The sequence below is a fragment of the Leptinotarsa decemlineata genome, unplaced genomic scaffold, assembly GCF_025532065.1.
Source record: "Leptinotarsa decemlineata unplaced genomic scaffold, Ldec_3_MD MMD2_tig00026340_RagTag_RagTag, whole genome shotgun sequence".
Taxonomy (NCBI): Eukaryota; Metazoa; Arthropoda; class Insecta; order Coleoptera; family Chrysomelidae; genus Leptinotarsa; species Leptinotarsa decemlineata.
This window is the reverse complement of record NW_027412694.1, coordinates 9109715-9678275: the sequence shown is the minus strand read 5'-3', so window position 1 is coordinate 9678275 and position 568561 is coordinate 9109715. Positions and strand designations below refer to the sequence as shown.

Sequence of the window (568561 nt, the reverse complement as noted above, 5' to 3'; positions counted from 1 at the left end):
ATTTTCTATAATTCTAACCTGAAAGAAGTAGAAAGACTAATTAGAAAAAACTTTTTTGAAAAATGAAATATTGCTTTGAATATCCATTTACTTTTTTATTATATTCCTAAAATAGCACTTGTTTACTTCTTATTGTATGCTTGACTTTTTTTACCTGAATAACCCACAGGAAATATTAAATATCATCTCGACGGCTAATAACAAAGAACACTTAAATTTTGTGAAATGCTAATTCGCATCACTCTTAAACACAACTCTCTGTTTATTGATTTCAGGTTATTTATTCAATTTTGGAACTGTTGTTGAATGCAGTTTTATTGAAGATGATTTCTTCAGCTTCCAACTAGTCAAAAAACAATATGATTATGAAGATGTTGGAAAAAATTAAATATATGAGACTCCATTTGTCAATACAAAAAAATTATCGTTTTCCTACATTACAATACGATTTATTGTTTTTTCTTTGAAAGTTTCTTATTTTTGTTATATTCATGATGAAGATGGAAAATAGTTTTGTCAAAGTAATGTGAAAATTTCAATACAGTTTTTTAGTAGCTCTCCAATTTTTCAATTTGTTCCACAGATGATTAGTTTTTACACACAGGATATACCAAATTCTCTCGCGCAATTTGAAGTACATATTTTCTTATCATTGTATCAATAATCGATATATTTTTTATCACTGTATTCTGAATCGTGTCAGTAATATAGTGATTTTTGGTGAGAAAATAATATTGTTATTCTTTAATACTCTTCTTTGAGCCTCCTGCTTGATTAGTATGTACAAAAAGGTAACATTTTGGTTCATACATTCATGATTATATCAGTTCAAGTGGTTTCTGTGGATCGTGTAGGTAGAGAGATTCTCAGAGATATTTCGTGTAGAATAATTAATTTTTTTCTGGCATCTCTATATAGGTACAATAGTTGTCGATGTAACAATCAACAATTTTGAGCAGTGCCCATTTCAATAAATTCTACTTCATTACTTACGTTTTCAGCTGTTTGAAACATTTCAATGGATTGACATATCACTGTTCTTTTTGTTGTTAACCTGGATTTCTGAGAAAACTAGACAAAATTGAAACCCTCCGAATTCTGTTTTGAGGACAATGTTTGACTATGTCCAGAGTGGGCCAAATTGGACTCTTTGACATAATTATTTATTTTTACAATAATTGAGGATGTTATTAAAACGACGATAAAAATAAAATAAAAACAACAAAAAAAATTAATTGGCGCTCCGGGGCGACTTCATTGATTCCAGTGGCGCATTTGCTTTTTCAGCTGCAGGAAAACCCGGAAAAACCTGCAGCACCACATCATCTAAAGATCTTGATCTAACAATGTCCTCTCTCGTATAAAACAAAATGTAGGGTGTCTCCAGAGGCTCAAATAAATTCACTGCATCACCAAAACACTTCGTGACACGACTATCATCAAATTCAAACCAGTTCGTTTCTTCTTTGACCAAGGAGTAATAATGACCAAATTCAACGCCAGAACCACAGTGAACAATGACTGCATGAATATTATAATAGTGGTCTGCTAGGTTGAAATGTTCATCTATTTCGAATCTTCCAAAGAGTTTCTTGCTTCCGTTAGAGGTTGAGACTTGTTTGAAAATCATCAGTGTTATTATTAGATTGACTGGAGCCTCAGCTATACTTGTTTCCTTATAACAGTCAGTTAGTTTGGCGCATGTTTGACAATACAGTCGATCATCACCTGTTGAAAATTCCATTTTCAGATGATTTAACAATAAGCTTTGAACGGACTGGTTATTAGTCGTATTAGGAAAAGCTAGATGAAGTTCCAGAAATTCACATAAGTTTTCAGTACTTCTTGAACATTTACCACAAAGTAAACCAGTGAGGATTTTTCCAGCAAAAGATTTACAAACACAAGACGAGATGGGTTGTACGGAATCATTCAATCCAGAGCGGTCAGGAGTATTGATTTTGCTATTGTTTTGCTCACGAAGAGTATTCAACAAGAACACCAAGAATTCGGAACAATCCTCTTGTTGTCCTAACGAGTATCTAGTGGACTTCAAAGACTCCAGGAAATCGGTTGGAGGGAAAGATGATACCTTCTTACGAAACTGCAGCTGCAAGAACAGTTGTTTGAGTTTGATGAATAAGTAGGAAACATTCCCGTTCTCGTTCATCATTAAAACTTCGTTCTTGAAATTCTTCGTCATGAACAACACTTGTAAAATGCTATTCATGTAGCAAGTGTTTCCTAAATTATCCAATCCAATTTTCTTCTCTAGATTTTCAGGACAACTATCTACTGATTCGTAAGGAAGAACATGTTTCATAGAATCTCCATAAGAACCATTTCTCAAGCTGCAATCGATCCTTTCAAGTGAAGAAGGGTTTCGTAGAGGGATCGATTCGGCTCTTGCTTCAAGAAGCTCTTCCACTGAAAGGGTACCAGTTCTACGAGGACTGCAACTCATTTTTTGGGGGCAAGAATGACCTGAGTCCACTGACCGGACTGAAAAAGAAGAAGGTGGATCAATCACTTGTGAATTAACCTTGATAGGAGACTGATGAATATCCACATATCTCGGCTTGTTTCGAAGAGGTTTCAGTTCCGTACTGAAATTAGGGCAATGCATGATCTCATAAAAATTATGTGAAGGAGGAATAGTTCCAAGTACTGAAGCAGCATTGCCAAGTTGAATAGCAAAACTAATTCTTTTTATCAAAAAAGAGGTAGAACGGGATCTTTCGTTGCTTGGCCTATTATCCTTTCAAGTTCATGAACGAATAACAGAGACTCCGGGCCATAAACACCAAAAGTTTCAACCGCTACTGGATGAAACAGATAGTTGTTTCCAAGATTTTGGTATTTTTTCCTTTTCAATTTCTCGCCAGACAATGCTGCAGTTCCAGCAGACTTGGAACTTTCGGCTAGATGGGAAGCCGCGACCGTGTCAACGCAAGTAAAGTTCCATGCCACAGGTTTACCGTATTTCCATGGTATGAGAGACATACCATCTGGTCGTTTACCATCATCTCGACTGGTACCTAAGGGTTCCAGAATTGCAGGAACATCCGCTGACAACATAGCTCGTTTCAATATGTCGTTCACTTGGTGATGTCGAGATGTACGCCCTGCACTTCTCCTGCAACTCAAACCATGTGTACCATTCTCATCAACTATACTACAACAAACACAAGTATGAGAAACACAAATAGATGAACCCATCTAAGTCCTACTGCTATTCTGAAAGATTCATCTTCTAATAGTGTTCCAAGAGATGCAACAGGTAAAGCATTCAGCCAAGCAGTCGATTCCTTAATCATTGCTGCTTTCAGACGAGCCTTTTCGTATACTCTTTTAAAGAAAATCTTTTATGACAAACTTAATGATGAAAACCGCATCTCGATATCTATCATCGTTTCTGAGTTACAGTATTTTCAAAAAGTGCTGTAACTTTTTTTCTGTCAAAAACTTCTTGTTTCTATGAAAACATTTCCAAAGCACTTTTTTACGTGGAGTTCAATAGTGTAAAAACTTATTTTGTCGAATGAGACATCAATAGTTATTGATGGAAAACTATTTTTTAATGAGACACCCTGTATATTCCTGCATATTTCAATAGAACTTAAAATTACCTTTCCAAAAATGTAGTACATGATATTTTGCTAGTCATCTTTGAAATACAGAGCTATTAGGTTTTTTCATGTAGACTTTGAAACGCATTCTGATCAAGTATGCCTTGGAGGACGCGGCGTTAAAATAGAAAGAAATTATTTCACAGCAGTAATTAAAACACATAGTTTCAATAAAACTGATAACAATTTATACTATTTTTCTACTAATAAATGAAAATTCAACATTAGTGATAATAATAATAAATTTCTACCAGCTTCTTCTACATACAGGCGACACTTTTTCTGAACGTTTTTTGCCGAATTAATTAGTTCAATAGGAGTGAGAGAAGCAAAACTTTGCATCACTACCGCTTCCAATTCGTATCTAGAATTGGTCGGCAATGTAAAAATAAGATCTTTCAACCTTCGCAAGAGGTAAAAGCCCATAGGCGTTAGGTCCGGTGACCTGGTCGGCTAACGGTAGGGTCCTTGTTTGGCTATCCAATTTGCAGATGAGAAATTGGTGACAATTGCAGTGTTATGAGGCGAAGCCCCGCCTTGTTGAAGATATATTTTTTTGAGATCTATTAGTGGCAATTCATTAACAAGGGGTTCAGTATTTTGCCTTGAAATTTATAAATACCTCTGAGATGTAAGAGTGCCATTATAAATAGCACCTGCCCACACGATAAATCCAAATTTTCCTTGACTTCTCTGCTCCACAATAGAATGGGGATTTTGTTGTACACAAGCAGTTGAAACTGCCGGCACTGCTCACACAAACTTCATCTGTCCAAATACAATTTGATGAAAAAACACGCACTTGGTTACAACTTTCCAGGAATCACTGGCAAAAAGCCATGCGATGTTCAAAATATCCTGAGTTGATGAACTCTTGTGGTCCTGTATGGCTTGAATTTGTGTTTTTTGAAAATTCTCCCAACGTTAATTCTTGATAGGCCTGTTGATATTTTCAAATTTTACGTTGACGTTTCAAGATTATTTTCAACAGCTCCTAAAAAGACAATTTCTTCCAACTCCTTATCCTTATTCGATTCGTATAATTTTGGCCTTTTCAAATTGACCATCGTCAATTAGGTTTTGTCTTAATCTTGCAAAAAGTATCTAAAAGGTTTTCTTCTCTCTGGATACCTCCCGTAACACGAATTGTTTGCTGCTTTTGCATTTTTCCCGGTTTGTATAAAGCAGACTATCATATCCCATTTGCCGTTATCGCGGAACCATGTCTAAGGCTGAATAGAGAAATGAGGATAGTTCTTCTATCAAAAATGACTGAAAACAAGTTATTCAATTTTAATTTTTTTGCTTTTTTGCAGCAATGAAATGAAAGAAAAGCGATATATTTAAATGTATTGGAATGTTTCGATAATAAATGAAGTTTTTCTATCCTATGCATTATGAGATATGAAATATTTTTTTTCTATAATTACTTCGAATCAGATTTTTTCATTCTCTACACTTCCACAACATAGGCAGAGGAATACAAACAATCAAATAATAATTGAACTTTCACGCCGCTTCTACAGCAATATCTGAAACTAATGGCGATTCCGAGCAGACTCCGTATTTCATATATCTGGTGACGTCATGCACTGTTTTGTCTGAACCGCTTCTTTGAAACCGTGTATCTGTCGGATTGTGAGGCTGGCCCTTAATTACTTTTGTCAAACGATAATATCAATTTTAGATATCTTCTAAGATATCAATTGAAATTGTATGGTGTGAAGGCTGCTCATGATGTAGATGAAATCCTCAAAGTTCATCTTGAGTCTCCACATTGGTGAAAACCATATGAAATTCTGTTCGATGAAATTTGAGTCTATCGCATTCAGACAGTCAGATAGACAGAAATGCACGGAGAACTTTGATTCATAGTATGTATTTATAATGAGTCACACCAGCCGCTGACCACCATACAGTACCTAACCATGGTCTTTTTTGGTGGGTTTTCGCGTTTGGGAAGTACCTAGGTGACTTATCGGTCCTGAATGTCTCCTGTTGATCGTTTTGGTTGTGCAAAAGCTAAGAAGAATAGACCTCGAAACATTACAATTAATGTCTATCTTTCAAATCGTGGGGCAGACACTTTTCGAGCTTGTGCTCTCTTTCTTTTCTCTATCTTCTGTACAGTAAGATTCAGATTCAATCGCTGATATTCTGATACTTTCCAACCCAGATTTGTCAACCTGTTTCTCCAATGCACTCTGCCTACTTCAGTGATGAACTTCTTTCTCTTGGTCCCAGTATTCGGGTCCTTACTGAAATATCAAGCCTGCTCGAATATTTCTCTCAAAACATCTCGTAACCTCTGTTTCTTGCGCAGAAATGGCAGTTAGAACTTCATTTTTGCAGAATATTGGAAATACTGTGGCTTCGAATTCCTTTTTGGATTTCATCCAAACAATTTGGTTATGTCACGGTGAGCGATTGTTTACAGAAATTGAAATACTTCTTTGCATATTGAGTTGCCAGGAACTCTAAATCGCTCTAAATCGTTGCTCTGAAGCAACAAACAACAAAGGGTTATAACAGATGAGTACTGTTTCGGGGCAGCAAAATAAACCCTATACTATTCTCCATATTTCTTGAATAAATCGTGAGAAATATGGCTTTCCAAACTTGAAATAGGACAATACGACAGTATCAAACATTTCTTCATACAAAGTTGCGTCAAACTACCCCGATTTTTCAAGGACAAAACACAAACACTACAGGAAAATCCTTCTAAGAACGGTGCCTGTCCAAAAGTAGCGATTCACATTGGATTGGAATCGCTGAAGATTAACTCAATTTGGAAGACAATTCTCAGGAAGTTTATTCCACATTAACGCAGTTCTCCAAATGAAAGAGTTCTTAAACAGTGAACTTTATGGTATACTCTCAAAACGATGAGCAGCCACAGTTAGTCGCGTATTTCTGATATGTACCGCTCTTGGTGGAATCAAATGTGCCAAGTCACTAGAACACCTCCCGTGAAAGTATCTATAGAAGAGAGACAAATCTCCAACCTTCCTTCGATGTTCCAGACTATCGAAGTTGCAAGTGATGTTCGCGTCTCCAATCAGGCGGATGGCTCTTTTCTGGATGGAATCCAGCAGCTTCAGGTTTGCTTAGGGGCGAAGCTCCAAACATGAGAACAATACTTTGAAGAAGGTCTAATCTGAGCTTTATAAAGCATCAGAAGTTGCTGAGGTGTGTACAGTTTTCTGGTTCGCAACAGTGTTCCAAGCTTTTGAGAAGCAGACTTTGCAATTCCAGCGACATGATTGTGCCAAGACATATTGGTGTCCATTTCAACCCCCAACAAACTCATTGAAGCAGAAAGCGGAATTGTCTGTATCACGGTAGCTCCACTCAGTCAATCCGACCGCTGTGCAAACCGGTGATTCAAACCGCAAGGCCGGACGATCGATTTTCACTTTCTATCGTCCAACCCGTGTTAGGAATCACATGTAAAAAGGTTAGACTTCCTTAGGTTTTAGCTCGCACAAGTTTAGACTATTTAGAGTTGTCGTTCGTAGGGGGGCGATGGCTGGTTAACGGAAAAAACATATTTTGAGTGATTTTTTAACAGACATTTTCATATTCCGTTCGGAGGCATTCATCTTCTTGGAGAAAACCGATGCCTGGATTTTTGTGGCGTCCTGAAATCTAAATAGAATGACGAGGCAAGTGTGCTGTCGTCAGCAAAGCAATATATTGTGAATTCTTGTTTTTTTCCAATAAGTCGTTAATATACAATCAAAATAGGGTTGGAGACTGTATAGATCCCTGGGGAACACCAGTGTTGGATAAAAATATTCGAGAGATATCCATCGACGGCCACTTGCAGGGAACGTTCTTTCAGAAAGCTGGAGAGCAATACACAAAAATGATCCAATAAGCCATAGCATCGAAGTTTTGCCAGCAAACTCTCATGCTCTGTTTATATCGACCGTTTTGTTGCCATTTTCTGTTCAGGTTTTCCAGAGGATAATGCTTATTTGGATGTATCCTTCAATTTTTTCTCTTTTGAAGCGGATATGTCTCATCGAAATTGATTTCGTATGGAACCTCCGATAATGAGATCTTCAGTTGGCCAGTATGAATTTTAGAATATCTGGGTTGATTTCAGTATGATTTTTTTTGATAGTTGAGGAACATTGATTACAGCGACTTTGCATGAAAAATTTGACAATGATTGAGAATTTCCTATGAAGATAACCAAGTATCTGCAACTTACACTTTTACGATAACTTTTTGACCTCGAGGTCGTTGCCTGCACTTCAGAAAAGTATCTTTCAAATATAAAATTACGGCTGCTGCTGTTATGGAATTTAAAAAATCCACTCACTTCAAATCCAATTTGGGAATTAATATCGTTGGAAACACAGTCTCCAACAGAGAGACAATACAAGCTATTCGCCGTCGTTTACCATGAAGGCAAAAATGCCAACATTGGACACTACGTGACCGATGCCTTCCACGTCGGCTACAATTGCTGGATTAGGTACGACGATTCTTCGGTCAAGACCGTGCAAAATGAAGACGTATTGAAACCCCAGGGAACGCGAGTTCCTTATTTGCTGTTCTACAGGAAAAGCGATATTTTCCTATCTAAATAAGGTTGCGTTGAGTTACGTAGAGTTCAGCGTCTGGAATCTTACGGAATTTCTCGTTTAAATTTTTATTGAAATTGATATTTTTTTGGTTTCAATGAATTATTTTATTCTTTCATTAGTGATAGGTATTGTTCAATTTTTAATGTTATATGTAGTTTTGATGATATTCAGAATAATTTTGTCTTTATTCAGCTGTACATTTCTGAAAAAAAAAATAAAAAATTTGGGATTGAAAACCACCCATTTATATATTCAACAGTCACATTGAGCTTCCTCTATAAATGATTCAGATTCAATATGTCTCATGAATAATTGGTATATAAATTGAGATATAAAATACTTGTGTATTTCAATATGCAGCCTAAAAATTAAACATTTTTTAGCGACTATAGTCCCACTCCCTTAATATTGCATTCCATTTACTGTTAATTTTAGAAATTTCATAAAACAATCATTTTTATCATATTCTTCTCGATTTTTCCAGATGGTAATGGAGTGTTTCTAGAAATGCCTCCTCGATTGCCGGTGCGACTTTTCCTCCTTCTTGTTATCTTCTTCTTTATTGTCTTAGTTTTCTTCACTTTTTGGAATCCCAATCGTGTGGAAACTGAGCAACAGCAAAAGAAAATTCCAGATGAGATCGTATCGTCTTTGGCTAATCTCAATGAAGCTAAAACGATTAAAAAAGCTCATGGAAAGCCTTGGTTCATGAAAGACGGAACCGAGTTACCGGAAAAGCACAAGGGTCCTCTGAGGCTGTTCCCAGATCAAGCTTCCGGTGATAGGATAGTAGATCAGTTGATGTATGTACCTGAAGATTATCAAGGTAAAAAATTGCCTATTTAGAAAGTATATCACTTTTCACAAAAATTCATGTGTATAATAATATAATTGATTGACCCAATATTCACTCTTTATGATAAAGTAGACTTACCTTAGAGAAATTGAGAGAATATATTCATAAATCTCACAATTAAAATGGATTCTGAACAGTGTTCTTAACCTTGGCGCAGGCAAATCGTAACTACGCGTTATTTAATTTTTATTTAACTGTTATAGTCGCTAAATCTTAAGCTGTTCTTAACTCTTATTTACAAATAATTACATGGGCTCAACATGCAGTCTTATTTTATTATCACTTTTTCAGTTAGTACATGACACACTACACATAAGTTTGTGAGTTATTGTGCTAAGAGTGGCCATACTTTTGTTATTTTCAAAACGATAGATCAAAAACAATTTCGTTTTTTCAATTTTACACTACTTCTTGATGGGAAAAAATACCGTTTAAGCGAAGCAATGGCTTGAAAAGTGTTATAAGAACTTCGCTCCATCAGAAATAAAATTGTACATTGGTTTGCTGACTTCAAACGTGGTAGTAGAGACACTGATGATGCAGAACGCAGTGGATGTCCAAATGAGGCAGTAACACCAGAAAACGTTAATATATAATTTAAAAACTAAAAAAAACACGCTTTTAAAGAACATCGAACTAAAAAGTTAAAAATATATTTTTTCAAATAAGCTTAAAACAATAACGAACGTAAAATACTAGTAAAAGCGACCGGCGCTTGATATACAAAAAATATAACACAAAGAGCCCACGCTTTTTTCATAATACTAGAATTTTTCGATCGTTATTGTTTTGAGCTCATTTAAAAGAAATATTTTTAACTTTTTAGTTCGATGTTCTTCAAAAGTGTGTTTTTAAACTATATTTATCTTTCATTTTTTAGTTTCCTATGCTAGAAAAGCATCTTTTTTAGTCTTTTTAAACTATATTTATTTTATCTAAGCTTTGGCATCCATCAGCCGTATATTGTTCAGAAAAATGACCATTGATATTTTCCGATTCCGGAGAGAAAGCCCAAAACTCATCTATCAAGCCCAAGGCAGCTGGCGCGCAAAAGAGAGTTACAAATAAGGCAGCAGGCGCGCATGATAATAAAAAAATATTTTTTTCCAATAAAGAAATACATGTAAAATGAGTTCGAAATATATCAAGGATATTACGTACAGCGCCATCTGCCCGCGACTAGATCAAGCAATAATGTCAATAATTCTGTCAAATACAGATCCCGATATGAAATGAAAAGGAGAGTTACAAACGAACAAACATACATACATACATACAGGTGAAACTAATATATAGCGTATAATAAAAAATCCACCAAATCGTTTTGAATGATCGAAAAGTGAAGTTGCGTGTTGACTTCATATTTACTGCATAAATAACACACCTCTTCAAATAAGTACTCATCAAAGGGATTTTGGTGTCACATTTGACCCTAAACTGAGTTTCTCCATTCACTATGACACAATAACATGCTCAGCCAAACGGATGCTAGTGTTCATCTATCGTAACTGTAAGAACTCTCGTAGCAGAGACAGTTTTTTGACTCTTTTCAATGCATACGTCAAATCTCGGCTGGAATATGCCTCCCATATATGGTCACCCATATAAAATGTCCACATAAACAAAATCGAGTCTATACAATGAAATATATTACTTATAAGCTAGAAGGAGTTTACCCTGAACAAGGCATCGACAACAGAATACTACTGAATAAATTTAATATATTATCCTTTCAAAACCGAAGAACCTACTACTCTATAGTGAATAATCTGATTGACTGTCCCGAACTACTCTCCTACTTCAAAGTTCATGTTCCACGAATCAATTCTAGAAATCTACCAAATTCTAGAACAAACATATAACTCAAGTCACCAGTTGTTGCAATGAGCAAACTTTACAATCAACTCTGTAAAAATCTCGACATTTATTAAGAACCTACTGATCAAGTTAAGAACCATGTTAGGAAACTTTTACACTCTAGTCAAAATACATGAGCCCAAATTGAAAGTTACTCTACCATGTGAGCTTATTACTACTACTGTATTACTGCTGAATTATGTTTTTTTGTAACACACCTGCACACGCCCTAATGGGCGACGCCCCATTAGGGCGTCGCCCATTAGGGCGTCGCGATAGCGACGCCAATTTTTTTAAATGGTAACCTAGATTTTCCGATTCATTTTTGAATTCTGCATCAAATTCTGAATTCAGTCATATAGTTGTAGTTTTTCTTGAATACTGTTAAAAAAGAACAATTTTATTGCATATTATAAAGAGGGCCATGAATAAGTCAAAATGAATGCAATAATACGAGTTTAATAAAATGAATCCAGAAGTTATGATTTCATTGTCTGTTCAATTTTATCAAGTTGCGTATATCTGTAAAAATTAAAATAAATGTTTCAAATTACCAAAAAATATGTAACTTTGACCACAAGTCGACTAACATGATGATAACGAAATCAATTAGTGATAACAAGAATCATGTTAGTAAGTGTTCGAACTGCCTTCCTTCACCTGGAATATACATATTGCATCTTTTTAGTAACGCCCGATTCGTGACATCTAAAAGCATCTCTCGCGTTATAGAATCACAAACATTTGTGATACTATTTTTGAAATCCTCTACATTTTGTGGACATCCCATTTGAACTAAGTCTTTGATATATTCCCAAAAAAAATGAATCTAGTGGAGTAATACCTAGACTTTGAGCTGACCATGGTATTGGACCCTCATTTCCAATCCATTTCTCATTAAAAGTATCATCCAAATATTGGATAACTATTCTATTATTATGTGGAGGTGCCCCATCTTGTTGAAACCACATATTCAATCGAGTTTGTATTGGTAGATTCTCTAAAAGATTCGGCAACACATGTTGTTGAAAAATGAAGTACCCCTCCCCATTGAGAATTCCTTCGAAAAAATGAGGTCCTATCAAATAACCATCAATGATTCCGCACCAAACATTAACTCCCCACACAGACTGAAATCTTGTTTCTTGCATTCAATGAGGGTTCACGTCAAACCAATAGTGACTTCAAGTTTGTTTATTATACCGTTGTTATGGAAACGACTTTCATCACGCCATAATATTTTTTTCAAGAACTGATCATCATCATGAATACGGGTGGTCAACCATGCAATGAAGTCCAATCTTCTATCAACATCTCCTGAATATAGGAATATATTTCAGTTATTAAATATGAAACATGAAGATTATTACCTGGATGTAGTCTTTGAACCAAATGTATTTTGTGTGGATGGAATTTGTTTTTTGACAAAATACGTTGTTTTGATGATTTCGAAATGTTACAATGCATTGCTACTTGTCTGGTTGAACTATATGGTTCCAACACCATTTGACATAGTACTGCAACACTGTGATTCTCATCAGTAGCCGTTTTTGGTTTTTTTGGCTTTCGTGCATTAAAACATCCATTTCGTGCCAATGATTTGGCTAAGCCAGCGAATGTTTTGTCTGACGGTAATTTTCTGTCAGGATACTGATTAGCATATATTATCACTGCTTCTTTTGAATTCCTTCTTGCTTCTCCATAAATACATATCATATCCAACTTTTCTGCATTTTAAATTCGAACCATTTTTCAATTTCAAAAACCAACACAAAACTGAATACACTTTCGTCAAATCTGACAGGTTTATTTTATTTTATTCCAACTTATTCATGGCTCTTTTTATAATACGTACTAAAATTGCCTTTTTTCATCAGTATTCAAGGAAAACTACAAGAATTCAAAAACCAATTGAAAATACTGGGTTACCTTTCAAAAAAATTGGCGTCGGTGTCGCGACCTCCCAACGGATGACGCCTAGTGCTGGATATCTACGTAAATAAGAGGACCCTTTGACACCAAAATTATTTTCTTTCACGAAATATGGATATTCTTTTTCATTTTTTAGATATTTGCCGTGGAGTTTTATATGGGACACCCTGTATATATGTATGTATATATGTATATGTGTATATGTATATGTGTATATATACCATTGCCACCTATAGACCCAAGAATTCTGGTTTATTATGTTCAAACATAACCAAACACTGCTTAGAATCATCAAGACGTTGTTGTTTTTGGTCAACAGTGCGAGCTCGCGCGGTACCCACTTTGAACGGAGCTTTCTCATAGTCAAATGCTTATGCAATATAAAGCCAACATGTTCTTTTGATATCATCACAATGTCAGCTAACTCACGCAACTTCATTTTTCGATCATTCAAAACGATTTTGTCGATTTTTTTATGTTTTCTTTTGTTACTGCCTCATTTGGACATCCACTGCGTTCTGCATCATCGGTGTTTCTTCGATCATGTTTGAAGTCAGCAAACCAACGTTTAATTGTTGTTTCTGATAGAGCAGAGACCTAATAACACTTTTCAAGCCATTGCTTCGCTCGAACGGTATTTTCCCATCAAGAAGCAATATAGTATCAAAACACTAAATTATTTTTGATCCACTGTTTTGAAAATAACAAAAGTAGTGATACTCTCAGCCCAATAACTCATGAATTTCATGAGTTATTGTGTCTTGAGACAGCTGTACACATTAATAACAACAATAAAATTCCACAAAAATAACATGAATTGGAAAAATAAGTCATTCCTATGAAAGACGCTATATGTGTAACTCTAATTACATTATAAATCGATTTAAGAAAAGCTTGCTGCAAAGAACCTGCCCATATCTTGTGCCCAAACTGTACAATATTATTCCTTCCAAGTTCAAAACTATTAACTGAATTTCATTATTTGTCAGCTGTATTGAAAAGTGGATTCTTACTATTCTAAGATAGAAATTACACAAACTAATAAATTGATTATAAGCTGTCTTTGTTCATCTTTCACTGCCTGAACCACTGTGCATGCTGTTTTTGGCGGGTGCATTGACTTGGGATGTGGGGGTTGAGCAAACCAGCCATCGGATGCCTATTTCCACGTAGCCCCGCTAGATACGGGAATGACAGAATCACTTGTGGTTTTGTTATTCCCTAACTGAATGGCATCCCAACGATGGCTTGATCCTGAAGTGTGTGTATCCGTGCCGAGAGGATGAATGACACTGAGCTGTCTCTACGGCTCTACTCTCTGCGGAACCTTAGAGATACCGGGTGCCCTCTCTCTGTAAATTTAGATCAGGAGGGAGAGCTTCTCAACTCTCCAACTCCTGATCCAATAATTGAACCTGAAACAAAAAGGTTTGGTGGTGCAGCCAGGAAACGACTGAGTCGTCTCCTCAAGAGCGGGGTACCTTATGAAACCGCTTGCACCAAAATCTTGAGCGGCGTACGCAGAATCTATCTCAAGTGGAGGAACGAACCCTCCATGAGTAGGTTAGCAAACGTTGAGCTCAAGTAATAATTCACCAAAACCAGAGGCGAAAAAGCCCTACACGGTTGAATCTAAGACATCGTCAGCTGTAGCTGACGTGCAAAAACCCTCAAATAGAAAGGTTGTCGCTGGTATCAAAGTGGAAATTTTGTACCTTGACTATCCAACTACCTCATTAATGATGAAACAGCAGAGCATATACTTTGTGCCTGTCCCGCTGGGGCAGAGTTCGGCAGAGCTACTCAACATACAAACTAATCGGCTTCGTTCAGAAGTTAGGTTTATTTGGTCGAGTGTGAATAGGTGTGAACCACAATAAACCCTTGCGGGTTACGGTGGATGGTCGAATAGACCCACTCACTTTGGATCTAACCTAACCTAACCCAAGCATTGTTTGACAAACACTACTCAATGGGATAATCTTTCAAGAAGTGAAGAATTATTCGTATATTCTGCTATGATTCTCAAATTTTATAAATATATATGTATGTACATTTATAATTAACATTAATATAGCAATATTAATTACCATATCACCAACCTTATATGGGTTTCAGTAACAGTAACAATACCTGTTTTATCTTGTTCAATTGTAAACTCATTATTTACCTACGCACAAACTCGTTCTTCTGCAGGTTAACTGAGTATATTCATTTATTACATATTCAAAGTTCCCACTTTAATGTGAAAATTTTACTTGAAAGTTTAAAAAACCTCGACACGTGTCGACACAATAGTATCTTCAGGTTTTACAATATTGTATTATGATGAATACGTTGATAGTAATAGATAGTAGATAGTATCCAGAATTGGAGATCATAATGTATTGGTTCTATTTGTGGGTTGAGTTCCTTTGAAATCAACTTCTTATTCAGTCGTAGCATTCGAATATTTAAATGATTTCAATTTACTTTGAAAGATGAAAAAGGGAAAATTGAAGGTGTACTATCAATTTGAACAATATTGAAGAGACTCAAAGTAATCAGAAAAATCAAATTATTTAAAACTGTACTCACTTTTATAGTTTTCAGTCGGAGACGTAAAAAATTGCTGAAATTATTTTTTTTTGTAAAACATTCAGTATCGACAACTAAGTCTTCTATTATTTTTGAGACAGAAAATGATTTACAGACGCAGTTCATTTGTTAAACTAATTATTGAACAGCGAATTATTAAATTTTATTGAAGTGTTAATGAATACGTATAGCTTGTTTATTCTGTTTTTTTTTTTCTGTAACAATTTTCCACTCTAACATCTACACTTCCATGTAATGAATATTTCTTTATATCTTTACAGGAAACAACAGTCCTGAAAAAGTGATACTCACCTATACTCGTCTGAGCTCTTGGGGTCAGAAATCTGGATCATCTTCTTTTAATGGGTGCCCAGTCAGCAGATGTTCTTTAACTGATGACTTACGTAAAGCAACAGATGCAGATGCTATTTTGTTCAAAGATCGTGTCGTGCAACCAGGTGTCCCAAGACCCTCTAACCAGGTGATTAGGTTGTTTCAAAAGTTTTATCCGTTTCTGCGAGTCTACTTTATCAATAGAAATCATCACCATTTGAATTAGTGTACTTTTGCCAACGTAACACAAGTCAATTAATTTCGTCAGAATGGAAATTGTGTGTTCGGGATTCGATGAAGTCGACAAAGACCGTTTTTGCCTGGTCCTGATTGCCTGGTCCACCGGTGAGAAAATTATCGAAGTCTTGGAGAAATGGTAGTCGATTGGTGGGAGGTTTGGGGAGTATGGTGGGTAAGGCAGAACTTCGACGCTCAACTAGTTTAGTTTTCGGACAGTGATTTATGAAATATGCGGATGGTTGTTGTCGTGAAGCAGGATCGGACCTCTTTTATTGACCGGTGCCGTCTGCTGCTGACGCAATTTTTGGTACATTCCGTCGATTTTCTCGCAAGATGATTTTTCTGTGATGGTTTGGCATGGTTGCACACCTACCTTACAGTAACCATGGCCTTTTTTGGTGGGTTTTCGCGTTTGGGAAGTGCCTGGGTGGCTAATCGGTCTCCAACCACTGTCCTGAACATCTGTTGTCGTAGAGGATCCACTTTTCATCACACGTGACGATCCGATCCAAAAAAGGATCGTTTTGGTTGTGCAAAAGCAAAGAAGAACAGACTTCGAAACGTAACAATTTCTGTCACTCGTTCAAATTGTGTGACACCCACTTTTCGAGCTTTTCGACCTCAACAATACGTTTGAAACCATAAAAAACCGCATGGGAGCTGACGCCCAGTTCTTCCACCATCCCATCTATAGTCGAAGTGAACTGTATTGTGCATGTGTTGCCAACTGAATGAACCATAAAGTCGCTACACATGAACCAAAATTCCACTACACTGCTTCATTTTCCGCTACGCTTGTATATCTGACGAAATCAGTTTGCGCATGTACTCTATCCAAAATTAAATACTACACAACTTACGTGTATCCTTCAGATACCACAAAACCGAACTCTCACTAATGTCAAGAATCAGGATTATGCTAATTTTCAACCGCGCAACTAGTAGATGGTTTCTAATTTTCTAAATCTACAGCACTTAGTTTTTGAAAGCTGTCGTCTCGAACTAATATTTTTTAGCTTGAAATGATTTTGGAAGTAAAAATAAATATCAATTTGTTCGTACGTATAGTCATACTGAGCTCTTGAACGATCATTCACGACAGGTTCAATCCATCCTTTCAAGTTGGAATCAGTTTGTTTTCAAGTTTGTTTTCGAGACTTTTTGTATTTTTTGAACATGATCGTTCCCGTCAATTTCAACTGCGGTAGCTTTTTCGCTCAAGCTATAATCAGATGAACTATCTTCCATTTTTTTCATCATATAATAACCAAATGGCATCATCACTATGACTATAACGTATTGACTGTGCATTCAATTATTCAAGTGTCAGCTTCGAGTGATGTATGTGTGAGTATTTTTTCATTATTAATTATTTGTAGAAAATTCCGCTACTTTATGTTCAAATCCGCTACGCCGCTACCGCCGAGTAAATTCCGTCCCGCTGCCATCTAGTTCACGTGGACTGAAGAATTGGTGTTTAGTATTGGATAATTTTTACTAGCCGAGTTTTATGATTGCCTGAAGAGTCATAAAATTAAATTTCAAGTCATGTGACGAATAGAATGCGAGGATGGTTATAGCCATCATGTTGTCAATGTTCAGTTCAGGAACTGATCGAGATTTGAGTGTTGAAATTCGAAATTCGTACAGTTATAATTGCTTAAAATTTTTGTTATCTGTTTAAAATATGGCGTCCTTGGACAAGTACTAATAGTAATAACGAGTGTGATAACGCAGACTTTTTTCTGTATAGTGATTCCAATAGCGATGGTGAACAATGCGAAAAAGAGATACCAGTGAATAAGATTCAGATGCATCTAAAAAATGAAACACAGAGTATGTTTCGATGTATATAAGAATGTACATCTCAAGTTTGGTTTCGAGGGAAACACACATCAGATTTGACTGAAATTTCTTTCTAAACTGTACGTAAGATAGTCAAAAACAAAACTTATAAACACAAGACGCGATGTAATATGGGATTACCAAAACCTTTAGATGTTTATCTAATGAAATCATTGAAAAAAACAATAGGTATACGACTGTTACGAAAGCAATGAGATTCCTATAACTGAAATCAGACTGAAGAAATTGAATACTTCCGGCCATAACGTGAGCTGCTGTGACAAAACTTTTCAGAATTGGATAAATAAACTAGGATTTAGATTTAAAATAATAAACAAACGTCAAGCAGTTATGGAAAGCAGGAGAATAGTGGAATTGCGTAACAAATACTTAGAACAAATAACTAAATATAGACAAGAACAACGGCAAATTTTCTATTTGGACGAAACTTGGTATGACACTCACGACACAGTTACGAAAGGGTGGACTGATGGTTCGAGAATGTGTACGCCTAACAAGCCTGCAAACAAAGGATCGCGAGTAATCATTTTGCATTGCGGAGGAAGTAAAAGATGGTTTCCGAATAGTTATTTCGATTTTTATATAATCAGAAATGATTATTGAATAATAAAAATAAGTAAGCTCCCTAACTATATTATTGGTAGGTAGGTTGCACTAAACCGTTTACTTGAACTCTTAAACTATACAGTTTGTGATATAAAGTCTCCACCAGGGTTCTCAAATCCTCGTACTGAAGGTGCTCATCTTAGAGGTCAAAATATCCGGACGACATTTTGCAAACCAACGTCATGCCTGGTTAATTTTTCGACAGCGCTTTAATTCACTTTGAATTCGTAAAGAAAAATTGACGAAAATCGCTTAACTAACTAACTAATATTATGTAAAAGAATCCATTCACTAATTTATAACAGCCAGGTGCATATTTCCTTAGGAAAAATGGATATCTAATCAGACCAGATAAAATATTCATTGAGAATAGTGTGATCTAATGTATACACAAAAAGTTCCGACGATAATATGGATATCATCGAATATCACGAATATTACAAAAATTTACAAACCAAATGACTAAGTAAACAACATTGCAATAGTTAAAATTGCGATAAATATAAGAAGAGTAATATCCCCCAACTTTATTATCCCACATAGCAATAGATATTCCAGGTATATTTCATGAATATACATTTAAGGATATTGTATTATGCTATGAATATGCCATGGATATATATATATATATATATATATATATATATATATATATATATATATATATATATATATATATATATATATATATATATATATATATATATATATATATCTTCTGGAGAATATTCCCTGGAAGTGCTCCTGGCGAACCTTTGATATGTTTTAAGAATATTCCTTGGGAATATTCTTGGAATATCTTATAATATTCTTAGAATATCTAAGGTATATTCTATTAAGAATATTCCAGGAATAGAACCCGAGGAATATTCATAAAATATTCAGGATATTCTTAGTTTATTGTAGGAATATACAATAGAGAAACACCATAGAATATTCTTTAAATATATTTTATGAATATTCTAGGAATATTTGGAATATTCCAAGAATGTGACGAGTAACCGCTATTAGGCATGTATATATTGCATTTTGATACAAGATTCACACAAGTAATAAAACACATAATATTCATAAACAAATATATTTTAAAAACAATATACACTGAAATATTTGACGTTTCAACCAATATTAAAAATAAAAATCTAATTCAAAATATTTATTCACTGAATAAAATATTCCTGAATACTGTCATATTACAAATATTAGAAATGTATTCAAATTAGGATGTTCCTACTCTCTAACAAATGTATACTAGAAAATATACTAAAATAACAACTCTGTGAATTCATCAGGACTAATTAAAAAATAATAAATATATCATTTCATTGAAAAAGAAAAAGTGTACTACATCAAGAAATAGATTAGGTTAGGTTTCTCACTTAGAAAAATAAACCCACAAATGAAGTATTTAAAATGAGTGGTATGATGGGTTCTTCAATGAATTTCACTTACTTAAAGTTATTCAAACTTTGCTCACCAGAATAGTTTTCCTTATATTTGTCCAACAATGCATCAGCCAGTGTTTCAATAGTAATACCTGGAACAAAATGTACATTAACGTTCATTATCACTATTTGAAAGTGGCACAATAAAATTGGAATAAAAATCAAATAGATATTTTTCGCATAGGTTACTCATGAACATTTACAACATTTTATGACTTGGAGAGCAACTTGCATTGTCTTGTTGAAAAGTAATCATTACGTTTTCAGTTCCTTGGCGCACCTGCTTGTACCAGGTACCACTCTGTTTCCTTTTGGGCAAATTGATACTATCTTGAAAATGAGTGATAAAAATTAAAAATTATGAAAAAAAATGATACAAAAGAATGTGTCATTCACTTACTTTTCTCTATTGAAGATACACAACTGAAATCACTTTAGTTCAAACATGTACTTCAAACCAACAAATCCCACACACCAACTCTCCTCGAACCTAAAATGAGGTATAGTAGGTTAATCACCATGACTTTACTATCGATACTATTGCATTTTACTTACTTTTCTTGAAGACTGAATAGATGCAACTCTCCTGTTTGAAGATCCAAAATCAAACTATTCGCTGTACTGCAAATTGGACAACCCCAAATTATAAATGGTACACTGAACGTGACAGAATTATATTTTGATAATAACACCAACACATCATGCATTACACACGCGAACCTGCCACGTCAACCGCCATGTTGAATCAAATGTCGAATTTAACGCAAACGCAAATGTACCATGCATTAAGGGACAGCCGCTTTCACAGAGCTTATTCGACTGTCGCGCGCTACACTTCAATTGACCAATGAGAAACGTTTACTCCAATTATTCACTTCCCCATTTCTCTGTTTCCAGGATTTTTTGCTTTGTAATTAAATAATTTCAAATACAAAAAGACAAATAGGATGAGAATTAACCAATTTATTGATGCAATTGGTTCATTTATTGGCCCATTCAAATTTTTTTGTCGTTTCCAACAGTTGCTGTTGGAGTAATTCATCCAGAATCTTTGCGTTGAGTTCAAAAACTGGTTAACACTATCAGGGTTATATACATTAGGTTATGCATTCGATTAAGATCTTCAAATATTTTTGTTTTTAATAATATTGAATTATTTGAATACGTGATTATAAGATAATTCAAAATTCCATTGTATAGAATATTCCAAAATATACCGTGGGGATATATTCTAAGAATATACCATATGGTATATTCGATTGACAATATTCTGAGAATATTCAAGGGAGAATAATCCATTTATAGACATTCTATGCACATTCTTTCGGGAATAATCCTGCCATATTCATTCAAGCATATTCTATGAATATTCTAAAGGCATGTATATATTCCAAGAATATTCTATGAATATTTGGAATATATACGTTCGTTTTATGATATACAGGGAATATTCCATGAATATCTAGTGCTGTGTGGATAATCTCTTATGAAAGTATTTCTTGAAACAGATATTCACAATACTGGTGACGTGTTGATATCTTTCTATATTCATCATCTGTGATTTTGATGGGAGTTCCGTGGTGGCCGTGGTAGTGGACGTCCACAATAAAGGTATGCGGATGCCATGTGCTATCTTGGGGCTCCTTTTTGTGTTGTGTTGTGCTAAAATTGAAATGTGGAGTGTCTAAAAAAGTGATGAATAGGTGGCCCCCTTTATTCACGCCGGTATCCAGGCCAGGGTGGTTCGGATAACCACTCAAAGGGGGTTATATATGTGGAAAAATACCAAAAGGTCTCCCAAGCAGGAAGCGACTGCAAAAATTCGAATTGTTTTATGTTAAAAAAACCTATTGTTTTTTATTATAACAAGAAAAAAAATGGGTAGCAGCATTGCTTCGTGCAAGACCGCTGCGCCCCCCGACGAAGCTCCTGTTAACCAACAGGAGGAGCATTGGTCATATTCGCCTGAAGTTAGGAAGCAACGACCATCCAAAACAGAGAGAGAGATCTGTGATTTTGATGAATTGTACCTTAGGTTGTGAACAGGACTCAATAACTTGAGTAGGTGAGCTGTCAAAAATTAGTATTCAATAGATATGGTCAATACTTGATGGAAAATATACGTGGACTGTTCAAGAAATATGGTGAGTGTTCAAATTTCGAGGGCAACGTACATTCGATTAGCGATTTTTTCAATTTTTTTAAATTGGAACACTTGTCTCGAACATATGTTCACAGTTTCAATATGTTTAGTTTGTTGGTGAGAAGCATGTTTTGCGTGTTCGGCGATTTGCTGCCATCGGAAATGGATAATGGATAAACAATTTGCACCAAATTTTGTGTGAAAAATGGAATTGACTTTAAAAATATGTACAACCTTCAGAAGTCGAAATTTGTGCGAGCTAAGGACTAACGAGGTCTTACCTTTTTACATGTGATTCCTAACACGGAATCGAACACACAATCAAAAACACTTGAAATGTTGACAGTGACATACGGTGATTGTACTCTGAGTCATAAAAAAAGTTTACAAGCCGTATAAGCTTTTCGGAGAAGGTCGAGAAGATGTGAATGACGACGCTCGCCCAGCACATCAACAACTATTGAAAATATTGAGAAAGTTAGTTGAATTGTTATGGACAATCGTCGAATTACTATCAAAGAAAGGAGTTGCTGAGAATATCAGCATATCTGTTTCCTCATACTATGCAATTTTCTCGAATATTTTGGGCATGAGTATCGCTCAGAAATTGTTTAATATCGTCAACGGCAATTACGACAAAGCTCACTCGTCATTGCTTGTTCGTAATTTTTTGGCCAAAAACAACACCGTAATCACCAGATTTGAACCCCTGCCACTTTTTTCTGTTCCCAATATCGAAGAAACCCATGAAAGGACGGCATTTTGCGACGATTGAGGAGATAAAAACTGGGTCGCTGAGAAAGATCAAGGACATACCAAAAAGTGCATATCAGAACTTCTTCGAGGGTTGAAAAGAAAACGCTGTCACAAGTATATTATATCTGAGGAGAACTACTTTGGATGGGATAAAATAGAAACTGATGAATTAATAAATATTTTTTGAGAAAAATTGAAATTCACGTCATTTTTTGAAAAGACAGCGTATATTAAAAATTATTGATGCAGTTTACTGTAAGATTTCCACTATAAAAGGTTCTATAAAAACAAGTTGCAACCATTTCATATTCCAATTACATTAGTGATTTTACCTGAAACAAACAAAGGAATATATTCATCTATTATTTGGTTTTTAATAAAAACATGTAAATAAATTAATGATTATTACACAGTAATTATTCTAGCAGGGAAAATAAATGATGAGAACAGATCAGCGGAGTAAATGAAATCAATTTGATTTATGAGATACTGACAGAATGAATTGGTTTACCTCACTGACTCCAACTTTTCAGAACATGTAACTCGTCTATTAGAAAAAAATGTTATAAGAAAAATCAAACCCAACATAAATTAAATAGATTCAAAAATTTTGTAAATTCTTGCTGCATAAAATTTTAGATCTGTAAGAAAAAGTAGGTTCAATACTTGTTGAAATTATTGAAAATAAATGGGTAGCGGTGACTGGGAATGAACAGAAATGGAATGAGGTTGGACATAGCAGATCACCTTCAACAGCAAGGCACTTCCTGCGGCGGGCGCCAAGAGCTCCGCCTTGAATGAAGGCAAGAAACCGGCTGCCCCTGCAGGAAAGCTTCGTCACTTGTGCACCTTCACGGAGAGAACCCCAAGAAAGTTGAAGAAGCCGCGCAACGACAGTAATATCGCTGCACCTTCCAAAACCTTCGCGGAGGCCACCGTGAGACACTTTAAGGTTGCCAAGGCCTTGGCCTACACCTGTCAATAAAAAAGATATGTCTTCTTGTAACCTGTTCACCTTCCTGGAAAGGACAGGATGGACGATGACCTAGGAGGAGAAATCCTCGGTCATCGATGCAATGGGTCACATGTGGCTTAAGTGCTGTGAGTCTACACTCACCCTCCCTATTCTACAGATACCAGATACCTCAAAACTGATATTGATGATTTCTCGTTCATATTGAATTTTGATTGCTTGTCTTACAGCCAATGTTCCTAATGACCTGAGCTTGAGATTAATTTCATTTCGGCAGTTCGACACATTCTTTTGCACTTATTAGGTATATACAAGCTAATCTTTTGATTGCACTTCCTTTCCCTAGTCAACTTGAGTATAAATTACGACTAAAAACAGGTGATTGAATCCCTAAAATCACACTATTTTGAAATAAATGTAAAAACACATCAGTTATTTTTTGGTCAAGAATCATTTAAATTGAAAAGCATATTGAAGTTATTTCAAAAACTACACCTCAACGATTTGATCAAATCAATTGAAAAAGCTAATGTCTTAGCGAAACATGTTGTGCTATATTTTTCAAATAAAGTTTGTGGAGATCAAATCGTTGAGGTGTAGTTTTTGAAATTGCTATGGATCTTCATCAAGTAACGGCCGATTCAATCAAAAAAATATTGAAGTTATGATCATTAATGAAAAGATTAGTTTCGCGATAGTAACTAAACTAACTGAGCATTGGAATGAATGTGGAGTTGAAGGGTTCCATAATACCGAATACTGTGACTTCATTATCTTAAAATTGTTATAAAATATATAAATGGTGAAGGAACAACTCATTGCAATTATGTTAGAATAGTTCCGTGTATTTATATATTGCTCTACATCATCTTCACTTAGCAGTGCTACCTATACATAAATAAAAATCTATGTTTTTTGTATTATGTGTGGAATTATTTTGAAATTTTCATTCAGGTTTGGATCATTTACCATTTGGAGAGTCCATATCATACTGCAAATATCAAGTTTATAGACCAGATTAACTGGACTGCAACCTACCGCAGGGATAGCGATATTGTTGCTCCTTACGAGAGATGGGCCTATTATAAACCTACAGTACGTATTTTATATCATATATTTCAAACTCTTTTGAAAAAATATCAATTTGAATCAGATTCGAGATTGCTGGTTGAATTATGATATGGATATTGTTGTAGATTATCCCCTGAAAAAAAAACTTCGGCAGCCGCTGGTCTTCGTCAATTGATCGTAACTTTGCCAAGGTCACGCTCAACTCGACTTCCGTTTCTGGATCGTTATAGGTGTCCCGTCGCTTCAAGAGACTTCCCTATCGGCTTCCAGAGACCTTCATTACGATATATAAACACTACCAACAGGCAGATCTGGGAAGTCTAGTTGAAAGTGAGCTACGAAGTGATCTAATAAGGCGATAGACATTTGAGTATTAGTCTGAAGTTTCAGTAAAACTGTTTATGTTGAATTGTCAGTGTAGCAGAAAAATGAAGTTGAGTTTATTCGTACAGAGAAGTCAATTATTGTCAAACCCACGCGAAAAACGTAACAATATTTTTGAAGTGGATATCGATAAATAGTTATTAATTGGATAACGAATAGAGTAAATGTATCTAAGAATGTACCTACGTTGTGTTAGCTTGAAAGATGGATCTTTCTATATTACTGCGAGCGAATTTCAACATTTTATTGCCAGATCACTATCTCACTGAATGCAAAATAAATCACAAAACTTGTTGAATAATAGGTATCACATTATCCAAATGTGCAGGACTGCAATTTCCATCAGAAAAAACAAAATGTATGGTCTTTTCGAAAGCAATTGACCCAAAAGTACCTCTCACGAACTCTTTTCCGAAGTTACTCCTTCAAATTTCCATCCGACTCCTTCAAACTCTTCTTCAAATTTCCTTTCAACCCCTTCTAATCGACATTTTTTCCAATCCCTCCTCCGTTTCCTGGAATACTTCCCCAAATTTTTTCTGAATAAATTCCTGGACCTACCCTTTACTCACTTGGGAAGATTTCAAATCTTCAAATAAATGAAGGTACATCTTATTGTCTTTTTCTTGTTTCTTCTGAATATTTACCAATAATTTACAGATAGGAATCTATCTGTTTTTTCTTGTTTTTCCAAAATACCTAGTAGTACCTAGTAGTAATTTACGATCTTCCTTTAGCCGTAGTCGTTCTTCCTCCCTCCTTCATTCATCTTCCTCTCTTCTGCATTTTTTATTCTCCGCCAGGCCCGCTTGCAAAGCCTCGAACATTTCGTTAAGCTCTTCCATCTCGTCGTAAATAGCACTCCTTGTTTTCACCATAAAACAGTAAATTTTCAGTTAATTATTCCTCTTCCGACACCAAATGTTACGTTTTTTCCAGTAGGGGATGAACAATAATCAAAATTAATTTTATTTCACTTTAAATACAATAAACACTTCAACTGAAACTGTAACTATTATTAGAATGTCTATCACCTTACTAGATCGCTTAGTGTACCGCACTGAAACCTTCATTTGACTGTCTCGATGGGCGAGTTGAAGGAGCTTATATTTGGAAATCGAAGGTGCTGGAAAATTCCTAGCAATTCCATCGAAGTCGGTAGAATATCTGCGAAATTTCAATCGAACTAAGCGCGCTCTTCGCCACGTCACAATTGGTTTATGGCTACCAGTGGCGGCCGGCGTTATTTTCTTTAGGGCATGATTTACAACAACATTGTGCCTTTTATAAAAAAACAATAGTTTCAAAACTATCTCATACAGTTACGAATTTATTATTGTTCTAAGTACATATTATATTCTAATTTCATTGTTTACCTCAGAAATATCAAAATGTAATGTAAATTGTCAACCACCTTCAAACATAAATTGAATCCATTCACCCATTGCAATTCATACTAGGTACCTAACGCATTCAATGTTTATTATAGAATGAGAAGTGCATTCTCATAATTGCTGCTCATAAGAGAACAACATCCTGGCTACTGCGGTAGACATCATCAGTGGTATGTGCGTTGATTGCGATGACTAAGGTTATGTCTCAAAGTGACAGGCACAACCACAGAAGCAGACAAAACATTTGGTTCTTCAGGTTCCATTCGACCACCGCCTATCAGCCCTAATTTTGTTTTTTTTGATCATAATTCCAGCCTTGAAAGTCTATGTTCCTATATTCTGCTAATATTTTATTATTTTACAGGTACACAAAAAACTTCAAAATCGAGATTACGCTGCAAACAAAACGAAAAAAGTGGCTTGGTTTGTGTCGAACTGTGCTGCAAAAAACGATAGATTAACTTATGCCAAAGAGCTTGGTAAATACATTACTGTGGATATTTATGGTGCTTGTGGTTCTTTGGAAGTAAGTTATGTACTTTCATGATTTTCTTGATTTATCGACATGAGTTTTGACTTTCCTAGTGTTCAGCACGTTAATTTTTTCAACTTGGAGAAATAGTGAGGTTTGAAAAATTATGAATATCTCAATGATATTACAGTACTGACAGAGTTGACTGAACTGAAAATATAATGAAACCGGTTCTTTAAGAAATATTATTGGCCAATCAACTACATAGGCGCGCTGAAGTGAAGTATAAAAGGTTTGTTCTGGTTCTACGAAATTCAGGTAGGAAGTCAGGGTCATGCGCAGTTGATATAGAGCTTCTGGTTTATTGAGAATAAGTTTGGATTGATGAACCCTCTGTTCTGGTTTCGATTGCGAAATGAGCCTTAACTGTCTTGAACCGTCCCGAATCGTTCTTGCTCTCGGGACTGAACTATTGAGAACTATTCCAGTTGCTCATGCGCATTCATGTGGAAATTTTATTTTGGGTTATTTTCTAGGATGTTTTTTATTTATTTAATTTCAATGATTGATGATTGACGTTAGATATCGTTTAAACTGACTACAAGGATGTGCTACATAACAAAATGAACATGATCAACAGTATTTTCTCGTCTTTATCGCTTCATATATACGATAGGTGGCACAGTAGTCTCCTTAGAAAGCTTTCTGGTTTAACCAAGTGTCCGAGACTATTTCGGACTATTTTTTGATTGATCCAATTATACCTATCAAACTTTTGTCAAGTTCTGGTTGACTATTTCGAGCACTATAAAACTCAAGTATGGACCTGGTGCTGCTTTTCGGTGATAGTTGTTCATTTTGATTTTCATAATGAAAGATATACAAAAACACGACACGTGTTTCACTATACAAGCAGCCTCAAGCTGGATTTGACTACTTTAAGATTGAAACATTTCACATTCTTAAACCATTATTATGATCTACGATCCGGTCTGATAATTGACTTAAGTCTAGATTCAACTACCTGATATGTGCGTAAAAAATTATTTTTCAACTAGTAGAAACAAAAGTATTTGAATATAGCTGGAATTACTAATTCACTGGTGAAATAATGTGAAAACTAGTCAATAAAATAATAAATATTACGTATTGATAATTCTAGAGTGACAAAGCCTAATGATCAGGTAATCAAATCAAATCAAAATTTGCTTTATTACCCAAGATATAAACATCTTATTGGCAAAGTCTAGTAAAGTAAAACATATATAAGGGACAATTAACAAATATAAACTATAAAATAATGCTTAAACACCGGAGCAGAGTATATGGACAGAACAATATCAAGTCCAGCTGAACAGCTACAAATATAAGTACATGAATGTATGAATATTAAGTAAACGTAAATATATAATTCTACATAATGAACATTGATAGCCATTTTGTGTTGGTTTCAATAACTTGTTTACACAAAGCTACATGTCAATTATTCGATAGAGCCTTGGTAGAATTCGTCCACACTATAATAGGGCCTTCCAACAAGGTATTCTTTAACTTTCTTTCTGAATTTCTTTTCATTATATATTCGCCTTAAATTAATGGGAAGGTGGTTAAATAACTTCTTGCTATTGAAAATAATGGAATTTTGTGTAAGGGCTAGAGAAGGTGTGGGAAGGGAAACGGAGTAAGACTGACGTATAATATAAGTTGCGGTGTTCCCAAATTGATTTTTATATTTTTTTGTGAATAAGACACACTGTTTCCAAAATAAAAAGACATACTAAGGTCAGAATTTTTTGCTTCACAAATAATGGGCGGCATGAATCCCTGTAGCTAGCCTTGCATAAATATCTGATGGCTCTTTTTTGTAGAGAGAATACCATATTGAAACGAAATTTTGCACAATTTCCCCAGAAACAAATTCCATAACGTAAATAGGATTCAATTTGTGCAAAATAAACTGATCTTGTGATAGTAGTGTCCAACTATCTTGCAACAACTCTCACTGCATGACATCCTGCTGCTAGTCTTTTACATAAGTGTACTTCCCCTATGTTACATCTAAACGTGATCACCTTTGTTTTATCGATGTTCAATGATGAGAGATTGGAATCACACCACTCTTTAACCGTTCTTATGTCGACGATGATTTGATCAAGTAAATTGGAGGATGTATTGCTATGCCAGAGGATGGTGGTGTCGTCAGCGAAACATGTGAATTTACCACTTATGTTAACATGGACCAAGTCATTGACATAAATGAGAAACAACACCGGTCCCAAAACGGAACCTTGTAGAACCCCACTGTCAATGAAGCGTTCCTCTGATGAAATTCCATCTAATAGAACATTCTGCCGCCGATGAGAAAGGTACGTCTCAAACCAAAGTAATGCCGTTCCTCTAAATCCGTAAACTTCCAGCTTGCGAAGAAGCAGCATGTGGTCTACACAATCGAAGGCTTTGGTTAGGTCACAAAACATGGCCGCCGCAGATTCTCTGTCATTCAGATTGGTGTACAGGTTTTCCATGAGTGAAAATATGGCGTCTTGTGTACCTTTTGAAGACTGAAAGCCAAATTGGAATAAAATTATCACCTTGTTTTTCTCGAGGAAGGATATTACTCGTTTTTTACCAGTTTTTCTATAATTTTAGACAAGACGGGTAGCCAAGCAATTGGCCTAAAATTAGCTGGGTTGTCAAGATCGCCTCCTTTATGTAGAGGAATGATTGTGGCAATTTTCAGACACGATGGGAACATACCTTTAGAGAATGAGAAATTTATTGCCTCCGCCAACACACTCAAAGCCCTTTCAGGAAGAGTTATCAGAATTTTTAAGGAAATGACATCCCACCATACCGAATTTTTATTTTTGATTTCACCAAACATTTCTTTTATTTCATAGATATCCGTAGGTGCGAAGAAGAAAGTAGAAGTTACAGTAATATTTTTCAAGTACGACATTGGGTCGTTTTTCACAATGATTTTTTCAGCTAGCTTAGTTGCCACAGAACAATAAAATGAGTTCAATTCATCTGAGTTAAGAGTTGGTTTTATTGACTCGGTCATATGCTTTCCTCTCAATTCATTGATAATATTCCATGTTTCTTTTTGTTTATTCTTGGAGTGTTCAATTCTGTTGAAGTAATACATATTTTTGGCATTTTTAATTACTTTTCTATATATATTCCTATACTTACTAAAATAGTTCATGAAATCAGTATTATCGATATTTCCATGTTTTCGAATGTGATGCAGTGCTCGCATATTTTTTGCAGATACTTTTATTCCTTTTGTAATCCAAGGTTTTTTGGTTTTGTTTTTTAAATTTCGAATGGGAAATGCACAATTGAAATTCACAGATAGTAATTTATGGAATTCACTCAGGGGGTCCTCAAAATGTAGGACGTTATTCCAGTCAGACTCTTCACAAAGTTGGGCAAACTTATTATAGTTGTGTTTACTGAAAAGTCTTCCTCGTCGTAAATACTTTTTGCTGACGTTTCTCTCGAATGATAAATTACACAAAATGGCTTCATGGTCTGATAAACCAGAATTTACAACCATACATTCAACGACATTAATATTTGTACATAAATAATCAATAATCGTGGAAGAGAAATTAGAGATTCTTGTAGGGGTGTCTACGTTCATATGAAGGTTAAACGATGTTAATAAGTTAAGCAATAACTTAGTATTTGTAGATGTTGTATCAGAAAAATTTATATTAAAATCACCTGTAAGAAGTAAGGATGCATATAAGGAAAGCTGATCTAGAAGAACCTCCAATCCCTTCAAAAAATTTGTTATATTAGATATAGGGGGTCTGTATACACATATTACAAAAAGATTTAATTCAGCAAATCTTATGATTGAGAATTCAAACTCTCTTTCTATAATTAAATGATCCAATTCGTCAACCTTGAAGAAATTAGAACTTAAATAATCTTTAACTAAAGCAAGGGTGCCTCCACCAATTGAGTTGAAGCGACAATATTTGGAAATCAAGCTATACTGAGGTAGAAATATTGGATCTTTCGGTTTCAACCAATGTTCAGTTAAAAGAATTATATCCGGATATTCATATTCAGCTAACAATAATAATAGTTCATCAGTCTTGTGTCTTAATGTAAGAATATCATAAAGTTACGGGTTACTATTCAACTCGATTTGATCGTTCATTACATATTGGGAATTTGTGTATTATTGATTTCGATACTTTCCAGAAGGTTTCACACTTTTCTTCTGGAAATGAAGAGTTTTGAATTCATGATTGGACTTATGTCCCTCTGTGAGGGAATCAATAGCATACGTTGAGTTTATTTTTCCATTCTGGTACTGTTTTAAGTTTTTTCAAACATGCCTCAAAGTAAATTCAGTTTTAACTATGTAAGACACAGAACATGAATCACACGATAAATCAGGAGTTTATAAAATGCCGTTTGGTTCATGTGCGATGTTTTGCATGAGTCAAACTGAAAGATTATTCAAAGCACGCATAAAAAGAATAGAAATAGTTACCAGAATGGAAAAATAAATTCATTCTATGCTGATCACCTCCCTACAGGTCATGAGTTCAATTATGAATTCTAAACTGTTTATTTCCGGGAACATCGAAATAAATAAGTTCAATAATTCCCATTATTTAATGGATGATCTTAGTCGGATATAGCGATGAAGTAAAAGGATATAGAATATATTTTCCGTACATAAACAAAGTGGAAATACACAGGGATATTGTAATACTGGCAGAAGAACAAGAAGTACAAAAGAAATATGAAAAACTAATAACCCTTGACTGTGAAAATCAATTGGAAAATAATGAAGACCTACATGGTACTGAAGAAGTAGGAAAAGAATTGGAAGAAAATGAACAGGAAAATACTCAGATAGTAAATATGCAAGAAATTAGTTATAATGAAATTTGTGAGAACCAAGAAAATGATGAAAATGAAAGCACAGAAACAATGGAACACAATGAAACAAGAAGTACGATCCCAGAAAATGAATTCACACTACAAGATAGAAGAGGAAGGTCAATTAAAAGACCTACATGGCTAGATGATTATGAAACATGCTTTTACAATGTACAAGAAGAAAAAATAAACATAGAGGATATAGTAACAGAAGAAAATTCCATTTTTTGGAAAGAAGCAATGGAAAAAGAGTTGAATGTGTTGAAAAAGAACAACACATGGACTGAAGTACCATGGCCAGATGACAAAAAGGTGATAGACAGTAAGTGGGTGTTGAAGATTAAAAATGATGGACAATATAAAGCAAGACTTGTAGCCAGAGGCTTTCAGCAAGAAGTCAGTGATGATCTATATGATATTTATGCCCCAGTGGCAAAATTATGCACCTTTAGAATTTTATTGGTACTAGCAAATCATTTAAAACTACCCGTATACCAAATGGATGTAAAGAGTGCATTTTTATATGGAGAAATAACTGACGAGGTATATATGTCTCTTCCTGGAAAAAATAAAATTTATTCAGATACTGTTTGTAAGTTGAACAAATCTATATATGGCCTTAAAAAATCACCAAAATGTTGGAATATAAAATTTGATAATCTAATGAAAAAGGAAGGATTTGTTAGATCAGAAAACGATTTTTGCTTATATTCCAAGATTTTGAGTGAGAGTAAAACATATATTTTACTTTATGTAGATGATGTATTATTGTTAGGAACATATTTGGTAGAAGTTGATAATGCAAAAAATATTTTATCCAAAACTTTTTCTATGAGCGATTTAGGTCAAATTTCACAATATTTAGGAATCAATGTAAAACAGAATTCAAAGCTGGGTTGTACAGAATTAGATCAAACTGTTTATTTAAAACAAGTATTAGAAAAATATGGCATGTTAAACTGTAAACCTATGTCAACACCGCTAGATTCAAATTTCGATTTTGAAACTTTGAAAGACGGCACACTCAATGAAAATTTGGTTAAAAAATGCCGACAAATAATAGGTAGTCTTATGTATGCTGTTATGGGTACACGACCCGATTTATGTGAAAGTGTAACAATGTTGAGTAGATTTCAAGATAAAGCTAATGAAAATGTGTATAAAGCTTTGAAAAGAGTACTTCGTTATGTTAAGAAGACTCTTGATTTGAAATGAGTTTTCAATATTGATTGTACATCTGATATTTTGTGTGGATATGTTGATTCAGATTGGGGAGGGGATGTATTTGATAGAAAGTCTACTACAGGCTATATTTTCAAACTTAATGGTTGTACAATAATGTGGGCTAGTAAAAAACAACAAACTGTAGCCATATCTTCCACAGAATCTGAATTGTGTGCTCTTACGTTAGCTATAAGTGAAGCTTGTTGGTTACGTAGAGTAGTGTCAGATTTTTCTTTATTTTCATTGAACATACCAACAACAATTTTTGAAAATAATCAGTCTGCAATCAAAATTGCACAAAATCCTGAAAACAATAGAAGATTAAAACACATAGATATAAAATACTGCTTTATTAAAGAAAAAATAGATGAAGGTTTAATTAAAATAGTTTATATAAAAAGTCAAGACCAGCTGGCTGATGGTTTAACGAAACCTTTATCAACAATAAAATTTTTGAACTTTAAAAAGGGTTTAGGTTTAAGTACTTAGTTATATTTGTATGAGAATAGGATGAAATAATTTCATTGAGGGAGGGTGTTGAAATGTCAATGAAACTATTTCATTAAGTAGTCAGTTGTCAAACGTCAAGGTTGTTGAAAATAATAGAAAGTTAGTTGTTGATTTAGTCTCATGTTAAAAAGTATTGTAATTTCTTTGGTTCTTATAAAATAAAATAGTGCTCCGCAAAGTGTTGCTTAATAATTCTTTTACCCAAAAGAAAGAAATCGACAATACCAAACAACCTTACAGGAACTAGAAAAAATACAGAATGAATTCCTAAGGTACCTATATTATGAGAAGTATCGTAGTAAACTCGATTACAACAGCATTAAAACATCAACAATTGAGAACTCAATTTGATATACCCTCCTTAGACTCTAGGCAAAAAATCTTTGCATTAATTTCTATGTATAAAATCATTAAGAACAATATGAATTCCGCAGAAATAGTGTCACTATTACCAATTAATGTACCTCCCAGACCTACGCGTAATATCCTTAAGTTCAAGACTCACGTAGTGATTATTACTTCCACATGCCCCCTCATAATAATGCTCCTTCTGGCAAACGACATCAACTGCTTGCAAAATATTGATTGGAATATGTCTCTCACAAAATTCAGATGTCTAGTCCGTAGACATGTTGAGAACTTATCAGTTTAGCAATTAGTTTTTCTGTTATTTTTTATTTTATTTTTGTTGTTGCGAGTTGTAATCAGTACTGCTGTTAGATAATAATACATTTCCATATTACATTATTTTATGTAACATATCATTTCATGTATATTTCTCATAAGTCATCCGTGTAATGAGGCCACTAGGCCTGTTAGGGTGAAATAAATAAATAAAATAAATAAAAAAATAGTTTCAGGTAGTTAAATCTACACTATGATTTATTTTCTTATCGAAAATAATGTAACATAATGAAAATTAAAATTAATTTTATCAGTTAGTTAGTCGTTAGGTAGGTGTTCCTACCGAGCATGTTCATTCTCCAATCTTTGCGGTTTAAAATTTCTAGCGCCAAGTTTGAACATATATTTCGGTGTCATGTGGTCTGCTGAGAACATGTTTATTGTTCGTTCCTCCACATTTTTGAATATTTCTGTTTGGCTCGATCCCATATCACTCGCTCACCCTACTATATCAATCATGATACGTTGTTCAATGTCAATATTCTAGGCCAAACTACTGCAAAGTAACGACAAGGTCATGTGACGTCATGATCTTTCAAGGTCAAACCCACGATCATGGACGTCGAAAGATAAAAATGCGACACATGTTCAAGTTCACAGCATGCTCATTCAAGACCAACTATCATGTTCAAACTCCTCAAGGTCATGCTCAAGGTCATGCGACGACTCTACCAGTGGCACGTGGGAAAACGCACAGCAAGGTCATGTCATGAGATATGATAGTTCAAGGTCAACAATCAAGGTTGTACGTTGCAGTCGTTCGTCAAGGCCAAACTCGAGATCATGTGACGTAATGAGTGGTGGAGGGTGTGGAGAGAACTTTCCCAAGCATATCAATTATGTTTCGCACCGCTTCACTATTTCCACCCTAATACTTTTTTTAGCTTCAAATATCCCACTTTTCAACTTACAATTCTTTCGCTTTCACCATCTTGAATTCAAGATCTTTCGGTTTTAGACAACTAGATTCCACAATTATTGCATCATAATGGTATTGAAATGATTAAAAGTGAGAAGTGAAACTTTTTATATTTTTACCACTTTTATAAATAGTGAAAATGTTGCCATTCACCGCTAGGTGAATGGCAAAATTTCTCGATCTTGAAATGACCTTCAGGAAATCATCGTGTATCCGCTGGCTCCTATTTCAGACTAAAAGCGTTGATGGATGAAACATTATTAACAATTTTTAAAAAAAACCATTTCCCCACTCCGACTCAATGTCGAGGGCAAAGTCCAATCTCAAAGTCAAACTTCATGTTCAAAGTCATATGACGTGCTCATACCTCAAGGTCGTGTGACGTCATTGAATGCCACGGTCGAGTGGTGGGGGAGGTTCCGGAATCGGCTTAAACCAACCATTTACTCGCTAATGAAAATTAAACTGAAGTAATGAATTTGCTCATCTGTGACTGGCCTCGAAGGTGTTGAGTAATGTATCTGGTCAACTGCGGTTAGTTCGAAGGTGTTGAATAATGGATCATTGCCTAGTCAAAGGACGAAACTAGAGCCCATTACCAACAAGAAAATGCACTTTATTAGGTACCTCAGTAATATAACAATCTTTAAGAAACACATAAAAATAGTCATAATGCTTTTAAATATGTTTGACTATGTTTATGTTGTTCCTTAAACTACTGTAAAGATTACAAAAAAAAAGAATGTGTGGCTTGGAAGATGCGCTTCCCAGATTCTTTTTTGGATATCAAATCAAATAAAATTTTTTCACAAGCAGGTATTTTACACAAAATAATTTTTGTTTTCAGTGTCCTAAGTCCAGTAAAAAATGCTTCGACATACTAGAACGAGACTACAAATTTTACTTATCTTTTGAGAATTCGAACTGCCGAGATTACATGACTGAGAAATTTTTTGTAAACGGTCTGGGGAAGAGCGTGCTTCCTATAGTGATGGGTGGGAGGCCTGAAGACTACCAAAGAAGTGCGCCAGAAGGTATTTTACACTCTTTAGTAATTCAAATGAAAGAACTCTGTGATACTTCAAGTTAAGCTTTCCTTTTTATGTAAGTGTTTTCAGTTTATTCATTTCAATTTGTGTTTGAGTAGAATGAAAATACAGGAGCTCTGAGAACGTACAATTAAAAATAAATATAGTTTAAAAACCAAAAACACCCTTTTAAAAAAATCGAACTAAAAAGTTGAAAATAATTTTGTTAAATAAGCTTAAAACAATAACGAACGAAAAATACTATAGTCTATTTCAAAAGAGTGTAGAGTAATAAAATCTCATTAAGTATTCAAAAGCGCTACAGGGTGATCCGTCAATAAATTCTGTCACTTCCCTAATCCGCATTGCAAAATTATGTCGTTTCATAAAGAGCAGGTAGGTATCACCCTGTTTTAAGGGATTTGTCCATTGTTATCGACGGATAAATACTGAGCCAGAGGCGCGCTAGTGGGATAATTGCCAAAAGAATATGCATTCATAAAAATTATATTAAAGGAAATAAAAATTTAATACAGCAGAACAGTGTTATTAAAAAAATATAAAATGTAACAATAAAATATATACGAACCGAAATCGGGAAATACTCACAAACACACACGAACGAACTTTACGTATTGAAACACTTGTGGGGACTTTAAATCAATTTATTCACAAAAACGACAAGAACTTTACTGGATACGTTATTACAATTTGACACTTGAACAATACTAAAACTGTGAACTTCCCTTAACGTTTAACAACACTCTATTTATACCCTAATTGAATGTTCTAGAGATTACTAGGTACAATTTTCGAGAACCTTCCGAGAAAATAATTATTCAGACTACCCTTAATTCTAAACCCTAACCTAAGCAAAAGTGTCACTGTCACTGATACACTGGTCTCTGTCCAGATTGCTTATCCCGCTACAGTATATTTACAATTCAATTAAATTATTCTACATCAGTATAGTCTTCATCCGAAGAACTGTCATCATCCCCTGGTGTTATAATTATAGGGTCAACCACCTGATCGACCAAGTTGTCCAGTTCCCACATTTTATCTTCCTCTTTTAAAACATGCTGGATTGCTTTTTGCCAGTTTTCTGATGTGATTTCCATAATGGCTTGATCAAACAATACCTTGACATCTTTCATTTGAAATGTGGTATTGTGCCTTGCAACATATCCTTTAACTTGTGCCCATATAAGTTCTATAGGATTTAATTCGCAATGATATGGCGGTAGGCGCAGCACAGTTACTTTATACTTTTCTGCTACATCTTCTACGGCATATTTCATGAAGCGAGATTTATGTTGTTTTACTATGGCTAGTAGTTCCTTCTTTACTGAATTCGTCTCAAACTGAATACCTTTATTTGACAGCCAGTTAATAATTTCTTGCTTTCTCCAAGCTGAAGTTGGTACCTTCTCTAAGCGCCTTGAATGGTAGCTTGCATTATCCATAACCACGACCGAATCAGCTGAAAGAAATTTTAACATTTCCCCGAAGTAGTCTTCGAAGACATCCGAATTCATGTCCTCATGATAATCTCCCGTCCGGCACGACTCAAAGCTTAACAAACCTTCTTTTAAAAATCCGTCTTCGCTTCCAATGTGAGCAATTATAAGCCTCTTCCCTTTTCCCGAAGGCACTTTAATACCCGTCGTAAGGCCTTCTATGAAAGCTTGGCGAGAACTTGTTATATTTTTATCTTGCCACATTTTTTTGACTATATAACCTTCGTTTATCCACGTCTCATCAAGATAAAAAATTTTCTTTTGCTCTCTGTGGTACTGCTTTATAGTTGTCAAATATTTTCGTCTCCAGCAAACAATTTCATCACTTTCCAGTAATAGTGCCTTTCGATTGTGCTTTTCCCAGGCAAAATTCATACTTTTTAAAGTTTTCCATAAAAGTTTTCTGGATATCAAAAGAATATCGTTATCTTGGCTTATCTCGATAAATATTTTTTCAAGAGTGGGTATTTCCTTTTTAAAATAAAACGAATGAACTTTTCTTCGAATGTCACATTTGGTGTCTTCATCTAAGATTTTTATTGGTCTTCCTGATTTTCTCTTGCATGGACTTACCTGGCCTGATATCTTTCTTTCTCGCAATAATTTAAAAATCGTGGACTGTCCAATTCCAGTCATTCGGGCACATCGCTCAACACTTTCTTGCACAGACAAACTAGAGTGATCGTGTTTTATGCAATCATATACATTTAAAATCATAACTTTTTCGCAAACAGATAGCGGAGAATTTTTTACACTTCTTTTCTTTGGAGTAAATGTCCCCATTTTATAACTTTTTCACTATTTCTATATCACAATATCACTGTACGTTTAATTGGTGTAGTAACAATTACTATTATAACTCGAATGTTTAAGACACCATTACAATATATTTAAACCCTTTTTCTTAATTACCTGGGTTTAATAGGTATTGCATGATTGGTGGGCAGGGTCAAAAAGGGATTATTATAATGACATGGCACCTCGGAACTAAGTGTTAACCCTTTTTTGAGAAATCATGCTCAAGTATATGAACCCAAATTGCATATTAAATAAGTTTACAAGAACCACTAAAATTAATCTTAATCTTTTTTTAAGAAATTTTACTTACCTAAATACATGTAGGTACTTAGTTTTAGACCAAATTACTTCCCAAAAATGGCCTTTTATTATTATCTATGTCTGTAATTTTTAATTTACTTTAATTATTAAGTTTAATAATCCTAAGATTTGCCTACGCCCATGGACGACAACGAAATTCAGGCAAATTTTATGACACTTCATGATTTATTACTCTACACTCTTTTGAAATAGACTATAGTATTAATGTGAAAAAAGCGACGGAGGCTTGATATACAGAACATAATGGCACAAAGCCCCCACGCTTCTTTCACAATAATACTAAAATTTTTCGTTCGTTATTGTTTAAGGTTTATTTAAAAAAACTATTTTTAACTTTTTAGTTCATCACGGTCATAAAATCACGGTCGCCACTAATGTAAGAAATGGGAAAAAGTTGGGTGTGATACGAATGCAAAATATACTATTAATTAACTTTTCTGATAATAACTTGACAATTCAAAAATCAATTCCAACGATTCTAAATAGTCTCTGACATAACAACTTATTCACATGACAACCGTTCCGATGAAAGTCTGTGTAGAGGACGAACAATTTTCATTTCCAACATTTAGAAAAATGAACATTGATATTTTCCTATTCCGGGGAGAGAGAGCCTGAAAATCAGCTACCTAGCCCAAGGCAGCAGGGGCGCAAAGTATGCTTACAAATAAGGCAGCAAGTGCACGTGTTAATAAAAAAAAATACTTTTTTCAAATGAAGAAATACATGTGAAGTGAGTTCGAATTATATCAACGAGGTTATGTACAGCGCCATCTGCCCAAGAATAGATCAAGCAATAATGTTGATATATCAAAGAGGTTACGTACAGCGCCATCTGCCCGCGAATAGATCAAGCAATACTATCTATAATTCGGTCAAATACAGATCCCGCCCTTGAAAGTTACAAACATAAAAACATACATACATACAGGTGAAGATAATATAAAGCGTGTAAAAATATGTAATACAATGATATTGCAATTTCAAGTAGCTTGATAATTATTTTATTGAATTATGACTACTGGGTGATGGTCAACTCAATAACTATAACAATTTCGATATAACTGACTGTTATAAGGAATCAAGTATAGCTGAGGCACCAGTCAATCTAATAATAACACTGATGATCTTCAAACAAGACTCAACCTCTGACGGAAGCAAGAAACTCTTTGGAAGGTTCGAAATAGATGAACATTTCAACCTAGCAGACTTCTGTTATAATATTCATGCAGTCATTGTTCACTGTGGTTCTGGCGTTGAATTTGGTCATTATTACGCCTTGGTCAAAGAAGAAACGGACTGGTTTAAGTTTGACGATAGTCGTGTCACGAAGTGTTCTGCGTCAATTAATTTTTATTGTTGTTTTTATTTTATTGAGATGAAATAATTTTTTTTATTCCGATATAGAAAATACCATTGATTTCATAAATTCATAAATGAAAAATTTTTTTCTCAATTATCATAGGGGAAAGTTAAAGATATTAATATATCTTATGGAATAAGCATTATTGAAAAATTGAATAATATAAAGAGAAATGTTTCCTAAGCAAAAATTATTGAGATAACTGAATAACTGTCAAGATCATTAGATGGAGCTGAACGAATTCTTGTAACATCAACAGAAGCTATTATCTCTTTCATTACTTATTGTTCAATCGGCTATGCATGTTATAATTCACCTGAAAAAAATTATATTAATTGTGTATTCTTCGAATTGTTCCGTTGATATCTTTGCGTAATTGATATCCGTAATTGCTTATTTCATTATGGTTTTGATCAACTATTATTGAAATTTGGTCTTCATCCGGAGTGACAATAACGTTATTGCTCACTTTTAATTCCACATCTTTTTGAGCGACTATAAAACATTGAAATTCCAAGACAGGAAGTTCTGGTTGATTTCGGTATAATACGTTTTTGAAGGGTCTAGGTCATCTTAACTTCTGAACAGGATGAGGTCAAATGTTTGGTCAACGATTCTGGGTCATATATTAGAGGAAAATTCAGGGACGTCGCCATGGGGTGAAGCGGGCAGCTTCCCTCCCTGTTTTTTCGACTTGGGAAAGAGTTGGGAAATTTTGAGCCGTGAACCAGGAGAAGGTTGGGATTTCTCAACATGCATAACTTGGAGATCCCATACTTCAAAATTTTGAGTTGTTTGAAAACTTAAAAAAAGTTTAATTTTGAAGTGACAATTTTACGAAATTCACAACTTTTCGCTGTTTTTTCGACTTGGAAAAGTTCGGGCCGTGAAGATAGAAAAAATAATAGTAGAAAACGATAAGCACAATATTATTTAAGTGTTGTTTCCTTTCATTTGTATTGAATAATCCTATACATGGAGAATAAGGTGGGAGACCAAGGACCTTGGTCCAAAGTAGAATAATTCTCATTATTATTTTTATAATTACCAAAATTTATTTTTGTTTGTGCATACCCTAACGGGCATAAGCATTTAGCCAATCTTTAAAGAGCTAAGTAAGAAAATTAATATTTTATAGTAGTAACAAATCCCTCGGCTTTCATTTTTTCGAAAGTTGGGAAATTTTGCTGGTGGGGTTGGGAAAATTTGGATTCCCTTTCTTTTCGCTACGGCATTGGGAACATTATAATATTTTTAGTTTTGGTTGAAACAATGTTCATTCCAAGGCTCCTACATTCGCAATCTTCGAAAATGTCGTCGATGATTCAGTTCGTTATTCTGCCTAGAGAATATTGTAATGGTTTTGTTTCCTTTGCCAAGTAGTTGAAAAATTGAATATTCGATTTTTGAATAGTCAATCTGAGCTTCTGTTTCATACAAATTCACAAATGTAGAAAATTATTCAGTTATATTTGTGTTCAAGAAAGTATTTTGGTTAATTTTCGAAGTTTTCTAGGTTTTCAAGGTTTCCCAAAGTTTCTTCTTTCATTTAGAGTTCTTCATTTATTGGAATCTTCATTCATGATGGTGTCTGATGGGGTGAATTTTATGTTAAACATGTAACAGGCTTCGTGGAATCGATTTTGTCGTTGTAAATGATTTCGTATTCTTTTTTTCTCGAGTTTCAAACACCAACTAGCAATTCTGCTACCTTTTATGGAGGAAATCAAGTAAGTGATCTTGGTATGGAAATAATTTCAATTGATTTCCGAAAAGGTACTGCCTGAAGTCTTCGACAGCCCAGACGATGGCGCCTGGTATCCTCCTAGAACTGCATAAGTACCGGATGTGGATTCAGTAGGATCTTGAGTGGGTCACTTTAGAGATGAATGGTTGTCATCAATGGAAAAAATTTGTCGCAAAGTGACACCTCAGAAATTAGTTAGAAATTCTGTTCACAAAATAACTATTCTGTTAGAATATGTTTCTGTAGAAATATGTTTCTTCCGTTACCCAACTTCATACATATTCTAGTTACCAATTGAAAATCTCATAAAATTTTAGTTTGAATCAATAAGTGGCCCACCAAACATCATAATTTGATAATGAAATAAGGAAAATAACAATACTACTCTACTACTCTAACAATACTACCCAATCAATTCGTAGAATTGACAACTCATGATTATTAATTGATATACGAGGGTGGTCCCAGAAGTACTCTGCCCAACAAAAAAAAACCAGAAATTTTGGGAAAAAATATATTTATTTCTCAACATAATCTCCTTACAGCTCCATACACATTTTCCAGCGACGTTCAATGAATTCGTTACCGTTTTTATAATGAGAGCTGTCTTGTTTGAAGGTGGTTGACAATGTTTCGTGGTGTATTTCATCAGTTCCGACTTCCATTGTCTAATATAATATAAATTGATTTAAAATCCCTGAAGAAAATTAAAAAGTATAACCGAAAATAAAAATTTTATTGAACAAAAACTAGAATTACAATGGAATAAGATACAAGGAACAACCAACAAAAAAGTTAAAAATTGAAATATTACTAAAAGTTGAAAATTAAAATAATGAAAAAAAAAAATTATTAACAAAAAATAAAAATTAAAAGATTCCAAACCAAGTTACGTCACGATATTTCGATTGTTAGTATCCACAATCGTCTTCGGGTGATAACTCGGGTGATAACTCCTTCGAGATCTGACTATTTATAGGTTATTCGAGTGCTTTCACCTATCCCCTCTTCCCTCTCTCCGCTTCACTGGTTTTAGCGGGAGATGACCGTTTGGCGGGAGTTGGCCGTTTTTCGCTTGATTAGATATGTTACGTATCTCTACGCTAGCTTGACTAAATGCGTTGTTGCTTGTATGTTATTTTTTTGTACTTTCAGTTTTTGTTTAATAAAATTGTTATTTTCGGTTAATCTTTTCAATTTTTCCAGGGATTTCAAATCAATTTATATTATATTAGACAATGGAAGTCCGAACTGATGAAAGAACTGTCTTGCTCCTCAAAATAGCCATTAATTGCCGACATCACGTTTTTGTCGTTGGAAGATATTTGACCACTGAGCCATTTTTTCAAGTTTGAGATGGCTTAATATGGCGAATATCTTGCATGAGGTAGTAAGACTGTCTATAAACGGGCCAGTCTCAACTTCCGACACTGTAGGTTAATGGACTGACACCTATCAGAAAACATCTACTCACCTGGCTGATACCACGAAGGGCTTTGCATTATATTCGACAGAAGTCAGTGCAGGATTCTTCACTGAAGTTATTCCTTCATATGCTGTTGGCGATACTACTGCTGCAATAGATTTAATTTTCAATTATTGGAACACACTTGCAGACCGGTTTCGGAATATTTGGCTTGGCCACTCGTCAGTGCAAGGTAGTGCAACAGAGCAACATTGCAACAAACAACAAGTTTGTCATCGCTCCATCTGCAGATAGGGCGATGATAAACCTGTTGATTGTTATCCGCTTCAGCCTAGTCCGAGCAATGATCGGAAATTATCGACTCTATGTTGATGATAGACACAACCGTGCACTGACGAGTGGCCAAACAGCCCGAAACCGATCTGCAAGTGTGTACGAATAATTGAAAATCTATTTCGGCAGTAGTATCGTCAACAGCATATGCAGAAATAACGTCAGTGAAGAATCCTGCACTGACACTTGTCGGATATAATCCAACGCCCTTCGTGGTATCAGCCAGGGGAGTAGTTCTTTCCTGATAGGTGTCAGTCCATTAACCTACAGTGTAGAGAGTTGAGACTGGCTTGAACGAATTGTTCATTTGGATGATTTGACTTATTTCTTAGCCAAATACGGCCGTTTCTGCTTGATTTCTTCACTCAAATGTTGCAATTAGGTCACATAATACTCGCCGTTGATAGTTTTTACCTTTTATAAAATAATCAATGAAAATTATCCCCAGCGCATCCCAAAAACCGATGAAACGCTTTCTTTGGAGTTGGTTTTCTGTGTTGAGTCCACTGTTTTGATTGTTCTTTTGTCTCAGGTGTAAAGTGATGGAACCATGTTTGATCCATGGTTATGAAATGATGCAAGAATTCTGCTTTGTTGCTGTGACACTTCGCTAAGCATTCAATTGAAACATATTCATGACACTGTTTTTGCTCGAGTCTGAGCAAACGCGGCATCCACCTTGCACACAGGTTTCTTATGTCAAACTTTTCAGATAAATCACCTTGTACCGCACTTTTTGAAATGCATACTATGTCTGCTAATTCGCGCACTTTCAGTACCGCTTTGTGGATTTTATTCTTACCGTTTCTGGAGTTGTCACTTTTGGTCGACAACTGCGGTGCTCGTATTGGCAGCTCGTACGGCCTCGTTGAAACTCTGCTACCCAATATTTCGCTGTTGTAAACGAAGAAGCAGACTCACCCAGAGTAGAATCCAGTCCAGCTTTCATATTGGTTGGGCTGAGGCCTTCCAAATGGAAGTATTGTACCACATAACGATGGCCAATTTTCTCCATTTTCACAAATTCACCGAAAACGTTCGCTATTGAAAGCTGCCAAACAAATACTGAACAAGTTAGCGTCTTCAAACTTGAAAGATATCCTTTATAGAATGTGTACTTTCTAATACATTGATATTTTCCAAACAACTACCGCCATCTCTGGGTCAGGCCGGGTACTTTTAGGACCACCCTCGTATACAAACTGAAAGCATGAGAAAGATATTTATATATTAATATAGTCTAGATACAAAGTAAGTATGTTGTTAATACCTGACATTAGGAGATTACCTTGAAATCATAAAATTGCGATTATAGGTGATCAACAATTTGAACTGTCGATTGTCAAATAAAATGCAATATGGCGCTTCATAATAATAAAAATATTGGATTTTAATCATTTCAAACAACAAATTGCACAGATGATACAAAAAATAAAAAAAGTTAGATCTATAGAAAGCAGTTTCAATAAAGTTATATTTTAAAATGGTTGAAATTATTATGATATCAAACTCAATAAGTAAAAAACAAGACTATTATTCTCAGATTCCCAATTGTTGAAATCAAATTAATAAAAATAATAAAATTTTCATAAAATATATCTCACTCAATAATAATAGTCAAATGCATCCTAAAAATCATCACATTTTCATTAAAACATAAATGTTATGGAATGGGGAGTGTTTCTCAATTTGGGTTATTACAGCAAATGCAAGTTTGAACAAAATAAAGTTGAGTTTAATTCATGAGTTTTTCAAATTCACTTCAAAAAGTATTCAAATTGATGTTTCAAATGATGGGTTTTGATTTTTGGAGGTATTTGTTTCTAATTCACATATTGGCAACCGCGCCTATATCAAGTTGAAACAATTTATACGTACCTAGATATTCTACTTTAAAAAAGGAAAATTATTTTTATAAATCAACAATTAAGGCAAAATATAAATTATAGTTCAATACAACCTCCACAAGTCACATGAACAACAGTTGTTTTGTTATTTATTTATATAGAAGAAGATAGGTTAGGTGCACTAAATGTCATATGTCACAGATATCTCGGAACTCGGAACATAAGTAAACAGAACAGCACGCCTCTGAAATATGTCATCTTTGTTTGTCTCATACAGGTAACAGATTCATTAGCTATAACCGATGTTGCCAAATGGTGAAATAGAAACGAATCCCTTTAAATGAATGCATTATTTCATTCCTCTTTTTTAAGTATTTAAATAATTTTTTAAAGAAAAAGGTTGAAATAATGAGTTTACAATGCGTTGTTTAGAGCTCTTTTATGAAAACTACTTGATTTTCGTCAGGAGGAACATTCCCCATTGGCGGATACTTGATAAATATTCATGATAACGTCTTTGAGTAACATTTCAAGTATTGTAAGATTTTCAATGCACAAAACCTCAACAGCAATCTACAATTGCTTATTGAGGCGTGTTCGATACTACTACCTGCTAACTAACTATTTTTTCCAATAAAATATATTACATAAGTTAAATCGTATTTGAATATTATGAATTTTGTATTTATTTATATCTGAAAACGTTCATTACAATATAAGAACATAGGCTTTTACAGCCGGAGTCATGATTGAGTGACCTAGAGTATCAAACGTTTCGTCTGCTACTGCGACAGACATCATCAGTGGTATGTGCGTTTACTGTGAGGACGAAAATTATATCACAAAGTCTCAGCAATGAACGATAATCTTTCTTTTCAATCGTTCATCACAATATTGAGAACTATAGTAGAACTGCCTGAAAAGGTAATTTTTCATATAGGGTCTCAAAGTCAATATTTGCTTTAAGTTTTCAATATTATAAACATTTCTTTGAAGGTGGTTGACAATGTTTCGTGGTGCATTTCATTTGTTCGGACTTCCATTGTCTCATATGATATAAATTGATTTGAAATCCCTGAAAGAATCTGTAAAAAATTACAAAAGATTAGCTGAAAAATAACAATTATAGTAAGCAAAAAACTGAAATTACAATGAAATAAAATACAAGCAACAATCAAAAAACTTTTGTGTATCCACAATCGTCTTCGGGTGATAACATCTGCCAATGGGATCGCCACTTTCACCGGTTATAGTCAATATTTATATGGAGTAGTTTGAAATTTGGCCATTGAAGATGCCCACAAGAAGCCCCGAGTCTGGTTGAGATACGTCGACGACACCTTCATAATATGGAACCATGGGAATGCAGAACTAGACACCATTCTGAAGCAAGGACGTAAGTCCTTCCATCTCTTTCACAATGGAGAAGGAAGCCCACTACGAATTGCCATTCTTAGACAAATTGGTTAATAGGACCGACACTAAATGGGAAACATCTGTATGTTGAAAACCCACTCACACTGGACAGTATCTGAACCAGGAATCCAACCACCATAAATGGACTAAGAGAGGAATCATCAAGACTCTACTAAACCGTGCTTTCGGGCTCTGTAATACAAAGGAAGGTCTCGAAAAGGAACTAGGCATCATCAAAATGACCTTAAACGAAATGGAGCAAGAGCTCCACAAGGAAGAGAATCCGCCACAACCAGTACTTGTACTTTCCTACATCAGAGGATAAGAAGGATTGGGTCCAAGTATAACATCAGAACCTGCTTCTGATCTGAGAATACTATCCGTAGCAGCGTCACGAAAACCAGGCCAACAAACGCTGACTGCGATTCCAAGAATTGCATTTACTGGATACCCTGCGAATGCGGAGAATCATACATCGGTGAAACTAAGAGGCTATTGAAAGTTCGCATTGCTGAGCACAAGAAACATACACATCGTAAGAAACCAGCAAATCAGGAATAGCAGAGCACGTTTGGACTCATCAACATAACATCAAGTGGGCTCAAGCTGAAATCATCAGGCAGCTGATGCTGCCACATCAGAACCTGCTGCTTCAGATCCGGAAACACTATCCGTCTCAGCCCCACAAAAACCAGGCCACCAAACGCGGACTGCAATTCCAAGAATTGCATTTACCTGATACACTGTGAGTGCGGTGAACCTAGGAGGTCATTGAAAATTCGCATTGCCGAGCACAAGAAACACACACAACGAGGAAAAATCAGTAAATCAGGAATAGCAGAGCATATTTGGACCCATCAACATCGAGTGGTCCCAAGCTGAGATCATATACAGGGAGGAATACTGGTTTAGATACGCAACATATGGAAACCTCTAATCAAGCGAAATACGACGACCAACTCCCGCCAAACGGTCAGCTTTCGCTAAAACCGATGAAGCGGGGAGGGAAGAGGGGATAGGTGAAAGTATCGAATGACCTATAAATAGTTAAATCTCGGAGGAGTAAGAAGTCCAGTTATGACCCGAGGACGATTGTGGATACTAACAATGGAAACGTCGTCAAGTAACTTGGTTTGGAATCTTTCAATTTTCATAATTTTTTCAATTTTTATCTCGTATTAATAGTTTTATATTTTCGTTATTTGATTGTTGCTTGTATTTTATTTCATTGTAATTTCAGTTTTTTTGCTTATTATAATTGTTATTTTTCAGCTAATCTTTTGTAATTTTTTACAGATTCCTTCAGGGATTTCAAATCAATTCATATCATATTAGATAATGGAAGTCCGAACTAATGAAATGCATTATAAACATTAATTTATGGTATAAGAACTTAAGGTTTCACGGCAGGAGTCACGATTGAAGAGAACAAAATCCGGGCTAGTAGGCAATGCTCGAATGGAACCTAAAGTACCAAACGTTTCGCCTGCTATTGCGGCAGACAGCATCAGTGGTATGTCCCTATGACTGTGAGAGGGAAAGTTAGATCTCGAAGTCTCAGCAATGACTGATTCAACTGATAGTTTGAACAGAAGAAATACACATTTTTTCATTTACAACTTTTCTATTATAATACCGACATAATTTTTCAAATCCAAGAGATTTTGTCGTCAACTCTTTTGTCGACACACGTTAAATCGCCAATGCAGTGTTTGCTCTGGATCGTCTACTGATATGACAATTTGGTTGGCGAAAAGTTCTTCAAGAACATTACTCTTTTGAATTGAATATGGTATCTGAAAAAGTTGTTTCGTTAAGCAGGGTCCACACTATGCCGCGGTAGGCCGGGCGGGTTGACCCGGGTGGGCTGAGCCGGGCGGGTACGTTCAGGCTGGCACGACGTCCACACCGAAAACGAAGCCGACCGGGTTATTTCTACCTACATTATTTAGTTTCAACACCAAGACTGGTGACTTCGTTGAAGAGTACTTTTTAGAAGTAGGGGAGCGCCACTCCCTGTTCTTTTCGTTTCAGCTTCTTTCTTTTTTTCCCTCCAAAAATGGCTGGTTAAATTTTTCCATTTGCGCTCAATTTCATTTTCATTCACTCCACAAAAGACACATCAATATCTGTGAGACTGTCGTGTCTTTGGTTTTTAATTTATGTTGGGAATCTGAACTATCCCATAGAAAACGACGTTCTCTATATAAGTCTATTAACACTAAAACTTGTTCGTCATTCCACTCCATCACTTAATAAAAAACCCTACTGAAACAAACTGAGTCGAAAATAAAATAATTCGTCTAGTTCGGTCGGATGTTTAATTGTAACTGAAGCCGCTCGGTGCCGCTCGGCACGTCCCCACTCTATATTTTTGTTCGGCTCGGCTCGACTTCATTTGATCTGTACCTACTTTATGCGGGTTGGGATCGGCACGGCCCGGACCGGCATTTTCTAACCCGGCAAAGCCGCCCGAGGCGTCTACATCAACGCGGCTTAGGCCGCCCGGATCAGCCCGCCCGGCCTACCGCGGCATAGTGTGGACCCTACTTTAGATTGCAAAGACCGATTTCAATGAACATTGTTGTCTGTTTTAGGTTCCTATATTCACGTAGATGATTTTGCCGGTCCGCAAGAACTAGCAGCATACTTGCATAAACTGGACGAAGACAACGCCTTGTACAACTCCTATTTTAAATGGAAGGGCACGGGAGAGTTCATCAACACTTTCTTTTGGTGCCGATTATGCGCCATGATGCATGCTCCTTTAGAACACCGACATTACGAAGATATCAACGATTGGTGGAGAGGACCTGGAGTTTGTACAAACAAACCTTGGCGCGAAAGTTGGATAGTTTAGATGCATGAATAATGTATAAGTTTTCTGCTATGAAAATGAAAGTTCGACTGGCATGAATATTTCATGCCAGTCGAAGATTGAAAATTGACAATTAATTTTTGTTTGACCACAGGAAATAAAAGGGTGAAAGTGTATCGATTCCCGTAGTATAAACGATTTCGAAAGGAATTGTTGTGTTGATAGTATAAATTTTTATTTTCGTAAATAGAATTGTTGTCAATAAATTATTTCAAAGTAAAGACAATGGATATCCAATATCCCATTCCTTCAATTTCCTTTGCATTAATTTTTGAGTTTCGACAATTTTGACAATTCTGTATGTAACAGAGAAACTTTTTCGAAGGTGAACTTTTTCGAAGAGAATATGGTGAAAATCATTAAATGAATCTACAATCCTAGATACCAGAACCGTAAGAACTACGTTGTTGTTGCAAAGCTAATAATTTGAGCCGTATTTCCCTAATGTTTCCTCCAAAGAGCTGTTTGCAGTAAAAATCCTGTCAATCGCGTTCTGTCTATTTTCTATATGTTCTCCGCAATGCACAATGATTAGTCGCGATCCTTTGTTTGCAGGCATGTTAGCCATACACATATTCGAACCATCAGTCCACCCTTCCGTAACAGTGTCGTGTGTCATAATAAGTTTCGTCCAAATAGAAAATTTGCCGTTGTTCTTATCCTTATTTAGTTATTTGTTCTAAGTATTTGTTACGCAATACCACTATTCTTCTGTTGCCATAACTGCTTGACGTTTGTTTATTATTTTAAATCTAAATCCCAGTTTCTTTATTTAATTCTGAAGAGTTTTGTCACAGCAGCTCACGTTATGGCTGGAAGTATTCAATTTCTTCCTTATGATTTCAGTTGTAGGAATCTCATTGCTTTTGTAACAATCGTATATTGTTTTTTCAATGATTTTATTAGATGAGCATCTAAAGGTTTTGGTAATCCTGTATCACATCGTGTCTTGCGTTCGTAAGGTTTGTTTTTGACTATTTTAGGTACAGTTGAGAAAGGAATTTCGGTCAAATCTGATGTTGCTTGTAATAGTTTGTTTCCCTCGAAACCAAACTTGAGATGTAGGTTATCATATACATTGAAACATATTCTCTGTATTTCAATATTCAAATGCATTCGAATCTTATTCACTGGTATCTTTTTTTCGCATTGTTCACCATCGCTATTGTAATCACTACACTGGAAAAAGTCTGCGTTGTTATCACACTCATTATTACTATTAGTACTTGTCGAAGGACGACACATTTTAAATGGATAACAAAAATTTTAAGTAATTATAACTGCACCAATATCGAAATTCAACACTCAAATCGCGATCAGTTCCTGAACTGAACATTGACGACACAACGGCGATAACTATCCCATTCTATTCGCCCCCGTAACATGACTTCAAATTTAATTTTATGACTCTTCAGCCAATCATAGAACTCGGTTAGTAAAAATCATCCAATACGAACCGCCAAGTCTACAGTCCACGTGGACTAGTTCGCTGCTGGTTCATTTCTATGTATTGGTTTTTTTGGCCTTTGAGAGTGCCGCCAACTTTGAGCGTGCACAATATTGTTTACTTCGACTACACAAAATTGGATTAATCTCATTTCTCGCGTCGAGAGATTTTGACAAAACAAAAGCGAATCGGTTTTGAACACCTGGGTTTCTCAGCATCTATCCTCTAACTTTAGCGATGCCTAATTTGTCACTTTTGATAGGAGGTTAAGTAACACGCACCACTTTGTAGTACAGTTCGGGTTAAATCCAATAAATATAATAACTTAACATAATATGTATTTTAAATAATAATTATTTCATTAGGACTCAACTGCTGAACAAATAATCATCTTGAAACAATGGTTGCTTTCTTTCGTCTTGCAACGGCCACGACTGTCAGTCGTCAGTCCCAACTTAATAATCATGATGATCCGCCTCTGGAAAGGAGATGCAGCAATTTTTATAAATGCTATCCATCTGTTAACATTCTTCATAAGATAACGCGCATTAATTGAAATTTAAACCCATAAATTATATATACTTAGCATTATTAATGCTTCTTCTCTGAGATATATACATAATGTCAAAATAATTCACGAAAGCATATTGGTACCTATCAAGTGTTTCAATAAAATAAGAGATTTGATAGATGTGAATCTGAATTACATTCTATTCAAAAATAAATTGAAACATTTTTTTCTTGAAAAAGTATTTTATAATGTTGAAGAATTTTATAATTCGTGATATCTCATAATTGTGAGACTGACTATTGTATGTACAATTTTTCTGGTTTGTTTCGCGACTATAGGTACTTATACTATCTTAACCATTTATTTGTAGATTACCTTATTTTCTTTCTTGACTAGCCTGATAAGTGTTATGCATGTCTGTATTATGTATAATGCCTTGTATAACCTTTGATTGATGAATAAATTCTATTATTATTATTATAATCCGTCCTGCCATCTACTTTTGTCGAAGAGAACTACTAATATTGTAAATGATGTTTCAAAATTGTAATATGTGTTGCCTAAGCAACAAAACAAAAACACATGTCAATAAAATAGTAGATTGCCAGGAGCATAAAAGCAAAACAGGTTGTTGAAAATTAACCTTTCTTGGAGATCAGGTTCCGTATTACACTATTTGTTCAGCGGTGGTGAAAAATGGGAGTGTTTTACTTCTTCAAACAATAGAACATGAGTGTCAATAATCTCGAAAGTCATCTCCAGTTCAAGATGCCCTAATGTGAATATATATTCACTGAAAAATGTGCAGTTATGTGGAAAACCAGATCTGTGAACACCTTTCTCAATATCTGTATAATTATTGGTCTGATAACATTATTCTATTATGCATTTTCAACAGAAGACAGCAATAATCACCAAAGACACATGAGAAAAATTCCAAGAAGACAAATAGGAAATCTAAAATTCACCTCTTCCTCACCAAAAAACACTAAGGAGTACAACGTCTGGTTGATTTTCACTAAAGTGACAAATGCTTCCACACTCATTTATAAATTCCGAGATCTTGTACACAACCTGTTGAATGTCAGCTCTGTACCACTTAAATTCAATATTATAGTCGACAGGGTTTCTCAAGGAATTGCAGAAAATCAAATTGCCGATGTGGTGTACGGAAATAAGACTATTGTATATTCCTTCTATGACATCGAAGAAAGTGCTAAAAAAATACAAGATATTGTTGAAGTTATGACACCCCATTTCAGTTCAAAACCAGGTGTGTAGGATATTTTCAAAAGAATAAAATGATTTTTATACTTTGATTTTTTTCAGGTACTTACTACAGCGATGCCTTATTTTACATTTCTTTGGGATTGTATAGAATTGCACCATTGAATCAAAACATAGCAATATTACTTGATTGTGATCTGTATTTTAAAAAAGATATAGGTCTGTTGTTCAACGAATTTGATGAGTAAGTACATATTTTTTCAGAGATTAAAAAGCCAAATGGTCAGTACGCTTTTTAACAACTCATGCCTGTTTTTTTGAAAACTTTTTGAATAAACTGAAAGGGGTATATTTTCAGAAGAGATTATTTTTGGGAACGAAAGGTTTGGCTTTCCATTTCTCTATCTTGATTCCTACATTTTTTTCTATCAAGATGGAGAAGTAGAAAGCCGAAACCTTTCTTTTTGACTAACTTTCCCATTATTCCATTCCGTATCTCTTATTTGTTGGCAGCAATTTTATAAAAAAGTCATAGTCAAGAAAGTTTTACTTAGCTTCACCTTCGAAGAATGTACATGTTGGTTCATTCCCTTAAATATTACAACTTGGGGAAGGTATATTATAAATGACAAACAAAATAGTCGATACTCATATTTGTCTGCTTATCTGGCTTCACCCATTTAGGTGCGGTTTCCACTAATTTGTTACCATCGTCTTCATTCAACAGTTACTGTCTCATTTATTCAAATTAGTTCATAATTGAAAACAAATTGTCAATTTAAAGAATCACCTCAAATAATTTTTCGAAAACATACTGCAAAAATACTGTTCAGTCAATCAGATTAACTATTTTTATAATGTGAGAAACAATATTCTTATAAATCAAATACATGAGAACTTTTTGCTGTTTGAAAATCTGGGAAAACTTATAAACTGAAGTACCTATATGCAGTGGAAGTTATGGCAATAGCTATACAAAATATATTAAAATGTTTGGTTAATAATTCATGAGTAGTTTATTTTCTTATTTCAACTGTAGGAGTTTTATAGTTGATTCTTATTTTTGTAGAAGATTATATAATTATATTTGAAATACTTTGCTCAGTTGGATATTATAGAAAATGCTCAAAGGAGTTTACACATTCAGAACAGAAAATGAAAAACTCAATTCAGATAATGATGATAATATAGGTTGGATTTTCAAGATGAAATATTCTCTCAAAGTTTTCACCTTCTTAACTTTAGGATTGTAAAAAAATATTTTGATACACGTCTCAGTAACTGTTATGGCATCAACGGGAGATGATAACATCTATACTACTAAAACCAGTAATGATTGAGAGTAGAAGTAAGCCCAGTTGACAGCAAATCGGGGGCGTGCTTATTAATTTTTGAGAGGGTTAAGAATGAAAGAAAAATTCTTAGTACAATTAGTTAAAATATTCATATACATTTTTTATTTATTTCATTAAAACTTTGCAATATCATAATTTACCTAATCGTTGTAGTCATTAGGTGGGCCTTATGAAAACGGAGTAATAATCGTGGTAATTATAGTAGGTAGTAAATAAATTAACAATATTAATAAAAAACACAATATATATATCGGTGGCACTGTATATATATTTATATACAGTGCCACCGATAAAGTCCGCATCAAATGGGAAACTTTTTTATTTATCGTTTCATGTGAAATTTGATTTTGGCAGTAGATTTTGCTTAAGAAATGATGTCAAATGGCGTCTACAAAATAGGTCACGTGATTTCCTTAACCTGTCAAAATTGACATTTAAAAAAAGAAACATCGAAAAATGACATTATTCTTCAAAATATCCAAAAATATCAAAGGATAAAAACATTTTCTTTTGTAATTTTATACCCACACACCAAGTTTCAAACCCATAATAAGTATTTTATATTTTCACTATTTTTCCGCATTCCTGCTTTTTCTACTCATCAAAATTTAAGCACACCTGTACTAAATCATTCATTTTAACTAAACTCGTCACCGAATTTCTTTTTTTGTAATATAATAATATTTTAAGAGCCTCTTTGATGTTATAAACAAATTTTGAAAAATAAAAGTTGTCAAACTTGATGCAAAGTTCATCTAGTTTCAACGGGGCTTTCCAAACTATACAGTACTTGAGTTTTTTAATGAGCAAATGGCCTCACAATATGAATTAGAACAAAACGGAACATTAGGAAACAATATCTTAGAGTGTTTATTGTTTTTTTAACAAAAAATACAGTGGAATTTAATCTTAATCAAAAGGAACTGAAAATAAACATGTACCTATACCTAATAGCAAAAAAACACGAAAAAAAGACTCACGACATTAAATACACCACATTTCTGTATGTTTTCCATCGCGTTCTATGCAGATAATTGTCCTTCTTGACACATCTTTTATTGAGTTGCTGATACTCACAGGGTTTATGTTTAAAATAGAGTTTCTAATAACAGTTTCTAAGTGATTCACGTCACGAAAAGGTCTTTGTTTATAAACGATTTGTTTTAAGTAACCCCACAAGAAAAAATCTAGTGGGGTTAAATCTGGCAACCTAGGCGGCCATATTTGCTCCATATTTCGCTCAATAACTTTGCCCCTAAACATTTCTAATAGTTTCTCTTTGACTTGTCTTGAACTATGAATAGGAGCCCCGTCACATTGATACCACAGACTGTGTCTTATTTCAACCGGCATATTGTCCACAATATCACTGATCTCAGTATTTAGAAATTGCAAATAATCCTGAGAAGTTAAATTGTGTCTAAAAAAGAATGGTCCCATTACCTGATTATTTAAAACACCGCACCACACATTTGTTTTAAATGAATATTGGTCCCGACATTCTATCACAAAATGAGGATTTTCCTGAGCCCACCACCTACAATTCTGGAAACTGACTACTCCGTTCGATGTGAAGGTAGCTTCGTCGGTCCATAGGATTTTGTAAGGAAATTTTCTGTTTAATTCTACTTCTCCTTGGTAACAGAAAGAGAAATCTAGTCGAACATCGAATTCTCTTTCCTTTAAGGTATTTATAAATTTGGGTTTGTAGGGTTTGAATTTATTTTTATGTAAAATTGCTCTTACGCTTTCTCTTTTAACACCAGTTCTATCTACAATATTGGTAATACTTGATTTTCTCTGTTCGATAAGATCCAGGCAGACAGCCAACTGAACCTCATCATTATTGCGTGATGGATTATGACGTTTTTTAAGAGTATTTTCAACTGAACCAGTCAGTTTAAATTTTTTTAAAATCCTACTTACAGTGGATTGCTGTACATGTCTACCAGGATGTCTTGCGTTAAAAATATCAGCCACTTGTCGATGCAATGTGTTTTCACCACAAATTAGCACAATTTCAATTTTTTCTTGTAAAGATAACATATTATTTTAATTTTCATATATTACATTGAACTAACGGGCATTAATTTATTCAGTGACAGTGACGTTTTCTAAAACACATTATGTAGTTTCATATTTTTTCACAGCCTACCCAGTTTTTTTAAATTAGTGTAGTTAGCGGAGTAGGTAAATGTAAATACTATGAGTTTTTTTCTTTTATTGAATGGGCTTCAAGAATCAAGTAATGATGTTTTCTAATGTTCCGTTTTGTTCTAATTCAGCTCATTTCTGAAAAAGAAACTGTGAATAGTTCTGCGTATACTGGTTTTGGCTTCTTCATCAACTGTGATTTTTTTTCGTCCGCTACTAGTTTTTGGCATTTGTACGTCCCCATGAATACTTCTCTTAGTATTTTGTAAATCGATGATTTTGGTACACCGGTATAATCAGAGCACATATCAACTAATTTTTCTTTTGTAATTGTGGAACTTAATGATGTAGAAATGCCCGGTTGGTTATTCGGAGGTACACACATACAATTACAGCACATATGCACAAAGTCATCTTTTGGTGGCTGATGATCTCTTTCAAGACAGTGAAATACTCGCAGTACAATTTGTTTTTCTCTTACTGACCGAGACTCCGACCGTTTTACCTTTTTCGACGTGGAAGGCCCGACCATGTCTCCCATTTTTTGAGTAGTTTGAGAACGGTGTAGAAATATAATTATGTAACGCTTAAACACTTATCAGCACTATTATTTTCACCAATTGTTATCACAACACGTCGATTGCTGACTAACTTAACTGTAAAACGTACAATTCACGCTGTATAATTCACAAACCAATGATACGCTCATGGCTGCAAGTACATTAGTGAGGACTGCAACGATGAGATGGAAGTTACGGTAAAGTGACAAAGACAGAAATATCGTTGCGTACAGCGTTGCCACTAGTTGTAATAAATATCTAACACTATACAGGAAATAATGAATTTTAACTTTTCAGTAATCAGGAAATGTATAAGTATTACTCATTACAAGCTCATTACTGATTTTTGTCATAAATAATACCTTTTAATCGTACTAGTATTGTGTATTATCTATAATTTGCCACAACCTACAATTCTACTGCTTACTATATTTTGATTCTGCTATAAACTGGTAACGTAAAATTTAGATATGACAACGCGTTTTACTGTCAATAATTATTGGTTTTACTATAATGATTATTTTCACGGTGATTAGCTTTCTAGTCTGATGTTTGACGGTAGAAACCATATCAAAGTTTTGGTGTAGAAAAAAGTATTTTTCAGTATATTTGATCTGAGGTTCTGCTGCTTCTAAAAAGCTGCTCAAATCAGTGAAGTATTTTCTTGGTTGAATTCAAAAATCAAATCCAAATAAGTGAAAAAAATTAAGAAATATTACTTCATTTTATTTGCTTAAACTCAAAATGAATACATATACAGTACACGCCACAACTGATGGCAAGCAATTGCACAGATATAGACTCTCTCAACTAACTTACTTTTGGATTACGCTTAGCCCCTTGCCTGCCAGTGTCGTACCTATAATCAGTTTTAATCAGGGTAGCAAATGGAACATAACTTTGTAATTTCTTTTCATATTTTATTTTGTATTATAGGTAGTAGAAAAGTTCATTAAATTGTTACATAATGATTCACTTATCAAAAAATAAACTTCAATCAGTCACTATCAGAATACAAATTACCATACTCATTGCTGCTTGTAATTGTGCTGCTATCGTCATTTAAATTTATAATCACTGGATTTACCTCTGTTTAAACGTTTGTGAATGTTTCATTTTACCAATATTTCCGCTCTATATCTACTACATGTCGGCAACACTTTTGCCATTTTTCGGAAGTGATTTGATGAAACTTGTGCTCCGCCAGTTTCGTCACATCTTCCAACTTGCGACACGTTGATTTTTCAGTAGCCCAAATAACATCAATGGGATTCAAAGCCGGATGGTAGGGTGGAAGTCGCGAAACGTTATGTCAAATTTGTACCTGATATGATGCTTTTTATTTACCTTGATTAACTGGTATAATTCGAGTTTGAGCATATTAGGGGCGAACATAATGCTTTTTTTGTGCGCTATTTCACCATGTCAGCCTTCCTAGAATTCGTGTTGAGGGCTGGATTAATTTGAATATCATTATGATATGGATGGTATCGGTCAGGACTACCGAATTCACAGGTAAATTTGGGATTAAATTTTCTTGTAACCATTCACCATAATTTTCAAAATTCATTTCTGAATGATAATCCCCTGATGTTGTGCTTAATTTAAATATAAGCAGAAAATTAGGTATAAAGCCCATGTCACCTCCTGTATGGACAATAATGAGTCTTGGCCCCTTCACAATACTTTTAAATAACCCATTGGTTGATTCATTCGTCCAGTTCTTGGAAGATGTTCTTTTTGCAAATATTTGATTCTCAATGCTCTAATGTCCATTTATTTTATTGAAAATTTTCTATTATTTTCAGTCCTTCTTTATTCGATGTTTTATTTTTCACATTTGATAACATATCCGACTTTAAAAATTATTTGTCGCTCCAGATTCTTGATGACTGGATTTTTGTTAGGCGATGACATAACACAAATTATTCAGAAAATGCCAAACGCCAACAGCATTGGAACACAAGCAATGATACGCCTCTGTAAAGAGAATTTGTTTGTTTTGTTTTTTATAAATCACAGCTATACAAATATACGAGAACTTATTGCTGTTAGAAAATCTGGAAGACAGAAAATCTGAAGTCAGGGTTAACAGAAATTTAAGAAATGGAATAGTATTCTGGGGTACATGCACGACTCAGATGTTTAATGTCATTTTTAGAATACAACATAGGGCAGTTAGATATATTTACAAAGCAAATTGAACAGATTTCTGTAGATCTTTATTCAAGAAATATAAAGTATCAACTCTGGTGCCGATATTTATTCTGGAAACAGCAAGTTTATTTCACAAAAAAGGTTCAAATACATCGATGGTAGTAGAGTATAGGTATATTACAATATAGGTTGATCAGCTTAGAATCCCAAAACCAAACTTGGCACTGATAAAAAGTTATGTGATTCACAATGGTTTGAAAATATTTATTTAAGTGCCTATTATTGTCAGAGCGGCTGAAAGTTATGACATGTTGAAGGAAAACTCAAATATCACCTTGTTGACAAGTTTTACTGTACTCTAAGAGAATTCTGCCATGGATGACCATGTTCATTTTAACAGAAGGCCTCAATTTTAATTATCCTACTCCATTTCTAATAATAAAGCCAAGAGTTACTGTGAAATTTCATTTATAGTCTTCCTGTAGGTTTTGTAATTTATATTATTTACAGGTTAAACAATTTGGTTTCCTCTACAAATTGGGAATAGTATACTTTTCATGATATTTTTTTAATGTGTTAACTAAATCAGCCGAATATTCGGGTCCTAGTATTTTTTTAATATTCCATTTATTTATCTCCTGCTGGATTAGAAATATCGTGGAAAACTTTTTTATACAATGGAACTCCGTACTTATAAAATTAACCAAGAAATATTGTCAACTACTTTCAAAACAATTATTTTTCAAGTTAATCACAGTTAAACAAATATTTTTGTTTGACATTACTAACGAAAACAAAAACAGATAATGAAAATCAAAGAAGCATCAACAAAACAAACAATTCAATTCATAATCGTTCAGTCAATAGTTTCAGAATTATTTTCAACTGTCTTTGATTCATAAACTATTCATTTTGGGCGTTAAGTGTCTCTGTCATCGTAAATTATATGTATATTGTCTTATAAATTATCAATTATGGTATAGTCTATTCTATAAGTCAATTCAAATGGCATAAAAACTAAATAGTTGCCGAATGTCGGAAGTTTGTATGATATGGGCAGCGTGGTATATATTTTTTTCAAGATCATTATTTTTATTAACACGCTTTTATAAGCTTCATCTGTATGTATGTATGTATGTATTTTTGTTTGTTTGTTTGTAACTCTCAAGCTCGGGATCTGTATTTGACAAAATTATCGACATTATTGCTTGATCTATTCCCGGCAGACCTAAGCTAACTTAACCTCCTTTATATGATTCGAACTCACTTCACATGAAATTCTTCATTTGAAAAAAGGACTTTTTTTTTAATACGCGCGCCTGCTGACTTATTTGTAACCCTCCTTTGCGCGCCTGCTGCTTTCCTTGGGCTTGGTAGTTGATTTTCAGACTAAACAATATACGGCTGATTGATCCCAAAGTTTAGATAAAATAAATACAGTTTAAAAATACTAAAAAAGATACTTTTATAGCATACGAAACTAAAAAAATGAAAAATAAATATAGTTTAAAAAACTTAAAAACAAGCTTTAAAGAACATCAAACTAAAAAATTGAATTTTTTTTTTTAAATAAGCTTAAAACTATAAAGAACGAAAATTACTACTAGTATTGTTTTTAGCTTATTTAAAAAAATATATTTTTAACTTTTTAGTTCGATGTTCATTAAAAGCGTGTTTTGTAGATTTTTAAACTATATTTATTACGTGGGAGGTTTTATATGGTAATAACTAGTAAATTTATCAGACCCGGTACTTTAGTTTTTTATTTAGCTGTTCGGATTTACTTCGTATATGTGTAACTGAAAATAAGAATTCTTTTATCTAAACAGTTCCTCAAATATCTTCAAATTAGAAATTGTATTGAACCTTTGAAAATCTTTCATCACTTTTCAGTTTCAAACCTTCTGCCCTGTTTGGATTAGCTCCAGAATTGACTCCTGTGTACCGTCACATACTTCACATGTACAAATCGAAGCATAACACCACATTTGGCGAGTATTACCATGATAAGAATATCTCCAAGAATGTTCATCCGAGAGGTTTCCAAGGATATAATTCAGGAGTGGTGCTTATCAACCTCAAAGCTCAAAGGAACTCATCGGAGTTTCAGGATATAATAAAAAGTAATGAGGTTGAACGGATGGCTTCTAAATATAGGTAAGAACACTTTTTCTTGAATTGAAAGAAATATATTTTAAGGAAAGATAAAGAAAGGTTTTGGCTTTTCGCTTCTCCATCCAATATGGAAAATCAAAGCTTCATGGCAATCTACATTAAATACTCGAATTGACGACCTCTTCGTTGAATGCACATAAGTTGTCGGTTCAAACAATTTTCTAGCATAATAGGTGTAATACTAATAATACATGCATCTCTTATTTTTTGTTGGAGATAGTCGATATCTGTACTTGGTGTTGGAAAAACTTTATCCTTTATGTATCCCCAGAGAAAAAAAATCTAAAGAAGTAAGATCTGGGGATCAAGCTAGCCAGTTAATTGGTACAATGTTTCCAATCCATTTTCTTGGGAATATTGCATCTAAATGTTCCCTTACTATTGCTGCATTATGGCAAGAAGCGCCGTCCTGTTGAACATATTGTATTTAATGGCGGATATTCAGTGGCAATTCATCTAAGTAGCCATCGATTTCATTGAATAGAAAATCAAGATACATTTCACCATTTAAATGATCATCATAAAAGAAAGGCCAAAGGATGTTTGTTCCCACAATTCCCAACCAAACATTTATTCGGAACCTTTTTCGAAAATTGGTTTTCCTATATGTAAATGTTCATTTGTATTATTCCACCTCTAATGGATATTTCTGTTAAACCAACCATTGTTGGTGAATTTTGATTTGTTCGTCCATAATATTATTTTTTTAAAAATATTTCCAACTTCCCTATTTCTATATCTTAACCACTTCGCAAATCGTACTCTCCTTCCGTAATCCCTTTCATTGAGGTGATGAACTTTGCGTATCCTGTAAAATTTATATTTGTTCTTTTTCAAAATAGTTCTGATGTATTTTAGAAAAATCCCCATTTCGTGGGCAATTTCTCTTGATTAGCATCATTTTTGTAACTGGCCAATACTAAATTGAAAAAAAAATGTTTTCACTGTGTAATTTTTTATGTGGTGATATTTGCTTACCCGAAACGTTTATTTGATTCCTCACACTGTCAATAACCACACAATGTCTTGTTTTCATTCTGTCAAGTGCACCATAGTCCCTCAAATTTATTTCTAATTGTCTAAACATTTGGATGTTCGGAATACTACGATTCCGGTATAGTTCAACATACATATTCCTTGCCAAAAGAGGATTTCTATTTGTTATTGTATAACTAAATAGCATATCAGTCCTTTCATCATTTGAATACATCTTTGATATGTTCATAAACGTCGGACAGTTCTCAACAGATATCAACAACGCATTCATTTTTCCTGTCATAGAAACCAAGCAAAGCCTACGCGTTGACCAAAAAATGATATTTTCGTTACTTCCAGGATTGAGAATTTTAAAAATATTACGAATTATAATTGATTAGGGAGAAATAAGCCTTGAAAGAAGGATTACGGCAATACAAAAATTTCCATAACGAAAAAGTACGAATTTTCATTGTGTTAGGGTACCTACCGAATTTATTAGGTTTTCTAAATTATATTTTGAATAAATCGAAACAATTTACAAAAAAAGTAACGTACTTTAAAATTGTTGTCACTGATGATGGTAGTTATTTCAAATGAAACGTTATAAAAATATCAAATGTGATATAACCTTGGATTGTGGATTTATTGCTTTATCAGTATCTGTAATGAAAAAGGCAGGTCTGTATTAAAAAAAAAGTTGGTGGTGGCCATGTTGATACGAAACGTTTTATCGAATATTTATCATTACATCGTCATAGTACACTTCGAATATAATAACATTTTCCTTTTCCATTTTTTTATATTCTCCGAAATAACAATTCCATTCGAAAAAAACGAAAAAACAGCATTTTTTGTTTTCCCCGTATAACTCGAGAAGGGCGAGAGTCCTCGACCATTGTATTGTTCCCGATGACAGTTACCTTTTTTTCCATTTAATCGTCTTCGTATCTGTTACGGTTTAGAATATAGCAATGTTTCCACATGATAAAATAACGGCCTGTATAACCTTTCATAATATAAAAAGTATACAAAATTAAATCAATAGAGAATTTGCTGAAGTGTAATAAAGGGCACACTGAAAAGTTCACCCCGAAAAGTTACTGCATAATATAAACCACTGAAGAGACCAATTAGTCAGTAACTTGATGTATTCACAAATTTTGTCTACAGGGAACGTGAGTTCCTTATTTGCTGTTCTACAGGAAAAGTGATATGATCCAATCTAAATAACTATAAGTAACTTATCGAATTTGATTTTTTATTGGTTTCAATGAATTTTTTATTCTTACATTTTGTTGTAATGTGAAAAATGTACTGTGTAATTCAATTCAGTCATTGTACATAAGTAACTTTGTAAAATAAAAAATTAAAACAATTGAATAAAAATTATATTTAGCCTCCTTTAGTGTCAAATGTCATATGTCAAAAGAATTAGAACTATGCACAATTTGAGGCGAACATTTTATAGTGGATTTCAGGTTTTGAAAACGGAAAAGGATTTTTTTTTTCGAAACATCGACTACTGAAGAAGCAAAATATATTTTTTTTTCAATTTGTAGGTGAAATTTATTAATACGACAAGTTACTGACTAATTGGACTTTTCAGTTGTTTATATTATGAAGTAAGTGTTTTGTTTATTTTTCATATTGTGGAAGGTTATATACCAAAAAAAAACTAGAGAAGTATTGACATTTCTAATGAGTTTATATTTGATAAAATTCTGATTTTAGTTTCTTCAATGAATTTTTATATATAATTTTGGATTTGCAGGTTCAGGGGCCATCTTGGAGACCAGGACTTCTACACTTTGGTGGGTTATGAGTATCCTCATCTGATTCAGACCCTGAACTGTAGATTCAACAGACAACTGTGCACATGGTGGAGAGACCATGGTTATAGCAATATTTTCAATAACTATTTTAAATGTGACAATGACATCGTTGTATTGCATGGCAATTGCAATACGAGAATCCCAAAAAGATAAATCATATCTTGATCACAGGTGACTAATGATGGTTCGATAAGTTGCATTGAAAGTTTGTTGAAGTTTTCTCTTCTCCAAATGAATTATTATTGTGATAAGTATTATTCTGATCATTCCCATATTAATTTCAATTCAAGAGCCACTGGTAGACAGCTGTTTCAGCCTGTTGGGCCTCATTAGTACTGGGTAGGTGGTCCTTGATTTAAGACGAATTGTGAATAACCAAGAAAAGTACTTGATGAAAATAACTGCGTAAAAGCAAGCGAGACATAAGTGGAACCACCTATTGGTGTGACACCCAAGTCAACTTGCCAAGTTTTTATTTCATTGTTGGTGGTTTGACCAATCAACTGACAACTGCCGTAGCAGAAAATAGCTATCCTGAACTGTCATTGGAAAACAAATCCAGATGTTTCTAGAAACATGTGGATTTGTTTTCCGATGGCATTCCAGGATAGCTTCCCAAATTTCTGCTACCGCTGTTGTCAAACTACCGGTGGCTCTTAAATTGAAATCAATATGGGAATGATCAGAATAGTACTTTCTCATTTATTTTTTGATTTTCATGGAATCATTTAACAGCGTAGTCCTTCACGGGTGGTATGACATGCTGTGTCATCCCGGGTATACATCCTTATTTTGAAAAACGGTTTTTTCACCATTTGAGATTTCTGAAGTCGAACTCAATTATTTCAAAGAATAAAAAATTACATGGGCCTTCCCTATTGTTGGTAGAGATAAAACCATCTTAAGGAACTCGAAACTTAATTCAAACTGAATTTTTAATGATTTTTTATTCCTTACTTTCATTTCTCTTTTCGATTTCGTTCTTGATGGATTTTAGTTTTCAAATTGCTTTAGTTTAGTTTTCAGCCCTTACCTACGAGTTCTAACAGAAAAATTTCAACGAATTTTCTATCAATTTTGTTCCAAAGACTTATACGCAATATTTTCCAACTATTAAATTAATAAAAATTGGATATTCCACGAATACTAAAGAAATATAATGATTATTCTTTATCAACACATTCCACAAATCCGATAATTCTATACCACATCTCAATATTTTAACGGGACTCTTTATTGTTGTTAATTTTAAGGTGTTAAAAAAACCTGTAAATCACTCTTTCATAATCATATTGTACTAGAGAAAGGCCGTTTTTTATCTTTTTCTTTTGATTGTCAGTTTCTTGAAACAATGCTTTTGTCATTTCATGCTAAGGGGTTGATATATATGGAGTTGTATTTATTTTAAGTATTCTTGCCATTTTTTTCAATAAGGTCAAGTCAAAATTGTGTCATATATAATTTTTGTGTGTACCTTTATTTGTATTATAAGATTATGAGGTATTTAAACATATATTTCTCATTTAGTATTTGTGATATTTAGAAAAATATTCCAAACTAGAAAAATTTCCAGAAGTGCAATGTAGGATTTGAAACAGAAGATATTTTTATATTGTTTATATGTATATTTTTTGACAAATAAAATTGTTACTTATACAAATTCGTTTCATTGAATTAATTATGAATAGGTTTGTCAAAAATCTTTGAAAGGTTTTGATTAGTGTTTAAAAATAGCTGCAGTTATTTATTTTGTTTATTTTTTTTCATCTTAATGACTTGAAGAATTTGGGTTGAGGGCTATGTCAGTGTGCAATGTTGGAGGTCGAAAAATTAAATTCCTTATGGTTGTTGAATGAATAATGATTGTTACCCAAACAGTTAAAGCGGTTATAATGGTGCTGATGCTGCCAGTTCTTGCCTCCCTAACTGATTTCTCAAATCCCTCTCGTTCCTTAATCTTTCTCTATAAGATCCAGAATCCCGACCATTGATTTGGGGAAGTTCGTTTCTGTGAGTGCTACTACTTATAACATTTATTCATATTGCTCTGTAAAATCACAAATCAATCGGAAAAAGAATTCAAGACAGAAACTTCTTTTAGAGATATCTACCTGCCTAGGAACTTATGCGACTGTATTTCATGTGGAAATTTACGTTATTGAATTGTGTCCGGAGAGATTGGATAAATCCAACCTTACACACAAGTCAATAAAAATATTTTCGGACAGTCAAGCGGTGTTGGTTGTTCTTGGCTCCTACCGAGCAACGTCTAAATTGGTAGCAAATTGCCAAAAACGACTCTCCTCGATAGGAAGACTTGACAGATTGTCTCTGGTCTGAATTCCTGGCCATACTGGCCTGGAAGGCAAAGAAGCTGCTGACTCCGTTGCAAAGGAGGGTGCTGCAAGCAGCCTCGTTGGACCAGAACCTGTCGTTGGCATCGCTTCGCCAAACAAACTTTGAACACCTGGAGTACAAGAAGATTTGTGGGCTTCTGGCAGAATTTTCCAAGGATTGGCTCACTCCAAGGCGTTTATTCACCCTTCGAAGCTTGATACCAAACAGATGTTGGACTACAGTAGGCTTGAACTATGATGTCTAACAGGTCTTCTTACAGGTCACTGTCATTTGAATCATCATATGCAGAGACTTGGACTGTCGGAAGACAGTGGAAGACTGTTTGGAAAATGATGAAACAGCAGAGCATATACTCTGCCTGCCCCGCTAGGGACCGAATCAGGTTCTTAGAGTTCGGGATAGCCGTACTCTTACCATCTGACCTGAAAGACCATTCACCATACAAACTAATCAGCTTCGTTAAGAAGCTGGGTTTATTTGGCAGAGTGTGAATAGTTGTGAGCCACAATAAACCCTTGCGGGTTGCGGTGGAGGATCGAATAGACCCACTCACTTTGGACCTAACCTGACATAACCTAACCCTCAACCTATAAAATGAGATATCGATCATTTTCTCATGAAATCAATACTTAAAATCTACATGTTCATATATAATCAGTCATTATTAACTAATGGACTTCTGTAATCACTGTTATATAAAATGTAATATAGAATAGTTTGAAATATCAGTTCAACTAAGAATCTACTATGTAGTGAAACGTTTTTAGTAAAGTTCATAAAATTATTCAATTATTATCATTGATAATATAAATTAGCGTTGAAACTATTATCCGGTCTACATACTCAATTTCCAATGACAGATTTGACTTTAGACCTAACCTAACCTATGTCAGTAATTTCAAAACTCTGAAATCTGTAAGGGATGCTGCAAATTTATAGAAAACGGTAAGAAAACTACAGAACTCATACCAAATCCAGTCCAGTATCAATTCGTCGAATAAGATAAACTAAAGAAAACTCGAAAATACAATAAAAATTACAGTGAAAGATGAAGAATTAAAAAAAGATGATTGCAGTTGCAAAGGAATATTATAAAACCAAAGGTTTAACAAAAATTGGGATGGATGGAGCAGCCACAGTAATTTATTTTAATGAAGAATTGACCAACCAAAAGAAATACTTGGTGGGCAAAACCAACGATGTCAAGAATGAACAATATACAGTTGTATAGTGTACATATTATGTAAGACTGCAGGTAAAAAATGAAAGTGGCCTACCAATATCCATATTTATTAAGAGAATATGCAAAAATGGATACATATATTAAAGATTTAGATGAATTCACTATTGATGCACATACATTTAATTTAAATGTTAGTTTTTTTAAAAGACAAAATACAAGTACTACAGGAAAATCCTTAAGACGTTCTTATAACGATGCCTGCGCGAAAGTAGTGATTCACATTGGATTTGAATCGCTGGAGATTAAATCCATGTGGAAAAACGTTCTCGGTAAGTTTATTCTTAAGCTTTTGAGAGCAGCCTTTATAATTCCAGCGACATGATTGTGCTAAGACATATTAATGTCCATTTTAACCCCCAACAAACTTATCGAACCAGAAAGCGGAATTGTCTGACGTGATATTATTATATCCAGTTCGGAAACATTTATCTTTTTGAAGAAAACCAATGCCTGGGTTTTCGTGGCATTGAATTGAACCTGGTTAGTTTCACCCCAATTCGAAATTACTTCTAGAGCCTCATTCAGATATTCAACCTCCTGCTGCCGGTGAAGATGTGCATCCGCAGCCTATGTCCTGGAATCCAAATGTAATGACGAGACAAGTGTGCTGTCAGCAAAGCAATATATTGGTGAAAGTATGAGTATTCGACAGATATCCATCGAGGGCCACTTGCAGGGAACGTTCTTCCAGAAAAAGCTGAAGAGCCATAAAAGATAATCCGACAAGCTATAGCATCAAAGTTTGGCCAGCAAACCCTCATGCTACACACGGTCAAAGACCTTAGAAATATCTAGCGCAACAGCTCTTGACTCTCCATGTTTCTTGATTGCGTTATTCCAAATATGGGTGACATACGATAGAAGGTCGCTTGTTGATCTTTATTTCCGAAAGCCATATTGATGATCGCTCAAGATGTTGAAGCCTTCCAAATATTTGAGGATACGGTGGTTTACGGCTTTATCCATCATTTTTTATATCACCGGTAGCAAAGCGACTGGTCCAGTTATTTGAAAGAGTTTTCTTGCCCTTTTTGGGAATAGGCTGTACGCAAGCAATCTTCCAACAAGAAGGAAAAACCCCTTTCTTGTAAGACAGATTGAAAAGTCTACAAAATATTGGTGCGAGTTCATTTGCGCACTTTTCAAGTATGATGACGGTCACTTCATCAGGACCAGACGCCTTGTTGATATTTGTTGGGGTTTATCCCCTTGAATTCGAACTCCAATTATTCTAACCAAGAAAAACTCCAGTGTTTGCTGTCTGTATTTATTGTTCACTTTCTTAGATGATTACAACACAATCTTCGTGGACTGTAGGTTATTTTACTCTGTTTGAACCACACAAAAAGTTATTATTAACACCACTTCAAATATCTAAAACCCAACATGTGGCAAGGGTCAGAAATCTACCTACCTACCTAAGGGTGATGCAGTTGTTCGATAACGAGAAAACATTCGCCTACAAATACAAGACAGTAAATGTTGCCAGATCTTGAACGTCTACACAAAATATAAAAAGTTATGATATTCGAAACAATATTGAGCCGTTTCAAAATTCGCCTGACTAGACGCTGTCGAAAAGTAATTTCCGGCATTGTGGATTCTAATGTGGGAATAGTGGGTGGTGCCTTTCCCAGTGGAGTGGGACGCAAATTGTTCAGCTAGTAGATTTGCTTTTTTATGGCTGTAGGAATTGAACCATCCGCATGTGTTAGTGGTATAATTGAAGATATCGTGAAGTTCTGAATAACAGCTTTTACTGACTAGAAGGATCTAGATCCGTTGGTATTGGCAAGCAGTTTATCCCTGATTCTCTGATTGTGAAGTTCTTTGCTTTCATTTATCCTAAGTTTGCAGCTCTTGCGAGCATTAACAAACCTAGTTCGGTTTTCGGCACTGGGATATTTGCGCCACTGCCGGTAGGCGAGAATTTTGAAGGCGACAGCTTGCTCGCAATTTTTGTTGAACCTTGAACCAAGGTTTGCCGTTAGAAGGTCGTTTCATCGAAAACGGAATATATGTTAAACATTTTACTCTGTATTTTAATCTTCATATACTTACATAGTTTTGTGAGAAGAAATGATGAATGCAATTTTATCAAAAGCCGATGAAAACTGTTCTCACAGAAATACCTGTACATTGTAATACTAACTCTATACATTGACAATTTAATTTTTTTGGGCTGTGATATAACCATAGATATGATATAACCTAGCAATATATTATATATATATATATATATATATATATATATATATATATATATATATATATATATATATATATATATATATATATGTATGTATATATATATATATATATATATATGTATATATATATATATATATATATATATATATATATATTAAAAAGCAGGCGGAAGGAAACAATAAAAACACTCCGACTTGTTCAACTATCAGCAAGAAACTGCTTTATTAGAAAAAGAACGGGAATACAAAGTAACTGCTACATATGCTACTAGAGGGCGCGACAACTAACATCTTTTATTTTTAAGCTAATATCAACACCCCCACTAGGTTAAACAATAAAAATCATTCTATTCCAAGAGTCTTCAGAAACTTATAATGCTTAACAGAAGGTAAAGCCTTAGTCAAGATGTCAGCCACCATTTCATTTGTTTGAATGTACACAACATTTATAAATTTGTTAGTAACAACATCTCTGATGTAATGGTGTCGTACATCTATATGCTTTGTTCTTTTGTGATATACAGGATTATTACACAATTTAATTGCGCTTTGATTGTCACAGTATAACTGAACACAATTAAATGAGCCTTTAATTTCACCTAACAAGTTCCTCAGATAAACGGCTTCTTTCGATGCCTCAGACAAGGCCATATATTCGGCTTCCGTCGTTGAGAGTGCTACAGTTTTTGTTTGGTGCTTTCCCAGGAAATAACACACTCGGAATATTTAAAACAGAAACCAGTATAAGACCTCCTGTCAACTGTGCTGCTACCCCAGTCAGAGTCTACAAAACCCAGTAATTGACCAGAACCCTTTTTATACTTAAGACAAAAATTTCTGGTTTTCTGCAAATATTTTAAAACTCTTTTTGCGGATTTCCAATGACTAACATCAAAGCAACTATTGTACTGACTAAGATAGCTGACTGAGTAAGAAATATCAGGTCTCGTCATTACGGCTAGATACATTAATCCACCAATGAGCTGCCTATATGGTAACATTGAATTACAGTTTTTGTCACCCTTATTTAAGCTTAAACCATTTTCCATAGGAGTATCAATAGGTTTACAGTCAATCATGTTGAATCGAGTCAATAGTGAATCAATGTATTTACTTTGATCTAGGGTTATAACTTTGTTTTTCTTATCAATGCACACACTTACTCCCAAAATATGTTTGGCCTGACCTAAGTCTTTTAGTTTAAAATGGTCTGCCAATTTCTCTTTCAAATCTGTACTTTCGGCTATGTTGTTTGAGAAAATTAAAAAATCGTCAACGTATAGTGCAATCACAGTAAGAAAACTATTGACATGCTTTATAAAAACGCAAGGTTCAAGAGCTGATTCACTATAGCCTAGACACAACAATATATCCTCGACTTTTTTATACCAGACACGTGACGCTTGTTTTAAGCCATAAAGGGCACGTTTTAACCTTAAAACTTTGCCTTCATATCCTGATTTGATAAAACCCTCAGGTTGTCTCATATATACAACTTCGTCTAAGTGTCCGTGTAAAAAGGCCGTAGTTACATCTAAGTGACTTACGTCTAGACCTAAATCTACAGACAATGCCATTAGTAACCTAAGTGTAGAATACCTAACTACCGGTGAGAAGGTTTCACCATAGTCCACTCCTTCTCTTTGAGTAAAACCTTTCGCCACTAATCTAGCACGATAGCTTTTATTATTTTCAGTATCACATTTTATTTTATATACCCACTTGCACTCAACCAATGTACCGTTCGATGGTAGGTCGACAACTTCCCACGATTCATTTTCCACCAGGTTGTTCATCTCTTCCTGCATGGCCTTTTGCCACTCGTCTTTGTCGTTTCTACCCATAGCCTGTGAGTATGTGGTTGGGAACTCCTCAAAACAGATGTTGCTATCTGCAGCGCTCAGATAAGTAACATAATCCTCAAATTTCTTTTCTTTTCTTTCTCTTCCAGATCTTCTTACTTCTGTTCGAGTTTCAACATCATCAGCATTGTTTGGAATATAGTCTGGATCTAAATCGTCCAAGTCAGTGAACGAACTGCCTTCACTAATATTCTCAACAGCTGGATTGGAATCTAAATCCCCCACAGCTTCTGACATTCCAACAACTTCTTCATAGTTTACTACTTCTGATGTATTTTCAAATCTTTTACTTGTATAGTCTTCATAAACTATGACATCTCTACTGGTTGTTATGTCATCAATGTCTGGGTTATAGACTCTATAACCTTTGATATTCTCTGAATAGCCAACAAGTATGTGTCTTTTTGCCTTTTTTTCAAATTTTGTACGCTTGTCCTTAGGTATATGCACCATACAGGAACTTCCAAAAATTTTGAGCTTTGACAGGTCCGGTTTTTGTCCTACCCAAATTTCATATGGTGTTTTTCCATCAATACCACTTGCTACACAACGATTTCTTAGATAACTAGCAGTGTTGACTGCTTCTGCCCAGAAACGTTTTTCTAAGCCAGCATCAAACAGTAGGCATCTTGCTTTTTCTATAAGGGTTCGATTATGGCGCTCAGCAACCCCATTTTGTTCTGGCGTGTAGGCATTGGTCATTTGGTGTATTATTCCTTCGGTTTTTAAAAATGTCTTAAACTCATTTGAACAAAATTCACCACCTTGATCTGTGCGGAATACTTTTATTTTTTTGCTTTTCTGTTTTTCTGCCATAGCTTTAAATTCTTTAAACTTAGAAAAAGCTTGACTTTTAGACTTTAAGAAATACACAAATGACATGCGACTACAGTCATCAACTAAAAGTAGAAAATACCTAGAGCCGCCAATGGACACATTTTCCATGGGACCACAGATGTCACCATGTATTATGTCTAATAAGTTCAGACTAAGCTTACTTGTATTTGAAAAAGGTAATCTTGTTTGTTTGCCCTCACAGCAAACTATGCAGTTAGATTTATCTATGTTTACCTTCTCTTTTAGTGATAATCCATTCACACAATCCTTCATTTTGTACATATCTTGGCTGTTGATGTGAGCTAATCGTCTGTGCCACGTTTCAGGGGATATGGCCAATAAGCATTGTTCTATCTTCAAGTTTAGTTTATAAACGCCGTCTACTAAGCTTGCTGTAGCTATCTGTACACCAGAGCTATTAACAATCGAACATCCTTCGTGGGTGAATATAACTCTGTTACCTTTAGCAATAATCTCACTTACTGATATGAGGTTTGTGGTTAGTTTTGGTATGCACAAAACTTCTTCAACTTCTATTTCATGAGATTTTCCATTACAATCTGTGACAATATTCAAACTCCCAGAGAATTTTACTGGTAAAATTTCTTCGTTTGCCACTAAAATTTCTTTTACAGTTGCTTCTGAACAGTCATGCAGCCAACTTTCATTAGGAGTCATATGTTTACTGGCTCCGGAGTCTAGGTAAAAATCATTTTTATTATATTTGCCACTAAGAAATACTGCACTAAAGGCATTTCTTTGTGATGAATTTGATTTTTCCGGACAATGAGACATGTAATGCCCAGTTTTCTTGCACTTAAAACAAATAATTTCGGTTAAATCCTTTTGTTTTTGTTTTTGATATTTGTCGTTTTGACTTTGACAACTGTCTGACGATTTTCTGTTAAATGTCTTTGCCTTGCCATCTCTTGGTTGTGTCGTAAAGTTTCGCTTAGCTACGAAAGCGTTTCCACTTTTGCCTCTGGTGGTGCCATCTGTGCACATGTCTAATAACTTTGTTTTAATTGAATCGGTAGTAATCTTCATACCTGAATGCTCCACTGCCATGATCATGGGTGCAAACCTTTCTGGGAGACCGGCCAAAAGCAGAGAACCGATCCATTCCTCGTCGATGTTAAAACCTGTCCTTTTCAATTTCTGAGACGTTTCAACGACTTGGTTGACGTAGCTTTCCATGTTTTCACAGCTTTCCAAACGAAGGGATATTAACGTACGCAGGAGCCCGATTTTTCTGACAAAACCAGTGTCTTCATAGAGGTTTTTAATTTTTAACCAGACGTCCTTTGCGGTAGCGGCATCTTTAACGTGCATATATAAAGAGGGATCAATGGTAAGGATGAGTTTTGCCTTCGCTTTCGCGATTAAAACTGTGTCCGTCTCGGTCCCATCAATACATTTGGTCAAGCCCTCCAAGACAAAGATGTTTTCCAGTGCAAAACTCCACTCGTCGAAGTTCTCGCGACCGAGTAGTTTTGGACAACTGTTTAAATAGTTGATCGACATTTCACTTTACTGAATGAACAAACTGCGGTAACACTTGTTTCAATGTTTTTATTTACACGTGGTGTTCTGGGCACATAACCTATTAAAAAGCAGGCGGAAGGAAACAATAAAAACACTCCGACTTGTTCAACTATCAGCAAGAAACTGCTTTATTAGAAAAAGAACGGGAATACAAAGTAACTGCTACATATGCTACTAGAGGGCGCGACAACTAACATCTTTTATTTTTAAGCTAATATCAACAATATATATATATATATATATATATATATATATATATATGAAATAAGAAGGAAGGATATTGATACCATCAGTAATCACACAAAATATTTTATTTGATATTATCGTGAATACAAAAATAGACAACCAGTGAAACTTGTTCTTAACTTAAGCAAAATAGTATCGGTTATAAAATATTTTAGCAAAAAAAATACGCAGGTGTTAGGGAGAATGGAAAGATAATACCAACTTTCGCTTTCACAATTACAAATAAGTTATTCCGTGACTTCTATACTCATGAAAAGTTAACTGGAAAACTTGTGTCAAATTACTATGCTTTAACAAATTACAGTTTATACGCTTGTCTCATCATTAAATCGAAATAGCAGTCGTTATCTATCGATGCACTAATTCCACAGTAGTAATTATAGAATTCTTCTTTCGTTACCTGAAAAAATATAAAGAATATTTCAACTTGGTAATCTCTTCGAAACCCAAATCATAATTTTCTTTGACTTTATTGCTAAAATAGTATTACAGACTAAGAAAACATCTAATTCAAATAACTTTTTTCCCACTATTATCAAAAAAATACAATGTAATGCTTTTTATGTATTTCTGTTGAAACTATTTTTTTGTTTTCAAAGGATTCAACTTTGGACAATTCCCTAATAGTAAATGTGTAAATGTTGAAATGTGAATATTTTATATTCGTTCAGTTTCTTTGCTTTTATTTAGGTGAGTCCTTCTGAGTTTTCGATTCTTGGCTAGTTTTTTTTATAACGTCGTTGAAACATAGATTTTTGAATTGATTCTCTATCAAAAGTAGTGTCTCCTTTTCACTTCCCCTCTCTACTAGTGCTCATATCAGATGAAAAAATACAACGATCGTAAAAACAATATTCATTATCAAGACCTTCCAATTCATTTTTTTCATTTTTTGTCAATAAAATGTTACTAGTTTCTGGATCCTCCGATACAGACATTAAATTTCAGTTACTAGAAAGTCCACTAAGTATTTCTTTCCAAACCAGTTGACAAAAACAGAACGTTTCTCTATTTGTGATTATGACTCTTACTTTAGGTAATAACACAGGGTGTTAATTTGAAAACTTCCCACCCTTAATACCTTCCTTCCAGTAAATAATATGAGGAATCGAAAAAACTGTTCAATTTCATAGACAAGGGGAACACTTTCAAGGAATATTTGTAGCCCTCGTGGTTCAACCCCTAAGGAGGGGTAGATGTTACCCTTAGAATCCTGAATGGGAAGAGGTATCAAGTGGCACATCTTTTTGATTGGCGTTCAATTTTGCTTTCAATGATACTTTGACGTTGTATTTTTTGATGAGCAGTTTCCGAAAAATAGCGTTCTAAACTTACACATGTAATTAGAATTTGCCTGTTCTGAGATGCATTATTGTATTGACTCCTTTTAATAGAAGTGATTAGAAGAGTAGGTGGCACCGTTCCAACCCTTGAATAAAAGGAATAAATGTATTACGCGTGTAATTTTTCATTTGTTGGTTATTGTCTTCTTACAAAATAAAATTTAATTTGCGAGAAAGACATTTCAAACATAAAATCTACTTACGCTTATCTTATAAACTGTTCGAAAATGTCTTCCATTTTGCTCTGAATAGTAATAAAGTCTGTTTTTCGAACTCCCCTCTAACATTACGGAAAACTTCACTAGGAATGACTGGCATGCTGCTGTAATTCGTCTTTTGAATTCTTCAATATCAGAAGGTTGTATTTTATAAACAACGGATTTAAGATGCCCCCAAAAAAATCAATCTAAGGATGTTAAATCCGGTGATCTAGGAGACCATTCAACTGCTCCCCTTCTGCCAATCCATCTATCAGGAAATCTCTCGTTTAACCACTGTTGGACGGGAAGAAAATACTGAGGTGGAGCACCGTCCTGCTGTAAATGTAATAGATCCTCCTGCCAAAGTTCATTACTTTCTGCATCTATTTGAGTTTCTAGCTCGTGAGTTATAAGAGGATCGATAGTCTCTTCAAACATTTCAAGGTACAGATTGCCAGTCAAGTTTTCGTCCAGAAATAATGGACAAAAAATGGCATTTTCAAGAATACCAGCCCAAACATTAGCTTTTTGTAGCTGTTGTTCGTCACTCCATATCTAAAATTTTGTCTAATAACATTGTCATTCAAAAAAATGAACACTCATCTCTGAAATAGATGTTCAACAAAAGATTAGGGATGGTATTTACTCGATGAGACATGTTTTCACAAAACTCTATTTTTCTATCATGATCACCCTTGAAAGAATCTGTTTTTTTTAAGATGAACTGTATGCATTTTCAATGCTTTTCTTTGAGTCTCGCGTGACATCAGTTCTGATACCGATCGTAAGGAGCTCGTGGACTCTACAGCAAATGTTTTCAAAATTTCAATTTGAACTGCTTCATTTAGTACCCTGGGGTTATTTTTTTTCAATTTGTCACTGAACCAGTTTCGCAAAACTCATTCACCAAATCAAGCACATACCGGTGACTTACAATTACAATTTGGATGTCTTTCGTTAAAAAGACATGCCGCCCTTCATGGGCACTTTTCAATTTCTCCATAAAGTGTAATCATTTCAATTCTGTTCTGAAGAATGTAAATTATTTTCACACTTTTATAATCTTATTAAAGCAATCACTTAACAACCCAATCACTTAACAACTGTATGCACAATACTATCACATCGTACAAATTTGCAAACCAATTTTTTGCCAGGAAACAGAAACTTTTTACAGCAGAAGTAGCAAAAAAGGATGGCTATCTATACACTTTCAGCATTGAAAATTCAGCATTTACTAAACACAACTTTACTACCATCTACGTTTTACTATTAGACTACTTTTTGATGTAAATTAATTGGAGCTAATGGCTAATGGTACCACCTAATATTCTTACCAGTACTGGTCAAACCATGCATCTCAGTATAGGCGTACTAATAATCACATGTGTAAGTTTAGAAAGCTATTTTTCGGAAAATGCTCATCAAAAAATAATAAGTCAGGGTACCATTGGAAGCAGAATTGAACGCTAATCAAAATGATGTGCCACTTGACTCCCCTTCCCATTTAAAATTCTAAGTTAGGAAAGGTTAGGTCCAAAGTGGGTGAGTTTATTTGATCCTTCACCGCAACCCGCAAGGGTTTATTGTGGCTCACACCTATTCACACTCGGCCAAATAAACCCAGCTTCTTAAGCCGATTAGTTTATATGGTGAGTGGTCCCCAGAGGGGCAGGCACAAAGTGTATGCTCCGTTAATGAGGTAGTCGGATAGTCAAGTTGCAAGACTCCCACCTTAATACCCACGACAACCTTCCCATATGAGGGTTTTTGAACGTCAGCTACACCTGATGATGCCTCAGATTCAGCCGTGTCGGACTTTTTCGCCTCTGATTTTGGTGAATCATCACTTAAGCGCAAACGTTTGCTAACTTGCTCATGGGGGGTTTGTTCCCCCACCTGAGACAGATTCTGTGTAAGCCGTTCAAGAATTTGGTGCAAGGCGGTTTCATAATGGACCCCGCTCTTGAGGAGACGACTCAGTCGTTTTCTGGCTGCACCGCCTAACCTTTTTTTAAGGTTCAGTTGTTGGATCAGGAGTTGGGGAGTTGAGAAGCTCTCGCTCCTGAACTAAATTTACAGGGAGGACCGTTAGAGTCGTAAACTCGATATACATCTCCTCTGTAGATTCGCTCCTGATCTAAGTTTACAGGGAGGTCAGTTTGAGTTATAAGCTCGACATCCATCTCATCTATAGACTCAGCATCAGAAAGAATATTTAAGTTTACTCTGTTCATAAAAGTCCCTTGAGTAGCTAGGGAAAGAAGGTCAATCACGGCAGGGCCCCGCATTACCGTGACAAGGCGATGCTACAAAGAGAGGGCGCCCGGTATCTCGAAGGTTCCGTAGAGACAGCTGATAAGCTCAGTGTTATTCATCCTCTCGGCACGGATACACACACCTTACGATTAAGCCATCGTTGGGATGCCATTCAGTTAGGGAACAACAGAACTACAAGTGATTCTGTCATTCCCGTATCCAGCGGGGCTACGTGGAAGCAGGCATCCGATGGCCGGTTCCCACATAGCAATAGATATTCCAGGTATATTTCATGAATATACATTTAAGGATATTGTATTATGCTATGAATATGCCATGGATATATATATATATATATATATATATATATATATATATATATATATATATATATATATATATATATATATATATATATATATATCTTCTGGAGAAGATATATATATATATATATATATATATATATATATATATATATCTTCTGGAGAATATTCCCTGGAAGTGCTCCTGGCGAACCGTTGATATATTTTAAGAATATTCCTTGGGAATATTCTTGGAATATCTTATAATATTCTTAGAATATCTAAGGTATATTCTATTAAGAATATTCCAGGAATAGAACCCGAGGAATATTCATAAAATATTCAGGATATTCTTAGTTTATTGCAGGAATATACAATAGAGAAACACCATAGAATATTCTTTAAATATATTTCATGAATATTCTAGGAGTATTTGGAATATTCCAAGAATGTGACGAGTAACCGCTATTAGGCATGTATATATTGCATTTTGATACAAGATTCACACAAGTAATAAAACACATAATATTCATAAACAAATATATTTTAAAAACAATATACACTGAAATGTTTGACGTTTCAACCAATATTTAAAATAAAAAATCTAATTCAAAATATTTATTCACTGAATAAAATATTCCTGAATACTGTCATATTACAAATATTAGAAATGTATTCAAATTAGGATGTTCCTACTCTCAAACAAATGTATACTAAAAAATATACTAAAATAACAACTCTGTGAATTCATCAGCACTAATTAAAAAATAATAAATATATCATTTCATTGAAAAAGAAAAAGTGTATTACATCAAGAAATAGGTTAGGTTAGGTTTCTCACTTAGAAAAATAAAACCACAAATGAAGTATTTAAAATGAGTGGTATGATGGGTTCTTCAATGAGTTTCACTTACTTAAAGTTATTCAAACTTTGCTCACCAGAATAGTTTTCCTTATATTTGTCCAACAATGCATCAGCCAGTGTTTCAATAGTAATACCTGAAACAAAATGTACATTAACGTTCAGTATCACTATTTGAAAGTGGCACAATAAAACTGGAATAAAAATCAAATAGATATTTTTCGCATAGGTTACTCGTCATGAACATTTACAACATTTTATGACTTGGAGAGAAACTTGCATTGTCTTGTTGAAAAGTAATCGTTACGTTTTCAGTTCCTTGGCGCACCTGCCTGTACCAGGTACCACTCTGTTTCCTTTTGGGCAAATTGATACTATCTTGAAAACGAGTGATAAAAATTATGAAAACAAATGATACAAAAGAATGTGTCATTCACTTACTTTTCTCTATTGAAGATACACAACTGAAATCACTCTATTTCAAACATGTACTTAGTCAAACCAACAAATCCCACACACGAACTCTCCTCGAACCTAAAATGAGGTATAGTAGGTTAATCACCATGACTTTACTATCGATACTATTGCATTTTACTTACTTTTCTTGAAGACTGAATAGATGCAACTCTCCTGTTTGAAGATCCAAAATCAAACTATTCGCTGTACTGCAAATTGGACAACCCCAAATTATAAATGGTACACTGAACGTGACAGAATTATACTTTGATAATAACACCAACACATCATGCATTACACACGCGAACCTGCCACGTCAACCGCCATGTTGAATCAAATGTCGAATTTAACGCAAACGCAAATGTACCATGCATTAAGGGACAGCCGCTTTCACAGAGCTTATTCGACTGTCGCGCGCTACACTTCAATTGACCAATGAGAAACGTTTACTCCAATTATTCACTTCCCCATTTCTCTGTTTCCAGGATTTTTCGCTTTGTAATTAAATAATTTCAAATACAAAAAGACAAATAGGATGAGAATTAACCAATTTATTGATGCAATTGGTTCATTTATTGGCCCATTCAAATTTTTTTGTCGTTTCCAACAGTTGCTGTTGGAGCAATTCATCCAGAATCTTTGCGTTGAGTTCAAAAACTGGTTAACACTATCAGGGTTATATACATTAGGTTATGCATTCGATTAAGATCTTCAAATATTTTTGTTTTTAATAATATTGAATTATTTGAATACGTTATTATAAGATAATTCAAAATTCCATTGTATAGAATATTCCAAAATATACCGAGGGGATATATTCTAAGAATATACCATATGGTATATTCGATCGACAATATTCTTAGAATATTCAAGGGAGAATAATCCATTTACAGACATTCTACGCACATTCTTTCGGGAATAATCCTGCCATATTCATTCAAGCATATTCTATGAATATTCTAAAGGCATGTATATATTCCAAGACTATTCTATGAATATTTGGAATATATACGTTCGTTTTATGATATACAGGGAATATTCCATGAATATCTAGTGCTGTGTGGGTTTGCTCAACCCCCACATTCCAAGCCAATGCACTCACCGAAAACAGCAGTGAAAGATGAACAAGGACAGCCAACCCGCCTAATGGTAACATTAACCCCTCCTAGAGGGTTGAACCACGAGGGCTACAAATAGTCTTCGAAAGTGTTTCCCTTGGCAATGAAATCGACCTGTTCTTTCGATTCCTCATATTGTTTACTGGAAGTAAGATTTTAAGGGTGGGAAGTTTTCAAATTGACATCTTGTATATAATACCTAAGATACCTACATAACGTATAAACATTCTCAAAGTTAGTGAATTTTATTGATGGTGTCGTGTCCCAGAAGGCCAAAACTTTGGAAATCTCAACCTTTACGGGGACTGTTCAAAGTATAAGTGGATGTTCAAATTTCACTGGCTACATACATTCGATTAGCGATTTTTTATTTTTTATGTCTCGAATATATGTTCACAGTTTCGCCTATTAAGCATGTTAAGTTTGTTGGTGAGAGGTATAAAAGTAAGAATTGTTTTGCGTGTTCAGCGACTTTCTGTTATCGAAAAAAATGGATCGAAGAAATTGCATTCAAGTGCTCTAAAACACTTGAAATGTCGACAGTGGAATACGGTGATAGTACCCTGAGTCAGAAAAATGTTCATAAGAGGTATCTACAAACTTTTCACAGTCAAGAAGATGTAAATGACGACGCTCGCCTTGGACACCCCAGCACATCAACAACATTTGAAATAGTTGAGAAAGCGAACAAAATTGTTATGAAAAGTCGTTGAATTACTATCAGAGAAGTTACTGAGGATGTTGGCATATCGGTTGGCTCATGCCATGCAATATTTTCGGAGATTTTGGGCCCCAAGCGTGTGGCAGTGAAGTTCGTTCCAAAATTCTTGAATTTGACCAAAAACACAGTTTAAAAAAACTAAAAAACACGTTTTTATATCATATGAAACAAAGAAGTAAAAAGTAAATATAGTTTTAAAAAACCAAAAAACGCGCTTTTAAAGAACATCGAACTAAAAAGCTAAAAAGGTTTTTTTTAAATACGCTTAAAACAATGACGAACGAAAAAATGCTAGTATCTATTATTGTGGAAAAAAGCGACTGGCGCTTGATATACAAAAAATATGAAACAAAGCCATCTGCCCGCGAATAGATCAAGAAATATCAAGGAGGTTGCGTACAGCGCCATCTGCCCGCGATTAGATCAAGCAATAATGCCCATAATTCTGTCAATACAGATCCCGGGCTTGAGAGTTACAATCAAACAAACATACATACATACTTATAGGTGAAGATAATATAAAGTGTGAAAAACCGTCGCATGAGCATCGCTTAGGATTTGTTGAATGAAGCCAACGGCGATCCAGATTTGCTTAAAAGGGTCATAACTAATGACGAATCATGGTTATATGGTTATGACATCGAAACCAAAGTCCAATGGTCCCAATGGAAGAGACCCGTAGAATCAAGACCAAAAAAGCACGCCAAGTTCTATCAAATGCCAAGGTTTTGTTCACTGTTTTCTTCGATTGCCATGGCATAGGGCATCAGGAGTTCTTGTCACTTGGTCTTACGGTCAATAAGGAGAATTATGTTGAAGTTATGCGCCGCTCGCAAGAAGCAAAACGAAGAAAACATCCGATGTTGTGAAAAAAAATTCATGGTTTTGCATCACGATAATGTACCTGCTCACTCGTCATTGCTGGTTCGCAATTTTTTTACAAAATCTATGTAATCATGCCCCGGACACCGTATTCACCAGATTTGGCCCCCAAACCGAATCGCTGAGAGAGCTCAAGGACATAGCGAAAAAGTGTACTATATCTGAGGGGAAATATTTTGGAGGGGTCAAAAAATAAATTGATTAATAAATACATATTTTTTGAGAAAAATTAAAATCCATCTTATTTTTTGGACAGCGTATATAATTTATCGATTCTCACAATCTCTGCAGATTCTAAAATTAAGGATGAAATATTCACTTCTTTTCCGACTTGGTGTGAATATTTTCATTCTGTATGAACGCACAAACGAAAAAAAGTTTATCTACCTTTCCGTCTCTGGTTGCGTCTTGTTCAAAATTTCCTAATAATTTCGTCAAAATTGACTCTTCACTTTCCTCCCCAGAAATGTAACGTGGATGGGATTTGACATTGTAAACATTTTTTAAATCTTCGATGGTTATTTCACCGTCACCTGTCTTATCCATTTTTTTGAAAGCCTCTTCAATAACCTTTTTGCGGGAATCACTCAGTGGTGGCTGTAAAAAAATGGTATATACTAATCAAAAGCATGTCAGCCGATGGAATGAAATATTTGTTCACTATGCACAGAGATGAAAATTCTTTCTAATGAACGTCAGGTGCTCAGTACATATTAAGTCTGAAGAACTCTTTCTTGGCCGAGCTCTGAACTGTTTGTTCTGACGAGAAAAACTTGTAGAGAAATGTATTCATGCGAGTTACCCGTGTGTGTAAAATATTTTATATGGTTTGGATATTTCTTTATATACAAATTTTACACTGCTTTACCCCTTCTGTGAAGTCAAAACTCACCCTTATATGAACTAAAAACTCATCCAAGTTGACACTTCCACTACCATCTGTATCGAACTTCTCAAAAATCTCTTTTGCCTCATCATCACTTATCTCCATTCCCATTTCTTTCAGGCCCAACGTGAATTCTTCCAAGTTCAAATTTTTATTGCCATCATCATCCATTCTTCTGAATATCCTTTAAAACAGACGAAATTTGTCTTAAAAACGAAATAACGAATGGAGTGTTTAATAAAATTAAATATAATAATAAATTACCAAATAGTCAATGCATTTCTTATGATGACATCTATATAATGGGGCAACAAAAAAACTAAGAAACTAAGATTCTGCACTGATCAGAAACTAAGTTTCTGCAGCACTGACCACAAAACTAGAACGTACTACTTGGTCTGAAAAATCTCGGGCCTAACACCTAGATGTCGATAGTGTCGATGTGGAAGCGCAATTTATTTTCAAATCCTTCGAAAAATAAAGCCAGAAAAAGTAAAGACTATTTTCCGAAATTTCTGTTTTTTCCGGATATCTCCGGATAAACTCGGAATTTCAAAACTTTCTCAACGACATATTGTTACTATCTCTCATAGTTTTCAAGATCCCAATGGTGAGGATCGAATTTGAAACGCCCTGCATAATAACCTATCAAGAGAGATAAAATTATGAACTTTGAAGGCAAACTACCCCTCCTTTAATGGTAGTTTTCATTTTTAGGTACCTATGGTGGAAAATTATACACACTCATACTGTAGAGGGGGAACTTGTTTACTCATAGATGGTAATTTCTCAAAGGAGGCCCCTCTACTTGTTATTGTTACTAAAGATGCCATTGTATAGCGAAACGTGTCGCAGTTTTGTAAACTGTCAAGTGGAAATTCACGTTAGAGTTTTTTTTAATACACAATTGAAGCGGCCACTATTCCATTTTATAAAATAAATACGTACCTCCCAAGTCCCAAAATGCCGTTAGCGCCTCTTGAGAGACACAATAATCGAAGTCTTTGTATGGGGTCGGCAGAATTGCCCATAGCTTGGAGTTCTCTTAGACTTTTGGAGGCCATTTCGGATTCTTGACGAGAAGTGGCACTTTGAGGTCTCAACATACTGAAAGTAATGAAATGAATTCAAGTTATTGATATCCTATGATACGACTTCTGAGAATATTTTTATTTGTCTCATAGCTTATTTTGTAGAATTTCATTAGGTAGGACTTCCATTGTCTAATAATACAGGCTGATTCACGGTGGATGGCACATTAGACGTTTCTGGTGAACCAGACAACGGATCACTTTGAAAATTTAATGGAGGGCATATTCGGACATTCTCTAGCCAACTAAAATATTTTCGACAATGCGGTGTTGCCGCTTCTATTAGAAAGCAGTAGCAACTTTGATTTTTCAAATGGAACACTCTGTATATAATATTATTTTTGGAATCTCCAACAATTGCCCGACAACTTTTCTTGATATTTCCCTATACATCTGTTACCATTTTCGAAATAAAAATTAATTTCAATGTTTTTCTTCGAAAATCATGACTTCTAAAAATGCCGATATCTTTTAGTTAAGAAGTACTATGATATCGAAATTTGATTTGGAGTTAACTGATACTTGGACACTTCCCACAAGTCAGCCTAATCTCCGTTACTTCAATACAGGGTGGTAAAAAAATACAGTTTTTTCGTTTGCTTGAAAAAGTTGCTGAAATTTGATTATTTTAAATGGAACACCCTGTATATTATTGAAAATTCGGAAAGCTGCTGAAATTTGCTTTCTTTCTATGTATATCATACCTATACCTAACTAGTCAAGTTTCGGACTTATGAACATTTATTTGTGAAAATGTCCCTTCAGAATGGTATTTCCATTCGGTATTTGATAAGCAGGCCATGATTACTATTTGACAGTAGCGTTGTGACATTCTCCTAATAATATCGACATTTTCGTCACTTCAGAAGTTGCAAATACCTTCAAAACGATGGAACAAAACTATTCAAACGAAGTTCTTATGAATTTGTTTATTATTTTTGACAGTGTGTCAAAATTATCAGCAGAACATGTAGAAAGTTCAATGAAATGTATCCGAATCTACCGCCAATGAACCTCAAGAAATTTATACGAATTCAGAACAATTTCAATGCATTTGGATCAACTTTAAAAGCACCAAGAAACTTGCCTCGACCCGTAACTTTCGAAGACAACCAGATTAATGTCTTAGAATATTTTTACGCATTTCTCGAGTCATCGATAAGAAGTGCTGAAGAAGATTTGGGTATAAAATATTCATCGGTTCAAAGAATCTTGCGAAGACATAAAATGCATGATTATAAATTCACCAAAATTCAAGCAATGAAGCCTCAAGATCCTCAACAGAGAGTAGAATTTTGTGAAATGTTGTTGACACGCATTCAAGAAGATCCACTTTTTTTAAATAAAATTATTTGGACTGATGAATCGAAATTTTCGAGAGAAGGGATTTTCAATAGAAAAAATCGTCATTATTGGTCCAGTGAAAATCCTCACGTCACAAAAGAAGCCGGATTTCAAGAAAAATTTAGTTTTAATGTCTTCTGCATGTTGATGGACAACAAATTGAGGTACGTGATATACGAGGAGTCATTAACATCCAGAAACTACCTGAATATTTTGGAGAATACTGTAGACAGTTTCGTGGATAATCTGCCACTCGAAGATTATCGAAACTGTTGGTACCAACTAGACGGAGCTCCTGCACATTGCACAAGAGAAGTGAGCGCAGAACTGGATAGACTATTTGACGATCGGTGGATGAGGCGCTTGGGACCATGGAATTGGCCAGCGAGATCACCCGATCTTAATCCATTAGATTTTTATTTGTGGGGAATGTTTAAAGAAAAAGTTTACAAAATACCCGTGCGTTCGAGAGATGAATTGTTAGAAAGGATTGCCCAAACATTTGAAGATTTGGATCCCAATGAAATCAGATCTGCCACCACGAAAGCAGTCAACACCCGCATTTCAAAGTGTTTGGAAGTGAACGGCCAGCGATTCGAACATATTTTGAAACATTCCACATGATTGTTTTACTTTTTTATAATTATTCATATCAATATTTCCAATTTCAAGTTTCTTGGTGCTTTTTTAAAGTTTATCCAAACATATTGAAATTGTTCTGAATTCGTATAAATTTCTTGAGGTTCATTGGCGGTAGATTCGGATACATTTCATTGAACTTTCTACATGTTCTGCTGATAATTTTGTCACACTGTCCAAAAATAATAAACAAATTCATAAGAACTTCGTTTGAATAGTTTTGTTCCATCGTTTTGAAGGTATTTGCAACTTCTGAAGTGACGAAAATGTCGATATTATTAGGAGAATGTCACAACGCTACTGTCAAATAGTAATCATGGCCTGCTTACCTAATACCGAATGGAAATACCATTCTGAAGGGACATTTTCACAAATAAATGTTCATAAGTCCGAAACTTGACTAGTTAGGTATAGGTATGATATACATAGAAAGAAAGCAAATTTCAGCAGCTTTCCGAATTTTCAATAATATACAGGGTGTTCCATTTGAAATAATCCAATTTCAGCAACTTTTTCAAGCAAACGAAAAAACTGTATTTTTCACCACCCTGTATTGAAGTAACGGAGATTAGGCTGACTTGTGGGAAGTGTCCAAGTATCAGTTAACTCCAAACCAAATTTCGATATCATAGTACTTCTTAACTAAAAGATATCGGCATTTTTAGAAGTCATGATTTTCGAAGAAAAAAATTGAAATTAATTTTTATTTCGAAAACGGTAACAGATAGGTATAGGAAAATATAAAGAAAAGTTGTCGGGCAATTGTTGGAGATTCCAAAAATAATATTATATACAGAGTGTTCCATTTGAAAAATCAAAGTTGCTACTGCTTTCTTATAGAAGCGGCAACACCGCATTGTCGAAAATATTTTAGTTGGCTAGAGAATGTCCGAATATGCCCTCCATTAAATTTTCAAAGTGGTCCGTTGTCTGGTTCACCAGAAACGTCTAATGTGCCATCCACCGTGAATCAGCCTGTATATGAAATGATTTTAAATCCCTAAAAGAACCAAAAAAATAGCTGAAGGTAACAATTATATTAAGCGAAAAAACCCTGAAATGAAATTACAGTGAAATAAAATACAAGTAAAAATAGAACAATTAAATAGAAACAAAAGATTAACAGATTCCAAGCCAAGTTACTTCACGACGTTTCGATTGTTGATATCCACAATCGTCTTCGGGTGATGACTAAAGCGTTGAAGCGGAAAGAGGAGATCAGTGAAAGTACTGGAATGACCCATAAATAGTCATCTCTCGGAGGAATCAGTTCAGTCATCACCCGAAGACAATTGTGGATACTCACAATCGAAACGTCGTAAAGTAACTTGGCTTGAAGTCTCTTAATTTTTTATTTAGATTTTTTGTTTAATTGTTCTATTTTTTACTTGTATATTATTTCACTGTGTTTTCACTTCAGGGTTTTTTTGCTTAATATAATTGTTACTTTCAGCTATTAATTTTCATTTTTAATTTGTATAATGTCCCCCCGCTTTTATTTTTTGGACGGATGGCGACAATGCGCAATCTGGGAAAAAAATGAATGGAAAGGGGGGTCTTGTGACACATCATTTTGAAGCCCCTGACGAATACTTCACAACCCTAGAATATGAAGTCAATATCTTCACCTACTACAATAACATTAAACATTACACATACAAACACATTAATATCGATATTTGTAGAAATATTCCTTTTTATCTGCCATATAGCATTTCCAACAACGCGATAAGGTTTGTTAAGTTAATTTTTGTTTATAAAAACAACAAAAAATGTCAGTACGATCATGAACATCATTGTTCAGTTAGAATATTCTCATTTAGTTTTCGGTTTCACTAGTAGAAAGGTACCACGTCAACAATCTCTGAAATGGTCAATTCTGGTCCATTGGAAGAAAAAATTGAAGCGATTTTATTTACGGTGAGACGCGTAACTTTCACCATGCCGAAAGGATTTTCAATGAACGTTTTCCGAATCGTCCTATCTGTAGAAAATATTTGAGGAAAGATGTATCCAAATTCACAACTACCGGTAGTGTACATAACAAAAAGCCCCCAGGTCATCCGTTTATACCGGAAGAATAGCAAGTGCAAATAATTGGTGAGATGGTAGTAAATCCTGTACATTCTACTTATTCCGTCGCGAATATTTGTGAGGGTCTCCTTCTACTGTGTGGAGACTTTTCAAGAGGAATAGGTATCGTTGAAAATAACAATTATATTAAGCAACAATAAACCTGTTGTTTCAGGAATAGGTATCATCCATACAAAATTTTGTTTTAGTGATAAATGTAAATTTTTTTAAACGGCAATGTTCACTGACAAAATTGCCGTTATTGGAGCGATACCAACCCTCACGTTTTTCGGGAAACACATACCCAATATCCAGAAAAAATTAATGTTTGGGCAGGAATATTGGGAAACCATATTGTAGAATCTCTATTTATTGATCAAAATTCAACAGGGGAATTGTATTTGAATATGCTGGAAACTACTGTTGACCCTCTCATCACTGAAAACGTCGAAGCGAATCCTAATGAATTCGATATGGATATTGTATTCCAACAAGATGAAGCACCACCACATTACTCCAGACATGTGAGAAACTATTTGGATACTACTACGAGAGATCACTGCAAGCCTTTATTCATCAGCCACAAAATATTAACTGTTACCTGTTTATACATAATGGAAACAGTATGCTTAATTCATAAAAATAAAACTAGCATGTACACTCCCGGAACGAAGTGTCTTACTTATCTATTCCAAAATTCACCTTGACTCAGCATTCTCTGATTTATGAAAGTATTAAAGTATATAATCATTTTTCTACCATTCTAAAAAATAGCACAGATATCAAAAAGTTCCGAAGTACAGTTAAAGATCTTTTAATCAAAAAAGCTTATTATTTGATCCATTAATTCTACCATGATAACCTATAATGTTCACCTAAACTCATCTGTCTTCTTAATGTTTTATTTGTGAAATAGCAATGTTTGTATTTTTCATATTTTATGTCACGTGTGATTTATTTATGAAATTGCTATGCTTGTATTTTTTATATTTTATGTCATGTATTGTATTTTGTTTTTTTATATTTTATGACATTCATTTGATTTTTTCACAAGACTTTGTCAATAAGATACTAATCTTTCGACAATAAAGCATATTGATTGATTGATTGATTACTTTTCCCGGTCGTTGGATTGGCCGACGAGGTCCTACAGAATTGCAGCCCGCTCGCCAGATTTGACACCTTTGTCAAGAAGTTCAAGGCAACCATTTATCGAGCATCTTCTGAACTGACCTCAAGCTCATTACCTCACATTATGTAGTTGAATGTCAATGTATTCGCAGGCAATTATTGAAAGTTCCGCCATTTTGTAGTAGTTGAAGATATTGATATTATATTCTAGGGTTGTGAAGCATTCGTCAGGAGCTTCAAAAAGATGAAGACCCCCCCTTTCATTTAATGTTTCTTCCCGCCCAGTCGCCATCTTGAAAGAGTCATCTGTCAATTTCTGTCAAAATAAAGTATTCATGCATCAATTTTATTATCCCAAAGTTCAATTTTTTGAATTGATCCGTTCAAAAAAATAAAGGGGGGGACATTAAAGAAAAGCACTGTATATTATTAGACAATGGAAGTCCAAACTGATGAAGTTCATCATGAAACATTGTCAATCACCTTCAAGCTTATCTTGTAGTTGTTTAGAATTTTATATCAATGAAAAAGTATGAAAAGGATTACATATATTTCCTCCTATGAATTATATAATATGTTTCAGATGGTGAAATAGTAGTTAGATTGAAGAAGGTATATTTTTATATTATTTTTTCTGTCTGGTGAAACTTAATAATATCATACTTTTGAAATGACTTCATGTAACAAATATTCATCATAATGATTCATACATATTTACATATTTGAATAATCTATTTTGTAATGAGGAAGGTGAATTTCGGAAGCAGTGGAAGTTTTCAATTTCAAATTTGTAATTCAAACATTGTTTGGGCTTCTTTTTTAGGGATTTTATGGTAATAATAGAGTCAGGTTGCTTTGCAACACTTTTAGAATATATTAAAACAAAATTATTTCTTGATAATGTCAAAGAGTTTGCAATTAACATACAGCATTATAGAACTTTCATAGGATTCAAAATTGAATGACAAAAAGTACGCAACTCAAATTGTTTCACAGGTCAACGTTACGCCATAGTTGGGACTACTTTGTATTCTTTGTTTTCTTTTTGAAGTTTTCAACGTTCATTGAGAATAATGTCCTGACAAAAAGATATTGTTTCAAACAGCAAAACTTTATGTTCTACATAGAAATATATTCTGATTGTAAGAATAACTGTTCAAAGTGAAAATTTCAACTCCTTCGTTTCATCCTAATATGAGGAAGACAAATTATCATCATTTTTGCAATTTTTCTAATTGCAGTTGATTGCAGTTCTCAAAAGCCCTAATATTTATTTATAATAGTTATGAATAATGTTGTGACAATCCATGTAGACTATAAAAAAATTGATACAGACCAATTCACAAAGGATTGTAGAAAAAACCAATCACTTCATAACATGTATCGAACACCACACTAACAAATCAAAAATTGTTTTAGAAATTTTAAATTGATATTACTTCTCTCGACTCGCAGAGAAAACTGGAGAATGTAGAGCGCATTAGTGTGTAACTTGTTTAAAATGATTCATAAGATGAGAATATTTGTGTTTGTTAACCAAGCAATGAAATTCAATCACGTATAGTCAGTGGGCATACTTGAAGACTGGCTATAAATCAAATCATCTAAAAGAACAATTCGTTCAGGCCAGTCTCAACACCCTACACAGTAGGTTAATGGACTGACACCTATCAGAAAACAACTACTCCCCTGGCTAATACCACGAAGGGCGTTGGATTATATCCGACAGGTGTCAGTGCAGGATTCTTCACTGAAGTTATTCCTGCATATGCTGTTGGCGATACAACTGCCGCAATAGATTTTCAATTATTGGAACACACTTGCAGACCGGTTTCGGGCTGTTTGGCCACTCGTCAGTGCAAGGTAGTGTATATCATCAACATAAAGTCGATGATTTCCGATAATTGAAAATCGAATTCCGTCAGAGTATCATTCCTCGGACTAAGCTGAAGACTACAACAAACAACAGGTTTGTCGTCGCCCCCTCTGCCTGTGAACGAGGTAACCAACTGCATATCCAAATTTGCCCAATTCCTCGTAAAAGGAAAGAAATCTTTCACGTATAGTCAGTGGGCATCTTTCACGTATAGTCAGTGGTCAGTCGGATATAATCCAACGCCCTTCGTGGTATTAGCCAGGGGAGTAGTTGTTTTCTGATAGGTGTCAGTCCATTAACCTACTGTGTAGGGTGTTGAGACTGGCCTGAACGAATTGTTCTTTTAGATGATTTGATTTATAGCCAGTCTTCAAGTATGCCCACTGACTATACGTGAAAGATTTCTTTCCTTTTACGAGGAATTGGGCAAATTTGGATATGCAGTTGGTTACCTCGTTCACAGGCAGAGGGGGCGACGACAAACCTGTTGTTTGTTGTAGTCTTCAGCTTAGTCCGAGGAATGATACTCTGACGGAATTCGATTTTCAATTATCGGAAATCATCGACTTTATGTTGATGATATACACTACCTTGCACCTTCACTACCTTCAATGAATTGAAAAAAATTTAAAAAATTATTGTTTTTGTCAGATTAAGCGAATACCTCTAGATAATCGTCAGATTATGAGACAGCACGTCTAAAACCTAAAGATGAACCATATATATCTCAATCTGACGCGCTTTATTATTTCAAAATGACGAATTTTTTTGCACATTATAATAATGGCCGCGAGTTTGCGTCAGATCGAAATGGTCAGATTATTGAATAAGACCTTTTCTTTTGTTGCACTCAACACCCCTTTAGAAAATCTGACGGGCCCAATTAATTTTTTTTTCTTCACACTTTCAACCCTTACGTGCAACCACCCACATCATGCAAACGATCAGATTAACATACCGACATTATTAAAAATACGTAGGTCATTGTTGCTATCAATATCTGACACGCTCGGGTATGTCCATGCAGCAGTATTTTTTTACATATTTGAAAATCTACAGCAGAAAGATGGATGGCCTTGGAATCAAATAAATTACGTGAGATAAATCACGACATGCGCTTCCAGAAATACCAATCAGCCCAACAAAGACATCAAGTCATTCTTACTCGCCTCAGAATCGGACACATAAGACTAACACACCAACACCTTATGAAGAAAGAATATGCTGTGGAGTGTGATATTTGTGGTATGATCAACAGTGTGAAACACATTATCCTGGAGTGCCCAGTTTTTGAATATGAAAGACAAGAAGCAAGACTTCCCAGTGATCTCAATTCTGCCCTAGACGTGATGAACTTGAACTTTTCAGTAACCTTTGTGAAATCTATTCATATATTACATAAAATATAATTTTATACCCAATTGTTCCTCCGCTAATAAACCTTCGCAGTTGATGCGGTTATTTTTTAAATGAAAAAAAAATCTATAGCCGCTTCCCCCACCGATGAAAAGGTATATATTATATAATTTTTTTTCTTCTCGTCATCTGAGCTTTGCAACCTCGTCTCTATGACGCTCGAGTAAATCCCCATTTTGCATCGTGGGCTCCCATGATATAAAGCATTTGACCGTGTGTGGCTAGCCAAACTTCGATGCTATGGCTTGTTGAATCATTTTTGTGTATGGCTCTCCAGCTTCCTGAAAACATTTTTCCTACAAGTGGCCGTTGATGGATACCCCTCGAATAATTTTACCCAGGGATCCATATTATCTTCAATACCTTTTTTATTGAATATCAACGACTTATTGGAAAAAAACAAGAATTCAAAATATTGCTTTGCTGACGACAGTACACTTGTTTCGTCATTTCATTTGGATTCCAGAACATGCACATCTTCACCAGAGCAGCAGGAGGTTGCATGTCTTAATGAGGATCTAGAGATGATTTCGAATTGGGGCTTTACTCAAACTGCAGTTTGAGTAACTTTATCTACTATAGAGGTACATGACTTTTTTTAAGGATTTGATTTTCCAAATGAATGAAGATAATGTGAAGTGAGAGTATGTAACAAAAAATTTATAATAAAACAACATTTCTTGAAACCATTGTTGGTCCCAAAAGTATTGCTAGCTTAACTTTTTGAATGAGTTCGAAAGCATTCAAATTAAATAGGAACATTTCACCTTTCTTCTCTGCTGAACAATTTTTACGCCATAAATTTTATTGAAAACGAGTTTCACCTCACGGTCGTTTCATCAGTCGAAGTGATTCATCAGTCGAACTGATTCAACTGATGATTATATGACCATTATCATGGATAGTCTTTTTAATTCTCATCGAATAAACGTTTATAATTCATTTGATTGTTGAAAATTTATAAGAACCAAAAAAGCGTCTTGGATTCCATATTTTCAATATCTCACATTCTCTGGAATATACAATTTCAATAAATACTATTTGAATACGTTAGAAATACCTCATTCATATATTTCGTCAAGAAATAATATATAACGTTTATCATGTCACAAAATATCATGTGCCTCAGTTTAATATCTTATCCCATGGTAAACTATATCATTATTTTGTAGTAACTCCCTGAAATATTCTATTTTTTCTTCATCCTCTAACCTGCTTTCCATGACTTGTTTCTCGTGATGTTCTAGCATTTTGATATATTTCACTTCCAAATTGTTGACAACTTCATCTAACTGTTTCTGTTTTTCAACGCTATTGCGAGCGATTAGCTGTGCCTTCTGTGTTTTGAGTTGAATCTGGGTTACTTTATCTTTTAATTCTAACTCTTGTTTGAGTTTTTCTATTTGTTTCAGATATTCCTTTTCAGATTTGTGAAAAAGTTTATCCATTTTTGAAACACACTTCTGCAAAACATACACTTTATCTTCTGGTGCAGTGTTGGAAAATGTGGCCTCTATTTGCTGTCTTAGTGCAACGATCTCATTCGACATTCGGTTGCATTGCTGTTGAATTATTTCAGAAAGTCGATAAATTTCTTTATCTTTCTCTTTTTTGTCGTATTCTCCTTGCAATTTCAACTCCCTCATTCTCATTTCATATTCAGCTTTCACTTCTTTCAGTTTCAGTTCATAATTTTCTGTAATATTCTCAATTTTATACTCATATGCTTCCTCTAACTGTCTGATGTTAGCTTCATGAGTTATTTTCAATGTTTCAATCTCTTTTTTGTGCGATTCTAATGATCTCTTCTGTTCCAGTTCAATTTGCTGTTTGTGGGTTGTTTCGTATTTCATGTTCCCTTTTAGATTGTCAATAATTGCCTTCAGTTCGATATTCTGGCTCAGGGTCTCAGTTAGTCTCATCTGGAGGCCCTCGATAGTCTTCTTCCAATCTGCTGACATATAGTTCGTGTCTTTCAAAGGAAACCTCAGTTCCGTTGGTTCTGCTGGTTTGTAATTTCCCATTTCATTTATTTCATTCGTAGGAACAAACTTTTTGTAATTATTTTCAAATTTTGGATCTACTTTTACGCCATTTTGATTGCATTCTTGAACTGGGATAACTTTTTCTGCATCACCTGAACCCATTGGATTGCCGCTCAAAGAAGTAGCACTAACATCTGTAAGGTCACACCATGAACTATCATCATGGGGTTTATGTAAAATGTCTTTCTCTGTGGTGGTTTTAACATCTTCGATTTTTGAAAAATTATTGATGCTAATGAGTTTTTGTTCATTTATATTGGTATCTAACACTGGCTTGGTTTGATCCTTGGATGTTTGGCAAATTTTTTGCCTAGTATGATATAGCTGATAGAAGATGTTATTATTCATTAGATTCGCTGAATCTGGAAAAGTGTTTGATACACCCTGTTCAAAATCGTAATAAGACTGATAGTCGTTTTTCGTTCCATTATTAACTAGACAAGAATTCTCTTGCGTTTGGGAAGCAATGGGTTGTGGGATCTCTTCCATTTGCTGAGTCACTTGCCAATTCTGATTACAGCTCTTCATGTCCTTTTTTGTCGATTCAAAAACGGTTGAGGAAAGATTATCCGAAAAACTGAGTAATGGACCTGTGGGTGGTCTCTGATGGAAAGGAGGAGATATATTATTACTTTTGATTTGCCTTGCCAGTTCTAGGAGATATTTATTCCGTTCTGACTTATTGGAATGTGATGAACTTAACTTCTCTAACCATGAGCGATACAAGGAGAGGTTGGCATTGGAATCTACGTACGGTATATAATGTTTGATGATACACAAAATTTGACGGAATTCTAAATCCAGACTGGTATTTTCGGAATCATGGAAATCAGCTACCCTGAACTGATCATCCATTTCAGAATAACTTCGGGGATCCATAAATACATTGGTATTTGTTAATCACTTGGTTTTGCTTCATTAATAACTGATATTTCCCCAAATTGAATTATTTTGCAAAGGTTTCTTTTGTGAAAATGTCATATACATCACAACTGATTTTGATTTTTCGGTTACATCTATCATATGTCAAAAAAATCTTTCATAGAGGATTATGGAAATTATTGACATATATTTGAGCATCAGAATATTGGTATGCTCAAATTAGTATAAAGCGAGCTGTAGAAATGTATATTCAATATGAATTTCATTAGTTCGGACTTCAATTGTCTAATATTATATAAAATGATTTGAAATCTCTAAGAGAATCAATATAAGTTGAAAAGAATAGCTAAAAATTACGCTCATATTGAGCAGAAAAAACTCTGAAATGAAATTACAGTGAAATATAATAGAAGTAAAAAATTGAACAATCAAACAAAAAATGAAAGAATGAAAAAAAAGCGATTCCAAGCCAAATTACTTCACGACGTTACTATTGTTAGTATTCACAAACGTCTTCGGGTGATGACTGAACTAATTCCTCCCAGAGATGACTATTTATGGGTCATTCGAGTACTTTCATTTATCTTCTTTTTCCCCTTTCTAGTCTAGTTCACATGTACTTTTTTTTGTAACATTTTTCAGCCCTGTCCAAAAATTACGACCAAGGTGTCATTCGATTCCTATTTTTGCCTAGAAAGTTTAAGGAAAGGTCCGAAAACGCGGCGATAAAAATTACAAAAGATATAAACAATTAAGTGAAAAAAGAAGGGGCTTTAGTTTTTTCTTAATATCTCGGAAAATTTTCAAAATTTTGGAAATTTGAAAAAAGATTTGAAAAGATCAATGAATTTGCTTAAAAAAAGTCTCAACTACCGAAACTGTATCTCGATTATTTATAATTTTTACAGAGGCCTGAAAATAGAGCCAAAAGCGGGTAGTCTGGCTTCCGCGCGCCTTTCGCCACTCTGACATAAAAACAAAAAAAAATTATTTAAACATATCAAATGTAAATATTAAGGAATGAAAAAATTCATGTAATGTTGGGATACATCAATAAACAATAATCCGCAGTCAAAAAATGTTTATCCCAATTTTAACGTTAATATATTTTTTTAATATATTTTTTTTCTAAAAATCATGATTTTTTTTCAATTACCATAATGCAAAAAGAAATTTTCGAATTGCTTATAAACAATGTATTTGTTTATAATAAATTTATTAACAATAGCTGTAAAAAATTAAAAAAAAAATATTATTAATTAGTTTTAGCCATGAGACATTGAAACAATAAAAAATTAGAAAAAAAAATTGTAATGTATTTTTGATAAAATTATAATTTTCAATTGTCAATAAAAAAATAGAAAATAACAATTTTTTTATTTTGGCAACGGTAATCTATTTTTTTGCCTATTAAAGATAACTTCACCAAAGTAAAAAAATGCCAGGGTTTTAGTTTAATAATTATATGGATTTTTATATTAACTTTCAATCCAGAAAAAGTTATTAATTAACTAATTTATAATTAACGTTAAAATTGGGATAAAAATTTTTTTGACTGCGGATTATTGTTCATTGATGTATCCCAACTTCACATGAATTTTTTCATTCCTTAATATTTACATTCAATATGTTTAAATGATTTTTTTTGTTTTTATGTCAGAGTGACGAAAGGCGCGCGGAAGCCAGACTACCCGCTTTTGGCTCTATTTTCAGGGCTCTATAAAAATTATAAACGAATAAAGATACAGTTTCGGAAGTCGGGACGCAAATTCATTGATTTTCTCAAATCTTTTTCCAAATTTCCAAAATTTTGAAAATTTTCCGAGCCCCATTTTTTTTTCACTTGATTGTTTATAACTTTTGTAATTTTCATCGGTGCTTTTTCGGACCTTTCCTTAAACTTTCTAGGCAAAAATACGAATCGAGTGACACCTTGGTCGTAATTTTTTGACAGGGCTGAAAAATGTTACCAAAAAACTAAATTGAGTACTTGTGAACCAGACTATTCCGCTTCACCGGTTTCGCGGGAGATGACCGTTTAGCGATAATTGGCCATTTTTCACTTGATTATAGGTTTCCATATGTTGTGTATCTCGCATTATTGGACAACATGTATGCGGCTTCTTTGAATTTCCTCTTAAAACAGTGTTCCTCCCTGTATATGATCTCAGCTTGGGACCACTCGATGTTATGTTGATGGGTCCAAATATGCTCTGCTATTCCTGATTTACTGATTTTTCCTCGCTGTGTGTGTTTCTTGTGCTCGGCAATGCGAATTTTCAATGACTTCCTGGGTTCACCGCACTCACAGTGTATCAGATAAATGCAATTCTTGGAATTGCAGTCCGCGTTTGGTGGCCTGGTTTTTGTGAGGCTGATACGGATAGTGTTTCCGGATCTGAAGCAGCAGGTTCTGATGTTATACTTGGACCCAAATCTTCTAATCCTTTCCGATAATCTTCTGATGTGGGGAAGTGCAAGTACTGGTTGTGACGGGTTCTCTTCCTTTCGAGGCTCTTGCTGTCACCAAAAGTGACATATGTTTTTTTTTGGTATTATGAAAAAATATATCGTAAAAATTAATTTGTTTTAAACAATTCATTAATTATATAAATAAAAAATAAGTTTTTTCATAATATCAAAGAAAATTAAAAATTATGATTTAAAAAAAAGTTCCTTACTATTAATTTTTTCAACAATAAAAAAATTTTATTTGTGAAATTATAAAACAACAATAAAAATAAAAACAACAATAAAAATTAATTGGGGCTCCGGGGCGACATCATTGATTCCAGTGGCACATATGCTTTTTCAAGTGCAGGAAAATCCGGAAAAACCTGCAGCACCATATCATCTGAAGATCTTGATCTGTCAATGTCCTCTCTCTCATAAAACAAAATGTAGGGTGTCTCCAGAGGCTCCAATAGATTCAATACATCGCCAGAACACTTCGTGACACGACTATCGTCAAACTTAAACCAGTCCGTTTCGTCTTTGACCAAGGCGTAATAATGACCAAATTCAACGCCAGAACCACAGTGAACAATAACTACATGAATATTATAATAGTGGTCTGCTAGATTGAAATGTTCATCTATTTCGAATCATCGAAAGAGTTTCTTGCTTCCATCAGAGGTTGAGTCTTGTTTGAAGATCATCAGTGTTATTATTAGATTGACTGGTGCCATCTCCTGTTAAAAATTCCATTTTCAGATGATTCAACAATAACTTCTGCACGGACTGGCTATTAGTCATATTAGGAAACGTTAGATGAAGTTCCAGAAATTCACATAAGTTTTCGCTACCTCTTGAACATTTACCACAAAGTAAACAAGTGAGGATTGTTCCAGCAAAAGATTTACAAACATATTTAGTAGCAAAAAAAAAGTGTTAATCAACAAATGCGTTTTTAAGCAAAAAAAAATTTTGAGATACGATTTTGTTTTTAAAAATCATAATATTGTCATTGATAAAAATCCCCCCCAAAAAATTTCAAATATCTTATAAACAATATATTTGTTTATAACACATTTTTTAAACAAATACAGCTAAAAATTATGAAAAATAATCTTTATGTTACTTCAAATAACAAGAATACGAATGAATTTTAATATTTAAAATCTAATTTTTTTCAGTTTTCCAACTGGAATAGTTTTTGAATGTTTTAAAGAAGAGCTTCAAAAAGTGGACAAAATATGGAGTTTTTATATAAATTTAAAACTTGTGAAAATTAATTAATCAACTGAAGTATATTTAATAAAATAATCACGGAAAAAAATTTTTTTCATGAATTTTCGTTTATTCAAGTGTCTAGAAGGTATGCAATTTTTTCCCTAATAACGATATTTAATGTGTTAAAATAGTTTTTATTGTTCAAAGGTTCGTATCGGTCAGCGCGTGCGCTGATAGAGTTCTGTGGTGATAGAGTTCCGGAAGATGGGTAAATTTCCCTCTCTTTGAGGATCTTTTTTCAATTTTCGGATATGTTTTAATATTTTCCGAGATATTTGCAAAAAACAAAACCCCCTCTTTTTTATTTAAATTGTTCATAACTTTTGCAATTTTTTCGAACCCCTGTTGAAACTTTACAAAAAGTTGCTAGAGGTCATTCCAAATCGAATGAGCCTTGTATCATAATTTTCGGAGCCCTTGGACAAAAGTTCCAAAAAAAGATCTTGTGACCGAGACTAATGGTTTCAATATGATTTCAGATTAGGTAAAAATAATTCGATGTTTTCAAACCATACTTTGGAATGCGATCACAAGTTTCCGAATCTTAACGACACCGAAATTTTTAACTATCCTAGTAGCAGGGGAGCCCACGATGCAAAATGGGGATTTACTCGAGCGTCGGTGGGAGAAGCGGCTATAGATTTTTAAATATGTAAAAAATACTGTTGCATGGATATACTCGTGCGCGTCAGATATTGTGGGCATCAATGTCCTACGTATTTTTAATAATGTTGGTATGATAATCTGATCGTTTGCATGATGTGGGTGGTTGTAAAAAAAAGAAAAAAAATTAATCGAGCGCGTCAGATTTTCTAAGGGGTGTTAAGTGCAACAAAAAAACTCTCATTCAATAAACTGACGATTTCGATCTGATGCAAACTCGCGGCCATTATTATAATGTTCCAAAAAAACTCGAAATTCGTTATTTTGAAATAATAAAGCGCGTCAAATTAAAATATATATGGTTCATCTTCATGTTTTAGACGTGCTGTCTCATAGTCTGACGATTATCTAGAGGGATTCACCTAATCTGACCAAAACAAAATTTTTTTAATTTTTTTTTAATTCATTGAACTTAATTGATTGGAAATCTCAGGAAATAGCATGCAAATAAATAAGTGTATGGTTTTAAGTAGAATACTTGTATTTATGAGAAAATATTTTTTTTAATGCTCAAAAAAATTTTATCTTTTATAATCAATTGAATAATGAAGAAAAGAGAAATGAAACTTTCTATGTCTTTTACCATTTTTATTTGTAACTAACGTTACAGCAGTTTCGTCCTATAAGGACATTTTCAAACTTATATATTGGATAAGTTTGAAAATATCCTTATATATTGTATAAGTTTGAAAATGTCCTTATAGGACGAAACTGCAGTAACGTTAGTAACTAATGAAAGTGGTAAAAAATATAGAAAGTTTAATTTCTCTCTTCTTCATTATGATTTCCTACCACGTAGTAACGGCTACATCCATCAATTGATTGATTAATTATAATCATCATCTTCATCACGAACGAGTCTCTGTGATCAGCTGTGATGGCTTCATGGCAAAGGAATTCAGAGTGGGGACGGAGAAAGAGAGTAATGGATAGGGAAAAAGTGAATAGAGGATAGAGGAATAGAAACTCGTAGAGGGAAATATAGGTATCACACAGCTGCACGCATTAAACTTTATCGACGAATTTTTGTTATTTCAGCTTGTGGAAATCGTCAGATTATATATTTTTCGTTATCCTTGAATTATTTCCTTCAAAATAAAAAAAATAGCACGCTCGAGAATGTCGAAATGACGTTATTTTTTCACAACTTTGCTGCCTTCCCCTTTCTTTACGTCACTCTCAAATTGTCAGATTACTGGAATATATACTTTTTAGCAGATAATTAACTCACCCTACCTTAATCTGACGCGCTCGAGAATTTCTGATGATCATTTTTTTTTTACTTATCTGATCCTTTATCCTTCACGGGCGGCCTTATATATGGGGCTCATATTTGGTGGAGGTACTTAACCCGGGTATACCCCTATATATTAATCTGCCGCGCTTTAGTAAATCCCGAAATCCCCGCTTGGGCTCCCCTATTATAGCAAAATTTGGAAACTCAATTATTCGGAATCCTTGGAAATTCATAAGCATAAACATTGCGAATGTAACCTATTGAATGACCAAATCGACTTGGTCTACTCGCCGGTTTTTAGATTAGCGTACCCACATTGTCACAGGTAAACAAAATTCAGGTAATGAAGTCATTGAAGACCGTCTCTTATTACCTTCAGTGGTGTATAGATATATATGGATTAGGTTAGGTTAGGTTAGTTCGTTGTAATAGTTTGAAAATATCTTGATAGGACGAAACTGCAATAATGATAGTACAAATAAAAGTTGTAAAAAACATAGAAAGTTTTATTTCTCATCCTTCATGATGATCTTCTGCCACGTAGTAATGGCTACATCCATCAATTAGTAACATTTTTTGCAATAGATGAATATCGATTTCAAACACATAAAACGATAGCATTTTATTTTAACCTCAATATTATTTACCTTATACATGAATAAAATTATCAGAGCAAATGTTCAAAATGCTCTTCTTGAACATTTCTAACATTTTCGAATGATTCTGGTAATGATAACACAAGGTTCGATAACTCTGTCTCTAAGTTCTCGTACTATTCCAGGTTGCGTGTCATAAACTTTCGATTTGATAATCCCCAAAGGAAAATATCAAGAGGAGTTGAATCCAGTGAACGAGCAGGCCATTCCATAAGCCTGGCCATGTCTTATCCACTCAATCCCTCACAAGTGAAAAAACCGTTTAACATAAAAAATAACATTTTTAATCATTTTATGTACTATGTAGTGATATCCAGTGGATATGAATCCATACGGAAGCCAGAAGCCTTATTTTCTCATTTGAATTAAAATTATAAATAATGAAGGCAGAGTTTCAAGAGATTTTCATTTAGAAGTTCCTCACCTTTCATAATCTTTTATTTCTATTTGATAGTTTATGAAGAAAAACTGAATGAATTTTTTTCATCTTAGTTTGTTATGAACAATTGCAGTTTTGTGTGTGTTGAAAAATTATTTGGATGCATTTTCATTCATTTCATGAATTTTATGTCTAATCCACAAGACTATCAACTTGTGAACATGAAGCGGAAGTGATATTATATTTTCTTTCGAGAACAAATTATGAATACACATGAAATACCTGAACAAATATCAATAATTGTCAGTCGTGATCACAATTAGAATATGAAAGTGTAGTACGTTTACCTGAATCTGGAACTCATCACGATTTTTTTAACTCACTGAGGGATTAAATTCACGATCTTTGCTGACAGTCAGTATACAAGTGGTCGTGGAAGGGTGTGTGAACCGCCATATGGGAGTAACATAAAGTATTATCGAACAAACACGCAGTACGAAGATAAAAAATTAATTAGGAAAGTATGTGCGATAACACATAGACCGGAAAGTATGCCACCAGTGAATTATTGAAGGAGTCAAGTGGATAAGAGTTTTATTCCCGAAATTTTAATTATACGTAATGATACTGTTTCAATATACCTATGCGAATAACGAAAAATAGGCATTATTGAAATACTTTTGATAGATTATTCTGTGAGCAGAAGTAACAAGGCTTTTGTTATTCTGCAGGAAGTACCGCTTAAATAAATGATCAAATCATTTCTATGCAAGTAAAAACGATGTCTTTGAAAATTATGTCAAAACTGACCAATATTCAGACTTCTCAAAATCTTTTTTTAAGACAAAACACAAGCACTACAGAGAAATCCTTCAGGCGTTCCAAGAGCGGTGCTGTGCGAAAGTAGCGATTCATTTGGAAAAACGTTCCCAAGAAGTTTATTCCAAATAAACGCAGTTCTCGAAATGAGTTGAACCTTGAAACGATGAGCAGCCACAGTCCGTCATGTATATTTCCGATATGTACCACTATTGGTGGAATCAAATGTGCCAAATCATTTGAACACCTCTTGTGAAAGTGTCTATAAAAGAGACACAAATCTCCAATCTTTCTTCGATGTTCCAGACGATCAAGGTTGCAAGTGATGTTCGCGCCTTCAATCAGGCGGATGGCTTTTTTCTGGATGGAATCCAGCAGCTTCAGGGTATGATTGGGGGCGGAGCTCCATACATGAGAACAATACTCCAAAGAAAGTCTGATCTAAGCTTTATAAAGCATCAAAAGTTGCTGAGGTGTGTACAGTTTTCTGGTTCGGAACAGTGTTCCAAGCTTTTGAGAAGCAGTTTTTGCTATTCCAGCGACATTATGGCGCCAATACATACATTCCCCACCAATTGAAGCAGAAAGCGGAATTGTCTGTCCTGATATAATTATATCCGGATCTAAGACATTTATCTTTATGGAGAAAACCGATGCCTGGGTTTTCGTGGCATATAATTGAACCTGGTTACTTTCACCCCAATTCGAAATCACTTCTAGATCCTTATTAATATATGCGATCTTCTGTTGGGATCCAAATGGAAAGTTGAAACAAGGGAAAGCAATATATTGGATTCTTGGGTTTTCCAATAAGTAGTTGATATACAATAAAAAGAGGGTTGGAGACAATATGGATCCCTGAAGAACACCAGCGTTGATGGAAAAAGTATTCAAGGAAGCTGGAGAGCCATTCACAAAAATGATCCGACAAGCCATAGCATCGCAGTTTGGCCAGCAAACCCTCATGCCACACACGATCAAAGGCCTCAGAAATATTGAACGCAACAGCTATTGATTCTCCATGTTTCTCTATTGCGTTATTCCAAATATGGATGACATACGATAGAAGGTCGCCTGTTGATCTTCATTCCTGAAAGCCATATTAATGATCGCTCAAGATGTTAAAGACTTTCAAATATTCAAGGATATGGTAGTTTACGACTTTCTTCATGATATTTGATATCACTGATAGAAAAACGACTAGTCTGTAGTCTGTAATGATTTTTTTTACAGTTTTTCTGCATCATTCATAGTTTCGAGACTAATGTTACACGATAAAAACAATCAAAAATTTTTCAAACTGTTGGAGTCAAATGAACAGTTCAACAAAGAACTTTTATCTATCTACAAAAATGTATATGTTACATAGTATAAGGAAGTGGGCGCAGGCAAGGCAAGCACCATATTGAGATATGTAATTTTCAAATATTCATGTAACAATAAGTGTAATTGTTTTTTCTGCGATCTGGGGTTGGACAAGCCCCACCCTCTTTTACCTTGGCTGCATCCTTGAATGACAATATAATCGTTCATTCAGTATTTGCTTTGCAATCCAAAACATGTGCTATGAAAATATGATCACCAACTACTTATGTTTGTTTATATTATTCCGAAATATTATTTCGTTGACTGGTATGTTGGAGTGCATGTTTTTTATGTCGAACGAGTACAGTTTAGTGTTCGGACTGACATTTGTCGTAGAGATTCTGTCTGTGAGTTCCATTGAATTTTTGATGCTGTGACCGTTGTTCCTGACGACACAGTTATTATTGAGAAACAGGAATTAAGTATGAAAGTGAACAAATATATAACGGAAAACGATTTTAGCACGATGAATCACGATCCAACCACAAAATATGAAAGACAAATTAATAGCCTAATAAAATCCAACAAACAGATCTTTAACACCAAAGCATTGAACAGATACACAGTCAACAACCCAAAAGCACCAAAACTCAACGCACAGATAAAGATATATAAGGAAAATAAACCTATAAGACCGGTTATCAATTTCACCAGATCACCTTCATACAAATTTCTAAAATCATAACCGACGAACTGAAAAACAAAATCAACAGGAACAACGACCACAGCATCAAAAATTCAATGGAACTCACAGACAGAATCTCTACGACAAATGTCAGTCCGAACACTAAACTGTACTCGTTCGACATAAAAAACATGTACTCCAACATAGTCAACTAAAGTATAAACATCATATCTGAGAACCTAAAACACCAAAACATAGACAAAACCTACATTAAACAAATGGAACACAGTCTAAATACAATACTTAATCAAAATTATTTCGAATCTGAAGGGAAAATTTATAAACAAACAGATGGACTAGCGATGGGATCCCCACTATCTAGCATTATATCCGAAATATACCTGCAAACCATAGATGAGAAAATGTTAACAATAATAAAAACACATGATGAAAAAGGAGAATGGTTCAGATACGTTGACGATGGACTGTACATATCACAAAACAATGGAATAAGAATAGAACAAATAACAAAAGAAATTAACGAAATAAATCAAAAACTATGTTTCAGCATTGAGGAAGAACACAACTCAAAACTTAACTACCTGGACATAACCATAGGATGAAACCACAACAAAACACAATTTCAAATGGCAATATACAGGAAACCTACACAAACAAGCTCTACCATACCCGCAAGTTCAAACCATCCACCATCACACAAAATGACTGCCTATAACGCATTCATATATAGAATGTTAAGGATACCACTCAGCAATGAAGCCCGAAACAAAGAACGGAAAATCATATACCAAATAGCGAACGAATACGGATACACCCAAAAGACAATAGATAAACTAGAAAACAGAATCAAACAAAAAATACAGAACAAGGATCAAGCTACCCCAACAGACAAAACAACACAACGATGGACAGCATTTATGTACGTAGGACACCAAACCAAAAAACTAACAAACATCTCCAAACCACTGAACAACAACATCACATACAAGCCGAACACGAAAATAACACAAAAAATAAACAACTATGAAAAAGAAGAAGACAAAGACCAAAACGGGATATACAGTATACAATGCTCGGACTGCAACAAATTCTATATCGGCCAAACCAAGAAAAAACTGATCCAAAGGTACAATGAGCACAAAAAGGCATACATAAATCCAACAGTATATAAATCAAACCTTGCAACACACGCCATACAAAACAAACATAATTTCCCCCCACCAGAGAACATAAAACTGATAAAACAAATCTACAAGGGAAACCGCATGGACATTTGGGAAAACTTGAACATCCATAAATTCAACAGTCATAAATCACTTATCGAGGAACAAGTACAAATCAAAACACAACAAGATCTCACATTCAATATATTAAACAAAACCATACACATTCCTAGAGAAGATCTAACACGAGTACCTGATGCAGAACAAATACAGGCAAATGTACCTAAAGTACCTGAAATACCTGAGTTAAGACGCTCTGACCGTATAAAGAGACAGACAACAGGATGACCAGTTCAGTTTGAGGAGTGCCAGATGATGACAGTACAACCAACTGTCGAAAGCGCTCGCAGATAATTAATAGAAGATATAAAGCTTCAAATCCTTTTTGTAGAATTTAATATTGAAATACTCAAAATAAAGGAAAATTAGTTGCATCAATATATATATATATATATATATATATATATATATATATATATATATATATATATATATATATATATATATATATATATATATATATATATATATATATATATATATAGGAACGATAAAAATAAAAACAGCAATAAAAAATTCATTGGCGCTCCGGGGCGACTTCATTGATTCCAGTGGCGCATTTGCTTTTTCAGCTGCAGAAAAACCCGGAAAAACCTGCATATATAATGGTTTTGATGATATTTCTGTACATAATTCACATAGTATTATATTATGAAATGAAATATAAATGAATAAATATGAGTGATAATCCACGAAAACATATACTTGTCGTGGAACAATGAAAGAAAATAATGATAATAAAGGATATACACATACATATATACATATACACATATATAAATGAAGCTATTCGAGATTTATAGTATCGATACTTTTTCATTGAAGAAAACTTGGTCTACAATGAAAACGAAGACCTCTGTAGAACAGTCTTTTGGTCCTATTGTATTATTTCAGTAATTATCCTTTATATCGATCAGTTGATAGGTGAATGATTTAGGAAGGTTTAAAATCCAATTTTTGAATAGGCCTGACGAGATGATTGTTTTCAGTTCACTGGGAACTGCATCATAAACTCTGGGTTTGAGGAAATATGATGAACGTTGGGATTTTATTTTAGAGATGAAAGGCACTGCGAGGTGGTTATCTCCTTTCCAAGTATTATATATGTGCACATAGTAATTTTAGATCCTTCTTTTTTCTGCTTCAGTATCAAGAGGTTCAAAAATAATTGTTAAGTATCTAAACTTTTGCTAGTTGATAAATTCCATAACTGGAATATAATCGATCTTTCGAGTATATTATCTTTAGTATCCATTTCTGGAGTATATAGAGTCCGTTCATTTGATTATTGTAAGCAACTCCCCAAGCTATTATTCCGTACCTCAATTGTGATTCCACCAGTGCAAAGTATAAAATTCTCAAGTATCTTATTTCAAGAAATTTCTTGATATGTTTAAACTTTGCTATGAGGCTTCTAAATTTGAAAGTGAGCTTTTTTATGTGAGTGTCCCATTTCATGTGACTCCCAAGTATTTTTTGTTTTTTTTATGTTTTTGACCATGGATATAGTGAAGGTGCTATTATCGTCGGTGATTGGTAGTTGTGAAATATCCGAAAAATTGGTTTTGATAATTGAAAACGGAAGACATTTTGTCTTATCGAAATTAATCGTGAGTAATTTGGAGTCGATTCATCGTTTTATTTTGGGAAAATCTTTCTCGGTTCTGTCAAACAACTGTTGCCAATTTTCACCAGAATATAAGATTGCGGTGTCATCCGCAAAGCTGATTATGTGGCCTTCTGTATCAACATTTTATAAATCATTTAGGTATATGTTGAATGAAATGGGGCTCAATACTGTACCTTGTGGGACTCCAAATTCCACACTTTCAAAGTGACTGAGTCTGCCGTCAATTTTAACGCATTACTTTCTTCTTTTTAGATAACATTTCACCAGTTTATATATATTGCCTCTCAACACCTGCAATGGATTTCAGGAGTTTCTGGTGACACACTGTATCAAAAGCTTTTGCTAGATCTACGAATATGCACAAAGAGGGGTGACTTTTTCGAGCGTTTGATATATTTTTGTAGTCAATAATTCAATTGCATCATCAGTGGATCAAGACTCCTGGAACCTATATTGGTACGGGAAAAGTATCTTTTATTCCTGGAAAAATTTTGATATTTTTACTTTGATTATAGTTTCAAGTATTTTTCCAAGATTAGATATCAGTGATATAGGTCTATAATTGTTACAATCTAGTTTGTTGCCATTTTTATACACCGAAGTAATCACTGAAATTTTAAGCTGAGATGGCCAGTATCCTTGGCTTGATACTATGCTAAATAGGTGTGATAGAGCTTTTGAAATAATATTTACCATGCATTTAAGAGTTTTGCACTTATATTATCAAATCCGGGTGCCTTATTATTCTTCAAGTTCAAAATCAAATTTTTCACTTCGTTCTCAGAGGTTTCTTCAAGGAACAATGAATTTGGTAGTCGTTTCTCACTTTTCAATTCTATATTTGAGATATTTTTCGCTAACTTTTCACCGATACCAGCGAAATGTTCAACGAAAGTATTCGATATTTCTCCAGCTTTTTTCAAAATAGTACCTGTTTCATTGCTTTGTGCCATTCTTTGTACATTTCATTACGCATGTTTATGGAAGTGATTCACAACACAACAAAGTTTTTGTTTCGGGGTTGAAATTAGATGATTTTAATGTATTTCCACGTATTAAAACCGAAAGTGACCATAAAAATTATATATTAGCTCTTGTTTTCAAGATATAGTATCATTATATTATATATATGTATATTGAGTTTTCAACAAATGGAATATTTCATCACCAACAGTTGGTTGGCTCCTCATATTTGTTGTAATTCTTGTTCCGTCATATTGCGAGAGTGGCTGAAAAATAAAAACCGGGCAATGGCTTTTGCAGTACCTATGGTTTGGCGTGAGCCTACCAATCATACAGACGACTGTTATTTCTGCTTAACTCCTCCCATTAAGCAAGGTTTATCTATGAAGAAAAGAGGAACGGTTAAATACCCTAATCTCCCATCTGCTCTTCGGCCTGTACCACACTCAGACAATTTGCCAGTCTCTTCTCCACCCCAAAACTATTAAATTTTAGAGGAAGGTGATGAAGACTGTTTAGAAGGAGCAACCCATCCTTCTACTTCCTATGACCCTGATTTTGAGGTAAGCGATAGGTCTAGTGATCCGCACAGAATTAGTCAAGCAGAGTTGAGTGACCTTATAAGAGATCTTCGCTTGTCTAAGGAAAAGGCTGAGCTGTTAGGGTCAAGACTACAACAGTGGAATCTTCTAAAACATGATGTGAAAATATCTCAGTACAGACAGCGTCAAAAAGATTTGCTTCCTTTTTTTGAGAAAAAAGAAAACCTCGTAGTTTGTTCTGATGTTAATGGTTTGATGGACTGCTTGAATTTGGATCACACTCCATCTGAATGGAGACTGTTTATAGACTCTTCAAAACTAAGCTTAAAAGCTGTACTTCTGCATAATGGAAATCAGCTACCCTCTATTCCTATAGGTCATGCAGTTCACATGAAGGAAACGTATATAAATATGAAAACACTTCTCCAATCAATCAAATATGAACAACACAAGTGGCACATCTGTGGTGATCTGAAAGTCATTGCTATACTCCTAGGAATGCAATTAGGGTTCACCAAGTACTGTTGTTTTTTGTGTCTGTGGGACAGTCGGGATAGAAAATCTCACTATAAAAAAATGAACTGGCCTACACGAGACCTAAACCCTAATGAGAAAAATGTAGTTTACGAGCCTCTTGTAGATCCTAAGGATGTTCTCCTTCCCCCATTACATATTAAGTTGGGACTAATGAAAAACTTTGTGAAGGCCATGGACCAGGAAGGACAAGCTTTTAAGTACTTGAGAGCAAAGTTTCCCAGGTTGAGTGATGCTAAAGTCAAGGAAGGCATCTTTATTGGGCCTCAAATCCGTGAAATCGTAAATGATCCTGCTTTTGACATGATTTTAACGGGAAATGAAAAAAGAGCCTGGGAAGCCTTTAAGGGGGTTGTACATGGGTTTTTAGGTAACAAAAGAGATGATAACTTCACAGCATTGGTTAAAGAGCTTCTTCAAGCTTACCACCAACTTGGATGCAACATGTCCTTAAAAATTCATTTTCTTCACTCTCATCTTAATTTCTTCCCACAAAACTGTGGAGCTGTGAGTGACGAACATGGAGAAAGATTCCATCAAGACATTGCCTTAATGGAACAGAGATATCAGGGCCGTTGGAATGAAGCAATGCTTGCAGACTACTGCTGGTCTGTGTGTAGGGATGCTCCAGAAGTGTTTTATAAAAGACAAGCTAAACGACAGCGATCTTACAATGAATCGGATGGACTTAATTGAAATTTGGTGGTACAAACTTCTTTTATTTGTCAAAACACTAAGAATAATGTTTTTTTTATTAATTTTGTACTTAAAATATTCTAAAAGAAACATAACAATATTGTTTTATGTACTTTCACTTTTCACGTATAGTATAACTACTCTTTAAGATTAAGTACTGTGTATCTCAAAAACCAGAGCCAATAAAAATTTTTCATTGTTATTTTCGTTTTTATCACCCCAAAATTAGTAGAAATTGACTAATTTAGTGTAGGAAACATTCAAAAAATATTTTTTTGTTGTGTTGTGTATTGATGTTGTCATCAATGCATTTCTATGAGTGGATGCCCTAATTTTAATAACTTTCATATTTTTTTGTGTTAGTCTTTTCATTTTGTCTATCATGAGCTCAGTTTTCGTCTCGATATCATTTGTGTTATAATAGTGTGTGTTTAATTTTTAGAACATCTCTTTTCAGGTTGTTTTCGATTTCGAATTGAAAAATAATTGAGAAGTGATCTGTGAAATATGTTTTCAGTACGATAGGAATGACATCTTTTCGAACTATACAGATAAGTGATGGTTCTGCATTCCTACCAAAAATTGTAATATTAGAAATAGATATAGCTTCAGGTATCAACGAAATGAAGATTTGAATTTACGTTACGTGTTAATATTCTTCAACATACCTTAAAATTCCTAGAATGTCTGAAACACAAACGAAACAACAAACAACAGGAGCTATGATGTACGCGCCTATAAACTGACCTAGAACTGGTGAAAAATATTTCTAATATGTATTGATGTTCAATTATCGAATTGTTGCCAGGAGATGTCACTTGTACACAATTGCAACAAAACGGAAATGAAAATAGACATCATTGATTCTACCTCATACCCAAACCATTTGTCGCTGCTACTGTACCCTCATACTTGGTAGAAAATTGAACGATAAATTATCAGTATTTGTAGGAACTGTGTAAAGAATTTCTCCTATCACCCTGGTACTAGATAAATTATTCAGCGATTTACCGGACGGCGGAAGAAAATAAATATTCTTAAATACACATATTAGGTTGTTTTAAAAGTTTTGTTCATTTTTATCAGCCAACATTATGAAACGCCGTTTTACTTTTTATTGTCACAAATATTCATTTCTCAATTTATTCAACTAACAATTTATTTGTTTGGATTTAATTGATTCATGCATTTGTTCGACACATTCAAAACGATTGTTCACAACATTTGTTCTATTTTAAATAACACTTGATTTAAAATGTTACATGAATTAATTGGCTTGATGAAAAGTTGCGAACAGTTATAATATAGATTAAATTTTTGGAAGTAAATGTTTGTCATATATACTTTTTTTGTAACTATCGAATGATTTACTACAATTTCTGTGGAACATGAATAAAATTGTTCCTTGATAATTATAGTTGCATGAATTGAAAGGATTGTCGATAATTTCAATTCGGCGCTAGCTTCGAGCGGATTCTTGCAGAAGCTGAATTTTTAAATCTGGCAACATGATAGTCTAGTGATAGTAACAACAACATACCCTTGTTAGGTATCTTAGATTAGGTAAAGGTATATCTTTCCTTGTCTAAGTTAGGTATGCTGTGTAGTAACACAATATTCCGTCCGACCGCAGCGCCGAATGAAAATTATCAACAATCAATTTAATTCAAGTATCACCTAAATACAACAATCAAAACAATTCATTTTCACAAAATACTAATAGTATTTTGTAAAACGGCGTGCCACGCCGTTTTACTTTTTATTAATATTCCTTTGAAAAGAATTGAATTATTTTGTTTGTTGAATTTCAGTGATACATGAATTAAATTGTTTTTAGATAATTTTTATTCGGCGCTGCGGTCGAACGGATTATTACCATACTATGACCAATGACATACATATTATATGCAGTTATGTAGTTCCGCAAAAATACGTCCCATATCATTCATTTGAAATGGGCTGAATTATTTTGTTTGTTGAATTTCAGTGATATATGACTTAAATTGATTGTTGATAATTTTTATTCGGCGCTGACGTCGGGCGTATGGAACTACTCAACTGCATATTTATGGCGTTGGTCATATAGTACGGTAATAATCCGTTCGACCGCAGCGAAGAATAAAAATCATCAACAATCAATTTAATTCATGTATCACCTAAATGCAACAGAGAAAACAATTCATTTTCACAAAATACCAATAGAAAGTAAAACGGCGTGGCATGCCGTTTTACTTTTTATTAATATTCCTTTGAAATGAGCAGAATTTATTTTGTTTGTTGAATTTCAGTGATATATGAATTAAATTGATTGTTGATAATTTTTATTCGGCGCCACGGTTGAACGGTGTTTTGTCGTACTATAAATGAATTAGCATGTTGCCATATGTAACTCTTGAAATTCTTGATAAATCCGATCGATACCAGCGCCGAATTAAAATTATCAACAATCGTTTTAAATGTATCTTTCAAATATAACAAACTTTTTAAATCATCAAAAATTTTAATTCTTTGTCAAAAATTAGCTTTTCAAAAAGATTGATGAAATGAAATGATACTTGCTTGACAATGTTTTGCACAAAAGTTGTAACCAAATTTTAAAGTGAATGTTGGAAATATTCAATATTTCTAATAAAATTGAAATATAACAATCTTTATTGTTCATAGAAAAATATTTAGTATGGAAAGTTAATTTGCTATTTTTATTACCAACAATGTTTCATAGGAAAACTTTGATAGTCATTCAAATATATTCATTGAAATGTTATTCCCAAACTTACTTTTAGAAAATGAATTTGAAGTTTCATTATAATTCAACAGTCATATCAATATATTTTTAACATTTTATTCAAAAGTCAAAATTATATGCGGAATTGGAACGTTTGTTGAATTTACTCGAATAATACAATTCCATTGACTGTTGAATAAAAATGTTTGTTCACTGCTGAGTTGAACTATATGTATATAGATTATTTTCCAGCATAATATATAGTAAATTGGCATTCCATTTTCCAATACTCTGAAACAATATTTTTCTTCGGAATCAATAAAAGCTTCAAGTTATTTCATTAGTCTTTTTTATTTAAATAACAATTTTATTCATGTAACATTTTGAATCAAGTGACATTTTAAATAGAACAAATTTTGCGAACAATCGTTTTTAATGTGTCCAACAAATGCATGAATCAATTAAATTCAAACAAGTAAATTGAGGAATGAATATTTGTGACAATAAAAAGTAAAACGGCGTTCCATACAACATCAAACTGTAATATCTCAGTGAATTCTCATTCATTTCAATCAAAATGAGCACCATTCGAATCAAAGCACTTTTGCCAACGTTACAAAAGTCGATTAATGTCAACGCGTCCTCGGATCAAAGAATTTTCTAAATCTGTCAGGCGTCGAAGACGGTTCAGCGGAATTTCGGTGGATGACATTTTGGAATGGTCGTTTGGAATCACTGAGTTTATTGTTGTAGTGAAATATTGTAATGTAAATTGCGTACTCAGGATTCGATGAAGAACACGAAGGCTGTTTTTGACTGGTCCTGATTGGTGCAGGTTCTTCCGATGGGAAAGTTTTTGAAGTGCTTGAAAAGATGGTAGTCGGTTGGCGAGAGGTCTGCCGAATGTGGTGGGTGAGTCAAATATTCGATGCTCAATTCGTTTAATTTTCGAACGGTGATTTGAGAAACGTGAGGACGGGTATTTTCGTAGAGCAGGATCGCACCTCTTATGATGAGGTGCTCTTTTTGATTGGGAGCCACCTGACGAGGAAAATTAGACCTTCGTTGACGACCTGGCTCACTCCAGATCCTTTTTCTATGGTCATCATTCTGCAGTCTAACTCTAACTTCATCTGTAAATAGGATCTGTGACATTTTGTTCTAGCCCAGTCGATAAATTAAATCGCAAATCCGGAGACGCTCAATAACTGAATATAGAACAAATAAATAAATATAGACAAGAACAACAACGGTAAATTTTCTATTTGGACGAATCTTGGTATGACACTCACGACACAGTTACGAAAGGATGGACTGATGGTTCGAGAATGTGTACGCCTAACATGCCTGCAAACAAAGGATCGCGACTAATCATTGTGCATTGCGAAGGAAGTGAAGGATGGGTTTCGAATTATTTGAAATTATGTGGAAAAAAACTTGAGGAGTGCAATGTCGAATATCATAAGAACATATGGAAGCTAATATTTTCGAGGAATGGTTTGAAAACACATTGATCCCAAATTGGCATGCGATTTGACAACGCTTCCTATCATTTGTAACAGCTCATCAAAGTACCGAATGAAAATTCGAGGAAAGATGAAATACAAAGTTTTTAATGGATAACAATTTGTATTTTAAGATTACTATACCAAAAACCAACTACTTGAAGTTTCACCGACAAAAACATTTGAAAAAGTGTATGCCCTGAGAGTATTGCTGAAAAGTATGGACACATCATAATGAGATTTTCCCCCCATCGAGTTGATTTGGGGAAAAGTGAAACAAAGCATCAGGCGTGAAAATAATTTTCCAAAAATTGATGAGAAGGTGACAGAGCTAATTATTGATTTAAATGACGACAGTGATAGTAAACAAAGAATATGGAAGAGGAATTTTCAGAAGCTTTCGAAGAAAGTCAGTGGAGTGTTTATATATATATATATATATATATATATATATATATATATATATATATATATATATATATATATATATATATATATATTGTGAATATTGGAGAGTTTTGAGTGAGTGAAGAGAGTATTTAGTGAAGTGTTTGTTATTTATCATTCCACACCGTGGGTCAGCACAACTGCTGACATAGGTAGAAATGAATTCCATTTTCAAAAGTAAAGGCAGAGAGTGGTATGGAAATATTTTGTAATCAGAATGGCGAGAAAGTTATTTCCATAGGGGTATAGCGGTTGTTTATTTTACGAATACTAACATACCTACATTTTCTAAATGAAATTATTTTATGCATATTGGAAATAAGATATACATTCAACAAGATCAATCATGAATAGCGAATTTTTTCAAGTCGTATTTTTGTCATTTCCTGAATTCAGCACAGCAATAGAATCGACGTAAAAACGTTTGCTACATATTATTAAAAAATCAAATCATGTCATGCGGAGGAATATCAACATATTGTTTTACATTTAATGGAATATTGACTATACAAGTTGGAAATTGTTACATTCAAAGGTATCACGATCACGAATCAAATTCAAGTTGGATAATGTTACATTTGATTGTAACTCGTCCACGTAATAAAAAGCATCAGAGTGTTACATTTTACTGTAACTTGTTCACTTTGAAGAACGTATCAGTTAGGTAAGGTTAGGTCCAAAGTGAGTGAGTTTATTTCATCCTTCACCGCAACCCGGAAGGGTTGATTGTGGCTCACACCTATTCACACTCGACTAAATAAACCCAGCTTCTTAACGAAGCCGATTAGTTTATATGGTGAGTGGTCTTCTTTCAGGTCAGATGGTAAGAGTACGGCTCTGCCGAACTCTAAAGACCTGAGTCGGTCCCCAGCGGGACAGGCCCAAAATTTATGCTTTGCTGTTTCATCGTTAATGTGGTAGTCGAATGGTCAAGGTGCAAGATTCCCACCTTGATACCCCCACAACCTTCCCATATGAGGGTTTTTGCACGTCAGCTTCACCCGACGATGCCTTAGATTAAACCGTGCAGGGCGTTTTTTCCTCTGGTTTTGGTGAATCATCACTTGAGCGCAAACGTTTGTTAACCTCCTCATGGGGGGTTTGTTCCTCCACCTGAGACAGATTTTGCGTACGCCGCTCAAGAATTTGGTGCAAGGCGGTTTCATAAGGTACCCCACTCTTGAGGAGACGACTCAGTCGTTTCCTGGCTGAACCACCAAACCTTTTTTAAGGTTCAGTTATTGGATCAGGAGTTGGAGAGTTGAGAAGCTTTCACTCCTGATCTAAATTCACAAGCAGGTCAGTTGGAGTCGTAAGCTCGACATCCATCTTCTCTGTAGACTCAGCGTCAGAAATAATTTTTAAGTTTACTCTGCTGATAAAAGTCCCACGAGTAGCTAGGGAAAACAGGTCAATCACGGCAGAGCCCCGCATCACCGCGACAAGGCGAGAGGGCGCCTGATGTCTCGAAGGTTCCGTAGAGAAAGCTGATAGGCTCAATGTCATTCATTCTCTCGGCACGAATACACACAGCCATCGTTGGGATGCCATTCAGTGAGGGATTAACAGAACCACAAATGATTCTGCCATTCCCGTATCCAGCGGGGCTGCGTGAAAGCAGGCATCCGATGGCCGGTTTGCTCAACCCCCACATCCCAAGCCAATGCACTCGCCAAAAACAGCATGCAGAGTGGCTCAGGTAGTGAAAGATGAACGAGTATAGCCAACCCGCCTTGAAGACACTGTTGCCATAGCCACCCCGTACGGGGTAGTTCTACCCCTCTTGAACTCAATTTCACCCTCTCGCTCCCCTCAAGTTAATCTACCCCGCTCAGATATAAAGCAAAATAATGTAAAATAAAAATTGGAAAAATGAACAAATATTTAGGTTTGATTTTGAATCTACCGCGTTACACGAGCCGAGTACCCTTGGCAAAGTTGGCGTAGACTGAGTGTCTGGCGCCACCGACATATTAAGGTTATGTCGATGTCTTACACCAATAGTTCCGATATTCTGTGACTGAGTACTGAGTTACACTACAATGCTCCTCTGCGCTTCCGTGATCATGCTCTGTGCGTGTGAAATGTTATTTGATGTTTGTGACATGACATTCGACATTTTTAGTTAAAGTTGAGAACGTAAATGTGAATATGTTTATATTATATGCAATTTCAGTCTGTGATGTAAATGTAGTTATATGTATAGTCGAAGTAACCGATATTATACACTATTAAAGTTGTCGGCACACTCAAAGGTCATAAAAACCAACACATAGAAATAAATCGGCAGCATTTCTATGTGTGGACTGTACACTTGGCGTTTCGTATTGGATAATTTTTACTAACCAAGTTTTGTGATTGGCTGAAGAGTAATAAAATTAAATTTGAAAGCATGTTACGGTGACGAATAGAAATCATGGAATGCGGCCTTTGCTTATCGCCGTCGTGTTCACTTCAAGAACTTATCACGATTTGAGTGCTGAAATCCGCTATTGGTGCAGTTATATTTACTTAAAATGTGTATGCCAAACAAGCCTGGAAACGAAGGATCGCGACTAATCATTGTGACTATCATAAGAACATGGAAACTAATATTTTCGAGGAATGGTTTGGAAACACATCGATCCCAAATTTGAATGCAATGACATTTGACATGTTTATGATTAAGATCGTCAAATTTATCATAGAACAAAGAACGACAATCATAGGTTTACGTCAATGCGTCACTGTGATTGGTGTCATCATGTGAATGTAGATCCACCCCGGTTCTACCCCGCTCCCTTCCAGAAATCTACCTCGATGAAAAAATGGCTTGTGGCAACACTGCTTGAAGAACGTATACAGGAAGATCGTTTTGGGCCAACGATTATGGACATACAGAATTGCTTACTTTTGCGATTTTGTTAGACACGTCACGTGGTCTCGTGACGTAACAGTGGTGACTCTGGATTGATTCGGTACTGCACTTTTGATTTAAAATAAACAAAATTCAGTTGAATCCCTTATTAAAATATTATGTTTATATAGGATTGAATACTTAATATAAATGGATTAATCCTAAGTAAACATTTTTCTTTTGTGAATGATAGGCGAGTTATTTTGCTCTTTTCAAAAGTAAGAGGTTTCATCAGTTTTTTATTTTCGTGAAAACTGTAATTTCCACAAAAATGTTGTAATGAACTGTGTTTTAGGTAATAATATTATCTAAAAAATTTTTTTATCACTTTTTGTTCCATCTTTTATAATAAACGCTTAATGATCGAAAATATATATAAGTAATAAATTGTTTATAGTTGTAACAACTTTTTTCATTTATCTGACAGAAAATACATGATACGGTTTTTACTTTTTATTAAAAAAATGAGAAATTTGGATAAAATAATTTAACTTAAACTTAGTTCCATAAATGATGATAGTGACAAATCTACAATTTAATATATTATAATACTACATTAGAGCAAGAAGTAATTACTTTATCTACCAAATATATTTGAATAATTTTTTTGCATTGATGTAGAAAAATTGATTCAAAGGACTAATGTATTACTTTATTTAATTTTCGATTTTTTTTATGAAAATTTTTGAAAATTTTTTAAGTGACCTATTTTCGTCAGCCTTTAAGTTATTATATTTCATTCTGACAATTGTTCTCAGCTTGCAAAATTGAAAAATAATATTTAAAGGAAAATCTTCTCTCTTTTTGCAGTTTTTTTAAATTTACGATGTAAAGGCAAACCTATAAAAAAACCATATTTATTTTAAGCAGTAAATGAATAAAATAAGTTTTTACCAACAATTCATTTTCATGGTCTCGTTCATAATCATTTTCTGAAAAAAGTTTAGAACAAATAAATCTATTTTTGAGAGTGAATTTATCCCCTCTTTAGCAAAGACGAATCCATTCTTTTTGCAAAGTTGTAGAAATCATATCCTCAGCAATAGGAAAAAAGTGGAATATAACATTAGTAACACCACTTTTCTTTAAAATCAACTGAATGCTTTTGCAAGTTGACACTGCACAAATACGACCAGACATTTCAACTAAAAATTACAAGGTGTTTTAATGGTTAGACAATAATTGCTATTATTTACAAAAATGTGAATATTTCCAATTTTTACCTTAATTTAAATTAAAAATGTTCATAAAAACAAAAAAAAAGTTCCACAATGGCGAAAAACAAACCTCAAAACGGAAGAAAATAACAGAGTCTTATATGGCGTCTACTCGCTACACCAGTTTAAAAAATGTCCAAAAGCACAAAAAAATACGACTTTTATAATAACAAACTCAATATTTCAGAAACCTAATTGGTATAGTTAAATAAAAATGTAATCAAAATATACAAAAACAATGTAATACGGTCCGAAAATAATCTTCAAAAAATGTTAAAATAACACACAGTCTTATGCCAGCTACTAAAAGTGTCACCAGTGTTATGTCACATCTGCTCGGCGCTTGTTTAACGTGGCGATATATGTAAGTAAGCAATCCTGTATGTCCATAATCGTTGGTTTTGGGTTACAGCTTTTCAATATGTCAGATGAGTCCGAAACCAGACCATTTCTGTGCGATACTGTCAAGAAAGCTTCTAATAAAATTGAATGGCAGAATGGTAAGGGCTTTCCAGTTGTATCTAGATTCTGAAAATATTCAGGATGGCTCCAGGAAAAATTCGTATATTTTTTTTTCAATTTCAATTTATTCAGCTTCGGAAAAAATACATTGGAATCGTACGATATGTACGAAATTGAATTGAATTAAGTTAAATTAAAGCTAAATTCGTATGATTTCTCCTGTCAGAGTCTGAAATACATGTATTCATATACAGTACAATACGATAAAATAGGATAAAATGTATATAGCTTCATACAATAATAATCTTGCTTCTTCACTTCTGTAATAACATTATATACAGGGTGTAACATAAGTACGTTAAAATATTCAAGTGAAGTATTCCTGAGACAATTTTACGAAAAAAAATCTTCATGAACTTGTGTTCGAAAATGCTTCGTTTCGGAGATACGGGGTGTTAAAATTGAATTTTTTTGTTCGCTTTTTGAAAATAACTGTTGCAAAAAATAAGTTATTCACACAAAATTCGGTACACGGAGTTTTTTTGATAAAGGAAATCATAATTTCGTATTAATCTTCATGTAACATTTAGAGGGCGCTGCGTACACTGTTATTATTAATTTAAAATTGCCCTAACTTTTTTAACAGTAAACTTTTGGTACTTTTCATGAAAAAACCTGATTCTCACAACTTTTCCAAGTAAAAAAGGTACACTTCCTCAACAACGCTGGATGTGATCGTTTTCGAGATATTTACAATTTTCTATATCGATGCATATTACTTTATAGCCAAATTTGATTTCAATAATTGTTGTGACTCTCTGCTTGCAAATGAAGTTAATTAAATCGAGTATGTTATGAAAGTTTGTGTATAAAAATAGAAGTTCGCTGTCACATTTTTAACTATTTTAACAAATTCACAGTTCGGAGTTTATCAAGTAATTTTTTGGTACTATGCCCGACTTTACGAATGCTGAAATGTCTGATATGGTTTTTGCATACGCCTTGGCTGACGGAAATTCAAGCGAGGCCAGACGCATCTATCAGGAAATGTATCTCCATAGCGTGACTCCTTGTGCAGCGACATTTGCAAATCTTTTCCGGCGACTTTCCGAATCTGGAAGCTTTGAAACAAATTCTGCAGTAGGACGGCCACGGACTACAAGAACTGTAGAATTGGAGGAGGCGATTTCGAAGAAATTAGTGAACATCCAGAGAGAAATACAAGAAAAATTAGTCAAACTTCAAATGTGAGTCACATGACAGTTTACAGAATTTTAAAGCAACAGCAATTACATCCTTATCATATTCAGCGTGTCCAGCCATGCTACGTGATTTCCAACCATGTATCGAATTTGCTCAATGGCTTCGAAGAAAAGTCGAACAGCATCCGCAAATTTTATCGAAAATCCTCTTCACAGATGAGGCTAATTTTTCAAGAAATGGTATCATGAACTTCCATAACAACCACATCTGGCCGGAAAATAACCCACATGCGATAACGCAAACTCATTTCCAAGACAGATTCTCTTTTAATTTGTGGGTAGGCATAATTGGGAATTATTTATTTGAGCCATATTTTCTTCCCTAAAGTTTGAATGGAGATACTTACCTACAATTTTTGGAACACGAGCTTTCCCAACTCATGGAAGATGTTCTCATTGGTCTCTGAAATCACTCTTGGTTTATGCACGATGAAGCTCCTGTTCATTTTAGTGTGATAGCAAGAAATTTTTCAGACGTAGCATATCCCGAACGAGGGATAGGAAGAGGAGGCACTGAGCATTGGCCCCCGAGGTCACCGTACCTCAATCCCGTTGATTTTTTTCTCTTGGGGACACCTAAAATCACTAGTTTATGCTAGCCCCATTGGAAACAAGGAAATGTTGAGGGACCGCATCATAGCTTGCTGCGAAACGATAAGAAACACTCCGGGCATTTTTCAACAGGTGCGGAATTCTTTGATGAGGAGAGCAGAAGCTTGTATTACTGTTGGGGGTCGTCACTTTGAACAGTTGTTGTAATAGTTGTTTCGTTCAATTTTTATATGTTTATTTTCCTGAATAAATAACATAGTACTTCTCCGAATTGTTTTTTTCAAACTCCGAAATGTAGAATTTTCTAATTGAATAATCAAATCTGACAAATTTTTTCAATTTGGATTGAATAAGCAGTTCGATAATGCTCAGTTTAGAAGAAGTCTATACGGGTATACTGCGTATAAAGTTTGATGAAAATAACTAAAATTGCAAAAAACTTGTGACAAAAACCTACCATGTTTTGAAAAATTTCAAAGGTCTGTATTTCGAAAGCGAATCATTCTTCGTTAAACATTTCATAGGAAAAAGTTTATTTTCACGAGATCCACCACATTCTTAGTTGGTGTTCTCAACAACTTCACTTAGCGCCCTAGCAGGTAAGTAATATGCATCGATATAGAAAATTGTAAATATTTCGAAAACGAACACCTCCAGCGTTGTTGAGGTGTACCTTTTTTACTTGGAAAAGGTGTGGGAATTAGCTTTTTCCATGAAAAGTACCAAAAGTTCACTGTCAAAAAAGTTAGGGCAATTTGAAATAATTAGTGACAGCGTACGCAGCGCCCTCTAGATGTTACATGAAAATTAATACGAAATTATGATTTCCCACATCAAAAAAACCCCGAGTACCGAATTTCGTGCAAATAACTTATTTTTTGCAAGAGTTATTTTCAAAAAGCGAACAAAGAAATTCAATTTCAACACCCCTTATCTCTGAAACGAAGAATTTTCGGACACAAGTTCATATAGACTTTTTTTTTTCAAAATTGTCTCAGGAATATGTCACTTGAATATTTTAATGTACTTATGTTACACCCTGTATGCATATGCAACAACAGTGGTAGAGAATGAAAAATGTAAATGAAAAGAAAGAGTAATACATAAGAGAACAAAATTATAATAAAGTATGAAAATAATAATGATAGTAATAAAACGATTACCAGCTTTATGATAATGATGATGATAATGCAGAGGAAGGAATAGCGATAGGCGATGCAGGGTTTTCAGGTGAGTAATAAATATTCGAACTATAATCCTGTAATACTTACAGAAAATCCTAATTTTCATTCATTTTGATATATAATAATTCAAGTAATTGCTAATATTCCGGTGATTCACATTGATCGTTTTCATCCGATAATTTTTTAATGGTATTGGCAATTTTAATTTTTTCTTTGTAGGTGAATTGTCTATATATCTTTCGGCGACATTGGTAGACTTTCAGTCACTATGTCTCTTCAAATTCGAGATGTTTCAACCATTATCATTCAAATAACATCTCTGCAGTTCGACGAATGCTATGACCTATATAATTTTTAGGATTGGTTTATTTAAAAATTCCGTTATTCCTTATTCAAAGTTCCCAAAACTGTGGATGACAACAGGCTGAATCTAACATGTTCCTTTTTTGTAATTCACGAATAATACGTTATGTGTAGTATGGGATGGTCATAAAAATAAATATTGCCTGTGCAACAGCAGTCTTTCTTGCCCAACAACTACAAAAGTTCTCTTAATATTTGTTTTGGAATCTGGTATTTTAACAAGCAACATGTTTTCGTTGTCGTTTATCAAATCAATTGACATTTCTGTTAGTTCTTCCCGTCTACACGCACCGGCTAACCCAATAATTAATTGTTGCTACCTAAATTTTGTGCTATATACATTGATGTTGTTCTTTTCTTCCAAATTTTAATTTTTTACATCCTTTCAGCTTATTACTATATGATGTCGTCAAGCGATTTTCAGTTATATTTCTGTACGAATTCAAATTGAACCAAAGCGCTGCCAGAAATCAACCAGACATTTGGCAACGATAGTGTTTATGAACTCACTATTCAAATTTCACTAGTTCGGACTTCCATTGTCTAATATGTAGACAATATAAGACAATGGAAGTCCGAACTAGTGAAATTCATCATGAAACATTGTCAATCACCTTCAAACAAACTCACTATTCGTTGATTTGCGAAATTTCGTTCAGGAGATTTTAACCTCGAAAATGAGCCCCGACGTGGTCGACCAAAAGTTTATGTTGGTTTAAACGTTTCGGAAAGGTCAAAAATCTCGCGAATTGGGTGCCCTACGATTTGAACGATTGACAGAAATTGTCTTGTTTCAGGATCTGTTTTTCTTAGCTTTTACGCAACCAAAACGATTCTTTTTGGATCGGATCGTCACGTGTGTTCAAAAGTGGATTCTCAACGACAACAGGAGACGTTCAGGATAGACGTTGGGTACAGATGATTCATTCAGGCACTTCCCGAAGGCGGAAACCGATCAAAAAAAAACATGGCAGTGTAATATCACCAGTTCTCATGGTGATATTACACTTCAAATCAGAATTATAAAAATGGAAAAAACTTTCGGAATAAGCTATTAACGTTTTGTTAAAATTACCTTCAGCATTAGATATGTTTCATTATTTACCTCCCTAATGAATTTGTTGATCTGTTCGCTGTTGAAGAAATCTGATTTCAAAAATAGTAGGTAAATTATGTAACAAATCCGGAAAATACTGTTTCTTTGGACGAGTAGACAAAAAAATAAATAAATCCCAGTAGGTATATGGAAACACGGTTATATTTTTTCAGAATGCCTTTTAACTCATAAAAAAATCATATCATAAAATATATTCATTATACAGTGAGGTTCAAAAAGTTTGCACCATTGGGGAAACTTTTTTTTTACCCATTTGTCAGATAATTTTACTCGTGATAAAAATTGGTGCATTGCGGGAAACTTAGATTTGAGTTGTCAAAATTCTAAATTTTCGAACGGTACACAGGGGAGAACAAAAAATAGAAATTTTAATCGGCTCTTCATGTAGCGAGATGTACATCAGATAGTGAAGAAAGTTCAGCCTCAGACTATAGCTCCTCTACTGGTGGTTCTAACGGTTAACTCATGATTGTAGCTCTATACGACGAATATAAACGCTTGATAGATCAAAAACTAGAGGATAAATTCCGTATGGTGGAATTTTACCTCAACTTTGCCGAAGAAACGAAGTTGATGCAGCTAGAATTGAAAAAAACCCTTACCGAATGCCAGAGGTTACAAAACGTGTTGAATGATTGGTACTGGAGAATAGTGAGTTACAAAAATCTCTCTGCAATGCCAGAGGCCTGTTGGACGCAGGAAGAAAAAATGGAAACATGTTGAACAGGAACTTACGAGTTTGGAGCACAAAACTGGTGCTTTCTCCAATGAGTTGACTAGGGATCAGAGAAATAAGATAGCAGACGAAACTAGAGAGCAAATCAGGAATATCCATTTAGGAAGGTTGATTTGAAGTGACCTGGATCGTTTGAGCGCAATCCGAGAGGTCAACACAACAGGATCCATTGTCTGACTTTAGTTTCTTAAGATAAGAAGACGACTTGGATTCTTCGAGATCTCTGAGGCCAGGCCGAGAGTGGAACAAACGTCAACCGACTTCAGACAAAAATGAACTCGCTAAAAAGAAGCGGCGCTCTGGTTCAAATAAGGTTGTTGAGATAGGAGAATCTGAAACTGTGAAAGCTACTACCACTTCAACTGTGTCAAAGAAAGGACCAATTACTGCCACGTCTATCATCGAATCAATTCCAAAAATTGAGGGAGCTAACGTAGCTCCTCTTAATTTGGTGTTCGAATCATAGGCTTGTCAAGAAAATAATTACAACACTCCGAAGCGAGAAAAAAACAATATTTTGCGTCAACACTGTTTCATGCAAAAGACTGTTGTGATGCTTGAAATTTGCTCAGCTTGTGAGAAAAGTGTACGATTCGGAAGATCTGCAATAACATGTAAAGAATGCAAGAATATAAGGATTCGTTATCTTTGCCTTGCGTTCTTGTCATGAATACTCCTAGTTCCAAAAAAGTTACTGGAACAATAGCAGATTATACTCCTATGACTCCTCCAATGGAGCCTTTCTCGATTATACATTGTGTTACAGAAATTGAGCTTGTGGGGATTGAACGAAGTTGGAATCTACAGAATCCCAGGGTCTGAAATGGATGTTAAGGGGCTGAAGGAAAAATTCTTGACTGGCCGTACGACCCCATCTGTGAAAGAAATAGATATACATGGCATATGTGGCTGCATCAAAGACTTCCTGCGTTTGCTCAAGGAACCGTTGATCACCTATGCTGAAATTTGGCGCTTCACTGTGTGCTCTTTGGAAAAAGGATGGAGGAGTAGGACCGATTGCCATCGGTACCTTTTATCGTCGATTGGTAGCTAAACTTGGTTGAATGAGGATTAAAGACGAAATAGGATCGATGTTACGTCCACTACAGTTTGGTTTCGGTACTGCAGGTGGATGTGAAGCTGTTGCTCATGCTGCTCGTAGATATATTAATCTTCATCCAAATCCCGATTCAAAAATTTTCCTGAAAATAGACTTCAAAAATTCCTTCAACATGATTGATAGAAACATCATGCTTCGTTTGGTTGAAAATTCGTTTCCAGGATTATATCCCTTCTTAAGTCAGTGTTATAAATCAGCTTCCTATTTGAGTTTTGGTGAACATCTGATTCTGTCTGAGAGAGGTGTTCAACAAGGTGATCCCTTAGGACCTGCTCATTTTTGTCTGACCATCAACGAACTCACCAGAAGCTTATCATCCGAATTAAATTGTTGTTATTTGGACGATGGCTCAATCGCTGGCGATGAAAACAGTGTTTCAAAGGATTTAGAAAAAATCATTGATTATTCAAAAAATCTTGGACTTGAACTAAATTTTGGAAAATGCGAGTTGATTACTATTTCAACTCCGAATAATATTTTCGAATTCATTTTGAAATTGGCTCCTGGCATAAGAATTTTGGAGAAGTCTATATAGAGTCTTCTGGGTGCTCCTCTCTCTAAAGATTCACTTTCAGAACATCTTCGAGAAAAACGGGAATCACTGAAATTGCTGACCACCAGATTGAATGAACTTCCAAAACACGTTTCATTTTTTCTTTTGAAAAATTGTTTGGCGATTCCAAAACTCATGTACGCCCTCAAATATTCCCCCACTTGGTCAAGTCAGTTAGAGCTTGACGAATTTGATAATTTACCCTGCACACGACGGAATATGTTACAAACAATCATTTCAATAATGATTCATGGCTCCAAGCAACTCTTCCTGTAAACCTTGGCGGATTATGGCTACCTTCGGCTTCTTCCTTAGTTTTACCAGCTTTTCTGTCATCAGTCAGAAGTGTTTCCGATCTTATCGATTCCATCCTTCCTTCCATATATATTTATCAATATCAAAGACATTTTTTATTCTGAAGGTGAATCACTTTGGCATGCCGCAACTAATATTGCTCCTCCTACAGATAAAAAGAAAATACAAAGTGTATGGGACCGACCTCTTCTGAACATTATAACTGATAAACTTCTGAAATCTACAAGTGTATACAATAAGGCTCGTCTGAAAGCAGCAATCATCAAGGAATCGGATGCTTGGCTGAATGCTTTATCTGTTGCATCTCTTGGAATACAATTAGACGATGAATCTTTCAGAATAGCAGTAGGACTTAGGATGGGTTCATCTATTTGTGTTTCTCATACTTGTGTTTGCGGTAGTATAGTTGATGAGAAAGGTACACATGGTTTGAGTTGCAGGAGAAGTGCAGGGCGTACATCTCGACATCACCAAGTGAACGACATATTGAAACGAGCTATGTTGTCAGCGGATATTCCTGCAATTCTGGAACCCTAAGGTACCAGTCGGGATGATGGTAAACGACCAGATGGTATGTCTCTCAAACCATGGAAAAACGGTAAACCTGTGGTATGGGACTTCACTTGCGTTGACACGGTCGCGTCTTCCCATCTAGCCGAAAGTTCCAAGTCTGCTGGAACTGCAGTATTGTCTGGCGAGAAATCGAAAAGAAAAAAATACCAAAATCTTGGAAACATCTATCTGTTTCATCCAGTAGCGGTTGAAACTTTTGGTTTTTATGGCCCGGAGTCTCTGTTATTCGTTCATGAAATTGGAAGGATAATAGGCCAAGCAACGAAAGATCACCGTTCTACCTCTTTTTTGATAAAAAAGAATTAGTTTTGCTATTCAACGTGGCAATGCTGCATCAGTACTTGGAAGTATTCCTCCTTCACATAATTTTCATGAGATCATGCATTGCCCTAATTTCAGTATGGAACTGAAACCTCTTCGAAAAAAGCCGAAATATGTGGATATTCATCAGTCTCCTATCAAGGTTGATTCACAAGTGATTGATCCACCTTCTTCTTTTTTGTGTGGTTAGTGGACTCAGGTCATTCTTGCCCCCCAAATATGAGTTGCAATCCTCGCAGAACTGGTTCCCTTTCAGTGGAAGAGCTTCATGAAGCAAGAGCCGAATCGATCCCTCTACGAAACCCTTCTTCACTTGGAAGGATCGATCGCAGCTTGAGAAATGGTTCTTATGGAGATTCTGTGAGACATGTTCTTGCTTACGAATCAGTAGATAGTTGTCCTGAAAATCTAAAGAAGAAAATTGGATTGGATGATTTAGGAAACACTTGCTATATGAATAGCATTTTACAAGTGTTGTTCATGACGAAGAATTTCAAGAACGAATGATGAACGAGAACGGGAATGTTTCCTACTACATCAAACTCAAACATCTGTTCATGCAGCTGCAGTTTCGTAAGAAGGTATCATCTTTTCCTCCAACCGATTTCCTGAAGTCTTTGAAGTCCATTAGATACTCTTGTTGAATACTCTTCGTGAACAAAAAAATAGCAAAATCAATACTCCTGACCGCTCTGGACTGAATGATTCCGTACAGCCCATCTCGTCTGGTGTTTATAAATATTTTGCTGGAAAAATCCTCACTTATTTACTTTGTGGTGAATGTTCAAGAAGTACCGAAAACTTATGTGAATTTCTGGAACTTCATCAAGCTTTTCCTAATATGACTAATAACCAGTCCGTGCAGAGCTTATTATTAAATCATCTGAAAATGGAATTTTTAACAGGTGATGATCGACTGTATTGTCAAACATGCGCCAAACTAACTGTCTGTTATAAGGAAACAAGTATAACTGAGGCACCAGTCAATCTAATAATAACACTGATGATTTTCAAACAAGACTCAACCTCTAACGGAAGCAAGAAACTCTTTGGAAGGTTCGAAATAGATGAACATTTCAACCTAGCAGACCACTATTATAATATTCATGCAGTCATTGTTCACTGTGGTTCTGGCGTTGAATTTGGTCATTATTACGCCTTGGTCAAAGACGAAACGGACTGGTTTAAGTTTGACGATAGTCGTGTCACGAAGTGTTCTGGCGATGCATTGAATTTATTGGAGCCTCTGGAGACACCCTACATTTTGTTTTATAAGAAAGAGGACATTGTTAGATCTAGATCTTCAGATGATGTGGTGCTGCAGGTTTTTCCGGGTTATCCTGCAGCTGAAAAAGCAAATGCGCCACTGGAATCAATGAAGTCGCCCGGAGCGCCAATTAATTTCTATTGTTGTTTTTATTTCATTTTTATTGTTGTTTTAAAAAGAAATAGAAATTATGATTTGAAAAAAGTCGTTTCGTAATATTCATATTTACCAGCAAAAAAATTGTTAATCAATAAATACGTTTTTGAGCGATGAAAAAAATTGTATGAAACGATTTTGTTTTTGAAAGTCATAATATTCATCATCGATAAAAATCCTTCCAAAAAAATTTCAAATATCTCATAAACAATACATTTGTTCATAACAATTTTTTAAACAAATAGAGCTAAAAATTATGAGAATTCATTTTTATGTCACTGTAAATAATAAGAATACGAAAGAATTCTGAATATAAAATTTTTTTTTCATTGCTCTATTTGAATTATTTATTAATAACAAAGTGGATAATCAAAATTTTTTTGAAAGCTTACAAGAAAAGCTCCAAGAAGTGAACAAAATTTGGTATTTTCAGTTTGAGAATAATCAGGGTTTTTATATAAATTTAAACTTGTGAAAATTACTTGATTAACTAAAGTTTATCTAATAAAATAATCACGGGATTTTTTTTTAAATAGATAAAATATCCATGGATCAGAAAATGTTATCAGATAGTGTTGTGCCAGTATATCGAAATCTTCTTCAGAAAATGTCGCGAAAGAATTTTTTGCACCAATTCTCATCAAGAATTAAATTTTGTGACAAATGGATAATGAAAAAGATTCCCATATGGTGCAAACTTTTTGAAACTAACTTTATATGTTATCTTTAAACTGTGGCAAACAATACTAATATTGATACCACCCCAAACTCGCAAAGCTTCTGCTTGAGGATATATTTAATGAAGTGTCCGGTAGTAAAATAATTTTAACCCTCCCAGACCCGTTATTTGGAATGTTATGTTTATGACCACACAATTTTCTGAGGACGGTTCTGAACATTCCGCGTTCTTCGCTTCTTGAATAATATGACATTGAAGTCAGACAGCCCAGAAAACCTTGATCAAACTTGGTATCTGGTACCTGCCGACATCTACGTTAATAAAGAACCACATTTCTTGGAAACAATAAGACACCATGTGTGGTACCAGGAAAGTAGGAGTCCACAAACCATCGTGCAGAAGACAACGCAGTGCTAAGCGTTACAACAATGATAATCCGTTCTCACTGAAAAAATCAAGCAAAAATCTCAAAAATGTAATTATTGCAAATACACACATACTACACTCGGCCACACAAAACTTCTCAACGACCTCTTCGCCAATGTAACTTTCTACCGAGAAGAACGACTGTAAGTGAAGGGGAAATTCACATCAGAATTTATAAATATGGGTATGATTCGATTGCAGAATCCAGTGGTTCGGAACGAGTCAGTGAAAAAGCAACATCCCGTGCACAAAATGAGATTCAACTTGGTGTAAGTTGATTTTTTTTACTTCTTCGCCTAACCTTAATCGGGAGATTATCGCGGTCCAAGCTGCCGGGGGCGATTTTCACTTTCGTTTGGGTTAAGTACGACTGGGCTTCGCCTATACGATACGCAGTGATTTGATTCGCAAATGGCCTAATAGCATAGAAGTCAAGGTCGCTTTCAACTTCAACAACTTTCATAATAACGATTGTTGAGAACAAACCCTTGCCATTGATATTTCAACAAAATACCAATAACATATTACCTACTTCGCGTCATAAATATATTTATTTATAATATTTCCAACGCCAACATTTTTTCTGGTCGTCGCTTTCTGTGAATAAGAAATAATAAAAATTATTTCTTTTAATAGTGAATTGAAAAGTTCAGACGTAGGAATTTTTATGAAAAAGACGAACAGAACTGAAAAATGTATTGGTTACAGCCAATCTTTGAGGCCAACAGACTATGGAGAGAAAAAAGTCCCGTTGACAGATAGCTGAATGATTTTGAAATATAAATTTATAGATGATCTTTTGAAACACAAAGAACAAATACATCTATTCAAGGTTACTCGTATGTCACCCAATTCTCTCAAATGAGCAGGAAATAATCAATCTGAAACAAGTACTTGCTGCTTGGAAGGTTTTCTTGATCGGTATTGATTTACGTGGTAGTAACTTTTCCTGTCTCAGAGTTAATAGCGATCGATAATTCTTTATGAGAAGGGAGTGAGAGAAAGAGAAATATATTAATAGGTAATATATGTCAAGACGATCAGGCAAAGGTTAGTTATTTACATATTCTTTTTATTAACAATCAATTTGTGGAGTACAAAACCAACTTCTTTCTATATCAGCGTTCTGACTTTCATTTGGTCACCACAGAACAACATAAACTCTTTTCATCGAAAACAAATATACTAAATGTTTAGATATAGGTACTCTTAATATACAGAAAAACTGTACATAAAAGAAAAATGCTACTGTTCCACAAGGGTATAATTGAAATTTTGGTATTGGATTAAACTTTTCCCTGTGGTCCAGATACACTAGCGGAAAATTCTGCTATAAAAAATATATGTAAGGAGTTTCTTTTTGAAAAATAAATAAATTGAAAACCGCAAAAGAGAACTACAAAATTCCTTTCGCAATAAAAATACATTTTTTGTCGTCTTTTTGAGTTTTTCTGTCGTTTATTTCACAATTCAGCTGGTAGGTAGTGGTTTGACTATAGGTGACTTGATATGTTCTCGGTTTCTTTTTTATTTGGGAGAACAATGTAATGGCTTCACTGGGGACCAATTACTGGTTGATTATTGTAGCATTTCTTTGATAGAAAAAATATATCTCATTCATTTTACCCATCTATTTCCATACCTAATATAAGAAGAAATACTTCTTTCCTTTTGAAATCAGACATGATTTATTGGGCACTTGGTAATGAGTCTTGTAATACCCTGTCTCGTGGAAGACATCCATTCGAATTTTAATTTGAAAATAGATTTTATTGTATTCCATACTGATGAAATGTCGTTTATCAAAAAATGAAAGTGCTGATATCTTTGATGTTTGCATTCCGATAATTGATTGTAACATACTTTATGCCTCTTTCCCAAGGTCGAATGTGTAAAATTTGAAATATTTCAAGGATTTCTCGTCATCGCCGTTCCAGTCTGAATTGGAACAGAACTAATTTGTATATAAATAACTCATAATTGTGTAATATTTCAATAAATTTCTTGTTGATGTATTCAACAAACTCTTGTTGTCCCCGTTATCGAATTCATAATTATATAATAGCTTTTTATTTCAGATGAGAAGAAGTAAATTTAGATGTCATATGTATACGCCTAGATTATTAGAGGAACAAAGGCAAAGTAAAAAGTTTCTTGATAATGATAAACCTGAGTACCGCAACAAAAATACCCAGTCTTAGAGTAACATATTGTCTACTCAATGATATTTAAAATGTTGAAAATTGAAGAGAATGTTTATTTTCTATCATTAGAATACAATAGTAGATTTAACTATGTTTTCTTCAACGTCACATCTTCTCATTCAGGATGTAAGTGTAAGAGCTTCTCATGTATGAATGCTGAAAGTAAATAATCACTTAGCTTCAGGCATCTTAAATATCAAATTGGTTACATAATAATAATAATGGATGTGAAATCGAGGTTTGCATGTACAGACGATTGTAAAACACTAGTTATTCTGGTGATGCTACTGTTCTACAGTCAACGTGACTATGAATACGATTATTTCTATCAGGAGTTTTTGTCAGATAAATTACTTTACCATAGGTGTTGACGTTGAGTTACCTAAAGATAATTTTTTGTAAATATACAATGCATACAAATTTTTGTATCAAATCAGAGTTTTTCTATACAACTGCAAAATTAAGTAAGGTACTCGTTTTTAGGTATAGTTCAAGTAAACGATATAGTGCAACCTAACTTCCAACAGTTCCCCTTTAATAAGTTAGTTAGAAAGCGAACTAATTTTGTTATTCAATAAACATTTCTGATTATTTAAGAATCACAATAACTATATTATATACAGGGTGTAACTAAATGAGTGTAAAACATTCGAGGAGGTGATTCTTCATAAAGAAATTTCATTGGAGCATCCTTTGTTAAGATACAGCCCCTAAAGGGGGTACATAAAATTTGTATGACAATTTTTTTCACAAGCACTAAAAAAGTTACAATATTGAAATCAACCTGACGTTTTGTACTACCAAAAAGACACTTAGCCAGTTATTTATTTGGTTTAGCCCATGGTTGTGAGGGGTGGAAAACGCAACCCCTGAAATTCATTTCTAACGTAAATTTTTGTCTTATCATTTGATTATAGATAGATAGATAGATAGATATTTATTTAACTATGTAACTCATACATGATATGGTTTATACCAAGTCAATCACAATTAATATATCATATTGAATGAATATATAATAACATTATCTGAAAGCCTTCAGGTATACAATATAAAATATATCACAATCACATAAATTGGGTAATACATGTCAAAATTGAATTTTTGTCTGAATAAACTCGTCTCTAGAATAAAAACAATGTTCGAGAAAATAATTTTTTACATTAATTTTGAACAATTTCTCGTTCATGGATCTAAATTCGCAGGGCAATTTATTATATAGTTTAAAATCTAATGAATTTTTCTCAGATTTGGACAACCTGTAACGTGGCAATACTAAATCATCAGCCGTAGCAGCCCGGGTAGTGTAATGATGCAGGCCAGAAACTTTTTGTATATTCTGCCTTTCTGAATGGATTTCTAGTAAATTTTGGTATATATACACACAAGAGAGTGGTAGAATCCTCATTGTTTTGAACAGTGGTTGACAGTGGTCTCTATACCTAGCCCCAGCTAATAGTCTTATTGCGCGTTTTTGTAACCTGAATATTTTTGAGGAATCAACAGCATTACCCCACAGAATCGCACCATAGCTGATCACAGAATGAAATAATCCAAAATAAACATTTTTTAACATGCTCGAATTGAGGCAGTACCTGAGCTGTCTAAGCAAAAATAAGAGACTGGATAGTCTCTTACTCAATATATCTATATACCAAATACCATTTGAAAATTTATTTCCGATAGCCTGTTTCATTCTAAATAAAAAATGTCTTCTGGGTTTTTTACCCAAAATAAACCATTTCGCAGAAAAAATTATTTTAGGAACAACTACAGAGATATATTGTCATAAATTCGAAAATACAAAACTGATCTATCTAGTAGGTCGCTATTAGCGATAGTGACAATTAAATTGGTATGACGCTGTCAGTTTGTAAATTTTCGAAATTGAATTAATACTAATTGTGTGTTGTTGTTCTTAATTTGGTACTTTAATCATTCACTTGTTATTAAAATGGCATACACAAAAAATGAGGAAATAGCTGATATGCATTAAGTTTACGGTCTGTCGCAGCTAGAAGCTTCTAGAACATATGCTGAAATTTATACCTACTCAACGGCAGCATCCTTCACATAGAATATTTGCTCGACTTCATCAACGATTACGAGAATATGGTTCATTCGACAAAAAACGCAGGATTGTGGTCGCCATCGAGAAGTACGTACGAACACCACAGCTTGAGAAAGCAGTACTTAATTTGATTGAAGAACAACCTACTACCAGTACTAGAAAGATTGCTATCCAGCTAAATGTTGATCATATGACGGTATTTCGAATTTTAAAGGAACAACCCGTACCATCTGCAACGAGTACAGGCACTGTTACCGCGAGACTTTCCGAACCGTCTTGAATTTTGCAATTGGATGCTGAAAATGATTAGAAGAAATTGTGACTTTCTGAAGATGATAGAATTCACAGACGAATGTAGTTTTTCTTGGGACAAGATTATTAATTTTCATATTTACCACATATGGGCTGATGAAAACCCTCACGCTTTTATTGTCGAAACTAACCATCAAGAACAGTTTTCTCTTAACGTATGGCTCGGAGTTATTGGGGATGATTTAATTGGGCCTCATTATCTACCTCCTCGATTGAATGGTGAGGCATACGTTCAATTTTTTAAGAGAAGTACATCCAGTACTGCTGGAGGAAGTTCCTTTGGGCGTCACAGGGAATATGTTTTTTATGCATGATGGGATTCCCGCCCATTTTAGTCAAGTAGCACGTCAGCATTTAACTGAAACATATGCAAATCAGTGGATAGGTCGAGGAGGACCACAGAACTGGCCCGCTCGATCCACGGATCTCAATCCTCCTCCTCAATCCTCGGCCATTTACAGCATTTGTTTTATCGTACTCCTGTTTGCGATGTAGAGGACTTGAGAAACCGCATCATCGATGCGTGCAGGGTAATTAGAGAGACTCCAGGAATATTTGAGCGAATACGTGGCTCAATGCGCCGACGTCTAGACGCATGCGTAATGTCTGAAGGTAGACATATTGAACATTTACTATGATTGTTTCATGTTGTGTTTTGTTATGAATAAATTAGTTTTGTTCATTACCCTTCAATCGTTTAATGCAGGTACTAACTACAAAATAACAATAAATCCAGTTCGCATTTATGACGATGTATCTTTGTAGTTGTTCGTATAATAATGTTTTGCTGCGAACTGGTTCATTTTGGGCAAAACCCCAAGAGACATTTTTTGTTTAGAATGAAACAGGCTATTGGAAATAAGTTTTCAAATGGTAAACAAATGATAAGACAAAATGTTACATTGGAAATACATTTTAGGGGTTGCGTTTTTCACCCCTTACAACCATGGGGTAAACCAAATAAATTACTGGCTAAGTGTCTTTTCGGTATTACGAAACGTCAGGTTAATTTCAATATTGTAACTTTTTCAGTGCTTGTGAAAAAAAATTGTTATAAAAATTTTATGTACCGAATTTTCATTCGGTACATTGATAGGCTGTCGCGAATGATAGGAAGCCTTGTTGAGAACTCTTACACTATTCGCATACAAATTTGGAATCAATGTGTTTCCAAACCATTCCTCGAAAGTATTAGCTTCCATGTTCTTATGATAGTTAACATTGCAGTCCTCAAGTTTTTTCCAAATAATTTCAAAGAATTTGGAACCGATCTTTTACTTCCTCCGCAATGCATAGTGATTAGTCGCGATTCTTTGTTTGCAGGCATGTTAGGTGTACACATTATCGAACCATCAGTCTACCCTTTCATAACTGTGTCGTGAGTGTCATACCAAGTTTCGTCCAAATAGAAATTTTGCCGTTGTTCTTGTCTATATTTAGTTATGTGTTCTAAGTATTTGTTACGCAATTCCACAATTCTTTTGCTTTCCATAACTGTTTGACGTTTGTTTATTATTTTAAATATAAATCCTAGTTTCTTCATTCAATTCTGAAGAGTTTCGTCACAACTGTTCACGTTATGGCCGGAAGTATTCAATTTCTTCCTTATGATTTCAATTGTAGGAATCTCATTGCTTTTGTAACAGTCGTATATTGTTTCATTTTATGATTTTATTAGATGAACATCTAAAGGTTTTGGTAATCCCGCATCACATCGCGTCTTGTGTTTGTTTTTTACTATTTTACGTACAGTTGAGAAAGGAATTTCGGTCAAATCTGATGTTGTTTGTAATAGTTTTTTCCCTCGAAACCAAACTTGATATGAACATTGACGACACAACGGCGGTACTCATCGCTACATTCTATTGTTCACCGTAACTTGACTTCAAATTTAATTTTATAACTCTTCAGCCAATCATAAATCTCTGTTAGTAAAAATTATCCAATATGAACCGCCAGTTCTTCAGTCCATGTGGAGTAATTCGTAGAGGCATTATTTCTTTGTATTGTTTTTTTTAGCCTTTGAGTTCGCCGATGACTTTAAGAATTACTATATCAGTTACTTCGACTATACAAGTGATATCTTAGAACATCCCAGCTCACCCCTTGTGATATTTCGTGATTTTTGACAATCCCCCTCCTTTCAAGCCTCACGTGATTAGTGGACGGTCCCTTGTATGTGCAAACTTCCAGATATAAACTTCGTTGCTTTAATGTTGCTAAACATTTAAAAAAAGCGATATTGGCAGATACGCATTTTACGTGAGCACTCCTACTAGGAAAATTTAGAATACACCAACCATTGTTTCTCCTTGGTTTTCCTAAACTATCCAATTTTTGTTACATTATAAAAGTTGATAGTTGACATCTGAGAATTATGAACAGGAAGTTGAGACGAAAAAATTATTTTGAAAAGAATTGAATCGAAAGGTGAAATAATAGGTAAGTTTTTGATTTTCATAATCTACGGTCTAAAATTCACCCTCATTGTATCCAGAATCTATTTTAATATTTTTTACTGCCGTCTTCCCTCAACTCACCTTTACGAAAAGGCAATACATAATTGCGTTCTATTATATAAGTTTTGTAATAATGGATAGATGTTTACTCGATCCGTTTAATAGTCTGGGGGATTGTCCATTCGTGCATAACGACTCACCTTCGCATTTAAATTACGCGAGTCACATACAAGACTATCCTCACTTTTTTCGAATGAGTGGAATTTCTTTTTATAATCTATTACAGATCTTAATGTAGGCAAAGTCATAGTTTCGTGGGTATGTCCAATAATAAATAATTGGCTTGAGGAATTCGTTGAATAAATAGACAAAAAAGTGTGGAAAAGTGGAAATCATTTTAAGGTTTTCTCCACACGTCAATTTGTGGATTGTTATATCAAAAATAATTTTTCAATAGTAGTAGTCTGTAATCTTTATTCAAAAAAATGTGTTACAACTTATGAATAATACATCGAGATATGCTCAGATGGAAGAAAATGTCATATTTTAATAAAAATGACATAAAGCAACCTCGAATTCTATGAAAATAGTGTTGAAATCCAATTTGGCTTCACCCTTTCACTCTGATATTGATGTTATACTTCTTCCGAATAAAAAGAAACTCAATAAATAAAATAAGTCGGTGTTTCAAGTCATTATCTCAACTCCAGTAATATTCATTATGTGAATAAAATATTGATATCGCCAGTATTTGAAACGGACTACAAAATATAAAATAATTATCTCTAGCTCGATTATTAATCACCAATTGTGATTGTATATTATTAATAGCTATGAAAATAGTTCAAACGGAAAGAATGCAACAAATAACTGATTCACGAATAATTCACCTGAAATATTAACATCTATAATGCACTGTAATAATATCGTTGTAAATTATCCCCTGAAAAAAAAACGCCGACCGCCGCTGGTCTTCGTCAATCGACTGTGACTTGGTCGAAGTCGCGCTCAACTCTACTTGCGTTCTAGATGTCGCGTCGCTTCGAGAAGATATCCGTCGGTTTCCAGAGACTTCTATTAAAATATACAGGGTCCTGCAACAGTGGCGCGGTGTTCCATATCTCTATATAGGAAGCAGATAGGAATCTAATTTTCTATAATATTACCTTATTGCTCAGCTCGACAAAATAATAATATTGGCGGTCACACAGGGTGTTCGATTTTTTCTGGGCGGATCCCAACTGTGTCTTTTTAAATGGCAACCTATATTTTTTATCGCTTTTTCGGTTTCTTCATAGAAAATAAAATAAACTTTATGTATATCTGCACTTCGAAAATATTGATGGTTTTCGAGATATCTAGCATGACAGGTTTTTTTTTCCAATATTCGTCACTCAGAATATTTGAAATTATAAAGTGGTGCCAAGTCCAGTTGAAATTTTTTTTTGGTCGAATATTCTACATTGGTAACTCTCTCAAACGATATATCTGAAATCGACCTGTGATATACAGGGTATGAAAAACCGCTTGCCAAATATTGTAAATGAAAATTTGCAAAATCTTCCTTATATTAAATGGAACACCCTGTATATTATTGATCCATAAGAAGCGCCAACGAAACCTCTACAAATTTCATTAAGTATTCCCTATGGCTAAGTTCAATAGTTTTTCTTAAATGAGCATTTCTTTCGAAAAATGGTCATTTTTTCAAAGCGAAATCCATTTGACGACTGATAAGAATACACAAAAAATACCCTTTCCTTAAAATATCGCCCATTCCTAAAATTACTTGTTGCTAGATAAACAAGTTGCGAATTACACCACAAAATGGACGTTCTTGAATAGTTACAATAATTTCAAAAATCTCGGAATTTGTGCCATATTCTTTCGGTCTAAAACAACCTTTCAGCGAATGAAATATTTATTGGAAATCAAGTAGTCTGGCAAATGACAGAACAAAATATTTGGCTGCAAATGAATATTGAAATTTTTAGTCAATCGTGAAGTTGAACTGTCGGTATAATTTCATCAGAATGTTGTTATCAAAAAGTGATTTGATTGATATGATTTTCATATTAGGTGAATCAGACAGGAATTGTTTATTGGCAAGTAGAATTTATTCTCAACGGTATCCAGATAGAAGGCATCCAGATGAAAGATCTTTCCGAAAGGTCTTGGGACGATTCGTTGAAACTGGATCTATTAATTATTCCAAACATGAGCGCATCAAGCCAGCTACTAATGAAGATAATGAATTGCAAGTTCTTCTTGCTGTTGAAGAAGATCCTAGTAGGAGTCAACGACAAATTGGGGAAATAGTGGATATAAGTGAGAGATCAGTGCAACGAGTATTGAAGAAACATCGCTTGCATCCATACCACGTTCAGTTACATCAAGAACTACTGTATGCTGATTTCGAGAAAAGAGTGAGATTTTGCAATTGGGCCATGAACAAAATTCGTCGAAACGAATATTTTTTCAATAATATTTTATGGTCGGATGAATCGACATTCCATAAAAATGGATTTGTAAATCGACATAATTACCATTATTATGCGACAGAAAATCCTCACTTATTGAGACAGGTGGATTATCAACATAGGTGGTCGATAAATGTCTGGGGAGGCATCATTGGAGAATATGTAATTGGTCCATACTTTTTTGAGGGACATATGAATGGTGCAATGTATCTCAATTTCTTACGAAATGATTTACCAGGTTTGTTAGATGATATTCCTCTTGACCTCCGCAATAGAATGTGGTTACAACATGATGGTGCACCTGCTCACTATTCGGCAGAAGTGAGAGATCATCTAAATGAAGTATTTCCCAATAAATGGATAGGACGGAATGGGCCTGTACGGTGGCCCGCTAGATCACCAGATTTGACGAAACTAGATTTTTTCTTATGGGGATACATAAAAAATATGGTTTACGTTGAGCCACCAACTTCTCCCGAAAATATGCGACTTAGAATAACGAATGCTTTTCGCAGCATTACACCAGCTGTCTTGCGCAGGGTAGAACAGTCTTTCAAACATAGACTTCAGCTCTGCATTCAAGAAAATGGAAGACATGTTGAACATATTTTATAAAAGTTTCATTATCAACCTTAATTAAACTCTCCCTTTTGTAGTTTTGTAATTTGCCAGTTGACAAATTTGAATATCTAGAACTCAAGCTCTGAATGAATATAATAACACGAAAAAAATAGTTATTTATAATGTTTCTTTCTTTTAACTTGTTTGGTTTGATATTGCACGATTTATGAGTGAAATTCTGCATCCAATGAAAAAATAATTTTCCATTTAGCAAAAAGTGATAGGTACATACATTTATTTCGTTAAAAAATATTTGTTTGGACACCTTCTAATGTACAAAATTGAAACAAGATATCTTTCGTATATTTTTATCAGTCGTCAAATGGATTTCGCTTTGAAAAAATGACCATTTTTCGAAAGAAATGCTCATTTAAGAAAAAGTATTGAACTTAGCCATAGGGAATACTTAATGAAATTTGTAGAGGTTTCGCTGGCGCTTCTTATGGATCAATAATATACAGGGTGTTCCATTTAATATAAGGAAGATTTTGCAAATTTTCATTTACAATATTTGGCAAGCGGTTTTTCATACCCTGTATATCACAGGTCGATTTCAGATATATCGTTTGAGAGAGTTACCAATGTAGAATATTCGACCAAAAAAAAATTTCAACTGGACTTGGCACCACTTTATAATTTCAAATATTCTGAGTGACGAATATTGGAAAAAAAACCTGTCATGCTAGATATCTCGAAAACCGTCAATATTTTCGAAGTGCAGATATACATAAAGTTTATTTTATTTTCTATGAAGAAACCGAAAAAGCGATAAAAAATATAGGTTGCCATTTAAAAAGACACAGTTGGGATCCGCCCAGAAAAAATCGAACACCCTGTGTGACCGCCAATATTTTTATTTTGTCGAGCTCGAGCAATAAGGTAATATTATAGAAAATTAGATTCCTATCTGCTTCCTATATAGAGATATGGAACACCGCGCCACTGTTGCAGGACCCTGTATAAACACTAGCAACTGGCAGATGCAGTAAGTCTAGTTGAAAGTACGGTAGTCTGGAGTTTAGTTAAAGCTGTTGTGTTATATTGGCAGTATAGCAGTGAAATAAAGTGAAGTTTAATTATACAGTGTTGTTAATTATTGTCGAACCCACGAATAAAGTGCAACATTTGGTGTCAAAAGTATCTTCATTTGTTTGAAGAATTGAAACTTTTGGAAGTGAATGAAGAGTGGGTACACGAATTTATTCATGAATAATTTGAAAAAGTATCCCTGAAAACAAAATAGGGGTTGAAAGGAAATTTGCAGAGAAGCTTGAAGGAGTCGGAAGGAAATTTGAAAATAAGTTTGAAGATGTCGACAAAAAAATTTGGAAACCCGGATAGAATCACCGTAGATGAAGAGGATCAGTGTGGAAAAATGCAAATCGGAAAAAAATCCCATTTCTAGCAGTGGTTTTATTGAAACTCCAAACTTCGATGGAGAATCTTCATGGTCAATTTATTGCAGACAATTTGAGGCCGCTGCAGAAAATAATGGGTGAATAAATGAGAAGTGAGCAACAGTTTTTATATTGACACTACGAGGAAAGGCTTCCAAAATTCTTTGGAAGTCAGGTATGGTGGTGAGCACCTCAAATGAGTCTACCAAGCTCCACTGGAAGTGACTCAATGAGTTTTGGGCTGAAGTCGAAAGGTTGGTAGAACTCGCTTATCCAGAAGCACCCGATAACTTCACCCACTGGATTAATGTCCATAGTTTCATCGACGGGGTTCGTGATACAGAGCTGTAGAAGTCGCTAAGGATGGCACGTCAAAAATTGAATGAAACCATTATTCATGCCAAATGCGCTTCGCGACAACAACGAGAAGTTCCAGTGAGGGTCATCAACGAAAAAGAAGAAGGAACAGATCGATTCATGGCAGGTCTAGATGAACTCTCCAAGAAATATTTGATGAATGAAACTGCCTAGAGACCGACTCAAATGCTATTGGTGCATCAGAGAGGGACATTTAAAGCGAGACTGTCACCGGGGCCTCTTCATGGTCGATACTGAAGCAACGAGGTCAGTGATGAAAGCCAATATTTCCATCAGAAGCAGTTTGGAGAAGTTATCATTAGTACCCCTTCTGGAAACAGCTACTGGAGATAGCTGAAGTAAGACTTATGTTTGGAAATTTTGAAATAAAAAGTAAGGTATTAGTGGCCAACATCGTCAACGAAAATTCCATTCAGATATTGGCAGGCATCCATTTTCCACCGGCAATGGATTAAACAAACAAAGTTTATACTGTTCGGATTGTGTAGTGCACCTGCAACATTTGAAAGCTTGATGAAGTTGGTGTTCAAAGGACTAACCTGATTAACATGCTTGATTTATCTTGATGACATTACAGTGACCGGAAAAAGCTTTGACGAATATATGTGAAACTTGAGGAGTGTTTTCACGAGGTTGCGAAATGCTCATTTGCAAATCCATCCCAAGAAGTGTTACTTCTTTTAAGATAAGGTAAATTACTTCGAACACGTCTTGTCCTCAAAACGAGTTGAAACAGATCTAGAAAAAATCAAGGCAGTGCAAGAATGGCCGACATCAAAGGGCAAGCACGACGTAAAGAGTTTCTTTGGATAGTATACCGGTAACCGGCGTTACGTGAAGGACATCGGAAAAATGTATAGACTGCTGCATAGCTTAACACTGAGAGACGAACCCCATTCATTTGATCACGAGACTGCAAGCAATCATTTACTGCCCTATCTGCGTTGGCAGTTTCATACATCTTGAGTTTATTTCCGATGACTGGGTATTTCGGCTGCGTGAAGCATATTTGTGTTGATTCAGGTAGTTTGGTGTGCTAATTACTGTACCTGGATTAAGTAAATTGTCACTTACATTCGTTGACCCTTTTCTACCTGCCATCATATTTGTTATTCTTGAACGCCTTAGAATGGGATTCCATATTCGTTTCGGCTTCTTCTTTTCTGTTGAAATTATACGTGTTTGTGTATCTCTATTACCTCCCGTACTAGTCGGCTATGGTATCCTTGATGGAAGTAATGATTTCCGTGTTTTCTAACATAATCATGTGGTTTCGTCCATTGACTGCGTGTTCTGCCATAGCGGACTTGTCCCTTTAGCCCAGCCTCTAGTTTCTTTCATGCTCCTTCAGCCAACAGTGACACTAAAAACTTTGGCTGCGCAAGCCTTAACAATTTTGGCAAAACTGAAGAGGTGCTGAAGGTGATTGTAGAGCACTTTTGGGGCTGTGTTATGTCATTGGATGTAGGCTGAGACCTCCAAAGCTGCACATACTGCCAGCAAAGGCATAAACTTCTCAGGCGATTTGCACCTGTTATTAGGAACCTCTATAACTAACATGCGACTACGGTGGACCAAGGTGTTGAAGACACCTTTTCGACGGGCCTTGATGAACCTCTTGGTTTTTGAATTCATCCTTCTCGACCTGAGGAAACCAAAGGTCAGGTGCTTTGATGAGTCGAGGTTTTTAGTCTTATTGAAAATGACTCCATGTATATTAATCTCATCATCTGAAGAGGTTGCGTTGATGAAAGTGTGTCCCCGTAGCCCTCATTATTATCATAACTATTATTTCTGGTTAGGTCTTGTCCCCAAAGCTTCGAAATGGTGAACTAATGACCACATCCCACAACGTGAGGTGAGTGACCAGTGGGTGCAAGAATTATGTGCCGTAGGTAGACGCAATGTACCTAAAATGACTGCCTTTTGCAATTGTCTGGCCAATATTACTGCCATCGTGCAACACGCCGGCATTATCTTGAGATTCCAGCATGGACTCCTATAATCAGAACAACAGAGCGGTCGGGATAGGTCGCGAAGTTCGAGGAGAGATATCCTATTCGTTTTTTCTACTCTCCTCGAAAAATAATCGCCTCACCGGAAGCTGAATATTTCACGAGGACTATTATTATTATTATTATCATTATTACTGACTGTCGTATCGTAATTTTCATTAGCAGATGGTATTTAAAGTAATTTTTTATAAAAATGAATCCAATCGAGTCCAAAATGTACGAAATTGTCTCAATTACTATTGGAATATTGAAAACAAAATTTCAACAATCAACCTGCTGAATGCGAAACCGGAACAAAACCGTTTTGTAACCAAAAACTTTTACAAAGTCGCGTACTCAGGATTCGATGGCGCCAAGCCTCATAAGAATTGAGTCACTTCTGTAGAAAGTTATGGGCAAATCTCCATTGCATATTGAATCAGCCCACGTAGATGCATAATATTGATAACTTTTTTAGGTGCAGGTTGCTATTGATGATTCGCTGGTAAACAGTGGCGTTGTCGATAAAATAGTGACGTATCAAAAATATTTAAGTGACCCCATTTACCACATAAAATATATTTTGAGGAAAACAAACTGGAATTTTGTTAGTGCGTTATTCATTTAGTTGAGAGATCAATTTTTAAGTTAGCGGTTTCAATTGGAAAATCTCGTCAAATAATTTATCTATACTTATAAATGCGAAAGTCACGGATTACTTACTCATTCATCTCTGATTCTCCGTACTGGTAAATCCTAGGAAGCTAAAATTTGGTATTTATGTGTTTCTTAAGTCTTTGATGCGCATTAAGAAAGGGTTTTCAAATATTCCTATTGGGAAGCCGACCGTGGGGATAAAAGGGGCGCGTTTACGCTAGTTGCACACACACCGATTTTGGACGGCCAGTATAAAATCGGCCGATATTTTATTGGTAGCGGGTGCTTGCACACTCACCGGATTTTTATCGGTCAAACAATCAGTTGCTTTGTTGTCGTAATTAGCACGCACTACCAGAACGAAGTTAATGCGTAGTAACTACAATTTCACTGAGCATTCGAGACTGGCATGGTCGGTAAAAAACCGGTGAGTATGTTTTTAATCATGTACGCCACTACTTCCCGGTACTGCCGGCGATACAGTGGCAGTGGACGGCTGCTCACCGGTATTTTACCGGCGACAATCACCGGTAGGCATGTGTGCAAGGTCCCGTTCCCACATGTGGTTCACTATTGGAATTTGGACGACCGGTCGTCCAAAATCGGTGTGTGTGCAACTAGCGTTACGCTAGTTACGTTAGTTAACCACATGTGGGAACGGGACCTTGCACACATGCCTATCGGTGATCGACGCCGGTAAAATTCCGGTGAGCAGCCGTCCTCTGCCACTGTATCGCCGGCAGTACCGGGAAGTATTGGCGTACATGACTAAATACACTCTTGCATACTCACCGGTTTTTCACCGACCATTCCAGTCTCGAATGCTTGGTGAAATTGTTGTTACTACGCATTACCTTCGTTTTGGTAGTGCGTGCTAATTACGACAACAAAGCAACTGATTGTGTGTCCGATAAAAATCCGGTGAGTGTGCAAGAACCCGCTACCAATAAAATATCGGACGATTTTATACTGGCCGTCCAAAATCGGTGTGTGTAACTAGAGTTATGTTGCAGATATGCAATAACGATTTTTTAACAAAAAACTAAAATTACAAAGAAATAACATACAAGCAACAACCAAAAAAATAAAAAATAGAAATAATAATCCAGGCTGAAAATTGAAAATTCAATATATTATTAATAAAAAATAAAAAATAAAAATTAAAAGATTCTAAACCAAGTTACGTTACGACATTTCGATTGTTAGTATCCACAATAGTCTTCGGGTGATAACTGGTGGAAACATTGTCAACTACCTTCAAACAAACGTTAAATACCTAATATTAAGACGTCGTTCACATTATAACTTCTCAGAAATGGATTAAATCCAAAGAAAGTGCATTATTCCTCTTTTATGTTCATCTTGAGTAGGTATTAGTCAAAAATATCATTATTTATTATATTACTACATTATTGAAAAGGTTATGTCCAATTCTAGAGTTTTTATAACAGCCGATGGGCTAATATTCACATCTGTCTCTATCTTACGGCACATTTAATCTTTCGTTCTTTTTTCCGCCACACTAACATACACACATCGGAAAAGTTTATAACATACTAAATATCATAAAAATAAATGCGTGAGGTCGTTTAATTTCGATTAAATTTGTACACTCGAACACTCTGTAGATTTCTATGGGTTGAACAAAGCCTGCAAAAACGGTAACTAATCTTTTATCAAGTTTTTTACAAACTGTAGGTTTTCGGCTAAAATGAATAATCTGAAAGTGTCGAGTTTGTACATTCTATGCAGTTCTTACTCAGCAATTAAACTGGAAATATTGTGCTTTAACATGGAACGCCATCACTTACCATTGGCTGAGATGAATAGAGCTGTAGGGCTTCTTCAAGGTGGCTTGCGACAAAATGATGTAGCTCTTCGTTTGGGGGTCTCCCAAAGTGTTATCAGTCCATTGTGTGGCGTTTCCGTGAAACTGGCAGTCCAGCCGAACACCATCCAGGGCGAAGACGCGCTACAACTGCAGTTCAAGACCGATTTTTGGTCTTAACCGCAAGAAGACAACTGACAATCACAGCACCTGAGTTGGTTAACGTGTTGCAGCAGACGCACCAGGTAACCATTGGTCGTGATACTGTTAGAAATCGACTGCATGAAGCAGATCTCCACAACAGAAGGCCACTTAGATGTCCACCTTTGTCGAGAGGCAATCGCGGTAGAAGATTAGAGTGGTGTCAAGAACGTCAAAACACACATACAGAGGTACAGTAATGCTATGGGGCGGAATCATGAACGGCGGTAGAACCAATCTCGTTTTTCCAAATCGCTCCCTCATAGCTCGACAGTACCTCGACACCATTTTCTACCTATCGTCCGTCCGTTTGCTGGTGCTGTTGGTGAAAACTTCCACCTAATGCACGATAATGCTTGTCCACATGTCGCGCGTCTAGTGACTGACTGGCTCACCAACGAAGGAGTTGATGTATTGCCATGGCCAGCACAATCACCGGACCTGAATCCCATCGAGCATGTGTGGGACATGCTTCAACGAAGAATTACTCCGCATATGGGGAACATTCACACAACTTTTCAATTGAGAGAGCTTTTAATCGCTGAATGGTCAAATGTACCTCAACAAGACATTGACAATCTCATTTTGTCGATGCACGATAGATGTAGGGCCGTAATAAACCAGCGTGGAGGCCATACTTTGTACTGATTCCAATTTTTTTTGTATTATGATTTTTTTTTCGGGGTGCCAAAGAAGAGCCATATTTTTTTTAGTTTTGCTTATATGCGCACTCAGTATTTTTGATCATTTAATAAATTTTGTTGAAAGTTACATTCGTTTAATAATCACCCGTCAACTTTTTTTCCCTAAAGCGATCTAAAAAAAAAATTATTGCCATTTTTAAAAATCTCCCTAGACTTTTCCGATGTGTGTATTTTTGTACGCAGCAACCTAATATGAGAAACGTGTGAATTTATTCCACAAATTTTAGTATCGTTTAAATATTACCTGCACGTTGCTGTATCTTGAGTCTTGGTGGAAATTGTGTTCTCGATGTTGAATGAATAAGTAATGACTGACCTCCAATGTACCTTTCTTGGGGCATGTTCAGTGACAAATTCTTCATTTGGGTGGTTCAAAATCAATTCAACAAGCTGCTATTCGTCGAAAAGTTCTACTATTCCAATGGCGTTATTTCTCATACACTGTGTCCGTAAAGTATGGAACAAATTCATTTTTAGCTAAACAGGTCATTTTAAGAAATAATCCTGAAATAATAATCTAATATACAGGGTGAATTACGTTCGAGTAATGACGTCACCGTCATTTTTTTAAATGGCTGACTCCAAAAATGTATCACATGTTGATTCCAATTGGTACAGGGTGGACAAAAAAACAGTAGTTGTGTGTGTGCTAATAAAGTAACGCGTAACATTCTTTATTAGGTAAATTAACAATATTATCAAAAATACTTATTGTCTAGCGGCAGTTGGTTCAAATGTAACACCCCGTAGTTTGCTACATGTTTAGAGTAATGAAAATGAGCTGTTTACATACATGATTGGTACTTGTGGTCTAGCAGACAGAATATGAAAGAAATTATTTCTTATCTACATTTATAAAAAACATAGTCGTCTAGTTTTTTGTGAAATATCATTATTTGTTTAGTAATTTATTGATGTTCAGTGACAGTTTAGTACTACAATATTTTTGGTATTCGTGAATATATTCGAATGATTGCTTAGATTTAATTGGAAGTAGAAATGGAGTTGAGTGTGAAACAAAGAACTGAAATACTTATGATGATTGGGTATGGAGACAGATCGCGAACTCAGATGGAAGTGTGCAATTTGTTTAATGATAAATATCCAGAAAGACCTATAACGCGTTCAACAGTCAGTAAGCTGGAAACGAAATTTCGAGAAACTGGTACGGTTGCAAATGTACGCAAATCAGGTCGTCCCCCTGCAAATGCTGATACAGCATTAGATGTTTTACTGAGTTTTGAAGAAGATGCGCACACTTCTGTTCGTAAAGTTAGTCGCGAAATCGGTGTTGGCAAAACAACGGTACACAAACTATTGAAGCTTGAAAAATGGCATCCTTATAAAATCAAACTTGTGCAAGAATTAAACGAAGATGATCCCGATAGACGACTCCAATTTTGCGAAGAAATGATGGATAAATGTCACCGAGACCCTCTTTTGATACAAAACATTATTTTTTCTAATGAGTCCACTTTCACGTTTGTAGATACTGGGCAAAAGAAAACCCCCACAGGATGCGTGAGCATCATACACAATACCCTCGAAAGGTAAATGTATGGGCTGGAATTGTACGAAATCGAATCATTGGACCCTACTTTATCGAAGGTAATTCAAACGGGGCAAAGTACCTTGAGTTTTTAAGGGGGTATCTCGTACCTACTTTACGTAATTTATTTCCCAGCAGACGTAATCCCGGAGGTTTTGATGAAAATTTATGGTTTCAACAGGATGGTGCACCACCACATTATGCTGTAGATATTAGAAGGTACGTAGATGAAATTTTTCCGAACAGGTGGATTGGTAGACGTGGACCCACTGAATTGCCAGCGAGGTCACCAGATTTAAATCCTTTGGATTATTTTCTGTGGGGTCATCTGAAGAATGTTATTTATAAAACAAAACCAGCAAATATTGAAGATGTACAAGTGAAAATTCGAACAGAAATGAACAATATTACGCAAGAAATCATACACAAGGTTCAACAAGAATTTGTACACCGTTTTGGTTACTGTCAAATACAGCAAGGGCTGCAGTTCGAACATTTAATATAAAGTCATGTATTCCAGCATATTCTGTCCGCTAGACAATGAGTATTTTTGATGATATTGTTAATTTACCTAATAAAGAATGTTACGCGTTACTTTATTAGCACACACACAACTACTGTATTTTTGTCCACCCTGTACCAATTGGAATCAACATGTGATACATTTTTGGAATCAGCTCAGCTAGAGTAATCCGAAAATTGAGACAAAATGGGGGTGTTCCATTTAAAAAAAAATTACGGTGACGTCATTACTCGAACGTAATTCACCTTGTATATTAGATTATTATTTTAAAATACGGTAAATTTACATCAAAAATCGACGTGTTTCAGGATTATTTCTTAAAATGACCTGTTTAGCTGAAAATGAATTTGTTCCATACTTTTCGGACACAGTGTATACTATATACATTATATGTGATTATACACTTCGTTTCTTCGCAGAGTAAATTGCTGGTTTTTTATCCGGAATAAATTCAAAAAAACATATTTACCAGTATCATCGATTATTTTCTTCGTATTTTGACAATGAGTTATCCATATCGGTGAATCGATAAATTACCCAACATACCAAATATGTTAATAAGTAAGGACAGGTTCGCCTTGGTCGCGGCTTTCTTTCAGATTATTTGATAATTTCCTAGGTAGAATTCGTTTCAACGTATCGCATTATAAATAATTATACCTCAGAAAGATAGTTTCCGTTATTCTTATAACCTCGGCTTCACGGCGGAAGCGGAAAGTACACCACCTTCATATCAATGAATTCATCTGTTTGGGTGTCTCTGGGATTTCAAAGTATTCTCAGAAATATACCGAAGTGATATTTTGGCGAGACATTGCAACCACAGTAGGATGCGAAATGTCGATGGCAAGTGTAACCTGTACTTGAAATATTCATTTCAATATTCGGTTCTATCAGTATTTCGAAATATATCTCATCAAATTGTGGGAAAAGTCTTATTTCTACTCATTGGTATTTTTTCGGATGCTATTTGGAGGTAAACACTTCTTTAGCTTCTCAATCCATCCTTTTTACGTTGTGTCATGGGCATCAAAACATATTTTGTCTAAATATATTATATGTTTGTACAGCTGTAATTAGAAGTGAGATTTTTAATGGTTGTCAAGAGTATTAGAAGATGACGTTTACAAAGTAGCGTGTTACATTAGTGTTACAATTATTTTTAACACGATTTTAATAGTAGTAAACAAAACATAATTATTCAATTATCAAGGAAGTTTTATTATGAACAATAGATATAGATACAATTAAATTCTGTCAAAAATGTATTACATATATACATTAATTAGATTATCATTATTATTTATGAACATTAAAATTAGAACAACTGCTGATATTAATACCTTGCGATGTTGAAGAGCCTTGTAATATATTTGAACTATTTAAGTTGACAATTTCATGGGCATTAACATTTAAATCTTGAAGTGAAAAGGACGATGCTGTAAAGCTGGAGCTAGCTGTTGAGATTATTCTTTCAGCAATATCTTTTTTATAATAAATAGATTGATCGATGTAACCCTCAGCTACTGTTGTAGACTTCCAGCCCCCGTGCTTCTTTGCTCCCGATTCTGCTAGCAGAGAAGCAGAAAACCTTCTGAAATAGTGACCTGCATATTTCTTTGGTTTAGGGAGGTTCAGAAACCTAGCATTGGTAGAGTGCATTTTCCCAAACGTGTTTATACCAACTGGGTTGGCACTGCATTTATAATTTGAGTATTTTAGAAAAAAACGTGGATGATTGATAACAGAAGGGCGTAATGCAACGTATTTAATAAAATAGTCAATGTTTTTCCAACAATGCAAAAAGAACGACCCATTTTCGTTTTTGTAATTGGAATTTGAACAATCAACGATTCATCCATTTATTTAATGTCTTCTATTAATATATGGCACAGCTCTTCTCGCCGGCAGGCTCCATATATTCCAAAAATAGTAGTTACTTTTACCATCAAATATTGTTTGGCTTTGTTCACTACTTCTCATGCAGTTGTTTCCGGCCCCTTTGTTAAAATCGACGTTTCGGTTACAGTGCTTGTCTCACGAGAGCTAGAAATCCTCAAACATTCAAATACATTTTCACTGTCTTCAGAAGGTTTGGATCAGTTCGTCGTTCAACTCCATCCTAGTCTAGATTGACTTATAACTTGGCCTTTGACCTCGTTGATTCAGATGAAAATTTGTCGAAATCTAATTGTATCCACTCACCTACACATTCAAACATAACCCCGATACTTTGAATATCTGAACCATTTCAAGTTCACTTCTTTCAGAAAAAATTGTATAGAGAGAGAGAGAGAGAGAGAGAGAATATACTTTATTGTAATAACATTGATCTTGTGGACAAAGTTTCACTTAATCTATAATGCAATTATATGTAAAAACAAAGTGCATTTATTTTCACTCATACATATTTCACTCACACAATTTTCACTCATACATAAAATATATATGAACATATGAGTCGCACAGGATACTGGTAAATATCGAATAAATAAAAAAAAATATTTTTTTTAAAATTATCATTATAAAATTATTGTACATTATAGTATTGTCTGTTCCATAAAAAACTTTTCACAGCTTTCCTGAAGCATTGTAAAGATTTTATTTCTGTTATATTCTTTGGCAAATGGTTAAACATTTTGCAACCATTATAGATATAGATAATGGAATCTCTTATGAGTGATGTCCTAGGTATTGGCAACTTAATGTTGTTGGATTGCCTTGTCACATAATGAGTTGATGAAGATTGAAATGTGTTCGAATATTTTTCAATTAAACAAACTGTTTTCATTACAAAGATAGATGTCACTGTTAGAATTCCATGAGTGTTGAAGAGTAATCTACAAGAGTCTCTACGTTTTGATTTGCACATATATATAATGGCTCGTTTTTGCAAAACTAAAATATTTTGAAGTAGATAACCACTACATACTTCCCAAAATGGAATTCCATATCTCAAGTGAGATTCCACCAAAGAAAAATAAACAGTCTTAGCTGCTGTTAAACCAAGTTCATTTGCGACTACTCTGACGGCATAACATCCAGAGGACATTTTTTTACACAAGGCATAACTATGTTCTTCAAATTTTAGTTTCCTAAATGTACTCCTATGAATTTTAGGCTACTTTTGTTCTCAATAATGTTACTCCCAATGGGTATATTGTCAAGTTCGCATCTGAAAGTTACTATATTAGTTTTCGAAATATATAGAGAAAGACGATTTGAATCACACCAATTTTTCACTGTCATCATATCGTTGGATATGATTTTAGTTAAATCGTTTGCATTGTTGGATTGCCAAAAAATGGTAGTATCGTCTGCAAATAGTGTGAATTTCCCTGAAATATTTATACTTGTCAAATCGTTGACGTAGATGAGGAACAATGTTGGCCCCTAGTATTGAACCCTGAGGTTACACCCTTATGTATTTTTGTAATTTCTGAGCGGTGGTTTGTTTCCACCATCTGGCTACGACCTGACAAATATGAGCTGAACCAGCTCAGTATCACTCCTCCTAAACCGTAATAAGGAAGTTTCCTCAGCAGTATTTCATGATCCACACAGTCGAAAGCCTTCGAGAAATTGCAAAATACTGCAGCAGCAACCTCGACACTATTGATTCCAGTATAAACTTTTTCCATTATGAAAATGTTATTTTATACACGTCAGTCAAAATTCAAAATTATATATACAAAATGCCACATTACATATCGAATACGTTACACAAGATTTGTTTCTAAGTGATTTAACAATAATTCACTTCAATTTCTACTTGATTCTATCATTCTTCTCTGAAAATGCTTTAAATCTCAAACAGTATACATTATGGGTACTTATTAAGTGTGAATTAATTACATAAACTATTTGACATTCCAATGTGTTAATCAATGTGGGCCGGTCCTGATATTATAGAATAGCCAAAACCACATCAGATTTATATAACATTTGGTAGTTTTATTGAAAATGAGAAGTAAAAGTATCGAAGAGAAGAGAGTTGGAATGCATTTCAAGGTGAAACAAGTCATGATTACATTTATTTTCACAAGACTGAAGTCGCTGTATGATTTTTGATCAAGGTTCACAGATCTCATCTGTAAACTCTGGCAATTCAATATTGACGACTAGTCAGTTTTTATGTCAACAAGGTTGTCAAGAATTGTTTCGAAAAATAAGTATAACGTTAATTCTCTAATGAGTTCTTTTATTCTGCTGAAAGTACACAGTAGTGATCAAATATTATCACCAATATACATATTATTTGGCAATACATGCTATTTTTCTTGTCTAATCTACGGAAAGTTGAAGGTAGAAAGTAGAACGGAGTTATAAGTATTTTTGAGGATCGTTCTCTCTTTTGGGGACAACGGTTACAAATTGATCATGTACCTACATATTCAGTTGCGGTCATATTTTTGATTAGCTGTTGCCTGCGACTTCTTTTGCGATGACATCACTTTTTGGGTTTTCCTAGATTTTGTAACAGACAAATGTTCTCAGGTATTTACCTATATTTGATTATTAAGAACATCGTTCAACAAAATATAGTCAATCTAAGTTGTTGAGTCAAGTGAACGGTATTTTCATAGTATATTTTTAACAAATATTTGACGTGACTTTACAAATTGAAATAACTTTTTTGTTAGGAACTGATTGAAATGGATCAACTGAATGCGAAGCTCAACGTAATGCATTAGAGAAAACTAAGTACACTCAAATCGAATAATAAGGATCCCCAACAATAATTTTTTCAAATATCTCCCAAGTACAGATAGCGATTAGTTACACTTTTATCCTACCGATACAACAAATGAAACGAAGTCATGACTCCAAATAGATTTGACTTGTTTGGATTTGATAGCTGGATCCAACTAATCAAACAAATTAAAGCAGTACAGAATTCTCTCCGCGGCAAGTATCAGCACAAACTACGACAGATCTGGTCATCGGAACTGTCGGGAAAGAAGAAAGTTGGTGCCACGAATATGATCGCCTTTCCAGTCTTACTCTCCGTGTTTGGAGTAGTGAAAAGGACTCGGGAGGAGCTGTATCGAGTCGACGTAAAGAACCGAAAAACGATGCACCTGCATAGGAGTTTGCATCATCCGTTCTACGGTTGTACTTCCCCTTGATAATTTATTTGATATTGATATAGCAGATAATTTTATTCTATATGACACAAATCTCTAAGAATTAGAAGAAGTCTTTAGGGAGATACAAAATAAACACACTTCAGGAATTGACGACATCTCCTTGAATATTTTCGAAAATCTATCAGACAATGCTTTATCAGTACTAGTTGACATAATAAATATCTCATATGAAGAAGGAGTTTTTCCAAATTTTCTCAAAACGTCTATTGTTATTCCTCTCCATAAAGGTGGAGAGATTGGCATCTCTTCTAACTTCCGACCTATCTCTTTAATAACAACGATTATACAAAAACTAGTCAAGTGAAGACTAGTTGATTTTCTCGAGAGAAACCAGATATTAAACAAATGTCAGTTTGGATTCCGGAGTAGAAAAAACACTAATGATGCCATTTTTTCATTATTTTACAGTCTACATAACAAATTAAATGATGGCGAGATTGCAACTGCTGTGTTCTGTGACATATCGAAAGTGTTTGACTGTGTTAGTCATGGTGTGACTGTGTTACAACATTATGGTATAAGAGGTGTAAGTCTCAATTGGTTTCAATCTCATTTATCTGAGCGAAGTCAAATTGTGGAGCTCCATAAGGCTCGGTCCTAGGTTTACTGTGATTTCTCTTGTATATAAATGATCTGACATCTATTGATATAAAAGGAGAGTTCACATTATTCGCTGAAGACACTACAATTTTATGGCATGATCAAAATCGTGATGAACTTGAAATAGTAATAAATCATGATATTAGCAATATAAAAAGATGGTGTGACGCAAATCTTCTCAGATCAACTGACCATTATAAGAGAACGAGTATAGCTGAGGCACCAGTCAATCTAATAATAACACTGATGATTTTCAAACATGACTCAACCTCTTACGGAAGCACCAGACTCTTACGAAGGTTCGAAATAGATGAACACTTAAATCTAGCAGACCACTATTATAATCTTCATGCAGTCATTATTCACTATGGTTTTGATATTGAATTTGGTCATTATTACGCCTTGGTCAAAGAAGAAACGGACTGGTTTAAATTTGACGATAGTCGTGTCACTAAATATTCTGGCAATATCTTGAATTTATTGGAGCCTCTGTAGACACCCGAAATTTTGATCTGGAAAAGAGAGGACATCAACAGATCAAAACCTTCAGATGGCGTAGTGCTGCAGGTTTTTCCGGGGTTTCCTGCAGCTGAAAAAGCAAATGCACCACTGGAATCAATCAATTCGCCAATTGATTTTTGTTGTTTCATAATTTCATAATAAGTATTGCCTATTTTTTTATATGTTTTTCTATAAACAACTATTGATATACTATCTTTTCTCTCTCAGTTTCAAATGGAAATTGAAGAGGCCCAATTTGATAAATATCCATTCAGGATTGAAATATTATAGAAAGGGATGGACCAATACTTTATTTCTGAAGTCGAGCTCAGGGAACCTCAAAGAGCTAACATGTCATATTTCTTTGAAAAGATTCTCAGTTCTCGTTAAAAAAATGATTAGACAGTTACATCAATGTCTCCCCACGTCCTCCCGAAAGCGAAAATACCTGAAGAAACGCAGTGACAATAAATTACATACTGAGTCCGAGGAATAATAAGTACGTCTCGATTATAAATCTATCTGGTGAAAGTATCTGATGGGAAATTAACACGCGAAATGTCATAGGTCGTATTTATGATTAATATTGAAAGGTTAACAATTATGCACTTGCAACAAAGGGGGAGTTTCATACTTGTTCAAAATTTCAGAATATATTGGGTATGATTGTTGGGATGATTAAAAATTACAATCCAACCTTGGCATAATCATTTTCAAATTGAATTTTTTTAATTTTCAAGAGAATATTGCAAAAGGATTAGAAAATCTATTGAATCTCCAATAATTTATCGGAAAAGATAAGTATGACGAATACCGAAACTCCCAATATGATTCTTAGCAACCTTCCAATATGTTCATTCTAAATTCCTTCCTAATCTCACAACTGGTAACGATAAAAGTATCTTGAACTGGACATCTTCACAATTTCACAATCCTGATTTCAATTAAACGTTTCTCTATTTTGGTATCGACTATATTTTCGTATGACAATTTTAATTTTCACCGACGATTTTTTCCCTTAATATCATTTTTTTGTGATATTATACTCTACTTTTATTTCAAACCTAGTTTCTCCATATCACTTCGTTGCATATAGATATGGATTTGACACCACTCACAAATAATAATAATAATAAATGTTTTATTGTTTACAACTAATAAGGTTCAACAATTAATGAACAGTATGGACACAAATATGAAAAAGTTGGAAACAAAGTTCAATTTTTATAACGATAAATCGTTACTTGCTTTTCCACTTAATCTCAAAAAGTCGCTGCGATGTTATATAAGAGCATTATTATAAAATAATTCGTTCTACTGTAATCAAGGCATGGTATGATAAGAATAATAATAAAATAGATCACTGAGTTTTAAATAAATATTTCTTAAATCTAAATCGAAATCGCTGAAGCCCTCTCTTTTTGATTATTTCAGGAATAATATTATAGATTGCACAAACTTGATAACTGAAACTGCGTCTGAAAAGTTCAAGTCGAAAACTAGGAGGTATCAATAAACCTTTATTTTTAACATTGGGGTTGTGAACATCTGTCCGATGAGTAATTTTTCTATGCAGATATGTTGGGTTTTTGGTCAGTATGACTTTAGGGAAGAGTACTGTAGAATGAAGAATTCTTCTATTACTCATATTCAACCAGCCAACAGTTTTGAGTTTGTGTAAAAATCTTTGACGTCTCCTCATGCCATGGATCAACCTCAAGCAAGAATTCTGAACTTTTTGGAGTTTTTATTTATATTGACTAGTTAAACATGGACCAAAGAGCACATCTGTATAATTGAAATTTGAAAGGACTGTTGCCTCACATAATATTGTCCTCAACCTCAATGAAACGAAATGTCTTTGTGATAGTATATAATCCTCAAATTGAAATATGCACGTTATAAGAATATATTGACGTGTTTTTCAAATCTGAGATCGGCATCTAGAACTCTCAGACTTTTTGCTTCTTAAATAGATGTAAGAGAAGTTTCATTTATACAGTACTGCGATTGTACAATACTGCGATAAGTACAGTACTGCGATTGAACAATGACATTAGATTTACAATTATCAATATTCAGACGCAGTATCAGTTATTTGTGAAGGAAATCCATAATAAAGTTGAGTGTCATCAGCATATATGTGTATTTTGCAGTACTGAAGACTCTTGACTAAATTCGACGTATATGTGGCAAACAGCAGTGGACCCAAAATAGACCCTTGAGGAACGCCACGGTTTAATGAAATATATTGGGATTCAACTCTGTCTATATTGACCTTTTGCTGACGATTTTCCAAGAATGATTCAAAGAGCGAAACAGCACTATCGGCGAGACCTATATAAGATAAAATTCTCAATAATAATTTATGGCTGATTGTGTCGAAGGTTCGACTAAAATCCAATAATATCAAACAAGTACAATTTCCCTGATCTGTGGCTCTAATTATATCGTCGACAACGTGCAAGAGTGCGGTTGTACAGCTGTATCCCTTGCGAAAACCTGACTGAATCGAAGTGAAGTCAAGAATCCCTACAACCAAAAATAAAATTGTCTTGAAAGGGTATTGTATTGGGAAAGAAAGATTTTGGTTTTCTACTTCTCCATCTTTATATTGAAAAATTGGGGAATTTTCCAAAGAAAAGAAGAAATCAATCGATTTCAAGAAATCAACTATATACAAAGATGTGTAGAACATGCAAAAAAGCAACTTTCAAACACAAACTCGAAGAAAAAACCTCTCGAAATAGATACTTTCATTAAACGAAAAAAAAAAATACTTTCAAAACAAATACTTCAATATGAACACTGAATTATACAAAAAAGACTTTTCTCTATTCAGTTTGTATTCCAAACATTCGTTATGGAATTGAATCAGATATCATTCAAAGGATTGCTACACAATATAGTAGGTTAGGTTAGGTCAAATGTGAGTGGATCTATTCGACACTCGACCAAATAAACCCAGCTTCTTAACGAAGTAGATTAGTTTGTAGGGATAGTGGTCTTTCAGGTCAGATGGTAAGAGTAAAACTCTGAAATTCTGATTCAGTACCCAGCGGTGCAGGCACAAAGTATGTGCCCTGGCGTATGTGTAACAGAAGCGACACACAATGTTTTCCGACAGTCCGAGTCTCTGCATGTGATGATTCAAATGACAGTGACCTGTGAGAAGGCCTGTTAGACATCGTAGTTCATCTCTACTATAGTCCAACATCTGTTTGTGGTGTCAAGCTTCGAAGGGTGAATAAACGCTTTGGAGTGAGCAAACCCTGGAAGATTCTGTCCCAATATAGTATATGATAGAGGTAAAATTTTACTTGCTGTTTCTATCCCTTCGTTGCATAATGTGCAGCTGAGGTCTCCGTTGTACAGCTCCATTTTATTCAGATGTCCTCTAAGCGGACAATGACCGGTTAGTAACCATGTAATTATTCTGATCCGATCCCTACTATATTGAAGTAGTTCTTCGATTCTTTTCTCAGACGGTTCCCTAATGAAGGTTCTACTGTGTTTGTTGCCAGGTACTTTGTCCAGTACTCTGTGTGCTTCTTATTGATCCATGTCCTAATCTGGTTTCGTACCAATGATTTTGATTCCCCCAGAGCTGGTTAGAGACCTATATATGAAGTTGATGATCCGCGTCTAGCGCATTAATCAGTTTTATCATCACCTGACATTCCTGAATGCCCTGGCACCCAGTACCAAGGTAATTTGTTCCTGTTTGCAAGTTCATTCAGTTCTTCATGGCATTCCCAGACCAGTTTTGATGTCACCTTCGGGTTTGTCAGAGCCCCTAGTGCGCTCTTGCTGTCTGTTAGAATATTGATCCGCTCATTTCTTTGGGGTCTCAATTTAATAAGCCTTGCACACTGCAAGATAGCATACACTTCCGCCTGAAAGACGAATGTGTATAGTCCTAGCGGATAGCTGTAGTTTGAATTTCTATCCGCTCGGTATATTCTAGCTCCCTTTCCATGTTTGGTTTTCGGGAGCTGGAACATGGAACGGGTATAGAGTTAATTTTTTGAAGTCGATTGATTCCTTTGTTTCTTTAGAAGATTCCCATAATGTTTTATGTAAAGATGTAGAAGTAGAAAGCCAAAACTTCTCTTTTCCAAAAATTTGTATCTCCTAAAAATATACCCATTTCAATTTAAACAAGGTATCGTATTGTTGCTTACAGGGTTAAAGTTCTGCAAAAACTTTACTCCTTCACAAAAAACTTGACGTATTTTTGCACTTCTGCGGAAGGATTATTTCTGGTAGTTCTCCTTCATTGTACGTTTTCGACGGCTTTACAGTTACAAATAGCTAATTCTATAGCAAATAGCAGTATTCTGGGGCTAGTGCTAATCTTTTGAGTAACAGATAGCAAAATAGTATAAAAACAATTCAATGCTGGATAAAAATAATACACAAACAATATTTACGGCTCAAGTAGAAGGCAATACAAATATATTTACCGAGTAAAAGACAACTAATACAAGTTAGCATAAATAAGTATTTGTAAGTGAAATCATACTTTTTACATGAATTATATTGTGTAGGAATCTTGTGAATGATATCTGATTCGATCCCATTACGAATGTTTTGAATACAAACGGAATGGAGAAAAGTATGTTTCTTATATTCATACAGAAGTACTTGTTTCGAAAGTATTTTTCTTATTTTGAAATTGATTGCTTTCTTCCTGTCTTCGAAAGATTTCCACATTTTTGTATCAATATGGAGAAGTAGAAGGCCAAAAACTTTCTTTCCCAGAAATTAATCTTTTCCAAAATTATACTCTTTTAATTTATTTGAAATCCAAATAATCATTTCAAAACATAATATGTCTGATGATTGGATTGAATATCTTCAATACATATTCGCTCGTAACTTTCGTTTTTTGTGAATGGGATGTTATGAAAAAAAAAATATCGATGTTTGTAACCACTATTCATTTAGAAGAAAATCAGTCCATTTGTTCTTTGCCTGAATTCCCCGTATACGTTATGTCGAAACATGAATTATAAGTCTTAGCAATAACAGAAACTTTCAAGAAAATACCGGGACACACCCGCTGTTATGGTAAATATGCGAGTGCAGCAAGTTTATACGTCACCAGAATCGTGTCGACAAAAAAGAGAGGAATGAAAGGTATTTAAGAAGAGTACCTGTGAAAGAATGGCGCCAGGGTCATGTCTCATGAACAATTGCAAAATTAATCTGTCTAGCAATAAGTATTGCTAGACAGATTAAAACTAAATTCTTAATTTCTATTTGTTCATTGCGTTGATACATACATTTGAATAACGTACACTCCTAATTGAACTGAATAGAACTAACACCATATAACCTTCATAATTTTCAATAAACACTCCACACTCAGAGAAAGGAGAAAATGGAGTCCAAATGACATCATCGACATCATTTGCCTAAATTCTTCGGTGTACACATGCTCAGTAAATGAGCATGTATACTTTGTTGCTGAGAGACATACAAGTTAGGAGTGTTTTACGTGTTCCATGATTTACTGCTATCGAAAAAATTGATCAAAGATTTTGCATCAAATTTTGTGTAAAACACTTGAACTGTTGACAGTGGCATAGAAAAATGTTCACAAGTGGTACAAGCTTTTAACAAAAGGTCAAGATGTAAATGACGACGCTTGCCCTGGACGCTCCAGCACATCAACAACCGATGAAAATGTTGAGAAAGTGAAGAAAAATATTATAGAGAATCATTGAATCACCATCACTATAAAAGAACTTGTCGAGAAAGTTGGCTCATGACGTTCCTTTTTTTTTCGAAAATTTTGGGCATGAAGCGTGTCCCAGCGAAGTTCCTTCTAAAATTGCTGTATTTTGACCACAAAAAAACACGAGCTTCGCTCAGGAAATTTTTGAATGACGTCAACGGCGATCCAATTTTGCTTGAAAGAGTCATAACTGGTGACGAATCATGGGTATGGTTATGACATCAATATCAAAGTCCAATCGTCCCAATGGAAGAGCCCAGGAGAGTCGAAATCAAAAAAGCACACCAATTTCGCTGAAATGTTAAGATTTTGCTTAGTGTTTTCTTCGATCACCATGGGAGAGTGCATCAGGAGTTCTTGTGACATGGTCAATAAAAAGTATTATCTTGAAGTTATGCGCTGTTTGCGAGAAGCAATACGAATAAAACGTCCGTTATTGTGGAAAACCAATTCATGACTTTGGCATCACAACAATGCACCTGCTGACTCGTCTTGCTTGTTCGTCTTTGCACGAGCTGGGAGAAAAAGCCCTCTTGAAACAACTATTTTCATATAAACATTGAATTACACGAAAGAAATTCGAAACCACTACTTCAATATAAACATTAAATTATACGAAAAATTATTTTTCCCATTCGCACACATCTTCAGAAAGTATTTGCTTTCATCTTTTTCTTGGAATTCTCCCATTTTTTGGTACAAACATGTAGTAGAAAGACAAAATATTTCTTTCGCATCATTTTACTCTTTTTGAAGGCAATAGCCAATTATATACTTGTCATGCACTGTTTGGAATCTATTAGGTGTAGTAATGAATATTACTGGAGTTTTTTCCCAACACCAAACCGTTATTTTAACACCTCGACACGTCTTTCAATTACCAAGTGATCATTTCCGAAAGCAAGATCAAATTAAACATACTAACGGCTGATTTCATAAAGAAACATAAAGGTTACTTTAACTTTAATAAACATTTTTGATTTCATAACCAAGTTAAAGTATTCTTTAAACCAAAAACGTCCTTCAAGGTTAAAGTGTCGATTTCTCTACTTTAACTCGATAAAGTGTCATTTAACTACAACATAACCTCAATTTTTATAATCGTGATTTATTGGGCTACTCGCTGCGTTTGCTAGTTTTGTGTTCGTTTAGAATTGATCACAATGATATAAATAATTTTAAAACGTCTAGCTCAAGTTCATCTGATGAAGAATTTACTTATACTAGAAGACCAAAAGTGTATAGGAAAAGAACAGGCTGTTTTGAAAATGATAATGAGCTTGACTTTTACCAACGTTATCGCTTAAAATAACAAACTATTTTGTATCTACTAGATGAAATAAAAGAGAAAATTGAATTACCTACTAATGAGTAAGTTGTAAAATTTTTATTAATAATAAAATTATCAAAAACTTTAATATAATTTTTAGAGGTAGGTGCATTACAGCATTACAACAATTATTTTTGACTTTAAAATTCTACGCATCAGGAAATATGCAAATAATAGTATCAGATTTTATGGCAATGTCTAGAAGTTCAGCTAGCAGGATTATCAAAAATGTGTCTATTGCTATTGCCTCACTAGCCCGATAACACATTCGCATGTATGAAAATAAACAAGAAATGGAAGAAGCAGTTGAAAAATTTTATGAAATAGCTTCATTTTCCAACCATTGGAGCAATTGATTGCACATTAGGTAAAATTGATTCTCCTGATGAACATGATGCAGAAATATTCAGATGTAGAAAATCTTGATTCCTCTTGGCTGGGATTGAATCAAATAGGCGAATGAATGTCATTAAGATGTCATCGATGACATAAGTAGATCAATCTTATTCCGTGACATTAAAAATCGTAATTCATGAATGAATTGTGTGTATTTTCTATAATGTTATCCAATTTTGGTACTGAAGAGCCTTAAGGCAAGTGTCTTACGGCGAAACATCGATGTATACCAGTGAGGATGACAGTGTTCCATGTAAGTGCAATCTGTTACCATTCATTCAAAGTAGAACTCATGTGAATGATATCTGATTTTATTCCATAACGAATGTTTGGAATACAAACTGAGTAGAGAAAAGTATCTTCTGTATAACTCAGTGTTCATATAAGAGTATTTGTTTCGGAATTTTTTTTTCTTTCGTGTAATTCAATGTTTATATGAAAGTAGCTGTTTCAGGAGGACTTTCTTCCCGTTTGTGTCTGAAAGTTACTTCTTTGGATGATCTACACACCCATGTATAGAGTTACTTATTTTCAAATTGATTACTTCCTTCCTTTTTTTGGAAGATTCCCACATCTCTTTTTTTTGTATCAAGATGGAGTAGTAGAAAGTCGAAAAACTTTCTTTCCCAAATATAAAATCTTATTTTGCTTCAAATGTTCAGACAGTAAGCGATGCTAAATTGAAAATAAGAGATATTGTTGTGAGATGGTCAGGATCGATGCATGACCTAACAATTTTTAATAATAGCAGTTTAAACCAAAAATTTGAAAATGTTTTATTTGGTCAGTATATGCTAATTGGTGACAGTGGATATTCTCTAAAGACATATCTTACGACTGAGTTACAACAAACTAGAACACCTGCTGAAAATTTATACAATGAGTCTATAATAAGGACTTGAAATGTAGTAGAGCGTCAATACGGTTTATGGAAAGGACGATTTCCCGTTTTGAGGTTTGGCATTAGACTAAAATTAGAAACCACAATGGCAGTAATAGTCGCAACTTCAGTTTTTCATAACATTGCCATTGGTATGAATAATAACTTTACTGAAGAAGATGAAACAGAGGAAGACAATGAGGATGTATTACCCTCCATGGAAAATAATCCAAATATTGCAGAAAACATAAAGAATTTAATTAATGAACATTTTGCTAGATTGTAAATACAAATAATAATAAAAAATCACAGTTTTATGAAACATTTAATTCATTCAATTGTTTTTCTTTCAATTTTATTTCTAAATCCAATAAAATGATTTTTTAAATGTTCTTCTTCTCTCTCCCTTCTCTATGATCTCTCCTTCTCCTCTACTTCTACCGTTTTTTCTAGAAGTTCCTTTTTCATTTTATAATATTCTTCTTTTGCATTATATAATGTGTTTATTTTGGTTGGTTATTAGTAGTTTTGCATTCTGAAATATACTCGAATTTTTCAATTTATTGTATCATATTCATTTCTTCCTCTCATGAAAAATTTGACGAGCGAAATTTCTTATTATTTTTCAACATTTCCATTTCTGTCCAACTAAATTGTCCTCACAAATAAGAAAAACACCAAACACTACAACAAGCCACAACTCTCAACCATATTTATTTAAACACGGAACTTAAATACTCGCCAAATATGACAATTCTTGTCAAAATCCATGAATTCCAGGTTAACCAACATCTTAAAAATTACTTAAGATATACTTTATAGAAAGGGCACATTAATATTAATTATGAAACCAAATGACGGCAACAGCTACTTTAAAGAGGACTTTAGTGTAAAGTCTCCTTTCGGTAAAGTGGGCTTTAGATATTGATTATGAAATCGACCGTAACAAAGTTATCCTTATTTATATTAGAGATACCTCTTCCAGGTACCTGCGTCTCAAGTGTCTTAAATTAATTTCATAATATCGCCTTATCTATTAGTCTTAAATTAATTTGACAATATGTCATTATGTAATAGTCAGATCTAATAATTGAAATATTATTTTAACAAGCTATATAGTATACTAGTATAGTATACTATTAAGTACTGGTCCACCATCGTTATTCATAATGTTATTATGTTTACTTATTTCTACACTCTCATAGGCATAAGTGTGCTAAGTGTGCCCTATATCTTATTTTAATAGATCTTTTTCTCTTTCGATATTTTGCATCGCAGTCCTTATATTTAATGTCGTAAATTCCAGATTTTTCCGAATTCTCCACTCTGTCTTTTGGATTCCCTAAAAGGCTCTGTAATGTATGACTTGTTTTAAAAACTTCCTTGAAAATTTTTTGCCAAAAAAATTATCCTATCAAATTTGTCTATTTCTAGTCATGTGTGTCGTAATAACCAATGAAACCATCATTACACTGATAACTACCCATGGATAGTTTTCACGGGTAGTTATCACTTATGTCATGACATTGCTAAGCAACCAACACAATAAAGTTGTTTGACATTTCCGTAATTCAATTTATTTCGAAAATGTCACTTCCTCGCTTTGGTGTTCAAAATGATGCGGCAATTGACAAAATCATTGAAGAAAATACACCAAAAAATACTGTTAATAGTAAAAAATACACTTGGAAAATATTTATGGAGTTTTGTGACGACAGAAAATATGAATTGGATGGAAATCGTACTCTCGAAGAGCTTGCATTAATACTCAAGGATTGGGCGATTAATATGAGAAAAAAGGATAGCACAGAGTTTAAGGAGGCTACTGTTGAAACCGTATGGAATATAACAAGCAAATTATTACAAGAAAAGTATTACAAGGAGTATAATATCATGCTAGACCCCTTTAAAAGTGTTGCATTCAAACAAGCGCGGAATGCACGCGACGCAGCACGAAGAAATTTACAAACAGATCCCACTAAACGCAAAACAAGCTCAGTACCATTAACTTCAAATGAAATGAGTAAAATTATAAACTTTTGGGATGAAAATTCCCTATAGGACTCCTACGCAAATTTCATCACATAGCAGCGGTGGAATTGGCTTGGAGAGGTGGTGAAGGTGCTGCTTGCTTAGTTGATTATTTTCATATCGAAAAGGACAACAATGGATCTCCAACTAATAGGATAGAATATAATCCAATTTTCAGTAAAACCTGCAAAGGGGGTTCAAAGAACTGCGCCTCTAGCAAATGGTTAGTTCAAAATAGTGATAACAATGCTTGTCCTGTCAGATTATTCATTAAATTATTATCAAAACGAGGCACAAATATCAAGACAAATAGACTATTTTTAAGGCCAAATCGTCACTGGAAGACAGGAAGCGATAACTGGTATGACAATATGCCTCTGGGTAGAAATATAATTAACGGATGGACGAAATCTTCCGCTGAAGCAATTGGCTTGGATACGAAACAGAGGAAAATAACCAATCACTCTAATAGAGCAACTGCAGTCAGTCAACTAGCTAAGAGTGGAGTTCAAGAACAGCAATTGTTGAAAATTACTGGGCACAATAATGGAAATTCCATAAAACCTTATTTGAATATTGATCAGGAACATCATAACCAAATAATCAATAGTATGCATGGAAACACCTATGCAGTAACCGAGGCAAATACAGCAAGATCAACGGAATATCATTATATGAATTGTTCTTTTAATAACTGTGTGTTCAATAAATAATTTTGTTCGAATTGCAAAAAATTTTCTCACCGAATATCCCTCGAACATTGATAAATAACTCATAATTTTATCACAACTTCCTCAAGCACGTTATTTTAGGTAACATCCCTCCGCCTTCAGCGTCGGGATGTTACCAAATAACGTGCTTTCGAAAACTGTGATAAAATTATTTCGTTAGTTATCAATGTCCTTGGGATATTATAGCTGATAATTTTTTGACTTTTATAATAACGGACTATTTTGACAGATTGTTTTTTATTTGTTCATATAATATTTACTTTTGATACATTTCAATTACAAAGCTAAGATAGAAAGTTTTTGGCTTTCTACTACTCCATCTTGATACAAAAAGTATAACCCCTTCAATTCAAAAAGCTAAGATGTTTTCCTTATTCTTCGGACACCTCCTCTCTTCTTATTGGTGAAAATGCAGGACTTTGAATGTTTTCAATTAAGTGTCTATGTCTAATAATAGTTATTTATTGTATAAGGGGAAAAAGTGTTAGATTTTAGCTCGAGAGCTAAAATCTAATATTTTTCCCGTGTATAATACCCAATTTTTTCTGTGACGGGAAAAAGGACGATTTGATATTAAAAAAACATATTATTACAATATGTTAAAGTCAGAAAATTATGGATGTGAAATTTGAATTTCTAAACAGGCAGGCTGTTGTACCTATAGCGTTGCTAGGAAACCAATCAATAGAAAATCAAATATCTGTCAATTTAATTCTGTGATTTTTTTTTATTTTATTTTTTTTTTGTGATTTGATTTAAAATTTGCGAACTTAGTGGTCAGTAGATATTTTGAAAAATGTCTAAATCCCAGTTTTCTCTGACTCCACCGGAGTTAGTAGGAGCAGCGAAAGTAGCGTCACAAAAATTATTGCCAGCTAAATCGCGGAAAATTTATGAAACCGCGTATTCAAGATTCAAGGAATGGAAGATGAAAAAGACATGAAGTTCTTTCTCGGAGACGGTGTTATTGGCTGGCACAACAACAAGAGCCATCAACAGTTTGGTCGAATTATTCAATGATTAAAAATATGTTATAATCCAATAATAATGTAGACATTTCAAAATATTTCAAACTAATTACTTTTCTGAAACAAAATGGGAAAGGTTACACGCCCAAGAAAGCTGCGATATTTACGAGTACACATATTAGTGACTTTTTAAATAATGCTCCCGATGAAGTTTATTTTATGGCCAAGGTTGTTGTTTTATTTGGGATTGCAGGAGCATCGTCAGTACCGGGCAGGCGGTCCTCGATTGAAGACAAAATGTGAAAAACCAGAAAAGTACTTGATAAAAATAGCTGCGTAAACGCAGTGGAACCACCTATTGGTGTGACACCCGGGGAAAAATATAATTTCATAAAAAATGACATTTTGTTACCTGTCATCAGAGATAAAATGTCAAATTTTTTTCACATCACAGAAAAAATATATGTAATATTTAGACACTAATTTATTCCTTTTTCCCATTCAGTAGATAATTTCAATTTTGCATAGTTTCGATGCAAATATTGGTGGAAAATTCGGAACAATTTTTTTTTCTCCAAGATGGAGAAAGAATTAATCTGTTTTTCTGTTTCTGTTTTTCCGTTAATCAGCTGTTGCCCCCATACGAACAACAACTCTCAGAAGTTGAGATACTTGTGCGAGCTAAGGACTAACGAGGTCTTACCTTTTAACTTGTGATTCCTAACACGATAATGCAAGTAAATAAGGGAGTTATGACTGAATATGAATTCCATACCATTAAAGCGCGCATAACTCCGGAGCGCCAATTAATTTTTATTGTTGTTTTTATTTTATTTTTACCATATCATTGAAAAACCCACATTAATGAAAATGCAAAAAAAAACAATTTTCTACCACTTGTTGTTACTCAAAACTTATGTTAAATTGAAGAATATACTATCTTGAATTGGTTTCCTCATGCAACTACAATGTGCAGAAATTACCAATTTGAAGGCCTAAATAATTATGTTTATGCAGCTTACCGAAAAAATCATAATTTTCTACCACTTGTAGTAAGCTCAAGTAGCTATGAATTGAAAGAATATTACATTTTTTGTCCCTAAATGGCACTTTTGAGCTACTACAATCAGTGGAAATCAATAGTTTATAGGTTAGGTATATAGGCGGTGTGGAATTTTTTACCGAATACCACGCGAGGTCAAATTAATATACGGAAATAATTTGACCTCTAGTGGTATTACTGGTGAAAATCTTTTGGAAGTTCTTCGTATATTGGTGGTATGGAACTGAGATATATTTATCTTGGTTTTTGTCGTTTTTAAAAGTCGAGATTTCGTTCATTCTTTACGTAATTATACCCAATCAAATGTTTAATATTTTTGTCTCATCCACATCAACCATTTGTTACGTAAATTTTTCATGATTATTGAAGGTTGCATAATTCATGAATCGACAAAGGGATGTATCTTTTAGCCTGGAAAATCCGCTGTGATGGAATTATGTTATGTGACATTGTCAGGAAAGTTTTTCAAGTTTTATCGATATGTTGACAGATTCTGTCACTGATTGACAAGTTGGAGAATCATGAAAAGCATTCCAAAATATTCATTACCTATCTAGATTCTCGTCAGCGATGTGTTGAATGAAAAAGATATGTAAAAAACAACCTTCCAAACTTGAAGTTTCACTAATATATAAATGATACAAAATTTTATTTTTGCAAATAATTGCACTTCATTACATATAAATACCCCAGAAAATCTACACGAGGAAATCTCCAATATGATTATCAAAAATACACGAGTGAATTATTTTACAACAAATGAAAAAATTTCCTGATTCACAAATCTGTCAAAATACTTTGTATTCATTTCGATTCCTCTCTAACTTCTGATACCCATATTATTATTGTGGGCACAAATTTACCAAAAAAAGTATATCTTATGGGATAAATGTTCTAAAAACTGTATTTGCATAAACTGCGTACTATTTATTTTGGATTATTCCAACGAACGCTACGAAATGAAAGTATACTTGATAAACTGTTTTATAATCTTATCTAAAGGTATGTATAACGCCACGAAAAATATCTTCTCCAAAATTTCAGAATTATGGCACTTGTTTGTTGTTAAGTATTGGAATGTTTATGGTACGTGAAAAAATAATTAACAGAAGCCGGCACGTTTCATAGGCTTATCAATACTTTCCCCTAGTTCGATTCAATCTCAAAATAAAAAAAGTCTCTCACATGAACATTTTACTTTTGACGACTTTAATGATCCACCAAAAAGGTTTCAGAGTTGAATTGAAACATTGTTATAACTATCTGTAGATAACACATCGATATTCTAGTTATAATATATCAATTGTAAACATTTATTTTCAGGTTGTTGTTTGGTCTAGTCACAATCGTTGCTATCTGTTCGGCTCGTCCAGCGGAGGAAGATTATGCTGATTACGAAGAACCCGCGCCTCCCCCAAAGAAAGCCGTAGCTGCAAGACCTCTTCCAAACAGGAGAAACCCTTTGGCTGGAAGATCTAACGCAAAAGCAGCTGCAACCACTACAACTACTACAGCGGCACCAACGGTTTGTTAACTTGTTAAAGAAACATGTTGATCTTGGCTGAATAGCCACGGGGTCGTTGCCTATTGTTTTACCTATTGCTGTATAGATGGCAGCAATCTGTAACTCCAAAATCATCCATTAAAAATCATAACATTAATTTGCGTAATTTGAAAGGGTTATATTTTCAGGAGTGACTAATTTTTGGGAAAGAAGTTTTTGGCTTTCTTCTATTCTATTTTGATACAGAAAAATGTGGGAATCTTCCAAAGAAAGGAAGGAAGTGATCAATTTTCCAAGAAGTAACTGTATACATAGATGTGTAGATCATGCAAAGACGTAACTTTCAAAGACGTAACTGAAAGACCCTAAGGCAAGACACTTGCCTTAGGGTCTTTCAGCACCAATCTGGATGACATTATAAGAAAAAACACAGTTCATTCATAAATGACAATTTTATGTCACGGAAGGAATTTGATCTATTCATGTCATCGATGACATCGTAATGACTTTCATTCATTTATTTGATTAAATCACAACCAAAGAATCTTGTTTAAATTGAAAGGGTTATATTTTTAGGAGTGATTAATTTTTGGGAAAGATTTCTTTTACCTGGGATTTAATCAAATAGGTGAATGAATGTCATTACGATGTCATCGATGACATAAGTAGATCAAACTTATTCCGTGACATGAAATCGTAATTTATGAATGAAATGTGTGTTTTTTCTTGTAATCTTATCCAGATTGATACTAAAGAGCCCTAAGGCAAGAGTCTTACGGCGAAACATCGATGTCTATCAGTGAGCATGACAGTGTTCCATGTAAGTGAAATTTTTATTTTTATTCAGTATATTGTGTAGAAACTCTGTGAATGATATCTGATTCAATTTCATTACTTCCTTCTTTTCTTTGGAAGGTTTCCACATTATTCTGTATCACGATGGAGTAGTAGAAAGCCAAAAACTTTCTTTCCCTTGACTTGCTATTTTGGGGAACTGAAATAGTATCTTTTTAGATCGAAAATAATATCAGTGGTTGATTTTGAATTATTTGCCAGAAACTAGAATTGCCAAATTTCGCTTTTGGCTCTATCGCTTCTATTTCGAATTATTTAATTCAATGATATAAACCAATTATATTTCATCATCAACTTTATTCTTTTCAAATACGGACCTCTAGCTTTTCATCGATTTTCGTAGCCACTGTATTAACAAATTCAGCTATACATGTCTTTCTCGTCATCATTGCATGGTCATACAATTCCCGGCTACCTCAAAAAAGTAGGGACCAATATTGTTTGGATCTAAATCTCAAAGCTATACACACACCCCACATATGGGAAGAGTATATAATATACCAAGTAACAAACAGAAGAAAAAAATCTATGTTAAAATACTCCTGATCATCTACGTCTTTTATCTCATTAAATGTTCAAATTCCTTAAACACATATTTGCTCTTGCAATAGTTTAATGCAAGCACTCCTTATTCTTTTCTTCAATTCATCAATATTACCAAAAGGTGAACCGAATACCTTGTCTTTAACGACCGAGCCTCACAAGTTTAGGAGAGTCAGGTCAGATGAACGTATTGGCCATTTAATAGGACCTTTGTGTCCTGTCCATTGTCCTGGCATAGTCGTATCGAGAAAATCTCTGAAAATAGTTTTGTGATGTGGCGGAGCTCCATATTCAGAAGCAAATCTTTCATCAACTCAACTAGAGTCTCCGACAAGGATTACAAATATGTTTCCCCCGTAAAGGATGTAGAGACTAGTGATAATGAATATTTCTGTTAAATCATCCGTTTTTTTTTCGTGAATATACTCTCATTACACAAAATGAAAGGACTTTTTCTTGGACTATTCTAAGGATATTTTGTCCTTTGATGATTTTGATAGGGCGCTTTCTTTCGAAGATATAGGGTGAAAAAGAATTTCGAATGAATTGACGTGTTTTATTAACTTCAAATACATTTTCATCTTTTTTAGAAAATTTCAATGAAACCTTGTTTTTAAAGTTTACTAACGGTTTTTTTCAGAATGAGAGGCTAGAAAATAAAGTTGAAATACTGCAATTCAATAATGATTAATTTATTTCCAAATAATCACTGATCTTTTTACAAGAAATATTGATGAAGAAAAAGTTGTTCCTTTTAACAATGTCTTCATTATTGCTGGAATGATTGATGAATTCATGATCATTATGTAACCAATATGATTCTATGAATTCCAATAATAATATGTCAATAACTTATTCAGATTTCATAATGGTTTTATGCACAACTCATACTATTTACTACTTTGTTTTTCAATATTGAAACTAATATTCAAACGAGGATTATCTTTGACTACCGATAGCTTATGTCTAAAAGATTTTTTGATAGATTGAAGATTACGTCAAATTGTCAATATAGAGATATATCTGCCACACCATTTTTCAGGAAACATTTATTCTTCTTCTCTATTATCGCTATAGATAGATAGATAGATCTGTTTTTACGTTAATCAGTTCTATATATCTATCTATAGCGATAATAGAGAAAAATATAGATAGATTTTTTATTTTTATTTAATCACGTTATGAATATACATTTGTGACAAGTCATAGACAATTGGTACAAATTAGTGTGTAAATAGAAACAATATAAAAGCATCATCAAATATAAATTTTGAAAATGATTTATAATTATCAATTAATCAAAACAGAAAAAGATCCGTGGTTATTTTTGGCAAATGGATATTGGGTTTTCCATATATATTACTGGATACATTTTGAAACTGATTTTTCAACATTGATTCGTCTGCTACTTGAAATATATTGGTATTATCATAAATAAAAAATATATTTGGACTATTTGAATATTTTGTTGTTTCACTGATCATACTAAAAATTAAGATCGAACAAAAATCTTCTCAATCTTTGTTAAATTCAACAAAAACACATGCCAGAACTGTAACATTCTTTTTTATGGAGGTGCATAAGCGCTCCAAGAACGTAGTAATTTACGTTAAATTGCATTTGAAAAAACAGAATTGGGACGTATCCGATTAACAAATAAAATATTTTTTGAAAAGTTCGAAGTATATTGAGTTAAACCCCAAAACAATTGTCTGCTAGAGTTTACCACACCACTCTCGACTGAATCAAGTGGGTTGAGTATGTAGGACAGTCTGTCTGTCGAAGAAAACTAAGAAACATTAGTGATTATTCCAGGAGAGAACTAGTATGATTATCTGGTGAGAACAAATCCGGTAGAGACGAGCTGTTACAATCAATATTATTCATTCATGAGATACTGAGAATTTTAGAATATATTGATTTACATATTATTCCCGAAGGTTGAGTTTCATATCCCCTTTCTGGAAATGAAGGGTTTTGAATTTGTTCGATAAGGACTGTAGTTACCATGTGGGCCGGGTGTTAGATATTTAAAAAGAGAAGACAATTCGGAAAATTAATAATGGAAGACACCAACCGTAATTTGGTTCCGGAAGATCTCCTTACCTTGCCTTCTGATTTCATTTCCTAAGATTTGTTCGTGGGGTACTCCGGTGGCGATCCTGAAGGATGCTGTTTTGGTGGTAGATAATGATAATTTTTTCACCATACATTTAGCGGAACACACGTTTCTTGCGGAACACACAAATTTTTCCGAGCACACCTCTTGCTTGTCTCTCCTTTATATTTTACGACGGTCTCTAACGTCCGCGCGTATGTATAAGGCCGGTGTCACCAATTATCAAATGTTAGCAATAGTAATAATAATAATGGTGGAAAAAAAATAATGATAATGCTCTGTGGTGTGAAACACATCCGGAGCATGCCGCCTTTTCCGCCCAAAACTTTATATTCGGCGCCAGGGCTATTTAGCTCCTTCCCAGCCTGCTAACGAAGTGGTAGAAGTGACAGTTCTACCACTCGTTGGCAAGGCTGGAGAGGAGACTCGCATCATACCACCAATGGAGATGACAATCAGAACAGGCAGGGCGCTCCACATAATTGGGCCCCTGAAGCCACAAGAACTGGCTTGTTTGGATGCGGAGGTTCATAGTGTTTTTACAGAAGAGGCTGGCATCTGGCAAATCAACACCGCCGTGTAAAGCGTCGTCCAATCGCTTTCCGAATCGGAAGGACGAAATCTCGGCCTTGCGGTTCGGAAGATTCAACGACATGTACACAAGATGGAGGCTAAAATCACGTCGGCGAGACAACACGCGTCTCATATCCAATGTGTGATGTATTACAGAGCGGCCGACATGCCCTTATCTCCCGCAGTGAGGCGAATAGCTGCCAATCTACGACGTATCCATCACACTTTAAGTCAAGGCGTGCTGCTCACCACCAAACAGCACTGCCTTGATAGTTTACGAATGCTAGTGGCTGCTAAGAAGTCACTAGTGAGGCGAGCGAGAAGTATCGCGGAAAACCTTAAGTTCCGCGAGAAACCTTCTCGCTTATTGCTAGAGCCTCAACGTGTTGTGGATAATCCACCGACCGCTGATCAGGTGGAATCCTTCTGGAAGGATGACTATGAACACCCGCAGCCGCTCAACTTGGACACTCCAGCCCTAGCGCAGTTCGAAGCTTTCAACAGAGAGCTTCGACAGCCTGAGCTTAATGAACTGCGCAACCCGATAACCCCGGATGACGTCGAAGAGCCCTTATGGGTTCCAAGAACTCTGCTGCTCCAGGCCCAGATGGGCTGAACAATTATTGGTGGAAAAAAATACCAAGTACCCACCGCCATCTGGCCAGAATTTCAACTCATGGTTGGACGGAGAGCAGCCGATTCCGGATTGGTTTGTCAAGGAGCGGACCGTTCTTATCCCCAAAACCGGAGATTTGTCGATTCTTAAGAATTACAGACCGATAACATGCTTGAATTCGTATTATAAGTTGTTTACAAGCATCTTATACACACGAATACTCACCGCAGTTGACCGAGTGTTCGAACGGGATATATGAGCAGAGAGGGTCAAGAGAAGAATCGCTGGATGTAAAGAAAACCTGCTCATCGATAAATGTGTAACACAGGACTCGATATAATATAAGCGTAACCTCTCTATGGCCTGGATCGATTACCGTATAGTATTTGATACAATTTTGTATGAGATCATCTTGCATTTGCTCAGATGCCTTGCGGTACCCGACAAAATAGTAGGATGCATTGAACAACTGATATCACTTTGGCGAACTCGCTTCATCATAACATCTGGTCAAGCAAGAGTCCTGACAGGGTGGGTCACTTTCAGAAGGGGTGTATTTCAGGGTGATTCCCTCAGTCCCCTTCTCTTCTGCATCTCACTATTGCCATTATCCGTTGCGCTCAGAAATACTCGAAGGTATAACTGTGACACCTCCGAAAACTGGAGGTACAAGGTCACTCATTTGTTTCATATTGATGATCTTAAACTTTATGCCTCTGGAGAGAAGGAACTCCATCAGCCCTTGAGGGTGGTGGAAGAGACACGCATGCTATCGGTATGAAAATCGGGATAGACAAATGTGCAATGGTCCATCTCAAAAGAGGACGAGGCAGGGACTACGGAGAGGATGTGCAGCTCGTAGATGGAAGCATCCTACACCATCTGGATGTCGGAGAGACTTATACTTACCTCGCCCTCGGGGTGGAAACTTCGACAGATCTGGTCATCGGAACTGTCGAAGAAGAACAAAGTTGCTGCAACAAATATGCTTGCTGTTCCAATATTACTCTACTCTTTTGGACTAGTGAAGTGGACGTAAAGACCCGAAAAATGATGCATCTCTATAGGAGTTTGCATTCCAAATCATCCGTTCCACGGTTATACTTTCCCCGACAACAGAGAGGCCGTGGACTTTTGAGTTTGGAGTATCTACATGACAGATGGTACTGGATACAGCCTGTAGAATCGTCAGGAGTTCGGATCCTCTTCTCTGCATGGTCCGTGATCATGAGAGAGCAGGAATTGGAGCATTTCTCTTTAGGGCAGCTGCTCGAGCAGCTGATGAACTCGGTATAGTTTTCGACGCTGAACGAGGTGACCACAGCTCTGTCACCGAGTTGGAACCCGTTCAGCAAACAGCTCAGATAGAAGCCGCAGAGATCACCTTACTTCTGCGGAGATATAAGGATAAGCCAATGCATGGGGTCTTCTTCAATAATATTAGATACCTTGGCTTATCAAAGCGCCTGACGTTCGCTTTTCTCAGGTCGAGTGGGCTGAAGTCGGAAACTGAGGAGTTCATCAGGGCTTGCCAGGATGGTGTCTTCAACACCTCAGTCGACCGCAGTCTCGTGATGGGTATAGAAGTTCTTGATACAAAGTGCAGAGCCTGCCGCGAGGCGCCCGAGACCCTTATGCACTTGCTATCAGCATGTCCAGCGTATGCGGTCTCAGCCTATATCCATTGACATAACGCCAACCTAAGAGTGCTTAGGTTGGCGTTATGATCTTTGGGTCTCGGACCCAAAGATCACTTACCCCACGGTGTGGGGAGTGGTCATTGGTTGATACTGCAGGCGCGCCCTCCCGAATGTATCGGGGCTTCGGGGGATAGGGCCTGACCAACGCACACTACGGTGAGAAAAAAAAGATAATAATCATACCTGAACCTACATACAGTAACATGTGAATACCGAACAGAATTAATGACTAAACTCATGTCCCTCTATGAGAAGGTGAGTAGCACGTTGAGTTTATTTTGGAAACCGTTCCGAATGTACTTCTGATTTGACCTATGTGAATTATCGGATATGATCCACACGACAATTTGTAAATTCTTGACCTATCTGTGACCAAACTTTTGTTATTTTTTTTTGTCATTCATAATACACCTTTTTAAGTAAGTATTGATTTTTTTTGCTACGTTTACACCTTCATTTTGTGGGAAATTCAAAACATCCATACTAGATTGATCCAAATGAGTTGAAGTTCTGAAATTGTCAGTCTGTAGATCGTCCTATATTGGAATATGAAACAATTAGACGTTCTGATTGTTTGTCGCAGAGTTACTTTCAATTCAACAAATCGATTTGTTTCATCTATGAGGTGGAACATGACCAACATTTTCACATAGGTCAAACTGGAAGAACATTTTGAGCACGCATACAAGAACATAGTAGAGAAATATGAGTTTGAAAAAATCGTTTCTATTGTATTTGTTACTACGAGGTTATCATACAAATCCTCTCATAGAATAAATAATTACTCAGTATAGGTAATGGCCATACATTTATTTGCTTGTTTTCACCAGTACATAATAAATTGTTGTATTCGGTCTCTTCAGATTGTTGGATATTAAAATGATTGCAATCTAAAATTGATTTATCAATCATGCTTGAGAAAGCTATTGTAAAGTATGATTTTTGTGAAACCTTTTATATAGGGTCTTTCATTTAGCGCTTCCTTTCTTTGAATTTGAGTGTGTGTGAGATACCATAATTTTTTTATTAGTTTGAAAGACCTATTGATGCCATTATGTGTGGAATATAACATCGCTGAAGATGATTTTTTGATGAAAATTGGGGTCAGTAGCCAACTGCTCCAGAGCTCATTCAGCGAACACACTTTGTTGTTCTATGGTCGCAGGCCTAAGTTACAACGCAAAACTCGCCAAAATGTAGTCTGCCGAGTTCATGTGAGCCATGAGAAATCAACTGCATCGGATTCTCCTGCGCACTCTCATATACAGCAGCGATGTTTTTGGCAGATCTTGCTTCTAGTCGTCGTACGGGTGTTGATCTATCCAGTGGACCAGTGGACCCAAATTTATCCACCATATTGTTAATAGTCCTCTCGTTGGGACGATTATGGCGACCGTAAAATGGGCGGAGCGCGCGGTACGTTGTCCAAACAGAACACTCATTTTGATTAAACAGTTTTATCATTTTTTCAATCATGAATTGAAAATTGCTTTGGTATCTGTTAGCTTTTTAAAAATGCTCTACAATTTCTCAGTAAGGTTATGGTGATTTATATAATGAACTTTATGAATTTCAAAGAAATGATAATAATAATCATTTTTTTATCTGTGCTCGACACAGAGTGCATCGATATGAAAACAAAATATTTACCAAAGAATAGTTCAATATATTAGTTTTAGAATTTGTAACATCAATACAATAGCATTCATTTGAAAATGTTCCCCTTTCAACGATTATAATTTCGAAAGTCATTTCGTATAATTTTTGAGAAATTCAATGTCATCCTCTCAATCTTACATTTTCATTTATTCATTTCCTACGACAGGAAGATGAAGAGGTAGTTGATGAAGGAGATTATGAAGACGAACTTCCACCAGAAACAAGTTCAACTACACCGGCGCCTAAGAAATTAATCAAAGGAGGAATTGTCAGGCCGTTCAGAAGCAATGATGATCTTCTTGCCACCCTGAAGAGGAGGAGAGAACAAGTTGTCAGCAGTAAGTTTAGTAGTCATAAGAGCTAATGGTTTTTGTGATTACCATACGAAAATGATCTGTACAGTTCAAACGTTTTTCCAAGTTTCTTTTTAGATATTCAAAAATGCAATCTGGAAATTACTAAATAGGTGTGCAACCTCTCATTTCAGAAACAACAATTTTTTCTGTTTTATTCTGTTCAAATTCCTCACTTGAAACAATAGGAAACGTGTGATTCCTAACACGTTAGTGTAAGGTAAGACCTCGTTCATCCTTAGCCTGCACAAGTTCGTAGGGGTGCGATAGCTGATTAACAGAAAAACAGATTTCAAACAGATTTTTTTTAACAGGACAGGTTGAAAACCACTGGAAAAAATAGATTCCGAATTGCAGTGTATTCTCATATTCAAGATCAAGATTCGAATTTCTTTTTGAGAAGATACTTATTCTTAGACTAATAACAAGTTATGTTTTTGTTTTAATTGATTTTGGCTTAAATTAATATGGTATTTTTATATACCAGTCAATACAGAACACTTGAAAATGGAGAAGAAAGTTTTGACTTTCTACTTCTCGTGATACACAAAATGGGAGTCTTTCAAAGAAAGGAAAGAAGCAATCAATTTCAAAAAATCAACTCTATACAATGATGTGTAGATCATGCAAAAAAGCAACTTTCACATACAAACTGGAAGAGAAAACTATTTTTATATAAGTATTGAATTACACAATGAAGAATACTTTCGAAACAAATAATGAACGTTGAATTATACGAAAAACATTTTTTCTATTCCTTTTGTATTCCAAACATTCGTAACGGAATCGAATCAGATATCATTCACAGGATTCCTACACAATATAATTAATGAAAGAAGTAAAATTTTACTTACATGGAATATTGTCATTTTTACTGGTAGACACCCGGATGTTTCGCCGAAAGAAACATCCGAATACATTATAAGAACAATATTTCTGAATCTGAAGTTTCATGTTTCCACTGGACGTAGAAAATGTTTAATTATGAAGCCTAAGCTAGTCCTACACTCTTGCCATTACTAAACCGCAACCCATAACCAGATTCCTGCATGAGTTTCTAACAGCAAATTATTGATAATTCAATAATCTGTTGCACATTCACTTGCGAACGGCAGCTTTTGGCCGGAGAGCACTATAGGTTCATTAAAAAAGTCTTTTCATCAAATTCAAATCAACACTGAATTGGGGGCCACCCAACTTTGTGAAAATCAGTAGTAACGATTCGTAAAGCTGGGAAATTAAACGGGATAAATTGATGGGAATGTATTCTGTGGATTTGTTTGATTGATGGCCTTTTTATTTTGTAGAAATTCATATCGAATATAGAATAAAGAAAAAAACTTTTGTCTCATTTCTACTAAGTTTATTATATGTTACGAGCGGTTTCGGTTTATTAGTCCATTCTCAAGTTGAAATGAAAGAACTATCACTAATTTAAAATAATATTTTTAGTCACTCATTATTACATTTAGTCTACAAACTTTTTCTAATGGTATATTTGTTAAAATCTTGGTAACATTTGTTTGTAAGACATACAAAAATCATTAATTATTGATGTTTTCTATCTCTTTCATGAAATAAACAGAATATATTGCGCCAAGTAAAGTAGTTGGTTTCCTAGATTCGCTCCTGCTAATGGTATATAAATACCATTGATTTTCATAATGACAATTTCCTTGAAGTAAAAGGTAATGGTAAAAGTAAAAGTTTGATGCATAAATCAATGGTGTGCGATTTTGAATCCTAAATATAGTGTGTTTCTCAAACTAGTCATCGAAACATTCTAGATAGATAGATTAGTCATTCATTTCCAACGGACATAGACACCCAATTACTGAAAAGCTGAATTGTGAAACATAAGCACCCCTACGAACGACAACCCTCAGAAGTCGAAACTTGTGCGAGCTGAAGATTAACGAGGTCTTAGCTTTTAACGTGTGATTCCTAACACGGGTTGGACGATAGCAAGTGAAAATTGATCGTTCAGACTAGGGCTTGAACCACTGACCAACACGGCAGTCAATTCGAGTGAGTGAACAAAGCACCCACGTCGAACCGCCTGGCTACCAACCGCACATCATTCATAAAAAATTAATACTGTAATCGTTTCGATTAAGATTATATTCTTGAAATTATGTGGACCAGAATTAGAACGTACACTAGGTTTCTAGTAGGATATACATGTTGTATGTATTCAAGGATAAGACTCACCTGTATATATTTTTTTTAACAGAAAAATTATGTCTCAATCTTGCCAGCGACCTTTGTAGAATATTTATTCTATAGTTATCACAATGAAAGGTTATGTGTGTTCATATATAAATTTTCCCTTGATTAGGTTTCAGATTGTTGAGTAGAAGAGAGTAGTTCCCTCTCAGAATAGATTCTAGTTGCTTTAAATGATAGGAATTTTCAAAATTTTCTCTGAATACGTTCTATATTGGCCACAAGAGTATGATAAAGGAGGTACCATTCACCAGTAGTGAATGGAAATTGTTGTAGCAATGTTTTGGAAATATCTACTTCACCGCACCAAGAAGCCGTACCTACGTCCTATTTGCATTGGAGATAACTTGGTTAATGTGCGGAGGCAGAGTTATTTCCGGAAACAATGGTCAGTGCCCAGATTCTTGCCCTTTTTTCGCCTCTAATGTGTTCTTGTGGATTTTGTGATCAAACTCGATAATGTCATCCTTTTTGCTGAAAGACATCACGGTGTATTTCAAGATATTTAGGTCAAGGTGATTTCTAAAATAGCACGCATTAATCTTTTCAACAGTCTGGAGCATTTTCAATTATTCATGGATTTTAAGATTATCGGCGTAGAGCAAATTTGTTGAACTGATGATTTTTGAAAAATCACCAATAAACAATAAAAATAAGAGTGGCCCAAGGTTTGAATTTTGGGGTACGCCTGAAGTGACTATATATCGACGAATTGATACCTGTCAAATAAATATGATTGAAAAAGCAATAATAAGCTAGGATAAAAACTATAGCGATTGTATTTCATTAGTTCGGAATTCCATTGCACAATATGATATAAAATGGTTTGAAAATCCTGAAAGAATCAATAAAATTAAACAGAATAGCTTAAAATAACAATTATATTAAGCAAAAAACGTAGATGGCAATGAAATAAAATTCAAGCAACAATTGAAAGTTGAAAAATTAACAAGAAATGGAAATTAAAAATTGAGAGATTTCAAGCCAAGTTACTTCACGACATTTCGATTGTTAGTATCCACAATCGTTTTGGGGTGATGACTGTGGGTGATGACCGCCAGCCACGGGGGGAAAAGGCGCGTGTACCATTTCATCATTGTTTCTCCATGCACTTAAGTTTCCTGTGGGTGGATTTATATTTAGTATCAGCATTGCACCCGTGCGGAGCCGCTAGTGTTACATATAACTTTAATGTTTTCATGACATATAGAAACTGAAATATTGATGTATCAATAATGTTTCAGATAAAGGGAACAAACCCGTTCAGGAAGAAGAAGACTCGGCATCTGCTCCAGTAGAAAAAGAAGCACCGAAGAGAAGCTCTTCGTCCGGAAGAAAAAATAGGTTCAGTGCCAAGGAGAAACCAGAGAAAAACGCGGTTCCTGAGGATGAACCGGCACCTGCTGCCCCTGCAAGAACGGGCAGAAGGTTCTCTGGTAGAAGTTAAAAACTATTCTAGGTTATAGAAATTTGTGTTAAAAAAATTATGTAAAGTGCAAACCACTCAGTTCTTGTCTTTGATGAATCGAAAAAAAAATGTTTCAATATTTTCCTTGAAATGATGTAAGCGTAGTTCGTTGTCAAATTATTTTATCAGAAAATTCATTCTTTAAAAAGCGTAATATATTTCCTTTCATATAATGAATTTACAGCTAGAAGTGGAAACTTGATTTTTTTCTATGAAAACATAGTGAAAATGACTCAATGTTAAGTCTTGAATATTGACCATATCAATTCCATATCTGAGATCACGAATGAGTATTGAAAACGAAGTGGTTTCAAATTTTCATATAAATAAATCAATGGTCTCAGATATAATTGAAAATATCTGAAATAAACAATCAAATGAGTAGTCCACTGGTCCCAATAATTATACTTTAACAATACTGTTCGAATTCTTAATAAATAAACCCCTAATTAGTTCTTCATTTGTAATGTGTCAGGAATCACACGTTAAAAGGTAAGACCTCGTTAATCCTTAGCTCGCACAAGTTTTGACTTCTGAGGGTTGTCGTTTGTAGGGGTGCGACAGTTGGTTAACGGAAAAACAAAACAGATTGAACAGAATTCGCCTAATTAAATTCACTTTGCAAAAACTGCTACTATGAAAGCTTTGCAAATGTTGCCATCTTGATTTCCTACATGTAGCATTAACTGGGTATAATTGTATTTTAATTAACTGATTTGGAACAGATTTTGACTGTAGATTTCCATGACTGAAAATCTACAGTTGAAAAAGAAACTCGAAACACCTATTTTTTGACACTCCCAATTTCATGAAGCTACGAAAAGATAGCGACTGAACTAAAAGCAAATAAATATCGAAAGTAATCAATAACGGAAATATAATATGCAAAAGTTAGATATAGAGATATTGGAGTTTCTGTAAAATCAGAAAAGGTAAATGAAGTGTGGAAGCTGGTATACAAACAACTGGTATGTAAACAACCGTTAACGGAAAATTAAATTTTTACAAAACATTAAAAGAAAACAACGTGAAAATGCTTATGAAGAAACTGATAACGAAGTTACCACGAATTATTGAAAAAGTAGATATAAAAATAGTTCAGTTTCAAGACGATACTACTCCAACAGAACTATCTACATTAACTTTTTACAGTTGCAAAACCAGCAATGCTCAAACTGCTCTTTCAAAACTGTCTATGTTCAATTTATAATTCTAATATATTAATCTCATTCACATTCAGAAGTATTACGGTTCAGACAATAAAATGTTGTTTCCTTTCGTATTGTATATGACTAATTGATTCAACACTTCCTGAAATGAGTTTTTTCGACAACATATCGGGAATTGCAAGTGGACTACTCCAATGATTTGTTGATAAGTTCAGATATACAAAACACTGATACATTTAGAATTTTACAAGTCCTAATAGTTACATATTCTATTTGAAAGTATTTTATTCTTCTAGGAAAAACAGTGGTTTTTTATTACCTTTGAACAAAACTGTCTCAACCGACTTTGAAATACTCGTATGAAGAATTTAGGTTTCATCAATGCATATTCAAAATATCTCCGTTTTACTAACAAAATACTGAGCCAAGAAACATAGTGGTTGATACGATATGAATGATCTTTGGAAGACTCATCTTCACACCTAATAACATTTGGAACCATTGTTATAAAAAAGGAAGGATAAAAAAAAGGGGGACATTGAAATCTCCGCTATTTTTTTGTTGATTAGGTACATATTGATTTTTTGTTATAAAATTGTTAGCTATATTGTGAAATATAACTATTTGATATTTCTAACTTGTAAATAAATCGGGTTATTTAATAAAAAATACTATAGTTTCTTTATTCATTCTTATTTATTTAGATTTCAATTTGAATTCAACGTTGGGCCATGCAATTGATAGCCGAGTGTTTGCATGCACCATCACAACTCTTTATCATACTATCATATCATGGTAAGAACAAACAATAAACTTTTTCTTTTCCTGAAATTGTCACAATCGACAAAAACAAAAGTTACTCTCCAACCTGATCATCCAGACCGTGTTTCCATATTGTTTGTAGAATAACTCTTACATATAAATATTTGAAGTAATACATATCACCTATCACCTTTTTCTGGAATCTATATCATAGTGATTTAATTCCCGATCAAAAAAAATGATGTATTCCAATATTGTGTAGACAAACACCCAGGATTTTGTGGGTAACTCGCAAAATATCTTTTTGAATTGTTATCGATCTCTTGTTATCGATCTCTTGTTATCGATCTTTGTTATTGATCTCTTGTTATCGATTTCTTATTGTCGATCTCCTTCAGGCGATGAACATATATTTTTTGAAAATTTGTCTTCTTTATTGGACCATCTCTACCAGTCCAAAGTCAATATCATTGTTGGTGGTAATTTGAATTTTGACAGGTACAAAAACAGCCATTTCCTTACAATGGCCACCTCACTATCGGGGTTCAACTTGAGTCCGATCAAAAGATGGCCATCACGTATCACGAGCACATCATGCACGGTCATCGATAAAATTTTTATAAACTCCGAAAACGAAGGGACATGTGGAGTATGTAATAGTGATATCAGATCACAGATCAATTAAAAAAAAAAGTATACCCAAAATAATTGAAACCGATCCAAACAACATGTTTGAGAAGAAGCTGCTGAAGGAATTACATCATAAAATTTAACAATAAACTTGATACTGAAGACTGATCCAATATTGATTCTGCTCGAACCTTTGAGGAGGCCATCGATTTTTTGATGATACGTTTATGTATAATTTTGATAAGGATTTTCCTTGTGATGCACTGTTTGGAACTTTTGGTGTAGTAATGAATATTACTGGAGTTTTTTTCCAACACCAATCCGTTATTTTAACACCACGACACATGTTTCGATCAACAAGTGATCATCTTCAAGATGAAGATCAAACTAATCATACTTGTTGCTATTGACCGAATTGACTATGTCAACAAAACCCTTGATTTCTTGAATTTAGGAAATTTTGAAATGCTGAAACGTGATCCAACTAATTCTTTCCAAAGACAAGTGAAAGATTTTTTGAAAAATTCAAACATACTGTTTAGTGAAAGGAAAAAGTTCAAATTAACATTGATGAACCCCCAAATGCCAAAACTATATTCACTCATAAAACTCCACAAACAGAGTTATCCAATTAGACCTGTGGTTTCTTTTGTCACTGCACCACCATTGAAATTATCAGAAAGGCTAATCAATATCATCTTGAACCATTGTAACTTCCAACCAAAATTTAGTCTACGGAATTCATATGACTTAATCAATAAAATAGAGAACATACCTCTATCAGACAATGCAAAATTAATATCCTTTGATGTGCATAATCTATTTCCCAGCATACTTTCTGGTGTTACTATTACTTTAATAATAGAATTATTAGATAAAAATAGAGTGAACTCAATCATAAAACGAGAAATAATTGACCTTCTGTCGTTGTGTCTCAAACAAAATTATTTTCAATTTAACAATATTTATTCCTCTTCAAAAGGTTCAATTACGGGAAATCCATTAAGCCCCATACTTGCAGAAATTTTCATGGATAATCTAGAGAAGTCGATTTTTAAACATCCTTTGATTAAGAATTTCTTGTATTGGCATAGATATGTGGATGACGTTTTGGTATGTTTTACAGGTACTGAGAGGGAAATTAACAAAATTCATGAAAACATTAAATCACTATTTGCAGATGACATAATGAGGAAGATGAAGTTTTGATTAAGAATGAACGAAATCTCGAATTTTAGAAAGGACAAAAACCAAGATAAATACATCTCAGTTCCATATTACCAATACACGAAGAACTTTGGAAAGATTTTCAAGGAACTGGGTATGAAGGTGGTTTTTAAAACAAGTCATACACTACAGAGTCTTTTAGGAAGTCCAAAAGAAAAGTCGAGAATTCGGAAAAGTCTGGAATTTACGAAATCAAAAGTAAGGATTGCGATGCAAAATATTATGGACAGACAAAAAAATCTATTATCATAAGATATAAGAAACACATAGCACACTTAAAATATGGAAGACCTGAAAATTCAGCAGTCGCCCATCATATTTTGCAACAAAACCATAGCATAGACTTCATTCAGTTCATTGAGATTAGTTAGACAAGTTAGCAACAACAAGCATCTACTGCCTATGAGAGTATAGAATTAAGTAAACATAATGATATTATGAATAACGATGGTGGACCACCACCTAATAGTATACTATATAGCTTGTTGAAAGGGTATTTCATTTATTATATTTATTAGATAGATAAGGTCACATTATAAAATCAATTTGAGACAAGTAGATAAGGCAAATTGTAAAATTAATTTAAGAAACTCAAGACGCAGGTAAGAAGAACAGGTATCTATGGTATAAATAAGAATAGCTTTGTACGTATAATTAGTTTGATCTTCCTCTTGAAGATGATCACTTGGTGATCGAAACACGTGTCGAGGTGTTAAAATAACGATTTGATGTTGGGAAAAAATTTCAGTAATATCCAAAGCTCTTCCTATAGAAATGTTTACCCAGCGCGTTGTTGGTAAAAATAGGTTAATAGCGAATCTTTATATATTGCAAAAATTTTACCCAAACTTAGGCACTGCTTACAAAGAGTCGAAAAAGAAACGCATCTCTCTGTTTGAACAAAAGCGTAAATCATTATCAAGATAGTATTTCAAATGCTGAAAATAATATGATGGCCTCTTAGAAAGTAGTGGCCGAGTTGAAAAATTAACAAATAAAAAATATTGAGTTGAACTTAAATGGAATGGATTCCTCCAACCGTATACATGAATGAGTCATTTTCAGTTTAGTATCAGAAGTTGAGATATCAATGGTAGAAAGTTTCAATTATTCCATCATCTTGTTATCTGGTCGGTACTTTAAAATTGTATACAGTCTAGAGGCTATTGAAGGCTGAAAATGAAACCTACTTGTTGACTTCATGATTTTCTTGACCAGCACTGATGAATTTTCCAACTACATATTCCAAAATTTGGGAAAATGCATTCCTCCAACCGTCTACATGGATAAATCATTTTCAGTTTAGTATCAGAAGTTGGGATACCAATAAAAAAAACAAATTATTCCATCATCTTTTTACCTGGTCGGTACTTTAGAATTGTATAGAGTCTAGAGGCTATAAGAGACTATTGAAGGCTGAAAATGAAACCTACTTGTTGATTTTATGATTCCATTGAGAAAAAAATTGTTTTATATTGATTAAAAATAAACAAACTAAATTTTGATAATATTATATATTGTGTTTTCCGAGACCGTCTATGTGGATGAACAGTTCGGCAATTCTTTGTTTCTCCTAATGACACCAAATCATCAAACTCATGTCCCTATTTTGAATTCTGTTTTCATCTTATTATTTTCAGAAATTGCATTATCGACGTTTTTGTTAAAGTTATTGACGTTGCAAGGTCGATATGTAGCAAATAACGGATGAGGTTGAATATCGTAACAACCGAATCTGTTATTTGCGTATCGGCTGTGCGTCGTTCGTAATCCCGCTGAAAGATTACATTTTGATTCCGAGGAAAGAACAAACCACGCACCTCGTAATTCTACAGAAAAATCCCAACATCGTTTTGTCATAGAACAGCTCAAAGGAGGCCCTAGACGGTCAATCATTTTGATCAAAAGCATGAGTCAATCGATTGACTCAAGCGTGATTGACCGTTTGGGAACCTGTTTGACGCTTGAAGCGAGGCTTGATGGTGATTGATAGAAAGTTTGAATGACTCAAGCGGTTGAAGGAGGGGGTTGACCGTCTAGGGCAATTTTCGTCAAGCATTGCGTCAGTCACTAGGTGGAAATCATGGCGGAAAGTGAGCTTCCCGAAAACTCTGAGCGGGAATTAATTAATCTGTTGATTGAATTGTCCGTAATTATGAAAAGTGAAGAGCAAGGACTATTACAACAGAAACAAGACCACCGTCGTTTATTTTTCTGTTGTTTTTTCCGCTTGAGGGAAACCAATGTGAGGAAGAGGAAGGCCAAATCCGTGTTCGAAACCATTGCTCACCGAAATGAACCACCAGCGAACGAACAAGTGTGCACTGGTCACATTTCTGGTGAGAAGAAGGTTTTGATCAAAAGATTGAAGAGCTAATTGCAGTTGATTGAAGCGCACGCCAATCGATTGACTCAATCGTTTGATCAAGCAGATTGATCGTTTAGACCACCTTAATCACAACAATATTATTAACAACGTCAGTTTTTTGTGTTCGCGAGTTCGCTTCAACAACGACCATGGATGAAACTGAGGAACAAAATCAAATATCTTTAGAAATATTGGGAAAAATCATGTGCAGCGAGTGTTGATTTACTGCCGAAAATAACTCAAGAGCGATATCAAAAAGAATATGAGAATTTTGAAAAGTGACGTAACAGCAAGAATGTAAAGATGGTTAATGAAGATGTATAATAGCCTATACTAGAAGAAAATTAGAGGTTTATTCTACTAACTCGTTGAGGAACAGCATTTTAATAGTGAAAGTTGCTTTGAAAGTTCATGACAACATTGACATTTCAAGGTTAGTTCTAAACTAACTGAGATTAAGTAACTGAGTTTTTATTGGAGGCAGATTCTCATACATGGTTGCATGAAAAGGTTGTATCAATGTGTGGTATTTTTGGCGCCTGTATACGTAACGAACTTGCTAAGCTGACTGTGGATGAGTTTGAAAGCACTAGGACCAGAGTTTTGGTTATATCGAAGTGAACTTAAAACAAAAAAAAACAGGGTATTCATCATTCTTGAAGAAGGACTTCCTTTTGATGCCTATGGTTTATACCAAAAATAGGTGAATTTGCGGTAACCAAAATTGAAAAATCGGTGATTTTTCATTGGTAATAGGAATGGTAAATGTGTAAACAAGTTGTGGGCAATCATACTATTGGAACTGTTTCAAACAAAATTGCAGCATTCCAAAAATTAGGAAATCCTAAGCTCTACACAGGTCACTCGTTTCGCAGATCCTCGGCTACTATGCGATCTACTATCAATAAAAGAACTTGGAACTCCTCTGCGGTGGCGGAGTCGTATATTGAAAATTCAGTTCCAAAGATAATAAAGATAACGATACAACTATTTCATAGTAATGGGGCCACACCAATAACAAGTTCAAATACTGGTGCTATAGATGGTAAATCTCTCATCGATCGATTAGAAATTTCAACTTGTAGCAATTGTTGAATTACTTTTTGAATTCATAAATAGTTAGTATCATTATAATACTTATTATTTCAAGCAGAACAAAGTTTTGAATAAAATATTTGAACAAGTGATTCCGGCGAAGGCTGTAAACATTAACTTTTCAATGGGGAATGTTCCTCTTGACGAAAATCAAGTCGTTTTCATAAAAGAGCTCTAAGACAATGCATTTCAAACTTATTATTTCAACCTTTTTCTTTAAAAAATTATTTGAATACTTAAAAAAGAGGAATAAAATAATGTATTCAACATTTAAAGAGATTCGTTTCTATTTCACCATTTGGCAACATCGGTTACAGCTAATAAAGGACAATGAATCTGTTACCTGTATGAGACAAACAAAGATGACATATTTCAGAGGCGGTGCTGTTCTGATTACTTATGTTCGGAGTTCCGAGACATTCTGTGACATATGACATTTTGTGCACCTAACCTATCTTCCTCTATATGAATAAATAACAAAACAACGGTTGTTTATGTGGCTTGTGGATGTGGTATTGAACTATAATTTATATTTTGCCTTAATTGTTGATTTATAAAGACAATTTTCCTTTTTTAAAGTAGAATATCTGGGTACGTATAAATTATTTCAACTTGATATAGGCGATGTTGCCAATATGTGAATTGGAAACAAATCCCTTTGAAAATTAAAACCCAACATTTGAATCATCAATTTGAATACTTTTCGGAGTGAATTTGAAAAACTCATGAATTAAACTCAACTTTATTTTGTTCAAACTTACATTTGCTGTAATAACCCAAATTGAGGAACATTTTCCATTGTCAGAATAGGAGTATGGGATTAAGAAGAAAATATAACATACAGGGGTTACTATTCGTAAACATGTCATTTCTCTTTGAAACTAAAAAACACCTTTATCTTCGATAGAAATGCTATTAGGTCGCTAATTGAAATTTTTTATTCATGATTTCAATAAAGAAAAGCTAATTATGTATTACAGCTTCGTATTATTTGTTCAACAAAATCATTTATTGTTATTGTTTTTATAAGATCGATCTCGAACATAAAAACTTTAATCGACATCAGTAGGTATCGAAATACATATTTGTTTAATCATATTCGATTATTGCCAAAAGCATTCTTTTCATGAATGAAAATACTAATGGTATTCCGAAGTTCGAAAGAAAGACAGAAATTTTTCTGTTGTAACTAACAAAATACTTCATCACATTATTGAAACATTTTCAACTCGACGCCTATGTGAATATCCCTAAATCATTTGCCAATAAAGTTCAAATCTTGACTTTCTATCATTTGCATACGGAATCCCCTTCACTTTTGTGAATTCTTATACTCACCCAGACATTACGTGGAGACGCTCGATTTCAATCGTGCAGTTTGTGGTACAACAAAGATGAGTTCTATTAGGATCATGTAAAACTGTAGAAAGGTCATATGCTATCTTTGTTTTAGTTCGAGTTTTTTTTTGAAATCCAGAAGTTACTTCGAAATTTCGAATTTTTTCTTGAAATCTTGAAACTTCGACTACTTCTTTGAATCGTGACTTTTCTTCAAAGTCCAAAATATTGAGCGAAAAGCCAAAATCTCCAGAAAAAAATCGAAATTCTGAGAAAAGACTTGAAATTTCCTTAAAAAGTTTCATAATCTGATAAGAAAAGTAAAACTTTTCAAAAATGTCACTTTATATATCAATATCAGACAAAATATTTTCATTTTAATTATTCTACCTTATAAGTTTTAGCTCTACATATATAATTTGCTAATTGTTGTACGTCTCTTTGAAATCTCCTCTCGTGTTTACGTCATCCTAGATTTAGTTTAACAAAAATATCTTCAGATCAACAACATGGTAGAGCAGTGTGAAACTTCAGAAGCGCAGAAGCGTCACATATTTTTATTATTTGTGTTTTGGAAAATTCGACTTTTGAACTGGAAATTTCGAGTTCAATATTGGAATTTCATTTTTAAACTCGATATTTCGAAATAACGTTGATATTTCGAGTTTGGAGTCGAAGACGCCACTTATGAAATCGACAGAAATTCAATCCACGGAAAATCAAAGACAAACGAAGCTCCTCAAGGCAGTCAGTTGTAAAGGCAGTCTTCGACATTGTCCGCCAACGTCCTCTCCGTCTTTTTCTTGAGAACTCACTGTAAGGCTGATAATTATGAACTAGAAACCAAACACAACGCATTTATGACTCAACAACATTGGTCTCACCAATGGTGCTAGGCTGAACCACAAATGCATTGTTGGATTCAACTGTCTTTGAAGGACAGGCCTTAATGATTAACAGCGATGAAATATCCGATATCTATTGGATCGACAGAGAACCCAGGTCAAAGATTAACGAGACAACCGAAGCAGTCAATTGCAAAGTCAAAGTTTGTCATCGACTGACTAGATTCGTCCTCTATCTTCCAATACAGCTTTCACTACAAGGCAACCAGTTGTAAATTCGAGTCCCAACACAACGCATTCATCATTCAATACAGTACAGCGCTGTTTCGACTCGTCATAAGCCTCATCAGTGGTGCACCAAAAATGCATGGGATTGTACCCATGTCAGCGCCCTCACAGCCGTTGCCTTTATTGTCCTGGCCCGTGGGCCTTATAACCAGGGGTCTTTTCTCTATCTAGCGCCATTACTATCAGGGGTGCCGTTTTTCCATTGTCACTGCCATTCTTCCGTTATGGATTATTGTACCTTTGTCCTCTCCTCATTCTTGCTATCCGTTCTTCTCACATTACAAGTAACACTATTTCTATTTTTTCCTCCAATAGCTTCCCCGTGGGCATTTTTGTTACCCAATCTGTTAGTGTCGCGACCCCTTTGTCATACAATATGAGTACATACTCCTTCCTTCAATAATCCGCTGAATCCTCGTCACACGTTTATCACACTCGGCCTAGTTTCATTCGTTCTACAGCCATGAAACAATGGCTAACTACTCTCACGCTCCCATTAAGACACCAAATGCTAATCGTTCTTTCAATTGCAATCAACTCTGCCCCATTCACGCTGCCCTTTCCAGTAACACTTTCATTTCCTAGAATTCAAATCACCCTCTTTTCGTTCATATGCCCAGCTTACGCCCATTCTTCCGTCCTCCAGGCTTGCTTCGGCATTCATATACACCTCAGCTATTCCCTCGTCCTCCATATTCTTCTTAGTACTTATACCTTGCGTCCAGGTGAGTACCTTGTCTTCTCATTTCACTCTGTCTCCAATCTTTCATTCTCCACTCTTGGTATCTGGCCCGAGCTTCGACATGAGATGGGTCCATACCTGAGGTCACGCTGAGCGCAGCCGACGGCACCTTCCTGTACGCCTTATATGAGGCGATCAGAAAGGGCCTCTGCGCCGTACTAAGCTGTCATGCACTCTACTCCCCCACACTTGCACTCCATACCAAACTCCATTATTCCACTCTGCTACCGATGGAGCTCTCTTCAACGATGACCAGCTGGTCATTCGCGTAGACCTGCACTTGTGCCCCATACTTGTCAATGCCTATAAGGACATTTTTAAACTTATACATTAGTGTAATGTATAACTTTGAAAATGTCCTTATAGGACGAAACTGCAGTAACGTTAGTTCATTATGACCTATTACCACGTAGTAATGGCTACATCCATCAATTTATTTCAAGAAAATGTATTGAATTATATACCTCCATTTCAGTGGTGAATTGAATCGATGGATGAATGGAGTTTCTATAAACTTTCCCAACTTCCTACCCGGGCCAGTAAAACAGACAGGCATATATCATCAACGTACAGATACGTTGGATACAAGATACCTTTAATTAACTGATCATTATGGATTTCATTCTCTAGATTATCCATAAAAATTTCAGCTAGCAAAGGACTCAACAGCTTTCCTACTATTAGAAAATAATGAAAAGTTTTATTCATATGAAACTATTCGAAATATACAAACAATAGGTATATTTCCTGTCTTACTACAGGATTATTATGGTTTCTGTCTAACAGATGCTCAATCAGCACAATTATTTCATTGTCGGAATACTGGGAGGTAACATTTTGGACATCAAACGATATAAATTCATCGCTATCAGGAAGAGTTAGGTATGTTTTCAATTCCATTCAATTGCAACAACATCCATAGAAAAAGCTAATCTACTAGCTGAACAATGTTTGCCCACTCTACAGTCGATTTTCTGGAAAAGGCACCATCTACTATTCCCACACTAAAATCCACAAAGCCGAAAATTACTTTTCGACAACGTCTGGTCAGGCGAATTTTGAAACAGCTTAATATCAACAAGGCGTCTGGTCCTGATGACGTATCCATCACCGTACATGAAAAGTACGCAAATGAACTCGCACCAGTATTTTGCAGAATTTTCAACCTGTCTTACAAGGCAGGAGGTTTTCCTTCTTGTTAAAAGATTGCTCGCGTTTAGCCTATTCCCAAAAATTGCAAAAACAATCTTTCAAATAACTATAGACCAATCGCTTTATTATCAGTGATATTAAAAATCATGGAGTAAGCCATAAACCACCATATCCTTGAATATTTGAGAGGCTTCAACATCTTGAGCGATCATCAACATGGCTTTCGGAAACAAAAATCACCAGGCGACCTTCTATCGTGTGTCACCCACATTTGGAATAAGAAACATGGAGAGTCAAGAGCTGTTTCGCTTGATATTTCCAAGGCCTTCGACCGTGTATGGCATGAGGATTTGCTGGCCAAACTTCGATGCTATGGCTTGTTGAATCGTTTTTGTGTATGGCTCTCCAGCTTCCTCAGCAGAACGTTTCCTGCAACTGGCCGTCGATGCATATCTCTAGAAAATTTTTATCTTTAACGCTGGAGTTCCCTAGATATCCATATTGTCTCCAAAAAATTAACGATTTTTTGGAAAAAACTGAGAATCAAATACATTGCTTTGCTGACGATAGCACCCATGTCTCGACATTCCATTTGGATTCCAGGACTTTGGCTGTGGATACACATATATATTATGATATCACGACAGACAATTCCGATTTCTGCTTCAATAAGTTTGTTGGGGGTTATAATTGACTTGGCTTTACTGTTTAGAACTGAAAACTGTACACACCTCATCAACTTTTGATGCTTCGTAAAGCTCAAATCAGACATTCTTTGGGCTATTATTCTCATATATGAAGCTTCGCCCCTAAGCGTATTGTAAAGCTGCTGGATTCCATCCAGAAAATAGACATCTGCCTGATTGGAGACACGAACATCACTTGCAACCTTAATAATCTGGAACATCGGTTGTAGAATTGTCTCTATTTTATAGAAACTTCCACGGGGGGTGTAAAAGTGACTTGGCACATTTGATTCCACCAAAGAGCGGTACATCAGAAATACGCGAAAGACTGTGGCTGCTCATCGTTTAGAAGTTCGAACTTACTATTTAAGAACTCTTTCATTTGGAGAACTGCGTTTATGTGGAATAAACTTCCTGAGAAGGTTTTTCTGAATGAGTTTAATCTCCAGCGATTCGCACAAGCAACGCTTTTAGAGCGTTGCCTGACCGAATGGATAGATAAGGTTAGGTTAGTTCTAAAGTGAGTGTGTCTATTCGACCCCATAGCTTCTTAACGAAGCCGATTAGTTTGTATGGTGAGTGGTATTTCAGGTCAGATGGTAAGAGTATGGCTCTGCCGAACTCTAAAAACCTGATTCGGTCCCCAGCAGGGCAGGCACAAAGTATATGCTCTGCTGTTTCATCATTTTCCAAACAGAGTCGATACACACTGTCTTCCGACAGTCCAAGTCTCTGCATATGATGATTCAAATGACAGTGACTTCTAAGAAGGACTGTTAGACGAATGGATATGTATTGATATGTACTAATTGATATGTATTATTTATACAGAATCGCGGTTTGAAATTAAATTAAACTTACATTAGTTATATGAGTACCCATTTCTGATATTTTACAGGTCTAATTTGAAAATTGGTTTTATGTGATTTGTTTGAAGGAATAGAGTTTGGGCGGTTTAATGATCTCCGCCTTGTGTTTATGATTTCCATTCATAACTAACTCTATTGATTTTAGGATTTCCCCAACCACATTTTGGTGTCGTGAATATGTCAGTATCATGCGTTTTGTTTAATTTATTTTAATTTGGAATATTCATTAAAATAGATTTCATCAATAGGTTCAGACTTCAATATATTTGCAGCCAAATGTTTATTTGAATTTGAAGTATTCCTCAGACCCGGATCTGTTTCAATAGCCATACATTCTATGCTTGCAAAATAATTATTTAATGTAATAATTCATGCATTTTTCCAATAATCGGGTTTCATCGGGTATGAACTGGGACTCGGTAACAAACATATCGAAAAAACTATGGTTAGGATAGTTTTCTAATTTTCAAGCCAATTTTCGTATCGTGGGAGATCTGAAGTAAATTTATGGTTAATTTTTTCTTGCCTCTGATTTTTTTATGAAAAATACCACTAAGAATTTCTACTTTAACAGTAGACAGCAAGAATCGAAATTAATGAAGGTAATTTCTTGAAAACATTTGACTCTTCTGGTATTACAAACTGAACTCTCCTCTATAACATTAAAGCGCGTCAAAGATAAAACGCTACGTGATGAACATAGAATGTCACGTTGTGGCCTCCAGTGCTGATAGACTTCAATATAGAAGGGAAGTAATCCAGTGGCACACCAAATACGTTTCAAATGATTTATTCATCGAAGAATGATAACATTCCTAGAAATGGAGATGAGTAACTGAATATTTGCGAGGTGTAACGACAAATGTCGCTGTCATTTGTCATTTGTCCATTTTTGGCAAATATAACTGGTCTTCCAACTGGGGCTTGCGAACTTTGAAGAACTAATTGTCATTTATTCAGTCTGTTTTGCCAAATAACAATGGACGGAAATGCAAGATTTGCCTGAAATATTGCCACTGTCTATGAAAGTGTGCAGGAGAATCCAAAGCAGTAGATTTCTCGTCGCTCACAAGAACTTAGCCTTCTGCAGACCACAACTTGACAAAGTTTGCATCGTGATTCAAGTTTGCACCCGTACACAATTTAACTGAACCAGGAACTGAAGTTAAACAACTACAGACAACGACGTTTGTTCGCTGATTGGGCTCTGAAGCAGTTGACTACTAAGCGTAATTTCCATCAAAAAATCATATTCAGCGATGAGGTCTATTTCTGGATGCATCGGTACTTGAACAAACAAAATTGTCGATTTTGGGACGATATCAATCCACATTAAATCCAAAAGGGTCCAATCCATTCCGAAAAAGTAACTGTTTGATGTGGATGTTGGGCTGCCGGCGTTATTGGTACACGTATTTCTTTTAGAACGGCGTTGGCCAGGCCATCACTGTCAACGGCAAGCACCGTAGGTCTATGATTACCAACTTCTTTTGACCTGAATTGGATGATCTGAACACCAATGACACTGGTTTCCACAGGAAGGCGCTACTTGCCACACAGCTCATGCCACATTGGATATTCTGCACGAGCGATGTGGAGGTGGTGTGATTGGCTATCTATATCGTGCGATTTGACCAGAGCGGTCCTCAAATCCAACATAACCTATGCCATCGGTCAAATTCAGCCTGATTTATGCGCCAGAGTCATGAACGTTTCGGATGCACTTCACACACCGAAGCCGTGGCGGACATTTAAACGATGTTATATTCCACACATAATCGCATCAATAAGTTTTTCAAACGAATTAGAAAATTCTATGATAACTCATACACACACTTGGTTTTATTTAAACTTAAAGATAGGAAGTGAAAATTTGGGCTAATTCTATGGTGGATGAAAGGTGGATCTGTATCTCTGTATCTATAGAGTAGGGAGGGTGAGTGTAAGCAAACAGCACTTAGGCCACATGTGACCCATTGTACATCCTTCCGAGGAGTTGTCCTCCTAGGTCTTTATCCATCTTGTCCTTTCCAGGAAGGTGAAGAAGTCTCTCGGATACATCTTCTTTATATCGGCAGGTGTAGGCCACAACTCGCCGAACACACTCTCTTATTGACGATAACACCGGGCACTCGCATAGGACATGCCTGACAGTCTCATCTTCCTGTTCACACATCCTGCATAGAGATATGTTCACTTGTCCCACATTATGGAAGTGTTTCCTTAGTTGACAGTGGCCAGTCAGAAATTCTACTGTTAAGCGTAGATTTTTCCTAGTCATCGCCAGATATTTCTTCGGCGCCAGCTTCCCAGGGTCGCCCAGGGTGATCCTGGCAAGATTGCATTCTTTGATTCCATCCCATCTCTTTAGGGATTGATCATCGGGTCCTATAATTCTTAGTCCAGCCGCTTCCTTGGCTGAAGAGTCGGCAATGCGATTGATTACCTTTACTCCTGTTGTGCCCTTCAACCCACCTCAGGATAATTTTATCATTTACCGATGCTTTGGCTAAATCATGGTGGAACTCTAGTACTAGCCCTGAGGTAACACGTTGCCTGTTCAAGGCTGATAGGGCTTGTCTACTATCAGATTGTTATGTTTTTGCCAGAAATTCCTCTCCTGGTTATTTCTTTTTGAACGATTGACATACCATCCAGTTCTGTTTGAACCACGCTGGTATTTTTTCCCATTCCCCATAATTACTTCTTAGGCTTAGTGATCTGGAGTAAACTCCACATTATGAGCCTTCTTTCATTCTTGAGCCCTTTGCATATATGCGTATTGCATTTGTAAAATGTGGAACTGCGATTTCTGGCACCCCAAACACCAGAACTGCACCATTCTTCTCGATGCGCGTTTTCCTAACCAAATTGGCGTCTTCAGGAAATGAAGTAAACTCTTTGCTCATATTTAACAAGGTACACTTTCACTTTTATTTTTTGATACATCAATGATTCCGGGTCATGTACCGAACTCAACAATTTCAGACAGTTTTCATTTATGCTATGAAATAACCTAGCAACTCGATGCTACCAATTATCTCCTCCATTAGTTTCACTACTTATAAAATTTCTAAATGATCAACCAATCAAGTTCAAACTCTCCCAATCTTAGTTGGATGAAGTGGACATTTTTTTAAATACATTATTTTTTGTGAAAAAGCTTTTTGGCTTCCTATTTTCCCGTTATTATACAGAAAGTTAAAAGATTTTGAAGGAAGGAGGTGATTGAATGAATTATCAAACCCACAGTTCCCGTTTATAACTGATCGTTCACGAGCAGATTTCAATTGGGAGCAAAATACTAGTTAGATCACTTTCCACGAACCCTAAGGGTTCGATTCCGGAGAGGTAGTCTGAGAAACGGCTACCACATCCAAGGAAGGCACAATTCTCGGAAATTGCTGAAACAATGGCCTCACCACGCCTGGTGAGGCCATTGTTTCGCGCCGATTACGTCTTGAGCTTCAACCCATTCGGTCAATGGACCAACTGATAGCGACGAAATGTATTGACACCATGGACAAAAGGAATACTAGGGACGGAGTGTAAAGTATCTTTATCGGTGAGGGAACTGGCATAGTGCGGGGAAAGTGGTCACCATATTGGTATGATAATTTGAATATATTTGCTGACAATCGCCCTCATAAGATGTAGCACATGTTGGCGTAGATTAGAGAATACAACATCTGTTTCGGTTGAATTTCGAAAGCAACAATTTACAAAGTACACTTTGTTGTATTTTTTATTAAGAAAAATTCATCCGTTCTCTTTGAGAGCAAAGCGTATTGCTTTTTCACACTCACTGCAAGGTTTAACGACATCTTCCGATGGAAATTGTAGTCCACCGCGACCTTCATTTTGATCAATGTAGAGTTTTTGTCATCGGTATTGTCTATCAGTGCATGCACACATTCATCGCAATGCAAGCGTTTTAATAAATACTCAATAACAAATCCTGCAATAACCCCATAACCTCGTAATGATGGCTATTTTCACTCGCGACCGATACAGTACAGCACTAGGTCGTGGACATTCCCCGCGCCTTAACACTCAGTCCCTAGTATTCATAGGTCCATGATTAACACTAATAAGCCGAGTGCTCGAGCCCGGTAATAAGTAGACAGTACGCATGCGCAGACAGTATGAAGAAGTTATTCAATCTTGGCGATCCTGCTCAGGATATTGAGATTAACTCCTTAAATTATTTTTCTGTCACCAATTCTTGATATGTGTACAAAGTTTAAAATAAATCTGTCCGCTTGAAGTTAGTCAAAATCGAGTCCAATGGAGTCGGTCACAAACAAACATACAAGTGAAGCTAATGAAAGCGTGTTAATTAAATAAATATAGTTAAAAAAACTGAAAAACACGCTTTTGAAAAACATCGAACTAAAAAGTTGGAAATATTTTTTTTAAATAAGCCTAAAACAATAACGAACGAAAAATACTGGTATTATTGTGGAAAAAGCGACGGGCGCTTGATATACAAAAAATATGCCACAAATTGATGCCACAATTTAATGACTTTCGAATGCTCAAGAGCTGAAAAACTTATATCCATCTTGGAGTCTTTTTGTTTGAAACAAATAGTAGAAACTCCAACAAGAATTTCAAATAATAAAGCAATTCTTCTCGATTTAATAATAATTCAAGAGGCAGAATCTGTTCCAGAAGTGATGTCGATAGACAGAAAAGGTATAAGGACCATTTGCTAGTAGCTTGCAAAGTAAGAGTAGACGGACACAAGGTAGGTCCCAAGATGTGTAAACATAGAAATCTCAAAAACTTCGATGCTGATCTGTTTGAAATTGATTTTTTTATTAATTGTCTGACAAATCTTTTTGTTAGGCATGCACCTTATAAAACATCAAGGGTAACAAAACCTAGAGCACCATGGTTGATTCAAACAATACAAGAAATGATCAGTACAAGAGACAAAGCTTTGAAAGCTTACTTCTGTTATAAGTTTGAAAATTGTAGTAGAGAAGAGCTCTGGAAATCACTGAAATAAAATAAAATCGTAAATATAATATCGACAGATATTCCTGAACATCTGAAGGATCCAGAAAAAAATAATGATTTTTTGGTCAATACTATCCCGTTAACTGAACCTTCAGATGCACTTATAAACTTCTTTAAGAAAAACCGAATAAACAATTAAAATTTTGAGTTTCTATAAATTAATCACGTATTTGTTTACAAAACTATTTGTGAGATTAGTACAAATGCTATGGAATGTGATCAATTAAGCTTGAGATTATTTAATTTTTGCTGCCCTCATAAAATCACTTATATAACCCATATAATAAATATCTGTCTTTCTGAAAAAGATGATCCCTCTGTGTGGAAGAGTGCAGTGGTTAAGGTTTTGTCGAAAAAAAGTAATATTACTGAGTTTAGAAACTTGCGTAGAATCAGTATTTTGCCAACATTATCAAAAGTTTTAGAAAAGGCAATGGACTTACAGTTGAGAGAATATCTTGGGAAAAACTCATTATTGCCAAATATACAGTCTGGATTCAGAAAAGGTTATAGTTGTACAACTGCACTCCTACATATTAGTGATGACATAATGAGAGCAACGGATCATGGTAAGTGCACGATATTGGTTCTCCTCGATTTCAGCAGAGCATTCGATACCTTGATTCATAAACTCCTACGTTTGGTTGGATTCTCAAGTGTCGAATGATCTGGAACTGAAGGCAGGAGTACCACAAGGATCAGTTTTGGGTCCATTGCTCTTTACTATTTACTCGTCAATCTTGCCAACGAAACTTGAAATCTGTAATGTATATCTTGACGCTGACGACACTCAATTTTATCACAGTTTTTATCCAGAAGATGTCAAAGAAGCCTGCGGAATCATAGACTCTGATATTAGACACTTTATTGAACTAGCAACTTCACACTCGCTATTTATTAACACAGAAAAATCTAAAGTTATAATTTTCGGCTCAAAAATCAATAGGAGTGAAATCATCAATTCAGTTGAAATTCACATAAATGCAGATAGATACACTTCATGTTGTTGATGAAGCCAGAAATCTTGGCGTTCCATTTGATTCTCATATAAGGTTTAAAAAACACACAACCTGAGAAGTCACTATGAACAAAAAATTCAGAAAGTCCAGAATTCTTGTTTTAGACTTATATATGAAATAAGATGAAGAAACAGAATATCTCATAAGCTCAAGGGAGTAGCATGGCTACATTACATTCTGTCTGTCTCTATCACAAAATTCTCTTATATAAAATCCCTTCTCACCTGCATAGGAAAGTGACGTTTCTAACCGATGTTCATAATATCAACATCAGATTCAAAGGTTTTTATCACCTCCCATTTTCAAAACTCAGTTATTCAAACGCTCCTGCAGTTACCAGATAGCTAAACTATTCAATGCTATTCCTGAACTTTTAAAAATCTGCCACTTTCTCAGCTTAAAATCGAATTGAAATTTTATTTTTTCCAAAATCAATAATATGATGAACTTTTCACCATTCCGCTTTTCTATCTTCTTCTATTTTTTTCCTGTTTGAGCAATTCCTGACCAATGATAGTTTGCCTAGTTTTGTATCATCGCCAGTCACTGATCTTTATTCATGTATTCATATACTTATGTTAATGATATGCTACTTCAATACCGATGCGAAGACTTTTTAGGTTGAGTGGAAGAACAATTTTGCAGACATTTGCATAGCTGCGAAAATTGAACTTCGTATATGTCGTATATAACTTTATATATGTAGTTAGAACTCAATATTTTTTTTGTGTGGTTGTAGTAATAAAGATGTTTATTATTATTGGTATTATAGATACATGATCCCTAAATCGTTTCATATTCCCAGTTCCAAGTTTGTTTCTTTATATACCTACTAATTCACCAAAAAATAGTGGAAAATGTGACGCTTATTCCAAGACTGAAATAGACATAACTTGAACGATTCTGTTTTTATCAATTATAATACAAAAAATTGCAACGCCACATTTATGACTGACGAGCGACCACGTAGATAACCAATCTTTCGTTACTGATACTTTGATATATAACTTTCGTCCCCGCAGTAGCTGATGAAAAGTTTGGTCCATTCGACAATAGCCTTCTAGCCCGGATTTTGTTCTTTCCAATCGTGAATCCGGTCGTAATATCAATCAATTCAAACTATGAGATTATCAGAATGAAGAAAATTATTCCTAATTCTCAAAACACGAGGTTGCCCCTTCATCAGTATTCTTATATCGTGCTAAATATGTTCGGTATGACTTCCTACGTAATTTCATTTCAAAAAGTATAATTTATTTTGAATATTTGAACCATTTTCAGCAATATCATTAACACTGATAGACCCTGGTTAAAAAATTTCATAAAAGTTTTCAAAAGCTGAAGCCTTAATCAAAGTCAAAATAGATTTAGCAATATCAGTTTAATTTTAGATCCATAGTCCATCATCGGAGTAAGGTAGATTTCATCGACACAATGCGCAATTCTTCGAACAATAAAGAAATGATTGACTTCTTTTGGTATTAGTGATGATGAAATGTTGGTTGGGCAATTATTATTGTAATGAGTATTGGAGTGATGCTCAGATCTAAAGACAAATGTTGCAAATATCATTTATTGGGTAAGATAAAAATACTCCTCATGATTTCATAAGCGGTGTGTGATGTGGTATAATGTATGAAAATCGTGATTGTTGAAAAAGCATATCTTTCTTTTTTGTAAATTTGCTTCAACTGGATTCTCTATTTCAAAAAGTATAATGCTATTCAGATTATTTGAATCCTTATTCATTTTACCGAGAAATATACGAGTATAGACCTTCAATTCATTGGAAATTACAACTCAGAAGAATAATTTCAATATATTATTGTCATCAGAGTTTGATAAACTTTCAATTGTCAATTTTTAGTTTTTGAGTATATTCGTCAATGTACTGTTTGAAACTCTCAATGAGGTTAGATTCATTAAATTTCTCAACTACAGGGTATTTCAAATTCGACCCACACCATTGGTATCTCCTAAACTACAGGAGATACGTCAAAGCTTAAATTGGGGCAGAGTTGCGTTTTTTGTGCTTCAATAATACTGTTTTGGAACTGGAAAATTCCGAGAATTTCCGGAAATATCCGGAAAAAGCTGGAATGGGAATTTTCGTTTTTATTTTTTTCTAGCGTTATTTGACAACATGGCTCAAAACCAAAAACTCATTTTCAGTGATTTTTTTTTCAGCTATACGTTTTCATGTTCAGATTTACTATCCGATGTTTTGTCTTCTGGCAATCATCATTAACTTTTTTCCGTTATGGGTGACATATTGTTTATTTATACAGAAAACCAATACTTCTCATTCTGATTTCATTGATTTATAATTTGTTATGATTTGCTCTCCTGAAACCACAGGTATTGAAAAAACAACTTCATTTGAGGTAGTCATGTCTTCATCGAAAAATTTTGATTGATAAACATTAGTTGTCCCCATTCTCAAATGAAGAAAAACGAGATATGTTGAAAGTTTATAATAAATTTGATAGGAATAGTACGAAAAAAGCACAAATTTATTTTGAATTATATCCGAAAGATAACCGCCGCATAGAACATTATTCGGAATTTTCAACAAACACTGAGTACGGTGCGTTTTAAAAACCAAGAATGAAGTATGGAAGCAAAATGGAACAAAATACTAGAAATAACTTTTCATCCAAGGTGAAGTAATTGTTCTTTCCATATTCGAATAAGTATACTTATTTTTGGTACTTTTTTAGATAAATGCAGATTCTTCCAAATCAACGCATCGAATTTTGGTAGAAATAGATGTGCTACAAACGAGCGTTTGGAGGGAATTCAAAAAAAGTGGTTTGAAATGTTATAAGATACATATTTTACAAAAATTACGGCTAAATTATACTTTATGGGATACTCACGGATTTTCGCATTTTTTCAGGGATGATACTACATGATGGTAGCAATTCAGAATACTGTTTATTTCTTGTCGGACTCAATTAGTTTTCGAGATATAACTTGTCAAAGTTTGTATGACGTCATATTTTACCTTCTTTTAAAAACAATAAACGATTGCAATTCACACATTTTTTTATTTAACACAACTTTTTCCATATCATTGCACCTTTTTCTATCCCTTTTTCAATCACTCATTGCCGAGTTTCGTGAAATTAGAATGAAATTCCATAATTTGTCAGGTGCACACAAATCACTTTTTATAAATTGCTTCAAGTTTCACTATTCGAAAATACGTTCCTTTAAGAATTCGGAGGTCAGATTAGATGTTGAGGAAATATACTTTTTACGAAAGTGAACATTCGAAAATACGTTCCTTTGAGAATTTGGAGGTCAGGTTAGATGTTGAGGATACATAGTTTTTTTAAATTCTGAAGTAAGGTTAGACTGAGTTAGGTTAGGTTGGGTTAAGTTAGGTTGACTTATGGAATTTCACTCTAATTTCAACAAACTTGGCCATAAGTGAAAGAAAAGGGATAGAAAAATGTGCGATGATACAGAAAAAGATGTGTTGAATAAAAAATATGTGAATTGCAATCGTTTAGTGCTTAAAAAATATGGTAAAATATGACATCATACAAACTTTGGCAGGCTATATATCGAAATCCCACGCAGCACTAGATATTCATGGAATATTCCCTGTATATCATAAAACGAACGTATATATTCCAAATATTCATAGAATATTCTTGGAATATATACATGCCTTTAGAATATTCATAGAATATGCTTGAATGAATATGGCAGGATTATTCCCGAAAGAATGTGCATAGAATGTCTATAAATGGATTATTCTCACTTGAATATTCTAAGAATGTTGTCGATCGAATATACCATATGGTATATTCTTAGAATATATCCTCACGGTATATTTTGGAATATTCTATACAATGGAATTTTAAATTATCTTATAATAACGTATTCAAATAATTCAATATTATTAAAAACAAAAATATTTGAAGATCTTAATCGAATGCATAACCTAATGTATATAACCCTGATAGTGTTAACCAGTTTTTGAACTCAATTGCTCCAACAGCAACTGTTGGAAACGACAAAAAAATGTTAATGGGCCAATAAATGAACCAATTGCATCAATAAATTGGTTAATTCTCATCCTATTTGTCTTTTTGTATTTGAAATTATTTAATTACAAAGCGAAAAATCCTGGAAACAGAGAAATGGGGAAGTGAAGATATGGAGTAAACGTTTCTCATTGGTCAATCGAAGTGTAGCGCGCGACAGTCAAATAAGCTCTGTAAAAGCGGCTGTCCCTTAATGCATGGTACATTTGCGTTAAATTCGACATTTGAATCAACATGGCGGTTGACGTGGCAGGTTCGCGTGTGTAATGCATGATGTGTTGGTGTTATTATTAAAGTATAATTCTATCACGTTCAGTGTACCATTTATAATTTGGGGTTGTCCAATTTGCAGTACAGCGAATAGTTTGATTTTGGATCTTCAAACAGGAGAGTTGCATATATTCAGTCTTCAAGAAAAGTAAGTAAAATGCTATAGTATCGATAGTAAAGTCATGGTGATTAACCTACTATACCTCATTTTAGGTTCGAGGAGAGTTGGTGTGTGGGATTTGTTGGTTTGACTAAGTACATGTTTGAACTAGAGTGATTTCAGTTGTGTATCTTCAATAGAGGAAAGTAAGTGAATGACACATTCTTTTGTATCATTTGTTTTCATAATTTTTATCACTCGTTTTCAAGATAGTATCAATTTGCCCAAAAGGAAACAGAGTGGTACCTGGTACAGGCAGGTGCGCCAAGGAACTGAAAACGTAATGAGTACTTTTCAACAAGACAATGCAAGTTGCTCTCCAAGTCATAAAATGTTGTAAATGTTCATGAGTAACCTATGCGAAAAATATCTATTTGATTTTTATTCCAGTTTTATTGTGCCACTTTCAAATAGTGATAATGAACGTTAATGTACATTTTGTTCCAGGTATTACTATTGAAACACTGGCTGATGCATTGTTGGACAAATATAAGGAAAATTATTCTGGTGAGCAAAGTTTGGATAACTTTAAGTAAGTGAAATTCATTGAAGAACCCATCATACCACTCATTTTAAATACTTCATTTGTGGGTTTATTTTTTCAAGTGAGAAACCTAACCTAACCTATTTCTTGATGTAATACACTTTTTCTTTTTCAATGAAATGATATATTTATTATTTTTTAATTAGTGCTGATGAATTCACAGAGTTGTTATTTTAGTATATTTTTAGTATACATTTGTTTCAGGGTAGGAACATCCTAATTTGAATACATTTATAATATTTGTAATATGACAGTATTCAGGAATATTTTATTTAGTGAATAAATATTTTGAATTAGATTTTTTATTTTTAATATTGGTTGAAACGTCCAATATTTCAGTGTATATTGTTTTTAAAATATATTTGTTTATGAATATTATGTGTTTTATTACTTGTGTGAATCTTGTATCAAAATGCAATATATACATGCCTAATAGCGGTTACTCGTCACATTCTTGGAATATTCCAAATATTCCTAGAATATTCATAAAATATATTTAAAGAATATTCTATGGTGTTTCCCTATCGTATATTCCTACAATAAACTAAGAATATCCTGAATATTTTATGAATATTCCTCGGGTTCTATTCCTGGAATATTCTTAATAGAATATACCTTAGATATTCTAAGAATATTATAAGATATTCCAAGAATATTTCCAAGGAATATTATTAAAATATATCAAAGGTTCGCCAGGAGCACTTCCAAGGAATATTCTCCAAAAGATATATATATATCCATGGCATATTCATAGCATAATACAATATCCTTAAATGTATATTCATGAAATATACCTGGAATATCTATTGCTATGTGGGAAACTAATTGAGTCCGACAGAAAATAAAACAAAAAAAAACTATTACGTAGTATCATCACAGAAAAAATCGCGAAAATCCGTGAGTATCCCATAAAGTAAAATTTTCCCAAAATTACATTCAGAGGTGACCCTACAAAATTCTTGAAAAACATTATTTGGACCGACGAAAGTAATTCTTCGAACTATGGTGATTTTAATAGAAATAATGAGCACCTTTGGAGTGAAAATAATCCACGACACTTCAGAGAAGTCAGCCCACAAGTTCGATTTCGTTTGAATGTTTGGTCTGGAATTTATAACAACCGAATACTTGGACCTCATCTCTTCTCTAATACTTTGAACGGGGAAACATATCTTCAGTTCTTAGGAAACGAATTCAAAGAATATAGGGATACTTTTTCCCTTGTTGATTATAACGGCTCCTGGTTTCAGCATGACGGGGCTCCTGTATACAATAAAAGAGCAGTTTGCGAATATTTACTCAAAAGATTTTAATGGGTGGTTAGGAAATTCCGGACCAGTGAGGTGACCGGCAAGGTCACCTGACCTTACAGTTTTGGAAAATTACATCACCCAATTCAGGTTATGTTTGATGAATTCTGACAACTAGTGTTTATTGAACAAAATTTAGTATTTAGATATTTCCTCAAGTTACGCTACGCCCAACGTTGATTGCTGAGGAGAGTGGTGTGATGACTGCTTCCTAGGACCTTCCAAATAATTTTTTTAGTACATTATCCACATCATTATTATCTTTTCTTCAATAAAACCGTTTAACAAAAAAATCACTTTTTTTATTCACTCTGTATAATAACTATATTTAGTTTAAATGAAGAGACGGGCAATCAAGAAGAATTCCTTTTACCGAAGTGATATACTCCTCCAATGGTTCTTGAGTATCGACAAGGTTACGACTATTGCTGTGTGTATGTGACCTTTGAATAATGAAATAGGGAATGACTTTTACTGCTTTACAAACCGCTTCTCATTCTGGTATTTTAGTGAGTAACGATGACCTGAAAAAGTATTATTTTTGACTATTATGCATGATGATTCTGCTTGTTAGATAACCTCGTTTTGCGTCGATAAATATAACGCTACCGGGAATTTATCATTCGATCTCTTCCTTGGAACGAATCGAATATTGACAAGACTGTTGCATTAATTTGTTCTGGTATGATTATTCTCGTAAACGATAAACCAATTTGTTTGATTCAGGGGCGCATCGAGGGAGGGGGCTACGAAATAAGTGGCTTGGCAGAAATCCTTCTTTTAAATGAGCATGATTATTTCCTTAACGAAGACGCCATCTATAGGATGAATATAATACTGAAACTCTCAGAAAATGTACTCAATCGTCTCAACGGAGTTCTTTAGCAAAATCTGGCAGCTAGATGGATTAGAGGCTCTGGTATTGTTTATTATTTATTTCAGTTCAGTGAATTATCATTTTATTATCTGATTATATTAGATGCTTCGGAACGCTATTTCATAAAGTTGGATGCCTATATAATTGAAGGCTCTAATATCAACGCTGTGATACCATATTTATCGACGTAGACGACCTTCGGCTGACTCCTCAACTTGACCTGAATTCGATAAAATAAATAATTACCTCATTCAGAAAACACTTCATTGTGAGATTTACTTTATTGTGCTTTTTACAAAATAAAAGCAACACGTGTTTCGCCATATAATGGCTTCTTCAGGCTTGTCTTCACTAACTATATTCTACAAATTCAATGCTGAATATACCTACCCAATTTTACAATTTGAAATACCTATATTTCAAGTAGGAGAAAGTCGAGTAAGTTGACGAAGTGGGTAAGTTGACATACTAGTAATTTCTTCAAACGAAAAAATGTAGGTTTTCTGCATGGTGCCGCCATCTCGCCAACATTAGGGGAATTAAGTTAGGAACGCAACCCTGCAACGCTGCGGAACAGTGTGTAGCTACAGTGGAAATGAGTGTACCTCGCATATCTGCTCTAACATAACCATTGTGTTAAATAAGCATCCTAACCAATTGTTGAAGGTATGTTGACATTTGATTGTGCTCAATTACTAGTAATGAATGTATTTCATAGCATGTCACTTCAATTATTATCGATATCATGTTTGTCGTGGAAATATGATCTCCGGCTTCAAACATAACTTCAACGGGTAAGATGGTGCGGGTAAGATGACGAACTCCGTCATCTCACCCGCACTCACCCACAAGGTCGTCATCTTACCCATGCACAAAGTTTCGCACAGTAAATTCATTTAATTTTACAGAATGTCATAAAAATATACAAAGAGGTCCGAAAGGCGATCCTGGAGCGAAGTGAGTTTGATTGCAGCGTTGGAGGCAGTAGATGGTGGTGAATCTTGCAATAGTGCTGCGTCACGCTACGATATCCCCGAGGAACTTCAAAACGCTATATAAAGAAACATCGAGAAGGAGCAACACTTCCAGAACATGGTGGAAGATACCGCAATACTTTCAGTTCAGATCAAAGTCAGTTTCTTGCCAACTATATAACAGATATCGACAGAAGAGCTTTCGGCCTTACAAAAGTTCAACTCGGGAGACTAGCATTTGACTATGTAGAGCAGGACAACATTTCACATCGGTTTAATAAATCATCAAAAATGGCAGGCAAAGACTGAATAAAGTCTATTCAGATGAAATTCAAAATAAGTCTCAGAACTCCCGAGCCTACATCGATAGAACGTCTTATGGGTTTCAACAAAATTGCCGTTGAGAAATGTTTTCACATCCTTCGAGAAGTTAGAGATAAATATTATTTTGAGGCGAGTCGTATCTACAACGCAGACGAAAGTGGTTTATCTTCTGTGCCTACCCAACTTCCGAAGATTTTAAGTCCTACCGGGGCTCGACGTGTTGCAAGAATAGTGACTGCAGAGCGTGGCAAGAATACAACTGTAGTATGCGCCGCAAACGCACTTGAACATTATGTCCCTCCTTTTTTTATTTTCTCAAGAATACGAATGAAAGACGAGTTGCTGTTTGGGGCACCACCAAGGCCCAGAGAAAGTGCTCACAAAAACGGTTGGATGTGTACGGATATATTTCTGAAATACCTGAAACACTTCAAAACTCATACAACCCCACACCTGAAAATCCAGTGCATCTATTGGTTGACAATCATTCTTCCCACATTTCATTGCAAGATATCAACTATTGTCGAGAAAACGGAATAATTAATGATAGGATTTTCGCCACACACTACACACCGATTACAGCCTTTAGATGTGTAACCAGTAGACCAGTAACCCTGGTCAAACAATCACTGATAAAAATATTTGTAGAATTTTTAATAACTCATATCTGAAGGCTGCAACGGTTGGAAATGAGGTTAACGGTTTCAGAAAGTGCGGGACTGAACCATTCGATCCCTTCGTTTTTGGCGATGAAGAATATGCCGCAGCTAAAACAACAAAGAAGGAGAATCATCAACAAAAAATAATTTGATATGTTTCAGATGAAAAAGAAAAACGGCAAATCCGACAAGCAGATAGTGAATCACTAGATGAAAATGATTTGGAGAGATCTGTTTCAGATAAAAAAAACTATAAGATTCGACAATTAGATATTAGAATCAATAGATGATTCAGCGGATGAAGAGCTGCCTCTTGCACATTTCGTAAACACAGTTGTTAATTATTCTTCTCTTTCTTCACTACAGCAAGAAGTAGTCTTGAGCACTTACAAAACGCCAAATAAAAATGAACCTTCCTGCACAACCGCAAAATTTTTCAAAAAAATTCTAGTTCAAGTCGAATCCAAACCGAAACCATAACTTTATCCGAAATGTTTGACGCTACTCCCGGTCCAATTGGAATCCAGAACCACGCCTCATCTGAAAACTCAACTGAAAGTTACGTCAGAGAAACCGACAGAAAGAAGGGGAAAAAAGTTGTGTCACTCTTGGACATACGGCCTTTCCCAAAATATGAACGACCAGATAACAGAAAAGGTAGAAAAATGACTGCCAGTATTATCACTAGCACGCCTATGAAAAGACAGTTGGAGCAGAAGTTAGAAAATAAAAGGCAGAAGGAAGAAAAATATGTTAAAAATCAGAAAGAAACAAAAAACAAAAAGAAAAAAACATGCGAAACCAAAAATAAAAACGAAAAAATTATATTATGTCCTGCTTGCGATGAACGCTTCGAAGATCCACCTACAGAAGACTGGATTCAATGCTCGCAATGCTTGAAATGCAAGCAATGAATCTTGTACCGATTATTCCTGTGTACAAGTATTTATATGCGACTTATGCTAATATACTTCAACTTACCCGCCTATGTGCGCCATCTTAGCCCACCTTCGGGTAAGATGACGAATTTCTCAAGTTCATAATTTTTTATTTTTGTAAAAAAAACAGTTTTTTGGATACGATTTCATATGTTGTTGTGTGTTACATGTTTATATAAATAAAGAATTTTGTAAATAATACAAATGTCAAGCTAATTTTTTTTTCTGTTAACGTCGTCAACTTACTCGACCCTCCCCTACATAAGTTTTACCTGAGTTTGCCATACATTAAATTACCTGAGCTTATGTCCCAGTTTCCACAATTGAAAAAATATTTAATACTGGAGAGTTACTCAATTCTAATTGGTCATTCAGAAAATTACCAGAACTCTTGGATCTATTGATTTCTAAACATTCTAGAAGGTTGAGTTTCAAACTTTTCTCTTCTAAATGTAATACGTCGCATCCATGATTGAAGTCAAGTCCTTCTGCTAAAAGGTGATTTGCAAATGTGAAATTGTTCTTTCCATTCACAAAACTACTTCTATTGTCTTTAATTCTTTGGGAAAAAGTTCTCCCTGTTTGGCCAATATACAGTTTTGGGAAAGAGCTACATGTCAGCTCATATACTCCTAATCTATCCGACGCTGAAGTTTTGTCTTTATCGTAAGATACGTTTACGCATTCTTTCTTCATGAAACGGACAATATTATTGATGGGTTCACCCAAATATGACAATGTCCTATCGTTATCGCATCTTGAATTTGGTTAAACCTGGTCCATGACTTGCTTTTGTAGTTTTTCAGAAAGAATGGAGACTATAAGATCCACCTCATAACCGTTGTTGACTGCAATTTGTTTGATCAAACTCGGCTCTCTCTGGAAATTATTCTTGGACAGTGGTATATTCAATAGCCTGTGAAGCATATTTTTGAATGCAGCAACTTGTGCTGGTAAGGGTGTAAGATATGAATTAGAAATTTTCCACAAACCATCTTACACAGACATCGTACATAATTCCTCTACACATCCTTACCACCACAATTACAACAAAAGCCATAGAAAAAGAAAATCTACTAGCTGAGCAGTTTTTCTCCCACTCCACAGTAGATTTTCTGAGAAAGGCACCATCTACTATTCCCATATTAGAATCCACAATGCCGGAAATTACTTTTCGACAGCAGCGTCTAGTCAAGCGAATTTTGAAACAATAGCTCAATATCAACAAGGCGTCTGGTCCTGATGAAGTGCCCGTTATCGTACCTAAAAAGTGGGCGAATAAACCCTCACCACTATTTTGCAGACTATTGAACCTGTCTTACAAGGAAAGGGTTTTTCCTTCTTGTTGTAAGATTGCTCGCGTTCAGCCTATTCCCAAAAAGGTCAAGAAAACTCTTCCAAGTAACTATACCTAGACCAGTTGTTTTGCTTTCAGTGATTTCAACAATTATGGAGAAAGACGTAAAGCAGCATATCCTCAAATATTCGGAAGGCTTCAATATCTTGAGCGATCATCAATATAGTTTTCGGAAACAAATATCAACAGACGACCTTCTATCATTCGTCACCCATATTTGGAATAACCCAATCGATAATAGGGGAGCCCAAGCGGAGATTTCGGGATTTACTAAAGCGCGGCAAATTGATATAGGGGATACCTTGTACCCGGTTAAGTACCTCCACCAAATATGAGCCCCATGTATAAGGCCGCCTGTGAGGGATAAAAAATCAGATTAGTAAAATAAAATTGATCATTAGAAACTCTCGAGCGCGTCAGATTAAGGTAGGGTGAGTTATTCACATGCTAAAAAGTGTATATTGCAGTAATCTGACAATTTGAGAGTGACGTAAAGAAAGGAGAGGGCAGGAATGTTGTAAAAAAATAACGTCATTTCAACATTCTCGAGCGTAGCAAATTTTTTTTTTAAGGAAATAATTCAAGGATAACGAAGAATATATAATCTGACGATTTCCGCAAGCCGAAATAACAAAAATTCGACGATAAAGTTTGATGCGTGCATCTGTGCGAAACCTATATTTCCCTCTCCAAGTTTTTATTCCTCTATTTTCCTCTATTCTCTATTTACTTTATCTCTATCTATTACTCTCTCACTCCGTCCCCACTCTGAATTCTATTGCCATGACGCCATCACAGCTGATTACAGAGACTCGTTCGTGATGAACATGATGATTAATTTATCAAATAATTATTGGATGTAGCCGTTACTACATGGTAGGAAATCATAATGAAGAAAAGAGAAATTAAACTTTCTATGTTTTTTACTACTTTCATTTGTAACTAACGTTACTGCAGTTTCGTCCTATAAGGACATTTTCAAACTTATACAATATATAAGGACATTTTCAAACTTATACAATATATAAGTTTGAAAATGTCCTTATAGGACGAAACTGCTGCAACGTTAGTTACAAATAAAATTTTTATAATAAGGATAAAAAGTTTCATTTCTCATTTCTTCATTATTTAATCAATTGATTATAAAAAATTAAATTTTTTTGAGCATTTTTTTGAAATAATTTTCTTATAAATACAAGTATTCTACTTAAAAAACATACACTTATTTATTTGCATACTATTTCCTGAGATTTTCAATTAATTTAGTTCAATGATTAAAAAAAAATTGAAAAAAATATTGTTTTTGTCAGATTAAGCGAATCCTTAGAGATAATCGTCAGATTACGAGACAGCACGTCTAAAACATAAATATGAACCATATATATCTTAATCTGACGCGCTTGAGTATTTCAAAATGGCGAATTTTTTTCGCACATTATAATAATGGTCGCAAGTTTGTGTCGGATCAAAATCGTCAGATTATTGAATGAGAGATTTTTTTGTTGCACTTAACGCCCCCTTATAATTTTTTTTCTTTCCACTTTTAAGTGTCTTTAGCCTTTAGTTACGAAAACGTATACCGCCAGATGGCAGTGCGATTTCGCCCGATGAAATAAATACAAACTCCTCCCTAATTCTAACTTGACCAGGCCGGGGCATTCCAGGGCCGAACTTTATTCGCCGACGTGTTCGTTCTTCCAAATTACATTTTAGATAAAAACATGTTCGTTTTCGTGTTGATCTCAAAGTTTGCACGAAAATTGCAGATTATTTGAAAATTATGAATCTTTTATCAAAATTGATAAATTCAAAATGCGGACGAGATTTGTGATTAGGGCCCGATTTGACTTGCTATAAGGAAGTTTTCGGGGTCAGAGATTATGAATCTTTTGCCAAACTTAACGAATTCAAGATGACGGTTCCGACATATCGAACGAGATATATGATTATGATCCGAATCGATTTGAAATTAGTATGTGGATTTTTTTGGGCTCGTAGAGTAAAAATGTATTGTCAAAATTAATGAATTCAAGGTGACGAACAAAATGTGTTATCCGATTCATATTTGGTACAATGGGGTTTTCGGGGTCGCACATTATGAATCTTCAGTTAAAATTAATGAATTCAAGATGGCGGCTTCAAGATGTCTGACGAGTATTGTGATTATGGACCGATTCGATTTAAAATTGGTATTTTGTAGTCTCTAGGCGTGATTTTTTTCTATTGAATTTCGGAAATTCAAGAGGGCCGACTAGTTTTGTGATATCTGGTCGGGCTCTATGGAAGACTGGCTTTAAGGTTCGAAGATAGTTATTTTTTGGAATTCAGAAATTCGAGATGGCAAACGAGTTTTGTTATTAATTGTCAAATTATATATAACACTGGTATTTTGAGGTTAAAGATAATGAGTTTTTCATCAAATTTCAAGAATTCAAAATAGCAGCATAAAGATGGCTATGGGTTATTTTGTGATTTATAGTCGTGTTCTGTTCAAAATTTATTTTTTCGAAAACATGAGCAGGGTGTTCAGAAAATAAAAAATTGAGAAATCATGTATCAGATTTTGTCTTTCAAGTAAGGGTCCTTTCACATTATCAATTTTCAGCATTAGTTCGAAAAGACGGAAAGATTTTATGATTCATAGTCGGATCCTCAAAAATAATTCATCTAGGGCTCTCCGGGATAAATTACTCATATTTTTCCTCAAAATTAATTCATACTTCCAGATATATTTTTGAAATTGAATATTTTGCAGGAAAGGTCCACAGTTTAAATAATATGTCTGATTCCATATAAAGGGTTAGACAATATAAGTCAATACCAATCGTAAATATTTCAATTCCGCTGATGTGTATACAACTGTTGAAAATAAATGGAATCCAACAAGGAAGTGATATGGTCTACTTTGGCTTGATCCAATATGTCTAAAATGAAGGGCTCACACTCGTTGTACGGTATGTTGGAGAACATACTCTTCACATCGAATAAAACTAAAATTTAATTATGTGGCGTGGTTTGGTTCCTTATGTTTTCTACTAAAGTCATTGAATTTTTAATGCTGTGAGGTGGGACGAAATTGGTTATATTTAAAAAAATCTTTTAAAAAAATCTGTTTTTCCGTTAACCAGCTATCGCACCCCTACGAACGACAACCCTCAGAAGTCGAAACTTGTGCGAGCTAAGGATTAACGAGGTCTCACCTTTTAACGTGTGATTTCTAAGACGTATTCCTAGTTCTCTCAGTTCTCTTACCGGACTGTTTATATACGAAACTACCGGTCTTATGGGGTTATCCTCTTTATGTGTTTTTATCAGGCCATATAGTTTTGTGACAATAGGTACTTCGAAATATTTCCAGTAACAACAAATATTTACAATTGCCTACAACTGATCCCTGTTCCATATAATTTTTACTTAGAGTCTAAGGTGTCAGAGATGACGGCTCTGAACTACATAATTTTAGCGGAGCTAATGTTTTGAGAATACTAAAGTAATATGTTTTTGAGAATGTAGGCATACTGCCTAGCTTTCGATCTTAAAGTTTAGTGATAGTATTTTAAACCTTCTTCAGATGCTTCCAGACTATCAAACGTTATAAGTCAGATTATGTTTTTCGATAATTCACTGTATTCGATGACGATTAAATAATAGCCGGCATCTATATTTTGATTGGATGATTTAATCACTGAAATGGTTCAAAAATGTCAATTATGTTATTCATTTCGACTAATGAGAGTGATAGTTGTGACGGAAATTAGGATCGTCAACAATGAAATATAAAGCAAGGCCACCAGTTTCACCCACCTTCTACTGAGTGGAATCCAGTTATTATACAGGGTGAATCTCCAAGAATTTCATCAATCGATTGTGGAAAAAATATAATTAGGAAAAATCTGAAAATTTCACAATATACTGAAGTCGATGGCGGCAACTCGGCCAAAATATTTTCAAGATGGCGGCACTTTCAGTTATACGGGAAGTAGGTGTCAACTTCGTTATTTTAAATAGAACACCTTATATATTATTGCATTTTTGGATTCTATATCAGAATCTGAATATTTTTTATGCGTAATATCCCATATCTGAGTCTGACCGTTTTTGACATATTTAAGTTTCTATGCCAGAAATAATGTTAGCAGACCTAAAATAATTATCAATTTCTTCTATAAGGAAATCATTATGTTTCGGTCGGGTTCCTTGTAGAATAAAGCCAAATCCAATAGACATTATATGAAGTTTCGATAATTATTAATATAGGGTGGTCAAAAAAGAGGAATATAAATTAAATTTAATAAATAGTCTAAAATGACTTTTTTCGATTGGAAATCCCTCATTTTTATAATCTAATCGTATTAGGCATTGACAATAAGGGCAACTTTGTGTAACAATACCTGTTCCGAAAATTGGTAGTTTTTGAAATATTTGCAATTTAATATTTTTCTATCGACAGAATACTTCGTTTACGGTTTCTAAATTATGTCATTCACATCATGTAACTTGTCATTTGCAAATTGTAAATAATAAATCATGCCGGGACGATTGAATTACACAAACAAAGATTTTTTAAATTTATTCATTATTCACGGAGACTGTATTAAAGTTTTTTCAAGGACATGTGATACATTTGCGACCCGATTTCCTGAAAGAAAGAAACCATCACCAAATATTGTAAGAAAATTATACAAAACTTCAAGAAGTTTGTAATCCATAAGAAACAATGTACCGAATAATGACCAAAAAAATCAATCAGTTATCCAACAATATATTCAAATAGAATGAAGAGTTACAAAATAAATATCACCTCTCTCATTACTGACTGAGAATTATCTGAGTTGTTCAAATGCAGTTATGATCCGCCACATGCAGTCTTCCTTGACGGTTACTGCGGTACTGAAATAATCGAGTACTGTCAGATCTGGGGAGCGGGCTGGCCAAAGATGTGGTCCGTTGGCTATCCATTGATCATAAAATATATTTTGCAGCTGATCATTCATAAATTGTGTAGGATGTTACAATAACGCTCACCTAGAAATTATTCAACGTGTTTTATAACTATAAGAATTCAAAACTGTTTTCACTTACCATTTGAATTGTCTTTATGAGGTCATGACGCTGTCATTTCTTATGGCGCAATAAACATTAAACTGCCAGGACTCTTGAAAATTTCGTTCTTTAAATGGATGTGCATTTGTGTGGGTCCAATAATGGGAATTTCGTCAGTTAAAAATCCAATTTTTTGTAAACTTCGCCGTCCAGATCATATTATCCAGATAACAAGGACGAAACTTGCGGTTTTGTGAAATTCTCAGTATCAATGCCAAAGATATTCCCGATTCTAATGCTACTTGTCTGGCAGATATTCTAGGGTATGTCGCAAAATAGTCCAAAATTGCAATTTCAATATTTTCAGTAATCTCCGTTTGTGTAATCGTCCCGGTATGATTTCCATTAGAAAAAAGTCACTGTAGACAGTTTATTGAATTAAATTTATATTCTTCTTTTTTGACCACCCTGTATTAATAATTATTGAAATATCATATGAAATTCATTAAATCTGATTCCCCTCTACGAGGATCCCGACCAAAACATAATGATGAAAATTTCCTCATAGGAAATCTGTTTAAAATCTGTTTTTCCGTCAATCAGCTGTCGCCCCCATACGAACGACAACTCTCAGAAGTTGAGAAACTTGTGCGAGCTAAGGACTAACAAGGTCTTACCTTTCAACGAGTGATTCCTAACACGGTTGCAGAATCATTTCAGCTTCAACCAGATACATTCTCTTGAGAAAAATACCTGGTCTCCAAACTTCATTTTTAACATAAAAACTTGAATATATCAAAAACGGTTAGACTTAGATATAGGACATCAAACACAAAACGTATTTAGATTCTGATATAGAACCCAAAAAAGTAATAATATATAGGATGTTCCATTTGAAATAACGAAGTTGACAGCTACTTCCGTTATAACCGGAAGTGCCACGATTTTGAAAATATTTTAGTCGATTTGCTCCCATCGACTTTAGTATTTTGTCAAATTTCCAGATTCTTTCTGATTATAGTTTTCCCACAGTCAACCGATGCATTTCGTGGAGATTCTTCATGTAGAGTTACGTAGCTACAGAATTACTTATGGGCGAAGCCTCATTTATGTAAGTGATAATCCCAAGATAATATACTTTAGGCCTCATATAGATATGAAATTGTCTGGACGTATACGATTTTCTATTTTGAAATACAAAAATACAAATAATTTTCTGAATTTGAAACATTGTACCTGATTTGAATAGTATTATTCTTATTTTATTACTGAAAAACGAGAATATACCCACAATATAACCACACGTATAACCACTTATTGTGGTTTTTCAATTTTTTTATTGAAATGTTCATTTATATGCCTCCAGGTAAGTAACCACTCACAGTGGATTTTCAATATGAATTGACGACATACAATTATTCTGTAATCATACTAATTTTTTCTGAAAGTTATGATGATTTTTTGTTATGTAACTCCACTTGACAGATAACACAAGACGTTACTTCACAGAACAAACAATAATCGATAATTTATATGAAATGATCAGAAAATTTTACCACATTTCGAAACGAGGAAGTGATGGAAAAATGCTCTTTTGCCAATTGCTCAATTGTGAGTGAAATTGATACTGTAAAATTGTTAATACAGTCGAGTTACCTAGTACATTTCTTTCGTTGACAAAGAGACGAGTTTTGTTGATTGTTTCAGAGAAAGTGCATTATGCTAATTGTATCTACCCACAAGATGTTACAAAATACAGTATGCAATATCTGTAGTCATCATCGATGTTCAAATATTCAAAATAATGTTGTGTAAGAGGCATCGAAGTATCTCTTTCATGGTTAACGGGTTAAACGAATTTCTTTGCTCAATGCAGTATATTTTTGATGAAATGACATACCATACCTTATGATAATCACATGTGAATAATTGAAGTAGAAGAGCAAAAAAAATGTCTGAGTATATTACAGAATTAAAAGTAATACTTTCATCTAGTTGGACAAATCAGTGAAAATTCGAAGCAATTAACTGAATTTTCGAAATAAATTTGAAAATAGGAAGTGGTGAATAGGGATGCTGTAATTGAAAATCGATTCCAGCAGTTGTTTCGCCAACAGCATATGCGAGAATAACTTCATCGTGGTATTAGCCAGGGGAGTAGTTGTTTTCTGATATGTGTCAGTCCATTAACCGACAGTGTAGATGAGTTGAGACTGGACTGAACAAATTGTTCTTGTAGATAATTTGGAAGCTGTTATAGTTGGATAAAATAAGGAAATAATCGATGGATCCAGTCCTCTCTACTAGGGAAAAGTACTTTATAGGTCATTTCGTATTTGACAGTTGGAGACATAAAGTCAGTGGTAATTTCCAGAATGCTGTGACTTCCAGTGTCAACCAATTGATTTGTGAGATGTGCACAAGTCTATATGCAGTCCATCTAGCCTCTCTCTCCAGAAAAATGTGGAGAGAAGGTAGGCATAGAAGGATCTCCGTGGCCACAGACGATGTGGTACTGATGACATCACTGATGGCCAGACAAGCCTTTCCCTGTAAGCCAGAGAGCTTCGCCTGAGATGTTTTCTATAAAGCCTTCGGCACCAGACAATTGCTCCATAAGTGACCATTGGTCTGACAATCATCACATTAATCCAAGGGCCTTAATTGGGTCCTAAACCCCAAGTTTTACCACAAATCCTTCGACATGTCCTTAGAGACAGTCTGGCTTTACGTAAAACTTTTTCCAAATAAGCGTTCCAGGTGAGTTTTTTTATAAAGGACAATGCCAAGATATTTCACCTCCGTTCCAAATGAAATGACCCCACCGTTAAGGGATTATTACAGATTTACTAGAATTGACAGACATCTGCTTCCTCAGACATCAACTGTGAACAACGTTCATCGTGCTTTGGAGGATATTTACAAGTTATCCTTCACGACGTGGACCTTGCCAGGATGACAAGTTCAACTGAATAGGCTTGCAGATCTACTTTTCTTCTTTCGAAGGCATCATTTAACCTGACTTTTTTTCCACAGTGAGGTTATCATGTTTGCGGCGGAAGTAAAATACTTAGGTATTGTCCTTGAAACTGGAACGTTGACTTGACTAAGAGTCCAGACAAATCTACTGGATTTATGTGATGAATTTCAGACAAAATTATCACGTACGGAGTGATTGCCTACTGGTTGAAAGGTTTTCAGTGATCGGTTTACAGCGAACATCTCTACAAACAGGCTTGCCTGGATATAAAAGGTTACATCGTCATCACATAAAGGAAGGCTAGATAAACAACATTAAGACTTGTGCATATCACCAGTTCCACAAAACAGTATTCACAGTATGAGATCCGACCTGATTCCTCCAACTGTCAACGACAACTTGCTTTATACAGTACTTACCTGGGGTGGGGTGAGATCTACTTTTAAGACATGGTGCCGGTGTACACAAGGAAATCAATATATCTAGAGACCTATACGACCGTATTTCAAACAGAAATCTGCGGCATCGACTTGTATAGAAATATAATAATAAAAATCTAACACATAAATCAATAAATATATTCTTAGACAAAACGAAGCGGCTTTGAAAGCACTAGGCTTCCACCGAGCAACGTTCAAGTTGGTGGTGAATTGCCAAAAAAATTCTCCTTCATAGAAATGCAACAAATTTTTCCGTTTTAGATTCATGGCCATCTTGACATGGAAGCTAATGTAGCTGGTGACTTTCTTGCAAGTTAGGTTGTTGCAAGTAGTTTCATCGATCCAAAACCTGTCATTGACAATTCTTCAAGCTTTGCCAAACAAATAGTGAATACCTGGACTACGAGAATAGTTTCAGGTAAAGAGCTGGCCCATTCCAAGGCATTTGTGAACCTTTGGAGTGTAGAACCAAGAATTGTTAGATTACACCATGGATGGGCTACGTTGTCTAAACTGATGGGTCATTGTCGTTTGAATCATCATAAGAAGATATTTGGACTGCTGGAAAACAATGAGTGCAGTCTCTGCTTGAAGGATATAACAGAAGCGTATACTCTGTGTCTACACCGAATTAGATTTTCTGAGCTTGGCAGAGTATTGACATCTGGTCGAGTATGAATACGTGTGAAACAAAATCAACCCTTGCATGTTGTATTGCAGAATCACTACTCACATGCCCAATGACCCACATGTTTTCTCCAATTTGGGTTTACAAGAAGTCAAGGTAAATGACAAAAACATAATAAATTCAAAACTGAAGAATGATTTTGTTTTTCCCAAATTCCTTATAACGTTTATAAAGTAAACAGTCTTTTCAAATTCTCTTTTTTTATTATTGTATTTGCTTTTCATTAAACTGGTCATTTTCAGAATAGCCCCAGCACTAAATATTCCAAATATTCATTAGTATTAAAAGTCAATATCACACAACTCTAATACCGAAGAAAATAACTGTTACACCTTGTTTATTACATATATCTATCTATGGGTTTTACAAACACGGTTCTGTATTTTCGATCGGTGTGATGTAGTCTGCCAGCCAAGGACGTCTTGTTCACTTTCTTTCATTTAGATTTTTTATTACAACTTTTAAATTATCGACGTGGCATTATTAACAAACATTGCATGTGCCGCATTCTGCCTTTGCATTGTTCAACTCTAAATGCCGAGACACAAGACTTGAAAAAGATAAATGTCTTGGGATTCAAAGAGACAATAGCAACTATAAATATATTTTCTTTTACTTTCAATTAGGTACGCCGGGCAAAAGTACTAGAATAAATGAAAGTGTTAGTAACTCATATATCGTTATTCAAACTGTATTCGGGGATTTATGAATAACAATGCTAATTAATAAAAACATTCTTTGGCTGATTTTTTATTCAACTCAAAATTTACAATTTCGGCAACTTATTTACCCAATCCTTGAAATGCTTTTTCTACTTTTATGAGTGAAAGGCCAGTGTGGGAGTTGAAAAAACTCAACTCATTATCGATATCTTCTCTATTTCTTTCAATTCTGTCTTGCTTGATGTATTACATCCCTCTTTCTGATGTCCTTTCCTTATTCTCAGCTGTTCAGTGCAGAGAGACTAAAGTGAATCATTCTTCTAATCACCAAATAGTTTTTCCACGATTTTTCAACAAAATTATCATTCGATTCGGAATAGCATTTTCCTGAGAAATTAAAAAAAAACAAAAGTTAGAAACAAATCAGTTGAAAACAGATGTCGTTATTTGCAATTTTTTATGGACAAATCACAAGCACTACAGAAAAATCCTTAAGGCGCTCTAAGAGCTGTGCCTGCGCGAAAGTAGTGATTCATATTGGATTTGAATCGTTGCATATTAAAATCATTTTGAGAAAAGTTCTCAGGAAGTTTATTCCACATAAACGTAGTTCTCCACATGAGAGAGTTCTCAAACAGTGAAGTTCGAGGTGTACTGAGTTGAACGTCAAAACGATGAGCAGCCACAGTCCGTCGCGTATTTCTGATATAATAATAATAATAATAAGTTTATTGCCCATCAAAATACAAGATAATAACAAAAAACAAAATACAAGAGAGAGAAAAATAAAAACACTTTGTATTTGATTACAAATGGCTTTTGGTTCAGACCGCGAATTTGCATTCGCGTCTGCTCTTCCACCAATGCAGAAAATGTATAAAAGTTAATAAATGCGGGCTTGAAGAGAAGAAAAGGAGAAAGAAAAGAAAAGAAAATGAAAGGAAAGAAAAGAGAAGGTAATAATAATAATAATAATAATAATTTTTATTTTCCTTTAGACAATAAGAAATTGTATAGGAATTGTCTTACAAGTAGAAAGTAGATTAACAGAAGTTAGGCATACTAACAGTACAAACCACAGTCTTATTCTAAAGATAATTAGTTTACATAAATTAAAATATCACAAAGATATCCCAATAGAGTTACATTACATTATATTAGCTTACAGAAAAAACGAATCCACGTCATAAAAACACTTTTCGATCAAGTAAGATTTCAAGCGAGATTTGAACAAAGGTGCAGATAAGTACACAATTTCGAATATCATCGGGTAGAGAATTGAAGACTTTAGGCCCTATTACATTTGGTGACTTCGAACATATCATTGTTCTGCAATGACGAACATCAAAATTATTTTTTGTCTGGTATTAAGATGGTGAATATCAGATCTCAGTATAAATTTAGCTTTACTATTAAATACGTATAAACAAGTTTCAAATATGAGTATAGACGACATTGTTAAAATTCCCATATTTTTAAAACTATAGCGGCAGGATTCTCTTCTTTTCAGACCAGTCATACTCCTTATAACTCTTTTTTGAGCAATAAATAATAATATGAAGATATGTGAATAGCTAAAACTTGTTTCAGGATTCTCGCCGCGGACCTAGTTATTCTGAATGCTGAACAGACGTTGTTTAAACTTACTTTTAAAAATAATTCCTGGCATGTTGAAACAATTGTTTTCCCATTTATGGAGATAATTTATTGTGGAGGAGATATTATAGAAAAAAGATCGTTTGAATATTTCCCTTTTCTGTACAGGAATGTTTAGCACTGTCTTTTTACGCAAATTCAGGTTATGGATATCTGTTCTATAAGACAAATGTTCATATAAGTAGGGAGGATTCCTATATTTGAATATTTTGAAGAATATGCAAATATTACCTTATACACGAGTTTTGAACTTTTTGTACGCGACACCTGTCGTTCTTGTCTAAACATGAATGACAAACAGCGTCACAGTGGTTGAAATGAAATAAAACTAAAGGATCACATAGCATTTTCTTGAAATCTACATCCAAATATTGTCTATGGGGATATATAAGTTTCAATGATGAATAAACAATTTTAAGTTTGTAGGTTATATGTTCATGAAATCTTAGTTTATGATCTAAAATCAACCCCAAATTTTTTGAATACGGTCTGAATTGTATCTCAGAGTTATGTAGTTTTTTACTTCTTCCCTGATGCTATCACTTCCAAAAATAATAACTACTGATTTGTTTGGCTTGATTTTCAACATATGGTCAGTGGACACTTTTAGAATCGTATTTAAATCAAAATTTATATCGGTTACTGCTTGACCTATATCTGAAGATTTGAAAGATAAATATAATTGAGAGTCATCTGCATAAAGATGATATTCACAAGACTTCATCTTATTGATTAATGTGGCAGTATAGAAGGTATAAAACAGTGGGCCTAAAATGCTGCCTTGGGGTACTCCTGTTTTTACTTCTCTCCTAGTAGAAGAAATATCATGAATCTGTACTTTTTGTAATCTATTATCTAGATAAGATGATATCAACATCACTGATCTATCACTGAACCCAAAAAAATGTAATATAGCACAAAGTATTTTATGATTGATGGTATCAAATGCTTTTGAATAATCCAACAGAATCAAAATGGTGGCTTCATTTTTATCTATAGCTTTAATTATGTCATCTACAATCTCTAATAATGCTATTGCACAACTATAACCTTTTCTAAAACCTGACTGTTTATGTGGCAAAATGTTGTAACGATTATTGATATGGCGCATTTGGCGCATTTGATTTTCCATTACTTTCTCTATAGTTTTGGAACCGCTCTCGTTGGAATCAAATGTGCCAAGTCACTTGAACACTTCCTGTGGAAGAAGAGCGACAAATCTCCAACCTTTCTTCGATGTTTCAAGCTATCAAGGTTGCCCGTGTGTTCTTGTCTCCAAGCAGGCGGATGGTTCTTTTCTGGATGGTATCCAATAACTTCAGGGTTTAAGAAAATATGGAAAAGTGTCCTTGAAGAAAAACAAATTTTTCACAAAAAAATTGAATCTCCGGTACTCTGGCACCAATATTTATAACTTCAATATAAATATGAAAATGGGGTTAAAATGGGTATTGTCGCTTTGGAAATTTATGGATAAACCATGACATTTTTTAATTTGGTCTCATTTTTTCCTACCTCAAGGAGTTTATTGTTGGAAGGCTCAAGAACAGATCCCGTTGAAGAAATCAGATTATAAATAATTTGGGATTTGAAATTAAATGTTCTAGAACTGATTATTTTTCATATATTTTTTGGAAAAGGCAGCAAGTCATGTGGCGTGTTCAAAAGCGTCACTACTCATACTAGTCCTATTTTCATCTCTATAAACTTATAAATATGAGGGTTGGAACTTTTCTATAGGAAATTTCTTTCTCTTCAGGAATCTTTTTTATATTTCAGATATTTGCAATACTTCTCGAAATATTTGGAAAAAGGAAGATTTCTTTCGCTATTTCTTTTTGATAGGTTCAATGTATGATTGTTGAAAGACTTCAGAACAGAACTGTTTTGGAAAACTCAAAATATTTTTGTAAATAATATATTTCGAAAAAAAGTAAATCCTTATTTTAATATTTCATTTTACCATACCTTGAATTATGTATGAAAATAAAAATGAAGTATTCAGATATTTTCAACGAAAATATGTTCTGAAGCCTTTCAACTCAGTCAGTATTCAGCTTAAAAAATATCATGGTTTTTATGTAAATTCTCAAATCGTTTTTTTACCGATTATTTCATGAATCTGAAAAAATATTTTTTTGGGAAAGAGAGCGAATAGAGCGGCAAACTGGAAAGCGGCAATATTTATTTTCATACTTATTTTCAGCTCTAAATTGACCTTATCATTACCCTGATTATTCACTTCAACAATAATGGATTCCAACAATTTCATACGTAGATGACAAAGTTATTTTGCAGACCGGAAAATTTGTGAACACACTGTGCGATAGAGCGCTGAATGGGCTCAAATTAATAAAAACCTAGTGATGGTGTAAGAAACACTCACTGTCGATCGATCCCAAGAAAACTGAGATAATCGTTTTCACCAGGAAAAGAAGTTTATCGGGCTTAAAACCTCCCGAAATCTTCAAAATCAAACTAAACTTATTTGAAGAGGTGAAATACTTTGGTACTATCCTCGACAGGAAGCTAACATGGAACTCTCACCTACAAAGTAGAGCAAAAAGAGCATATGTGGCTTATGAGCAATGTCGGAGACAGTGGGACGTGCATGGGGTCTTTCACCCCGTGTGGTCACCTGGGTCTACACTGCAATAATATGACCTATGTTAACGTACTGAGCCATTGCATGGGGATCGAAAGTTCTACAAGCAACGGCCATCCAAAAATTATATTCAATACAGCGACTGGTTTGTTCAAACATCACAGGAGCCATGAGAACAACACCAACCGAGGCAATGGAATTAATTACTGTTCTGACCCCTCTGGACCTGTACGTTAAGGAGGTTGAGTTAATGGCCATCTTACAATTGCGCACGGCTGGTGTGTACCTCAAAGTAGGAATGGCTCACTGCGCAACCTCTGCCCAGGTTTGTGTTTAATAAACCCTACAAAATACAAATAGAACAGAACACAGAGTCAGATGCTACAAATGCAATACGCATATATACAGACGGTTCAAAAACCAAAGAAGGCTCAGGAAGTGGAGTGTACTCCAGATCGCTGAGCCTAAGGATTAAGTGGGGAATGGAAAAAATACCAGCGTGGTTCAAACATAACTGGCTGGTATCTCAATCGCCACAAAAGAAATAACCAGGAAAGGAATTTCTGGCAAAAACATAACAATCTGCACTGATAGTAGACAAGCCCTATTAGCTTTGAACAGACAACCTGTTACCTCATGGCTAGTACTAGAGTGCCACCAAGATTTAGCCAAATCCTCGGTATATAATAACATTATCCTGAGGTGGATCAAGGGGCACGACAGGAGTGATGATGATCGCATTGCCGACTCTTTAGCCAAGGAAGTAGCTGGACTGATAATTTTAGGACCCAATGACACCTACGGCCTGATTACTTTGCTCTATATTAAACGTTGCCACATTTGAATCTTCGAATAACACTGTTCAACACTGTTTTTGTCACATGAACTTAGTGGTAATTTTTGTTTAGGTTGGCAACCCTTCATAACAAAATATAGTTTCGTTCCAGTCACGTCCAGTGTTTTAGTGACAACGATAAATACAATTCTAACCTCAAAACGCGTTTAAGTAAGAAACACTTTACTTCCGCAACTGTATAGCTACTGTATTCAACTAACTTACATTTTATTTATGTTAGTTATATCGTAAACATGCCACGAAAGTGTTTAAACAACCCCGGCAGTTTTTGTTACATCTCTGAACAACTTTTACATCTCAGCATCGAAATTTCACGCTATTAATTCAACAGTGCTATTTTGATCACTTTGGATTTCCTGTGTCGTATCAAGATAAATCCTGGGTTCCACATATATGTTGTGTAACGTGTATGCCACTCTTATTAGGTTGGGCTAAACAAAAACCTAGACATTTGCCATTCGCTATATCAATGGTTTGGATAGAACTAAAAGATCATATAAGCGATTGTTATTTTTGTTTAACTCAAACAACAGGCATTACAACCAAGTCTAAACATACTATCCAGTATCCAAACTTATCGTCGGCCGTCAGACCCGTCCCACACAGTGCTGAACTGCCTATTCTAAAGCCTCCTAATCAACCAGAAAGTCAGGATTCTGCGTCTAGTGCGGAATTTGTTCTCAGTCAACCAAGTAATGAATCGTCAACTCCAAAAGAGCCTCATTTATTGACACAAAATGATTCAAATGAGTTAGTACGTAATTTGAATCTATCAAAAAAACAGGCTGAACTTTTGGGATCAAGATTAAATGACTAGAATTTACTTTCTTCTGATACAAAAATCACTTATTTTCGACATCGTGACGATGAAATGAAACTTGCGACAATTGCAAAACTAGCAAAACGTCACACTAATGCTAAATCCCTTAAGAGATGGGATGGAATCAAAGGATGCAATCTTCCCAGGATCACCCTGGGCAACCCTGGGAAGCTGGTGACGAAAAAATATCTCGCAATGACCAGGAAAAATCTACGCTCAACAGTAGAATTTCTGACTAGCCACTGTCAACTAAGGAAACACCTCCATAACATGTGGCTAGTGGACACCACATCTATGCAGGATGTGTGAACAAGAAGATGAAACTGTCAGGCATGTCCTATGCGAGTGCCCGGAGTTATCGTCAATGAGAGAGTGTGTGTTCGGCGAGTCTTGGCCTGCACATGCCGATATAAAGGAGATGTATTCTAGTGATCTGTGCAACTTCCTGGAAAAGGCAGGATAGACAGAACCTAGGAGTGCAACGCCTCGGAAGGATGTACAATAGGTCACATGTGGCCTAAGTGCTGTGGGCCTACACTAACCCTTCCTACTCTACAGATACAGACCTTATTGATATTTGAAGTAGGTAAAGTTTGGAGAAGATATTTCGGATATTTGCAAAACTTCTCGAAATATTTACAAAAAATGAAAACCTTCTGCTTCTGTTTCACCAATGTTATCGAAGTACTCGGTTGGTGAGAGATGTAGAGAGTATGGTGTGTGAGACAGAAGTTCAACGCTCAATATTCGAAAGGTGATTGGTGAAACGTGCGGACGGGCGTTGTCGTGGAGCAGGATCGTACCTCTTCTGTTGACTAATTCCGGCTCCTGCTGACGTAATTTCCGATTTCCTCACGATAGAATTCTGCTGTGATGGTTTGGCCCGGTTGCAGAAAGTTATAGTGAATCACATCAGCCACTGACCACCATACATAATTCATAACCTTTTTTTGGTAGGTTTGTGCCTTCGGAAAGGGCCTGAATGGCTCATCGGTATTCAGTCACTGTCCAGAACGTCTTCTGTTGTTGTAGAGGATTCACTTTTCATCACCCGTGAAGATCCGATCCAAAAGAAGATCGTTTTGTTGGCGCAAAAGCAAAGAAGGACAGACCTCGACATGTGACAATTATGTCGGTCGTTCAAATTGTGGAACACTCACTTTTCGAGCTTTTTGACCTTTCCAATACGTTTTAAAACATCAAAAACCGCAAGGGAGCTGACGCACAGGGCCCTTGGTTAATTTTTTGGGCTGGTTCTGCAGCGCTTTGATTCAATTTGAATTCGTAGAGAAAAACTGGCCGAATATCGCTGAAAAGAGGCAAACAATTAAAATTTGGAAAGAATGAACAGCATCAAATTATAGAATACACAATTCTCTCAAAATAAAGTGTTTTTGATTACGTTTGTTATGGATTTTCATCAAGTATCGGCCAATTCCATCATACATCAGATATTTATTGAGATATGGAGCTGAAAAACACATAACATAAAAACGAACAAAACTTTTGGAACAATCCATAAGGAATTCTAGATATCCTCCTCATTCTAATTATTGATGTGTTCAGAAATTTTGTATTTTTCGTATCCGATTAACGTCACTACTGTCTAGACAGAGTTTTACACGATATCACAATGATTGAAATGGGATAAAACCAATGAATCACCAATGAATCTTCACTCCAATATTCAAAAGGTTTCTATTAGGGTAAATCAATTTCATAGATACATAAGAATTTTTATATTAACATTTGATATGCCCTTTGAACCTAAGATTGATGTATAAAAATCAAACCTAAATTTTTGACAGTTAACCTGAATTCAAGTTGGAGTTTTCTATTCTCAGTGAAAAATGCTCATTTCCAAATATCATGACATTCGACTTCGGAATGATTTTCAGCATATTATCTGATGAATCTTCAATAATTTCATTTGATGTGATTTATTGCTTCTTCGATATCTACTGAGTTGAAGCAAAAATTGACTTTATAATGGTCAGCGTGAAGATGGTAATTACAATAATTCAGTTTCTCAATAACAATACTTGTGTATAGTATATAGAACAATGGACTCAAAATACAGCCTTGCAGCACCCCTGAATTCACGTGTTTCCAACTAGAGGATATGTTATTAAGTTGAACCTTTTTCAATCTAGCTGAACTACTGAAATCGAAGGCTTTTGAATAGTCTGAGACTACTGAAATTGTCGCTTTATTCCAATCTATAGCTTTAATTATATTATCAACTATTTCTAGTAATGATGTGGTGTAGCTCACCCATTTCTGAAACCCAATCGTTTGATTGGTAATATATTATGTAGGCTGGCATAAGTTTTGTTTCGACTCTACATGATCCTTTCTATAATCTTTGAAAAAGTTGGAAAAACGCTTATAGACCTCAAATCATATCTGTAATCATTTCATATTCATAATCAAAATTTTACTTTCACACAGGCTTGCGAAAAATAAAATGGAACACTTACTTAGCCCTTGTTTCTGGATTGTATTATAGTTATTTAATTAGTTTGCATCTTACACACTTCTCAAGGAGTATTTTTATCAAAAAACCACCTAAAAAACATCCTTTACCTGTTTTCACCTGCGTTTCTGATTGTCAGTAAAACAAAATACAACGAAGAATTATTGGTGATACTTGAACACCTTGAGAGTTTAATGGCTCTTGTTATTTGCAACAATAACTGAACTGAAAAAAATCCTGATTTAAGGTGGAGATATTCTCGTTTGATGAGCCAAAACTGTTTTCATGTATGACAGTTCGGTAGTTATTCTTGTTTTTTATGGTGAATATCCTTCAAAAAGTGGTTAATGTGAGGAACAACTTCTTGAAGATACCGCATCATACTTTATATTGGATTTTGATGATACGAGGAAATTCAAACGACCTCGTTTTTCATGCGCTACTTACAGAAGTCGACAGTAAATGGTTTTATATTCTTCCTTTTTAGTAATACTCGTGTTGGAGACAACAACACTAGTTTAATTGGACAAACAGCGGCAGACATCCAAGATTGATAATTGAAATACGATGAAAATGTGAAAATTCACATGGACATTTATTCATTTTCCCTTTCAAACAACAGTTTTTGAAAAATTCGTATATAGAAACACTGAATTCGTTGGATTGAATAGTGAAGATACATCAATAGATCATCAATAACTCATATATCTGTAAATGAAAAGAAAATGAATAACTTTCCTTGTACCTGAAAACACACGTCGAGAAGACTGTTGCAGTTCTGGTGTTTGGGAACAAAGCTCGTTTAGAATTTATTCTACACCAGTGGTTTCAGTACTACGTTTCATTTTATCAATTATAATTCTTTAGACCCATTACTGAAGTGAGCAAAATATCCACAACGATCTCAAATATCACGGAAAAAGTTTTATCTACTTATGTAATCGATGAAATTTTAATGACATTCATTCACCTATTTGATTAAATTCCAGCAAAGAGGAATCTTATTCGAATTGAAGGGATTATACTTTTAGGAGTGACTATTTTTGGGAAAGGAAGTTTTTGGCTTTCTACTACTCCATCTTGATACAAAAAAATGCGGGAACCTTCCAAAGAAAGGAAGGAAGTAATCAATTTTAAAATAAGTATTATGAACATTGTCAGTTTTAGTTCATTTTTGATAGCTTCATAGATAGGAGAAAACACTTATTTGTATCGGAGTGAAATGAAATTGAATTGTTTAATCTTCCTCTTGAAGATGATCACTTGGTGATCGAAACACGTGTCGTGGAGTCAAAATAACCGTTTGGTGTTGTGATAAAACTCCAGTAATATGCCTTACGACGTCAAAGGTTCCAAACAGTGCATCACAATTAATGTCAGTTTGTCATATTAATTGTTTACGCCGGTATCTCGACGCAATATTGATTCAATGAAAACGGCAAATGAAATATATATACCGCTAACAAAATCCTTATTGATATGGACGATATAATGAAAACGACTTTCAAACAGCAAATAAGCTAGCTGACAGAACACTCAAAAAATAAGGGCAAACCGCAGACACGTGTTTCTGGCTATTGGCCTCATCAGCACGGTGCAGCCAATTGCAAAGATGGACAACAACTGGTTACCAAAAATGAAAAACATCACATATGCACGGTGTCACCAACAGGAGCTAACCGCACATTTGTGGTTTCAATTAGAAGACCTAGAATTCCCAGGCATCATCTAACATCACCACGTAGGCAGGCTATAGCTACCTGCGTGACTTCCGAGTCCAGAATATAAATACAGAGATATTAACGAGTGTGTATAATATAAATCAAAAGGAGGAAATTCGTGGGCAGAACACTCAAAAAATAAGGGCAAACCGCGGACACGTGTTTCTGGCTATTGGCCTCATCAGCGCGGTGCAGCCAATTGCAAAGATGGACAACAACTGTTGTTGTCCAGAAACATATATATATATATATATATATATATATATATATATATATATATATATATATATATATATATATATATATATGTATATATATATATATATATATATATATATATATATATATATATATACAGAGATATATATATTATTGAGTGTGTATGATATAAATCAAAAGGAGGAAATCGTGGACATGACACTCAAGAAATATGGAGGCAAACCGCGGACACGTGTTTCTGGCTATTGGCCTCATCAGCGCGGTGCAGCCAATTGCAAAGGTGGACAACAACTGGTTACCAAAAATGGAAAAAAAAAACATCATATATACACATATATATACATATATATATATATATATATATATATATATATATATATATATATATATATATATATATATATACTTTGCCAAGCTTTCGCTTCTAATGTGAAGCTTCTTCAGGGCAGTAAGAATGAGCAAAAAACAATAAATTGAACATTAAATTGATGAGAAAGTTGTACATGTATAGGTTTTTTTTGTGTACAACTTTCTCATCAATTTAATGTTCAATTTATTATTTTTCGCTCATTTTTACTGCCCTGAAGAAACTTCACATTAGAAGCGAAAGCTTGGCAAAGTAAAGCAGAGTTTGATTTTTAATTTTCTGACTGAGAGACCCTTATTGTGATTCTATCCTTTGAAGGATGAAGGCTAATTAGCCGGAAACTAGTGTCTGAAAGGAATTTCGGTCAAATCTGATGTTGCTTGTAATAGTTTTTTCTCTCGAAACCAAACTTGATATGTAGATCCTTATATACATTCAAACATATTTTCTGTGTTTCAATATTCAAATGCATCCGAATCTTATTCACTGGTATTTCTTTTTCACATTGTTCACCAGCACTATTGGAATCACTACACAGGAAAAAGTCTACGTGGTTATCATGCTCGTTATTGCTATTAGTTCTTGTCCAAGGACGCCACATTTTAAACAAATAACAAAAATTTTAAGTACTCATAACTGCACCAATATCGAATTTCAACACTCAAATTGCGATCAGTTCCTAAACTGAACATTGACGACACAACGGCGATACTCATCCCCACATTCTATTCGTCACCGTAACATGACTCCAAATTTAATTTCATGACTCTTCAGCCAATCATAAAACTCAGATAGTAAAAATTATTCAATGCGAACCGCCAGTTCTTCAGTCCACGTGGACTAATTCGTAGCGGCATTATTCCTTTATATTGTTTTTTTGGCCTTTGAGTTCGCCGATAGCTTTAATAATTACTATATCAGTTACTTCTACTATAACAGAATAACTGCATGTGCTTCAAATGACATCTTTATTCGATATCGTTTACTATTGTGATTTTCAATCTGACACCATCGGTAGAATCTTTCGATGAAAGATTTTGGAATTAATTACTTTTCTCAATTAAAGAAAATGAAATGTTCCCATTTATTGACAAAAACTCTTTTTTTATATCAACACAATAGCTACTATACACAACTAGGTGAATAAAAGTATAAATCAACGTAACTAAATGATGTTCTCATATTCATTCCTCAAAAAAAATGTACATTTTGAATAAAAAAACTTTCTATTTCATATAATAATTATGTATGGTTAGGTATGTAATGTACCTATGTATAAATATGTATGCGTGGGTAAAAAAAATATATCACTGTCAATATTTATTCTGTATTGAACTCAGTGTCTGTTCATTGCAGAACATCTGCACGATCGGAAAAATAATCTTTCATAAGCACTACACACACACATAGTCTCTACTACACACATAGTGTGTGTAGTATAGACTGTAGATAAGAAATAGTCTATACTACACACATAGTGTGTAGTATAGACTATTTCTTATCGTCAAATAACAGAGGAGGGTATTTTTTCCAAATATCTGATCTTAGACTATAAGTAAAATCAAATCTAGTCTCATTCTTACTCACTCTCGAAGTTCTTCATCAAAATAATCTGAAGGGAATAAATACAAAATAGACTTTTAAGCCATGCTACGGGTAGAGGCTTCTGAAAACTCGAAATTAACAATACTAATGTGAATTTATTCCAGAGCCAACCATTTTGATGAAAAATATTGAATAATAAACACACAGTAACTAAAGTTTACATTTGTTTTTATCAAAGTAGCATTTTCCCCAATCTTATTCAATACTACCTACAATATGATTTGTTTTCAGTCGCTTGGGAGTTTCTGAAGTTTTTATGTTAAAAAAATGATTCAAGTGCTGTATTTTTTATTGCTTGGTGGACCAAAGATTTAACTGAATATACTCAATAGTTTCTATTTGTATCAGCAGCAAGATTATTTTTCTTCGATCATCCAATTGAGTTATACCATGCTATTAGTATCTTTTTTGGTTACTGTGTTGGGTATGATCAACATAATCTGGAAAAAACAGAAAAAAAGTGCAGAAAAGACATCCTATTGAATCCCATGAATCTTGTTTCGGTAAAATTAGAAAATTTCTAAAATTAAACCAACATCAAACTAGTCAGCAACTTAGTAACATTTCAAATGGGACCAACGTAACACTTTGATGTTGAGTTATCACTAGTCAAAATCATTTTTGATCATAATTTTTCTCAAAGATCATTCCTTATGAGTGACTTTTGATGGTTTCCTCTCTAATATTTTCACATTCAGTGTTAGAGTTCTGTAAGGATCTGAATTATGTTTCCATTGTTCATCAACGAGATATTGAAATAGACCAGAAATCCAATGCTGAAAATAGTATATTCATTTCTTCTTCTCTATTGGATGCTCGAATATTGGTTTGCCAACAAAGATTCGAAGAAAATCTTTTTAGGTGGCAGTAACTACAAAGAGTTTGATGCTGAGAAAACTCAGGTATCAGTTTTCTCGAAGAATGTAGTAGCTTGTGGGAAGTTATTCCAAATATTCGATAAATTTTCATGACTTGAATAAGGCCCAAATTATACCTTCTTCATAATATTGTTTATATTTAGCCAAAATGTATTTCATTTCGTTGATTCCGTACTGCAATCTGTTCATTGGTACCTACTTGAAAACCCGTACACAAACAATACCTACTGTAGTTTGAAATTTGCAATTTATATAACTGGGTGTGATAAGACGACATTCCTGCACCATTTCTCAGGATGGATTGAACCGAATCAAATCAAAATATGTTGGTAGAATAACAATTTCACTCAGGATGTATTCACAATGGGCGTATTAATTTCAAATTGATATTCACTCAATTCCAACAATGTACAACAAAAACTCCAAGTATGCTTACCATATCACAAAAAAAGGTATTATTAAGATGAAAAAAATACTGGTAAAAGTCACCCCAAATGTTGCCCATTAAGTTCCATCACATCGACTAGGAGTGATGTGAAAAACTAATGAAAGTTTTTGGGAAAGAAGGATTTTCGACTCTCTACTTATTTTCATGAAAAAATGAGGAAGAAAGATGAGTTAGGTTCAAAAAAAAATATAAATGTGTAGATCATCTATAGAAATTACTTTCGAAAAAGCACTTTCGAAACAATTACTTCCACATGGACACTGAATTACACGACAAACAACTTCCCAAACAACTACTTTCATATGAACATTGAATTATACGGAAACCGCGTTTTCCTTTCCATTGTGTACTATAAATACGAGAAAAACTTACGATATGAAATTTCAGTTACACTGTAATTCTCAATGGTGGACTTGGAAGTTTCGGAATAACACACTTATCTTATTAACACATCAGCACCGTTCTGACTAACATCACAAAATGAAACACTCGGTTCATTCATACTATTACAACTTTATGTCACGAACTATGCTTATTGGTTGTAGAGAGAGTTTTTGAGAAAGAAAGGTTTTTGGCTTTCTACTTCTTCAGATATAGAATCTAATATTGGAAAGGAAAAACATGTTTGAAATTCAGTGAGACTCAATAATAGTGTTTTCGAAAGAGGAAGTATTTATTTCAGTAGTTCCTCGGGGATCTGTATTCGACCCATTGATATTTCTCAGTCTATGACTCACCTGCGAACATAAAATTGGACTACATAGTATAAATTATTTTATGCTGATGCTGTTTCAGTTGCTAATTATGGTGAAAATCAGGCTGAATTTGATAATAAGATAAGTGCCCACTACAACGAGTTCGACGATTCGTGTTCAAAATAATCGATTATGAACTCCTGATCTATCTGACACGAAACTCTTGTCTCAGACATTTATTGCATAAAATATTGAACAAAATATCAATTCTCAAATTGTATCGATTTTATCACCCGAATAACGAGAAGTTTCGGCACAAACATTTGTTTGAATTTTTTTTATACCTATATAATGTTCGAATATATGGACAGAGTACTTAAATGATTAAAGTTGTTTTTCTCAACAGGATGATTTCATTGTTGAAATATATCGTGCCTTGACATGAGATTTCAGAGCCGGCACCTGAGTCACCCGACGCAGCTATATACAATAAAGATTCGTCGCGTTTCGTTATACCAATAAATTTCAATTAGAATATTGGGACTTTTAAATATTATATATGAATTGTTGGTATTCAAAGAGTGGAGTTTCAATTGAAAGATTGTTGTCTTATTTTCGTGAGATCATGTGATTCAGTGAAATATGGAATGTGAAAATTCTCAAAACAGTTTAACGAAAATTCTGATTTTTTTCACAAAAAATGACTGTTGCTGAATACCCCCACGAATTCTCTGATTGTTTAGGTCTGAAAAAATGTTTTCATTTTATTTGTTCTGATATGCACTTTTTGGTATGCGATTCGGTTTTTATCTCCTCAGTTGTCTCAAAACGCTGTCCTTTTATGGGTCTCTTCAATATTGGGAACAGGAAAAGCTGAAAATCTGGAGAAAACGGTGGATGAGTCATGACTACGGTGTTGTTTTTCACCAAAAAAATTACGAACAAGCAATTACGAGTGAGCAGGTGCATCTTCGTATTGTTTCTCGCAAGCGGTGCATAACTTGAAGAAAAGAATCTATATTGGCACTACGCCACGGTAATTGAAGAAAAGAGTGGGCAAAACCTTGATATTTGATCGAACTTGGCTGCTTCTTCTGGACTATCACATTGGGATGTCTGGACTTTAGTTTTGATGTCATAATCATAAACCCATGATTCGTCACTACTTACTTGATTGGCTGTTGACGTCATTCAATAATTCCTTATCAATGCTCATGCGACGGTTTTTTTGGTAAAAATTCAGCTGTCACACGCTTCGTGCCCAAAATTCCCGAAAAAATTTCATGGCATGAGCCAACTGATGTGCCGACATCCCCAGTAACAATTTCATCCACTTTCTCAACGTTTTCATCGGTTGTTGATGTGCTGGTACGTCTAGGGCGAACGTCGTCGTTCATATCTTCACGACCTTCTGGGAAAAGCTTGCATCACTTGTGAACATTTTTCTGACTCAAAGTACAATCACCGTATGCCACTGTCAACATTTCATGTAATTTTGAGCATTCATTTCAATTTTTAGAAAATCGCTGAACACGCAAAACACTTCTAACTTTCATTCCTCTCACTGAACATGTTCAACAGCTGACACTGTGAACATATGTGTACCTGTTGAAAGAACTTGAGAGAATAGTAGACGGACACATCAGAAAGGATACTTTATATGCATCCCTCCCTGAATAACCACCAGTATGCATATCAAACCGCCCGAACGGACTTTTTGCATCAAACAATCTTGTAGATAAAATTTCCCAATCCCTTGACAGCAAGGAGTTTGCGGTTGCTACCCTGCCCTGCAGATTATCAGAACTGCAACTACGAACTCTTCAAGATAAGGCCATTAGGTTCAGGGTCACCAGGGGCTGCCCTAAAGGTGAAGTATTATATCCCTTTCTGAGGTCACTCCTGATGGATAGTCTGCTTGATGCGCTCGTTAGAAGAAAAGTACATCTGCAAGCTTATGCAGATGCCCTTGGCATCTTGTCATCTTGGGTAGCTTGTAATATCTTCCAAAGCATGTGGATGTTGTTCACAGTTGGTGCCGGGGGGAGAAGACGTCTGTCAATTCCAGCAAAACTGTGATAAGCTCCTTCATCAGGAGGAGAAAATTGGACGATTCAACGCCAGTTTTCTTCAATGGTGAGGACATTCCATTTGGAACGATGATGAAATATCTTGGCATTGTCCTCCATAAAAAACTCACCTGCAACGCACATTTGGAAAAAGTTTTACACAAATCGAGACTGTTCCTATGGACATTTGGGGTTTAGGTCCTAAACATATCCATTGGATATATGTGATGATTGTCAGACCACAATGATCACTTATGGACGAAGGCTTTACAGAAAACGGCTCAGGCGATGCTCTCTGGTTTATAGAGACAGGCTTGTCTGGGTATCTGAGGTGCCATCAGTACCACACCGCCAGCGGCCATGGAGATCCTCCTAGATCTACCTCCTCTTCACATTTTTCTGGAGAGAGAGGCTAGATGGACTGCATATAGATTTGTGCATGTCGCCAATTCCACAAAATCCATCTAATGCAGATAACTGTAGACTACTGGCTGACACTGGAAGTCACAACTTTCTGGGAATGACCTCTGACATTATGCCTCCGACTATCAATTACGAACTGCCTTATACAGTACTTTTCCCGAGTAGAGAGGATTGAATCCTCCGGGAGAAGTAAATTTCAAGAGCAGATAGTTGTTGGTTGGATCAAAAACACCTTCGGGCTCTGGTGAAAATATTTTCAGTTGCAGATCCAGGGTAGAAATATCAACCTGAAATACGATTGTTTTTCAAGCGGAAATCAATACTATCGAATTGTATGCGAATAGTTTGGTAGAATCCAACCTCACACACAAGTCGAGCAACGTCTAAGTTGGTAGCAAATTGCCAAAAAACGACTCTCCTCAATAGGAAGACATAACAAATTGTCTCTGGTCTGGATTCCTGGCCATACTGGCCTGGAAGGCAATGAGGCTGCTGACTCCCTTACAAAAGAGGGTGCTGCAAGTAGCTTCATCGGACCAGAACCTGTCATAGGCATTGCTTTAGGTTTTGTCAAACAAACATTGAACACCTGGATGGCAAAATCTTCCAGGATTGGCTCACTCCAAGGCGTTCATTCACCCTTCGAAGTTCGAAACCAAACAGTTGTTGGACTACAGTAGGGATGAACTACGATGTCTAACAGGGCTCTTCAAAGGTCACTGTCGTCTGAATCATCAGAGACTTGGACTATCGGAAGACAATGTGTGTCGCCTCTGTTTAGAAAATGATGAAACAGCAGAGCATATGCCTGCCCCGCTGCGGACCGAATCAGGTTTTCAGAGTTTGGTAGAACCACACTTCTACCTTCTCACCTGAAAGATCACTTATATGGTTTATTTGGTCGAGTTTGAATAGGTGTGGGCCACGAAAAACCCTTGCGGGTTGCGGTGGAGGGGCGAATAGGCCCACTCATTTTGGACCTAACCTAACATAATATATATCTGTACCAACATAAAATCGCTAATCGAATATACCTAGTCCGTCAAATTCACCCACTCACAGGCACCAAATAAATAAACAAATCTTCGGTTAATCTTTTTAATTTTTTTCAGGGATTTCAAATCAATTTATATTATATTAGACAATGGAAGTCCGAACTGATGAAATACACGGTTTTCGTCAAGTGATTGCAGACGATACCACATTTAAAACTCTCGAAAGACCGTGAACGACTCCATCGTTCCTAAAAGTGAAGATGAAACGAACCAACTGGAAAATTCTGAAATTATTAATGGCATGAGAAGTGATGACTCATCGATTAACCTCTATAAAATAATAACGCTTTTTATTCAGTATTGTGGTCACGTATTTTGTTTGACAATCCGGAATCCAAACGATAATGTCTATTTAATCTCCGGAACAAAGTGTTTGGTATTCATTGGTCGGAGTAGTAACGGACGAAGGTTTTATACGTGCATTTGGAAAGGATTGTGTAAAAACGTATTCACTCTTCTTTGTATTTTTCAAATTGAAGTCCATCGTGACTCAACCACATCGCTTGTCTGAATAGAAAATTTTTCTAGGAATATAACAAAAGTTTCGTAAGTAACGGAAAATATTCAATCTTCACCGTCGTGAAAACTTGAATTTCATTTCACGGTGAATATAATTACACATTTCTATAAGATAACCATGCTGAAAGTATCAGATTTACGAAAAAAGGTCTTTTTTCGCGTTCCATGTATTGATAATTCTATTTTTAATTTTTTTGAATACAATGAAATTTTATTAGATTCAATTTCAAATTGTATTTACTTTCGGTAATTTATTTAATTTTAGTCGACAAAAATTTCTCTACAGGTTGTATTTCCCAAACCATTCATACTTAATGAGAAATCACTAAAGAAATTGAATAAAAAACATTTTATGAACGTTTGCAGATATACTTCCAGAACCAGTTTTCTTAATGTTGTCATTTTCTCCTTATTCCTATTTTATACGAGCTAATGAAACATTGTGGCCCAATCAAGTAAATTGCTAAAATTTTTGTTACAAATATCAAGGGAATATTTTTCATAGATAATATTTGTCTTATCTACAAACATAAACATCTTTTTTTATCTATGTTTCCATGTTTTGATATCATTTTTCAATAGCCCCATCAAGAACTGAAAAAAAAATCAACTCCACATTGTTAATTAATGCATCCGAACATATTCTATTCTCAAGTTTCAAATCTGAAAATTATACTGAATATCTGTTTAAAAAAAAATCTGTTTAAAATCTGTTTTTCCGTTAACCAGCTGTCGCACCCCTACGAACGACAACCCTCAGAAGTCGAAACTTGTGCAAGCTAAGGATTCACGAGGTCTTACCTTTTAACGTGTGATTCCTAACACGGGTTGGACGGTAGCAAGTGAAGATCGATCGTTCAGACTAGGGCTTGAACCACCGACCAACACGGCAGTCAATTCGAGTGAGTGAACAAAGCACCCACGCCGAACCGCTTGGCTACCGAACGACCACTTCTTTGAGTATTCAATTATTAATACCGGATTCATTAAATATGACCGAACGTTTTATCTTCTTGTTTGTTTTCTTATACGGTCAGAACGCCTTAGTGCAGGTATTTGTCCTCTCCTTTCATCTGGATGTCTCTTGGGTTACATCCGGTACTATTCTTATTTGAGTTGATGTTTCTCTAAGTTCATTGTTTCTATGAATGTGTATTGTTTTGTGTAGTATATTGTTGTTTTTATTTGTATTTGTTTCTCGATAAGTGAATTATGACTTTTGAATTTATGGATGTTTAGGTTTTCCCAGATATTCATACGGTTTCCTTTATTGACTTGTTTTCTGGTGGGAAAAAGTTATGTTTGTTTTCTATGGCGTGTGTTGCGATATTTGATTTATATGTTATTGGGTTTATGTATGCTTTTTTGTGCTCGTCGTACCTTTGGATAAGTTTTTTCTTGATTTGAGTAAAGCCATGAAGATGATAGCACAGTCTGCTATTGAAGCACTCGCATATAATAATTAGAAGTTATTAAAGCTTCGAATCTTTTTTATGAACGAATATTAGTATGAAAAACTTTGAATATAAAGAAAAACTAGTTGGATCAATAAAAAAACGGTAAATATATATATATATATATATATATATATATATATATATATATATATATATATATACAGTGAGGACGTAAAAAGTTCCCCCCCCCCTTAACTTTTGAGCAGAACAAGCTATCGAGGTCAGGTAGAATTCAGGTGAAATGGTACTACTTTCACTACTCTTTGACATTAAGTAATTGTGGTCACGTGACCTAATTTCAAGAAGGCATCATCAACTTTTTTCAATGTAAAGGGGAGTCACGTCGTTCCTGGTTTTGAAGGCCTTCCAATTCTCTATCCAACACCGCTGTGTTTGTGTAAATCAGCCAAGCCGTTTCAAACTGACAAACATTTGAAATTTGCTCACATTTTTTGACAAATGAATTATTTTAACTATCAATTGCAGCAGAATTTCAAATCCGTTGTCCTTATTTTGTTTGCGAGTTCGTCGTAGGCTAGACAGTCCGGCTCTTTCCTTGTAGCTCTCATAACATGATTTTGTTTACAGGTTTGAATAGTTAGCCCAACGCCAAACCCCCTTTTCGTCCATTTTTCTCGCTCTCGTCAGCTCCAGAACCAGCTTTCTACCCGGTTTGCATACCAGGTCTACAGTTGGGTTGCTCTGTCAACAGGGGCACCAGCGAGAAGGTGAGAGTCGCATTTGGGTAGAAGAGACTAAGTGAGATAATCTATGACCAATTTCTTTGAAAACGTATACTTTAACATACTCACGATTCATGGAGTGGTACAGAGTGAACCAAACTGGAGACTTTTGAAGAAAAACACCTGTTTTCAAACTAGATAGATGAAAAACTACTGTTTTCAAACTAGATAGATGAAAACTGATATAGCTGTCTGAGAGTCAAATTTTATGAGAAACTCAATGGTGAAAACCGCATATCGATATTTATCATCATTTTTGAGTAACAGCATGTTTTTCGAAAACGTGCATTTTCGAAAGTTGCTGTAGTTTTTTCCTGTCAGAAATATGTTGTTTGAATTCAATGGTGTAATAAACTTACTTTTTTAAATAAGATATCAATAGTCATTGACAGAAAACAATTTTTCGAAGTTGGAATTATTGTGACAGGATTTTTCCTTCTATGAGTTTTGATTTATTTTTGAATTTATATGCTCTCAACTGAATAATTCTATGACAGAACTCGATTTTTCCAACATGAAATTATTGTGACCAAATTTTTCCTTCGATTTATTTTTGAATTTATAATCCCTTTTGACCCCTTCGACGGGCGGTCTCATCTTATGCTCTAGACTGAATTCTCGATTTTCCAACATACATGAAATTATTGTGACAGGATTTTTCCTTCTATGGGGATCGATTTATTTTTGAATTTATAATCCCATTTGACCCCCTTCGATTATTTCACTATTTGAACCCTTCTTTCTGCTCATCTCATCTACTACGTCTGATAACAATACATATTTTCAGTGTTAGATAATTTCTCTATTTATAACTTTTTTAATCTGCTTTTTTAGTAGAGACATTTGGAAGAGTGGCCTATGGTGTTCGTTCAGCGACAATAATAGAGATACTAATCATTTTCAACCTTTTTTATGCTCATTTTTTCTATTAAGTCTACAAGTATTTCGAAGATAACTCTAGCAAAACATCAAGTATGCTACATTTTTGGAAAGTTAATTTTGAGCTCTATTGAACTATAGTTTTACGTCAATAACTATTGATATCTCATTCGAAAAAAATAGGTTTTTTAGACCATTGAATTTTGAGTAAGAAAGTGCTGGAATGTTTTCATAGAAACCAGAAATTTTTGACAGGAATAAAGTTACATAAATTTTTTGAAAATGCACATTTTTTAAAAACATGCTGTAATTCAAAAACGATGATAGATATCGATATGCTTTTTACCATTGAGTTTCTCATAAAATTTGACTTCCAGACACAGCCATCAGTTTTCATCTGTCTAGTTTTAAAACAGGAGTTTCTTTTTGAAAGTGTGCAATTTGACTCACTCTGCACATTTACACAACGTACATCCTATTTAAGAACATGTTATGATGGTATACTTTGGAGAGCGACTTCAATAGTTCAAATCTTCGATAACTCAATGTTGAGGACTACATTGTTAGTAAAAAAGAATGTTGACATTTTAAGCTATTACAAACTGTGTGCATTTCTCAAGAGAAAACTCGAACTGATAAGTTGAATACACTCATCTGAATTTCATTGAAAAATAGTAACATTTCAGGGCAAACCCAGTAATTTGTCTTCCACATTTGATTAATTTTTTTCAAAGGAAGTGAAAACCCATAAATGCCAAGAATGAGTTGTAATTCCTGTTTTCTGCAACTGTCAATTCATTTGGTGGATCTTTGAGGAAACTTTTCATTGCCTAATTCGGAACAATTTCTCTTCAAACATAAAACTGAAGATGAAGTAATGCAAATTATTAAAAACATCAAATCAAAAGCCTTTGGTCTTGATAATATGAATAGTCCATTTATTGTACTCTTTTTGACGAGCATTTGTTTTACCTTTGCCTAAAGTTTCTAATGCCGTTGATTTCAGTCAGTTCAGAAGTATTATATTCTCTTTCCAGTTCTGTCTAAAATTTATAAAAAAAAATCCGCACCTATATTTCAAACAAAAAACTACTTCCTGAACATCACTCTGGCTTTAGAAGCGAATACAGTTGTTCTTCGGCCTTGAGTGCTTTTACTGATGATATAGTAAAGACGCTAGACGACAACAAAATGTGCATTCTTATTATGATAGATTATTCTCGTGCCTTTGATACGATTACCCATGAGATACTGACATCACCTTGGATTAAGCAGGACCTCAGAGGAACTCCTCAAATCGTATTTAACAGATCATCAACAACATGTGAAGATTGATGATGATATTTCAGATAGTCTAATCATTCAACGAGGTGTACCACAAGGTAGCATTCTTGGTCCTCTTTTATATACATTGTATATTTCAAACTTTCATCATCATTTTTCCCATTGTATTCATCATTTATATGCCGATGATACTAAAATGTATTTTTCTTTCAATGTGGACGAAATTGAAAAAGCTAATGTTATAATTGATGCAGACTTCTCGCGACTCGTAACATTATCAGAAAAACATTTCTTCGAGAACTTGCGCCATTTTATTCGGAAATGAAATTCAAAAAAATAGAAGCTACGAAAGGACTACGAATCTGTATCAATGATTATGTTATCAATTTCAGCAATCATGTAAATAATCTTGTAGTCCAGTCATTATAGTAAGTTCACCTCGGAATTCGAGATACCCAGCTGTAAGTCTGTAAATACTTGTATATTGACACCCTTAAAGTTGTCTCAAAACCTACATATGGTAGGGTGTAAGCAACTATTAAATTTCAAGGTCAAAGGTCACAAAAATCGGTTTTTTGCGCTTTTTTTGGAAATATCTCATTTCCTATGGGTTTTTTGCTATTTGTATTTATTATCAATATTGTAGAATACAAAATTCTCTACAAATTTTGTTTAAAATTTTTTTTTATACGATGAACCGTTTTCGAGATAGAGGGCGGAGAGCACGCGGTCACAGCATCACTTCAGGTCAACCGGTGCCTCCGGTCGAAAACGCGCCATATATAGTTGATGAACTATCGATAAATCAACTATATATGGCGCGTTTTCGACCGGAGGCACCAATTGACCTGAAGTGATGCTGTGACCGCGCGCTCTCCGCCCTCTATCTCGAAAACGGTTCACCGTATAAAAATTTTTTTCAAACAAAATTTATAGAGAATTTTGTATTCTACAATATTGATAATAAATAGCAAAAAAACCCATAGGAAATGAGATATTTCCAAAAAAAGCGCAAAAAACCGATTTTTGTGACCTTTGAGCTTGAAATTTAATAGTTGCTTACACCTTACCATGTAGGTTTTGAGATAACTTTTAGGGTGTCAATATACAAGTATTCACAAACTTACAGCAGAGTATCTCGAATTCCGAGATTCTCACCTAATTTAAGCTAAAATGACTTCACTTCTAAACTGAAAACGGCATACGCAGTTCTGAAAATAAAAAAAATGTTATCCGAGTCGATGGTTTTATCACATTTAAACCATTGTGATATAGTTCATGGTCCTTTTCTTCGGAAATCTGATACCTTTCGTATCCAAAAGGTATAAAATTCATGTCTACGTCTAATTCTCAATCTCAAAAGAAGAGATAGGATTTCACATAAGCTTAAGAAAATGGGCTGGTTGTATGTCTAATCGTCGTTTACTACATTCGCGTTGTTTTTTTTTTATAAAATACTCAAAACTAATACTCCTGCATATCTGTGCAGGAGAGTTAGTTACATACAAGACTGATGTTCATATTTCTAATTTGAGGAGAAAGGATCTTATTGATATTCCAATGCATAAAAATGATATATTTAAATCCTTCTTCAGAGGATTCCTTCAGAGAAAAAAAAAATTGTTAATCCACCAATGATATAACCTAGTTAATGAAATTTATCTTCATAGTTTATTTTTGTTAACCAGTGATATATTATAAATATTAATCATTTATATAGGTTACTATAAGTAGGTAAATTTTTCATTATTGATTTTTCATTTACTCCTTTTGTTTTGCTGTCGTCTTCAGGTTAAGTTTTACAGTCCTGTAATTATTTTAACGGCAAGCAATAAACAATTTATTATTATTATTATTATTGATTAGTAGAACACTACAATTTTATGAAAAAATTATTGAATAAATTGTTTTCACAAACTACCCCTAACGATTTGTACTTCACTTTTTTTTTTGTAAATATCACATATTTCGCTATCACACTAACTTTGTCGTAGTGAATAACATTCTGGTGTAGTGTGTAGTCTAGGTGTAGTTTGTGAAATTACGACTTCATCAAGTAACGACCGAGTCAATCAGAACATTAAATACACTCTAGGCACAACCTATATACTTTTATACCACAAACGATTGAATAATTTGAGGTCAATGTAAAGGTTAGACAACTGACGAGATTTGAACTCATTTTTAGGTTTAAACCGGCTCAAGGATGACGACATTCATTTCTATAGCGAAATATTTTCTAGGAAAGTTACTCATAAGACATTTAGCAGTGTGCAATTCTTGATACATACCTAGGTTATTACCAGCCCCTTTTATTTTATTCGCTGGTTGGAAATAATCCCTGGTTATTTATATGTGCTGATTTTTATTGGAAGGTAAAATGATATATATTGGTGTCTCAAATTCCATTATTACACCGTATCGTGATAACTTTACCTTTTTTTCCATATATTCTGCACAGAATGAGTTTGCCACAAACCGGTAGTTTCCAAAACAGAAAAATCATTTTTCATTTTCAAAAAAATTATTTTTTTATAATAATCAAAATGTATTCAAATCACTCTCAAGTAGTGGCTTTATTAAATCGAACAATATTCGTATTAAATATAATTTTCCGATGTTGTTAATTCACACCTTTTTTCTCTAACTGGAAATACAAATTTTTCATTATTGACTCATATATGACTTTCAATATAAAAATAAACAAATATCAAAATTTAAATGAAAATGATGTTCACAGATTGTGTAGGAATGAACTAGTTGAGGCTAGTAGTATGTGGATTTACATGTATCCAGAGTCAACAAAAACAGCAGTGCTGCTGATCTACTAAAGTTATTGTAACCATCCTTTCCTGAAGTGAAAGTTGAAAAAATCGTTGCGAGATATCCCAATGACTATGGCTCATTTAGAGTAAGCATCTATGACAGGAATTTTCGAAGAGCAATGAATCCTAAACTTTGGCCCGATGGGTCCTGCATCAGCAAGTTTTTTCGGAGGCAAACCCCGACGAACTTCACACCAAACTAATATATGCACCTGACATTCTATCCCTTAATGTTAGAAGTCTGAATAGTGATACTGTAAATACTCTAGAGTCTGACATTCTCATTAATAATAAGTTTAAATTTTTATGTTTTAACGAAACTCATACAACTACTGGGTCTATTTTATCGAAAAAAATTTTAGGATATAATTTAGGTAGTTTTTCTTGTAGAGAAAAATTTGAAAAAGGCGATGTTGCTGTATATGTCAGAAATGATTTAAAGTACAATATAATTAACTTAAAAGAATTCTCTGTTGAAAAATCATTGGAAACCTGTGGAATTTCCTGGCGAAACCCTTCAAATAATAAAACTCTATTAGTACTGTCTTGTTATAGATCACCTCTTTCCATTATACTTGATAATCTCTATAAACCAAATGTTGATATAATTCTAGCTGGTGACATAAACCTGGATTCCACCAATAACTCACGTGGCGTACATCAATTTCTCAATTTGGAAAATATGTTCACAAGCTTCGGTCTCAAATCAAAATTGGACTGGCCTATTAGACTAGCACCTAATTCGCATAGTATAATAGACCATGTTTTTCACAAATATACCGAACACTGTAATATGTGTTCTAGATAATACAATCTCCGATCATAGATCAATATTAATTGAAACCAATCTTCCCGAAAAATCCATCCCATCATCATCCAATACATATAGGAGATTCTTCAGTTCACAAAAACAGAAGGATTTTCAGTCATCTCTCATGGACGAAACCTGGCAGAATGTCATTGAAAACTCAAATGTGGAAGAAGGTTTCCAAACTTTTCATAGTATATACCTTTATCATTTTAATCATGCCTTTCCTCTTAAAAAGTGTCATCTCAACCTATCAAAAAATTGGGTCACAGATGAAGTAAAAACATCAAGTAGAAAGTTAAAAGATCTAAACATCCTCAAAAACTCTTATCCAGGGTTGGCAGAAACTTATAAAAAATCAAAAGAACTACATCGTAGATTAATATTAAACACCAAGCGTAAGTTTTATCAGAATAAAATAACGGCATCCGACAACCCCACAAAAACAGCTTGGCAAGTGATAAATGATATTAATGGTTCCTCAAATGTGGGAAGAAATATAACTATTCTTCATAATAGTGAGTATGTCACGAATTCCCAAGAAATTTCAGACCTCTTCAATGAATACTTTCTCTCTATACCTAAGAAAATCACCGATGATCTCAAATGTAATACCCTAAAAAATAAGTATAAAAATCCTCCTAACATTCCAGAAACTATATTTCTTGTCCCTTTTTCAGAAACACAACTCTTATCACTTTTAATGAACAAACTCAAAAATAAGGGATCGTCTGGACCTGATGACGTTCCAATGTTTCTAATTAAGAAAAGTCTGCCATATATTATATATCCACTCACTTACTTAGTTAATCTGTCTTTTACGTTTGGAGTTTTTCCTGAAAAACTGAAAATTGGTAAAGTTGTACCAGTTCATAAGAAATCTGACGCTAATCTTTTAGAAAATTACAGGCCTATCACTGTACCCTCTGGTTTTTCAAAAATCTTTGAGTATGCATACTTAGAGAGATTAATGAATTTTGTTGAGAGTCATAAAATTATTTCTTCTTCTCAACACGGATTCCAATCTAGAAAATCCACCATAACTGCCATCTCAGCATTCTATGAGAAAATCTTGGAAAGTATCGAATTCGGCGAATGCCCTGTTGGGATATTCTGTGATCTCAGTAGGGCATTTGACTGCGTCGACCACATGATCCTGTTAAAAAAAAATGTATTCATACGGTATAAGGGGTAATGCCTTCAATTGGATTGAGTCCTTTACTAAAAACAGAAGCCAGTTTGTCTCATTTACCGATCACCAGCGTATATTCAAATCTGGAACTCAAACTCTGGAAATTGGGGTCCCTCAAGGTTCTGTTTTGACACCTTTATTATTTATATTATATTATAATGATATGAATAATGCAGTCGCTGAGTATACATGCCTTATGTATGCGGATGATACGTCATTATTAGTGTCTGATAAATGCGACATTTCTTTGAAGGTGAGGTGTAACCGGTCACTAAATAATTTAGTTTTATGGTGCAATTCCAATTCTCTGTTTTTTAACTTTGAGAAACCCTTTTCTATTCAATTTCACCATCGACAAAAAACTTATTCTGACATTAAAATAAATGCCAACAACAGGATACTTTCTAATGTCACTGAATGTAAATTTCTAGGGCTTACATTAGACCACTGTCTGAACTGGAAAGGACATTGTAGCCAACTTACCTCCAAATTATCATCTACCACATATTTAATGAGAAACCTCAAAATGATTTTAACCAGTGATCAAATACTGAATTATTACCATGCTCATGTAGAATCGCGAATTAGATATGGCATTTGTCTCTGGGGTGGTTCTTCATCAGCGCAAAGTGTTTTTGTCGCACAAAAAAAATTCTCCGAATCTTGGCAGGAGTTGAACCTCAAACATAATCTAGAGACCTTTTCAAGCAATACAAAATATTAACTCTTGCGGATATATTTATATTTGAAATGTGTGTTTATATTTATATAAATCAATCAGAGTTCGAACGACATAGCTCCTATCATAGTATTGACACAAGAAATCGTAATAATTTCTATGTGAAACCCTATAAATACAACCTAACTGGCCGGTCCCCTTTTTACTTGGGATTGAAAATGTTCAACAAGTTACCTTCTTTTCTCAGAGAAATTGACAGAATCCATGTTTTTAAATTCAATTTGAAAATGTTTTTATTGAATTATAGTTTTTATACCGTGCAAGAATTTTTTAATGTGACTGTATGATCTTCTTGATTGTATTCATTCATATAACTGACTATTCCAATACATGTTCATGTCTTATGGAAAATAAATATTATTATTATTATTATTATTTTTCTATAATTTTTGTCAGTAGAACATGAATAATAAACTTTTCAGGTATTTTGAGAATATAAGGACAAAATTCCGAACGCAAATAAAACACATTCGGAGGAATAAGTCCAGTTATCACCCGGAGACGATTGTGGATACTAACAATCTAAACGTCGTGAAGTAACACGGCTTGAAATCTTTTAATTTTTAATTTTCATTTCCTGTTGATGATTTTTAATTTTCATCTCTTGTTAGTAGTTGTATTTTTTTATTTTTTTTTATTGTTGTTTGTATTTCATGTCATTGTAACTTCAGTTTTTTTGCTTGATATAATTCTTATTTTTCAGCTGATCTTTTTAAATATTTTATAGATTCTTTCAGGGATTTTAAATCAATTTATATCATGCTAGACAATGGAAGTCCTAACCAGTAAAAGAGTGTTTTTCGTGACATTTTCTGGAAAACTCCTTCAACATTTTTCAATTCTGTTTGCTATGTGTGATTGATGACTTGTTTATCTTTTGGAAATTCATGATTACTTTTGTTCAATTTCCACTAGTTAACTAGTGAAAATTATTACTACTGGAGTTTCTTCCCAACACCAAACCATTATTTCAACACCTCGATACGTGTTTCTATCACCAAGTGACCATCGTCAAGAGGAAGATCAAACTAATCCTACTAACGAGGCTATCCTTATTCATACTATAGATACCTGTTCTAGGTACCTGCTTCTTGAGTGTCTGAAATTAATTTTACAATTTGCCTTATCTACTTGTCTTATCTACTTTACAATGTGTCCTCATGTAATAGTAAGGTGAATCTGATGATTGAAATATTATAAGCTATATAAAATTAATTTCACATTGCCTTATCTACTAGTCTTAAATAAATTTTACAACGTGTCCTCATGTAATAGTTAGGTAAATCTAATAATCAAAATATTATAAGCTATATAAAAATTAATTCCATAAATTTATATAAAAATTAACAAAATTAATTTCACAATATTGCCGTATCTACTTGTCTTGAATTAATTTTACAATGTCTTCTTATGTAATAGTCAGGTAAATGTAATAAGTAAAATAGTACTTTAACAAGCTATACTATTAGGTTTTGATCCATCATCAATGGATCACAAAAGTGTTTTCATTTCATTAAAGTAATTCTCTTTGCAGGAATCGTCAATTCAAGGTTGATTATTGGGCCGGAAGTCAACGAGGTGTAAATTTTTTCAGAGTTTAAGTCTATATCATTGATTGATATTTTGAAATCTCATTAAAGTTTTTTCCTGAATATTCATCTGTACTTTTACATGATATTTTGAGTTATTGAAAATATGAGATAGTTTTCAAAGGATTTGTCATAAAAACGTATAGTTCTTACTTACTGAGGAACAACACAACTCAAAACTCATCTTTCATTATGAAAATCACCAGTAAATTTGATATCATCGTATCACCAGTGTTCGCGAACATACGCTGCCTGTTGAAAAAATAAGTTGAATTTTCATTTTTCTAAAGATATCAATTTTTTCAGCAATTTCTATTTTGTCCCCTTCGAAGTAGTCCCCCTCAAATATGATACACTTGTGCCGGCTTTTTCCAATCCTCGAAGCAGTTCTGATATACACTTGTTGGTATGTTCTTGAGCTCTCTGGGCGATTCGGTTAATATCTCTTCAATCGTCGCAAAACGTCGTGCATTCATAGGTCTCTTGGAAACACGAAAAAGTCGCAGGGGGGTAAATCTGGTGACTGAGGCATGATTACGACAAATTTTCTTAATCACTACGGCACAATAATCGAAGAAACAGCAAGCAAAGCTTTGACATTTGATCGAGCTTGGCGTGCTTTATTAGTCTTGGCTCTCCTGGGCTCTTTCATTGATGTCATAACCATATACCCGTGATTAATCACCAGTATGACTATTTTAAGCAAATCTGGATCGCCACTGACGTCATTCAATAATTTGTGGAACGAACTTCGCTGCCACACGATTCATGCCCAAAATTTCCGTTGGCATGAGCCAAACGATATGCCAACATCTTCATAAACTCTTTTAATAGTGATGTGATGATTCTCCATAACAATATATTTCACTTTCTCAACATTTTCATCGGTTTTCTAGGGTAAGCGTCGTCATTTACATACTCTCGACCTTCTGTGAAAATCTTGTATCACTTGTGAACATTTTTCTAATTCAGAGTACAATCATTGGATGACACTGTCAACATTTGAGGTGTTTGAGCAATTATTTTCACTTTTTACACAAAATTTGATGTAAATTCTTTTTTGTACAACTGTCATTAAAAATGACATTTTTAATGGTTGTCAAGAGTATTAAAAGATGAAGTTTAAAAAGTAGCGTGTTGAAAATATCTCTAACACTAGTTGAAAGTATTTTTCACACGATTTCTTCCGACCAAATAGCAATAAACAAAATATGATTATTCAATTTTCAAGGAAGTTTTATTATGAATAATAGATACAGATACAATTAAATTATGTTACAAATGTATTATATACATTAATAACATTATTATTATTATTATTATTTATGAGCAGTCAAATGAAAAGTACAATCAGAACAACTGCTGATAATACCTTGCGATGTTGAAAAGCCTTGTAATACAGTGTGTCCAAGATAAGGATCCTAAGCATGGGAATCTCAGTACCTGTTGGAGATACAGCTTAGGTTAGATTAGGAAAAAGTTGTGTTCTTTAAAGCTTATTTACATGCCGTTTAGAAACTTGAAGAATTTTCATGGCCTGCTGAGATATTTGGGAAAAACGAGACTTTGACAATATCAATTTTATTTTTTTCTGACTTTATTTGAGAAGATATCAAAAAACGAATAACACTTTTTCATTGGCACTTTTAAGGTACTACACGATGGTATTTTTAGATTTTATATCCGACGTTTCGTTTTCAAGAAACCATCATCAACTTTATTTTTTATATGACCCGAAACAAAAGCACACCCTATATCTGATTCAATTTTTTATTACGAATTCAACGATGTATCACATGCCATTGTTCTCTTTTTAGTTTAAAGGAAAATTACATTTTTTCTATTTTTAAAAAAATCTTTAAGTAGGCGTTGCAAACAAATGCTTTGACGTAAATACCTGTCACCGAGCCTGTCAAATATTATTTAATTACACGATAAAATAGTAATTGTCATTGTTGTTAGCCTGTTTGTCGAGTTGTTGTTTTTAGAGTTATTGTTACTGTTGTCGTTAATATTGTTTATTGTTGAATAGACAATATTGTGTTATTATCGTCGAATATGCCGGGTGAGCATTATAGCCATGAAGAAAAGTTTGACATGCTAACGTGCTACATTTTGTGCCACAAAAATACTGTCACTACAGCAGCAATGTATCTTAATACATATCCAGAAAGAAAGCAGCCATGTAAGTCCATTTTCTTAGAGCTGGCTCGAAATTTAAAAGAATATGGTTCATTTAAAAAGCCTGTTTTATCTCGAAAAAAGGAATCTTCAGAAGAAGCCCAAAATAATGTTTTACAAGCAGTTGTTGAGAACCCTGAAATATCAACTAGGCAAATCGAAAATAATGTAGGAGTAGCCAAATCCACAGCTCAATTTATTTTGCGTAAAAATAGATATCACCCCTATAAATTTAGGATTTGCCAAGGACTTAAACCAGGGGATTTCGAACGGCGCCGAAATTTTTGCGAATGGTATACACGCGCGTGTGAAGAAGATTATAATTTCCCTTCAAAAATAATATGGTCCGACGAAAGTTTGGTCACTAATAATGGTATCTTCAACCGCCGCAATACGCATTACTGGGCTCAGCAAAATCCGCGTGCCAAGAAAATATCAAGACATCAAGAACGTTTTGGGTTTAATATGTGGTGTGCAATTTTAGGAACTAAAATACTAGGTCCGTTTTTTTACTATAATTCTTTGACCGCCGAACGATACCATCATTTATTGCAAAACTATGTAGAAGACTGTTTAGATAATTTACCTCTGGCACAGGTCAATAACTGTTGGTTTCAACAAGACGGTGCTCCTGCACATAATTCTAGACAAGTTCGAGAGTATCTTTCGCAGCGATTTCCTGGAAGGTGGATTGGAACCTTTAGTGAAGTGTTTTGGCCAGCGCGATCCCCTGACTTAACTCCTCTGGACTTCTTCATATGGGGTTTTGTTAAAAACCGGGTTTACCAACATTCTTTTGAAACTGAACAGCAGTTACGAGAATGTGTAACTGTCGTATTTAACAGTATTACAACAGAGATGTTACGTGATGTTTTAAGTTCTACAGTTAGAAGATCATACTTATGTTTGGAAAATAACAGAAACCTGTTTAAACACCTCCTTTGAATCAAATAAAAAATGCGTTAATTTATTTGTTGTTTTCATTTCTTTAAAAAAATCATTATTAACCTACTTAAAAATTTTCCCTTAAACTAAAAAGAAAACAATGGCATGTGTTACATCGTTGAATTCGTAATAAAAAATGGAATCAGATACAGGGTGTACTTTTTTTTCATGCTATTTAAAAAAATAAAGTTGATGATGGTTTTTTGAAAACGAAACGTCGGATATAAAAACTAAAAATACCATCGTGTAGTACCTTGAAAGTGCCAATGAAAAAGTGTTATTCGTTTTTTGATATATTTTGAAATAAAGTCAGAAAAAAATAAAATTGATATTGTCAAATTCTCGTTTTTCCCAAATATCTCAGCAGGCCATGAAAATTCTTCAAGTTTCTAAACGGTATGTAAATAAGCTTTAAAGAACACAACTTTTTCCTAATTTAACCTAACCTGTATCTCCAACAGGTACTGAGATTCCCATGCTTAGGATCCTTATCTTGGACACACTGTATATTTGAACTATCTGTGTTGACAATTTCATGGGACATTTAATTCTTGAAGTGAAGAGAAAGATGCTGTAATGCTGGAGCTAGCTGTTGGGATTATTCTTTCAGAAATAGCCTTTTTATGAGAAATAGATTGATCGATGTAACCTTCTGCTACTGTTGTAGACTTCCATCCTCCGTGCTTCTTAATATCCGTTATATTTGCTCCTGAGTCTGCTAGCAAAGAAGCAGAAGACCTTTTGAAACAGTGACCTGTTGGTGTCGAGAGGTTCAGAAACTCAGCAATTGTAGGGGACATTTTCCCAAACGTGTTTATACCAACTGGGTTGGCGCTCCATTTATAATTTGAGTATTTGATTTTCCATCAATGCAAAATTACGACCTATTTTCGTTTTTGTATTTGGAATTTGAACAATCAATGATTAATCCATTATTTTAATGTCTACTCTTAATTAATGGCGCAGCTCTTCACGCCGGCATCAATCATATATAAACTTCTAGACTTGTGCAAACGTAAGAGTTTTTGATTTTTTGGACCTATTACTTTCATTTTAACGCTTCAAGAATGCTATTACCTTGAAATATTTGCTGGTATTAACACCATTTTCAGCGAGCGCACTCGACTTTATCATTGAAAACTTGCTCCACAAAGTTGACGAGTTTCATATTTTTTATTTCTTTTCTATATAGGCTGAAACGACAGTTTCGCTAAAATTTCCTTCGGCGTTTTTAAGTCTACACCAGCTAAGAAAATTCAATATAATTGAAGTTTTTTTGCAGCCTCTTCAATATCGTCAGGAACACACAATTCCTCAGAATTATTCTTCATTATGCAAGACATTAAACACCAGCAAGAACTTAAAACGTGACTTTAAATAAAACGCGTGAGCTGTGAACAATACTGTTTGTTAGTAACCAGCTGATTCGGCGTCACCTGACACGGCCACTTCACAGCAAATGCAATAACAAGAAAATAGTTAACTGACAAGAAATGTCAAAATGTTTTCTATAGAAATATTGAATTTATCTTTTTTATTATGAAAGCAGGACAGTTGTACAAAAAACGTTGTAAGATATTTATGTTGAAGTAAGTTTTATTTTATTCACTCACAAAATAAAACCTCACTTTTAACACTTATATCATCCACTTTTTTCGAATGCAGAAAAAAGTCGAACACGCATCTAACTTTTATGCATCTTACCAAAAAACTAAACATGTGAACATATGTTCGAGAAGACTATACTAATACATAAAAATAAAAAAATCGCTAATCGAATGTACGTAGCCAGCGAAGTTTAAACATTCACCTTAGTTTTTTAACAGACCTCGTATATCGCCACTCGGTCTGATATACAAATACGAATATTTCATGGGGAAAAATCTTTATGGATTTCTAGAAAAAAAGCAATCACATTAAAAAAGCTATTGACAAAGATGTGTAAAACATGCACAGAAGTTTACTTCAGATACAAACTGAAAAAAAAAGCTTTCTTGAAACAAAAACTTCCACTTGAACTATTTTAGGATTTCAAAACCGGAAAAAGCGGATATTTCCAAAGGCGCTGCAATAATAGAAACAAGCCACTCTACCACTCTACCTAAAACTTTTTCAAATCTGTCATTGGAAACTGATTATGTAGACCGGATAGTAGTTTCAACGCTAATTTATATTATCAATAATAACAATTGAACTAAAAACGTTTCACTACATAGTAGCTTCTTAGTTGAACTGATATTTCAAACTGTTCTATATTGCATTTTATATAACAGTGATTACAGATCTCAATCAGTCAATAATGACTGATTATAAATGTAGATTTCAAGTTTTAATTTCATAAGAAAATGATTTTTATCTCATTTCATAGGAATCAGGGACATCTTCAACAGTGATCTTTTTTATGAATATTTTGGAATATTTTTAAATTTTCAAGAGATAGTATGACTTTCTTCCAGTGAATTCTTAAAGTTACAGCAATATTGTAATAAAGTGTTTTGTTATTAAGCGTTCTACAAACAGTTCAATAAGTTTTCGCAATATTTTTCACTAGCGATCAGCCCCGACTCTGCACGGATGCAATGCTGATACTAAATATACATATAAACGCATGCGATCGTTGCTAATCATACAGTGGTGATGACCAGGGGCGATGACCAGCCTTCGACACGCTATTTATAGGCACGCGCCTCAGCCCCCTGGCCGGTACCGACGCAACCGCTATGTCCCTGCATTTTAAATCTGTAATATCTTCGAAAATATTTATTTAAATCACAGGATGTAAAGACCCATACTGATCTGCATTGAATGCACAATGTATTTAAGGTACCTAAAGGATAAAAAAGCTATTGTGGGTTATTCCTGAGAGATAGACATATTATTTCATCGCGACCTTTTTGTAGACCTTTTCAAAGTGTACAATACGGTAGATCTATCTCGTAGGGTTTAGCTAGCGTTAGCAATGTAAGCGCAAAAATGTGTTTATTTGTGACATCACATTAGAAACCTCTAGAATCATCAGTGTTTATCTACTATAATATGCATGTTATATACATATAAACCTTCCTCTTGAATCACTTTATTATAAGAAAAGCAGAAATAATAATAGTATAAATATATTTTACCCAAAGATACATCAATTCACAACTGAACCTGACGAATAAACCATCACCCGTTTTCCAATCTGGATATAAACAATTAAATGAATAACATTGCCTGGCTCGCTAGAGTTGATTGACTAATTCCCATCCAATCTCTCGGGCCCCGCATTTTTTTCGGGTACCGTGTTTTTTTTCCACCCATGTCGATAGTGGTTTCTTACATTAGGCCGTACTACTATTCCGCTCGACCTCGAGGGGAAATCTACCAGTTATTTAAAGGAAATAATAGGAATCAATTGCAAAATCAATTGACTCCGGTTGTGAACTCGCTTTCCGGATATTTCATTCTTCATCGAAGTGAGCACTCTGCTCACTGTCGCATCTGCACAATAAAATAATATATGTTTCAATAATCGTCTCTACTGAACTCAGTATTCATTTCATACACTCTGTATGATACTGTATTGACTTCAATACGCTATATTGTACAACTGCACAATAGAATAAATAGCATATACATCAGAAATCATTGAATACACTTCGATTGTTGTTGGCAATTTTTTTTCAAATATCGTTGAAATATCAAACATCATGTGCTCATAAATAAGCAAGGCAACATGCAAAAGGAAAAGGAATATTTTTAAAGAATAACTAGTACGTTCGTTTCGTGTGAAATTCTCATTTGTAAGCCTGCAGGCATGTGAGATTGCTCATTCCCTTTTTCTTGTACATGTGCAAAATAAATATTTCACTTGTGATCACCAACTTACTTAGAAATAAGTACTTACCCAAATTGTTACGGTACAACATATATGAATGTATAGTCATAGTCATCTTATTGTATATTTATATTGGTCTTCAAAAAAATGTATTCTTCTCAAAAATTATATGCCCAACGGCATTTGATTTCAACTGATCAATTAATAAGGAAATTCCTACCTTTGTTCAGGGGCAGACGTGAATCTATCGCACCGCTGCTTTATAAAAAAAGCAGAAATAAAAATAGTACCGTAGAACGGGGCTATTCTAGACTTTTTTTGCATTATTTTCTATTTATAAAAAAAGTATTTGAAAATTATTTATTTTGATAATCGGTTTGGATGTGTTTATATGCAACCAAATATTATCCTATGACAGAAAGGTCCCCTTTCTTACAAGAGGCCTAAAAAAATTTTTTTTAGGCCTGTCTAAAATAGCCCCATCGGTCGGGGTTATATTAGAATCGGTAAGAATATCGCATAAATTATACTTATATCGTATGTGGGGCTGAATTGGAAGAAAAATATACGTATTTTTTTATTCATAGGTACGCTAACGACAATTTTGGACATCTGTTACAGAATATAAGGGAAAAACAACACAATCAACGAGTTTTATTGTTTTTAATAGGTACAAAAATATAAAAAACTCAATTTCACTCTGGCTTTAAGTAAAATATCACCTCTCATAAAATAAAAGTAAATCACAAACAAAATAAAAATAATTATATCTACCAGTCGAATTTATATCTTTTTTTAATTAGTCTCATCAAAATCAATTATTAGAGATGGATCTGTCGTGGTAAAAGCTTCCCTAGCGTTGTCGAAAAAAACGTCTAATTTTTGTCTATTCATCATTGTCCTCTTAGTGGATATATTTGCTGAAAGGCGATTTGATATTTCGTTCTTGTGCCTTTCAATAAAATTGGAAGCCCAATCTGGACTGGGCAAATTATTCTTCAGTCTGCTCTCATTCAGACCTTTTTTATCAAGATACGATTTAACCAACAATCTTAAGTCGAGTAGATCAAACGGAAAGCCCCAGGAAGCCACATTCTTCAAGTGTTCAATTAGCACCCTTTCTTCTTCGACAGATAAAAGATAGGGCCTTCGTTCTGTCGGGTACATGCTCTTCTTTTTTACCCTCAATGCCAAGGTAGACCTAGGTACTTTGAAATTTTTTGCCGCGTCATCTAGTGTGTGGGTCTTACTTTGTACGGCTCTTATAGCATTTTCCATAGCTTCATTAGTGTAAATTTTATATGGAGTGTAGTTTTTTCCGTTACGCGAATGGCTCATGGTCTTTCTATAATTGCGAACCATATTATCTGGAAACAAAAAAATGTAAATTTACTCACACTAAAAGGTAGGTAGCATTGATATTTCAGAAAACGGGGATATTTTTAGAAGACCGGGGATATTTTGGAATATTAAAAAAAATTCGTCCAGAATAGCCCCGATCTTCATAAAGGTCCGTAAAAAAATTTGGGGCAGCTTATTGTTCATAACTTTATTGCACAATGATACTAACATCCACACCAATTTTTACCCAAAACTTACCTGCTACAAGTCTTACCTGCGACGCACTAGCACTGAAAGTTTGACAGGCTCAAATATTGATTGATTTCCCGCCTCGCTTTCAATGCACAATAGACCACAACCACGCTCTTAAGAATACTAAAATCATCTGCTGTTTGATAAGTGAGGTTCTGCACTCTACAATTACAGTGTAGTTCACGCGGGATTGTGTTGTGTGTAAGTTGCCAGATGAAGCTACAGGTTATGAGTTTTAAAATATCCCCGCATTTCCAATTTAGCCCCGTTCTACGGTATAAATATATGTTACCCAAAGATACATCAATTCACAATTGAACCTATTGAATAAACCATCACCCGTTTTCCAATCTGGATATAAACAATTAATTGAATAACATTGTTCTCGCCTGGCTCGCTTGAATGGTTTCTTACACTATCTACAAAATCCGTTGCATAGTTTTTTAAAAAACTAAGCAAAAATCGGGACAGACAGCAGAAAGCGACTTTGTTTCATGCTATTTAGAGACTTACATCCAAATTGTCTGTTATCCTGAAGTTGAACAATCATTTTGGAAATTTCTTAAGCAATTCCTATTGATTTAGCTTTATTTATTTTTCAGATTGTGGGAGTTTCTATACCCAAAACAACAATAACAAAAATACACATGGGCTGAATATCCCGGACCTAAGAAAAAAACACGTTTTTGTTCAAGATTGACTTTGTTTATCAACATAATCTCCATCACGAGCCACACAATCATTCCAGCACCGCTCTAACATTTCAATACCACTTTTGTAGAACGATTTATCGTTTGCCTCAGAATAAGCCTCAGTTTCAGCAAAAACCCCTTCATTCGAGCGAAATTTCTTACCGTTGAGCATTTTTTTTGAGGAACAGCCAGTAGTCGCTGGGAGACAAATCTGGCGAAAACGGTGTAGTTTTGCCATTGTTTCAATTGACTTGTGACACGGTGCGTTGTCATGATAAAACAACATTTTTTTTCTTAGCATATGCGGTAGTTTCTTTCCAATTTCGGCCTTCAAACGCCGCAATAAGGCTATATAATATTCACTGTTGACGGTGTTTCCTTTCTTAAGAAAGTCGATGAATATTTCATCACGCAAATCCCAAAATACCAAGGCCATAACCTTTCCAGCCGATTGTTGTGCTTTCAGGTGCTTTGGACGAGGTTCACAAGTTGCTCTCCACTCAGATGAAGATCGTTTTGATTCCGGAATGAAAGTGATGGATCCATGTTTCATCCATTGTCACATATCTACGCAAAAATTTCAGTTTGTTATGTTTAAACATGGCCAAACACTACTCAGAATCATCAAGACTCATGCAACTTCACTTTTCGATCATTCAAAAGATTTTGTTGATTTTTTATGTTTTCTGGTGTTACTGCCTCATTTGGACTAGTACGGTGTAATTAGACCTAAACCTCAACATCCAAAGTAAAAGTTTTCCTCCAACACCAAATTGCTCTACATAGTCCCCTTATTCTATGGTAAAAAGTTACACCATTTTGAGCGTCGGGTTTGGGGGTGAGGGGGGGGGAATTTGAAAAATCACTAGTTTTTTTAGTTTTTCGTAAATATTTCAAAAACTAAGCGGTTTATCCTAAACATTGTTATATACAAAAATGCTCTACGTTAAATTTTAAATAAGAATGGTCCTTTTCATAATCACTCTAAATTGTACGGTTCAAGAGTTACAGACGGTGTAAATGTTAACTTTTTCGTAATTTTGATAATTTTAAAAAAAAATAAGCTTCGTAAAATAATGTTGCTATTCCAGTGGCCGGTGGTATGTTAGTGATAAGCCCTTGAAGGAACGACAACCTCACCACCTTATCAAGGGACACTCTTTTTTAAGGGAAAAGAGGCTTCCACAGGCCTAGGCCATATAAACCTGTGGTACGGAGAAACCCACCCTGAACTTTCTACGAACATTGCAACATAAATTCACTTCTTAAGCATAAATATCTTTCAAATTTGGAATGTTCAATGTCTTTATTAACTTCACTCATCCTCCAGCACATTATCCTCCTCCTCTAGCTCGTCGTCTAAGATGTTATTATTGTCCATGTTATCACATGCTTGGCCTGAGCAATTGCTGCATATGCTAGTGCAATTTAGACCACTCCTTCTGCATTCACAATTACGAACGCATTCATCTTTGCAAGTACACATTATAAGGGACAGTAATTCCTGGGGGGCTGCAGGACGTGCTGTTGTAATTGGTGTCAGGTGGTCGCCAATCTTCTTCCAACCCCACTCGAGTGGATCCTTATCTTCATTCAGCCACTGTTGTACCTGGTGGTAGGTCCTAAATGAATGCTGTCTGGACGCTCCTGAAGTGGGGGGTAGTGCATCCAACTTCAGTAATGCATGTATAGGATGCTTTGCAATCGCTTTCAAGTAGGACTGGTAGCGGAGACAATCTAGATCTTCAGTGTTCTTGGCTCCAAACATTGCAAGTAGGAAGTAATTTCCTGCATCAGCCACTGCACTGGGGTCGGCTTTGGGGTTGTTGAAGACCAGAAGTTTTTCACGAAGAACGTTGTTGGCTTAAACTTTCCTATAAGGTACAATTTTTCCCTTCTTATAGACAGCAGACACAGTGTCACATCCTGTGAAGGCGTATGTAACCAGAAGTACATTTTTCATATCCCCAATGCCTTGCTGAATGTCAGAAATAATGTACACTTTTTCCTGGTGATTTCCTTTTTTAGGTACGACCATTTTCAGTTTATTCCCTGAAGGTGCGTGGACAGTCAACAGTACTAATAAGTCCGTGTCATCACCAATAACACACGTTTGAACATCTTTCTTCGCTTCATCAATAGCTGTTAAGACTACTAATAGGTCAGCATCACCCGATGCTTGAAGAACTGTGCAACCACATTGTTGCAAGTGCGATGAAAGGAGGGTTATTAGACCCATCTTGTTTTTAGCACTAGCTAAAAATTCATTTTGATTTATGTTGACATGGATTGAGTCTTCTACTTTGACCACAATGTTGGAACGTGATCTTCGTAGGTGTTCTTGATCCTTTGTGTTACTTCGTTCGTAACCATCAAAAACAACAGTCGCTTTTCCATAATGAGTACATACGTAATCACTATATTGCTCGCAAATCTGTTTAAATGTAGCAGGCTGTTGCCAGACAACACGATGTAGGAGGTGGCCTCCGTCAATTATATAGGACACTTCCACTGGGTCATCGATGTTTGATGATTCTTTTGAATCTGAAACCAAAACCGTCACCATTGATGATTTTTTCCCCTTCCTCATCAAGCCAGATTCGTCAAACAGTGATGGAGGATATGCACAGAGTTCAAACTGAAAAATTTCCTCTAATCTCTCATCACTCCTTACTGTACACACCATCCGATGTAAGAGAGTGTTAGGATTTACACATACCATGCCGTTGTTAATTTTCACCGACTTCGTTATAGAGGCTAGAGACTTGACAGCAAACTTTCTTTTCATGTGTATTTCTTTAAATGTTTTGTTTTCAATAGCTTTGATGGATATGGCTCCTATTTCAAATGCTTTATCGCAGTTTACAGTTTCATCACCTATAACCCCTGTTGACAAGGAAGAGAGTTCAGGTGATTTAGAGAACGGATTATGTTCTTCAATCCAAGAAATGAAGGTTTGCAAGTCCTTACTGTTTCTTTTTTGCCTTGCATCTCGTAGCTCCACGTGCTGCTCTGAAGAGAGGCTGCGAACACCTGCAAACTCTTCCATTGCTTCGCACACCCGAGAACAAGTCGGCATGGAATTGATCCAAGTGGCAATAGTTGTCGCTGTGATTCCTCTACCTCCAGTCAATCCACCAATGCTTTTTAAGGACCTCATCAAAACCTGTTCTATGGTCATATCACTCCATACTCCAGACCAAAACTTTTCAGTTCGTCGGATGGTGAAATAACCACAATTAACAAATAAATCGTTTTCTTGGTGCAATGTGTTGAGAAGTTCCAGCGAGTCTTGTAGGTAAACGTGTGCAGATTTAGCGTAGTTAAAGTGACCAGATGCATGGAAAATGGGAAGCATTTGATGGACACAATGAAGGTGAAGGAGAAAGTCCCCACTCCTCTCTGCTCTTATAAACATTCGAACGATTTCAACCATTTCTATGAACTGAATCCACAGTTTTTGTGTTCGTCCAGATTCATTTGAACGCCTAAGCTGGTTTTCTAAATTGTCTACAAAGCTCTTTACCTTAAAAATTATATCATTTTTATTTTTACACCGTCTGCAACTCATGAACCGTAAATTTTACAGGGAATATGCATAGGACATTTTTTGTTTAAAATTTCATGTAGAATATTTTGTATATAACACTCTTTGTGCTAAACAGCTTAGTTTTCAACCAATTTCCAAAAAACTAAAAAAACTACTAAATTTCCTACTTTTTCTCCCCCTCCCCCCCAAACCCGACGCTCAAAATGGTGTAACTTTTTACCAAACAATAAGAGGGTTATATAGAACAATTTGGAGTTGGAATAAAACTTTTACTTTGGATGTCAAGGTTAGGCCTTTTTTTAGGTTAATAACACCGTACTAGACGTCCACTGCGTTCTGTATCATCTGTGTTTTTACGACCACGTTTCAAGTCAGCGAATCAACGTTAAAATGTTATTTCTGATGGAGCGGAGTCCTTATAACATTTCTCAAGCCATTGCTTCGCTTGAACGGTTTTTTTCTATCAAGAAGCAGTATGAAATTAAAACACAAAATTGTTTCTGGTTCATTGTTTTGAAAATAACAAAAGTAGTATCATTCTTAGCACAAAAATTCACAAACATATGAGTAGAATATCAAGAAATTTCAAAAGCTTTCTTTTGAAAGGTTAGTACTAACTAAAAAAGCAATAAGACCAGCGTCATCTATTTGTTAGGCCCGAGAATTTTCAGCCCATGTTTATTGAAATGAACACAATTATTTCTATGGAAATTTAGGATAGTATCTACCTTTCGAATAGAAAATATGATTTTTCATTTCAGCAGTGTTTGAACTGTAAATCATTCCCCAAATTTTATAGTTATGAAAAAAAAATCGAATGTTTTTATAAATCAAATTAGTTAAAACACATCTCGATATTTTTAGATTCTACTATGGGCTACAGAAAAAGTGTGCAGATATCATTCATAGAACTTAGTAATATCTACAAACAGAAAACAATACCGTGTTAGGAATCACACGTTGAAAGGTAGGACCTCGTTAGTTCTTAGCTCGAACAAGTTTCTCAAGTTCTGAGAGTTGTCGTTCGTATGGGGGCGACAGCAGATTAACGGAAAAACAGATTTTAAACAGATTTTTCAAACAGATTCATCAAAAAATGACAAAAAACATAAAGTTTTCTGATTTTCTTCAACTTCTAATGGTCTACAGTTCATCAGGGGCGCAACATTTGTTGAAAATTGCAAAGGGATATCCCATTTTCTCTGAAGCTTATCCTCTTCCCAAAATTCGTATACATTATAGACGGATAGATAGACATTTTCTAAATAGTTTTATTTTTTAATGCTGATCATTTTCTCCTGAGCTCACTCCCTGTATATATGACAGAGAGAGAGAGAGAAAAAATGAGAAGAAGAGGATACATTCATTATTAGGATGAACCATTTGAAATAATTTGATATGATTGGTGAAACATATCGAACAGAAATTTTATAGACCTAATCACATTTAATGAATATCTCAACCCTCTATTCAGTAAACTGTAGTTGATTGACATGTCATGTGTCATAAATATGAAATAATGAACAGCATGTGGAAACGTGAAAATTATTCGAAATTTCGGTGATGAAATTGACAATGATAAAAATATAAAGATAGATGATGCATCACATAATGATCATTTCCCTTTATTTCACAACATCTTAATGAATGTATTCCCTATACAAAAAATCAAAATTAAACAAAAAAAACATGGATGACAAAAGGTTTGAATGTTTCTTCTAATAATATGCGGTCGATGCATTATATTCGGAAATTCACAAACAATCTATATTATTTTAACTACTTTAATAATTACCGTAGAATTTATAGATTGACAATCAAGCGAGCAAAATAAATATTTTACAATAATAGACTCAGTGAGTCTCACAATATGATGAAAGAGTCCTGGTCAATTATAAATGACTTGAGAAACTCAAAAAAAACGAAAATGTAACATTACTCTTAGTCCTGATACTATTAATGACTTTTAATGCTCTATTGCAGAAAATATGAGTAAATATATTACTAGCCCTTATGATCCATTAGTAAGTACATCTAGAAAATTTGGGCGTGGATGAGAACCAACATCAATGAATTAATTGAAATCATGATGGATATTTAAAACAAAAATACTGCAGGGTACGATAACATTTCGATCAAAATAATATAAAACCTTCCTCCTAGTTCCCTTAATGTACTGGTTTCACTGATAAAACTAGTTGAAAAACGACTGACTACTCATAAATAAGCATAACATCATCAGTTAAAATCAATTCGGCTTCCAGAATAATAAAAATATGCACGATGCTATTTTCTCATTTATGAATAAAGTTTATTCTGAGATAAATGTCGGTGAAAAGACTGCTGCAGTATTTTTTGATCTGTCAAAGGCATTAGACTGTGATGACCACAAAATACTGCTGAGAAAGCTCCAACGTTATGGATGCAGAGAAATAACTCACAAATGGTTCGATTCCTACTTAATGGGACGCACGCAAATGGTCAAAACATCTCAACTTTCAGAAAAAAGGGAAATTAATTCTGGAGTTCCACAAGGTTCTGTGTTAGGTCCCATTCTTTTCTTGTTATATATTAATGATCTCACCAAGCTTAATATTTCTGAGAAGTTCACCTTATTTGCTCTTGACACTACCATACTTTGGGATAATAAAAACACTTGTGAGTTGCACAAAATAATCTCTGCCGACTTGAAAAAAGTTAAAGATTGGTGTGATTCAAACAAATTCATTATCATTCAGATGCTCAATCAACGAACTTTTTTTTGAAGACAGATCACTGGAATCTAAAAATGACACTAAATTTCTAGAAGTCTTCATTGACCAGAATTTAAAATTTGTGGATCATGTTAAACAACTCACTAGAAAACTCTCTTCTGGCTGTTATACGGTTATAGTGATTTATAAAGAATTGAGGTTCAGCACTGCAAAGATGGCGTACTATGCCCTCATAGATCCTCACTTACGCTACGGAATACCGTTTTGGGGAGCATGCAGTCCAACTTTATTCAAAAGTCTATTAATTTTGCAGAAAAGTGCAATACGGTATATAGGAAACCTTAAACCAAGAGACTCCTGTAGAACCTTCTCCAGAATACATAATATTCTAACGGTAACTGCATTATTTATACTGGAATCTGTGTGTTTGATAAATAAGCATGTGTTAAATTTTGCTGCATCCTCTTTCCATTATAATACCCGAAACTGCAGACACACTCTAAAACCCACTGTGCCAACTAAAAACATTACCAGAGACTCCATATTTTACAACGGTGGAAAAATGTACAATAATTTGCCTATGGGCATAAGATCTGCCAATATGAATGACTTCCAATTCAAGAAGTTGGTTAAACAATTTCTATCTGATAGACCCTATTTTACTTTGGATGAATATTTTAACGATAGCATTTAACTGACTTACGCATATTTTTTATCTTCATTCATGAAGGAGCTCTTAAGTTGTTAGTTTTTATGTCTACTCTTTTATAAACTTGACTTTCACTCTTTTATATATACATATCTTTTATATCCTCCATTTTAACATAGTTTGTACCCATGCACTATTTATATTTTTATTTTTATTTCAGTTGGTATGTATTGCATTTTTTTAAGTATGTATACACAAGCTGTGTCTACAAGATTATGTTTTATGATAATAAAGCATATTATTATTATATCACCGGACTATTTCGAGTGTTTTTTCTCCAAAAACGTCTATCTATTCAATATTTTCTGAAACAAATTACTTTTTCGAAATACCCTATAATGAATATTTCTATTTACGGATCAAGTATTCTATATCTATATAATTCAAGCAATGACTCGGTTTGTAGTTTCGTCAGTTTCCGCGTTGAGCTCATCTGTCGTTGTAAGTATATATGGCACCTACCTAAATGTTCATATTTGTATACACAACAAGAACCATGACATCACGTACGGAAAGTTAGTTATATTTTCTTCCTAAAAAGATTACAAATTTGGTTTTTACCGTTTGCGAAATGAATTCCGGTGATGTTGTTGAATTTTAATGATCCCATTTGAATGCTTAATGTGAATTGAATTTATACATTCACTGTTACTGGTTCAGGGTGAGCTTGACAATCTCCCATTTTGTTTCTTGTATCAATTCCCCTTCTACGCTAAATCTGTTTAAGAATAATTTCATGCAAAAAATTTAGGGGAATTCTGCTGACAGTATATCTGTCATCTGAAAATTGTTCAATGCCGCAAAGATGTCCTACTCACCTCGATAACCGATACAATGAAGTAGTAAATGCACTTAAGACAGTCACTGACCAAGGATCCCAAATTTTTTGACAAATCCAGTTTGTATTAAATGCAAACAACACAAAACAACCCATTGAAAATAGTTACTAGTTTATTATGAAAGTATGCGAAAGTTACAAAAATTGGAGAACTTCATTTTAATAAACAGAACAGGAGAATTACTAGGTCGAATACCTCTTACACTATACAGGCTGATTCACGGTGGATGGCACATTAGACGTTTCTGGTGAACCAGACAACGAATCACTTTCAAAAGCATATTCGGACTTTCTCTACCCCAATGAAATATTTTCGATAATATGGTGTAGCCACTTTCATTAGAGAGTAGTAGCAACTTTTATTTTTCCAATAGAACGCCCCATATATAACATTATTTCTGGAATCTACAACAATTAATCGAAAACTTTTCTTGATTTTTCCGTTTTCCTATCTGTTACCGTTTGCGAAATATGAATTAATTTCAATTTTTTTCTTCGGAAATCATGACCTCTAAAAATGCGGATATCTTTGAGCTAAGGAACATTATAATATCCAGATTCGAGAAATCAGGAGTATATAAATTAAAGTGTGAAACGTATCCTAAGCTATACATTGGTCAAACTGGCAGAACATTTAGGAATCGGATCTAGAAACATCATATGAGCTATGCAAATAAGAGAACAAGTTCAAGATGTGCAAATCATCTTTGAGAAGAAAATCATACCTTCAACGAAGAGTTTGAAATTTCATATATAGAGAATGGAGGTTTGAAACTGAATCATTTGGAAGCAATGGAAATTAATAAACTTAAAAATTCAAACATTCTATTGAATGACCAACTGGATTTGAATAGATCACCATTATTGAACTTGTATTCTTAAAAAAAAACGAGGAAGTGTTATTATTGATGTACAAGTGAGGTAATATGCTGCAGGTAATCATAATTGAAGGGGTATCTCAGGTATATAAAAGTTGTAGAGGTTTAGGTAATTTGATGGAGGTAGTCCCAATTGTAGTTACCTGTGGTATACAAATATTAGCATAAGAAAGTATTCAAATCACTGTTGAAGAAGCTACTGTGTTAGCGAAACATGTCGTGATATATTTCTCAAATGAAGTTTTTGGAGATCAAATCGTAAGATGTAGTTTATGAAGTTGTTACAGAAGTTGAATACTTCTTCGAGTAGGGTGAAAAAAAGCACAAAATAGGCGACATGCGCCCAGGTGTATTCTACCCCACTCTGGAAGAAGTATGATTAATATTGCATATACATTGTATCGTACTGTATCGTATTGTATATGAATACATATATTCAGACTGTATCAGGAGAAATCATACGAATTTACCTTCAATTTAACCTAATTCAATTCAGTTTTGAACACATCGTACGAGTCCAATCTATTTTTCTGAATGAATTGAAATGAACATGAAAGTTATGCGCCTCCTGCGAGAAGCAATATGAAGAAAACGTCCGGTATTGTGGAAAAGCAATTCATGGTTTTTGCATCACGATATGGGACCTGCTCCCCCGACATTGTTTCGTGACCTTAGCCACCGTATTCACCAGACTTGGCCCCCTGTGCCTTTTTCCAGTTTCAAACATTGAAAAGACCCGTGAGAGACATCGTTTTGCGAGGTTCAATATTCATATTCAATACCCAAGGAACGTCACATCCAAAGTAATTAAATTTAAAATCGAACAGGTTTTCATTGAAAGTTGAAATTACGAGTATGTCTTGGACCAACAGAAAACATAAAATTATTAACTGCGCTGTGAAAACAATGAGATGAAAGCACTATTTTCTTTCAATAATATAATTTCGTCATTATGTTAAACACTATTTCAAAATGAATGTAATAATCATAAATATTATGTGAAGGTAATGATATAAATGCCGCTCAATGATGATGTTCTGTAATACTAAAAGTTTTTGTCAATTAATAATTTAAACGTCTTTTGGGAGATGTGAAGAAAAAAAACAAATTCTTTCGAGGAAATATTTCTAATATTTCCTCATATTTCTAATGCAATCAAAAATATTTGACTTTTTGCATATCAACATTTGCCGGAAGAGGAATTCATCATTGTGTAAATAATATTATTACTATTTATTTTCAGAGAAAGAAAACTGCATTATATTAAAAAAATAAAAAATCAGTTATTACATCGATAATGAACAGAAACAGACATTAAGTAATAACATATAAAAAAATGTATGCACATCCAAAGTGAATGTTGTTAGGATATACAGGGTAACCTGTATACCCTAACCCTAAGAGTAGTGAAAGGAGGAGTTAGTTACGAGTTATTTGAGTCCAAGTTTCCTTGATCAAGAAGTTTTTTGCTAGGAAGAGCTCTTTGACGTTCAACTATCGTCTCATGTAAGAGATGCTCTTTTACAGATTTTTTTTCGATAATGAAAACCTTTGAGTTGAATTTTATTTCGTGAAACAAAACCCAATGCCCCGTGGCTGAACTATGTTTTCATAATTGACATACAAAACAGTGAAAAATTGTCAATGCTTTCATTTGATGTGTAGGTAGCCGGTTGGTTAACGTGAGAATGGTAATTGGTATGAAATTGAAAATAACGAAGAGTTATAGTCGAAGTAAATGATATTGTGCACATTTAAAGGTGGCGGCACTCTCGAAGACTGTAGACTTGGCAGTATGTATTGGATAATTTTTACTAACCGAGTTTTATGATTGGCTGAAGGGTCATAAAATTAAATTTGAAGTCATGTTACGGTGACGAATAGAAATCGGAAATGCGGGGATGGTTATTGCCGTCGTGTTCAGTTCAGGAACTGACCGCGATTTGGGTGTTGAAATTCGATATTGGTGCAGTTATAATTACTTAAAATTGTTGTTATCTTTTTAAAATGTGGCGTCTTTGGACAAGTACTAATAGTAATAACGAGTGTGCTAAGAACGCAGTGCAGTGATTCCAATAGCGATGGTGAACAATGCGAAAAAGAGATACCAGTGAATAAGATTCGGATGTATTTGAATATTGAAACACAGAGAGTATGTTTCAAAGTACATAAGAATCTACATCTCTAGTTTGGTTTCGAGGGAAACAAACTATTACAAGCAACATCAGATTTGACCAAAATTCCTTTCTCAACTGTACGTAAAATAGTCAAAAACAAACGTTATAAACGCAAGACGCGATGTGATATAGGATTACCAAAACCTTCAGATGTTCATCTAATAAAATCATTCAAAAAGCAATATACGACTGTTACAAAAGTAATGACATTCCTACAACTGAAATCAACTGAAGAAATTGAATACTTTCAGCCATAACGAGAGCTACTGTGACAAAACACTTCGAAATTGGATAAAGAAACTAGGATTTAGATTTGAAATAATAAACAAACGTCAAGTTATGGAAAACAAACACTTATAACAAATAACTGAATATAAACAAGAACAACGGCAAATTTTCTATTTGGACAAAACGTGGTATGACACTCACGACACATTTACGAAAGGGTGGACTGATGGTTCGAGAATGTGTACGCCTAACATCTATATATATATATATATATATATATATATATATATATATATACAAATATGAAAGTTATTGAGTGTCTTGATATAGAAACAGAAGTCAATATCGGACATAGCACTCATGAAAGTGGCAAACCATAGACACGTGTTTCGGGCTTTTGGCCCATCAGTATGGTGCAGCCAAGTGTAAGGATGGGCAACACTTGGTTACCAAAAGATAGAAATACAAATGCACGGAGCCACCAACAGGAGCCAACCACACATTTGTGGTTTCAGTTGATATACTAAGAGAGATTTTATCGAGTGGATATGATATAAAAATCAAAAAATAAAACAATTAGTGGACACAACACTCCAAAAGTGGGGCAAACCGCGGACACGTGTTTCTGGCTATTGGCCTCATCAGCGCGGTGCAGCCAAGTGTAAAGATGGGCAACACTTGTTTTTTCTCATTTTGTCTTCAATCGAGGACCGCCTGCCCGGTACTGACGATGCCCAATAGGCTGAAACAGCTGTCTACCGGTGGCTCTTGAATTGAAATCAATATGGGAATGATCAAAAAGTACTTATCAATTTATTTTTTTATTTGCATGGAATTATTTTCCAGCAGCTTGACTGCATTAACCTTTCTAGATTTCATATAATTTCTAGAAAGATGTGGATTCGTTTCCCGATGGCATTTCAGGTTAGCTTCCCAAATTTCTGCTACCGCAGTTGTCGGTTGATTGGTCAAACCACCAACACTGACATAAAAACTTGTTGACTTGGGTGTCACACCAATAGGTGGTTCCACTTATGTTTCATTTGCGTTTACGCAGTTATTTTTATCATGTACTTTCTTAGTTTTTCTCATTTTGTCCTCCCCTCCCGATATAGAAGGCCCCGACACTCTGTCGAATGAGGCCCCTAGGTCCTCCGTTAACAGATGAATAATATCTTCATCCATCTCACCCCAGCCAGGTAGGGGTACACCGCGAAGGGCGGTATGGATGTCTGAGGACTTTCATGCCACCATCAAACATCAGTCATGAGCCGTTTGTCTTTCTGGCAAACATCACTTCAAAGGGGAAGGGAGCCAGGCTTCAACCTGAATAAAATCAAGATGGATTACGTCATTTTGTCTTCAATCGAGGACCGCCTGCCCGGTACTGACGATGCCCAATAGGCTGAACCAGCTGTCTATCGGTGGCTCTTAAATTGAAATAAATAAGGGAATGATCAAAAAGTACTTATCAATTTATTTTTTTATTTGCATGGAATTATTTTCCAGCAGCTTGACTGCATTAACCTGCATTAGGACAATGACAAAATTTTATTTAATTCAACAAGCATCAACATGCAAGGTGAAGATTCGTCTAGATGCATAAAAAACATTCCCATTGTCTATAAGAAGTCATCTCCTGATGACTTGGTTAGCGAAAACGAGCCTCGAGAGACTGCTTTCTTCTGTTGGGAGAAAAGTGTTTTCAATAGTTTCATTTCACACCAGAGGTTCAGAATTCTACTTACCAAGTCAAAGAACTAGCTAAAATCGTGAATCAGATAAGACCGATTCCCTTCAGAAGATGTGTATTATTCGACAACATGTCGAATCAGTTTTAGAAAAACTCTTTTGTTAATGACCTTTCCAAAAAATAACCTGAATACCTTAATTCTGAGATTTGTCAGATTGCCAGGTACGATATAGCCGTGGTAATATTTCCCATGTCCTCCATAACACTTAATTTCATTGGAGTCCTATTAATTTCGTGACTAAACAAAGAAACAGAAGAATCCTCCATATAAAAGTGAAGTTGGCGGTGGTAGACCTCTTACTCCGATCGTCGTTTGTTGGAGGCGAAAGAGCGAAAGTTGCCTTGGTCGCCTTCGATTGCAGTGACGAAGAACAGAAGAAAAATCATTCAGTGCAAGATATGCGGCGTTGAGAGTGAAGTGAGAATTCGTTTTGCTCAGAGTGACACTGTGTTGTGCTTCGAACGGCTCTGCAGGGCCGGATTTAGACCTTTCTCGTTCTTGGAGATATCAGCGGGCGATATGGCGGGCAAAATTTTCATGTGAGTCAAAACTGTTCATACTCATTTCTAGTCATTTTATTGCATCTCATATATTTTCAGATAACAAGTCGTAGGTATTGAAGTGGGGCATACCTCGAAAAAAATTTAATCGTTTCATTTTTGTATAAAGTAGTCACCAATCCTTTCATCATGACTCATTACCGAAAGTTACTTAAAGGGAATTGCTCAATTTCGGCTTGAAGTGATCAACTGAAAGTGAACAACTTGCTAAGAAAAATATATTTTCAGGAAACAATTCAAATATTTCTGAAATGAATATTTATGCATTTCTCGTTGCAGAAAATATATTTTTGGAAAGTTTTGTCAAAGATATTGCTACATGCTACTCATTTTTGTAAATCTCATTTCATTGCAAAAGTTAGTCATTAATACATGGTTAGCCAGAACACCCTAACAAACTGTGCAATTCCTTTTTCAATGAAATCTAGATAATAATGAAGACAAAATCTTTTATCAAGGCGAATATACTCATAATGATTGCTACAGGGTTAATTTGACCAGTTGGGATTTAATAAATTGATGGATGTAGCCGTTACTACGTGGTAGGAGATCATGAAAATTGAGAAATGGAAATGTCTATATTAGTTACAAATAAAAATTGTAGAAAACATAGAAATTGTCATTCCTCATTTTTCAAGTTGGGATTTATAATTATCAGTTCAAATACAGAAATATTAAATATCACGGCTCAATTCTTGAATATTTGTAGAATATGAAAAATAGCAAAGTTCACTATACATCAAGCATTAATTTTTACAATTTTGAATATCAATAAGAAAGCTATGACATACTCAATTTTTCTTCAGTTCCAACTTCGAAGAACATCTTCTGACTTTGAAATTAAAATGCATTCATTCCTTAACAGGACGGTTCATAGGCCCAGTTGGAACCTCAGGCATAAAATGAATCCAGTGAAAAAAATGTTTTATACAAGAACTATAGCACTGGCTCTTGGCGCGTGTTTCTTTAACCAATTCATCATCAGGAAATGAGATGAGCCCCAAAGAAACGTATAAGCTAGGAAAAGGAAATAATTATTTGTCCACTAGTTTATTTGATATCTGCAAATATACTTTCTCGTTGATACCGATATGGTGAAGTACTAAAACGAACATATATTGAGGCTTTGAAAAGAAGAGAAATATTTCACTCCCTATGCTTTCAGACCATTATCCTAACACTACAAATCCAACAAATTTCTTTATTTAACGAGAAATATGTGAAGAATGCTTCAGAATATCACACAAAATATTGTTTAATTAAGAGAAACATTCCAAAAAAAAATGTATAATGAAAATAAAAATTATCCTAGTAACAGTGATTATAAATACTTCCGCATGTTATAGTTGAATTTTAGCCATACTGTGTAATAGGTGAATAATGTTTCCATTATTTTTATGCAAATTATTTTCTTCCATATCAGAGTTGCAATATCTGAAAAGTTCACAAATAGAAACGATTGTATAATATTCACCACTTACCTTTAATTTAATTGGAGCACAAGCAATTATGAGTTTATAATTTATCCATAATTGTGTAATACTTGACTTGACTCTGTTTCTATAATGCAAAAATCTCTTGTTTCATTTTTTGGAGGATTAAAAGTAGGGTAATATTTTTGAGTCGCCAATTTTCTCTAAAATGTTGACTAAACCAAAGATTTAAACAATTTCAGAGTGTGAAAGCTGAACAAGAATTCACAGATGAAATTATTCGCAATGTAGATTAATTATTTTCATACAAACTTGAAATTCACTAAATTTAATGGTTGTGAGTTAAATTCAACGATAATTCCTAACCAAGGCAATTCAAACGACAAAATTGTGAAGTGAAAGGAAACGACGAATGACCAAGGCTACTATGCCACAAGTTTAAACAAAAATTGTTCTCGCTGTTTATTGAATTCGTAAAACTCCGTTTATGGAATCTTCAGACAGATCTATAAAAATATATCTCCCATTACGGAAACATTTCACACTTTACTTGGCCATCTTTGATGTTACAGATAAGTTTCTTGCGCCACTAATTAGTGGAGGAATAAGTATAAAACCCAGGATTTATGAACAAAACTTTTCTTTGGGGAGATTGTTTTTATGAAAAGTTTTTATGGATTTTCATTTCAACAAGGATGATGAAAAATCCTTCAATGGAATGTAAGAATCGTTCATGAAGGAGTATCATATGCAAAAAGAAATAATTGGTCTATCTATCTGAACCATATAGATAACTCGTACATAAATACGAATTTATTGTGACTTCAAATGTCTGAAATGATGCTGGTCAGGAGTTGAATAGAATTTTTCAACTCGAAACCAGTGTCTAGTTATCATTAGAATATTCGAATGAATAGATTTTGCATATTAACTCTCTCATTATGTTGCGTAAGAATTTCCATATGGATAATATCTGTAAATAGTACATATACGCTGCCTGTTCCAAAATTGAAGTGAGTTTTCATTTTTCTCGAAAAATGCTCATTCAGTAATATCTACTTTGTTCCCTCCGAAGTCGTCCCCCTCAAATATAATACACTTGTGCCGGCTTTTTTTCAATTCTCGAAGCAATTCTGATATGCACTTTCTGGTACGTCCTTGAGGTCACTCAATAATTCGCTGTTTATGTCTTCAATCATCGCAAAAAGCTGTCCTTTCATGAGTCGCTTCAATCTTGGGAACAGGAAAAAGTCCCAGGGGGCCAAATTTAATAAGTATGAAGGTTGAGGTATGATTACGGTGTTGTTTTCGGTCATTATCGTGAACCATGAATTTTTATTGCAATACCAGACGTGTTTCGTGTTGTTTCTCGCCAGCGGTGCATAACTTCGGAATAATACTCCTTATTGACCGAACGACCATGTAGCAAGAACTCCTGATGCACTATACCACATTATTCGAAAAATAACAATGGGCAAAAACTTGACATATCATCGAACTTGGTGTGCTGGGCTCTTCAATTGGGAGGATTGGACTTTGGTTTCGATGTCATAACTGTATACTCATGATTCATCACCAATTATGACCCTTTGAAGTAAATCTGGATCTGGAAAAGTTTATTTCCTTGTTACGAAGTAACTGTTGAGAAAAAAATTGGCTATCTTATACGCGAAATAGTTAATTGGAGTTTTTTGATGATTATTCAAATTCTTGTTCTGTGGAAGTTAGGTAATCGTCAATTGAAGTTCTAAAAAGTTATTTTAGTTGCCTACAGAGAATTACGAGTTTTGTAAAATTATGCTGAGATGGCATATAATTTGGCGCTGTTCTGACCGAAAACTGTCATCAATGCTCGAACATTTGGAAACAGTGTGCAAAAGCCATGCGTCAGATTCGTTTTGGCGGCAGTAGGCTAGTCAGTCAATTTTTGCCTCATAAAAGTTTTTATGAACTGATTAGGAGTTGCCTATTTATTTATTGTTATTTGAAATCAAGGTAAGTCCCAATACGTATTTATATTCTATTACATCCTATATTATGGTGTCGTTAATAGTGTTGCCGCCGAGACAAGAGATTCTCGACTCTTGTCTCGTCTTGTCTTGTCTAATCATGTCTCGACCGAGACAAGAGAAGATTTTCCTTTCGAAAAATTTTGTCTCGTCAAGACAAGATATAAGGTCCTCTTGGACAAGACAAGACAAGACAAGAGAGGCTTCTCTCGACAAGAGAAGTCAAGAGAGGTCGAGAGAAAAATAGTATTATAGAAATCCAATTATAATATTCTTTTGATGCAAAAATATATGGTTCATTACAAATTTTTTTATTTGATAATTTCGAATCCTGACAATTGGAGTGAATGAAGGTAATAATTTGCAAATTAAGTTTTAATTGATGTTTATTTGTTTATTGATACTACCAAAATACATTTATAATGTATTATATATTCTTTGGTTAATCATACCAGCTCAATTTCAGAAGTAGTCAACTGGTAGTAGAGCTGATGTAACATTTCTACATTTTCTAATAGGAAAAACTATAGATTTTCTTCAGCTCAAATGGAAATATACCAGATGCACAGGGTGCATTTCATAATTTACATAAAATTTAAGATTTGTTAAATTTGTATAAAATATTCTTCAGAACACAGAAGGATTTAAATAAATAGTTGGGTATTCTATTGAAAATTCAAATTTGGGATTGAGGTTATAATGGGTAATTGTTTTAGTAATAAAGTCTTCTATGGTAACAAACCAGTGGTTCATTTCTTTTGCAGATTTTATCCATAAACACATTTCTATTTATTTTGATTTCTTTAATTATTGTATTGTCAAATCTAGTAGCTTTGTTACGTAAGCAATAACTGATATACTGATAATATATTATTCCATATTTGTTTTAGAATCACTACCATCACGAGTGTATTGATCTTCTATAAATTTTTCTCTTGCTAGTTTTTTTTAATTATTGACCTGATTCTTTGTTGATTTATAATTTTGCAGAGCATTTTCATCATCAATATGATGTTTTCAGAACAGAAGATATGGTTGTGCATTCCACAATAATTTCAAGATTACTGAAATTTTTGCAATATTAGGATTTTGTTGTTGAAACTATCACTGTTAAACGGACGAATCCAGTGCAGCGTTCAAGTACCTAAATAACCACTAAGTTTCCGTTTACTGCAAATTCTGAATACCAAGGACGTTCTCTCGCCAAGAGAAGTCGAGACAAGACAAGACAAGACAAGAGAGTGCCTGAAAAACAGGTCTCTTGTCAAGACGAGAGACCATTTTCTCTCGACTTAGTCAAGACAAGACGAGAGAAATCATTTTCTTGTCTTGTCTCGACAAGAGGCATCACTAGTCGTTAAAACAAAGCTACTAACATTGTGTCTGAGATGGCATACTATTCGTGGGACGAGATGGAAGGGTATGCCTTCTCATACAAGTATGTATGCGTCTCATATAATCATATTCATTTTGTTAATTTGATGGCTTCTTTCCAAACATAGTTATCTATTATTACAGTGGTGGATCGGTACGAAAGAAAATCATCCAGGCAAAACTGATCCGAGCAAAATATGCAGCAAGCCATCGTAGCTGTTGAACAAAAAAGAATGGGATGGATAATGGCATCAAAAACATACATTGTTCCTTTTTGGAAGTTATATCGTACGCAATAGCGCTGTTTCGCTTCCCGCCTCACTGTACCCGTCGGGTGCAGCTCTGGACGTGAGTTTTTATTCGGCTCTTCGTTCATACTACAATCAAGAGCTTACGGAGTGTAACACATTTCCAAGTTGCAGAGATTCTCAGCCCAGCATATATGAAAGCAGCCGCTGTTAAGAACGCAACAAATGTCTTTCCAGACTGGATGTTTTGCCCTGCCGATGTTACTGATTTACCTATTGATGAAAGTATCCAGCGAGAACGGACGGAAGAAGTTATTTCCATTGCCCCAGGACCATAAGGTGTAATGAGTAATAAGGGTGATTTTGATGAAAATAGAGAAGTCGAAAGTATATCTGTGGCAGAAATATCACCAATACCTAAGGTATCAACGTCACAGAGAAGAAATAATGGAGTTATTAATACCACCCCAGATATTGACTTAAGCCAAGCAGTTAGTTGCTGACAGCGCAAGCACTAAGAAAATCCACCCGAGCTGCAAAAAAGGTCTTAATACCTGAAGAAGATTCTGAAATGGATAGTAGCGATTCGGACATTGAAAGTCACACGAAGGATGATATTGCATGTATATTTTGTAACGAAATATATTTCTGTTTCCGTTCGAGAGACATGTTTGAAATGGGCCGAGACCAAATGCACCGGCGTATCTAAAGCAATAAAAGTATTTGTTTGCGATACATGCCAACTTCAGTAGGCAGTTTCACACTATGTCATCTCACCAACGATTGCGTTGAGATGGCATATGAAGAGTTTTTTTTTAATTTTTATAAGAAAAAGTATGACGTTTTTCGGAGCAATAAAGTTATGTGATTTTGTGATTTTGTCATTAGTTGTCATGATTTTTGATATACCCGATAGCAAAGCAACTGGGCTATAGGTAATTGGAAGATTTTTTAGTCTTATAAGAAGAAAAAACCCCTTCCTTGTAAGACAGGTTTAAAGGTCTGCAAAATACTGGTGCGAGTTCATTTGCGCACTCTTTGAGCACGATGGCGTCCACTTCATCAGGACCAGACGTCTTGTTGATATTGAACTGTTTCGAAATTCGCCTAACTAAACGTTGTCGAAAAGTAATTTCCGGCATTGTGGAATCTAGTGTGGGAATAGTGGGTGGTGCCTTCCCCAAAATATCAACTGTGGAGTGGAACACAAATTGTTCAGCTAGTAGATTCGCTTTTCCTATGGCTGTGCTTATAAATGAACCGTCTGCTTGTGTTAGTGGTGGAATTGTGGGTTTTGTAAAGTTGTGATTGAGAGCTTCAGCTACAAAGGATCTAGGCCCGTTGGGATTGGCCAGCAGTTTATCCCTAATTCTCTGTTTGTGAAGTTCTTTACTTTCAATCATTCTGAGTTTGCAGCTGTTGCGAGCATCCACCAACATTGGGATGTTTGCGCCACTACCGGTAGGCGAGATTTTTAGAGGCGACAGCTTGCTCGCAATTTTTGTTGAACAAGGGTTTGCCGTTAGAAGTTCGTTTCATTGAATAATGAATATATGCATCCAAAGATTATAGCATAATTTCCGTGACTTCACAAGCACAAGTTGATGGATCATCAGAGCTGAAAACAATATCTGGCCAGAGGAAATTTCGGAAATGATCATGAAGATCTTCCCACTCAACAGATCTGTAATGCCAAACTTCACGCGGCTTAGATTGTTCACCAATATTTATCGGTAATTCACTCAACACTGAAATGAGTTTGTGGTCAAAAGATTCCAATGGAGTTGAGTTGAGTCCTCTGATGTTGCAGAAATCGATTTTGAAGTTGCTAGTGGGCTACTTAGCAACTGCAGGTACCATGCTATTTACTTGTGGACTGATGTTAGGAAGACCCTGCTGACTGTCAGAAATAGTGGTTTTCGTATAACTTCTGCAGGATGATGCCTTCGGATCAGCCCCTACCCGGGCTGTCCGGGCGCTATCATGCAATTTCTCCTTGTTTTCCCACCCTTGAAACCGAAAACAGCGCAACGAAACGTTAGCTCGAAAGCAACTTCACGCTGAAAGCAGTTGCAGTGGTATCTCACCGGGCGATGCCGGGTGGGACCATCATTAGCCAATTCCATCGCATATCATGTTATTCGAAAAACAAAACGATTCAGGACATATGTTTATATGAATTTTTTTGATAAAATATGACAAGGAATCACTATCCGAAATTAAAGTCATCACTTAAAATACACCCTGTATATCTGACTATCTCCCTCATTATTCGTCTTTATGAAGAGCAGATGAGAAACAGTCCATGGCCGTTACTAACCAAACTACCCGATGCAGTTGTACAATATCGAGGTCGTTGATGAACAGTAGACAAAATAGTTGTTCTTAAATGTCAGAGGTGTTTCGTCAAAACTGCAAAAATCAGATAACGATTCACACTTTCACAAAATGATTACACGGCAAGTTTTTAAAGTTGTGATTTCCAACTCAACAAAGCTATTATAATTGTGTTTGGAGGTTTCTAGCCGATCTTTCATTGAATCTACACCTTCTAATGTAATGCCGAGGAGCGGCATCATTTAAATAATTAGTGAAATGATTGAAATTCTTTTTCTTGAGTTTCAATGCCACAATCTTGTGTTACGTAACGAAATCCTGGTGTATGTACTCTGTCAAAGTACAGAACATTGCGGCTTTCCAAATGAAGTAGGAAATATTAATGCATTGAGTTTCATCATTTCCTCTGAGTGATCTGTGGAAATTGTTTCACGTCATATAAAACATTAATGCTATTGCAATTTCTAATAAGAAAAAAGGTGTAGGAACGTGTCATCTCGAATATTATTACATTTGAATAAAATTTAGAAACTTTCATTAGCATTCTTATAATAAAACTTCACTTTTTTACATTGGTTGGTGTTTTCATCGATAATTTGGTATGGTGAGAGTCAATATTTTCTGCAGGAAATTGAGAAAATTCAAAATAAATTTTTTAGATAGCTTAACTTCAAGACATTCCATAGGAAAGTTGAGTGCAAAATGAAACTCACCAATTCACTTACTTGAATGGGAAATGAGTTTAAAATTTTATCGCTAGGCAATAGGCTTATTGAGTCTAAGTTATTCTTTTTATTTGAAATATTAGCCATGACGAGGTTCAATGTCCCGTCTCACAGGCCATGTTCAATATCTCAATAATATTAGGTTGTTTCCAAAGTTATGTCCGTTTAAATGGGTCTACTTTAAACTGTAATATTTCAGTGAATACTCATTCAATTTAATCAAAATAAGCAACATTTCAATCAGATCTGGGTGGTGTGGTGGATGAGACAGAACTTCGAAGCTCCATTCGTTTATTTATCCGAAGGTGAATTGTGAAACGTGCGGACGTGGTGAAGCAGGATCAGACCTCTTCTGCTGATCAGTGTCGGCTGCTGGTGATACAATTTTCGGTATATTTCGTCGATTTCCTCACAATAGGACCTTGCTGTGATGGTTTGGTCCGGTTGCAGAAAGTTATAGTGAATTACACCAGCCGCTGACCACCAAACAGTAACCATGACCTTTTTTTGGTGGGTTTTCGCCTGTGCGAAGTACTTGGGTGGCTCAGGCTTTGGCTTAGCTTAGCTTAGCTATGAACGAAGACTGGAATAGGTACAGATTTAGTGGGTCAAATTGAAATATTCATAATATTACGTTTAAATGAGTGTTCTGGTATTGAAAACTTCATTGGAAATAGATAGAATTGAAAAACTGGCTCTATGTGGCTTCATGTGCATTCGAATGGAAAAAATCACACTGATATTTCAAAAATGAAGGAATAAACTGATGTTGGTTTTGGTTGGTTTCCGGGTTTTGCGGTGGTCCTCTTTGGTTACAACCTCCAAACGTTTCAACTGCAACTGCGGCAGTCATTTTCAGTGGCATGGTCGAAGTATTTTTCTTGACGTATTAACTCAAGTTTCAGTTGATACGTCAAGAAGCGTACTTCGACCACTGAAGATGACTGCCGCAGTTGCAGTTGAAACGTTTGGAGGTTGTAACCAAAGAAGACCACGGCAAAACCTGGAAACCAACCAAAACATTGGCTAAAGCTGTGAAAGCCTACGTTCCTTAACTGAGATTGGGTTTTATTTTATAAAATTATGATATTTGGATTTTTGAAAGATCAAAATGACTGCATATTTTGTCAGGTATATATTGCTTTAGTGATGCTCATACTAATTCGACAGAGTTCAAATCGGGATGATGAAAAGCCACCCTCCTAAGAGTGTGTCTATGATTTTTCACTATCTTATCGATTTCATGTACTTCAAATTGTTGTTTGTAGATTTTTATTATAGACTACAGATCGTTTTTGAACACATTGTATTGTATATTGAATTGTATGTCGTCTTAACTTTTTTCTTGATCACATATTGGAGCATTTTTCACTTTGAACATTGTGGTACGGAGCATTATCCATGAGCAGAATACTTCTTCCAGTAATTCATTTCGCTATGATAGCCACTTGAATTAGTATTCGATTTCAATTTCAAGTAACAGTTTTGCACAAATCTACTTTTTTTCTCCTATATTGCCTAATCAGTCTTTTTTTTAAATTGGTGCATGCAATCTTTCGTTTGAATTTTTTTCCAACTTTTTGAATACACAGTACCAAAATAATATCCTTATTGATCGTACGACCATGTGGCAAGAACTCTTGATGCACTACGCCACTGCAATCGAAGAAAACAGTGAGCAAAACCTTGACATTTGATCGATCTTGGCGAGCTTTTTTTTGGTCTTGGCTCTACTGGGCTCTTCCATTGAGACGATTGGACTTTGGTTCCGATGTCATAACTATATACCCATGATTCATCACGAGTTACAACCCTTTTAAGCAAAGCTGGATCGCCGTTGGGGTTATTCAACAATTCCTGAGTGATGCTCATGCGACGGTCAAAATTCTGCAATTTTAAAACGAACTCCTCTGCCACAAAGCTTCATGCCCAAAATTTCCGAAAAAATTGCATGGCATGAACCAACCGATGTGCCATCATCTTCAGCAACTTCTCCAATAGTGATTCAACGATTCTCCATGACAATTTTCTTCACTTTCTCTACATTTTCATCGGCTGTTACAGTGACGGTTCGTGCATTGGAGAACAGGGGAGGCTAAAGACATAAAGACTATATACACACAGAAAAGCTCGCCGGAGGCGCGAAAATTTTTTGGGCTACCGCACCTATTCAAAGCAAAATACGTAATATTTGTATAAATGCAAATAAAAATTGTGTATTGCCGAAAATTATACGTATAAAACTGACTGTATAAAACAAAAACCAGGAAAAAGGGTTGTCTTTGAGTTATTGAATATAAATCATTTTTAATTTTTCAATTTTAAACATAAAATTTAATAAATCTAAAGGAGACTTGCAATTTCGAAACATTTGAGGATCGCTGTACATTACCATTAATTCATTTTTCAGTTGAATAACATCGAAAAATGGATACTGAGCTATTTAGTCGTTATAAAGTTTTTGGGGAAAATCTTTGGTGTGAACGAAAATTTTTCAAACAACAACAAATCAAAGTAGTTTAATTTTAGTGAATCTTCAAATCTAACTTTGATTTGCATTTGAAAGGTGTCCAATATTTCATTATAAATCTGTTTATAATTTTGTCTCAAATCGGGTAACTCTAAATTGGTTTTAATAATAATAATAATAAATGTTTTTATTGCTACACAAAAAGCAGTTACAAAGAACAAGGTTGATTGATGTTATGTAGCAAATGGCATCGTTCGCTCTTCTATCTTCTGAGAAAGATAGAATAGCGCTCTTCCACGCAACTTCCACGCTCTTCTTTTTCAGCGCCTGCGGTTCAAGAGTTAAATCAATTGATTCGAAATAATCATTAAAAAATGTATCGTTATTTCTAAAATTCATCAAAATTTCTGTTAAACTGTTTATTGTTTTGAGTAATTAATATCTGTTGATTTATTTTGAAGAATAGAAAAAACAACATCGGTAGGTATGTTCAAATATTACTTTAAATATTTCTAAGAAGAAACAAAGCTTGTGATCATTTAAAATATATTTGAAACCTCTCGCCTCCCTGAGACTTTGGTCGTCGGTTTTAAAATCGTCTCTGTTTAGCTGTTGATGTGCTTGGGGGTCCAGGGCGAGCGAAAACATTCACAACTTCTCGACCTTTTGGGAAAAGCTTTGTACCACTTCTATACATTTTTCTGACTCAGAGTACAATCACAGTATGCCACTGTCAACATTTCTAATATTTTTGAGCACTCAATTTTATTTGTGAAGTGAAGTCAATTTCATCAACTACCATTAATTTTGATCTAATTATTCGAGTATGCACTTTCACCAAACTTCTTGCGCCACCTGGAATGTCAAGGTTTTCCCGATAGTGAAGGGGTTAAGTTTTCTTAGCGGTAGTGGATCTTTATTGCTCTTTTGATATTACCTTAGAAAATCACGTCAGTTAGTTGAATACAATGAAGTACAGTGTATTTATTCAGCAATCTGACACGATACTATTTCACACATTCAAATAAATTACTGTAATGTAATGAAATTACCAAATTCATTTAATCAACTGCTGTGAATAAAACAAAATAAATGGAATGATATCTTTCATTTTTTTCTTCGATTCAGAGTCTTCTTCTGTAAAGCTTCATGAAATATTAAAAAAATTTGAATATGTAAGTATCTTGTCAATAAAGTATTACAATCTAATGGTGTTTCTGATATGTAAGCAATCCAAAAGTTTTATAATGATATCATTATGTTGTGTGTTGTTCATAATGACATTCAATGTAGGTCATTACATAATGGTTTGTGAATAACAGTTGAATAATATTAGTGATGGAGGGAAAGTCAGTGTTTTTTGTGAATTTGTTTTTTTAAAGTTACTGAAAATTTAGTATTTTTTCGATTAATTTTCTCATTGATATTCTGAAATCAATTGTGCGTTACATTTATATTGTCTTATTTTCAGGTCTATTGATTCTTCGATGTGATTAGCTTATAACGCTAATGCTTTACTAATATAAAAGATTCAGCACTTAAAAGTAGATGTTCTTATTTCAATTTGATCATCACCTAATGAATCATCTTAACAAACCACATTTTAACACTCATTTAATATGCTTTTGCATATTATTTCCTAACTGACTTTTTTTAATTCTATCTACTAACTGTCGGCATGAGCTTTTTACCAGAATGCACAATCATTTTGCTGAGCATTTACTAACGACTGGAGGGAGTATATGTTGTGGTAGCCTTCTATCACCCATCTATCGGAAAAGTTCCCGTTTTCATCTGAGACCAGATATAAGGGATAGAATTTTTGCATCTAGAGATTTCTAGAACAGTTTCGAATACTCGAGAGTATTCGAGAGCCTCACACAACATTCCAAGGCATCACAGAACATTCTGGAAGAGTATGGAACTTTCGAGAACATCCCAGAGGATGCGAATAAATCTGAATATTGAAAAAACACATTTTTCATTACTTAAATTGAATTTTTAACGTCTTTAATTATTAATAACAAAGTGAAAAATCAAATTTTTTTATTTTTCCAACGGAAATCTTTTTTGAAGGCTCTCAAGAAAAGCTCAAAGAAGTGAAAAAAGTTTGAGGTTTCCAGTTCGAAAATTATCAGGGTTTTTATGTAAATATAAAACTTGTCAAAATTAGTTAATTAACTAAAGTATATCTAATAAAATAATCACGGGAAAAAAAATTTTCCATAGATTTGCATTTATTCGAGTGTCTAGAAGGTATGTGATTTTTTTTCCTAATAATGATATTTAATGAGTTAAAATAAAGGAAAATCAAAAAAAAAATCCTTGAAGAGCTAAAAAAAATTGGAATCGAATGACGTTTTCATATACTAGGTGTTTTATTTAAGAAAAATATAACTTTGGTTGGCCACGATCGGCTGAATCACCCAGTATGCGAGAAAATAATTTTGAAACATAGTATTCATCAAAATGGCTGCAAAAAAAAATTCGAGCAGTTCGATAGTAATGGACCGAGAGAATATTGTTGACTCACCCTGTATATTTTACTAGATTTAAATACACTGAAACAAAAGTATGTTCATAACTACTAATTTCAGTTTTGAAATAGTTGAAGACAACATAGGCTAAATATAAGACCGTAACCTTCAAAGTGATTTATAACGTAAAACAACACCAACGCAATTGCAGCTTTTCTTCATCATATGAACTTTCCTTTTGAATCACTTCGTCCAAGGTAAGTGTGTGACTACAGGATGAGTTCAATATGACTTTTTGGTACTAGTTGCTCTCATAGAAACATGGTATTATTTAATTGTTCTAACAATATTCGTACCAGTCATATTATGAAATAGCAGTTATGATCAAGTGTTGTGTATTGAGATTTCAATGGACTGAGCCTGGACTCAGTCAATGTGTTATCATGTTAACTTGGGTTAATTGTCAGTCTCCTCTGATAGTCTTTCATCAAGGAAGTGCCATGTCACTTGATCTAGAGTACAATTTCCTATGAGAAAATTCTTGTAATGAAACCAGAACTAGATTACAAGATGTTTATTTGAGCTCGGAGGTACTCGTGAATACAATGTCATGTTGAAAAAATTACGGGGAATTCATGTTTTATGGATTCAAAAAAATCATACCAGATTTGGGGGTTCTGCTTTTTTTGAGATGCTTCCAAATTTCTGAATAATCTATGAGAGGTATCCAATGAGATGAAACCTGAAATAGATCTGTATATCAATTTAGTACTAAATCAAATAATTGTGTAAATATTCATATAATAGATTATAATTCAACTACTTTCACACGAGTCTAGAGAAAATCATCGCGTAATGTCACATATTCACCTTAATTGTTCGATGAACTAACAGATTCAATATTTTTTACGAAATATTTGATTACAAATTAGCGAGTGATGGATTTCGATTGTTGCATATGCTTGTTGTGCGTGTTCCTAGGAGTGGAATACATTAGCTATTTTGATGACTAGGAACTGAAATTATTTTCTCATAATAATTATCATCTTAGATATCTTCTTGTTGAAAGGAAAAGGAAATAAGTCGTATTTCAACCCAGGGCACTGAAGTGGACATGAGAGACTATTCATTCTGGCTTACCATCATAGTGAATTCGTCAACAAAAAACGATTTTCAATAAAATAGTACATTGTTTCACTAATGACAAAAATATCATTATCTTGGGAAAAGAAAAAATTTTTCAACCCGAGATTAGGGTTGGCAAATCAGATTATTAAGTTTATCTGTGGGTTTGTTGATTTCCAGATAAAATGTAGTTCTATTTTTTGTTAAGGTACTGTCGGTTAAGTGACCAACTCGAAACATTCAATAGGGCCGTAGATCAAAGATATTATTGCCAATGAAATGAATGATTTCTAATCAAAATGGGTACCAAGTGATTTGGCCGGCTTTTATTAAAAAAAATCACTGAAATATACAAGAAATAACTACAAGATTCAAGTATGAACTAGTACCCAGGGTGTTCTCTAATATATGGGTACTAAACAAAAAAAAAAACAATCACGATAAAGAAAAACGTAAAGGTTATGTCACCGATTCTTATGTTCTGATTAACGATGTAATGAGCCGATTCTTGCAAGAACTTTGGTTGGAAGAATTGAATGTGTACAGGCAACACATCAATCATCGGTTTGTCCTTAATTCACTTCACCCCAAAATGCTCTTTCTTATTACTTCCGTAACGATTGTTTTGAAAGAAATGAAAATCATTCACGAGGTACTTATCCTTGGCGGTTCTACTATCCAAGTCCTCTGCATATAATCACCAGCTTAAAAAGTGTAGCAATACAAATTTCTAAGTAGTTGCAATACTTCAAATTTTATGTTACTAAAAGATAAATTTGAAAATACCTCCAAGTGTTCATAATTTCAGACGTTTCATTTCTCACGAACCAAGTTCCATATTTACGAGTTTCCTACACTCGTTGTGTATCTAGAGGAAAGATTCAGCCTGTTTTACTGCCTGAAGTATTGCAACTACTTAGAGATTTGTATTGCTACACCTTTTCACCTGGTATTATATGCAGAGGATTCGGATAGTGGAACCGCCGAGGGTAAGTACCTCGTAGAGAATTTTCTTTTCCTTCCAAACAATCGTTACGGAAACAATAAACATAAGAATTGAAAGAGCATTTTGGGGTGAAGTGAATTAATTAAGAACAAACCGATGCCTATATTTTACATTATACTAGAAACCTTACCTATTCATAGTCAAGAAGAATTAAATGATTGATGTGTTGCCTGTTCACATTCAATTCTTCCAACCGAAGTTCTTGCACATCGTTAATTAGAACATAAGAATCGGTGACATCACCTATTCTTTATCGTGATTTTTTTTTGTTCAGTGCCATATATTAGGTGACATCCTGGGTATTACTTTATGTTTGAATCTTGTAGTTATCTCTTGTATATTACAGTAAGTGTTTGTAATAAAAGCGGGCCAAATCACTTGTCGTCCCTTTCGATTAGAAATCTTTTATTTAATTGGTGATAACATCTTTGATCTACGGCCCTGTTGAATGTTTCTAGTTGGTTACTAAACCGACCGTACTTGAACAAAAAATATATAACTACGTTTATTCTGGAAATTAACAAACCCACAGGTAAACTTAATAATCTGATTTGCCATCTCTAATCTTGGTTTGAAAAATGGTTTCTTTCCCCAAGTGAATATGATATTTTTGTCATTAGTGAAGCAATATACTATTTTATTGAAAATCATTTTTTGTTGACGAATTCACTATCATGGTAAACCAGAATGAATATTCTATCATGTCCAAATGAGTGCCCTGAGTTAAAATACGAGTTATTTCGTTTTCCTCGCAACAAGAAGATATCTAAGATGAGAATTATTATGAGAAAGTAAGTTCAGTTCCTAGTCATTAAAACAGCTAATATATTCCACTCCTATGAACACGTACAACAAGCCTATGCAACAATCGAAACCCATCACTCGCTAATTTGTAATCAAATATTTCGTAAAAAATATTGAATTTGTTGAATCATCGAACAATTAAGGTGAATATGTGACATTACGCGATGATTTTCTCTAGACCCATGTGAAAGTATTTGAATTATAATTTATTATTTGAATATTCACACAATTCTTTGATTTAGTAATAAACTGATATTCAGATCTATTTCAGGTTTCATCTTATTGGATAATCCTCATGGATTATTCAAAAATTTTGAAGCATCAAGCCATTTCAGTAGAATACGAAATGCTGTTTCTGCAAAATAAAAAACAGAAAAAGCTAAAGGAGTTTGAATCCGGAACAAAGCAAATATTTCTCTTTCGACTAGTCATCAAGTTCGATCTGAATTGAATCTGTCACATTCCACGATTGTCATGAACACGTTGAAGATATTTTTTTTATAATTTTGTCTGAAATTCGAAAAAGCAGAACTCCAAACGTAAAATTTTATTGAAGCCCTAAATCATTGATTCCCAGTAATTTCCTCAACATGGCATTGCATTTACAAGTAACTCTCAGCCTAAATCAAACATTTTGTAACGTTGTCTATGTTCAGGAGTGTTATACTTTTTGAAAACAGCACTCAATCATAGCTGCTATTTCATAATATGACTGGTACAGACATTATTAGGACAATTCAATTTAACCATGTTTCTATGAGAGCAACCAGTACCAACAAGTGATAACTCATCGTGTAATCACACACTTATCTTCTCAAATATTACTATACTCACCAAAAAAATGTAATCATCTGTCTGAACGCGATGAATTGAAAAACTAGCGATCGAATTTCCAATACGGTTTTCACCAATGGACGAAGTGATTCAAGAAGAAAGTTCGTGTGTATAATGCGACATGTGTGATGAAGAAAAGCTGCAATTGCGTTGATTTTGTTCCCTCTAGATACACAACGAGTGTAGGAAACTCGTAAATATGGAACGTGGCCCGTGAGAAATGAAACATCTAAAATTATGAACAATTCAAGGATTTTCAAATTTTATGTTTCCAAAAGGAAATGTCGAACGCTTACCTCCTTATGTCGAAATCCATAGCACAAGGGTAGAATTCGCTTCCCAATAACCTAAAAGCACCAGACGTTCAACCCCTAACAGCCTTTGATGCCAAAGATAGTTATAAATATTTACTAGGCAGATATCTTCATGATATCTATATTATCTCACGGGAGATGGTCACCACACACTCATTTTTTAAGGCTTGAAAGGAATAATATACAAGATATTATCAATTTTAATATTGCACTGGGCATGTGTAGGTACCTATATTTCCAATGACTTCGAAAAATATACAATTATTTATTTCAGATACTAGCCCATACAACATTTCAATTTCAATCATAGGTATTTCCTCTGAATTGTTCTAGAATTCATTCATATTGTTTTTACAATTTGTTATTCATTTAAAATTTTAAAAACTATACTGAAAAAATTTCATTATATATTAATCTATTCTGGGTTTTCATTTCAGAAAACTCGCACACACAAATGAGAACAAGGACGCTCTAATCGTATACCCATTAACATATTCTGCATCTCAGCTAGAATCTTGCATTTTTGAGATATTCAGAATCGAAACATATTGAAGGTTTCTATATATAGAAGCCAATCTTCTTGAAAAAAATTCAATAAACGTAATTTTCTATTATTATTTCGAAGTATTTTTCGTTTCTTATTAATATTCATCAAAGAAACTTTCATAAATAACCCATTCTTAAATATTTGACTAAGAGAAAGATACTACATCTGCTGATGAATAGTGCTGAATTGAAAGTGAATAATGTCCAATACCATAGGCCAAACTAGACGATTAATCAACTATATAAGAAGATACGGTAAATGAAAGTGAATAAACATGACACACAAATGCTCTAATTAACTCATGTCAGTATTGTATTTCTTCGATCAAGGATTTTACTTTTACTCGTGTAGTAGTTAGTAATCGGAATTTACGATAGCAAATATTCTACCATCTACGTAATATTACATAGACGGTTTCTTTAACGATAAATCAGATTTGCAACAATATCGTGAAACCTGCCACCCGCAGTTTCACGATAAATCTACCAAAATATGTTAGGTTAGTTGGGTTAGCTTAGGTTAGGTTAGGTTAGTCGACTTCAAATAATAGGTCCGCCAAGAGTATTAATTCAGGTTATCGTATCTCAGGTAGATCGGATATCTGTGGAATAAACATCAAGAATGTCATATCAATCAGATAGACTTCAGCAAAAAAAAATTATGACATTCACGAAGAAAAACTTATATTTCTAATACATCAATTTTGCTGTTGTACTGGTTAACCCTTGATGGAACTACGAGTATATGAAAGCTAAAAATGATCTACTTTTTTTTGTTTTTCATTTACAAATATTGCATCCTTTGGCAATTCTCAAAACTTGTAATTTATTGTTTGAACTAATCTTTATCTATAGAAACATATAAAAAAAGTAATACAAATTATGAAACTATAAAACAACGACAAAAATTAATTGGCACTCCGGGGCGACTTGATTGATTCCAGTGGCGCATTTGCTTTTTCAGCTGCAGGAAAACCCGGAAAAACCCGCAGCACCACATCATCTGAAGATATTGATCTGCCAATGTCATCTCTTTCATAGAATAAAATGTAGGATGTCACCAGAGGCTCCGATAAATTCAAGACATCTCCAGAACACTTAGTGGCACGACTATCGTCAAACTTAAACCAGTCCGTTTTGTCTTTGACATATGCATAATAATGACCGGATTCAACACCAGAATCACAGTGAACAATGACTGCATGAAGATTATAATAGTGGTCTGCTAGATCGAAGTGTTCATCTATTTCGAACCTTCGTAAGAGTTTGGTATTTCCGTCAGAGGTTGAGTCATGTTTGAAGATCATCAGTGTTATCATTAGATTGACTGGTGCCTCAGCTATACTTGTCTTATAATATTATGTTACTTTGGTGCATATATAACAATACAGTTGATCATTACCCGGTAAAAGTTCTATTTTCAGATGATTCAACAATACACTTTGCACGAACTGAGTATCGGTCATATTAGGAAACTTCTAGAAAGTCACATACGTTTTTGCTATCTCTTGATAATGTACTACAAAGTAAACCAGTAAGGATTTTTCCAGCAGAAACACAAAACGAGATAGACTGTGCGGAATCATCCAATCCAGAGCGGTCAGGAGTATTGATTCTGCTATTTTCCTGCTCATGAAAAGTATTCAACAGGAACCCTAAGAATTCGGAAAAATCCTCTTGTTGTCCTAACGAGTATCTAGTGAACTGCAGCTGCATGAACAGGTGTTATAGTTTGGTGAAAGTAGGAAACATTCTCGTTCTCGTTCATCGTCAAAAACCTCGTTCTTGAAATTCTTCGTCATAAACAACACTTGTGAAATGATATTCATGTAGCAAGTGTTTCCTAAATTATCTGATTCAATGTTCTTCGCAAGATTTTTAGAACAACTCTCTACTGATTCTGTTCCACATAATCTGCATCCGAACCATTTCTCAAGCTGCAATCGACCCTTCTAAGTGATGAAGGGTTTCGTACAAGGATCGATTCGGCTCTTGCTCCATGAAGCTTTTCCACTGAAAGGGGTCCAAAACCATTAGGACTGCAGCTCATGTTTGGGAGGCAAAAATGACCTATGTCCATTGACCGCACTTAAAAAAAAGAAGGTGGATCAATCACTTGCGAATTAAGCTAGATAGAAAAACGATGAATAAACACATATTTCGACTTGTTTTGAAAAGATTTCAGTTCCGAACTGAAATCAGGGCAATGCATGATCTCATCAAAATTATGTGAAGGATGAATAGTTTCAAGGACCGAAGCAGCATTACCACGTTGAATAGCAATACTAATTCTTTCTATCAAAAAAGAGAACCGTAATCTTCCGTTGCTTGGCCTTCCGAGTTCATGAACAAATAACAGAGATACCGGGCTATAAACACCAAAAGTTTCAACCGCTACTTGATGGAACAGATAGTTGTTACCAAGATTTTGGTATTTTTCTGTTTTGATTTTTCGCCAGACAATGCTGCAATTCCAGCAGACTTCGAACTTATATTTCTGACTTCATACTTTCAGGTTAGAATCTACCTTGGTCATATTATTTTGATGAAAGTTCAATCAGCGATGAAAAATACTCTCTTTATTCGTTCTGGAAACTACAACAGTGCCTACTTGGTATCTGTCTAAGAAGTTATTTTTATCCAAAGTGTGGAAAACCCCCGTCTATTCAGTGTCTAGTTAGCAACTGTTGTTTCTGTTTCTCGTATAATTATCGAAATCGTTTCTTTCGTTGAAGTACAATTCAGGAATGCCCTCAGAAAAAAACTATTTTTGTATAATCCTAAGACATCAAGATTTCACGTACTTCTCAAATCGATATTGGAAAAAATACTTTCGAATCCATAAATGAATTGATAAAATTCTTCAGTGTTTGCCTACTTGCTCATTTGGTACCGATAAAATGGTCCACTAATGATTCTGATTATTTTCAGTTTTGAAAGAACACTATCTATTTCCAAATGTGCAAATGAAATAGCTCTCTCTGAATTCTTATCAACGGCTCTAGGCGTCTGTTGAGGAAATTTGTGTCAACCATAACGTAATCGTGATTGGGAACAGTTAGATAATTTCCTAAATCAACTGTGTGAATGAATTCCAAATCACTATGTAATAAATGGATATATTGTTTTGATATACAAATTTTCGTAAGCATTTTAGTCGTATGAATCCCGCCTAACTTCTGAATCCTCAAAAATGGATCCAATTTATTGTTATCGTCGATGTGCCCTATTAAATATTCATATTTTTTCAATAATTTAAATTTAATTTATGCAGATTTTTTCCCACGAAATGCATCTGACTATATTGAAACTATACAGAAATATAATTCTTATATATTACAAACATTCGGTCACAAAAGATATATGCGTTATTAATATTATTATTAATGTCCCCTCCCCATTTATTTTTTGAATGGGTCAACTCAAAAAATTGAAATTTGGGATAATGAAATTATTGCATGAATACTTTATTTTGAAGTGAAATTGGCAGATGGAACTTTCAAGATGGCGACTGGGCGCCATCTGGGAAAAAAATTAAATTGAAAGGGGAGTCTTGTGACAAATTTTTCTGAAGCTACTGACAGATGCTTCACAACCCTAGAATATAATGTCAATATCTTTAACTACAACAAAATAAAAGACCTTTTAATAATTGCCTGAATACATTGACATTTAACTACATAATATTTTAAACAGACAGCGTATAATGTATATTGAAAAAAAGTTAAAATCAAAGCAATTCCGGATTCAAAAGGCAAGTGAACTGATTAATTTCGTTTCGGTTTTGCTTTATAAATTTTGCTAGATTATTTGCATTTCGTTACACTGACTTATGGAAATTATCAAGTTTTGTTGGTTCTACTTTTTATATTTCATTGTGTGGTGTTGGATAGGAGTATTGTTTCCTCATTCTACAATTATGATGATTCAATATCGTTAAATAATCTCATTGAGAAATTGTGCTGTTAGTTTTATGCTCTACAAACTATTTGATGAGAGATAGAAAAGCACTTTACAATATAGCTACATCTATTAATTATTTGAGTACCAGCTTTGATAGTGAATTAGTCTCGGATTGATACGTACCGAACAGACTTATAAACAACGTCAACTAAATTGAACTTCACGATCACGATACGTTTTTCCTCAAAAGAATATGTTAGGTTAGGTCCAAAGTGAGTGGGTCTATAGACCTATCCGAGATGCTGTCAAAATTAAATCAAAATGGCCGCCTGTAGGCACTCATGTTGTTTGTTCTTATGGAAAGAAAACTAGAAAAGTCCATAATCAACTTGTTTTTGTGAGTGATTGTGTTGCTGCTTGCTGAAATTCGTTGTTTGAGGCTGATTTTACATATCAATCGTCCTTCATAACATAAAATCATGCCTACAACGTGTTGTGTTGTAAATTGCGGAAGCCGTGGGGATCGTGATCGGGTGAACTTTTACAAAAATACCTAGTGAATTCCTGCTTTTACCAAAGGAAACAAGCAGTTGCATCCAATTGATTTAGAAGCAACTAGAGCCATTGCACATGTCAAGATTCATGTAGAAAAAGTAATAGGTTGCATTCGTCAAAAATATAGGATTCTATCAGATTATGTGCCAATTTCTCTGCTTGTTTGTGGTGAAGATGATACAATCTTGATAAAATAGTGACTGTGTGTTGTGAATTAATTAATATCTGCCCACCAATAGTACCTTTGAGTTAGATTGAATTTATAATAAAAAACCTCATAAAATTGTTTTTTTAATATGTATACTTAGTCTAGATTTGTATTTTTGTTTATTCTCCCCGTCAGACGAGGAAGTCAGTTTCAATACACATTCATTGAACAAATGATTCACGATAATGGTTATTTCAAAAAAGTGATTTCTCACATGGTGGTTCATAACAATATGGAAACTTCAATTATGATTTTTCAGTTCAAAGAAATGTTTACATACATAGCATTCATTGAATGAAACTATGCATTCAGCGAATGTTCTTGAGAAGAGTCAAAAATCAGTTAACAAGAAATAAAAAAAGAATAGGTATGAGATGAAATTCAGCATTGAATATGAACATGAAAGCCTCATGCCTGCACTTTAGAATTGGATGATATATTGAATTGGTTGATATATTCCAGGCCATACAGTACAGCAGCAACGTGACTACAAACTTCAGAATGGCCTGCCATGCAGGTACAATGAGCTGAAATTATTGCACCATCTTTCTCGAATATAATCCAAACTTGCAGTGGGGAATTGTTCATCCTCTGTGAATGATTAACCTAAAATCAAGATACATATTCAGAGAAAATTATGAATAAATCAAGTTTGAAAAATATCTAAATACCTTGACAATCACAACAATGTGCTCTCCGATTGACTTTGCTTCACAATCATGTACAAATCCAGCTTCAAAATATTTGTAGCCAGTCAAACTTTTGTAGGCCTTCATTTGCTGATTTGTATAGAAACGATAAGTTAGCACCAGATAAGAACTCATATCGAAAGCAGTAACTGGTGGAAAACATTCTATAGAACTGTTCATTTCTTCTGAAGTGAAAGTAAAAGGATCCATGCACTGTATCACTCTAATTTTATCTTTGTAACACATAGCAATGTCTTTGTTTTCACGTTCCAATGTTAGTAAATAATCACTTTTATTAAAAACAGCCATTATAATTATTTTCACAGCTTCCAAAGATAACAAAACACGAAAAAACAGCGAAATACCTATGTCATTGTACTCATTGTGTGCCTACAGGCGGCCATATTGTTCGAGAATTGGTCACGTGTTCTGGACATCCTTATTTGACCCTCCACCGCAACCCACAAAAGTTTATTATGGCTCACACCTATTCTTAATGAAGCCGATTAGTTTGTATGGTGAGTGGTCTTTTTTCAGGTCAGATAGTAAGAGTCTGGCTTTATCGAACTTTAAAAACCTGATTCGGTCCCCAGCGGGGCAGGCACAAAGTATGTGCTCTGCTGTTTCATCATTTTCCAAACAAAGGCGACACACACTGTCTTCCGACAATCCGAGTCTCTGCATATTATGATTCAAATGACAGTGACCTGTAAGAAGGCCTGTTAGATATCGTAGTTCATCCCCACTGTAGTCCAACAACTGTTCGGTATCAACCTTCGAAGGATGAATAAACGCTTTGGACTGAGCCAATCCTGGAAGATTCTGCCAGAAGTCCATAAATCTTCTTACCATCCACGTGATCAATATTTATTTGGCAAAGTCCAAAGCGATGCCAATGACAGGTTCTGGTCTGATGAAGCTGCTTGTGGCACCCTCCTTTGCAAGGGAGTCAGCAGCCTCATTGCCTTTCAGGCCAGTATGGCCATCAATCCAGACCAGAGACAATCTGTTAAGTCTTCCTATCCAGGAGAGTCGTTTTTGGCAATTTGCTACCAATTTAGACGTTTCTTGGTAGGAGACAAGAGCTTCCAATGCTTTAAAATTCTACTTACACTTGAATAGCAGATTTGTTTCCTGGATGCCACTCGTTGAAAATATTTGCGGCTTCGCGCATTGTTTTATAACCATCACCACAGATTAAAACTGATTCTGCCTTATCAGTTAACGTTAATAATACTGGGCGAGGCATTTTAATTGAGGACAAATATGAAAACGTTTTACGTTTTATGTGTTTTTTGTTCATGGCTATCCGCGATAGATTTTGGATTGTTTTTTCAATATCTGTTTTAGTTGAGGCATTGTTGTCAGAATAAAATAAATTTCATACTTTTATTGACAGTTTATTCATATGAACATTATACTTAGTAAAGTATCTGCCTCGTCAAAAAGAGCATTTGTTTTATTCTAAAGTTTTGTTAAATATCGTTGCAACAAACATGAAGTTGACGGTCACCTAAAAAAATACAAATCCAAGTAAATTTTACAAATACACTTTAATTTGATAAAAAATACTCCAAACTGATTTTATTGTGGCTACTTCAAATACATATTAAATCAAAATTGTAAAAATATGTATCATACGTGTTAATTCAAAATTTTCCAAAAGAAAAAAAAATCGAATAGCAGGCCATGACTTCATATCTGAACATAACTTTTAATTTCAAGCAACTTTTCTCTTCAACATATTTCTATATTTTTTGAAATAAGGGTAATGTTTGTCATAAAGCCATTTCAGGTACACTTGGTATAGTTTTGGAACAAGCACCAACTTTTGTCAAGAATAAAATTTTTTGAGATATCGATAATAAAAAAGTTTCCCATTTGTTGGTTAGTGGACCACACTGAATAATCTATTGTAATTGGCATTTCGAGTCGTGGTCTATTGTACCAAAAAAAAATACATAATTTGATATCAATTCATTCAATTCTTATAAAGATGGTTTTTGAGGTGAAATCTCTCAACTAGGCGGAGTTCAATCTGATAATCTCAGAGATCACGATTCAGGTACTCCCTTTCAGCCAGTCCATTTATCCTATAAATTAATTAACTCTACGTATTCAAATTGAACCAGAGCTCTTACGAAATAGCCCAAAAAAGCTACCTGACATATGACAATGATAATGTTTGACCTTGGTTTGCTAAATTTCATTCTGGAGATTTTAGCTTCAAAGATGAGTCAGTCCCAAAGTAGTCGACCTACAACAGTGCTGACGGTGCTGGGATGACGGAAGAACTGAGCGTCGGCTCTGATGCGGTTTTTCATGGTTTAAAAGATATTGGAAAGGTGGAAAAGCTCGAAAAGTGGGGGCCTCGAGATTTAAACGATCGACAGAAATTGTTACGTTTCGAGGTCTGTTCTTCTTTACTTTTGTGCAGCCAATACACTCCTTTTTCAGATCCGATTCGTTCAGGACAAGCAAAAACGGCATTCATCAACAGTTTCTAAATATACAGTGTCACTAAAGTGCGCACCATATGGGAAACTTTTTTTTCGAAAAGTTTCAATGAAGTTTAACTTCGGCACTTGTTTGTGCTTTGAATTTAACTTAAAATGATGCGGCAAACTGCGACCCACTGACGTTCAGTGTTTGTCAAATTCAACTTTTTTTTTGAAAAAAATTGAAAAAGTGCATTTCAAATTTAAAAAAAAGTTACTTGAAAAAGTTGTGTCTACGGCAATTTCATATTCATATGCCAAATTTCATGCAACTAAAATAAAGTTAACGTTTTGCTTATTTTTGACAGATATCCCCTTTATTTAAAAAAACAAGTTCGGTTAATTGTCATTAATTCATATACATAACAAACTCATCGTGGAGTTTAACTTTTCTGATAAATTTTTACTCATACGGACATTTTTAGAGAGAAATTAAAAATGTGCTATAAGAATTTTAACATGGCTGGTGCAATCAATCAATCACTTGGCTATTTTCTTAAACAAACGTTAGTACCTTCAATTTTGGAAAAGCAGACACAACTCAAAAACTGCAATAAGTATTAATAAAATCACTAGAGTTGAAATTACATTAAAATTTTAATATTCAGTATTTACAGATTATTCATAAACACTAACTACGGCGGTAAGGATGCTTAATCACGTTGAATAAAATTTTTAAGTAGGACAAACAAAATGCATGCTATGGTAATGTCAAGTTGTCGATTTACTTGTCAAATTTTTAACAGTTATTGTTGCAATAATGTTGTCTCTTCAGGAAAGAATAGAAATAGTTTTAATATGTGGTGAGAATACACCATACCGGCAAGTAGCTAACATTTTTAATGATGTTCAACATACCACTGTGACAAGGATAATGTCGAAATTCAGAGAAACAGGATTCGTAGCAGATTAATTTTAAAAAAAGCACACTCCAAGTAATTATGATGCGGAGGCCCAACTTAATATTTGTTTAAAAGTTATTGAACACGGGCAAACGAGCATAACCGATATATAAAAATTACCCATACAAAAGAGAAAGTGTCAGAAAAATTTTATTTTATTTATTTATTTTATTTTATTTTATTTATTTTATTATTTTATTTTATTAAACACGTTAAAAAAACGAGATTTTGATGTCCGTTTGGGGTTTTCATTCTGGTTTCAAGGAGAGAGATAAAAAAATGTAAAGTTTACGTATAAAATTTTATGGACAGATGAGGCAACGTTCTCTTCAAATGGAACGGTAAGTTCTCAAAATTGCCGATGGTGGGTCCAAGAAAATCCCAATTTCACAGTTGGAAGTGGTGATCAGTATTCCTTTAAAACTAATGTATGGTGTGGGATACTTAACGACCAAATAATTGGGCCATTTTTTTTTAGGGAAAATTTATCATCCGTCGGTTACGTCAACCTTTTGAATAATGAGGTTAGTGAAGTTTTAGATAATATGCCTTTAAATATTAAATACGACCTATGGTATCAGCTTGATGGCGCACCAATACATCACACGGTTGCTGTAAAACAGTCCCTCCAACAAATGTTCAGAGGCAAAGTTATTGGACGTAACTGGGAACATCATGGCCACCTAGATCAGCCGACTTGACGCCTTTCGACTTTTTCTTGTGGGGTTACCTGAAACAAAAAGTGTACCGAAGTAGACCATTTACTGACATACAACATCTGGAAAATACCATTGCTGTACAAATATAAATCCCCGATTTATTAAAAATGCAGTTACAGATGTCAGTAGAAGGACCATAATTTGTATTGAACGTGGAGGACGACATACTGATATGTAGGCTATAAGTGTTTGACAACCTCATTTAGAACAATAAATAATTTTTTGTACCCATTTGTATTTTCTATAATATTATTGTTGTTTAAAATTTATAATAATAATAATAGTTCTATCGAAATTATCTTTTTTAGTTGCCTCTGCTTTTTCGAAATCAAAGGTTTGTTTAAGAAAATAGCCAAGTGATTGAAACTTTGCACCAGTCATGTTAAAATTTTTATAGCATATTTTTAATTTCTCTCTAAAAATGTCCGTATAAGTAAAAATGTATCAGAAAAGTTCAACTCCATGATGAGTTTTTTATGTATACATGAATTGATGACAATTAACCGAACTTGTTTTTTAAAATAAAGGGGATATCTGTCAAAAATAAGCAAAACGTTAACTTTATCCTAATTGCATAAAATTTGGCATATGGATATAAAATTGCCGTAGACACAACTTTTTCAAATAACTTTTTGTTAAATTCGATCTAGAAATGCGCTTTTTCAATTTTTTTCAAAAAAAAAAGTTTGCCGCATCATTTAAAGTTTAATTCGAAGCACAAACAAGTGCCGAAGTTGAACTTCATTGAAACTTTTCGAAAAAAAAGTTTCCCATATGGTGCGCACTTTAATGGTGGCACTGTTTACGTCTCAACCTATCCATTTCTGTGAATGCATCACTTGCATTGCAAGTTTTGAGCTATTTAACTCAGCAATGAGGAACCGGTTGCCATATTAGAATTAGAATGACGTCACTTTGCTTATCGTGTTTCGTTCATCAAACCCTTTCATTTAATACTCGTTAGTTTAATCAACAAGTTCAAAAACATGAAAAATAGAGATAAAGGTCCTAAAAATATGAGCCATAGCTCATTCGATTCGGAATCATCTCTAGAAAAATGTTTTTGAAGGATTTTGGTGCAAGTGAAAAATTGCAATTGTAAGATTTGAAAAAAAATGGTATTCAGTTTTTCGTTAATAACTCAAAAAATATTAATATTTCAGCAATTTTGAAAAAAGCCTGTTAAAGAGGAGGAAATTTCCGATAAAAAAGTTCTGACTCCCGAAACTTTATCTCCATTTTTTATAATTTTAATTTGACTTTGAAAATAGGGTTCCGCGCGGCTGTTACGGCATGCGCGCGCTGCCGAAAAAAAAATAATATTTTTATAACATAAAATGTCATTTTAAAAATTTGAAAAAATTCTAGTATCTTAACATTTGAATGAACCGAGTCCCGTAGAAAAAAAAGTTTCATCACCATTTTTCGAAAACTTATTCAATTGTTAACTAACAAATTTTTTCCCAATCTCCGTTGGCATAAATAATGGGATAAAAGGTATAAATATTTGGGCTATAAATTTTAAACTTCGTGGAGCCCTTTTGATATATATACTTCATACGATCCTGCGATAAAAGTTCATAAAAATTTATCAATTTGTTAATTATGATTTTTTATAACTATTGCAAAATGAAATATCTAAAAATTGTTGATACATTTTTTTTAATTGATATTTAGCTTTGTCTATTTTCACATTTAACAATGGCATTTATTAAAAAGTGTAAATTATGGTTTTAAAAAGCAAAATTATTTCTTAAATAATTATTTAAACAATCGAAATAAAAAAAAATCGATTTTGAAGAATTAAAAATTAAAATAAAAAAAAAATTAATCATTATTATCTCCAGATAACAAAATGGCAGAAAAAATTTTTCAAAAATATTGAATTTCTGTATTTGTTTAAAACAATGTAATAAACAAATCACGTGAAAAATTCATATCCTATGTTAATAACTGCCATTGTTTAATGTGAAAACAGACATTTTTAGACAATTTTTAGATATTTCATTTTGCAATAGGTATAGAAAATCATAATTAACAAATTAAAAAAAATTTATGAACTTTCATCCCAGGATCGTATGAAGTATTTTATATCAAAAGGGTTCCACCAAGTTTAAAATTTATAGGCCAATTATTTATACCTTTCATCCCATTATTTATGCCAACGGAGATTGGGAAAAATTTTGTTAGTTCACAATTGAATAACTTTTTGAAAAATGGTGATAAAACAAATCATCTAAAAGAACAATTCGTTCAGGCCAGTCTCAACACCCTACACAGTAGGTTAATGGACTGACACCTATCAGAAAACAACTACTCCCCTGGCTAATACCACGAAGGGCGTTGGATTATATCCGACAGGTGTCAGTGCAGGATTCTTCACTGAAGTTATTCCTGCATATGCTGTTGGCGATACAACTGCCGCAATAGATTTTCAATTATCGGAACACACTTGCAGACCGGTTTCGGGCTGTTTGGCCACTCGTCAGTGCAAGGTAGTGTATATCATCAACATAAAGTCGATGATTTCCGAAAATTGAAAATCGAATTCCGTCAGAGTATATCATTCCTCGAACTAAGCTGAAGACTACAACAAACAACAGGTTTGTCGTCGCTCCATCTGCCTGTGAACGAGGTAACCAACTGCATATCCAAATTTGCCCAATTCCTCGTAAAAGGAAAGAAATCTTTCACGTATAGTCAGTGGGCATACTTGAAGACTGGCTATAAATCAAATCATCTAAAAGAACAATTCGTTCAGGCCAGTCTCAACACCCTACACAGTAGGTTAATGGACTGACACCTATCAGAAAACAACTACTCCCCTGGCTAATACCACGAAGGGCGTTGGATTATATCCGACAGGTGTCAGTGCAGGATTCTTCACTGAAGTTATTCCTGCATATGCTGTTGGCGATACAACTGCCGCAATAGATTTTCAATTATCGGAACACACTTGCAGACCGGTTTCGGGCTGTTTGGCCACTCGTCAGTGCAAGGTAGTGTATATCATCAACATAAAGTCGATGATTTCCGATAATTGAAAATCGAATTCCGTCAGAGTATATCATTCCTCGAACTAAGCTGAAGACTACAACAAACAACAGGTTTGTCGTCGCTCCATCTGCCTGTGAACGAGGTAACCAACTGCATATCCAAATTTGCCCAATTCCTCGTAAAAGGAAAGAAATCTTTCACGTATAGTCAGTGGGCATACTTGAAGACTGGCTATAAATCAAATCATCTAAAAGAACAATTCGTTCAGGCCAGTCTCAACACCCTACACAGTAGGTTAATGGACTGACACCTATCAGAAAACAACTACTCCCCTGGCTAATACCACGAAGGGCGTTGGATTATATCCGACAGGTGTCAGTGCAGGATTCTTCACTGAAGTTATTCCTGCATATGCTGTTGGCGATACAACTGCCGCAATAGATTTTCAATTATCGGAACACACTTGCAGACCGGTTTCGGGCTGTTTGGCCACTCGTCAGTGCAAGGTAGTGTATATCATCAACATAAAGTCGATGATTTCCGATAATTGAAAATCGAATTCCGTCAGAGTATATCATTCCTCGAACTAAGCTGAAGACTACAACAAACAACAGGTTTGTCGTCGCTCCATCTGCCTGTGAACGAGGTAACCAACTGCATATCCAAATTTGCCCAATTCCTCGTAAAAGGAAAGAAATCTTTCACGTATAGTCAGTGGGCATACTTGAAGACTGGCTATAAATCAAATCATCTAAAAGAACAATTCGTTCAGGCCAGTCTCAACACCCTACACAGTAAGTTAATGGACTGACACCTATCAGAAAACAACTACTCCCCTGGCTAATACCACGAAGGGCGTTGGATTATATCCGACAGGTGTCAGTGCAGGATTCTTCACTGAAGTTATTCCTGCATATGCTGTTGGCGATACAACTGCCGCAATAGATTTTCAATTATCGGAACACACTTGCAGACCGGTTTCGGGCTGTTTGGCCACTCGTCAGTGCAAGGTAGTGTATATCATCAACATAAAGTCGATGATTTCCGATAATTGAAAATCGAATTCCGTCAGAGTATATCATTCCTCGAACTAAGCTGAAGACTACAACAAACAACAGGTTTGTCGTCGCTTCATCTGCCTGTGAACGAGGTAACCAACTGCATATCCAAATTTGCCCAATTCCTCGTAAAAGGAAAGAAATCTTTCACGTATAGTCAGTGGGCATACTTGAAGACTGGCTATAAATCAAATCATCTAAAAGAACAATTCGTTCAGGCCAGTCTCAACACCCTACACAGTAGGTTAATGGACTGACACCTATCAGAAAACAACTACTCCCCTGGCTAATACCACGAAGGGCGTTGGATTATATCCGACAGGTGTCAGTGCAGGATTCTTCACTGAAGTTATTCCTGCATATGCTGTTGGCGATACAACTGCCGCAATAGATTTTCAATTATCGGAACACACTTGCAGACCGGTTTCGGGCTGTTTGGCCACTCGTCAGTGCAAGGTAGTGTATATCATCAACATAAAGTCGATGATTTCCGATAATTGAAAATCGAATTCCGTCAGAGTATATCATTCCTCGAACTAAGCTGAAGACTACAACAAACAACAGGTTTGTCGTCGCTCCATCTGCCTGTGAACGAGGTAACCAACTGCATATCCAAATTTGCCCAATTCCTCGTAAAAGGAATGAAATCTTTCACGTATAGTCAGTGGGCATACTTGAAGACTGGCTATAAATCAAATCATCTAAAAGAACAATTCGTTCAGGCCAGTCTCAACACCCTACACAGTAGGTTAATGGACTGACACCTATCAGAAAACAACTACTCCCCTGGCTAATACCACGAAGGGCGTTGGATTATATCCGACAGGTGTCAGTGCAGGATTCTTCACTGAAGTTATTCCTGCATATGCTGTTGGCGATACAACTGCCGCAATAGATTTTCAATTATCGGAACACACTTGCAGACCGGTTTCGGGCCACTCGTCAGTGCAAGGTAGTGTATATCATCAACATAAAGTCGATGATTTCCGATAATTGAAAATCGAATTCCGTCAGAGTATATCATTCCTCGAACTAAGCTGAAGACTACAACAAACAACAGGTTTGTCGTCGCTTTATGTTGATGATATACACTACCTTGCACTGACGAGTGGCCAAACAGCCCGAAACCGGTCTGCAAGTGTGTTCCGATAATTGAAAATCTATTGCGGCAGTTGTATCGCCAACAGCATATGCAGGAATAACTTCAGTGAAGAATCCTGCACTGACACCTGTCGGATATAATCCAACGCCCTTCGTGGTATTAGCCAGGGGAGTAGTTGTTTTCTGATAGGTGTCAGTCCATTAACCTACTGTGTAGGGTGTTGAGACTGGCCTGAACGAATTGTTCTTTTAGATGATTTGATTTATAGCCAGTCTTCAAGTATGCCCACTGACTATACGTGAATGGTGATAAAACTTTTTTTTCTACGGGACTCGATTCATTCAAGTGTTAAGAAGACACTAGATTTTTATCAAATTTTTAAAATGACATTTTATGTTATAAAAAAATTATTTCTTTTGATAAACTGTCTTTAGCGGCAGCGAGCATGCAACAGCCGCGCAACGTCAAATCAAAATTATAAATAATGGAGATAGAGTTTCGGGAGTCGGGAATTTTTTATCGAAAATTTCCTCCTTTTTAACGAACTGTTTTCAAAATTGCTTAAATATTAATATTTTTTGAGTTATTAACGAAAAACTACATACCATTTTTTTATCTCATTTTGTTAATAACTAATGCAATTTTTTACCTGCACCAAAATCCTTCAAAAACATTTTTCTAGAGGTGATTCCGAATCGAATGAGCTGTCGCTCATATTTTAGGACCTTTATGTCTATTTTTCATGTTTTTGAACATGTTGATTAGACTACGTATCTTAGGGAGTACTATGGAAATAATGAATCTCCACTATGTAACATGCCATCATTTAATTGATCTTGCATTGTTACGAAAACCAAACATGTTTTTTTCCCACATTAACTATCATACTAATAGGCCGAGTTTAATAAAATCTTCTAAAAAAGTTTAAAAAGTTAATCAAATTCATTTAGCCATGGGCGACAAAACGCGAAGATTAATATTAAAGCACTGTCGAATGCGGATCCGCCTATTCGCTTTGCATATCCTGCTCAGCTCCAGCTTACGGATTAAGGCTCAAATTCCTCCAAGTAGGCCATCACTTTCGATATCATTTGTATAAGAAGAGCCATCGTCAGGTGTCAGTGACTTTGATCTGTAGGCGCGCCATCGAATAGTGAAAGAAGAGGAGAAATTGGACTTTCAAGGTCACACCATGACCTTCCAAAGAAAGTAATTCGAACTGTTGATCTGACCGGTTCAAGACGTGTTTCGGACTATTCTTTCTTCGAGTAAACGTGTGTTCCGCATCCGGTTTCGTTGGCGATGATCTTATCTAGAGATAAGCTGAATATTGATGTTGTATACTTGATGGGGAAACAATGAAGAACTTTCCATCAAGTTGTTTTTGTTCCGGTATGGACCTTTCTCCTGTGTTGTAAAATAATTTAGTTCCATCACAAAGAGTACTTCTGTGTGTTGCAAATTTATCACATCGAAATCAATCTAGAAAGTTACTCTACCAAATGCCGCAAAAAACTGTGAAATAGTGAAGGATTAACTATCAATAGTAAATCAGAAGTGATTTATTCTCGTGTTTCACGGAAACAATTGAAAAATAAATATTATTATATCATGGCGGATCAAATTATATAACTTCATATTTTCTATATGGTTGAATATGGTTATGGATAGAAAAAAGTCTTTAGGTTTAGAGAGTCGCTCGCAGTTTAAAATAGATGATTAAAAAATGAATATCAAATATATAAATTAGAGAACTCAACACTACATGTACCAAATTCTTATGGCTTGGATTAACTAACCGTATGAATGTGTACAAACTCGGCTAAAAACTTTGTTGGTGTAAGGAGGCTATTATGATTATCAAGAATTTTTAAATAATACTTTCAAAACACATTGTTACTTAATTTCTGTTCATTTGAAACTGTTTCGTTATACATATACACTTTTTATATCCATCCTATTTTTATTTCTAACTTTTCTATATTTGTATTTATGTACCTGTATCAATCGAATTTAATTAAATTCTTCTTCAGAGCTCAAAATGTAGTTTTTTCATGTTGATAATATTACTATTTTAAAAACCATCAGGCATATTAATTACTAATTGAAAAAGAATAAGAAACATTGTTGCAATGTTTTTAATTTTTTTCAAATATGTATCTAATATTATCTAATTATCTAATATGTACCAAATTTATTATTATTATTATACGTACTATCGTAATGTTATGAGTTTATAACAGAAATGTCTTCTGAGTACACCATTAAGGATAGAATTATTTCATGTGACATTTTATACATATCAATACTTTTTCATGTAGCGTCCCTATGCATAAAATCTGTTTCAACTCCATAACGAATGTTTGTGATACAAATCTGATAAAAAAAAAGTTATTTTCGGTTCTATCAATATTGACTTGAATGAACTTGTTTCGAAAGGGTTTTTTCCGTTCGTGTAATTTGATGTTTTCAAATGTTTTTATTACATTCAGAATTTTAAATGATACTTTGATTATGCACTATCTACATATCTTTATAGAGAGTCGTCATTGTAGTTTTTTCTTCCCTTGGAAGTTTCTTACTTTTTTATTTAATGATGGAGAAGTCAAAAGCTGAAAGCCTGACTTTCCCTCAAAATACACCCCTTTCCATTCAATTCTTGTACTATTTTTGAATTCCTATGCACAGGCGAATTTTGGTGTTCGAATCCTTCAGTACCTACAAGATGAAATATTCATCTGCCCGTTTTTAAAAGTAAAATGGTTACATAAAAAATACTGAAGAATAGTATATTTTTCATCTAGAAAAACATATTGAGTTTACCCGGCAACTCATCAAGGTGAAATAGAATTTATCTCTTTCTATAATTTTTTTCTATTTCAATTGAATAATAACGACTCTCCCCAATAGGAAGACTTAGCAAATCGTATCTGGTCTGGATTTCTGGCCACACTGGCCTGAAAAGCAATGAGACTGCTGACTCCCTTGCAAAGGAGGGTGCTGCAAGTAGTTTCATCGGACCAGAACCTGTCATTGGCATCGATTTAGGCTTTGCCAAACAAAGATTGAACACCTGGATGATGATGAAAGAAGATGTATGGACTTCTGGCAAATTCTTCCGGGATTGGCTCACTCCAAGGCGTTTGTTCACCCTTCGAAGCATGATACCAAACAGTTGTTGGACTACACTAGGGATGAACTACGATGTCTAACAGGCCTTCTTACAGGTCACTGTCATTTGAATCATCATATGTAGAGACTCGGACTGTCGGAAGACAATGTGTCTCGCCTCTGTTGGGAAAATGATGAAACAGCAGAGCACATACTTTGTGCCTGCCCCGCTGGAGACCCAATCAGGTTTCTAGACTATGGCAAAGCCATACTCTCATCATCTGACCTGAAAGACCACTCACCACACAAACTAATCGGCTTCGTTAAAGAGCAGGGTTTATTTGGTCGGGTGTGAATAGGTGTAAGCTACAATAAACCCTTGTGGGTTGCGGTGGGGGGTCGAAAAGACCCACTCACTTTGGACCTAACCTAACTTACTGAAGAAGAGTATATTTTCCTCTGGAGAAACATATTGAGTTCACCAGCAACTTATCAAGGTGAAATAGAAATTAGCTCTTTCTGTAACTTTTTTCTATTTCAAATAAATAATAACAGTTTTTTTCATATTGTGGAAAATTCACAAAAAAAGTCAATGAAAATTTTGATTTTTGTTCATTGTGATTTTGTTCAATTCATGAGGTATAAAATGGGCTCTAGTTATTAACACTTTATTGCGATAAATGAAAATATTGTATTAAACTGTATTCGGAGTGATCTCTCCAGGATATAAAAGAGTAACAAAGCAAGACCGAATTAAAAATGTGTTGCAGTCATCTTGAGGTTGATGAAATTGACATCGCATTTTTTTTATATCAAATTTTTGATTCAAAATAAAGTTCTTTATAATCATCCAATGTATGTATAATTATACAGTTTTCAATTGCTTCATACGCCATAAATGAAGTACCTACTGTACAAAGTGTATTCAATTGTTTCTCTGTCACTAACTTTTTATTCATAGGAGACATATATAATGTTCTTCAGTTGCTTGGGCATCTACTTGGTATTTCCACTCAAGGAATTTCATATACACCTGAACCCATAATTTGATATTCGATTGTTGGAATAATAAACGGTGATTGTACCATATTTCTTGACGATTTGGAATTCTTTCTCTAGTAAATAATGTTGTATTTACATTTTTCTATCAATAAATAATTTATTGTAACTAAGTTTTATTTTGAATAATTTTTTTCAATTATGTCTGTGCAATGCCTAGAGCAATTAAATCATTGCATTCCAATATAAATACGTACCTAGACCAATTAATTGATCATCGATATTTTCTCAGTTGTAAATAATTGAATACTCACGACACATAACGGAAGGTAGAATTTACCGCTAACTCTGCTGGGTCGACATTGAAAATTATCAGCCATTCTTACAATACTTCATTATGGCGATTAATAATGTGGAGTAATTAAGTCTGAATAATATACAATACCACGAAAATTATTTATAAATATTGATATCAGTAGGTACTGTATTAAACTTCGGAAAACAAATAGCACATACTCGAAGAACGGTCTCATTTTAAATCCCTTTTTTTACATTTCATGGCACCTGGTAGAAAACTAAATCATTTTAATGCATATACATCGTATATTTGTAATCTTTTAATTTTGTCGTGCAAATAATTTGAAATATCTGTATAATTCTGAAAATTTTGAAATTGAAAAAAACTAATTTTGTATGGAGGTATATAGGGGATCGATATATATTTGCAACATTACAATGCGTCGTCAAATTCAAATAATCCGGTATTTTTGTTTGGTCTGAAGAAGCAAAAAATACCCCTGTTGAACTTTGGAAACAATCGCAATCACTAGTCAAATCAAATCAAATCAAAATATACTTTATTGTCCGAAGATTTGCATCTTATTGACAAAGTCCAAGAAATACAATGTTAATAGGTATAGAAAAAGTACTGAAAAAGTATAAATGTAGATATAAAAAAGTTTCAAAAATGTATGAATGTGAATATAAAAAAAGTTTTAAAAATGTATAAATAAAATACCACCATCTATAGAGTGGTAGTACAAAGAATAAATTGCTAATATATTGTTAAAAGAATTAGCTAAAATACTCTTCCAAACTATAATAGGGTCTAACAACAAGTAGGTTCTTCACCGCCTTTTTGAAATGAATGTTGCTTAAATTTACAGATCTTATTTCTATGGTGAATGACTGAACAATTTACCACCATTATAGTATATGGAATCCTTGATCAAATTCGAAGTTGGGATGGGAAGTCTAAAGGTATAATTGCTATTGCGAGTGGCATAAGGAGTAGAATCAAAGTTGAACTTCGATTTATGTTTGTAAAAGGGGCAAACCGCCTCTAAGATAAAAAGTGCGATGACTGTTAACATTTTATTGGCATTGAACAAATTCCTGCACGATTCTCTGGGTTTGACTTTACAGAGACATCTTGGTGCCCTCTTCTGTAATATCAATACAGAAGAGAGAAGGGATGAGTTGCTGCTCCCCAAAAAGGTATTCCATAACGTAGTCGAGATTCAATAAGTCAAGATTCAATAAGTGCACTTTCCTGTATATAATACTACGGTTAATTTAAATCATTCTACCGATTGAAGACAAGGGAAATAGATCAACAATTATTCAACTAATTCCTCCAAGAGATGAATATTTATGGGTCATTCGAGTACTTTCGCTTATTTCCTATTTCCGCTTCACCGGTTTAGCGGGAGATGACCGTTTGGCGGGAGATGGACATTTTTCGCTCCATTATGGGTTTCCATATGTCGCGTATCTCTACGCTATCTTGGCTGAATACATTGTTGGACAACATGTATGCGGCTTCTTTCAATTTCCTCCTAAACCATTGTTCCTCCCTGTGTATGATCTCAGTTTGGGATCACTCGATAGGTCCAAACATACTCTGCTATTCCTGATTTGCTGGTTCCGCCCCAGTTTATTAGAAAGATTCATTTTTTGTCAACGTTTGACTTGTTGTTCTTTATATATGTACCGAATATGTTATACCAAGTTTGTATGCTATGGTAATGGCCTGTTTAGTCATTAGTTTTTTAATTCTGATTCTCAAGCCCGTAATCAATAATATGGAGCAGCTATAAAGTCTTTCTTTTTATCATCATGTTACATGTAAAGAAGTATAGATCAACATTCCTATGACTATTCATGAAGTAGGAAAAGAAATGTTTCTATGTATAAAAATATAATTGAATTTGTACTTTTTATGGATGCCCATTTGAAAGTTCATATCAACCGCAAATGGGTATGTATAAAGAATATGTAATGCAATAAGTGATTTTATAAACATGCAGTGAGCTTTGAAATGGGATAATGTGAAATTTACTACCAGGATAAAAACAAGCCTCAGATTTTGTTCAATAATAAAAATATTATAATAACGTCATACTTTCTCTTCAATATTTGCATAATACATAATTGAATAAATATTCAATGAAGCGGTATTTTTCATACACACTGAATTATGAAATCCGCTCATTTCGATTCCACAATGTAATAGTACAAAGTTTCGTAATTTTATTTTTATTCCGTTTCAGAAAAATAATTTATACATACACAGAACTCATCCTAAATGACATCAAAGGTAAATTTTCAAACTGAAGTGCTGAAGAAAAAATCATGATGAAATATGATAAATCATTTGAATTTACGTACGCAGTTTTGTAGAAAATAGCTGTCAGATAGAGATGGAGGTAATGAAAAAGAATAACGGTGTTTGTTTACTGGTTGAAATTAAAATATTTAGATAAGGGGGCACAACAATGAGTAATTGTTGACAATAAAGCACTCGCGTACTTTATGAACAAATGGAAATTTTTGTTTGACTTTCTTATGATAATAACAACATTTCATATGATTTTTTAAATTTCCACAAATAGGAATACGCGACGGACTGTGGCTGCTCATCGTTTCGAGGTTCAACTCAGTACGCCTCGAATTTCACTGTTTAAGAACTCTTTCATCTGGAGAACTGCGTTTATGTGAAATAAACTTCCTCAGAAGGTTTTTCCAAATTGATTTAATCTCCAGCGATTAAAATCCAATGTGAATCGCTACTTTCGCACAGGCACCGCTCTGAGAGCGCCTTAAGGATTTTTCTGTAGTGCCTGTCTTTAAAAAAATGTCAAATCAATCTGTTATACAGAAAATGTATCACCTTTTTCTATAGTTAACCCCAAAGGTAATAATTGAGAAAACTGAGAGTCAGCAATAAAGAGGTTACTGAAATAAAATTATCGTGAAAAACTATTTTTTAAGCAAGCTTCAATTGAAACTAATGTACTAAAACGACAAGTTTCATTCATAATAGAGAATAAAGTCTACTTGATAGGTAATACCTACCTAAAATTACTGAATATCTTTATCATTGATTATAATATGATATTGTTCTGGTATTTTATTCAAAGTTTTTCTGGAAGCACTCTATACGAGTATTCACAGATACTGATTAATTTAATTATTTTCACTTGAGCATATTTTCAAAACAATTTGAGCTAGAATTTTTTGGCAAAACTATAAATTGACTACAAGTGCGATATTAAATTGTAATCAATGATATCAATATCAACTAACTTAGAAGGTATAATTTATTTTCATTGGAATTAGTTCTCTATTCTGAACAAAATTAATTTTATTCGTTTCTGGCGTAGTTTTCAATATAATAAGTAGAGCAGATACAGGGATTCCATGGCGTATTCCCTAGGGGGCGTCGCTACGTTAGTGAGTGGGAAAGAAACGTGTGCGACGTGATCGATGCATCTTTGGGATCGCATGTTAAAACGTTAGGCACCCGTTAAACTGCCATGGTTTTTTTTAAATTACATATTTTGAGGCACCCTGTACACATTGAAGAATCACACGTTAGAACGATAGAACCCCATTAAACTGTCATCTTTTTTAAATGACGTATTTTGAGACACCCTGTACATATTGAATAATCGCACGTTAAAACGATACAGACCCTTCAAACTCTCATGTTATTTCTTAAATGACGTATATCACGGATAGGACTGTACACATTGACTGACACATCTCTTCGATACTCATTCCATCCTTCTATGCATCGATCACGTCCATGGACGTAGAAACATATTTTTCTACGTCCATGATCACGTCGTATACGTCTCTCTCCCACTCACTAACGTCGACGTCCCCTAAATACGCCACAACTCTCTCGTTGTGTACCTACTAAAATATTGTTTTTAAACATTTTTTACTATTGAAATGTTTTCAATATTTCAGTTTGTACGTCTCAACTTATTGATTTTTACCGATGCATCATTATTACAAAGTCTTTTGTCTATATGATTTGAGCTATCTAGCTCCTCAATAAGGAGAAGACTGCCATTTTGATAAAATTCAAGAACGATGTAACTACAATTTCAGCTCAGTCGATCGAGGTTAAGTAGTTCAAACTTCAGTTTCAAGATTTTTCTTGAACATCTCAAGTGAAATAAAAGCTGTCATTGAACATCCTGAGAGAAAAATCTGAAAACATTGCATTGATTTAACTGATAATTACGCACAGGTTTCTAATTAGAAGAGAGTGTGGTATTATTTGAAGAAAATAGACAAGTCCTATCAGTTGTCAGGAATGGTAACCTCTGTCAGAGGAAAATAAATTGGTGGAAAAGAAGAGCAGAAAATAATCTTATTATTCACAGTTTCTAATTAGCAGAAGAATCGACAAGAATTTGACAGATTCGTTCTATAATGAGATATTTTTGAAGGTTAATTGACGGAATCGGCCGAAACTTGTTAAAAAATCATTTCGTATTCAAGAAACACGTCATTGTGAGTTTTTCACTACATAGTTGGACAAAAACGAAACACGTTTTTCGCTATATAATAGCTTCTTCAGGCGAGTAAAGACACACCTGAAGAGGCTATTGTAAAGCAAAACACGTGTTTCGTTTTTGTTAAACTATGTGCCAAAAATTTCACAATGAAGTCTTTCTTGAATAATTCTGAAGAAGGATTCAGGGATTCATGAAATATGTCGTAATTTGCAAGTCTTAGCGAATATCTCGTAAGAAGTTGGGTCATTGTTAATCTGGTTAATCTTAAACTGATTAATCAAAATAATCAAAAAAATATATAAACAAAATTGACCCCTACAAGCTTCACTCCCAGAAAAAAAACAAAAAACACACAAGACAAACACATTTTAATAACATAGCGCCAATTTCAGAACCCTCCATGTAACATAATTACTTTACTTGAGCTATTGTTCTTATCATTCTGTACTATTTTATCTCATTTCATATTAGTTGACACTGTTTTTCTAAACATTGGTCATTTTATCACATACAAAATGTATTTTGCGCTCAACCGTCAATAACTACCGTCGCTGAACCACTGTAAATATTAGCCCGATAGTAGGTAAGCACTATTTTATAATTTAGACTTATTTTAATAATTTTTTACATTGATTTTATATCACTTCTTATGATGAATTTCAACTTACCACATATGTACTAATTTTTTATTTTTCATTGTTTACTGATATGGATGTATTACGTACAAGGAACACCCCTTCGGCGATGCTCCTTCTGTGATGTCGTTGTTTATTTACTCCTTTTTTTATTATAATTGAGAATCATGTATAACTCTTATCTATATTAAGTGAATGAACATTATTTTTATTATTATTATTTTTCACCGTAGTGTGCGTTGGTCAGGCCCTATCCCCCGAATCCCCGATACATTCGGGAGGGCGCGCCAGCATTATCAACCAATGACCACTCCCCACACCGTGGGGTAAGTGATCATTGGGTCCGAGAGTCATGTGCCCCGAGCAAGCGCAGTGAGCCAAGAAAGGCAGCCCTCTGCATCTGTGTGGCTAAGATGTCTGCTTTAGTGCAGCAAGCCGGTATGATTAGAGAGGGCACCATTCCACCAAGGACTCCAATAATCAGAACAACCATCTTCACTGAGTGGTCTGGGTAGAGTCTGCGGAGTTCGAAAAGAAAATATTTCCATGACAAATATCGTCTTGCTCTGGTGGTTATCATTATTATTATTATTATTATTAATTTTCATATTTTGATATGAAGAGATTCATGCTTGTGTTATAACTTTTTGGTTTAGGTAACAAGTATTACCAATATAACAACAGACAAACAATCAAAAAATACTAAAATTCATAATGATTAACATTTTTCAAGGATCTCAACAAACACCTTCGAGGACTTTCCATTGCAATATTAATTTTCATTTGAATTATTTGCAGAAAAGGTAATTAAAGAAGTACGAACCTTCCGAATGGATTTTTGACAACTTGAGGTACTGAAATTAAACACATTTGCCTCATTTGTCCGAGGCCAGCTGCAGGTGCAATCATTTTGATGGAACTGGAGAATGTGACATTAGTGAAGGATGAAGTAGTGAATGGAGTGAACGTTGAATGCAGTGCATTGAACGATGATCTGCTAGAAGTTCGAATGAAGGTGAATGAACTCGCCTTCCTTTCAAATATGATGGATCTCTAATAGTGGAAAATTTCAATACGAAATTCTTGTACATTTTTTTGTAAGAGAGCAATGCTCCGCAAAACATCAGAGGCAAAATATCGAAGAGCTTGAAGATTTTTCTCTACACAAACTTATAACTTTACCTAACGATAACACAATCTGTTAAAACCAGCTATCGCCCTTTCAACGTGCGATTCCTAGCACATTAATATCAATCGTTCAACACGATGGGAAAAATTTTCCGTTATTGGATTCGACCAACACAGGACAGGAATTTCGACATTGAATTCGAGAATGAAGTCGAAATTTAGAGATTCAGAGTGGCAATTTCAAGATTAAAGTCGAATTTCTCCAAATTTTGCAAAGTAGCCACTTTGCAATGAGGCAAAAATAGAATTCACAGGGCTCGTGCATTTAGAAAATAATTTAAAACTGTACAAATATGAATAGTATATACACATGCAAAAATACATAATATATTGATGAAATAAAATACATACACTGTGCACCGGGAAAAATGATTGAAATTTACCTCGGAATTTTCATTTCGAACGAAGAAAATTACTTCAGTTTTATTGAAAATATACATTCTCTATTGAATAATTTTAATCCCCGAGCGTAATTTCAGTAGGCAATGTACTTTTCATTGAGAATTAAATATTCATCTAATATATGTGTGAAATCATAACGTATTATTTCATGTGAAGAGAAGAACTAACTGGACGATGGGTATTCCCCTTTAGTGAAATGTAAATTTTCGCCATCTCTTTATCGAATGTAAAATTACGCTTGTATTTGTGAGTGATTATTGTATTGTTCATTCTTGTCTACAGAAGCGCATCGGTTTGTCTGACGTGTGCATTAGAATATTTTTGTTGTTGGTGAAAATAAGTAAAGAAGGTGAGTACATTTCTTGTAAAATTTCAATTACTAGTCCAATAAACAGATGAATTCATTGAGTTTTCTCGTTATGCATTATAGAGTGTTTTTTTATTACAAGTATATCCTAACCTCACATCGCGAATTATTTCATACTGTATGGAATAGTACAACATATTTTAACTGATTTTCAAATAATTACAGAACATATATTTGAAAATGTTTGTGATAATTACTGAATGGTATTGAGAAAAAGAGAAAAAGAGATATACTCGATAGCAGTGGCGTGAATCATCAGTGACGCCGTATGCACTATCCATTTTAAAAATGAATTTCGATGAGGAATAAAGTTTCGTATTGGTGGTTGCAAATATCGGACAATGTTAAATCGTAATTTCATTCACCTAAAAAATATCTGAACGTTTTATTCGTATCTTTCATAATTTTGGATAAATTTGAGGATTTGTGATTCTTATTATTGAACTTGAAAACATTTTTGCGATGGGAGGCAAGTTGGAACTCAAAATTGAAGGAATCGAGAAACACTTTAGGACCTTTTTGTTTCTGTTGAAGAGGTGAACAAAACACTTCATCACCACTTCATACCATATCATTATAGCTATATTTGCTATATTTCAGAAAATGTTGGAAAACATTTGGAAAAATCAAATTTTTATTATTCCAAATAATTCAAATATTATTATTCAAATTATTTTATTCCAAAATTTTATTTAAACGGTTGAATATGTATCAAAATCTTTTAAGAAATATTAATATTGAATTCAAACTAGTAGTAGTTTTTCTCTTGGAATGTGTTTTCGTCAACTTACTGTGTTTTTAGATTTCTAAACCTATCCATTTGATGATATTTCATTTCTCTTTTAGGATAATACCACCATGAGCAAGAAAGAAAATGTGTTAATTTGAAGAATGGTTTTTTATTTTGTACTGTTATTTGACTTTTTTGAAAATGAAAAAAAAATGTTTTGTAGAATTTCATTTCAAGAATGTATATGAACTTATTTTGTATATACATATTTTTTTTAATATATCAATGTGTAATATGTCTTGTGCATTCAATTATCTAAATGATGAGGAAAAATGGTCACTTAAGAGTCAAGAGTTAACATCCGATTGAGGTATATATAGGTATATATAGTGTATTCAAAACTACTCTGAATACGGACCTTCTTACAACGGAATATTCCAAGGTAATATAACCCGTAAATGAAAAATTACAATGTAAAATTTTATCAGACTATAGAATTCCACTGTGAAATTATATAAGAGTGTAAAATTCTACTGTAAAATTCTGTGAAGAGTGTAATATCTCGATATAAATTTATATCGCAAATTTACCCTATAAAGTTTTATTTCAACACAAAAGTACACTCAAAATGAAAAATTACACTGAAAAATTCCACACTTGTCTTCGGGGTAGAATTACAAAATAATATTCCGCATGGAATGTGAGATCACACACGAAAGTAATTTCTCGCTAATATGGGCGGTAATTAAATTGCCACCGGTACCGGTGGAAAAATTTTTACCAGTGTGACAATGAATTCATCGTAAACTTCGCCATTCAGTTATTTTAGAGATCAGAAATTTTAAATTCGGAAGGAAGGTAGGTCGGTATAGAGGCCGATATTTTTACCGATGAAGCAATTGAAAATATATACCGGTTTGACCAAAAATGAACTCGAAAAAAGTTTCAAATAGAACCCTTATATTAGGTACATCAAGTTCATTTGATAGAATTAAACACTATCTTTTCAATGATAACAAGTGATTCTATTCAATATTAGGGCATAAATGCAATTTTCTCTAAATTCAATATATCGATACTGCTGATTAACGGAAAAAGAGATTTTAAACAGTAACAGAAAACATATTGAGTCTCAGAATATTCAGAAAAGAAGTGGTAGGTGTTTTATTTCCGAATCTATTTAGTTTTGTGTATATGTCTATGTGTGATAAGGATATAAGTATATTTGTAAATATATCTTGTATATGGTCATGAACTAAAAGTGAATTTGATTCATTCTTCAATTTGTTGAAATTTGTGTTTGTATTGACACAAGGAGTTTTTTCAGATAAACTAGTTTTATGTTGTTTGAGCCTTAATAAAATACCTTTTCTTGTGGCATACCATTACGAAGAGCCAGAATTGTTAATATACCACTTATTACAAAAGTTGGCCTGCAGGATTCCTTCCACTTCAAGTCGAAAATCAAACGTATTACTTGTTTTCGTAAAACAAAAATTCGATAAATTTCGATACTACTTTTCCATAAAGTTATATTGTATGATAAGCTCATGGCATAATATATGTCAATTAGGGACTTTCTATCAAGAGTTGCTTCAAGTTGTAGCATGTCATGATAATTTTTTTGAGACACCCTGTGGTGAAATACAGCTTCTGGATAATACTCTAAGCATCCTTCATGCAAGCCATACACCGTTTCTTCATTCATCTTTATATCACAATTCGTTACAAATGTATGATTTATTCAATGAAGCAGCATTTTTTCTGCGTGTTCTTCATTATTTACAATAATTATGGAAAAAACGGTTTTCAGAAACTATACATTTTTGAGGTAGAGGCCATATTGATTATTAATCATTTTTACCATACTGTGAATTATCAAAATTTAAAAAAACTACTGAAGAGAAATCTAGTTATAGCACTAAAAAAATCACTATAGTTTCGAAACATCAAAATGGATTTTCTCGAAAGCAGTAGAGAATGAAAGACAATAGTAACTGAAATACAATGTTTCTCTACCTACCCCAATCCCGAATAAAAACCATAGATAGCGAGAAATCGAGTAAATCAATTCAATTCCAATCTAGTAACCTACAATATTATGGCGTAATATAATAGATTATATTGCAGTATGTGGAACAACGTAATATAGTAAGTAGATGAAATTTTATAACAGCTATTACATTGTATAATTTACGGAGAAACGATATCATTCTGCTGTACAAAACGGATGTTGTGGTTTTAGTTTTTTTATTCAGATAATGTCTTGATGCGATTTGGACGGTCATTGACTTTTTTAGGAATTTGCAATATACATACATTAATTTTACACGTTCACGAAATTCACATACATACATAAATTCCACGTTTTCACTAAAACTGTTGATAATATATGTTTACAAAACTCATTAATGAATGGAGATAAACCACTGGCCTTCTCCATCATCAGATTTGGTATCAACTCTTGTGTATGTTTATCATCTACCTGATAGATTGGAAGACAAAAAACTCAATTCAGAAGTTGTTCACTTTATTTTTGGAAGTTAACATTTTGAAACCCCAGTTTAATCCATTTCCTATCGATATATACTCAAAGAATGAGGATTTGCTTGTATTAATTCAAATCCTTGATGGCCAGTTTTCCAATATTTTTTGGACATTATAAAAAATATCATCCACTAGCTTTTACCCGCGGTTTCGCTCGCATTTATGCCATTAAATAAGTGTCAGTACAATAGAAATGAAACCATATGAGAACTATATTTTAATGCTTGGCTGGATTATCAATTTTTAAAAATTATTACATACGATGAAGTTTCGAAAATTTTAAATATGCTGAGATATTTTTGACAAACAATTTTTTAATCTTACATAAAAAAAAATAAAAAGTATCCTATGTCACTTCTAATACCTACAAGAACATGTGTACAACATTTCATGATGATCGGTTGAGTAGTTTCCCGTGAAACCGTAATAAGCAAACTTACATTCGCATTTATAATATTAGTAGGGATAGGGATTAGTTCAGTTAAAATTATATTGTCCATCCCATTGAAATAGTGATATTAGCATGCATTATCATATTTTCCTTTCATCACACCAAAACCAATAACTTGGCTATTTAAAAATCGCTGATCACTAGCAAGAAATGGGGTCTAAATACAAAGTCTGAATCTAGTTTCGAAAATTTTCTCATTCAAAGTTTCTCAGTAAGTATGAAGTCACGAATTGAACACCTTGTGATTTAATGATATTCTTCACGATCTAGATTTGAAGAAAGATAATGAAAATATCGCCAGTATTCATAAAATATTTATAAATGGCTATATACTCAATTATTTGACTCTATAGTGTTTTTTCATTTCGATATTCAAGGAATTACTCATGTGATGGAAAACATACTGGTTTAAAAGTCAAAAATGTTTGTTTATTTATTTGATATGTCTCCAGTCAAAGCGGAAAGCAGGTTTTACAGTTTTCATCAGATTCTGTGAATGTTAACAAATCGTAAAGCCCCAGGCATTTCAAGCTAATTTTACTTTCAACCACATTATTGGCCAAGGCTAATGGACTTGGACTCATTATGAGGAGAGTTTGAGATAAAAAAAGTAAGAGTATTCAAGTTTCTCAAACAGGTTTTGGATAAGTTATATTAACTTATTGGTTTGAATTCAAAAGGAAATATTCTTAGGAGAGATCAGTTTTTTGAGGAAAAAGCTTTTTGACTTTCTACTTCTCTATCATCAATCACAAAATGTGAGGATCTTTCAAAAAAGGAAGAAAATAATAACTACAATAAAAAGTCTGTATGAAGATATACTTCCATATGAACATTAAATTTGTATGAAAGTAGTTGTTTAGAATTGTTGTTTAGGAAGTGTGTTTTGTTTCAGTTTGTATCTTAAAAGAACTTCTTTGTCTGCACTGGACTGCTTATTTTCAAAAATAACGAATTTCATTTGATTCTAGTACAGCAGTTTTGCAATGTTTTGAAAAATAAGTGTATGCTAATGTATTGTCGTTACTACGTGGTAGGAAATCATTATGAAGAAAGTAGAAATGAAACTCTCGATGTTTTTTTCCACTTTTGTTTGTAACTAACGTTACTGCAGTTTCGTCCTATAAGGACATTTTCAGCTATAATATCCCAAGGACATTGATAACTAACGAAATAATTTTATCACAGTTTTCGAAAGCACGTTATTTGGTAACATTCCGACGCCGAAGGCGGAGGGATGTTACCTAAAATAACGTGCTTGAGGAAGTTGTGATAAAATTATGAGTTATTTATCAATGTTCGAGGGATATTCGGTGAGAAAATTTTTTGAAATTCGAACAAAATTATTTATTGAACACACAGTTATTAAAAGAACAATTCGTATAATGATATTCCGTTGATCTTGGTGTATTTGCCTCGGTTACTGCATAGGTGTTTCCACGCATACTATTGATTATTTGGTTATGATGTTCCTGATCAGTATTCAAATATGAACACCAAAGCGAGGAAGTCACATTTTCGAAATAAATTGAATTACTGAAATGTCAAACAACTTTATTGTGTTGGTTGCTTAGCAATGTCATGACATAAGTGATAACTACCCGTGAAAACTATCCATGGGTAGTTATCAGTGTAATGATGGTTTCATTGGTTATTTCGACACACATGACTAGAAATAGACAAATTTGATAGGATAATTTTTTTGGCAAAAAATTTTCAAACTAATGTATAACTTCGAAAATGTCCTTATAGAACGAAACTGCAGTAACGTTAGTTACAAACAAGAGTGGTAAAACACATAGAAAGTGTCGTTTCTCTTCTCTTCCTAATAAATTGAGTATTTTTTCATGCATACCTGTTCCTCAAGGTTTTCATAATGAATAAGCATAATAAATGAGACAGGTCAGTTACCTATTGAAAGGAATGAGAAATCTCTTAGGCATAACAAACAAAACCATTAATCAAATGAACTTTCCCCTCTTCGTGAATTCTTTTCAACAACTAACAACTGATGTACACGAAAAATACCTGATTAAACTCAGCAATAAACACGCTAATGGGTTCGCCATTATTTATTTACCTACTAGCCTATTGAAATGAGATCTTCTAATTGCTGTTTTCTCTATCCACTATTATTAGAATCACCATTAATATAATTGAAAGACGAGACGTTTCATGAATGTTCATAGAGAGATACCAGTGTTTCGAATTCAATAATAATAAAAATTATGATAATAATAATAATAATACGGTATTGACGAGACACGGTGTTGCCCTACGCTCCGGAGGATATTGAATCAGTTGTAGGGAACGAGAAGTGCCGAATTTGTTGGAACCATTCTTTTTCCACCCTTAGGCTCATACAAGCTAATAAGCCTGATGTTGTCCTTCTCGACCACCAGAGCAAAACGATATTTGTCGTGGAGTTTTCAGCTCCTGGCGAGACAAATATCGTCGGAAAAGAGGAATAAAAACAGATAATATATCGATAAATGATAAAAATATGTGGCCCTGTGACGCTTCTGTACTTGTACTAATTGAGTCTTATCCACATGCTGAGTTCTATCACCGCGTCCAACATTAATTAAAATGCCCGTGCATTGATTATCATTGAAGCAGCCATACATTTTGGCACACAATTCTATTTTCAATCGAAACTGGAACTTCCAAATAACCTGAAAATAAAGAGTGATTTCTAAATGTGAATTCTTTATTCTATGATCAACAATATCAAGAATTTCATTCATTCTTGTACCCTCACAAACATATCTTGGCAACGTCTCTGATTCTAAGTTCATGAAAACACATCAGTTTGCTGATTTGTGTCAACAAGAAATTCCTTCATCGTGAAAAATTACTAGTCCAAACCTTGCTATATGCCAGCTGCCTCATGAGGAATTTTTAGTAGTTGTCTGCGTTTGTTACATGTAGTCGAAAGTTTGAATTGCCGTGAGGTGGTTTGTAAGAATTTATTCCGATCAAGGACAGACCTGATTTTCTCTTTTTTCCATTAAAGATCTGAAACAGTTGATGTAGAAGAATTTCGAGAATATTTGCTCTGAAAATCCAATGCAGACTACGCTCTTCTAGGAATAAAACGCATAATTCAGAAAGAATGGTAAATCACTAATTGATATAATTTACTTCAAGATTTCCCCCGTGAGGGGATTACGAAAACCACAACACGTGTTTCGCTATACAATCCTTATAGAGTACGGAATATGTAGAGTTTTATTGCAAACAAAGAACACCTTTGCATTTACCGCTCTAATTTGAAGGAGTGTCAAATGAGACATCCATAATGGTGAAGTTCTTAGGAACACAATTCGACTGCAACCTATCATGGAACTCGCATGTCGATGTAGTTTGTGGCAAGCTGAACAAATTTTTTTATGTGGTCACTACACTCCGAAACATGCTGAAACAAGAATGTCTGCTTGAAGTTTACTATGCACTGGAGTACTCCGCTATTTCTTATAGTATCGTTGTGTGGGGTCAAGCGTCCGAACTACAAAGAGTGTTGCAAAAACATATTATTAGATGTATTTTCTGCTTATCTTATAGAACATCATGCAGATACACTTTCAAAAGTAATAAAATTCTCACGGTACAATCTATTTATATTTCAAAACTGTTGACTCACATTTTCAAGAACCTAAACAGCTTTAGAATACATTGCGATATTCACATGTATGACACCAGAAACAAAAGAAATATTTGACCGAAGCAAATTTGTCACTCCAGTAGATACTGGAATACGTCTATTCAACATTCTGCCCCTCGAATTGAGAGAGAGAGAGAGAGAGAGCAGACGTCCAGATATCTTCAAACGCAAGTTAAAAAAAGTACTGGCCGAAAGATGCTTTTAATCCCTCCGTGAATTTGAACTTTTTTATGGTTAGTGATTTCCAGTAGTAACCTTCTCATGCTTCTTCATATTTTGCTTCATCTTTGTGATGGTCTTGTGATTTTTCACAGGCGTTGAAGTATGCACCACTGAAATACCTGATTGAAAATCGGTTTTTGACTCGATGTTTCATGACATTCAAGAATGTAATCTTTTTTAACCATTATTTATGTTTGTCATTTTAATTGTACATAATCATCAGACACAATTTAATATGTGAAGTGTTAATAGGATATGGATGCAATTTTTAATTTGAATTTGAACAATAGATTCTTCAAACGAGAATGTAATGCCATATACCTCACATATAGACGTTATCACAAAATATCATTTGAAATTGTTATTGAAACAGAAGTTGGTGAAAATATTTTATGGGGGCGTTTCAAAAGTATTGTCAATTTTTATGAGTCTACTTTGAACTTCGATATCTCAGTAAATATTTACTCAATTCAATCGAAATAAGCGCCATTTGAATCAGTGGACCTTTGCCATTGTAACACACATCTAGTATTTCCATGATACCAATTCCATTGGTTGCTCTAGATTCGATGAAGTCGACGAAGGCCGTTTTTGCCTGGTCCTAATTGACGAAGGTTCCATCGGTGAGAAAGGTATCGAAGTACCTGAAAATCTAGTTTTCAGTTGGCGAGAGGTCTGGGGAGTATAGTGGTTGAGGCAGAACTTCGACGCTCAATTCGTTCAAATTCCGGGCGATGATTTGTGAAATATACGGACGGGCGTTGTGACGGAGCAGAATCGGACCTCTTCTGTTGTCCAAAGTCGGCTGTTGCTGACGGAATTTTTGGTACGTTTCATCGATTTCTTCACAATAGCACTCTGCTTTGGTGGTTTGGCCTGGTTACAGAAAATTATAGTGAATAACTGACCATGGTCTTTTTTGGTGTTTTTGTTCTCTTTAGGAAGTGCCTGGGTGGCTCAACGGTGTCTCCCCACTGTCCTTAATATTGTAATATCTACGTCATTTTTGTATATCGCTGGGTCACTAGTGAAATCATACTTAACTGTCCATCAATCCTTGGTAACCCTCTCGCTATTGCTGTCTTTGTTTTATTTAAAGTTTGCCAGCTGTTGTCACCAGATACAGATTTCTCCAAATCCAAATTTGGATGTTAGGCAATTCCAAAAAGGCTATAGGGTTCCTGCTGATCGCAAGAAGGTCGGTCTTTTTGAAATCTGATCAGTTGTATACCTACTTATACTCTCTCCCTCATTATATGGTTTCAGAACGATGCCGAATATGCTCTAACTGAATTTTATTCTCAATTAAAATACTTTTTACCTAATATTCTCTTTTCGATAGATTGACTAAGAGATCTCTAATCATTTTTCTCAGTCTAAGAGAAAATGAAAGTACAAATTTTCAAATATAAAGTATACTGAGTAAAACAGCGACTCCATGGACAAAATGAAAAAAAAACAACGTGTTAAATTCTATAAAATAAAATAAAATAGAACAAAGGAAATGTCGCCAATTAAACTATGCTATTTACTATTTATGCAGTACAAAAATACTTTTAGTTTCACTTTCACTTTAGTGAGAATGGTGTTTAACCTTGAATTTGCGACTTTTTTTGTAATTGTAATATGAACTCCACCTAAACAACCCACACCAGAAACCACCCACCCCAAATAAACTCTTTGCAAATAGAAAGTAAACTCAGACAAAATAATATGTGAACTCTCTCTCAATATCAACTGGTTAGTAAAAAAAACAAACACTCACATAACGCATCTTTGATGGATCATGGTCAACCATAGGTTCCGTTGACCCGTAGTGGCTTCAACACCAACAATTTTATTTTCAACTTCCCTGTACCCAATACCGGCTTACGATTTCACTACCGATTTCCCTTAAATTTCGCATCAGGCGCTTGGAAACAAAATAACCCCCCATCTAGGCCACCTTCCACAGCCTCGAAGGCTGAGGGATGAGACCCCCGAGCTCGTCTCGACTAGCTCCGGTGACCGACTCATCTGTGTCTGTCGCAAAAACTTCCAAGCCCACGTGTCAGCAACTCATAAAAACCCCATCTCAGCGTTTTAAACTTTCTCCAGCGTATGGTCATCGGCAGGATGTAAAATATACATTTGTTTAGTCTAACCCAACTTGTACATGACCACAATGACACTCAAAGGTCCGACAGTCATAAAGTAGTTCAAACGCTTTTTTATCTGGGAAAATATTGACACCGAAGAACCGAGTGATCAACCTCGATCTCTATAAATAAAATAATAGTTTACGTTACTATCACAATGACAGTTATTACATCTCCAGTTGTCGTAGTGTATCCACTGTTCATCACACGTGACGATCCGATCCGATTTTGATTGTCCAAAAGCAAAGACTAACAGACCCTGAACCGTGACAATTTCTGTTGATCGTTTAAATTGTGGGGAACTAACTTTTTCAGCTTCTTAGCTTTTCCAATGGGTACGTGTTAACTTATCAAAAGCCGCATAGGAGCTGGCGCCCAGTTCTTCCCCCATCCCATGCACCATTTGTGATGGGAATATTTTCACCAGGGTCCTCAAATCCTCGTCTTGTACTGTTTGTCGACCACTTCAGGGTTCATCTTCTATGCTAAAATCTCCTGAACAAAATTTTGCAAAACAACGCCAAACAGTGCGTTCATTAATACTATTATTGGTAAATGTCTGATGAATTTGTAGAGAAAAATTGGTGCAAACTATGTCAACGACATCATATACCAATGAGCTGAAACAAGGCCAAAAATTACAATTTGGAAAAAATTGAACAACATCAATGTATTGAATATAAAATTCTCTATTGAGAGTATTTATCGATTTTTCGATCATCACATCAAGAAAATCAAGTTGATTATGAACTTTCTCTTCTTATATGAATTTTGTCATGCATGGGATTTCTTGAATTTGAATAATTCAAGAAAGCGTTGATGTCATTTGGGTTATGGTTCCAGGCTGCGAAAACATAATCAGAACGTTCCATTGTGAAAGGTTAAACCTCAAAAAAAATAACAGTAAATTATTTACATATACTTGTTCAGGAATAAATCTGAGAAGAAGCCCGATTTTCATCAACAATCAACTATAAGGCAAAATATTTCACAAATTCCACTATGTTATTGATATTTTCAAGATTCAATTTAATGTGTTGGTAGACGTGCGAATTATAATTCTTTTGTTTTTCTTGCAGTCTCCTCCTCTCGTTTCTGGCCACAACGCAATCTCTTCCCACCGGAAACTCAGAAATCATAACAGAACCAAAACCAGGACAAGAATATGTCTTCGTTCAGACTTCCTCAGTCAATGCTCGACCAATCACCAGGAAAGAAAAGGCAACCGAAGAAGAAGAAAGGCATTTCGAAACTGCCCACAAATTTCCCCCCTCTCTCACATACGCCCTAGAGGATGATGATGACGGGAGTGCAGTCAAGCCAACAAAAGGCGGGAAAAAGGTCCACAAGAGAGACGCTCCTGCTCCTCCAGGCGCAACAAAAATTGATGTCAAGGCACTCTTAGCCAAGTAATTCTTTTACAATAGTTTCTCCTTTCTGAATGTAGGAAAATTAATATTTGAACCATCTTAGTTGTATTACCAGCACATCATATCGAAAGTACATAATCTGAATCATGAAGCAAAAGAAAATAAATAAATGGAAAGTCTCGATTTCTCAAAAAGTCTTAATAATTCGCAATATATCTAATCTTTACATTAATGATTTGCTATAAATAACAAAAAATAGTTATGAAATCGATTTTCCAATATTGATTACATAGGTTAGGTTAGGTTAGGTCAAAAGTGAGTGGGTCAATTCGACCCTCCACCGCAACCCGCAACGGTTTATTGTGGCTCACACCTATTCACACTCGACCAAATAAACCCAGCTTCTTAACGAAGCCGATTAGTGTATATGGTGAGTGGTCTTTCAGGTCAGATGCTCTGCCGAACTCTAAAAACCTGATTCAGTCCCCAGCGGGGCAGGCACAAAGTATATGCTCTTCTGTTTCACCATTTTCCAAACAGAGGCGACACACACTGTCTTCCGACAGTCCGAGTCACTGCATATGATGATTCAAATGACAGTGACCTGTAAGAAGGCCTGTTAGTTCGTAGTTCATACATACTATAACCCAACAACTGTTTGGTATCAAGTTTCGAAGGGTGAATAAAGGCCTTGAAGTGAACCAATCCTGGAAGATTCTGTCAGAAGTCCATAAATCTTCTTGCCATCCAGGTGTTCAATCTTTGTTTGGCAAAGCCTAAAGCGATGCCAATGACAGGTTTTTGTTTAATGGAGCTGCTTGCAGCACCCTCCTTTGCAAGGGAGTCAGCAGCCTCATTGCCTTCCAGGCCAATATGGCCAGGAATCCAGACGTTGCTCGGTATAGAGCCAAAAGCTTCCAACTCCGCTTCACTGTCCGAGAATATTTTTATTGACTTGTGTATGAAGTTGGACTCTTCCAAATCTCTCCGCACACAATTCAATAACGTACATTACCGCTTGAAATCATAGATTCCTAGGCAGGTTGATATCTCTATCCTGGGTCTGCGACTTAAAACACCTACACCAGAACCTGAAGGTGTTTTTGATCCATCTGTGAACCAACAACTATCTGCTCTTAATATTTCCTTCTTCTGGAACAGTACTCGGAAACAGTACTGTATATGACAGTTCGTAGTTGACAGTTGGAGGCATAAAGTCAGAGGACATTTCCAGAATGCTCTGACTTTCAGTATCAACCAATAGTCTGTTGCACTCTGCATTGAATTGGTTTGTGATATTGGCAATATGCTATATGCAGTCCATCTAGCCTCTCTTTTCAGAAAAATGTGGAGGGGAGGTTGATCTAGAAGGATATCCATGGCCGATGACGTTGTGGTACTGTTGGCACCAATGATGGCCAGTCAAGCCTGTCTCTGTAAGCCAGAGAGCTTCGCGTGGGCCGTTTTCTGTAAAGCCTTCGTTGATTACATCATTTGATGTTCAATTGTTTGATGTTTTTAAACTATAATTATTATGGAAGAGCGTAAGTAATAAATTGTTTGGAATGGGATCTTTGTCGCTGTTAAAATTTTTCGATTTCTAAACCCTCGAAGGCATCTAAAAATCTGTTGTCATGTACTGGTCTGAACCATTTTAAGCATACCTCACTTCTAATGGTCTATGAAACCTCTGAAACCTATTATAGTCATCTTAGTCTGACCAACATAACTTTTATCGTAATCCTCACAGCTTATTTCGTGAATGTCAGACTTTTTTCTTTTCCATTCAATCGTCTTTAGGGATCTCCAACTTGTCTTTCGGTTGAAGTGTATAAGTAGTTTTTGTCTTCCATATGAGCCAAAATGCACTAACGAATTGGACCGAATTTTCAAAAGAATTAAATATTAAAGTTGCTCTCAAAACTCCTAATGCACTTCAACAAGTGTTGGGCAACCTGAAAGAAAAGGTGTCTCTTTATTTGATGATTTCTCTGCAACTTCATTTCGTTGCCTAACCATTTTTGCTGACAAATCTGAAATGAAGTCTGACTAAGGTTATTCTACAACTATTGAAGTAATTAGTTATTAGTCCATTTTCATTCAGATGGTAAATTACGGTTTCACAAATATCTCTAGGAATTATGTCAGTCCGAAGTAGAAATTGGATTCCCAATTCAATTCTATTCAGTATCGATGATAGTTCTGTTGACTATTCCGTCTGGTATGCATGATGGCAATAAGACGAAGATATGTGCACCCATTACTCACAGGTTGGGATAGTGGTGGCTCAAACACTTTTTGGGTATGTATTCTAGTTGTGAACCCATCTTATAACCCAAATATATCCAGAGACTAATCATCAACATTACAATATTTGAAAGGCTTTAACATCTTGAGCGAGCATCAATATAGCTTTCGGAAACAAAGATCAACAGGTGACCCTCTATCGTATGCCACCTATATTTGGAATAATGCAATCGAGAAACATGGAGAGTCAAGAGTTGTTGCGCTTGATATTTCTAAGACCTTTGACCGTGTGTGGCATAAGGGTTTGCTGGCCAAACTTCGACGCTATGGCTTTGTCGGATCATTTTTTTATATAGCTCCCCAACTTCCTGAAATAACGTTCCCTGTAAGTATATCAACGACTTATTGAAAAAAATGAATCCAATATATTGTTTTGCTTACGACAACACACTCTTCTCGTAATTCCATTTGGATTCCAGAGCATCGCACATCTTAACCGGCAGCTGGAGATGGCATATCTTAATGAGGATCTAGAAGTGATTTCGAATTGAAATGGAAGCAACCAGGTTCAATTCAATGCGACAAAAACCCGATATCGATTTTCTTCACGAAGATAAATGCCTCTGAAGCGGATATAATAACGTCAGGACAGACAATTACACTTTCTGCTGTAATAAGTTTGTTGGAAGGTTAAAATTGACACCAATTTGTCTTGGCACAATCATGTCGTCGCTGAAATTGCAAAGGCTGCTTCTCGAAAGCTTGGAACACTGTTCCGAACGAGAAAATTGTACACACCTCAGAAACTTTTGATGCTTTATAAAGCTCAGATCAGATTTTCTTTAGAGTATTGTTCTCATGTATGAAGTTTTGCCTCTAAGCATACCATGAAGCTGCTGGATTCCATCCAGAAAAGAGCCATCCACCTGATTGGAGACGCGAACATCACTTGCAACCTTGATAGTCTGGAACATCGAAATAAAATTGCAGATTTGTCTCTCTTCTATAGATAGTTTCACGGGAAGTGTTCAAGTGACTTGGCACATTTGATTCCACCAAGGGCGGTATATATCAGAAATACGCGACGGACTGTGGCTGATCATCATTTTGAGGTTCAACTCAGTACACCTCGAACTTCACTGTTCAAGAACTCTTTCATTTAGAGAACTGTGTTCATGTGAAATGAACTTCCTGAGAACATTTTTTTAAATGAAATCGCTACTTTCGTACAGGCACCGCTCTTAGAGCGCCTTAATAATTTTTCTGTAGTGCTTGTGTTTTGTCCTTAAAAAATTATGGGAGGATACTACTGAAACTTCACGATATCCCCTTGGTAGATCTTCTGAAACGTTTTGTAGTCTGTTCAGAAGCAGATTTTGCTTGAGTTTCTGTCAAGAGTACACTTTGTCATTATTTTCACAAAATTTTCCCAAGCTGTTAGCTGTTACTTTTGTCTTCTCTTTGCATAATGAAACTGACACACTGTTTTGGAGTGTGTGGTAGATTTTACTTCTGGTATATACAGGTATTCAAGATATATCTGTACTTTTCTCACGTTTCCCTACAGAAAAGTCCGTAATAGAGTAAAGCATCAAGTATTGCCTTATCCAATTCTATAAGAACACACAGTAATGATACACAGATCTGAGAATGCTCACATCAAGCTCTTGATATGTAGGGCTGCTGAGTACAGTTAATATTATTATAAACTTATTTCATTCGTTTTTTCGATTTCTGAATCTTCTTTCCTCAGAAGGTTTAACTTCCCTATAAAAAACCCTAAAAACCTGAATCGCTATTGTAAATAAGTAGGTTACATTTTACAAAGGCTAACTGATAAGCTACAGGGTACATTTTTTCCAGATATCAAATTTCCACTTCAGCACCAAAAACACAATCCACCTCAACACAAGCCACTACCACAAAGTCAAGCAGAAAACGAGGAGGTAAACGTCGAGTGAAAAAAGAAGCATTATCTGAATCATTTGAAGTGACCAGCCCAAGATCTGTTTTAACGACTGGCAAGTCGGTTCCGAAGGTTATAGAATCAGATGACATTCCTCTGGTTGGAGCTGCCAGTGAGAAGCAAAGATCCCGAATTCAAATTAAGAAAGGCCCAAATGGACAAGAGTACGAATATGAGTATGTGTACTACTATTATGATGATGAGGATGATCCCAAAGACAAAAAGGTTGGTGGAAAAATAATATTTATTCTAAATTTGAGCAGGCCGTGAAGTTAATGAAAATTATTTCCTCCGTCTACATATAATTGCACCCATTTCAAGAAACTTTATAAGTTTACTTAGCAAATCATCTTAATGTACATATGGTTTTCAATAAGGTCACCAATTCTCATGATGGTCCAGCACGGAATCAAATTCCTTCACGTAGTGACCTACCCAGAGAAAAGCCTATTCCTGAGGTCAATGAAGTTCTACCACTACGTGGAAATAAGATAAGAGGGCGCCAGCTGGGTGAAGATGACTCTGTTGTTGATGATCGTTTACCCGCAGCCACTAGATTTCCCCCAAGGTGAGTAATAAACAATTATTGAATAGAACTGGCCGATACTTGATGAAAATCCATATTGAAAGTAATTATTACAGTTTATTATATGATTTTCTCTAAATGTGCATGCCTACGTTGTTGTTAAGAATGACAAAGATAAAAGTTCAGTTTCAGAAAAATTGGGAGTGCATAAATTATCATGTGGGTCATGTCCGATGTTTTATATAGGTCAGACTGGAAGAACGTTCAAAGACCACACAAAGGAACACAAAAATAGTTTCCAGAATGCAAAAATAAATTCCACATATGCCACTCATTCAGTCACAGAGGGACATGAGTTCAACCATGAATACAAGCCCCTCCATTTCCAGAAGAAAGGTTTGAAACTTAACCCGTTGGAGAGTATGGAAATAAACAAATTCAAAAACTCTCAATATCTCATGCATGAAAGATAAAATTGAATTGAATAATTCGCCATTATTGAATCTGTTCATTTCCAGGTAAAAATAGTTAAGTTCATTTACAGTAATTTCGAAAAATTTATTCATATAGTTATGGAATTCTTACCTGACCGTTTCAGGTAGATTAATTCACTAGAAAGTAGGCATACGAGTAGGTAATGTGTTAGAGTATAAAATTGTTGTAATTTAGAAATAACTTTTAGTTTACGCTTGAGGAAGCTATTGTATAGCGAAACACGTGTCGCGGTTTTTGTAAAACCCTTTATAGTGAAAGTCATACAATAAACTGTATTAATTAGTTTTAATAACCAATTGTTACTGGATGATTATTAACACTAATCTAAATAATATACCTTTGTGTGAGTTACTGAGCCTCCCTTGTCATATTCCGTGTTTTCAGAAAGCATCTTAGAGGAATTTTTCTACTTGCATTCTCAATCTCAGCACACTTATTCAGGATAATATAACCTCAAAAAAAAACAATTTGCATCGAAAATGTGTTCATCATCTTATTTTCAAAAAAAACTTATAATTGGTTTTTTTATTTTTTTCGAAAAATCAAGTCAATTGAAATATTTTTTTGATCGCTCTATAAAGGTGTCTACCGTACCAACCATGGCCGTGCTAGGACCGTATCAGACACGGAAAATAACACGGCACGGTCTACCTTGCCCAGTGTAATGAAACAACCGTGTCCTAAGCCCGTAAGCAACACGTATAATGACCGAATCATACGGGTATGATGACCGTTAGATACCCCTTTGACAACTATAGGTAATGTGAAGTATTGTATGTTTTTCCGGCTTACTCATCAGTGTAGGGTGAACGTGTAGAAGAGTTTACCACGAAGAAAGAATATGGCTATGAGATTATCTACATTTCAATGGAATGCATTGCTGATTAAAATTTTAAATGATTAACAACCCGTTTATACACCGTTTCGCTGCCGGAGACCTATGGTTTAGCAACGTCACGTGCCATGCACGTTGCGTATCAGCACCGGCAAAATATTTCGACTCGAATACTGTCATGGCACGTGCACGCTACGCTACGTGCCGGACCAGTGAGGGAACGGTCTAGTGGGCGTTGGTTCATAAATCGTATGAATGAATATTTTTTAGCATGTGCCGGTACGTTTACGGTCATGGTTTGGTAAGGTATGGTGGGCAGAGACCTTAGAGATAAAAAAGTGATTCATATGGGGTCTTCCATCAGGGTCTTTTGAACTTTGACAATTGATAACGGCCATCTTGTTGAAGCTACCTATATCATTTTACGGTCGCCATAATTGTCCTACGAGAGGTGGTGGATAAATTTGAGTCCATTGGTTCAGTAAACTATCGATCAACATCCGTATGTTTATTACTGGAGTTTTTTTAAATATATCTCAGTTCCATACCACCAATATACGAGGAACTTTGGAAAGATTTTCAAGGAACTAGGTATGAAGGTGGGTTTTAAAACAAGTCATACACTACAGAGCCTTTTGGGAAGTCCAAAAGACAAAGTCTGAAAGACCTGAAAAATCAGCAGTCGCCCATCATATTTTGCAACAAAACCATTCCCATAGACTTCAGTTCATTAAGATTAGTTAGACAAGTTAACAACAACAGGCAACAAAATGCCTATGAGAGTGTAAAAATAAGTAAACACAATAATACTATGAATAACGATGACGGACCTATACCAAAGAGCATACTATATAGCTTGTTAAAATAAAATAATGTTGTTGGGTTTACTGACTACTACATAAGGACACATTGCAAAAATGAATTTGGATAGGGAATATTGTAATATAATAGATAAGGCAAAATTGTAAAATTAATTTAGGTTGGTATACCTGTATGGGTGGTACGCCTGGATGGTTTACCTGTATGGGATACCTATATAGCATAAATAGGGCTAGCTCGCATTAGTTTCTAGTTTTAATCTTCCTCTTTGAAGATGATCACTTGGTGATCGAAACACGTGTCGAGGTGTTAAAAATAACGATTTGGTGTTGGGAAAAAACTCCAGTAATATTCATTACTACACCAAAGGTTCCAAATCAGTGTATCATAAATCCGGATGTTGACGAAACGCAAGATTTGCCGAAAACATCGCCGCTGTCTGTGAGAGTGTGCAGGAGAATCCGAGGCAGTCGATTTTGCGTCGCTCAGAAGAACTTCTTTCGCAGACCACAATTTGGTGAATTTCGCGTCGTGACTTGGGCCTGCACCCGGACAAAACTCAAATGACCCTGGAAGTGAAGGTAAACAACTATAGACAACGGCGTGTGTCGCTGTGGGCGCTGTAGAAGTTGGCAACCGGCAATATCGAAAAATAATTTTCAGCAATGAGGCAATGAGAGAGTACGTGGCCAGATCATCACTGTCAACGGCGTGCACTATTGGTCGATGATAACCAACTTCTTCTGGCCTGAATTGGATGATCTGGACACCAACGACAAGTGATTTCAACAGGACAGCGCTACGTGCCACACAGCTCATGCCATATTGGATATTCTGCACGAGTAATTTGAGGGCATGGTCATAAAAAGTGGAGGTGATGTTAATCAGTCACCGAGATCATGTGATAACCCCGTTAGACTTTTCTTGTGCGGTTTTCTCGAGTGGCTCGTGTATGCAAACAAGCCACAACCCACAGCGTTCTTCAAAGCCAACATTACCCATGCCATCGGTCAAATTCAGCCTGATTTATGCGTGGATGTTTCGGATGCGCTCCACCGAGAGACGACGTGGCGGACATTTGAACGATGTTATATTCCACACATAATGGTTTTTCAAACGAATGAAAAATTTTGATATCTCACACACTTCGTTTTATTTAAATGTAAAGATAGAAAGCACTTTATTAAAAACTCTATAGTTGAAAATGGTGTTTTGGGTGAAACTTCTTATCAAAACCTAAATGGTATCCGAAAAGAACTTTATCCGAAGAATGAAGAAAAGAGAATTGAAACTTTCTGTTTTTTACCACTTTTATTTGTAACTAACGTTACTGCAGTTTCGTATTATTATGTACATTTTCAAACTTATACATTAAACTAACAATGGTTTATTACATTAGCCCTTATATACCACCCCTGTATGTAATTATAGAGGTACTTGGCGTGATTGAGTACGTGAATTTACAATTTACAATGCGGATGTGCCAGTTTGAAAACCGGTGAGAAAACTAAATCGATTTGATCATTTAACAGGTTGCACCCGCAATGTTTATGCTTATTAATTTACAAGGATTCTAAATAAATGAGTTTGTAACCCTGCCTTGTATAGTGCAAAATTTCCGTATCGTTTAGTTTCGGGAACTTGTGGTTGCATGCCAAGGAATGGTTGGAAAACGTCGAATCATTTTTTTCCTAGTCTGAAGGACCTTTCATGTTCAGCATACCGTTTTTGGAAATTCCGACCACATTGTCCCACATACAAACTATTACACTCCGGACACTTAAGCCTATAAAACACAATAAAACATATTATTGTGGTTTATAATCTCCGATTTCTCCAACTTGTCCACCAGATAAACTGGCATGAAACCAGATAAACTGGTATGTGGTCTTAATGCCATTTCCACATTGTTTTTTCTGAAGAAACCCGCAATTATCTCTGTTCTTTTTTCAAAATATGTTAGAGTTACCCATTTCTTGATTTCTGGTTGTTTGACCTGAGATATATTAATCTGTTAGTGAATTTACGGTTTCATTTTCTGGCTAACTTTTGGATGGTATCTGCGTTGAAAACATTATTATGACATATCTGTGTAATTATATCAATTTCCCTAGCTAGATTGTTAGCAGACAAAGGCAGTGAGAATGCTCTGTGCAACATTGAATTATAGGCTGCTAATTTATGACTGGATGGAAAGAATCGCTTGGGATGATAATGTCTGTATAGCTAGGTTTTCTGAATACATTGAACTCAAATTTATTACGATTGAGTGTAATGGTCAGGTCTAAGAGATTTATCTGTTTCTCTATCTCTGTTTCGAGGGTGAACTGAATGTTGCTATTGAGATTATTCAGGAATGTCATACATTGGTTCAGCTGTCGTGTAGTACCTCTGAAACAGGCGAGAATATCGTCTACATATCTGTACCAAAAACGAATATGTTGTTTACCCAGGTCGGAATTTGAAAATGTTCTTACAGGACGAAACTGCAGTAACGTTAGTTATAAATAAAAGTGGTAAAAAACATAGAAAGTTTCAATTCTCTTTTTTTCATTATGATTTCCTATCACGAACTAACGGCTATACATCTATTAATTTATTAAATAGGAAAGAAATACAAAATGTATCACGACTATCATGAGCCGAACAATCGAATATTACTTACAGTCGATACGTCATGACTAGGTACATGTTTGAATTTTTTCAACTTCTTTCAGTTTATTCATCGCTATCAATTCTCCAAAGCTGGAAAAAAATCGCCAAATTGTTGGTAAGCAAATAACTTTATGGTGAATGTATACTTTTTATTGTTTACATGGAATATTTTGGTGCGGTATTCGTTCCTCCGCTCACGGATTCAAATCTTTAGGAAGTTCTAACATACATAAGAACAGCTGTAGAAGACAATTATGCGGACAACAAGCCTTCTGCGAATTATTAATTTTTCTTACGATTGGAGGTCATGTTTCGATTTGAGGTCATGTTTTTTTTATGTTATCTCAAAAGGTTTCTGCGAATTTGTTGGCATGGACAAACGTTGTACAACTAAAGTACTTGAGTTTCGAAAAGCTGAATAAACTAATCATAATGAAGGTCATGTTGAGAATTCTAAGATATAATTGAAAAGAATACAAATTCGGAGGATGTCTGGGTACCTATGCACCTATGTGGGGTGTTTAGAGGAATTGTAATGTTGTTTCTCATCCATATTCTAAGATGAACATTTAGAAAATAATCATCCAAAGTCTTAATATCAGTCAAATATATTTTTTTCGACCACCTTTCTAACTGTATCATTTCAAGAAGCCGCAACTTGAATACTTCACCTCAACCAGAGGAAGATTTCCAGTCAACTAGAGGTCGAAGCAGAGGAAGGCAAACTACCGAAGCTGCTTCCTACGTGAGTGAAGCCGACAATGTATCAGATGAAACCCAGGTACGCATTTTTTACTCTTAATAATAAATCGCCATCGATGAAATAGATCAACGGTATGCTTGCCCTTGGCTTGATTCTTTCTTCTTGAAGTTATTTTAAGGTGGAGTTCCTGATTGCAAATATTAAGGGTGGAGCACTATTATGACGCAAGGAAAATGAAATTAATTTCTTCAAGGAGACAGGAAGTGATCCTGGTCATACTTTCGATGATTAGTTTCTGCACTGAACGAAAAAGTTTTTTATTGAAAGTTATTACCGTCTGTTGTATGAGGAGAGATTTTCGAACAATAGGAAGTACCTATATAATAATAATAATAACTCGACATTCATTGAGGATAGATAACAAATGGTGAATAAATAAATAATGAGACTGATGGCGAAGTCTAGCTGTGGCTAGTTTACTTAACCGTCAGAGGGGCTTACGCCCGAAAACAGATTTATTGTAGCGAATCAGTTTGTTAAATTATAGTTGCTGCTTCAATTAGTTGAATTATAGTTGACTGCTGTATCATCAGAAAGATTACACAGATATGAAAGCTTATAATTTAGCGCAGAACATTGTTTCGGTAATTAAGAGTGCATACTTATGAGAATAGTTTGAAAAAGAAGTAAATTTCATAATATTTAATGTGTAGAATGGTTAAAGAGTTGGTCCTGTTGAGTTTCAATGCTTGGAAAGTAAAAATGTTCTCATTTCATATTTGAATTTATCGATATTATACATTTTGAACTCTTCTTGTACATACAGATTGCATTAAAGACATATGACCTTTGAAAAGTTTCTGTTCTACGTTGAGGCATGGTGAAGGTAGACTTGTTTCCGACATTCTTTGAATGGATTTGAGATCGAGGAGTGAAGCAACGTATCAGGCTTGATGGGTCATGATTTTCAAAAAGTTTTTCAACGAAAATACTTAAGTGAAGTCGTCTTCTATTTTCCATGTTGAGCCACTTACATTCAATGCGTTTATAAGAGATGTCTTTATATTTCCTTATCCCAAAAATGAGTCTATAACAACTATTTTGTACATTTTGAACTCGCATTTGGTCAACGATTTTTGAGCATGGACCGTAAATGAAGTAACATTAATTGAAGTGACTCAAAACAAGTGACTCACATAGTGTACGTTTCAATTCAAATGGAGAATATACTGATTACTCCAAATGAGCTTAAGTGATCCAAAAGCTCCGCCTGCCAAACTTTTGATGTACTGGGAGAAACACATATCAGAATCTATAGTGAGTCCCAAATTTCTAGCTGAGTCACTTACTTGTAAGGAATTGTCTATGTGGATAACCATGTTATTTTTCAGAATATTCCCTTTATTTTTATTACCAAAGAAAACTATTTTAGATTTACCCGAATTCAGCTTCAGATAGTTTTCTTCAGCTGACTTTTCAGCTTTCCAAAGCTGAATCTCAGCTCTCCATACTTAAATTCAAATACAACTATGTATCATCTACACAAGCCTACACTTCACAACGTTCCATCTCATTTAAAATATCTGCAGTGTATATGATGAAAAGCGATGGTCCTAGAATAGAACCCTGACGAACCCCTGATAATACATATCGACTTGATGAATATGATCCACTTACCAAAAACCTTTGGGATTGTCTATTCCAGATCAAAAATTTTGATTCCTTATTGAATCCGTTTGCCTCAATTTGGCAGAAAGAAATTCCGGACTGATCGTATCAAATGCTTTGTAGAAGTCGATTATTACCAAAGCAGTTGATGAATTTGCCTCATTTGTAGATAAGATATCATTAGTTACAGCTGCCAGGCTGTTTCAGTACTTCTACCAGGTCTGAAGCCACATTGACACTCGTGAAGCAAATTATTCGATATAAAGTACTCTTATATTTGGTTGTGTGAGAATCTTTCGAATATTTTTCAGATAGTGGGTAGCAAACTTATAGTTCTCGAATCTGAAAATTTTTAGGAATTATTTTTCTTTGGAATTGGTATACAAATGGAGTTTTTCCAAAGTATTGAAAACAACGATCTCTCCATACAACTATTGATAATGTGAGCTATATATTTGTCAATAAACGGGCTTCACAATAGTAGGTTTTTCAAGTTCATATTATCTACTCAAAATGCGGTAGTCTTAATAGAATGTAGAATATCATGAACTTATTCTTATATTGCAATCAAGTGAAAACAAGTTTAGTTGTTCGCTATAAACTGATTTACTGTAATTATCAAAGTAGAATTGAAATCACTTCCACCACTTGATTTTAAGAAAAATCTAAAGAGATATATGTTTCAATCAGGTTCTCTCCTTTGAAATATTGATCATTTGATACCTATAGGGACTTATTTATAATAAATATGTAGAAAATACCAAAATAATCGTTAAATTATTGTATTAAATTTCCTTTATGTTTATGACATGACTTTTCACAGGTAATGAATCAAATTCTCATCTATTCGTTTTGGCTGCAAAATAATTTGTATTAATATGAGTTAATATGAGTTAGCTGTTGCTGGTTGGACGGAAGGGCAATTTCTGCCTTGATTCATCATGTGCAGATGTTGAATTTTGACATTTGTTAGGGGTCGTTAGTTGAGGTCCTGAGTAATCTTTCAATAAAAGCATTTATTATTATTATATACCCCCAAAGACTTTGGGAATATCATGTGAAAATTTCAGATGAAATTTGTGACTTATCTGTAGGTAATAGAATTTTTTTACTATTTTTTTCCGTAATCTGAACACAAAATACTGTGAAAATCACTAGTTAAATATTCTACAATTTTTTAATCGCAGACCTGTGTTATCAGCCTTTAAAATCAATTTCAAAATATAATACATTTTAGTAGTATTTTATTACTGAAAAAAATTCATCTACTGTATGATCCAAGTTAAAATGTATTTTATATTGAGTATTTGAGTAGGTACTTACAACGACGATATGAATTGTATTGTTGGTACATTATTCATGAATCTGAAGCATTTCAAATACCTACCAAGTGACATGATCGTTTCGCAAAAATTGTTTAAAAAGGTTTTCATTCACTTTTGTTCGTGCTTGTTTTTCAGTTTTCTGTTGATTTCACCGTGAAATTTTGATCATTTTTTCTCATAATCCATTTTATTAAAATTTATCGTCAAGTCAATTGGGTATAATTATTATATTTCCAAATCCATTTAGATTTCCATCGCTGATTGCATAGATGGTTTTGAATGGTTTTCGAAAAATTCATAAACTTATCAGCAACTATTTTCTTCAATACTTTTACCTTCACTTCTTTTCTTTCTTTTTTCCGATATAATTATCAGTTTATTTTGTTTAATTTCTTTACCACTAAATGAAGTTTATTAAATGAAAATTGATGATAATTTTCCTGTTTAAATTTTTTTCATGCTATGCCACATTTATATTTATATTGAGTACTTTCAAATTTCATTATTTTGTAATTCAAGTTCCTTCCCTATGCATCACTCCATTGTTGAGATATTTTGGGATATTTCTAGTATTGTTTCGGATTAAGTAAAATCACTTTCAAAAAAACTCTTTATTTTTTTTCAATAGTCTACCTGTAAAATATTTTTTGAATAGTTTTCCCTACTTTATGAGTTTTTTGTCTATTTTATTCTATCCTCAGATTACTCCAGAGCTGTCGAAATAAAGTTTCAATTATCTATCAAGGCTATAAAAATTTAAATACAATATTATATGCAAACATGCCATTTTCTTTTCTCCAATTACTCAAAACCCTATATCAGGACAAAAGTGAGAAAGTATTTCATATTCTCCCTTCCTAAGCAAGTTCTTCTTGCCGCGCAAGAGTCGGGAATCACTCTTATTTAACATTTGTGTGCTTACAACCAAATGATTGAAAATCGAAATGAAATGAATTGTATGATTATTTGAATATTTTTCTGATAGGGATCAAGAGGAAGAACTCGCGCCAATATTCGAAGACCATCCTTAGATTTAGTGGACAGCGATTCTTTCAATAACCATGGAAATAGTCAAGCAAAGCCCTCTTTTCCTCAAGAATTGCCTGAAGGCCCGGTACGTTTCTTAGGAGCCATACCCAACGAGCGCATCGAACTCGTCCCAGTAATGAAATTGTTGAATATGATCACACTAATGAGCTTACATCTTTGAATAGTGCACCGTAACACTAGCAATCACAGTAGAAACTAAGCATCTTACATCATCACAGTTTTATATATTTTCACCACTACTACAATATTATTCATCTTTTGGTGTCTGGGGCATCTAATTGTTATTTGCTCACGCTAAAATTGAAGATATTTTCAAAAATATAACACTTGAAATACAAAAAAATATCTATGCTGGCAGAAAGGAAATTAATTTTTATAAACCAAATGCTTTCAGTACCTAGTTTAAAAGACAAACTTATATCGGTTTCAAAAACAATTCACCAGTAGATATGCTCTAGTTCTTGAATTCTTGATTTAAATACTCATAACTATTCAAACTTTTCAACTATTATACATTGTGGATTATTTTTTTCCACCCAGGACGTGAAAGAGGAACCCATAGAACCAGTTTACAAATCTAGTGAAGAATCACCTATTCCGCCCAGATCGGATATTCCCGAAAATGAAAACGTAGGCACCACTGTTTCTTCGTCAGAAGATGCTACCACAGCCATGTCTCCCATGGACAAAGTAGCTTTAGATTTGTACGCAATTTCCCAAGGAACGCAGAAATTATTCGGAGAAGAAGCTGTTGAAGATAGTGAGATCAGTACTGAAAGTGAAAATAAGGCAACAGATCTGACTGACTCCACGACAGAGGAATCTTCCACAGGTAATCATACGAAATCAAAACCGATTCGTTACTTAAGAAATTATGTTTAGTGCCAGAAACAACACCAACGACTACAACAACTACTACAACTACTACAACCACAACTACAACAACTACAACCACTCCACCTCCACCTCCCTCAACAGAGCCTCCCCAGAGTGGTAGGGGTAAATTCGGATCTGGCAGACGAGGTTTGAATGGAAGAAAAACCACATCCCAAACAACAACAACTGAAGCTGCCCCAGAGCAACCTAAGAAAGGCAAGTTTGGAAGACCAAGTTTCGGTGGTAGGACGAGAGGCAGGACTACTGCTGCCCCAGCCATCGAGGAAGAATCCCACAAAGAAGAAACGAAACCTGTCAGTCAGTCAAAGGTAATTGTAAATAAATACTGACAGTTATGTGCTTGCATCATTGTTATTATTATGACAAAACTTTATACCCTAATATCTTCCACAGCCTTCCCGTTCGCGATTTGGAGGCTCCAGACCTCGCGGTCGTACAACAGCAGCTCCTGAAGAGCCCAGAGAAGATTCTAGTCCAACTTCTGCACCGTCCCATAGAGCATCACTACCTAGATCACGGCCTTCTTTCAATGTGCGACCAAGAGGACGTACAACAGCAGCACCGTCTACCGAACAGGAAGATTCTAGTGAGGAATCAGCATCAACAGCTGAAGCCAGGTAAATTAGAAGGAAAATTGTTCTATTTGATGAGATTATATAATTTGATTTTTTCATATCTTCAGTACTACAGTTAGATCTAGAAGAATCAATGCTGGTTCTGCAGTAAGGCCATTGAGACCAGGTGCAAGAATTAACATAGGTGGTAGGGGAAGAGGGGCCACTACTACCACTACAGAAGCTCCAGCTGAAGATCACGTTACAGGCGATGATGAACCGGAGACTCATGAACAAGAAGCTAGCGAGAAGGTAATTACAAATAGTTCTTCAGTTGCGATCAACCAAAAATCCAAAGTAATGTTCAATGAGTAGGTATCGATAAAATTCTGAAATGGAATCTTCATTTATCTTTCGACAAAAAATTACCATACTTGAAAGTTTTACGAAAAATACATCTACACATCTGAAAAACACTCAAAAACCAACTCTAGATATTGGGTAAGTCACAATCATAATTTCAAAATACCCATTGTTTTTATCTATGTTCATGAAAATATTTTCAGTAGGTACTTATAATATTTCAATAATGATAAAAAGTATACCTACCTATGCTTTTTTCATAACACCTTGCAAGAGATTATATTCCTCGAGTATATTTTTACCAGTATTGTATAATAATAATAATAATATTTATTCACCATTTGTGATACATAGCGTATATATGGTAGGTCAATGATTATTTACAAAAAACAGTATGTCACTTATGAATAAAATTATGGGATCAAAGCTTGAATAAAAATTAATATTTGCATATACAAAGGTATAGGTACATATAGATATATGAAATGCTAATTAAAAAATGAATAAAAAAAAATGTGACAATTTTCCTTGCCGTAGTCAAATAAATATACATATGTATATATTTACATATATACATATATTTACAAACATGTACACACATATTTAAAAAAAAAACGATAAAATCGCCAGTCAGAACACTGAAACTAAAGCAAAACAGCAAGTGAAAATTCAGCACGATTATATATCTTATTATCCTTCTGTGAAAGAATCCTCTAAATATTCCTTATGACTGTAGTAACATTTGTCCAGTAATGAGTTTTTAACTTTCTTACTGAACAAAGTTGAAGAATTCAATCTCTTTATAGAAAGTGGTAGTCTGTTATAAAAATTCATGGCATTATATAATGGAGATTTTTTGAAATGATCACTCCTATGTGAAGGGACCCTCAGAGCAGTAGCATATCGAGTATCACGACCGTGAATGCTCAAGTTCGTTATATACAAGTCAAGGTTCCTGTGCACAAAAATGACACATTTCATTATATAAATTGCGGGTGCAGTCAACAAGCGTTCTCTTTTGAAAACGGGTCTACAACTTTCTTGGTACCCCAGGTTGAATATCAATCTTATCAGTCGTTTTTGAGAGATGAAAACTCTAGAAAATTCCTTTGCACATCCCCAAGCCATTATGTTGAAACTAATGTGGGAGTATGCATTCGCAAAGTAAACATTCAGTAAACCAAACCTATCTAAACAATGTTTCAACTGTTTGATCGAATAATAAGCGGAATTGAGTTTACTGCATACTTTTTGTATTTGACTTCTCCAGGTGAGATTCTCATCTAAAATAGTTCCAAGAAAATCAACTTCTTTTGATATTTTTATGTCATTCAAAGTGACTAAATTACAACAGAAATCCCTCCTAACAAATGTTTTCATCAGCACTGACTTAGATTTATTTAAAATCAGTTTGTTACGTTGACACCAACTACTGAATTCGTCAATAACTAAATTAATTTTCATCGATAATTCATTCTCATTTTTTCCAGAAACAGTGATTGTAGTATCGTCAGCGTACATAGTTATGTGATAATCTGATATGAATTCAGGCAAGTCATTGATAAAAGTCAAGAATAACAATGGACCCAGAACAGACCCTTGTGGAACACCTAGTTTCACATCATAAGGAACTGATGTAATTCCATTACATTTAACCACCAAACTACGGTTTTCCATGTACGATTCTATCCAACACAACACATTATTGGGAAAACCCATTACTAGTAATTTTTTCAATAGAAATTTGGAAGAAACAGTATCGAATGCTTTTGATAGATCTAAAAAAAGTGAAAAAACCAGATTATTATTATCCACTTGTGCATAAATATAGTTCAATAGTTGATAAGATGCAGATTCAATTGATTTACTCTTCCTGAAACCATGTTGATTATTGCAGAATAGGTCATTTTGTTCAATATACATCAAAATTCTATTACCTATTATTTTCTCAAAGAGTTTTGAAAAGGATGAAATCAACGAAATCTGTCTATAATTGTCAATTTCTGTTTTCCGACCTTTTTTGTGCAGTGGAAAGACAAGAGCCCTCTTCAATTCATCTGGGAAAAAACCCCCATAAAAGGACTGGTTAAGCAAAAAAACTAATGGTTCAATAATTATATCAATAATTTGCTTTACAGTAACAATCCACAATATCCACAATATTACAGCATTAGTAATTCCAGAATATTACATGAACTTCCATCAGACATTTTTTTGTACATTTAGGACCTTTCGGGACATCCATTTTACGTGAACATACAGTATGTCCCAAACATTCATCATTGAAAAGAATACCATGAGAATTTTAGACCATAACGGCTTGAAAAATTTTTTTTCAAAAGAAGTTTTTTCGTTAGTTTTTGTCGTTTCACGATACTTATGAACTATTTTTTCATGCATAAAATAATTAACTCTCATTACCTTTCATACTTCACTCTAACTTTGGAGAGCTACTTCTTTTATACGACTACATAAAATAATGATTCATAAAGAAATGATTCTGATAGGTGTCTTGGATGTCTTTATTTGGGTCACCCAATACGAGTTAGGTTAAGTCTAAAGTGAGTGGGTCTATTCGACCCTCCATCGCAACCCGCAAGGGTTTTTGTGGCTCACACCTATTCACACTCGACCAAATAAACCCAGCTTCTTAAGAGTAAGAGTACGGCTCTGCCGAACTCTAAAAACCTGATTCGGTACCCAACGGGGCAGGCACAAAGTATATGCTCTTCTGTTTCATCATTTTCCAAACAGAAGCGACACACACTGTCTTCCGACAGTCCGAGTCACTGCATTTGATGATTCAAATGACAGTGACCTGTAAGAAGGCCTGTTAGACATCGTAGTACATCCCTACTGCAGTCGAACAACTGTTTGGTATCAAGCTTCGAAGGGTGAATAAACGCCTTGGAGTGAGCCAATCCTGGAAGATTCTGCCAGAAGACCATAAATCTTCTTGCCATCTAGGGGTTCAATATTTGTTTGGCAAAGCCTGGAGCGATGCCAATGGCAGGTTCTGGTTTGGTGAAGCTGCTTGCAGCACCCTCCTTTGCAGAGGAGTCAGCAGCCTCATTGCTTTCCAGGCCAGTATGGCCAGGAATCCAGACCAGAGACAATCTGTTAAATCTTCCTATCGAGGAGTGTCGTTTTTGGCAATTTGCTACCAATTTAGACGTTGCTCGGAAGAAGCTAAGAACTCCAAAGCCGCATGACAGTCCGAAAATATTTTTATTGACTTGTGTATGAGGTTGGATTCTTCCAATAGATATCTCTGCCGTGGGCCTGCGACTAAAAACACCTGCACCAGAACCGGAAAGTGTTTTTGATCCATCTGTGAACCAACAACTTAACTGTGAACTTAATATTTCCTTCTCACGGAGGATCCAGTCCTCTCTACTCGGGAAGAGTATTTTACAAATCAGTTCGTAGTTGACAGTTGGAGCCATAAAGTCAGAAGTCATTTCCAGGATGCTGTGACTTCCAGTGTCAACCAACAGTCTGTTGCACTCTGCATTAAATTGATTTGTGCAATTGACAATGTGCACAAGTCTGTATGCAGTCCATCTAGCCTCTCCCTCCAGAAAAATGTGGAGAGGAGATATACCTAGAAGGATCTCCATGGCCGCTGATGGTGTAGTACTGATGGCCAGACAAGCCTGTCTCTGTAAGCCGGAAAGCTTCGTCTGGGCCGTTTTCTGTAAAGCCTTTGGTCACCAGGCAATTGCACCATAATTGATCATTGGTCTGACAATCATCACATAAATCCAATGGATTTGTTTGGGACCTAAACCCCTAGTTTCACCACAAATCCTTCGACATGTCAATAGAGACAGTCTGGCTTTGTGTAAAACTTTTTCCAAGTGAGCGTTCCAGGTGAGTCTTTTATCAAGGACAATGCCAAGATATTTCACCTCCGTTCCAAATGGAATGACCTCACCATTGAGGGAAGGTGGCGTTAGATCGTCAATTTTCTTCTCCTGGTGAAGGTAATTATCACAGTTTTGCTGAGGTTGACAGACATCTGCTCCCTCAGGCACCAACTATGAACAACGTCCAACGTGCTTTGGAAGATATTACAAGCTAACCTTCCCGACGTGGACATTGCCGAGACGACAAGGTCATCTGCATAAGCTTGCAGATCTGCTTTTCTTCTGTCGAGGGCATCAAGCAGACTATCCATCAGGAGCGACCACAGAAGAGGAGACAGTACCCCACCTTGAGGGCAGCCCCTGATGACCTCGAACCTAATTGCCTCGCCTTGAAGAGTCGTAGTTGCAATTCTGTTTACCAGCATAGCATAGATCCAGCCAGTTATGGTCGACTCTATACCTTTCCTAGCCAGAGACGATCCTATAGATTTAGGCAGTGCATTGTCAAATGGTCCTTCAATATCAAAAAATACAGCAACCGCAATCTTCTTGCTGTCAAGGGATTGGGAAATTTTGTCCTGATTTGTACTCAATGAATAAGTATTCAAATGATTTTAATTTTGTATATTTTTGTTTAGGAAGAAACTCCAGCGCCCCTAGACAATAGTCCTTTAGGGCGTCTCCGTAACAAAAATCGTCTAAATATCCAAGCTCGTCCAAAAGCTGCTGCCAGTTCACCAGTTCATGTTCGACGAGTCAACCCTTTGATAGGACGTAAACGCCCTGGACACACCACCGAAGCACCATCTAGTGAAGCTCCGCAAGAATCCTCAACGGAGGAAGCTGAAACCCCTGACGAAGCAGAAACCGAATCTGCCGCCCCGGTTTCATCCACCACCACCGAAGAACCAAGAGGACTGAACAAATTGTTAGCTGGTAGAAGAAGATTGGGAGCAAGAACTCCTGGAACGTTAGGAAACAAGGCGTAAAAATATCACAGACTGGTTTTAAATGAAAGAATGCATTATTTGTGTGAAGTGAATGTGCTTAGGAACATTTAAATTTTGTGATTATTAATTATCAATCTCATCGCACGACTTTGAAATGAATATTGTCCTAAACCATTACAAAATAAACAACTGATGACAGAGACAATTAAAATGAGGCACAAACCCTTCAAGGATTATGCTTTCAATTTTTTTAAGCGTTTTCAAAGTTATTTGTACGAATAGTTAATCAAAAATACTTTTCAACAGCAGGCCCTCAAGAGAAAGAGATCCAAAATAAATAAACTTTGAAGTTAAAATATTATTAGAGCTTTTGAAAAATCTCATTAGATACGTTTTTGTAAATATCCACCTTTATTTCCTGGACATAGTTTTATACTTACCAATTCATATCTCAAAGACAATATTTAAAATCATTGGCAACTGGCCACAGTGGAAAGTGTAAAAATACTCTCAGGAGTAATTATTATTGCTTTTGTTAGATATCAGTTTGGTTAGATATTTTTTTAAATTTTTAATCTTGGAGGAACATGAGTTACATTTTAAGAAATGAAATATGCAGGCCTACCATGTGCCAATACCTATTTTTTTTAAGATACTAGTTTTATAATTTATTCAATGTCTACAACTTTCTTTCCAGTTTTGTACATAATAAATGAAGGTGAAAAATAAAGCATATTGAATTTTAAAACGTGTCAATAGCCATTTTGAATTTTGAGAAACGTCCCAATGATTGAAAATCATAATAAAAGTAATCAATAGTTTTTTGAACAGTATATTTTATAAAATCCATAATAAATAAACAAGTTCACATATTCCAATTACCTATTTACAAATACGATTATTAAAAATGAAAAATAATTGATTTATGGTCATTTGACCAAAGTTAATAAAAAATAATAATAAGTCAAGTGAATCAGTATTAGCTGACGTCCGTTATTTTATTCATCCAAGCAAGATGAGTAATTCTCTAGTAAACTCTCACAGCCTATGATCGAAAAATAGCCAAGCTAAAAATTCAAATGAATGAAAGGTGTATGTTGTTAGCAACATGAATAAGTAAGTACAAGGCCAAAATAAGTTTCTCTGATTCTCAGAGGGAACATACAAGGGAGTCAATCATTAAAAGGTTAAAAAAACTCATATTTTCAATATCCAGTAAGGTGTTTCTGTCTAATGCATTTTTTCAAGTCGAGTTCAATATACTCAAGTTTTGTGAATGCGAAAAAATACCCAGAACTTGAAGAAATGACGCACTGGTAACTAAGTATTTTTTTCACACAAACACACCTAAACCTAGAACCAACTTTTACTATAGGTGAAGGGTACCATTCACTTATAGTATAGTAGGAAAGTGCAAACAATCTAAAGAAAATACTCAACACTAATAATTGGAAATGAAATCTTAACAATAACTGTAAAAGCAATATAAAACACTATTTAAATCAAGGAAAAATATTCAGTGAATCTTGTGGGATAGGATGTGACACAAATCTCTGTTGGAAAACTTTATCTGCAATTAATACCATGATGAACATTGATACAACGTCAAAAGATAAACTTATCAGTCAATTAAAAGTAACATTCTCAGGTGTTCTCGGGATATCACGTTTTTCCTACATTTTCTTGATATGACGTCATCAGTAACTTGTAGTTTTTACAATCGAAGATACCTTTCTGGTAAGAAAAGGGTAAATCATGGCAGAATTCGAAGTCAAAATTTTGTTACAAACAATCAACACAGGTTTCTTGTGAAATAATGATTCTCCACCGAGTTCAAAATTCAACAGAGACTTGTTGAAATCGGTATCATTTAAAATTTGCTATTATATTGATTTAACATTTTGAATTTTGAAAAAATAGATATCTTGTTTAACAGAGCGTGGTTTTCGGCAGATGAGAACGAATAAGTGGATGCTTTTTCAGTTCTCTGAATAAAGCTTTTTTTATTTGAACAATAGTAACAACTCAAAATATTATTATTTTTTATACAAGAACTGGTATTCTGTCCACCGAAGTTTTTCTTTAATATACTTTCACCAAACAATCTTTTTTCTACATCAATCAAGGTAACTTAGCATCACATACCATAATTCGTAAATCTAAAATATGGAATGAAGACTTATGTTATTATACATAAATAATACTATTATACTTCAAATAGATAGTTTTCTATTCCATTTGAAACTGTACATGAGTGAAATAACTTTTATAATTTATTGAGGGAGGATACTCAAAAGATTTATGTACATTTACATATGCGATTTATTGGTTCACCCATTATAATTTCATAAAAAAAGAAACTTTGATTTTGAGAAATGCAATATCAAAGCATACCCTGTTCATCAATATGTTTTCTTTCAAATCACCCCGGTAATTGACTAAAATAAATAAAATTGCAAAAAGCTCCATTGCACAACAACAAAACCGACATACTACATACTTATTATTCAGAAAATCTGGAGATTATGGTATGGTCCTGGCTACTGAGCTAAATACATTCAATAACAAAAATTTATAAGTTGACAAGAAAATATCACATTTTGCTGTATTAATTACATAAAACTTGTTATGGACATCGAGGCCAAAACTGGACAGACAACTACTTAGTAGGAAGACTAATGAATAAATAAAAATATGAGCAATGATTTTATTATACCCCTATCACTGAAAGTTGATTCACTGTATTCTCATTTCAGTGATTCCTTTTGACCCCACTTTTTTGATATTTTATCAGTAAGTACTGATATGTGATGTAACTTCGCAGGAATCTTGTAAAGTTTTTTCCAACCCCAAAGTGAGCATTTAGTATTATTTTCTGAACGTCTCTAGCATTAAAATTTTCACTTAATAACTGCCGGAGCACTTCAGAGAGAACAATTCCAAAAAAATTAAATTTCACCAAGGAATCGTAAAGTCTTTTCAAAACATGGATAAGTAGTAACTGTAAGGCAGGATCATGTTGTAATATCTGTAACTTTTAGTAAATTGTCATGATTTTTCAGGTAATCTCAATAAAAAAAAATTATATCGATGTTGATAATGGTTTACATGAGCTACGGTTGGTATCGAGTCAATTTTTTATCAAATCAGTTACACCTGTGCATACATTCATCTTCAAAAACAACATATAAACCAAAAAAATTGTATAAGAATGCCTAATGAAGAAATGTTTAACAGAACGCAACTACCTCCTTTCTTACCTCATAACAAATAAATAACAGACAAAATAGGTGAGATTGTGAAGTAGCATTGGCAAAAAAATGTTATGAAAAACGGTTTATAGTTATAACAGACATAAAATTTTATTTTGTTTATTATTTTCAATAAAAGTGCTTCTTCAGATTTTAGTGATGACTTCAGACAAAGGTAAATAAAAGTTTGAATCCCAAGGCGCCATCTTATGGAAATCTGATGACTAGAGAAACCAAAAGAGTGACGGGGGCCTGAATTTAGCCTGAAGTTGGCCCAACAACGGAATCCGGTCTTATTGGCAGCAAATCTCAAAAAATGATAAATTGTCAAGGCCTACTGGACTTTATAAAATTTATTAGGCTTCTGCAAAGGGCTATGCTAAGGGATCTGCTAATAATAAATCAGTTAAAGCTTTCGCGGGAGAGAGTTTCAGTGTTACTATCTTCATTCTGGTTTGAAGGCAGTCAGATTCTTTTCCAATATTCAAAACCCTATATCACATGGCTAGAGCTTGAGGAAATCTAAGAGACACTGTTGGCCTGCATTCCATAAAACTGTCATCATGTCGAACATCTTTTGGATTTACCTCTGTAGTTCTGACATTATAGAAATGCTTCGAAACCACTGGACACATCATAGCTCTTGCACTAATCGTAGACTTGGGTTTCGTTTTCTTTTTTGGCCTCGAAAATACTCGAGAAATTCTATCAATATCAGCAGAAGTGTTTATAATGTTTTTCAATTCTTCTATGATCCAAATCTAAAGAAAATGAACTTTAAATGTTCAGGCCAGTCTCCATATACCTACACAGTAGGTTTAATGGACTGACGCCTATCAGAAAACAGCTACTACCCTGGCTAATACCACGAAGGGCGTTGGATTATATCCGACAGGCTTCAGTGCAGGAATCTTCACAGAAAATTTCCTGCATATGCAATTGGCAATACAACTGAAAGAGTCGACTCTCAATTTTGGAACCGACACACTTGCAGACAGGTTTTGGACTCATTAGCCACTCGTCAGTGCAAGATAGTGACCATTATCGACCTAAAGTCAATGATATTCCAGAATTGAAAATCGGAATTCTTTCAGAGTATTTCATTCCTCTTCCGAATGTCACACCATCTAGTGGACGAGGTACTAACCTACTGCATATCCGTAGTTTGCCCGATTCCTCTGAATAAGGAAGAAAAACTTTCTTATTAATCAGTGGACTATGCTTGAAGACTGGCAGTCAACAAATCTAATTTAGATTTGTTGATGATATAGATTTGTTGACTACCAGTCTTCAAGCATAGTCCACTGACTAATAAGAAACTTTTATGATCCTTCTTTTATGATCCTTTCTAGAACTTGTATCTCCAAGTTGGCACACTTTTCGTGTGATGAAACATTTTTTTCGGGTCGTTTAGGCGAGATATTGTTTCAGTATAAAACATTATTGACATAGGTTCCATATGGAAAGTAGTTTATCAATTCGTAATGCTTTGTATACTCATTAAAAAAACCGATGGCATGTTTCGGTGCAATGAAATTACAAATACCAAAATTATCCAAATCAACGTCATTAGCAGATCCCTTTTCCTAACATTATGAAAAGTATTTCTCAAAAAACCAAAGAATGATTTGGTAAAGAACAGACAGGCGATGTAAACCAGTGAAACAATTGTATTTAGAAATTGTTTTTCGTAAAAGAGTAAGTTTTACTTTGTTTAGTATACCACTTAAATAACCCAGAGTTCTAAAATTATTCATCTCTTTTATTCATCAACAAAATTAAATTTAAAAGTTACAAGTAAAAATACCATTTTGCATTCATCATGTTTTCCCAATGACTGACATGAACATGAGTTAGATATCACGGCCTCATATCGTCTCAATTAGTTATCCCTGAAACGATGATATAAGAACAAGTTCACTGAATTAGGATAAAATGCATGCAAAAATTATGAAATTTTAATAGTAAAATACACTTTATATAGAGAAAAAACGAGAAAAAGTCAACAAAAAGTGTCCGAGAGGTTGATTCACTACATAGCATATATGAGAAGACCAATGATGACCAACTACCAACAATTGGAATATTCTAACTATAAGTGTGTCCAGTTTCAGTATATTCACTACGACCCCATCCAACACGAAAAAACTGAGTAATTTGTTGTCAATATGAGATGGTATCTAATGCCTAGTTGAAACCATACACATTATAAAAACCTAAAGACATTTGTTTCGTCCGAGTGTAGCGATTATTTCCAAATTTAAAAAATCTGTTCGAAGAAAAATGAATTCTGTTTAAGTTTTAATTATGAAGAAGGGACTAAATGAGATTGAGATGTGGATGAAACTGTTTCGATTATTATAGCTGTGGGTGGCCATTTGCAGAAAAAGTGCAAGAGAATCTGGAATTTAGAAATTGTTCCAATTTCTAAATGTTTATCAAATTCAATGAAACAACGATGACTCTGGCAAGGATGCATTTCATTAGTTTGGACTTTCACCGTCTAATATGATATAAATTGATTTGAAATCAATTTATATATATTCTGGCAAGGGTACACTTCATTAGTTCGGACTTCCATTATCTAATATGATATAAATTGATTTGAAATCAATTTGCATCTACTGACATGCATCGCGAAACTTTGTCAACCACCTTCAAACAAAAATCTGACGAGGGTGTTATTTTTGAATGAGCTGGTACAGACTCCTAATTTTATTGCATGAATGAAGTTTTATCGTTGTGATTTGATATGGTTGAAAATGTCTATTTTTGAAAAAATAATAAATGTAGTATCAAAAACATTCAAATACCTACAAACATTAACAACAGTTCATTAGTTATATTCAAAAAAAAACTTAAATAATAAAAGATATGAAAATTTTTAGAAAAATTGCACAAATGTATGGGGTTGCAAAATGTAATTGAAAAAATCGAAACAACTATCATGTCGAAAAGAGAAAGAATAAATGATACAAAGTTGAAGTAAGAACCCAAGCCTTAGAATGCATGCTCGCCTGTAGCAAGGATTACCATTACTTACAACCCTATTTCTGGAAGAGGTGGAGATCACAATAAGTCCAAGTAAATGAAGTTAATTAATTTGACTGAACTTTTCATTTTTAGTTTAGAAAAATATTACAAGGCATTCCAATTTTTACTTAATATCGACTTCTGTTTTGTATGTTTAAATTATACAAAATGAGATTGAACTTGAAATAAAGTTTTTCAATCTTTCAGGAAATGTCACTCTTCACAACTACACTCCTAGAAAAAAATTAATAATTACCCTGCCTTTCAGTTACTTCTACTCAAAATTTTAGAAAGAAGATATTAAATATGCTATATTGCCCTAACTTTTCTATGAATCAGATTTGCTGAACTTGACCTATCATTATTATCATATTCTTGTGCTTTTATATACAGCAGTACTCCAACTATCACCGTTATAGTACCCAGACCACTCAGCACGGTTACTGGATTTCCAAACATTAGGATAGAGAGCCAAATCAGGAATGCCCTCTTCGCCGTATTAGCCACACTGAAAAAGAAAAATGCAAAAAACTGTTATCGTTAAAGAAAATACACACAAATATATTTTATTGAAATAAATCAAGTTCACAAATCGTGGAGAAAGGCAGTAAATGTTGTAACTTCAATAAAATTTTCAACATAACTTCGATTTTTTTATTGTTACATATTTTAGAATTTGAATATATCTCATATAAAAGAGATTATTCACCAAACATATAACTGACCTATACAAACATATAGAAAACTTGAAGTACGTTCAGAGAAAAATAAACAATTTCGAAAAAACTGAAATGATTTGAAATGAGATTACTATGTCTAAAAAGCGATTCTTGAAAATACTTGTGAGTAAATGTTGTCCACAAACTCTACCGCAGAGGCGGTAGAGTATTTCAAAGTACGCGTGTCCAAAAAAAAATTACCATAAACTACTGTGTTGGGAGAGACTGATATCTCGAGATTTCATTTAGAAATAATTATTCTCTTATAAATATTCAGTACTTGGTAATAATATTTAATGAAAAATGGTAATAAATAAATGATTTTTTTATTCATTTACCACTGTTTTATTCTTGAAACTAAAAAGGATTACAACATAAAAAATATTTCCTTCAAACTTCAAAAAAGTACCAATTACTGTCACATCATAATAAAAGAAAATACTAGGTTCGATATGAACAAATAACAGAAACACTTACCTATGTGTCACTGGACTAATGTAGTCCATCAGCACGTAAGCTGTGATACTTTGGAAGTGGAAAAAAACACCATTCAAGATGAAGCAAAATATTAGTTTGGGGCCAATTTTGTCGCCCGTTGCCATATCAACCATAAGTAAAGTTGTAGGAATTTGCACGACTATACTGGCAACACTGGTATAGAATTGAAGTTCTGCTGGTCTGAAAATAATAGGAAAAACCTGTTCATTTCGATAGCCCAACGATAAGTTAGGGGAAACTTCATAATAGTAACCTCAGGATATAGTTTATTAAAACCCAATACCACAAAATTTGCATTATATAAATATAAGTTGAAATAAATCCATACTGTATTTATTTAGTTTTAAGTATAGTTTTGCCTATCATATTTCAAAACAAGTGGAAGGTTATTGATTTTTGTAAATGTTGATAAAGTATCAATCAATTCTAAAAAAAGTTTTTCCTGATTATATAAACCTAAGGAATTATTGAATAAATTTCATTTAGAAAAAACTTATTATGGAAAACATTAACATCTCATTATAAAAAACTGCTCCAAATTCTTATAGAACCTACAAAAATCAATTCTTGAATAAAATTTTTAATGCAAGACTCAGAAAAAATATACAAAAAAAACCTGTTCCATTGTCTTAAAATTGGTTGATCTTACACACAAGTACTTTATCTGCAGAAATTTAAATGGAAGTTTTTATACAAAGTATCGCCTTGTCAATATATGAGGTAGGGTTTACATTTTGTAAATAAGGGTGGATTTATGTACCCAGTCTCAAGTCTTAAATCGCAAGTCACAAGAAATAGTAAGCGCTAGATCATTAATTTTCGGTAGCAACTCTCATGCAACAGCATAAATATTATCTTATGTATACTTATTCATAACATCTATGTGCAGGCATAAACCCTAAGGTAGAGATACATTTTTGTTAGGATTTCTGAGTTTTTCTTGAGTTGTTCCACTGGAACAACTCCTTTTCAAACCTAACCTAAATATCAAATATTTTTCATTTCTAAAGCAATATATTAAGACAATTAGTGATAAATTGCCACTTCATTGAAGGAATAGAGAACAATATCAACTGGAAATACGGAAATGACTCAATGGACTCATGTTGAATAAAATTACTCCAGGTTAAACATACATTAAACAGTAATTTTTTTTATTAATATAACCACATCAACTACGAATGTTATTATTAGCAGGGTTGTACTATATGAATCATATTGAAAGTACAATATTAATAGATATTAGAAACTTCAGTAAAAACTCGAAGTTATTCGGATTCAGGACATCACTGAGTTCTTCGGGTAGTCCTGTTGACAACCTCCTCTCTGTAGTCAGGACACACCGTGACAATAGGCGTCACATTTAGTTCTTCGTCGCAAGAAATTTTGGAAGTTTAAGCGAGAATTTATTGTTTTGAGCTAGTTATTCTCCAGAGCTTGGCACCTTTTCCACCACGTATTTATTGTTGAATGTTATGGATCAAATTTTCATGTGATACACAATGAACTAGTAGACTATAAGGAGTTGAGCTACTCTCTCTAGCTATTGTGTCAGCAGTTTCGTTGCCAAGTATTCCCACATGCCAAGGAACGCAAACAATTTTAATACGTTTTATATTTTCAGTTAGTTTTCCCAATTCTGATTTAATACAGAAGGGGGGTATTTCTGGGGTATAGCTGTTGAATGCCCTGCACGGTAGGTAGGTAGGTCTAAAGTGAGTGGGTCTATTCGACCCTCCACCGCAACCCATAAGGGTTTATTGTGGCTCACACCTATTCACACTCGGACAAATAAACCCAGATTCTTAACGAAGCCGATTAGTTTGTATGGTAGTGGTCTTTCAGGTCAGATAGTGAGAGTACGGATCTGCCGAATTCAAAGAACCTGATTCGGTACCCAGCGGGGCAGGCACAAAGTATATGCTCTACAGTTTTATCATTTTCCAGACAGAGGCGACACACACTGTCTTCCGACAGTCCAAGTCTCTGCATGTGATGATTCAAATGACAATGACCTGTAAGGAGGCCTCTTAGACATCGTAGTTCATCCCTACTGTAGTCCAACAACTGTTTGGAATCAAGCTTCGAAGGGTGAATAAACGCCTTGTAGTGAACCAATCCTGGAAGATTCTGCCAGAAGTCCATAACTCTTCTAGCCATCCAGGTGTTAAGTATTTGTTTGGCAAAGCCCAAAGCGATTCCAATGACAGGTTCTGGTCCAATGAAGCCGCTTGCAGCACCCTCCTTTGCAAGAGAGTCAGCAGCTTCATTGCCTTCCAGGCCAGTATGGCCAGGATTCCAGACCAGAGACAATCTGTTTAGTCTTCCTATCGAGGAGAATCTTTTTTGGCAGTTTGCTACCAATTTAGACGTTGCTTGGTAGGAGCCAAGAGCTTCCAACGCCGCTTGACTGTCCGAGAATATTTTTATTGACTTGTGAGTGAGTTCAATAGCGTAAATTTCCGCTTGAAATACAGTCGCATAAGTTCCTAGGCAGACTCTGTCCTCGGTCTGCGACTGAAAACACCTGCACCAGAACCGGAAGGTGTTTTTGATCCATCTGTGAACCAAAAACTATCTGCTCTTAATATTTCCTTCTCCCGCAGGATTCAGTCCTCTCTACTCGGGAATAGTACTTTATAAGGCAGTTCGTAGTTGACAGTTGGAGGCATAAAGTCAGAGGTCATTGACAGAATGCTGTGACTTCCAATGTCAACCAACACTCTGTTGTACTCTGCATTGAATTGATTTGTGCAATTGGCAATGTGCACAAGTCTGTATGTAGTTCATCTACCCTCTCTTTCCAGAAAAATGTGGAGAGGAGGTAGATCTAGAAGGATCTCCATGGCCGCTGACGGTGTGGTACTGATGGCACCACTGATAGCCGGACAAGCCTTTTCTAAGTGAGCGTTCAAGGTGAGTCTTTTATCAAGGAAAATGCCAAGATATGTCACCTCCGTTCCAAATAGAATGACCACACTATTGAGGGAAAGTGGCGTTAGATCAGTTTTGCTGGGGTTGACAGACATCTGCTCCCTCAAGCACCAACTGTGAACAACGTCCAACACGCTTTGAAGGATATTACAAGCTACCCTTCCCGACGTGGACCTTGCCAGGATGACAAGGTCATCTGCATAAGCTTGCAGATCAACTTTTCTTCTGTCAAGGGCATCAAGCAGACTATTCACCAGGAGCGACCACAGAAGGGGAGATAGTACCTCACCTTGAGGGCAGCCCCTGGTGACCCTGAACCTGATAGCCTCGCCTTGAAGAGTCGTAGTTGCAGGTCTGTTTACTAGCGTGGCATAGATCCAGCCAGTTATGGTCGGTTCTATACCCTTCCTACCCAGAGACATTCCTATAGATTTAGGTAGTGCATTGTCAAATGCTCCTTCAATATCAAGAAATACAGCAACCGCAATCTCCTTGTTGTCAAGGGATTGGGAGATTTTCTCAACGAGATTGTTTAATGCTAAATCTTAGAGCGTTTGATACAGTTGATCACCAACTACTCTTGGAAAAATTACACCGAATTGGCATACGAGGAGTTACAAGTGATTGGATTGCTTCATATCTCCATGACAGACAACAAATAGTGGTGATAAACGGTAAAAAATCTAAAGAAAATATTGTGAACATTGGTGTCCCTCAGGGGGTCTATATTGGGGCCAGTTCTCTTCACAATTTTTATAAATGATATGGTTTATTCATGCTCTGAGCCAAAAAAAATCATTATGTATGCTGATGATACTAATATTCTGATTTCTGAGAATAAATTACAGGATACTGTAATCAAGGCAAATATTTGTGCTAATGATTTTCATGAGTGGTGTGTGTTCAACGGATTGCTAGTGAATTTGTTCAAGACATTTTTTATGGTGTTTACAACAAAAAATATAAATTATGATTTCAGTCCTCTAATAAGAGCTAATCATCAAACAATAGAACAGGTGAATTACATCAAATTTCTAGGTATCAAAGTAGATCAAAAAATGACATGGGATCCTCATATTAATGATCTAACAAATAAATTAAGCACAAGTTGCTTCATCATCAGGCAATTGAAAGGTACAATATCTCTGGAAACCCTTAAACTGGCTTATTTTGGAATAGTGCAATCGACAATAAGTTATGGAATTATGTATATCAAGGTATTAAATGTTATAACAAACTCATGGCTATTCATCCTGAGTTGAGTTTAATGAGTAGGAATGAACTAAAATGTTGGTTGAATGAATTTTTAAAAAACAAGGTGTTCTACTCTCTTCAAGAATTTTTAAATTGTTGATGTTCATTGTATATTTTAATATTTTACTTATCAAAAATGTATATGTATAATCTTGTAAATTTTAATTACTTTTAAGCTCTTTTTGTGACTAGTCCAATAAGTTTCATGTATTTACACTTTTTTTATGTTGTACATGTGAACTTTAGTGATGAATAAACTTCTATTCTTTTTATTCTATTCGATTTGCCGGTTTGATAAGCATACTGGTGGTTATTCAGTGGGGATGCATATAATGCTACCCTCCTGATATGTCTGTCCAGTATCCTCTCAAGTCCTTTCAGCAGGAAGGATGTAAGGCTGATTGGTCGTACCGATTTGGGGTGTGGGTCTCTCCGGCCTACTTTAGGTATATATATACCACCCTTGCTGCCAACCAACTGGGTGGTATATAGTTCCACGCCAGACTAGCTCTATACAATTTTGTGAGAATAGGTAAAATTATTTCCAGCCCTGCACGGTACTCTGTGAGTCTGTGAAGATGACAGCATCCTCCCCAAGTTTCCTGCAGTGCGCAAGAGCTTTTTTGCCTGTGGCATATAGTATATATATATATATATATATATATATATACTATATATATATATATATATATATATATATATATATATATATATATTTGCACCGCTATCGTATATGCCTCCATACGTTGAACAGGCACCCAGGCCTCCTCCATGAATAATCACTTTAATGAAGTATATTCTATGCAAAAAGTAATAAATATTGACTATTTACCCTAATCATAGGAGAGGGGTAAATAAAAAACAATTTTGCACAAATGTATGATAAGGTTAATCTTACGAATGAACATGCCCCCGGACATGAATTAGGCTAACGGGCTCATCCGTATATATCTTTAGAGAAATTATGATCCATTTGCCTCCGACATGGTTGCCAAGTTGCAATTCGTATCGTATTATATCCAGTCGTACGTATGTTATCGAGTTAGTGTACGATATTTACTACGCATTCATTTATTGTTTCCAAGAGAGGTAGTAAGTTATAATACATATTATTATATGTTCAGACAATGAGGTGAGTAAATTAATTTTCAATAACTTTTTGACTGAAATGCTTTTTTATATTGGTAGACTTAGAACGAGAACCAAGTTGATGGTGCAATTAGCACAAGACGTGATATCGGCTGAAGATAATGAAAATTATTTGTTAGGTGAGTACCTATGTTTTTTTAATTCGGCACATAAAAACGAGAAATTTAACTGCGGACGGTTGACCAAAACCGTTCATGAAATCGACCAAATAAAATTGAAAACAACTTTTATAGGATGATCCCAAAAGTTCACATTTTTCAAGCCGTGGAAAAGTAATCAGAATAATCAAAAAAGTGAAAAATAATCGCTTTCTGTTAATTGTTCTGTTAATTTGGAAAAGATAAAATGGCACATTTTTATGAAACTAGGAAACTAATGATGGATATGTTTAGTTGTTAGTACTTTGGGTAACATCAAAAATTGAGTAGAGAATCAATAGAATTTTCAAAACTTTTGTAAATTCAACAGTTGACGCAGAGCTCAGATTAACATTGGGATTTTGGGTTTGGAATTTTACCGTCAATCAGTTGTCCTCATACCAGTCGAAACTTCTGGCGAGCTGAAGATTAACAAGGTTCTACTTTTCAACGTGCGATTAGTTATAGAATCGGTTGCCCATCCAAGCGCTTGCTAAACGATGTTTATATATCTTCATTTTATTCTTATCTTGAAAATAGTATACTTGGAGACAACCAAACTGTCACTAATCATGGGTTAACAATTCAAAAACCTTAAATAATTCATTATTTGGAAAATGTTCAATTGGCTCTCTGCATAGAACGAAAGTTAATTCGCGAATGTGGTAGGTATACACTCTTCCTACTAAGCTTGTATTGAGTTGAGTTGATTCCGATTTTTTGTGAATAGTTTGATCTCAAGTCTGAGCCAATATAAAGACGGTAATAATAATCAGTTTAATGTAATTCAATAAGTATTGCTGTTCAGGAAGTGGATCATTAGTTAGGAAGTAAATTAGCTCAATTATTACTACCTTGACTAAATGTCTCCAATTTTTTATTATTATAATAACAATGATGGTCATAATATTCCGAAGTATACTACTATATTTGATATCATGTGATTGCAAGTGCATATTACTATCTACATCGTCGGGGTCTCACTTTTTGGTCGGGCGGTAGCCAGGCGGTTCGACGTGGGTGCTTTATTCAGTAACTAGAATTGACTGCCGTGTTGGTCGGTGGTTCAAGCCCTAGTCTGAATGACCGATTTTCAGTTGCTCCTGCGTCGTCCAACCCGTGTTAGGACTCACACGTTGAAAGGTAAGACCTCGGTAATTCTTAGCTCGCACAAGTTTCGACTTTTGAGGGTTGTCGTTTGTAGTGGTGCGACAGCTGGTTAACGAAAAAACAGATTTTTTTTTAACAATACTCGTTCAGTACTGACGAGACACCGGTGGTATCTTAAGCCTTAGAGAATATAGAGTTCATTGTAAAAAATTTTAGAATGATGATGAGAATAATAATTATTATAATTCTTCAAAATTCAGATAAATCAAATGAGAAGTTTTTAGTTTGTTTTTATCGTTATTTTTTATATGCAGAATTTAATGGTTCCACTGTATTATAAAAAAACCAAAAATGGATTTGATGTTTGTTATAAACAATTCATAGATCAACTGAAAAATGTAATGTATGAAAAATAACTGAAAATATCTTTTGCAACTTAAACATATCTACTACTTCAACTTAGCTGATTTCTATTTGCACAGAAGATAACTAATATTTTGAGTGATATTCTGAACATTGTGGTACAATTTTTATACAAATCATCATACTTTTCTTATACAAGATTTGAACAAAATTATCAATATTAATTTTTTTCCAAATTATTGTTGATTTTCTCATATACAGATCAAGGATATGATAGCAGTCCTGCCCCATCTCTAGATGTATCATTTGATATTGATGATGACTTGGATGGTTCATTTAAAGACCCAACATATGTTCCATCTGTTTCATCTTTGATTACAAAAGATGGGTACAATGACATAGACTGTAGTCCAGAAACGTCACTGAAACAGGACTTTGCCAATAATGAGGAAATCAAGAACTCACCAGAACGAGAAATAAAAAAAGTAGGAATCAGTTCTTACTTCTTTCAGTTTCATAAAAAAATAATTCTTATCGTGTTTCAGATTTTTTACATGAATGATGGATTTAATTCAAATGAAAAAAAATATATAATGATAACATTCAGAAAGGCACAGTTTTATATTGGTGATATATTCTGTTATTTTTTTAGGATCTTCCAGTGGCAAACAAATCTGCAAATAAAATAAATATAATAGATGATATGGTTCTCAAAAAATCTTGCACGGTATGTCCGAAATCACTGCCTTAGTAATATCAGTCTAATAATATTTTTTCAGGGAACAAATCCAGTTATAGACTTTGCTGACAAACTGAATTCTTCACGACCCTCTTGTAATGTTAGGTAAATACAGAAGTATTTTACAATGTCAATGCATGCGAAGAAAAGATGTACATAGCGAATCTATTCAAATCAAATTGAAAAAGCATCCGATAAATCAGCATTTCATATGCATATGACGACCATCAGTAACATAATATATTAAGTAAAAAAATAAGTTGAACGGTTTTATTGACGTTAAAGATAATAATGATGTAGATAATATACAAGAAGGTGAATCAAATGTACCTACGTATTGAATTGTATTGTCATCAGAACTGAAGGTGTGAACCAAATATTTAATCAATCTGTCAATCGGAAGAGGGTCCTATTTCAATTACTGAATTTAACCCAAACAAATAAAAAATGAATGAACAAACGGCAAGCTAAATCAAACCATTTAGTAAAAACTAAAGCACAAGTATTTTGTTAGGCGATTGATGTTTATATAATATTCTTCTCAACATGTTTACTTCTTCGTCAATATATCAAAATTGAAAACTTCTAAAATAACTCTTAACTTTTTCTTTTTCTACAATCGAAGTTTTCCGTTTTTATATACTGATAAAAAATCCTAAAAGTGTATATTCTGAATATTTCAGAATTTCATGACTGACCTTCAAATTGAACTACTGAGTAGATACTTTCAAAAAAAAAATAATGTACCAGTTTACAGCCTTTAATTTAATTTATTCGTTTAAATTTTTCAGCTATGTTAAAAAGAAGAAAACATTTTGTAAATATTGCTTGTCACAAGTGACAAACTTTGAACGTCACTTGGAAAGAAACCATAATGACTGCAAAGAAGTCATAGAAATGCTTTCGTTTCCCAAAAAACATGCAGAAAGGAAAAAAATAATAGGATTGATTAGAAATGCTGGCAATTTCAATGAATATTTGAAAGGCAATTTACGGCCAAAATATAGCAACCCAACTGAAAATAGAAAATATTATCCATGCAGTCGTTGTAAAGCATTATTAACAAGAAACTATCTGACTCGCCACAAGCAAAAATGTGTGCTTAAAGATATTAATAGCTCTCGAACTGGGGAGAATCAATTAGCATTATCTCAAACTCTTATCGCTTGTTCGTTAGATCAAAATAGTACCTTACACAAATTGAGGGTTAAGGAACAGGTATTTTCAAGAATGAAACCAGATGAAATATCAATGGTTGCCAAAACTGATGTTTTGATATATTCTTTTGGTGAAAATTATCTTAAAAAACATAAAAGAGATCAGATAATATCAGTTTGTTCTAATAAAATGCGTGAATTAGCAAGATTCCTAATTGAGTTTAGAAAAATGACGAATAATTTGCAGTATGCACTCAAAGATGTTTTGAAACCAAAACTATTTGATTTAGCAATAGAATGTGCTAAAAGGCTTGGGGGATATGACATGGAAAAAAAAGTTATCGATCACCAAGTCTTTCCGCTCATATTGGGACATCTTTAAAGCAAGTATGTGATCTTCTCATACGTCTTGTTCTAAAAGAAGATCCCTCGTTTTTATGTACCAACAGAGAGGAAATTCTAACAGAAACAAAACGGTTTCAAGAACTAATAGATTCCCAGTGGACGACTGAAATAAGCAGTTTAGCTTTTAAAGATCTCAGGGAAAAACAATGGGAAAAACCCATTTTGCTGCCATTAACTCGTGACATAACAAAATTCAAGGAATATGTCGCACTGATAGCAAATAGATCAATGGCTTCTCTTGAATCAGACTATACCAACAAAAAACATTTCAAGAATTTGGTTCAGGCTTCTCTTGCCCTAACCATTTTATTCAACAGAAAACGAATTGGCGACGTTCACTATACAAAGCTCACTACTTATACCGAATCTGTTAATTCCATTAACCAAGAAGAATGTGAAAAAGCATTAACCGAATCAGAAAAAATATTAACAAAATACTATAAGCGAATTGTAACAGGTGGTAAGGGTAGCAAACCAGTAGCAATTCTTTTCCACCCATATTTACAAACGTTTATAGATTTTTTTCTCAAAATCCGATCCGAAAATCAGAACATTGTTCCTGAAAACGACCCTTATTCATTTGGATCTCCAGGAACTGTGAAATGGACAAGAGGCGATGTTGTCATTCGCAAATTTGCACATGAAGCCGGTTTAGAATATCCCGATCAGATTTCATCTAACAAATTGCGGAAACAAATTGCCACAGTTATGCAGATCCTTAATCTCAATCAGGAAGAAACAGAACAATTTGCACAATTCATGGGACACACAGAAAAGACCCACAATGATTATTACAGGTAAAAATTATTGAGTGATGGTATTTTTTGTGAGTCATTTCTATATCTTCAAATTAATCAATAATATGAGAAAATCTGACTTCAATGTAGAGTATTTTCGTTTGAAAATACAACTGGCAAAATATTTTTTGTTGTACGAGGTGTGCCAAAACTCATAGATATATTTATTTATTTATTCAGACATATCACAAAAAGTATTTTGCAATACGTTCATTATGGTTTTTCATCAAATTCTTTAACAAGAAAATTAAAGTTTATCGTTCAAAAGTAATATTCGTTTTCAAGAATAGTAATTTGTTTATTTTTCTCAAAAAAGTATCGAAGACTTGCTTTTAACATTTTTCATGATGAGTATCATAAAGAAATATAAACTATATGAGTAAAGCATTTTTATTGTTCTCTTGGAATTATTGATTAGGTTACCCCAGGATATATATCAGACAGCGAAAATATCGAAACTTCTTCTACTGATGGAGAGAGGAGTGGATATTATAAAGGTAAATCATTACATGAAATTGATATCAACCCACAAGAAGAGTTGGCTGAAGAAGAATCGGAAAATGATGATGATACTCAAAACATACATTCAGTTGCAGTACCTAATTCATTAGGTAAATATATTCTGAAAATTATTACAGCAAGCGACAAACGTGATGGTGGCGATCACACAGATATAGACTCTCCCAACTAAATTACTATTGGAATCCGATAAGCCTCTTGCCGGCCCATGTGGTTACTATAATTAGTTTTAATTAGAGTAGCAAATGGAACATGTCTTCTTTTTAATTTCTTTTCATATTTCATTTAGTATTATAGGTAGTAGTACAGTTCATTAAAATGTTATATAATTATACACTTATCCAAAAATAAACTTAGTTTAGGTGATGACATTTTCTCAGAAACAACACACATTATTCAGACACTGCCAAACGCTAACAGCATTGGAGGACACGTAATGATACGCCTCTGTACAGAGCAATTGTATGTCTTGCAAGAGCTGTACAGTGAGGGTTACTTTGAAAATGAGTTTATGCACATGGGGGCGGGCTTGCGGTCACGTATGGCGCTTGCTGTACCTTTACTTGAATATATTATTGTTTGTCTATCATAAAGTTTATTTTTTATTATTTTAGTGAAACCTCAACATAAGCAACATATTGAATTGAAATCTGAGATAATTGGTAGAACAGCTTGGACAGCTGAACAGGCAGGATTAGTAAAAACTTACTTTGAAAATAACATTAGCTCAAAAAAAGCCCCTAGAAAAAAAGAATGTTTGGAATTGATAAACAAATATCCAGATGTGTTTTACAACAAAGACTGGACCAGAGTGAAAACATTCATTTACAATATATATAGGAAAAAATAATCAAGGATAACATTCTACTCAATTGCTTGATGTTTTTTGTATTTTCAATGAATATATTTTGGTTACTTTTTCAATTTCAGTCAATCAATTCATTTTTCCTTTAATATTGTTATTTTTGTATTCCCTTTTAGATTATGCCTTTTTTAGTGAAATACAAAATATTTTATTTTTTATTCTTATTTACTGTGTATGAATACCTTCATATTATTGAAATCAATATTTAAATTCTAGAATATATTTTCATTTAATGTAGAAAGATTGGTTGTGATAAGGATTTACTGATTCGAAACTGTTATTCTTTTGCCCGTGTTTCCAAATTCAATTTCATCGTACAAATAACTAGTTTTTTCCGTGTTGAAAGGTATTACATAAAATACAAAACCTACACAATAACTTGATAGATTTACTATATTTGAAAATGTACAGAAAATAAAAAAGGACATGAAATAATTTAGTATTCTATGTTGTGCGTTGTATTGATGCCTTTGGAAATGTTTGCAAGATAATAATAGTATTCTACGATTCAATTGGCCTAAATCAATCACAGATTGTCCTTCAATATTCATGAAAACTAGGTGAAAGCCATTGGAAAGTGGGAATTATTTGAGTTTAAGATAGAACACACTTGGTAACATGTATGTGAAAAAATTGTACCCGGAAGGGGGAAATGAATTGACAGAGATTGTTAGGAAAAACATTTGACGACATTGGTAAAATGGAGCTTCTATTTTTAGAGACTCATCATAAAACAAAACAAATCTTGGATAAACAGATATGGAACGCTGTGCATATTATTTTAATGCATTTTCTCAGAGTAGATCCATTGCTGATTATCAGAAGGAATGGTCTTTGAGATAATAATATCAACATGCATCCTGGATATTTTAACAATCAATTAATGGGCAAGTCTTCCAAAAATAAAATTCCAATAGGTACTGGTTGGCACAGGTACAATGAAAAACTTAAAATATGAACATATTAAAGTCATATACCTATTGTCTCCTACTTCAATATTACATTTTCCACCGACTAGCGAAATAATTAGTATCACATGGTTTGTGTTTATATTTCCTAATGGTGTATAAATCTGATTTGTAATTATGTTCTTCATTTCTCGTAGTAATATTTCGAAAACTTTTTACTGTAAAATTGTAGTAACACAAATACCTTTAGTTTTTACTAGATGGCAATAATCATGACAAACATCAATTGAATTGTTGAAAGTGAATAAAAATTATAGAGGTTATAGCAGAAGATATTTATAATCTTCTCATCTTGATTTTCAACATTTCAGAATATGAAAAATAAATCAAATCAGCTCATCAGATAAATTCCTAAAACTTAGAAGGAACATTTTGTCCTTCATTAAACTAATAACGATGAGATTGGAACCTTTGGTGTGAAAGTTGAATAACTTTTATCGAGATCAATTGCCCTAACACCAAACTGATATTTTTGCACTCGACGCGCGTTTCGCCAACAAAGTTAGCATCCTCAGGAGAAGAAAATTGAATATGCTAACTTTGTTGGCGAAACGCTCGTCGAGTGCAAAAATATCAGTTTGTTGTTAGGGCAATTGATCTCGAAAAAAGTTATTCTTCATTAAACTATAAATTCAAATAAATAAGGAAACATTGACTCTTTTTGAAACAATGCCATTTTAATGATATACATGGTATATGAATTAAATAAAATACATCCATCAATATATCATTGATTTGTGTACGGGGATGAAATAATAATAATAATAGTTCTTTATTTTCAAACATATGAAAAAAATAAAAATAAACACACAGTCAACATTTAAAACAAATGTTAATTTTACTTTTCAGTATGCGACTGTCGTCTTTAATTATTTTGCCTACCTCAGCAATTGCTGATGCTGTATAAAATTCGAATCAGACCTTTTTTGAAATATTGTTTTAATTTTGATGAATGTAGCCATTATTACGTGATAGGAAATCATTATGAAAAAAAGAGATTTGAAACTTTCTATGTTTTTACGAAACTGCAGTAACGTTAGTTACAAATAACAGTGGTAAAAAACATAAAAGTTTCAATTTTTTTCATATGTGAGGAGTTTCACCCCTCATTACGCCCTGAAGCTATCAAATTCCATCCAGAAAAGAGCTATCTGCTTGAGTGGAGACACAGATATCATATGCAACCTTGTCACTCTAAAACGTGAAAAAAATGAAGATTTGTTTCTCTTTATAAATACTTTCATGAACTGATTTTGCCCACTTAATTCCACCAAAAGCGATATTTGCCAGAGGTACACGACAAATTGAAACCGCTCATCGTTTCAAGATTCAACTCGGTATAACTTCCTGAAAGCGTTTTTCGAATGAATATAATCTACAACGATTCAAATACAAAGTGAATCAACATTTTCACACAGACAAAACGCCTCGAGTATTCTTCTGCAGTAATTGTATTTTAGCATAAAAAATATGATAATTACATATAAATAACAATTATGAAATGAAATCCGATGAGCGCTAAATACAAACACTTATATTTTGGAGGTCTATTCACCTACACGAAACTTGAGAAAATCTTTCGATTTCATTAAAATATACAAGGATAAAATGACCGTACGAAGTAGCCTCTTACAGCGTTGCCATGTTTCGGAACCCATTTAGATTACCTATAGTCGGAGGCATATTCTGTTGCAATATGTTTTTTGGTATATAACTGTATTATACCAGGGCGCCACTCAGTGGAATTTTAGCGAACTATATTGTATAACTATATATGTATACCGCTCCGCTCGAAATGGACTCCAAACAAAATTTTGCAAGAGAGTGTTTGATGACGTAAAAATGTGAATGGAAGAATTATACACGAGGAAACGCTTTGGCCTCCGAGTTTTCGAATTGGCCTCCGATTTCAGAGGCGTTTGCGATCAACGGGTTTGTAATTTGGAGGTGTATAAAACATTTTGCATGTATATATATATATACTATATACTACTATATATATATATATATATATATATATATATATATATATATATATATACTAGCTCCTGTTGGTAGTCGATAACTGTAGCTTGCATTGTCTGTGATTACTGCAGCCCCTACACTTCCACTGGTTTTAGACAGTTTTAACACAGATATTATATATACAGAGAATATAAATACAGAGATAAATATGTTATTGAGTGTGTATGATAATACCTAATAATATGAACAAGAGGGATGATGATGTTTTTCATTTTTGGTAACCAGTTGTTGCAACTGGCTGCACCGCGTTGATGAGGCCAATAGCCAGAAACACGTGTGTGTGTGTGTGTGTGTGTGTATATATATATATATATATATATATATATATATATATATATATATATATATATATATATATATATATATATATATATATATATCTTTTCAATTCATTTTTTTTCAATTTTGATGTTTAAATATCTTCAGTTTGACCTGAAAGGCACTTGTTGACAAGACCTGACTATTAGGCGACTGTCCGCTGCAGGTACATTGTAAAAATTATTAAGTTTCAATTTAAGAAGCTTATATAACAACTATTTAGAAATTCATCTACAATCAAAAAATTCCCCTAATATTTTTCCCCATTAAATGTATAATTCATCGCATGATGTAATACTAATTAGAATTATTCAATACCTCTCATTCAAGAAATCGAAAGTTCATTAGGTGCATATAAAAAAGTGAAAGTTGAATCCTAGTAGATACATAAAAGATGTGTTTCTATTTATAGAAACAATATGGGAATAAACATTGTTTATTCCCGTATTGTACAAAGTTGAAAATAATATTGAATTATTCTAGTATTCCCTGAAATTATTTTCGATAAAATTACACTGAATGGAAAAAATTGAATTGCATACTAATGTGATCTCGAAAGGGTGGCCCAGAACTAATGAAACGTAGTATGTCAAATCAAGTGCATAGTGCATAGCCTCAATAAAATATTATCTTTACACCTTTTCCATATTTCGTATAATGAAGACATCACAGTAAAATTAAATTTAACGATTTCATTTTACGAAAATTATTTTATTTTAAAAACTGAAACTTCCGTCTAATTCAACCAGAATAATATATATTTTACCATTACTGACATATCAAAACCACCAGTTAAATTTTCGGTACCCAGTAATCTGTTAATAACAACTTGATTATCGAATTATTTCCCGGAAATCTACTTTTTAGTGTCTTGGTGATCTTTTGGAAATGAACACAGGATTATAAGAAAGCTATATGAACCTTTTTGAACAAGAAAAGACTATCTCATAAAAACATTACAGAAGTAAATATAACAATATATTTATACATATATGTCCAGTACTGACGATGCCCAATAGGCTGCAACAGCTGTCTGCCGGTGACTCTTAAATTGAAGTCAATTTGGGAATGATCAGAATAGTACTTATCTATTTATCTTTTGATTTTCATGGAATTATTTTCCAACAACTTGACTGCATTAACCTATCTCGAAGGTGATCACAAAATTCATTCATCACCTAGAAACTCATTTTACGATTTTCAATTAGAATTTTTGAAAGCAATAAAACTAAAACAAAAAGTCTGTACAAATCCTTACTAGTGGTATTACTATATTATGGCTCTAGATCATTCCAACAATCAATTTTTGAAATATTCTAATGTTTCAAATTTGTCTACGTCTGAATAATATCTTTCTGTGACAAATGACTGTTAGAAAAGATTGTACATTTCTAGTTAGTTTGGCAGAGATACTCAAACCAAACTCTCCTAAAAGTTCAGGATATTTAGGTCAGCTGAAAAAAAATTGCCAAGGATGCAGAGTTTGAAGATGAGTCTTCGTTACTTAAGCGATTGAAGATTTATTTGTGAAAAAATCGAAAATGAGTTTAACTGTAATACAGTTAATACAGTAGATATGAAAAGGTTACAAAGTGAATGAATGAATACTAATCTCACTTTTTCAAATTGAACTCAAACATTTCATTGTTTTTAGAAAGTTTTCCATCAACACATGCTTAGAGTTAGTGATTTTGGAAAGAGCTGTGAAAAATCAAACTTACGTATACTTGAATTTATCACCAGATATCAACATTTTAGAGTAGACATTCTGTATGCACTCAGTGACATTAGTGGCCATTGCAGCAATAAATCCTGTTATTTCAAAGCTGACTTCGTTCACAGAACACAGGGCCAGCCCTGACATCACGGGAAGAAGACTTAGATTTACATAGAGACCCGTCTGTTCTCCTGAAATAATATACAAAATTTGCTATTTTGAAAAAACATGTCTACATTAGTATAGTTCATATGTTGTAATTCGTGTTTAATAGAGATGAAGAGGTCAAACCATACTAGAAAACAAATAATTCGAAATAAAATCTCGAAATGTTTATCTCCGAAGGTTCTGGTAAATGCCTGCCGGAAAACAACTACTTCCCCGGCTAATACCACGCTGGACAATGAATTATATCCGATAGACATTCATGCAAGATACCTTGCAGAGGTTAATCTCGTAAATGTTTTTTGTTCATCCAGCAGCAGGACCATGACGAAATTATTCGAGTGGATTATCTACAGACCGCGGTTTCGAAGTACTACCTCTCATCAGTGTAGGAAATATCCAACCCAAACAGCAAATTGTCTGGGACTCGATGAAAATTCAACGGGCTCAACTGCATGTATGAAACCTTCGTCGAAAAGAAAGATTGTTAACTAGTAATAACTCCATCTCGTGAACAAAGCCCCAAGCGGGAAAAACATCCTGTGCAACAGAGTTTCAACCGTCTCTGGCGACTGTATCCGTGGAGTGGTTGTTTTCCAGCAGGCATTTACCAGAACCTTCGGTGTAGTTAGTTGGGAGAGATGAATATTTCGAGATTTCATTTTGAAATATTTATTTTAATAATGATAATAATATTCATTAATCCAATAAAGTCACATGCAGACATAGGATAAGTCACATTAGTAGTTGAAAAGAGTACATTCTAAAATAAAATTTAAAATAATATTAGAGTTATATAGAGATAAAGTGGTATTGTGTATTGATATAAGTAAATTATATACCATTAAAACTAGACTGAAATTTCATTAAAAAATTCATTCAATCTGTAGAAGGGAGTCCGAATGAATATTTCTTTGAGTGTTAACTTAAAGTTGCAGGTGGTAAGTAATTTCAGAGTAGGGGGTAGATGGTTGTACACTTTAATTCCCATAACTGTGGGACTCTGGCTGGTAATTTGTAGGGTGTGGTTTGGAATTATTTCTTGTATTTTCCTTGTGGAATATGGGTGTGTATTATTTGGACAGTTGGTTCGGTGTTTTCTATCTACATCTAGAGATGTAGATGCTAAAAAATGAGCGATAGCTCTCTGGATTCAAAATGACATGAAAAAAGATTTGATGATTTTACAGTACCCAAAATATTTCCATCGTTAAGAAATTTATATAAAAATAGATAGCATTCAGTTTTCCTCCTCAATGAGAAGGACACATAGAATGAAAAAGTCCGAACTCCTGGAACTGTACCTCCATATTCATAATTTAGAATCAATGGGAATCAATGGGAAAATTTCATTAGTTCGGATTTCCATTGTCTAATATGATATGATTTGAAATCTCTGAAATAACAAATGAATATTAAAATTAAAAAGAATAGCTGAAAATAACAATTGTATTGAGTGTCATCGTTTGAAGATAATTGTGGATACTAATATTCGAAACGTCGTGAAGTAACTTGGTTTGAAATCTTCTTCATTTTAATTGTTCAATTTTCAATTTTTTACTTGATTTGTATTTTATTGTAGTTTCTTTTCAGAGTTTTTTTGCTCAATATAATTGTCATTTTCAGCTATTCTTTTCAACTTTAATTTTCATTTGTTATTTCAAAGATTTCAAATCACACCATATTAGACAATGGAAGTCCAAATTAATGAAATTCACCATGAAACTATGAAACATTGTCAACTACCTTCAAACAAACGCCTAAAATGTGGCTTCGCTTGCCCGTTACGGCATGGACGCATCACTGCTGAAATAGTTTAAGTATTAAATATCAAATTCGTGGTCAACCACAAATGAGCAAACTCATAACTTTACAGTTGTGTTTCAATTATTTTCAACTGCAAGAAAGCCTTGAGAATTTCCTACTTCAAAATATTTTCTCAAATGACAAACTTAATCATTGAATTGACATTTTGTTTTAAAATACAGTTTCTAACGTAAAACAGAAATAAAAACATGGACTCTGGTGAAATAACACATTTTTGTTTTCGAATATGGATTCTAATTTGGATTTTGGATTATATCAAAAAACTTCATCAAACGGTAATGAAATCTTAAACATAAACATTGTTTATGTGTCGTCGGCAATTAAAGCCATTAGTGAACAACAAAAATCCATTAATGGGCAATAAAAAAAACAAATGAGTTGAAAAAAGTCATTGAGGTGATAAAAAACCATTAAAAGTCATTAAGGGATGATAAAAAATAATTAAGGTGTGATAAAAAGTAACCAAGGGGTGATAAAAAAGTCATTACGGGGTGATAAAAAGCCATTGAAGGATGATAAAAAGTCATTGAGGGGTGATAAAAAGTCATTGAGGGGTGATAAAGTCATTGAGGGGTGATAAAAAGTCATTGAGGGGTGATAAAAAGTCATTGAGGGGTGATAAAAAGTCATTGAGGGGTGATAAAAAGTCATTGAGGGGTGATAAAAAGTCATTGAGGGGTGATAAAAAAATCCATTGAGACTATAAGTCCGGCCTCTGATCCATATACAGGGTATAACATAAGTACGTTAACATATTCAAGTGACGTATTCCTAAGACAATTTTAAGAAAAAAAGTCTTAATAAATGTGTTTATGTGACGTCGGCAACTAATAAAGGGCAATAAAAGTCATTCGTGAACAACAACAAACCATTAATGGGCAATAAAAAAGGCCAATAAGTTGAAAAATGTCATTAAGGTGAAAAAAAAATCATTAAAAGCATTGAGGGGTGATAAAAAATCATTAATGGGGTGATAAAAAAGTCATTAAGGGGTGACAAAAAAGCAATTGAGGGATGATAAAAAGTCAATGAGGGTCTGGCCCATATACAGGGTGTAACATAAGTACGTTAAAATATTCAAATGACGTATTCCTTAACAATTTGAAAATAAAAGTTTTTATAAACTCGTGTCCGGAAATGCTTCGTTTCGGAAATACAGGGTGTTTAAATCGAATTGTTTTGTTCGTTTTTTAAAAAAATCTTTTGCAAATTTATTTGAAGAAAATTTGGTAGGTACCCGGGGTTTTTTTTCGACGTGGGAAATAATAATTTCGTGTTAATTTTGATGCATCATCTAGAGGGCGCTGTGTACGCTGTCTTAATTATTTCATGTTGCCCCAACTTTTTTGATAGTATTTTTGGTAGGTATTGGTATTTTTCATGAAAAAACCTAATTCCCACACCCTTTCCAAGTAAAAAATGCACACTTCCCCAACAACGCTGGAGGTGATCGTTTACGAGATATTTACAATTTTCTACATCGATGCATATTACTTAGCTCCCAGGGCGCTAACTAAATTTGCTGAGAACATCTTTTTCTAGAAAATGTTTATCGAAAAATTGTTGAAATTTTTCAAAACATGGTTGATTTTTGTCATAAGTTTTTTGCAATTTTAGTTATTTGTATCTCGAAAACGAATGATTTTTCGTTTCATTCGATTTCAACAAAATATTATTTTGAAAATCATATAAACTACCTCACGTATTTAGTAAACTGACTCTTCATGTTATCCAGAAAATTATATTCATTAAAAAAGTAGCTAGATATAAATAATTATGATTTCACAAATGATTAACCTAAAAAGAAGCGATACATTATAACTTACCTAGTAAACATCTAGAAATCAGTACAGTAAAAAGAGGTGCAGAACTCTTTATCGTCTCTGTGAAACTAACAGCAACATAATTCAAAGCTATCAACCCTAGAACAACCGTAAGAAACCTAAAAAATTATATATTATTTTGAAAATATTTATGAAAAAAAATCATTGTTTTACCTAAAACACCCTACCAAAACCATGTGCTTGTAAAAACCGGGTGGTTTACTCAACCGCTGTGAAGGTTTGTACATTCCACAAGGAAAATAGAGCTGGATGAACCCACACGCGGCAGTCATTAGCATCTGACAAGCACCTGTGGAATTGAATATCGATTTATATTGACAAAGTTGAACTTCAAATTTATTATTCCAGAAATTTGAATATTTAATGATTGATCAACACCCATAAAAATATAATACATCAAAGCTAAACCACAGTTTCAGCAATGAACTTTATTTCCAAAAAAAGTATTATTAAAAAAATCAGGAAACTATAAGAAACGGAGGCAGTGAGTCAAATTCTTCAGGTGTATGAAAACCAGAGCCCAAACACAACACATTTTTTATTCATCACCAGCTACCCCTGTTTTGACCCTCCATAGGACTCATCAGTAGTGCTAAGCTGAACTATAAATGCCAACTTGACATTAAACTCGATAAATATACATTACACGCCACGACTGATGGCGATCGATCGCGCAGGTATACTCTCCCGACTAAATTACTATTGGATTACGATAAGCCCCTTGCTGGCCAGTGTCGCACCTATAACTAGTTGTAATCAGGGTAGCAAATGGAACATGATTTCTTTGTCATTTCTTTTCATATTTTATTTAGTATTACAGGTAGTATTACAGTTGATTATAATGTTATATAATGATACACTATCTGAATACAAATTTTCTTCATCTTCATTGCTGCTTATGCTGCTATCGTCATTTAAATTTATATTCACTGGATTTACCTCTGGATTTCCGTCTATAAGTATCTACTACATGTCGGCAACGCTTTTGTCATTCCTTGAAAGTGATTTGATCAAACTCGTGCTCCGCCAGTTTCCTCGCATCTTCCATATTGAAAGTTACATTTTTTGGGACATGTTGTTTTTGACAGTAGCCCAAATGAGTTCAATGGGATTCAAATCCGGATGGTAGGATGGAAGTCGCAAAACGTTATGTCCGTGTTCAAGCAGAATCTAATCAAATTTGTATCTGATGTGATGCTTTTTATTTACCTTGATCAGCTCGGATAATTAGGAGTGAACATGATGCTTTTTTCGTGCAGCCACTTCAACATGTCAGCCTTCCTAGAATTTGTGTTGGGGGCTGGATCAATTTGAATATTATGGTATGGAGCATTATCGGTCAAGACTACCGAATTCACAGGTAAATTTAGGATTAACTTTTCTTGTGATCATTTACCATAATTTTCAGATATGTTGTTGTTCAAATATAAGCCGAAAATTAGGTATAAAACCCATGTCACTTCCCACATGGACAATAATGAGGTTTGGTCCCTTCGCAATATTTTTGAATTCATCCGTCCCGTTCTTGGAAGATGTATGTCCACTATGAAGGTATGTTGCTGTTGGCTACGAAAATAATTGATTTTTCGTGAATACTTGATCCTCAAAGTTCTAATGTCCATTTTCTCTATTAAAATGTTTCTATTATTTCCAGTCCTCCATTTGAAACCTGTTTTCTTTGAAATTCCACGAAGATATGTTTCGGAAGCCACAATTTCCATAACGTCATTAATTTTGTGTTGGAACTTTTTTACCGTAATACGATACCCTTCCGTCTTATTGAAAGTCGTAAATAATCCGTCTAATACTCGGGAATATCAGTTACTGGTCCTCTTCTAGGCCGCTTCTTTCTTGGGGTGGAAACTTTTACATCTCCGTTATTTGCAGAAATCAATTTCTTCCCTTATTTAACCACTCTTTCAATGGTTCTTATTGAAATACCTAATACAAAATAAAGATTTGTGTTGAAATAATTATTTTTTAAATGTATTTAATGTTACCTGTAGCGAGAGATGTTTTATTTTTCACATTTGATAACGTATCCGACTCATATTTAACACTTTGAAAATAATTGAACACTTTAAAAATTATTTCACGTTCCTGACTCTTAATGACTGGTTTTTTGTTAGGCGATGACATTTTTTCAGAAACAACACAAATTATTCAGACAATGCCAAACGCCAACAGCATTGGAGGACGAGTAATGATACACCTCTGTACAAAGGCATCTGTATGTCTTGCAAAAGCTGTAGTGGAGGTTACTTCGAAAATGAGTTTGTGTGCATAGCGGCGAGCTCGCCATCACGTTTGGCGCTTGCTGTATTGGATGTTCATAGAATCGGAAAGAAACTTGAAAACCAAAATAAACCAAGGCTTATAATAATGAAACTATCTAAATCAGAACTGAGAGTTGACATCATCAAATGTGCCGAAAAATTCAAGGGAACGAATATATTTTTCACGGAGGATTTGACAACGTTAAGGAGATCTCTTCGGATAAAGACAAAAATCAAATATAGCGTCGGAAATGCCTGGTATTTTTGCTGGCATTGAAGGCAAAAATACCAAGATTACGAGCCTGGCCGATATTGCATGAATATACCATATAACATATATTTATAATGTCTTCCGAATTCTTATTTTTTTGTTTTTTCAACAACGATTGCTCATTGTCACTTAGTCTGGCTTTACTGCAAAATATAACTTTTGTTGCCAAGTTTCATTGTCTATTTAGGCTTTCAATGAAATTATCCATACTCTGGGAAAATACTGAATATTCCTAATTGTACCTAATTATCTTTTTTTTTTCCCCATTTTTTTTTTCATTATCAATAATTTTGTAATATAACGATGAGTAATATATTGGATTTTCGGAATAATATTGAGGATTATGAATAAATAGAAACAATAGTCTGTGACAGCTTGAAATTAGCTGCAGAACTTTTTTGTGTCGAGCATTTTTTTTAGCATTTTTCATATGAATATTAGAAGTATTAGGAAAAATATAGACGATTTTTTTGCATAAATGAATTCAATTAATAATAATATCTATAACATTATAATTTTATCAGAAACTTGGTTAATTGAAGATATCCAAATGCACTCCATTCCTGGCTGACATAGTATACAATGAATCCAGTTTTAATCAAAATGAGGGTTAAATTTTATATAAGAGAATATATTAGTTACGTGAGTATAATAAAACAGTGCTGCTTGCAGCACCCTCCTTTGCAGCAGCCTCATTGCCTTCCATGCCAGTATGGCCAGGAATCCAGACCAGATACAATCTGTTGAGTCTTCCTATCGAGGAGAATCGTTTTTGGCAATTTGCTACCAATTCAGACGTTGCTCGGTAGAAGCCAAGAGCATCCAACGCCGCTTGACTGACCGAAACTATTTTTATTGACTTGTATATGAGGTTGGATTCTTCCAGTCTCTCCGCGCACAATTCAACAGCGTAAATTTCCGCTTGAAATACAGATAGTGTCGATAGTGAAGAACTAAAATGTTGGCTTGACTTCGCCTATCAACTTAGGCAGAAAATGTTTTAAAAAGCTCAGCGACTGTTACATGTTAAAACTTGCAAATTCCATATTCAGAACGTGTCGAGACTTACAAAGCGCCGCCGCTGCCGCCGTCCGCAACACTTGTTCGAACGGGCAACGAAATACAACTTGTGTGTGTGCTTGCAATGGAATTCGATTCTTCATCAAGCAATGAATATTATAAAACGAAGTCGCTTTCTCTGCCTGTCCCTACGTATGTTCAGATCTTTAAAACTACGCAACGGATTTTGATACGAGTTTTTTAAAACACTTAAAATATCAAGTATGGGGTATCATTGGATTCAGAAAATTGTGTAGATGTCAAAAATGTAATAATATACAGGGTGTTCTATTTGAAAATTAAACGTTGATAAGATTTCCGGAAAAACCGGAAGTTGAAAAAAATCTCACATTATGTCAAAAAGTGCCTCTTTGTAAGCATAATCAATATTAATAGTTCCGTAAAAATATGTGAAAGAATAAAGAAAAAAAGGGGTGCACCATAAGTCTGTGTCACACGGTATAACATGCATGCTATAGTAGAGAAACAGTGATAATTTCAGAGGTTTCTAATGTAATATCGTAAAAAAACAGTTTTTGTGCTTGCATTGCAAACGCTGGCTGAACCCTACCAGCTAGATTAGGCATAACCCACAATAATCATTTTTTATCCTTTATTTTCATTTACGAAGCGATTTTAATCAATACAGTACTTATTAATCCTTATCTAATTAGGTACCTTACATACATTGTGCATTCAATATAGATCAATACAGCCCTGCACAGCATGTAATTGATTTAAATGAATATTTTCGAAGATATTGCAGATTTAAAACGCAGGGACAGCGGTTGCGACGATACCGGCAGAGGGGGCGGCGGCGCGTGCTTATAAATAGGGCGTCGAAGGCCGCGTTTTGCCCCCATAGCACTTTACAACGCGCGGCTATCGCACGCGTTTATATGTATATTTAGTATCAATTAAGTAACAGCATTGCACCCATGCAGAGCCGGGGCGGTTTTTTATTAATGATAATAGAAACATAGGGTGTCAGTGAATAAGTGCGACAAACTTCAGTGGGTGATTCTGCATGAAAAAATAATGACAATTTGATTTACAACTATTGGCCGCAAATACTTCTTTTTCCGAGATTCCTGTTTCAAAGTTTCAGAACAATACACAAATATTGGTTGTTTCAGAAGTTTTGTCTGTTTGAATGTCATTTGTTTTTGTAGCTCCATATCTCAATAAATATTTATTCTACAGTGTCGTGGTAGCGCCAAAGCGCTGCAAAAACCGTCTGAAAAATTAACCAAGCACAAAGCAATCACAGATGGTTTGTGAAATTTCATTCCGGAGGTTTTAGCCTCGAAGATGGGCCCCGATGTGGTCCACCAAGACGAGGATTTGAGGATACTGGTGGAGAGTGACCCATCACAAACGGTGCGTGGGATGGCGAAAGAACTGGGCGTGACCAGCGGTTTTTGATGATTTAAAACGTATTAGAAAAGTCAAGAAGCTCGAAAAGTGGGTGCCCAACAATTGTCATGTTTCTTCTTTGCTTTTGCGCAAAGAAAACAGTACTTTTTGAATCGGATCGTCACGTGTGATGAAAAGTACATCAACAGAAGACGTTCAGGACATTGGTTAGACACTGATGAGCCACCCAGGCACTTCCCAAAGTCAAAAACCCACCAAAAAATGACCATGGTTACTGTATGGTTGTCAGCGGCTGGTATGATTCATTATAACTTTCTGCAACGGGACCAATCCATCACAACAGAGTCCTATTGTGAGGAAATCGACGATATGTACAGAAAATTGCATCAGCAGCAGCCGGCGCTGGTCAACAGAAGAGGCCTGATCCTGTTCCTCGACAACACCCCTCCGCACGTTTCACAAATCACCGTCCGAAAATCAAACGAATTGAGCGTCGAAATTTTGACTCACCCACTATACTCCCCTGACCTCCCGCCAATCGACTACAATCTTGCCAAGCACTTCGATAACTTTCTCACCGGCAGGACCTTCGCCAATCAGGACCAGGCAGAAACGGTCTTTGTCGACTTCATCGAATCCCGAGCACACAATTTTTATGCTGACGTAATTAATCGTGTGTTACGCTGAATAAGATTTCATTGAGATATTACAGTTTGAGGTGGACTCATAAAAACAAACAAAACAACGTATCTCAGAAATCGAAGCATTTACGGACAAAATTTATATGGCAAACTGTCATTATTTTTTATGCAGAATCACCCTCTGGACTTTTTTACACTCATTCACTAACGCCTTGTATACTATAGTACATTATGTAGACATATCACCTACATTAACAAATTCACGAAAATTAATATTCTCTCAGAACATGAATTTTGTTTTACCTTTATCTGGCCACCAATTTCATTTGAAATAAATTTTTTTCATTGCTATTGGTTAAATCGCGTTATGTATTGTTAATATGAAAATATACGACTTAGATTTTCAATTATTCTTCCATAGAACAACAAATACATTTTCTACTAAGTAAAACATTTTTTAAATTCAGTAAATTTGAAAATTTTATAATTGCAATAACATTCAAAATTTTTAAACTGACGATTTTAGATATCTAATAATATTTTGGAATCGATACCTTTCAAGAATGAATGCTCTTCATCCCTAACTTTAGGGTAGGTCGTTGATCTAACGTTTACTACCCCATACACCAACTGATTTGTACGCCACAACAAAACGAATTACCGTTGTTTTTCGAAAATGAAAATATTTTCTATTCTCCTGTCCCACTTTTGATACAGTGATTTGTTAGGAAAGAGCCCTGTCGCAATTAGTATCTGAATTTATGAAAGCCATACAAGATTTATTGATAAATTAACCCCCCACCTGAGTTGTTGTTAGCACTTTTTCAGGATTTTCACGTGCGACAATATCAACTGACGCCATTAGGCTGAAACTGTAGCACTATAAAATTTATTGAATTACAAAAATTATTAAGGATCGAAGAAATCTCACAAAACAAGTTGTCTTGGGGTACGAATCTAGTTCGGCGGTCAATGAAGAAGCTAGGCTTTCCAACTGACCGTCTTGGAAAACCCCGTTTATCTTTGATATTCATAGATTGCGTCATCCATTGATCTCATAGAGGAGGAAATTTCATCCCCTGTACTTACTCAGGCTTGTTCTTTACGAACAAGTCTATTCAAAAGCTAATCCGAACTTTGGAAATTTCTTTCAATTATAAAATACCCTTCACAAGGCAAGTGAATAAACTCTAGATATATGGTTCCAAAGTCTATTCAAATTATGTCTACTAAAAAAAAAAAAACTTTGCTGAACATTTTAGGTATATAAGTAATACCTTACTTTCCACGACTATCTGAAAATATAAGACGAATTGGAAATAGGTATTATGTTAGAACTTCTTTCAAAACAAAAAATACACTGAAATCTATACTCACACATACAAAACCCAGCGGCGGCTCGTCAGAGGAGGCAAGGGAAGCTTAGCCTCCCCATAAAATTTGAGGCTATTCATCGCAATAAATTAAAAGATATTGACAAATAATTATGATTATTTTTTTCTAAAAATGCTTGGGTATCATTACTTTACTATTAATTTCTAATATAAATACATAACATGCCCGAAAAAACACTATCGCTCACTACGAAGTACGTACCACACTGTATCCTGCATTATTAAAACTCTGGGAAGGCCTCAACAAAATTTGATTTCAATTGAAGCGTCAAATAAACGACAAAGTTGAGGATTTAATATTAGTTGGTACCTACGATAAATGCCATTGGTTAACCGGCTCCATTAAACGAGAAAAACTTTATTGTTGGCCCTGTGTTTTATTTTCCGTACAAACCGAATTCACCTCGTTCTACAGAAAGACATTTAAAATTTAAGGAGCATATATTTTCGTCTTGTAAATTAAAATTGTTTAGCCAACAAAATATAGAAACAGCTTTAGATACAGCTCAAAAAGCGGCCATAATTTCTTTTAATAATCAGGTTAGGGAAAATCGATCGAATTTAAAAAGACTTATCGATATTACGATTTATTTGGGTTCCCCAGAATTAGCTTTTCGCGGACACGATGAAACCGAAGATTCGATTAATCGCGACGATTACAGGGAACTTTTAATGTTATGGGGCAAATACGATTCCCAATTTGGCACTTTTTTAAACGGTAGCGTTTTTTTGGGCACCTCAAAAACCATCCAAAATGAGTTTATAGACAGTATGGCATATATTATTAAGGAAAATAAAAGGAAGGAGATTGAAAGTGTTTCTTTTTTTGCATGGGAAATTGATGAAACTACCGATATTACCTGTACATCACAACTTTCAATAGTTTTTAGATATGTCAAAGATAAGCATAATTAAGTAATTGTGCTAATAAAATATTTGTAGTAATTTTTAACAAAACTGTTATATTAGAAGAGAAAAGTATTATTATTTATTGACTGAGAAGAGTTCATTTATATTAAATAACTCAAAGACAACCATTTTCCCTTGTTTTTGTTTTTTTTAATGGTCAGTTTTACACGTATAATTTTCGGCAATACACAATTTTTGTTTGCATTTATGCAAATATTACGTATTTTGCTTTGAATAGATGCGGTACCCCAAAAAATTTCCGCGCCTCTGGCGGGCTTTTCTATGTGTATATAGTCTTTATGAGTCCAATGCACGAGCCGTCACTGACAAAACCCAACAACACTGAAGAAAAAACATAAAATTGCATTTATCAGATACCTTGTTCTTGTGGTGAAAGTTATATTGGTGAAACTTCGAAACCATTGAAAGTGCGTGAGATTACAAAAAAAAATAGTCAATCGACAGGATCTAAATTGTCTGAAAACATTTTAATATCATGTTTGCCAGAATCAGCGTATATTCTCATATCTGGAGAGAATTGTATTTCGAACAGCTCTTCAGAAATAGATCGTACTTGGCTACCCGTCTTAGAAAAATTTGGATAGTGGTGAAATGACAACCGACTGATATCGGAGAATATCTTGTATTACATCAAATGTTTCAGTAGTCAATCAACAACGTTGACATAATTCACATTTCAAAACTTTGACATATGTCAAAGAAGTTGAGAAATAAATAATCAACAAAGGAATAACTGCATATATATATATATATATATATATATATATATATATATATATATATATATATATATATACATATATATATATATACGCATCTGACGCATGATACCAAGCCCGCTATATGCCGAGGGTCAGTCGAAGCCCGGGTTGAGAGGAAGGTCGGCGGGTGTATATAAGAAATATATTCGCTGAATATATTCTACGTATATTACGAATCCATTGATATTCATTCGCTTATACAAAGCCCCATTGTATATAAGTATATATTTTGAAGATATAACCAAGCCCCTACGGTGTTGCCAAAATATTTGGTCGTAGGTATGACAAAAGTGGATATAATATTTGAAATAGGAGATTTAAAGTTTATTGTTGACGGTCGATGGGAAGAGGTAAATTGTCAAATTAGTCAAGGGTTTCGACGGTACTCCTCAGATAAAGTACATATTATCTCAGATCAAATTATATCTTTGATTCATAGGTATGATTGGGAAGATTCGTATGAAAATGAATACTTTTTGTTTGAATTCAGTTATCCATTCACCAATTTAAAAATACCTGCACTTGACGTGCGTTTCGCCAACAAGGTTGGCATGTCCAGGATAACAAATTAATACTTTGGTTGTAGTATCAAGTATGTTTTCCTTGTTACTGAAATTCAGGTTGAGTAAATGTTTTTCCTGTTTACAGTATAGGAAGTTGAGAGCTTTTGTACCTCTGATAATCCAAAACTTACATTAATTCAATGGTATTCATTTGTACTCAATTGAGGAAACATATAATTCTGTTCTTGTTCATAAAATATATTCAGTAAAATGATGAATATATCATTTCACATATTTTATTATTGAAGACCATTTGATGAAAAATAATAAAATGAACAAATATTTTTTAATGGTTTCCAAAGCCATTTTTGTCAATATATGTCGATAGGGTATAACCATATTATACAAAAGAGTTTTTTTTACAGTTGATATTGATTATGATGACTTCTATTGTTTTATTTTTTGATTCATCTCTTAAAAAAGATTTTTTGAAAGACTTGCACTAGGATATCTTGCAAGCAAGGTGAAAAAGTTCAAATATTGTATTCAACTAAAAACTTTTTTCTGGAATGTCAAGTAATCTATAAAGATATTACTCAGATGGATACTTTTATAGTAACACAATTTTCACGATTGAATTGGAAATTGAATTATACGAAAATCACCTCTCCTTCTTATCAGTTTAAGTTTCTATTGGACACAGAAGACATAGACACAGAAGAAAAAATACATTTGCAATAATTTCTTTAAAAATATTATTTAATTATACGTAATTTACTATTTCTAAATCAGTGTGTTTATTGACAAATGAAATTCATTTCAAGCAATAACTGGTCTTGTATTCCCCATTAGAACCTTCGTTGGATTTATTTGAACCATGGTTTACTCAAACCTTCCTTGAAATTTTACTTTGACACTGTAATGTAATGTAGGTAATGAAACAAATCTGTGAAAATGACAGATTGTTTGAAACATTCTGATAATCAACAATGAAATAAAAATTTCCAAATGAAATTACGAAAATTTCATCTTTCTCAACAGAACTACACAGTGGGTTCTGGTGAATTCCTACCGGAAAACAACTACTTTCTTCCCCGGCGAATACCACGTTGGATATTGAATTATATCCGACAGACATTTATGCAAGATAACTGTTTGATCTCAAATCCATTTATGACATTTTGCAACTCTCTTCTAAAAGGTGTTATGTGAAATAAGAGTTAAATGGAAAATCCTAATGCAATACCCTTAACGTTACGAAGTACGATAGGAAGCCCGCATCACGTGTAGCTAGCGCTGTATTGTAGACAAACACAAAATTAATCTTTTCTGATTGATTCGGTCATTACTTGATGAAGATCCATAGTAATTTCATAAAGTACACTTCACGATCTGATCTTCACAAACTTTATGTTCAAAAAATATATCACAACATTTGAAAGGGTTATTTTTTTAGGAGTGAATAATTTTTGGGAAAGAAAGTTTTTGGCTTTCTACTACTCCATCTGATACAAAAAAAAATGAATGAGAGAATCTTCCAAAAAAAGGAAGGAAGTAATCAATTTGAAAATAAGTAACTCTATACATGGATATGTAGATCATGCAAAGAAGTAACTTTCAGACACAAACTGAAAGAAAGTCCTCCTGAAACAGCTACTTTCATATAAACATTGAATTACACGAAAGAAAAAAAAAATTCTTTCGAAACAAATACTTCTATATGAACACTGAATTATACAGAAGATACTTTTCTCTATTCAGTTTGTATATCGAACATTTGTTGAGGAATAAGAATCAGATATCATTCACATGAGTTCTACTTTGCATGATCTACATATCCATGTATAGAGTTACTTATTTTCAAATTGATTACTTCCTTCCTTTTTTTGGAAGATTCTCTCGTCCATTTTTTTTGTATCAGATGGAGTAGTAGAAAGCCAAAAACTTTCTTTCCCAAAAAATATCACGACGTTTCGCTAACACAGTAGCTGTTTCGTAGTTAATTGAGTACTAATATATATTTTTTGAAAATAAAGTTTGTGAAGATCAGATCGTAAGGTGTAGTTTATGAAAAATCAAAATAACTCGTTTCCTACCACCAAATGTATTGGCTTTGTATAATGCTCGAAAGATTGTGGGACTCCTATGAACCGCGTACACCCTGCACTTTTTATATAATTATGCACATATACTCGCAAAGTCCTAACTGACCAGGCTTATATGCCTAAGTGTGATGGTGAAAATGAAAACAGATTGCATTATATAGGTTGAATGCTTCAATTGAATAAGATTTTCGAAATAAGCAAACACTTCATGATTTGATAAGTAGAGAAATTGCACGAGCTTAATATTCTGCAACCTAGAAAATACGAAACAATGTGATTGTATTTATAATTAGTAACCTAAATGTTAATCTCATTTTATGTCAAATGTGTATTTAAACTTATCTTGACACAAATGATGATCAAAGCTTTCTGATCTCGTCTTCGTCATCGAGAGCAAAAATGAGTGGAGCAATCCAGAACAGGCTGCAAATTAAATGTGTTTTATCTATAATTTTGCATTCAATTGAAGTATTTTTTCAGTTTTCAGTTCGAGGCATTATTGAAGTTCCAAGTATATGTATTTCACCTTCAGTTTTTTGTAATGTCGAAAAGGAGAAGGTACTTTTCAATTCATCAATCAAACGGTTTCATTCAGCTTGTCCTGTTTGTTTGTTCGTTTATTTATTTATACATTTATTTATTTGGGTCAAATTTAGTAATTGGAGTTTGACTCATTTCTTGTTGATAATTTGATCTGATATTTGGTACACATATTCAGTTTTGATGACAATACAATTTAATGAATTCGGTATCATTGTAAATTCAAGTTGGCCGCAGCTACAAAATTATATATTTTTATCCCACAACTACCTCAATATGGATATCAAATGACAAGGCTTGACTGGTAGAATAGTAGTCCACTCTGAAAAAGATGCAAATTCAAGCTATAAAATGGTGAAATACATATTATATCACTACAACCTCAATATGTGTATCAAATGACGGCTTGACTAGAAGGTACTATAGTGGTACCTACTAATCGAAATACAAGCATGGATCTTTCATCCAAGTCAAAATTTTGTATCGTGTTGAGGACTGTATGGCGTTAGGGTGGCTGCAAATGATACGTCGTTAGCGATACATCACCCAAGTTGAGGTAAAAGGTTATAACGTGTCTAGAACTCTGTGGCATTGGGGTGGATAAAAATTAGAAACTGAAAACTTGAAAATGTTACGTTGAAAGATTTCATAAAAAAAAATAATAATAATGATGTAGGTAATCTACTAAAAACTGGAAAATAATTTGGAAGGTCCTAGGTAGCAGTCATCACACCACTCTCCTCAGCAATCTACGGTATTGATGAGATAGCAAAATAGTAAAATCGTGGGGCTTGGTATTTACATATTTACTCAGGTTACGCTTCGCCCAACGATTCCATTATTTTCTATTTGATCAATTCCGTAGATTGCTGAGGAGAGTGGTGTGATGACTGCTACCTAGAACTTTTCAAATTATTTTTCAATTTTTAGTACATTATCCCTTTTTTGTAACCGTTTGACATAAAAAATATTTTTACTCATTTTTCCAAAATATGGGCTATATATAAACAAATTGATATATTTCCTGACTGAGTCATGAAAATGTAATTTTAGTACTCTAAACCGCCTGGTATAAAGCATCATCCCCACAAAAGGTGTTCCTGTAAAGGAAATAGAGAGATGCTCATTCAGCAAGTGAAATGTGAATCAAGGTAGTCCCATCATAAAAATTTTCGTAATAGTGGTTCCAAACGCTTCTAAATATCGAATAGAATTCCACCAAAAGTTTTCTTTACAAATTATTACCTCATCACTATCTCGAATATATTTTCCCAATTTTGAAAACATTTTTTATTCTAGGGTTCTAGTTCAACTCTTGAATCGCAGTATTGTTGATGATGCAATGAATGGTTACTTCCATTGAATATTGCTCAATGTGTCGTCTTACATATAAAAAAACAACTGTTTTTCCTTACACATTACGATATACTCAATCACAAACTAGAAACTGGTATTTACCTGATCTAAGACCAATGTGTTTTATCACTTCAGACCTCACCTGGTCCAATCATATTCTATCAACAAGCGAACGTGTCAGAATTGATTTCACGAAACATTTTTACAAATACACTTCATGACATCGATGAAACTACCATACTTACGTTCACCCTATGTTATTCAAATCTGTTGAAAAACCAACTCTCATATACTGAAAGCTACACTCGGAGGAGATCTCATCTTCTCCTTCCGCACTCTCATATAAAATTGTACTAGTCTAGGCCAAATTTTCATTCAGAATTTTGATAAAAGATCATAAAACTATTGATTCAAACTGAAGAAATGAACTTTGAGACCAAACAATGAAAGCAGTTTCAAGGCATTCAAATTTTCAATATAATGAAAAGTTGTTAGTGCTACATCTGTGAATGCTATTGAAAATGAAATCGATGATATCTTGTTCTGATCCTTATGTTCATAATAATTTTTTACTCTGCTATACTATCATGTTTATATTTTTATTAGCGTCCATATGATCCTTATGTTCATGATAATTTTGTACTCTGCTATGATATCATGTTTATATTTTTATAAGCGTCCATATTGATCTTATTTTATTTATTAGACTTTCATAGGACACTGTCCTCAGCTTTTAACTATGTTTATTATGTTTAATTATATTTATTATTATATTTCAAATAGAGTGAGTCAATTCACTATGTAAAAGTTCATTTGGATGGAAATAGGGTCTCTGGAGCCATTTGAAAGCTATATATAGAGCAATTAAAATTGGCACTATGGGTAAATATATGAGTAGTATATTTCAGTTAACATAATTCTTCTGAGTTTCATAATAAAATATCCAGGAAATTAAATACACTCTCACATACAACGCTCTCAATTTCAGTTCCACCACCTCACTCAATGAACAAAGAGAGAAAGAGAGAGAGAGAGAAAGAGAGAGAGTGAGTAGCTACTTTTTGACTTGAGTCATTTTTTACTTTTGAAAACCGTTTTCTTATCTATACTTCCATAGTTAACATTTTAACGGAAAAAATTATAGTTTCACCGTTAACATCTGTCGTTTCCATACGAACAACAAACCTCGAAATTCGTGCTATCTGAAGATAAACACGGTCTCACCTTTTAACGCATGATTCTTAGCGATCCCAAAAATGATGCCATGATTATGTACTCAAGAAAAATGAAATATCTTTCATATATTAAAAATTGGATTTTTCTTAACAAAAACAAAAGAAAACTTGTTCAAAGTTGAAAAGGGAGTACATTTCTGAAAGCACATTGGCCTGAAAATATCTGAAAACAATCCCAATATCGAAAAAATCGACTCATTTTTCAATTATTTAAGTTGTAATAAACAACACCCCCTATAGTTATACCCGGGAATGAGTGAGTGATTTAGGCCAACATGTTTTTTTCAAAAATTGTAGTATTCTTTTAGTTATCCAGCTAAATATAACGAAACGAAATGTGGAGACTGAGAATTCGGAGTTTCGTCTATCTAATGCTTGAATCGTGATACAAAACCTAACGATCATTACCCATTGATGCCAAATGTATGGGCTTTGTATAATGCGTGATATCTAATGGGACTCGTATGAACCGTATTAAATCCGCACAATATATATAATTTTATACATATCTGCTAGCGCGCCCCCTACCTGAAATAGCGAGAACTAAAGGTGTATATCTTGAGACGTTTTCCATCGTTTACCAAGCCCGGGCTATATTTTTATCCATTTCTGAAGACGGAGGCAGATTATGGCCTCAGAAAGGTTAAGATAAGTATTGTATTATTTTTCAGTTATTTTTTTGATAGGCAAAATTATCAAATACAACAAGTTACTGATAAATTAAACATTTTTCTTTGTGAAAAATACTTCAAATTTATGCAGTAACTTATCGGGGTAAACTAAAACGTTTGCTCTTTCATCACCTGTATAAAGTTCTTCATTATAATTTTCATATTTTTTCAGATTGTGGAATGTGAAAATATCCAAAAGAGGTCAATAAAAAAGTTATCAGAATTTTTGAAAACTTCCCTCAAGAATAAACGACCCCTTTGTTTCCAAATGAATCTTTTCTAGCTATATTGTTCCTTGGTCTATTCTAAGGGTCAATACTGAATATTCACTTGAGTGAACATTTTCAAGTATATAATCCGAATTTTTTAAAATTTGGTTTGAGCTTTAACCATCCTTCAGAAGGTTACTTAATGATTCATATTATTCCTCAATTCACTTAATTTTTTCTAGGTTTCTAGAATACTCGATTGAATATGAAAGTTAATAGATTTCAGCACTTCAAGTTTTGATTCGAAGTCCGAATTAGTAAGAAATAAAAAATATTAATATGTGGTGATATATAAATCAAAGGATTTAAAATGTATTTCAAAAAAAATTGTTCAAGTGTAAACTACCACTTAGATGTCTTTCGAAAGAGTCATTTTTTGACGTGTTGCTCTTCAGTTTATTTCACAGGTTTCTGCACAAAATCTAATTGGGAGAAGATTCATAAGAAGTTTTCATAATTTGAACGAAAATAAACCAGTAGGCATGATTCTATTTCATACATTCTCTTGGAATTTTGATAACAACCGTATTGTTAGTTTTAAAGTTTGCAATGACTGATAAACGAAAAATGTGTTCCTTAAAGGTCCCAGAAAAACGAATAATCATCAAGTATGTAAACGAGAAAAGGTTCATAACTTCTCTTGGCATTTCGATAACGAATTCAAAAATATATTAATTGTGATGATTAATTCCCAGAGTCACTCATGTTTCCACCAGAGATAAAAATGACCACTGAACAACTGCTAACTTTACATTCAATTTGTTTGAAAATAATTTCATGGGAACTTTGTAGTTTGAATAATAAAGAATAGTCCTCCTTCATTGAGATGGAAATGCCAGTGAGCCTATAAAATTATTCTGCTGAATGGAAATAGCCATAATTCGTTATCAAGTTATCAAATCAAAATAACGAAAAAGAAATGAAAAATTTTGAATTTGTTCAGACATTAGAAAAAGGAAATTTTGTAATATTAATATACTTCTCTCACATTCTCAAGCAAGAAAATTATCCATTTTTATTTCTACCCAAAAAAAACAAATCATTCTTACAAACTTAAAACCTAGGAAAAATAATGTTTTGTTATGCATATTATATATTAAAAGCTAGAATACAACAAGCATTAAAGGCTATGTCAACTTTCAATAAATAAATTAGAAGAAATCACAGAAACTGAAGTGGAAATTTGTTATTTCTTTCAAAGTACATATTCCAATTTTTCCTATTTCAATTCATCAATGTTTCAAGTTATCAGAGACACCTTTGAAAGAGAAAAAAAAATCCCAATTCAATTCTTTCAATATTTTGTGAGTTTCATTTTTCCATGATAAATATAAACGATTCAATTTTATCAGCAAACCCTTTACCTATAGATATCAGTTCTGTTATCTGAGAATATATTACATATTTAAAATTTTATAAATTACCTATTCTTATTTCATATAAGTAATATTATTTTCAATGTCATTCATTTCACTCCTCTTTTGTAAAGAGAGTCCTAAACATTCTTCTGAACAACGTTTCAAACCGAGATATGTGAAAAATGCTAATTATATAGATTAAGAGTGAATTATCAAAAAAATAGTTAGTTAAAACACTCACCTAATACTGCAGGATTTCCATTCTGATAGGCTAAAATATATTTGTTCAAAAACAATGTACAACCACTAAAGAAATACCACAATAATAAAAATATGATAGCCCTAATACTGTTTAATCCTTTCTTGGATTTTTCTTGAAATATATCTTTTTTAATGCCATTGCCTTCCACTTCTTTGGGTAAAATTAGAGACGACTGTTTATCCATTTTAACATTACTTCAGTACATTCAAACTAACTATACTCAGAACTATTTACAATCAGAAATATTTACAATTAACCTCTATTATATTTCAAAACAGAGACTCAAGTTCTGTGAAATCAAATTTTCTACTTTCCAATATCATAACCTATACACTGATACTGTCATAAGTCATAACAGTACTAACATGATGACACTTCAAGCTTCAAGTTTAAATGTTTGTGTTTCATGTCACTTCGCAGTAAAGCCACAGTAGAATAATATATCCAGGAGCTCCTCTTACCACGTGATCCACCCTAGTTGCCGGGGACCTTCAACTGATTATCAACAGATTATCATCCAACGCGTTCAGTGCTCTAGTATCGAAGGATTCGACGGTCCCACGGGCATCAGATTAGTTATAATAAACGGTCGGAAATTGCTGTTGTTATTATTATTTTCAGTTTTGTAGTTGGCTATTGTTGTTTGTTTTATTATTATGTATATAGAAAATGGAAGATGTAAAAAAGACATTATTATATAAGCGCACGCCTATGGTTAAAGATCGAAATTGGTTCCGCGCCTCGTTTCGAGGGGATCGAGAATTTTGTGAATTTATGACTGAAAGTAGTGATAGTTGACTTACTGGTTTATTTTTACTGTGGTGAAACTTTCTGACTGATTTATAATTCATTCGCAAAACTTCAACTCTCACTTTTCACTAAAAGAAAGTTGTCACGATCATTGTACATCATTGACAAATGTCATTCATTGTTCAGCCTAGTACCACATTGGCGGGTGTAAGCAACGTCAACTGGTGTTGGATTATAAATACTTTGTTTAGTAGCTATGGTTTCAACATTCCTAGTTGATGTCATTTTGGGCTTGTGAAATGTGATCCCTAATATACAAGTATAGCTGAGGCACCAGTCAATCTAATAATAACACTGATGATATTCAAACAAGACTAAACCTCTAACGGAAGCAAGAAACTCTTTGGAAGGTTCGAAATAGATGAACATTTCAACCTAGCAGACCACTGTTATAATATTCATGCAGTCATTGTTCACTGTGGTTCTGGCGTTGAACGTGGTCATTATTACGCCTTGGTCAAAGAAGAAACGGACTGGTTTAAGTTTGACGATAGTCGTGTCACGAAGTGTTCTGGCGATGCATTGAATTTATTGGAGCCTTTGGAGACACCCTACATTTTGTTTTATGAGAGAGAGGACATTGTTGGATGAAGATCTTCAGATGATGTGGTGCTGCAGGTTTTTCCGGGTTTTCCTGCAGCTGAAAAAGCAAATGCGCCACTGGAATCAATGAAGTCGCCCCGAAGCGCCAATTAATTTTTATTGTTGTATTTATTTTATTTTTAATGTCATTCGAAATAAATTGAACTCAAGGATTGGGCGATTAATATGAGAAAAAAGGATAGCACAGAGCTTAAGGAGGCTACTGTTAAAACCGTATGGAATATAACAAGCAAATTATTACAAGAAAAGTATTACAAGGAGTATAATATCATGCTAGACCCTTTTAAAAGTGTTGCATTCAAACAAGCGCGGAATGCACGCGACGCAGCACGAAGAAATTTACAAACAGATCCCACTAAACGCAAAACAAGCTCAGTACCATTAACTTCAAATGAAATGAGTAAAATTATAAACTTTTGGGATGAAAATAGGACTCCTACGCAAATTTTATCACATAGCAGCGGTGGAATTGGCTTGGAGAGGTGGTGAAGGTGCTGCTTGCTTAGTTGATTATTTTCATATCGAAAAGAACAACAATGGATCTCCAACTAATAGGATAGAATATAATCCAATTTTCAGTAAAACCTGCCAAGGGGGTTCAAAGAACTGCGCCTCTAGCAAATGGTTAGTTCAAAATAGTGATAACAATGCTTGTCCTGTCAGATTATTCATTAAATTATTATCAAAACGAGGCACAAATATCAAGACAAATAGACTATTTTTAAGGCCAAATCGTCACTGGAAGACAGGAAGCGATAACTGGTATGACAATATGCCTCTGGGTAGAAATATAATCAACGAATGGACGAAATCTTCTGCTGAAGCAATTGGCTTGGATACGAAACAGAGGAAAATAACCAATCACTCTAATAGAGCAACTGCAGTCAGTCAACTAGCTAAGAGTGAAGTTCAAGAACAGCAATTGTTGAAAATTACTGGGCACAATAATGGAAATTCCATAAAACCTTATTTGAATATTGATCAGGAACATCATAACCAAATAATCAATAGTATGCGTGGAAACACCTATGCAGTAACCGAGGCAAATACAGCAAGATCAACGGAATATCATTATACGAATTGTTCTTTTAATAACTGTGTGTTCAATAAATAATTTTGTTCGAATTGCAAAAAATTTTCTCACCGAATATCCCTCGAACATTGATAAATAACTCATAATTTTATCACAACTTCCTCAAGCACGTTATTTTAGGTATATTATTTCGTTATTTGACATATCCCAACCAAAAAAAGGTTAAAAAATGACAACCGTCATTTCTTATTGAATATTGTCTGTATACAACGCGAGAGCCTTGTGCAAAGAAAATAAAACCAAAACGGAGATCAAATTCTTTGGGTGACGTAAGTTAGTTGTTAAGTGAGCAATAACAGATTCAACACCGGTTGCACAAGAATAACTATTTAATATACAAACTGAATACTGAGCAGAAAGCTCTTTAATCTGTTGATCACAAAATGAATATGACTTATGGCACACATATGAAAAACATATTTTTCATTTTTGAATACAGTTTTTTTCATTTACATTAATGATTTTTCGTAATTATAGAAGTCGTCAACATGAATTATTGAAAAAAAAAACATAATGTCGGTCCACAAAGACCTCTAGATACCAATTTTGAATGAAATCACATAATAATATCAAACCTCAATAGTAATTATAAGTATTTATGATTTCTAATCGAAAATTCTTTATATCGGACCTCACAAACCGTACCGCTTATCATCAAATCTGAGAATAAATCACAAATTTCTACATCTGATCATATGAAACAAAGGTCATTACTTTTAAAATTAACATTTATCATTGTTATGAATTAGTTCATTTGAAATCATTTTATTTTAACCCAGTAAACCACGCGCTTTATTATAAAGCCATATATGAATAAAAATCTAGTAGGTGGTAGAAAAACTGGCCTCATTTCTATAATCATTAATAAAAGTCAGATTTCCTGTAGGAACTATTCAAACAGAATACATTTTCACCTGAAATTATTTATTTTATAAATATATAATATCCCTCCGATTATCAACTAAACCAACCGCTACTGTTTTATGGTCCAAATTACTTCAAATGTAAACAAACTCTCCATAACCCCTCGTTATCCGCCACCCCCCTCGCCCATAAATTGTACAGAAAAGGTATAGGCATGGCAACTCTATGTCTTATTATTACTCAGAGACGGTGCTATATCGTTGAATTAGTCTGGAGAATACATATAATTTAATTGAAATTCTTGATTTGGGTTCATTTCCGGGTAAACCGAAATAGATTATTAACTGTTTTTTCATTAGAAATATTGGCTCCAATGAACTATACCCTCGTTCCGAATTTAAAATTTCTTACCCCGAATAAACTGAATGGCACCAGATACAAAGATTTTGATATCACTCAGTATATAGTAATGAATGCTTAATAGAAAAAACTTCATATTCCAAAAAGATGTCAGAATAAATATTTCTGATGAACTAGTATCAAATTTTATTTATCTTCAACTAATCATAAATAAAAAAAGTTTATAAGAAAAGTAACATAAATTTAAAAATAAAATGAAGCGAAGTAAGTGGAATATATATTTTCAAAGCAGAGCGTTTATGAAAAAGTAAATAAGCTGATGTAAGGAATAAGCAATAAGCTGAAAGTTTTCCATCTTTTACTTATTTTATTTCATTTAATAATTTTCTCTGGGCATGCGTCAATCCATCATGAATATAACCAAACTTTAACTTGTGTATGGCACAATTCCAAATTAGTAGGCACTAAATTCTCAGAAATATCATTGCATTAAAACGAAAACATTGTTGTCCTTCCTTATCTTATCTGTTCAGTATAATTTCCGAACGCCTCTACGCTAATGCAAGAGACAGATTAAGGCAAAAACGTCAGTCATTTCATTCTGTTATTTTTTCATAAACTCACCTTGATTCTATATTTTCAAGAAAACAAGACACTAAGAGCACAGAATATTATATTACTAACAGATGACTATATCGACTATTTAATAGTCGTATTCAATTCCTGATGACTCAAAGTTGGTGCGAATATGAAGGGAGGTTTTCTGTCTATCAGTTATGACTTCTTGTGCTTCACTTTATTGTGACAGTATTTATATCTATTCCAATTTCTCACGTCTATAGTGATGGCACCAGAAGTGGTACTTTTACAAATTCAGAATATAATGTTTACCGTTTAATGTTACCATGGTTTGAACAACCAGCGCTCTTATGGATATTTTTCTTTCTCTGAGAAAAGAAAAGATGATTTGTCGAGTCCATCGACTGTTCCAACAGATTCTTCCATTGGTGGATTTGAAATTTTAGCATGTTTTTATAAGTAAAAGCAATTGTCAACAATGTCACCTCATTTCTACGACTCTGTGGGAATCTTAACCACAGAATAATTGTTTACTATTCTGTGTCACTTTAAGTGAAATTGAGTGTTTTCATTTGAAATAAGCCTTAAGCTAAAATGTTTTTGTTGATTTTGTCAACTGTATTGAGTTTCATTACCGTTCATACATCCATAATAGGAAAATTGGTACGTATTTTTAATTCATTCTGATTTTTGTTAATCATTTTTTTACTTTAGATCTTTAAATGGAGAAACAGGCCTTCTTCTGAAGAAATGCAACTTATTTCTCAAAAGAAAGAACTGCTAGTTGAACAAAGTCAGTATAACATCACCGAAAATTTTGCGAAATATTCCAAGGTTCAACGAAAAATAAACAAAATCGAGGAAACCCTAGCAGAATGCCAAAGTAAAAACAATAGTCTAACAATGCAAATTGGACTCACTTACGGACTTAAGATTCTATTTGGATTTACTCTTGTACTTTTCTCATTATACTTTCGACACACTCCAGTTTTCACAATTGACAAAAAAATTGATATGACTCCATTTAGCTTCATTATTTCGTATCCAAACGGACACAATATTGTTTCATTCCATTTCTGGTCATTGTGTTGTACATCAGTTGCTAAATTAATAAAATTATAATGTCATTAGACCAATGCTTTGCTAAACCTACTGTAGATCAGTAAATAAACATTCACACTGTGAAATAAATTGATATAACAGTATGTCCATATAAGTGCCAGCAACTGTTTTGAATTGACATCTGCTTAAATAGGCACAATAATTACAATTCCCAAACCAAACAAGGATCACTCCCTTACAGATAGTTATCGTCCGATTACTCTCCTGCCTGTAATTGGTAAACACCTTTACGTGACCATTTACTACAACTGCTTAATGATAAAATTCCAAGCTACCAGTTTGGATTTAGACAAGGAAGATCTACTATAAATCCTCTCACGATCAACATTGAAACAACCAAGCTGAACAACAACATAACGTCAGCGATCTTTCTGGATGTGAACAAAGCATTCAATAGCATCTGGCATCAGGGTTTTTTATTCCAACTGTATCAACTAGGTTGCCCTAACTATCTAGTGCATACAATTAAGAATCTGCTAATTGACAGGAAACAGAGTTAAAATACTGAGTAGTAGTTATCAGACGAATTTATCCCAGACCAGGGAGTTCCACAGGGTTCACCGCTCTCGCCATTGTTATATAACTTATACAGCTCTGATATTTATCATCACCAACAAGGAAATATCAACCACTTCAGGCATGAAGCATATATTCTCCAGTATGCAAATGACACTGCCCTAATTATGCATGATCAAACGCTAGACAAAGTTATAAACAATTTGGAACATCTTGCAACAATAACAAAATGGAGGCTCTAGCCAAACCCATCTAAGTCCCAGTTCATCATATTCAATTATCGGAATTCCACAACTTCTCCAACAATCAACGTTTATTGATTAAAATATTGTTTTTTATCATATATTATAATTGTAAGTTATTCCCTGATGATGATGATAATGAATCTTATTGAAATACCTTTGTTATGAAAAAACACTTCCGTTTTGCTGCTTTTTCCGGCATTGTGGAAAAATAATTCATGGCTTTTGCATCACAATAATGTATTTGCTAAAAACAACACCATATTTACAAGATTTGACCCCCTTCGACGTTTCTCAAGATTGAAAATACCCATGAAAGGACAGTGTTTTGGGACGATTGAGGAGATAAAAACCGAATTGCTGGGACGGCTTAAGAACATACCAAAAAGTGCATATCAGAACTGATTCAAAAATTGGAAAGAACTACTGGCACAAATGTGTCATATCTGAAGCAAACTACTTTTAAAGGGACAAAATAGAAATTGATGATAACAATGGAGAATGTTCCTCCTGACGAAAATCAAGTAGTTTTCATAAAAGAGCTCTAAAACAATGCATTTTAAATTTATCGTTTCAACCTTATTTTTTAAGAAATTATTTAAATACTTAAAAAAGAGGAATGAAATAATGCATTCAACATTTAAAGGGATTCGTTTCAATTTCACCATTTGGCAACATCGGTTATAGCTAATAAAGGACAATGAATCTGTTACCTGTATGAGACAAAGATGACATATTTCAGAGGCGTGCTGTTCTGTTTACTTATGTTCCGAGACATTCTGTGACATGATATTTTGTGCACCTAACCTATCTTCCTCTATATAAATAAATAACAAAACAACTGTTGTTTATGTGGCTTGTGGAAGTGGTATTGAACTATAGTTTATATTTTGCCTTAATTGTTGATTTATAAAGATAATTTTCCTTTTTGAAAGTAAAATATCTAGGTACGTATAAATTATTTCAACTTGATATAGGCGCTGTTGCCAATATGTGAATTAGAAACAAATCCCTTTAAAAATTAAAACCCAACATTTGAAACATCAATTTGAATACTTTTCGAAGTGAATTTGAAAAAATCATAATCAAACTCAACTTTATTTTGATCAAACTTGCATTTGCTGTAATAACCCAAATTGAGGAACATTCCCGAACTGCTCATAAGAGTTAATGCGAAATCTGTCGCCCCTCTACCAACGACATCACCCACAAGTCGACATTTGTGCGAGCTAAAGATTAACGAGGCCTTATTTCTTAACGTGCGATTCCTACATTGCAAATATATTTGTCAAAAATATTTTTATAACTAATTTCAATCATTGCCAAATATAAATAGAAAGTAATATTTATCTCCATTCAACAAATTTTGTCAACTCATTACCTTAACATAACAATTTCTATCAGTTATCTACATACAATTTCACAATTAAATTCATGTTCCGACAGGTTCAAACTTCAATTTTTTGTAAGACAATAATCACTGTTTTATGTTCAGTAATGTTAACACTCCTGTTAGTTTTAAAATTTGCAGTGGCTGATGAACGAAAAAGGTGTAAACGAGAATTATATAATGAAAAAAATAGATATTGCTAAAAAGTTCGAAATTCCCTTTAGTACATTGGCCACAATTTGAAAGTTTCAAGATAAATTTTTAGAAGAAAGTGGATTGAGTGCAAACAGTAAAGGAATAAATCTATGTGAATACAAGGACCTAGAGAAATGTGTTTTAAGTGTCGGCGCAAAAATGTGGCAATTGGAGGCCCTATTCTTCGGAAAAAGGCTATCAGTTTGCAGAACTATTGGGACATGCAGAGTTTCATACTAACGACAGGTGGCTTTATTTTTTTTTTAAAGAAAACGAGACTTTCCCGAAAAATATATAATGTAAGTGCTAGTATAGATGATAAAGTATGTGAAGAGTAGAAAGACAAAGTTGCAGAGCAGACCGCGGGATATTAACCTGAAGACATTTTTAACGTTGATTTGAAAAAAAATATTTTTCCGTTAACCAGCTGTCAACCCCCTACGAACGAAAACTCAAAAGTTGAAACTTGTGCGAACTGAAGAATAACGAGGTGGTCTTACCTTTTAATGTGTGATTCCTAACACGGGTTGGACGATAGGAAGTGAAAATCGATCGTTCGGCCTTGCGGTTCGAACCACCGGTTTGCACAGCGGTCGATTGATTGAATGGAACTGACCACCCTCATCAACCCACCAGGCTACCGTCCTACCGATGTTTCACGCCCATTCTTTACCATCATGGATGGTGATGCTTCATCAATAACTGAAAACAAAAGTTAGGGTGGTGCAGGGAATTGAAAATAACCATTAGTCTCAAAAAAAGTGAACATTTTGTTTTTATCCTTCAGTTTGATAGTAGCAAGTCATATCACTTGACTTAAGATTTGTGATCAGGAAATATTTCCCTAATAGTAACTAGAAACTGAAATGTAATTTGTTATTAGATTTCAAAAAAAAAAGATACTACTAATAAAGTAAATAAATGATTTTATTAAAAACTTTCAATATATTAACAAAAATAAAACACACGATAAATTTGATCTTATTCAATAAGAGACAGTCACTCCAAGTGGCTGCAGGAATGTTTCGTTTTTCAACATTTTCCAGAGAAAAATTAGGGGAATGGAGAGCTAGCGACATTCTAGTTGCAAAAGAAGTAACAAAAACAAAGATGCCGTTTTCCCTCCCCACATTTTTCTAAACAATTACAATTACATTGACTGATGGATTGACTAAGTCATTCCCAGACATTTAAATTTTTTATAAATAAAAAATAGGTGATATCACACCCATAAAATATTTTGATGCTCAGCTGAGTCACCCCAAATTAAAAAAAAAGTCATATCAACAATCAATCACATTTTATGCTACAACTTTTCCAATTATTCATACACTGAGACATTCAAGTCCTATATAAAATATGAAGTTACAAAAAAAAGCTGATTAACATACTCAAATGTTTTTTCCAATTCAATTTAATCAGAATTTTGGATTAACTGTATCACTAAGTATTTAATTTATTTTTATGAAGAACTGACAATTCCAAAAGAAGTTCCACTTTCTTAAAAATTACTCAAATGTGATTTATAAGGAAACAATTTTCATTTCGAATATAGAATTGTATTATTTACTTCAAAAAAATTCAACGATGACCCATTCTGAGCATTTTTATCAAATATGTAATTCAAAAAGGTACACATATTCTTACAATTTCAACAATTATCCAAACTTATTCTCAAAAAATTTCCTAAATAGCCATTTCATCACAACAACTGACATCAACACGCCCCATTAAATTTATTTTTAAAATACATTGCACTATAAAAATTTCTTAAAAGAAACATCGATGTGCTTCACATCACCAATTTAAATTATGTCGGCATCACTGTTCACATGTCATTGGTTTTTAGATTAGTGTACCACAGATTTTTAATTTGACTTTTTGAAAAAGGATTCAACCAGTCTAAAAATACTTCAAAACAAAATCGCACTCTGTACCTAGCTACTGTTTATAAAAATTCTCAACATACAATAATTTTAAGTGAAATGTAAGCGAAATATTTTTCAAGTTATTTATAGTTTTTAATAAACGTGTCACTTTGCCATCATGGTAATCATAAATTTATTGATGACTTATCTCCCATTTCTTTATGACAACAAGCTGAACAGATTGAGGCAGTTTGATAGTTCGTGATGGAACCTCTGGCGTGAAATGAAGCTATTGAAAGACCAAAAAAAGTTCGAAATGAAACCTTTGTCGCTATTCATAGAACTCATTCCACACTTTTTGATTTCCAAGCTTACGAATACATCCAGGAACCTGTTGTTATGTATAGTTGTCAACAATTTTACATGTGAGGATTCTAAATAAAAAACAGAGAAATATTAGAGAAAAAATTTAGAGGATACTCACTAACATAGAGGAAATACATAACAAATTAGAGGTATTATAAAACAGGTAGTTTGGCATAGGAACAATAACAGATAGTAGTTAGGTCACCAGCATATAAAAAACTTACATAGTAGTAAAATTTAGTCATAATGATCTCCTGAGGTTGCTATCTTGTTTATCGAAACGCGCGTCGAGAGACCGTATTTTGTTCTGGTGTTGGGAAAGTGTTTTCGATAGAACTTGAGGCAGGATATATCTACAAAGTACAATGTTCTAACAGCTACACAACATACGCAGGTTGAATCAACAGATGAATGTCCATCAAAGCATATGAATGTCGGCCTCAGCCGCCTTGGAAATTAATTGAGCACCTTGTTACAAAACAGACTTCCAAAATAACAAAAACCCTGCCCCCCCATTCCCCCTCCCGGGTTGAGTGCCCTGAAGTAGAAGCTTTCCCCCCCAGCTATTTAGCGAGGAGAACCTACTACCCCACTCCATCCACCCCCGCTCTCCGAGCGGTCCTCAACTTACTGCTTACTTAGCAAGATTGACATCTGACCTCTTTTGGTCGAAAGTCAGCCTTTAGGTGCTATTCTTTCGCGATCGGTAAAAAATGTTTTGTCGTGACTATTCCTAACTGAATTTAAAAACCCTGCCTAATATGTGACCATACCATACCATAGCATATCACCATAGCATACCACTCGTCTTAAAGTACCGGCTTTACTCCCACTTTCATTATGCCATCACACCCTTGTAATAGGAAATATCCTAAAACATCCTCTCCTTCAGCCCTTGCTTAGGAGTAGATAAATCAAGAACTAGTTGTGAAGGGAGTGGGACACATTAGCTTGATGTTAACAAATCCCAATAACGGCGTCACCGCCAATGGAGTAGATAGATTAGGACCTCAGTGTACTCGTACTTTCCTTTCTACAGCTGTTTTCAATTATTGCAAGTGGCTACAACCTGTACTCTCAAATTACACAGAAACGTATCCGCTCTCAATTTCTCAAAAGATTGTGATCTTCAGGTTTTAGTTGGACTGAAGTTTGATAATGAAAAAGTAAAATAACTTCCAAGAATGATATTTTGAACATTGGTTCATCAAAACGTTATAATGAAAATAGTGGTTTGAAATTCAGCATACATTTCCATAAATGGTATGCTGAACATAAAAGGTCCTTCAGACTAGGTAAAAATGATTCGACGTTTTCAAACCATTCCTTGGCATGCAACCACAAGTTCCCGAATCTAAACGATACGGAAATTTTGCACTATGCAAAGAAGGGTTGCAAACTACATTATTTGGAATCCTTGGAAATTCACAAGCGTAAAAATTGCGGGTGCAACCTGTTAATTGATCAAATCGACTTAGTTTACTCACCGGTTTTCAAATTAGCAAATTCACTTTGTTACTAGTAAACAAAATTCAGGTACTCAATCAAGCTATCATTACCTACAGTGGTGTTATATAAGGGCTAATGTAATCAATCGTTGTTAGTTTAATGTATAAGTATGAAAATGTCCTTATAGGACGAAACTGCAATAACGTTAGTTACAAATAAAAGTGATAAAAAACAGAAAGTTTCAATTCTCTTTTCTTCATTATGTTTTCCTACCACATAGTAACGACTACATCCATTAATTCATTATTTGATTGCTTATAATGTTAAGAATACTAAAAATCATTCAGTACTGTGTTTCAACGAAATAAATTCAATTCATGATCATAATACATGGCAAATTCCAAATATAATTTCACAACCACACAAAATCAAATTTGCTCAAAAATGTATTTTTCACGTTAGAGTTAATTTATACAATAAAATACCTAACAATATGAAAAAATTTAAATATACGAAATTCAAGATAGAATATATTTTGAAACAGATTGACAATTTTGTAGTTTTACATATTTTTATTTGTTTTATTCTCAGTATGTTACAGTGTCCCTACTTTATAGTAGGGACACTGTAAAATACATAACATACATGTAATGTTTCTTTGGAATAATAAATGTATTATTATTAATCTCTTTTTATAAATCTACTTTTTCTGATTTTAATTTATTTCCTAGAACATAGCATTTGTCTCCTGTGCCCCTGTATACGGCCCTAAATCCAAAATCTTATCTGAAAATAACCTTCAAAGGGAACACTTCAACCAAGATTTGATCGGTTATTATACAGTAAATGCAACACTATAGATATGGTATATATGGTATCATTGTTTTATATTTAAACAGATATACCTCTCTGTTAAATCCCCAATAGTGGATATTGATAGATTATTTCTATCCACTTGTTCCTTTCAAGAAATAACAGTCTTTGTATTCCTGAAAATGCCAACCAATCATGATTTCAAACATTGGAAAACATCCTCTTAAATGAACAACAGCCAACAATCCCACAAAATGACAATACAATGACAACAATTCTCTAAAATTAAAATGTTCTCTAGACGAAATTTATTCGGCGAATTAGATTATTGATTCAAAGTACTGAATGAAAACAACTTTTTTATGAGGAAAATCAGTTTTCATCGTCAGAACACATTTCGAAATCACACGGTGAACATCCAGTTGAATGGAACTAACCAATGAACCCCACTGATGTGACCTCAAATAATCAGCGTATATTCTCATATCCGGAGAGAAGTGTATTTTGAAAAGATCCTTAGAAATTGATCGTACTTGAAGAAAAATATGGATAGTGACGAAATACCAACAGACTAATATCAGATAAAATCTTGTACTACATTGAACGCTTCAGAAGTCAATCAGCAACATTGTCATATTTCACATTTCAAAACAATTTCAATATCCCGCAAAAAAGTTGAAACATTGTATTATGTTTGATGTCTTTTATAACGTCAGAGACATTTTGTGTTACAATTGAACCGTCCTAATTTCCTATAATAGAGCATCATAAGAATGGTGGTTACATCTTTACAAATTCAATATTGAATCCAGGTTGAAAAGTGTTGTTTTTTAACTGTAGATTAACTCATGTAGGTTTATTTTTCAAGAAACATAAATGTTCATGGTAGAAAAAATTATTTACATATATTACATAAGTATTATCTGAACATTTTTTGTTGAGTCAATATTTCTTGCTGCTTCTCAGGTATTCAACCTTCCACAATCTGAAAAGTCATGAACATAATATGAGAAAAAGACATATAATGGAATCAGAGATAGTGAAGCATATTTTAAAATTTACTGATGATCACGCAATAAATTGGAGGGACACATAAATTGTCGCCACATAATCTCGTATTAAAATGATAAGACTCCAAGATTGTACCTTGTTGCTATTACTAAAAAGAAAGGTTGAAAACGTAAATATGAGCCTAAACTGAACATTCTTTATGTGTATCCATGTAGACTATCTATCGAAGGAAATATACCTATTTTCATCTGGGGTGTTTTTTACAAGTAAATATTTTGGGTTTTGAGAACGGAAAGAAATACTTTCCGAAATACATTTTTTTGCTAACTTTTTTATAAGCAGGCATAATTTGTAAATACATCAAGTAACTAATTAATTGAACTTTTCAGTGGTTTATATTACACAGTAACTTTTCGGGATGAATTTTCTATTACATCTGTAGGTTGTTCACGTTGAGAAGAGAATGACGTCACAAGATGACAAGTTACGGCGATGCCAACATGTGCACTATTTCAAACTTTCAAATTTTTTTGTAATGTTTATGTTTTATTGCTATTATCCTTACTTACTTTTAGTATTTGTTAAGACTATTTCGAGAATGCTTTAGGCATATTGAATATACGCAGGTCTTATCAAAAGAAACAACTTACAACACTTACATTGCTGTTGGACGCATTTCAGTGGGAATTTTAACGTTGTTATGTTGGATATACAAAATTACCAAAAATGATGTAATTCTCTTTTTAACGTGAACAGCCTATAGCAGATTCTCTATTGATTCAGCTTTGTTCATTTTTCATATTGATTAAATACCCAAAAAAACAGTAAGAAATATTACACGAGTGTTAGAATAGTTTAATTGATTACTGAACAATGTCACAATTTGAAGTTCTAATCGGCGTTACTTCTGTTTTTCCATTCTAAAACCAGGTGATTCTTGTCTGTGATATATGCTTAGAAAAATTTTCATGAAAAAATTCTACACTTATCATTATGATGCAGTTCTCAAAGTAAAGAAAAAATTCTGATATATTGTCAATACTGTCAAATATGGAAAATAATCATGAAATAATTCAAATTCATTTAAGTAAATACATGAATTGAAAGATGTTCCAACCTCAACTTCAATATTCGAAATCAAAAACACTCAGTATTCAGAATTTCATCTTTTAATATTCCAAGCTCATAGACATGGAAATTGATAGGATCATAGATTGTTTTATATCATATACTGATATAAAACAATCTCCAAATACACAAACTTTGATAATCTCCAAATCCACAAACTTTGCACAGATTGCATATTGAGCATTTTACCTTAGTACAGTGACTAGATCAAAGTTGCAATGTCAGCGTATAAATCTTCATAAATATTGAGGGAGATCAAGATCATGAACAGACAGCATTGAGAAATTCATTCAGTATCTATTGATCATCAGAAAAGGTTCCAGAAATACAGCATATCTCCTTTTCTTCGATCCCGCTGGGTGGCAGTATAATGTAAGTTTTTCGTGATTTATAGTATTTTTTATTAACATTTTAGTGTAAGTTTATTCCTGAAGTATTTTCCACATTTCGTTGCAATAAATATTTCCTCAAGTTTTTAAATGAGTTTTTTCATTATTTGGATGAATCATGAATGGGTGAAACAACGAATAAAATCCTTCGTGTTAATAAGCCAAGCGAGTACTGAGTTGCGACAGTATGATCAATTGATTGAGACATTTTTTTGGCGCAATTCAATATTTACATTTAATGCAATGCATTTGGTGCATTCAATATTTGTATGGAATGCAAATAGCAATCTTAGTTGAAGAGAATTTGTGAAACAGTAGCTTATCATGAAGTTTCTTTCCAGATCAACAATTTACTCCTAATTCTAAATCGATGGAACACTAACCCATAAAATAACCTTCAAGTTTCTCCTAACGAATCATACTCAATTTTCAATTGAAATTTTGGTACAAAATGAGCTTAATCCTTCAACTTTCACGCGTTCGGTCGTAACACATGCTGAGGGCTGTTCGGATGATAAGCAGGTGGAGACCCAATCATGTTGGTTGCAGCATGCTGCATCGACAGACTGGCCATAGCATTGACAGTGTCTTTGTCGTCCTTTTCATTCCGAACGGCGTCGTTGAATGAACATGAAGCGGTTTTCACAACTTCCTGAAGACACGGCCAACGGACAGTGTGAATTGCAATAACTTTCTGCATGGTGAGGATAGCATTAGGACAAGGTACACGGGATAGTTCAATAGGGGAGATAGGAGATGGCTGATCACCCAGCAGAACCCTTACGCACTCCTCAGCTGAGTCACAAATAGAAGGCAGGTCATAGCCTCCCTCTAAGGCCAAAACAATTCGGCCTCGTGCCAGCTGCATCAGTTGACGTGTCATGTATCTGAAAAAATATTTGTCCTCATTTATGCACAAATTGGAAATTGTGAGCAAAATAAGCAGATTTTTTAAATAAGTAATATGCAGCAAATATTGAATTTGATACTTATTTCATAACAATAAATATCAGGTTACTACAAAATAAATTAACATTTATATTAACATATACAGTGTGACCCATTTAAAATGGAACCACCCCTGTAGAATGTGCATTTTTCAATCAATCTCAATTTTTTTTTATTGAAATATTAAGCATGAAAAACTGTATCTTGACACTAACTTTCACAATTTTAGTTTCATTTCCAAGGCACTCTATGGTTTTTTTTGTTTGTCAAAAACGGCAAAAGTTTATTAGGCAATTTTTGTTTTCAAATTTGACTACACCACTGGATTCGTAGTCGTTATAAATCAAAACTGTCAAATTTTCATTAAAAAATATTTGTTAACAACGAAGTTACAACAACTTCAATTTTGGAAACAAAGTATTTGTTTGTAATTTTTATTCAGATTATAGACATATTTGAAATCTGACAACACTGTCATCACCAAGTAGAACACCAGTGAATTTGTACAGTGAAAATCCGAAGTCAACAGCTCAATGCGTTCTACAGTTATAACTCCTGAAAATATGGTAATGTGAGAGATTTGTGGTGCAAGCGTTTTGTAATAAAAATCTGACTACGCCACTGGATTTGTGGATAATATTCCCTTAAAATCATTCATTTGAGTGTAGGTTACGAGAAGTGTATTCTAGAATAACAGAAAATTAAAAATTCATTTTCAAGTTATGCAGTACTTAGTACATTCTTCCGCATAGCCGCTAAAATCAAATTGATTTAAAGCATGGAAATCATTTATTCAATAATAAAACAGAGAGCAGGACAAAAGTTGTTCCCTGTAAATTCTTCATAACTCAGCTAAAACAATCTTTTAGAGGAGATATCAATAATTTGAGGAAGCTGAACTCATTATGCAAAGGTTTTTCAATAAATCAACAACAACAGACTGTGATTTTGACAGTTAATCATAAATAAAATAATAGTTGTTAGTTACGTGCATTTAATAATGGATTTGCAATTATCATTAGAAGAAAGAATTGAAATTGTGAGAATTTCTGGGGACAATTATCATAGTGAAAGAGAAGCAGCTAGGATATTTAATCACAGACATCCAAATCGACTTCCCATTGACAGAAGCACCGTCAGTGAAATTAACAAAACATTTAAAGAAACCGGTGCAGTCAGCAAACATATTTTAAAAAATAATCACCGAAGAAGAAATTTAAACGAAGGTGCTGTTTTAGATTATTTTAGAAACCACCCAAACAGAAGTTTACGAGTCGCCAGTTTGGATTTAAACTTACCGAGAGAGACTATTCGACGATGTCTTAAACAAAACAAAATGAGAGCATTTAAACCTAAATCTCCTCACTCTTTAAAGGTAGGTGATGAAGTGAAACGTATGGAATTTTGTTTGTGGGCACAAGGCGAGTACCTGAATACAAGAAATTTTTTAAACTGCATAATGTTTAGTGATGAAGCTTCTTTCAGCACCAATGGGGTAGTTTCATCGCAAAATGCTCGGTATTGGGCTACGGAAAATCCGCACTGGATCATAAATTGTAAAAGTCATTATTCCGAAAAAGTTAACGTTTGGTGTGGTATAGTACAAAATAGAAAAATAGGTCCATATTTTTTTGATAGAAACATAAACGGGCAAAATTTTTTGGAATTTCTAAATAACCAATTATCGGACGAAATAGATGAAATGCCTCTTGCGGAACAAGTAAATTTATATTTTCATCTCGACGGCTGTTCCGTCCACAATTCGAGGATTGTTAAAGAGTGGCTAAATAACCAGTTTCCAAATCATTGGATAGGACGAGGTAGTGACTTAATTGAATGGCCACCTAGATCGCCTGATCTAACAATATTAGACTTTTTTCTGTGGGGTATTCTGACACAAAAAGTATACAGAACAAGACCAACGAATCGAGCTGAACTCATGCAAAGGATACGACAAGCTTGTGCCGAAATTACAGTTCAACAAATAAGAAATAGTGTAAACAATATTCGGAAGAGATACGATAAATGTATTGAACTTAATCGATGTTTGGTAGAAGCCACAAAAATTTGAATGTTTAGTTTTAAATCAATGTTTATTTTAGTATCAGTTTTTCCTTAATGGCAATTAATTGTTGAATAAATACTTTGAAACTTGTTTGTATACATTTTGTTTTCATCAGCTATAGAAGAAGGTAGAGTAAGTTCAGAATCTCATAAAATGTGATTTTCCAGGTGCGCTGTTACAAAAGTACTATTATTTATTATTGGGAAACTTCCAAAAAGCTTACAAGTATGACCATTAATACTTCAAGATTCTATCAAGATTTGGTAAAAGCGCAATTGGGAGATCCCATGACATGAGATTCTGAACTTGGTCTACTACTGCGTAACTTGAAAATGAACTTTTAATTTTCTGTTATTCAATTATTCAATTTTTATTTTAATTTTCACTTCTCGTAACCTACACTCAAATGAATGATTTTAAGGGAATATTATCCACAAATCCAGTGGCGTAGTCAGATTTTTATTACAAAACGCTTGCACCACAAATCTCTCACATTACCATATTTTCAGGAGTTATAACTGTAGAACGCATTGAGCTGTTGACTTCGGATTTTCACTGTACAAATTCACTGGTGTTCTACTTGGTGATGACAGTGTTGTCAGATCTCAAATATGTCTATAATCTGAATAAAAATTACAAACAAATACTTTGTTTCCAAAATTGAAGTTGTTGTAACTTCGTTGTTAACAAATATTTTTTAATGAAAATTTGACAGTTTTGATTTATAACGACTACGAATCCAGTGGTGTAGTCAAATTTGAAAACAAAAATTGCCTAATAAACTTTTGCCGTTTTTGACAAACAAAAAAAACCATAGAGTGCCTTGGAAATGAAACTAAAATTGTGAAAGTTAGTGTCAAGATACAGTTTTTCATGCTTAATATTTCAATAAAAAAAAATTGAGATTGATTGAAAAATGCACATTCTACAGGGGTGGTTCCATTTTAAATGGGTCACACTGTATATTTGCTTGAGTATTAAAAAATATTATTTCCTCTCTAAAGCAATAATAATTATTATTTAAAATAAAAAACTCAACTTATATAATCTATACGAAGTCAATCCGAACATCTAAATGAAAGTATAATGTGCCGGGTCTTATAAATTCATCAGTTAATACCATATAAAACCTTCCACGTAAAAATAATGATGATACCTCGTAAATTATTCCACGCCATCGAGGCCATGCAAAGAAACTGCCGACGTTTAGTAACTACTTAGTTTTTATGTCATTCGAATCGACTTCATATAGACCAATGTTTCCCAAAGGGGTCTACGACAGACTCAACGGGGGTCTACCTTGGCGTGACCAAAAAATGGTGGTTCACAATTCGTAAGCGGGTGTTAGCTTCCAAGAAGTTCAGTTACTGTTACATGTAAAAACTTGCTAATTCCATAATCAGTATGTGTCAAGACTTGCAAATTTCATAATCAGTACGTGTCGAGACTTGCAAAGTGAATGAAATACAATTTGTATGTGTGCTTGCAATCTTGCATCAACTTGTTTTGATTTTTCACCAATATAAATATTAATATTGTATTTTTACCACAGCGAATGGGTACTTTTCTAAATCTAATAAGTTGGAATTGCTTGGTTTCTTGTGTTGTAAGTAATAAATAAAATTGGATCGAATTACTTTTTTTATTGAGAAACTTCACTTTCATGACATCTACTCACAGTACAATCAGTTAATTAATAACCCAATCAATTTTCACTTCTTACTCGTATTCAAAAACTGTTAATTCATGGTTGGAACGCAACCGCAACGAAAATTTCCATAGTTAGATCTAATCTTCACATCATTTGTCGAGTTTTGGGAATATGGTAGAAATGTAGCTGCAGGGAAGGGGGTCTACCGGAACCAACAAAATTTTAAAAGTGGTCTATGATGAAAAAAAGTTTGGGAACCTCTGGTAGAGATTATAAACATATCTTTACATATACATAACCAGAGGTTTGGAGATTTTCACCACCAATAAACAAATAGTTTAGCTGAATTTTAAACTGATAGTCCGTTATTGAAAACACAAAATTTTTAGGACTATACATTGATGAAAGTCTCTGTTGGAATACTCATATTGAGATGTTAAAAAAAATCGGACCAATTGTAGGAATATTATTTAGGATTAGAAATTTTATTCAATTGAAATACCTCAAATGTATATATTTCTGTTTGGTATATTCAAATCTACAATATTTAATTTCAATTGGTGAACAGCTAATTTATCAATAATAAATCCTCTCAAGAGACTGCAAAATAAAATAATAAAATGTATATTCAAATTACCATATCTTGAACCTACGTGTAATTTATATATACCACGTGATCTTTTAGATATTCAGTCTATTTTTCAATTGAAAATTTGTTGTTTCATTCATTCTGTTATAAAAAATCACAAACATTCGAATTTGGAATTCAATCAAATAAATACCATCCATGACTATAATACAAGACAATCAAAAAAATTACTAGTTGAATCATATCGCTCAAAATTTGGGGAGAAATCAATATTTCATTTAGGAGTTAAAATATAGGTATAATAATTTTCCAGAGAAACTAAAAATGAATCGAAAAACAAAATTCAAATCGGAATTGAAAAAGTTTCTGCTTTCTTCCTCTGATTGAAATTCTGATTTCCATATTACATTTTTTTTGTTTTTAATTACCATTATGATTCAAAAATGTATATATTTATATATGAATATGTGTGTATATGTAAATATGTATGTATATATGTATATTCGTGTTTGTATATTGTATATGTATATTGAAATAATTAATTTAATCATTATTTTAAATTTTATCCCTGTTATAAACATTCTTGTTTCTTGGGATCAATAAAGATTATTATTATTATTAAAAGAAAATTTTCGTAGAAAAGCACCTTTTTCCAATTTTAAGTTCTCAATGAAGTCCATTTCAGTAAATGTTATTTGCAGTTCCGAGTAGTCAAATATTTTTCAAAAAATATCAAATATAGAGTCATCCAACAGTGACTTCCAAACTTTGACAATTGATAACAGCCATCTTGTTGAAGCTACATCTGTCAAATTAGAGGTCAGTTATTCAGTATGTTTTGCCAAATCACCATGGGTGGATATAGCATCCATAATGAAATTGTTTTATCAAAATGGGTGTCCTGTTCGAGCAACGTCCGCGCGTTTCGCCCATTTTACGATCGCCATAATCGTCCTATCGAGAGGACTATTCGCAATGTGGTGGATCGACCACTACACAACTTTAAAAGAGTTGCGTCGTGACTTAGGCTTGCACCCATACAAAATTCAACTGACCCAAGAACTGAAGGTAAACGACCATGGACAACAAAAAAAATTGACGAATTTGGGATGATACCAATCCACAAGAGCGTCCAATGCATCCCGAAAAGGTAACTGTTTGGTGTGGATTTTGGGCTGGCAGCGTCATCGCCAAGGACGACGTTGGCCAGGCCATCACTGTCAACGGCGAGCACTATAGGTCACTAATTACTGATTTCTTTTGGCCTGACTTGAATGATCTGGATACCAACGACATGTGGTTTCAACAGGAAGGCGCTACGTACCACACAGCTCATATAACATTGGATATTCTGCGATTTGAAGGCATGGTCATTTCACATGAAGGTGATGTGAACTGGCCACCGAGATCGTGCGATTTGACCCCGTTAGACTTTTTCTTGTGGGGTTTTCTCAAGTCGCAGGTGTATGCGAATAGGCCACAAACTGCAGCCGTCCTCAAAGCCAACATAAGCCCGGTGGTGGATTTACCAGCAGGCTAAGTAGGCTTGAGCCTAGGGCAGCAGATTTCTGGGGTGGCAAATTTGGAAAACGATTTTTTTGCTACATCATAGAAATTAAAAATATTTTGGCATGACGATTGTCTGATGTTTTACAGATAGAAGTCTGCAACAAATTTTCCCAATGACTTTCCTACCCTCACGAGAGAAGCTTTTCTTGTCTGAAAAGGCTAAAAAAGTATCTGAGATCGACCTTGAGCCAAGAAAAATTGAACGCCTTTGCTGTTTTTTGCATAGAGTCAGAATTAATGAACAAGATTACTTATGACGATATCATCGATGATTTGGACAACAGAAGTTATTGCAACGAACTTTTATAACTTGACTGAGTTAATTTTTTTAACTGTTCGGAAGCGCAATAGAGAATATTCATTCACGTTTACCAGATGTACCTTACTGTGTGAGTAGAAAACATTACCTCGCTCGTATAAATGATTGAACTTTGATTAGCTCAAAAATATACCCAAAATTATTTTACCTACAATTTGAACGAAATTGTAATGATTGTCAAAATAATGACAATTGTAGAGGCCAGGGCGGTAAAAACTGTACAGCCTTCACATTAAAAATTTGTAAATCCGCCACTGCATAACCCATGCCATCAGTCAAATTCAGCATTATTTATGCGCCAAATTCATGGAAAATTGGACATCTTGGATGGACTCCACCCAGAAAAGGCATTGCAGACATTTGAACACTGTTATATTCCACACATAATGGCATCAATAGGTCTTTCAAACAAATAAAAAATTTCTGTGATATCTGTTGAACATTACTGATATTTTTCAAGTACCACTTTGTGATATTTTCACTAAACAGTTCATATATATTGAGGGCTGTGGCTAAAAAGTTATCAGCAATTCGTTGCTCCCAAGAATATTCAGTACTTACCCAAAACATGCCGGAGATACTCTGTAACCACCCAAAGGAGCCAGATGTCCCTCGGTAGAATCAAATCCAGCAGACACAAGAACTATATCGGGTCCAAACTCTCGTGCAATTGGAAATATTATGCTCCTAAATGCAGCAAGATATTCTGCATCACCGAGTGGTGGGTTCAAGCCTCCTGACCATGCTATGTTCACATTGAATCTGTAAATGAAAAACAAATCATAATATTTAGTTCAAAAAAGGAAAGTGATAACTTTGCATAATGGTTCATTGCATTAGTCGAAGTACTTACTTTTCTCATTAAATGATCACTGAATTCGTGATTGTATAAATAATGGAAAAGGACAAAGACTTTGAATGACGACAGCTCCATAGAACAAAACTAAGCTAGTATAGTACTGTTACAACTAGGTAATGAGTGAGAGTCATGCATGCGAAGTCAAACAACCATACATTCCTAAAAATTCTTTCATTTCCAATTAATTACAAAATTACAAACATACCTCTTTTTAATTATGGGTATAAAATGACAGGGCTTGACTAGTAGATTAGAAGTACATTTTGAAATAGATGAAAATTCAAGATGGCCGCAGCTACAAAATGGCGGATTACATTTTTTTTACAACTACCTCAATATGGGTATCAAATGACAAAGCTTGACTAGTAGAATAGAAGTACATTTTGAAAAAGATGCAAATTCAAGATGGCCGCAGCTACAAAATGGCGGATTACATATTTTTTCACAACTGCCTCAATATGGGTATCAAATGACAGGGCTTGACTAGTAGGATAGAAATACACTTTAAAAAAGATGCAAATTCATGATGACCGCAGCTATAAAATAGTGGATTACATATTTTTTCACAACTACCTCAATATGGTTATCAACCGACAGGGCTCGACTAGTAGAATAGTAGTACACTTTGAAGAAGATGCAAATTCAAGAAAACTGCAGTTACAAAATGGCAAATTACATATTACCTAGTAAAACTGAGGCACTAAATGACCTGAACAGAATGAGAAGATTTCAGTAACAAAATTAGAATACAAAAACTTGAAAATGAAATGACTAAGAAAAATTATGTTGTTATGTTATTTTTATTATCACAATAAAACAACAACGCAATCGTTTCTAATGACTGTCAGACTACTACTCGATCAGGATTGAGTTACCAATCATTACATCTTGTGCTGCCATCTATACGGGAAATAGTGAAGTATTAAAATACAAACGGTAAATATATGCAACTAACAACAAAGCATATTCAAGTGAGGGTCGTTGTATAAGTACAGAATTGCTAATATTAACAGTATTTACACATTTAGTCAAGTTACGATACGCCCAGTGATTTAATTATTTTTTTATCTGATCAATACTGTAGATTGCTGCTGAGGATAGAGGTGTCATGACTGCTCCCTAAGACCTTCTGAATTATTTTTTAGTTTTTAGTACATTATCTACATCATTATCTTTTTTTTTTTTTAATAAAACTGCTCAACATAAAAAACTATATTCGAGACACTGAAAGAGAAGAGAATAAAAAAAAAATTTATATTATCATTATTAGATATACAATATATATACGTTTTGAATGCATAAATTATAAATTTTTGAAATACAATATACTACTAGTATATAATGCCTAGAATAGAATTATTCAATTCATGACTGAATAAATCTCAATAAATTGATGGATGTAGCCGTTACTACGTGGTAGGAAATCATAATGAAAAAAAGAGGAATTAAACTTTCTATGTTTTTTACCACTTTTATTTGTAACTTACGTTACTGCAGTTTCGTCCTATACGGACATTTTCAAAATTATACAATAAACTCGGTCGGAGTTTATTGTATAAGTTTGAAAATATCCGTATAGGACGAAACTGCAGTAACGTTAGTTACAAATAAAAGTGGTAAAAACATAGAAAGTTTAATTTCTCTTTTCTTCATCATGAATAAATCTCAGTATAAAAATGTATGAAGAATACTTCATTTTTGTATTTTGTATCATGAATTCTACAAAAACTTTTAATGAAAAAAGGATCAAGTGATTGATTCATTGAAATTAAATGGGCTACTTGCTTGTCTCACTATCATCTCTAAAATGCCATTAATGCTTCTATTCATCATTACATTCGCCTGTTGAGATCTGCACATGTTGGAAAAGTTCTTATAATGCAAAAATGGCAATGAGAGTAATACAAATTCAAAATTTGTGGAGAGATGTTACTAATCAATTATTTTATTACAAATGCTTACTTTTTAGTATGAGAAACATTTCCAGTCATGTAGTTCAAAATAAATATACTATATCTAATATAGCGTCGTGCCTCAGCTTATCCAAGAATCTCAATTTTTTCAGATTTTTGGCAATTGAAAGTTGATCCCAAATGAGTGGCAGTTCCATAAAAGAGTAAAATGTTATTTGAATTTTTTTTATAGAAGTGAACACGACTTGATGACATTGACACTGTTTTTTGTTGTTTTATGTATGTTTCTTAAATTTTTTTTCACAAAGATTTAATGTATATGTTCATATTTCTAAACACGAAAATAATTTCTCATTTAGATTATTCACGATTTTTATGTTTTGTATATATGTAATATATATTTATATTTCATTATTTAAAATAGCTCACAATTTGTTGCTGCAAGTACAACGAAGGTACAACTCTACTCAACAGAAAATAATCTTAGTTTTTGATGATCAAAGTGGCTTTATGAATTTCTGATCGATTATAGGGTGTCGGTCGGGGGCCAGGCGGTTCGACGTGGGTGCTTTGTTCACTCACTCGAATTGACTGACGTGTTGGTCGGTGGTTCAAGCCCTAGTCTGAACGATCGATTTTCACTTGCTATCGTCCAACCCGTTTTAGGAGTCACACGTTAAAAGGTAAGATCTTGTTAATCCCTGGCTCGCACAAGTTTCGACTTCTGAGGGTTGTCGTTCGTAGGGGCGCGACAGCTGGTTAACGGAAAAACAGATTTTAAACATATTATAAGAGATAATAATTCATGACAGATATGAAGTTCATTGATACAAAGTTAAAGAAAAACTAAAATTTAATGAATACATGAGGAGTTATTATTATAAGCTTCAATTGAGCATTATCAAAAAACTAATTGAATAATGAGGCCACTACTTGTGGTTTTTTGTTAATGTTTGCATTGTACAAGAGAGAGTCTGCTTTCTTTGGATTTGACACTAATCATGATCAACCTATTTTGATAGTACAGCCTTTTATCTTTAAACTAAATTTTCATGTTGTTTTCTGATAATTTATGAGCGTGCTCGGAACAGTTTCTTTCAATCTTTTTTTATGGATTTTTTCAAAAAGTGTCGCTCCAGCAACCAATAAGTAGTCTCTTGTTTAATTTGATGTTATTAATATAATTTTATTCAATTATATTTGTTAGGTCAGTCGGTAGCCAAGCGGTTCGGCGTGGGTGCTTTGTTCACTCACTCGAATTGACTGCCGTGTTGGCCGGTGGTTCAAGCCATAGTCTGAACGATCGATCTTCACTTGCTACCGTCCAACCCGTGTTAGGAATCACACGTTAAAAGGTAAGATCTCGTTAATCCTTAGCTCGCACAAGTTTCGACTTCTGAGGGTTGTCGTTCGTAGGGGTGCGACAGCTGGTTAACGGAAAAACAGATTTTAAACAGATTTTTTTTAAACAGATTCATTATTATTCGATATCTTGTGAATGTATGACTAATACATCAACAACATTTCATAAAAATAAAATTTTATATCAAAATATGTGAGTTGGAAGTGTTAAATGATATGAACAAAAAATGTTTTCAAAGGAAATGTCGATTCAAAGAACTACTACTCAATACAAGAGTTTCTTGATGAAAAATATACAGCATCCAACATATAAGAATTTCAAATATTTCATTTTGTTTGAAGTATATGTTCTAATGTCAAATATTTTCAACACGTATCCAATGTGGAAATATTTTTATATATTGATTTAAAATTGTAAAAATATGTGATTCTGTCGTTTCCCATAATGCATGATGTCTTCATGTATATTTTTGTTGTATTGTTACATTCAGAGAAAAATAAAATATCTGTCTAACCAAAACCTAAACTCTGAAGAAGCTATAAATAAAATCACGAAATGGTAGCAGACTTAATTGTTCAATAACCTCAAATTACTCAATAAAAGTATGTCTTGGACGAAATTTCAATAAGTGAGCTCAATCGGGTTTAATGAAAATTTGATTATTATCATTTCATTAAATGAAATAGTCGAATAATTATCGAGTATTTGACCAATAAATCTTGGAATCACACATTAAAAGGTGATACATCTTTAAACTTTATTTTGGGTTGTCATTTGTATGGGACCGACAGCTGTTGATGAGAGAACTGATTTCTAAACAACATTCTCTAATTGTATTGACAGATTTCCACTTACCCTACTCCTGCTCCAGAACCACATTCAGTAACTCCACCTGTCCCAGGAAAGAAATTTCCATCATCGTGTCGATGCATTGAAATTACCAAGACTCTTGGGTCATCATAAAAAATCTCTTGTGTTCCATTGCCATGATGAACATCCCAGTCAAATATGAGTATCTTATGAACTCGATGTTCACGTTGAAGAATTCGTGCAGCAATCGCTACCTGTTGAGAAATTCAAGTAAATTATGGCAGATTAATCTAATCAGAATGAAAATAGCTAGCAATTTGAGACATACAAAATTAAAAAATACCAAAAAAATTTACATTTTCAAGGACATAAATGTTTTACAAACAATATATCATGTAGGAATACAAAGTACAATCAATTATGAAAGAAAAAACAAAATAAATGAATATTATGTTAGTTGTATCTAAGTTATTGATAAGAAATTTTTAATATAGCTCTGACAATTTAGCATAAATGGTGATTACGTTTAATAATAATCATAATAATAAAAAAGTTATTGGTTGCTATAAAAACCTCGTCTACAAGTCCACAGTCTCATCGATATGATAATTAGATATCAATCCACAATACTCCCAGTTAACACATGATTAACTTAAACCTTGCAGGTACGTACTGTTTAGGTGAACAAAATTACATTTCAAATAATATATAAAATGTACATAGATTTGATATCAAAATGTGATATACTTCAGGTTATAGCACATATATGTGCAAAACATTATATCTCGGATACATGCAATATTTTATATGGTCATGAATTACATGACCAGTATAGGAATTGAATTACATTGCAGATGTGTAACAGACTTCATGTCAGATTAATATATATGGCTACTGCTTGTAAATAAGCTAACATTGGAAAAACACAGAATTATCAATATAGTCCTCCCATCATGAAAATGAAATATTATTGCTCATTTTTAGCTCAGCAACAAATTTACAGAAATACTTTATTCACGATTTTGCAAATAACAAAATAATGTTCATGTGATATATCAATAATATATTTATCTCTGTATTATCATTGTATAAAGAGTATAGTAAATATGTCTTCAGAACAATTTCTTTGCGTGTTGACATTTTTGACGGCGGCGAGTTAAAATAATATTAGTGTTCCTTGTTGTGAACTGCCATGTGTGATGTCATTTTCGTTCACAAACAAATTTTGGTTCATATTCGTTCACAAATATTGGTTCCTGTCAATAGGAAAACAAGTAAGCAGAATATTTTTTTCATTCAATTCGATGACTGTATTGCTTATAATTGAAAGAAAGACGTTTTTTCGCTGGGCTCCCGCCAGAAACGACGCAGGGTATTGCAGAACTGTTCTGATGGTAAAAATGATGCATTTTCTTTAAATTCAGAAATAAATGAATCTAATGTTTCCACAGGCATACATAGCTTTATTTATTCTCCAGTAATGCATTCTGTTGAGAAAAGTACTTCTGATATGCCTGATAATGTTTTGGGAGATACTATGAATATGTCTGATTCATTTGTGTCCCATGAAAATGTAGACTTTGAGTCCTCACCAGCTTCTTCAATTTAAACGGCCTATTGCTTTGATGATGTTTATGGCTATTCAAAAAATTCTTTTTCTGAATTTGTATAGCAAATGTAATTTCAATGTTGAATGTTTACATTTTTTTTGTAGAAAAAAGACTCTGTGCAATCTTCAAAAAAGTATCTTTGATAGTACTTCAAATAATCGAATTAAAAAACATGATAGAAAGATCAAATAAATTTGGCCTACAAATAAATGAAATGGAAACGATAAGGGCATATTTTCCCATTGAAACAATTGAAGATTTACAGAATGTAGAAGACCTCCTAAAAAAAGAAAATGAAAAAATGCTAATGGTATGTGTATAGACTAACTTTTCTTTCAATAGGCTTTCACGGGTATCAAACAGATTATTCCACTCAAAAAAATTTGTGTACAAATCAAAACTTATTTTGTCTTAACACTGGTCTAGTTATTTGGCATATTATTTGCCATAAACTATTTGTTTTAAAGATAGTTGCATGATAATGTGATATTATCATTGAAAAATACCTGTAGAGACACTATTATGAAATATATATTACAAGATACTTACTTTTCTTGAAAATTTCATATGCAAAAAATCATTTATCTATATAAATGACTTACATCATTATTGAGGATTTATATTTTCATTGTCAATGTTTACATAAGAATAATATATAATTTGTCTTGAAAAAAATCTTTTTTTGCTCAGATTGTTTTCCTTAACAATATTGGAGGATCCAACATGAAAGACAATATAAATAGAATATTGAGAACTTAATTTTTCAATGAATTTGCGGTACAATGCTTCTGGTTAGGATTGAGAAACAACTACAGAATATCAAATTCTCCAGTAATTGTCTTGAAAGGTTTTATTGTTCCAATTTATTTTATACATTTCAATATATTGAATACATTTTCAATATGAACTTTCTGATCCAAATTAGCATAACATGACAAACAACTTGAGTATTAACACAGATTACTATTATTTTAGAAATTATCCACAGAAGTTTTCCATTGGCTCAAGAAAAAAAGATTGACATGATTTCATCAGAGTGGTTCCGACATGCCAGACAAAGGTTGTGTGAAGGATTTTTCAAGAAGATAGTTTTACCAACTGGGATGTGTAATTTTCGTTTTTATTCGTGTAAGAAATAGAGGTTTCAAAATATTTTCATGAAGTTTTGTTTTTATCGTTTTTATTTTTCCTTATAAAGCAGTGTTTTAAAGATTTGAATAAGTGACTTTCATAATTGGCTAATAGTAATTCATTTTTTTCACGTACAGTTTTATGTAAATTTTTCATCTCAAAAAATCAGTTTCATAAACTTCAAGTGAACATTTTACAGAAAACTGTACTTGATAAAAATGAAGTACCTACTATGATGAAAGTTACATTCAGAGTATATGATGTTATGTACTGAGTACATAATAATAATAATAATAATATGTTTATTTGTCAATTGTTCACATGCTAATTTACATCGATTATATTATATATAATATACAAATAAATACAAATAAACACCAACACAGAACATCGCCAAAGCAGAGCTTGTATGCGATGAAACTGCCAAAATTTTCGATTAAAAAATATACGTATTTTATGAAATAAACTATAGCAACAAACAAAAAAGAAATACAGAAGAAATAATCTAGACAGTAAATAAAACTTTTGTATGTAGTAGTTAATAAAAATAATAATAAACAAAAAGAACTACAAACCATTGCAAACAACAGGATTTGCCAATACAAAAAAAAAGAACAACATACTATGTTACTAGGACGTCAGGCTCTTAGTAACAAATTAATTTGATGTCGTTCGTCCAAAACGAATTTTTCAATTAATTTTTTAAATTTTTTAAAATGTTCTGCCTGTCGAATGGACTCCGAAAATATATTATAGGCTCGACTAGCTGAATGCAAATGACTTCGATGACCAATTGTTTTGAGTGTCAGTTCTGTTTTGATCAATTTTTTTACTTTATTTCTAGTGTTATGTACGTGGTCTATATAATCGTGACGTTTATGTTTATATTGAAAATACACTAACTGTATGTAGTACAACTGACTAATATCAAATATTTTAGCCTCTTGATAAAGAAGGTTTGTAGGATACAACATGTCTCTTTTAAATATTATTTTTAGGAATCTTTTTTGTAGAGTCTCAAGTTTGGACAAATGACAGTTTGCGGCTCCACCCCATCCCAATATTCCGTAATTTAGCCTAGATTCAACCAGAGAGTAATATACAATCTTTATCACAGGTAAGTCTAAGTATCGGTTCAGAAATTTTATTTTATATAGCATAGGCCTTAATGTTTTAATTACATTTTGTATATGTATATTCCATTTCATAGTATCGTCAATTGTTATACCTAAATATTTTATATATCTAACTCTATTTATTTCTATTATTTTATTGTTGACATGTAACTGTACAACATTAAAATCTGGTAAACCATTTTCATAACAACTAAATGGAACAAAGCACGTTTTTGAGTAATTAACAGTTAATAAATTATAATCAAACCAGTCTATAATGTGAATAAAATCTTGATTAATTTTTTGTTGTAGGTCAGCCCATGACTCACTCTGATAAAAAACAGCCGTGTCATCTGCAAAACTAATAATGGAACCTTCAGTATTCAAGGTAAGTAAATGATTAATATAAATGGTGAACAGAGTAGGCCCTAGAACCGTACCTTGCGGCACACCATATGTTATTGAATTTTCTTCACTTAATTTATCATTTATTTTGACTTTTTGCTTTCTTCCAGCTAAATAGCTTACCATCAAATTATAAACACTTCCCCTGAAACCTAAATCCTGTAAAGTTTCCAACATCCTATTATGAGACACTGTGTCAAATGCCTTTGCAACATCCAAGAAAATGCATAACGATTTTTTGTTTGTATCTAGTGATTTATAAATTTTGCTTGTCAGAAACATGCTTAGTGTTATATAAAAAGTACATGATGAAAGTTACCTGCAAAGTATATAGTGAGCATTACATACAGAGTACAAGTTAAATGTTATGTACAGTACCTATATATGATGAGTTTTACATACAAAATATGTGGTTAAGGTCATGTACAAAATACATGATCAAGGTTATGTACACATCACTTACTGAAAAAGTGAACTTGTGGCAGACTTAGATACATGCCGAGTATGTACATGTAACGTAAAAAGTCCGTGAAATATGATATCGCAGAAACTTACGTTTCATATCTGTTACATGGCAGGTACGTAATTGTGCTAGCTAGGTATTTGTGTGTATGTGAACGTTTTGGAATATATTTATATATGTAGATGTATATATGAATATACGTTTGTAAATGTGAATATATGTACTGATATTCATGTGTAACTAGAAGAATTAGCGTATATAGTTATATTTCCGTTTATGTCACTCAAATCATTTTTTCTCAAATGTTTCTGTTGAATGTTTCAAAGTTGAATCACCCCAATGGAAGAGTCCAGGAGAGCAAAGGCCCAAGTTCGATCAAATGTCAAGGTTTTGCTCAAGCGTGGGTCAAAATTCTCCAAATTATCTTGTAATCAAATGTTACAATAATATCAGACCTCTGATTGATATTGGGAAAATCACACTAAAAATTGAACTTACTTGAATTTTGATTGATAGGTGTTTTACCCAATCAATGAATTCCTTGATTATGAATGTACTATAACTATTTAGGTATATGCTGTAACTAACCTCTCTAAAACATTTTTTATTTTTTCAATAACAAAAACATTTTATTGCCTTTTGTGTCTGCTTCTTGATATTAGGGTGTAATCCCATATCTAAATTTTTTTAAATGACTTTGGATTTCAATATTTTATTGTCTATGTATATTATAAATTATGATGTACTGATTCAGTGGTATATGTATTTTAAACTATAAATTTTAAAATATCTTTATTGTTTTGCCTAGTCCAATACCTAAGGTTTTTCATGTATAAAAACCGTATTTTGTATGTGTAAAGATCTTCAGCGATGAATATTTAATCTAAATTCATTTCAACGTATATGTGGGCTGGTTGAAAAAAATGTATTTTTTCTTCAACATTGTTCATCACAAGGACTATCATCAATTCCGATCATTATAAGAGAGTTGAGACAGGATTGAAATTTATTGAAAATTATCAATTAAAACCTCACCGAATTGAAAAAGCAAAATCCCATGGCTTGTTGTGGTTCCGCATGATGACCTGGAGGTCTGACTATTGCAAAACCATTCCTGATATCTCCTGTCCAGGTACGTACTGCCAAATCAACAGTGCAACCGACCGCCATTCTGGCAGCAGGTGCAGTATATAATTCATTCCATGTTGTGTCTGTATCAACCTGGAAAAAAAAAATAGACAATATTTGCCTTCGAATCTGATATTCAATATGAAAAAGGTGAATATCATTATTCGCAGTCGATCCACTTTCTGATTGGTAGTGAAACAAAAAATTAACAGTAGAAATGGCATCTGAGCATAGGCAATCTTAAACAAATAAATATCAAGCTTTAATATTAAGAAATAAAAGCTTTCCTATATAACACTTATCAGTTATCTTACTAAGCATTGTTTCATTATTTGTGAATTTTATCTGTCAAAGGCATCATTGATGCCTTTGTCTGTTAAAAAATAGGGTGAATGTTCAAATTTCGCAGGCTACGTATAGAGCATGGATAAAAAACGACACTCGTCCTGGATGCTCCGGTATATCAACAACCAATGAAAATGTTGAGAAAGTGAAGTTATAGAGAATCGTCGAATCACTATTAGAGAAATTGCTGAGGATGTCGGCAAATCGGTTGGCTCATGCCATGCAGTTTTTTTTTAATTTGGGCATGAAGGGTGTGGTAGCTAAGTTCGTTCCAAAATTGTTGAATTTGACCGAAGAAACCGTCCCATGAGCATCGCTCAGGAATTGTTAAATGATGTCAACGGCGATCCAGATTTGCTTAAAAGGGTCGGTCATAACTAGTGACTAATCATGAGTTTATGGTTATGAAATTGAAACCGTCCAAATGAAAAAGCCCAGGAGAGCAGAGACCACAAAAATACACTAGGTTTTGTTTCAAGGTTTTGCTCACTGTTTTTTTTTTTTTTGATTACCGTGGCGTAGTATATCAGGAATTCTTGTCACGTGGTCATACGGTCAATAAGTTATGTTCTTGAAGATATGCGCCGCTTGCGTAAAGCAATACAAAGAAAACGTAAGGTATTGTGATGAAAGAATTCATGGCCACTCGTCATTGTCAGTTCGTAATTTTTGGCCAAAAACACAGAAATCATGCATCAGCCACCGTATTTACCAGATTTGGCCCTCTGAGACTTTTCCCTGTTCCCAAGATTAAAGAGACCAATGAAAGGATGGCGTTTTGCGACGATTCAGGAGATAAAAAGCGAATCGCTGGGAGAGCTCAAGGACGTACCAAAAAGTGCATATCAGAACTGCTTTGAGAATTAGTAAAAACGCTAGCCTAAATATATTATATCTGAGGAGGACTATTTTGAAGGGGACCAAATAAAAATTGATGAAACAAATATTTTTCGAGAAAAATGAAAATTCACCGCAATTTCTGAACATACCTCGTATATTTAGGTCTTTCAACATTGAAAAATGGTCTGAAAATATGTGTTACTTCCATATTAATTTTAAAAATTCTTATATATTGAACAGTACAGCAAAATCGAAAAAAATATCTCGAGAAAAGTCAGAGGGAATTTATTTATTTTGAATATTTAACAAAATGATAGATCTTCCCTTATCATCCAGATTGAATCGCGAGACTTTATATATCTTATTTCTACACTGTGATCGAATTCATTCCTGAAACATATACTTTTTAGCTCAAGTTTTATATAACTGGTTTTTATTCCATATTCGCATGAGTGACTGCCTCAGGGTCACCTTATCATTTCCATCAATTTCTACTGGTTTTTTAATTGTAAATCACACGCGCTTTTCATTTTCCTTTTCAAGGGGTACTGGAATAAATTGATATGTTATGTTGCCCTGATTATAACGGGAATTACGGCATTGTTCAAATATGCGTTACTGAGGTTCAAATCAATCAGAATTTCAGTATCAGATTGAATGCTAAACTAGAAATTGGAATGCAAATTGAAATTTCAAAAATTCAGAGTAAAAATACTAAATTAAACAACTACCGTCCTGATATGTTGCTACTGATAGATTTAGATAGGTTGTTGCCCGAAAAAAAGTTGGATCGATGCAACTAATTTTCCTTTATTTTCAGTATTTTACTATTAAAGTAAGTTACAAAAAGGATTTGAAGCTCTATGACTTCTATTTGATTATCTGCGAGCGCTTTCGACAGCTGGTCCACAGCTGGCCTAGAAGATGACAGCACGATCCTAGGGCTGACGTCAAAGGCGAAGTTCAAAACAATAATTCAAAATTACTGATTTGTTCTACCACTTAACCTCACACAAGCTCAACATTATAAAATGTGCCTGATATTGATTGTATGAACATCAGTTCGATATGAATTTTTTTCATATAAGTCGGAATCTTCGTTATGATTATTCTGTGAAATAAGCACACTGCATGCAACTGTCTACGCATTGCCTTATTTAACCAATCCGTTTCAACCAATTTATTGGAAATACTTTCTCGCCTTCGAACCCCATGAATGGGACGTAAACATGAATTTTGAATGTTTTGGATTTTTCGCTCAGAGCTTTTGTTAAACAGGGACGGTACACTGAATCATCAAAATTCAGGGTAGACAAAAGTAAATTATCACATAACATTATTTTTGTTGCTTTTGCAAGAAAATTTCTATATCCATAAATAATATTGAGAGTTCCATAAGCGTTTTGGATACGTTTTTTCACGTGTGTTTCGAATCTTAAATTACTTTCGAGAATAAGTTCCAGGCTTTTCGCTTGATCTACAATGGACAGGTCCTTGTCAAGTATTTTTATTTTGTCTTCAATCTTCTCCCCGACATTTTTTGGCCCAGATGCGATGTTACTTTCTTGTCTTTTAATGTATTGAAATGTGAGGTTCTTATATACATCACTGTTATCGTAAAGGGATATTGAATTTGATGAAAAATTTGAATTGAACTGAGCTAAGAAATTGATATGTTTTGAAATTGTTCTCGTACTGAAACATTATGAGAACTAGTACTTTGTTTTATTATAATAACAATTAAAATTAGTTCTATTGATTTGTTGGGTTTGTTGAGTAAATTATTATTACTATGGCCAGAACGAGTCTATAGGTTGAATTTTGTGACTTACAAACACATTAAATGTAGATTTAGAACTTTTTAATTCTTCTTTAGAATCATATAAAAAGACTGAAAAGATTGTAATTGATTGGTTTATTTTTGCCTTTCTTTTTTTTATGTAAAAAATAGGCAATATCAAAAATAAATAAATAAATTATTGCTTTCTACTCACATTCAAATTAAAGCAATAAGAGAAAATACACACTATTCGTAACATTTACTCACCCCAATACCTCCACAGTGTAATCTCACAAAAGCGTTGACTGGTAAAGCACTAAGTTTACTCATGTCCATCTTATGCCTATTTAAAGAACTAGTTCCGTAAAGTAAGGAGTGAGCTTCCGAATGACAGGCTTGCAGTTCTTGGGTCGATGCTTTCCTTGGTCGTAACCTATCACATCTGAAAAAAGTAATAGGAAATACATGTCAGTTCATTTTCATTGTGGTTCATTATAAAACTTCATTTATTGTGATGAAAACCGGAAAAAACAGCCAAAGAAATATGACTTTTATAAGATTATTCCCACTATTGAGTGGGGAAAAAAATTCTGATCTTTCTTACATTACCACCTCTTATAAATAATTATGTACATATGGCTGACCTAAAGTTTTATCTCCAATACACAATGAATGCATTCCCATATACCAAAAAAGGAGAAAGACATGTTTCGTTGGGCTGTGGTGAGGATACGTATCAAATAAAAGTAATGCTGGTAGCCTAGGAGTTGAAATGTTATAACAAGTTAGGCTGATTTTGTACTTTATTCCCATTTTTTTTTTCATTTAACATAGATTTCGTGAATTCTGATAACTCAACATTAGGCTATTAAAAACCATGATTTTGAGCTCATTTTAGGCTGTTTTCCTCCTTATCACCGATTTTTCATATAAATTGAAATCCATACCTTCCAGTTTGTGTTTGAAAGTTATTTCTTTGCATGATCTATGTAGAAAGTTACTTCTTTTAAAATTGATTGCTTTCTTCCTTTCCTTGGAAGATTCTCACATTTTTTTGTATAAAGTTGGAGTAGTAGAAAGTCAAAAACTTTCCCAAAAATTAATCACTCCTAAAAATATATCCCTTTCAATTCGAACACGTTTTCTTTGGCTGGGATTCAATCAAATGAGCAAATGAATATTTTCGATGACATAAGTCGATCATACTTATTCCGTGACATAGTCTTAATTATATGAATGAACAATGTGTTTTTTCTTATAATGTTATCCAGATTGGTACTGAAGAGCCCTGAAGCAAGTCTCTTAAGGCAAAACATCGATGTCTACCAGTGAGGATGACAGTGTTCCATGTAAGTGAAATTTTTACCTTTCATTTAGTATATTGTGTAGGAATCCGGTGAATGATATCCGATTCAATTCTATAACGAATGTTTGGAATATAAACTGAGTAGAGAAAAGCGTTTTTTGTATAATTCAATGTTCATATAAAAGTATTTGTTTAAAAAGAATTTTTCTTTCGTGTACCTCAATGTTTATATGAAAGTAGCTGTTTCAGGACGGCTTTTTCTATCAGTTTGTGTCTGAAAGTTACTTTATTGCACGATCTACACATACACTGTGTATCACTTCTCATGGAAACACCCCCGTATCTTCCGTAATATTCGAGGTAGAACGATGAAACTCTCAGGACTGATGGAAATACTCAAAATGCACCTACCACCTGAATGGGGTTGGCCAAAGTGATATACACTGCCCGCCACTCGCGATGGAACACCCCATTTTACGGTAAAACATATAAGGGGGCAAAATTGGCTCAAAATTCCTTCAGATTCGTGATCAGGACTACCAACTTACTACGTATACACTTTTTTTCCTGAAAAAATTTCAGTCCAGAAAAATCCGAATTTGTCTCACTTCTTATGGAACCACCCCCTTATCTTCCGTAATATTCGAGTTGGAAGGATGAAACTCTCAGGACTGATGGAAATGCTCAAAATTCACCTACCATCTGAATGAGATTGGCTAGAGTGATATACACTGTCCGCCACTCGCGATGGAACACCCCATGTGGGCATGCATGCGTTCAAACCCAAATTTTTACATACTTTGCACGAAGAAGATGAAATCCTCCGTATGGAGTATTGTTTATGGATGCAGGGAAATTATCTCAGAAAGTTAATGTGTGGTGTGGTATCCTGAACGAAAATATTATCAGGCCATTTTTTTTCGATCAAAATTCAAACGGACGACTATTGGTTGATTTTCTCGAAAATGCATTTTCCGATGTGCTGGAAGAACTACCTTTGGATGTGAGACACAGCATGATTTTTCAGTTAGATGGTTCACCAGTTCACAATAGTGGCATAACAAGGGTTTGGTTGAATAGGAATCTACCTATGAAATGGATAGGACCCAATAGCCCTCTCGTAGTATGGCCACCACGATCCCCAGATTTAACTCCACTGGATTTTTATTTATGGAGAAACTTGAAAAATAAAGTTTATAAGGATAGGCCAACAAATAAGGAAGATCTCCGTTCAAGAATTATACAAGCATGTAGAGAAATCACATCTAGAGAACTGAGAAGAGTTGGAGGAAATAATAGAAGGCACATAGAAAAATGTCTTCGATTGGAGGGAAATTTCATAGAAGGCACGAAAATATAAAATTGTCAACAGTTAAATCATTTGAAATTGATTGTTTTGTTTTTTAATTGAAAATGTGATTTTGAAAGTAGTACTTCGAAAGAATTTTGAACTACATAACATTTTTCGCCACAAAATATCCTTGTTTTTTTTAATAATGGAAAAATGTTAACTAATATTAACTAACATTAACCATCCTAAAACCTCACTGATTACATGTTTCCGATCCTCTTACAAAATTACCATTTTCTCTCTTATTGAGAAGGAATAACTTTTCTGACAACAAAATAAAAAATAAATTATTTATGTGAAAACAAAAGTCGAGTTTCTCTTGAACAATTTCGTTCATGTTTTGATGTCAAAACGAAAAAAAATCTACTTCAATTATTACGGAAGATACGGGGGTGTTTCCATGAGAAGTGAAACAAATTCGGATTTTTCAGGACTGAAATTTTTTCAGGAAAAAAGTGTACTCGTAGTATGTTGGTAGTCCTGATCACGAATCTGAAGGAATTTTGAGCCTATTTTGCCCCCTAATATGTTTTATCGTAAAAATGGGGTGTTCCATCGCGAGTGGCGGACAGTGTATATCACTTTGGCCAACCCCATTCAGGTGGTAGGTGCATTTTGAGCATTTCCATCAGTACAGAGAGTTTCATCGTTCTACCTTGAATATTACGGAAGATACAGGGGTGTTTCCATGAGAAGTGAGACACACTGTATATGCATAGAGTTACTTCTTTAAAAATTGATTACTTCCTTCCTTTCTTTCGAAGATTCCCACATTTTTTGTATCAAGATGGAGTAGTAGAAAACTAAAAACTTCATTTCCCACTAATTTGAAGAATATTGGCGAAAAAAAAATTCTCTAGAGTATATTCGAAGCCATTAGTTTCAGACCATTATATGTAAGCAGTATGAAATTTCAATTACTTTTTGATTGCTTGTATTCATCGGCTACTGATGTGAAAGTATTAAGGATAAAAAAGATTAACACATGGGTACTTATTCAACCCGAAATTCACCAAAAACAATTCTGTAACTGTTAACAAAAACGAGGAAGTTAACAAAACCTTGCATATAGCTATGTGAACAAAGGATGCAGTCCTTATTCTTTTTGAAATATTTCATAACCATGAATAAGTCCGCCTGTGATAAATTACTTGTTTCTACCTCAATATAACGTTCCTGGACTAAACACATCCTCATCTGAACACAGACATTAAATGCTTCGATGTACTGACAATGACACATATCTCGTGACGTCTCAATAACTTTTGACAAACGAAAAGTCGCGTATCTCGATGACATAAAATGCTATCGATTTGACATTTTTGCCATTGCATTCTGATAGACGAGAACTACCGGAAAATTTATAAAACAATGAACAAAATTAGATTTGACTGAATGGCCATATTGTATGAATGTTATATGGGAAGTAACACATATAATTCCTAGCATTAATGGATTTTCACTGCCCTTGAACCAAAAAAAACTTTTGTGTTAGTTTGAATAAAAATTCATGATGACTATGATGCCATATTCGTTATAGAATTGAAACAGCAATCAGTCATGGTAACACTACACAATGTGATATATCTGTTTCAAATATGTTTTCCGTTAACTAGCTGTCCCACCCCTACGAACGACAACCCTCAGAAAACGAAACTTGATATAAAATGTCATTAAATAGAAAACAATCATCCTTAATGGTGTACTTCGAAGTTTCGGAACAAACTACTTGTCTTATCACATCATCAGCACCGTTTTGGATGGCATTTCAAACACGTTTCTTTTATAATATTGCGACTTTTTGTCACCGGAAGAGATAAATCTGCTTTTGTTTCCATAAAATTATGTATTCCTAGATATTCATACAGTTATAATTGGCATTATAAGATGGATTTTAATTCTTTAATTTCTGGAAGTCTTACACTTCTTGGAAGTTATCATCATCTACAATTGCAATTAATACATTTGAACATTGAATGATGAAAATGATAAGAAAAATAATGAAAATGACAAAAAATTGCTGTGAAAATACAGGTCCGTATTTGAAATTTCAAAGTTGATAGTGGCACAAATCACATATAAAAAATTTATCAACATATTCCTATCGCTAATTGAATGTTCTCATGACGAAGTTCAAATACAGCAAGCGCCATACGTGATGGCGAGCCCGCCCCCATGCGCACAAACTCATTTTCAATGTAAACTCCACTACAGCCTTTCAAGACATACAAATGCCTCCAATGCTGATGGCGTTTGGCATTATCAGAATAATTTGTGTTGTTTCTGAAAAAAAAAAAAGATCGTCTAACAAAAATCCAGTCATCAAGAGTGTATCATTATATAATATTTTAATGAACTGTACCATACCTATAATACTAAATAAAATATGAAAAGAAATTCCAAAGAAGTCATGTTTCATTTGTTACCCTAATTAAAACTAATTATAGGTACGACACTGGCCAGTAAGATGCTTATCGTAATCTAATAGTAATTTAGTTGGGAGAGTCTATACCTGCGCGATCGCTTGCCATCACGTTTGGCGCTTGCTAAATATTTTTTTCAATATTTCTGCGTACAAAAAAGATACAGCCCTAAGTATAATTTGGCTATGAGGCCTGAAAATGCATCTTCAAATCAAATTTACAGGGGTTGCCTCCTCGCTATGTAATGTAGTTTAGAAAAGTGGTATTCAATATCTCTCAATGTACATAATTATTTTGTTCACAAGTGTGAATAATGTTAGTTTGGTGGTCGAGTAGACAAGTGTAAAAAGTTATTTCAGGATTCAACATTAGCAAACAGTTTTCCAAACTTAAAATGATTCAAGAAATGGTTTCTGAAAATGAGTTTTTACCTGGAAACCAAACCAGTTTCAAGTAACCTCGACCAAATACTCTGCAATCTACCAGCATGTTCAGGATGTAGGGCGTTATTTCCGCAAACGCATGCGTGTTTGAGCATCTGGTTATCGTAGGCGAGACCAGTAGTAGGAGTGGAAGAAGCTCGCCGCCTCGTTAACGTTGGTCCTTCCCCAGGCGGTCCAAGGTGTACAACAGGAGAACTCAGCGCCCTCGATAGCGGTCGTATACTGAAATAATTTTTAAATGTAAATTTGAATAAACATAATGTGAAGACATCGATGAGTGTTTTCCTACAAAAAACTAGTATTGTCCTCCATTCCCCCATAGGATGTAATGAATGGATTTTTTTGCTGGTATCTTTTTGGCAACACTGTTTTTGACAGATCACGCGTGAATCGTGTCTTGTGTCATTGTCAAACTTGTTCACTTTGGTCTATAATTTAACCACGAATCGACTTACGAATAAACAACGCTTGCAAATTATTGAATTTTATTTTCAAAATTCATGCTCGGTGAAGAAAGTGCATCGTGCACTTCTTCCAATTTATGGTCAGTTTCGTCGGTCTACCGAAGGAGCTATTCGGAAGCTTGTGACTAAATTTCGAACCCAGTTTACATTATTGGACATTAAACCACCAACACGCATACGTAGAGTGAGGACTGAAGAAAATATTGCGACTGTATCCGCCAGTGTTCGTAATGACCGTGAAATGTAGATTCGCAGCAATTGGGCCTTTGTTACTCCACTACGTGGAAAATTTGGGCGTAAATCCTTATAAGATACAGCTGGTGCAAGAACTGAAGACACACGACCTCCCACAACGTCTAACATTTGGTGAATGGGCACTGGCAAAGTTGGAGGAACATCCACATTTTTATCGAAAAATTATGTTCAGCGACGAGGCTCATTTCTGATTGAATGGATACGTTAACAAGCAAAATTGTCGCATCTAGAGTAAAGACCAGCCACAAGCATTGCAAGAGCTACCGATGCATCCCGAAAAAGTCACTGTTTGGTGTGGATTATGGGTAGGTGGCATCATCGGGCCGTATTTCTTCAAAGCCGGAACGTTACTGTGAATGGCGAGCGCTACCGTGTGACGACTGACGACTTTTTGTTGCCCAGAATGGAAGAATTGGACATGCCTGACACGTGGTTTCAACAAGATGGTGCCACATGCCACACGGCACGCGAAACAATGGCCCAATTAAGAGCCGCCTTCGGTTAACAGTTTATCTCACGTTTGGGGCCCGTCAATTGGCCACCTAGGTCGTGTGATTTAACGCCTTTGAATTATGTCTTGTGAGGTCATGTTAACGCGGTCAAGCAACAACTGACGCTCTGGAAGCCAATTTTAGAGCATTTAATACCGGTCGATGTTAGAGAGAGTGTGCCAAAATTGGACCTTGCGCATGGACCATCTAAAGCGGAGCCGCGCACTACATTAGCATGAAATCATCTTCAAACAAACATTAAATTATATTGATCGTTCTATCGATTCCAATTAAAATTTCATCAATTTTTTCAAATTTTTTGTGTTGTTTTGAAAATCAAATCCTACACCTCTTAAAAAATCACTCTTTAGGTAATGTCCAGTATATAAAAGTAGGGAATAGCTATCTGAATTGCTCAATATCATTCAACTAAATCATTTAAATTAACTTTAAATATACATTTTGGAATGTATAGTAGAATTAAACGATATTGTGTACACTTAAAGTTAGCGGCACTCTCAAAGGCCAAAAAACAAATAATAGAAATGAACCGGCTGCAAACTAGTCCACGTGGACTGAAGAATTGGCGGTTCGTATTGGATAATTTTTACTAACCGAGTTTTATGATTGGCTGAAGAGTCATACAATTAAATTTGAAGTCATGTTACGGTGACTTATAGAATGCGGAGATGGTTTAGGAACTGATCGCGATTTGAGTGTGCAGTTATAATTACTTAAAATTTTTGTTATCAGTTGAAAATGTTGCGTATTTGGACAAGTACTAATAGTAATAACGAGTGTGATAACAACGCATACTTTTTCCAGCGACTGATTCTAATAGCGATGGTGAACAATGCGAAAAACAGATACCAGTGGCCAGTGAATAAGATTCGGATATATTTGAATATTGAAATACAGAAAGTATTTTTCAATGTATATAAGAATAAGAATCTATGAACGCAAGACGTGATGAGATAAAGGATTACCAAAACTTTTAGATGTTCATCTAATAAAATCATTGAAAAAAACAATAAGGAATAAATTGAATGCTTCCGGCCATAACGTGAGCTGCTTTGACCAAACTCTTCAGAATTGGATAAAGTAGGACTCAGATTTGAAATAATAAACCAACGTCAAGCAGTTATAGGAATTAGAAGAATGATGGAATTGCGTTACAAATATTTTTGAGGTCCAAATTTTGATTTTTGAAGTCAGAATTTCCAAAAGAGAAATATTAAAAATTTGATGCCTTTTTATGTTTCCGTATGTATATAGGCCTTTTTTAGCAGATTCCACTATTGCTATCTCGGAAATGGTAAAACCTACAAGGTCGGTTGAATTAAACGAAAGTTTCCTATTCAGGAGAAAAGGTATAATTTTTTTTCATATCAGTGGTTGTTTTTCAAATAGCGCTAATATATAGCAATATATAATGGTGCTATATCTACGTGATTAGATTAGATCTACGTAGATTCATAAATATCGGATGTGTTAACTGAAATATTCATTATCACTGACGACAAGAAAATCTCTTCCTGCATAGAGTTAAAAATTTCCAAAATAAATTGGAGTTAACGCTTGGTTTGGTATGTAAGACACAAAGATTATAGGTCCCTATTTTTTGTGATATCTTTTATGGGAAAATTGTAATTGAAATTCTTGTCGGAGACTCCAGTTGAGTTGCTGGAAAATTTGTCTTTGAATATTCTGAGAAAATATCAGTACTTTCAACACGATGAAGCTCCGCCACATCGCAGAAATAATTGCATATATGTTCTCAATATGACTATGCCAAGACAATGGATAGGAAACAATGATCTCATTAAATGGCCACCACGTTCACCTGACCTGACCCTTCTGGACTTTTCACTGTGGTGCTTCATTAATGACAAGGTATTCGGCTCAACTTTTGGCTATATTGACAAATTAAAAGAAAACAATAAGGAAGGCTTGCGTTGCTATAACTTCACAAATGCTAAAAAATTGCTATAAAAAGACTATTGCAAGAGCAATTATGTGTTTGTACGTTTAATGAGATATCGTGAATGACGTAAATTGTTATAATTTTTTTCTATTTGTTACCTGAAGTTTGCTTTGAAAAAAGGTTGAAAAAGACTAAAATGGTTTGACCACCGTCCTCTAACAGTCAATTGAGGGACATTGTCTTTCAGCTGCAATATATCGAATAGCTGTTCATATAGGAGCATTAAAATTATCAACAAGGTCATATAATTGAAATTCACTCTGTGAAAGAAATTAAATACTTAGGTATATATATATATATATATATATATATATATATATATATATATATATATATATATATATATATATATATATATATATATATATATATATATATATATATATATATATATATATCGATAGACATCTGAAATCGGACGCTCATATAAAATATACTATTAAAAAACTCCAATGAATAATACTACATAGATTTCGACTACTCAAAACATGTTTACCAACGAAGGAAGTAGAAAAACTTTATTTCGCCTTAGTGGAACGTCACCTGAGATACGGTATTACAGCGTGCGGCTCAGTTTTGCGGGTACATTTAAATTCATTAGAAATTATTCAGAGGAGATTTTTGAAACTAATCTATTCGAAAAATGTACGCTTTCCAACAGATCGAATATACAGTGCATTTATTGACATTTAACTACATAATATAAAGTAATAAGCTTGAAGTCAGTTCAGAAGATGCTCGAAATGGTTGCCTTGAACTTCTTGATATATGAACAGCCATCCAAAATTTCACGCCGAACATTTTCGAACACAGTAACGTCAGTATCTCTACAAATATTTATTATTCTCTGCCTCATATCCAATAATGAAGCAGTTTCAGTTTCATACACCTTTTGCTTCAAATAGCCCCATAAAAAAGTCCAAAGGTGTCAAATCTGGCGAGCAGGCTGGTCATTCTGTAGGACCTCGATGGCCAATCCAACAACTGGGAAAAGTAGTATCCAAATAGTTTCTTACTTGTCTGGTGTCACCACCACATTGGTGCTCCATGCAATACAATATTCATATCGAATTCATTAGGATTCGCTTCGACGATTTCAGTGACGAGAGGGCCAATAGTAGTTTCCAGCACATTCAAATACAGTTCCCAAGTTGAATTTTGATCAATAAATAGAGGTTCTACAATATGGTTTCCTAATATTCCTGCCGAAACGTTAATTTTTTTTTGTATATTGGGTATGCGTTTCCCGAAAAACGTGAGGGTTGGTGTCACTCCAATAACGGCAATTTCTTCTGTGAACATTGCCGTTTAAAAAAAAAGTATATTCGTCACTAAAACAAATATTGTGGAGATAGGTAGGATGCCTTGGAATGGTTTCAGTCATGATTTCGTAGAATTCTGTTCTTCGTTCAGGGTCATCTTCAGTTAATTGGTGTATCATTTTAATTTTGTATGGATGATACCTATTCCTCTTTAAAAGTCTCCACACAGTAGAAGGAGACATCTCACAAACATTCGCGACGGAATAAGTAGACTGTTCAGGATTTACTACCATCCCACCAATTATTTGCACTTGCTGTTCTTCGGGAATGGACGGATGACCTGGGGGCTTTTTGTTATGTACACTACCGGTAGTTGTGAATTTGGATACAAGTTCCCTCAAATATTTTCTACAGATAGGACGATCCGGAAAACGTTCATTGAAAATCATTTCGGTCTCGTGAAAGTTACGCGTCGCATCGTAAATAAAAATCGCTTCAAATTTTTCTTCCAATGAACGAGAATTGACCATTTTAGAGATTGGTGACGTGGTACCTTTCTACTAGTAAAACCGAAAACTAAATGAGAATATTCTAACTGAACAATGATGTTCAATGATTGTTGTTTTTATAAAGAAAAAATTAACAAACCTTATCGGGTTGTGAGAATTGCCATATGGCAGATAAAAATGAATATTTCTAGAAAAATCAATATTAATGTGTTTGTCTTCAGGAAATTATTAAATGTTCCGCCATTTTGCGGTTGGTGAAGATATTGACTTCATATTCTAGGGTTGTGATGTATTCGTCAGGAACTTCAAAATGATCTGTCCATTTAAATTTTTTCCCAGATGGCGCTCAGCCGCCATCTTGAAAGTTTCATCTGCCAATTTCACTAAAATGAACTATACAAAGAATGTTATGTTATGCACCTCCGGCAGCTATATTATTTTTGTACACATGTAAAATATCACTTTAGTAGTAGAGCATACTCTTTAGAGCATACTCTACAATTCTCTGGAGAGAATTGTATCTCGAATAGCTCCTTAGAAATAGACCGTACTTGGCTACCCATCTTGAAGAAAACTTTGGATAGTGGCGAAATGGCAACAAACTGATATCAGAGAGTACCTTGTATTACATCAAATGTTTCAGTTGTCAATCAACAACATTGACATAATTTCATATTTCAAAACTTCTTTGACATCTGTCGAAGAAGTAAAGAAATAAGCTATCAAAAAAGGAATAATTGCGTATATATTCGAATTTTTTTTATCCATTTCTGAAGACGGAGGCAGATTTTGGCCTCCGAAACGTAAAAGATAAGTATTATTTCTTAATAATTTTTTTGATAAATACGACAAGTTACTGATAAATAGAAGATTTTTCTTTGTGAAAAATACTTTGATTTTTACGCAGTAACTTATCGGGGTAAACTAAAAAGTTTGCCCTTCTACACTTGTATAAAGTTCTCCATTATAATTTTTATATTTTTTCAGATTGTGCAAGGTAACAATTACCCAAAAAAGGTCGATAAAAAATAAATATCATCATATAATATCACCTATACTGTTGATCTTAACTATTTAATTTCAACTTTTTTTAGTGTATTATTATCATATTATTTTAACTATTTTATTAAATTTCAATCATCATTTATATTCTTCGTGATGCAATATTATGTCTTGTATTTTGTATTATTTTTATTACATGAAACGCATTCAAAATAGTCAAAAACAAACCTTATGAACGCAAGACGCGATTTGATGCGAGATTACCAAAACCTTTAGATGGTCATCTAATAAAATCATTAAAAAAGAACAATATACGACTGTTACAAAAGCAATGAGATTCCTACAGTTGAAATCATAAGGAAGAAATTGAATACTTCCGGCCATAACGTGAGCTGCTGTGACAAAACTCTTCAGAATTGGATAAAGAAACTAGGATTTAGATTTAAAATAATAAACAAACATCAAACAGTTATGGAAAGCAGAATAGTGGAATTGCGTAACAAATCCTTAGAACAAATAACTAAATATAGACAAGAACAACGGCAAATTTTCTATTTGAACGAAACTTGGTATGATACTCACGACACAGTTACGAAAGGGTGTTCGCGGTTTGCACTTTTCTTGAGTGCTCTGTCCACAAATTTTCCTTTTTGATTTATATCATACCGCACAAATGTGCGGTTAGCTCCTGTTGGTGACACCGTGCATATGTGAAGTTTTTCATTTTTGGTAACCAGTTGTTGTCCGTCTTTGCAATTGGCTGCACCGCGCTGATGAGGCCAATAGCCAGAAACACGTGTCCGCAGTTTGCACCTTTTTTGAGTGTTCTGTCCACAAATTTTCCCTTTTAATTTATATCATACACGCTATATACAATATCATATCATACACACTATATATAATATAGTTATTGTGATTCTTATATAATAAAAAATTATTTACCTCCCTCACTATTTTATTAAAGGGGAACTGCTGGAAGGTAGGGGACACTATATCGTTTACTTGAACTATACCAAAACGCTTATCAAATAAGTATGTGAAGTATCTGATTGGTTGAATCCAACAATCAAATAACAAGTTACCACCCTTCTGATTTACGATTTTATTTTATTTGTTGTATCAGCAGGATGCTCAAAATCGATAGATGTAAATGTTTTTTTATCTGATCGCTATCTGTACATGAAAGATATTTGAGAAAAACTATTATTGAAGGTTTATATTAATGCAATAAAACACAACACTTTTTTCTGTGCGTGCTTATCTTAAAAACGGCTTATCCGTATGTCAACTCACGTCAAGATTTGTTGAAAAAAATAACCATTGTAGAACTATTTTCTTTTGAATAAAAGATAGGCAAATACATGAGAAAATTTTTTGCTGTTAGAAAATCTGAGAAAACCCAAAACGGAAATCCTCGCGAACGAAGTCACAGGCAACAGCTAGTATGAATAATCTGTAATGCATGATCTTAAAACAATGTATTAACGCTTAATAATCAAAACTCCTTCGCTCTCGTCTCTATCTCGGATTGGGCGATCTTTGTCGGGCGTCGGCGTTGTTCCCGGTTGGCTGTCCTTGTCACGTTTTTCTAAAAATAGCCACAAATCGATAAAGTATAAAGCGACCACCTTACATTTACGAAAATAGCATCGGAAACCCTCTCGAAACCTGCGATGCTAAGTCGCAGAAAACAAAAACAACTCCATAACGCTCCCCTCTCTGGTGCCAATTCTGTTTCATCAGTGTTATTTTCATTTTGGGTGTCGTTTACAGAAGCCATCATCTCGTGAATACACATTCACCAGTTTATTATGTGCAAACGACATGTCCCAAACAACTTGTTTTACAATTAACAATATTGGGTGATTTAATTATATATGTGAAGGTTTTCTATTTTTGAGTACCTTCTAATGATCGCGATAGAAAAGGTATATTCTCCGAAAAAATCATTCGTGGATCTTCTATTCGAAACAAAAAAAAAATCTATATATAGAGGTATTACCGCCATATACTTGCAAGTCAAAAGTAAATAAAAAAATTATAAATCCCAAAATACTCTTGAAACAGACACTGTTGTATAGAAGATACAGGGTTACGCAACTAGAGACAAATATAATTTTTTCTAATTGGACCTTTGAGACTCTTTTGCTTTTTTTCATGAAACTCTATACTCTATGCATTGCCTGTTTTTTAGATCAAAACTGATATAATATTTGGAATGTTTTTGACTTTGTTATCAAAAAGGTAATATAATGTCATTAACTGAAGGTCATTAGTCCTACTTGAGGAAGCTATTCTAAAACGAAACTCGTATACTAAGGTGTCAATTTTTCGTAAAAAAAGTTTTAGCTTCTCCATCTTGATACAAAAAAGTGGGAATCTTCCAAAGAAAGGAAGGAAGCAATCAATTTCAATAAAGTTATTCTATACAGAGATATGTAGATCATGCAAAGAAGTAACTTTCAGACACAAACTGGAAGAAAAAGCCTTCTCGAAACAGCTATGTTCATATGAACATTGAATTACACGAAAAAAAAAAAAAACTTTCGAAACAAATACTTTTATATGAACACTAATTATACGAAAAATACTTTTCTCTATTCCGTTTGTATTCAAAACATTCGTAATAATAATAACAATAATATGTTCTTTATTTAAGATCCAAATACAAATGAGAAGTACAAATTGAAAGTTCAAATAAATAACGAGATGCTCGATAAGTAAGTGAATACTTCTTTCGACATACAAATTTGGTGTGAATAGGCATATACATACATACATTGAAATAGTTAAACAAAAACATAGAATGAATAACATATTAAGGTATTCGACTACGAACATATTCAATCGTAAATGTAATCAAACATGTATAACTATTATAATTTGTTATTATACTTAAAATAAAATAAAATGAAAGAACAAACACTATAATATAATACAAAGACACAGTTCAAGATTATTTAGCTTTCAACCAGTTCTGTTTAATATAATATATCAATCGTTTGTATTCCTGCTTGATAAGAGTGAGACATAGGTATTTAAAATGGTGTTCAATTTTCATTTTCCTTGAAATGAAAATATGAAAACAAATAGTATAATACAGTGACACAATTTTCAACTAAGCGAATATCAAACTTTCAAGTTTTCGGTTCAGTTCAATACAATATATCAATAATCTATAAACCTGTTTGCTAACAGTGATACATCGGTATTCAAAAGGTTTTGAATTTTCATTTTCCTTCGATTATTTCAGTAACTGCTGTTCTAGGCATTTTTAGAATGTTTTTTTTTAAATTCTTTCTTGAAAGTAAAAATGTTTTTGATGTCGGTTATTAATTTGGGAATAGAATTATATACTTTAGGTGCAATGTATCTTTATGACCTTTGACCAAACGATTTAGCCATGTGAGGTACTATATGTTGATTTTTCTGGTGAGTTTCGTAATGGTGAGTAGGTAGCTGTGCCTGATTCCGCGAAGTATGATATTTCAAACCATAATGGAATGGATTCACAGGATTCATGAAACACTATCATCCTGACTGGTAGACATCCGATGTTTGGCTCTTCAGTACCAAATACGGGTAACATCATAAGAAAAAACATTCAATTCGTTCATAAAATTACGACTTTTTGTCAATGAGTTGAATCCACTCATGTTATCGATGACAGTACGTAAATGATATTCATTCGCTTATTCGCATTCCCAGCCATAGGAATCTTGTTTAAAGTGAAACGATATGTTTTTAGGATCAAGATGGAGAAGTAGAAAGCCAAAAGCATTCTTTCCCAAAAAACGTATCAGTATGTTTCAATAATGTCATTATTGTATATTCTATTTGACTTCTTCATTATTCATTTCACGTGATTGTAAATTGCCACCATTGTTGAGATTTCAAATGAAAATATAGGAAGCAGAAATAAACCACGTCAAAGTTATCAAAAATTGTTAAATTCGAAACAAATTTCAACTTCAGAAAAAAGGTTATCAATTCGACACATCAAAGGTGAAATATCTAAAAAGCTTAGTTATATTATAGTACATTTCAGAAAAAATATCAAAATGGCTGAAACCAAACTAGTTCTATGGAGGAATCCACACGCGTTTCACCAACCACATTGGCCTCTTCAGATGAGGAAAACTTGTTATGGAATAAACTATATATTTTGCGAAATAAAAACAATATTAAGGAAATATTTTTTATATCATAATTTTTATTGCTCTCTCATATTCTATTGAGAAAAAATGAAGTATGAAAATTTATTTATTTATAACAAATTTTTCATACACTTTGATCAAGTAGGCTTAGGACGATGAGGCGATAAAATAGAATGCAAATCTTTACTGGTAGCTGTCAAATTTTGATTCAAGCAGTAAAAACGCTCTTCAATTAGTGGTTTATGTTCAGTTTTCAAATATTCGCAATGGGGTATGAGAATAATGAAAAATGGGATATGATAGTCTGTTTTATACAAACCGGGAAAAATACAGAAGCAGCAAGCAATTTGTTTCACGAGAGGTATCCAGAGAAGACAACCTTTTAGATACTTTTTGCAAGATTAAGATGGTGGTCATTTGAAAAGAAACAGCCAGAATTTTATGAATCAAATAGGGATAAGGAGTTGGAAGAAATAGTCGATTTACGAACTGCTGAAAATAATCCCAAAACGTCAACGCGAAAATTTAAAATATCAACAGGCTTACCAATAACTAACGTTAGTAGGATTTTGAACACAAATTCAAGCCATGCATGACCAGAAGAGTTCATCAACTCACACCAGGAGATTTTGAACGCCGCACGGCTTTTTGCCAGTGGTTCTTGAAAAGTTGTAACCAAGTGGGTGTTTTTTCGAAAATTGTATTTGAGCAGATGAAGATCACGTGAGCAATGTCGGCATTTTCAACCACTACAATTCTTATACTTGATGGGCACAACAAAGTCCTCATTCTATTTTGGAGCAGAGAAGTTTTTAGTGTGTGGGCAGGTGTTTTCAGGAGTAGAATTATCGGCTCATTCATTTATAATGGCACTCTCACATCTCAGAGGTATTTAGAAATTTTAAAGCAAAATATTAAACCTCTTTTTGATGAACTGCCACTAATGTAGCCTCAGAAAAATATATTCTCGACAAGACGGGGCTTTGCCGCACAACACTGCAATTGACACTAATTTTTTGGCTGCAAATTTTGGTAATAATTGGATAGCCAACCAAAGATCCAACCGTTGGCCGGCCAGGTCACCGGACCTAACGCCTATGGACTTTTACCCCTGGGGAAGGTGGAAAGAAAGCGGCAGTGATGCAAAGTTTCGCTTCTTTAACTCCTATTGAACTCATTAATTCGGCAAAAAACGTTCAGAAAAGGTGTCACCTCTGAAGGAATATATTTCATTGTTTGTTCTTTATCATTATTATTATTATTATTATTGAAGTTTCTTTTATGAGTAGTAAATATGGTACCTATGAATTGTTATGGAAACTCTGCGTTTTAATTACTGAAAATCTTTCTCAACATTTGATAGCTACTATTAAACAATTTCTTTCTGTTTTATCGCCGCGTCGTCTAAAGCCTACTTGATCAAAGTGAGCGTTTCAAAGTCTACATCAAAAAAACTAATAACTCTGTATTTCAAAGACGACTCTAGCTAACATCAGGTGTGCTACATTTTTGGAAAGGTAATTTTAGGCTGTATTGAAATATGCAGGGATATACAGGGTGTCTCATTAAAATAACAGTTTTCCATCAAAAACTATTGATATCTCATTTGAAAAAATAAGTTTTTCACATCATTAAATTCTTCGTAAAAAAGTGCTTTGGAAATATTTTCATAGAAACAAGAAACAGAAACGAAGATAGATGTCGATACGCGATTTTCACCATTGAGTTTGTCATGATGATACGTTGCTTATGTGTAGCGATATGAATTTAGATAGAGCTATTCATAAAATGGATAGGATTTTAGGAGCGGTAAATGAGTATTTATGCACTAACAAATACACGTCACAAAACCAAAAGCAATGATATTCACCACGAAATATAAATACAGTTCTCTAGATATCAACGGTATAAACTTCAATATTAATAACGAAAAAATTCAAGTTGTGTCATCAGTCAAATACCTTGGTTTTCAACTGAATAATTTTTTAAATTTTGACAATCACTTTGAATATATACATAAGAAAATATCGAAAAAACTATATTTTTTCAGTAGAATAGCACGAAATTTGTCAATGCAGTCCAAAGTAACAGTTTACAATACCATTATTGAACCACACTTTGAGTATTGTGCGTCATTATTATTTTTATTTAACCTCAATAAATTAAATATGCTGCAAAAACTACAAAATCGAGGGATGAGAGTAATCTTGAAAACAAATCGCCGTACTCCCATAAAAAGTATGCTTGATTGTTTGAACTGGTTATCAGTTGAAAGTAGACTCTACTATTTTACAATGACTCTAGTATACAAAATTGTAAATGGAATGGCACCAGAATATTTTAAAGATTACATCAAATTCAATAAAAATATTCATAACTATAATACAAGAAATTCTAATAATATACATATAAACAGACCGGCATTCGGAAGTACCATGAATTCGTTAATTTTTAAGGGCTTCCATGAGTTCAATGAATTACCTGAAGAAATAAAAAAATATACATTTTAAAAGATTTTGAAAGAGCACTATTACAAAAGTAATAGAATACAAATTGTATAGTTATGTGGAATCATTTGGGACATTATTGGCTATCATTTATTGTTTTTTCATTTATTGTTTTTAATAAATGAAGATACAGAAGTCTTCATATGTAATATTCACTGTCTGGCTACATGCTAGTTTAAATCTCAAATTGTTTAAATTTGAAATTTTTTACATACATTTTTTTTTTATATTTCATTGTGCTAGTGTTATTATTACACTCATAGATATGTATATCAGGTTTCCTATTTCAATAAAGATTATTATTATTATATTATTATAAAATTTGACTTTCAAAGCCATCAGTTTTCATCCATCTAGTTTGAAAACAGGAGTTTCCATTTAAAAGTGTCCAATTTGGCCTACTTTGTACATGATTTTTTCTATTTTTTGTTTTCAAAGCTCGGAATTTGAAATGAAAAATATTTCAATTTCTCCATGAAAACTTCAATGAGGTAATTTCGATCTCCCTCGATACTATTTTTTTTAAGTTCGCCGATTCGTCCACAAAACAATGATTTTGTGATAATTTGATAGTTTTGAAATTTTTGTTGAGAATAAAAACCTTCAAATTTGATAATGAGTTTAGTAAAATGTAAATATAATAGACAAATTTCACAAAATTTCGCTTGGATTGGTATCTCAGATTCCAGACTTATAGATCTCCACTAGACAGACAATCGAGGAAGTTGGAAAAACATGTTATATACATTCATCTATATCACTGTTATTTTTTTATTTGCATATGGAAGCTCAAAACACTGAAACATCTCACAAAGGAATAGGAAAAAGCAATTACTACATTTATTTTTAGCTCAGGATGACCTGTTAGTGTAGTGTAATTATTAATACATTCAAAACACAGTTGCTGTACGTCGATATCTGTGCAAAGGAATAGACGCAGGACCGGATTTTGCAGACTCGTGGCCCATGCTGGAAATACGTATATGTTCAGAAAATGAAAGGAATTTTCGTTTTCTCAAAAAAGGATTGTCGCTGGTCCCTTCACGATAGTCTCCATTAGATATTATACACTTGTTCCGGCACTTCTTTCCATCCTCGAAATACTTCTTAAACTCGATTTTTGCGATAGGTTTTATATCTTTCAACGATGCGTTTTCAATGTCATATACGCTTATAAATCGACCCTTTGAAGATCTCTTAATTTTTGAACATAGGAGAAAGTCACACGGAGATATAGCTGGCGAATATGGAGCAACAGCCAATGAAGTGTGAGCAGGTGCATTACTGTGGTGCAAAAACCATGAATTACTTTTTCACAAATCCGGGCGTTTTACTCGTAGCAGACTGAATATAGGCCTTTGTTAGGTTTAGATTAGATGGTCGGGAAGCTGGCCCATGTCCTTATTCACTGCGATAATGTCAGATCTATTGTGATGCTCCTTGGTTGTTAGAGCTCATTGTCTAGCCTGATCTCTTTGATGGGACTCCATAACCTTGACACGGACCCCTTCATATAGCTGGCAGCCTCTGATTTCTTTTCCCCGCATCTTGCGTGTCTTAGCCTTACAATCTTACGGTTATGGTTTAGCAGGTCTTCCGTAAATCTGGGCGATGGTTCCTTCATGAACTCTTCCGCCTGTCTCATTCCTGGGAGCTTATTCCACCAATCTATCCATTCGGCTTGCATCCATGAATTTAAAGATGCCTTTATACATGCTTTCGCTACCCCGCAGAAGGGTTATGGGCCGATCATAGCCTTGGATGCTTCTTCACGGCCTCCTCGTTGTTCTTGTGACCCTCATGTCCGGTAACCCAAGCTGGAGTGACCCTATTTTCGGTAATTAGCTCCTTGAGTGCGCTCAGAAAGCTTCCCTCCAGTCTTGAGAAGACTTGAAATGAGCTGATCGCCTTAATTGCCGCCTGGTTGTCGGAGAAATGACAATGGTTTTATTTGTGACCTTCTGCCTGTTTATTTCCCCTATACAGTGTTCGATGGCCGCTACTTCTGCCTGGAACACAGTTGCATTATGTCCGAGACTGGGTGCGATTCTCGTCTTTGCTCTGTCTCCGTATATACCGGCTTCTATTCCTTCTTGGGTCTTCGAGCAATCTGTATACCAAGTTTCTTCCGCTTTTACCGCTGGGCCGTTTTGCCAGTCCTCTCTACTTGGTATGATGATTTTGAAATGTTTTTGAAGGCTGTACTGCGTAACTGTGTTATCCACGGGCATTCCTAGTATTGGATCTGCCTTTAGTTCATTGTACAGTTTCAAGTATTCTGCACCGTGTGACTGGCTGATTGGGGTTTGCCCCTGCATTAGCCTGTGTGTCACTAGTCAAGCTTCTCTTTGTATGTGCAATGGTGGAATTCCGAGTAGAACCTCAAGTGCTGCAGTTGGGGTCGTTCTCATGGCTCCTGTGACACCTAGGCACGCCAGCTTTTGTATGCCGCCTAAAAGCCTAGCCGTACCCGATTGCTTTGTTCTTGCCCACCAAGTCACTACACCGTATGTTATCATGGGTCTCACTACCCTTATATGTAACCAGAGTGTCATTTTTTTGGTTCAGACCCCAGTTTTTCACGCACATTCTTCTGCAGATTTCCAGTGCCATGCTGGTCACGTGTGCTGTTTTTTGGATGTGGAGGTTCTACGTGAGCCTGTGATCGAAAGTCACTCCTAAGTATTCGACTTCCGTGACCAAAGGGATTCCCCTTCGTTGAGTATTGATGATTTTAGTCCTCGCATCACTCTTTTCCTTGTGAACACAACGACAGTGGTTTTTTGGGCATTCACTGAGCGGTTCTCATGCTCGCATCATATGCCGACGATGTTCAAGGCTCTTTGCATGCGGTCCGAGATGACGCCTGCAAATTCCCAGGCAATACAAGCCTTTGTTAACATTTCACAATTTTGTTATACTTTATTTCCCGTTATTTTTCGAGCATACCTCTTATGTTCAGTTCGAATTTAATTTAGCATTTACTTTTATTATAGACGATATTATAAAGTATTAATCATTGTTATCTGAGTATGAGTCGTAATAGAGTCTGATTGGATAGAGAAAAACATTTGAAAAAAAATATCGAAAAGGCAAAACATGCAATCATCCATCTGACTAGCTCTTACAGAGCTATGAATGAAAATGAAGTTGATCTGGTAAAATTTTGAATACCTACATACTAAATTGATTGGAATATTTGAAAATATAGGATTTTTTTTGTGTGTGAACGGCATCCATTGCTTTGGTCATTAGCCTCGTGTTCTGGGTTGACAATTTTAGTAACTCTCTGAGCCACCTGAAGTACATCATGACTATTCCGTCATCCATGTAACGTTGTAGAATCATCTCAACTCCAACTAAGTAAATTATCTTGAGAAAAATATCTGACTGAGGTAATATAGGATTTACGGATATATCTTTTAATACTTACAAGAAACAAAACATGAACAAGTCTCAGATATAATAATTAAAATAACTGCTTTCGATAGTATGCATACGTTACAGTGACATGGAGATCTATCACAAGATCTATTTTCTATTTCAAGAAAACTAAGATTCAAATTGGTATATTGGGCGTATTGTGTACGACATCGCCTTCAAAGATCATTAGCCTCACATTCCATGTGTAGCTTATGTTGAGATTTTACATATTATTCTACAATATTTTTTATTTCAGTGTTACTTTTGATCACCTATGATTTATATGTCAAGTTGAAAAATACTGCAAAGGTACACTTTTCATTGTTTGTGAATAAATATGGTCATCATAATCATCAGAAAATGTTGTTTATAGCATTTTTGTTTTGTATACTTAGTTATTTCCCTTAGTAGACGGGTCAAGGAATACATAAAACAGTTAATATTGAGAAATCTCAGAAACAACCCCGTTTTCACGATTTAAAAAAAATATTTTGTTCTTTTTTGATCATTTAAAATCAGAAACATTTTGAATCGTTGATATATTTAATTATATTGTTTATACAATATTCATGGTGTCCGTAGGTTGATGTGGCGTTGAGAAAAAGTGGAGTCATACTAATACTCCGCGTGTGGAACAAATCCCTAGATATGAACACTTTTCATTCTTCCGGCAACGGTTACCGTCCTAGGCTATTTTATCATTTCATGCCATGTCACCTTAGAAAGCTCCCTATGCTGGCTTACGTCTTAAGCGCCTGAATGAGGCTCAATCCTACAGTTCCACCGTGTGAGTGGACCAAAAGCCCACTCGTGTTTCCAAATCATTGGACCAAATTACTACATGTCTGACCATCGGGCTACTCCGATATAGATCAAAGCAAGGTAGTAGTGTACCTCAAACCCCCGTACCCTAACTTTGACCCGCTGCATGAAATAGCAGCATAACACAGGACGGTAACCATTTTCGGAAGAGTGAAAAGTGTTTGTATTTAGGCCTAACAGACGGAGTACTGGTATGACTCCACTGGTCCTCAGCGCCACATCAACCTACGAACACATAAAACGGAGATGCAGGTGATGTGGTCTAGCCACATTCAATTGTGGTCCACAGCGGGCCAGAATGTGGATTCTCGCCTACTGTAATCTCAATCTACGTTTGCGTGAAGAACATCCGCCATTTGAGCCACTGCACCTTTGGCAAAGTAACACATGTCGGGCAAAGCTGTTTTTGCCTGGTCCTGATTGATGAAGGTTCTACCGGTGAGAAAGTTATCGAAGTGATTGAAAATATGGTAGTCGGTTGGTGAGGGATCTGGAGAGTATGGAGAGTGACTTGTAAAACGTGCGGACGGTCGTTGTCATGAAGCAGGATCGTAACGCTTCTATTGACTAGTGTCGGCTGCTGCCGACCAAAAAATGATCGTTCTGATTGCGCAAAAGCAAATAAGAATAGACCTCGAAACGTGAATTTTTGTCGACCGTTCAAATCGTGAGGCATCCAACCGCCAACCTCCAGGAGAGTGCTGAGATTTTTATGAAAACTCACTTCCCAGGTTCTGTCTTTCCTGGAACGACGAACTGGACGGATGTACCAACAACACCCTCATAAGACGACTGGTAATATGCTAGTACAGTAATTGATGAGGACAAAATAAGATGGGCTATATCGGGCTCCTCCCCCTTCAATTCACCAGGACCTGACGGTATAAGTCCAGCCCTACTTCAGTGGGGACTGGACACTCTCATGCCGCACCTGATTGGAATATTCAGAGCCTCTCTAGCTCTGAGGTATATTCCCAGTTAGTGGAGATAAGTAAGAGTAGTATTTATACCCAAACCAGGTAGGATGGACTACACCCTACCAAAAGCATTCCGACCAATTAGTCTCACATCGTTTTTCTTAAAAACCATAGAGAGGCTATGTGAGCGGTACATAAGAGGTGAAGTACTTGTTAACAACACACTTCATCCAAATCAGCATGTTTATACCTCGGGAAGGTCTACTGATTCGGCCCTTCACCATGTGGTTGGCAGAATCGAGATATCATTGGACAATAAAGAATTCACCCTGGGTATATTCATAGATATCGAGGGAGCGTTTGATAAAACAACCTTTCCAACAATTACAAAGCAACTACACTCCAGGAATCTATCCCTGGTAGTAGGAGAATGGATACTCCAGATGAGAGAAATTTTTATAGGTTAGTTTAGGGAGTTTTTTATAGGTTAGGGAAGCTAATGCCCAGTTCTTCCGCCATCTCACGCACGTTTGTGATAGGTCAGTCTCCACCAGGGTCCTCGAATTCTCGTACTGAACTACTGTAGGTTGACTATTTCGGGGCTCATCTTAGAGGCTAAAATCTCCGGAACGCCATTTTGCAAACTAACGTCGAACTGTGCGTTCATCAACACTATCCTTGTCAAATGCCTGGTTGATTTTCCAGACTGTATTTGTATTCGTAGAGAAAAATTGGCGAAAGTCGCTTAACGACATGATAAAATAATAAGCTGACAAGACATTAAATAATTAATATAAGATATTTTACATAATGACTATGACAACAACATCAAATTTGTTTTGATGGATATAAATAAGAACCCGAGAGAAATTTTTATAGGTTATGCTAGAGATATTTTTATAGGTTCTGAGTAGTTATCTTTTTGTCAACGCCATTCTTTTGCCTGCATTAAAGCAGTTGAGTTAGTCTATTGTTGAACTCGCAAGTAAACTCTTTCAATATGTTACTTTGATGCATCCTCTTTTAGAGGTATCAACTGAATTGTAAAGCGTTTTAGCGTTTTCAGAGATATACAAAACGACAATTCCATCTTGAATGATAAAAGCAGCAAGTGATAAAAGGTAATTATTGTAAATACCACTGCCTTTTTTGTAGGTAAATATAATGCGCCATTGCCCGCCAATGTTCTGACAATAATTAACTTCGACAAAATGGTTTAGACTTTCGCGGCTGAGGTTTTCAGTGTCACTGTTTTTCGAGTTTGAAAGCCGTGGATTTTTGGAATTTCCTTCTGACGTTTCGCTGGCGCGAGTGGCTAGCTTCTTCAGAGGTTTAACCATCACGGCTTGATGTCCGATGACTAACTTCTAGGCTTCGTAAAGCGTATTTATGCCTTGTCAAGCAATCAGTTGTATTGATACCTGTACTTGTACCTGTACTTGTTAATGTTCCAGGTTCAAGTGCAGGTACAAGAACATGTACAAATACAGGTACCAATACAACTGATTACCTGACAAGGCATAAATACACTTTACGAAGCCTAGAAGTTAGTCACTGAACAGCAAGCCATGATGGTTAAACCTCTGAAGAAGCTAGCCACTCGCACCAGCGAAACGTCAGGAAGAAATTCCAAAAATCCACGGCTTTGAAACTCGAAAAACAGTGACACTGAATAATTAACTTCAATCTTTGTCAAGTACCTACTTACCTGCTTTTATCATTTGAAAATAAAGCAAACATTCATAGAGAAGTTGATGTGAAATATTTCAATTTCAAAAAATTAAAAATTCTCAGTAAAGAAATGTTACTAGATAGCGCAGATTCGTAACTGGTTATTTTCCATATATATTACAGTTGTTAATCCGTAGACAAATACAAAATTTTTCATCAACATTTTGTCAATAACTACAGTCCTGTCCTCAGGAGTACCATGCTTGTACACGGACTCGTTTGTCTATATATAGCCACCTAATTATTAAACCAATCCATGACATGTAAGATAAAAATTCACAACCTTTGCTCCTAGTACATTATTAATTTTATTTGCAAGAATTATCAATGCGTTCACAGAAAAATGTATTTTTCTTATACAGATCCTCACGAACCAGTTTCAATAATAGGTATTGAATAATTGAATGTATAATAAATAATTACCATTGTACAAATTAAATCTTTTGAAGAATTTCGTTCGGGAATAAATTTTTAGAATATATGAGAAGTATATTTTTTCAAGGACAAATCACAAGCACTATAGGACAATTCTTAACGCGCTCTAAGAGCGATGCCCGTGCGAAAGTAGCGATTCACATTGGATTTGAATCGCTGGAGATTAAATCCATTTGGATATAACGAAGTATATTCCACATGTATGCAGATCTCCAAATGAAAAAGTTTTTCAACAGTCAAGTTCGAGGTGTACTGCAGCCACATCCTGTCACATATTTCTGATATGTACCGTTCTTGGTGGAATCGAAGACCCAAGTGCATTTTGGAATTTCATGCAGAACAAAAGAGGTAACTCGAAAATTCTCGGAGTTATGAAGGATGAAACTAAAACTTACACCAAACCGCAAGAAATTATGGATGCATTTGCAAACTTCTTTAAAAGTGTTTATATTATATCTGATGTCTCTTCATATAATACCCTTGACAACTGCACAAATAATTTACCAACAATAATTATCGATCAGTAGATATCGAAGCTGCGAGAAAACTGAAAAATAAACTAATTGTCGGTCCTGATCGAAAACCAAGTTTCGTAGTTAAAAATTGTATTTACCCTTTACTGAGTCCCCTACTTCATATACAGTGTCACCGATAAAGTACGCATCAAATGGGAAACTTTTTTATTTATCGTTTTATGTGAAATTTGATTTTGGCAGTAGATTTTGCTTAAGAAATGATGTCAAATGGCGTCTACAAAATAGGTCACGTGATTTCCTTAACCTGTCAACATTGACATTTAAAAAAAGAAACATCGAAAATTGACATTATTCTTCAAAATATCCAAAAATATCAAAGGATAAAAACATTTTCTTTTGTAATTTTATACCCACACACCAAGTTTCAAACCCATAATGAGTATTTTATATTTTCAATATTTTTCCGCACTCCTGCTTTTTCTACTTATCAAAATTTAAGCACACCTGTACTAAATCATTTATTTTAACTAAACTCGTCACCGAATTTCTTTTTTTGTAATATAATAATATTTTAAGAGCCTCTTTGATGTTAAAAACAAATTTTGAAAAATAAAAGTTGTCAAACTTGATGCAAAGTTCATCTAGTTACAACGGGGCTTTCAAAACTATACAGTACTTGAGTTTTTTAATGAGCAAATGGCCTCACAATATGAATTAGAACAAAACGGAACATTAGGAAACATCATTTCGTGATTCTTGAAGCCCATTCAATAAAAGAAAAAAACTCATAGTATTTACATTTACCTACTCCGCTAACAACACTAATTTAAAAAAACTGGGTAGGCTGTGAAAAAATATGAAACTACATAATGTGTTTTAGAAAACGTCACTGTCACTGAATAAATTAATGCCCGTTAGTTCAATGTAATGTATGAAAATTAAAACAATATGTTATCTTTACAAGAAAAAATTGAAATTGTGCTAATTTGTGGTGAAAACACATTGCATCGACAAGTGGCTGATATTTTTAACGCAAGACATCCTGGTAGACATGTACAGCAATCCACTGTAAGTAGGATTTTAAAAAAATTCAAACTGACTGGTTCAGTTGAAAATACTTTTAAAAAACGTCATAATCCATCACGCAATAATGATGAGGTTCAGTTGGCTGTCTGCCTAGATGTTATCGAACAGGGAAAATCAAGTATTACCAATATTGTAGATAGAACTGGCGTTAAAAGAGAAAGCGTAAGAGCAATTTTACATAAAAATAAATTCAAACCCTACAAACCCAAATTTATAAATACCTTAAAGGAAAGAGATTTCGATGTTCGACTAGATTTCTCTTTCTGGTACCAAGGAGAAGTAGAATCGAACAGAAAATTTCCTTACAAAATCCTATGGACCGACGAAGCTACCTTCACATCGAACGGCGTAGTCAGTTCCCAGAATTGTAGGTGGTGGGCTCAGGAAAATCCTCATTTTGTGATAGAATGTCGGGACCAATATTCATTTAAAACAAATGTGTGGTGCGGTGTTTCAAATAATCAGGTAATGAGGTAATTTTAGACACAATTTAACTTCTCAGGAATATTTGCAATTTCTAAATACTGAGATCAGTGATATAGTGGACAATATGCCGGTTGAAATAAGACACAGTCTGTGGTATCAATGTGACGGGGCTCCTATTCATAGTTCAAGACAAGTCAAAGAGAAACTATTAGATTTTTTCTTGTGGGGTTACTTAAAACAAATCGTTTATAAACAAAGACCTTTTCGTGACGTGAATCACCTAGAAACTGTTATTAGAAACTCTATTTTAAACATAAACCCTGTGAGTATCAGCAACTCAATAAAAGATGTATCTGCATAGAACGCGATGGAAGACATACAGAAACGTAGTGTATTTAATGTCGTGAGTCTTTTTTTCGTGTTTTTTGCTATTAGGTATAGGTACATGTTTATTTTCAGTTCCTTTTAATTAAGATTAAATTCCACTGTATTTTTTGTTAAAAAAACAATAAACACTCTAAGATATTGTTTCCTAATGTTCCGTTTTGTTCTAATTCATATTGTGAGGCCATTTGCTCATTAAAAAACTCAAGTACTGTATAGTTTGGAAAGCCCCGTTGAAACTAGATGAACTTTGCATCAAGTTTGACAACTTTTATTTTTCAAAATTTGTTTTTAACATCAAAGAGGCTCTTAAAATATTATTATATTACAAAAAAAGAAATTCGGTGACGAGTTTAGATAAGTAGAAAAAGCAGGAATGCGAAAAAATAGTGAAAATATAAAATACTTATTATGGGTTTGAAACTTGGTGTGTGGGTATAAAATTACAAAAGAAAATGTTTTTATCCTTTGATATTTTTGGATATTTTGAAGAATAATGTCATTTTTTGATGTTTCTTTTTTTAAATGTCAATTTTGACAGGTTAAGGAAATCACGTGACCTATTTTGTAGACGCCATTTGACATCATTTCTTGAGCAAAATCTACTGCCAAAATCAAATTTCACATAAAACGATAAATAAAAAAGTTTCCCATTTGATGCGGACTTTATCGGTGACACTGTATATATATATATATATATATATATATATATATATATATATATATATATATATATATATATATATATATATATATATATATAATCTTTGTTTGAAAACTTGTGAGTTCCCTGACCTTTGGAAAAAAAGCTCGGGTATGCCCAATTTTTACATTTTACATCAATAAAAAACTATAGAGCCATTTCAGTATTGAACAATTTCTCCAAATTATTTTAAATAATATTATACTCTAATATTTACAATCCAATACGAAATATCATATCAAATGATCGGCATGGGTTTGTAGAAAACAAGTCGTGCATAACCAATCTTGCATGTCTTTCACAATGTGTCTTTAAAGCCTTGGATAGGAAACTGCAGGTTGACGTCATTTATACAGACATAAAAAAACTGTTGATCAAATAGATTTCTTCATTCTTCTCAAGCGTCTCTCAGAATTTGGTTTTTCAGCAAAATTGGTGAAACTCATGTCAAACTATCTACTCGATAGAAAACAGTATGTAAAGTATGAAGGCTCCAAATCTGCTTTATATACTCCCAGTTGCGGAGTGCCCTAAGGCTCGAATTTGGGACCTCTTTTGTTCTTGATTTTCATTAACGATTCAACTAAAATAATAAACAATTCAAAACTGCTCTACGCTGATGACCTTAAAATATTCAAGGTGATAAAAGACTGCTTAGATTGACAGTATGAATTATATACAAAAATAAGTTTCAAAAAAATAGTGATGTCCACCAATACAACACTCGAAACAAAAACAATGTCCACTTAAGCAAATTCAACCGTCTGCACCTGAAAAAATCTCCACTCTATGCAGGAGGATATTTCTATAACCTGCTACCAGATGAAATAAAAGCAAATGAAAATATAGTCAAATTCAAATCCACCTTGAAATCATTTTTGATTGACAACTGTTTTTATTCTCTAACAGAGTTTACTGAACAATTACTAAAATGAAATAACATATTCTCATCCCCTACATAGCACCAGGCATTTTATTCCCAACTCTACACGTACGAACTTTTAAAAAATATGTATTGTATTATTGTATTGTTAGTATTTTTAGGTGTATTTTTCGTTTTTTATTAAGATGTATTGTAATTTTATCCTGATTCGCAACCGAATACGATTATTAGACTTATCTCATGTCATGTAAATGATTCGAAGAGATCAATAAATCTATCTATCTATCTATCTATGATTGGTGCTCCAATAATCATTTGAATCTTAAAATTGATAAATGTCTTGTATTGTCTTTTTCCAGAAAGGAAAGTCTTATACAATTTACTTACGAAATTGATAACAATACCATAAGTCGAGTTAATGAAATGAATGACCTTGGCATTAATTTTGATCAGAAATTCACTTTTGTTTCACATATAGACCAAGCTGTTTCATCCGCTAGTCGAATGTTGGGCTTCATAATGAGTAACACCAGAGAACTTAGAGATACTAAGGTGATAATGACGCTATTCTATGCTTATGTGAGGTCCAAACTAGAATATGGGGCGATGATCTGGTATCCAATTTATAATTCTCATATTCAGCAAATTGAAGCTGTCCAAAGAAAGTTCTTGAAATTCTTGTCTTTTCGTACTACAGGTATTTACCCCCAAAGGGGAATTGACTATTCCATCCTTTTGAACCAATTTAATATTATATCACTGAATACACGTAGACTTCTCATTACGGTCACATTTCTATATGATTTATAAATAGTAACATCTCCTGTACTCCTCTCCTACAAAAAATAAATTTTATGTACCACACCTCAACTCAAGATACGGGAAAACATTTCATTGTCAAAGTAGTAGAACAAATGTGAATCTCAAAGCACCAGTAAATTTAATGTGTTATAACTTTAATTTAGTATGTAACATGTGTGACATTAATGGAAACTCTTTGAACTTTATCAAGGACTGTATCTTACATAGAACCTTTCATTTATAGTTTTTTATATAACTTTAATTTGTTTTATGTCGACCTTGTGAAGGCTAATTTATTTATAATATGTCAATTGAATCTAATTATATTATTTCATTTATATTTTTATTAATATCATTTGTAATTTGCCAATTTGATATGTAATATGTGAATTTAATTGAATTGAATGTTATTTTTTTAGTACATTTTCTTTAAGGTATGGATCATAACATATTGTTGACACGATTTGATATGACATCTTTGGAAAATAGGAGAGTTATCCTTGGTATAAAATTCCTGCATAAATTACTCAACAACAATATTGACAGTACGGTTCTTTTACCCGAGATCAATTTCTTGGTACCAAGAAGTGACGGTCGATACAATCTGAAATTCTATTGCGAAGCATCACGCACAAATATTATGCTACGATCACCATTGAATTTTATGTGCAGTAGCTTCAATAAAATCTGTGAACACTGCGATATTCATTTCGACTCTTTGAACACCTTGGTATCCATAATCACTTGTAATAATACTATAAATAACTTTTGTGTCAGTACTGTAACATTGCATGATTTGTAACTTTTTGTGTTATATACCTACTCAATTTTTCATTCCTCTTTGAAATTCTACTCACACGAATATTTTATATATACTTTGTTTTAGCATTTACTTTTATACATTTCTATATTCCATTATTTTTAATATTTAGTTCATATATACTCTGTAATAATAGCATTTCCTGTAACTGGATACTCCTGTTGGAAATAGTGCTAACTATCTATCTATCAAATGTGCCAAGTCACTCGAACACTCCCCGTGAAAGTATCTATAGAAGAGAGCCAAATCCCCAACGTTCCTTTTCTGGGTGGAATCCAGCAGTTTTAGGGTATGCTTAGGGGTAGAGTTCCATACATTAGAACAGTACTCCAAAGAGGGTCTGATCTGACCTTTATAAAGCATCAAAAGTTGCTGAGGTGTGTACAGTTTTCTGGTTCGGAACAGTGTTCCAAGCTTTTGAGGAGCAGCCTTTGCAATTCCAGCGACATGATTGTGTCAAGACATATTGGTGCCCATTTTAACCCCCAACCGACTTATCGGAGCCGAAAGCGTAATTGTTTGTCCTAGATCCTCATTAAGACATGCAACGTCCTGCTGCCGGTAAAGATGAAGAGACAAGTATGCTGTCGTCAGCAAAGCAATATATTAGGTAAGTCATTGATGTGAAGTAAAAAGAGGGTTGGAGACAATATGGATCCCTGACGAACACCAGTGTTGATGCTAACACACACGGTCAAAGGCCACAGAAATATCAAACGCAACAGCTCTTGACTCTTCATATTTCTCGATTGCGTTATTCCAAATATGATGACATACGATAGAAGGTCGCCTGTTGCTCTTTGTTTCCGAAAGCCATATTGATGATCGCTTAAGATGTTAAAACCTTCCAAATACTTAGGGATATGGTGGTTTACGGCTTTCTCCATGATTTTTGATATCCCTGATATCAAAACGACTGGTCTAAAGTTATTTGGAAGATTTCTCTTGCCCTTTTTGGGAATAGGTAACGCGAGCAATTTTCCAACATGAAAAAAACCCCTTTCTAGTAAGACTGGTTGAAAAATCTGCAAAATACTGGTGCGATCAGGCACTTCCGTCTGGTCATGATGAAGTTGATGCAGATGAATTGATATCACACAATATATAATTGTGGAGATTCGAATACGGTGTTCTGTTACTTGAAATCGTTCAAAACAAAGTTAATGAATACTCAAAGAGAGTCCAGTATTCACAGGGGAATTATATGCTATATTGAAAGCATTAAATTTCTCCAAAGTTAGGAATCTAACAAAATGCCTTATTGTGACAGACTCGCTGAATGCGCTTGAGGCAATTGAAGAACTGTACACCAGCCACCCCATCTCCTCATGAAAAGAGCTATACACTCTCTGCAAGAAAATGAAGAATCACAAATTCATTTTATGTGGATTCCATCACATATAGAAATAGCAGGTAATGAGATGGCAGCAACGGAACTTCAAGTTGCGTACTGAGAGCTGAAACCCTTTTACAAACATATCCTTTCCAACTGTTGGCAATCCCAATGGAACGAATCATCCTCAAAATTATCCAGCATCAAGGCATCGGTTCTACCATGGAAGAACACACCTGATAACAGGCGAAAACAAGAAAACCTCTCACGACTTCGACTGGGCCATACACGCTCTACTCATGGAATTCTTTGCAATTTTTTTGAATCGCTTACCTTCTGGACTCATTCGCTCTCAGTTCCAAATCTCTCTGTTCTTGTTCCTCGGCGGGCGGATGCTGATGAAGCTGTGGCGGGGGCGGTTGCAGATCGGGTGGCGGAGGACCGCCCAATAAAGGGTGACCTAAAGGAAGAGGCGACGATTGTGTTCTACCCAAAGGGCGGATAACGCCTCTCGTCTGAGGTTCCTGCAACTCACTGATGGTGTCAAGTGGGGTTTCTTCGTGTTCGCTCTCAATCGCGGGTAGGGAGGGGTAGAAGGGTAGCGTGCCCGGCAGCATTTGACCGGTCAAGGGCATGCCTGTAACAAAAATATAAAGAGGGTGTTTTTATATTTAGTTAGCCTGGATCTATTCCGTGTATAAACAAGCTTCAGATCAAAAATGCTGGGTGGCGTGATAAAATTTTGAAAACATGATGGATCGAAATTGTGACAATTGAAAAATTGGAGTATCGAATCATCATCGAGTATCTGAATTTCAAGGAGTTGAGCAGAAGATATTACTCAATTCACTTGATGATTATTGCCATTCGTGTGCGACCTCGAAATATTGGATTGCAAAGAGAAACTAGTAAAAAACTAGTAAAAATTTTTTTTTTTTCAAGTCAACAGTTATTTATAATATATAACTGATCTAATTTCTTCTGAATACAGGATTCAGTGGCACGAATGGTTTTTAAACTTCAGTACGAAGAACAGACTGTGAATGTGAAATGATGAGATTTTAATATACATTCTATTTATGATCCTAAACTGGAACAAGGGAAAAATTGGAATTCAACAAGTGAACAATTCAAAACAGCTGGACAAATGCCACATAAATTATTATTGACTTTATCGTTTTCTCATTTGCTATGATTGCTTCATTCAAGGGCGAGTTTGGGAATGGCTAGCGACCTATTTCTGTTGGATTATTGATTGAACTTGAACTAGAATTTTCAATTTCTCTTGCATGTATAATTATACCAAATAATAATCCTGGATTAACGATAATACAGAAGTAACAAACAGTAAAGACACAAATTATGAAGGAGTTTTCTAACATCATTAAAAGGTCCAAAGACATTACAATTTTTCATAATACCAATCACTGTAAATCATAAAGAAAGCCAGTGGATCTTTTTGCCTACAGACGAGAAGATTAATACGATCAGTTGTACAACAATTTAAGTATATTGTTGATCGTGACATCAAATGTATCTAAAACAAAAATAGCGGTTATTTTTGGATGATATTGAAAAAAAAATAAGCCGGCCGCCACTGGTCTTCGCCGATAGACTGCTACCTGATCGAAGGTGGACTTAACCCCAATTGTGTTGGGTTAAGCCCCACACAAGAATCATTGCATTACAAACACCATAACTGGCCAAACCATCACAGCAGAGTCCTGTTGTGAGGAAATCGACGAAATATACCGAAAATTGCGTCAGCATTAGCCGACTGTTCCACGTTCAAAAATTAAACTTATTGAGCGTCAGTTCTGCCTCACTTCGATAACTTTGTCATCGGTAGCACTTTCGCCAATTAAAACTAGGCAAAAACTTATTTCGTCGACTTCATCGAATTTGTAGCACACGATTGTTATGCTGACAGAATTAATCGACTTGTGTTACGTTGTCAAAAGTGCAATGATTCAAATGGCGCTCATTTCGATTGAAATGAATAAGTATTCAATGGGATATTAAAGTTCAAAGTAGGCTCATAAAAACGGACAACAACCTAATACAATACTTAAAACCAATTGTGATTCACCACTGATCCTCAGTTAAGTTACACGGGTAGGTTTTTGAATAGTTTCAGATAAGTTATATTCAACAAATTTAAACGATACTCTTGTTCTAGTCTTGCAAAGCGAGATTCATGTACATAGCAACACAATTATAATGATTGAAAGTGATACTTTTTAATGTTTTTGAGTAAACTGTAATACAACTAAATGCATTTCATTAAAAATTTGTCATCAGCTCCAATTGCATAAGAATTAAATTAACACCGTATATGAAATATGACGCACTTAGAATTATTGATCCGACCTATTTATTTATTGACTTCGGGAAATTTGATAATATAAATTATACCAAACAGGGTAAAGTGCGATGATTGCTTCCTTCCTTTCTTTGGAAGAGTCCCACATGTTTTTGTACAAAGATGGTGGAGTAGAAAATCAGGACCTTTCTTTCCAAAAAAAATTAACCCCTCCTAAAAATATACCCCTTTCAATTCAAGCAAGATTCTTTTGGCTGGGATTTGATCAAATGAGCGAATAAATGTCAATACGATGTCATCGATGAAATGAATAGATAATACTTATTTCGTGACATAAAGTCGTAATTTTATGAATGAATTGCGTGTTTTTTCTCATAATGTTATCCAGATTGGTACTAAAAAGCTGATAAGGCAAGTGTACACGTGGAAACATAGGATGTCTACCAGCGAGGATGACAGTGTTCCATGTAAGTGAAATTTTATTCCTTTCATTTACTATATTGTGTAGGAATCCTGTGAATGATACCTGATTCAATTCCATAACGAATGTTTGGAATACAAACTGAATAAAGAAAAGTGTTTTTTGTATAATTCAGTGTTCACATAAAAGTATTTGTTTCGAAATTATTTTTTTTTAGTGTGATGTAATGTTTATATGTTTCGGGAAGGCTTTTTTTCAGTTTATGTCTGAAAGTTACTTCTTTGCATGATCTACACATCTCTGTATAGAATAACTTTTTTCAAAATTGATTGCTTCCTTTTACATGTAGGAAAGCCAAAACCTCCCTTTCCCCCCCCAAAAAAAGGATTTATATCCTGAAAATTGGCAAACATCGATCTTTCAATATGCTTTATCGAATAAAAATAATGGCGTTTTTCCAACACTTGCAACACCCTTTATATTTTCACATTCTTGAATACCTGGCATAATTCTAATGCGAGTTTATGTAATACACCCTATACAAAAAACAAACCGTTCACGAGATATTCATTTGTTTACTCAAAAAACTAGGTATTCGGCTGTGGAGTAATTTCCTCATAAAATTCAAAAGTTTGATAGAATACATATATAAGCTATTATTGATTCATCAAAATACTTCATTCTATGGTCTCGTAGTAGTAAAATTTCCAAAATGTTATACAAGGTGTTCGGAATCGATGGCTAATTCTGAAGATATAAAAATGGGCCGAACCTCAAATAGAAGAGCCTGTTTTTTGGGATAATTATGAAATTCCGAGATGATTTCGACACATTCTAATCAAAGATCAACCGTTCACGAGATTATTCAGTTTTACTTGAAAAAATAAAAAATGCGCATAAAACTACGAGCTACGAAATCTTCATTTCGAACAGTTACAGATAGTTTATTAGAGCTATAAATCGCCGTCATGGTTTTTATGGAAAACACGATTTCAGATGAATAAATACTGAATTAAATACAAAAATATTGCATTGTCTTTTCACACAGAATATAAAATCCATTTGAAAATATGTTCGAAGGCATTTCCGTTAACTTATATGCATTTATTAACTGTTTTCCAGTTAACCAGCTGTCGTTAACCAGCATAAATTCAAAAAATCATTGTTCTGGTTTTAATTGCGCTAATACAGACCCACAAGATTTTTTTCTCAAATATCTTTCATATACAGACAGCGATCAGTTACACTTCCATTATGTGTATTGATTCTGCCTATAAATAGCTCATCATAGTCGAAACAAATATCCAACGAAAAGAACTAGTGTGGAAACCACTGACATTTCAACTCAACCGCTTCGTGTTTAGCTGCCAAACTGCCAGTGGCGTCATATCACACTGCTCGTAAAAATGCTATTGTTAAATTATGATTCTCGGTTAGTGAGTATACTGATAGTTTCAAGTTTTAGTCAAGTTTATTCAAGTATTGCATGTACAAAAAAAATATTACAATTTTTTTTACAAAATGGGGTTAGATTTGCTCTCTGAGTAAAGCATACCTAGGCCTAATTGCCTGTGTGTGTGTTTTATCCAGGGCTTCTCTAAAAAAAACTATTAGTATTTATTGTACATAAAATTATCTTAAAAATTTTGGCGGGCAAAGACTTACAAGATAAAAAAATAAGGAAGGTAATTAATTCTTATGTAAAGCATAACTTCAAAAGACCTGTATATATGTGTAGGTACACGTATTTTTACCAAAAATGGTGGGTGTATTCACTATCGTTGTATTTTATAGAAAGTTACCTTGTTTTTCAAGATATAGTTCTTTATTTCAGTTTTAAAATTTCTTAGTTTGTCATTTTTTTTGAATGTACTGGTATTTCATTGTAAAATTTTGGACCGAAAAATAGAAATATTCTCTGGGTTATAGCGTTTCTAAATGTATGTATTGCTAATTCTTCATTACTAGTTTGTCTGGTTGGTTGGACAGATCTGCTTCGAAGTGAGTATTTAGTAGTATGAACTCAAATTATACATTGATGAACATAGTACATACAATAGTATAGTATATTGATGAAAATATATTATAGTATATTAGTAAGATGGTTTTAATGTTCACCTTTGTAGGTCCGTAAAATTTTTATTCAACAGGGTTAGTGAACGGGTGACTCAATAACGGTTATTTACTTAATATTGGAGAAATTTTTCGAAAAAACTGTAAATTCAAAAAACTCCAAAATATATATTTGGCTTTTTTCATCGACCTTCTTTGGGTATTTTCATCTTCCACAAGATTGTGCCTCAGCTCTGGTTGAACCACTAACAACTCTAATAAATATATGCCTGAAAACCTCAACTGTACCATCAATATGGAAAATGTCAAAAGTCTGCCCAATTTTCGAAAAAGGAGATAAAAAATTATGGACCAATTTATATCTTATGCAACTTTTGTAAAGTGTTTGAAATGCTTCTTGAAAAGACAATCTACTGTCATGTTAGCAACATTATTAGTCCCAATCAACACGGTTTCAACCATCACCGATTTTGTAACAATGTCTTAATGTTTTGCGGAGGGTATTGATTGTCAGTCATCTAGACTAATTTTTCTGAAGCGTTCGACAGACTTAACCATAGTATCCTGTTCAACAAGCCTTCGACTTATAGGTTATCCAATGACCTAATTACTCTCTTCAAATCATATTTTTACAATCGTAAGCATGTCTGTCGACTATGTTACCACATCTGGTGTATCACAAGTGTCAAACCTAGGACCTCTACTGTTCAATGTGTTCATCAACGATATCGGAGCTGAGATTGATGTCAATTTCGTTTTATATATTTTGCAAGTGAATATGTATACCAGTATATCAAACATGTTAAGTACATTGCAGTGGCTGTCCGTTTCTCAGAGAATGTACGAATTAGCAAACACATGTACGAATTTCAAACTAACACATAACTTGCTTCCAACTTATTTTGAAGAATTCTGTATATATAAATCTCAAATCCATTACCACTCAACAAGAGCGAGTAGCTCCCAAAAATTCCACCTTCCTCGAACAAATTTGACTAGTACAATGGAGTCTTTATAAAGGCTGGAATGAGTATAACAAACTCCCACTTTCGCTGAAAGATGCAATAAATATAAAATCTCATCCCTGATTTTCTTTTTTCTGTTTTGTAATATATTTGTTATGTATATCCTCATATTGAAACTATTCTGAAATCATTGAAAAATGCGTTTCTTTCATATCATATTATCATTTTTGTTATTTATATGCTATTTATTTATATATTTTTAAAATAATGTTTGTATATTAGGATGTCCTAAGGAAATCAATAAATATTATTACATCGATATACATGTGCACAGTCACAGTCTATCGCAGGTCTCCTCTTTCCCCGTAAACCGCGCGCTCTTGATTCTAGCGACTTTAACACAATCTGTGTTGTAAATATTGGTGTTTGGTTTGTTGTGTTCATTAATTTTTTCGAGTCCATGGTGACGCTAGTCCAAGAAAGAAGTTAAATTCGACAATATTCACATAAGATTTTTTCCAAAATTCATTTGACATCACTTCATATTTTTTTACATAAATATATGCATACCATTAGTTAGGAAAGTGACCGCCAAGTAAATTTTTGTTTCTGATTAGGAACCAGTTGCGTTTGTGATGGCAGATTTTATGTGGCAGCGGTTTTTACACCAATTCAATGGAGAATGTTCTCAGTAAAGTCATCTCTTTAAAATTGTAGTGGGCTACATACTTCGGAGTTGATCAAATTTATATTTTTCTAGAATTCATCCGCAACTTCGCCCCATCGACGGCTTGCTAGTCATTCAACCAATGTTCTCAATAGTAGATGCCGTCAGACTTTATTGATACCTTTAACTCTATTTGAAAATATGAAGTTGGCAAAACAAATCAGACTGTAGGAATTGATACTGTTTCCAAAATGTCTGCAACGCCATCCCATAGACGGTCTTGGAGTCGTTTATATTAATAGGGATTGTTTTCTTCATTAAGAATTTGTAGATTCCGCATGAAGCATACCATCAGTCAATAATTTTATAAAAAAGTACAATTTTGAAAACACTTATGAATCATAAAGGTGGCAGAGGGTTTCTATTTATTCACATTTACATCGCCTGGATGTTAATTAGTCTCGAAAAACCCTTCCACAGTGTCTGCAGCAATTACATCTTCACTGACCATGTACGCGGATCTTCAACTTCATATATAGGTCCTGAACCAGCTCTGGGGGTACCAAAATCACTGGTACGAAACCAGATTAGGATATGGACCGATAAGAAGCACCCAGAGTACTGGACAAAAGTATCTGGCAACAAACACAGTAGAACCTTCATTGGGGAACCGTCCGAGAAAAGAACCTAAGAACTACTTCAATATAGTAGGGACCGGCTCAGAATAATTACAGGGATTCTGACCGGTCATTGCCCGCTCAGAGAACACCTGAATGAAATGGGGCTGTACAATGGAGACCTCAGCTGCAGATTATGTAACGAAGGGATGGAAACAGCTCTACACATCTTATGCGAATGTGAGGCACTGAATCACAGGAGGCAGGCAATATATGGACGTACGAAATTACGCCCAGAAGAATATGACGAACATCTAACACGGAACCTGTACAAACTAGTACAGGGAACGAGACTGATGGAATGGGTGTCATGAGAAGATGGGAGAACAAACGCAATAAGCCCAAGAGGCTGCAGTGTTTCCTGGAGACTTAGATTAAATGGACAAGTCAGACAGCTCCCGAGTTTAATAAAAAAAACACTTATGAATCATAAAGGTGACAGAGGGTTTCTATTTATTCACATTTACATCGCCTGGATGTTAATTAGTCTCGAAAAACCCTTCCACAGTGTCTGCAGCAATTACACCTTCACTGACCATGTACTGCCTCAAAATATGATATTTTAATAGTTACTGTAATCTACGATGGAGAAAGATGTACGAGATGGTCCCAGAAGTTCCCCGGCTGACTTAGAGATGGCGACAGTTGTTCGAAAAATATCACTGTACTACCTTTATTTGAAAGGCCCCAGCCCAACCAATATAAAGATTGAACTGGATTCTACTTTTGGTGAGTCTGCCCCTTCGTTTACAACAGTAAAATATTCGGTATCAGAGTTTAAACGAAGCCGTACGAGCTGTCAAGGCGAGCACTGCGGTCGATCAAATGAGGTGAAGAAAATCCACAAAGCGGTACTGAATGATCGTCGACTGAAAGTGAGTAAGCCAGCAGACTCAGTAGGCATTTCAAAAAGTGCGGCACATCGTATATTGTCTGAAAATTTGTACATGAGAAAGCTGTGTGCAAGATGGGTGCCGCGTTTGCTCACACTCGTGCAAAAACAGTATCGTGTAGATGTTTCAATTGAGTGTTTAGCAAAGTTTCACAGCAACAAAGCAGACTTCTTGCGTCGTTCCATAGCCATGGATGAAAGACGGGTCAATCACTTTACACCCGAGATAAAAGAACAATCAAAACAGTGGACTCAACAGGGAAAATCGGCTCTAAACAAGGCGAAGACTATTTCATCTGCAGGCAAGGTCATGGCATCGGTTTTTTGGGAAGTGCGTGGAATAATTTTCATTGGTTATCTTAAAAAAAGCAAAACTATCAACGGCGAGTAAACTTATTGCAACGTTTGAGTGAAGAAATCAAATCCATTGTCGCAAAGACCAAAATTAACGAATTAAAGTTTGAATTGCTGCCTCATGCACCCTTCTCGCCAGATTTAGCCCCTCGAATTATTTTCTGTCCCCAAACTTGAAAAAATGGTTCAGATTTTCCAGCGATGAAAGAGTGATGTCGGCAGTTATTGGCTATTTTGAGGAGCAAGACAGTTCTTATTGTAAAAATGGTATCGAACTTTTGAACGCCTCTGGGAAAAGTTTACGGAACTGCAAGGAAATTATGTTGAAAAATAGGTACTCACCTAACCTAGCCGTACATGCCGCCCGTACAGCTGCTTCTGACAGATCAGGTGAAAGCACGTGATGGGCTGCTAGCGAGATGTTCGGCATAGAAGGGCTGCTGAAGAGTGCGTGCCTCTGGTACTCTTCGGACTCGCAGGGCGGACTCAGCTCCTTGGGCGGTTCTTGGGGAGGTGATTCACTAGGCGGGAGACACGAACTGAGCAGTTTCTTCTTGAGCGACGGCGGAAGCCGCTTGCTCATAGGGCTGCAGCGGCGTTCCATTACCCGCTGTTTCAGGCGGACTTTGAGCAGGTTTGGTTCGGAAGCTGAAACAGAAATGGAATGTTTGATTTTTGCGCAAAATTTTCACACTGACCTCAATTCAATTTGTGGTTATTATAAGATGCATATATATTGTTGTTGCGTTTAATAAATACCTACAAACTTTTCATATAAATAAGGAACCAATATCTGTTGAAAAATTTGTCTGTTAAAATCTGTCTTTCCGTTAATAAAAGGTAAAACTGGAACTAATATTGACGTTTTTTGTAACAATAATTTACTTTTTCGGGTAAAATACCTGAAAATGAAATCTATATCCTTTAATTTGTTTTCGTAGCTTGCTTTGTTTTCAGAAGAATAAAATAATAAATATAGTTTAAAAAAACTAAAAAACACGCTTTCAAAGAACATCGAACTAAAAAGTTAAAAATGTTTTTTAAAAGCTTAAAACAATAACGATCGAAAAATACTAGTATTATTGTGAAAAAGCGTGGGCGCTAGATAAACAAAAAATATGCCACAAACCGTCCACGCTTTTTTCACAATAATACTAGTATTTTTAGATAGTTATTGTTTTAAGCTTATTTTCAACAATGTTATTTTCAACTTTTTAGTTCGATGTTCCTTAAAAGCGTGTTTTTCAGTTTTTTTAAACTATATGTATTTTTAACTTTTTAGTTCGATTTTCTTTAAAAGCGTGTTTTTTAGTTTTTTAAAACTATATTTATTTATTTTTATTTTCCTTTGAATAACCTATCAAACAGGTACAGCGCCATCTGAATACATCAAGCAATAACGTCGAGAGTTACGTACAGCGCCATCTGCCCGCGAATAGATCTAGCAATAATTCCGATAATTCTGTCAATACAGATCCCGAGCTTCAAAGTTACAAACAAACATACATACATACATACAGGTGAAGCTGATATATAGCGTGTTAAAATCACGTCATTGCTTATCCATTGATTTACATATTGGTAAATGAGACGTTAGATAAAAATTATTATTGCAAATAACCATTCGCCGCCAATTTTTATACAAAAAAAAAAATTCCTGGAAAAGTTCAGCACCCTATGTCTCGGAAACAATGTATTGGGGGACCCAAGTTTTTATGAACTTTTTTCATAAATTTAGGTCCCGAATATGCACTAACTTTCCATCGCAATTAGGAAACACTCGTATACAAACAATAACAAAGTGACTGTGTGAAAGTTTTCTTCCGAGTTTTTTGACTGTGTTGTGCAGGTTTTTATACCTGGCGTTTCGTCTACTACTGCGGTAGACATTATCAGAGGTGTATCGAAGGCAATGGTCGAGTTTGTAATGTCTAAGAAGCTTTAACCAATAAAAAATCTTTCAGTGATTTTTTAATTCGAGAATATTACCTTCATTAGATCAAGAAGTTTATTATATATTTTTATCCCAGCATAAGTTGGCAATTTTTCAAATGCGGGTGTTCTGTGAGTCATTGTTATTAAATTTGTAGCGTTTCTAGTGCAATATTGATGGTGGTAATTGTTTTTCATCAGCAAGCAACATTTATATATATTAATGCAGCAAACTGTCATAATCTTTTTACTTTCGAAAATTTCCCTGCAAGAATCACGTGGCTTCATGTTGAACATCAATCTAACAATCCGTTTTTGTGTAACAAAGATACTAATAATTTATGTAGCATTTCCCCATAACGTGATGTAAAATGATAGTGCAGAATATACTAATACATAATAAACTTGGATAAGAATATTCTCATGAAGTTCATACCTCAATTGCAGAATTGCGAAGTAGGATTTCGAGAGTTTTTTTTTTTGATAAACTTTCAATATGCTCATACCTATGAGAGTGTATTATCAATCATTACACCCAGAAACTTAGTGGAGTTATGTGTCTGAAGGACTTCACTATCGATCAGATTGTTCTTATTGAAATATATAATTTTTGTTTTCTGTGCATTCAGCATCAGTTCATTGGAATGAAAATATTTTTTCATTTCACCAATACAGAGTCCAACCGATAGAATCATATCCTCCACAGATGATTGAGCTATACCAAATGTTGTGTCATCAGCAAAATTGATGAGATAAAAGCGCCTATCGACATTTATTGGGAAGTCATTGAGAAATAGTAAGAAAAGCAATGGTCCCAAAATTGAACCTTGCGCTACTCCAACATCAACTGAATATCTAACTGACTCAACGCCATCTAATTCTACAAAGAATTGTCTATTTTTCAGGAATGAAATGATCCAGTCAAAAATATTTCCTCTAATGCCAATATTATACAGTTTGTAAGCCATAAACACTTTATCAATACAGTCGAAAACTTTTGACAGGTCGATATGTCCATATTCCTAGACATGAAATCAACAGAAAGAGTAGAAGCAGATTCAGTTGACCTGTCCATGTGAAATCCATGTTGAGAATCAGATAAAATTGTATGACTTATTAAAAATTTCACTAGTCTATTGTACATTAGTCTTTCTAATTTTTGAAAAAATACTGAGAAGACTGATTGGTCTATAATTATCCCTTTTTGATCTATTACCACTTTTATGTTTGGCGATGACTTTACTCAATTTCAGCGCATCTGGAAATTCACCTGTTTCCTTTATAATATTTATGTTACGAAATGCAAGTAAGAAATATCAATAATTAGAACAGCATTCAGCAATACCTATAATCATTTCAACTCACCTGTTTTTCGCAGTGGAAAGTCGTTGTTGGTGGTCGAACAATCTGATCCCGTATCCATCCCCTCTGACCTGAAACAATATAAAATACATTAATAAATTTATTACGAGTAGTAGATATTCTTCATGAAAAATGAAAAAATGGGAAGACAATGTCGTCTCCTCAGGAGACGACATTAAAATAAGTGTACAGAAGTTCGATATTTTCCGTCACGAATAAATATGTTATATTTGAATTTGTTTCATATAACGTATATTTCACGTTCATTAATAAAAAATCACTATTTTCAACTATTTTTTTTTAAAACACAAGCACTACAAGAAAATCTTTAAGGCGCTCTCTTAGAACGATGCCTGTGCGAAGGTAGCGATTCACATTAGATTTGAATCGCTGGAGATTAAATGCATTTAGAAAAAAGCTCTTTTCTGGATGGAATCCAGCAATCTCAGGGTATTTTTGGGGACAGAGATTAGGTCAAAAGTGACTGGGTCTATTCGACCTCCAACCCGCAAGAGTTTATTGTGGCTCACATATCTATTCACACTCGCCCAAATAAATCCAGCTTCTTAACGAAGCCGATTAGTTTATATGATGAGTGGTCTTTCAGGTCAGATGGTAAGGGTGAAGCTCTGCTAAACTCTTAACATCTCATTCGGGCCGAAGCGGGGCAGTCACAAAGTGCTTTTTCATAATTTTCCGAACAGAGGCGACACACACTGTATTTATTTTTTTATTTAGAAAAAACCGCATCAGCCGTAGCTATTAGCGGCAAACATATAAAATGTATCTAAAACATGCAGTTCTTTACATTACAGTTTAAATAAAAGGTTACATTCTTTAAAAAATTCAACAATATTGTTGGTATTGGTATTTTGGAAAATTTCACTTAGTTTGGAGGGAATTTTATTGTTCAGTCTCTCAACTGTGAAGAACGGGCACTCTACCAGAACATGCCTAACAGTCACAAGCACTTCATACGCGAAATATTTTGGTGACGGTTCTTTCCTCAATAGACGTTCATGCGTAAGGCGAATGTGGCCCATTCGTAATCTTGTAATTATGACTTGATGGAAGCGGTTTGTTGTTCCAAGGATATAATGTAATCCTTGATTTCCTTAAGTTTGGAAGGTTTTTGAGTCCAGTGGTGATTCCACATTTCTACAATTTTGCTATGGAAATAGGATTTGAGATCTATCGGCAATGCTTTCATATTGAGATTACATGTTGGATGATGTTCTACAGCTTCTCTGTAGTTTATCGGCTATATCGTTTCCAGAAATCCCAGTACTGTATTCTGACAATCCAAGTCTCTGCATATGATGATTCGGACGACAGTGACCTGTAGGAAGGCCAATTAGACATCGTAGTTCATCTCTACTGTAGTCCAACAACTGTTTGGTTTCAAGCTTCGAAGGGTGAATAAAGGACGGGTGTGAAGTTATCCACATCCACAAAGTACACTGAGAAAAAAATATCGCATTATTATTTTTTCATTTACCGAGTCTGCACACCTACCATTTTTCAATATGATACGCTTATTGACTGGATTAGTAAAAAAACAGCCGTCCTAGTTTATTAAACTGTCTGAAGGGGTGAAAATAGGGTGGAAATATTTTAAAAAATCGTAATATGAAAAATCGACTTTGTACACCTAAAAAATTGAGATATGTTATTCCTGATGATCTATTCGGCAGAAAAAACTTCACGTCATAGTTTTCCAGGCCGTCTGAGGGGGTGGAAATGGGGTGGAAATTTGAAAAAATTATATATTTGAAAATTGAGTTTATTCATCTACAAAATTGACATATGTTATTTCTGATGATCTATTCGACTGAAAAAACTTCACGTTATTGTTTTCCAGGCCATCTGAGGGGGTGAAAATGGAATGGAAACTTGAAAAAATCATGTATTTAAAAATTGAGTTTGTACACCTATTGGATTAAGAGATGTTATTCCTGACACCCAATTTGACGAGAAAAACTTCACGTTATAGTTTTCCAGGCCGTCTGAGGGGGTGAAAATAGGGTGGAAATTAGAAAAAATCATGTATTCAAAAATTGAGTTTGTACACCTACAAGATTAAGAGATGTTATTACTGACACCCCATTTGGCGAGAAAAACTTCACGTTATAGTTTTCCAGGCAGTCTGAGGGGGTAGAAATGGGGTGGAAAGTTGAAAAAATCATATATTTAAAAATTGAGTTTTTACACCTACAAAACTGAGATATGTTATTTCTGATGATCTATTCGACTGAAAAAACTTCACGTCATAGTTTTCCAGGCCGTCTGAGGGGGTGGAAATGGGGTGGAAATTTGAAAAAATTATATATTTGAAAATTGAGTTTATTCATCTACAAAATTGACATATGTTATTTCTGATGATCTATTCGACTGAAAAAACTTCACGTTATTGTTTTCCAGGCCATCTGAGGGGGTGAAAATGGAATGGAAACTTGAAAAAATCATGTATTTAAAAATTGAGTTTGTACACCTATTGGATTAAGAGATGTTATTCCTGACACCCAATTTGACGAGAAAAACTTCACGTTATAGTTTTCCAGGCCGTCTGAGGGGGTGAAAATAGGGTGGAAATTAGAAAAAATCATGTATTCAAAAATTGAGTTTGTACACCTACAAGATTAAGAGATGTTATTACTGACACCCCATTTGGCGAGAAAAACTTCACGTTATAGTTTTCCAGGCAGTCTGAGGGGGTAGAAATGGGGTGGAAAGTTGAAAAAATCATATATTTAAAAATTGAGTTTTTACACCTACAAAACTGAGATATGTTATTTCTGATGATCTATTCGACTGAAAAAACTTCACGTTATTGTTTTCCAGGCCATCTGAGGGGGTGAAAATGGAATGGAAACTTGAAAAAATCATGTATTTAAAAATTGAGTTTGTACACCTATTGGATTAAGAGATGTTATTCCTGATACCCAATTTGACGAGAAAAACTTCACGTTATAGTTTTCCAGGCCGTCTGAGGGGGTGAAAATAGGGTGGAAATTAGAAAAAATCATGTATTCAAAAATTGAGTTTGTACACCTACAAGATTAAGAGATGTTATTACTGACACCCCATTTGGCGAGAAAAACTTCACGTTATAGTTTTCCAGGCAGTCTGAGGGGGTAGAAATGGGGTGGAAAGTTGAAAAAATCATATATTTAAAAATTGAGTTTTTACACCTACAAAACTGAGATATGTTATTTCTGATGATCTATTCGACTGAAAAAACTTCACGTTATTGTTTTCCAGGCCATCTGAGGGGGTGAAAATGGAATGGAAACTTGAAAAAATCATGTATTTAAAAATTGAGTTTGTACACCTACTGGATTAAGAGATATTATTCCTGATACCCAATTTGACGAGAAAAACTTCACGTTATAGTTTTCCAGGCCGTCTAAGGGGGTGAAAATAGAGCGGAAATTAGAAAAAATCATGTATTCAAAAATTGAGTTTGTACACCAACAAGATTAAGAGATGTTATTACTGACACCCGATTTGGCGAGAAAAACTTAACGTTATAGTTTTCCAGGCAGTTTGAGGGGGTGGAAATGGGGTGGAAAGTTGAAAAAATCATATATTTGAAAATTGAGTTTGTACACCTACAAAACTGAGATATGTTATTTCTGATGATCTATTCGACTGAAAAAACTTCACGTTAGTTTTCCAGGCCGTCTGAGGGGGTGAAAATGGGATGGAAACTTGAAAAAATCATATATTCAAAAATTGAGTTTGTACACCTACAAGATTAAGAGATGTTATTACTGACACCCGATTTGGCGAGAAAAACTTCACGTTATAGTTTTCCAGGCCGTCTAAGGGGGTGAAAATAGGGCGGAAATTAGAAAAAAATCATGTATTCAAAAATTGAGTTTGTACACTTACAAGATTGAGAGATGTTATTACTGACACCCGATGGGGTGGAAAGTTGAAAAAATCATATATTTAAAAATTGAGTTTGTACACCTACAAAACTGAGATATGTTATTTCTGATGATCTATTCGACTGAAAAAACTTCACGTTATAGTTTTCCAGGCCGTCTAAGGGGGTGAAAATAGGGCGGAAATTAAGAAAAAATCATGTATTCAAATTGAGTTTGTGAACCTATAAGATTAAGAGATGTTATTACTGACACCCGATTTGGCGAGAAAAACTTCACGTTATAGTTTTCCAGGCAGTCTAAGGGGGTGGAAATGGGGTGGAAAGTTGAAAAAATCATATATTTGAAAATTGAGTTTGTACACCTACAAAACTGAGATATGTTATTTCTGATGATCTATTCGACTGAAAAAACTTCACGTTAGTTTTCCAGGCCGTCTGAGGGGGTGAAAATGGGATGGAAACTTGAAAAAATCATATATTCAAAAATTGAGTTTGTACACCTACAAGATTAAGAGATGTTATTACTGACACCCGATTTGGCGAGAAAAACTTCACGTTATAGTTTTCCAGGCCGTCTAAGGGGGTGAAAATAGGGCGGAAATTAGAAAAAAATCATGTATTCAAAAATTGAGTTTGTACACTTACAAGATTGAGAGATGTTATTACTGACACCCGATGGGGTGGAAAGTTGAAAAAATCATATATTTAAAAATTGAGTTTGTACACCTACAAAACTGAGATATGTTATTTCTGATGATCTATTCGACTGAAAAAACTTCACGTTATAGTTTTCCAGGCCGTCTAAGGGGGTGAAAATAGGGCGGAAATTAAGAAAAAATCATGTATTCAAATTGAGTTTGTGAACCTATAAGATTAAGAGATGTTATTACTGACACCCGATTTGGCGAGAAAAACTTCACGTTATAGTTTTCCAGGCAGTCTAAGGGGGTGGAAATGGGGTGGAAAGTTGAAAAAATCATATATTTGAAAATTGAGTTTGTACACCTACAAAACTGAGATATGTTATTTCTGATGATCTATTCGACTGAAAAAACTTCACGTTATAGTTTTCCAGGCCGTCTAAGGGGGTGAAAATAGGGCGGAAATTAAGAAAAAATCATGTATTCAAATTGAGTTTGTGAACCTATAAGATTAAGAGATGTTATTACTGACACCCGATTTGGCGAGAAAAACTTCACGTTATAGTTTTCCAGGCAGTCTAAGGGGGTGGAAATGGGGTGGAAAGTTGAAAAAATCATATATTTGAAAATTGAGTTTGTACACCTACAAAACTGAGATATGTTATTTCTGATGATCTATTCGACTGAAAAAACTTCACGTTATAGTTTTCCAGGCCGTCTGAGGGGGTGAAAATGTGATGGAAACTTGAAAAAATCATGTATTCAAAAATTGAGTTTGTACACCTACAAGATTAAGAGATGTTATTACTGACACCCGATTAGGCGAGAAAAACTTCACGTTATAGTTTTCCAGGCCGTCTGATCGGGCGAAAATGGGGTGGAAACTTGAAAAAATCATATATTCAAAAATTGAGGTTGTACACCTACAAGATGGCCACAGCTACAAAATGGCGTATTACATTTTTTTTTCACAACTACCTCAATGTGGGTATCAAATGACAGAGCTTGACTAGTACTATGGCTAAATATAATACGTCGTTTGCGATACACCACCCAAGTTAAAACATGCCGAGAACTGTGTGGCATTAGGGTGGATACAAATTAGAAACTAAAAACTTGAAAATAAAATAAGTAAAAAAAATGTATTAAAAACGGTTTCATTGAAAAATGTACTAAAAAATTATTCGAAAGGTCCTAGATATCAGTCATCACACCACTCTTCTCAGCGATCCACGGTATTGTTCAGATTGAAAAAAAGAATAAAATCGTTGGGAATAACCTGAGTAAATATGTTAATACTACGCCCAACGATTCAATTATATTTTTATCTGATCAATACGTAGATTGCTGAGAAGAATGATGTGATGACTGCTACCTAGGATCTTCTAAATTATTTTTCAGTTTCTAGTAAATTTTTCAATATAACCGCTCACCATATTTTTTACTTTTTTCATTTAAATATCTAGGAATTACTTTTACAGTTTTTAATTGCCGAAGACAAACTCTTGAGAAAAACGATATATTTATCAAATGTATAAATGGTTTTATTAATAAAGGAAGAACTCTTTTCAGTATAAATATCGGAATGTTATCTGGACCTGACGATTTTTTATTTTCAAGTTTATCAATAAAGTGAATGCTACGAAAGGCAGTAGATGAAAGAGACTTTTCTACTTATCAATTTATAATGGGTCTACTTATTTTATTACAAACTGGATTCAAATATACTTCACTTAAATATTCTAACGACCTACTGTGTAGCTACGTTGGGAGAGATGAATGTTTCGAAATTCTATAGGATCTTTCTTTAAACGCTTCCTATCTAAATTTAAATAAAACAAAATGTGTATGAGATATTGACATTTTTTATTTGTTTGAGAGATCTATTGATGCCATTATGTGTGGAATATAACATCGTTCAAATGTCCGCCTAGGCTTCTCTGGGTGTGGCGCATCCGAAACGTATAATTTTCCATGACTCTGGCGCATGAGTTTGTCTGAATTTAACCGATGGCATGGGTTATGTTGGGTTTTAGGATCGCTGAGGTTTGTGGCTTATTCGATTACACCTGCGACTTATGAAGATCCCACAAAAAAACTCCCACGGTGTCAAATCGCGCGATCTTGGTGGCCATTTCACATCACCTCCAATGCCCTCAAATCGCTCAGGCAGAATATACAATGTGGCATGAGCTGTGTGGCACGTAGCGCCGTCCTGTTGAAACCACATGCCGTTGGTGTCCATATCATCTAATTCAGGCCAAAAGAAGTTGGTAATCATCGACCTGTAGTGCTCGCCGTTGACAGTGATGGCTTGACCGATGTCGTTCTCAAAGAAATATGAACCAATGACGCCGGCAGCCCAAAATCCACACCAAACTAACATTTTCTGGATGTATTGGACTCTCTTGGATCTCATATGGATTGGTATCGTCCAAATCCGTCAATTTTGTATGTTCACGTACCCATTTCTCAGAAATGAGCCTCATCGCTGAAGATGATTGTTTGATGAAAATTAGGGTCAGTTCTCTGAATGGGCTCCAGCGCCCATTCAGCGAACACACGTCGTTGTCAATGGTCGTTTACCTTCAGTTCACGGGTCAGTTGAATTTTGTACGGGTGCACGACGCAAAATTCGCTGTGGTCTGCGAGTTCTTGTGAGCGACGCCAAATCGACTGCCTCGAATTTTCCTGCACACTTTCACAGACAGCGGCAATGTTTTCGTTGAAGTTTACTGAATCAGGGGACTCAAATTCATCCATAACCTTGCGAATAGTTCTCTCAATAGAACAATTATGGCGACCGTAAAATGGGCGGAGCGCGCGGTACATTGCCCGAATAGAACTGCCATTTTGATAAAGGAATTTTATTATTTGCACATGTTGTTGAATGCTGTATCGACTCATGATAATTTGGCGAAAGCAACTGAATAAAGTCCCTGTTGGAAGACTCTATATTTCGAAATATTTATTTTCTTACGAAAGGAAAAACAATATTGGGTGTTTGATTCAGAAAAAACCAATAATTATAATTTCGGGTGCCATATTTTTGATACTCAGCGTATACATACAACTATGAGAAATCTTTTGAGATTTGTTATATCAAATCATACAACAACATTGAATGTTTGAAATGTACAGTTATGTGCACCCATGGAACAGTCGCTTGAAAGTTATTTATTACTCCGCTGCTTAAAGGAATATACTATAACTCTATATTTACCTCAAGTAGGACATATTTCAATATATACAAAAATATTACATTAACTAATGAAAGATTACACTGTTTTCTATTTGATTTTCATTTCTCACTTCTCTACTTGGTTTCAAATCTGTACATTCATGTAGGCCAAATATTCATAATTCAACGATAAACATGGTCAACCACATTCAAATCAATCATTTCCATTTTTCATATCCTTGGCTACTAGTATAATGTATGAAGTAAAGCTAGTTTGCATAACATTATTATCGATCGCGATTCTCTGAATGTGACACTGTTATCAAAAATAATTTCTATTAATCGCTATTAGTATTGCAGTTGAACAAGTTATTCTAAAGTAATTTGTTTATTTAATGATAATATGCAATGTTTTATCGAAACTTAAACAGATTCAAATATTCAATGGCAAAACAGATTTTTTCAAAATTTCAAAATTCAAGCTGAACATTTCTTTGTCGCAAAAAATCAATCACTTGAACACAGTATAGCCAAACCCAGTAGTGTCACTCTGTCACTACTGCCCCGGCTTCGCACGGGTGTAATGCTAATACTAAATATAAATTCAACCACCGGAAATTTAGGGGAATGAAGAAACAGCAATATAAACTATAATAAATATGACTATATCACTGATATAACTTGTTTTTTAATTAATTATATTACACAGTTTTTATGGCTGAATCGTTTACTTTTCAAACCTACGAAAGTGTTGAAGGGCCACACAAAAATATTTTTTTCGATTTGTATAATTCTGACTTTTATCTCAGAATTCTGACTTGTAAGTCAGAATTCTGACTTGTATCTCTGGATTCTGGCTTGCAAGTCAAAATTCTGACTTGTATCTCAGAATTCTGACTTGCAAGTCAGAATTCTGACTTGTATTTCAGAATTCTGACTTGTATCTCAGACTTCTGACTTGTGAGTGACTTGTGTGTGCCAGTCTTCACTTACCTACACAGTAGTTTAATAGAGTGAGATCGTCAGAATACAACTACTCTCCTGGCTAATACTACGAAAGGCGTGGGATTGTATCCGATAGGTGTCAGTGCAGGATTCTTCGCAGAAGAAATGCCTGCATATGTTTTTGGCGATACCGCAATTGTATCTCCAGTTATATCGAAAGAAGCGATTCAAACAATGAGAAAAATTTCATAATCTTCATATTTTGATAAATACAAAAAACTGCCTTATAATACTGAATGTATCATTATTATTCCCTGAGATAAAAGTCAGAATTCTGACTTGTATCTCAGAATTCTGACTTTGTAGTCGACTAGCTTTATGCCTGTATCGTTGTCGGGGTTGATCTGTTATTCAACAGATAAAACGTCCTACCATAGTGTTTATTGTAGTATTTTGAATCAGTATTTATAACAGTATGTTGTTCTGGGTAGGATGCCAATCATCACTCTCAAAAAAACATTTTGTTCTGTATTTGAGTTTGAAAGTGTAGGTATAAATTAATATTTTTCATTTATACTGTAAACCATTGAATATCTTATTAACAAATGTGCTTTTCGATTATTGATTTCTTAGTGATGCCGACCTAGAAATCGATATTTTTTGAAAATGAACCAATAAAACTACAATGGAAAATCCTCAAAACATTACGAGGGGAACCTGCTGATTAGCCAGTTTAATTTTCATTTACAAGGTGATCAATGAAAAAGTTAACTGTTTTAAATTTTTATCTAAGCTATCTCCTAATTTGAAAAAAATAATACAACGTTCTTTATGTTTCTCCAACACCTATCAAATCTATGTCATAATAGTCCTATTTATCGACTTTGTCGGATTGCCAGTGAATATCTTGTTACAGCAGATTTATTTTTTGACGCAATCTCGATATTCAAAAAAGATATAAATGATACTTTATACAGTGCGAGTCTCTAACATGGAACAAATTCACTGAATCAAAGGTGTTGTTTCTTTCGGAAATATGCTCGGACACGTCGATTAGTATTTTAAAGTGCCCTTATTTTAATGCAACAAAAATTATACAGTGTGTCTTGAATATGAGATATAACGTCATCGATATTTTTTTTAAAATGACAACCCGTTTTTTCAATGACTTCAACAAGTTGCACATGCCTGCCAAATTTCATTTTTTTACTACTTTTCCTTTGAAAGATATTCAACAAACATTATCTAATTCAAAAAATGAATTCAAAATCAATAGTCTTTCGTTAACAAGTGTTCAAAATGTCCATTTACTAACTGACAATTCCCTAAACGTAAGTGAAACTCGTTTTGAACATTTCTGATTACTTCGCCAGAAATTAGCCTACACTCCTGTCTTATTCCTTCTTTTAAATCCTCAATATTTGCCGATTTGGTTTTAAAAACTTTGCCCTTCAAGTAACCCCATAAGAAAAAGTCCAAAGGTGTTGAATCCGGAGACCTAGGTGGCCATTCATAAGGTCCTCTTCTGCCAATCCATCTGCCTGGATATACATCATTCAGGTACTCACGGACAGGTCTTGCAAAATGAGGAGGCGCGCCGTCCTGTTGAAACCAGATGTTTCTATTTGGCACGTCAGCTTCTATAGGACAAGGGAACAAAATAGCCAAATTCGAAACTAGGTCCTTCTGCAAGAATTCTAAATATCTTGCTCCAGTAAGATTTTCTTGGAAGAAAATCGGTCCTATAACTCGATCACCAACGATCCCAGCCCAAACATTGACTTTTTCTGGATGTTGAGTGTGGCCTTCGCTCATCCAGTGTGGGTTTCTGTCTGCCCAATAACGACAATTTTGACGATTGAATGGTGTATTCAACAAAAACGTTGATTCGTCAGAAAATATAAGTTTTCTTTATGTACAACATTCCTCATTACAACATCCATCATTTTTTCACAAAACTGAAGTCTTCTATCTGGATCAGTAAGTTCCTGGAGGATTTTTATTTTATATGGATGACATTTTGCAGCTACAAGAACTCTTGCCACTGAAGACTGGCTAATTTCGAGTTCCCGAGCTATCTGCCTAGTGGGGACATGGGGATTTTCTTCGACAGAGAGAAGAACATTTATTTTGATCTCTTCACTGAGCGCACTCCGACGATGTTCATTTGTTTTTCTTAAATGCCCATTTTTCCAGAATTCTGAGATACAAGTCAGAATTCTGAGATACAAGTCAGAATTCTGAGATACAAGTCAGAATTCTGAAATACAAGTCAGAATTCTGACTTGCAACTCAGAATTCTGAGATACAAGTCAGAATTCTGAGATACAAGTCAGAATTCTGACTTGCAAGTCAGAATTCCGACTTGCAACTCAGAATTCTGAGATGAAAGTCAGAATTATACAAATCGAAAAAAATATTTTTGTGAGGCCCTTCAACGCTTTCGTACAAACCTTCTCGACCGATGTCAAAGGATATTTTACATATCAAATGTGTTCTTGGTTGAATTATTTACAAGAATAGCAGCCATCATTTGGAAGAATGGATATTGCCACATGTAGAAAAATGTAATAAATCAATATTACATGATATTTACTGTTCCAAATTTTATTGCCAAAGTTTCAGTGATAAGTGTGGGATAGTAAACAATTTCGAACAAAACTTCAAAACTCTGGAACTTAAATTAATGAACTCAGCCAAATCGTTACGAAAAGTGATGTTGAAATAGTTTCATTTTTATCGATTCACTTAATGACAATTTGATGAAGTATGTACTCGTTCATTGTAAGAACGGTGTACTCATGATTTGACTTGAAATGGTTAATAACTCCACTCTTGTGTTTTAGCACGAACAAATTTGGTGGTGAATTTTTAAAAAGCAAATGTTTCTTTTCGTTTGCATGACTTTTAGAAGCAAAAATTAGTATTCATTGGCTGTATAGTTCTATATTCACCTAAACAAATTATAGATCATAATACTACATGCGCTGAAAAGTCTCGAACCTAACACATAGATGACACTAGTCTTATTGCATTTACCACTCTTCAGTTAGTATTAACCTACAAAAGAAAGCCGTTGAAATTTCATGATATTCTTTTCATGAATTTTCGAGTTATTGTGCTAAGAGTGACACTACTTTTTTTATTTTCAAAATAATGGATCAAAAACAATTTCGTGTTTTAATTTTACACATCTGCTTGATGGAAGAAAATACCGTTCAACCGAAGCAATGGCTTGGAAAAGTGTTGTACGATAGGTTGCCTTTTAAGTTTCGGGATTTGGCAACCCTTGTGTTGCAATCTGGCAACTGACAGCTCTATCGTAAAGTTGGACATACGCGCGCTATTTGCGTTTTTTACAGTAACTTAAAAGATTCATCTCGGCCCAAAAATGGAATTAAATCGTGCATTTTCGTGCGATAATTTTTTACAACTTTCGACGTGGATTAACTCAGCAACAGTGCATGGATGAACTTAATTCAATTTTTGGCGATGAAGCTCCATCAAGGACCAGTGTTTATCGATGGGATGGTATATTCAATCGTGGTGGTAGTTCACTACAAGACGAATTTCGTGAAGGTCGTCCAAAATCAGTTGTTGTTCCGAAAACCATTGATGCTGTGCGCGAACTGATATTGCAAGATCGTCATGTGACCTATCGTGAGATTGAGACAACCTTAGGCATTAGTGGGACCAGCATACATGCAATATTGCATAAACATTTCACTGTCAAAAAAATTTGTTGGCGTTAGATCCCACACAATTTGTCAATCGCTCAAAAAAAGGCTCATGTCGATTGGTCGAAGGAAATGCTCAAAAAATACGATAGCGGTTCTTCGAAACACGTCTATGACATCGTAGTAGGTGATGAATCGGGGATTTACGCGTATGAGCCCGACAGTAAACAGCAGTCGACTGTATGGGTATTTTAAGATGAGCCAAATCCAACAAAAGTTGTTCGCGCACAAAGCACTTCCAAGCAAATGGACGCCCGCTTTTTCGGAATAACTGGACATGTCGCAACCGTACCACCAGAACAACGCAGAACAGTCAATTCTGAGTGGTACACAACCATTTGTTTGCCAGTTGTTTTTCAAGAAATCAGGAAAACCAACCGCCGAAGATGGATCACTCTTCACCATGACAATGCGAGCTCTCACACATCGGCTCAAACAACTGCATTTTTGAGTACCCAAAACATCGATTTGATGAGTCAGCCGCCGAATAGTCCTGACTTGGCACCGAATGACTTTTTTTATTCCCGTACGTAAAAAACAAACTGAGTCAACGTTTTTCGACACCTGAAGAAGCGGTTGCTGCATTCAGAATGCCACCAGAGTGGCAAAAGTGCTTCGACAATTGGTTCAAACGCATGCAAAAGTGTATGGATCTGCATGGGGAATATTTTGAAAAACAATAAAGTAATTTTCGATGAATAATATTGGTTTTTTTTTATCTGGTCCTGAAATATAAAAGGCGTGAAGGACCCTGCTTCATCAGAAACAACAATAAACTTTGGTTTGCTGACTTCAAACGTGGTCGTAGAGATACCGATGATGCAGAACGCAGTGGAAGTCCAAATGAGGTAGTACTCAACAACAGAAAACATAAAAAAAAAAACACAAAAATATGGCTGAAATATGGAATTTCTTTCTAGGGCAATTCAACTCATGCACGGTATATTTTTACCATTCAAAAACGAATTGTGAGGTGTATTTTCGAAATTTCGAAGATTTGTTCATGGAAAAATTATTTATAAATGTTTCAATGTACTGATAGTTCCTTGTTTATACAAATATGAATTATGTTTATACGTTTTCCAGAACACACATGAATTTATGGACAATATGGATATATACGAACATAACACGAGACAAAAAAGTAACATCAGAATAAAAAAGACGAGGCTGCATATTTCCTCATGCGCCCTGTGGGTTGGGCTATCTATCGGTCGCGTCCCCAGGTGGCGGATAGGGGAATGGCCAGGGGACTGGAGGTCCTGTCCGGGAAGCCAATGTGGCCTTAAGGACGGGGTCGCCGGACTCCTGGTCAGTGGCAGAAATAAGTAGGGTGAGGGGAACTGAAACTCCCCAAAAGCCTTTGCAAAACATGCCACCGTGGACCTACCTACCCAAGCTAAGGTATAAGAAATCGTGCCGACAGCTGAATGGCCGCAGGGTGATATGCGGTTATGAACGATTCCCTTGGGGAACCGGGCGAAACCTCGTAATCAGCCTCCCTCTGGTAATGCGGGGCTCTGCCAGAGATGACCAACTCTTCCCTTGCTACTCGTGGGAACACACATGAATGAAACAAACACGAAATCAGTAACAACTAAAACAAAAACCAATTCCGAGGCCGAACAGAAGTGCTCACCTCAATCTAAGAAGGTGGCTGGGGATGAACAGAAATGTCCACCCCAATCTACCGCTTGGAATGAGGCTGGACATAGCATATCACTTCGTGATGTAATACAAAGGCCAAGGGAGCAAAAGAGGCAGGAGTGGCAGCAACTATAAGTCCACTCTTCTCTTCCTCCACTCCACCTCTAACAGCAAGGGCACTTCCTGCGGCGGGCGCCAAGAGCTCCGCCTTGAATAAATGCAAGAAACCGGCTGCCCCTGCAGGAAAGCTCCCTCACTTGTGCACCTCCATGAAGGGAACCCCAAGAAGACTGAAGAAGTCGCGCAACGACAGTAATGTCGCTGCACCTTCCAAAACTTTCGCGGAGGCCACCGTGAGACACCTCAAGGTTGCCAAAGAGAGTGTGTGTTCGGCGAGTCTTGACCTACACCTGCCAATATAAAGGAGATGTCTGCTAGTGACCTATCCACCTTCCTGGAAAGGACAGGATGGACGATGACCTAGGAGGACAACTCCTCGGGAGGATATACAATGGGTCACATGTGGCCTAAGTGCTGTGGGTCTACACTCACCCTCCCTACTCTACAGATACAGATTTCCTCATTTGCTCCTAATGTATTAGCCCCAAAAATGTTTAACATAATACCAACGGAAATAAGGTTTTGGGACTCCGTATTACTCTCCAGAAGACGACTTAAATTGTTTTCAACTTACAAATCATTTTACAATATAAATAAGTTTTTATTATTTGATAACGTATGAAACATATATACTTGTATTTTAATGAATATTTTATTGTATGTTTTTGTAACTTCCGCTGAATTGTTTACAATTTCCTAAATTTAAGGGGGGTTAAATTTTTAGGAGTGATTAATTTTTGGGAAAGAAAGTTTTTGGCTTTCTACAACTCCATCTTGATACAAAAAAATGTGAGAATCTTCCAAAGAAAGGAAGGAAGTAATCAATTTGAAAATAAGTAACTCTATCCGTGGATGTGTAGATCATACAAAGAAGTAACTTTCAGGCACAAACTGGAAGAAAGCCCTTCTGAAACAACTACTTTCATATAAACATTGAATTATACGAAAGAAAAAAATTCTTTCGAAACGAATACTTTTATATGAACACTGAATTATACAGAAAATACTTTACTCTACTCAGTTTGTAAGTATTCCAAACATTCGTTGCGGAATAAAATCAGATATCATTAACATGAGTTCTACTTTAAATGAATGGTAACAAATTGCACTTACATGAAACACTGCCATCTTCACTGTTAGACATCGATGTTTCGCCGTAATACACTTGCCTTAAGGCTCTTCAGTACCAAATTGGATAACATTATAGAAAATACACATAATTCATTCATGAATTACGATTTTTAATGTCACGGAATAAGTTTGATATACTTATGTCATAGATGACATCGTAATGACATTCATTCACCTATTCGATCAAATCCCAGCCAAGAGGAATCTTTTTTTTATCAAGATGGAGTAGTAGAAAGCCAAAAACTTCCTAAATATGTAATAATAATAATATTTATTCACCAAAGAATCAATTCATACACTTTCAATTCATTATTGGAGAATGCAAGTAAATAAACCCAGAGATAATCCACAAAGACTAACCTACTCGTGGATAAATAAGGTTATTATTATACAATGAATTCTAAAATAAGTAGCTAGTTATTGGAAAGCAATTAAATAAATAAATAAAATATATGAAAAAACAAACACAATCACATAATGAACATATTGAAATACTAATGAGGAACAAAATGAAGAAAATCGATAATACTGACTGAAACACTGAATGGAATTTATACACAAGTATAGATACGACTTTAGATATGGGTACATTTCAATTGGCATTTTTGGGGTCTATCAAACAGTGTATCTCATTTCTGGGTTTCATATTAATCCATTTTTTGGCTTCTCGCTTGAATAGGGTCAGTGAATTGATATTCTTAATTTTAGTTAGAATTTTTAGGAGCAAGAAAAACATAACATCTCTGTCCAATAGTTTTAATCATCTTAGGTACTTCCAAAGCTTCTTTCTTATATCGGGTGTTGTATATATGACGTATGTGTTTACTTGATGAAATACATTTTCTTTGGTATACTAAGAGAATGAGTAAAAAAGTTTTGCGTATATGCTGATCAACACAAACTGAGTATTCCTATACATGTAAATGTCAAAAGGAAAATAAACTGATTGACTGAAAATCGTTTTGAATGATCGAAAAGTGAAGTTGCGTAAGTTAGCTGACATTGTAAAACTATCAAAAGAACGCGTCAGCTTTATATTGCATGAGAGAGCGAAGAAGATAGGAGTGGCAGCAACTATAGGTTTGTTCTGGGTCTAACATCCGAAACTGTTTGGAAACTGCGCAAGACATGATGCAAACAAACAAAAAATCTCAAACAGTCCGAAATAGTCTCGGACACTTGTTTAAACCAGAACGCTTTTGAGGAGACCACTGTGCCACCTATCGTATATATAAAGAGATGAAGACGAGAAAACACTATTGATCATGTCCTTTTTGTTATGTCCTTATAGTCAGTTCAAATGTTATGTACCTTCAATCATCAATTATTCAAATTAAATAAATGAAAAAAGATGCTAGCAAATATCCCAAACAAATTTCCACATGAATGCGCATGAGCATCGGGAACAGTTCTCAACAGTTCAGCCTCGAGAGCAAGAACGATTCGGGACGGTTCAAAACAGTTTAGGATCATTTCGCAGTCGAAACCAGGACAAAGGATTCATCAGTCTGAAATTATCCTCAATAAACCAGAACGCTTTATATCCACTGCGCATGATCCTGATGTCCTAGAACCTGAATTTCGTTAAACCAAAACAAACCTTATAAGTGCACCCTTCTCCTCCCCCACTCCACTCAAAAAACAAGAACGTCTTGGCCATGTTTAAACATAACAAACCGGAATGTTTGCCTGATAATAGATAAAACATGGCTCCATCATTTCACTCCGGAATCAAAACGATCGTCATCTGAGTGGAGAGGAAATGGTACACCTCGTCCAATCGTCCAAAGCGCCCCAAAGTACAACAATCCGCTGGAAAGGTTAAAGCCTCGGTGGTTTGGGATGTGCGTGGTGTGATATTCATCGACTAATTTTAGAATGGAAATACCATCAACAGTGGAGGAAAAAAAAGTGCTGCTTCATCAAGACAATGCACAGTATCACATGCCATGAAAACGATGGCTAAATTGCATGAAATGGGCTTCAAGTTGCTCCACATATACCATTTCCCCCAGATTTGGCTCCCAGCGGCTACTGGTTGTTCGCAGACTTCAAAAAACGCTCACCGGTAAGAAATTTCGCTGGAATGGAGAGGTTATTGCTGAATCTGAAGTCTATTTTGAGGCTAAAAGATAAATCGTTCTACAAAAGTGATAATGAAATGTTAGAGCGGCATTGGAATGAATGTGTGGCTCCTATGAACTTTTCCCCAACCGATATATATGATGACGATATTTTGATTGCTATCAAAGAAACAAAATCTAATGCTTTAGGTATTGACAATATGAATATCAAGATGATTTCTTTAGTGATACCACACTGTATTGATGAAGTTAAACATATTTTCAACGAGTCCTTCAGACAAATATTTTTCCAGATGTTTGGAAGGTTGCTTATATAGTTCAAATTCCGAAAAAGAATGCACCTACCACGTTCAGTGACCTACGCCCTATCAGCATTTTGCCCTCATTCTCTATATATTCGAGAAAAATGTTTCCCTTCAAATAAGAGCTTTTATGAAGAAAATCGAATACTCCCGTATGAGAAGTCTGGGTTTCGCAAAAACACGGAACACAGACTGCCCTCTTGAAAGTAATCGACGAGATTCCGAGATCAATCAAAAGTCACCATTTTAGTACTGCTTAATCAAAGAAAAGCTTTCGATTCAGTTAATTTCGATTTACTCATCAGCAAGCTCAAGTTCATAGGATTCGATGACATTTCTCTTAAATGGAGGACCAGCTATCTCACAGGCCGATCACAGAGGGTCAAACTGGATGATTACTCATGGTCATCCCTAAAAGAAACAGGGAAGTATTTTAGGACCCTTGATGTTTTCAGTGTTTATTTTTGATTACTCCACTTCCTTATCACATTGTCAAGTACATCTATACGGAGATGGTATACAGTTATATTTGTCTTCTCCGATACAGAAAGTTGCGTGGCCAATATAAACACAGATTTGCACAAAACATTCATATACTCGGAGAATCATGGACTGAAAATCAATCCAAATAAAACTTTGGCCTTATGCATAGGGTCTCAAAGACAAATAGTAGAAACTCAGTGTAGCTTTAGGCTCACTCTCGATAACGCAGACATTGACTGGGTAGACAGTGCTAAAAATATTGGCGTAACCATAGATAGCTCTTTGTCTTTCCATGAACATGTGACAAACATTTCCAAAGTATCATTCTTCAAACTCAAATCGCTATATAAATTCAAGTATCAGTTATCAGAAGAAATGAAACTCAGGTTAGTTAAAACTCTCATTTACCCCCATATCGAGTATTGTTCGGTGTATTACAATTTTTTGCCGCAATATAACAAACAGAAGTTACAACGTATACAAAATGCTTGCATGCGATTCGTATGCTGTATACCCACCCTATGGTGAACATGTCACCCCATTTTTGTTAAAAATGAAGGAGCTGAATGTGAGGTACAGATTCCAATATTTGAAAAAATGTTTTTGTTTAAGTTGCTTCAAACTAAAACACCTAGTTATTTATATAGTTTATTAAACAGGCATTCTGACATACATATGGTCAATTTGAGAATTAACTCATTCAACATACCTAGGCATCTTACTTCCAAATTTCAAGGATGTTTTTCTTATATAGCCCCTTCTTATCTGAATGAAATTTTACCCCTTTTAAATCATACTATTCATCAATTTAAGAAAGAAATAAAATCACAGATGCTTACTGCTCAGTGCTAATTTAAAAATTTAAAATTCAATGTATGGTAGTGCAATGAAATTGTTAAATTGACCAAAATAATGTTAAGAATATTAAGAGTTATCAGCAACTATTTGATGTATCATTTTTTTCTCTTCTCTATTATTGTTATGATAGTAAATAAGTATGTTTATAATTATTTTCTTATACTCACTATATAATTTTTGGGAGGGGTGGAAGATAGCGTTTGGCCAACCCTTTTCCTTTTATGTATAAATGTATTTTATGCACAATAAACGATATTATTATTATTATCATTATTGATGGAGATTACGTTGATGAATAAAGCCAATTTTGAACAAAAAAACGCGTTGTCTTTTCAGCCCAGGTGTTAAAAACTCTTATCAAGAACCTAAACATTAACGAGGCAAAGGATAATAATGATGATAAAAAGAGAAATGAAAATTTTTTTAATGTTTTTTACCACTTTTATTTGTAACTAACGTTACTGCAGTTTCGTCCTATATGGACATTTTCAAGTTTATTGTTTTATAGTTTATTATTGTTTAAGTTTAAAAATGTCCATATAGGACGAAATTGCAGTAACGTTAGTTACAAATAAAAGTGGTAAAAAATTAAAAAATTTCATTTCTTTTCATCATGATCTCCTACCACATAGTAACGGCTACATCCATCAATTTATTGATAATAATGATTTTGACCAACTCAGCAATATATTAAAATTGGTAATATTGAAGGTAATTTACGAGAATACAAGTGAACAGCAAAATGCAATGATCAAAAATACTATTGTCGCCCACAAAATTTGCTCAAATACGTGGGTTCTAGACAAAAAAGTAGACGCAAATCGAAGAAAAATATTTTAACGTGATGCAACATGAAATGTTCCCGTGCCGAATTTTTTCGCAGATAAAAATAAAAATTCTCTGTAGTTACTGAAATAAACGTTTATACACATCAACATTTCTAAAAATAATCGAATTATATATAGACGTATTTATTTAAAGCCGATTTATTTTCGGAAATAATATTTGCTGATATTATGTCGATGGGAGACTGATGTGGGTAAAAATAAACAGATATTTAGAGTTTATCATTCTGTATTACCCTATGTATGTACCAAATGTCTGAGTGTATTTCGGAAAAGTTGACCTAAAGCGGTTATATGGATGAAAGAAAACAAAATCAGTACTAGAACAAAAACTTCCTGAGTTCAAGTGAACACTGGCTGATCCTACAATGTAAGCAAAAATGGTCTCATGAGAACAATATTCTGTTGTACTTAACAGTCATAGCGAGTCAAAAAATGTCGATTGCAACAGCTTCATTTCCAAAGGTATAATGAGAGTCTGAAACATACAGGAATTTACAGGAATCAGAAAAAATAAAATAATGCCAGTTGTCTAATGTTTGATCAAGAATTTTTAAACGTGTGCAGACGAACTTAAGACAACAAACTCTAGCCATACATTCAAGTCAGATTGAACTTATTTCAGGATGATTATGAAATAAAAGCATCAACCGGAACTGTAAATAAATCTACTGCTACAGGAATAAGCGAAATAATAAATATACCTAATTTTTTAGAAGACTTTAACAAGATTTAAAGTAGAACTGTAATTTCTTCAAACCACCATAACAGCAATCACATTAACCATGTAGACGTAATTGGGAGATCATTTTAAATGGTATATGATGGTCCCATTCGGCATCGCCCGGCGAGAAGCCCTATCAGGCTAGCATGGCGAATCCAGCAAAATTGCAAAAAAATACATCAATTTGTAGCTGATCTTACTATCTTGAAACTGATTTTTCCTGGAATTGAAGATGTTCTGAATTTGTTGCTCACAAGAATAAACCTAAATACACCTTAGCAAGAAAATAGTTGAAATCGATCGGCCGATTTTCAATTTTTTTTCCACGTTCTTGCTCTTTTGAAACTGGTTTTCCTTAGAATAAAAAGTGTTTCAAATTTGTTGCTCACCAGGAGTATACTCAAATACACCTTGAATATCAGCAAAAAAAAGTTGAAATCGATCAGCCGATTCAATTTTTTTTTCATCTTCCTCGTTCTTGCTATCTTGCAACTGGTTGTCCTTAGGAGAGTACTCCGAGAATCAGTAACAAAATAGTTGGACTTGATCGGCTGATTTTTAATATTTTTTTAAATTCTTCTTGTTCTTGCTATCTTGAAACTGGTTTTTTCTGGAATACAGTATACTGGAGTATACTAAAATACACACATCGGAAAAGTCTAGGGATATTTTTATAACATACTAAATATCATAAAAATAAATGCCTGAGGTTGTTTAATTTCGATTAAATTGGTATACTCGACCACCCTGTAGATTTCTATGGGTTGAACAAAGCCTGTAAAAACGGTAACTAATCTTTTATCAAGTTTTTTTACAAACTGTAGGTTTTCGGCTAAAATGAATAATCTGAAAGTGACGAGTTTGTACATTCTATGCAGTTCTTGCTCAGCAATTAAACTGGAAATATTGTTCTTTAACATGGAACGCCATCACTTACCATTGGCTGAGATGAATAGAACTTTAGGGCTTCTTCAAGATGGCATGCGACAAAATGATGTAGCTCTTCGTTTGGGGGTCTCCCAAAGTGTTATCAGTCGATTTTGGCGGCGTTTCCGTGAAACTGGCAGTCCAGCCGAACAACATCCAGGGCGAGGACGCACTACAACTGCAGTTCAAGACCTATTTTTGGTCTTAACCGCAAGAAGACAACCGACAATCACAGCACCTGAGTTGGTTAACGTGTTGCAGCAGACGCACCAGGTAACCATTGGTCGTGATACTGTCAGAAATCGACTGCATGAAGCAGATCTCCACAACAGAAGGCCACTTAGATGTCCACCTTTGTCGAGAGGCAATCGCGGTAGAAGATTAGAGTGGTGTCAAGAACATCAAAACTGCGATGCAAATAATTGGGCCACAGTTTTGTTTACAGACGAATCCAGATTTGAATTTCATCCAGATTCTCGTCGAGTAAGACTGTGGAGACGACCTGGAAATAATGAACGTTTGAGACACGTCCAGGAAATCCACACATACAGAGGTGGTACAGTAATGCTATGGGGCGGAATCATGATCGGCGGCAGAACCGATCTCGTTTTTCCAAATCGCTCCCTCACAGCTCGACAGTACCTCGACACCATTCTTCTACCTATCGTCCGTCCGTTTGCTGGTGCTGTTGGTGAAAACTTCCACCTAATGCACGATAATGCTCGTCCACATGTCGCGCGTCTAGTGACTGACTGGCTCACCAACGAAGGAGTTGATGTATTGCCATGGCCAACACAATCACCGGACCTGAATCCCATCGAGCATGTGTGGGACATGCTTCAACGAAGAATTACTCCGCATATGGGGAACATTCACACAACGTTTCAATTGAGAGAGCTTTTAATCGCTGAATGGGCAAATGTACCTCAACAAGACATTGACAATCTCATTTTGTCGATGCACGATAGATGTAGGGCCGTAATAAACCAACGTGGAGGCCATACTTTGTACTGATTCCAATTTTTTTTGTATTATGATTTTTTTTCGGGGTGCCAAAGAAGAGCCATATTTTTTTTTTTAGTTTTGCTTATATGCGCACTCAGCACTTTTGACCATTTAATAAATTTAGTTGTAAGTTACATTAGTTTAATAATCACCCGTCAACTTTTTTTTCCCTAAAGCGATCTAAAAAAAATTATTGCCATTTTTAAAAATATCCCTAGACTTTTCCGATGTGTGTACATCTTGGGTATCAGCAACAAAATAGTTGAAACCGATCGGCCGATTTTTAAGTTTTTTTTTTCATTTTCCTCGTTCTTGCTCAATGGAGAGTTCTCAAATACACTTGGAGAATCATTAACAAAATAGTCCGAACTGTTCGGTTGATATTTTAATTTTTTTTTAATTTTCCTAATTTTGCTATCTTGAAACTGATTTTTTTTCGAGTGAAAAGAGCTGTAAATTTTTTGCCAAATTGATAGTACTTAAAGATATACATGACGAACCAACAACAAAAGAAGTGGAACCGATGGGCTGATTTTTGCAATTTTTTTCCTAATTTTTCCTGCTTTCGTCATCTTGGAACTGACTTCCTCTTGAATTAAAATATTCAGAAAGTAAATAATTCCTTATTGATTATGATCTTTACCTCTAATTCAGCTATAAATCAAGAGACACGGAGAAAATTACAAATACTCACGACTAATACAGTTAACTATTTTTGAATAGCCGAAACTATCTAAAAAGACGACGAACTGACTAGCGTAACTTCCATCAGAAAAAAAAAGAGTTAATCCCTGGTCACTCATAAAGAAGTTTTATTTCGAATATTTTAAAAATCAGCCGATCGGTTTCAACTATTTTGTTACTGATTCTCCAGGTGTATTCCAGTATTCTCCTGGTAGCAATTACGAGGAAAATAAAAAAAATTAAAAATCGGCCGATCGGTTTCAACTATTTTGTTGCTCATCCTCCATTCTTCTGAGTAACAAATCAAGAATACCTTGTATTCCAGAAAAAAACGGTTTCAAGGTACCAAAAAAAGAGAATTTAAAGAATATTAAAAAATCGGCCGATCAAGGCCAACTATTTTGTTGCTGGTTCTCGGAGTGTATTTGAGTACCCTTCTGATGAGCAACAAATTTAAAACACTTTTCATTCCAAGGAAAACCAGTTTCAAGATAGCAAGAACGTAGAAAATGCAAAAAATAAAATAAAAATCGGCCGATCGGTTTCAACTATTTTGTTGCTGATACTCAAGGTGTATTTGAGTATACTCCCGGTGAGCAACAAATTTGAAACACATTTTATTCTAAGGAAAACCAGTTTCAAGACAGCAAGAACGAGGAAAATGAAAAAATAAATAAAATCGGCCGATCGGTTTCAACTATTTTGTTGCTGATACTCAAGGTGTATTCAAGTTTACTCTTGTTGAGCAACAAATTTAGAACATCTTGAATTCCAGGAAAAACCAGTTTCAAGATAACAAGTTCAGAAAAAATTTAAAAAAATATTTGAAAATTTTTCGCTATATCCAAGGTTTAGCAACTAAATAGTAACTAAATCTTCTGTAAAGATCAAAGGAAAAGTATATAATTTATTGAGTTACCTTGCTACCTTTATATCACGATAGCATTATTTGCGATTTTTAGGGATCGGCACGAGCAACAAAATCGTTGTTTTGACAACTAATTTAGCAACTATTTAGCTACAAATTGATGTATTTTTTTGCAATTTTGCTGGATTCGCCATGCTAGCCTGCTAGGGATCCGGCGAGATACCATTGCATCGGCTTAAACTAGTCGCCCACTTGTACAGCACAGCATGGCTCGTCCCGTCAAAATACGGATAGGATTAGAACAATGAAAATGAATGAACAACTGCCCACTAGCCAGGCGCGGCACAGTCAAGAGCGTCCGTTGCCGGAAAGGATTCCAGTTGCTTGTTAAGACAGACTCTAGAATATCCAGAAGTTCTAAAAATTTGCCTGGAGTCATTCGGAAATACTGGAAAGTTTTCTCCTCGTCTTCCTTCTGGTCATTGAAAAGATGATGAAACTCTCTCAGATTTTCCTTCTTTTCATTAATGGAATAGACCCACAACATTTTTTTGGGATTATTCTCTTCTACATTCAATAATGCGTCCACTATAATGACGACTTCTTTGTCAGAACTGCTAGTGATAGACTTGTTTCTGTCACCGCTCGATGTCAACTGAAATTCCCTCAAAATCGAACAAACAGCACCTTCAGTATGCTGCTTGTAGATGGACAAGTGGGCAGTGCTACTACCCGTCGCTACTGGTTCCGGTTTCAAGGGTGGGAATAGAAGGAAAAATTTCATTATAGCGCTCCTAGAGTCGAAATACTCCGGAGGTAAAATAGCTCCCCAATCGGATCTGCGGGTGGAGGCTGATTCGAGGGCATCATTCTGCTTATTCGAAAACCACTATGTCTAACAGTCAGCAGAGTCTTTCTAACATCAGTCCACAGGAAAAACAGCATGGTAACGGCAGTTGCTAAGAGGCCCACTAGCAATTTCAAAATCAATCTCTGTAACATCAGAGGACTCAACTCAAATATAAACTCAGTGTACCAACATCTGCATACAAATAGTCCTCATATTCTTGCACTCACAGAAATCAAAGTCAGTGCTCTCGCACCAGTATTTTGCAGACTTTTCAACCTGTCGTACAAGAAAGGGGTTTTCCTTGTATTGCTCGCGTTCAGCGCGACACCAACGCGACCAACTGCTTTTAGCGACCATTTTTGATGACAATACATCCGGTTACAACGTCGCGCAATGTTTTGTTTACACAACCTACGCACCAATATCAAAACAATTGAAGCATAAAGTGCAATTAGAAGCCGGTGAATCAAATGCAGCCCCCGCAAATGAGTTTGGCGTATCTCATTCTACAATATCCACAATTAAGAATAATAAAGATCGATTCGCTGTTTGATGCCAATGTTTAGAAATGCATACGTGTAAGGACCTAATGGTTTATCCAACTCATGGAATACCATGAGTAGGATAGACCGTTTTGAAGTACGATACAACATCGTCAGTGGTAAGATTTCTGGCGAGTCTTTGTCAGTTCAACAGTGTGATGTAATCGATTGGTTAGAAACAGTTTGGCCAACACTACGTGCGCAATTTAGAGGTGATGAAACTAACTAACCCCAAACAAGACGTTGAAACTTAAAGGTGAAAAATGCGCAGGAGCAAAATTATCAAAGGAGAGAATAACTGTGATGATGGCAGCCAACATGAGTGGCACAGTTGAAACAAACTTCTTGTAATCGAAAAATCTCAACGTCCCCGATGTTTCAAAAATGTACGGCATTTGTCAGTGGATTATGAGAGCAATCGAAGAGCCTGGATGACGGCTGATATTTTTACCAAATGAATACGTGCATAGGATCGTGAACTTACGGAAAAGAAACAAGAAAATCTTGCTGTTAGTTAACAACCGTTCAGCACATCCCCATATTGCATACTTGAAAAGCATAACCCTGGTGTTTTTGCTTCCAAACACGACAGCAGTGTTACAAGCAAGGGACAATTTTCAACTGTTAAAAACACGCTGGTTTTGTGCGAAGCAATGTAGAATGTAGCATAACCTCAAACGCAGATGATTTTAATGAAGATGACGTACCGCTGATCATTTGGGCGAGGGCTATAGATAGTCATCAGTTACTACCCATAATAATCGAGGACTTTGAACAATACGCGTGTGTCGATGATGTCAATCCGAACAGCTAAATAAAAGACTAATAAACTAATGTACTCTCTACTACTAATAAAAAAAATTAAACCATGCCGCCCACGTCATACAAAGAAATCGCCGGTGTTCGGTAATTATTCGGTAATCGCCGGTGTTCGGTGTTCTTCCGTTAGAAGAAAACCAAGACCCTTATCAACAACTCCAATCTTCCCACCGAAACTAAGAAAGCTCTCATCCCCGGAGAAAAATCCTCACGTACCCCCTCATCCCCCTCAAAAACCTCATTATGCAACAGAATGACATCCTTGTGAGTTTCGACGTAGTGTCTTTATTCACAAATATCCCCGTATCAGACACATTGAACACTCTCGAAACAAAACACCAAATTTCCAAAGGCACCCTTAACTTCATCAGTCAATGTATGTCTAGCACATACTTCCTCTTCCAAGGTACCTTTTAAAAAACAAAAAACAGTTCTCCTTTTTCACCAGTCCTTGCAAACCTTTTCATGGTTAGGTTATGTTAGGCATCACTTGATGTGATACATATTCTTGCTATGATACAATATGCATGCATCTGTATGTAATGGTTTATATTTATTTCATCTACATAGTTTCAATTTCTAATAAACTTTTTTATAATATTCGGTTTATGAATATTTAAATGTATGAATGGTACGTCTAACATGTCCTTCGTATACCGGAATAAAATAATTTTTCAGTACAGATTAGTTGAGTTGATTATTTTAGAAACTGTCTCAATATGATATTTATTTAAGGCTTAGAAATGCCTCAATTTTGGGTGTTATCTCATGTCAAATGAATCAGTTTTCAATTGCATATTGAAAAAATTATGAATGGCTGATTTTATATCTAAATTGAGTGTAGTCGATTAAAAACGATAACAAACACTGTATACAATGTCGAACTCATTTTTTACGTTATTTCATAATATGATTCATATACGTTTTTGATGTATGTTTATCAATTTCTGTAGAACTCATACTAACGACTCTCCTTATAAAGTGATAACGAATAATAATGTATGTGATTAAATTAATCTTTTTCGCAATAAAAGAAGTCGAAGGTTCAAAAATTATATCCAACCACTTTTACTTTACTAAAAAAAGGTTTTTATTTCATGGATAATTCATTCATAATTCACCTGAATTTTGTATTTTTCAAAACACAGCCTATCTTTTGTTTCTGATTGATTCGGCCGTTACTTGACGAAGATCCTTAGTAATTTCATAAACTACACCTTAGCATTTTATGATCTCCAAAAACTATCACGACATGCGTTTCCCTAACACAGTAGATTTTCGTAGTGAAAAGTTAATTGTTTACTCTAATTTGTATATGCCCCACGTAATTACATTGAGAACTACCTATTCAAGCACTTACTCGATCATAATTACCTAAAGCATCCACTCAACTTTTATATACCTAAGGTACATGAATATTACTGGAGTTTTTTTTTAATTATCTAGGTAATCAATAGATTACCTAGGAATTCAATAGATACTTGATGAAAATCCATATTAAAAAACTAATCAATACAGTTTATTGTATGATTTTCACTATAAGGGTTTTACAATACAATAGCTTGAAGAAGCTATTGTATAGCGAAACACGTGTCGCGGTCTATTGTATAGCAAAACACGTGTCGCGGTCTATTGTATAGCGAAACACGTGTCGCGGTCTATTGTATAGCGAAACACGTGTCGCGGTTTTTGTAAAACCCATATAGTGAAAATCATACAATAAACTGTATTGCTTAGATTTTTAATCATAACGAATCATAATCACTACGAAAAAGTGTTAGCGAAACATGTGATAATTTGGAAAATAATATTTGAGTAGCTCAAATCGTAAGGTGTAGTTTATTAAATTACATAATCTCTCCTTTCTCATTCACAATCTACGAGGAGATGAACGGTAAATATTGTTGACAGGTGTGTGAATTATTCTTTTTGGTACACTATATGGCTTACGTGGACTATTTCAATCAATGAATCTAGTTTAAACCACTTCTCTTCATTTAGAGGTATAGTTGAATAACTTTTGTTTAGCTGACAACCGTTTCAGTACAATGAACAGTGGGTATAACAGAATTTCATGACTAATCAACAAACTGCCAAAGTTAAATCCTGATTTTCTCTCCTGATTGAAAAAAGTCCCGTCATTTAAATAGCAAAAGTAGTTTTTCTCATTTTACAGGCATCCAATTTTAAAAAACTTCTTTTTTAAAGGACAAAACACAAGTACTAAAGGAAAATTCTTAAGGCGCTCCCAGAGCGGTGCCTGTGCGAAAGTAGCGATTCACATTAGATTTGAACCACTGGAGATTAAATCCATTTGTAAAAACGTTCTCAGGAAGTTCATTTCACATAAACACAGTTCTCCAAATGAAAGAGTTCTTGAACAGTAAGTTTGAGTTGTACTGAGTTGAACCACAAAACGATGAGCAGCCACAGTCCGTCGCGAATTTCTGATAAGTACCGCTCTTGGTGGAATCAAATGTGCCACTTGAACACTTGAACACTTCCCATGAAAGTATCTATAGAAGAGAGATAAATCCCCAACCTTTCTTCGATGTTCCAAAGTATCAAGGTTGCAAGTGAGGTTCGCGTCTCCAATCAGGTGGATGGCTTTTTTCTGGATGGAATCCAGCAGCTTCAGGGTATGTTTGGGGGCAGAGCTTCATACATGAGAACAATACTCCAAGGCAGGTCTGATCTGAGCTTTACAAAGCATCAAAAGTTGCTGAGGTGTATTTAGTTTTCTGGTTCGGAACAGTGTTCCAAGCTTTTGAGAAGCAGCCTTTGCCATTCCAGCGACATGATTATGCCAAGACATATTGGTGTGTATTTTAACCTCCAACATACTTATCGAAGCAGAAGGCGGAATTGTCTGACCTGACATTATTATATCCGGTTCGGAGACATTTATCTTCTTGGAGAAAACTGATGCCTGGGTTTTTGTGGCATTGAATTGAACCTGGTTGCTTTCGCCCCAATTCAAAATCACTTCAAGATCCTTATTATGATATGCAACCTCCTGCTGACGGTGCAGATGTGCCTCCGTAGCCGATGTCCTGGAATCCAAGTGGAATGACGAGACAAGTGTGCTGTTGTCAGCAAGGCAATATATTGAATTCTTGGCTTTTTTCAATTAGTCGTTGATATACAATAAAAAGAGGGTTGGCAACGATATGGATCCCTGGGGAACACCTGCGTTGATGGTGAAAGTATTCGAGAGATATCCATCGACGGCCACTTGCAGGGAACGTTATTTCAGGAAACTGAAGAGCTTCACCCAAAAATGATCCGAGACAAGCCATAGTATCGAAATTTGGCCAGCAAAACTTCACGCCAGACACGGTCAAAGGCCTTAGAAGTATCAAGCACAGTAGCTATTGTTTCTCCATGTTTCACGATTGCGTTATTCCTAATATGGATGACATACGATAGATGGTTGCCTGTTGATTATTGTTACCGAAAGCCATATTGATGATCGCTCAAGATGTTGAAGCCTTCCAAATATTCAAGGATATGCTGGTTTACGAGTTTCTCAATGATTTTTGATATCACTGATAGCAAAGCGACTGGTCTATAGTTATTTGGAAGATTTTTCTTGCCCTTTGGAAATAGGCTGAACGCGAGCAATCTTCCAACAAGAAGGAACACTCCTTTCTTATAAGACATGTTGAAAAGTTTGCAAAATACTGTTGCGAGTTCATGCCTTGTTGATATTGAGCTGTTTCAAAATTCGCCTGACTAGACGTTATCGAAAAGAAATTTCCGGCATTGTAGATTCTGGTGTGGTATTAGTGGATGGTGCCTTTCTCAGAAAATCGACTGTGGAGTGGGACGCAATTTACCGTATTTATGTGGAATTCGAGATTTGAGGTAACCAAACGAAATAATGAATGATATTAAATCGGGTCCACATGTCGTTCATATTCTTTGTTTAACACTAGGTTTAGCATTTAAGGTTAGTTCTGAGCGGCTTTAAAAGTCTGCAGCTATTTGCATTTTTATTATGATATAACCTACTGCAATCTAAATTCAGGACACACAAAACCCTAGGTGATCTAAAATGTATTCAAACATTCTTGACTAAAAAATTCACTGTTGAAACTCCACTACCTATAAAAGTTTGTATGGATTCAAAGCCTACCTTGAGAATCGCAAACACTATATTCGGGTACACTACACTGTTCATGTGCAGGGGTGCCCCAAAGGTTTAGTTTGGTATCATCCACTACTATTTATTATATATGAGTCGTCTAAACTCCGCAGACTCATTAGCACTATTCGCTTGTGATACTACGTTGTCATGGCTTAGTAATAACCTAAAATATCCCCACAATAAAATAAAAAATTGGTTCCGGGCAAACCTACTGCCTTTTAATTTAAGAAAAAAAAAAACAAACACTTCATATGCTGCTATTCATGGCGCTATTCATAACAAAAATTCAATTTTCTCAGATCAGATCTGATCTGATCCCAGATTAGATCAGATCTAAAATTTGAGGAATGTAAGAGTGCCTAATGAGAAATTATCACCGGGTTGTTTCGCGTTAAGAATAGTGCCATATGAGCTAGAGTTTACTGCTGCTGAAATTGTTTATTACGCTGTTATAAATTCGCACTTATAAGATATGGAATAGCATTACAGAGTGTATGCTACAAACATGAATACTATTTTCATTTTTCAGAATCGAGTGCTAGTATATAGCTGTGAGAGACAAAGAGTGGAATGAAACCTGTATACCCTTCATGAAAAAAACAAAAATTCAACTATTATTTTCCTAAATATTCCTGGAGTTCTACCCCAACACCAAACACCTCGACACGTGTTTCAATCACTAAGTGATCATCTTCAAGAAGAAGTTTAAGAGTTTAATCTTTCTCTTGAAGTTGATCACTTGGTGATTGAAACACGTGTCGAAGTGTTAAAAATAACGAAAGAGAAGTTTAATCTTCCTCTTGAAGTTGATCACTTGGTGATTGAAACACGTATCGAGGTGTTAAAAATAACGGTTTTGTGTTGGGATTAAACTCCAGTAATATTCATTACTACACCAAAGGTTCTCAACAGTGCATCACAAATTTATTTTTCCTTCCAAAACAAACGCCAAAACTGCAACAACTCGATTGGTGAAATTCGCGTCGATAAGAGTGTTGCAGTTCTGATGTTTGGGAACATCGTTTGTTTTGGTTTTATTCTCCGCCACAGATACCAGTTCCATTGTGTCTATAACACAACCAAAAATAAAATTTCGTACCTATCAGAAAAAACCTGTTCAACTTCTAGAGAGACTTGAAGACACTCTTTGCTGATAAAGTCCCTGGTAATGGTTGGAGGATTTAATTTTTTTCTCGTTTCTCTTTTTACGGCTCACTTCAATTGTTTGTCTGTTAATGTTTGCATATTAGATAATGAAGACTTTTAGTTATTCACTTTATGTGAAATATTTTTCAATTCTTTCCAACTCTTTGAGAGAGTGGGGAAAAACTGAGTGGCTAAGGTTTGAAAGCCTTCCAAAAGGCCCAAAATACACTCTCAGATAAAAATATTGCATATTTTATTCCAAGCATTGTAAGCATTCATTACTAAATGGAATATGCTGAAGTATTTAACGTATATTGATTGCCAAATAATCCAGATATTGAAACTTTATAACATACTTGTGGAAGAAGTAATGGAATAGACTACTTTTGGTAATGATATTTAATCAGAACAAGCAACAATGACGACAAAATGAAAGTTATTTGAGGCAACATAATAACAGTTCAGTACTTAGTGTTTCCTTTCCTAACTCTAACGATAGCCTGCATCCTTCTGGACATACCCCGCAAAAGGTCTTTGATGGTTTCTTGTGGAATTCGATTCCATTCTTTCTGTCTGCATCTCTTGTCTGCATCTCTCATTGACTAAAGTAACAATTTTAACACAAACTAATTTGCTCAAAAGCGGCATCTGACTGAAATACTCAAAATGTCATTCTGATAACAATATACAAAACAATTAATATTAATAGAGGCAAAGGCATACTATTGAAAGTTTGTAATTTGTACCATTATTTTAGTTATTCAGCTATAGCAACTATGTCCAACCATTCTTTTATCTACACAGAATGGAAATTTACGTAAAATACTTTGGCCTTTGAACATTGATCAATAAAAATAAATAACGTGTTGAGAGAGTGTATATTTGGTTTCATTCCTTCGAAATTTCAATAATTTTTGAATCTACTGTTTTATTAATTATTCAATTGAAAAATGTAATAATATTATTGTAATTATACAAAACTCACATGTAAAATGTAATGTCAAGTTCATCTGCCCCATCGCAACTTTCAGGGGCCCATTAATGAGCCTACTCATACGGTTCTCCTCCACCTAAACTATCCGGTTTTACCTTACGTGTAGTTTTAGTTTCAAATATGAAATTTCCCAACATACAATAAAAGTATCCATGTTCCTTTTAGTGAAAATAAGCAACACAAGGCATAGAAAAATATGATATAATAAATCTGTGCAATTTGTAGCACTGTAACTTCAATAACGTAGATACAAATAAAGAAAAACATTTCAGTAAAATGCCTGAGAAAATAAAGCGTGTAAATACAAACTTGGCCCGAGAAACAATAAAGGTCCTTGGCCACTAGCCGTCAGATAGTGACACTGGTCAAGCCGTTCCGTTTTTGCCCCAACCTCCCCTACACATTTTGTGATATCACGTTTGTCATCAAGATGTTCAATGTTTCTGATAATAAACGTATATCTCTATCTCTTACGAAATCTTGGAGAATCAGTGTTTGATCCAACATTAAAAACGAAAAGAAATTAACCATCTACCTCATAATTAGGAGGTGCACTTTTAAAACTGAACGTTTTTATTCAATTTTCCTTCTCACATCCTGTTAAAATTACCTAATTTTTTCAAATTCAATTGCTGTGTGAGAGTTGAGATGAATATTCAGGGCATAAAATGAATGGGATTTCAAAGTGTTTGAGAAAATGGTGACTTTAATACAAAAAATATATAGTTTCATGTGTATCTCATATGCGTAAAAAATGTTGTGCCCATGCTTTTCAGCACGAAAAAACTGTATTCTAAGAAATTTGTCCACCCAAAAACGGCACAAACTGAATCACTTGCTTGGCGGTCGTACAGAAACCTTGCAATCTTAAATAACATGACATCTCATTTCGTACACAGTGACACATCGTCAGTGTATTTACACTTCGAATATAATCTCCCACTTAGAAATTACTACTCATGATACAATTTAACAAAATTAACAGAGATCGTGCTTTCTCCCACTGAGCAAACCCATATATCTGGTGGAATGATTCACATTCTTAATTGAGTTTATCAAAGTATGTACCACCCACATTTTTGGGTGCAGTAAAACAGCGATCTAAAAATAAACTTCACCGAAATAGTAATGTTTTGCGTTCGAGGCGAGAAGTGAAGTAATGCGAAAAGCAGATTACGTTTATATCGAGACTTCGGGTTCGATGAAGAACTTTATTGATATAAAGCGCGGTCAAAAACCAGCGGAAGTTAGTTTTTCAAGTTGATAAAAATATTCAAAGGAATTCCCAAAATAGATCAATTGATATTTATGAAACTACACTATCTTGACATGAAAATGTCATCACACATCTCCACCAACCCTAAACTACCAGCTATCCAGCTATTAACATCCACAATCCAATGTTGAAAAATGATAATAATATATAAAAGATTATTTTAGAAAAATATTGACAATCGTAATCTACAAGTCAACATAAGTAGTTGGAATTGAATATATATAGAGTCTGATGTAAATGAGAAATGAAGTACATTTTTAAAAGAAATACAAGAACTTTTCATACATTGTAGATTTCTTGTCCAAACAAACAATGTATAAACATCTGCAAGAATCAAAATACAAGATAAGTAAAGATAATCTCAAAATCCTACAGACATGTAATAAAAGGAATTTGTTGGAAGCCATTGAAATTCATAAATCAGTTGAAAAACCCGAAATATACAGTGCATTTCTTTAATGTCCCCCTCCTTTTCATTTTTTGAACGAGTCAACTCAAAAAATTGAAATTTGGGATAATGAAATTAACGCATGAATACTTCATTTTGAAGTGAAATTGACAGATGAAACTTTCAAGATGGCGACTGGGCGCCATCTGGGAAAAAAATTAAATAGTAACGACACATCATTTTGAAGCTACTGACGAATACTTCACAACCCTAGAATATTTAATAATTTCCTGAAGACAAACACATTATTATCGATATTTCTAGAAATATTCCTTTTTATCTACCATATGGCAATTTTAATAACCCGATAAGGTTTGTTAAATTGTTTTTTGTTTATAAAAACGACAAAAAATGTCAGTACGACAATGAACATCATTGCTGAGTTAGAATATTCGCATTTAGTTTTAGGTTTTACTAGTAGAACGATACTACCTCAACAATCTCTATAATGGTCAATTCTCGTCAATTGGAAGCAAACATTGAAGCGATTTGTATTTACGGTGCGACGCGTAACTTTCACGAGACCGAAAGGATTTTCAATGGACATTTTCCGAATCGTCCTATCTGTAGAAAATATTTTACGGAACTTGTATCCAAATTCACAAGTACCGGTAGTGTACATAACAAAAAGCCCCCAATTCATCCGTCCATTCCGGAAGAACAGCAAGTGCGAATAATTGATGAGATGATAGTAAATCCTGAACAGTCTACTTACTCCGTCGCGAATGTTTGTAAGGTGTTTCCTTCTACTGTATGGAGACTTTTGAAGATAAATAGGTATCATCCATACAAAATTAAAATTGTACACCAATTAACTAAAGATGATCCTGCTCCAAGAACAGAATTCTGCAAAATCATGACGGAAACTATTGCAAGACATCCTACCTATCTCCACAATATTTGTTTTAGTGAAGAATGTACATTTTTTTTAAATGGCAATGTTCACAGACACAATTGCCGTTATTGGAGTAACACCAACCCTCACGTTTTCCAGGAAACACATACCCAGAAAAAATGAACTTTTGGACAGGAATATTGGGAAACCATATTGTAGGACCACTATTTATTGATCAAAATTTAACAGGGTAACTGTATTTGAATATGCTGGAAACTACTGTTGACCCTCTCATCACTGAAATCGTTGAAGCGATTCCTAATGAATTCGATATGGATATTGTATTTCAACAATATGTAGCACCACCACATTACTCCAGACAAGTAAGAAACTATTTGGATACTACTTTTCCCAGAAGTTGGATTGTCCGTCGAGGTCCTATAAAATGGCCAGCCCACTCGCCAGATATGACACCTTTGGACTTTTTTATGGGGCTATTTGAAGCAAAAGGTGTAAGAAACTGAACCTACTTCAATATTGGATTTATGGCAGAGAATAATAAATATTTGTAGAGATATTGACGTTATTGTGTTCGAAAATGTTCGGTGTGAAATATCGGATAGGCTATTCATATGTCAAAAAGTTCAAGGCAACCATTTCGAGCATCTTCTGAACTGACCTCAGGTTTATTACCTCATATTATGTAGTTAAATGTCAATGTATTCAGGCAATTATTGAAAGATCCCCCATTTTGTAGTAGTTGAAGTTATTGACATTATATTCTAGGGTTGTGAAGCATATGTCAGGAGCTTCAAAAATATGTGTCACAAAACCCCCTTTCTATTTAATTTTTTTCCCAGATGGCGCCCAGTCGCCAGTAGTCGCCATTCGCCAGAGTAGGTCTCCAGTCTTGAATTTATAAGTTTGACAACCCCGGTAATTTCTCCAGTGTTGATTTTTTATAGTTGGCACCTCTGTTAATTTAATTACCACCCCAATACCAATAATTAGGTTTTGTAATTGTTGTTTAAAATGCATTGAGAATAGTTTATTGCACCAGTTCGACTGAGGAAGCTACTGTATAGCGAAACACGTCTTTAGAATGAATATTGTTTCATTATCAATAATATAATATATCAATAATATATCTATAATAATAATATAATTTAATCTCTTGTTTGAGCTTGTTGTTCTTTGTTATGAAACGTTTGTATCGCAGTTATTTTGAAGTTTTTGGCAGTTGTGTGCGAAATGTACAAATTAAACTTTCATGAACAAGTACTTCTTCATACGGTTCTTTAACTAAGAAAAATTCAGCTGCTGCTCTCGACTTTGTTGTACTATTAGGATATTTCATTTACTTGGTTTTTCTCGGCTAAACTCGTTGTAAAGCATCACTTTTGACAGGTTAAAAAAGTTCTATCATCGGGTGCTTAAACCATCAATCAATGATCAGTGACATAATTAAAAATGATTAACATCACTTTCTACTTGACTCCAATCAATTTTATTTTCGTATTTGAATTTTTGCTGTTTCGTAAACGTTTTTCTTCGGATGCATTTAGAGGCTTCTTTTCTTCGAATAAATATTTGATTGTAGATGGTTACATAGCTACAATTTCTCTCAGAAGCTTTAGTTACTACGAAAATATCTAATGTACTGATGTATCAATTTATATATGATTTTTTTTTTCGAAAAAAGTCATGATATAACCTACATATCATTTAGATAATATAAATATTTAATTCCTCGCCCCAAAAGGTTTCTGATTTGATGTAATATAAAAACCAATATTTTTTACAAAATCATCAAAATCGGGGATATAGACTCCTTTGATTTCACTATAAAATATAATTCGGTGAATGAAACTGTTCTATTCCTGCAAGCTTCGTTCCAATATAGTGTGTAGCTATTTTTCACCATAAACGTGTCGATCATAACTATTATTAGACAGAGAAACCATAAATATCCTCTATTTAGTGATATAACTCGGTTGCCTGATAAAGTGGTACAAATGCTGAATGGCAGGATATTTTTAGTTATTTCTATAATTATATGCACTAACCATAATACCTAATAGATTGAAAGATCCGTTGTTCCCATTTATTTATTTTTGGATCAGGTTAATTTTACCTTTCTTATGTCTAGTTTGTGAAAACTATAACGAAGAATAAATTCATCAGGAAAATATTTCTTGAGACAACTTGGTATTCATTCATCTCATACTCTCCTGAAAATGGCATCCTCCCAAACCGATGGGAACATTTCCAAAAAAAAAAAATATTTTCAATAAACCCTGGAATTTATTTTTCAGAAAACTACTTTTCGTAACAACCTGCTATTTTCCCCATCGATAGAGTTTTCTATCAGGTAGTTACTTGATTATATGATACTCACAAACGGCTGAGAACATTAAAAACACCGGATTTTTATCGGTCAAACAATCAGTTGCTTTGTTGTCGTAATTAGCACGCACTACCAAAACGAAGTTATTGCGTAGTAGCTACAATTTCACCGAGCATTCGAGACTGGAATTATCGGTAAAAAACCAGTGAGTATGCAAGAGTGTATTTAGTCATTCATGTACGCCACTACTTCCCGGTACTTCCGGCGATACAGTGGCAGTGGACTGCTGCTCACCGGTATTTTACCGGCGACGATCACCGGTCGGCGTAACGCTAGTTGCACACACACCGATTTTGGACGTCCCACTTTGTACCGGTCGTCCAAATTCCAATAGTGAACCACATGTGGGAACGGGACCTGGCACACACGCCGATCGGTGATCGTCGCCGGTAAAATACCGGTGAGCAGCCGTACACTGCCACTGTATCGCCGGCAGTACCGGGGAAGTAGTGGCGTACATGACTAAATACACTCTTGCATACTCACCGGTGTTTTACCGACCATTCCAGTTTCGAATGCTCGGTGAAATTGTAGTTACTACGCATTAACTTCGTTTTAGTAGTGCGTGCTAATTACGACAACCAAGCAACTGATTGTTTGACCGATAAAAATCCGGTGAGTGTGCAAGCACCCGCTACTAAAAAAATATCGGCCGATTTTATACTGGCCGTCTAAAATCGGTGTGTGTGCAACTAGCGTTAGATTCACTGAGGAACGCCCGACGTTATTAACAATAGCCGCCGGTTAGTTTTTGGGGCCCCCCCATGCAAAAATTCAGTTAGGAATATTCATGACAAAACATTTTTTACCGATCGCGAAAGAATAGCACCTAAAGGCTGACTTTCGACCAAAAGAGGTCAGATGTCAATCTTGCTGAAGTGCCCATCAGTAAGTTGAGTTGAGAGCGGGCGTGGATGGAGTGGGGTAGTAGGTTCTCCTCGCTAAATAGCTGGGGGGGAAGCTTCTACTTCAGGACACTCATCCCGGGAGGGGACATGGGGGGAGACTAATCAGGTACGTGGTTGGTTAGTTGTTTGGAAGTATTCATTCATGGAGTATAAACATTTTTCAACTGAATAAAATTTTTCATATTTTTTGAATGTATTCTCACGTTTCAGACCTTTGAGAGTATCAGGTACGCTAGTTGCACACACACCGATTTTGGACGGCCGACTTTATACCGGTCGTCCAAATTCCAATAGTGAACCACATGAGTGAACGGGACCTGGCACACACGCCGACCGGTGATCGTCGCCGGTGAAATACCGGTGATCAGCCTTCCACTGCCACTGTATCGCCGGCAGTAACGGAAAGTAGTGGCGTAATGACTAAATACACTCTTGTATACTCACCGGTTTTTTACCGACCATTCCAGTCGCGAATGCTCGGTGAAATTGTAGTTACTACGCATTAACTTCGTTTTGGTAGTGCGTACTAATTACAACAAAGCAACTGATTGTTTGACCGATAAAAATCCGGTGAGTGTGCAAGCACCCGCTACCAATAAAATATCAGCCGATTTTATACTGGCCGTCCAAAATCGGTGTGTGTGCAACTAGCGTAATTTATTGAAATTTTCACTCCGATTCTACTTGGAGCTTTATATGTAACATTAACCCTGGAAAGTGGCAGCCGCAAATCATTGTTACGACGGGTGTTATAAGAGTGGAAGTCTCCATTGAATGCTTATTTTTGAAAACGAATACACAAATTTCAAACACATATAGACCCGTACAGATGAGCATGTTGTAATTTTTGAAGAGATTACGACATAAGAAGTCCCTTTTGACACCAGCTATACATCTGATGATTTTTTTTGAGAAATAAAAACTTTCTGCGAGTGAGAAGAGTCTCCCCACAAACACGTTCCATACCTGAGCCGACCTTCCACTTGTGCATAATATAAATTTATCAGTTGCTGTGGAGTCAATACGTGTTTAAGATTTCTAAACATATAGTAGATCGATGAGAGTTTAGAGCACAAAAACTTAGAGTGTTCTCTCCAGTCACAGCGGGAGTCAATGAAAATACCGAGAAATTTACAGTCTTCATGGACGGATAACTGGGTGTTATTCAGGAATATATCTAAATTTTCAAGTTCCTTCTTTGTTGGGTGGAACAGTATTGAATTTGTTTTTTCAGCGTTGAAATACAGACGAATTTCATTAAACCAAGCAACTAGTTGTTTCAAAGTAGATTCACAAGTTTCTTTTAAGGTATCGCGATTTTTGTGAGATATAAGTAAAGAGGTATCATCAGCATAAATTGTAAGTCCTACGTTTGGAAACGATTTCGTTACTTTATTAATGTATAAAATGAAGAAAACCGGGCCTAAAACAGAGCCCTGCGGGACACCCATATCAATTCGAAACTCAGAAGATTTGATGCCCTGAAGCGAGTTGTTACTAAAATTTTTCAAACTGACAAACTGTGAACTATATTTAATGAAAGTCTCAATCCAACTGAGACAAACACCTCTAATACCATAATTGTGTAACTTCGATATGGGAATATCATGATCAACACAGTCGAAAGCTCGACTCAGGTCACAGAAAATGCCGCAAAGAATCTCTCTTCGATCAATGCGGTTAAGTAGATCGTTAAAATAGTGATTAATAGCAGTTGTAGTTGATTTTTCTCTTCGAAAACCGTGCTAGCTGCTAGTTAAAATGTTAAATTCATTCAAAACGGCAATGCGTCTTTCTAAGTAACAATATTCGAAAATTTTTGAGAAGCTGCTGGAAATTGTTATAGTTCTATAATTTTCTAATTTTTTCATATACAGGTATAACTTCCCGATTTTGAGATCAGAAGGAAGTTTGCCGGTTTTGAAAGAGAGATTCACTAAAAATGTTAAAGGCTCAATCACAATGTTAACAATTCTTCTCAGAATGAATATAGGAACTTCATCGGGTCTGACGAAGACTTATTTTTGAGCTTGTTCCTCAATAAAACTAGCAGTTTATTCGGCAAGAACGGCCTCAAGAAAAAAGTATGAATTTGAATTTCATGCATTACGTTAGTTATATTAGGAACAGAGAGTTTATTTCTGAGTTCCAGTGAAGCATTTTTGAAAAAATTATTAAAAAGGTTGGATACAATGTCCGGATCTTCCACTCTCTCATGATTGTGACAAATTGTGATATTTTTTGTTCATTTTTATGTCTATTATTCAATTCAGATATTACTTTCCAGGCAGTTTTACCAGGATTGTCAGAATTAATGATATTGTTTTGATAATAAAGTTTTTTTTCCGCTCTAAAAGCAGAAAATGACGTTTTTTTGATTCTCTATTCAGGAAATTACTTCTTGTGACAACCAGGTATTTCACTCATTGAAATAATTATTTCACTGGATCGTAGTCTGAAAATATATTCCTAACAAATTGATGAAAAACATTCAAAACCATAATTTTTAATAAAAACTGAAATTAAATTTTTGGAAAACTATTCATTTGTGTGACAACATGGTATTTCGTTTATAAAAACAATTGACTCATTAGATACCCCTTTGAAAGTATCATCCTCCCAAACTAATAATAACATTTTATAAGAAAAATATAATGAAGGCAGAAATCTATATTTCAGGAAAAAACTTCTTGTGCCAAGCTAGTGTTTCGCTCATAGAAAAACTCCATTCATCAGCTACTCTCTTGACTGGAATTCATTTTTTTAGAAAACTGCTTTATATGTCAATCCGGTCCATCGAAAAATAACATTCTGAACATACAACTTCCCTACGTTATTCCTTAACTTAACCAATCCGCAATCGCAATCGAGAAACATGGAGAGTCAAGAGTTGTTGCGCTTGATATTTTTAAAGCCTTTGACCGTGTGTGGTATGAGGGTTTGCCAAACTTCAATGCTATGGTTTGTCGGATCATTTCTGTGTATGGCTTTTCAGCTTCCTGAAAGGACGTTTCCTGCATGTGGCCGTCGATGGATACCTCTCGAATACTTTCGCCATCAACGCTAGTGTTCCCCAGGGATCCATATGGTCTCCAACCCTGTTTTTATTGTATATCATCGACTTATTGAAAAAACTAACAATATATTGCTTTGCTGACGAGAGCACACTTGTCTCGTCATTACATTTGGATTCCAGGACATCGGTTGAGGATGCACATCTTCACCGACAGCAGGGGGTGAATATTTCAATGAGGATCTAGAAGTAATTTCGAATTGGAGTTAAAGTAACCAAGTTCAAAACTCAAAACTAAGGCATCGGTTTTCTCCAAAAAGATAAATGTCTCCGAATCGGATATAATAACGTCAGATCAGACAATTACGCTTTCTGCTTTGATAGGTTTGTTGGCGGTTGAAATGGACACCAAAAGTTCTTGACACAATCATGTCGCTGGAATTGAAAAGGCTGCTTCTCAAAACTTGGAACACTGTTCCGAACCAGAAAACTGTACACACCTCAGCAACTTTTGATGCTTTATAAAGCTCAGGTCAGACCTTCTTTGGAGTATTGTTCTCATGTATGGAGTTCCGCCCCCAAACATACCCTAAAGCTGCTGGATTCCATCCAGAAAACAGCCATCCGCCTGATTGGAGACGCGAACATCACTTGCACTTTGATAGTCTGGAACATGGAAGAAAGGTTGGAGAATTCCCTCTCTTCTGTAGATACTTTCACGGAAAGTGTTCAAGTGACATTGGTACATTTGATTCCACCAAGAGCGGTACATATCAACAATAAGCGACGGACTGTGGCTACCCATCGTTTTGAGGTTCAACTCAGCACACCTCGAACTTTCTCTGTTTAAGAACTCCTCATCTGGAGAACGGCGTTTATGTGGAATAAACTTCCGGAGAACGTTTTTCCAAAATGGATTTGATCTCCAGCGATTCAAATCTAATGTGAATCACTACTTTCGCACAGGCACCGCTCTAAAACGCCTTAAGGACTTTCCTGTAGTGCTTGTGTTTTGTCTTTAAAAAAACATACACAAACGCACAGACAAGCTATTTTCTGGGTTTGTTTGCTGTAGATTACAGGTTTTTATGCCTGGCGTTCCGTATACGACTGTGGTAGGGATTATCAGGGGCGATGAGGCATCAGACGAAGTGTTCTAGTTGTATTCAAATATTGTTAGGGTTTCCGGGATTTTTCCATTGGTACTAGGTCTGTTTCTGTTCTATTGATTGAATTAAAAGAAAACATAAGTGCAGGTATCCAAACTTTCATAATGTTAATTCAAATTCATTTATTGGTAATTGCAACAGCAGCCATCTATAAGATACACGTCATGTTTTACAGTCACACACAAATTGACAGTACACTTAGAAACAGGTATTTAAAAATGAAAAATATAATATATAATGGTAAATGTAAATGGTCGTTGTGACTGATTCATTCTAACGAGTCATTGAGGAATTCTCTAACCGAATAATATGCTTTTGCCAACATCATTTTTTAATTGTTTGTTTGTAATTTCTGAAACGCATGTTCTGTATGCTGCTCGGTAGTTTGTTAAAAAACTTAGCTTCGAAATATCCTGGACTTTTTCAAATTTTGTTAATTTATGTTGAGTTACGCTCAATTCATTTGCAGTTCTTGTTGGATAATTATGAAAGAATGAGTTTCTCTTGAATGAATGTATGTTTTCTTTTACATAACTTAATGTTTTATAGATGTATATGCAAGGAAAAGTCAATAGTTTGTTGTCAATAAATATAGTCTTCCAGCTATCTTCGGATTTCATACTGAACCTCAGCCTCAGAATGCGTTTTTGGCGGACAAAAATTCTTTCAGCATTAGTGCAATCTCCCCATAGAATGACGTTGTGTGTGAGGTGGCAGTATACTAGGGAATAGTATATGTCCAATAGAGCGGTTTTTTGTCCATTGTTTTTTTAGCTTCAGTCTAGCAAAGAATCCAGAATTAATTTTTTTTGTATTTGTTGAAGATGGTTGTCCCATGATATATATTTATCTAGGTGGAGTCCTAAGAATTTGGTCGATTCTGAGTTCTGAATTACGGCAAGAAAAGAACTGGTACTGTTTCTTCTGCACTTAAATTGAATATATACAGTTTTTTCAATGTTCACTATCAAATTATTAGCATTGCACCAATTTCTGAAAGAGTTTATGACTTCATTTACAGTGTTTTCCAGTTCCTTCAGGGTCTGTGCAGAGGCCACCACCGAAGAATCGTCTGCAAACATTGTGACTTGACCATTCGTGATATGGTCGGGCATATCATTGTCGAATATTAAGAAGAGTAGTAGTCCCAACACTGACCCCTGCGGAACCCCGATATCCATGAAGTAGGTTTTAGAACATTAATTTTTTATTTGTACATAAGCCTTTCTTTCATTAAGGTATGACTTCATTACTTCAAGAATTTTTCCTCTTATTCCATTTCTTTCTAGTTTATTTAGAATAAAATTTATTTGTAGTCTGTCAAAAGCACACGAGATTAAAGAAAATGCCAGCAACGAAATTGCATGCATCACTATCATAAGGTTCATTCCAACCTTGAGTCACCAACAAATTTTCAACAGTTTGTAAATCGTTGTCAACGCGCATGTCTGTTAAATATTGGTTTCTGATTAATTTGAAATTTCTGATTGGAACAGTTGATAATTCAACTGAAATTTGGCATGAAATTTCAACATAACCTTTAAAAATAAATCTAATCAATTGTATTTCTGGAGAGTAAAACAAGGTTGCAGTATTTTATGTCTCTATTCTATTTATTAATCAACATGGAACTGGGAGGTAAGTAGGTCACCGCAATAATTAATTTGTGTAAATAAAGATGTTCATATTTTATGTTCACTTGAAGAATTCCTAATTTTTCCTGCGCCAGCAAATACATAATATAATTTATTTTATAACAATTTTTGCAGGTTATGTTGTTTGTAAGTTGCATGAACATAAAACAGAAACAGTAATACGGAATACGCATGCGTTAGATTAGTGGTTAGAAGATAATCCTCAAACCATTCTGATAGATTTCGAACAGGTTTGAATCTTGGATGGAACAGAAAACTGATAGTTTACTAATGGTTGGAAACTCACGTTGGAACGCAATCACATTCTGACGCTGGTTGGAACGAACCTATAATAGACACATTTCATGAATTCAATTGTTGCACTTTCCGTTGATCTCCCTGCGCGGAATCCATGCTGTCGAGATGACAGAATCTTTTTCCTTTCCAGTCGACAATTCTTTCATAATAGGTACGTTCAAAAATTTCAGAATTAACGTTTAATATTGTCACCTGTCTATAGTTGTCCGGTGAAGTACGTTCGTTTTTTTTATGATTAAGTGGGACGGGAATACGCCTGTGTCGAATGTCAAGTTGATCAGGTATGCCAGGAGTTCAGCAATAGTTTCTCCAGGTGTTCAGCAATAGTTTCTTTTAGAGTTTTCCCCTTCTTCCTTCATGATGAAATTATTTCTAAATTTCTATCGACACCTTATATAGTCTTGGATATTAGCTCGGAGTTATATCAAGGATTCAAGTCTTTTCAAACGCGATAACATGCGTACCTTTTTTTTGTTCAGAGATGATAATACAAAAAGACTCATTGATAAATCGAGAGTCCTCCCGCCACGTTCATATGGCCTGTCAAAAATCGACAAGAGGAATGTGCCACAAAGACTTATCGTGAATGCTTTAGGTTCAACTCCTCATGATGTAGCAAAACACCTTAGATTTTCTGAGAGACGACCGCCTTGTTCGCTCATTGTTTATCATTGACATATTTCCAGCGGGACAGTGTTTTCTGTGGACAAATGGATGGCTCCGCAATGGACAGCCGTTAAATCCTGTGGTTGCAAATTTGTTCATGGAAAAAATCCGAACAATGTCCCTCAAATTGAACGTTGTGAAACCGCATATTTTTGGGTGCGTTACGTTTCTGACAGATGTGTAGAATCATGGTGAAGTGCAATTGAATATATTTCTTTCAAATCTAACTGCCTTCACTCAAAAATTCAATCCACAATGAAACAGATAATCCTAAGAACCATCGCCTTCTTGAATGTAATAAAGAACAGACGGGATGATGAGACTTTGGTTGATAGAGTGTACAGGAAACCAATGCACACGGCTTCTGAATAAGAATTATAACCACCAGCCTTGACAACAAATAAAGTGGTAATCGAAACTTTAGTTGAAAGAGTCTGAAAAACTCAATCAGCCAATTTCGAGCAGACATTCAATCCAGGAAAGAGAATGCCAAGACAACTCCAAATTCCATTGGAAAATATTTCCTGCCATATGTGAAGAATATTACTGACCACATCAGAGGGATTCCCACAGGGTCCTAGTAACACCGGGGTTTGCCAAATCCCTCGTAGCTGCGTATCAGTCTATACTGAAAACACGAAATGGAGTGTGAGTACACGGTTCTCTGAACACAAGACAATTGTCATCTGGAGCATACCGACAAATCAGCAATAATGAAACATGCAATATTATTATCCAAGAGGCGATAGAAATTCATAAACACAGAAATAATTTCAACCGAAAGGAAGAGGAATTTAACATAAATAAAATATGGTCACCTGCACGTAATTGCTCTTGTATTAGGTTATTCAATTCAACCAGTAAAACAAAGATACGCCCACCATCAACTTAATATATCCAGAGACCCAAAGCAATTCTGTAATATCTGCTTGAGGTAGATTGTCGTAGACGAAAAGTCGTCTTCAAGTCGCCAATTACATTGACAAAATTTTACACTATACGAAATGGTTCCCAAACCTGTTTGATACTTTATAGTAGAAAAGAACAACAAAAACAAAACGCGGCTGCAGACTTCAGGCTTTCTGATATAGCAATTCAAGAATAAAGATTTAATGCTAAGGTCGAAGAATTGAAATTTGCTCCAGAAAACCGATTCTGACTAGCATAGAGATATCCGATATTGAATGACAAAGAAAACAACAAAGTTTTTTTACTAGTAATCCTAACTCACTTTTACGCCAATTAGTGACTGTTGAAGAATCGAAGCATATTTCAGAGGTAACACATAAGGGAATGACACATCATGGGTCATCCCTAGAAAAAGTTGCACAGAGGTAAATATAATGATGTCAAGTCACTAAAGCTTTATTTTTGTTTTTCCATTCATTTAAGTAATTATCACCTGAACAATAAAAAAAACCACTACATACTTAATTCTAGATTCAATATACCCTCCTGAATTTTAATTGGAACATTGAAATATTTAATTTTCTTTGCTCTTCAATTATTATAGTTGATGAGAAAGGTACACATGGTTTGAGTTGCAGGAGAAGTCCAGGGCGTATATCTCGACATCACCAAGTGAACGACATATTGAAACGAGCTATGTTGTCAGCGGATGTTCCTGCAATTCTGGAACCCTTAGGTACCAGTCGAGATGATGGTAAACGACCAGATGGTATGTCTCTCATACCATGGAAATACGGTAAACCTGTGGTATGGGAATTTACTTGCGTTGACACGGTCGCGGCTTCCCATCTAGCCGAAAGTTCCAAGTCTGCTGGAACTGCAGCATTGTCTGGCGAGAAATTGAAAAGGAAAAAATACCAAAATCTTGGAAACAACTATCTGTTTCATCCAGTAGCGGTTGAAACTTTTGATGTTTATGGCCCGGAGTCTCTGTTATTCGTTCATAGAATAGGCCAAGCAACGAAAGATCACCGTTCTACCTCTTTTTTGATAGAAAGAATTAGTATTGCTATTCAACGTGGCAATGCTGCTTCAGTACTTGGAACTATTCCTCCTTCACATAATTTTGATGAGATCATGCATTGCCCTAATTTCAGTACGGAACTGAAACCTCTTCGAAACAAGCCGAGATATGTGGATATTTATCAGTCTCCTATCAAGGTTAATTCACAAGTGATTGATCCACCTTCTTCTTTTTCAGTGCGGTCAGTGGACTCAGGTCATTCTTGGCCCCAAAAAATGAGTTGCAGTCCTCGTAGAACTGGTACCCTTTCAGTGGAAGAGCTTCTTGAAGCAAGGGCCGAATCGATCCCTCTACGAAACCCTTCTTCACTTGGAAGGATCGATCGCAGCTTGAGAAATGGTTCTTATGGAGATTCTGTGAAACGTGTTCTTCCTTACGAATCAGTAGAGAGTTGTCCTGAAAATCTAGAGAAGAAAATTGGATTGGATAATTTAGGAAACACTTGCTACATGAATAGCATTTTACAAGTGTTGTTCATGACGAAGAATTTCAAGAACGAAGTTTTAATGATGAACGAGAACGGAAATGTTTCCGGCTTATTCATCAAACTCAAACAACTGTTCATGCAGCTGCAGTTTCGTAAGAAGGTATCATCTTTCCCTCCAACCGTTTTCCTGGAGTCTTTGAAGTCCACTAGATACTCGTTAGGACAACAAGAGGATTGTTCCGAATTCTTGGAGTTCTTGTTGAATACTCTTCGTGAGCAAAACAATAGCAAAATCAATACTACTGGCCGCTCTGGACTGAATGATTCCGTACAACCCATCTCGTCTTGTGTTTGTAAATCTTTTGCTGGAAAAATCCTCACTTGTTTACTTTGTGGTAAATGTTCAAGAAGTACTGAAAACTTATGTGAATTCCTGGAACTTCATCTAGCTTTTCCTAATACGACTAATTACCAGTCCGTGCAAAGCTTATTGTTAAATCATCTGAAAATTGAATTTTTAACAGGTGATGATCGACTGTATTGTCAAACATGCGCCAAACTAACTGACTGTTATAAGGAAACAAGAATAGCTGAGGCACCAGTCAATCTAATAATAACACTGATGGTTTTCAAACAAGACTCAACCTCTAACGGAAGCAAGAAACTCTTTGGAAGGTTCGAAATAGATGAACATTTCAACCTAGCAGACCACTGTTATAATATTCATGCAGTCATTGTTCACTGTGGTTCTGGCGTTGAATTTGGTCATTATTACGCCTTGGTCAAAGACGAAACGGACTGGTTTAAGTTTGACGATAGTCGTGTCACGAAGTGTTCTGGCGATGCATTGAATTTATTGGAGCCTCTGAAGACACCCTACATTTTGGTTTATGAGAGAGAGGACATTGTTAGATCAAGATCTTCAGATAATGTGGTGCTGCAGGTTTTTCCGGGTTTTTCTGCAGCTGAAAAAGCAAATGAGCCACTGGAATCAATGAAGTCGCCCCGGAGCGCAAATTAATTTCTATTGTTGTTTTTATTTTATTTTATCGTTGTTTTAATAAAAATTTTATTAAAAAATTTAGTACCGTAAACTGGGGTGAATAGGGACAAAAAAATCAATAATTGTATAAATATATATAAATACAATAAAAATAAAGATATTGAAATTGGGTTTGTGGCAAAAGAAGGGCCATTCGTCATTTGTCAGTTGTTTCACATGAAGGCGTCAAAAAAAAATTAGACGGCCATTTGGCAACACTGCCTGTCAATTGTCATTTTCTTCAAAAATATCAAAACCTCCAAACTGTTGACGGAACGAAACACGTGGTTGTTATTATCAGTTCGGTGAATCTAACTGTTAATGAATTTGTATTTGGAAAGTAATTTGTCATATTAGACTTTGAGATTAAGGCTTTCATTGAATTGTTATGATTTTTTTTTTGTTAAGCAAGACCTAACACATGGCTAAATTGGGGTGAATGGGGACATAGCAAAGAATACGTTTGAATCGTTCGGTGCCAATATTTATAGTGTTAGGTATTTGATAATACCTATATCTACCATTTCGAATAGGTAAAAAAGTTGTTTTTTCTATTCAGGTGATGTTCAAAAATGGTCAGAACATACAAAAAGGACCCCAAAGCTGGAACACATGCTTCTGTTGATCCAGAGTGCGTTCGGAATGCAGTTCTGGATGTACAAAGAGGGATGGCATTGAGAACAGCAGCGGCGAAATGGAAAATTTCAAAATCCGCTCTGCATCGATATTGTTCTAAACCGAACCTGGAAATTGGAAAGAAAGGTGGACAAACAGCATTATCCACAGCTTTAGAAATAAAACTTGTTGAATGTTTAAAAAAGTGCGCTGAATGGGGCTATCCGCTCAGCGTTTTTGATATTCGTTGTTTTGTAAAATATCATTTAGAGCGAGAGGGGAAAGTCGTACCAAAGTTCAAGGACAATCTGCCGGGGTCCGATTGGGCACTTAGTTTTATCAACAGGCATCGAAATCAACTTTCACAACGAATATGCCAAAATATTAAGAGAAGTAGGGCCGCTGTAAGTCCTGAAAACATCAACGCCTTCTTTGAAGAACTTGGTGCCACCTTGGAAAATATACCGCCTCATCTCATAATAAATTACGACGAGTCTGCTCTATCGGATGATCCTGGGCGGCGTAAGCTAATTTTCAAAAAGGGATGCAAATATCCCGAACGGATCATGAACCAGACCAAAGCCGGAGTCACAGTAATGTTCGCTGCAACTGCATCGGGTGAACTCCTTTCACCTTATGTTATATACAAGGCGGTACATTTGTATGACCTTTGGATCCAAGGTGGTCCCCAAGGGACAAAATATAACAGAAGCAAATCAGGATGGATTGATGGACACTGCTTCCTTGACTGGCTTCAAAAAATTGTTTTGCCATATGTCCGACGTTTTGAAGGGAGAAAAGTCCTCATTGGGGACAACTTGAGTTCACATTTGTCCCCGGCTGTAGTTCAGACTTGCGTGGAGAATAACATCTCATTTTCTTTTTTGCCAGCAAACTCAAGCCACTTAACCCAGCCGTTAGACGTTGCTGTTTTTAGGTCCCTTAAGACCCATTGGAGAGCGGTTTTAGAACAAACTAAGGTCAAAGCAAAGAATACCAATCAGCCGTTTGATAAAAAATTATTTCCTGGACTCCTAAATCAAACTTTAATTAGAATGAAGAAAGAGGATGGTCTCAAAAACGCCATATTATCAGGTTTTAAGAAGTCAGGCTTGTGTCCTTTAAACAGACACAGGGTTCTTGAAAGACTTCCTGCTTTTGAACCAAGAGAAAATCCGGATATTCCGCTAAATGACAGTCTCACTACATTTTTGCAAGAAATGCGCTATGGAAATGAAGAATCCAAAAAAACTAGAAAAAAAGACTTCTTGTTCCACCAGGTCGAAGCATTGGTCCTGACGACTTCAAAACCAACACTGACGAAAGTAGTGATGATGGTCATCAGAGTGATAACACTGACAAAATTAGAGATGATGATCATCAGAGTGATCTGGAAGGAGAAAATTCCGGTGAAAATGAGGGCGAACTAATTGAAGATGTAGTAGGTGGACAAGAAGAAAATAAAATAATAAGCAATTCAGAAGACAACAGAAAAAAAATTGAGGAGCTGAAAATAGGTGACTGGGTTAGCGTAAAATTCAAATATGACAGAGGAGTTGACAAAGTATTTTATGGCAAAGTGCTACAGATTGCAGCAAACAAATTTCTTGGGACTTTCCTAAGACAGACATCTAAAATGGCATCCATATATGTATTTCCGGATGTTCCAGATGAATGTGAATTTGACAGGGAGCAAGTTGTGGATGTATTACCTCCCCCAAATATTCGAAGAGGAAGGCACACCTTTAGGACATAATTTAGCTTTAAGAGATACTTTTATATATTTTGAAATAAAGTTTTTTTCCTGAAAATGATGTCATAATGTCCTAAAAACTTTTTAAAATAAATACAAAGTCCCTATTCGCCCCATAGAAGTATTGAATAGGGACGTATACAAGAAATATAGACGTGTCCCTATTGACCCCACTACGGGGGCGAATAGGGACACCCATTAAAAAAAATATATATAAAAACCAATAAAAATATGATCATATACAGTATGTCAGTTCGTAACTTTAGGTCGTATGCCATGATATCATAAAAAAACATTTTGAAAAATGTTGTCCGATTGGTCAGGATTTTCAAAAAACCTTCAAAACTGTCCCTATTCACCCCAGTTTACGGTAATCGAATATTATTGTTGCAAGTTAATGGTTTCCAATTTCCAATTATTGCCCCTAAATTTTTTAAACGTTCTATTGAGAAATAACAAAAATTGTTATTTTCATTCAACTTTTCATTTGATCTCACATTTAACAATAAGTTCAATCGTAAAACTAATAAAATTAATCAAAATAAGTTTTTCGTTGATCTCCACTATATGTTATTATATGTCCTTGAAGGCAATCTTCATGTTATATCCACATAAATAACAGCATTTAGACAGAAAAATATTGGCAACATCCTCTCAAGAATAGATTTCAAAATGTTACTCTAAAAATAGTGGAACTGAAAGTAAATGTCACTGGAAAAAGTTATTACGTGTCAGCAAGCGCGGAACTTGGAATACGTCACTCCAACTAGGTCACTAAATTCGTGTCCGGAAATTATTTTGAATCACATTGATGAATATAACTTGTTAATCATTCGCCACTATATTGAAACATCTCCATCTCATCTCTACACATTTATTAGCATTGAAGAAGCTTAGTGAAAATTAAGTTTGTAATGCTTGGCAGCTTTGGCAGAAAATTCCTTACTTGTAAAAAGACTAGATATTGCCATTGACTGACTGCGGTACCCCGCATTGAACATTCCATTCATTCATCGACCAGGTTTAATAAAAAAAATAATGAGGAATATATATTGAAAGGTCAAATTTAGTTGACTGGCTATTATATAACTATAGATTATTTTTGAGTTGGGTATTTCAGTCAATCTCTGCGGGTTAAGGAAATAGTATTTTTGCTATTCAAGCTTTCGGAAATATATTTTTTCCTTTATCAAGAATATCTACAAAATAAAGATCATGCAAATATTATATAGTAATAGATGTGTTATAAAAGACTCACCAAAGTTAGTTTAACATATAAAAAAAAGACATATAAACGAAAAGTCAAATGCAAAATTTGACGTTGAACATTTTGTTACAGCACCAGAGAAAATGTGATTATTATGATATTTGCACATACAGTGAGATAATGTAAGTGTAAGTGAAAAATTATTAGTGATATGATTTTTTGTTTAAATTATTATTATTTTTTCTTATGTGAACCATTTCTAGAAGAAGCCTTTTAAATTTATTATTTTCCACTATTAAAATTGTATTATTTTGATAATCCATAACATGATCTGAAGAGATATGTTCATATATATAATTATTCTATAAGATATATTCCAAATTTAACTCCTAAATTACTTAATATATTTCGTGACATAAAAAGTATTAGAATTTCTACCAAGAATTATAAAACAATTTCATCCCTATATTCTAGAATCAAAACCCCTCTCAGCAACAAAGAAAAATCTTATGTTATATATAGTATTCCATGTTCTTCTTGTAATTCAATTTACATTGGTGAGACCAGTCGTAATCTATCTGCAAGAATCACGTCACATAAAAGTGACTGCAGACTCAACAAACGTTCCTGTGGACTAGCTGAACATGTTATCTCTTCAGATCATGTTATGGATTATCAAAATATTAAAATTTTAACAGTTGAAAATAATAAATTCAAAAAGCTTTTTCTACCTGAGGGTTGTTGATGGCTTTTGGTAGTTCTCCTACCTGTTTTTCTACCTGAGGGTTGTTAATGGCTTCTGGCGGTTCTCCTACCTGCGATGGTTCATTATCAATTTGTGGTTGTCTTTGGTGGTTGTTTTTAATTATTGTTTTCCAAATCCTTGGGATGTTTAGTCAAAAGCAAGGCCTCATCAACAAAAGGGATGACTCACTAAACATCCCAAGGATTTGGAAAACAATAATTAAAAACAACCACCGAAGACAACCACAAATTGATAATGAACCATCGCAGGTAGGAGAACCGCCAGAAGCCATTAACAACCCTCAGGTAGAAAAACAGGTAGGAGAACTACCAAAAGCCATCAACAACCCTCAGGTAGAAAAACAGGTAACAAATCCATACAACTTACGCAAGCGAAACCATATAAAAACACCACAAGAGGAACCTGACATCAGTTACACCTCTCGAAGCGAAGCAGTAACTCGTCCCTGTCCCTGGACTTCCTCTTTTCCTCTCGGGAATGTATAGATGGGGTCAAAATATCACCAGTACTTCATATAACTTTTTTTCCTAAAATCCTTCGTTACCAAGTAACGGGCCCTCGAAGTTACAAAATGAAAAATGTTTTTCTTTGATAACTTTTCAAGTGAATATTCAAAATCATCCAAATTTTGGTAATTGACTAAACAAATGAATTCCTTCGATGAGCTTTCATGCAGAAGTCAGTTGTTTTGCTACAAAGTCAGGAACGGACTACCCCGATGGTCCACACCCCAAAACTTTGAAATGACAGATATTTTTCAACAAATTAAGGTTACTTGGACAATTTTATGAATAAAAGTACTCGTGTGGAAAGTCGATCGGAGCAACGAGTCTTGATAAAAATGTAGTTTCACTAGACGACATCAAACCCGCTCGTCCACCATTATTTGAAATGAATAATTATCAAAGCAGAAATAATAATGATAACGTTAATGAAAGCTCATCGACGGAATTCATTTGTTTAGTCAATTACCAAAATTTGGATGATTTTGAATATTCACTTGAAAAGTTATCAAAGAAAAACATTTTTCATTTTGTAACTTCGAGGGCCCGTAACTTGGTTACGAAGACTTTTAGGAAAAAAAGTTATATGAAGTACTGGTGATATTTTGACCCCATCTATACATTCCCGAGAGGAAAAAAGGAAGTCCAGGGACATCCTGTATTATATTACCATAAAATATTTGCATGATCTTTATTTTGTAGATATTCTTGATAAAGAAAAAAAATATATTTCCCTAAGCTTGAATAGCAAAAAATAGTATTTCCATAGCCCGCAGAGATTGACTGAAATACCCAACTCAAAAATAATGTGGCAGAATGGCAGATACCCAACGGAAAAACAATAACCCACCCAGCTAATGCCGCGCAGAGAGTTGAAGTAAAACCATCAGGCACCTGTGCAACGTCTTTGACTTGGAAGATTCGTCGCAAGTTATTTCCCACTATGAATAGCAGAAATTAATTTCGTTTGATCGATCCGACCAACCGATAGAAAGGTTTCGGGGTGATTGCCCCATCATCAGTACCGGGCATGGTCTCTTCAGAACAGTGTGAACCGTCTGAGTATCTATCTCTCCGGCGCTGTATTCTCTTTACACCAGCGACCTCCCAAGGCCCGAGCATGTGAAGATATCCCTGTACGCCGATGACACGGCTCTTCTCTCATCTTCCATGGGTCGAGAGCTCGGCGTCGTCTACATACAACGTGCATTGGACGACCTCGAGCGCTGGTACCTCGATTGGAAGATTCGAGTAAACCCGGACAAGACTCAGGCGATAACCATGGGAAGATTGCTATCTTCTCCGGCCAGAAAAGTGTGAATCTCTGGAAGGAAGATTGACTGACAAGCGCGGGTAAAGTACCTCGGCCTTCTAATAGACCGTAGGCTCACTTGGAATCAGCACATTATGTACGTCAAATCTATGATCAAGGGACAGATTGCAAGTCTGTACCCTCTGATCAACAGAAAGTCAAAAATGAGCCTGAAAAACAGGATTACCATCTAGAACACGATGTTCAAGCCTGTCATCATGTATGCTTCAGACGTCTGGAACAAGCGGCGAAATATAATATCACCATTCTGGAGGTATTGCAAAATAAACTAATGAGGATGATTGTGATTGCTCCTTGGTTCGTGCGGAATGAAGCCATCCACAGAGATTTGCAGCTGCCTTCCATTCGGCAGTCCATTCAGTCGAGGAATCGGCGAGTTTTCGAATTCATACCGCCATCCCCTCAGTCATGAATTCATTGGTCCTTCTCGACAATAATCAGTTGAAAGGGTAAGGGAGCTGGACTCCAACCTGATTGAACTGAAGATGACTTTCCACGACCAAACAAATATAATTCCAGCTAGTCATAGAATCGCTCTGTAGTTGATTCAGTGGGATGCCCACAGAGCCAGGAAACAACTTCACAAGCATACTCCGGGGTGGGAGTCGGAATAATGATTAATATTCCGGAGAGGTGCATTATGACATGCCCAAGGTTGCCCCTTTCCTCTCATACCTTTCATTTCATAGCCACAAAGTGAACTCTCAAAAAAGTATTTCTCAATCAATAATATCATCATGAAAAGGTGGGATCTACCTCCGAGAGAACGATAAAAAAACCAGCAAAAAAATACACACAATCAAAAATATGGTAAAGGGTTCAACAACAAAAAGACAACCTGTACAATCAGTATGCCCGGACATGATTTTGTGGCTTCTCCAAAAAAGTTATTCGTTGAAAATCCCCTCAACGTCGACTGAAATTGAACAGCCTCAAAGCTCTCAAGTGCACTTCGAAATAATTTCATTGTTCCTTACAACAAAAATCAATAGCTGTGGCATTTTATACGAAAAAGGAAATTCTCCTCGAGGAAATTAAAAAGCCTCAATGCCAAAGTTCCAAGGTAACGCTAAAAATAAAATGAATATGAGCGAGGCAGGTGTTCTTTTACTCATTTCGAGATAAATTCCTAATGTTTTAGATTACACGAATGTTCTGGTACTTTAGTAACGGATATATTTATTTACAGGGCGTCGTATATATGAAATAGTTCATTTGAGTTGATTAGATATTTGATCTGAAATGGCAAGTCACTCACTAACGTTGAAATACGAGTATTTAAAAAACAATCATTTGTGGGTATGAAATCCATTAGTTGCTGGAATATGTATAAGTATTGTGTTTCGAAATTGTTATCGTTGGAGATCTGAGAGAAATGCTTAGGAATCTTACAGGAGTCATACAGGAACCAAAATATCGCCAGATGATCAACTCTGTCACCAAAATGTTCACTTCCAAAGAAAGGAAACTCTCAAATCTCGCTAGCAAGAAAATGTTTGAACTTTAATTTTTCTGTAGATAATTCGGTGATGTCTTGAACATTTTCTTTGACTTCACATGCTGATAAATTAAATAAATATAGACAGAAATTTGCGAGAAAATTCTGGATCTCCAAGATACAGTATGTCCGTATTCAAACTACATTGTGTCAATTTTAAAACTTACAATGGGCTATATCTCACGAACGGAAGCTGATATCGAAAAATGCTTGAAACCGTTTCTAAGATAGTAAGGATAGTAGTAAGTGACATGAAAGAGAACTCACCCCCATCAATATGCCAAAAACGCATATTGCGTACTTTGGCACATATTTCATTTAGGGACTCGTGTAAAACTATTTTCAAAATGTGCGGAATATTACCTCTCCCATGCATTTACATTTTTGAAATGGATGTTTATGTTTTTAAAAGTAGACCATATTTCGAATTGAATGAAGATGTTCATGGTTATGACACTCGTAGTAAACAATTAATGTCCATTCCATTTGCGAAAGTGAATATTGCATATTTTGCTCCCAATTACATGGGGCCACGAATCTTTAACACACTCCCAGATACCATAAAACAACATAAAAATGTGATACATTTCAAAAAAGACTTGAAACAATTTTTATTAGACAAATGTTTTTATTCACTTTCTGAATTTTTAACACAAAATTAAAATCATTGCATGTGCCTGTCTTATTTTGTATCTGTATTTTATATATATATATATATATATATATATATATATATATATATATATATATATATATATATATATATATATATATATATATATGAAATCTAGAAAGGTTAATGCAGTCAAGCTGCTGGAAAATAATTCCATGAAAATCAAAAAATGAATAGATTAGTACTCTTTGATCATTCCCATATTGATTTCAATTTAAGAGCCACCGGTATACAGCTGTTTCAGCCTATTGGGCATCGTCAGTACCGTCGTCCCTTTGGTTATCTAATTCATGCACAATTAAAGGTTCGATGGTGTTTTCCAGCATATCAAGATAAATGGCATAAAAACTTGGCAAGTTGACTTGGGTGTCACACCAATAGGTGGTTCCACTTATGTTTCGCTTGCGTTTACGCAGCTATTTTTATCAAGTACTTTCTTGGTTTTTTCTCATTTTGTCTTCAATCGAGGACCGCCTGCCCGGTACTGACGATGCCCAATAGGCTGAAACAGCTGTATACCGGTGGCTCTTAAATTGAAATCAATATGGGAATGATCAAAGAGTACTAATCTATATATATATATATATATATATATTTATATTTTTTAACAGAACCCTTAGATTTAGTCTGGACAATTCCCATACATGTAACTGTCGACGGGAAATAAAGATTTATTATTATTATTATTATTATTATTATTATTATAACCTCCTAGGCCCCACCCACCAAAACTAAAAATGTTTAAATTGTAAACCCCTATTTGTGATACATCATTGAAAAGACTATAAAACATGCTATCCAATGGTATAAATAATAATTGTACTGAGTGAAGCAATAATTGTGAAACTTTGGCTTGAATGGAATATTTAATGAGGTTTTTGTTGAACTGCAAATTTAATAAAAATGTCAATTAAGTAAATGCTCAGAGTGGGTTCCGTTATTTTGTAAACAATAATACAGCCTATTTTCAAATTCTGCATGAACTTTGGCAAACGTTGTTCTAGCAATGGCGCGGCACCATTGCGTAATTCTTTCTCGCAATTTCCCAAGTGACGCAGGTTGAGATTTATAAACAACTGATTTGAGGTGACCCCACAGAAAAGTCAGGTGGCGCCAAGTCTGGTGACCTAGGTGGCTACTCAATGGAGCCTCTCCTTCCAATCCATTTGTTCGGTTAATTAGTATCCAACCAGTGTCTAACTGGAGCTGCATAGTGAGGAGGTGCTCCATCTTGTTGGAAGTGCAGCAAATCTTCGTCTACAGCTAGGTTGCTTTGGTCGTCCCTTTGGTTATCTAATTCATGCACAATTAAAGGTTCGATGGTGTTTTCCAGCATATCAAGATAAATGTCGCCACTTAAATTGACTGGTATGAACAAGGGACCAATTATATCATTGCCTAATATTCCTTCCCAACAATGCAGTTTTTCAGGATACTGAGTGTGACCTTCTCTGAATCGATGCGGATTCGCATCACTCCAGTATCGATAGTTTTGTTTATTTACATTACCATTCAGCATAAAAGTACATTCATCACTGAAACAAATATTTTTTAACATTCTCGGTTCAATGCGAATTCTTTCAGTCATGAGTTCACAAAACTCAATTCGTCGGTCTCGATCATTATCGCCTAGTTCTTGAAGAATTTGTTTTTTGTACGGGTGAAACTTATGTAATTTCAACACCTTTCTAACCGACTCATATGAAAGGCCTGTCATTGCAGATACTTGACGTGTTGATGCAGTAGGCTCCATTGCAAAATTTCCAAGGACCTCAATTTGGGTTGCTTCATTCAGTAATCTTGGGGCATTCCTTTTTTTATTTTGCACTGATCCCGTTCCTCTAAACTTTTCAACTAAATCGCGGACGTGACATTTTTGCCGGATGCCTTTCATGAAATATTTGAGCTGTTTTTAAGTAACACTGGTTCTGGAAGGCAAATATGAAAATCATCTCCAGTCTCGGGTATACTGTAAACCATCGTGACCTACAGCTGAATGACAGTATAGATCGTACAAATGATGAAAACTAATGACATTCAAAAGTCTCAAACAAACCAAAAATGATTGACTTTGACAGAACCCAAAAAACAGATATTTCCAACTTGTTTTGCAAAAACGGCAAATTAAGTTTTTATTTAACAAAAAAGTATCGACGGACACTTATCATTTAAAATAATAGTCCGGGAGGTAGCATTACAAATAAAAAAGTCATAGTAAGCCGACTGATATTAAAGTTCGTGCAGACTTTGACAATAGGCTGTATTATTGTTTACAAAACAACGGAACCCACTTTGAACATTTACTTAATTGACATTTTTAATAAATTTGTAGTTCAACAAAAAACTTATTAAATATTCCATTTAAGCCAAAGTTTCACAATTATTGCTTCACCCTGTACAATTATTATTTATACCATTGGATCGCATTTTTTGTAGTCTTTTCAATGATGTATCACAAATAAGGGTTTGCAATTTAAACTTTTTTAGTTTTGGTGGGTGGGGCCTAGGGGGTTGATGGGGGTGAGTTCTATTTCATGTCACTTTAGTTCCCCTTACTATCCTAGAAACGGTTTCAAGCATTTCTCAATATCAGCTTTCGTTCGTGAGATATAGCCCATTGTAAGTTTTAAAATTGACACACTGTATAATGTAAGATGAACATTTTTACATGTGGAATTTCTTCACAGTTCATGCCTGATAGTGTAGATGCCGGTACTTGAAGTAAAATCAATGACGTGACCTAAACTTCATAAGTCGTTTCCTACTATTCGATTTGGGATATGCTTTTTTCAATCGTCACTGATCTCATTTCCCTACATTTGATTACCAGCCCAATAGCGCATTTCCGAACAAAAAAAAACTGTGGAATAATTGCACACCTATCATTTTCATAATAAAGTTCAATTATCGATTGAGCGAATTATTACGAGCTTTCGTCGAAAACACTACCCAATCCCTTCGAGATATAACAAAACAATCTACTATACACTGTTCTTTTTTGTGAAGGTCCACAAAAAAGTCCGCAATGGCATATATTTCACATCGTTTTAAGATTGCTTATGACACCCATTTTAATGTTTGAAATAATGGTTACACATAAAATGGTAAATGGAAAGCTGATTAGAGGGATTCGATATCAATCATTATCCTTGAGTAGTTCAAGTAGATTAAAATTTTTTTGTCAAACTAGTTAAAAGTGTAAATTATGATTTTTAAAAGCAAAATTATTTCTCAACTAATTATTTAAACAATCGAAATATAAAAATATCGATTTTAAACAATTAAAAATTAAAATTAAGAAAAATTTTTTTTAATCATAATTATCTCTAGACAACAAAATAGCAAAAAATTTTTTTCAAAAATATTGAATTTCTTTATTTCTTTAAAACAATTTAATAAACAAATTACGTAAAAAATTCATATCTTATGTTAATAACTGCCATTGTTTAATGTGAAAACAGACATAGCTAAATATGAACTGAAAAAGAAAATGTATCAACAATTTTTAGATATTTCATTTTGCAATAGTTATAAAAAATCATAATTAACAAATGAATATATTTTTATGAACTTTTATCGCAGGATCGTATAAAGTATATATATATCAAAAGGGCTCCACGAAGTTTAAAATTTACAGGCCAATTATTTATACCTACTTTTTATCCCATTGGAGATAAAACGTTTTTTTTCCACGGGACTCGATTCATTCAAGTGTTAAGAAAATACTAGATTTTTATCAAATTTTTAAAATGACATTTTATGTTATAAATTATTATTTTTTTTTTGATAAACTCTCTTTAGCGGCAGCGCGCGCATGCTCCTTTTCAACGTCAAATTAAAATTATAAATAATGGAGATAGAGTTTCGAGAGTCGGGACTTTTTTATCAGAAATTTCCTCCTCTTTAACGATCTTTTTTCGAAATTGCTTAAATATTAATATTTTTTGAGTTATTAACGAAAAACTAAATACCATTTTTTTATTCTTATTTTGTTAATAACAATTGCAATTTTTACCTGCACCAAAATCCTTCAAAAACATTTTTCTAGAGGTGATTCCGAATCGAATGAGCTATCTCTCATATTTTTAGGATCTTTATTTCTGTTTTTCATGTTTTTGAACTTGTTTATTAGACTAATGCGGTTTTTGATGGTTCGAATCATATTAGAATGGCCAAAAGCACGAAAAGTGGGTGCCACACGATTTGAATGATCAACAGAGATTGTCAAGTCAAGTGGATCATCTACAACAGGAGACGTTCAAGAAAGTGGTGGTGTATGGTGGTCAGCGGTTGGTGTGATTGATTCACTATAGCTTTCTGCAACCGGACCAAACCAGAACTTTTAATTCATCACAGTTTTGAGAAAAGTTTAATTCAACAGAAACAGATTGCAAGTATTTCATTAAATTTCTTGATAAGCTTCTAGAAAAAGTTAATATCAACGTATTATTTACGACTGTTTGATATAAACAGGCGCACAGATGGTTGTAGGGAGAGCAAAAGTGTTTATATCGAAAGCATGCAATAGTCGGAAAACACGCAAAGAATACGAAACGCAATTTGGCAAGCAAACGATGGAACACACGTAAATGAATTCGATATAATTTTCCAAAGATATCTTCATTAAAAACATCGTGTACCTCCATTCATTTATTTCTACGATCATGACATTCAATGTGATCTATTTTTAGAGATTCGAACGACTTCAATAAAAACACAATTCGCACGATTTCGACAGAGTCGAATCTATCGGCTAAAAATAAAATGGGAATAAAATTTGAATACATTTTGCATAATTATAACCGAAATGGAAGAGATAAAAAAGGTAGGAAGTCAGTCAATGCTCAATGTCAGTTTTACAAATAATAATTATTATCGATCAAGTTGTTTTCATTTAACATTATCTTTGTAGTTGCATGATACTTATTCATGTCCCAGCTATACATGTTGTTCCAAACCATTCCAATGTCAAGAAAAATAGTTTAATCGCATCGGATATCCAAATAATTCCCATGCATATAGTTGACTCAGGTATGACTTTTGAGAAATTCCTTCTGGATCAAATTCTTTTACAATTTTTTACATTTCTGGATAAGACTTAAATTATATTATTTGACTTGTATTCATCAACCATGAGAAAGTCAAGAAAGTTCGTATTCTTTCATTTTATCCAGTGCCCCGCTTCATGTAAGTAAGTAAGTGAGTAGCTTTATTCATCATTAAAACATATACACAATTCAGCCTGCTGGTGAACATATATATACTTATCAGACTACTCAAAATCTTAAAACCAAGGCTAAAAATTCAAACGAATCCCAAATATAAATATAAAACATTATAAAAGAAGAAAACTCTACGATATATATAGCGCACTAGTATTTCTAAAATGCCACAACTCAAAAATCGGTATATTTGAGTTGAGACTATGAAAAAATTGGTAAATATTTGTTTATCTGAACTGTATCAAATTGTATTAACATCCAAACTGTATCAACTTGATATAGTTCAGATACTGTATCAACTTGATACAGTTTATATGATCGATAAAAAAATATTTATCGATTTTTTTCATATTGATTTTTGAGTTGTGTCCCTTTAGAAATACTAGTGCGATAGGTTACAATAATCATGCCGCCAGGTATTCATTTAGAGAAATGAATGTAGTTCAGTCTTAAATTTACCCGTCTTGTTTGGTTCCGAGCATAACTCCAAGTATTTGTTGTAGCATTTTATTTGTTGAAATATATCTAGAAAGTGGTTGATAGATTTTGTTCATATTTCTTGTATAATAGTCGTGGATGTCTCGATTCTTGGCAATATTGTGTTTTTGTTGTGTGAAATCTATAATTAGTTTGAATATGTAAAAACTGGGTAGAGATACGATGCTTGTTTTCCTGAACAATTATTTACAGGATGCAGTAGGTGACGTTTCCATCATGCATCTCATTATTTTTTTCTGTATAATAAATGCATCATTCAGATTACTAGATGACCCCCAAAAATGAGACCATATGACAGTATGCTTTCTGCATGTGCAAAATATACCATTTTCAAGACATCAAAACTGACTGTGTTACGTAATTGCCTCATTAAGAAGCAGATACTGCTTAGTTTGGCTACCACATTATTAATATGTTCTTTCCAGGTCATCTTATGGTCCACTGTGACCTGGACCTTGATTAACGAAAATTTATCATGCCCGCAAATGCTTCTTCAAAGTAGTTATGAAACCATGTTCTGCGTTGAGATGTATTAAATATCTGTTTTAGTTCTGACCCAAACTAATGAAATACAATGATATCAAATATACAGGGCTTGTCACCTAAAACTTGACCCCACCTGTAGGTCAGAAACGGAAATATAATCGAAAATTTCAAAGAGCACGTCAATTTATATTTCTAGGGGGACTAATTCTGATATGGAAGTAACCCCCCTGCGGTCAGCAATTACCCCTTAATTTTTTTGAATGGCATGGGGGTCGAGTGATATCATTTGAAACTTATTTTGTCCCTCTATAACCTCTGTAATTTTTTTCGAAATTGGTTCATTCGTTATTGAGAAATTAAAAGTTAAACGTTTTATTTAAGAAAAAACAGAAAATTCGCTCTCGCTCATTTTATTGAGGAAATCAACAAAAAAAATATCAGTGGCAACACAATCAACTGATAATGTGTTCAAAATGACCTCCATCTAGTTCCATACAATAATACAGTCTACTTTCGAAAGCGTTCCTTACATTATTGAAGATGTCCGGAGTCCGAAATCGGCATTCCCGAACAATTCTCTGTCGCAGGTCTTCTAGATTTGTAGAATTTATTTAATTACTAGTAAACGTTTTGAAATGGAAGACACTGTAAGTTTTTGTTGAATCTAGTTGTCGCAGAACAAAATGGCCACTGTCACTTCTTCACGAATTATTATTCAGTCATCCTCTTTCACTGTGTTCCAACGTGGTTTTTCTACTGAAGAAAGAATAGAAATTGTCGCAACCTATTATCGAAAGAGCGTCTGGTGTATCAGCTACTAGTGTTTTTCGGATTTTGAAGGCCTACAAATTCCATTCTTTCAAAATAAGGCTAGTTCAGAAATTAATCGTGACTGCCCGTGGCCTGCAAACGGTGTCACGCGAATGGTCGCCTCGCTCCCCGCTTCGTCGTTCGCACCGCCGATCCCCGTGGCCAAGCCGCAACAGCCTGGCCACGGGACACTCGCCGATGCGAATATTCGCGCGGTGCGAACGGCGAAACTTCTAGCGACTGAAACAAACGCATAGGAATGTACTTATGAAGCCACGCGCAACGGCAACCGGCGAAAGGTACCGAGCGAATCGCGTGGGCGACTTGCGGCGCGGTCGGCGAGCAAAACAAATGCATGAATCTGTACGGCGCGAGTCACAGAGTCGAGCGGTGGTCGCGGCGAATAGTGCAGTGATCAAACGAGTTTAGTTGTTTTCGCCGCGAAAAATGAACACCGAGACTTTTATTGCTGAATAAAAGACTGATTAAAAAGTTAGAAATTCATTATTCATTCTACCATCAATTACAAGTTAAAAGTTGTTTTTTGTTTTAGTTGTACGAAAAATTACTGTCATATAATTTACATTTTCGCAATAAATAACATAATTATCTAAAAGTGTTTTTATTTCATGAAATATTAATATGCAATGTAAAATTAGCTGATAATATTTTGGGCAAATATAGTTCCAAATAAATTTAGTTATAAAAAAATCCGTTTGCGACTATTACTTTCTTGGGAAAAGTTGATCATACTGATGGATACTATAGGTAATTCTCCAAAATATGATCAGTTAATTGAAGATTACCTGTGTACATAGGTTCTATTTGCATTAACTTTTTTCTCCAATTCTGTTGAATATTCATAAGAATATAATCGAAAGTTTCAATACTAATTTTGGTGTACTCAAAAAATTTTTCTGGGTATAATCTGTATTTCTCGTACTTGTTTTGGAATTCTCCATCTATACCCCGACTCTTATTCAAATCATGTACTCCACAATCTCTTCCAAACACTAGGTCTTGAACCAAAAAACTATTACTTTCTAAGCAATATCGAGATAAATTCGATAAAGACATTTCGCTGTCGGACTATTGGTTGCGGCGGCGAACGTGACTGTCCTTGGCCTGCAAACGGTGCCGCACGAATGGACACCTCGCCTCCCGCTTCGACGTTCACACCGCCGATCCCCGTGGCCAGGCCGTAAAAGTCTCGGTGTTCAATTTTCGCGGCGAAAACAACTCAACTCGTTTGCTCACTGCACTATTCGCCGCGACTGCCGCTCGACTCCGTGGCTTGCGCCGTACAGATTCATGCCTTTGTTTTGCTCGCCCGCCGCGCCGCAAGTCGCCCACGCGGATCGCTGGGTACATTTCGCCAGACGCTTCGCCGGTCGCCGTTGCGCGTGGCTTCATAAGTATATTGCTATGCATTTATTTCAGTCGCTAGACGCTTTGCCGTTCGCACCGCACAAATATTCGCATCGGGGAATGTCCCGTGGCCAGGCTGTTAAGTCGCAGGTGTGTGCGAATAAGTCACAACTACGGCGCTCCTCAAAGTCAACATAACCTATGCCATAGGTCAAATTCAGTCTGATTTGTGAGCCAGAGTCATGGAAAATTGCAACGTTTCGGTTGTGCGCCACCCAGAAAAGCCATGGCGGACATTTGAACGATTTTATTCCACACATAATGACATCAATAGATCTTTCAAACGAATAAAAATGAAAATGATATCCCACACACATTTTGTTTTATTTAAATTTTAAGATAGGAGGTGTTCAATGAAAGATACTATATGTATATTAGAATTGTCCAAACTGAGTTTACCCCGGGTATGTTTCTGGACGTATCACATTAAGTGTTCATGATACTAGGGTAGGTTAATGAACAATTCAGAATAAGATCATACCACTTACAAACAGAACTATTTGCTAAATGAAAAAAGAATCCTGCTCACGAACTATTTTCTGTTAATAGGTAAGTAGTAAGTTTACTACCAATTTGGTTACGCCAATTCGTAAAATTGTAATTTAATCTATATCAGTTTAGGCACTTAGTCGCATCTAATTTTTCAACCAGTTAGGACTTCTGTTTTTTAACGTCACTTCAGTTTGTTTATATTTTTTCAAGTACCCGAATCGTTTATATAGTGTCTTGTGTCTTCTATTTGGAGAAGAATATGTTAGCTTCAAAAGTAAAGCTTCAGTACCAGAGAAAATACTTCGACAAAAGTGAAGCTTCAGTCCCAGAAGAAATACTTCGACAAAGATGTAATAGTGAGTGTAGGAAACAGAGTCGGTACTGTTCACTATTCAATGAAAAGGAAAGGATGGAAATATTTGGATATTTTAGGCAACTGGGGAAATTACTCGCTAGCGAGAATTTATCACACATCATATTCAGATAGCGGACACAATTCAAAAAACTACAAACAAAGTCTCGATTACCAAAGAGCCGCAAATATTACTTTACAATCGAAGGTAACCAGTAGTATGTAAGATTCTTTTTCTGCACACTTTGGGCATCTCTGGGAGCGACTTTCTTAGACGTCTCCAAGGCGTTCTGGCCAAAATGTGCAACTTTCGTTAAACAAAACAGATGGTAGGATTAATCGAGTCTTTTCTAGCTGACAGGCGATGCCGCTGCAGAAGAGGACAAGAACTCTCAACCATGCAGTAACTGGAAGCAGGGGTCCCACAAGGTGCAGTCCTTTCGCCACACCTCTTCTCGTTATACACAGCAGACGTACCCAAGCCGGACAACAACAAGTTGGTGCTCTATGCGGACGACACAGCTCTGCTGGCGAGATCAACAAGCCAAGCGCACGTCACTAGATACTTGCAGCAACAGGCAGATAGATTAGAGGAATGGGCCAACATGTGGAAGATCAGTATAAACCCAGGCAAAAGTCAGGCGATACTGTTCACCCGGAGGCGAGCACACCCGGAAGGAAACCTTCACCTTCAACGGACAAGAAGTTCCGTGGATCAACGAAGCTAGATACCTGGGAGTCAACCTAGACAAAAGATTAACGTTCAGGTCTCACGTACGGCAGAGAATAGGAATGGCGAGATCTGCCCGACAAAACCTATTACCGATAATAGGTCGAAGAAGCAACATGGGATTGAAAGTGAAGCTGCCGATGATAAAGACCGTAATATTACCAATAATCCTGTATGCCTGCACTGCCTGGGGCCAGTGAGAGCTCCGAAATCCTACTATTTATAGGTCATTCGAGTGCTTTCACCTATCCCCTCTTCCCTCTCTCCGCTTCATTGGTTTTAGCGGGAGATGACCGTTTGGCGGGAGTTGGTCGTTTTTCGCTTGATTAGAGGTTTCCATATGTCACATATCTCTACGCTAGCTTGACTAAATGCGTTGTTGGACAACATACACGCGGCTTCTTTGAATTTTCTCCTAAACCAGTGTTCCTCTTTGTGGATGATTTCAGCTTAAGCCCACTTGATATTATGTTGATGAGTCCAAACATGCTCTACTATTCCGGATTTGCTTATATTAGACATTATATTAGACAATGGAAGTCCGAACGAAACATTGTCAACCACCTTCAAACAAATACCCTGAAGTTGCTGGATTCCATCCAGAAAAGAGCCATTCGCCTAATTGGAGGATTTTCCTGTAGTGCTTGTGTTTTGTCCTTAAAAAAAAATACTGAAAGCTTAAATATTTTCCTGCTTTATTCTATCTCTGATATATCGGGGGTTATTCTCCATCGTTACAGTAGTAAAAAGATGACATTTAAAAATGTGTTTCTTTCTGTATAACTTTTGGCAAGCTTGGTATTACAGCCTCACGACAATGGAAGCACTCGGTGTGAAAGCACAACCAATTAATTTAATCAAGCCACTTCCTCTCATGAAAGACACATCTGCCTTGTAGAAGAGATGCTCATCTCCACTGGCACTATTTGTATCAGTCTGATTAATGAAAATAATTTTGAGATTGGGCCAAAAGCCGGTGGTTTTTCCTCAAAAAACATTCATTACGTTCAGAAATAGACAGATGGTTTATGGCTCATGTGTAATTTTGAAGGTTCCATTTTCAACGCAAGCGGGTAAAAATACTCGAAGCGGGGCTCTGTTGGTATGAACGCAAAAAATAGATCGGACGATTTCGAAAAGTAATACACAAGAGAAATATTTATATAACACGTCACTACGTCAAAACCAGTTACGTGATATCTTCAGAATATGCATTCAAAAATCGACATTCAAAAATAAAAATCCTCCTATATGAGGATTTTTGTCAAAAAACACTGTTTGTGAAATACCGAATTTATTCCATAATTTAGCTTAGCCGCTTACTAAATATTTACTGTTTTACTGGAAATTCTCAGATCTTTGAATAAGTTTTCCAAAGCATTGTGATAACCATATATATATGAGACAAAATTTGCATATCGCTTACCTATGCAATGCATAGGTAAGCGATAGGTCAAAAATTCATCTGTTTCATCCTACCGCAATCTTCATCATTCAAATAAACTTTTAATGCACTACCAATATATTTCTTGTTCGAAACTTGTAAAGCTTTGTGACTTGCCATAAATGTACTTGTATAAAAATGGACAAATAAGCCTACTCTACTTCACTCTATTACAATGGAAGTTGCTGAAGCAAGTAAAGATGATACAGCAAAAAAAGGAATTTCTAAATTTTCGGTTTTTCCTTTATATCTCCGGAACTAAAAAAGATTTGACGGTATCACCCAAAAATAAGCAAGTTAAGCCCAATTTAAATGACTCTGTATCTCAGACTCATGCACAGCCCTGTATATATTGAGTTATTCACACCAACTTCCTCAGTTAATAATCAGTAGCTTGATTGAGCATAACGTGAAAATATTTTTGAAATCACCACAAATCACAATCAATCAAAAATTTTATTCACTTTTCGCAATTTCAGTCACATCCTTCTCTATTATTAGTTGGAACAAAGTTTTAGTCATTGAAATATATTCAAGGTAAACTCATAATTTGACGATTGATTACAAAAACGTTTCTTACGTAGTCGCAAGCTATAAATAGACAGGCTATTTTTGTGGTATTTATAAAATGTTATCTGGAGGATACACGAGTTTATCATTACTGGTTGATAAATTACCAGTTTTATTATTGATAGTTTCAAGTTTTTCACTATTTAGTAGTAGTTTTGTCGCCCCTTATGAAGCTGAAACGAATAATAGCGACTTTTTGGAAACGTCAAAGTAGCACACTTTTCGTAGTGTGCAAAACTAATAATTTCACATTTTACCGCTGATTAGTTGCGGAAGAAAATACATTTTTCTCCACCATTTTAAAAACAATACACGTTGTGTTACAAAATTGACGTCAAGTTAGCGATACCAGTACTTTGTGACGCACGTGTTTGCTCTAATTATTCATCAATATCTAGCAAAAGAATTTTTGTTAATATATGGTGTCTCGCTTACTCGACATGAAGTTAGCGATACCATTTCTTTTGTATCGAAAAATACAAGGTGTTTCGTTAACTTAACGATGACACGTTTCTATTGGGTTTTCCAGAACTTTTACCAGACCATTAGTTTTCTCTACTTATTGGCTAATTATTTGGCGGAAAAAATAATTTAGTTTTTTCATTCATATATATATATATATATATATATATATATATATATATATATATATATATATATATATATATATATATATATATATATATATATATATATATTTATGTCATCTTCAAGGCTCTACTCAAACTGAACGTTTCATCCTCTTGTTTGTTCATTTATGCGGTCAGAACGCCTTAGTGCAGGTACTGCAGGTACTGTAGGTAAATTTGCCTATATTTGAGTTACATCAGGTAATATCCTTTGTATTGGATTTTCTCTAGCTTCACTGTTTCTGAGAATGTTTATTGTTTTGTGTAGTATATTGAATGTTATGTCTTGTTGTGTATTGATTTGGTTTTGTTCCTCGATAAGTGAATTATGACTGTTAAATTTATGGTTGTTTAAGTTTTTCCAGATGTCCATACGGTTTCTTTTAATGACTTGTTTTATGAGTTTTGTACTCTTGTGGGGGAAAGTTATGTTTGTTTTGTATGGCGTGTGTTGCGAGGTTTGATTTATATATTGTTGGGTTTATGTATGCCTTTTTGTGCTAGTCGTACCTTTGGATCAGTTTTTTCTTGGTTCAAATCAAATCAAATTCTTTATTTTCCTGTTCGACAATTTCATAAGTAATTGTATTAGGAATAGTCAGTAAAGCCGACATTGAATTTGTTCAGTCCGAGCATTGTATGCTGTACACCTCGTTTAGGTTTTCATCTTTTTCTCTTTCATAGCTGTTTATTTTTTGCGTTATTTTCCTGTTTGGCTTGTATGTGATGTTGATGTTCAGGGATTTGATGATGTTTGTTAGTTTTTGTTTTGGTGACCTACGTATGTGAATGCTGTCCATCGTTATGTTATTTTATATCTTGGAGTAGTTTGATCCTTGTTCTGTATTTTTTGTTTGATTCTATTTTCTAGTTTACCTATTGTTTTTTGGGTGATGATGTATTATACTTCGTGATTTCTTTTGAGAGTTAGGTATTTAACAATTACTGATTGGTTTAAATCCCGTGGCGCTCTTTTTGTTCCTTTCACAAATTATGACTCACGCCCACTCTTGGAGTTAGTCGGCGACCAATCAGTGGTTGAGTTCCTGGAAATCGTGGAAAATAGGTAGTCGAAGCGTCGTGGTAACACGTATATGAATCTAATACACGAATCCTGAATTTTTGTAATTGTAATTTTTATTGTTCTGTGAATTCGCACGAAATGAAACTTATTTCCTAATTTGTATCGACTCATTGAGTTCCATAAGATAATTTCAAAATATCACCCAAAGACGATCGTGGATACTAACAATCGAAACGTCGTGACATTCTTTCAGGTATTTCAAGTCAATTTATATTATATTAGACAATGGAAGTCCAAACTGATGAAATAAAATAAATTTACTCTTGACCCCTTGTAAGGATTATTCTTGCCAGAATTCATATTATGAAGGAAAGCGGTAGAACTGTCAGCTTCATGTGGATGCCTAGTCATTTTGGCATAAAGAACAACGAGGATGTGGATAAGGCAGCTAGAATGATTGCTAACTCTAAAGAACATAAAGATGTACCACTCCACTTAGAAGATATTAAGAATTTCAATAAAACCAAAGAACAATCTGACTGGCAGACTCTTTGGAATGAAACTGACGCGAAACTGAAATACTCGAAATCAAGTGTGAATAAGCGAATCTCACCACTGAAATTGACTAGGAAAGAACAAGTTGTTCTCACACACCTTTACTTACTCCTAGAGAACAACCTCTATGTACCATATGCCAAACAGTACTAACAGTACAACATATACTTGTAGAATGTCCAGAATATGAGGAAACCAGGAGACAACATAATATAACTGGGGCAATGAAAGAAATTCTATGTGATGATAGACGAACGTCGAGTAACCTGATGGCATTTTTGAAAGCAGCAAATATAATAGATGGATAACCTAGCAGTTGATGCCTCAAAAAAATACACGAATCCTGAATTTTTCGTAATTGTGACTCATCTTTTACAGTCAAACAACGAGCATAAATCACATCGCCGAAGGTAAGCTGGAACAAGATTAATAATTCTGATAAAACAATTTTAGTTTGCTGATTCAGAATGTGTCGACATCCATACAAGAGTTTTATTTTACGGCAAAATTTTTTAATAAGGTGGTCGACATGTGCCGTGAATCTTAGTTGATAGTCCATATGAAAACTCATCGTTAATTTTATTAAAAAAATCTTTCAGAAATTTTAAATGCTTAGCCTTAGATCCAAACAATAACACAACCGATTTGGAAGGATTTATTTGGAGACAGTGTCCATTAGATACAGTTACTGAGTATTCAGATCGTCTATTGATGACTTATTATTTTCTGGCTTAAAAGATATGTACAGTTGAGTGTCGTCAGCGTAAAAGTGTGACTGACACCATGAAAATTTGTTTTTCAGAAATGAGGTATACACCGAAAACAACAGAGGGCCTAAGATTGTTCCTTTTGGAACTCTACAGGATAGATATAGTAGCAAGTGATGGTTAAATTATTACTGCCTTGCACCATAATTCAATCCAATGTGTTTCAAAATTGCTAATAAAAGGCAATGATCAATAGTAGCAAATGCCTTTGAGTAATTCAGAAACACTTTCCCAGAAATTTAAGCCAACAAACCCTGTTAAGCTAACAGAACCACTTTGAGTTTTCATGTTTGTTTTCAGGCTATAATTTTAGGCTAATTTTGTAATCTGTTCCCGACTTTTTTGTTAACTTAACCATAGAAGAAATGTATTGAATCACCAAATCGAAATCCCCAAGTTTTGGTAAAATTTTGAACTTGCAATAATTTTAGGCTTCTTTTTCATTACTCGTATCGCTTTCGCTTATTTTTCATGTTTTGTGGATTCTGCTCTTCACTGCTAAACTGACGGCTGAATTAATTTTTTTGAAAATGCTGAATTTGCAATACTGCACATTTTATGATTTGTATTTCCTATGTTGACCATTTGAAAGTGACACTAATTTTTTAGAATGGTATAAATCCAAGTAAATACTAATGATTTCAGACTCATCATTTCCCACCTCTCTCCGATTTGCTACTTGGCGTTTCTTTAATCTGTGGGTTCTGCTAGCTTCACTGTTGAGCTGTCTCACTTTTTGGAAATTTTGAAGCTGCAATAATTGTTTATTACCCTATTGAACAGTATTCTTCTCTTTGTTTGAAGTAATATATAATAATAATAATAATAATATTTTATTGAAAGGTTACTCTGTACAGAAGATACTAATCTAAACTAACAAATGGTAGAATTCAACGTCTGCGCATGATAAATCAAGGCAGAAATTGCTCTTCCATCTAACCAGTAAAAGATAACTTATATTAATACATATTATTTGCAACTGAACTTAAAGAAGAAAAAAATAAAAGAAGGGAGAGAAGCAAAAGAAAAAGAAAGAAAAGCAGAAAAGAGAGGCAAAAAACGAATAAAAGAGAAATTGATGTTTTATATGTGAAAAATCATGTCACAAACAATGATAAATTTGATGATTTCTACATATTTATGGTAACCAAATATTATGTATAAGTGTCAACTGATCAATGTTATAAAAGAAGAGAACCGGATTGTAGCATAAATCTCTTCAAATTTTTCTTGAAACTACGTGGTGGTAGGGATTTCAATTCAATGGGTAGCCGATTATATAAGTGTGCAATGTTATAAGAAACAGATCCTCGAAAAAGAGAAGTTTTATGTTTAGGTGCAGTCAAAAAATATTTAAATCTCAAATTTATATTATGAATATCGGTTCTAAAGGACAGTTTCGTGAATAGGTAGGCAGGTTTCCCAGTGGATATGACGTTATGGAATAAACTAGCGGAATGCAGTGTGCGTCTAGCATCCATGTTCAGTCACCCGAGTTGTTCCAAGTATTGAGACACATGCTCACGTATTTGAAGTCTCTGCCTGTCAGATTTCAAGAGTCCTAGACCATAAACAGTATCAGCATAGTTGTCATGAGATAGTACCAGTGCGTCGCAGAAATATTTTATTTTTTTTGTTCAAAAGATCATTACTCGAGTATACTAATTTTAGATTCTTGTAACCCTTTCTAAGAATCTGAGAAACATGTGTAGTGAAACGCAGAGAATTATCGAGGTAAAGACCTAAATTTTTCGTGACGTCACTTTTTGGTAATTGAACCCCATCGATGGAAATGTTAATCGATTCGCTGCAACGATTCTTTGCATTTGGCCTACCGAAGAGCATGACACAAGATTTAGATGGGTTTACAGAGAGACAATATTTACTTGATTCAGTTATCAGAGAGTACAGATCATGACTCATTTGTTCGAGCCCAATATTGAGTGAATTTTAATCGAATTGTAAATACAACTGTATATCGTCAGCGTAACAATGCATGGAAGTGTGAAGAAGGCAGTGTGAGAACTGGGAGTTATATAAAACAAAGAGAAGTGGACCTAAAATCGATCTTTGGGGGACCCCATTATTTATTTTAAGGGTATTCGATTTTTTGTTATTGAGTAGGACACACTGAGAACGGTTCAGCAGATAATTTTCCAGCAGAGTGATCACGCTAGAGGCAAAACCCAGGTACCTACTTCAGTATTGCCAAAAGTAGAGGGTAGTTAATACGATCAAATGCTTTAGAGTAGCCCAGAACAGAACAATGTAAATCATCAACAACTTTCAAAAGAGCTGTTGTGCAGCTGTGGTTTGGCCGGAACCCTGATTGACATGTAGGTAATATATTGAAATCATTCAAGTAGTAACGTATCTGCAAGTTTACAAATTTCTCAAATGCTTTAGATATGGCACACAAAATACTAATGCGAATGTTTCCAGACTGTTGGATAAATATTTTTTTGAATACAATCATTGAATAAGTGGCATATGTGAGGTAAAATAATTGGACAACAATATAATAACATTTGTATGGTGATATTATCCGGTCCAACAGCATTAGATTTATATCCTAAAAGCTTATATCCTAAAAATCCAATTGCACAAAAAATAAAAAGAGAACTACATCTGATCCAGCAACATGGAAAAAATATTAGTTTCATTTGGATCCCATCACATATTGGAATTCAGGGCAATGAAAAAGCCGACTAATCTGCTCATGGCGCAATTACCTCTACCGAATCCGAAGTAGCGTCGAAAGTAGTATCTATAGACATTAAAACAATGGTGAAAACTACGTTCAATCAAATATGATGTGAAACCTTGGCCTGACGAAACAAACAACTGAAAAATGCTCATCAATCGGCTACGCTTAGGTCATACCAATCTCACGCACAGATATCTGTTAAATCACACCGAAGAGCAAATGTGTAACATATGTGAAACAAAACTGAGTGTTAAGCACATTTTCACCGATTTTCCAAAATACTGGGTGCAGCGAAACAACTTCAACTTTTCCCTAGATATCTACAACACTATTGGCAGAAACTGTAATATTCCAAAATTTTCAAATTTCTTAAATGTATCGATATTATAACAAAACTATGAACATGTACTACTCGCTAATAACCACTAGGTTGATGCGAATTTGCTTAAATAAAAAAAAAGCATTAGATTTAATATATAACAGAATGTTGTGAATGTCATTCTCGTTAGTTTCATGAAATTTAAATTTTTGGTTATTCAGCTTCGAGCTCAAAAATGATTTATTATTGTGTCAGCATCAGGCGCGGAGTTACTATTAACAATATCGCCGAAAAAGTTGTTGTTTTTTCAACATACGAGAGGTGTTCAGGAATTTCCTTTTGACCATTTTTCTTATAAACATTGAGCTTAGCTAGTTCCTTCCAGAATTGTTTACTTTTCGATAAGCAATGGTTAAGATATGCCTTCTTCTCGAAATTTACCGTTCGATTTGTGAGATTCCTCATCTCTTTGTAATATACCCAGTGATGAGGTGACTTGGTTTTTTAAATCTAGAAAGAGCATCATCTCTGAGTTTGAACATGAGTTTAAGGTTATCTGTAATCCGAAGTGCGTTTGTCAAAAAGTTCAAGAACTAATTTACTGAATATGCCAACTTTTTCGTCGATGTTATCGGAACTATAAATAGGTTGGAAATTAGTATTATTCAAGTCAGAATAAAATGATTCTGGATTGAATTTTCTGAAGTCTCTAAAAGTGTAAATGAAGTTATTTCCTTTTGCATTCGCAATATCTGACCTGCATGGTACAAGAAAGTAATCCGAAAACGAGCTACAATCGACCATAGTACAGTCGCTTATTGTCAATAATTCAGAGCATATTAGAACATCTATGACTTTGCAGCTAGTTGTAGAAAAGCATGTTGGTTGATCTGTTTCAAAGCAAAAGATTGTTGAATACAAGATCTATTTGCAGAGTATGAGAAATCAATATTTAAATCTCCAGCACCGATCACATTTTCAAATTTCGGACATACTGGAGATAAACTATCTTCAAAAGCCTTTAAAAAACTTGGAAGAGGAACATTGGGGGGTCTGTACATATGGCTCATTACCTCAAACATACTCGATAAAATAGGTAAGTAATGATTTTTAGAAAATATTCTTCAAGTATGGGAGGAAGACAAAAAAGTAATAACAAAAACGTCATTAAGTTGTCAGAAGCAAATGGAAATTTGAAAGGGTTATATTTTTAGGAGTGATTGATTTTGAGAAAGAAAATTTTTGGCTTTCTACTAGTCCATCTTGATATAAAAAATGTGGGAATCTTCCAAATAAAGGAGGAAGCAATCAATTTCCAAAGAAGTAACTCTATACATAGATGTGTAGATCATGCAAAGAAGTAACTTTCACACAAACTGCATATTCTACACATCTATGTGTAGATGAAGTAATAGATAGCCAAAAAATTTCTTTCCCAAAAATTAATCACTCCTGAAAATATAACCCTTTCAATTCAAACAAGATTCCTTTGGTTGTGATTTAATCAAATAAATGAATGAATGTCATTATGATGTCATCGTTGACATGCATAGATCAAATTCATTATGTGACATAAAATCGTAATTTATGAATGAATTGTGTTTTTTCTAATAATGTTATCCAGTGAGGGCGAAATATTGATGTCTACCAGTGAGGATGACAGTGTTCCATGTAAGTGAAATTTTTACCTTTCATTTAGTATATTGTGTAGAAATCCTATGATGATATCTGATTCAGTTCCATAACGAATGTTTGGAATACAAAATGAGTAGAGAAAAGTGCTTTTTTTTTATATAATTCAGTGTTTGTACAAAAGTATTTGTTTCGAAAGAATTTTCTTTCGTTTAATTCAATGTGTATATGAAAGTAGCTGTTTCAGAAGGGCTTTTTCTTCCAGTTTGTGTGAAGGGTACTTCTCTGCATGATCTACACATCTATGTATAGAGTTACTTCATTTAAAATTGATTGCTTCCTTATTTTATTTGGAAGATTCTCACATTTTTTTTATCAAGATGTAGTAGTGGAAAGCCAAAAACTATCTTTTTCAAAAACCAAATGGAATTCCTTCCATTTATGAACATTTCCAATTTGCAATTATTTTAGGTTCTTTTTATGGCTACTTCAACCATTTTTTGCTCGTTTTATCAGTACAATTACGAATATTACTGAAGTTTAATCTCAACACCAAACCATTATTTTTAATAAACTGAGTTTAATCTTCCTCTTGAAGATGATTACTTAGTGATTGAAACACGTGTCGAGGTAGTAAAAACAACAGTTTGGTGATGGGATTGAACTCCAGTAATATTCATTACTACACCAAAAGTTCCAAACAGTGCATCACAAGCAGAATTACCTCAGAAACACATGGTAAAAGTGAAACAAATTTTATGGAAATCATTCTTGGGTATGGGATAAATCTAAATATACTAAGGATTAAAGAGAGAAATACGAAGGACTGAAGAGAGAACTTTTGAACAAAACTCTTGAAAAAGACCAAACCGTGTACACTTGTTTTTGGCCTCATCAGAGGGATGCAGCCAAGTGCAAAGTTGGCAACAATTGGTTGCCGACAATAGAAAACATCATATATGAACAAAGTCAAGTCAAATTGTCAAGTCTACAGAATCTTCCTCATTAGAAACAATTAGATCTGGCGTTCCACAAGGGTCTGTCCTAGGTCCAGTTCTTTTTCTATTATATATAAATGATTTGACAAGTATACATATATCCGGTAGATTCACTTTATTCGCTGATGATACTACCATCATCTGGCACAGTCCGTCTCTCCAGAATTTAAATAAAATAATCATTGAAGATATATCCAAAATTTCCAAATGGTGTGAGTGTAATATACTTTCTTTTAATATTAAAAAAACAAATCTAATTACTTTCAAATGTACGCTTAATGATATCAATATTGGAGTAAGTAGCTTTGAAAGTAAGGGATATACTAAATACTTAGGACTATTTATTGATGGTAAGCTAAAATTTGATGAACATATTTCAGCATTAAGGAAAAACATATCATCTGGGTGTTTTGCTGTTAAATTGGTAGCCAAGGAATTAGACTTGCAATCGGTAAAATTGATTTATTATTCTTTAATCGAATCCCGCTTGCGCTACGGTATTGCATTCTGGGGAAGCTGCAGTAGTTATCTCTTTAATAGTATTCTGGTTTTACAGAAACATGCTATACGATATATGTCCAAAGCTAATTATCGCGACTCTTGCAAACCTTTATTCAAACAATTCGGAATTCTAACAGTAATGGCTTTATACATTTTTGAAACTGTTACATTAATAAAGAAACATATTGACAGATTTGGGTCACCCCAAGTTCATTACACTACTAGACAAGACAATAATATTAAACTTCCGAGACCGACTTCCACTTTATTTAAAGATTCATTCATTTACAATGGATGCAAAATATTCAATCATTTACCTGATGAAATTAAAGACATTATACCTCTTAAGCAGTTCAGAAAAGCTGTAAAAAATATTTATATATATATATATATATATATATATATATATATATATATATATATATATATATATATATATATATATATATATATATTTTCTCTCTTGTAAAAATTGACTCAGGCTTAGGACTTTATTGTGTTTTTAATGTATGTACTATGCATGTGTGTGTCTGTTGGTGTGTGTGTACACACACCTTGTACTGATTTTAATATTTTATATGTATTATTTTGTACTATTTTTAAGCTTTGTAACCATGATTTATCATGTATACAATAAAGCATATTCTCTCTCTCTCTCTCTCTGTCTCTAAGTCACCAGCAGGAGCTGACCCAACATTTTTGGTTTCAGTTAGATAACCTAAAATTCACCGGAATCACGTAAGAATCCCGTAGGCAGCTGTAGCTACCAACGTGACTCCCAGGTCCAGAATAAAAATAATTAAAAATGTAACGGTTCAGATCAAACATACTCATACACATCTTTCAGCGAAATGAAAAGTTCTAGACTCGTGTTAGGTTCCAATTTTGATTTGGTTCTGCCAGTTTAAGGGTTAGGTTAGCAGAACCTAAGGATGAAAAGAAGGACAAAAAGAAAACAACAAGTAACAAATCAGAGAGAGATTCAAAAGTGGGCTAAAATTCCTAGTATATTCAGGTAAGTATATCTCATACTGAAAATATATTTCCAGAAAACAAGTTTCCATTTCATCATGTGCGCTTGAGGCAATCACCCGAATCAAAAAAATATGCAAGAAAGAAAGGTTTTGGCTTTCTACTTCTCCATCTTTATGAAAAAATTTATTTCGAGAGGGCTTTTTCTTCCCGTTAGTAACTGGAAGTAACTTCTATCTAAAGATTTTTTTTAATTCATTACTTTCTTCATTCCTTTGGAAGTTTCGCACATTTTTATATAGAGATGGTGAATGTAGAAAGCCAAAATCTTTCTTTCCCAAAAACTAATGTCAACTAAAAATATGCTCACCCCTTAAAACAATAAGCAGAATTTTGTTCCAATAGGGAAACGAAGAAACTTAAAATTAGCCCTAAATAATAGCAAGTTCACAATACATACAGGATGAATTATAACATTGAAAGATTATAATTGAAATACATACTTTAGATTCTAGAAAAAATTTGAAAAAATAAGAAGTATAAAACATTATTGAAAAATTAACAAATGTGAATGGTCATTTCTTAACCCCTATCTTCGCATCTGTTCACAAGAACATCCATTCCATTGTGAATTTGATTTTTTGGTTGAGAGAGTTGATATATAATAGAAAATCGTTCAGTGTCTTCATTTATTACAATAAAGCCTGTTGACTTATCGTATTTATTGTAAGCTATGTTTGAAGTTGTAATGAAAGTATAAACATTTTCAACCTGAAATCGTAGATAGGTAAAGCATGCAACAGATGTGTAGAGCCTTTTATGCATTCCTCGGTGGTGTATGAAGTTGAACTTCATACTTGTTACACATACCTATTACTCACTTAATAAATTAAATTATTAACGTAATCTAATTTATGATCTCTTTAATAAGTATTTTTAAAAACAAAAATAAAACAAAATACTTTTCTTCCTCACTTATTAGAAAATGATTACAGTAAACTAATGATCTGGTCAAGGTTCTAGAAACTCAATAGTGAAAAAATTGTATCGCTAAATTTAAGTCAACTTATGATGCATTGTTTGGAACCTTTGGTGTGGTAATGAATATTACTGGAGTTCTTTCCCAACACCAAATCGTTATTTTTAACACCTCGACACGTGTTTCGATCACCAAGTGATCAACTTCAAGAGGAATATTAAAGTGGAAACTTTCCTAACTAACGCTAGTTATGCTATACAGTTATCTATACAGGTAAACCATACAGGTATACCACCTATACAGGTATACCACCCTAAATTAATTTTAAAATTTGCCTTATCTATTATTTTTCAATATGTCCTTATGTAGTGTTTAAATATTATAGTTATATATAAAACAATTTTCAGCTATATAAAAATTAACTTCACAATAATCCCATCTAAATTTATTTTTACAAAGTGTCCTTATGTAGTAATCATTAAATCCATTAATATTACTTTAACAAGCTATATAGTATGCTATTTGGCATTGGTCTGTCATCGTTATTCATAGGAAAGTTTCCATTTTAATCTTCCTCTCGAAGATGATCACTTGGTGATCGAAACATGTGTCGAGGTGTTAAAAATAACGATTTGGTGTTGGGAAAGAACTCCAGTAATATTCAAATTTAAGTCAAGTTAGAGAAACACCATGTATTTTTTTCAAACATAAAAAAATTTATATTTATGTTTAAATAGAAAGGGTTATTTTTTAGGAGTGACTAATTTTAAGAAAAGAAAGTTTTTGGCTTTCTACTACTCCATTTTGATAAAAATATGTAGGAATCTTCCAAAGAAAAGAAGAAAGTAATCAATTTTGAAATAAGTAACTTTCCTATAGATGGATGTGTAGATCATTCAAAGAAGTAACTTTCAGACACAAACTGTGTTTTTTCATATAATGTTATCCAGATTGGTACTGAAAAGCCCTAAGGTAAATGTCTTCCGGCGAAACATCGATGTCTACCAGTGAGGATGACAGTGTTCCATGTAAGTGCAATTTTTTACCATTCATTTAGTGTGAAACTCCTGTGAATGATACCTGATTTTATTCCATAACGAATGTTTGGAATACAAACTGAGTAGAGAACAGTGTATTCTGTATAATTCAGTATTTATATAAAAGTATTTGTTTCGCAAGAATTTTTCTTTCATGTAATTTAATGGTTATATAAAAGTAGCTATTTCAAAAGAGCTTTTTCTTCCAGTTTGTGTCTGAAAGTTACTTCTTTGAATGATCTACACATCCATGTATAGAGTTACTTATTTTAAAATTGATTACTTCCTTCCTTTCTTTGGAAGATTCCCACATTTTTTTGTATAAAGATGGAGTAGTGGAAAGCCAAAAACTGTCTTTCCCATAAACATTTATATTCAAAACTGATTAGCGAATGATTAGATCGAAGTAATGGTGTAGTCAACGTTCTGAAAATCTCAATAATAAAAATGTAAGGTTAACTTGACGTCACGTATTTAAAAAAACTAAAATATTCTTTTCTGCAAGTATTTCACGAATAATTGAAGCAAACTAAGAATCTAGTCAAAGTTCCCAATATCTCAATAATAAAACGTTGTATAGCTAACTTGACGTCAAATTAGTAACAGGTATTTTTTTAAATGAGTAAACAAATATTTTCTTGGTAAACTAATTAGCAACAAAATAAAAAACAATGGCGGCAATTCGTAAAATCATTAGTTTTGAGTATTTTGAAAAGTGCCTCGCTAATATACATTGTTCCTCTTTTGCTTCAAAAAAAAAAGGATTTTCTTTTGGCGTACTGGAATATGAAGTGTCTATATGAAATGTTGAATTAATTGACATAAGATTTATGGTAGATATGTAAGTAAACAATGCCATTTTTCATACTGAATCACGCCAGCGGAGAAGTAGACACGGCCTTACATAAGTATTCCGTTTTGGAGGTTATGATGTTACTTTCACTACTTGTTTACAAACATTAAAGACTTTTTCTAACTTTAAGAGGTTGGCACCTCTTAACCATCCTATAAAATCAGCTGTTTTGAAGCTGGATTTGATCTTTGAAGTTTGAACTAAGTCACTTACCAACATGAGTTTTCTGGCCTGGAATTCTTTCCTCCAGAAGCTCTTTGTCGTAAAAACGACTGCAACTTTTGTTTAACTTCTGTGGAAGCCACTGCACTTTCCTCATGTTTTTCTTTTTTTCGTAAAGCTTCCAGTTGTTCGCGTTGCCTAAGCTCTTGTAACTGTTTCTGTCTGTCCCAAAACTCTTTCAGATGTTGTCGCAACTGCTGCTCGTGTTGCTCCACCAAGTGCTGTTGCTGCTGTTGAAAATGCTGCAGCAAAATCTGATGTTGCAGCTGTTGTTGTTTCTTGATCTGCAAGATTTGCTGTTCTAATTCGCGTTCTGGTGGTTCGCGATGTTGCTCTGCCATATCCTATTTAATTATTTGGTTCATCGCACACTTACACAGGTCACACACTCAATAACACTCAGGAACACCGACTTTTTACGAGATCATAACAATCGCGACTAAAGACTAAACTAAAACTGGTGGGCTGGCGACGAGCGATGAGTGTAGGTGCAGAACGAAGAGTAACCGTGCAGTAACCGTTAAATAACGTAATGAGCAAAACATCCAAAATGAGTGTAATAATCAAAACAGGAGCTGCCTCAAGTATCTTTCGATCTTTGTCTTCAACGACCTTGACGTCAAGTCAAGTTGTTCACATAATCGCAAAGTAGTAAGCGCGTTCGGTTATTCCAATGCTTTACGCTAAAAATCTCCTGGGAGGTGTGGAGTTGGAACATATTGGAATATATAATTAGGAGGTTGAAACTTTCACGAAAATAATCCTAACAATTTTTAATTCAAGCTTTCTTGAATGTTGAAAAAATGACTCTGCTATGCATTTTTACATTGAAATTTAATCTGAATCCGAACCAACCTTAACCTAGCATGCAGTAAAAACATATATGAACACCATCACTAAAATGGGAAATATTCCATCCCAGCATAAAGTCAGAAACTGCCGTAGAATGCGAAAGAATCGTATGTGTCAATTCTTGAATATAGGAAATACGTGCTCGGATTGGATGCCCGCAAGGAAGATTCCGTAAGAAATAACCATCTCTTATGTTATGGATACGTTTTTGTATTCACGAAGTGACGTTAGGTGATCTATAAATCGAGCTTCACACACTTACACAGACTACCAGGCAATGACAATAAAACAACTAAGCCAATGCATATCTCCACAGGAAAGGTTCCCAGAAATAAATCTATTTTTTAGCTTCTCTTTGTGGTTTAATTTTCTTGGAAATAATTTTGAATCACCTCTTTATCATGTTTTTCGTTATCTAAAGCATTTCGTCAAGATAAATTCATGTTATGTATTACTTCTGATCTTGAAGAACATAGCAAGGTGATATTTACAATCCAAGAACAATGCAGATTTCAAGTACTTATACCAAATGGTCTCAATATTTTTGCACCAAGTTCGCATACGGTGATATGCAAATACATTTTACAAATAATAAATGAGAGGTACCAGAATATAATAGGAAACTTATGAGAAGAAATTAAAGACAGTTTTTATAAATTATGTTTCAAAATATCCTTAAAAACATTTTAATACATGTTGAATACCTCTGTATACTTGGCCACGATATTCGAGGTGCGCATGATCAGTAGTTAGTAGATCGCTCACTAACGCTTAATACTGCCAAATCAAGAAAGCATAAGTGAAACTATTTTTAAATCGAATGCAAATTTTCATTATCAATTTAATTTTGGTGTAGGTAACTCGGATATTTCAACTTCTATCGGTATAATGTAAATTGTGAATGAGGTTGGCATAGGTTGGGTTGGGTTATGATGAAGAAATAGTCTAATTTAGATTTAAAGGTCGGAATTCACAAATAACATTGTGAGATTAGGATTTTTTTCCCTTCCTAAACCACAGAAGCCAATTTGGAAGACATTCATCTAAAAGGCTGTGTCCAGAGAAAAAAGGGAAAATGCTGCACTGTTGTGATCTGTTTGAAATGAATAAACGGTACAAATAACAGCACTAAAAATTTAGATTGTTAAGCCAGGTATTCCCCTTTTTCTGAAAACCTAAAACTTTCAAATTCATCCATGAAGGTGCTGGCTGTCTAAACTTTGTTTCTTTGAGTGGTATATAGATGACAGCCTCATTGGCCAGTTGCCAAACACTTTGACACATTTGGTGAAGCGTGTTCAAGTAGTGTTACGTTTATAACCGTGTTTTTAACAGTGTAACATGTGGTTTGGTTTCAAATCAAATCAAAATAGCTTTATTACCCAAGATCTGAACATCTTATTGACAAAGTGTAGTAAAGTAAAACGTGTATATGGGACAATTGAAAAATATAAACTATAAAATAATGCTTAAAGATAAGATCAAAGTATATGGACAGAAAAATATTAAGTCCATTGTTCGTCGTCGTGATTTCAAACAGGTCGGAGCCTGGCTCCCTTACCCTTTCATCTGATGTTTGTCAGAGGGACAAACGGGTCATGACTGATGGTAAGATGGCGACATGAATGTTCTCAGAACATTAGTGCCGCCCTTCACGGTGTACCCCTACCTGGCTGGGGTGAGATGGATGAAAAGATTGTTCATCTTTTAACGGAGGACATAGCGGCCTCATTCGACAGAGTGTCGAGGCCTTCTATATCGGGAGGGATCGTCTATAGCTTCCCTAACTAACGGATTATCATGAGTTTCTGCGCAATCAAAAACTCGCTGATTCCTCGACTGAATGGACTGCCGAATGGAAGGCAGCTGCAAATCTCTGCGGATGGCTTCATTCCGCACGAACCAAGGAGCATTCACAATCATCCTCATTAACTTATTTTGCAATCTCTCCAGAATGGAAATATTAGACGGAGCCGCTTGTCCCCAGACGCCTGAAGCATACACGATGACAGGATTGAACATCGTGTTGTAGATGGTAATTTTATTCTTAAGACTCATTTTGGATCTTCTGTTGATCAGAGGGTACAGACTGGCTATCCGGCATTCGATCTTTATTTTAATTGATATAATGTGTGGGTTCCAAGTGAGCCTGTGGTCTATTAGAAGGCCGAGGTACTTTACCCGCGTTGCCAGTTGATCTCCCTTTCAGAGGCCTGAGTTTTTACTGGGTTCACTCGTATCTTCCACTCAAGGTACCAGCGCTCGAGATTGTCCAATGCACGTTGCATATAGACGATCCCGAGCTCCCGACCCATGGAAGATGAGAGGAGAGCCGTGCCATCGGCGTAGAGAGACACCTTCACACGCTCGGACCTCGGAAGGTCGCTGGTGTAGAGCGAGTATAACGTGGGAGAGAGCACAGGTCTCTGTGGCACCCCAGCGAGGATCTCTCTGTTGTCAGACAGAGAGCCCTCTACTCTGACCTGAAAAGTTCTATCTTTCAGGAAGGACCCGATCCACCGGATCAGTCCCCGAGGCAGGTCGTAGAAGGCCTTCGTGCCACATACAGTCAATGGCCTTCGAAATGTCCAAAAGGACTACGATTACGATTCTGGTTTAGCTCTTGGATAGTATTTTCGAACAGTCTCAGAGCCTGTAACTCGGTGGAGTGGTCTCTCCTGAATCCGAATTGTTCGTTAGGCAGAACATTTCGGTCCTCAACTTCTTCGTTTTGCCTTTGCAGAACGACTATTTCAGCCAGCTTAGTCGCCGACGAAAGCAGACTACTCGGGCGATAGTTCTGTAGGAACAGCGAGTTCTGACCCTGTTTCGGGAGCATGATGACGATCGCATGCTTCCACCTTCTGAGGAAGTATCTGAGGGCCAACGAACTGTTTATTATGTTTAGAAAGTTCTCGACGCAGTTGACTGGCAGCCTCTTCAATGACCTATTGGTTATCAAATCGGCCCCCAATATTAAGCTCAGCTGAACAGATACAAATATAAAGGATATTCACGTTAAGAAGAGAATAACGTTACAAGATGACAAGTTACGGCGTTGCCAACATGTGCATTATTTCGAACTTCCAAATTTTTTTGAACTGTTGACACAGCTTACTTACTATAGTAAGTAAGCTGTGCTGTTGATTTGTTTTATTGCTATTAACCTTACTTACTATTCATTTACTTAACTGAAATACAAAACTTTGTTGAGACTGTTTCGACAATGCTTTGCGCATATTGTATATACGCAGGTCTTATCAAAAGAAATTATTAGTTCTGAAAAGAAAAGAAAGACTGACATTTTCTTATTTTTTTTTTGATTCGCCAGCGTCTGAAATTTTACTATCAGTTGAGCAACTTACAAAATGAAATTGTACTAGTTTCATTGCTTTCGAACACATTTCATTGGGAATTTTAAAGTTGATATGTTGGATATACAAAATTACCAAAAATGATGTCATTCTCTTCTTAACGTGAATATCCTGTATATGAATATATGAATATTGGGTAAATGTAAATATATAATGCGAACATTTCGTGTTGATTTTGATAACTTGTTTACACAAAGCTACAGACTCGATAGAGTCTTGGTAGAATTCGTCTACATACTATAATAGGGCCTCCCAACAAGGAATTCTTTTAGTTTCTTTTTGAATTTCTTTTCATTCATAATTTCTTAAATTATTGGGAATAAGGTGATTAAATAACTATTGAGCTATTGAAAATAATAGAATTTTGTGTAAGGGCTAAAGTAGGTGTTGGAAGGGAAATGAAGTAAGACTGACGTGTACTATAAGTTGAGGTGGTTAAATAGATTTTTATATTTTTTGTGGATAAGACACACTGTTTTCAAAATAAAAAGACATACTGAAGTCAGAATTTTTTGCTTCACAAATAATGGGCGGCATGAATCCCTGTAGCTACCCTTGCATTAATATCTGATGGATCTTTTTTCTAGAGAAAATATCATATTGAAACGAAATTGTGCACAATTTCCCCAGAAACAAATTTCATAACGTAAATAGGACTCAATTTGTGCAAAATAAACTGATCTTGATATAGTAGTGTCTAACTCTCTCGCAACAACTCTCACTGCATGAACTCCTGCTGCTAGTCTTTTACATAAGTAGTCGACATGGGAATCAAATTTTAGATTTTCATCAATGAAGGCCCTAAAAATTTGTTTTTCTCCAAATTTTCAATTTCAACATTTTCCAAGTGTACCTACTTCCCCTATTTTACATTTAACGTAACCACATTTTTGTTTTGTCGATATTGAATGATAAAAAGATTGGTTCGAACTATTTTTGAATCTGGTTTATTTATTTCATCTCCTTGAACATTTACTAACTTGTTCAGGTCTATAATTCAGTTTTCGTATTGAGTTATTGAATGAAACTGAAAGAGAAGACGTGGTGAAACGAAAGAAGTGTTGTTTTAAAATATGTGAAATAGTGAAAGACATCGAGTTGGACATTTACCAAGCTTGGATTGAAAGAGTTAAACCCCATTCTTACAAAAATCTAGGTTCAGCAGGTTCAGTTGTGGATACCAAAAGAGGCTAGATGAGAGTTTTTTCAATATTGTGCGAAATATTCTTAAAGAAATTTTCAAAGTAACACTTTGAGATTAGAATATAACTGAAAAATGCCTTATTTTAGATTTTTTTATTTTGTTGAAAATATTGCGAATACACTTTCAAAGACAATAAATAGAAATTAATATTAATATAAGTTACAAAAAGGATTTGAATCTTCATAACTCCTATTTAATTATATGCGAACGCTTTCGACAGCTGGTCGTACTGTCATCATCAAGGCTCTAGTCAAACCGAATGAGTCAACCTGTTGTCGGCATATATCCATCGACATAACGCGGCCCTACGGCACTCTTACGGTATTCATGAGACACATTTGAAATTATTCGTTAGTCCACCTTCAGGTTCATACAAGCTAATAAGCCTGATGTAGTCCTTCTCGACCATCAGAGCAAGAAAATATTTATCGTGTAGTTTTCAGCTCCTGGCGAGATGAATATCGTTCGAAAAGAGAAGAATAAAACAGATAAAATATCGAGATGTTTTCTTCGAACTCTGCAGACTCTACACATACCTCTCTGTCAAGATGGTTATTCTCTACTCTCGAAGGATGTCATTCTTGGCTCACTGCGCTTATTCAGTGCACATGAGTCTCGGACCCAATGATGACTTACCTCACAGTGTGGGGAGTGGTTATAGGTTGATGATGCTGGCGCGCCCTCTCGAATGTATTGGGACTTCAGGGAATAGAGCTTGACTAGCGCAAACTTGGCTTAAAAAAATAATAATAATGACCACTATAACTTCACGGTCATGCAAAGTGGTCATTGGTTAACGATGCTGACACACCCTCCGAGTGGGCCCGAGCTTTAGGTACAAAGCCTGACCAGCAACTCTATTTTACATAATGATGATGGTAAATAGACGAATACAGAAGGTTGTCATTCTTGGCTTATTGTGTTTGCTTGAGACACATTAGTTTCAGACCCCATGATCACATACCCCAGTTGCCATTGGTTGATAATGTTGGCACATCTTCGCAAATGTATCGGGACTTCATAGAGAGTACCCGACCATCTCAACCTCCGGTCGGGAATAATAATGAGACTTTGGCATATCAATATACCTGACCTATGCGCTCCTCAGATCGAATGAATAGAAAACCTGGCAATGGGTCCAGGGTCTGCCACGAGAGACATGCCACTTTCTGTCGGCATGTACAGCATATGCGGTCTTAGCCTATATCCATCCACATAACGTGGTCCTAATAAAACTGCATTACCACCCAACGGCACTTTCATGCTATTGACGAGACATCGGTACCGAATTGATTGGAACTATTCATTCACCACCCTCAAGATAATACAAACGAATAAGCCTGATGTCATCCTCAAACATCAAAGTAAAATGATATTCACCGCTTCTTTAGCTCCTGGTGAGCCGAATATTGTCCGAAAATAGAAAAAACTCCAGCTCGGCATACTCTATTCAAACTCATTTAAAATGGTTCTTCTGACTGTTGGAGTTATTGGTGGAATAATGGCCTCATTACTCTCGAATCTCAGGGATATGCTGACTTGCTACCGCAAGACAAAAATTGCGTCTACTTAGGGCACCCATTTCTCGGACCCAATGATCACTCACCTTACGGTTTGAAGAGTGGTTATTGGTTGGTAACGCCGGTGCACCCTCTGAATGTGTATGAGCTTCAGGATAGGGTTCGAACAGCTGAAAATTTTGAGGAAAAAAACAATAACAAAAATTATCACCATTTACATAAAGATGTTTAGGTGAATACAGTCGGAGTATCAGCCTAGACTAGATGTTTCTCAACTCAACATTTTTGTTAGTTTCAACATACAGGCATTCTATTGATACTAATGCTGTGTTTTGTTTTACCACTGGTGAATAATTAAAATGGATCATGAAAAGAAATAGTTGTAAGAAAAAACAAAACCATATATTCATTTGTGTCATAGACGAAGTCATTAATGAACAATAATATTTTGAATATACTGACCTGTTACTCGATGAAAATCAATAACACTATTCGTGATAATGATTGCAAATGTTAATAATATAGACTTCATTTTCAATAGGCGTTTCAGTTCAAAATAGTTTCCTCAATTGAACTAATGAAACTACCATGCAGATGATACTAATGTGAAACTACTATGTAGTGAAACGCGTATCATAAGTAAAGTCTACATAGTGAAAATTTGTGATTATTATCATAAAACAATAACGCCAAAGTGTTGATATATTATGGGGGACTGCAATTGAAAACAGAAAGTTTTGACTTTACAACTGAAATGCTTCAGAATTGTTATATAAACTTTCTTTCCATAGAAACAAGGATGAAATCATATTATGAATTTTCTTTTCCTTTTTAAGTGCATAGCGACGAAAGCCAGGCACGACATCTATCTCAAATATTAGAACTATGTAAAACGGTAAAACAAACACAAAGTGATGGCAGCTGTCTTCTGTCCTGCACTGTTGCCATTCATCAGTTTTATAGAAAAACCAATGATGATTGAGAGTAAAGCGCGTTGTCATATCTAAATTTTACGTTACCAGTTTATAGCAGAATCAAAATATAGTAAGCAGTAGAGTTGTAGGTTGTGGCAAATTATAGATAATACACAATACTAGTCGATTAAAAGGTATTATTTATGACAAAAATCAGTAATGAGCTTGTAATGAGTAATACTTATACATTTCCTGATTACTGATCAGTTAAAATTAATTATTTTCTGTATAGTGTTAGATATTTATTACAACTAGTGGTAACGCTGTACGCAACGGTATTTCTGTCTTTGTCACTTTACCGTAACTTCCATCTCATCGTTGCAGTCCTCACTAATGTACTTGCAGCCATGAGCGTATCATTGGTTTGTGAAATATACAGCGTGAATTGTACGTTTTACAGTTAAGTTAGTCAGCAATCGACGTGTTGTGATAACAATTGGTGAAAATAATAGTGCTAATAAGTGTTTAAGCGTTACATAATTATATTTCTACACCGTTCTCAAACTACTCAAAAAATGGGAGACATGGTCGGGCCTTCCACGTCGAAAAAGGTAAAACGGTCGGAGTCTCGGTCAGTAAGAGAAAAACAAATTGTACTGCGAGTATTTCACCGTCTTGAAAGAGATCATCAGCCACCAAAAGATGACTTTGTACATATGTGCTGTAATTCTACGTGTGTACCTCCGAATAACCAACCGGGCATTTCTACATCATTAAGTTCCACAATTACAAAAGACAAATTAGTTGATATGGGCTCTGATTATATCAGTGTACCAAAATCATCGATTTACAAAATACTAAGAGAAGCAGAAATTCATGGGGACGTACAAACGCCAAAAACTAGTAACGGACGAAAAAAAATCACAGTTGATGAAGAAGCCAAAACCAGTATACGCAGAACTATTCACAATTGTTTCTTTTTCAGAAATGAGCTGCCCATACTACAAACAGTTCTGGAGGCACTTAGCGATCATGAATTGGACCCAAAAATGGGTAAAGAAACTTTTAGGAAACTTGTACACGAAATGAAATTTACGTACGGAAAAGTTGACAGGAAAGGCATTTTCATTGAACGTCAAGAAATAATAGCATGGATAAGAAACTATCTAAGAAAAATTGACGAATTTCGGAAGCTCAAAAA

General features: G+C 34.6%; 12 protein-coding genes and 1 pseudogene across 21 annotated transcripts; 8 read left to right on the top strand and 5 right to left on the bottom strand.

Annotated features, from left to right (window-relative positions):
- The first annotated feature begins 677 nt into the window (after positions 1–677).
- On the top strand, positions 678–50286 carry LOC111510682 (glycoprotein 3-alpha-L-fucosyltransferase A). Its single transcript, XM_074183533.1, has 7 exons — positions 678–720; positions 8715–9056; positions 15734–15933; positions 24769–24909; positions 27028–27189; positions 36231–36417; positions 49780–50286. Exons 2-7 carry the CDS (start codon positions 8738–8740, stop codon positions 50040–50042), a joined length of 1272 nt encoding a protein of 423 aa, XP_074039634.1. The 5' UTR covers positions 678–720; positions 8715–8737; the 3' UTR covers positions 50043–50286.
- A 2303-nt stretch (positions 50287–52589) lies between these two features.
- Xxylt (Xyloside xylosyltransferase) lies at positions 52590–66116 on the top strand. The gene is made up of 4 exons (XM_074183532.1): positions 52590–53291; positions 53348–53489; positions 61365–61628; positions 64396–66116. The coding sequence occupies exons 1-4, from the start codon at positions 52829–52831 to the stop codon at positions 64607–64609; spliced, it is 1083 nt and encodes a 360-aa protein (XP_074039633.1). The 5' UTR covers positions 52590–52828; the 3' UTR covers positions 64610–66116.
- Positions 66117–74804: 8688 nt separating this feature from the next.
- On the bottom strand, positions 74805–145968 carry LOC111510684 (calcyphosin-like protein). Of its 5 annotated transcripts, none has more exons than XM_074183651.1 (5): positions 145944–145968; positions 84735–84893; positions 83793–83970; positions 83288–83497; positions 74805–75157 (listed from the first exon to the last, which is right to left on the bottom strand). In XM_074183651.1, exons 1-5 carry the CDS (start codon positions 145949–145951, stop codon positions 75056–75058), a joined length of 657 nt encoding a protein of 218 aa, XP_074039752.1. In that variant the 5' UTR covers positions 145952–145968; the 3' UTR covers positions 74805–75055. The 5 variants fall into 5 exon arrangements, with proteins under 5 accessions (XP_074039752.1, XP_074039754.1, XP_074039751.1 ...); XM_074183653.1 differs by lacking the exon at positions 145944–145968 and adding an exon at positions 112097–112242; XM_074183650.1 differs by lacking the exon at positions 145944–145968 and adding an exon at positions 103298–103442.
- On the bottom strand, positions 94403–96438 carry LOC141485946 (uncharacterized). Its single transcript, XM_074183649.1, has one exon. It carries the CDS (start codon positions 96278–96280, stop codon positions 94487–94489), a length of 1794 nt encoding a protein of 597 aa, XP_074039750.1. The 5' UTR covers positions 96281–96438; the 3' UTR covers positions 94403–94486.
- LOC141485841 (uncharacterized) lies at positions 125624–126948 on the top strand (annotated as a pseudogene).
- Positions 131506–185545, top strand: LOC111512635 (uncharacterized). The gene is made up of 4 exons (XM_074183655.1): positions 131506–131573; positions 171399–171600; positions 179811–179982; positions 183468–185545. Exons 1-4 carry the CDS (start codon positions 131557–131559, stop codon positions 183668–183670), a joined length of 594 nt encoding a protein of 197 aa, XP_074039756.1. The 5' UTR covers positions 131506–131556; the 3' UTR covers positions 183671–185545.
- A 90944-nt stretch (positions 185546–276489) lies between these two features.
- Positions 276490–353395, top strand: LOC111502311 (uncharacterized). 4 transcript variants are annotated; one of them, XM_074183672.1, is made up of 11 exons: positions 276490–276733; positions 331435–331764; positions 335836–336163; positions 336313–336506; positions 341917–342049; positions 345950–346126; positions 346555–346846; positions 346897–347219; positions 347305–347528; positions 347594–347777; positions 352336–353395. In XM_074183672.1, the coding sequence occupies exons 1-11, from the start codon at positions 276714–276716 to the stop codon at positions 352684–352686; spliced, it is 2556 nt and encodes an 851-aa protein (XP_074039773.1). In that variant the 5' UTR covers positions 276490–276713; the 3' UTR covers positions 352687–353395. The 4 variants fall into 4 exon arrangements, with proteins under 4 accessions (XP_074039773.1, XP_023012140.1, XP_074039771.1 ...); XM_023156372.2 differs by having other exon boundaries at positions 276496–276733; positions 336316–336506; XM_074183670.1 differs by having other exon boundaries at positions 276496–276733; positions 341920–342049.
- Positions 299349–300251, bottom strand: LOC111502312 (uncharacterized). Its single transcript, XM_023156373.2, has 2 exons — positions 299794–300251; positions 299349–299728 (listed from the first exon to the last, which is right to left on the bottom strand). Exons 1-2 carry the CDS (start codon positions 300118–300120, stop codon positions 299531–299533), a joined length of 525 nt encoding a protein of 174 aa, XP_023012141.2. The 5' UTR covers positions 300121–300251; the 3' UTR covers positions 299349–299530.
- Positions 353396–358478: 5083 nt separating the features above from the next.
- LOC111502310 (solute carrier family 35 member E2A) lies at positions 358479–397787 on the bottom strand. Its single transcript, XM_074183674.1, has 6 exons — positions 397429–397787; positions 380595–380730; positions 380424–380539; positions 376610–376796; positions 360128–360328; positions 358479–359439 (listed from the first exon to the last, which is right to left on the bottom strand). The coding sequence occupies exons 1-6, from the start codon at positions 397631–397633 to the stop codon at positions 359241–359243; spliced, it is 1044 nt and encodes a 347-aa protein (XP_074039775.1). The 5' UTR covers positions 397634–397787; the 3' UTR covers positions 358479–359240.
- Positions 365314–367784, top strand: LOC141485840 (uncharacterized). The gene is made up of 4 exons (XM_074183390.1): positions 365314–365468; positions 365525–365604; positions 367357–367580; positions 367641–367784. Exons 1-4 carry the CDS (start codon positions 365464–365466, stop codon positions 367782–367784), a joined length of 453 nt encoding a protein of 150 aa, XP_074039491.1. The 5' UTR covers positions 365314–365463.
- LOC141485924 (uncharacterized) lies at positions 367750–371735 on the top strand. Of its 3 annotated transcripts, XM_074183598.1 has the most exons (5): positions 367788–367822; positions 367875–367939; positions 369989–370193; positions 370612–370804; positions 371327–371735. In XM_074183598.1, exons 2-4 carry the CDS (start codon positions 367933–367935, stop codon positions 370802–370804), a joined length of 405 nt encoding a protein of 134 aa, XP_074039699.1. In that variant the 5' UTR covers positions 367788–367822; positions 367875–367932; the 3' UTR covers positions 371327–371735. The 3 variants fall into 3 exon arrangements, with proteins under 3 accessions (XP_074039698.1, XP_074039700.1, XP_074039699.1); XM_074183599.1 differs by lacking the exon at positions 369989–370193 and having other exon boundaries at positions 367760–367822; XM_074183597.1 differs by lacking the exons at positions 369989–370193; positions 370612–370804; positions 371327–371735 and adding an exon at positions 368626–369936 and having other exon boundaries at positions 367750–367822.
- A 4474-nt stretch (positions 397788–402261) lies between the features above and the next one.
- LOC111502313 (uncharacterized) lies at positions 402262–402890 on the top strand. The gene is made up of 2 exons (XM_023156374.2): positions 402262–402421; positions 402473–402890. Exons 1-2 carry the CDS (start codon positions 402353–402355, stop codon positions 402878–402880), a joined length of 477 nt encoding a protein of 158 aa, XP_023012142.2. The 5' UTR covers positions 402262–402352; the 3' UTR covers positions 402881–402890.
- A 3242-nt stretch (positions 402891–406132) lies between these two features.
- On the bottom strand, positions 406133–560084 carry HDAC4 (Histone deacetylase 4). The gene is made up of 10 exons (XM_023156375.2): positions 559488–560084; positions 477214–477281; positions 474259–474564; positions 465878–466181; positions 438662–438895; positions 433418–433592; positions 430093–430278; positions 424379–424587; positions 419950–420150; positions 406133–413134 (listed from the first exon to the last, which is right to left on the bottom strand). The coding sequence occupies exons 1-10, from the start codon at positions 559835–559837 to the stop codon at positions 412720–412722; spliced, it is 2448 nt and encodes an 815-aa protein (XP_023012143.1). The 5' UTR covers positions 559838–560084; the 3' UTR covers positions 406133–412719.
- Between the last annotated feature and the right edge of the window lie 8477 nt (positions 560085–568561).

Coding starts and splice junctions, on each gene's coding strand:
- Xxylt (XM_074183532.1), top strand. CDS start 52,829: ATGTGGAAAACCAGATCTGTGAACACCTTTCTCAATATCTGTATAATT. Junction 53,292..53,347: donor CCATTTCAGTTCAAAACCAG/GTGTGTAGGATA, acceptor GATTTTTTTCAG/GTACTTACTACAGCGATGCC. Junction 61,629..64,395: donor CGGATGGCTTCTAAATATAG/GTAAGAACACTT, acceptor TTGGATTTGCAG/GTTCAGGGGCCATCTTGGAG.
- LOC111502311 (XM_074183672.1), top strand. CDS start 276,714: ATGGCGGGCAAAATTTTCAT. Junction 336,164..336,312: donor ATGATCCCAAAGACAAAAAG/GTTGGTGGAAAA, acceptor ATGGTTTTCAAT/AAGGTCACCAATTCTCATGA. Junction 347,529..347,593: donor GCATCAACAGCTGAAGCCAG/GTAAATTAGAAG, acceptor TCATATCTTCAG/TACTACAGTTAGATCTAGAA.
- LOC111502312 (XM_023156373.2), bottom strand. CDS start 300,120: ATGGCTGTTTTTAATAAAAGTGATTATTTACTAACATTGGAACGTGAA. Junction 299,729..299,793: donor ACATTGTTGTGATTGTCAAG/GTATTTAGATAT, acceptor TCTTGATTTTAG/GTTAATCATTCACAGAGGAT.
- LOC111510682 (XM_074183533.1), top strand. CDS start 8,738: ATGCCTCCTCGATTGCCGGTGCGACTTTTCCTCCTTCTTGTTATCTTC. Junction 15,934..24,768: donor TCCCAAGACCCTCTAACCAG/GTGATTAGGTTG, acceptor ATTTTCATTCAG/GTTTGGATCATTTACCATTT. Junction 24,910..27,027: donor GGGCCTATTATAAACCTACA/GTACGTATTTTA, acceptor ATTATTTTACAG/GTACACAAAAAACTTCAAAA.
- LOC141485840 (XM_074183390.1), top strand. Junction 365,605..367,356: donor TAATGAAAATTATTTGTTAG/GTGAGTACCTAT, acceptor TCTCATATACAG/ATCAAGGATATGATAGCAGT. Junction 367,581..367,640: donor CAGAACGAGAAATAAAAAAA/GTAGGAATCAGT, acceptor ATCGTGTTTCAG/ATTTTTTACATGAATGATGG.
- LOC111510684 (XM_074183650.1), bottom strand. Junction 83,971..84,734: donor GGCATTTTGGGACTTGGGAG/GTACGTATTTAT, acceptor TCTGTTTTAAAG/GATATTCAGAAGAATGGATG. Junction 83,498..83,792: donor AGTTTTTAGTTCATATAAGG/GTGAGTTTTGAC, acceptor ATTTTTTTACAG/CCACCACTGAGTGATTCCCG.
- LOC141485946 (XM_074183649.1), bottom strand. CDS start 96,280: ATGGATCCCCGAAGTTATTCTGAAATGGATGATCAGTTCAGGGTAGCT.
- LOC111512635 (XM_074183655.1), top strand. Junction 171,601..179,810: donor CTACTACAGCGGCACCAACG/GTTTGTTAACTT, acceptor TTCCTACGACAG/GAAGATGAAGAGGTAGTTGA. Junction 179,983..183,467: donor GAGAGAACAAGTTGTCAGCA/GTAAGTTTAGTA, acceptor ATAATGTTTCAG/ATAAAGGGAACAAACCCGTT.
- LOC111502313 (XM_023156374.2), top strand. CDS start 402,353: ATGTTTTTGTTGATTTTGTCAACTGTATTGAGTTTCATTACCGTTCAT. Junction 402,422..402,472: donor CATCCATAATAGGAAAATTG/GTACGTATTTTT, acceptor TTTTTACTTTAG/ATCTTTAAATGGAGAAACAG.
- LOC141485924 (XM_074183597.1), top strand. CDS start 367,799: ATGGTTCTCAAAAAATCTTGCACG. Junction 367,823..367,874: donor TTCTCAAAAAATCTTGCACG/GTATGTCCGAAA, acceptor ATATTTTTTCAG/GGAACAAATCCAGTTATAGA. Junction 367,940..368,625: donor CGACCCTCTTGTAATGTTAG/GTAAATACAGAA, acceptor TAAATTTTTCAG/CTATGTTAAAAAGAAGAAAA.
- HDAC4 (XM_023156375.2), bottom strand. CDS start 559,837: ATGGCAGAGCAACATCGCGAACCACCAGAACGCGAATTAGAACAGCAA. Junction 477,282..559,487: donor AGGCCAGAAAACTCATGTTG/GTAAGTGACTTA, acceptor ATATTGTTTCAG/GTCAGAGGGGATGGATACGG. Junction 413,135..419,949: donor GTATCTCCGGCATGTTTTGG/GTAAGTACTGAA, acceptor ATATTTTTTCAG/ATACATGACACGTCAACTGA.
- LOC111502310 (XM_074183674.1), bottom strand. CDS start 397,633: ATGGATAAACAGTCGTCTCTAATTTTACCCAAAGAAGTGGAAGGCAAT. Junction 380,540..380,594: donor GTTTTGGTAGGGTGTTTTAG/GTAAAACAATGA, acceptor ATAATTTTTTAG/GTTTCTTACGGTTGTTCTAG. Junction 359,440..360,127: donor ATTAGTCCAGTGACACATAG/GTAAGTGTTTCT, acceptor TTTCTTTTTCAG/TGTGGCTAATACGGCGAAGA.